The sequence below is a fragment of the Leucopleurus acutus genome, assembly GCF_964270905.1.
Source record: "Leucopleurus acutus genome assembly, chromosome: 3".
NCBI classification, from domain to species: domain Eukaryota; kingdom Metazoa; phylum Chordata; class Mammalia; order Artiodactyla; family Delphinidae; genus Leucopleurus; species Leucopleurus acutus.
The window spans coordinates 115,989,432-116,566,147 of NC_139145.1; the positions used below are offsets into that span (position 1 = coordinate 115,989,432).

A 576,716-nucleotide genomic window follows, 5' to 3' on the forward strand; every position below is an offset into this window, starting at 1 on the left:
TAGCCTACTGTTGACCTAAAGTCTTAACCAATAACAAACTCTTAACATATATTTTGTATGTTATATGTACTACGTACTGTATTCTTACAATAAAGTAAGCTAGAGAAAAGAAAAGGTTATTAAGAAAATCATAAGAATACATTTACAGTACTGCACTGTATTTATCAATACTGTAAATTTATGTCATCTGTTTATAAAACAAATCTGCCAGTAACTACATTAATATTGTCTTATATGATATAAAACACTGTAGATGTTATACATATTATTAACACCAGATATCAAAACTAAAAAGATGTGGAAAAGAAATTCATGGTTTTTTTACAGTTCTTTATTGAAAAAAATTCATGTGTAAGTAGACCCATACAGATCAAACCCATGTTGTTCAAGGGTCAACTGTACTTCTTTTCCCCCAAAGTCCCACCAAGAACCTTCTCCTACCCACTAAATGATTTGGATTTATTCAGACAGAAGTCAAATTAATGTAATTCAGTAACATTTATTTTACATAAAACAATTTTCAAAGAATACATTTAAAAACCATCCAGATACTGATTTTATTGCATTACAAAAAATTGAGAGGCACAATTGAAATATTCAAATAAATTGTGAGGGGTGGAGGTGGGGTGAGGCCTACGATCTCTATCCACCTTGTTCCTTAGTCATGAGAGGCTCTGGGTCCAAGAGTCTCTACCATGAGGCAGTAGTGCACTTCATTACGTAGGAATAAATCACATAAAATATATACTTTTATACAGAAAGTGTTATTGTACTGTCACTTTCAATTACTTATAAAAACTTCACTTTGAATTGCACAAAAGTTTTCTTTAAAATCGATAACTCCCAGAAGGTGGGGCTTAGAACCAAGTATCTCTCTAAATAATTCATTACAAATAATTCAGGTTCCATTTCTCCACAGATCAAAAAAAAAATCTATGAAGACTTACAGTATTCAAATGGGACATTTAAAAATTTTTTTATAGGAAAATAGGTTTACACATTTGTCCCTAATCAGCTAAAGTTATTTTCTCCCTACTTTAAAACAAATCACAGAATATCCAAAGTTTTAAATCAGAGTACCTGCACCACAGTATAACGTGGCAGTGTTTACGTTAATTCATTTTGTGTATCATTCTACTGCAGTATCAGATTATCAAAAAGGCACATGGGTACATTCTTCGGAACGGTTTTGGTCTTTAAAAAAAAAAAAATCACACGTTTATAAGCAGTAATTTCAATCATGTTTAAAAACAAAAATACTAAACAGATTCATTTCCTAATCCAGGTGATACAGAATCCATGAGATTTCTTCAGGCACTTCACTTCCCATAGAATTTCTTGTTCAGCAGGTATATGAGAAGGTTTACATTCACTTTAACCTTATCAAACATTTTCATCACAGCTACTCCTTCATACTGCATCTGAAGTAAATCCTGAAATTGTAAGGAACATCAATCACACCTCCAATTTGACATTCCCGCATTTAAAACACATTCTAGAAGACTGTTGACAGCAATAAGATTCGGTTGACCTAAGGACCTCGGTGGGGATTCTTACACTTCAGTGTGCATTAGAATCACCTGGTTTAAAAACACAGGCCAGTTAAAACAGATTGCTGGGTCCTACCCCCAGGAATCTCTGATTCTGGATCTCTGGGGTGGGTCCCAAGAACTTGCATTTTAACAAGTTCCCAAGGGATGATGATATTGTTGGTCTGGGTGCCATAGTTTGAGAATCACTCACCTCGATGAAAGAAAACAGATTTTTAGAATTGATAAGGACTTTACGAGAGAAAACCATTACCGTTAATATTAGACATAGAATTAAAAGTTTAATTATAATTGAAAAACTCAAGACACAAATGTTACAGCAAGATGAGGTATATCCTTTAGAAGAGCCAGGGTTTTCTAAGGTGGAGTGAGACAGTTCATTGAGGAGGAAAAAGAATATTAAAACTCCTATTTTTATTTTTTCCTCATTTCTTAAGCATGTACATTTTCTATGTATTTTATAAAGTAGATTTTGAGTAAAGTGCCAAGAGCATGTATACTTTATAAATAAATAAATATAGAGAAATACGGAGAAATGCTCTATTTACTGAGGAAAACTGTGAGAGTGAAATTTGGAGACCACTGTACAAAGCAATTCGTTCCGATCTAGACTACTTCTGTTCCTGTATTCTGTTCCTCATTCTCAAGTAAGTTTATCATTCTGTTTCATTGCTGCTGTATAAACAAAGAAAAATTAATAAAATTTCCTTCGTTTATAAATTAATAACTGGCTCACACCAGCCAAATGCATGAGACTAAGCAGTAACATTTTACAACAACACAGGACAGGGGGGCTTTGCCAGATAGAAGATGTCATTCCTGAACTGCCCTAGACTCATACCCGGGTCTCATTGTCCTGCTTCTAGCGCTGGAAATTTCTTGCTTCTCAATGATAATGCCTTGTGTCCATAACAAGCAAGGCCACCTGCAGAAGGTGGAGTCTTCTTTGAGAGAACTTGGGCTCTTGCCGGCTTCCTGCTCCACTTTCTCAATTATCTCCAACTGCACTCAACTAAACCCCTCCATTATTTAGATATGCTTCTGGGATGGAAATTCCATAGGGAAGTGAAGTCCTTTCATCAAGAATGGTTTTGCCTATTAAAGCGTAGTGGAGATTCACTTTTCCTTTGGGAAAGGCGACATCTGTCAAAGAATCTTGGAAAAGAACGAAACCAATATGGTTAAACTGAGAAGGAATCATGTATGGAGGGGAATTAGCTGGGCCCCCCATGGGGAACAGAGGAACTCTGATTGTACTTGCGGTTGAAAGACCAGATTTTAGTCTTATCTCCACTATTTGCTATCTTACAACCTTGCAACATCATATAACTTCTCTGAGGTTCTGTTTCCTTGTGTGTAAATTGGGGCTGACACTGCCAACCCCACAGGCGTGTTATTGGGCATATGAGATCAAGAAGTCTGCAAACACTTTGTAAGCCACTCTCGTCTGGTCAGGAACAACTGGAATCCTGTGAGAGAGGCAGCAGTGTAGAGAGATGAAGAGTTTGGATTCCAGCGGCCCTTCCATAACGTGCTCTCTGAATCCCAGTTCTTCATCTGGGAAAGGAAGAATACCAAGACTGCAGCCCTCCATAAACACTGGCCATTGTTTATATAAGCAGAACATCTTCTCACACCTTCCTGTTATGTATATGGCTACAGGATATAATTAGGATATCATCTTTAGGAACTGAGGAAAGAGTGGCCTGTAGAAAACCTAGAAGCATAATGTTAGAAGAAATCTCCCTTTTTGTCCTCTTAGAAACAAAGTCCTTGACTCCCACTGAAGACCGGGCCGTCACATTTCTCTTTGGTAATTTGCTTCATATTAGAATTGTCTGAAAGCCATAAATTGTGTGAAAAGATAAGTCTGACTTTATGTCTGACAGCTATTATATGCAGGGCTGGCTCTGTGGGCATTCGACCTGTGCATGGTCCCATGATTAGAAGAAGGGCCCTGCACTTAGTTTAATGCTCTGCTGTCATCATCTTGAAATTCTCACCAATTTCGAGTAAGGGGCTCTGCATTTTCATCTTGCACTGAGCCCTGCAAATTATGTAGCTGGTCCTGATGACATGTCAATGACTGAAAAAAATCTGGAGCATAATAGCCACCTGCATACAGCTAAGGAGTAACAGTTTACAATTGTGTCTAAATGAATGGTGTGAACAGCTAATCCTACTATGAAACTTTTAACAAAGGAGCAAGTGAAGCTTGGTGTTTGCATAGTGTTAAAAGGAAGTCCTTGGAATTCCTGAGACCTCTCTAAACAGGTGTCTCCTGGTCACTTGTGATTCATCTGTTGTTGAGTTGATGTTTATTGGGCTTGGATCATTTCCTTCTTGGCAATCACATGATACGTTTTTGCTACAGAAGAATCACTAACCAAGGCATATCACCACAAGCACACTCTTTTCTCTTCCCATATTTATCTAAGTATTCCACAGAGTAACTCAAGACTTTCAGTTAAATTTTTAGATGGATACATTTAGTGACATTTAAAATAAACAAGAAAATAATACCGTTAAGTATACTTTTCATAATTACATAATATCTTCAATTTTCTCTCTTAACTCTAATTTACTCCATTATCTCAGTGTCTTTATAAAACCCATTTAGCTCTCATTTTTTTTTTTTAGCCTTATAAGGAATGCTAGACAGAAAAGAAGGGCCCTGTGTATTTTGTCCCATGGGTTAGGGGTGGAGGTGTAACTCCACGGATCTCAGCCACAGGCTAGGGAGGCAGTGAGGCTGGAACTTACACCATTCCCAGTGGCTTATCGTGATGTTCCATGTAGATACACGCAGAATACCTGGGAACAGTTTTACAAGTAGTTGGGGGCCCAGGTAAATAGGTGCTATTTCCATTTAAAAACTCAATCATATCAAAAAAGAAAACTCAATCACAGCTCTAAACTGATTCTGTGCAAGAACTAAGTTGGGAGGAGATAAACATTTACTTGCACCCTCCCTCCTTTTTTTTTGGTGGCACATAAACTGTTTTCTGTTTCTGCTCAAGTATATTTGGCTTAAATGTGGTTCTTATGAGAAAATAGCAGTAATTCTGACTGCAAACACCATTTTTCTATTTACAGATATCGGTTTTGCACAATGTCTTTCTTTCTTGTGATCCCAAATACTTAACAAAGAAATTTAAGAAACTGATGCAAAAATAATTCTAGGAAGGAGAAAGGGAAGAAGGAGAAATGAGATCCAGAAAGTTCCAATCCTGGGTATATGCTATCTTAGGAAGAAATGCAATTTCCTAAGAAAAGGAAACTTTCCTACCTTTACTTAATAGCTCTGAATACTTTTACATATGTTATTCTTTTCTCTAAGCTTCAAAATGAAAACATAGCTTAGAAAGACTCACTGCTATGGTTTACCATTTAAAAGCAGTTTAAGTTCCAATAATTTGGAAAATCATAGCTTTAAAAAAATCATCAACACAAAGTAATACTGGCAAATAAGGCTGGCATTGGTCTCCTGTTAAATTTCATTGTTGTCATGAAGAATGCAAGCCAGGGGCTTCCCTGGTGGCACAGTGGTTAAGAATCCGCCTGCCAATGCAGGGGACATGGGTTCGAGCCCTGGTCCGGGAAGATGCCAAATGCCGCGGAGCAACTAACCTCGTGCGCCACAACTACTGAGCCTGCGCTCTAGAGCCCGCGAGCCACAACTACTGAGCCCACGTGCCACAACTACTGAGCCCACGTGCCACAACTACTGAAGCCTGCACACCTAGAGCCCATGCTCTTCAGCAAGAAAAGCCACCGCAATGAGAAGCGCGTGCACCGCAACGAAGAGTAGCCCCCGCTCACCGCAACTAGAGAAAGCCCGCGCGCAGCAACGAAGACCCAATGCAGCCAAAAAAAATAATAAATTAAAAAAAAAAAAAAAAAGAATGCCAGCCAGGCAAGCCAAGAAGGACCCCCACTATAAAACTCACCCCAATCTGCAGGAATCCCAGCTTACCTGAATATTGAGCTGCACCTTTTCCATCTCAACACCCAGGAATTTTGATCTGACATCAAAGATGCCCACATCTTCAGTAGATGAGATATCAAATGTAACATTTTTAAACCTAGTGAAGAAAGGACCATTCACACATGTGGAACTGCAAATATACGCTTAAAGCTGAAACAAATTAATGGACCCTAAGTTACCCTTCCTAGTGAACAGCCTGCTGGGAAAATTCTAAGGAAGTTACCCCAAATCTCCCACCATCAGTCCAGTTTGGCTCACTGGAAATATGGCTCGTGTTGAGATCTGCAGCCCACGGAGCACTGAAGTAGGTGCTTTGTTACAAGAGAAATGCAAAATATTGTCATTGCTCTTAAAGAGCATAATATACAGTTGAAATTATATGAGATTCACAGAACTATAAATGTTGAGTTTTACTGCTGACAGCACAGTTGAGCATTTTAGATGATTAGTTTTACAGCAACTTCAAAGGGGAAGAAGCATTTTCTCTGAGTTGGTCTCCGTCAAGAGAAGGTTGGATGGGATAAATGCAAGAGAAGCCAGGCCTTGGAGGAAGCCGGAGTTACAGAGGAGTACACACAGTAAGTCTGGCGTCCTCCAATGGAAAAGGAAGTGATGGAGCACAGGACTTATGGTCCTTTTAAAATGGCAAACCCATTAGTGCCTGGTGTGGGGCTCGGAGGAGGGTTTCTCCTCCACCTCACATACACACAGTAGTAGCACACTGCTGGAGTGGCTCTGACCCAGGCATCAGCACACAGCTTTCAAATCAGAGAGGTACCGTTTTGCAATTGTAAACAATGCTCACTGAGCTAGACCAAAAGGCAGCTTTTCTTTTCTCGCTGCTATGACTCAGTTCTTTTGGAGGGAGAGGCGAGGCTGGCAAATCCCAACACACTGGCTAAGCCACGGGAAGCACAATCATTCAATCAGCACTTAGTCTGACCAGCAGCATCAGACGCTCCAGGCCTTATGGGAAGACTAGAGATTACAATACACGTGTTTTCTCCTGTCATCTGTAAGCAAGGGGAAGCCCTGACAGACCAAGTGAAGCCTCCTTCAAAGGCCACAGGAAACTGAAGCGGGAGTCAGATTTGACGGGAGGGATGAGAGGGCGGGTGTGCTTTGTGCAGATTTTCGGTGCCACTCACTGGTTTATCTGAAGATCGTCTACGCCCAGGAGGACACCCTTCTCATGCAGCTTTGCTGCGGTGTACCTCACCGGCTTCGCTCGCTTTGTCCCTTTGGGTTCTCCTTTTCCATCAAGTTTAATTGATCTCCGAGTATTTCTGACAAAATAAGAACCGACCATTCGTTGTGAAGATGGCAAACTCAGACGTTCCTGGCAGCGCAATACCCAGCACAGAGGGCACACCACTGTCCACACCTGGCCCCCACTATATGGAACCTGGGCAACTTTATATGGTGTGATAGTAGGCGACAAACTTCCTGGTGCAGTGCAATCTCACTACTGAACAGTTTAAGGAAAAGCTATTTTCGATGCGACTCAAGTTTGAATGACAGACTAATATGTTTCATAAAACTTGTACTTCGCTGTCTCAGGCATATTGAACCATGTGGCTCGATTAAGTCATTTCACAAGCAGCTTAGGTGTCATAACATAAACTGCGTACACACTCTTAAAGAAAGGTATCACTAGGAGTGCTTTAATTTATTTAACCAATAGTACGTGGCCATCCCTGTTCCAAGTGCTTTCTAAATACTGCCTCACATTTACAAAATTAACCTTGCCATAGTGTTCTGAAATAAATTCCTTTTTGCTGTATCATTTCATTTAGCTCTCATAACAACACTTGTAAGGCTGGTACTCCTAATTCCCTCTTAGAGATGAGAAAATTGAGGCTTCAGAGATCACTGGACTGGTTGAAGATCACACAATGTAAGAGAGAAGCCCAATCTAGCTCACCTGACTGCAGAGGTTGTAAAATGCCTTGTCGTAGTTGCAATAAATACGTAAAGAAAACCCCTGACAAGCTTATTTCTACTAAATATTAGCTTTACCAACTTTTTTCCTCCCAGGACTAGCATAAAAGTAATTTACAAGCTGCAAGCAAATGAATTAAAATTCAGAACTAGTGCGGCACAGATAAATGAGATTTAAATTTGGTTATATTCCTTCATCGAATCTATGATTAATGTAATTGATTTTTCCATATAGCACCATTTCCTAGTGTCAATTTGACTACAAGGGTTACATAAAAATACTGAATTATGTATTTAAATGGGTAATTAAAATTTGATTAATATTGACCTTAGTCTATTGATAAGAGCAATTATGAGCAAAGAATACTCATTAAAAGTAGCTATATTGGGCTTCCCTGGTGGTGCAGTGGTTGAGAGTCCGCCTGCCGATGCAGGGGATGCGGGTTCGTGCCCCGATCCGGGAAGATCCCACATGCCGCGGAGCGGCTGGGTCCGTGAGCCACGGCCGTTGAGCCTGCGCGTCCGGAGCCTGTGCTCCACAACGGGAGAGGCCACAACGGTGAGAGGCCCGCGTGCCGCAAAAAGAAAAAAAAAAAAAAAAAAAAGTAGCTATATTGTGAAAAGAAATCTATGATATGTATGCTAATGGGTAATAGAGAACTGACAAATTTTGTCTTTTGTGTAAGTAATTTTTAAAAACCAGTAAGTAATTTAAAATCATTGAGCTGTGCTGTGCAATAGCAAATACCTGGTGTTACCTAACATTTTCAAGTATATAAAAACTGTTTATTGTTAACATCCCCAAGGGTAGTTTTTTTTTTTTTTTTTTAAATAATAGTGTTTAAAACACACCTTTGACTAAAACCGAAGGAATAATGAAAGTGCTTCCCGAAGTGTTTAAAGCTACTTGTTTGAAACACAACAGGGTAAACTACTTTAATGCCAATGTAGAGAAGTAACATGTTTCTAAATTCACTCCTGACTTCTTAGCTCACAGTGGCAAATCATAAAATTGAGATTCTAGTTTTTGGTTATATAATAAAGCAAAAGTTTGCTAGCACACCCAACCCGACAGCCCAGGATTGTAAAAGAATGGATACCCCATATATATCATGACATTACAAAAGAATACATGATTTCAGCTTACTTTCTTTTTAAGTTGTCTAAACAAGTCTTTATGTAGGTGTCATAATAATTAATTTGCTCTTCATAAAATGCTGCCTTCTTGTTAAGTGCATTCAGGGTCTGTTGAAGTTTCTCCAATTCAGCTTTTCGAAGCTGACGATGGATTCTTTGATTTCGAATATCCTAAAATAACAAGGAAAGGCCATGGTATGAGATTTAAGCAGGAGTTTGCTTTATGATACTGCCCATTTGGGACAAGAAGAATATCTAGTACTAAATCACTATTTGTGACTGTTGTAGTTTATTTTAGTCACCTCATTTTAAACTCTCAACACCAAAATGTTCCCTTTTTACTTTAGAACTGGGAGTGTCTGTATTTCATTTTAAGAGAGATGCTAAGGTTGATGAAAAAGCAGAGAAGCAATTTTAGATTAATTGTATAAGGAGAAATAGTGTTTTTAAAAGGGCACAAGGAAGACTTTAGCAGGAGAAAATTTCTTCAGAATATTTTGAACATTCTACTTTGAAGAATACTTTACCCTGAAAAGGGTTACATTTCATCATTACATTCATTTTCTTTTTTTTTTTTGGCTGCCCCATGTGGCTTGTGGGAATCTCAGTTTCCCGACCAGGGATCAAACCTGGGCCCTTGGCAATGAAAGTGCAGAGTCCTAACCACTGGACTGCCAGGGAATCCCCTATTTTAGAAATTAAAAAAACAATACACTTTTTAATCTGAAAAATATTTCTCAAGATTTGCAAAAACAACTGGGGTCTCAAGACTGATTGAAAAAATTCAACATGGATAACTATTACTTGGATTTAAATAGAGTTCCTAGAACATAAAGTTGACCAAGCTGCTTACAGCTTACGAGAGATACGTTATATTTAAACTTACATACACACAATTCTTTTTTTTTGTAATTCTAATTGGTAAATTAAAAAAATGTTTCATTTAAGAAAATGGTGCCTGTTTAATATTATTTTTCCTTTGTGGACAGTTGAAAAAGATTCCTCTAGGAATCCAAAGACAGACAAACACAACCTTCTTGAGTAAAAATTCTTCATTAAGTAGAATATTTTGGGGGATGCCTTCATGATAGCTTTTTGCTTTTTCCAAGACAAAAGCATCAATTTCTCTACTACACATTCCTTAAGAGACATATTTTCCACCCCAGAGCTTTAGAAAAAAACGTTACTTCCCTTGAGTCACTCAGGCTGGGAGGAATAAGCCTACTGCCAGGACTGACCATAACTTTCGGAGGAAGAATGAAGCTGAGTGCATTTCCCTCCCAGAAGTTAAGAAAATTTATTTTTTTTCTGATCATGTAACTGTCCTTAACCTCCACACCCATTTTAATTTGCATGTTTGGATAAAAAGAATGAAAAAAAATTTTTTTAACCCAAAATATATACTTCCTTATCTTTGGCAAACAGATCTAGCCTTTTCCTGTGATGTTTCCTTGCACTAATTTGATATCCTTTTCTCAGGAAGTTTCTCAACTGTCAAAATACGGGAGGAGAAAACAGAAACTAACTTTTAAGTCTGAACTGTATTCAGGCTAAACTGCTTAGAGGAAAATTCTCAGGGACACAGAGGTACCATCTCAGTGGCAGGTCTCATGGGCAACTGGGTTATATGACAACTAACAACTCAAGAGAGAACTCTCCTAAAAGTGTCACTTTTAAAACTAGTACGTATTGTTTAAAGCAATTTGTTTAAAGCAATCGATGAAACTTGTCTATTACATTTCCTAAGCATTTACGTCTGGTGTGTTTCAACTCTTCTAATGACTTGGGGGAGTTGTGATTATTCTCTATGAGAAGTCATCAACTTCTCTGAAACCTTAAAAAATCTGTAATATTGAGGAGGACAGGAACCATATGTATATAACTATGAATTCCTCATGTCACCTCAGAGTCCCAGCATGTGTGTGACCAATGATTAACACGTCTGCTAAGCAAAGGAGAAAGAATACTCTTTCCAGCAACCTTGGCAATCTCATTGAGAATGTCTTGGTATTTATTTTTGGATGACACATGTCCAGTCTGTTCCAATGTCCGAAGATTCCTCTGGATTTTCCTCTTCTTCTGCTCAAGAGGCAGCTGTGCATCTTCAACCATAGACTGGCTATGCTTCATGTCTTCGGGAGTCCTGGAATCTAAAGCTGCACGGCTCACCATGTCTGCGGCATGATCTAGCTCCTGGAAAGGGAATATCAAGATGTTGACTTATCTCTGATGCCCTAATCTCAGATTCAGAAGCTGTATAAGGCAAGTTAATATCAAAATGAAAGAGGTCCTCGAGCCAAGGTCCAGAGACAGAATTACAATACGTTCTTCAGGGGTTTTGAAGTAGGTCTTTGGGAAGGAATTACTTTGTTTTTCTGAGAAACATAGCAGTGGTGGCAGGCCTACTTTGAGCGAAATTCTAAATAGCTACTTTATTGCTAAGATGACAAGTTACCTTAGTAATGGACAGATTATGAGGGATAACTGATATTTTATAATTCTCTGGATGGAAAGATATCAGTTTTGGATACGATAGTCCAGATGAGGAAACTAAAACTAGATTATCCACTAAAACGTGGCCATGAGAACCCTGAACTAAACTCTAACATCAGCCATATTTACAGAGATTCATAAGCTGTAAAGGCTTTGTTCTGGTAAGGGAATCATTCTCAAACTTCCGACTCTGAAAAACCTGCAGGGTTTCTCTGAACCAAAGGAAATTAAGAGTATTCTAGCACGAAATAAGTTTCCAAATAAATGATAAGTAAATAAATGAATCAAGACAGTTTGGATAGTTTGTTCAAAAAACCAGTAATAACAAGAGACTGGTGATCTTCCCATGTCACAATCAGACAACTGATTGACACTGCAGACAAAGTCTAAGAATATAAATGACAGATCAACTTTATGGACACAGTAACAGTAAACCAGGTCAGCAGTAAACAGTAACAGTAGCAGCCAAAATCGTTGAGAACTTAATATGTATCAGATACTATTCTACCCACTTAACATGTTTTAACTGAGTTATTCCTGAATTGGGTACTATTATTATTATTCCCTTTTTGCAGTTGAGGAAATCAAGGCATAGAAATATTTCTAAGTGCCTAGAGTTACAGAGCTAGGAGTTACAGAGCTATACTTGATCTCGAAAGTCTTCACTCTTAGTGATTAAGCTGCATTTGGGGAAAAATAAAATATTCATTAAGAATTAAAATTCTCATACTCAGTAAAATATTCTACCCACCTTGTTTAAAAATATTCACACATTAACAAACATCAGATAACTTGACATTATATATATATATATATATATACTTTTATTAAAAATTGTGACAGAATGATTTCTTGGCAACCAATTAAATTAAGAATGATTCAGGAAATTACATGTAGCCCAGCTAAGAGTAACTAAATAGATAATTTTGTTAGCGTTTGTTTAGGGAGTGGCAATTATCGAAACTAAAGCAATATCACTGAAATTAATTCAGAACAAACTAAATAATGATGCATTTTCAAGGATGCTGATAAAAGGATTATTGCAAGATTGTTATTAAAGTTTAATAAACTTCAGTTATTTACACCAGGATAATGGTGCTCTGACCTAATGGACTCAAGACGTTTGCTTCCAACACGAACCCGTGTCCCCTGCATCGGCAGGCGGACTCTCAACCACTGCGCCACCAGGGAAGCCCAGTCTTCATTTTTAAGTAGTCCATTCTTCCTTTCCTTTGTTTCCTACACTCACTGTTCAAAGTTTACAATGAACATTCAGAGGCTTTGAAAGACCCAGCACTATCTTCCTAGTCTAGGACAAAATTATTCAGCATAAATTCAGTGCTGCATTTTTCTATTTCATCACATTGATATTCCATGGATTTTACATATAGCTGAACTCGGTTGAATTCCTTACTTCCAAACCGTGTCAGATACAGTTTCTCTGAGGTAACAATAAACATTTGGCACAAAGATTTGTTAACAAAATCAACTCATATCAAAGGTACTGATTATTTTATACTCTAAGGCCAATTACCTGTTTTGTACTTGCTGGTGTCTCTAAGATTTCTGACAGTGTGCTCCCTGGTTGGTTCCGGATCACATCAATGATCAGCTTTTTGGTCCTTACAAAATACAGAAAGGAGAGACAGGCTTTCAGACAGCAGTCCTAATGCACAAAAATCTGCTTCTCCCAAGGGAGTGAACAAGCACCTACAGAGATGAAGCCTCAAAGAGAATCCCTTAAAATAAAGCCATCTCACGGAACTCCACCACATCTGCTTTAAGGCTCCCCAAAGTTTGCGAATGCTTAATAATCGAAGTCTGGGTTTTATATGCTTGATGTTGTCAGATTATAGTGTCAGTATCATGGGCACAAGTATGTCATAAGATTCCTTATCTAAGTACCTGTTCTTCTTTTTAGACTGAGACTACTTTTTGATGAGAAGGAAGGATGATTTGGCCCGTGACTGTGGAGGGTGCAGGAAAGGTCCCCCTTTCCTAACTTGAGTAACATTTAAACTTCTGAGCCTGTTGAAAACATCCTAAGCCTTTAGGAGCCAGAGAAGCTGTTAGCTTTCCTGCTCTGAGAAGGTTATGAAACACTGTGAAGGCCAGTGGGAGCCCAAGTCCTGTGTGGGCTGTGGAGGCTTCGGCTGCTGGATGACACAGCAGCCAGGAGGATGGGTGTTTGGAAGCCTCAGGTCTGGTGGCGGGACGAACCCATCGGGTGGGAGAGAACTGAAGAGCTGCTCGGTAACAAAAGCTGGCAAACCCTTCTGTTAGTGCTAAAACCATCTATTTTTTCATATGTGTTCTTTAGGGTAATCAGCCACCCTTTACTAATTAAAGATCAGGTTATGGAACTATGTAAGAAGATTTTAACATAAAAGGCAAATGGTCAAGTGTGCTCCCTTTTACATAAGTGGGAACATTATTGGACATCGAGTCCCTTCAAAAAAAAAAGTTGGGGGGAACATAAACAGAAGTTGCCTTAAATTACAAACAGGTCTAACCAACAACGTCTGAAGTTTCACTCTCATTGCGTTGAACCTCAGTTCTTTCCAAGGCATTACATGGTATCACTGGATGATGAATTTCTTCCTCAACTACAGCAGAAAATGTTCACACGGCATGAAAATTGGAAAATGAAAATAAAACATCGTTTATGTTTTGAAGCATTGGGGCGACTGCTCCCAAAGGACAAGAGGAAACTTTCAAAGAGAATTCCAGATATATTATTTTTGCAAACAGGATAAAATCCAATAAACCATCTGTAACCATTATTTTTCTCCTTTCTGATTTATTTCAAGTCTGTATGAGAAGAATGATCACAACCATTTCCTCTGGCCCATGACCCTTCGCTGCTGGGGATTTACAGGCTGTCTGGGAATGCACAGAGAAATGCTCCCCCAAGAGTCAGAGGTGGGCACACAGCTCATTACAGCCATGTGGGAGACGGCCCTGTTCCTGAGGCTTAGGGAGCCAAGTATCTATCCTTTCTGTCCCACACAACTCCCTCCTCCAATCATCATTATAAATGCATTCAGCTGGAACATCGAGTTAAAAATAAAAGCTCTGGGTGATTTTAACAAATGTAAATACAGTGACTGTCTCTTATTTGAACTAATATTCTAGGAACGACTGACGCTATATGCTTCCAGGAAACTCCCAGCTCGACTCTTTAGAGACGCTATCTGATGACCAAAATGACCAAGGTCACTCAAGTATGCCCTGCTAGGGACAAAGAATGTTTATTTGTTCAGGAGTGGCTGGAGGACAAACTGCTCACACAGCCTTTCTCTTGAAATTCTACTCTATGTCAGGCCTCTACTGGAACCACTGCCAAAGTTCCACCCCAGACATCTTACACGTAAATCACCACCCAGTTTCATGACAGGGAGTTCAGTACCTCACCCTATGGTATGCCTCATGGTTAAGAACACTGAGTCAGACAGATCTAAGGTTGAATCAGGGTTCCTGTTGCTTACTGGGTGTGTGGACTTGTGCAAATTATAAAGTCCCTATGGTGGGTTTTTTTTTTTTCATTTATGTAATGGGAATCTCTCAGGACTGAATGACAGATGCACATAAAGCCTCTCTCTAGGGTCTGACATGTGGTCAGCACTCACATGGTCACTAAAGCTGTGCTGCCCAAGATGACATCCACACTGGTCAGCAGGTGGCCAGTGGGCACTTGAGACATGGCTGGTCCAAACTGAGATAAGCATGAAGGGCAAAACACACACCAGACTTGGAAGGCTCAGTATGAAAAAAGGAATGTACCATGTATCATTAACAATTTTTTTACACTGATTCCATATTGAAATGACGACATTTTGGATATATTGGGGTAAATAGATATATTAGAATTAATTTCACCTGTTTCTTTTAAAAATGTGGCTTCTAGAAAATTTAAAAGTAACTGTGTGGCTGACATTATATCTCTGTTGGCGAGCACAGCACTGGAACAGCCCATTCTTAAATGGGAAGCCCACTCTGAGAGGCCTGCCTTCCAGTACGGTCCACTCACTGGACCCAGTGAGTCACAGGACATCAGCACCGAGGGGGACCTTGGGCAACAGTCCAATCCCTGATTTTACAAATGAGTCAGCTAAGACCTAAGAGGTTCAATCGTTATAGAAGGTCACATCCTATTTTCTAGAGTGGCAGGAAACAAGTTGATTTCCCCTTCCTCCTCATCAGCCCCTCATTAACCTGCAGAGAGTGCCAGAATTGTGTCTATGTCCCCTCTTCTCTGTTTTCCAAGGGAAACCCCTCAGTTCCTGAAACCTCTTCACAATAGGAGTTAAAGAGTTTCCAGTCCTGCTCACATTTCAGTTTGCCAATGACTTTAAGACATGTCCCCTCCCCACCTCAATGCAAACACAATATTCTAGATATGGTCTGACCAGCGTAAATCAACTGGTTCAAGTTTTGGCCCCATGGCTGTTCATATAATAGGTAAGACAGGCTGGTCAAACTCTGCCACCCTCCCTGAATTAGGAAAGTTAAGAAAAAAAGAAATACACCAGGGAGTTTCTTCATCACAGCTCTGCTCAAATCCCATGGTCAATGAATGAGACCGCCTGGTGCTTGTAAACCGGTGTGGTCCCTCAGGTTTGGCCATTGCACTCAAAGGGTGTCTGTTATCACATTCTGACCAGGACCATTCCTGAGCCTCCCTCTCTGCCATCTGCCTTACAGTGTGCCCAAGGTTGAAAAGGAATTGGTGTTTGTAGAAGCTAAAAAATATTTCCAGGGCTTCCCTGGTGGCGCAGTGGTTGAGAGTCCGCCTGCCGATGCAGGGGACACAGGTTCGTGCCCCGGTCCGGGAAGACCCCACAGGCCGTGGAGCGGCTGGGCCCGTGAGCCATGGCCGCCGAGCCTGCGCGTCCAGAGCCTGTGCTCCGCAACGGGAGAGGCCACAACAGTGAGAGGCCCGCGCACCGCAAAAAAAAAAAAAAAAAATTCCAATTGTTTAAAATTCTAATAACATGATTATACATTTTTATCACCAGACCTTGAATATCTCCTTAGCCATTTACTGCTCATTTACTGCCAGCTTGGACTACAAGCAAGAAAATCTTGCAACTGGGATGATGGATGCCTAAACTGAATTATGTGATAGGAAAAAAATTCTTAAGAGATGACAACTAAAGCACTCAGGCAGCTAAGTATGAATAAAAGCCATCTATAATGCCTTCTACCTACACACATACTTTCATAGAAAAGCAAGCTTAATAAAGGCCAAAAGGATCACATACTATAAGTTGAATCATAAGTTATAATGAGAGAGATTTTCTTTTCTTTTTTTTTTAGTTTATTATTTTTAGCTGCACTGGGTCTTTGTTGCTGCGCGCGGGCTTTCTCTAGTTGCGGCAAGCGGGGGCTACTCTTCTTTGTGGCGCATGGGCTTCTCATTGCAGTGGCTTCTCTTGTTGCAGAGCACAGGCTCTAGGCATGTGGGCTTCAGTAGTTGTGGCTCGCAGGCTTCAGTAGTTGCGGCTTGCGGGCTCTAGAGCACAGGCTCAGTAGTTGTGGCACACGGGCCTAGGTGCTCCACAGCATGTGGGATCTTCCTGGACCAGGGCTCGAACCCGTGTCCCCTGCATTGGCAGGCAGATTCTTAACCACTGCACCATCAAGGAAGCCCGAGAGAGATTTTCCATTATACAAGTTCTTTATAATTTATAAGGTGTCACTGTGTGACTTCATTTACTCACCAGAGTCCCCCCTTTCCCATCATCTCCCCTCTTCTCCATTTGATGGATGAGGAAACAAATGGGGAAGTGATTTGCTGAGTCCAACGGCTAATGTGTGAGACTGGGGCTGTAATCCCAGGTCTCCCTAGGACTCCTCAACCAGGCTCTTTTGTTCGTTTGTCCTTTTAATATCACCATGCTTGGTAGTATTAGCAAAATGGCAATAGCCCAAACCGAGGCTCCCTATTCCATAAAGATATGGAAGGGAAACAGAAATAGAATGTTTCTTCCTATTCCACCATGTGCCTTCATGTCCCTTACTCTATGCCATTCCTTCTCTGTGGCCTGGGAAGCAATGCCCCAGCATCAGGTATACAATAACTGCTCTGCTATCATTCTTATTGTTTATTCTATGATCCCTCAGAGTGCACAGGACAGTGACCTTGCCCTCAAGTTGTAAAACCTTGTGATCAAGAGTGTAGGCCCACTTCCCATCCCGTGTGTGGGCTCTGTGTGGAAGAGCTGGGAGCTGCTGAGGGAAGGTTTCCTTTTGGCGCTGACCCAGGAGAGAGAGATCCAGGCTCAGAACTCCTTCTCCAGCTTCACCCTGTTGAAGCTGCGGCACTCCAACGCCCTGGGCGGGATCAGCCTAGGGGCCAGGCACGTGGGGCACCTCCTTCCCCAAGGACTAAAGCCCAGTGGACATTGGGTGCTGGATCTTTTTCTCCTTTTCCTTGTTTTTTTTTGAAAAAGAAACACCTATAGAAGAAAATAAATGTACTTTACCCACTCCCCCACAAAAAATAAATTAAAAAAAAAAAGAGTGTAGGCCCAGAAAGATTTAAGACTGTCTGGATTTGAACCTATGCCCCACTTACTAGCTATACTACCAGGAAAGGGTTTTTTTCTGTTCTGTGCCTAGTTTTCTCTTACATAAAACCCAGGTAATAACCTCTACCTCTTGGAGTTGCTGAGAGTATTACATGACTCATGGATGTTGTTACGTTATACATGTTGTTATCTGTTATTATCTATACCCATATCCATAGGACAGTCCCTGGTACATGGTAAGTACTACACAGGTGTTTGGTATTATTATCATCTTCATCCTCATCTAATTATTAAGAATTATGAAACTAGCATGGAATTAAATTTACAAGCATAAGGATTAACAGTGCCTTATTCAGGAACCCTCATGAAGATGAATTACTCATCACTGCAAAGCTAGTGATTTTGTAATTAATAATAAGGGGGGCATTTTGAAAGTTAAAAACACAACCTATTTAACAAGGAGGCAAAATAGTTTTTTGATAGAGAAAAGCCAGTTATTTTTATCCCCAACAGCTCTGCATTCCATGACTGTCTATTTCTTAGTAACTTCTGAAAGGCACTGTCTGATTTCAGTTAAATTTGGTTCTCTAAGGAAGAGTCTCAAGAACTACATTTTATGTTTGAGTTAGGAATTTGGTTTATTGCTTGGAAGAAAGTCATCCCCATAAGAGTTTTCGAATCAGTATTTCCAAGCGTCTATCAATGGAACATCAATGGCCTATGAATTTAAAGCATGTCAGCGCCCATCTACTTGCTTCCCATAATTTTAGAATTTAATTTCCTCACCTCAGAGATAAAGACTCAGACTAGGTGGTCTCCAAGCTCCTTGTCAATGACACATTTTATAATTACCTGTTAGTATCAAGATTTTGAAATATATACTTAAGGTAGAATGTATTTGGAAGTAAGGCTAGCCTAACATCATGGAGCGAACTCTACTGACTGTTTTGGGCAATACCCAAATTCCACTTTTGGGGAAGGCTACTTGGTCAGTCTTCATTTCAAGTTGTTATCCACGATGATCCACTGGGCTGCTTAGTGAAGGGCTCTGCTAACAGCAGGATCTTGAAGTATGCCCAGAGGAAGGCTTTCTAGACCCCAGAGGCCTATGAAAGCAGTAAATTATTGAATCTATTAAAACATTGGCCCAATAGCCTTTTTTATATAAATGGAAAAGTTGATCCTACAGTTCACATAGAATTGCAAGGAACCCCAAGTAGCCAAAAGAATCTTGAAAAAGAACAACTTGGAAGACTCATACTTCCCAATTTCAAAACTTACTACAAAGCTACAGTGATAAATGCAGTGTGGTACTAGCATAAGGATAGGCATATAGATCAATGGAATAGAATTTAGAGTCTAGAAAACCATATATGTATGGTAGATTGGCTTTTGACAAGAGTGTCTAGACCACCTAATGGAGAAAGAATAGTCTCTTTAAGAAATTGTTGCGGAAAACTGGGCATCCACATGCAAAAGAATAACGCTGGACCCCGACCTTCCACCATACACAAAAATTAGCTCAAAAGGGATCACAGACCTAAATATAAAAGCTGAAACTATAGAACACTTTAGCAAAAAACACAGGAGTAAATCCTCATGATCTTGGATTGAGCAATGAATTCTTATGACACCAAAAGCACAAGAAACAACAACAAAAAATAGATAAACTGCATTTCATTAAGTTAAAAAACTTTTCTACAGAAAAGGATATTACCAAGAGAATAAAAAGACAGCCCTGAAATAATGCCATTTGCAGCAACATGGATACAACTAGAGATTATTATACTAAGTGACATAAGTCAGAAAGAGAAAGACAAATACCATATGATATCACTTATATTTGGAATCTAAAACATGACACAAATGAACCTATCTATGAAACAGAAACAGAATCACAGACATAGAGAACAGACTGGTGGTGGCCGGAGGGGGGCAGTGGTAGGGCTGGGGGAGGGATGGAGTGGGAGGTTGGGAGCAGATATAAGCTTTAATATATAGAATGGATAAACAACAAGGTCCTACTGTATAGCATAAAGAACTATATTCAATAGCCTATGACAAACCGTAATGGAAAAAATATATTAAAAAGAAGAATGTATATATATAACTGAATTACTTTGCTGTACAGCAGTAATTAACATAACATTGGAAATCAACTATACTTCAATAATAAAAAGACAACCCATAGAAGGGGTGAAAATATTTGCAAATCATATATCTGATAGGGGTTTACCATCCAGAACATATAAAGAACTCTTACAACTCTGCAACAAAAAGACAAACAATCCAACTAAAGAATGGGCAAAAGACTTGAATAGACATTTCTACAAAGAAGATAGGCTGACAAGCACATGGAAACATTATTAATTATTAATCATTAGAGAAACATTATTACTCATTAGGGAAATGCAAATCAAAACCACAATGAGATACTACTTCATACCCACTAGGATGGCTATAACAACAAAATAAACAAAACAGAAAATAAATTTTGGTGAATTATGGAAACATTGAAACTCTCATACTTTGTTGGTAGGAATATAAAATGGTGTAGCCACTGTGGAAAAAAGGTCTGGCAGTTCCTCAAAACAGAATTACCATATGACCCAGCAATTCCACTCCTAGGTGTATACCCAAAAGAACTGAAAACAGTATTCAAGTAAAAAGATGTATATAAATGTTTACAGTAGTACTATTCACTATAGCCAAAAGGTAGCAACAACCCAACTGTCCAAGATAAATGTGGTACGTCCATACAATGGAATGTTATTCAGCCAAAAATATGCTGAATAAGAGAAGCCAGACACAAAAGGCCACATATTGTATGATTCCATTATATGATATTTCCAGAATAGGCAGGTTCCTAGAGACAGAAAGCAGAAAAGATGCCCCAGGGTCATTGGGGAAATGACTGCTTAATGGATACAGGGTGACTTTTGGGGTGATAACAATGTTCTGGAACTAGATAGTTGTGAAGCTTGCACAACATTCTGGACGTACTAAGTGCCACTGAATTGTATACTTTAAAAGGTTAGATTGGTAAATTTTATGTTGTGTGTATTTTACTACAAAATACAAGAGTAAGTAAGTAAATAACTAAAACCACTGGCTGGCTCTACTTGGAATGGTGATTAAAGAAGCAGACAGTACTTTTTTCTAGCGTACAGTGGGGAGGGAGCCACACAAGGGCTGAGGCAGGTAGGACAATGCACCAGGCCTTCCTGGCTAAGCTGCACTGCTGCCCCACACACCTGACTTTCATGGTTTTGCTTTTGAAATGTGCACTCCAAAAATTCACAGAACCATGGAGACCCAGATTCAGAAATAAGTACAAATATACACGATGTTCAGACTATTTGATATTTTAGACTACCCAAATCATGATCTCCATTCATTAATGCAGACATTTGAGTTGACTGCATTTAGAAAATTGTGCTCAAGTAACAGACAAAATTAATTATGAAAAAATTTCTTCCTGTTACTTCTAAAGGACAAAGCTTATGAGATCACAGGAAAACTGGCCTAATTTAATTTGCATGGTGGAACCACAGGATCTGTATTTCCAGTTACCTTTGTAATTGGCACACGTTCAGAGGAACCCAGGGAGCAGCTTCCACAGTTTTCCCCCTTTTTTCTGTTGCCCTGTTCTGAGCTGTCTCTGCAAGTGCAATCTGACTTCATCATCAGTAGCTTAAAGGAACTGCCCTCAACTCTTATGAAGCCAAGTGTGTAGGAGTCCTGCGTCCCTCAGGTGAGCTGTGCTCTCCATCAGACTGCAGACCCCTGGAAGGCAGGGACCCTTAATGGCTTGCTCACCGCTGTGTCCTCAGCCTCAAGCCCAGTGCCATGGACACAGAGTAGATACTCAAGTATTCGGCTACGTGAACAAACAGATCCTTAGAGATAATCGCAGCACAAAATAAACAAGCTTAGTAGAAGAAGCACATATGTACATATTCCAACATAGCACACTAAGTTTTTTTTTTTTTTTTTTTTTTTGCCATTTTCATGGGATTGAATATCTGGAAAAAATCGACTAGAAATGAGTACTGTCCAAAGCCTGTCAGTGGCAGAACAGAAAGGTCCTGTAGCAAATTAAAACAACCTCAGAATTCAGGGCCTGTACCTTGGAAGTCATGTGTGAAGTATTATTTAAATACTTATTTCCTTTTCTCCCCATTTCCCATTTCCATTCTCCACCTCACCCCAACGTACAACTGTTCTAATGTGCTAATGCGAATCCTTCTGGTTATATTAGTTCTTAAAAACTGTACTGTTTGGTGAGCACCTGGCTTTGGTTTAAGGCGTCTCGATTTATGGTGATGGATCATTTTTTCTTACCCTGTATATAAAGGACTGATGTGGAATGTCCACGAGGCCTTGACTGAAAAAGTACAGTATTAATTAAAAGTGTGAAAGCTTCGCTTGAAATCTTTGAGAACAAGAAATTGGGTATAAATAAAGTCAAAGTTGGTCAAGATATCCAGGCTTAGTTCAATAGGCAAGGTGTCTAATAAATCAGATAATAGCATTATGTCTTATCGTGTGTGCCTTTTACGTTAACATTTTATACCAGAAAATAAATTAGGTTCAAGTTATTTCCTTGACTATTCTTTTGACCACTGAAACAGGTATTTCCTTTCAGCTACGTGAGGCCTTTCACCAGCTGAGTTAATCATTTCTTAAAGGAAAGGAATCAAATTACTGCAAGGAAAACTAAAAAACAAGATAGGCTTTAAGAAAGTATCATGATATTTAGTTCCCTCTTAAATTACAAAGAGTCTACTATTCCTTAGTTAGATGTTTGATGGATAAACATAATGTATTTCAATATTTAGATATTTTAAAATGGATTATTTGAGGAATTAGCCTTATTTGAATTTGCATGGTTTAAGATGCATAATTGGAGACATGTGCTCTTTAAGCTCCAAACTTACTTGATCATGAGGCTTTGGCCATCTATAGCTTCACCATCCCCTATGTCGTACTTGCTGGTCAGGAAAAGGGAAATCTCAGTCTTTGCAAGTTGACTTAGTGTGTTTACCTTGTCAGGGTCACTGGGGTCAACAGCTCCTTCCCCTGTAGAATAAAATATTGTTATTTTTCCAATTCACTGATTGTGACAGTGGCATCAACAATGTAAGATAAAGGTTCTGTAGGAAACATGGGCTCGGTAGTTGAACAGGAGATCATGGTCCTCAGAAGAAAACACATTCCAGGGCTTCCCTGGTGGCGCAGTGGTTGAGAGTCCGCCTGCCGATGCAGGGTTCACGGGTTCGTGCCCCGGTTCGGGAAGATCCCACATGCCGTGGAGCGGCTAGGCCCGTGAGCCATGGCCGCTGAGCCTGCGCGTCCGGAGCCTGTGCTCCGCAACGGGAGAGGCCACGGCAGTGAGAGGCTCGGGTACCGCAAAAAAAAAAAAAGAAAACACATTCCAATACACTTTAAAACATCTCGGAATTAAACATTAAAATAGCATAGGACATCAATATTCGAAATTTGAAAAAAATTACTAAAAGAGAGAACTGTTAATAAAAGACACCATTGGAGAACATAGCAAGGAACGTCTAATAAATTTCGCTCTTTTTCTTTCTTTATGGTTGACAAATCGTTTTTGATGTATCTAGAGCTTCAAGAGTATCAAATTGTTTGATAATCTAGCACACTAAGAATTACAGAATCCTTCATGTAGGAAGGGGCTAGTGTAGTTATCCTTTAAATAAACTTAAGTATTAAATTTAAAAGATTTTTTGATCTAGGATAGGAAAACCAACCAACCACCCAACCAACCAATCAAATACAAACCAGAGGGAAGAAGCCCTTACCAAGGAAAGATTCCACATTAGGTACCTCTCCCAGCAATTCCAAAAGTTCATTCAGTAAGTCATTTTTTTCAGGGGCAATCGCATCCTGGTGTTCCAACAGGAGCTTTATATAGAAAGCAACACACAAACAAAAATAAAAGTCAGTTCTTAATGGCTACCATATTTACATAGTTCCCTTCCCAGTTTTTCATAGTAACTTTTTTCTGATATTGTTTGAACCTTAAATACAAGTCTGACATATATTAAAATTAGAGACCACAGAGAGACACAGCTTGCATTTTATCTTAGAGGCAAGTGCCCACTCTTCATCGAGAAACTGTAGTTTTGTGAAAGGTGTTCATAAACACTCTTTCAGCAAGATCTTGCAAGATCTGCCAAGAGGCAGCCTTCTTCCACCTAAACCCTGTGCTCCCTCCATGTTTATACAAAAGTCAAAGTTGAGGGATAAATTAGGAGTTTTGGATTAACATATACATACTACTATATATAAAATAGATAACCAACAAGGACCTACTGTACAGCACAGGGAACTATACTCAATATTTTATAATAACCTATAAGGGAAAAGAATCTGAAAGGCTACATACATAGTAGTCTGAATCACTTTTCTGTACACCTGAAACTAACACAGCATTGTAAATCAACGACACATCAATAAAAAGGAGGAAAAAAAAGTCAAAGTTGGGGAAAGAGTCTAAAACAACACACAAGTCTTTTGGCTGATACGGTAGCAAACTGTAAGGGCATTTCCATAACTCTTCAGAGAAAAATTATTCGGTAATCAAACACTATATATTTTTTCAAATCACCACTATTAGCTATTTCAATCTGTCTGGCATTGAAGATCTTTCATGGGTATGGATAGCAGAAATGCCCATATGATTCCTTGGCCTGAGACCTAGATGTACCAGCTGGTTCTTCCTTTCAGAATTCCAAAAATGGATTAAGGGGAACACTGCTGGGTGTTTGCCAGGTCTTAGAGGAAACATAGTAACTCTGGGGGCACAGCTATGAAAACACAGCTGCTCTTGTTTTCATTTAGAGTTAAATTAAAACAATGTTTCCAAAGTGTGGGACTGGTATCCCTGGTGATGGGAAATCTAATTTTAGTTGTTTTGAGTAGCTAACTTACAAAACACTGAATCATATAATAAAATTAGTCTTTTTCATTTTTAATCTCTTTTCTCTCAACAGCTTTATTGAGATACAATTAACACACCATCACATCCACGCATTTAAAACCTATGATAACGATGGTTTTTAGTATATGCAGAGACTTGTGTAACCATCACCACTATCTATTTTCAGAATATTTTCATCACCTTAAAAGAAACTGTGTACTCATTAGCTGTCACGCCCCAGTATTACCCCTTCCTCCTGGAAGCCATTAATGTACTTTCTGTCTCTATAGATATAGCTGTTCCGGTTGCTTCACATGAGTGGACTCATACAATGTGTGTCCTTTTGTGACTGGTTTCTCTCACTGAGCATGATGGTTTCAAGGTTCATCCAGGTTGTAGCATGCATTTGTTCCTCTTTATCCCCGAAAAAATTTTCCATTATATGGATATATCGCACTTCATTCATTCATCTTTTGATGGACATTTGTTTCCAGTTTTTGGCTATTATGAATATGCTGCTGTGAACATTCATGGACCAGTTTTTGTGTGCACATGTTTTCATTTTTCTTGAGCCCATACCTAGGAATTGCTTCATCACATAGTAACTCTGTTTAACATTTAGGAATTGCCAAACTGATTTCCTAAGTGGCCGCACCATTTTGCATCTCCACCAGCAGTATATGAGAGTTTCAGTCGTTCTACATCCTTGCCAACATTTATTATTACCTGACTTTTTAATTCTAGCTATGCTAGTGGGCGTGAAGTTATCGCATTTTGGTTTTGATGTGCATTCCCTGATGACCAATAATGATGAGCATCTTTTCATGTGCTTATTGGCTATTGTATATTTTCCTTGGAGAAATCTCTATTCAGATCACTTGCCCATTTAAAAATTTTATTTTTATGTTTTTATTTTTAACTGTAGTAAAATACACAACATAAAAACATAAAATCTACCATCTTAACCTTTTTTTTTTTTTTTTTTTTTTTGTACGCGGGCCTCTCACTGTTATGGCCTCTCCCATTGCAGAGCACAGGCTCCGGACGCGCAGGCCCAGCGGCCATGGCCCACGGGCCTAGCCACTCCGCGGCATGTGGGATCTTCCCGGACCGGGGCACGAACCCGTGTCCCCTGCATCGGCAGGTGGACTCTCAACCACTGTGCCACCGGGGAAGCCCTGTTTTTGTTTTTATAGTAGCCGCCATAATGGGTGTAAGGTGGTATCTCATGTTTTTAGTTTTTTATTTTTCCAAACCAAATGATAGACTTATAGGCTGTCTCTATTATACAATGAGGCAAAATCATTGTGGTTTTGATTTGGGTTTCCCTAGTCATTAGTGATGTTGAGCATCTTTTCATGTGCTTGCCAGCCATTTCTATATCTTCTTTGGAGAAATGTCTATTCAGGTCTGTAGCTCATTTTAAAATTGGGCTGTTTTTTGTTGTTGTCAAATTGTGAGAATTCTTTACATATTCTGGATATTAACCCTTTATCAGATACAGTATATGATTTGCAAATATTTCTTCCATTCTGTAGGTTGCCTTTTCACTGTGTTCATTGTGTCATTTGATGTACAGTTGTCCATTTTTTTTTTTTTTTTTTTTTTTTGTGGTACGCGGGCCTCTCACTGTTGCGGCCTCTGCCGTTGCGGAGCACAGGCTCTGGACGCACAGGCTCAGCAGCCATGGCTCACGGGCCCAGCCGCTCTGCGGCATGTGGGATCTTCCCGGACCAGGGCACGAACCCGTGTCCCCTACATTGGTAGGCGGACTCTCAACCACTGCGCCACCAGGGAAGCCCAGTTGTCCATTTTTAAATCAGATTATTTATCTCACCATGGAGTTGTGGGTTTTCTTTATGCATTCTGGATCCAAGTCCTTTAACAGATACATTATCTGCAATTATTTTCTCTCATTCCCTTGGTTGTCTTTTCTTGATGGCAATGTTTACAGCACAAAAGTTTCCAACTTGGAGGAGGTCCAATTTATCTGTTTTTTTGTTTTGGTTTTTTTTCCTTTTGTGGCTTGTACATTTGGTGTCATATCTAAGAAACCATTGCCAAGGTCACAAAGATTTACTCCTATGTTTTCTTCTAAGAGTTTTATAATTTTAGCTCTTATATTTAGGTCTCTGATCCATTTTGAGTTCATTTTTGTATAGGGTGGAAGGAAAGGGTCCAACTTCATTCTTGGCATGTGGATTTCCAGTTGTCCCAGAACCATTTGTTGAAAAGACTATTCTTTGCCCACTGAACTGTTTTAGTCCCTTGTCAAAAACAAACTGACCACAGGTTTGAAGATTTCTAGACTCTCAGTTCTATCTCATTGACTGGTATGTCTATCCTTATGCCGGTACAACACTGCCTTGATTACTTCCTTTTCCATTCTCTTTTAATCTTTAAGATTAGTGAAGGAGAGAGTTATCTGTTTAATGCTGAATTTTCCCTAACATTCCCTGATACTTACAAACTGGGTTTTTAAGAAAGGGAGAGGGGGCCTCAGATGCATAGCTTCAAGGAAGCAACTATATTCAACTACTTTTAAAGTTCTGTCCACTGTAAGACATGCTAGTTTTTCTACTATGGTTAGATTTAAAGCAAGATGTTATATAAGTAACACAGATGACAGAAAGACACGGTGAAATCTGGAAGCAGTACACAGGATATTTTGGGGTAAGGTAAGTCAGAGACAAGAACAAAATAAGCAAGATGGATATATTTATGTTCTAGTTCTCTGAAGAGATGGGACAGCTGATGGGTTGCTGTCTCTGGAAGGGATGATTTAGGCAGCCAGCTTCTACTCTTTATTCTGATAATGACAGAACATCAGAATTTCCTGAAAATGTCTCCTTAAAGAGCTAATGTTCTACATGTTCCTTAGAGAACAAGGGACAAGTATGTGGACACAGGCGTGGCAAGTCATGCTACTGCCGTGCTTGTGTCTGCATGCGGACTTGCAGTGAGGACTTGAGACAGACAGTAAACAAGGACAGTCTTTCCCTGCAATTACACTTCTCCCACGTTATTACATCTGCTTCCAACATCACACATGATGGAATTCCAAACTGGTTACGAGTTATGTTTCCCAGGATTGGATTCTGTTTTCAACTCTTGTTGACGAAAGGAACAGACTATTTCTCCTTGAAGAGTAACAGTCTAAATTAATACAGTAACATTGTCTCTCAGCTCTCCTTGGGAAAGAATCTCTCACTTTTCCTGCATGTGGCTATTGCCCTCAGCACATGTGCAGCCAATGTGTGGACATCTTTTTGAGATGAAAAATTTGCCATAACAAATAGATAAATGGGTCGTGGCTCAAATATGAATGAGTCTACTTGTTCGTTAGAAAATTATTTTTGCAAGTGCTGCATATACTGGATGTGTTTGCTTGGTGATTTGGGGTGTTCATATATAGGGAAAACAAGTATAGCCTCTTTATTTAATCAACCCACTCACTCCCTCAGCCGGTCATTCAGATCTGCTTTTGTTTAGGGTCACTCAAAACACCGATGGAGAGCTTGTTGCAAATGTCAAGGAGGTTCCGTGTCTCAACCCTGAAAGAGGGAAATCAAAAGTAGATCCAATCTTTCTTTCCAGCCCATATTTAAGGTTTAGTTACTTAGAAGAGTTTAATAATGAAGACTGAAATTTTGAGCAGCCAATTTTGCTACTTGTTAGTGTATCTGGTTTGGTGGGGGAGGGGCTGGCCCTTTAAGAGGTGTGAATTTGTCGTGCTTTCCGCCAGTTGTGTGTATCAGTTGAAGCTGGGTGCATCCTTCACCAGGGCTTCTTGAGCTTCAGTGTGTATCTGAGTCACCTGGGATCTTGGGAGAATGCAGGTTCTGATTCTGGAGGTCTTGGGCGGATTTCTCGCATGTCCTCAGGACTTAGCTTGGAGTAGTCATGTCCAGAACTGTTCTTGAAAAGGTTATGCTTTAAGAACCTAGCTGGTTCAGGAAATAAGCTGTGGTCTTAAGCAAACAAAGACCCTCACCATGCCGAGAACACTGCCCTGCCCTCAAAATGCCCCTAATGCAGGCTAATGGTTGATGGTGGTGATGTCTGCACGTGAACCAGAGGGAGACATTATGACCCAGCAGACTGACAGTGCCTGGTTCTAAGAAATGGGTTTTTCCAGAACAACAGAAGCGATTCTTTGTAGGCGGCTATTGCTGGGGTGTGGGGTGTATGTCTTCTTTTCCCCAACCTGGATACGCCTGTTTATCCCCTCCCTCTTTATGGCCGAACGTTAGAAGAGAGGGAGCATTCTCCTTTTCCCAGAAAATTACTGGAAATGCGAAGAGAATTCTTGAAAGGGGGAGAGACCGACTCTGGGGTCCAGGCAGTGTGGCCCTGGTGGGTGGAGAAAATATCAGGGCTGCCCGGGCTCGGGGCTTAAACTGCACATTCACCACCTGACTGTAACTGGATCACGGAAGAAATAAACTTTCCTTGCTTGAGAGAAGGAGTTTTCCTAAGGCACAAGAGTCAGGGAATACATGTATCATGTCAAAAGTAAACTTCTCCTGTTTGGGAAAAGGAGATTAGTCCATGCATAAGGGTCAGGGAATAAATAATTCAAGTATTTTTTAGGTTGAGAACATAAGCAGGAGCACATGCTTACAGTAACACCCTGTAGAAACTAAACATTTTCAAGAGCAGACGTTTGAACCCCGTGTCCATTGCTAAGACCCTCCTCCAACCTCTCTTACTGAATGTGTGCTGATGATTTCTTCAATTGAAATATAAATGACTGGTTTGCTGACTGTCACCACATCTGTGTATTTATCCATATTAAACTTTTCTTCTGGTTCAGGGACATTACATGCTTCTTTGAAATATTTCCTAAAAAATGAAAAAAAAAAAACAAAAGTCTTAAGACAGAGTCAAATTTGTGAATAAAATGGCTTTATCAAAATGGTGAGGAATTCTTCAGTGATGGCTTGTGCTTTGTTTTCTACTGTACACCTCGGGGGACCTGTTCCAGCACCTTCCAAGGCTGGCTCTGGACCTCGAAGCCGAGTCCATGTTTCGGGATGTTGGACCCAGGTCCTCAGAAAGGAACAGACAGAGCATTTAGGGCCTCAGGCCCTGTGACTGACCCAAGGTAATCAAACTATGGGCAGGTCATTTAAAAAATACGATTTTAAAAATGCCCCCTGAAATCTACACAAAAATGTCAGTACTGATGTTCCCTGATCTAAGAATCAAGTCTTTGTAGAGAAAACAATCCATAAAGCAATTAGTCAAATTTGCTACTTTAATTGGCACAAACTCCTGGGGATTTCAACACCCTTTCAGAGTTTCTGTTACCAATTTGACAAAAATTCAAGTTAAGCCTACTCTACTCTTAGTTGATCCAGACAACAGTTGCTGGCTGGAAAGGCTGTTAAGACCAGACACACAGATACACACAAGGCATACAGTGAAAAGGCAACCTACAGAATGGAAGAAATATTTGCAAATCATATACTGTATCTGATAAAGGGTTAATATCCAGAATATGTAAAGAATTCTCACAATTTGACAACAACAAAAAACAGCCCAATTTTAAAATGAGCTACAGACCTGAATAGACATTTCTCCAAAGAAGATATAGAAATGGCTGGCAAGCACATGAAAAGATGCTCAACATCACTAATGACTAGGGAAATCCAAATCAAAACCACAATGATTTTGCCTCATTGTATAATAGAGACAGCCTATAAGTCTATCATTTGGTTTGGAAAAATAAAAAACTAAAAACATGAGATACCATGCTCAGACTCTAAAAACTCTGCTATTTTAAGCTACAGCAAATTTCAACAGAGAGATGGAGAAAAGCCAGGTGTGCTGCGATCATGGTTTAGGAGGGATTCTTTGCACAGGTAGAGTAGATATTTTATTCTATAAATTTGCAAATGTTTCAAATGCCTGAAATTATCCTTGGTGTATCTCCTAAGGGCACCCAAGGCTTGTACACCAGAAAGACCTGTGCCTTCCCACCCCAAGGCCGGGGCAGGGTAAATGGCGGGCAGCCATGCTCCCACGTGACAACTGGTCTTCCTGCACTTTTTTGGTTGTAACTTTTCATGGTTGCTGAGGGACACAAAGGATTAATATGAGTGGAAGAGAAAAAAAAATAGATGAATTTAAGAGATGAGGGGAGGCTTTTGGTTTTATTTCCTTTTAAATGAAGAAGAGTTGGAAACTTACATGTTTGGTAGGAATAATCTGAGAAAAAAGGAAGCAAAAAGAGGTTCTAATAGCAGATAAGGATTTGCAAGAAATGGATGTTACTTTTTTAGTCAGTGAGGAGACCTAAAATTAGCAGCTTGAGAAAATCAAGACTTCCCATAGTAAGAGGATTTGGGGAACATTTCTCACAAGAGGCCACAAATTCCAGAAAGAGAGGAATGATCATGAACTACCTTTGTCAACAGATAAATCACTAATCTAGAGGAAAACTGAGGAATGGGAAATTATCATTTTCCAAGTGAGGCGTGAAAGAGGCCACATAGATGTCATACTTGTACGACTGGCTGAATGGCAGAAAAGAGAAAGTGAACGCCAAGATGAACATGCTTCCTCTGAGAGCTTCAGGGTGAGTGAACCTTCCTGCTAGATTCAGTCCTCCTCCCGTATCCCCGTGGAATGATTAATGATACAATTTGGAGAGCTTATAAAGTCAACAGACTTAAGTCTTACATGCATAATTGAGAGATGTTCGAGAACAGAATAGAACATGTTCACACACAATCCTCAACAAACATAGAAGCTGGATTTTCCCAACCATCCCAAACCAAATACTCAGTTTCCTGCTATTGTTTGATGCAGATCAAGGCAAGTTTTTCCTGAACGGACAAAATGATACCCTCTTTTTAAGTTCAGAAGAGCAGAAGTTAGCTATTTTGATTTCTTTAATTCTAAGTACTACAAGCCTATAGCGTACCAAGAAGATTAAATATTTCTTCTTGTCAATAGCAGAAGTCATACACATGGGGACGACTCAATGTAACAGGGGCACTGGGGGCGGTGGGGGGATGGGGAACGCCAGACAGAAGTAACCCTGCCTGCTCGGCCTCCCTCCTCTTTCCCCACAGCAACAAGCAGTACAAGAAATGCATGCCCTGAGGTTCCTGCCCCCAAGCCCAGCTCTGGGCACAGAAAACACATTCCTCTTGCGCACCATCCTGCAAGTTTCTCCAAAGGTAAGGATACCTCTCACCTGAACTCCTGATACGTCTCTGATAAATAATTGTTCATAGATGACAGATGCTCATTTTCTCCTTCAAAGAGCTTGTTGGAGGCTGCATGCTGAAGGACCTTGGCCACTGATCCCAAGTTTCTCCTCTGGTCGGAATTTATCTGACCTCCGGCTGTCATGTCGATGATATCAAAGCCGTCTGGGGCGACGATGGCTGGGTTCATGTACCGATAGTACAGGAGATTTCCAACAATCTGGAGTGATGTAGAAGAAAAGACTATTTTTGAGAGAGAAAACTCAAGAGTTTGGAGGGTTTTTTAAAAGTTAATATTAACTGACATTTCCCAAGACAGCAAATCGTTCTCCGATCTGAATCTTAACAAGGAGTTAAGTAAAGGTAGTGAATATAATCACACATTATTAATATAGTTAACAAAATTATTTTTGGTGAAAATATGCTACTGCCCCCCCTCCAAATTCTCTAATATAAAGAACCTCAATAATGTATAAGAGCTCCCAACTAACCTCATAACAATAATCTTGAGAGCCATTAGAATACAAGACTTGTAGCTTATTATAAAAAGTCATACAGGGCTTCCCTGGTGGCGCAGTGGTTGAGAGTCCACCTGCCGATGCAGGGGACACGGGTTCGTGCCCCGGTCCGGGGAGATCCCACATGCCGTGGAGCGGCTAGGCCTGTGAGCCATGGCCGCTGAACCTGCGCGTCCAGAGTCTGTGCTCCGCAACGGGAGAGGCCACAACAGTGAGAGGCCCGCGTACCACACACACACACAAAAAAGTCATACAAGGGGAAAAATTTTACAAAATGGTGTGTTGGTAATTTTGGCTCCTACCCCCAAGAGAAGCTATGGTGAGATCACCCTTGAAAATCTACCTTTAATAGCTCATCTTCTGTTGCATCGGGAAATTTCTCACGGATCGAATTCTTCAGTACTTTGGCTATATACCTCAATCCATAACTACATGGAAAACAGATGACAAAAGAAAATAATGGAAAAAGGCTAAGTGAGGAAGAAACACACAGCAACTGTTCCAGTCAACTAAAGCCAAGCAATTTTCCTAAAACTTCAACACAAAATGAGATGGTAACGGAATCACAGGACTGCCACGGATGATCGTACTTGAGCGCTGTTCTGTACTGTTCCGTCTTTGGAGAACAGTTATGAATTTAAAGTGCGAATGTTGGCAAAATTTAAACTAGTAAAGGCAATATGAGGAAAACTCCTATCTTCACTACAGGGGTTTATTTTACATAGTATTTCAAGAAATTCTAGCGAAGAAAGTTAAAGCTCCTACGTATACAACTTACGGCAGCAGATCAAGGGAAGAAATGATAGAACTCAGGACTTTGTCGGTGACCCTTCTCAGGTTCTCGATGGAGGCCTCCAGTTTGTTTTTCACTTCTGGGTATGTCAGAGCTTGTTCTGTGGTCACATCGTAAGGCAGGTTGCTGAAACCACAACGAGGGCTTACGATTAACTGGGGGCTTAGGTACAAGCATGTGTATCCTTGCCACATTGGTTCTACCATCAAGCTTTGTATCGTGAAGTAGAGTTTGCCCACCAACTCCAATGATAAAATGTTTGCTTAGGGCAGGGGAGAACCCACATGGAAGCCTCTGCCACCAGCACAGCAGGGTGACTCCAGGCTCTCCATCTGGGCTCTTCTGGCAAAATAACAGGCAGACCCAGGTAACGTAGACCCAGCTAACTTTCTCTCTCTCTCTCCCCCTCTCTCTTTTAAATTATGAAGAGCAGTATGTTCTTTACAGAAAATTTTGCATATAAGCCAACAAGAAAACAATACTGACCCCAGAGACAACTACTTTTCCTTATTTTAGTGTATAACTTTCTGGTCCTCTGCCACGCATGTGTGTATATGGGTGTAATGCAGTTCGTGTCTATATAGATCCCATATAGATCTTACGTGTGTGTATATACATGCATATTTGTTTTGATACAGAAAATGAGTCACTGTACCAAACTACAACCAAGAACTATGCTATGAACAGTTTACCCAGGCAACAAATATATTTCTATACCACCATTCCAAATAGTTACTTACTACTCGATTGTTATATAAACATTTATTTAACAGATTCCCCAAAGCTTAATATTTTGACCTTCCCCAACTTTTGTGATTACAAACAGTGCTGTGATTTTGACCTTCCCCAACTTTTGTGATTACAAACAGTGCTGTGACAACCACCCATTTAATAATAATAAACCACCCATTTAATAATTCTCTGTGCATATCTTAATGATTTCATATGGCATCCTTCTGCAGGAAATTAAAAGCTGGGATTGCCTGGATCAACAGACTGCTACCTAGAATGAGCCAATCCCACCCAGCTTGTTGAGGCTTACATGTTCAAGTTACTCACTTGGTAATTGTTAAAAAAAAAAAAAAGTAGGTATTATCAGGTGAAGAGGTCTATGTCTAGGTCTAGGCCTGGGTTTAGAAACAACAAAGAAAAACGAAGGGAGAGAACTACAGAAATTGTGGCTTTGGGAATCAACTGGTACCGAAATCTGAAAATACCATGTACCGCTAAGATGAGTAGGAGTCCAAGAATGTGGCCTGCATGGGTATGTTAAGGGAGGTAACGACATCTTAGATTGAAAACCGACTTTGCACAGTGAATTTTGTTCTTTTAACAGAGCTTAAGAGTATGTATAAATATACACATAAAAATGATCATAAAACACAACTGAAAACCACCATTGCCCAGGCTTTGCTACCTGGCTTCTCCAGTCTGTGTTTCTAGTTGGTTCACCCAGGCCTTGTACACCTCGACGGGGCTTGTGTTGATGATCAGGGATTTGTCATCGATGATCTCTTTCACCACCGGAGCCAGAAGCTGGCGCAGTGTGTTCTGTCCACGGGCACCTCTGTTGAAGCTGACGACCATCTTGATGACTGTAGGGTTCCCAGTAACTATGTCCTGGACCTGGTCCACCTTTGATCTAAAAAAGGCCCAGACCAAACAAAATGGTTTGCCTCTATGCATAGAGTTTTAAACAGTGTATATTCTCTCTGGCGGGCAAGGGCTTTGGGGGGTTGTATTTTTCTCCATTGAAGATCAAAGACGGTGTGATTTAAAAGGAAGCTATCTCCCGTCTCTCTTTGGTGAGCACACCTGAGCCAAAGGAGACTTTTGGTGGACATGGCCCACATGCTGTCTTTTGTAATACAACCTCTGAGTCTGAAACTTGTGGGAAGTTAAGGCAAAGCTTTCTCTCTAAGTATGACCATTCTATCTGCCTCCATCACTAGACAACATGCCTGACCTATCTGGCTAAAGGTTTGCAGTGGTAACAGGGCCTGTAGAGCAGGATCTACAATGCATGTCCTGATTCTAATTTATCAGGGCTATTGGAAGACTGAGTGTCCATTAATAAAGTGGGTCTCAGAATCCCCTGTTTATTATTTTTATTTTTAAAAAAAGGAAGCTATCATTTGTAAGATGACTTATTCAAGAAATTTAAGGGTCTAAAAATAATTTCTCAGCTTTAATTCCAATCTAGAAGGCAGGAATGAACTAAAAATGGACCTAGACTAATAATAATACTGGGTGACGGTACACAAGTAAGGATGCTCCCTGTCTCTTTCCTGGGAGTTAGCCTTAATTTCCAGTATTCTGCTGGATATTAGAAATATTTCACCCACATGTTCTACACCTAAAACTCAAACTCAGTGTTGAAAATCTCATCTGTGCCTTTTTCCTATGCATGCCCCCGCGGCCCCCCCCCCCGCCCATTTCCCTGAACTATGTAGCTCCAATTCATCCTGTTCATATGTGGCTAGCAGATAGATCAATCTTCTAAAAACTCAATGTGGTCACGTCAAAAACCTTGCACACCTTCCCAGAAAGTAAAAAGAGCCTCAGCACTTGGGCCTATACTCAATGTCTCCCATGATCTGGCCCAACCTTACTTTCCTGGTGGTCACTAATTAAGTCACCTCTTGGCTAGACTAATCTACTTTCTTTCTTGCCCCCTGGCCCATACTGTTTCTAGCACCATAGTGCCTTATTTCCCTTTTCATTTCTTTTTATAAAACCTGTAGATATTCTTCAAGGTTTGGGGTCAACTCCTTCCTCTTCCATACAATCTTTATCGATTGACTGTATTGGCACTTTTCCTTCCATCCTTCTGATCTGTTACACTGTGCTTATCATTCATTTAGTACTTACCTTATTCTACTGCATAGCATTGCTATTTCTCATGAATCCTATTTCTCATGCTGCCTTATAGACAGCATGAGGGCAGAGGTGCCTGGCTAATAGCTTCAGAGACCTATAGGATTAGCATCGCTTAAGGGATCCAGAAGTAAGGAAGACAGTTAAGATCCATCTTGTTGGCTAAGGGCATTTCTCATGGGTCCCCCCCACCCCAATTCATTATAGCTGCCTACACATTTTTTACATTAACTGAGTAAAAAATAAATTAGCAGCAGCTTAAATTCCAGTAAGAAGGAAAAACTATTTAGCAGAGATCATTATCCTCATCTGTTCATGGCTTTACTACTCACATAATTTTAATTAGGTTTTCTCACTGACTTTTTCTTAATATAAATTTATTTATTTTATTTATTTATTTTTGGCTGCATTGGGTCTTCGTTGTTGCACGCAAGGTTCCTCTAGTTGCAGTGAGCGGGGGCTACTCTTCGTTGCGGTGCACGGGCTTCTCATTGCGGTGGCTTCTCTTGTCGCAGAGCACGAGGTGCATGGGCTTTAGTAGTTGTGGCTCGCGGGCTCTAGAGCGCAGGCTCAGCAGTTGTGGCGCACAGGCATAGCTGCTCCACAGTATGCAGGATCCCGGACCAGGGCTTGAACCCATGTCCCCTGCATTGGCAGGGGGATTCTTAACCACTGTGCCACCAGGGAAGCCCTCACTGACTTTCAAAGAGCTTTGTACACTTGCAAAATCAAGAGTGAATTTAGCATTAGAAAAGATATCACTGCTGGGAGAAAGCTGTACCTGAATATATCTATGATGATGTGGCAATTTCTCAAGAAATTTGATAATTTTAATATGTATAAATAACTTATAAGAATAACTTTAAAATTATTTTAGTAAATCAGAGATAGCCACCACTAACAAAAGGTATTGGTATTTTTACATATATACTTATATACATACTTTATTTCTTCCTCCAGGGCAGTTTTGAAAAGCTTGAGGAGTAGATATTCTTCCCGTTGATTGGAAGCGTAATTGTATAGGGTGAAAATAACAGTATCCATAAATTTAGTTGACTTGTTCTGTGGCATCTGGAAAATCAGCTTAGCGAGGTACAAAGGATTTGTCTGAAGGAAAGTGAGAAGGAGAAACACCCCCCCACAAAACTATATGTTAATATATTATTAAAAGCAGAGAGGAGTCCCCAGTTCCTTGCACTTTAATGACTTATTATGTATAAAGCATATAGAAGAGTATCTGGCACATATTAAGACTTTAAAAGGTAGCAGGTAATACCAATACTAAACTATAGGAAGTTATACTAGAAAGTTACGGTAGGATTTAAATTTTATATACTATATCATGACATATTTAATGGAGTATAATTGTATTATGTACACTCTACACCATTTGGAGCCACACCGTAATATTTATTGTGGAAACACAGGAGGTGGGGGGTGGCTGATAGATCTGGTATCCGAGGAGACTGGCAAGAAGGGACCAAGGGCTCAGCCAAATAGACTGTTCTAGAAGGACTGATGAATGAATAGAAGGAAACACATCCCATATTCTGAGACAAGAAAGAAAAAGAAAAGGATACATTTACATGTGGAGACAGTGGGATGGCCATGATGTTTTAGAAAGCATGAGAAGGTAGGAGTGAGGCAGGGAGGCTGAACAGAGGGGTGAAGGTCAGGATAGTTCATGGGGGAAATGCCAGAAGAACCTGACAAGAAGCCCATATGCTTAGTGTGGGAAAAGAACCACCCCAGAAGGCTAAGATAAAAAGAAGAGAAGAGAGAAGGGGGTGGCTGATAGACCTGGTATCCGAAGAGAGAATCTCTTTAAATTAAAAAAAAAGTTAAAGATGGACAAGAATTAAAAAAAACTTGACAGGTAGTTCAGCTTAGGATGTAGTTCAAGAGATATAGCACCAGTCTTTGCGGTAATGTGGTTTTTCTGAAGGAGTTACACCAGATGGAGGTTAGAAGAAAAAAATATAATATTAAGGTGACAGAGAAATTTGATAGTCCTACTCTTTATCCTCCTTCCGATGAGAAAAGAAAATTTTCCATACATGGAAACCAGTATTTAAGAGTCTCAAGCAGTTTGGCTTTAAAAATTTTAAGAAAACCCTAATTCTAGTTTAGTTTACCACTTAGATTTACTTTCAAGCTCATAATGACTGGCTGAAATTTTATGAATAAGCAGCTCAGGACAACCTTTTCCTTAGCATTCTGGGGTGATTCTTTTCCCACACTAAGCATATCGGCTTTTGAGAAAGGAAAGTTACTCTAAAGCCAAAGAAGCCTCGTTCCTCTCCGATGACCTAAAAACTTTAAATTTAGGCTCATACAGAAGAGACAAGCCCATAGCAAAACCTACACTAGCTGACCTGCTACTTTGGCTAAGAATTGCCAAAGGCGAAAGGGATCCACGCCGTTTGCTCTTCTATAGCTTCCTTATTGGTCTTGGGTTAATGTCTCCAAAGCAGACAGGAGAAAAGGTGAAGAAAAATAAATGATTTTTTGACACTTCACTCAGTACAACTGAACAGTCATGCTCTGGTTCTATCAGTTTTGGATCGTTTAGGGAATAAACCTTGTGGAATTATTCTAAACACGCTCCTATGCTTTTTCTCCTTCCCATTAATGAGCCTCCCCTTACATAACAGGGTAAACTATACAAATCTTAGGCCAGCGACTAAATTTTCACCTTCCTAAATGACACAAATTCTATCAAAATCCAACAATAGAAAACTAAATCCTAAAGAAGCTTCGTACACTTGGAAGTTCATGGATGTCAAAAGTGATAAATGTGAGAACCTACTGTATAGCACAGGGAACTCTACTCAGTGCTCTGTGGTGACCTAAATGGGAAGGAAATCCAAAAAAGAGGGGATATATGTATACGTATAGCTGATTCACTTTGCTGTAGAGTAGAAACTAACGACATTGTAAAGCAGCTATACTCCAATAAAAATTAATAAAAAAATGATAAATGCTTAAGATTAAATTTATAACTGGTGGATGCCTATTAACCTAATTTCAGCAGACAAAAAACCTTCCCCTGCCTAGTGCGAGCCCCCTTTCTTTCTGGAAAGGAAGCTGTTGTTAAGCACTGGATTCCATGGACAATTCTGTTTTAACATTTTTCCTTCTATGCTGCCACATGGTGGACATCTGGAGTACTACACCTGTTCGCCACTCTAAGTAGAGAATTCTCAACTCTACCCAAATTAACGTCTCTTCTCTCAACGGGGCTAGCCACACCTCATTTATATTTTGGGTAATGTGTTCTCTGTGCACCTAATGCCAGCGACGTCCTCAAGCAAAGATTCAAGCATCTCCACGCCTTGACGGAATCACTGCCACCAGCAGCGGCCCCAGGGACACCTTTCAAGGAAGAACTGCTGATCCATCTTTTTTGGGAAAGTTTTCCTGCCGAGGGGAGGCTTTGTTTCTCTCTCTCACTATCGCTCACTGTTTCCTTTGGGACTAATTGTATGTGCGGGTGGGCGGATGAGGTTGATCAATGGTCAAACAAACAAAAAACTAGTCCACCAGACAGAGTCCAGCCCTAACCAGTTCAGCTTAGTTCTCACCCACACTCTTGAAGCAATGGAAAATTACTGTTCACTTAGATCACAGTCATGCCATGGAAATAATGAAATAAAAAAGGAATCCCATTTCCCTAATCCAAACTCTCTGGCTCCTTCCTCAAAAGAAGGGCAGTCTGGTCCTGGTACAGATCTGTTTTTCATACAGTCACTTTAATTCTTTCATGTTTGACAGCATCTGCTTATGTTATTATTAGATTTATACTGTTTCTGCCGATAACTGCAGTATAATGTAGTCATGAAGAGCATGACTGAAGTTTTAAGTCAAACTGCCAGGGACCCAATACCCTTGTTTTACCATTTACTGGCTGTGTCTCCGTTTTCTCACATGTAATACAGGAATATCAGTAAATTATTTTTTGATGGTTCCCAGGGTTGTACTAAGAATTAAAATGAGATAATGTATACAAAGCACCTAGAATAGCACTTGGTACTTAATAGTGCTCAGACCACGTAAACTATTATAGCCTTAGCATGGGACAAGATCTACTGTAAAACACCAACGGGGACATAGCATTTACCCAAAACTCACAGTGAAAGAAATTGTTCTCACCTGTAAAAGATAAAAAAGCTGCTGATACGTTTCCAGTGTTTTTCTTCTCTCCTTACTCAAACTTTTGATCCCTTGGTTGTCAGTGTTATTCAGTATTTGCATTTCTCCACCTTTTTTCTTATTCAGCTTCGTTCTGTGTGAAATTACATCCTGGAAAAAATTTTTATGAAATTACTACTTTTTATGCTGGTACTCTTTACCTCCTTCCTTCTCAGACACCCTGAGACACACACAGTTGGAAAGATTAATTTTCCACATTTCCCTCATGAAGAAACAAACGGACAGAGAACGTTAAAGAAATTAAGAAAATCCAAATTGCAGGTGAATTTGGCTTTTCTAATATTTGTTCTCCAAAGCTGTACGCATTTGTTCTTAGGATGTAATGTAGGTCCCAAGACAATTCAATAGGGAGAGGATAATCTTTCAAAAAATGATGCTGGGACAACTGGATATCCAGGTTCAAAAGAAAGAAGTCAGACCTCATCCCATAAACAAAAATTAACTCAAAACAAAGTGAGAGTGGCATAGACATATATACAGTACCAAACGTAAAATAGATAGCTAGTGGGAAGCAGCCGCATAGCACAGGGAGATCAGCTCAGTGCTTTGTGACCACCTAGAGGGGTGGGATACGGAGGGTGGGAGGGAGGGAGACGCAAGAGGGAAGAGATATGGGAACATATGTATATGTATAACTGATTCACTTTGTTATAAAGCAGAAACTAACACACCACTGTAAAGCAATTATACTCCAATAAAGATGTATATATAAAAAAAGAGAGATCAAAGAACTAAATGTAGGAGCTAAAACTATAAAACTCTTCTAAGAAAACCTAGGCAAAAATATTTGTTACCCTGGATTAAGCAATGGTTTCTTTGAGGGGTGTGTGTGTGATAATTTATTTAATCATATTCCTTTTGATAGACAGTTAGTTTCTTTACGTTTTATTACTATTTCAGAGTGTGTAGGGAGCCTTCTTGTACATGCATCGTTGTGCATGTAGATAATGGTTTCTTACATACGACACCGAAAGCACTAGCAACAAAAGAAAAAAATAAAGTGGACTTCATAAAAATTAAAACCTTTGTGCTTCAAAGTACATTATCAATAAAGAAAACCCATAGAATGAGAGAAAATATTTGCAAATCATTTCTTTTTTTTTTCTTTTTTTTAAGAAGATGTTGGGGGTAGGAGTTTATTAATTAATTTATTTTTGCTGCGTTGGGTCTTAGTTTCTGTGCGAGGGCTTCCTCCAGTTGCGGCAAGCGGGGGCCACTCTTCATCGAGGTGCGCAGGCCTCTCACTGTTGTGTCCTCTCTCGTTGCGGAGCACAGGCTCCAGACGCGCAGGCTCAGTAGTTGTGGCTCACGGGCCCAGTTGCTCCGCGGCATGCGGGATCCTCCCAGACCAGGGCTCGAACCCGTGTCCCCTGCACTAGCAGGCAGACTCTCAACCACTGCGCCACCAGGGAAGCCCGCAAATCATTTCTTAGATAAGGGACTTGTACCTACAATATACTATAAAGAACTCCTACGTCTCAAAAATAAAAAGACAAATAACCCAATTAAAAAATGGGCAAAAGATGTGAACAGACGTTTTCCCAAAGAAGACCTACAAGGGGCTAATAAGCACATGAAGAGACGCTCAACGTTAACAGTTATTTGGCAGCTCCTCAGAAGTTGAACACAGGTGACCATGAGACCCTGCAACTTCACTGTCCGGTATATACTGAAGAGAACTGAAAACATATGTCCACAGAAAAACATGTACATGAATGCTCATAGCAGAATTACTCATAACAGCTGAAAAGAGGGAACAACTCAAGTGTCCATCAACTGATAAATGGGCAAACAAAATGTGGTGTATCCACACAATGGAATGTTATTGATCAGTAAAGAGGAATGAAGGACTGATTTATGCTACTACAAAATAGTGAACTTTAAAAACACTATGGGCTTCCCTGGTGGCGCAGTGGTTGAGAGTCCGCCTGCCGATGCAGGGGACGTGGGTTCGTGCCCTGGTCCGGGAAGATCCCACATGCCGCGGAGCGGCTGGGCCCGTGAGTCATGGCCGCTGAGCCTGCGCGTCCGGAGCCTGTGCTCCGCAACGGGAGAGGCCACAACAGTGAGAGGCCCGCGTACCGCGAAAAAAAAACCCAACACTATGCTAAGTGAAAGAAGCTGGTCACAACAGATGACATATTGTGTGACTCTATTAATATGAAAAACCAGAACAGGCAAATCTATCAAGATAGAAAGTATACTAAAGGTTGCTGTGGCTGGGGGTTGGAGTGAATAGGTAACGACTGTTAATGAATATGGGTATTTTTTCTATTGAAATATTATTCATTTACTATACAATTCATCCTTTTAAAGAGTACAATTCCGTGGTGTTCCATCTAGTCGCAAGGTTGTGCAACTGTCACCATGATCCAATTCCAGAACATTTTCTTTGGGGTTTCTTTTTGGGGTGATGAAATGTTCTAGAGTCAGAGAGAGGTGATAGTTGTACAATTTTGGGAATATACTAAACACTACTAAACTGTAACCTTTCAAACAATGAATTATATCTTTTGAAACTATAGAAGCACTTGCAAAACATATGCAATGTAGAAATTAGAAATGGAAGGGAAGAGAAGCCTCTAAATATTTAACAAAGTTAAGGGTTTTCCCTCCCAACCATGCTCCTTTATTCACGGGGAAATGTGGAAAATGTGTGGCTGGAAACATTGTCAAGAGGTCACTGAGGTTACTGTGTCCCCTTCAGGGGCTTAAAGGCTCATGAACCAGAGTAGATCCTTTAGATATGGATCTATCAAACATTTTTACAGAAACCCACAGTAAAAAATACATTTTATGTCTTTTATTGGCAAACTTACCCACACAACACTATACGAAAGGATGCTTATTCTTACTACTGGGACACACTTTGACCGTTTCAATTTGCTTTTTTTCTATTCCATTTTTAAAATCTGCTGAAGTGATACACTAAATTGATTTCATGACTCACTAATGGAATGTGACTTACATGAAAGCCACAGCTCTAGAATGCCTCCTTTGCCACTGAACACTGGGTCACTGTCCCAGAGCATAGGTGGCAAGAAAGTTGTTTTTCCTAAAACTTCTTCCATCTGCTTCCCTGAGCTCTTAGCCCAGCCTCCACATGAGGACTCTGTTTGCAGCCAGTATCAGGATTCTCCACCACCAGTCCCGAGGGGGGCCCTCCGGGCATTTCAGGCACTACCACGCTTTGCTGTGCAGGCACTGCTGCCCATCTTACATCCTGGGCCCTTCTCCACCAAATGCCAGTAGGGACTCCTGTCATTTTGACAACAAAAAATGTGCCTGTCCCCATTTCCAATTATCCCTGCAGATGAGAACCACTGTACAGGACAAGCTCCAAATCTATTCACCGCCCAGCACCCCCCTTCTCCCATAGCTGGGGTCAGCTCATAGGTAGAAAAAAAAAAAAAAAACAACCCTTGGAGCATTGAGATTAGATAGTTCTATGTGGTTATATCCATTGCCTTCAAGGTTTATGACTTTATTCTTCTTTATTCTCAGCTTAGAGAAGGGTAACTTGACTTAATCCTTTACTTCTGTTCCCCTAATTGTTTATATGGGGAAAGAGAAGGAATTTGATTTTCATTTCTACAAAAATTTTAAGAAGGCAACACTTCCCCCCTTCTTTCACAAATATATAAATCACATTCAAGATGAAGAAAGGAAGCGTAGTTACCCCCAGATGGAGGTTCAGGAGAAGTCTAGGCAGGCAGTGGCCTGATACCCTTATCTATAAGAAGTCCTAAGACATCACTAGACTAACTGGCTTACGGTTCCATTTAACCCAGGTTTCTCCTCTTCAGATAACTGGTGGTGTGTAGAGATTCAATCCCCCCAAATACATGGAATAAATTGATTATCTTGATTTTAAATATACGGAAGAAAAGAAATCTTGGTACTTAACCTCCCCATCACTGGCCCCCCTCACCCCCGATGTCTGCCAACTACTTGCAGTGGAAGTAGCTCTGGAAACTGGAGGCTATTCCTTTGTTTTGCTGCAGACTTCATCTTTAGGGTAATGTTTTTGACATATACAGAAGAGAACAGAGGGTGGGGTGGTAAGCAAGCGCCAGGGCAGAACCAAGTTCCTTCGCATTATTAACAGATTTGGTGAAGACAGCACAGGAAGAGCACTGGAGGAAGGGAAAGAGCAGAGGCAAATGCTGAGCCCTGGAGGGGAAGTGGGAGGGGAGAGGAGAGCCAGCAGCTGGGCCACGGGAACCGTCTGTCTGCTGGAGATCCAAGTACAGAGCAGCACGTTTCAATGGAATAAGCCCTTCTTCTGTCTTCCCTGTGAAATTACACCTGGCTCACAAAAGCTCTGGTGTGAATGGAGGTTTGCCTTGGAAAGCTTGAAGAAGGGGACAAAGGCCAACCCAGACAGGCGTTCCAAAGAGAGGCATATGCTTTTTATTAATAGAAATCTCATGTCCTCTATTCTTTTTTTTTTTCTTTTTTGCGGTATGAGGGCCTCTCACTGTTGTGGCCTCTCCCGTTGCGGAGCACAGGCTCCGGACGCGCGGGCTCAGCGGCCATGGCTCACGGGCCCAGCCGCTCTGCGGCATGTGGGATCGTCCCGGACCGGGGCACGAACCCACGTCCCCTGCATCGGCAGGCGGACCCCCAACCACTGTGTCACCAGGGAAGCCCAATGTCCTCCATTCTTATCAATAAATATTGAACATTTGAGGAATACTGGTTCGAAGGAGCAACAGTATTTAACTTGTTCATAATATTCCCACATCTCAATGTTGCCTTAGTTGCCACCATCTTTTCCCTTCCCCTGGTAACAGGATATCCACATGCAGGTAATATGCTAGAGTATACGCACTTTTGTAGAAGGTGTGGACTAAGACAAAGGCCTTGGGCTTTGGAGTCATAAAAATACGAGTATCTGCAAAGCACAGTTAGTTCTGTGACCTTGCTCAGGTTAACCTCTCTAAGACTCAGTTTCCTTAAATCTATAAAATGGGCTTAATGATAGCAATCTTACTGAGCTTCTGTGAAGATAAAAACAATCCATGCGGCTTCCCTGGTGGCGCAGTGGTTGAGAATCCGCCTGCCGATGCAGAGGACGCGGGTTCGTGCCCCGGTCCGGGAGAATCCCGCGTGCCGCGGAGCGGCTGGGCCTGTGAGCCATGGCCACTGAGCCTGCGCGTCCGGAGCCTGTGCTCCGCAGCGGGAGAGGCCACAACAGTGAGAGGCCCACGTACCGCAAAACAAACAAACAAAAAAACCAACAAAAAGCCAATCCACGTAGGGCACTTAGCACAGTTTCCAGTGAAGAAAAACAAGGCTTAGAGAGGTTAAGAACATACCCAAGGAAACATGCTCATAAAGAAGCAAAGAAGTTAAGCAATACAATACAATTAAGCAATACAATAAATTTCAATCCTGGGTTACAGACAGCCCTGGCCTAGAAGTCTGCACTCACGTGATACGACACACCCATCAATAGGAATTTTAGCAATTCAAGATTACTTTCAATTTCTACTTTGGTTTTCCTTCAAGCTAGTTTGAATCTAGACCTTTCTTCCTCCCTATGCCTCCCAGAAACTTCTACTTCAGCTGTCTGTCTCCATTTCCAAACCGCTTCTTTTGCTTAAAACCAACATTAGCTACTTCACTCACTCGCCCACTGACTTTCTGAGGTTTCCAGAAGGAGCGCCAATTTTAAAAGAATTGTAAGACACATGGTTACTAGAGAGAGCTAGAGTTGCACTGTAAGAACTAAGCCACTTCCCTTTAAACTTTTTTCTCAACATATGCTTATTGTTAAAAAAAATTAAAAACTATACCAGGACATGGCAGCAACCTAAGGGTCCATTGACAGATGAATGGATAAAGAAGATGTGGCACATATATACAATGGAATATTACTCAGCCATAAAAAGAAACAAAACTGAGTTATTTGTAGTGAGGTGGATGGACTTAGAGTCTGTCATACAGAGTGAAGTAAGTCAGAAAGACAAGAACAAATATCATATGCTAACACATATATATGGAATCTAAAAAAAAAAAGGTTCTGATGAACCTAGGGGCAGGACAGGAATAAAGACGCAGATGTAGAGAATGGACTTGAGGACACGGGGAGGGGGAAGGCTAAGCTGGGACAAAGTGAGAGAGTGGCATGGAATATATACACTATCAAATACAAAATAGATAGCTAGTGGGAAGCAGCTGCATAGCACAGGGGGATCAGCTCTGTGCTTTGTGACCACCTAGAGGGGTGGGATAGGGAGGGTGGGAGGGAGACACAAGAGGGAGGGGATATGGGGATATATGTATATATATAGCTGATTCACTTTGTTATACAGCAGAAACTAACACAACACTGTAAAGCAATTATACTCCAATAAAGATGTTAAAAAAAATACATATGTATGGCTAATTCTACCATACAAAGAAAAAGAGCTTAATTTTTTTCTTTTAGCTTAAGTGTATATCTACTTTTTACAATAAATGAAATCGTACTGTTTTAGGTACTATTTTCTTCTCCATTATATTGCAACCCTTTCCCCTGCCCTTAAATATTCTTCAGAAACGTTATTTTTAGTGGCTGTGTAACATACATGTCAGACTGGTTCTACTGTCCTCTGTTGTTTTCGGGTTTGGGTTGTTCCCCATTATTTCACTACTGTAAATAAAACTTCAACTGCATTATTCTTATCATCAAACCAAAAATGCTACTATTAATGATAAGACAAAAGAGTACGTCCTTGAGAATCATTAGTTTAACTTCTAATCAGTGTTTGATAAATATTTGGTGTTTGAAAATACAAGGCGAAAAATTAACTTTGTTTCACAATGCTAACAATTAGTAATGCTTTAAAAAATCTTAAACACTCGTAAAGATCCGAAAATCTGCCACATTTGTATTTCCACAAGCTACATATTTCTACTACTCTTTTGCAACTAAGCCTTTATTTTAAAAGGCAAGGCATTTCCTGTTTACAACTTCATGGGAGTAGGGTACAACAGCAGTGTAAAGCTATAAAAGGCATTCTCTGAAGGACCTTCTGGAATATATTATACTTTAAAAGTTTTCATATGTATCCAACAATACACATTATTTTTTTTTTAAAGACTAACGTACTATTGTTTTTCTGGATAAAACAATGAAAATAGAGTTAAAAGCAGAACTTTTAAATTTGTAGTTTTTTCCCTTAATATTTAGAAAAGATGATCATTTCCTGTCTTACGAGTTGCTCTCGTTTCCTTATTTGCTCGGCACTATTTTGCTGGTATCTCTGTGAGGGCCGGAGACAAGAGTGAGGCGTTCCCATGTCCACTTAGCTGGTAGCCTCCCATGCCTGCTCACCTGGTAGTTTTCCAGAACCACACCAGAAGCTGGCTGTCTACCTCTGACCCACTGTAGCCTTCTCAGGGCATCCGGAAGGTCAACTTGCCCTGCCCTGCCCTGTTGGTTTTCTGAAAACTGACGTGGCATGGGAACAGGGACATGGAGAGAGGTCTTACCCTGGAAATCTCCTTTTCTTGGGTAAAAATGACACTTTTCACATAGTTTTGGGGAGCTTTGACACTGGCAGGTTTCTCACAGATACAAAACTACAGCATTATTTATTTGGAGGCTATTATTAGGGAAATGCCACCCTGTAGGGGGTCATTTTGGAAATGTGGATTGGGGAGGGCTAACATCTGATGGATTGGAGACACCACTGGCTTCCAGTAAGCAGAGCCTGGGGAGGACAGATGCTCTGCTGTCCTGCAGTTTGTAGGATGGTCCTGTGTAAATAACTGTCCACATCTCGCATGGCTGGATTTTTTAATGTCCCGCTGGTCATTCACGAAGGTCAAAATTCTGTGCATAATTGCTTGAACCTAGAATCTAATAGTTTTACATATAAGCACAACATAGATCCTCACAAGTTTAATATAAACTTAATTTTCTAGGACGGCAACTCCATGTCAAGTGGTGGGGGGTGGAGGAAGACCACACTTTGCTGTTCAAGGGCTTATTACAAAGAGTTATTCTCCACTTTGGAACAAAGAACTCATGGCCAGTTCCACCACTCACCTGACCAGTCTCATCTGTAGCTCTCTCAATCTGTGCTTATTCTGTGAAGAGGCCCAAGTCTCTGGTAACATTATCACATCTAATGGCATCAGGCCCATGTATCTTCATATTGAAATACGTATTTTTACTATAAATTCATTTCTTTGAATTTCTCTTTTATATTTATAGAAAGGCCTTAGCCTTGCTATGAAGGTACATATGTAAGTTGGTTTTATTTCACATAAATTTCCTTTCAGAATGGTAAAGAAGTCTTACCAAATGTCATAAAAGGGGGGCACAGAATTTTGCAGGTCTAAGACCATAAAGTGGTAATGAAAATGGTAAATAAACTTTGGGCCACTCCTTCTGCACTCCAAAGGAACTTAGCTGGACCACAGTGTTGTGGGCAAATATACGAGCGTCTTCTCTCTTCTGGGAACCAACAGTCCCACAAACCCCACTGACCTCCAGTGTGATCCTGTTCTTCACCAGGAGCCCAATCTTAATGTCCATCAGGTTCAGGTCTTTCTCCAGCTGTTGGTTGCCTCTGATCTTGGTCACCACTTCTTCCCTCAAGCGTGCTACCTCCAGAGCCTCCTGGAAATCCAAGTCACTTTGGTCCAACAGGTGTACAAATTTGCGGATTACTGTTAACGGCGGGTTTTCAGAGCCAACTGCAAGGAAAGGAAAGGTGTGCTTTAACTGGGCATGCTTGAACGGATCATCAGTAGGAAAGAAATCAGGTCTTTAAATAAAACATTGACAGAAAAATAGAGCGACGGACGTGCTTGGTCTCCAGAGTGAATCATCCTGCCTCATATCAAATCTGGACGGGGAAACGGATCGTATAAATAAACGCACGCCACCGATAAGGTTGGGCCTCACTAATTCCTCGTCTAGCACCCGTTTATCAGCCCTCTCTCATGCTGTTCCCAGGACCACGCACTGAGGAGCTAATTCTATCTATCAGTGTCTTATTGATGAGGAACCTGGGAAAGAATGCTAACGTGAGTTGCCCCGGCTCTAAGAGCTTGTGGCTGAGCCAGATAAGAGATTTCTGTTCTTGCTGCAGGAAGCAGAAAGAGGTGTTTTTTTTTTGTTTTTTGTTTTCCCAGCCCAAAAGACCTTGGGGAAGGAGCAGGAATTAGGTGAAAGGTGAATTAGAAAAGGTCAGTCAAGGGAGACCTGTAAGGTCTAACAGGAGCCAACAGAATGACAACCGGAACACATGTCCTACTTGGCAGAAATGAAGCAATTTTAGAAACTGAATTGGGTCCCTGTCCTTTCAGGATGGACCAGGGAGGGCATTCGGCACCTAGGAGACCAGGCTCAGTTGTTGAGAGGAATACCTATATAAAGTCTACAAGGGCTTTCCCTTAGTGCCTTGAACCTTAATTGTGCTTTAATTCTCTTGCACTGCGACTTTGAAAAAACAATTTTTTTTAAGGTGTGTAATGAGATCTACTCTGGGTAAACTCTAAGAAGAAACTACCTGGACCTTCAATGCTGAATGATTAGACACAGCAACAAAAAGATGACTCGAGAGAGCCCAGTCCAGTTGTGGTGGCCTCAATAACCATCCTCTCTTTTACTTCCAAGGCCCTACTCAAGCTTCCTTATACTTCTGTTTAGTTCTGTGGTATCTTGACACTTAAGGAATACAGAGCTCAACCAACAACACAATTAACAGCATGAACTCATCATGAACAGCCAAATCTAGAGTCATCTGTATTACTGTTGTTCCCCATCGGCTGGTCTTTATTGGTACTTGTCAAAGAAAAGCCTTAGGAAGCTTTAGAGGTCCAATTCTGCTTCCAGGCTCAGAATTTACTGGATAATAATAGCTCATATTCCACTAGATTCCAAGTCACCTTGGATCATGGACCCTTTTCTTCCTGATCACTGAAGCATACATGAATTTATTTTCCTTCTCTTTCAGCAAAGATGTTGCTGATGACATGACCATTTCTGAAACAGCCTGAGCCACACACCAGAGCTCATTCATGTAGCTGAGAGAACATAAGCCACCACATTTGTGTCTAAAGTTCTCTCTCCCGGCTCTGAAAAACAGTGTATCATTTTATGTGCTAACAGGCCTGGTAGAGACAAATTACTATTTTAGCTTTACTAATTATTATGGCTCAAATGTAATAGTTCCTCTATCAACAGTTGGCTTTTTGGCATCTTCATGATATCTTCATACCACTTGGTGGTACTTTCATTTCAGGAAACCACACAACTTAACAGTCAGCACTTACGAATGGCCACATTACGGTTCCAGCAACTTCTAAACCTGAATGCATTCAGTGCCTTTCTGGAGGGAATGGGTGAAAATGAATCATGACAGACTAATAAAAGTGATCTGTTTTTGAGCTGAAAAAAATGCCTTCATTTTATGAAGATGCTGAATTGAGAAAGAAATGAAAATTTACAGTTCAGTTACCACGAAGCCACCCTATTTGCCAAAACCCAGAGCAGTTTTGATCTGATTTATTCACTAACATAGTTTCTGTCTGCCTTCTATGCTTTAACAGGAAATCACCTAGATTTTTTTTTTTTTTTTTGCGGTACGCGGGCCTCTCACTGTTGTGGCCTCTCCCGTTGAGGAACACAGGCTCCGGACGCGCAGGCTCAGCGGCCATGGCTCACGGGCCCAGCTGCTCCACTGCATGTGGGATCTTCCCGGACCGGGGCACGAACCCGTGTCCCCTGCATCGGCAGGCGGACTCTCAACCACTGCGCCACCAGGGAAGCCCTCGCTTAGATTTTTAAACTGGAATTTCTTTTATCTTTGTAACTTAAAAAAAAAAAAAAAAGTAAGAAACAAGGCAGTTAGAACACAATGGCCATTTTCATTACTAAAATACACACTGATTTGTTTTGGCTTCTCAAAACTAATCTTGAATGACCTGACTATTTGAAGAATTTAGGCAGTACTACTAAACTTATCAGCAAGCCCTTCTAGACTTAATCTAGGACACGCTCTTTATTACATGTTCTTGTGATAGTAAGAAGGTTAAAAATTTAGCATATAAAGAATGATCTTCACTATGTAAAAACAACAACAACAGAATGACAAACATATGCAGAGCTGAAACTGAAAAGGACAGCACAAAATGTGAATGCTATTTCTGGGCGATTTTTATTTTATTTTGCTGTTTTCAAACTTTCTACAAATGGCATATACTATAAGGAAGATGATTTAAAAAACCATAGGTACTGTGAGAAGTCCAGAATGAAATTATAGGAAGATGTTTGTAGTTATCTTTGGGAGGTGAAACTGTGTGCTTTTCCCTTCTTATTCGTATTTCCAAATTTCTTATACGACTATGTTTCATTCTTAAAATGAGAGGAAAAAAAAATCACAGGCCAGGTAATAAATTAAACAGTATTCAAATTTAAGTTAATCTTCTGGCTCTTCTGCATTAGATTCCTGCCTCTAGCTCAAATTTAATATAAAAAATCAGCATTTATACCAACTGTATTTTTAAAAAATTGAAGTGTAGTTGATTTATAATGCTGTGTTAGTTTCAGGTGTACAGTGAAGTGATTCAGATATATATACATATATATTTTTAATATTCTTTTTCATTATAGGTTATTATAAGATATTGAATATAGTTCCCTGTGCTATATGGTAGGTCCTTGTTGATTATCTATTTTATAGATAGTAGTGTGTATACGTTAATCTCAAACTCCTACTTTATCCCCCCGCCCCATGCTGCCCATTCCTTTTGAAGAAGAAATCACATCTACTGCATTTACCCCACTCCATTTAGATAGAAGGGCCCACTTCCTGTCATCACATCTTCCTTTGTGTACTGGTTCAGAACCTGGGGCCTGAAATGGTCAAAATCTACTGGAAATAACGGGCATCCTCTGTTTTTGGAGCCGCCACTGAAGTGACTCAGATGGAAATAACTTGTCCTTGCCTGGTTAATAAGGGATACTTTGTCTCAGAATGCTCGCACTTACCCAATGTTTTGTAGTCATCTCTAGCTTTGTTTGCTCTCAGTAGAGACTGTATTTTCACAATTTCATTGTTCTGCGGAAAAAACAAGACCAGTCACAACCTCCCAGAGTCCCATCTACTCCACTATTTTAGAATTTAGAACTATTTAAGGAGTGACAGCGTTTTCAAAAGGGACACTATTTAGAACTGATAGTATTTAGATGTGGTGTAGTCAATGTTTATTTTTGCATTCTCTTTGAAGAAAGGGGCAAACAAGTTAGCTAAAATATAAACAAGATTGCAAAGGGACCGTTTAAATAAAGAGATTTAAAAAGGGAAAAGAATTTTACCACCAAATTTAGTTGGTCCAATCTACGTTCACATATCTATGCTTCAAAGATCCTAAAAAAATTCCTCCTGCGGGTGTCTATTTAAATTACTCGGTTAGCAGTAATAAGCACTTTACAAGTAATGTTGGAAAGTTGAATCTTTTCTCCCTGGCATTACTAGCCCACATCAGTTTTCTCTCACCCATTTCCTTTCCAGTTCTGAATGGTGAAGTCTCACTCTGAACCTGAGTTCTGAATAAAAAAATGTAAGAAGTCTCCAAATGGTATCACATTGAGTTCTAAAACCTATTTTTTCCTCCTAGTGTTCATTTCCACCATTTAATAAAAATCATTCAATGCTAACATTCAACCAAGTATTCATTTAGTTCATCCTCAGCCGGGATAAAAATCCACATGCGTGTCTCTTACATGATCTCTGAAATACTTCAGTCGTGAGAGGTAATTCTTTCGTGCTGTTACCATCCGGAACCAGGACTGAATCTAAAAATAAGTTAAAAAGAGAAATCCAGGCAATTACCAGATAACCTTTCATATCTCTTTATGGAGTCTTTTAAAAATAATATTGAGAGATAATTTGATAAAAAAGTAAAAATTAGCAGCCTACCAACTAATAAACATCTAAAGCCTAATCTTCACCTTCTACTTCCTTCGTTGCTTTTTCTCCTAGGGGTTCAGAACATGTTACACGTTATGGTGGGGAAGGTAATGTAGCTCTGCATACCATTTGGCTTTAATCTCAGTAAATAAAAGCCAAGCAGGCAAGGCATTTTGCTGAGAGTTGCCACGGGTCAGGGGATCAAATGAAACCAAGTTCAGGGTTGCTTCCCACATCTCTTAAACGCAGCGAATATTCTTTAGGTCTTTACAGGAAAACATTTCAAGAGGTCTCACGAGGGACCAACTGTGACCCATGGTTTTCTGAGCGAATAAGTAAGTGTTCCAGGTGAGCAAAGGACATTTCATTCAGGAGCTAGTAAGGCACAAGGGGTCTAGACCATGTCATTCTTTGTCCTCACAGTTTAAAAAGTCTTCACAAATCTCATCTGATTCCCATCTCTCTCCAGTCCCACTCTTGTGACTCTGATCTGGATTTCCAAGTTTCTACAAGTTCACTGCTGTACAGTTCTTTAGTTTTCAGCTTTGAGACAGCGGGCACTCCATTGTGTGTTCTTTCTCTAAGCTCGGAGCAACCAGCCTTGGTGGGAAGCTGGGTTAGACCAGCCCACCACCTAAATACAGGCCCTAACTTAGCTCTACTTTCTCTTGTCATTGGCTTTGCATTTGCGTTACAACTAAGGTCTGCACTGTTAAATTTGAGCATTCTAAACATTATTAGCAAAGACCATAAGAAGAACATAAAATAAAACTGGGTTTCCTCCAGATTTTAAATAATCAATTTGGACTTGTTAGAGAAAGAGCATATATTATAAAGGACCAGAGACAATAGAGTGTTTTCATGGACTTGCTTGAAGATGATCAGCTAAGTGAGTAGTGGAGGTATGACTCAAACCCAGGACTTGCTTCTGATGTCAAGGCTCAAACATAGTCTGTCTTCTAGAAGCAAAACGAAAATGAAGGGAAAAGTTTAAGTCAAGCACTAAGGTAGGAAAGGGTGTTTACCTTCACAACAGAAGGAATATTATCAATGAACATTTGTCGCCTGTGCATATAGGAGGCCCGCTGTTTATGTCCCTTCCAAAAAGCCTGTGGAAAATAATGAGTTACAGAATTACTTACATGTAACAGTTTATTTTAGAAAGTGCAAGGACGGAGTACATCTCAGGAGACACTGAGCTGGGACAATGTCGGGGATCCTCCCTTCCAAATCTCATCTGGACACCATCCCTAGGGGTGGACATTAAACTGGGCAGAGCATACCAGCTCACACCTGAGGCTTGCCCCAAGTTTGGGAAAGGAATTACCAGGTGGAAGCCCAGTTTCTGGTTTGAAAGTTTAATTTTACCAAGGCCCTGGCTGATAAGAAGTCATAATAATATGGAATTGCCCTGAAACATACAAACAGATCATTTGGGTGCTGGTATTATTTGGTAACAGTATAAGATGCTTCAAAATAATGACTAGTAATTAGCTTTCCTCCAACAAGTGGGCCACTGTGATCCAGACTGAAAAGGAAGATGACTCTGGATCCCTGAAAATAGGAGTACTGTGATTCATCTTTTATTATTGCATCTATTTTTACATAAAGTTTAACGAGGCTTCATCAACATAGCTTTACAAGGTTATCACCATCAAAGAGAACTTTTACAGGAAACATTTGCAAAAAGTGGACACAAACTGGTATCTTTAGAATGATAAATCCATAGCTGTTAGAAAGTTTATTCCAATTCATTTTTGAGAATCTTTTTATTGAAACATATCTTTGTAATTCACTCCAATTCTCTGATTTTGTTTTTCAGGTTAGAAATGAAATACAAGTTCTGTGTTAAAAAGGACAAATACAAAAAAATCAAGTTTGTTTTTGGCCTCGCAGCGCAGCTTGCGGGATCTTAGCTCCCTGACCAGGGACCGAACCCGGGCCACGGCAATGAAAGCGCCGAGTTCTAACCACTGGGACACCAGGGAATTCCCCAAAATCAAGTGTTTTTTTTTTGTTTGTTTGTTCAAGTTATGTTTTATAAATTTCTTTTCACATCTGCCTATATCAATCTACCTCATTCCTTCTTTTTAAAAAGGTATGCGGAATTTTATTGCCATTTAAAAAATAATATACTTTTTGGTAATGATTCAAAACAAAACAGTCACGATGGAATAAGTACCCAACTGAGTACTTGCTCCAGACTTCCCCTCTTAATTTAAATCCCTAGAAATGATAAATACGCTTTTTAAAAAAACTTAATTTTGAAATAATTATCGACTCACAGGAAGCTTCAACAGTAATACATTGAGTTCCATGTACCCTTTTATCCAGCTTCCGCCAATGGAAACATCTTACAAATATGCTTTTAAAGCAATCCATCATAGTGCTAGAACACAAGAAGGCATATGGGTCAAAAACTATGAGGGATCTTGGAAGAGAGAAGGTAGCTTGAATTGGCTGAAACAGGGAACCACAGAACACAATTCTACAAATACTGGGAACCTCTACAAAAAATGTGAGATGGCTCTAAGCTTGAGAGAGCCTTGAATGTCAGTCTGAGAAATTTTCGGAAAGTTGTCACATCACTCATTGCCAAGCAGTGAGGGGAATAAAAGCATAGATGGGGAGTAGGGATTGGGAAAAGTACAAAAGAGTATAGCCTTTTTGGAGGGAATTTAGCAGTATCAAATTTAAAATTATTTAGCGTTTCACCCAGTGTTTCTAATTTTCAATGTACCCAGCCTAAGGAAATATAAGTACCTGTGTAGAAAAACAATATATAAGGATTTTTGTTGCAGCATTGTTTGTAATACCGAAAATATGTAGAGAACAGAATATTGACAAATAGGGAAATGGGATAAACTGTGATTGCACTCATACTAATGGCAATCTAACTAGTAACTTGTCATGATGGGTCTCAATGGTGACTCGTGTTTTTGTGGCTAACACTGTTTTAAAGCAGAGAGGTGCAAACGTGCCAATAATATTATACATCCCATTCCTTGATCCAAATTGAAAGGCAACCAAGATACTGGGATTAGCTCAATTTCTCATTCTGTGTTTTTGGAATCATCTCAATTCCAGAAACACTATTAATCTCTATTAGCTCAGATTCTCAAAGATTCTGGATAAGGAATCTGTTGTAGTAACAGAAGATCTAATACTGAAGCATGTTTGCATTAGTGGAATGAACCCACTTGTCCGTTTTGTACTGTTTTTAATGTCCTAAGGGATCAGCGCTCACCAACAGTACTTTCCTGAAGATTTCATTTTGTATTTCATCTCTTTAATGATTATGTAGATTTTTCTGGAATCTACATTTATATTTTTATTGCTACCTTTCCAAACCAAGGCAACTTGGCTGGGTTTTGAAGTTTTGGTCTATAGAAGCAGAGTACTACAGGCTTACTATTTTATTTGTCAAAATTTAACACTCTTCTTTTTTAGTTTGTAAGTTTTAGTTTCATTAGGATTGGCTTTTCTCATTCTGTGCTAACAGCACAACTCCTGTGCAAGGCCCAGAGACTGCAGGCTCTTCTAATTAGAGGCTTTTTATTAAAAATAATTATAGGTATAAAGTTGGGAGGAAGGAGCTATTGATAAAAATGCAAAAGGAGACAGAATTCTAAACCATAAAGCCATTTAGAAGCAGCTTTTTATAAACAATTAGAGACAAGGCGTTTACCAAAACATCAATCTCTCTCTTGACTGGTATGAGAACTTGCATGAAAATTTATAATAGCCATGTTTTTGTTTTGTTTTTTGTTACCATAAATATATTTTCTGTGCAATTCAGCTGTAACAAAGGAGTTTCCCAAGATACCTAGACCTCAGAAGTTACTGTTCTGTTTTATAGATTCTAATTGTCAATCTCTAGAAAAGCTGGCTTGCTACATTGGTTGCCTCGCTTGATAATTGGGCACTCAGGATAGTAATATTCAAATTACCAACTTCTGAAGCACAAATTCTGTGATCTCTCTGTTAGCCAAGAAAACCCTAAAAATATTGGCCTCTTTTCCCACTCTGCCTAAAGCTACAATCCCGCAACCTGCAAGAGTAGTCAGTCACATTCAAACAATGTAATGAAGGACTGGCCCATCAGGTCACCCCCTTCCTCCCGGCCCCAGATTCTGCCACAGCTCCTGACAACCTGCACTTGCTTCACAGAAGCTTGTTTCTTTTTCTTTGCCCCCATGCTTGTGGCACTCTCTGACCTGAAGTTCAATAATTTAGTAATTCTCAGGGCTAAGTTTTGGTATTTCACTATTATGCTTTTTCCTACAAAGTGGCATTTCAGCGTTCTTCAGTTCAAGGAAAAAAATATTGTAGCTAACTCTTTTTTCCTGTCTTGATTTTTCTGATCTCTTCCTGGGCCAACCAACCGCCTGGATGTTGGATCCCCACTACCTGCCCTCTGAGTCACGATCTCTACCGCCTCATCACTTCGAACACTTGTTGAGCACTTAATAGCTGCATACTGGGCAAAGTCTGTTATGTGTATTATCCCATTTAATCCCTACCACCCTGCGATAAAATGGGTATTATCATCTTCAGATGAGAAAATGTATTTTAAGTCATCTATTCTCAGCTTTTTCTGTGATTTTTCTCAAGTTCTCCACGTGTTTCACTCGCTTTCAATGTCTGTTCTACATTCTGCAGTTATAAGTTCATTCCCATTCTAGGATGTCATTTTTCTTCCTCTCTGTAGCTACGGGTTATCTTTTCATTTTATCATGCTGTCTTGTTTCATCAAGTCCATGCATCTTATTAAATTTCTTAAAAGCATAAAGCAGTTTCCGTATAAACATTTCTACTGTCTCCTGGAATATGAGAATCCTTAGATGTTAATTTATGTTTTACAACTTATATCCATTTTTCTTTTTTTTGGCTAGAAAATTTTCATTTTTGTTTGAGTTTTTTTCTGGCTCTCTTCTTAAATGTTGGCCATTTTTTCAGGGCTTTCTTACTGTTCAAATATAATATGGTTATCATAGATTCTCATTACCTTCCTCTGTGTTTACTTGGCCACCTTCTGAGTTGCCTGAGACAAAGGATTAGCTACTGATGACATACACTCTCTGTACCATATCTAGCTCCTTGGGAGGAGACTGTCGGTGGTAGCACAGCGGAGCTGGGGTGTGGTTGCCCTCAGCCTGGGGGCTTTTTCTCTGAATTTGTTAAGACTATTGTGTCTGGGGTTGATGCAGCCAGCTAAGAAGTTTGAGCTGTTCCACGGAGGGGAAAGCTTCAGATTTGACATCATTCCCCTAATTTGGAATGAATCAGCCACTTCTGCAAAAAATGAGATTAGCATGATGCCCTTTGGTTCATGGTCTTCTGGTTTTCTGGGTCAGACCATATTCATCTCTAGGCTACAGACTGACTTTAGACCTCACGCCCTCCTTGTTAGAAAACTGTCAGAAGCAGGGGGAAGGAAGTCATCACGGGGTGACTTCATAGTGTAATGGCTTCTTCTTCAATACTGCTGCTTCCACGGAGGTGGGGAGGAAAGGCTCCAGGTGACTGTTTCCATCTTTTCCCCAGCTCTCTCATGATTTTAGCCCTGGGTCCTAACATCAGGCGGATTTTATACTAGAGGGCTCTGTAGAGTGTCTTCCAACTATAACACAGCTCTGGGCAGACTGGAGAGCTTGAGGTTGCTCCAAATTATGTCACACTGGCTAACACTCTTCGTGTTAGCCTCAGCATCAGTGTAGATGATGTTATACTCAAGATTTTGTTCACTTCCTGTGTGTTTTGTCTACCATTTATTTAAAGAAGGAATAAACTGGAAAACTTACGGGTTCACCTAGAAAACTCCTTTGAGTATCAAGTTTTTTTTAAAAATTTATTTATTTTATTTATTTGATTTTTAGCTGCATTGGGTCTCTATTGCTGTGCACGGGCTTTCTCTAGTTGCAGCGAGTGGGGGCTATTCTTTGTTGCAGTGCATGGGCTTCTCATTGGGGTGGCTTCTCTTGTTGCAGAGCACGGGCTCTAGGTGCGCAGGCTTCAGTAGTTGTGGCTCGCGGGCTCAGTAGTTGTGGCTCGCGGGCTCTGGAGTGCAGGCTCAGTAGTTATGGTGCATGGGCTTAGTTGCTCCGCGGCATGTGAGATCTTCCCGGACCAGGGCTCGAACCCGTGTCCCCTGCATCGGCAGGCGGATTCTTAACCACTGTGCCACCAGTGAAGCCTTAGTATCAAGTTTATAGAAGAAGTTTCTTTTAAAAAATTAATCATTCCTGCCTTCTAACATCTTAAGCTCTGAGCAAACTCAGATATTTGAGCACCTATCATATGCAAGACACAAGAATACAAAAGTTTTAAAAACTCATCTTCTGCCCTGTACAATATTATAGTTAGGTGGGGAAGCAGATCAGTACACCAATGATCACAAAAGAGAAGCCCTTCAACTTACAACCTTTCAATTTTGGAAATTTAATAGTTACTGGCCAAAGCAAAAAGCCACCAAACTCTGCTCATCAACAACAGTATCACTTTGGATGCAGAAAAAGGAACAAACACACGGCCTTTTGGAAACCAGCGTGGTGGTTGAGAGAGGATGCTAGGGGAACACAGAATAGAAACATCTAAATCTAGCAAGTTCCTCTCCTGCCAACCAGAATATTCGGACAAGTCATGCAAGCTTAAGAAGAAAAAGGTTGGGAATGAGGATGCCTCTTGCAGGCCTGAATGAAGAAGGGGATTATATAAGAGGGAAGATAGCCTCAGAGATGCTACATTTATTTCATGAGCTATTCTGTTCTTTAGGCTACAAGAGTATAGAAACTCAGACGCCACTCAACATCCACTAACCACTAAGAAACCAATTCAAAAGCACCTGAGGTCAGACAGTAGGTGACACAAGGATATCCGCCTTTTTAGAGAAACAGGATTTCAACTCTGATCTCAGGTATTCCCCTGCCTCTGACTATTCACAGTGTCCTGAATACTTTCCAGAAGACCACAGGTGAAAAATCATCCAACATCCTTCCCATCTTGGAGTCTTCAATAAACTAGACTCAGGGGCACTGATTAAGAACAAAATCTGCAGTCACATTTGTTTATTAGAATGCTGGTAGTTGACTGTCCTGTTATCAAATAACATTTTCATGGAATGACAGTTTTCTGTAACGAGTGGTAGGTGACTCACATACCTGTATTTTGATCACATGCTCTTCTTGTTCATACAAAAATGATTTCCTAGCTTCATACTCTTTCCTAAGGAGGGGTCCTGAGGTTGCGGCTTGAAAGCGCAGAAGCATATCTTCGGTAGCAGACCACATCTTCTCACGAATGTAATCTGTTGTAACTTCCTCAATAATGTCCTGGCAAGAGATATTTCTTATGGTTACACTTCACACATCAGATGAAAGGAGCATAGAGAACAGCTTCTGGAAATTTTATCTTTCAGAAAATGATCTGCACAGCTCTTTCTGGCTTGGTGTAAAGATCTGACCAGAGCCGAGGGATGAACTGGCTCAGCTTCTCTCTAGTGATACGGTTCTGGAATCCTCTGAACTTTGTGCTGAGATGGTATGAGAATGAGGTTGAATGGTCTCAGGATTTGGAGGTAGAGGTGTATAGATGATGCTGGCAGGGACCAGGCAAGAGGCCCGATCTCCTCAGAGTGTAAAAGAGACAAGGATGATTACAGTAAGAGTATGCATCACCTCCTCCCTCTCCTGAGGGAAAGACTGCAGTGCCCGTGAAGTCCTTGGGCTTTTCTTGCCCAGGCCAGAGAAGGCAGATCCCTGCAATGAGTAGGGGAAAACTCAAAATAAACTTGGGAGAAAATAAAAGACTTGAAGCAGAAGAAAAGGCGGTGGGAGAGGAAAGATAAGTGCTATTGAGGGCAGACAGGGAAACCTAGATGAATGAGAAAAAAAGGAAGAAGGGGGATTGTGAGAAGTCTTCATGTGGATGATGAACTGGGTTTACTTTTATGTTCTTTGAGAGACGCAAGCAAAGACTGGACTCGCTTCTATGGCGGATGTCTCTTATCCAGTGTGACTGGACTCAATGGATGGTTAATTTAAACAATTAAAAGTGAAATCATATAAAAGATGCATAAATACTTTTAAGGAGACATATGCACATTCTTGAATAAATTCAGTAATTTCAGATTGACTAGAATTTTTTTTTTTTTTTTTTTTGCGGTACGCAGGCCTCTCACTGTTGTGGCCTCTCCCGTTGCGGAGCACAGGCTCCGGACGCGCAGGCTCAGCGGCCATGGCTCACGGGCCCAGCCGCTCCGCGGCATGTGGGATCTTCCCGGACCGGGGCACGAACCCGTGTCCCCTGCATCGGCAGGCGGACTCTCAACCACTGCGCCACCAGGGAAGCCTGAATTTTTTTTTTTTTTTTAACAGCATAGACCCTCCACTTTTTATTAATCCTGATACTCCACTTCACAAAGTTATACCTAGGGCATCTTTGGATGCCACATGAGCAGTTCTGGCTCTGATTTAACCCTTCAATGCTGCTTCTTCACAGTCTGACATATCCTTTCAATGAGAGCATACGGTTTTTAAATACTGGCCATAATTTCATTTTTCAACAAAGCAGCACTAATAGTTCATTTCCACAATGCCATTTTCCTATAAACTCTGGGAACTTTACACATTTGAAATTAGTTAATAAATATGTTTTTCACTATCTTCTTGTCATTCAGGATTTCTGTGGCATTGTCATCCCCAAGCCACAGTTTTTTTCTCCGAGTTTTGGTAAATACCGCCCCGGTGATTCTGTCTACAATACTGCTGCCCTGCAGTATCTTTGATGCTGGTGACTGTGAACAGTTCTATAAGATCTACATTTGTGAGTTCTATTTTTTTTCAAGACCAAACTCAATTATTAGAAGTATTTTCTCTTTAAACTACAATGCCTGGATCAAAGAGCAATTTTCACATCTTCCGGGTCCAACTTTTGGTCTCAAGTCCAAAGCAATCTTGGTGAACATTCCTTCAAGAGTATTTCTCCTGGGGAAGCATTATTCACTTTAATGGACCTATGTATCTTTGTTATAGGCTGAGGTTGGGGGGAAAGAAATGAGACATTTTGAATACTTACAACCAAGGAATTACCACTAATTGAGCTTTGGTGTCAAGGAAAACCTGGAGATTGATTTCTTAGGGTAATCTGTCATCCTAAAGAAGCTGAAAGAGCTTTATTCCCCTAGTGCTGTTTGGTGTTGCTCTGACATACGGAAAACATTCTAAAAGTCAGTAACCATGCAGCCACATCCAACTGTAGTTCATGAAGACTTTACTCCCTATCCGGTCTTCAAATAAATTAGTTCTTCCCATCAATTCCATGATTCAAAAGTAGAAAAGCAATCACATTTATCTTTATATAGTACACCTTCTCATCAAACACCAACGTCCTACCTCAATTTCTTTTCCCATGAGCCATGATTCTTTAAGCAAGCAGGATTCAGGTGCGACCCAGGAACTCTCTTTTGAATCGATGTTGTAGTAGTAATCATATTTCTCCTGCAGGTTGAGTTTGAGCCACGAACCTTCAGTAGACACTAAAGAAAAAGGTTTGTTAAATTCCAGAGAGGAACATGGAAACTTTCAACATTAATGTAGTTTCTTCAATAAGTAAATTAATTGAATGAATATGCTTTTCACCAAACATTCAGACAGTGTGTTAAAATCATTAGCAAGGACTCATTAAAATGGAATGAATTCTATGTATTCAATGGCAGCTCCCTGCTAAGCCAAAGAAAAAGGAGGAGAGAGTAATGCCTAATGCTGGCTCCGCATACCAAATTTTTCATGAGGATGAAAAGAGTTGCAAATGGCCAACAAGAAGGAAAAGCAAACAAGGATGGATACCCCAGGTAGATGTGGATAGCAACACAAGGAGACAGGGGAGTCTGATGAGGAAGAATCGTCTTTATTTAGAAAGGCTTCCAGCAACTTCTTTGAAAAGGAGTGACCTACAAGGGCTGTGACCCATTATTTAAGGAGAACCCATTATTATTATTTTTTAAAATTAATTAACTAATTAAGTTTTGGCTGTGCTGGGTCTTGGTTGCTACACGCGGGCTTTCTCTAGTTGCGGTGACCGGGTGCTGGGTCTTGGTTGCTACACGCGGGCTTTCTCTAGTTGCGGTGACCGGGGGCTACTCTTTGTTGTGGTGCATGGGCTTCTTATTGCAGTGGCTTCTGTTGTTGTGGAGCACGGGCTCCAGGTGCACGGGCTTCAGTATTTGTGGCTTGTGGGCTCAGTAGTTGTGGCTTCTGAGCTCTAGAGTACAGGCTCAGTAGTTGTGGCGCACGGGCTTAGGTGTTCTGCAGCATGTGGGATCTTCCCGGACCAGGGATGTAACCCGTGTCCCCTGCACTGGCAGGCGGATTCGTAACCACTGCACCACCAGGGAAGTCCCGAGAACCCTTTATTTAATGATCTGCATTAAACCAAAGCAGAAGCGACTCATCTTTGCAGACAACTTTATTCAAAGCACAAAATGGCATACACAACCTCTGAGGTCACTAAGCAGGGAAAAGGAAAATTCCTGGTCCCTCTGACTCACCTTGCTCTACACAACCACACAAAAGCAGAAAAAAAATGTTGAAAGAACTTAATTTTGCGGGGGGTGGGGGGCGTGGGGTGGATACTAGAAAAAAACAAAACAAAACTATGGCAGTCATGGCTTAAATTGGCCAAGAAGAATATCTCCTCATGAATTTATGTGCTATACTTCCTATTTAGCAATCTATTTATTTTGTTGAATGGTTATGATTCTTGTCCCAGATCAGAGAGCTAAAAACAACAGTAAAACAGAAACTTCTGACCAAGCTAAGCCAACTGATGCCAAGTGCGCATTAGAGCAATTGCCTTTATAGGTAAATCAAAATTTGACTGAATTTCCTCAAAGAATATTTAAAGGGATTCAAATATCTAAGCAGAGATAACTTTAAGGCATGTTGATTCTTTATTTGGTTTTGTGTGTTGATTCTTTTTTTTTTTTTTTTTTTTTTTTTTTTGCGGTATGCGGGCCTCTCACTGTTGTGGCCCCTTCCGTTGCAGAGCACAGGCTCTGGACGCGCAGGCTCAGTGGCCATGGCTCACGGGCCCAGCCGCTCTGCGGCATGTGGGATCTTCCCGGACCGGGGCACGAACCCGTGTCCCCTGCATCGGCAGGCGGACTCTCAACCACTGCGCCACCAGGGAAGCCCATGTGTGTTGATTCTTTACTTGGCTTTTAATGCCCCTCAACTGTTCTGTCAATGCCCAGGAACAGAGATATATCTCTCTTCAAATGGGCAGTCAGGCAGTTGTTATCTGTTTAGAAATGCTGGTCTACTAGAAAATATATTGTATAGTCAAATTAGGATGATCACAAGTAATCATTATATTTTCAATCACCAACAGTTGTCAGATTCACAAGTGCTTTCAGAATAATGAAAACCCTTTTTAAGGCAACTCTCTCGGTGGGAAGGAAAGAAAGCAAAAAAAGATGGTGAAAATGGGTATGTTTTATTTTCATAAGAACTGAGAAGTAAAAAGTTCTTAGTTGGTTAAAAGCCACATTGGGACTTGCCTGGTGGCACAGTGGTTAAGAATCCGCCTGCCAATGCAGGGGACATGGGTTTGAGCCCTGGTCCAGAAAGATCCCACATGCCGTGGAGCAACTAAGCTATGAGCCACAACTACTGAGCCCCCGTGCCACAACTACTGAAGCCCGCACGCCTAGAGCCTGTGCTCTGCAACAAGAGAAGTCACCGCAATGAGAAGCCCATGCACCACTGCAATGAAGAGTAGCCCCTGCTCGCCGCAACTAGAGAAAGCCCGTATTCAGTAACGAAGACCCAACGCAGCCAAAAATAAAAATAATAAATAAATAAATAAATAAAAGACAACCACGTTGGCACTGTAAGGGTTATTTGAGTTGGGATGTCAGTGGATAATAGAAAAAGAGAATTTTATCATTTTCACATCAAGTATGAGTTTAGAGTCAGATCAAAGGCTGAGGAGGGCATCTCCAGAACAAGAGAAATACAGTTGGTTTGTTACTTAGGGAAAAGACTAATTACGGGCCTTTGAGGAACCATACAAGAGAAAGATACCCGTGAGTTAAGAGGTGGTGAGCATTCTATAAGGAAGCATACTTTCTAGGTGCCTTCCAGACAAAATCATACCTATATAAGACCTAAACTGAACAATAAGGCTGAGTGATCTACCAAAGAGTGAACACTTGTTTGGGAAAAAATAGACATCCTAGAATCAGAGGTGAAAGAGTAAGAATAAATCATCCCATTCGCTCCCCCAAATAATGTTCACAGCTCTATTGGGAATGAAAGTTAGTCTTTAGTTGGCTAGAAAGCTTTTCCTCTTCCTTCTAGAACAGGGGTTGGCAATCTTTTTCTATAAAGGGCCAGAGAGTAAATATTTTCAGTCTTGTGTGCTACAGGTCTCTCATACAGCTACTTGACTCTGCCAGTGTAGCATGAAAGCAGCCAGAGATGATATGTAAATTAATGAGTGTGGCTGAATTACAATAAAACTTTATTTATAACAACAGGTGGCAGCCCAAGAATCCACTAAAAAACTATTAGAATAGATGAGTCCAGGAATGTTGCAGGATACAAAATCAATATACACGAATCAATTTTATGAAAATATGCCCACACAAAAGCTTGAATACAAATGTTTACAGAAGTATTATTCAGGATAGCCAAAACTGGAGAAAAAAAATCTAAATTCTGTCAACTGATGAATGGATAAACAAAATGTGGCATATTCATACAATGGCATATTATCAGCCATAAAAAGAAATGAAGAACTGATACGTGCTACAACATGGTCGAACGTGGAAAACATTACACTACGTGAAAGAAGCCAAACACAGTATGATTTAATTTATATGAAATGTCCAGAAGAGGCAAAATCAGAGAGACAGAGAGTAGATTAGCGATTGCCTGGGGCTGAAAGTTGGGGGTGGGGAGCAATGGGTAATAGGTAAGGGGCTTTGTTTATTCTAAGGAAAAATATCCTTTATTAAAAGGCAAATTAACTAGTGGTGGTGTTTTTAGTGTTAAGTAAAAACTTCTGAATTTCACACCTTAAAAGAGTGAATTTTATGGTATGTGATATATCTCAATAAAAAAATCAATTATATTTCTATATGTGAGCAATAAACAACCCCAAAGTGAAATTAAGAAAACGACATTTACAATGGCATCAAAAATAATAAAATACGTAGGAATAAATGCAACTAAAGAAATGCAAGCCCTATACATTGAAAACTACAAAACACTGTTGAAAGAATTAAAGACCTAATTAGAAGCAAAGACATACCATGTACATGGATCAGAAGACTCAATATTGTTAAGATGGCAATATGCTTCAAATTGATCTACAGCTTCAACACAATCTCTAACAAAGTCCCAACTCTCTTTTTGTTTCCAGAAAAAAATGAATCTAAGGTATCTCCTATGTTTCTAAATTGGCTACCTCGGGACATTTTTTCTTCACTGACCAGGACATGGCACTTGGGAAGAGGAGTAGGCAAGTTTAGGGAAAAGAAGATAAAACTAAGTTTGGGCCAGGATGATTTTGAAATTATGATGGGTCATCTCTAGGAACTCACCCCTGCATAAATATAGCTGTACAATTCTTTCCTCGTGAAGGATGAGGTAGGGGCACTAAAGTAACTCCTGATGAAGAGTTGTGAAGGGAACAGAGAGTGGCTCAAGGGTGATCAGGTGCCAAGTAGGAGAGGATGGCCAGTAGCCCCGTTTCCATTTCATTAACAGAAAATTTGTGGAATTGGAGGGTAGAATTCCCACGTGAGAAATACATCAGACTAATTTACAAGGAAGTACATAGGGTACTTTTGGACAGACTTCCAGTGAACTAAAAAAATATATATATATTTTTTCCTTAAGTTCCACTTCTAAGGCCATATATTGTCACAGCAGTTTCCTAAAGATGAAAAGTACTATGTACATGACCCATGATGTGGTACAAGTAAACACCAGCCTAAGAGTCAGGAGACACCTTGATCCTTGACACTAGGACATAGCAAGTGCTCAACAAAAATCTACCAAAGAGATGATGGATTATCTCTGCCAAAAATTAATCTCCTTGGATTTGTCATTTTCTCCCTCTGTCCAAAATGTCATCAAGGTGATTTTCTAAATCTGAAAAATGAGTCTTAAATTCATGATCTAAAACACAGTTTCCACAGCTAATATTTCATGATCTGCCATTGGACTGTACAGGCCTAAGTATATGCCAAGGCTCTTGGAGACCAATTTGCTGCTTATTTTGTACTTTCAAAATTACTTTTTACTTCCACTTAATATTGTATAGTAATGTGTCATTTGTTTCAAAAAGGATGGAGAGAAATATTAGTGTAAAAATCAGTTTGTACCACTAGAGGGATGGCTCAACAGCAAGATCTATAGGAAACAAAGTCTTCTTTTTTTTTTTTTTTTGAGAAGCGATTCCAGTATTTATTTCCAAGATCCATGCACTTGGATATGACTCTTTCATTATGACAGACACTATCAGAACTCCATTTTAGAAGCATGGGGACTCTGGGGCAAAAGGACAAGGATTAAGGTTTGAGAGAAAGACAATAACTCTTTTAAAGGAAAGCAGGAGATGTCTTTGAGGAGGCTACCCTATATCTGCCCTACTTTCTGTAAAGTCTCCTTTAATACTGTATTTTCTCTAGTATATGGCACGCACACACAGCCATCAAGTTAATCACAGCTTTCTAAGAGACAAAAAAGGAAAAGCAGCACCTAAAAAATTTCCTTTGCCAGAGATGATAAACATTTCGGAAACGTTCATTTGAAAGCGATTATCTGTCTTAAAATTAAGGTAACACAATACCACAGAAACCATCATATTCAAAATGCCAATTTAGTTTGTGCTAAACGATGAAGAAGCTTACCACTTTCAGATTTTTGCTCTTTTGCCTTCGCAAGGGTGTCATAGTACCTGTCAGCACATTCGGGCATTACATCGTTTGTATTACCAACGGCAGACTTCAAAACAGACAAAATATCACTTTGCTGCTCCTTCTCCAAAAACTGATTAACATCAACGACCAGTGTAACCCCTGGGTAATGAAAAATAAATGTTTCCGTTAATCGTTATCTTCTACTCACGCCAGAGGCATGCAAAGATATAATTCAACCTTTTAGGAATGCATTGGTATTAAACCTGTTTACCCTTTGAGAGTATGCACTACATACGCCCCAGAGAGTCACCAACTGCTCAGGTGGTTAAGAGGAATAAAATCCCATAGGAGCACTGTTTATCAAAAATCACAGTATTTCCTGGTTACTCTTGTGTGATATCAAGGTACTAGGTTCTGCTCATCGTGGTGATCTGTGAAATGGGGCGGGGGGGGGGACACATATTGACAGTAGTTATGCAGCCCTTAAGCAGGTCATTAATCTGTATTTGAGAACTAGCTTTATGAAGACATGTATTTATTTTAGAACAAGTAAAATGCTATCTAAGCCACAGAAATCCTGAAATTCTCTGGTATAGTGCAAGTTTAAGATTGTCCTTAGCAACCTGAACGAATGTTCTAGAAAGGCAACAGGTACAGCTGGTGGATATGTGCAGTGGAGTCCAGAAACTTAATTGTGGAACCAATTTAGACCTAGAAAGCATGTTATCCCATTTCACATTTCTGCCTCTCCCCACAAATAAAACCTCACTGGACTCTTGGTTGCCTCTAGAAAGTTAACGCGGTGAATCCTTTATCATCTATTTTAGTTCCAGGTAAGGATATTCTGGCCCAACCAATGGACCTACTGTCTTCACAACCTATAAATGCACTGAGTTAGCAAGGCAGAACAAAAAAAATGGAAGAAACCAGGTTAAGCACTTTCTAGATGAAAAAACATCTTGATGAAAAGAAAGGAGAGAGATGGATTTTTTTTTCTTTCTTTTTAAACACACATGTCAAACTCTGCCATACAAATGCTAAATGGTATACTGCTGTCATCAAATTATGTCCACACGTGCATAGAACTGTGAAGGCTGACGTGGTAAGAAAAACAGAGTCTGACTTTCGACAGCCATGAGTCCACGTCATGCAAATCTCAAGGAGCAGGTGAAGAGTAAAGACCTCCCACAGCCAACTCCAGTTGTTGCTGAACAAAAGCTACACCAGTAGGTTCTTTCACATATAAAGTTAATGGGAACAGGTAAGCTGCCCCCCTTTCTTCTTCTCCAGGAAAGCTTTGCAGAACAAGAAGAAGGCAGTACTGGTGTTGGAGATGTCTGTGGTCTGAGAGATGTGGAAAGAACAAGGAAATGACAAAGGATCCTCACGTGAATTACATCCGACAGCTTCATCGAACCCAGTGAAATGCTGTTTTCCTTAAAAGACGGATATTACGCAGGCAAACATTTCTTGCAAATGTATGTATTGATGTGCAAGCAGTGGGTCCACGGGTTAATATTCCAGATAACTGAAGCTGACTCCTTTAGGTGCCAACCTTCATCTTAACAGAATCATGCGCCACGAAACTCTAAAGCCCCAGTAAAAACCCTAACAGAACAGTTTCTATCCTGCTCATCATTGTACCCACAGTTCCTGGTACGTAACAGGCGTTTAACATTTGCCGAGAGCTGCCAGAACAGTCCTTCATGTCATTAAAATTATACTGTGCTGTAATACGGTGAGTGGTAACTTCAAGGACTTATGGAGGTGTCGGGGCTGTTTTGCTCCTGCACTAAATGGCCTCAAATTCCTCTTTTTAATTTTCCTCTAATGTCACTGTCAGTTATCACCTCTTGCTCCTGTCTGAGCGCCTGCACGGGGCAGCCCAAACACCTAACTTCCTGGTAGGTCATGGCTTCTGAGCTGGGAAGAGATACAACCAAGAGATTAGCCTTATGCCGAAGATAAGAATAAACAGGCTCAAAGTAGTTGTCCGGGTGGTCCCCACTGAGTTGAGAAAATCAGTTGTAGTACACAGGCTTTGAGACAGCTATTTTGCTTGCTTTTTTCTTCATCTATGGGTTGTGATTAAGTTCCAGATTGTTGAGAATGACAGATAAATGATATCCGGAAAGTCAGGTATGTTTCTGCTATGGAACAAATGAAGAAAACCTCCCCCAAATCTCCTAAGAGATCCAAAAATGTGTTTGCTTTACGTGGGTTCTTAGGAGGAGAACGTAAAAAATCTTTTTATGTATAAAAGCACAGATCTACATATGGCACATAAAGAGGTAGACGATATATCTGTGGTATTAAAATGTCATGGTAAAGAGCACCATGGGAAAAAAAAAAAGGCTAGAAAGATTCCTTAGGGTGCAGTAACGGAAAAAGGCTGAAAAACATTGCTCTAAGGAGTCAAAAAATGGAGAAAACCCTACTTTAAGAAAGCAGGATGCTCCAGTGAAAATGGACATTGGGCCAAAACGAAGGGGTGTTGAGTTACTATGCCCTTTTAAATCTTGCCTGTGGTAACATACACGGGTCAGCACATTTTCTTTTATCAAATTATCTGGGAGTGGGTTTGATAATTGCAACATGTGATCAGAATCTGTTTTTAAGTCTTCATACAAAGGATGAAGAATGCTTTTAAAAGTAAGATGAAATTCCTTGTTGATAAAACTGGAAAATTCTCAACTCAGTATAAGAATAGAGTTGGTTTTATCTTCAGAATATCTATTTGTTGTTATATATCATAGAAGACACTGTATCAGCTCTTTCAAGGGATAGGACAGAAGTAGAAGAAAGGATTTTAAATGTGCAAGTGTGGAGTAAAGAATCACACATTTGAGAAAATTTCTTATATTCATAGTAAATAGAAACGTTGAGTCTCATGAGGATCAACTTAACAGTTGCTGCCAAATATAAGCAGAACACAGAATAAAAAGGAATAACATAACTTCTAAACTGGTTTGATCTTTAAGAGAAAAATCACAACCCTTTTAGGCTATTTGAGTGCCTGTATGATAATCTAATTTCTTAAAAGTGTTCCTTCAAACTAAGGCTGCCTTCAGTCTTATCTATAAATTTAAATCTCTTGTGTAAAGAGCAAACAAACAATGATGAACAGCACAATAAATGAAATTTAAAATTCTCTAGCAGGAATCAATAGCAGAATAACTGAGGCAGAAGAACGGATAAGTGACCTGGAAGATAAAATAGTGGAAATAACTACTGCAGAGCAGAATAAAGAAAAAAGAATGAAAAGAACTGAGGACAGTCTCAGAGACCTCTGGGACAACATTAAACGCACCAACATTCGAATTATAGGGGTTCCAGAAGAAGAAGAGAAAAAGAAAGGGACTGAGAAAATATTTGAAGAGATTATAGTTGAAAACTTCCCTAATATGGGAAAGGAAATAGTTAATCAAGTCCAGGAAGCACAGAGAGTCCCATACAGGATAAATCCAAGGAGAAATACGCCAAGACACATATTAATCAAACTGTCAAAAATTAAATACAAAGAAAACATATTAAAAGCAGCAAGGGAAAAACAACAAATAACACACAAGGGAATCCCCATAAGGTTAACAGCTGATCTTTCAGCAGAAACTCTGCAAGCCAGAAGGGAGTGGCAGGACATATTGAAAGTGTTGAAGGAGAAAAACCTGCAACCAAGATTACTCTACCCAGCAAGGATCTCATTCAGATTTGATGGAGAAATTAAAACCTTTACAGACAAGCAAAAGCTGAGAGAGTTCAGCACCACCAAACCAGCTCTACAACAGCTGCTAAAGGAACTTCTCTAGGCAAGAAACACAAAAGAAGGAAAGGACCTACAATAACAAACCCAAAACAATGAAGAAAATGGGAATAGGAACACACATATCGATAATTACCTTAAATGTAAATGGACTAAATGCTCCCACCAAAAGACACAGATTGGCTGAATGGATACAAAAACAAGACCCATATATTTGCTGTCTACAAGAGACCCACTTCAGACCTAGAGACACATACAGACTGAAAGTAAGGGGATGGAAAAAGGTATTTCATGCAAGTGGAAACCAAAAGAAAGCTGGAGTAGCAATTCTCATATCAGACAAAATAGACTTTAAAACAAAGACTATTAGAAGAGACAAAGAAGGACACTACATAATGATCAAGGGATCAATCCAAGAGGAAGATATAACAATTGTAAATATTTATGCACCCAACATAGGTGCACCTCAATACATAAGGCAAATACTGACAACCATAAAAGGGGAAGTCGACAGTAACACATTCATAGTAGGGGACTTTAACACCCCACTTTCACCAATGGACAGATCATCCAAAATGAAAATAAATAAGGAAACACAAGCTTTAAATGATACATTAAACGAGATGGAGTTAATTGATATTTATAGGACATTCCATCCAAAAACAACAGAATACACATTTTTCTCAAGTGCTCATGGAACATTCTCCAGGATAGATCATATCTTGGGTCACAAATCAAGCCTTGGTAAATTTAAGAAAATTGAAATTGTATCAGGTATCTTTTCTGACCACAACGCCATGAGACTAGATATCAATTACAGGAAAAGATCTGTAAAAAATACAAACACATGGAGGCTAAACAATACACTACTTAATAATGAAGATATCACTGAAGAAATCAAAGAGGAAATCAAAAAATACCTAGAAACAAATGACAATGGAGACACAACGACCCAAAACCTGTGGGATGCAGCAAAAGCAGTTCTAAGGGGGAAGTTTATAGCAATACAAGCCCACCTTAAGAAGCAGGAAGCATCTCGAATAAACAACCTAACCTTGCACCTCAAGCAATTAGAGAAAGAAGAACAAAAAAACCCCAAAGCTAGCAGAAGGAAAGAAATCATAAAAATCAGATCAGAAATAAATGAAAAAGAAATGAAGGAAACAATAGCAAAGATCAATAAAACTAAAAGCTGGTTCTTTGAGAAGATAAACAAAATAGATAAACCACTAGCCAGACTCATCAAGAAAAAAAGGGAGAAGACCCAAATCAATAGAATTAGAAATGAAAAAGGAGAGGTAACAACTGACACTGCAGAAATAAAAGAGATCATGAGAGATTACTACAAGCAACTCTATGCCAATAAAATGGACAATCTGGAAGAAATGGACAAATTCTTAGAGAGGCACAACCTGCCAAGACTGAATCAGGAAGAAATAGAAAATATGAACAGACCAATCACAAGCACTGAAATTGAAACTGTGATTAAAAATCTTCCAACAAAGAAAAGCCCAGGACCAGATGGCTTCACAGGCGAATTCTATCAAACATTTAGAGAAGAGCTAACACCTATCCTTCTCAAACTCTTCCAAAATATAGCAGAGGGAGGAACACTCCCAAACTCCTTCTACGAGGCCACCATCACCTTGATACCAAAACCAGACAAGGATGTCACAAAGAAAGAAAACTACAGGCCAATATCACTGATGAACATAGATGCAAAAATCCTCAACAAAATACTAGCAAACAGAATCCAACAGCACATTAAAAAGATCATACACCATGATCAAGTGGGGTTTATTCCAGGAATGCAAGGATTCTTCAATATACGCAAATCTATCAATGTGATAAACCATATTAACAAACTGAAGGAGAAAAACCATATGATCATCTCAATAGATGCAGAGAAAGCTTTTGACAAAATTCAACACCCATTTATGATAAAAACCCTGCAGAAAGTAGGCATAGAGGGAACTTTCCTCAACATAATAAAGGCCATATATGACAAGCCCACAGCAAACATCATCCTCAATGGTGAAAAACTGAAAGCATTTCCACTAAGATCAGGAACAAGACAAGGTTGCCCACTCTCACCACTCTTATTCAACATAGTTTTGGAAGTTTTAGCCACAGCAATCAGAGAAGAAAAGGAAATAAAAGGAATCCAAATCGGAAAAGAAGAAGTAAAGCTGTCACTGTTTGCAGATGACATGATCCTATACATAGAGAACCCTAAAGATGCTACCAGAAAACTACTAGAGCTAATCAAGGAATTTGGTAAAGTGGCAGGATACAAAATTAATGCACAGAAATCTCTGGCATTCCTATATACTAATGATGAAAAATCTGAAAGTGAAATCAAGAAAACACTCCCATTTACCATTGCAACAAAAAGAATAAAATATCTAGGAATAAACCTACCTAAGGAGACAAAAGATCTGTATGCAGAAAATTATAAGACACTGATGAAAGAAATTAAAGATGATACAAATAGATGGAGAGATATACCATGTTCTTGGATTGGAAGAATCAACATTGTGAAAATGACTCTACTACCGAAAGTAATCTATAGATTCAATGCAATCCCTATCAAACTACCACTGGCATTTTTCACAGAACTAGAACAAAAAATTTTGCAATTTGTATGGAAACACAAAAGACCCCGAATAGCCAAAGCAATCTTGAGAACGAAAGAAGGAACTGGAGGAATCAGGCTCCCAGACTTCAGACTATACTACAAAGCTACAGTTATCAAGACGGTATGGTACTGGCACAAAAACAGAAAGATAGATCAATGGAACAGGATAGAAAGCCCAGAGATAAACCCACGCACATATGGTCACCTTATCTTTGACAAAGGAGGCAGAAATGTACAGTGGAGAAAGGACAGCCTATTCAATAAGTGGTGCTGGGAAAACTGGACAGCTACATGTAAAAGTATGAAATTAGATCACTCCCTAACACCGTACACAAAAATAAGCTCAAAATGGATTAAAGACCTAAATGTAAGGCCAGAAACTATCAAACTCTTAGAGGAAAACATAGGCAGAACACTCTATGACATAAATCACAGCAAGGTCCTTTTTGACCCACCTCCTAGAGAAATGGAAATAAAAAGAAGAGTAAACAAATGGGACCTAATGAAACTTAAAAGCTTTTGCGCAGCAAAGGAAACCATAAAGAAGACCAAAAGACAACCCTCAGAATGGGAGAAAATATTTGCAAATGAAGCAACTGACAAAGGATTAATCTCCAAAATTTATAAGCAGCTTATGCAGCTTAATAATAAAAAAACAAACAACCCAATCCAAAAATGGGCAGAAGACCTAAATAGACATTTCTCCAAAGAAGATATACAGAGTGCCAACAAACACATGAAAGAATGCTCAACATCACTAATCATGAGAGAAATGCAAATCAAAACTACAATGAGATATCATCTCACACCAGTCAGAATGGCCATCATCAAAAAATCTAGAAACAATAAATGCTGGAGAGGGTGTGGAGAAAAGGGAACCCTCTTACACTGTTGGTGGGAATGTAAATTGATACAGCCACTGTGGAGAACAGTATGGAGGTTCCTTAAAAAGCTACAAATAGAACTACCATATGACCCAGCAATTCCACTACTGGGCATATACCCTGAGAAAACCATAATTCAAAAAGAGTCATGTACCACCATGTTCACTGCAGCTCTATTTACAATAGCCCAGAGATGGAAACAACCTAAGTGTCCATCATCGGATGAATGGATAAAGAAGATGTGGCACATATATACAATGGAATATTACTCAGCCATAAAAAGAGACGAAATTGAGCTATTTGTAATGAGGTGGATAGACCTAGAGTCTGTCATACAGAGTGAAGTAAGTCAGAAAGAGAGAGACAAATACCGTATGCTAACACATATATATGGAATTTAAAAAAAAAAATGTCATGAAAAACCTAGGGGTGAAACAGGAATAAAGACACAGACTTACTAGAGAATGGACTTGAGGCTATGGGGAGGGGGAAGGGTAAACGGTGACAAAGCGATAAAGAGGCATGGACATATATACACTACCAAACGTAAGGTAGATAGCTAGTGGGAAGCAGCCGCATAGCACAGGGAGATCAGCTCGGTGCTTTGTGACCGCCTGGAGGGGTGGGATAGGGAGGGTGGGAGGGAGGGAGACGCAAGCGGGAAGAGATATGGGAATATATGTATATATATAACTGATTCATTTTGTTGTGAAGCTGAAACTAACATACCAATGTAAAGCAATTATACTCCAATAAAGATGTTAAAAAAAAAAAGAATCACACATTTGAGAAAATTTCTTATATTCATAGTAAATAGAAACGTTGAGTCTCATGAGGATCAACTTAACAGTTGCTGCCAAATATAAGCAGAACACAGAATAAAAAGGAATAAAATAACTTCTAAACTGGTTTGATCCTTAAGAGAAAAGTCACAACCCTTTTAGGCTATTTGAGTGCCTGTATGATAATCTAATTTCTTAAAAGTGTTCCTTCAAACTAAGGCTGCCTTCAGTCTTATCTATAAATTTAAATCTCTTGTGTACACAACTCAATTTTATTTTTTTTCTTAAGGATTAGAGTGCTAGATGGGACTTGCCTGGTGGCACAGTGGTTAAGAATCCGCCTGCCAGTGCAGGGGACACGGTTCGATCCCTGGTATGGGAAGATCCCACATGCCGTGGAGCAACTAAGCCCGTGCGCCACAGCTACTGAGCCTGTGCTCTAGAGCCCGCGAGCCACAACTACTGAGCCCACGTGCCACAACTACTGAAGCCTGCGCACCTAGAGCCCATGCTCCGCAACAAGAAAAGCCACCACAATGAGAAGCCCGCGCACTGCAACGAAGAGTAGCCCCCGCTCACCACAACTAGAGAAAGCCCACGGGGAAGCAATGAAGACACAGCGCAACCAGGAATTTAAAAAAAAAAAAAAAAAAAAAAAAAAAAAAAGGGCTTCCCTGGTGGCGCAGTGGTTGAGAGTCCGCCTGCCGATGCAGGGGACACGGGTTCGTGCCCCGGTCCGGGAAGATCCCACATGCCGCAGAGCGGCTGGGCCCGTGAGCCATGGCCGCTGAGCCTGCGCGTCCGGAGCCTGTTGCTCCGCAACGGGAGAGGCCACAACAGTGAGAGGCCCGCGTACCGCAAAAAAAAAAAAAAAAAAAAAAAAAAAAAAAAAAAAGCAAGAAGCTCAAATGACGATTAAAAAAAAAGGATTAGAGTGCTAGAATGGAAAGACTTCAAAGATCCTAAGGGTATAAAAATTCAGGTTGGAGAAATACACATATTTTTCCAGGCTAAGGAAATAAAAACCAGATGTTCCTTACAGATGCCTGTGACATTTAAAAGCACATTTCTGGAGCAAGACTATGACTTGATACAACAGGATAGATTCTAATTATGTCATGAATGGAGAGGTTAATGAACTGCACCTTTAGGATCTTAATTTATGTAGGTTATTTATATATGTAGAGTGTTAGCATATCAATCTTTTTAAAAAAATAAATCTATTTATTTACTTATGTATTTTTGGCTGTGTTGGGTCTTCGTTGCTGCGCGGGCAACTCTTCACTGCAGTGGCTTCTCTTGTTGCAGAGCACAGGCTCTAGGCACACGGGCTTCAGTAGTTGTGGCGCACGGGCTTAGTTGCTCAGCGGCATGTGGGATCTTCCTGGACCAGGGCTCGAACCCGTGTCCCCTGTATCGGCAGGCGGACTCTCAACCACTGCGCCACCAGGGAAGCCCTGGCAGGCAGATTCTTAACCACTATGCTACCAGGGAAGTCCCTAGTATATCAATCTTGAAGCTATTTTAGATTGCCATGTGAATTTTCTTATTATTCTTCTGTGAAAATAGATGCTTAAAAAAAAAGGACAACTATCATTTGAGCTAATGTGGGTTCTGCCAATTGCTGAGTATGTCTACTCCATTTATGCATTTTGGACCTGGGGAAATAATCCTAGGGTGGGTTTGAGGCCCCACTAGACCCACTATGAGACGGACCTTAGCAACACCTCAGTGATCATCTGACCTCCATAAGCCCCTCCCCTGACTGGTGGACCACAGTGAAATTTTAGGTCTCCTGGAATTAGTGTCAGTTCAGAGTCAGTGTCCAGTAATCTCTGAAAAGTCTGATTATGTCCTTTCCTCCCAGCACAGTCACCACAGTAGGGTATAACATGTTGGTAATGTAGCAGGGTCCTTTCCCAAGGGGACCCAGCCCATCCTTCATTCAGGGGGTTCTGGGGCTGTAAATGGCTCAAGTCTGGGAACTAACAGAGGGACCATGACTTTCTGTTGTTTTACTTACATTCACCTGACCTAGAATTCTTCTTCCACTTGTGCAAATCAAGTAAGAGCTTAGTAGACTCTCTGTCTATTTCACTTCTAGGAACACCATGATCAATTAGCAAATTCTATACGTCTCTGTGAGTCACATTTTTCTAATTCCTGCTTCGACTAGGCTGTCCCTTATAATAACCACACCCACTTGTCTTTGGCAATTAAGTGCTGTCCCCTGGCCTCTGCCAGCCTGACCTACAGATTTTGGACTTGCCAGCCTCTCCACAATTGCATGAGACTATTTCTTAAAATAAATCTCCCTCTTTCTTTCTCTCTATATACGTGTGTGTATAGACAGGTAGATAGTACACATACTATATACCTTCCAGAGAAACAGAATATATACATAAGTCTGTTTTTTCTACAGAAAAAAAATATATGTTGCTCTGTTTTTGGAAAACCCTGACTACTGCAATGGAAGGCATTTAATAAGCAGAAACAGCCTAGTTTTCTAAGGATCAGGATTAAAAAAGGACTTGATTACACTACAAATTTAAGAGCTGAGAAATTATTTTTTGCTTTCTGGATTTTGTTCAGCAACAATCTCAGATTTTGCTGGAGATCGTACCTAACCGCTAAGAACAGTGCAACCGACCAATCTTATTTTTGTATAAATATGCATTCAAGAATGAAAATTGGTAAGAGAGTCCATATCTTTTCAGAAATTAAAAATGGTCTACTTTAAAAAAAATTAGGAATTAAAATAAAAATTGAGGGGCATAACCAGACGCAAGGAAGGCCAGTCTGGCCAGCAGAAGGAGGTGAGGGCTTACAGTGCTTTGCTTTGTCCACGTCCTTGTTGGCCTCATTGACCGCATGCTGTATGTCATCCAGCCAAAGAATTTTAGAAGCACTTTGAGGGTCCTGAGAATATGGGCAGAGAATAAAAGAAAGAACAGTGAATGACGATGAAACAGAATTAATCACGGCTTTTTAGGAGCCACTTTATTAAAATCTCCACAAACTCTTACTTAGCAACTACCCAGCGCAGCCACAAACTGTACAAGCTACTGATGAAACAGACTCCCCATTGGACCAGTTCAACCTTCTCCACGGCCACCCCTTTAGTCCAGTCCCCCATCATCTCTCACTGGACAGCTGCTTCGATCTCCTACTTGCTTTCATCGTTTCCAAGTTTGCCTTTCACCACAGCGGTCCCCTATAGAGAAGCAGATGATCTCTCCAAAAGGGACGGATCATCACGCCGTTCCTCTATTTAAACTCCTTTAGAAGGTTTTCCCAGCAGTTTGAAGGAAACAACACTCCCTTCCCATGAACTGTGGGGATCTGATGATCTGGCCCTGCCGACCCCTCTGGCTTTACCTCACTCTTCTCTACTCACTGTTTCAGGTTTTCACACCAGCCTCCTTCAGATCACATCATTCTACCCCAGCTGCATGGCTGTTGTTTTTTTCTTATCATTCAGGCCTTAATTCAAATGGCACCTCTTCCAAAAAAGCCTTCTCTGGCTACCTTAGTCAATCAAATACTCTCTCTCCCAATCACTCAGTAACTGTGGTCTCCAAGGTGGCCCAGGGTGCCATGGAAATACTTTCAATTTGTGGGAAACAATGATACTTGAATTTTATCAGACACAGGGACAAACATAAGAACAAAAATATCCAAACAGAAACATGGTGATGGGCTTCAAGGAGCTAACAGTTTAGCAGGAGAGCAAAATGCATCAAAAAATTATAATTATTGGATAAACAACAAGGTCCTACTGTATAGCACAGGGAACTATATTCAATATCCTGTAATAAACCATAAGGGAAAAGAAAAAATATATAATTATAATACAATGTGATCAGAGCAATATTACCTGTAGATACACAATCTAGAAATAGCCAAGAAGAGATTAATTTATATTGGGAGTGTTGAGCTGCAGGCGGAGAAAAGGCCAAGTAGTTAAGGATAGCTTAACTACTTGGAAGTGGTAGCAGCAATAAAAAGGTATTGAGTTATCTTTACTAGATTTTACTTTGGGGTTGATTCTGATGCTCTTACTCCAAATGTGGTGCTGATATAACGTAATTAAATGGGACTTTCAGACAGCAACTGCGTTTCATATAAACTTGTCTAAGATTACAAGTAAATTTTGTTAGCAGTAGAAATTAAATATTTTCAGAGAAGATGAGACATTTCATTTTAAAAAGTGGGAGCATTAGCCTACTTGTAGGAGTTAAGTGTCACGTACTAGAGCCTGAAGCAAGACTGTGAATGAACAGAAGGTAGGTCATTGGACCCATGGAGAACCAGCTCCATCACTTAGGACTCAAGAAGGATGGGGGGGCAGGAAGGAGAAATAACATTCACCAGCTTCTTTGGCGGGCTTCAACCCTATTTCCCGCAGAGGCTAACAGGAGATGACATATGTGGGGAGGGCTCTGAAAACGAGACAAAATATCTGCTGTTTCATCCTGTAACCTCCAGACTAATGAAGACCATTGAGGAAGGCTTGGTTCCTGCCTCCACAATCACCTTTAGCTAGATCTGCCACATGGCAACCATCAGCTAATAAGAGTTTCCATTTTGAGGGAGAACGGATGTGGAAGGTTCAAACAAGAAGTAAGATGGGAAGTTGAAAACTAGAAGAGGAATGAAGAGACAGGAATAGAAAGTATTTTTTTCTCTGCCTCTAAGCCAAAGAGAACCCAACCACTCCCCAAGGTATAGCCTAAAACCTAAGCTCCACACAAGTTCACTTCTGTCTTTCTCACGTTTTTTTTTGAAGGGTATTTACCAAATTCCTTCATAACTTATCAGTGTAGAAGATGTACCGTACAAATTTTTACCCAGATGCGAAGGAAGTTACAGTCCCACTTCAAAGCTGAAAGTATCAGTTTTGTAAGCTAAACCCAAGAGAGACTTTGCAAATCAAAAGAATTTAAGTCAACAGTTTAAATCATGACCCACAGACGTAAAGGTTGCTAGAATTAAATGTAAAACCAAGAGTAAAAACTGAATCCTACCAGGGTAAGGTCTCCCTTTCAACTGCTCACTAGAAGACTGGAAATAGGATATTTACAGGATGGCCATGACTCTATCTCCAGCTAAACATCCAGTTTCAACATATGGGTTACAGACTGCTTAAGTCAACAGAAAGTAGGCCATCTGAAAATCAAGTAATAAATTCCTGAATTTAAATGATTCCTAGAAAATTTTAAATAAAAAAGTAACTTCTCTTCAGTATTTTGTGGGTTTTGGTTATTATTTCTGCAATAAAATAGCATTCTATCTCAGTTTGTCCTACCATATATTATTTGGTTGAAGTATTAAACACTGACTTTTGATTGTAAAATTCTTGGTGTGATAACATTCAACCAAGATGGGGAAAGTTTACACAGATCCATCTTCTCCCACCTTATTCCTTAACCTTAAGGCTTGTGAAATTTGCATTTTCTGATTCTTACTTCATTTTTATAGTTAACAGGCTATTGGGTTGTCTGGCTTAGCATTTAAGTTTTGTTAATTATAGGAAAATGTGTTATAATGCAGCTTTTTTTTTACTACATATTAAATTATATCCTGCAGAACATAACTACACATAAAAGCTTATATGTTAAACAACTATGTGACTGAGTTTAACATTACTAAGTTGAACCCTTCGTAAGTGTTAAGATGGTAAATTTTATGTTATGTACATTTTACCACAGTTAAGAAAAAAAGCTTACTGTAAACCTGCTCACCAATACCCATGGGATAAAGGGAGTCCTCTGTGTTTTAATGTTATATTATGATTTTAGTTTAATCGAACAGTATTTTTGGGCGGGGTTCCCTAGTTATCTGACCCTACAGAATTATTGAATGGCTTAGAATATGTTTAGCTGTGGCAAGACAAAACACAATGAAACCAAGTTTTGGCCAAGCAGTGATGACAAATTCAGACTAATGTGACACTGAAGGAGAATTTTCAAAGTAATCAAGAGCTTAAAACAATTTTAACTTCTTGAAAAAAAGTTTGCTCTCCATGATTCATTTAGCCTACAATTATGTAATGAGTTTAAGAATTAAGATTTAAAATAGCTGGAAGGATAAAGGAAAGGATAATTTCTGACAGCTCAATCACTAAGTAGAAATGACACTCTAGAACTTCATTTTTAAACTGGGTAAAAATGAGATATGGGACAGATTCAAATCTAACTGCTGCTCAGCATCTGTTTCCAGCTTACTTCTGTCAAGGACTGTTCTTTTTTTTTTTTTTTTTTAAGGACTGTTCTTAAGGGTATTCATTCAATGCACATAAATTCACTGGGTGGGAATGACAGCTTCTCTCCTGTGAGGGATAGGGAGGAGTTCAGTGACTTTCTCCGGGGATAACGTAACGTGCTCAGAGGCTCAGGCTGAGTCATGCACACTGAAACATGAGTGCTGTCACACCCTTTCCCTGCAGAGGACCCTGGCAGGCTTCCTGTCTGCAGAGCACAAGAGAACACGCTTCTACAGAGAGAACCAGGTTTCCAACTGGTGCCAACACATGGAACCGAAGTGAAACCATACTCCCTAATTTTAAACATTTGAGAAACGGGGCTCAGATGATCAAGATGAAAGCTGTCATCTTTGTAGCTGTTGGAGCACTGCTTCTGTCACCTGCCTCCTGTCAAACTGGTAAGCTCTTTTCTTATGGGGTAGAGTGGGAATGCTGGTTTGTGTCCCGAGAGCCCACTGAATCTAATCTCTTTTACATTTCACACAAATTGCACCCCCAAATCTTAGTTATTAAAACGTGGAATTATGGACGTGAAGAGATGTAGTCTGTTCACTATTCCAAACTTGTCAAAGACTAAGTGTTCTCCGCTGATATTTAAAATTTTGTGGCATAGTCAAGATGTTAGATCTCTACAATTAAGTCAAGAATCAGTTTTCTTTAAAAGTTTTTGATTTTCTAAGAATTTCCTCTGATTTGGCAAAGATAACTTTTTTTTCAAGAGATTTAAAAAATCCTATGTTTATACCTCCTGGAAACAAGAATACTCCCTGATAGACGGAGTGGTCTGCTTTCAGTAATCAGTTATGCTAATGAATTTGTGTTTCCCAAAAGAAATACGTGTTTCCTGTTTCACTCAATACAATGTTAGCCTGTAACCTCCTGCTTGCTCTAAAAGTAATCAATTTGGGATAGGGATATCCACAACCCCCTTACTGTTGGGGTCCTACCCCAGCCAACGTTTTAGGAACAGGAAAGCTGAAGGGAAGAAGTGACAATGGCGGGGGGGGGGGTGGGATAAAAATTTTAAAAACCAAGGCTCTATAAAGGAATGCTGCTTACACTGACAGTTGGAATCACTGAGGTGGCTGGAGGACGGTGCTGAGAGAACCAGTAGAGAGCAGTAGCTCGTTTGAGATTTACAGATGAGTGAGTGCTCTGTGAGTGGATGAACCAAAATGAAGCAGAAGAGCAAAAGAAAAGAGGTTTGGGGAGGTGGTTCCTTCAAGTTGCTGGTGGGGTTTGGTGGACGTGAAAAGGGGGGAATTTAAAAGGTGTCAAAGTAATGAGATAGCGGGGGAGTGGGGGAGATCAATTAGGAGTTTGGGATTAACATATACACACTCCTATATATAATATAGGTAAACAACAAGGACCTACTGTATAGCATGGGGAACTATACTCAGTATCTTATAACAACCTATAATGGAAAAGAATCTGAAAGAGAATATATATAAAATATATATTTTATGTATATAAAACAATCACTTTGCTGTATACTTGAAACTAACACAACACTGTAAATTAACTATACTTCAGTTTAAAAAATTATTTTTAAGAAAAGGTGACAAAGTGAAAGGCAGTGAATTTGCTTTCGTCAGTAGGGGTTGGGCAGAAATGTGAAGGAAGACCCCGTTATTTAGTGGCTGACGTCTGTTCCCTTTGGGGATCAGTCCCTCCCCAAGGCCTTTTCTCAGGTTGAAAAACATTTCAGAAACATCATGCCAAGTAAACCTGTATAAAGAACTCAAACAAATTACAAAATATATATGTAATTTAACAAGTACTATTTCTTAAGGAAAACTAGGCCCTAAGGAATAAAAGAGCCAGAATTCTCAAGGAAATGGAATCAAGGCTTGTTCACAGAGTCACTGTTTAGCATGTTTTCAGGCATGATGTCTTGCTCAATCACTGGAATTTTCTGAAAAGTGACAAACACTATGGTTTCAGCAGCTCTCTTCTCAGATCTTGAAGGGACATAACTCGTATAGCATGTTTTTCAGCCCACATATTTCAGCTTTGTGCCTGTCTGGAAAGGCACTTGTCTTTGGGTGATGTCAGATGCAAGAATTTTCCAAAATGCCAAAGTAAGCAGCACGAATTTTTTTGTTCGTTTTTTTTGCGGTATGCGGGCCTCTTGTGACCTCTCCCATTGCGGAGCACAGGCTCCGGACACGCAGGCTCAGCGGCCATGGCTCACGGGCCCAGCCGCTCTGCGGCATGTGGGATCTTCCCGGACCAGGGCACGAACCCGTGTCCCCTGCATCGGCAGGCGGACTCTCAATCACTGCGCCACCAGGGAAGCCCTAAGCAGCAGGATTTGAGTGGCTGTGCTCAGGTGTCACACAACATGCCTTCTAAGTCCACATCTACACACTGGCACAGAAGAATGCCACTTCCCCGAGTTCTCTTTCCTTTTCTCTAATCTTTCTTCCCTTAAGGACACCTGAACACCTCCTCATCCCTCTGCGTTACACCCCGGATTCAGTTTGTGCAATCTCCAGGTTCTGAGGGAGGCTTCAATTTCACCCGGGGGTGAACTGGTAGAGATTAAATCGGGAAGAGAAACTGGCTTTGAATGACAGCCAGGTTACTAAATACTAACCTCAAGGATTCAACATGTAGGAATTCAGAGCTCGTGTGAAAAGAGGTAACTGGCAGAGCAATGGCATTTTAAATCGATATAAGTATTAGGTTTATATTCAGCATAAAAGCTCATCTTAAGGTAACATTAGAAATGTGAGAGAATCTACTTTCTCTACATGTCAAGGATTAACTTACAGAAAACTACACAGTGAAAAGCAGGTTTGAGTGTTAAGGTTTATTTTGTCTTTGAAATTGCTCTTTCATGAATTACGATGATTAGTATCAACATGCCACTAAAAGCCAAATATTTATAGTATGTAATTGGTTTCTATCCTCTTTTTCTTTTTTCTCATTTCCAACTTCTGGGATCATTTTATCAATTTCCTCTTCTGATTTTTCTTCCTTCGTCTCCTTTCCCCTTAAAATCTGGCATTTCCGCTCAAGTCTGCCGTTGGCTTCTTTCTTTTCACATCTCTCCCTAGGGCATTCAAGCACTAAAGCAAAGTATGGTCTCCACGCAGACTAAAAAACCCATAACTCTCATTTGGGCTCCTGAGATTTTGGACTCCACATTTAAGTCTTCTAACCTGTCATGGGACATTTTACATTCTAATATTGCACCAGCAATTCACACTCAGGAATACTCAAAACTAAGATCTTAGCTTCTCCCTGTGTGGCACCCTCAGTCCCCCTGCCCCGTCCCATGCTCCGTCCGCCTCTCCTCCAAGACCTCCAGAGTACAAACCTCCCAGTCACTTTCGCTTCCTGCTTCTCCTGCACCGCTTCCAGAGCCAGTCAGAGGCAAGTCCCCCTGAGCCTCTGTTAGAGTCTCACGTGTTCATCTTTACCTCTCCAGTGCCATTGCTCTAGCTCTGTAACCCACCAACCTGAGTTTGAAATGACTACAGTAGCCTCCAAATCAGACCCCCTTGCCTCTAATTTCTTACCTTTTTAGCCTGTTCTCTACGCTGTCATCAAAGTCACCTTAAACACGAATCAAATCATGATTATATTCGTTTCCTATTGCTGCTGTAACAAATTACCACTACCTTAGTGGCTTAAAACACAGATTTTTTGTATTTCTGAAGGTCACAGGTCCTAACATCGAGGTGGCAGCAAGGCGGTTCCAGGGGAGAATCTGTTTTCTTGCTCTGGTCGGCCCCTAGAAGCATGTGCATTCTTTGGCTCGTGGCTTCTTCGACTTTCAAAGCCGGCAGCATAGCATTTTCCAGTATCTCCAACTTTGACCCTTTTCCTCCTCCTCTTATAAGGAGTCTTATGATTACATTTGGCCCACTGACCGATCCAGGATACTCATTCCATCTCAAGACCCTGAAGCACATCTGCAAAAGGCCCTTTTGCCATAGAAGGTAACATATGTACAGGTTCTAGGCATTAGCAGATGGAAACTTTGGGGGGCCATCATGCTGCCTACCTCAACGGCCATTCCTCTGTTCATCATTTTGTCTGTGTACGACTCCAGCATCTGTGAATGGGCACATGATTTCTTAGTACAGTTTACGGGCCCTTCAGAGATTTGGCTGTAACCTACTCTTTCAACTTCATCTGTCAGATGTACCTTATTTGCATAAGAATGTGTTTTTGCGCATCTTCTCCATTAGTCTGAGAGTTGAAGACAGGGATGGCGTTGATTTAAAACTGGGTATATCACTGGCATATAAATATGCAATAAACATTTGTTGAATCAACTCATCTGATATTTCCAGACCCCATGTCAGCCTACACAATGCCTTTGCCCATTCATCACCTTCTAGAATCTTATTCTTCTATTAAATTCCACCTCTTTATGAACCTTGCTCATCTTTGCTCACGTTCATCTTTTCCTTGACATTTTGCTCAAACATCTAATCTATTAACTCTCGCCTGAAGAGTTCATAATCTATACAGTCTATACAGTTTATAATCAATATGACGTTAGCCTACAATGGTCTGATGTGCTATTTTTGTTTCCTCTTATAGTATCAATATTACAAACTCCTTACATACAAGGAATTGTCATCTAGTTTGGGTTCCTGCATGGGTTAGCATGCTGCTGGGGCATATGATAATACATTAAATGCATTCCTGTTGATTACCTCATCTATAATGATTTTCAAAAATAAAAATGACCCTAAATTCTACCATTACAGAAATTATGTAGCATAAGACATCTAGTTTTATTGTCTCCTGAACCATAGATATGACTCATCAACAAATCATATGTTAATACTTCTTTTCAATTACAGGCACAGAATGTGATGCAGACAACTTGGCAAAGCCAACCTTACCTATTAAGACCTTCCGTGGCGCTCCCCTGAATTCTTTTGAAGAGTTCCCCCTTTCTGCCATAGAAGGCTGGACAGGAACCACCACAACTGTAAAAATTAAGTGCCCTGAAGAAAGTGTTTCAAGTCTCCATGTGAATAATGCTACCAGGAGGTACCTGAGCAGCTCTTTAAGTACCAGACTGATACCTGCCATCTACATCCTGGTGTTTGTAGTAGGTGTGCCAGCCAACGTGGTGACCCTGTGGATGCTCTTCTTCAGGACCAGATCCATCCGTATGAACGTCTTCTACGCCAACCTGGCCGTTGCAGACTTTCTTCTTTGCGTTACACTGCCCTTTAGAATAGCATACCATCTCAACGGGAACAACTGGGTATTTGGAGAGGTCATGTGCCGGGCCACCACAGTCATCTTCTATGGCAACATGTACTGTTCCATTCTGCTCCTCGCCTGCATCAGTATCAACCGCTACCTGGCCATTGTCCATCCGTTCACTTACCGGGGGCTGCCCAAGCGCACCTATGCCTTGCTGACGTGTGGATTGGTGTGGACAACGGTTTTCTTATATATGCTGCCATTTTTCATTCTGAAGCAGGAGTACTATCTTGTCCAGCAGGACATCACCACCTGCCATGATGTCCACAACACATGCGAGTCCTCGTCTCCCTTCCAACTCTACTACTTCATCTCCTTGGCATTCTTTGGATTCTTAATTCCATTTTTGGTCATTATCTACTGCTACACAGCCATCATTTGGACGCTTAATGCAAAAGATCGTAGGTGGCTGTGGTATGTTAAGGCGAGTCTCCTCATTCTTGTGGTTTTTACCATTTGCTTTGCTCCAAGCAACATCTTACTCATTATTCACCACGCAAACTACTACTACAACAACGCCGATGGCTTATACTTCATCTATCTCATAGCTTTGTGCCTTGGTAGCTTGAATAGTTGCCTAGATCCATTCCTTTATTTTCTCATGTCAAAAACCACGAATCACTCCACGGCTTACCTTACAATGGTGAAATCATCTTAGAGAACAAGGAAAGCTGTGTGTGAAGACATACACTCTTGGGATAACATATGTATACTGCAAGGACCTCTATTCTCTAGCTCCATTTGTGAGCCCCTAGGAAATGCTGTTTCAAAATAAAACATTACATAAACAGTGACTTAAAAAAGAACCTATCAGTATTTTAAGAATGAAAATTCAGGCGAAAAGATATCTCCACCTGCCTGACTGGTACTTCAAGTTCTTTAAATCTCCATCTTCCCTACTTCTAAGAGGTTTCTATTCTAGATGATCTGGAGGAGGTGGACGGAACAGGGGGCAAGGGTGCAGCATGGGGGGAGCTAAGATCTCAGTTTTAGTGTCTGGGGTCATTTGTAATTCTTCTGCCTCCTTCAGCTCTCATGCTGGTGGCTGCCTCATCAACTGATTCTATGTGTGTAATGTCTCTCAGTAGGGTCCGTTATCCTAGCCGCACCTTTGCTTTCTAGCCATTCATCACTGCCAGCCTACCCTCCACTTCTCAGCCCACTGCCAGATTAATCTTCCTCAAATACCAGTTTGAATACATCACTCAAAACCCCCAGTTCAGAAACCTCCATTGACCATTCACTGCGTTGGAATTATAAATCTTTAGCTTAGCATTCAGGCTAACACTAATTTTATTTCCCAAAAAACCTGGCATGGGATATAGGCCAAGCTTCTTGCTTTGCTGTGATCCAGACTTCTCATTTTGCCCCTGCCACTAACCGGAAAGCTATTTCTCATATGTTTGCCTTAATTCTTTCCATCTTTCATAGTCCTCAAAGGACAATTCTTCCCTGACTCTCTAGCCAGAGTTCATTTTTCTCACCTGAACCTTCAAAGCATTATTTTGTATTTTTCTTATGGCATTTATATAGGGCTCATTTATACACAAATATTAATTCCATAAGCACTTATTAAGCACCATGTGCAGTAGAGAAGGGGCTTGTCCTCTTCCTTAAGCTTCCTGTAGCAATGCCAGGCCCACGTCTTCCCAGGGTCTGTGGAGCCAGGCTCCATACTTTGCACATCATGTGGCTGAATGAATGAAAGGGTAAAATCCCAAAGCATCTAAACAGCATGAAAGCCAATTCAATTCATACTGGGAAGGCAAGGTGTTCCATACGACATGGCACATTATTTTTGGTTGGCTATATTTAAAAAAAAGAGAAAGAAAGCTAAGGATATATTCATGAGGTCATTTATAAATTTAAAATAATGACTCCATTATTCTTGTCCTTATACCTAGTTTTTAATGGGGAAAGGATATTTTGTTATAAATGCCCAGTACATTCCTGTAGGGAAATGACTATATTTCCTTTAGTTTAGAGATTAGACAGAAGGTGGAATATCAGGGGTTAAGGGCATGAAGGACTGTGAGATGAATTTTCAAGTCTGTAATAGGAATGTGCCTTGACCATATACTTTGTAGTGCCCATCAAAACAATAAAAAAACATGTTAAATGCCTATTTTTGAGTGTGCAGAGTTTCCCATTTCATTGGACTCAGATTAAAAAAATGCAAAAATGCACATGAAGGCCATTTACGGTATCTGCGTGGTTATGTGAAGAGTAAAAATAAACACTAAAGCAAAGCAAGAAAAACTAATCAAGTAAGTTTCAAGATGCCCAAAACTTCAATGGAAGAAACTGACTTTCTGCAAACAAAGTCATAAACTGTAAGACAGTTTTACCTACAGAAAAAATACAACACTATTCACTTGTTAAAAGCACACTTAATTTTTATACAGTAATTATGCATGCAGGAGAAGAGAACTTTGGGGGTGTATAAGTCATGTACCTTCCAAAATTCTAAAGCAAAGCCTTCAATTTAAAAATAGCTCACATGTAGAGAATGGACTTGAGAACATGGGGATGGGGAAAGGTAAGCTGGGACGCAGTGACAGAGTGGCATGGTCATATATACACTACCAAATGTAAAACAGATAGCTAGCGGGAAGCAGCCGCATAGCACAGGGAGATCAGCTCGGTGCTTTGTGACCATCTAGAGGGGTGGGATAGGGAGGGTGGGAGGGAGGGAGACGCAAGAGGGACGAGATATGGGGATACATGTATATGTATGGCTGATTCACTTTGTTATACAGCAGAAACTAACACAGCATTGTAAAGCAATTATACTCCAAAAAAGATGTTAAAAAAACTAAACACAGCTGACAATTCACTGCCTCTAGTGAATACACCCAGAAAGTGTGTTCTCTGTTAAGTGTATGCCAACATGCCCACTACTCAGCCTTTCCCCTCAAGAGATGGAAGGAAGTTGGTGCCTACACAAGGTTATACTTGAAATACTGTTAACGAGGACCAAGAATTCTCACCAACTTACACCACTGTCCTCAATCTTTGATAACACTGAGCATTCTATTAAGATGTTATCCATCGTGACTATTAATGGCTGTATACTTTGGCACAAGCTTTACTTTATATTGACAATACCAATAATGTAATTTTCTTCTATTATTTTCCAAGGCTAGACCTTCGGAAAGCAAAGCACAGAAACAGCCCCATAAAAACAACTGAAAATTTCCAGGTATCACAACAGCAGAGGTTAAAAAGCAAATAGAGACCCCACCAAATAACAGAATCAGATTTTTTTCCAGGGAAAGAGAATGGGCTGAGAAAACAAAGTTTCAAAATTAATGGGCAGAGAAAGAGAAGTTGTGTTGAAAAGCGGCAACTTTACCAAACCAGACTCATTGCTTACTGCAATGTTTTTAATCCCTCAATTATTGTCAATGTAGTTCACACTCCTAACTTTACAGGCCACAAGTGGTTTAATGCCTGAGCTCTAACTCAGATCCCTACGCTCATATTCCCTGTTCTAATTACACTATTAAAAAACTTCTTTCACATTTAGGAAGGATGTCCAACAGAGAGGAGGCATAGCATGGACACCAGCAAGGCTTCTGAGTGCCCTGGAGAGGTGCTGTGGAATTCCATCTTGACCTAGAGCCCTTAGACTGGGATGCTCACGAGGGAACCTCCACTGCTTGCCTATAAAAGGTTTGTGGAGTTAGTTTCACCTTAACGACAAACGTCCATGTGGCTGTTGGCAGAGAGAAACCCAGGTCTGTCTCTATCCTGCACCCAGAAGATCCCAACTAGTGAACAGAGTAAAGTAAACCTGTGTCGAGTAAAGACCTTGTGACAAAGACATCACTCACCACCCACTGACCTGTGTGGCAGCCAGAAGTGCCCACAAAAATACTAGCTACATTGTTTCAGCACTTTTTTGGGGTGACATGCTCCATGTCAAATGCTCTACACTTATACATACACACACTATAATCAATGTAATTATATATTAATATGTAAAAATATAAATATATATTACTCATTTATTATATTATGTAATCATTTAAGCCTCACCGTAATCCTATAAGGTAGGTACTATTGTTCTCATTTTACACATGCGAAAACTGAAGCACAGAGACTTCTGGTGACTTGACTAAAATCTCTACCTAATTTGTGGCAAAGCCAAGGTTTGAATGGTGCCTGTCTCCAAAGCTAATACCTTTAGCTTTCAATGCTGTGTCACGTGCTACAGCCACAGCTACATCAGTGCAAACAGCAGGGGGCGGCCCAGTCCTCCTTGCTGACAGGGTCCACTCTCCTCCCCAGGGGTTTGGGGACATGAGGTCAGGTTTGAGTCTCATTCTCCCAGTCACTGGCCTGGCATTCAAGCCACAAGTGGTTACGTCCCAGGTAGCATCAGGTGATAGGTCTTCTTCTCCACTCAGTTCTTCCAATGGTGGCTAGTATCTGGGGGATGTCTCACAACAACAGTACAAGCTCTGCCGCCAGATAAAGCCCTCTGCTCTTCAGTGGGACCCAGCCAGGTCAGTTTCCTCCTGTGTCCAGAACAAACCAAGCTGGTACCCATCTAGCCCTGCCATTACCTGCCTGCATTATCCTGCTTCCCACTCACCAAACCAACTCTTCCTTACCCTTCAGGAGCAGCTCCTGTTCTATCTCCACACCAACCTACCTTAGGGCTCCAGTTCACAGAAATCCCAAACATCTCTGAATCACTCTGGGCCTTCCTCGTCTTGACATTTGGCCACATACCCACCTCTACTGCTATTTAACTATTCTATATGAGAATGTCTACTGTCTTAGTAACTTTCTAAGCATCTTGAGGATAAGGATAGAACATTCAAATGGTATCATGTGTTCCTCGGATCCCCCTTTCCCCTACCAGATGCCATATACTGCACCATGAATACAGTGTGTGCTCAGTAAACATCCAATAACTTGGACTGTGAACAAGAACTCACCCACAAGTGCATTTTTAGTGAAAGAGTAGAAGCAGTCAGCAGCTCTGGAGCTAGTTTCCCCCTCACGTTTGACACCAGGAAAATAACAGCCCTATTAACTTGTAATCTGATCCATACATAGATAAGCAAATTATGAGCTTTAGGAAAAATGGGTAAAAAAAATCCTCCCTCTTGCCCCTCTGTCCCCAACCTGGTCTGTAAATTTAAAAGAGACACACCTACTAAGACTTACCATGAATTTCTGTGTTTTAGCCTGGTATAAAACATCCTGGTAGTGCTGGGCAGAGTCTGGGTCCACATCTTTAATCCTAGCAGTGGGTAGCAGCAGACTACCTAAGGTTTTCAAAGGATCCCTTTCATCAATGGCTTCATTGATGTACCCTACAGCTACAACTCCTAGAAAATAAAGGAAAAAAGTTTCCTTTTAAGTCATAGTACATTATAAGTTTTCTCCAATCACCTATAGCAAAGATTGAGTTAGAAACGGGGGCTGAAGAAACCACACACACACACACACACACACACACACACAAACTGCAAGAGCTAATAAACAAGTACAGCTAAGGTTTACATAGTAGGTCAATGTACAGAAGTGAATTGTATCTTTCTATAGTTGCAATGTGCAATCTGAAAATGAAGTTAAGGAAAAATTCTGTAATAGACTCCAATTACAAATACATTACAATTACAAAAAGAATAAACACTTAGGAATAAATTTAATAAAACAAGGATGAGACACAGACACTGAAAATTATGAAACACCATTGGAAAAAAAGACCTAAATAAAGGGAAAAATCATCCCATGTTCATGGATCAAAAGACTTAATATTAATAAGATGGCAGTACTCCTCAAACTGATGTACAAAGTCAGTGTAACCCCTATCAAAATTCCAGCTGCCTTTTTTTTTTTTAAACAGAAATTGACCAGCTGATTCTAAAATTCACATGGAAATGCAAGGGATCAAGAAATAACCAATGCAATGTTGGAAAAAAAAAAAGAGTTGGAGGACTCTTCCCAATTTCAAATTTACTACAAAGCTACAGTTAATATTGCATGGTATTGATATAAAGACAGACTTAAAGATTAATGGAATAGAATTTAGAGTTCAGAAATAAACCTTTACACGTATAGTCAATTGATTTTTAACCAAGGGTGCCAAGACAATGCAACAGGTAAATAACAGTCTTTATAACAAATGGCACAGACAACTGAATGTCCACTGCATACGAATAAAGCTGGACTCCCTACATCACATCATACACAAAAAGTAACTCAATATGGATCACAAACCTACACAAAAAATATAACTTTTTAATCTTTTAGAAGAAATTTAAGAGTAAACCTTTGTGGTCGGCAATACTTTTTACCTGTGACCACCAAAAACATAAATAAAAAAAAGAAACGAATACATGGGATGTTGTAAAAATTAAACCTTTAAGAGGTACAAACTATTATGTATAAAATAAGCTATAAGGATATATTGTACAACATAGGCAATATAGCCAATCTCATAAAGTAACTACAAACAGAATATAACCTTTAAAAATTGTGAATCACTGTATTAAACATCTGTAACTTATACAATATCGTAAATCAACTACACTTCAAAAAAAAATTAAACCTTTTGGGCTTCTCTGGTGGTGCAGTGGTTAAGAATCTGCCTGCCAGTGCAGGGGACATGGGTTCGAGCCCTGGTCCAGGAAGATCCCACATGCCACAAAGCAACTAAGCCCGTGCACCACAACTACTGAGCCTGTGCTCTAGAGCCTGTGAGCTACAACTACTGAGCCCGCACGACACAACTACTGAAGCCCGTGCACCTAGAGCCCACGCTCCGCAACAAGAGAAGCCACAGCCATAAGCCCGGGCACCACAACAAAGAGTAGCCCCCGCTCGCTGCAACTAGAGAAAAGCCCGCATGCAGCAACAAAGACCCAATGCAGCCAAAACTAAATAAAATAAATAAATAAATAAAAATTAAACCTTTTATGTTTCCAAGGACACCCTCAGAACAAGTGAAGACAATCTATAGAATGGGAGGAAATACTTCCAAGTCCGATATCTGATTTAAAAAACCCCTTATATACCTGATATACAAGCATAATAACTATATAAGGAACTCTTAACAACAGAAAGAGAAAAAAAATTTAAAACGGGTAAAGGACTTGATCAGGTATTTCTTTAAAGAAGACATACAAATGGCTAATAAGCACATGAAAAGATGCTCAGAATCACTAGTTATTAGGAAAATGCAAATCCAAATCACAACGCTTCATAACCACTTCATAACCACTAGGATGGCTATATTAAAAAAGACAATAACAAGTGTTGTGAAGATGGGGTGAAATTGGAACTCTCATACGTTGTTGGTGGGAATGGAAAATGGTAGTCACCTTGGGAAACAGGCAGTTCTTTAACATATTAAACATACAACTGCCATGTGATCCAGCAGTTCCACTCTTAGGTATATACTAAAGAGAACTGAAACCATATAGTCACACAAAAGCTTATACTTGAATCTTTATAGAAGCAATATTTATAATAGCTAAAAAGTAGAAACTACCCAAATATCCATCAACTGATGACTGGATAAACAAAATATATATCCCTAGAATGGAATATTACTTGACCTAGAAAGAAATATGAAGTATAATGATACATGATACAACATGGATGAACCTTGAAAACATTATGCTAAGAGAAAGAAGCCAGACACAAAAGGCCCCATATTACATGACTCTATTTATATGAAATATCCAGAATCGGAAAATCCATAGAAAAAAAGTAGATGAGTTGTTGCCAGGGGGTGGGGGGAGGGGGAAAAGGGAGTGACTGCTAACAGGTATAAAGTTTCTTTTCGGGGTGATGAAGATATTCTGAATTTAGATACTAGTGATGGTTCCACAATTTTTTAAATACATAAAAAACTACCATAAAAACACAATAAAAGTGTGAATTTTATGGTATATGAATTATATCTCAATAAAGCTGTTATAAAAAGGGGAGATAATCTGACATACAAGTAGCAACAGAGATGCTCATTTCTAGTGTAACCCTCACTTACATAATAATGCCAAAGTACTGGATGATGGAACCATAGAATAGCAGAGCTGGAAGAATTTAATGTAGAGATGTACAGAAAAGAAAACGGAAGTGCAAAGAGATTTGGATATACACTATTAGTTGGTTTACTCTACTTCACCACTGTAAAGAATGCCAAAGAGACAGCTCAAAACCAAACAATTCCCTAGAGTGTTAGCAGAGTGACTTTCAAGGTCAGTATAGTCCAGTGCTGTCCAGCGGAATGTTCTGTGATGATGAAAATGTTCTGGGCCATCCAATATGGTAGCCAGTAGCCACATGCAGCTAATGAGCACTTAAAATGTGGCTAGTGTGAGCCACTATGGAGAACAGTACGGAGGTTCCTTAAAAAACTAAAAATAGAACTCCCATATGACCCAGCAATCCCACTACTGGGCATATACCCTGAGAAAACCATAATTCAAAAAGAGTCATGTACCACCATGTTCACTGCAGCTCTATTTACAATAGCCAGGACATGGAAGCAACCTAAGTGTCCATCGACAGATGAATGGATAAAGAAGATGTGGCACATATATACAATGGAATATTACTCAGCCATAAAAAGAAATGAAATTGAGTTATTTGTAGCGAGGTGGATGGACCTAGAGTCTGTCACACAGAGTGAAGGAAGTCAGAAAGAGAAAAACAAATACCGTATGCTAACACATATATATGGAATCTAAAAAAAAATGGTTCTGAAGAAACTAGGGGCAGGACAGGAATAAAAACGCAGACAGAGAATGGACTTGAGGACACAGGGAAGGGTAAGGGTAAGCTGGGACGAAGTGAGAGAGTGGCATGGACATATATACACTACCAAATGTAAAATAGATAGCTAGTGGGAAGCAGCTGCATAGCACAGGGAGATCAGCTCGGTGCTTTGTGACCACCTAGAGGGGTGGGATAGGGAGGGTGGGAGGGAGACACAAGAGGGAGGAGATATGGGGATATATGTATATGTATAGCTAATTCACTTTGTTATAAAGCAGAAACTAACACACTATTGTAAAGCAATTATACTCCAATAAAGATGTTAAAAAAATGTGGCTAGTATGAACTGAAGAACTTCATTTTACATTTTATTTAATTTTGATTAGTTAAAACAGCCACATGTGGCTGTCAAGTGTAGGTCGGCTCCATAGAAATTAACAAAGTCATGCATGTTTAGGGATATTTTTAAGGTTCAAGTGTGGATAACTAATGTCACAAATTCTCCAATGCGGGCTGCTAAAATTACATCTGGAACCCTAATCCATGGATGTACCAAAGGATGAATAAGCATATCCACCAGTTTAACCTTCTACTATCTCTACTACATACAGGATCTTAGGACATAGACTGTAAGGTCCAGGAATGAAAAGCACAGAAGCCAAGCCATGCAGTTGGCAAAGTTTTTGAAAGTCTAGTATAAGGGATCTATTTGGAGGTCACTTCTCAATACTACCTTATTCTTAAAAATAAACTATCATCCAGTCATAAAATACTATAGTGTATGTATGTATGGGTGCATTATTCATGGGTATATGTACACATGTGTACACATACACACACATACATTCACATACTAACAGGGGGCTTCCGCTTCCCAAGTGAGTGCTCATGGACAAGAATTAATAAAGAAACTAAACATTAATGAGAAGTAAGCTTAGAAAATAAACATACTTAAAGCCAAACATTCTCTCATTTTGTCAGTTATTTTTCTTCAAAAACAACCAGAAGCCACTCTACAAATGTGATATGCTATGAAACAGAATACATACTTCTAATTTTTAAGAGGTATCTTCATTTTGACATTCAAATTAAAGTAAAATATTTAGCTAAGTATCTCCTGAATGAATGACCCCATAGAGACCATTGCTAAGAATGAAAAAATCTGTAGGAGAAAAGGGACAATCTAAAATGTCTAGAAATTATTTCAGACTATAATACTCCAACATGGTGGAAGAAGCAGCAAAAATACTTCTCTAACATGCAAGTTAGGTTATCTCAAAACATTGGAAGAACTTGAGAAAGTCTAAGTACTACCCACATACAAGGTATTATCATTTCACCCCGTAATATTTATACACTGGAGAGCATGGAATACTTATATCATTCTCTGGAAGTGACAGTTGACCCCTTATGTCAGTTGACCTCCTTGGGTTAACTGTTCTAAATACTTTTAAACATCCCATCCAAAAATGATCTTTATAGAACTACATCTAAGAAAGAGAATGTGTGTTCCTAGCAGCTGATCACCTGGGAATGAGTGCATTCCAGCTGACTTGATTGAAATCAGCTGCTTAAGTTTTTGGTGTGTTTCTAAGAACACAAGCTGGTGATGTCATAGTAAATGACTTCATAGGAGGTGAAAAACCTTCCCATAAGTCCCCTGGGTCCATCTGCATCACTTCCTCTGTTTAAAAATAAAGAAAAAATCCCAATTGAGCAAAGATTGCTGAGCCTCAGTTCATGGCCCACTGATTTAAATCATCATGTGACACTATAACATTCTAGTCCAAGGAGAGAGTGGGCATTCCCTTAGAGGTGTTGTATTTGAGACAGCAGATGAGGTAACTCACAAAGAATGGTACCTACCAAATTTAAAAAGCAAAACTTCACAGGAAGAAAACTTCCTTGTCTAAGTTACCTGGTTAAAAGAATACTCCTCTAAGGCTCGACTGGGAAAAGTAAACTTTCCATTAAGAAATCAGCAGAGCATCCAAATCTCAGGAAATGCATTTAGCAGCTGCTCCATTCAATTCACCTTCCGCGTTTATCATTTCCCATTAGCTACACACCTCATCCACACCACAACTCAGACATTAGATTCTGGAGCGTGTGGCAGGGGTGGGATGGGGCGAGTAACGCACTTTCAAGATGGCCATGAAAAGGTCTCAGCTCTTTCAGATGATTTAATTTCTATATAGTGCAATCGGGGCCTACTCGCAACGGTATATTTATTTTAATTTAGCTGTTAAAGCAATTACCTAAACAGATGATATCAAACTCAATAATTCAAGAACTTTCAACAAAAATACCCCGTTTTGACAAAACAACAAACCAAAACAGAGAGAAGTTAAATCTTTTATATTAAGTCCCCCAAATTCGAGAAAGGAGATATTAGCCTCTAAAATGACTATTCTGGTTATGGCATATATGCTTCACGCCGAGATGGTTAAAAGAAATGTGATAACGGCCGTGTGAAATGTCCCATGGAGAACAACTTAGTAGTACAGTTACCTAGGTAAATGCCATACAAAACCAAAGAGATTTTTGCTTAAAAATATTCACCTGCAAAAGACCACTTTCTTTCAAAGTTATACACATGATACTGTTTTTCTTTTCCTGGTAAAAGCAAAGGCTCTATCTGATAATCTGGGACAAAAAATGGCAGGTCCTTCCTCGTACCCCTCTGTCAATGTCAAGAATGAGAGTAAAACTGTACTGAGTACTGTTCAGTACTGAGAATTAACGCACCTTCACCTGATAAGCAGGACATACATAAATCACCAAAGCAAACCTGGATTGTGCATGTTGTCCCAAAGAATAAGGGAAAAGTCAGAAAACAAAGATGGAACATGATTTTGTGTTTTGCCAACCCTTGAGTGGCATTAGCCAAAGCACCCAAACCATCGCTGGAGACTGAGAGTGTGGAGCTGGGGAGGATCAAGGAGGAGGCAGGACGGCAGGAAGCTGGGGACCTGAGCTTTGTAAGCGGACACACACACCAGGGTCGTCCCCCACGCCGCCCCCACTGATGATGTTGAACATCTGCTTAAATTAGTGCTTCCCTCGTAACTAACACCTGCCAAGAACTACCAGCTCCCAAGCTAACATGCCAGAAAAGAGGCAAGTGGGTGATGTGTCAGCCATCTGAGGCAGGGATCCCCAAACGCCTCACTGAAAGAAAACGCAGAGAGGCAGCAGAAAGTCGTGTGGTCCCAAAGCGGCAATTATACTCATTGCCTAAGTTACAGAGCTCCCCATTCGTCACTCAGTTTTTGTAAGTAAGAGGCAGGACAGGGAAGCAAGCTGACATTCACGAAAGCATGTCTCAGCGCACATCTTCTTGGACTGTCCACTTTCATGCTCAGAGCTCCTAAGTTCTAGAAACACAGCAAATCACCAAGATTTGAGATCATAAAACAACAGTTAGACTGTGTTGCAATTTCTTCTTAGGGCAGGAACACGTGTCATATTTCAGAAAAACACCCACGTACATGAAAGGTCAAAATAAAGTTGAGTGCTTGCTTAAAAAGCTGAGTTATTTACAGCAGTCATCTTTCAAGTACCAATAAATAGAAAGATATTAGGACTTGTATTTATGTACTTTTATTCTATCCTTTTATGTCTTATGTTTGCTTTGTAATGTTTATAATATGTCGGGACAGTAGTACAAAAATAACATTTACATATAAACACATACAGACTTGTTAGGGGAGAGTGTTCTCATAGGGCTCTAGGGCAGCCCTGATGTAGAGGACCGTTTTGTCCAGCTACCTTATTCTCCCACTATAACTAGAGAAGGATACTGTTCCATACTTACGGTCATTTTCTTCTTGAATTTCAATATTAACCATATCAATACAATTCTGAATTTCATTCCAGCTTAAGCTATCTTGCCCTTGGGATAAGGCCTCCAGTTTAATGGAGAGTAGTGCATTTGCGTAACTGTAGAAGAGAAAACAAGCATGATACTAATCAGAGACGTTCATTCTTTGTTCATGTTATGCATCTTAAATTGGACACGCATCTTAAGTTTGACACATGTGGCTCAATGTGATGTTATGAGGTTAGACCAACAGGATAAAGGCAAGTAAAATCGTCTTGTGCAGCTTTGCCAACATACACCAAGCTCACTTAGACTAAAGGTGTTTTTTTTCCCTTAAAAATACTTTTAGGTAACAATGCTTTTTCATGAAAGTTCCTCAAATTCCAATCTTGCACTTAACTCAAGCAAAAAAAACCTCAACGTTCTTAACTCTGTGAAATTACTTGCTTTTTTTAGTAACTATTTTTCCTTCCCTTTGTATGTCTTAGTTCTGCTTAGCCTCCAGATGAGTATTACGGGATAAAATTCGGAATTACCACGGTTCCTAATCTTTCCATCAAGGGTCTCTTTTTTTTTTTTCTCATTCATTCCCCAAATCCAAGCCTTGAGAGGCCTTTTTTTTTTTTTTTACTGTAACCCTAACACAGCTGGGTTACCTTGTGGCCTAATACTTCCAGTGACAAATCAAATCAAAAGCAAATACTGTTCCAGAAACCTTGCTGAATAACACACATCTTCACTGCCTGTTTTCTTGAAGAGGTGGTGCCTCAGTTGACCCAGAACATCCTAGTTTCCTCTTCACCTGCCCATTCCTCAGGCTTCAGCAGCCCCTCACCACCTCTCTCCTGGGTCCACTCACCGCCATTACATTCTCTCCCCTCATTCTGATCCTTGACCCTCCTCACTCTGTGCAGCCCTCTGGAAAATAGTTTGGCCAACACTCTGATTATTTTTCCTGTCTTGAGAAATTTTAGGAAAAAAAGATGATCCACCTTGACATATTACTAAGAAACTTTCATTTTTCAATCATCAATTTCCCCATTTAAAAACCATAGAACCGGACTTCCCTGGTGGCACAGTGGTTAAGAATCCGCCTTCCAGTGCAGGGGACGCGGGTTCGAGCCCTGGTCCGGGAAGATCCCACATGCCACAGAGCAACTAAGCCCGTGCGCCACAACTACTGAGCCTGCGCTCTAGAGCCTGTGAGCCACAACTACTGAGCCCGCATGCCACAACTACTGAAGCTCATGTGCCTAGAGCCTGTGCTCCGCAACAAGAGAAGCCACCGCAATGAGAAGCCTGCGTACCGCAACGAAGAGTAGCCCCCTCTCGCTGCAACTAGAGAAAGCCCGCGTGCAGCAACAAAGACCCAACGCAGCCAAAGATAAAATAAATTAAAAACAAAACAAAACAAAACAGAAAAAACCACTACAGAACCAATGTTACAACCATAAGCTAACATGAGTGAGCTATTCCAGCCCGAAGTACAGAAACTCAATAGTTTAATTTGCTTGTGCATCTTTACACCAGGGAAATAAAGAGCAATCCTCTACGTACATATTGATTCACTCTGCAGTATGACTTCTGAATAGAACCTACGGATTTGCTAACAGTAGAGGTTCCAAGAAGTAAGATCACATTGAGTCTATAATTGTTTTCTCATTGCGACAGATTTTCTCAAAGTTATGCCTGCTCCAAGATGACACTGAGGTGTCTTCTACTGAGTGTAGCTTGGGAGAGAAAAACCTCATTCAGAATGGGAAGTGGGGGAGATGATTCATTCTCTGTGCCTGAACAAGGCATCACCAAACACAGGCTTGAAATTGTTTCAGTGTCCTGTGTGAGATTTTCATCTTATCAAGAGTTATAAACCTAAGAAAATACTCTTCTATACTTACTAGTAGCAATATATACTAAATAATACTGACCACAATGACAATATGGATAAATGGCAACTTGCACTCGTTAGCATCCCTTATAGATGGGGACCATTCGATAAGAAAGTGCAAAATCCTTACAGGCATTTCACGTCTGACATTTAATGATGACCCAATGGGAATAAAATGAAAAAGCTTAAGGATGAACACAGAAAAAAAAACCAAAACCCACAATCACCCATCATTTCTTCAGAAATGAACAAATACTAGCCCAAGGGAAAAATTTTATGAATAACACAACATAGTTCTATAGGCAGATGCAGAGTAGGTGTTTTTGTTGTGTGTGTTTGTTTTTGTGCTTTATAGATGAACAGAAAGGGGCCTGGCTAGGAAGAGTCAAACTTAGATGTTTTTGGCTCCAAGGTTATATTCCTTTAACCACATCATGCTAGTTCTCAGAACAGATGACATTAGCTGGGGTGGGAGAAACATGCAAATAGTTCACGGAAGCACCCTCTATGGCAGGAAGGGCTTGGAAGCTCCAGTACTGTGCCAGGCGGAGATGGGTGATAGGCACCGCGTTCCTGGTGGTGAGAGAAGCATGCATAGGAGCAGATAAGCCAGAATGAACAGAGTGTTCAGATCCATCTCGGCTGAAGTATAAAATACAAGGAGGGGTGTAGCTGGAGCAAAGGGCAGAACACCACACTGAGGGTTAATTCAGATAAGAAGAGAGAACAATCAAATAGAGGAGCATTATAAACAGAGCTACATTTTAGAACAATTAATCTGGGAACAGGGCATGCCTAGAACCAATGCCAACCCTATGTCACTCTTGTGAGAACTGGACAAAACAACCTTTCTGGGAAAACACAGCCCCAAGGGCAGAAGCCATGGTAAACTGGAAGAGACTTGGTCAGAATTCATCCAGGTAGCCCTGCCCAGCACCCGTGTACTATGAAGAAGTTGTACAACCATAAGGGAGAGGCCCAGTGTTCCTTAAACCTGAACACCTGCCAACTTGGGCTTCCAAGAACTGGGTTAAAAGCTGACATGGAAATTGAAATGTTGAGGCTGTGAAAAGTCACTTGGGGCCATTGGAATGTTCAATACAAGAACCAAAGGGGGCCCTGGAATCTCATGTCGGTATTGGGTCACCCAGGTGACCCAGAAAGTGCTTAAATGAAATTTTTAAAAGATTATTTAAACAAACACAAATTTTAAAAGTGTTTCATACAGGATACTTGCACTCTGAAGCTGTATCTGTGGCCCCAGCTGAAAATCACAGGCATAAAACTGGTTCTCAAATGGGGTTTGGGACTATTTCCTTAATGGGTTATTTGTAAATTGGGATGGGGGGAAGAGAGGATTTTTGATAATCAAAATGGGTGATTTGGAGGGAGGGGGGTACTGTCACTTAGAGGGAAGTGGCCAGGGATGCTCCATATGTGTCTTGATAATTATTTTATCAACAAGCCTCATTAGACTATTAGGCTTCATAAGGGAGTGACCAACTCTGCCGTCTCTAGCACTGAGAGAGCAGCAAAGCCTAGTTACATAAGAATGAATGAGAAGAGAAAAGACAGGGTAAGACCAATTTGGAGGTTATTACAAAAGCAAAGGTAAAATGTCTAAATGAGATGGTTGCTGGGAAAGGGAAACATCATGCAGAGGTATTGTGCACACATATTGGCATCTGTTGGGGAGAAAAGTGAGCAGACTATTCACAGCACAAGGGTGCCTCACAGAGGGTCAGAGGAAAACTCAAGTTAACTCGAGTTTCTAAGCTTGGAGGAGAGGATGGTGCCATTAATATAAACAGTGGAGGTAGAAATAAATTACCTTGGAAATAAACTCTGAGGTGTTATAGGAACAGGTGGTCGAATTTAAGTAGCGTAAGAGCATCAGTTTTTCCAAGATGACTAAAAACAAGGAAAAGCCACTGTTCTACTTTGGGGCCATTCTCTACATAGACAAGTGGTCAAACACCATTTAAAAAAAAGTCTAACAAGTCTTTTTAATTTTTCCTGTACAACTGTACGTGACCCAAGAGAATTACCTATTTCAGCAGTTCCAGAACCAGTATCTTGACAACAGTGCTTTTGTCAAGATCTATGCAGACATCTCCCCCTGGTGGTCACAAGAATCCAAGATGGAAATTCACTCATTTTAACTTGGGTTTTTGTCTTAATCTCTAATGGGCTCCTTTTTCCCGCCCCTTAATTTTCTCTCTAGATCTGCTATAGTGTTTTATAATTCTACCAACAATACTATCTAGTAGTTTATTTCAGGAACATGAAATAAAAGACACTAAGTTGAGATTGTTACCCACTGCCGTGATCCACTGTGGTCTCAGGATTCCTTTGGTTTAATCGTCAAAAGAATGTAGAGAATGGACTTGAGGACATGGGCAGGAGGAAGGGTAAACTGGGACGAAGTGAGAGAGTGGCATGGACATATATACACTGCCAAACGTAAAACAGGTAGTTAGTGGGAAGCAGCTGCATAGCACAGGGAGATCAGCTCGCTGCTTCGTGACCACCTAGAGGGGTGGGATGCGGAGGGTGGGAGGGAGACACAAGAGGCAGGGGATATGGGGATATATGTATACATATAGCTGATTCACTTTGTTATACAGCAGAAAATAACACACCATTGTAAAGCAATTATACTCCAGTAAAGGTGTTAAAAAAAAAAAAAAAAAGAATGGGGATTGGGGCCCAACTGCCCTACTTTGGGTCCACAAATCCAGATCCAGTTTCCTCATCAGTAAAACAAGAAAATTGGACTGGATGATTATTAAAGTTGTTTCCAACTCTTCTACATTCTGTCGTTTCCAAAAGAAGCCCAAGGGAAGGTATGCTTTCAACATGTATTTTTTGCCTATGAAATAATTTTTGCTAATGTCAAAGACAGTCAGTAACTGCCATAGGACCCTCCTTAGACTTTCTGTTCCTCTAAAAAGAATACTGTGAAGTAGGATTTGAACATTAGGACTCTCAGAACAAAGTAGACTGGCTTTCAAGAAAATAAGCATGGGTATATGGATTGTTTCAGGAAGGAACAAGTCCTTCAAATTGGTAGAACAAATCTACCAAACACATATTTCTGCACTGAAAGGAGTTTTGGAAAATGTTCCCTTACCGTTCCACGTATGTCTCGTCCAGATTGTTGAAGCCCATTGTTGGGCTTCTGAGTTGATTCTGCACAGACACAAGATCGTTCCTTTCCAAGGCCTGGTTGAGTAAAGCTACAGCAGATAGCATTTCCACTGCGATCAAGAGCTCCTCATGGGCCAAGTAGTTCTGTTGGAAAACATTTGGCAGTATAAGATCCCCAAATCTACACAGTCCGTGTATGTGATGGGGGTTCAGAATGTACACTTCAAAGAATAAAGAAAAGTCAAAGATTGTGAGAACCCAGGACCCACAGGGCTCCCTGGCCACCTATCTTTCACTGGCTTTAAAGAACACGTCAATGGCTTCTGGGTTTTCCTGAGATGATCATTTTGGGCACTGAGTTAATTACAGTCCTCAGTTATGATTCCACAGACATCTGCATTGCCGTAGCTGATTCCTACTCGCAGCTATTATATCGGCTGCTAACAGGCTCAATCTTACCAAATAATGAAGCCACAGATTAGATAACGTTGTTACTGTCTGCAAGTGCAAGGTTAAGATATTAGTATAGCTAATGATTTTCAGTTTGAACTAAGGGTAAGGAAAAGGGGAGAATTTCACCTAAAGATGATAACCCCAGAAAAGTAAATCAAAGTCTTTAAGCCAAGGATATTGATTCTAATTCCAAAAAAAGTTAGTCTAAGTCACGTTTTTATAAATGGGTAGAAATTTTTAAACATACCCTAAGGTCTAGATATTTGAAGACATGTGAGGTAAATCTTAGTGAAAAGCAAGTAAGGATTGGGCTTACTTAAAAAGTACATCTCAGATTACAGACCACTTTCCCCCTTCAATGTTGTCTTCCTTTTAACCATTTTATACTGACTTGGCCCAACTTCAAAAGGGTTATTTCTTCCATCATACTGAAGGAACATAGAGGGAGCATGAAAACAAATTTTTAAAAACCCTGATATCCATCTTTACATTTAGAATATTATATATTTCATATATATAATGTTTATATTAAAATGCATTATAGCTGATTCTCCACAGAAATCTCTCAGCAAATTGATTTTAGACCAACAAAGCATAATTTTATGTTCCAAAGCAAATGGGAAGAAGGGTTTTTATAGGGAACATGTAAATTTTATCCAAATACCTTACATTAACTATGACTTTAACATATAAGGAAGGTATCAAATTACAGGTAAAGAGCAGAATGGAATCATTTGAGATTCACCACAACTATCTAAAGTGGTACACAGCCAAAAAGATAAGGACAAATAAAGAAAAAAGGGATGAATGTGCTAGAGTGTAAGTAGCCTTGGGCTTCAAAGCTAGAGAAACAGGGACCATAATATCAAGAGAACCTACGTGCAGCTTAAGGAAATAACTTATTTTTCTTTTATTACAAAATACAGTTGACCACTGAGCAACACCGGGGTTAGGAGCGCTGAACCTCTACGCAGTTCAAAAGCTGCATATAATTAATCCTCCATATACCTGTCCCTCTGTATCTGAGGTACTGCATCCCTGGATTCAACCAACTGCGTATCATTTGGTAATATAGTACTTACTATCGAAAAAGATGCACATATAAGTGGTATGCGCAGTTCCTACCCGTTTAAGGGTCAACTCTAGTATCTTTCTATTTATAGAATCATGTCTTACTAAGCAAGGATAAGAACAAACCTTACTACCCAAGCCCTTTAGTGACATACACTTCATTAATTTTTTAAAATAAAGAATGCCACTTATTTTTTTTTTTTTTTTTAATTTTAATTTTTTGGGCTGCATTGGGTCTTCGTTGCTGCGCGCGGGCTTTCTCTAGTTGCGTTGAGCGGGGGTTACTCTTTGTTTCAGCGTGCGGGCTTCTCATTGCGGTGGCTTCTCTTATTGTGGATCATGGGCTCTAGGCGCACAGGCTTCAGTAGTTGCAGCATGTGAGCTCAGTAGCGGTGGCACGTGCGCCCTAGAGCACATGGGCTTCAGTAGTTGAGGCATGTGGGCTCAGTAGTTGTGGTTTATGAGCTCTAGAGTGCAGGCTCAGTAGCTGTGGCACACGGGCTTAGCTGCTCCGCGGCATGTGGGATCTTCCCGGACCAGGGATTGAACCCATGTCTCCTGCACTGGCAGGCGTATTCTTAACAACTAAGCCACCTACTTTTATTAATTTTTAATTCATGCAAACATTTATAGAGATTTTCATTTTTTAATTATTTTTCTTTTCTTATCATAAAAAACAAGATAATGCTATATATTTCAATTTCATTTTTTCCACTTAACAGTAGGGTGTGCAATCTGTTATTAGTTAAACGTGGTTTATCTTCTATATAGATATAGAAGATATCTGTAGTATCTTCTCAGTACTATAGATAATACTGTGAAACATCCTGGTATACCTGTGAATTGCCTGTTTATGCTTTTGGCCTCCTCCTCTTCTGTTTTTTTTGGTGGAGCAGTACTGTTTTTGCTTTTCAGATTCATTGTCCTTCCATGTTTCCTTAGAAGTTTAATTATTTTTTACACTTAACGTTTCATACCAGCAATTTATTCTGTTATGTGTAGTGAGGTAATGTTTTCTTTCCCACACGGTTAAATACTTCTAAGGATTTCATTTTTTTCCCCACGTCTTTGAAATATTAGCTCTTTCATAATTGAAATTCTTGGTGCTGCTTCTAGTACTGTTCATTCTGTTGCATTGTTTGGCTTAATCCTGTACTAGTGCATATGCTCTTATTTACTGTGACCTTATATGATTATTACTGCTTAATACTATTAGCGTTGCAAGGAGCACACAATGACAAAAATCAAAGCCATGGTGCTAATGTTCTTGGTTGCAAATTTCTAGAAATGCAGATTCAGAGCTTATTTTTCTATATCAAAAAACATTAGATATTTTAAAATATTTCAATATAGTTATTAACTTATCCCAAGTTCTCCAAAAATCACACAGAGAATAAGAACAACTAGTTTTCAATGTGTATTTGTGTAGAGCCCTGCCTGCATTTCCCACCTATGCTCTCAGATTCTTTAAGGAGATGAAAAGCAGGAGTTAAAGAGGAAGGTGGCCGTGGAATTGGTACAGGGAGGCAAACGAGACCAGGGATTGGTACAAATTAAAGACACTACACTCCCACTCACCTTTCCTCAACAGCACTCCTCATTGCTAGGACTCAGAATTAACATCTCCATACCTGGAGTCTCCTCTGACTTACCATAGCGTTCTGTTTCTGGAGGTTGAAAAGTTCATTCTGATACATTGCACCAGCAAAGGGATGAACAGTGGGCAGCTGAGCCTCTGGTTTCTGCAGTGCAAGCAGTGTGTATTCAGGGTCACCTTCCCGAATAACAGCGTTGATGTGGTCCACTGCAGCCAGCCCTGAGGGTCAGAGTGACATTCTGTCAGAACCTGTGCCTTTCCCACTGCAGCCTGACCCAACCAGTCCATATATCCAAGGATTAGAACCTAAGTAGTTACTTTCCATGAACTCTGAAGAGCTGTCGTTGGATGGTAAGCAAAGCCTTGGAAATGGTAGCTTGTAATTGGAAGTCACTCTAATCCTTGCAGCTAGTCCCTAAAAGAACCTCAGCATTGATAGAGCTGGAGTTATGAGGTCATTCCTGCCTAGCATGACTTCCCTACAAAATCCTTCCTTTCAGGACCAGCTTTGGAACCATCTCTCCATGAAGCCTTCACAGTGCTGCAGTTCCTGAGGACTTCACACTTTGGGAATCCTGCAGTCATTGCTCTTTACGGCTCTTTGTGTGTAAGCACTGCCTCCCCAAGGAGATTAAAGACATGTGAAGACCAGAGAAGCAAGGACTCGCCCTATGGCTCTATCCTCCCTCTATATCAGCACCATGAGAAACCCACAGGAGGCACTCGGACACACTGCCACTTGATATGGAATGGTTATTAGTTCTCCAAATATTAGTTCTTCAAATATGCTCTCATCTCTTATGTTCTGTAAAGTGTGATTCTTAGGGAAAAATAATTTCAGATATGTTTTTAAAAATATTACAACCAGAATTCATATGATTACATAATTCTGTGTTAGCACGGTAGTCCCATGTGTTAGTATGGTTCTAAGAACCCCAGTGGATGCCTGAAACCATGGATAGTACCAAACCATTTATGTACTGTTTTTTTTTCTGTATATACATACCTGTGATAAAGTTTAATTTATAAGTTATGTAAAAAGATTAACAACAATAACTAATAATAAAAAGAATTATAATAACATAAGTGGTCTCTCGAAATATCTTTTTTTTTATTGAGGTATAGTTGACTTACAATATCATATTATTTATAGGTGTACAACATAGTGATTGAATATTTTTACAGATTATATACCATACAAAGTTATTATAATATTAACTATATTCCCTGTGCTGTACATTACATTCTTATGACTTCTTTATTTTATACTGGTAGTTTGTACCTCTTAGTCCCCTTTACCTATTTCTCCCATCCCATCCCCCTCCCTTCTGGCAACAACTAGTTTGTTCTCTGTGTCTATGATTTTGTTTCTGTTTTATTTATTCATTTGTTTTGTTTTTTAGATTCCACACATACATGAAAACACATAGTATTTGTCTTTTTCGGTATGACTTATTTCACTTAGCATAATACACTCCAGGTCCACCATGTTGTCACAAATGGCAAGATTTCATTCTTTTTTTTTTTCCTGGCTGAGTAATATTCTATTGTATATATATACACCACATCTTTATCCACTCTTTTGTTGATGGATACTTAGGTTGCTTCCATGTCTTGGCTATTTAAAATAATACTACAATAACATTGGGGTATATGTATCTTTTTGAATTAGTGTTTTCATTTTCTTTGTATAAGTATCCAGGAGTGCAATTGTGTAGGTTCCATTTTTAATTCTTTGAGGAAACTCCATATTGTTTTCCATAGCAGCTGTGCCAATTTATATTTACAAACAATGCACAGGGTTCCCTTTTCTCCACATCCTCATCACAACTTGTTATTTCTTGTTTTTTGATGATAGCCATTCTGACAGATGTGAGTTGATCCCTGATCATGGTTTTGATCTGCATTTCCCTTTTCATCAGTAATGTTGAGTATCTTTTCATGTACCTGTTGGTATCTGTACGTCTTCTCTGAAAAAATGTCTCTTCAGGTCCTCTGCCCATTTTTAAATCAGATTGTTGTTTTCTGAGACTGAGTTGTATGAGTTCGTTATGTATTTTGGTACTATTCTTTTACTGGTCATATCATTTGCAACTATGTTCTCCCATTCAGTAGAATGCCATTTCGTTTTGTTAATGGTTTCCCTTCCTGTGCCAAAGCTTTTAGTTTTATATGGTTCCATTTGTTTATTTTTGCTTTTGTTTCCCTCGTCTCAGGGGACAGATCCAAAAAAATATTGCTAAGGCCAATGTCAAAGAGCGTACTGCCTATGTTTTTTTCTAGAAGTTTCATGGTTTCAGGTCTTACATTTAAGTTTTAATCAATTTTGAATTAATTTTTGTATAAGGCATGAGAAAATGGCCTGGCTTCATCCTCTGACATGTAGCTGTCCGGTTTTCCCAACATCACTCTTTCTCTGTTGTATATTCTTGCCTCCTCTGTCATAGATTAATTGACCCTATGTATACGGGTTTATTTCTGGGTTCTCTATTCTGTCCCATTGATCTGTGTGTCTGTTTTTGTGCCAATACCATACTGTTTTGATTATTATAGTAGTAGAGTTTGAAGCCAGGGAGGATGACACAGCTTTGTTGTTTTTCTCAAGATTGCTTTGGCAATTTGGGGCCTTTTGTAGGTCCATACAAACTTTAGTATTATTTTTTCTAGTTCAGTGAAAATGCCACAGGTATTCTGATAGGGATTGCATTGAATCTGTAGATTGCTTTGGGTAGAATGGACATTTTAACAATATTAATTCTTCCAATTCATGAGAATGAAATATATTCCCATTTATTTGTGCATTATTTCTTTCATTAATGTCTTCTAGTTTACAGAGTACAGGTCTTTCACCTCCTTGGTTCAATTTATTCTTAGGTATTAGATTTTTTTGATACAACTGTAAATTGTTTTCTTGTTTTCTCTTTCTGATGGTTCATTATTAGTGCATAGAAATGCAACAGATTCTGTATATTAATGTTGTATCCTGCAACTTTATTGAATTCATGTATTAGTTCTAATGGTTTTTTGGTGGAGTCTTTAGAGTATTATATATGTAGAATCATTTCACCTTCAAATAGTGACAGTTTTACTTCTTCCCTTCCAATTTGGATGCCTTTTATTTCTTTTTCTTATCCGGTATTGTGGCTAGGGCTTCCAATACCATGTTGAATAAAAGTGGTGAGATGGGCATCCTTGACTTGTTCCTGATCTTAGAGGAAAAGCTTTCAGCTTTTCGGCACTGAGTATGACGTTAGCTGTGTGTTTGTCGTAAATGGCCTTTATTATGTTGAGGTATGTTCCCTCCCCACCCATTTTGTCGAGAGATTTTGTCAAATGCTTTTTCTGCATATCATCGTGTGGTTTTTAGCCTTCATTTTGTTAATTTGTATATCATGTTGATTGGTTTGTGCATATTGAACCATCCTCACATCCCTGGAATAAACTCCACTTGATCATCATGTATGATCCTTTTAATGTGCTGATGAACTCAGTTTGCTAATATTTTGTTGAGGGTTTTTGCATCTATGTTCATCAGGAATACTGACCTGTAATCTTCTCTTTTTTTGCAGTGTCTTTGTCAGGTTTTGGTATCAGAGTAATGCTGCCCTCATAGAATGAATTTGTAGTGTTTCCTCCTCTTCAATTTTTTGGAATAATTTGAGAAGGACAGGTATTAACTCTTCTTTAAATGTTCAGTAGAATTCACCTGTGAAGCTGTCTGATCCTGGACTTTTGTTTGTTGGGAGTTTTTTTTTTTTTTTTAAATTACTGACTCAATTGCATTACTAGTGATCAGTCTGTTCAGATTTTCTTTTTCTTCCTAATTCAGTCTTGGAAGATTTTATGTTCCTAGGAATTTATACATTTCTTCTGGGTTGTCCACTTTGGCTTATAATTCTTTGTAGTATTCTCTTATGATTCTTTGTATATCTGTGATATTGGTTGTAACTTCTCTTTTACTTCTAATTTTATTGATTTGGGCCTTTTTTTCTTGATTGAGTCTAAGGGTTTATTAATTTTGTTTATCTTTTGAAAAAACAGTTCTTAGTTTCACTGATCTTTTCTACTGTTTTTGTTTTGTTTTGTTTTGGTCTCTATTTCATTTATGTCTACTCTGATTGTTGTTATTTCTTTCCTTCTACTAACTTTGGGCTTTGTTTATTCTTCTTTTTCTAATTCCTTTAGGTGTAAACTTAGGTTGTTAATTTGAGATTTTTCTTTTTTCTTGAAATAGGCCTGTATTCCTATATACTTCACTCTTAGATCTGCTTTTGCTATGACCCATAAATTTTGGCAAGTTGTATTTCTATTTTCATTCATCTCAAGCTATTTTTTGATTTCCTTACGGACCCATTGGTTTTTTTAGTAGCATGCTGTTTAGTCTCCACGTGTTTGTGTTTTTTCCAGTTTTCTTCCTGGAATTGATTTCTAGTTTTATACCATTATGGTCAGAAAAGATGCTTGATATAATTTCTATCCTCTTAAATTTGCTGAGACTTGCTTTGTGGCCTAGCATGTGATCTGTCCTGGAGAATGTTTCCTGTGCACTTGAAAAGAATGCATATTCTGCAGTTTTGGGGTAGAATGTTCTATAGGTATCTATTAAGTCCATCTGGTCTAATGAGTCATTTAAGGTCACTGTTTCCTTATTGATTTTTGGTCTAGATGTTCTGTCCATTTTTGTATGTAGGGTGTTAAAGTTTCCTACTATTATTGTATTATTGTCAATTTATCTCTTTATGTCTGTTAATATTTGCTTTACGTATTTAGATGCTCCTATGTTAGATGTATATATGTTTAAATATTACATCCTCCTCTTGGATTGACCTCAGTATCATTATGTAACGTCCTTCCTTATCTCTTGTTATAATCTTTGTTTTAAAGTCTATTTTGTTTTACATTTGGCAGGGCATATATGCACATGCCACTCTCACTTTGTCCCAGATTACCCTTCCCCCTCCCCATGTGGATAGGGAGGGTGGGAGGGAGGGAGACAAAAGAGGGAAGAGATATGAGGATATGTGTACATGTATAGCTGATACACTTTGTTATAAAGCAGAAACTAACACACCAGTGTAAAGCAATTATACTCCAATAAAGATATAAAATAAATAAATAATAAAGTCTATTTTGTCTGATATGTGTATTGCTACCCCTGCTTTTTTTTTTCATTTCCATTTGCTTGGAATATCTTTTTCCTTCCCTTCACTTACAGTCTCTGTTGCCTTTATCTCTGAAGTGAGTCTCTTGTAGGCAGCAAATAGATGGGAATTTTTTTTTTTTAAATCAATTCAGCCACCTTATGTCTTTTGATTGGGGTGTTTAGTTCATTTACATTTAAAGTGATTATAGATAGGTATGTACTTATTGTCATTTTGTTATTTGTTTTCTGGTGGTTTCTGTAGTTCTTCTCTATTCTTTTCTTTTAAACTCTGTGGTTTGATGATTTTGTTCAGTGTTATGTTTGGGTTCCTTTCTCTTCTTTCTTTATCTTTTTTTTAATTTTTGGTTTGTGGTTACCATGAAGTTTATATACATACATATATATAGATCTCAACGTATCTCTAGCTCTAGTCATTTAAATTCAAATACACTGTAAAAGCTCTACATGTTTTACTCCCCCTCCACATTTTGTTTTTGATGTCATATTTTACAACTGTTTGTGTATCCCTTAATAACTTATTGTAGCTATAGTTGATTTTATGACTTTTGCCTTTTAACCCTCAACTAGCTTTTTAAGTGGTTGATCCACTGCCTTTACCATATACACTTGTCCCTTGGTATCCATGGGAGAAGGTTCCAGGGCCTGCTGTGGATACAGAAATCTGCAGACACTCAAGTCCCATAGTCAGCCCTCTGTAACCACAGATCCACATCTGTGCATTCAACCAACCTCAGATCATGTCGTACTGAATGTACTTATTGAAAAAAAAATTCAAGTATAAGTTTAAACCTGTGTTGTTCAAGGGTCAAATGTCTTTGCCTTTACTAGTGAGATTTTTTCCTTCATGTATTTTCTTATTTCTTGTTATTGCCTTTGTTTGGTTTTGTTTTTGCTGGGCTTTTTGTTTTGTTTTGTTTTTTGTTTGTTTTGGTAAAGAAGATCCTTTAACATTTCTTGTGAGTTTAGTGGTGATGACCTCTTTTAGTTTTTGTTTATTGGGGAAATTCTTTCTCCTTCATTTCTGAAGGATAACTTTGCCTGGTACAGTATTCTTGGTTGTAGGTTTTTGTTTGTTTTGTTTTTGTTTATGTTTTTCCTTTCAGCAGTTTAAATGTATCATGCAACTCCATTCTGGCCTGCAAAGTTTCTGCTGAAGTATCAGCTGGTAGCCTCATGGAGGTTCCCTCAAATGTGACTCTTTGTTTTCCCCTGTTGCCTTTAAAATTCTCTATCTTTAAATTTTGCCGTTTTAATGATGACATGTTTTGGTGTGGGTCTCTTTGGGTTCATTTTGTTTGGGACTCTCTGTGCTTCTTGGACCTGGATATGTTTCTTTTCCCAGGTTATGGAAGTTTTCAGCCATTATTTCATCAAACACATTTCCCCTTTCTTTCTCTTCTTCTAAACCCCTATAATGCTAATGTTAGTACACTTGATGTTGTCCCAAAGGTCCCTAAACAATTCCTTTTTTTTTTTTTTTTTTTTTGCGGTACGCGGGCCTCTCACTGTTGTGGCCTCTCCCGTTGCGGAGCACAGGCTCTGGACGCACAGGCTCAGCGGCCATGGCTCACGGGTCCAGCCGCTCCATGGCATGTGGGATCTTCCCGGACCGGGGCATGAACCCGTGTCCCCTGCATCGGCAGGCGGACTCCCAACCACTGCGCCACCAGGGAAGCCCACAATTCCTATTTTTAAAAACTTTGTCTTATGGATATTCTGATTGGGTGATTTCCACTATTCTGTCTTCCAGGATGCTTACGTGTTCTTCTGTATCACCTAATCTGCTGTTGATTCCCTTTAATGTATTTTTCATTTCAGTAATTATATTCTTCAGCTTGATTGGTTCTTTTTATACTTTCTAATTCTTTGTTGAAGCTTCACTGTGTTCCTCTATTTTTCTCCAAAGTTCAGCGAGCATTTTAATGACTGTTACTTTGAACTGTTTATCATAAAAGTTACTTATGTCCACTTCATTAGGGTTCTCCCACGCTGGAGGTTTTACCTTGTTCTTTCATTTGGAACATTTTCCTCACCTTCTTTGACTTTCTGTGTTTGTCTCTATGAATTAGGCAAAACAGGTACCTCTCCTGGTCTTCAAGGTGTGCCCTTATGTAGGAGTGCTTCTATGCAGTCTGTATATGTTGAAGCCAGAGTTAGATTAGGGGGCATGCTGGTGCAGCCTCGGTAGGCTGGACAGAACACCAGGCACTTTTCAATATGCTGTTTCTGTGCTGGCACTCAGAGAGAGTAAGTATATGCATGAACCCTTTAAGAGGGCGTCTGGGTTTCCAACAGCCCTCTGGCTCTCCTGGTAGTAAGCCCCACTGGTTTTCAAAAAGCAGTTAAGTAGGCTCATCTTCCTGGTGCTGGTCCCCAAGGCTGGAGTGCCCAATGTGGGGCTTGACCCCTATCACAAACATAGGGAGGACCTCCATGTTTGTGACCTTCCTTTCCGCCTGTGGGTCACACACTGGGGGTATGGGCGCAGACTAGATCACTTCTCTTTCCCTCCTCGTCTTGATGTGGTTTTTCCCTTATATCCTTTTTTTTTTTTTTTTTGGTACGCGGGCCTCTCACCGTGTGGCCTCTCCCGTTGCGGAGCACAGGCTCCGGACGCGCAGGCTCAGTGGCCATGGCTCACGGGCCCAGCCGCTCCGTGGCATGTGGGATCTTCCCGGACCGGGGCACGAACCCGTGTCCCCTGCATCGGTAGGCGGATTCTCAACCACTGGGCCACCACCAGGGAAGCCCCCTTATATCCTTTTTTAAAAGATTTTATTTTATTGAACTATAACTGATTTACAATGTTGTGTTAGTTTCTGCTGTACAGCAAAGTAATTCAGTTATATATGTATGTATATATGTATACATACATATATATATATTCTTTTTCATATTCTTTTCCATTATGGTTTATTACAGGATACTGAATATAGTTCCCTGTGTTATACAGTAGGACCTTGTTGTTTATCCATTTTTCCTTTATATCCTTAATTTTATAAAAGCTGTTCTGCTAGTCCTCAGGTCATTCTCAGAGAGAGTTGTCCTATATGTTGTTGTAGTCTTGGTGTGTCCTTGGCAGGAAGTGAGCTCAGGGTCTTCCTACTCTGCCATCTTGATCCTGCCTACTCAAAATGTTTTATTGTACAAATTTAATGCCTTTTCCAACTTAACTAAGCACTTATCATACACAGTGGCCTTAACTTTTACAGTTGAAGGTCCACCAGCAAAATTAGCACAGATGTTTTTCCTTCTTCACAATGTCACAGAAGATTCATTCTTACTGTAGATCTTAGCAACTTCACCATACAATTTTTTTCTTTCTTTATTGAGAACTTTCACCTTTTCACTTAAAGAAAGCACTTTATAGCTTCTCTGGCATATCTGAATTGCTAGTATCACTACTCTTGAGCTTTTGGGCCATTATTAAGTAAAATAAGGGTGACTTGAACACAAGCACTATGGTACTAGACAATCTGGTAACTGAGATGGCCACTAAGTGACTAAAGGGCAGGATATACTGGACAAAGTGATGGTTCACATGCCAGGTGGAATGGTGCAAGATTTCGTCATGCTACTCAGAACAGCATGTAACTTAAAAGTTATGAATTATTTCTGGAATTCTCCATTTAATATTTTCAGACTGCAGTTGACTACAGGTAACTGAAATTGCAAACAACGAAACTGTGGATAAGGGGGAGACTACCGTATCATTTAACCTTAAAAAAAAAAAAAAGAAGGCCCCGATCACAGAAATGCCTTGGTTTACATCATCTGATCCAACCAGAAGCTCTGTGACGTCTCTACCAGTTATGATGTTCAGATTACAGAGACCCAAATTTTAGTGACCAAATGCAAGGTGCTTGGAACAGTAAATTCAGCATAGTTTCCAGAAAACAGAAATGGATTTGCTGACCAAATAGAAGAATGAGCAATGAACTCTGCCACCAGGCAATAGCAAACTGGACAGAACCAGCAGGACTTTGCCCTATAAAGAAGGCTTCAGGGTAGTAGAAATAACACAGACCCATAGATCTGTAGATCTTTTCCAGGATTAGTCTGTCTCCCTAATACATGACTAGACTACAGCTAAGATTATTCTAACCCTTTTTAACAGAGGACAATTTATCTTCTCTAACTATATTCACAAGGAGCTATGCTCCATAACTTTTCTACTGAGACACATCATTTAATAGCAGGAAATACAACTAATGCAAGCTTTCATGCCACACCCCAGAAAATTTACACTTTTAGAATAAGTTAGAATAAGACCCTAAGGACCCAAACCCTTTTTTCTATTCTTAGAACTAGTATGATAAATGAAAGAATTCCAGAAAGGAAGGTCAGCGGTTGTTTGTCATGTTTGCTGCTCTGTTAAAGCTATCCAAGGCCTTGCAGTTGTGTCTCTGATTACTCTGAATAGGATCTTGCTTCACCTTTGAAAACTCTATTATATGAGTTTGGAAAACTGGATGGTAAAATATTACGAGAAAAATTATATCCTTTAAAACACTCTTAAGGAACCATTTCTTCTAAAAAAATAAAGTAAGCTTAACCACTCTTTTACACTCTGCATTTAACAAAATTTCAAGCCCTAATCTTAACAGAATATATATAGTGAATGAAATGCATGTACCAAACCCCAAAGTTAAATGATTGCAGTTCAAACAAACCTGAAGCCCCTGACAACAGATTTCGTGATATTACCATTGAAGTTTTCACTTCTGTCATTACCATGGCTGCTACAAGTGTAGACACCTTAACATTTTAATACAGTAAGCTCTATGGTTGGGGAAAAGCTCGTCAAGTAGTTACACTGACATATTTTAAAGCATACAATTGTCTCATTGTCATGTCACTGGCTAAAATATGCTTTAGAGGATTTTTTTCAAGACTATTTTTAGTATTACTGGACCATAAATTTTCCAATGGGGAGAGATCAAAACCTTCAGAATAATCATGTTCTAAGCATGTAAAGCCATTAAACACTGCAATGCCCTTCATATTTTAGCTGGTTATGCATTAGGGCAGATCATCTGATGACTCTTACTTAAAAGTGGAAAAAAAAAAGTATAGTCTTTTTGGCATCAAATTTGTGGTCAGGAAATTATGTCATTTAGTAGAGTATTGAAACAGTTATATAAGGCATTTTATTTAACATGAAAAAGAAATCGATTTTAGTGGTTATAAACATTTCAAAAACAAAGGCTGGCACAAAGCTATGGAACCATTTCCCCACTAAGCTTATGAACCTCAGAGGTATTGCTCGCAATATTAGTTTCTTCCTGTAATTCATTTCTGCCAAGCATAATGAAATTCTCACTTTTCAAACAGAGCAGAAAGAGAAACTTGAAACTGTGCTTCATGTATCATCACCAACATGTTCAAAATTTAATAAGAATAAAAGAATAGGAACACACATCTCAAAACGTCATGTTCCCTTAAAAAAAAGTTATCCTAACGCTCTCCACAGTTGTAAATGGAGGTAAATTCTCAAACCACTCAGTTGTTAACTCCTAGACCTTTCTATCAATTTTCTCTGGGCCTCCTTGATCACTGTTTGAAGCCTTTAAAATATGTCTCTACCAGCAACTTAGGAGTGAACTCCTGGGTAACACCTATAGGTGTGCGTTTTCTTGAAGGTGGTAAGAGCCATAAAGAACATTCAAAGCTTATCTAGGAGGTTACGATGAGGGTTTAGGACTCCTGGAATTAGTGGACACCCCAGATTTAAACTTGGCAGACGGTTCAGATGTTTTATTAAATTACATGGGCTAATTGGTGTTTGATGTATTTGTTTTTTGGGTATATATGGGTTATTTAGGTTGACCTAGGGGACATAAATGCCAAAGAGAATTCCTTACTGCCTCAAGTAAAAATAAATTTTATTACAGAGAGGAAAAAGACTAATAAAGAAATTAATGTATCTAAACTTGCATATACTTATTTTAATTACCCAAGTTTTCTGTTCTTTATAGTCACACAACTAGGTACCAAGGAGAACTGTCCTGTGTGACGCCATAGAGTCTCAGGGATGCGGGATTCAAACCTGCCATGTGATTTATAGGCCTGTCAAGTCTTATTCACTTGCACCAAAGCTACAAAAGCTGTAAGAAAACAATTCTTACAAACTACAGACTAATGATTGGGAAGTAATAAAAAGCAGGGGTGTCAATAATAGCTTTTACGGTTCCAATCGAATGCCATAACATGATCATGGGCAAGGAATGACAATCCTTAACTCATAATCTTTACTAAATAACCTTTAAGATTAGCCCAATAAGGGACAGGTTCAAAATATGACATACACTGTACCTATGATGGAACAGGAAGGTACAGTCAAACTAGCTTCAAGATGCTTTGAGATACTTTGCATGGACTGGGGACAAGACAGCCAGAAAAGCTCCATGGAAAACTGGCAGATGGTAACACCAGAATTAAGAGCAACACTGACTGACTTTTAGTGGATTTTTCATCATATCAGGCATTTTTACAAGGATACAAGTTAAGAGTTTTGCTGAGATTTGGATAAGGAAAATTTGCATCTTCTAGAAGAATCCATTTCCTTTATATGATCCATTACTCACTGTTGACTTTATTGATATTGCCTTGGATTTCTGCTTGTGTCAGCAATTCTTCATATGCATCTCTTTCTTCTTCTGAAATACAGTTATTCTGCAAAACAAAGGCTTCATTGATTCCTGAAGTTAAATATTTCCAAAGCTCGATATTCAAAAGCAAAAACTTAAAGAGTGCTAAAAACCACTTGCTAATATTCATGTGAACTCAATACAAGCATTTAAGAGTGCCTGATCTGTGCAGGGCACTAGGGTTAGCTAAGCCGGCAAGGGTTACAAAGATGAACAACAGACCCAGTGACTCTCTGTAAAAGCCTAACTGTCTAATGTGCAAAACATTAGGTTGGACCACTTGATATTGCCATTTTTTTGTAGATCAAAACCAGATGATTATTGGCAATTTCATCTGATTCAGTCTAATAAAATCAAGAACACAAATAACAAATATACACAGCAGAACAAAATATATTCTAGGGAAGTACATACTTGGTTAGAAAGAAAACTTTAAGAAGAGACAACAGTTGAGGAGGGCCTGAAGAAGAGAGTAATAATATTCAAGGCGGAGAGGAGAGAGCAGGATGTAGACAACAGGATTTGGTCACAAAGGTGGGAAACTTGGCATGTCGGACTATAGCACAGAGTGTATGTCTAGGGTTAGCCAAAAAGATGGGGAGGTAGGTTGGGAATCCTGGAGCCTTTTAATGCCAACAGGAGGACCTGTACTTGCAGTAGGGAATCAGGGGAGGTTTCTGGTGGGATGACATCAGATCTGTAGCTAAAGATTAATTTTGCAACCTTAGCTCTGAGAGGGGGTGGCCTGGAGAATGATAGGAAGCAGTGGGGCCCATGGGGAAGGTGCTGAGACAGCCCTGAGACAAGGTCAGGAGGGGCAGGGCCAAGGCAAGGGTGGTGAAACTAGAAGGTAGGTGATGGAGGTCAGCCTGTCAAGAAAAGGCAGAAGACAGTGATGGATGGGACATGGGGGACATAAAAAGCAACAAGGTGGGAGTCATTCCAAAGGGAAGTCAGCAAGAGGCATGCACAGGAGAAAGGCAGGGTGAGGATGAGTACGCTTCTGATGTGGTTGGGGGCAAAGCCAGTGGGACACAGAGATGAAGGTATCTGGAGGAGCTTTAGTAGGGCCTGGTATCAAGCTGACAGCTGATTTCTTCAACAAGTGGATGAGCTCAACGGAGGAAGAACAGAGAGAGGAGTGATTCAATGACAGACTTGGAAGAATCCCTATATTTGGAGGGAGGAATAGGCAGAGACATTAAAAGACGCAGAAGAGAACCACAAGCATAGAAAGCAGGCGGGGCAGCGTGAGGCAAGTGTGCCAATGTTGGCAGAAGCCACCCACTGAGAAAAGGTTGGGATAAACGGGTTATTTTGGGTAATAGAGCTGAAGCTGATATGGCAAGAGTTGAAGGAGAGGAAAGTTGGCGAGGAAGTGGAATCTCGGAGTGCAACGTTTTTAATAAGACAGGAGGTGGGATATATGAAGTGAGGGTCAGTAGCCAGCTGCCTTGTTGAGGAGAGAAACCACTTCCTCAAATATGAGGGGAAACTATGGGGAAAATATGAGGAAAGCAGATTCAAAAACATCTTCTCTAAACGTCACCACACCCAATTATTAGCCTCTAGTAATAAATCTGAAGGTAAGTCGGCTAATACAAGGTTGGTGATACCCAACAAGGGAAGATCTTTATCTGCTGCTTCTACACCTTCTAGGTAAGTTTTCATCATGACCTTCCATCCTTATGACCTGTAATATTCATCATAAAAAGAAACCTAATTTCCTTATGGAGTGCATGGTCTTCTTTAACCCTTACATTTCACCCAAACCAATGGCCTGTGGCTAGAGAGACCACAGCCAGCAAATTTAAAAGTATCCCTTGCTGGGAGTTCCCTGCTGGCACGGTGGTTAAGAATCCACCTGCCAATGCAGGGGACACGGGTTCGATCCCTGGTCTGGGAAGATCCCACATGCTGCGGAGCTACTGAGCCCGTGTGCCACAACAACTGAGCCCACGTGCTGCAACTACTGAAGTCCACGTGCTCTAGGGCCTGCGTGCTGTTACTACTAAAGCCCGTGCTCCGCAACAAGAGAAGCCACTGCAACGAGAAGCCCGCGCACCGCAACAAAGAGTAGCCCCTACTTGTCACAACTAGAGAAAGTCCGCGTGCAGCAACGAAGACCCAACGCAGCCAAAAATAAATAAAATTAAAAAATAAAATCTCTTGTAACATTACAGCTTTTTCAAACTAGCAATGCATAACTATGCTTATTACTGTATTGATCACTCAGAATCTCATTGAATACCTTCAGCCTTGCATTTTCCTCTTTTCTCTTCTTGGCTTCCCAGAGTTCCTTCTGATATTCCTGTGCAAGGTTGTCATCCACTAAAGTCAAAACTGCATTTGGGTTTCTTAGTGTTATAATGGTCTGCTCGGTTATTCCTTTTTCAATAGCTTCATTAATGGCTATAACTGCAGCATGCACTGCAAAGTAAAGAGAAAAAAAGAACTTTATCAACAAAAGACAACATGGGCAGGTGTACTAGCCCTGCAGAACTTAAGCAGTTTTACTTTCTTTCTTGGGGCCCGATAAAGCATTCAAAAGAGAGACCTCAGACACATCACAGAGCATCCCTCTGACAACCTCCCCATCTGCCCATCTATCTTGGGTCCTGTCTCGGTGTCTGTTATGTAATGCCTATTCATTTATTCGACTTGCACTGGACGTCTAAAATGAATCAAGTACTATGGGTTGACATGGAAAGACTCACAGCAGTGAGTACCCTGCCACTGAAATTTAAGGACGCAGCAGAGAAATGTTCTGGAGAATGAAGACATTTCTCTAACGTCTTAAATCACATTACACAAGTGGATGTCTAGAGTCCAAAGTTAATTACTTGGTTATGTTCTGATGTGCTCAAATTAACCATCTATAATACATATAATAAAAAATTTTAGGGTGCTTATAATATCTTCTAAATATTCTATTTCTTATAACCAAAATCAAGAATAGGTTAAGTCTCACGTCATTGGCAAGTTTGAATTTTAAGTAGACTTACATGCAGCTTCATCCACGGACAGTTCATTAGCCAGAATACCACCTATTTTGCTGAAAGATGGCATCTGTATTCCGTATTTCTCAAGCTCCTTTCTCATATTACTGATTTCCTCCTCTGAAAAAGAACAACAATAAAAAAATCAATGAAAGCCACAGAGATGGAGGCAGGAATGAATATATTTGTGTTAAGAAATGTCTTCATCAAGAACATGGGGTCAGTTCTAAACAAGAAACTTAGGAAGAAACCAGCCTTGGGTTCTCATTTCACAAATGTGGGGAAACAGAAACCCTATAGAGTATAAACAAGATAAAAAGCAAGTTTTCTCCTCTGATCAATATAAGAAAAAAAAAAGGGAATCAATAATATCGAAATGAAAAAAAAATATTACTACATTTTCTTAATAACCATATTGTAAAAAATTATCAAGATAAGGAATAGTACCTGTGAAGTCTACTTTGCCCAACAAATCCTGGATCTGGGGTGCAATTCCTAGTTTGAACAGATACAAACTGAAAGAGAAACCATAAAACTGTCAGGAACTTTATCATGTAGATCTTAGAGCTAGAAATTACATAAATCTTAAGGGCTTTTTCAGTTGAGAAACACCGAAGAGATCATCTCATCTAATCCATTCATCTTACAGATGAGGAAACTGAGTCCCGAGGTAACACAGTCCCTAGTGGGACCAGGACTAGAAGCCCAGTCAATGTCCCAAAGACTGGTCCTCTGCAGTACACAGCACTTCCACAGGGCCAACTAACCTAATCACCCAGTTGTAGGGAGAAAAAGAAACACAATTAACACAAAACAGCAAGCAACAAACGCAGTAAACATTTCTTTGGATATTATCAACACATGATTTTAATTTGTTTAGAATATAGCTCAAATTATATTTTCCTTTTCATTCCTATATACGCCTCCAAGTACCATATAACCCTTGAGGAAACATTTGTCTTATACACTCTGAAACAGTAACTAGAGTAGCAAGACTACTGGTGGATGGAATGATGTTAAAGACAAACCATGATGTGGATATATTAATAAATGGAAGATGCAGAGCAAAGTGTACACATTTTTAAAAAATTCAATAGGAAGCAATGATGGTCCCCAACCAGCCTATAATTGGACGAAAGAAGCTGGAGTCTGACATCTAAATTCTACCAAAGAAGATGAAAAGATATGGTTATAGGACTTTTCACTTCATCACTGAGCCATAGTTTCTGATCCATATTTGTCTTAACCTTCCCAGCCCCCCAGATTAATTCTACAGCCCAACTAAAAAATTCTGTATTTACTTAATATCAGTTCTGACAGATTTATAACTTAGGAGATTTAATAAGAAGTTAGAATTACATATAACATATATGGGAAAATGAACAGAGAATGATTTTGATGGTTTGAAGTACTTCAAGACTCACTTCAGATGTTGATGTGAGATAGATCTTAGTTTATAAAATATAAAATTTCATTAAAGGAGCTGAAGATCAAGCCTTCTTAATGGAATGAAAACTCTTAAAATGAATGATTAATCAGTGTAAGCGGCATACACTGAAATTAAATTTTTTGACCATCTGTAAAAAATAATCACTTAGAAAAGCAATATGTGATCAAAGTTAAAAATTAGTGATCCATGGTTAAAAAAATACATTAGGAAATCATCACCTGGAGTTAAACACTAAATATTTTGATATAAATCCTTTTAATGTTGTTTCTAGAAATATCTATTCCATAAACTCATAGTATTCTATAATATGAATGTACTATAATTTACTTAACCAGTTGCTGAGCATTTAGATGGTCACTAATTACCCACTATAACAAATAATGTTGCAGTGAACCTACATATATAGATACACCTTTGTGCATATATCTTATTCATCACATAAATCCCTATAAACAAAATTGTCAAATTGAAAGGATATATGCACAAAGCTTTCAATCTATTTTATCAAATTGTGTTCTTGGAAAGAGATTATACTCATTTATTCTCTGTGAGTAAAGGATTAACAAAACCCCTTTCCCTTCTGCAATAGAAGGCGACGTTTAACTTTCTAGCTCTGTTCCCCCAAGAACGCAATAAAGCTATACTGACAACCATGCTACCAGGCACCATGGCTTAGGAGAAAAACAACCTCTGACTGGGAAATTTCATCTTGACTAGAAGGAATCATAAATAGGCTTTATACATTGCAGGTGTTCCTAAGTTCAGTGACTCTTATAACTGGCACACTTCTCGCAGGAAACTTGGAAGCCACGCTATGGAGCTGTTGCAATAGATACTGGCTCCTGGGGACTGAGGCTTACAGCCAGGGAGCCTTCTGCAACTACCAATATGAGTCTCACTCCTTCTCACCCAAGTTATCACCTGGGGTACCAAAGAGAACAGCTTCTAGATGGCTGTGTGCACAACTACATGGGGTGTTGGGAAGCCTCCCACTGAAGAGCAAATACTTGATGCTGTCCTGCTGGCAGGTTGCATTTCCTGGCTGGCTCTATCCTTCTGAGCATCTGCTAACCAACGTGACATAAGGCAGGCAGTCATGAGAGTCTGAATGTTTAATTGAACCTAAGACCCAGGTGATGGGCATGGCCCCATTCTACCACCAATCCATGAAAACGCCATTTTCTGTGTCCCCTTAACAGCACCCGACTCTATCAATGAAAACCTTACCTATCGGTAGCCAAAAAATGTCATTTAAGTCTACATTACATTTTGTTCATTGTGAGGGTAAGCATTTTTCATTCTCGTATTTGGCCATTTCCATTTCTTCCAGGAAATGCATATTAATGAATTTTTGAATTTTCAAGATTGTTTTCTGGGGGGATTTACCTTTCTCTGGTTTTCCCCTCTTTTCCCTCAAAACCACAACCAAAGGACAATGAACAAATGACATTTTAAACATACGGTAATTTTAATTTTACTACTAAATTCCAATATGATATTCATATCTTATTCACAAGGGAAAAACATATTAGACTCTGAAAGTCATTCAATGTGAAACAGACATTATGTATTCATCATTCAAAGCTAGAAAGACAGGATACATTCTTTAGTTTATTTTTATTTTTTTAAAAATTTATTTTATTTTTGGCTGCATTGGGTCTTCGTTGCTGCATGCAGGCTTTCTCTAGTTGTGACAAGTGGGGGCCACTCTTCGTTGTGGTGTGCGGGCTTCTCATTGCGGTGGCTTCTCTTGTTGTGGAGCATGGGCTCTAGGCGCACAGGCTTCAGTAGTTGTGGCTCGTGGGCTCTAGAGCGCAGGCTCAGTAGTTGTGGCGAATGGGTTGAGTTGCTCTGTGGCATGTTGGATCTTCCTGGACCAGGTCTCGAACCCATGTCCCCTGCCTTGGCAGGCGGATTCTTAACCACTGCGCCACCAGGGAAGCCCCCATTCCTTAGTTCAAATTCTAGGTCTTTAGAGACTGTCAAGGATATAAACCTATACAGCCGCTAAAGACTTTACTACCAAAGGTTCATGCCAAACAAGTCACTGTAATTAAAACTAGTATGCTGACATTTCCAAGACCATAATATTTTATGAACCAATTCACTATTTATCACATGGGAAAAATATTCCAGGTAAAAGGGAGCTCATGTCATGTGGAACAAATAAAATGTCAAGCTAGTCACACGTTCCTTTCTAGTAACAGGAAGAACAAAATTCAACAGAATTAAACAGACAGGTATGGCAAAGCTACAAAAGAATTCTAGGAAAATAAAATCAAGCCATACTTGAAAAAATAAAAATAGATCCATAAATTAACAAAAATGTATCATTTTATTACTTCCATTCTTTCACAGTACCTGTAGTTTGTAGTTTCTTCTTCCCTTTTACAACTAAATTAAAAACAACAACTGAACTGACAAAAAATAAATAAAAATAATTCAGTGGGAAAAACTTTGAAAATGCAACAGTAAAATTTAACTAGGGGACACCCATAAAATGTCTTCTAACAAATTTTATATATGTGTGTATTTATGATGTGTATTGCATTAATATTCTGCTAGCTTTAACATACTTTAAACTTCTATTCTTGCATCAAAGCCTAAGCTAATGAATACTTACTATCCTTAATATATTTCTACTTCTATTTCCCCACCTATGTAATGTTGAGATAATCTAGAATTTTAGATGCATTTTTTAAAAATAAATTTATTTATTTTATTTATTTATTTTTGGCTGCGTTGGGTCTTCATTGCTGCACGTGGGCTTTCTCTAGTTGCAGCGAACAGGGGCTACTCTTCGTTGCGGTGCGCGGGCTTCTCACTGTGGTGGCTTCTCTTGTGGCAGAGCACGGGCTCTAGGCACGTGGGCTTCAGTAGTTGTGGCACGCAAGCTCAGTAGTTGTGGCTCACAGGCTCTAGAGCGCAGGCTCAGTAGTTGTGGTACACGGGCTTAGTTGCTCCGTGGCATGTGGGATCTTCCCGGACCAGGGCTCAAACCCGTGTTCCCTGCATTGGCAGGTGGATTCTCAACCACTGCACCACCAGGTAAGTCCCCTAGATGTATTTTTAAATTTTCATATTATGCACCAAAAGTTTAGATAACTAAATTTTATTAGTTTCTTTTCTAAATTAATCTACATCCAATTTTCCTCTTTCTTAGTTTTATCTTTGGTTTTGCTATGTCTAAGCATATTTGCTAAATAGATGAAATGAATGACTCACTAAGTGTACATATTTTACTAGTTTCATTTGTTCCTTGGGTGTTGGTTCTGTTTGTTGAATGTAATTCCTCTTTCATAGCGTTGGTTTCCTTCAAATGTCTGGTATTTCCTGATTTGGGGAAGTCTTAAGGTTTGACTTATTGCTTGTCACTGTTGATTGCAGGTCCCCATGACAGAAGCCAGCCTTAGGGAGACAGTAGGGGAACAACGGGGCTGATGCCCAGAGGGTGCCCAGTGTCTTGTCTTCTTAGATTGGGGTTCCCTGTGTCTTCCTGCAGTCATTAGCTACCTTGGGTACTCGTGTGCTACCCTGCCATCAGCCACTACACTTGCTGCCTTAGGGAAGGAGCAGAGGGCTCAGCGGGTCTAAGCCCAGTTCTGCTAGCTTAGGGGCTCTCCTTTTCCATCTCTGCTTGGAGCAAACCCCACAGCAGCTCTGAGCTCTGCTGCAATGGCTCAGTGGTTTCTGGGCTGTGGTCTTCTGTCTTATTTCTCAGTCAATCCAAACCTATCTGTTTGCTTTCTGTCAAGGGTTATCTAATTTTCTGATCAATGGATAGCATTCTTTCTTACTGCAGATGATTTAAAAAAACAAAACAAAATAAAACCTACTACTTTAGCCATTTCATGTCAGTTTTGTAAAGAGAAAGACAATCATGCTCAAATATCTTGACAAAACTGTTTCCACCGCATCTCCTTTGTTTGCCCGGTCATTCATTTAATTATTAGTTATGGAATATCTACTGTACAAAAAATATTTTACTCTACTGTGCTGTCCCTAAAATAAAGGTATTTAGTCTTCCACAAAACATAGGTTTGTTGGTAATATGAACTAACTTAATTACACTAACAAAAGTGTTAATGTTCCCCTATGGTACTAAAGAAATTAGAAGACTATTTCTGATTATACATTTTACTTCTCCACTGTATGCTGTATAATTGTATGCTGTATCATGTAAATCTCACAATAAGCAAACATCCTGGTTTAACTAAAAGTTACCACAAGGTGGAGCTGAGAAGTTAGTTACCTTTTGAATAGAAAAACTGAGTGAGATTTATCTCAAATGAGCTTTTCCTAAGCTAGTCAGGATCAGGTAGAAATCTCATTTGCCTTTACACAGTTTCATCAAAAATGTTTTTTTAAATGTTAATGTGTATTTTTTATTTGGCTTAAGATCTCAACATTTACTTTATCTCTGAGGTTGAAGTTCGAAAAGATGACTTTTCATAGTGTGGGACTTATATACCGAATCTGTGTGGGAGGTGCTTCCAAGCAAGTTAGTCTAAGGGGCAAATGTTTACTTAGGAAACTGAACTTATTCAGTATTCCCATGATGAAAAGAACCAGCAATAGCAGCCCACTCCTTCCCAAGCATTTAAATTCAAATGAGGGAATTCATTACCTGAAGTATATAGGAAATCCAGAATCTTAGTCGTAAAAATAAAAAAGAAGCCTGCCCAATCACCAATTTCTTGGAGCTCTTCAACGCTGAATTTATTAAGCAGCTTTAGTGCCTAATGGGCAACACAAAGAAGCTGACAGCATTCTAAAGGAAGCTGAGGAATTAATGTCACCATTGCTTCCCATGTATAAGAAAGCACTTGGTGTGAAATAGCTAGCTTTTTATCACACTAAAGGTACAGTACATTTGTGTTGCTGAGAGAGGCCAGTTACAGAGGGGTTGCCCTAAGGCAGCAAAAGCCTCACTGGCCCATGTGCTCCCATTTGTACTGATAATATCAGTTCAAGTACGGGAAGCAATAAAGAAAGTAAAACACACACACACACACAAACCTATTAGAGTTTTTTTCTACTACTTTCAATATATACATTAAGAGGTGCTACAGTAATAAAATACAAACTTAAAAGGCAGAGGCTGAATTTATTTCAGCTTTTCTGGAGCACATCACACGTAGTTCATTTTATGCTATAACATGGGAGATGAATGTTTGTAAATCAAAGCCTCATGGCTCACCAGAAAGAAGACGGAACTGGAGTCAAGCCCTGTATCCTGGCCACAGACTGGCAATATCTCGATGTGTGACTCTGCGCAAGTCACATAACCTAAGCCTTCAGTTCTCTCATCTGTGAAATGAAGGATCTGGACTCAACATCCCAAGGTCCCTCCAGTTCTGAAGTTCTGGGATTCTTCCTTTATAAATATCCTAAATATAACAGCTTAGAGACCTGTGCTGAAGTTCAAGTATGATGCCACTGTTCTTTTCATTTTCTGAGTAGTCTGGAAATATTGGACTCTCTTTGGAGGCCAATGACTGGCTGCCTCAGTAACAGTGCAGGTTCTGGGGCCACACAGCCTGGGTGTGAATCCCAACTCTGCCACTAGCTGTGTGACCTTGGCCAGACACTCTGTGCCTCAACTGCTGTGGTTATAAAATGAGACTAATAGCAGTGTGAACAGAAAAGGTATGTCGTGAGAATTAAATGAGATTATACCCGTAAAGTACTTGGAACAGTGTCAGGCACGTAATTAAAAGCCCAGTAAGTGTTAGTCTTTGTTTTTATTATTGCTATTATCCTGGTACTTAAGTCTTCATACAAACCACTTATTAATAACCTACCACACTGGTTTCCCCACTTTCAACACTAAGAATCTTTTACTATTTCCCCTTACTGACTCCATGTTTTAAATGGTTTTACCCACAGGACAAAATTGTGTTTCCATCTTACAGTCACATGTGTCCCTATTAACATCATGTCAAAATCCAGCATTCTATACCTAACTTTCAATAAAAAGTACAGGGAATCTTGAGGCAGTCTTATCATAGAAAAATAAGTTCAGTTAAACCAACTGAAAGGTTAAAAACACAAACTCCAGAGACTTCAAGTTGGAATCAATGGTGCATGTGCTGTGTTAGGTGACAAGACATGGTTTACAGCCTCAAACAGCTTAGAATTTAGTAGGATGGAAAGGTAGAGCCATAATACTAAATTGGGATAGGAAGAGGGAGAGAGAAGATGGTACAAACAGTGAATTTTGAACGATATGGCAGGTGCAGCTGCCCTCCCTCACCTTAATCCCAAACCCTGCCACCTCTAGATCTCCCTCCTGAGAAAACAGGATTACAGTCTGTCCTTGGGGTTAAGGAACTATCTCGAGGAAGCTATTCATAAAGGCAAATATGTTCTCTGTCCGAGATGCAAGCAATCTGGTATAAGGCATCAATTGGTTTCTTAACAGGAAAAGGGTCCCAAGGGAAGGGAGTATAGGACAAGAAAACATATGCATTAACTTTGTACCTGAGGAACAGGTTCAAAGGCAACCTGGTTAGCAAAGCAGCCACCTGACCTTGTGGGAGACCTGGTAGACAAGGCCTTCTTCACAAAACAGTCAGGGTACTCGGAACAGCTGGCCAACCAGAAGTGCAGCTGCCACCGCCATTTTCACAAATTCAAGCCTCGAAGGTGTGCTATTTGGGTATCTTCACTGCATTTGAAAACATGACCGCTGGACAGCAGCCACATAATCTGTAGCAGGAACAGTCATCCTTACCCAGAGGGGAGGCAGGCATGCCTTTACCTTGTTGCTGTCAGTGTAGCAGAATCTTAACTGTCAAATAAACTTTATTCAGTAAGAAAGAAGAATCCAGAACCCTCATTCGTTAAGCTAGGAAAATTGTTACACACACATGACCTTAAAAGGAATCCTTGAAGGGTAGCTGATTCTATACTTAAGGCAGGAATAATCAGGGCAGGATCGGAACATCCTCTTGTGACCACAAAGCAAGGATATTTCAAAGAAATGTAAGGGATAGAGCTACGAGGACCAAGGAGCTGGCCAGAAAGAGGTCCCAGGACAAAACGGAAGCAATCTGGTTCATCAAAAAAGAAGACACTAATCTTGGTTAGATCTGAGAAAGGCCTGGAGTTCAAAACGATGTTCAAAGGAGAATGGTGTGAAGAATACGAAAAGGAAGTTGCAATACCGAGATAAAATAAGACACACATGATATGTGTATGGATTTTAATAAGTTGGGAAGTGTCATTAAAATACAGGGGCTTTGTTTTTTTCTATGTCTGTCTATAGTGTATAAATATGTGCTTGTTTTTGTACTATTTATACTACAAGAAAGAATAAAGACCAGGAACTCTGAGTAAGCCAAACAGTCGGGAAAACCACGGAAGTGTCCCAAGATAAGAACAGACTGAGGAGCACAGGTGGTGACAAAAATAGCCAGATGAAAAGAGGGTTCAGCACTGATGGTCACACTCAATAGCCAAGCAGAGAGAGGATCCAGAAACGGGATCCCACATGCTATCGGCCAAATGGTCCCAGAGAGCATCAAGCAGAGTCCATCCCTCATCTCCCGGGGGAGAAACCTCTAGAATGCCCAACTAATTTCAAGAAAATATTCAAAAGGCATGCATCAGTTTTTAATAATGTTAACACACCAGGCCAATACATCATGATGACAGGACAATGGGTTATGTAACACTGGCCAAGTAAGACGTGGAAGAAAATCATTTCTGGGTGACAGGGGGTGGAGACTGGATGGTAAATAAAAACCTACCCGAAAGCCATAGACAGAAAAATGACAAGGTCTGGCTGATTTCACAAATCAAGTTGAGTCTGATGCCTGGTGGCCAAGGCTGGACTCACCTTAGGAGAAGAACCCAAACTGGCACCATGTTCTGACTGACAATTGGTTAGAAATTGGTTAGAAACCAGATCTGTAACCTGGGTGGGTCTGAAGAGGTATTCTGTTTCTGGTAACCATGTGAACTCTGGGTAGGTATCAAAATATTATAGCCCTAGGATGAGTCAAAATTAGTGGAGGGACTTCCCTGGTGGTCCAGTGGTTAAGAATCTGCCTTAGAATGCAGGGGATGTGGGTTTGATCCCTGATTGGGGAACTGAGATCCCACATGCTGCAGGGCAACTTAGTTCACGTGCCACAACTACTAAGCCCGCATGCCACAACTAGAGAGAAGCCCGTGCACTGCAACGAAAGATCCTGCATGCTGCAACTAAGACCTGAGCAGCCAAAAATAAATAAATAAAAATAACAATAAAATGAGAGGTTAGCAAGCTTCCTGTTTAAAAAAAAATTAGTGGATAGATAACAAAAATATGAGTGAAACTTGTACTATGGATCTTTTAGGATAGGTTTAAGTGTAGTAAGTTTTTAATAATGTATCTGGGCGTTTTACTTGTGTTTTAAGGTATTTGAGGTGTTCAAAAAAGCAGTCTACCGGGACTTTCCTGGAAGTCCAGTGGTTAAAACTTTGCCTTCCAATGCAGGGGGTGTAGGTTCGATCCCTGGTCAGGGAGCTAAGATCCCACATGCCTCGTGGCCAAAAATCAAAAAACATAACACAGAAGCAATATTGTAACAAATTCAATAAAGACTTTAAAAAATGGTCAACATCAAAAAAAAATTGGGGGGGCTTCCCTGGTGGTGCAGTGGTTAAGAGTCTGTCTGCAAATGCAGGGGACACGGGTTCGTGCCCTGGTCCGGGAAGATCCCACATGCCGTGGAGCAGCTGGGCCCGTGAGCCATGGCCGCTGAGCCTGCGCATCCGGAGCCTGTGCTCCACAATGGGAGAGGCCACAACAGTGAAAGGCCCACTTAACGCAAAAAAAAAAAAAAAAAAAAATTTTTTTAAAAGAAAGCAATCTTCTAAATTTAATAATTTAAAGGAATTGAACTATATAATGTTTAAACATTTAACAGTTGCTTAATACATTGAGCAATAAATAACAGGCAAAAAGTCTTCTTTTCCATGGCTTCCAGACAGAAAAAAAATTAGTAGTAACTCGTTAGCAAGGCTCTCACTCCATGAGGTGGCTCCTTTTATTGTGCAGGCTTTAAATATTCCAAATTAAGCCACAAAAGGAAAACATGCCATATATATATTTTAAGTCCAAAACACCAAAATAGTTACAAACAGTCATTGTCACTTGGTACTGAAATGTCAGCGTCTGGAGCAGAGAAAGGTTTATTGCAGGGCCAAGCAAGGAGAACGGGCAGCTCGTGCTCAAAAGACCCGAACTCTCTGATGGCTTTCAGGCAAGGGTTTTAAAGACAATGTTAGGGGAGAGGGTCCTAAAAAGCAGGATCAGCTTGGATTGCTCAGTGGGGAGGTAACAGGGTGATGTTCTGGGAATCTCAATCTTCTGGTTCCAACCAGTCTGAGGTCTACACGCTTATGCTCAGCATGTAGTCACCATCCTCTACCTGGGTGAGGGTCTTAGTTTCCGCAGAACTCAGAGATATGCGTCAGATTGTTATCCATATCCCTTCAGGAGGAACTAGGAGTCCTGTGTCCTAATCATTTACTCCTTGAGACTGCTCTTTGGAACTGGGGGAAGGCCTAGGAAACAAAAGTCTTTTTTTTCTGTCCACAAGAGACAGGGGACATGGAGGGGGTTCTGTACCCAGGAAGGCCCTAGAGGGTCCTGCTCAGCTTTAATCCACCCTTTTCTTTGAGACTCCTCAATCTTGAGGGGGAACAGGTGCAGGATAAGAAAGTGAATAAAGTTTTAGATAGAGAGGTTAATCATAAACTTGCCAGAAGAACGCGGTCTTAGGGGGACTCAGTTTCAAATTTTCCAATGTTTCCTACAATGAACGTATTTTTTACTTTAAATAAGGAAAAGATGATAAACATTTCTTTGAAAAGAGCATGAGGCCACTCATTACTGAGGTGAGTCTCTACATTAGGCAGAGTTCAGGATTCCCAGCGGGGCCGCTGCGCTAACATTAGCTGGAGTCTGGGCTTGAGAACACCCAGCTGAACTGACAGAGAGAGTGATGAATGGCAGGCCTGGGCACGGGGGTTAGAAATCAAGTGAAAAGGTGAGGCAGGCAGGAAAAGGGAAAAGTAGACACAAGCAGGAAGCAAGGGCAAGAACCCAGGGCATCTTAATGAGGTTGTTAAGCCCAAATCAAGAAGACAGGGAACACTAACACACCACTGTAAAGCAATTATACTCCAATAAAGATGTTAAAAAAAAAAAGAAGACAGGGAACAGAAGACCAGCTGGCAGGGCCAGGCGTGAATTCTGTAGATCAAGTCAGGCCCACAGGTTGGGGCAGGAGGAAGGCAGAGGATCTTCCTGCCTGGCTCCTGATCTAGAATCAGAACTTCTGACCTGCTTAATTCCCTGGCAGGTAATGCCAACTCTCTACACCAACAACACTGCCGTATCTGCAGCCAGGATGTAACGGCTGAGGATGTCTTTGTTCATTTTCAGCACCACTTCTAATCATGCAGTGAGGTCAAACCCACTGTACTTATGAAATGGCTCTGCTACCCAGCTTCCAAATGTGTCCGGCCCAACAGAGCAGAATATCAGCCTCGTCTGCATTCTAAACCATAGCAGGAAAACGTTTTGATAGAAAACACTTTAGATACACCTGAGACTTCTCCGTTCCCCATCAAGGAGCAGACAGACAGTACGTTTAGAACAGAGAAAAGTGAAGGAGAGTCTCCCAGAGAATGCTGCTGTTTATTAAGAGAATATTGCTTTTCAAGATCCTACTTTAAAAATTCCTACTTAAGGTCAGATCTGGTGAATAACATTCGGCAGGAATCTGCTCCAGTAACGGAGACTTCCAGGATGAGTAACTAAATACCTGAGAAAAACTGTCGGAGAAAGCAGGAAGTTGCCTTTTCTTTGTTTACCAAGCTGTTCAAGCCATTGTTAAAACTATGGCAGGCATACATTTGTAAGCCTCGGTGCTGTTCTCTGTAACTTCTTTACAACAGTGACATCACCAGAAAGGAACTTAGCGCACCATTTCTTTATAAGCTGCTTACATTAACACCCCAGGTGTCCGCTGCAGGAAATCAATTTAAGCTTACAGAAGACACCCATGAGCAGGCTACGGATTTGGAGATTAGCACCCTGATGCATGGATACCATAATGATTAACTAATGGCTGGCTTAGCAGGTCACGAAGTGTTAAGTGATGATTCTAGGCACTGAAAAGCATTTGACCAAGAATGTTGGGCAACACATTTGATAATATTCCTCAAAATGAGCACTTGTGCACAAAAAGCTTTTAGAAAACCTGCTGGAATAATGATATACTAGCCACATATGAGGGGGCAGGCATAGAAGCGGTTTTTTCCCAGTTGTCCTAAATTACTAGAGTAAAAGGAAATCACAGAATAGGCACCTACATTTGGTCTGTATTTCAAGCAACTGTCATCTTCCAAAGAAATCTCGTAAGGACTGATGGGGTGGGAGAATCAAATTATTTGACATAATCGAAATTCTTTAGTAAGCCAGCATTGTAATGAATTATTATAAAAATCTTCTCCTTTGGAGAGGAAGAAAGCCAGGAAGAAGTTAATATAAACCTCTAGGCTGAAGACGGTGCCAGGAAAATGACTTCTAGTGATATAAACACAAGGCAGATGTTCTAAAAGAAATTTAAAATTTAATTAGACGTGAAGCCTTCCAGCCATTACCTGTGTACACACAAGACAACAGACACAAACTAGATTTTTAGAATCATTTTTGTTACCATCTAAAAATCACATTGCTCCCAGGCCAATAAGGTAAGAAACAATCTGTGACTCATAGAATTTCAATATTTAAAAACATTAAGATATCAAACAATTGCTTTAAAAAAATGAATGTATCGCGATTTGACTAATTTAAAGCAACGTCTAAGTTTCTTCTTTACCCTTACGGTACAAGTTCCAGTGAATGAAAGTTCAAAAGACTTTTTCATAGTGATTTTTATTAATCTATGCTAAGAATTGAGCCAAGCTAATGATTTTAAGAGTATGAAAACCAAATGTATGACTATTAAAGCTGTTCATTTGATGCATTTTGGCTATATTTGTAAAGTAGATCATAACTGAAGAGTATGGTAGCACATTATTATCAGATTCCTAGAAATTTCAATTAAAATTTTCTCCTTATTATACTCACAGGTCTTTCATTCATTTTCTGGTTTTCTGTTTTGAAATGGATTAAAAAAACAGAAAAATATTTTTCAAGTTCAAGTATTGTTTTTATGTGACAATTACCTTCATTTTATACCAGCAAATTTAGAACTCAATTTAAAAAGAAGTTCAGATTATTAAAAAAAACTTGAAATTAAAAAAAAAGAGCTCTCTTTCAAAACTGAAATTGTCGTTTTATTTAAATTTACTTCCTAGACTTCAAATGTATTTTTTTTCCCACCTCAGTGCATGAATGCAATATATCATTCTTGGTATGTTTTTCCGGTCATAGACATCTGTTGTTTCTGGGTAAAATATCTGGAAAACAAAAGGGAAAAATGTGTTTATTATTTTCACAATTATTTTAACTCTCCCAAATGACCCTACTCTGATTGTCCTTGCTGTTCTATATTTATTTAAATGAAGAGGAAACTCCAGTTGTGCCTCATCTTGTTCTTCATGCGGACCAATCACTGCATCTGGTCCCCTGCCTGACAGCGCCTCCTAGTGGCTCAGGAGAGTGGGGGATTCACAGTCAGCCACTCCAAGAAGGCTTTGTCCACAGGCCTGGGTAGCAGTTTCATTGCACAAGGCATGAGCCCATGTAGGCTTTGCTTTCTGTATCAGAGTCACTCTTGTGACTGCCCAGAGAAGGGTGTCCTCTTGAAAGCATTTTATTACATTGTTAAGAACTTGGCTACACAGTTCTGTAAATATGCGTGTACACACATACAATGCACACATATGCATGTATTACTTTAAGCAGAAAAAAAAAAGTATCCATTTTTGCTGAATAAAATCTGGAAAGTAGATAAAGTATGAAAGAAAAATACCTATAACCCCACCTCCAGATTGTCACTATTAGCATTTTGGTATATTTTCTTACAGTCTTTTTTCTGTATGTCTCTGATTTTTTATATTTATGTATGTGAGTGTTTAAAAACCAAACGGCATGTATTACAAACCTATTTAACACTTAATAGAACATGACTGTTTTACATTCCTTTCATTACTCTGTAAGAACATTATTTCTAAATAGAAGCATATGATTCTTTGATATTTTTGAACCATAATTATAACCAGTCCTCCAGGGTTGAACAATTTTCTACCCCCAATTTTGTCCCTATTATAAGTCACTACAATAAATATCCCTGCATTTTCTGAGCACCTGACTGCGTCTTTTGGATAACCATCTATGTATGGAGTTGGTAGACTGAAAAGTCTGAACACTAAAACTTTTAATACACCTTTACACTCTTCTTGAGCTTGAAACTAAAAGCCTAATAAGAAACAGATTTCAGAATGGGGCACCAAAAATGAGTAATTAGGATTGAAGCTTCTGAGATTAAGATAAGCTTGTTGGCATTACTTGCTTTCAGTAAATATTTTATAAAATTTGACATAAAAACTAAAATTAAATCATGTACCATATGGTAGTACTTGATACTCAAGCACAATTTTCTACTGGACATTGAAAAAAGCTAAGAAAAGAGAAAAGCAAAGCTTCTTGAGCTACAAATGTACAGTCACTGAGTGCTTACAGAAATATCTGTAGCTTATGAAATTTCAAAGGTCTTTCCAACTTTCCTTTAATACTTTTGCTGTTAAAGTATCAATGAGAAGAGGATTCCCAATTCAGAAGAATATGACTAGGTTTAAAATTCTACTATGTAAGCAGAGGACCACTATAACTCTCCCTCTCTTCTTTAAACAAGAACCTTTTACATTGATATTTCTCCTGGAAAATCATCATGAGTATGTCTTCTTCTTCAATTTATAGAAGAAGATGGGATCAATTTATAGTTTACCGAAACGTTTTCTTCAACATTGTAACTCCAATGTGTAACATGACACTGAGCACAGGGTAGGCAGTTCATATTGATAAATGAAGGCATTAATTAATATATCAAAGTCAATTCAGTATACTGTTGGCCTCTCATTTCCTGAAATGTAATGTATCACTGACTTCATAATAAACATCAGGGTTAAAATAGAATCTGTTACATGGATCACTTGTTTGGCTTAAAATCAAAATAAATGTGGTCCAACATACACACAATTTGAGAAGGTTTAAATCATAATGAAATTATCCTAATTTAACATATGCTGCCTCATACAGAAAAACTGCATTTCAATGTCTGTCGTTATTAACCTGTTTACCACTCAACACCCTGTTAGTACTTACTAAATTGCAGTTTAGAAATAAATATGAACTCTCTATTATAACTATTGCCCAGAAAGGAACACTATTCAATGTTTTTAACATTTTAGAAGGGAAAGTAGTTTGATTAGAAAAAGGCAAAATAAAATAGATCAACATTGACTATTGCAAGAAAAAAGGAGCTGAGTTAAAACAGGTATTAGCACAAATGTATTAAAAAAAGGCATTCATAATTTACATGAAGGAGTCCTTTGTTTTCGTTGTGGGGTGTGTTTTTAATTGCAAACCTGGATTACTAATAAGAACAACAACATACGTCTAAATAAGTCAGTAGCCAATACCCTTGCTGGACCACTCTTAAATCATTTCTTTAAAATAGCTGTACATATTAAGCAATTCAAAAAAGGGAACTACGGGTACATATAGAAACCTGATGGATCTCAAGTGAATTATGCTTAGTGAAAAAAGTCAATCTCAAAAGGTTACCTACCGTATGGTTCCATTTCTATAACATTCTCAAAATGACAAAACTATAGAGATAGAGAATAGATTAGTGGCTGCCAGGAGACAGGGCTGGGGAAGGGATGCTATATATAATGTCCAACCTCTCTGCAGTATCTGCATCTTGATGGTGGTGGTGGTCACACAAATCTATTCATGCATAGAACTACACACACACACACACACACACACACACACAAATGAAGGCATATAAAAATGGTGAACACTGAATAAAGTCTGGAGTCTAGTTAACATTAATACACCAATGTCAATTTAATTCTGTACTACAGTTATGAGATGTCACCATTAGGGGAAGCTGAATGAAGTTTACACGAAGATGTACTATTTTTGCAACTTCCTGTGATTCTAAAATTATTTCAAAATAAGAAGTTTAAGAAATAGCTCTACAATTTCTATCACATGTAATTATTTCTTCATTTCCTCCACTTGTCTATATATCTCACAGGTGTAAGGGTGCCTGCTCTTTGAATTTAACAAGTTCTGAATATTTGCTGAATGAGTTTTATTTGGAAGATCTATTTCAAGAGTAAGAGCTCTAATCCCCTAGCCAGTAAAATTTAAAGTGATACTATGATTTATAATAATACTTTATCGAAATAAATTTATAATGATGATTTATAGTGATACAATATATACGGATACAACGAGACTTGGAATCTTAAGTATAAAAAGCAACACAGAAAAGGGAGGTGGCTCTTCTAAATCAACTATCTACCAGCCAAAGCCTGCTCCGACCTTGTTTAATTTATTTTTTTCTTTTTTTTTTTTTTGGCGGTACGCGGGCCTCTCACTGTGTGGCCTCTCCTGTTGTGGAGCACAGGCTCTGGACGCACAGGCTCAGCGGCCATGGCTCATGGGCCCAGCTGCTCCACGGCATGTGGGATCTTCCCGGACCGGGGCGCGAACTCGTGTCCCCTGCATCGGCAGGCGGACTCTCAACCACTGTGCCACCAGGGAAGTCCTAATTTATTATTTTTTAAATTTATTTATTTTTATATTAAGTGGGTTTTTTTCTTTTTTTTTCTTTTTAAACATCTTTATTAGAGTATAATTGCTTTGCAATGGTGTGTCAGTTTCTGCTTTATACCTTGTTTAATTTATATACACTTTCACCTGGCTGCTCTCAGTCTGAGTTCTTGCCTGAGTACTTTTTATAGGCCTTTCCATATTTCTGTTAGTTCTCACATTTCTCATTTCTGAGGCAATAAGGACATTTGCTGCATTAACGTACCCCAGTCTGCTAAATTTCTTTCCACAGTGAGGTGTTTGCATTACTCCTTTTGTCTTCCCAGTTCAGGCTTACCTTGGGTAGACCAATAGACTCCATCGCTCTTAACCACTGGACGGTGTTATCCGTGTGTCGAAAATGAAGGCCCGACTTCTAACGTGAGGATGCGTGATGGTTGGGGGAGGGGTAGTGGAAAGAAGGGAACGCACAAACAGTGAGTCAAAAAAGTAATAACTTTTTTCATTAGCAGGATGCTTTCAATTGTCTTTCTCCTAGAATCGTGTTATGAACGCTCATATAAAACAACCAGAGATCCAATAAAGGAGATGACACTATCTCAGCAACACTCCAACCATTTGGGATGGACTGTCCCAGTTCCCAGAATTCACACGTTTGAGGTAATTCTGAACTAGAATCTCAAAGACCATTTTCTGTCTAGCACGCCTTAGGATGTTTTATGAGACACACGTGCACATACATGAGCATGTGCACACGTGCGCACGCACACACGCACCATGTCAAGACTGTGGCAACCATAGCTGAGAGGACTGTAACTTCAAGAAAAAAAAGGATTTTTAGAAGACTAAATGCCTTTTTTTTGGTGGTTTCTGGCTCTGCCAAACCATTTTTTCTGATCACGAATGTAGTATGATTTCTGTAAAAAACCTGAAAAATACAAAGATGAAAACAAAAAGCACCCCACGATTCAGAGCTAATTTTAGTATTTATTCCTTCTATAATCTAATTGTAATCTTGGCCTTGTACAAGAAGTGAACTTTCACTGGAAATATTTTACAAGACCTTTTCCTACTCATATAATAAAAATAGGCTATGTTTTCCATTCCTAACAGTCCTAATCAGCCAGCCATTATTTTCTCCATAAATAAAGTATTCTTGTTGCTATTTCATGAAGTTTTATCAGGCAATGAACCATTGTGAGCTTTAAAATGATCTTATATATTTCATTAGTTAAATGTGTACCGTAATGTTATGTATTTTATTTTCATTTCAAATAAAATAAGAAGTAACTACAGCAAGTTTCATCATAACTAACACCCAGTGGTAGATCATCACGTTCAGAAAGTCTAGCTCTTCTCTTTTGTGAAGGGAAAAAGGGTCATCTTACGTGACCTTTTACAATCTAATAGTTGGAAAGCATTTTTGTTGCTGTAAGGAATTATGAAGTATAAGCTAATTAACATTTGACAAATATTTACGTGCTTTTGATAGTGGCCACTATTTTTTTTTTTTTTTTTTTTTTTTTTTTTTTTTGCGGTACGCGGGCCTCTCACTGCTGTGGCCTCTCCCGTTGCGGAGCACAGGCTCCGGATGCACAGGCTCAGCGGCCATGGCTCACAGGCCCAGCCGCTCCGCGGCATGTGGGATCTTCCCAAACCGGGGCACGAACCCGTGTCCCCCTGCATCAGCAGGCGGACTCTCAACCACTGCGCCACCAGGGAAGCCCAGTGGCCACTATTTATTAAGATTGGACTGTGTGTGTCAAGCACTTTACGTAAATTATCTCTGATTTTCAAAACACCCTGCAAGGTAGTTATCATTCTCATTTTTTAGAGATGATGAAATCCAGGCCAAAAAGATGAAGTGACTTGCCTAAAGTCAAACAGCTGTTAAGGGGCTGAGCTGGGATTCAAGACTAGGTCTCTGTGGATCTTAAAACCTTTCCTGTGCTAACACTCCCCAGGGAAGAGGGCAGGACATAATGACCAGGGGGTTATTCTTCACAGGGAAGAGATTAGCTAATTACTATGAAATAACTAGAGGGAGGGGGAAGTGTACGGAAAGAGAGGAAGGATGGAAAAGAATAAAGAGAGAGAGAGCACGCAGACAGTTAACAGCCAGGTGGTAGTGTCTGAGGGTAACTCGGCATCAACTTTTGCAGAATACAAACACTTCTCAGACACGGCCGCTCTGCGACCGTGGAGGGACAAAGCGGAGGTAATCCTCAATCACGTCAGGGCAGAGGACCTCAACACCACAAAGTAACTAAACATCACCCTCTTCCAACTAAGACGGGCGACTTAGTTCTTGTCTGATGTCAATCTGGTTCCTATTCAATATTCTCACCTCCTAGATAAAAATTACCAAGATACCAAACTGATCGCACTTCCTGACAACACTGCAACGATCCTTGCGCTTCCCTAAATCCTTATTAGAATCACTCAGTACAAGCTCAAATCTCCGCTAAGCTATTTTCTCTTCCTTATAGCTCCGTGGGTACGCATTTTTTCTTGGCACATCATATTTAAATAAATATAATTTTATGTTGGTTTCTGAGAGTCTTTGGCTGGTAGCCTTCAACAATCCAAATTATATAACAAAAACATCCCATCCATTTAGTGGTTTCATTAGCTAGGTAACCTCAGGAAAGTTACAAATCTCTTTGAACCTTGGTTCCTCGGCTACAAAAGGGAATGGTATGTTTCTTTGGGTTGAGGATTTCATGAGATTTATACATATAACACTTAGTTGCAAAGTACACCTAAAATGCAATAAATGTTAGTTATTGTAATTATAAAACTGGGCTTGAAACTTTTATTCACCTGTAAGGCCAGAAAAAGGTTTAGCCCTTCATGTGAGAGGCACTGAAGGAAAGGGTGGTTATCAGAGTCATATTTCTACGGTAAATGAGTGATAGATTTTAAATCCTTCGTCCGCTTTAAACACCTGAGGAATGCTGACCTCAGAACCCTATGGTCCATGCCTGCCTATTTAAGGAGTAAGCTTCAGTGTCCGAACTGCGTTAACATCTTCAATCTACCACGTTTACTTCAATTAGAACAAAAACAGTCTTCCAAACAGGCTCAACATAATCTTAGTCTACTATAACCATTTATAACTTGTCTATTTTTTCACCAGTCCTACACTAATATTAATATATTAGGCCAGGTGGTATGTCTATAGTCATAACTTGGCCAAGGGCTGTTACTGCACATCTACCTAATTTCTTTCATGTATTCGACTAGAGAGTATATGCTGATTTTCTACTGCTGAGCTACTACAGCACCAGCAAAAAAGATGACTGCAGTTTAAATTGAATAGATGAGGTATTATGTAAGACTTCTTTGGATGGTAACTTCTTACATATCAGGATCAAAGCATTTTAGAACTATGAGGTAGTTTAAAACCAGTAATTATTCTAATTTGCTCATTTTATAGATGAGGCAACTGATGCCCTAAGTATTTAAGACACTCGAGTTGACCTAACTTGTTGAGCTCTGGATCAAGACTAGCTTGCAGAATTCCCTGACTTCAAGTCCAAATATTCTGGTTAATTTACTGCTCACAGAGCCTCAGCACAAACACCTGTAACACTTACAGTGTAACACTTACAGTGTGCTTACCTCTGTCAGGCAGGCACTGGGCCTTGCATGGATCACATTTGTTCTTCACAATTTCTCAACAAGGTTGATATTGTTACTATTTTCCCACTTTACATTGGAGGAAAGTTAGTGGCACACAGAGCCACTCACAGAGGCAAAGTTAGTGGCGAAGCCAGATTCTGAGGTGTTTTGGTTCTACAGCTCATACTACTGACCACTACGTACATGCTTTCCCTATCTAAGGCCCACCTAAATGTTCAATGCGCGTTTATTGTACGTCTGCAACTGTCAATGCACTGTCCAGAGTGATGGTGTTCTTTGGCTTTGAGCCTTATCAGACTGAATCCTCTCCAAGGAACGCCCCTCCTACATCCTCCTCTTTCTCTTGGTCATCCTAGTTGGCTTGGGAACATTCATCCTTCAAGCCCCACCATGGAAAACTTCCTGGCTTCTTTACCAGCCCAACCCCCTTTAGAACTGACCACACTATTCTTGGTTGGCTCCTACCATCTACCCAGCCGCCTTAACTTCACTGCCCTCCACCCATTTCCAGCCCCTTTCCAGGATTCACCCTTTGTTTTCCCTCTTGAATCCACTCACTTCTTGTCTCTGCAGGCCACTGTCACCTGTCACCTGGACTGAGTAATCCCCTCATGCACTCTGCCTGCATGTCCACCCTCCGTCCAATGTGTTCTCCACATAGCAGCAGAGAAATCTTTCTATAGCACATACTGTACCATGATGTCTCTGCCAACACTGAAACAGCTTCCCCCTGTACTTAGGTTGAAGTCACTCATTGTACTTAGGTCCTCCATGTGTCACTGAGTAATCTGTCTCTGCTTCCCTCCTGGTCTCATTTCTTACCACTGTCCCTCACCGTAGCCTTTCAGCCACTCAACTTGGCCAAGCTCTTTTCTTCCTTGAGCTTCTCACAAATGGGTCCCCCTTCTCTCTGGACCATCCTCCCCATTCCCTACCCTTAACTCTCCACATGGACGAGTTTCCTCTCATTCTTCCAGCCTCAGAGTAAATGTCTCCTCAGAGAAGCCCATGGCCATCTGTCAATAATTCTGGCTTTCATTTCTTCCTTCATACACTTATCACAATTCACAACTGTCTATTTTACTCACAGTCTCTCTCTCCAACTGACCATGAAATCATGTCTGCCCTGCTGCCCACTCTGCCACTGGTGCCTGGAACAGTGGCTGCCACATGGTAGGTACTAATAAGTACTGTATGGATAATTGAGTCGTATCCTTTATGTATTTCTATCTTAGGACAACTTTATCTGCTTTCTGTATAACTTTATTAAAATGTATTATATTAATGTGTGTCTGCCTATAGTCAAACCTTTGTAGACTCTAAGAAAAAAACTGCCTGGGGTGATTATTAAGAATGCAGCTTCCTGGGTTCCTGGCTAAGATTCTGCCTGACTCAGTAGTCTGGGATGGGGCCCAAAAGTTGACGTTTTTACACACACCCATCAGGGGGTCCCACAGGAAGTTTGAGCATCACACTTAGAGGAAGAGTTTCAGTAAATATTGAATAAAGTATTGAATAAAGAATAGAAGACAAGAAACGGAGCACTCTGGCTTACTACGAACTACTGTCATTCGTTCCTTCACCCAACAGCTATTTCCCTAGCACAGCCTATGGGCCAGAACCTGCACCATTCACTGAGGACATGACAGAGGAGACACACACAGTTCTTGCCTTCATGACAAAATAATCATTACAGTACTCCGTGGTGTGTCCTTGTGTGCATGGCATGATCATGCAACTCAGACCTGGAAGGGGGGTGGTAGGAACGGTCAGGGAAAGAATACTCATCACTGGAAGGTTTAACTCTAATACCTAGCATATCTTTCTAAACCTAAGTTAATGAGGGGCCAAGGCTGTACATAAGCTGGCAGACAAAGAGGATGGGGCAGCATGAAAGCTCCCATCTACTTGGCTCAAAGCCATCATCAGTGCCACAACTGAGGCCTTGCGATTCGGGACAGAGCTTTTGCATCGGGGACACCCTGCCCAACAGGTGGGTCATATTTTGCGGCTGCAGTCCAGGCAGACCCTGCAGTGAGCACCCAGGCTCACTGAGCTCATGGTTTCCAGATGGCACACCAAGAGACGGGCCTAGGTTAGCAAGTGTTCCCTTGTGTTTCAACGTCTCTTGCAGTCCTGTGATTTAGTGCTCCTTAGAAAGGACCACGTGCGTGACGGGCTTTAGACCTGAAGAACACATGAACGGGAAGCTAAGCCTCCTGCCCACTAATACTGGTCTCCTTGCATTTCTGTAGAAGAAATGAAATGGCCTTAACGTAAAAACTTATGATTACATGGCAAATCACTGACAATTTCCATTCAAGGACACTTTCAAGGATTTAATAAAAGGAGAAAAAGAAAAGCCTCTTTTTTTTTTTTAGAAAAGCCTCTTTTCTCCAGTGAATTAACAGAGGGGTAGTTTCCATTTGTCCCGTGTTTCTCCCACATCACAGCTGGCATCTACCACCCTCCATCCACCACCTCCCTTCTTTCCATGCCTCTCCTAGCATCCTTTCTTCTGTGCACCCCAGTGGAGGCCTGGCAGCACGGGTGACAGCAACATAGAACACTTCCCTCTGTCACGATGTTTTGCTCAGGGATGTCATCATCTGCTTAGGCGCCACAGGTATTTTATTTTTTAACAAGAAATTGGAATCACTTCCCCGTCCCCATCCCAAAGAGAAGCTGCTACTGATTCAAATGATAGGATCTCTGATGCCAGGAGGAAACAGTACCTGTTTAAGTTGCCATGAGGGGGTCCACAGCTAAACTGGGAAGAGACACCTATATTCAAGGTGTATAATGTGCCAGGAGAGGGAAGAATCAGCCCACCCGCTGCTCTGAGTCTCACCTTCACTAAAGGTCTGTCTTTCTGGCCTGATTCTCACTATTCACACATCAAAATACCCACAATCCCTTTCCAGGGAGGTCTGGCGCCAACTACACTTTAACTCTATCATCAAATCTACATGGCTGGGGCTTCCCTGGTGGCACAGTGGTTGAGAGTCCGCCTGCCGATGCAAGGGACATGGGTTCGTGCCCCGGTCCAGGAAGATCCCACATGCCGCGGAGCGGCTGGGCCCGTGAGCCATGACCGCTGAGCCTGCGCGTCTGGAGCCTGTGCTCCGCAACGGGAGAGGCCACAGCAGTGAGAGGCCCGCGTACCGCAAAAAAAAAAAAAAAAAAAAAAAAAAATCTACATGGCTGTTAGTACTAATAGGCCTAGATCTTGGTAACTACCATTACAGTAATGAAAATAAAACAAAAATCGTGCTCTAAAATGTGGATAAGTGTTCATTTATTTTGTGACAAGGGGGATACAGATTAATTTTTACCGTGTCTGAACTTTTAAAGTATTCCTCGAAAAAAAAACCGAACTTTAATTTTGGCTGGCTAAGTCATTTGTTTCACTTAAGTCTTACAAAAGGCCGAAAACTTACTCTAGGGAGAAACATCTAGAGTTAATAAACACATGACTTAATAAACTCAAACTTATTTTAAGATATGCAAACACTTCTATTCATAACGTTATTCAAGGCAGAAACTTTTGCTCAATTCCCTTTTGGGCTAGATGATGAAAAGAGAGTTGTCAAAAAAGATGTCAATTCATCTTGTCTACTGTTAGCATAAACCATTACTCAAACATTTGCTCTGAATTCAATATACACATTTAAAAAATACATTTTGTCTCAATAACAACTGAAGGGTAGTGTGACATGCAATAAATGGAAAATCATTCCATTTTCAACTATACTTAATGTTACCCTTGAAATTTTAAGAGAAATAACTTTTAAGGACACTTGAAAATCTGCAGATAAAAAATACTGATAAAAAAACCAAACACAATATATTAAGAAAATAAAGAATCAAGTTTCAAAGGAGCTTTAGAAACCCTGACCCAAAGCGGAGAATGGATCACATGTTCCAGGAGGGAACAGCACACTTTTTTTTTTTTTTTTTTTTTTGGTACGCGGGCCTCTCACTGTTGTGGCCTCTCCCGTTGCGGAGCACAGGCTCTAGACGCGCAGGCTCAGCGGCCATGGCTCACGGGCCCAGCCGCTCCGTGGCATGTGGGATCTTCCCGGACCGGGGCATGAACCCGCGTCCCCTGCATCGGCAGGCGGACTCCCAACCACTGCACCACCAGGGAAGCTCCAACAGCACAAATTTTAAAATTCCCTTTTGAAGACACATATAATGAAGGGGTCTTTCAGGCTGGTGTTTAGTTTTTCCTCCTTTACTTCTTAATGGAAAATTTCAAACATAAAATTGGACAGAATAGTATAATGAACTCATTTGCATGCCTCATCTAATCTCAACAACTATGAACACATGGCCAGTCTTGAATCATCGGTCCAACCTCCTCCCAGTTATTTTGAAGCAAATGATAGATATATCACTTTATCTGAAAATACTTAAACATGTATCTGAAAAATATCAGAATTTTTTTTATTAATACAAGATTGGTATTTATTTTGGTTTGGTTTTCTCACCCATATGCCTTCCCAAATTAGCCATGAAATAATTCTTAAAACTAGTAGCATATAAAAAGGGTAGTCTTAATTTGTTTTAAACACCAAAAGTAAAGGAGTTCCTGACTATTCAATGTCAGAATTTTTTTTTTAAATCACCTTGGGCCTAACTCTTTAGGGCCACAAGTTCAAGTCCTAGTTGGGTACTTTATTCCTTGATGAGAATAAGGGGAGTAATAAACTGTGTTGATGGTGAAAAAAGGAGGGGTAGAGGGCCCCCCACTCTTACAGTTACTGGCACTAATAAAATGACCTCCATGAAGGAATAATGGGGGTGGGAGCTGGGAAGCCCCATGGAGCAGAGATCTCTCGGCCTCAGACCAGAAATAGACAAATGTTTTGCTTTTAAAACTGCTGCCGCCTCAGGAATGATTATTTACAGGCTTAAAAGACCAAGGACATCCCCTTTCCCCACAACCCATCTCCCACCAAATCCTTATAGAAACACTAAAAGAAAGGAAAGGAAGGGAAAGACTGAACTTCCACTTTGAGCTGGAGGCCAGACCAATTAGATCTCAGTTACCTTGTAACGTGTTTGTTCCACATCATAGATCTTTTTCTCCGATACCATTTTGGGGGCAAAGAACTTGGCTAACTTTGCAAGGTAAACTCCGTTCCGGAGCCCTTCTTCCAGTTCAGTGGTTGGTGGCAATTCTTCCACTAAGCAGACTTCCATCCACCTAAAGGGATTAAAAAAACCTTAAGGTGACTCCAGTTCAAGTAACTTTCTATAACTGAAGAGATGCAGTATCTTACTACCTGTGATGGAGACATTAACAAAGGGAGCGGGATGTGAAACATCTTTAGGTGTCACAGATGGGAAGAGAGAACTTTCTGGGTGGGACAAGAATTCAGAACACACAGGAACAAGGGGGATGACAAGCCCAGAGGCACTGAACTCACTTCCAAGCCAGAGCTTGTCGACTTCACTTTTATCAGAATCTCTGCCAATTCTCTTTTGTGCCAAAGAGGAAAAAGGCCAAAGCCTATTTGTATGGGTGGAATGAGTCTTGCTGACATTACAGAAAAAAAACAGTTCCAAGTTTATGAGCCCTTAGTGGAGGACATTCTTGTAGGGGTTATGCTGTGGGGAGAGTGTAGTCCCAGGTGCAGTAAAATTTGCAGTCGCCTCAGTCTGGAAATGACTACCAGGAAAGGTAGGAAGCGTGGAAAAGGGACAGTGAAATTCAGAGAGCAGACGCTGTCTTCTTTAAATAGGACACATTCCTTTTTCCAATACCAGGAACTTATTACAGCATGCTTACCTTTTTTGGGGAAGCTATTTACTGGATTTTGAAAAAGATGAGATTAAATCTTAGGACATTGTGCCAGTATTGTAGAAAAGAGAGCACCAAGGTCACTACTGGCTCAAAAACACACAGTGGGAGGGGAGCCAGGCCAGTTCCCATTTCACACTGGTGTGCCGAGAATCTGTGGAGCTCAGAGAATAATGCGCTTCCTATCCATTCCTGAAGAACTCTTCCCTACTGTAAGACCCAAGAGGCAGGGGTGCAAGCTCTCACCTCCCTGCCACGAACCCACCGCCCAATCACCAACTATGAGTGTGAGCTCCACACCTATATAGCCAGTCCCCGCAGAAGATCATTAACAGCGACAGCGCCGATCCCATCAACACTTGGCAGTCGGGAGAGGGCTGTTCTGCAGTATTAACAACCGATCATGATCCAAGCAGTGAACGCTGTAAAACGTCTCAATCGCTCGCAGCTCTGGCCAACATCTTTGGAAAGCTCAGAGAGTCCCTAATAAGCAAGGAGTATTTACTGACCACTTATTTAGGCCATGTAAAACGTGGAGTATATGAGAAAAGCATAAACATAAGCGCTGCCTTCTAAGAGCATTAAGCATAATTGAGATGGCAACACAACTGTGGGGAAAAACCAGGGAGCCATGTAAGAGAGGCTATGCTGCCCAACGCTACATGTTAGTGCATAAGAAGAAAAAGTTGGGGAATAAAGGGGATCGTCGGATTATCACTGGAGTAACAGGGAAAACAGTGAGAAGGTGGTGGGATCTGGATTTGGGGAGTCTTTGGAAAGGCAGGGGAAGCGCTTAGGAGCTGGGGAACAGGACATACTAAAGCCATAAAGGAAACATGGCTGATTCACAGAGCAAACCCAGAGAAGACTCTGGGCCTTTGGGGTTCGTGGGAAGAAAGGAATAAAGCTGAGCACACAGTGAAGTGAGGTTCTGAGGGAACTGGCATGAAGAGAAGTGATGACGTTTGCTGCCACAGGAAGCAGGGAGCTATTGGCATCTTCGCAGCAGAGGAGTGACAGGCTGACAGTGGTAATTAGAGAAAAGTAATCTTGTATGATGGATGCCCCAAAGATAAAGCGCTCTGTCAGCCTCTCCCATTGTGAGGAGTGGAGGGACTGGATGAGACAGGAAGAAATGGGAAGGAAGGAAAACAAGAGGCATTTCAAGGAAACGGTAACAAGACTTGGTGACAGCTTAGAAAGTGCAGGAGGGGGTCAAAGGAAAGAGAATATTCCCAGCCAGGGAGAGGGGCCCGGTGTGGAGGGAGGACTCAGCCCCACATCCACTGTGTGACCCCAGGCATGCCCCCTAACCTCTCTGGGCCTCATTTTTCTCCTCTGCTGAAGGGGCAGGAGATGAGAAGGATGGGATGTTAAGGTCTCTCCCAGGTCTAACATCCTAGGGGGACTGGGGAAACTGGGAGAACAAGGAACTGATAAAATGAGATGACAAGTTTGCTTTCACATAACAAACAAGGGCTTCAAATGAACGTAAGAGTACCAAAGCCTTGATGAATTTTTAAAAATGTAAGAAATCAATAACAACATTGCCTTTTTGATAAAAATCTGGCCAAGTTAAAAGCCACTGCACCAGACCAAGTTTCTAATCGAAATAAACTACAAATTACGGCATTATGCTACTTCACATTAAAACAAACCTGTTTTCAAATAATTATCTTGAAAAAATGTACAAAATTGTTTCTAACACGACAGTATATAACTGCTTTATAATAATCCCGTAATCGGGGGTAGATGTATGAAGGGTGGCAGAGAGGTAAATTGACAATTTGTAGTAGGAGTGGGGGAGATAAATTGACATTTGGGACCAAGGGGCAGGAAGTTAAAATAAAAACAACTCTGAAGTGTGATATTTTAGACTTGGTCTTACTTTTTAAAAGGATAATCACCTTAATTTTTGTCTGTGTTAGAATATATGTGTAGTTGGCTGAAAACACTATTCTAAAACCTTAGGTTAACTATAGCCTATTTAAAATGTAGCCATTGCTAATGCATATGGCATCACGAAGTACTCAAAAGCAAAAGCCATCTCTTCTTCCTTTTCATAATCCCTTTGTCCTGGAAATGTATTTACAGATAGTGGGCACCCAACAGATTGTTATTAAATGAAAGATTCTGACTGCTTAGGAAAAACGTTTTCCAAGCATCACAGTTACATCATAACATCTTTTAGGACACTGCCACTGACTGGTAAATGTAGCATTTTTGCAACATTAGGCATCAGTGTTTCACTACCTTGAAAGTCAAAAGAAAATGCTATTACCATCAATGGTAACTAGTGTTTATTAGCACTATTTTATTCTAGAACCTGGATTTAATACTTGACGGGGATTATCATTTAATCCTCGAGCCCACCCCATAAGGAAAGGTGCTATTAGGATCACCACTTGCAGATGCTAATCTGAGGCCCAGAAAAGCCAAGGCCATAGAGCTACTAATTGAAAGACATCAAAAAGCTCCTCTAGGAACCCTCCTACACTGTGGGTTGGAATGAAAATTGGTGCAGCCGCTATGGAAAACAGTATGGAGGTTCCTCAAAAAACTAAAAATAGAGTTGCCATATCATCCAGTGATCCCACTTCTGGGTATATATCCGGAAAAAACTTTAATTCAAAAAGATATATATACCCCTATATTCAGAGCAGCACTATTTACAACAGCCAAGACATGGAAGCAACCTAAATGTCCATCGACAGATGAGCAGACAAAGAATATGTATGTGGTACATATATACAATGGAATATTACTCGGCCATAAAAAATGAAATAATGCCATTTGCAACCACAAGGGTGGACCTAGAGATTATAATTTTTACTAAATTGAAGTAAGTCAGAAAGAGAAAAACAAATACCATATGATATCACTTATATGTGGAATCTAAACTATGACACAAATGAACTTATCTACAAAACAGAAACAGACTCATAGATATAGAGAATAGGCTTGTGATGTCACGGAGCAACTAAGCCCGTGCACCACAATTACTGAGCCTGCACTCTAGAGCCCGTGAGCCACAACTACTGAGCCTGTGTGCCCCAACTACTGAAGCCCGCGTGCCTAGAGCCCGTGCTCTGCAACAAGAGCAGACACTGCAATGAGGAGCCCGCGCAGCACAAGGAAGAGTAGCCCCTGCTCACCGCAACTAGAGAAAGCCCACGCACAGCAACGGAGACCCAGTGCAGCCAAAAATAAACAAATAAAAATAAATACATACATTTATTTTAAAAAAAAGAGAGAGAGAATAGGCTTGTGGTTCCCAAGGTAGACGGGTGTGGGGGAGGGATGGATTGGGAGTTTGGGATTAGCAGATGCAAACTATTACATACCGAATGAATAAACCACAAGGTCCTACTGTATAGCACAGGATATTCAATATCCTGTGATAAACCATAATGGAAAAGAATATGAAAAAGAATATGTATATGTAAAACTGAATCACTTTGCTGCACAGCAGAAATTCACATTGTAAATCATTTGTGCTTCAATAAAATTTTTTTTCAAAAAGCCCCTCAAATTCCAATTTTTAACTCTCACGACTCAAACAGAAGAAGGCAGTCTCACAGCCTAGTGTAAAATAAAAGTGGTAACAGGACACTCCAGGCTCCTTCCAGAGTAGGAGTAAAGGCCCCATGGTTTGGAGATGCAGACGCTTTCACTCTTCAGTGTAAGGTCAGAGCATAGTACATTCGCTGTCAAAGTGGAGCAAACGTCCTAGGGTTCCGTTTATTCCCTTGGAACTCCCTCTTTGTCGTCACCTACCTCACAACTGTAAGTGACAGACAGCCTCGGCTGCGTCTTGCGGGTGCTGTTGTAACTGGGTGCTGGGTACGGGAAGCTTAGAGTCTGTCTAAATGAGGTCACCTCCTCGAGAACTCTGGCAAGACAAGGCAGGATCTCTAAGAGTCTCCTCATAATATACAGCTTGGAAACTTATCAATTATTAGTCAGTATATGATCAATAAAGTTTGAATGATGATAGCAAGACCATTCTTCTGGAACAGTCAGTAAACTCTGCTCCAGCATAACCAGCTAGGCTGGCTCCCTACCACTGCTCTCAGGGTATTAAACTACCTCACAGGGAAGCAGGGGCCATGATATGCAAGCTTCTAAACGAGTACCCAGTCATCACGTGGGCTGAATATCCTTTGGACCTATGTTTCAAAAGCCTCCACTCTCCCCTCCCCCCCGTCTGCTAGCAGGATGCTAAAGCTCAGGGCAACCTTGAAAGAAGATGGAAGATCTCCCATCAGCCTGGGTCCCTGAGGAACCCGGGGACCTGGGTTATCTGCGTGGTAAGGAGCCCCCTGTACCCCCTCATCCTCGCCTTAAGCTACTGCATGTTACCTGAAAAAGAATTACATTTCTACTGCCAACCTCAGCCTCAGTGGCTTATCTGTTACAAAGCTAGTGTTACCCAGCCACATCAATGAAATTCATTAAGTGGGATTTTTATGGTCTGTTGGGGTCAAACTTCCTGTCGCAATCACAATACAGAAAACAACTGGCCTGATGTTCAGGAAGTCTGGATTTCCAATCACTAGCTGGATGCCCTGGAACAGGTCACTTAAAAGTCTGAGCTGAGTTTTAGTCCAAGAGTGTAAAATTATAAATGGAATTCTGTACGACACTAATTATGTGATTTTGTTGTGTTTAATAACAGCTTTATTGAGAGAGAATTCACACACCATACACTCTTTTAAGATGTATAACGCAGTGACTTTTAGCATAGTCACAGGGTTGTGAGACCATCACTTAACAATTTTAGAACGTCTTCATCACTCTGAAAAGAAGCCCTATAACTCGTTTACAATATTCCCTGTTTACTCCCAATTTTCCAACCCACTAATCTACTCTCTGTTTATAGATCTACTTATTCTGGACATTTCATGTAAATGGAACCATAAAATACATGGCCGTCTGTGACTAGCTTCTTTCACTTACCATAATGTTTTCAAGGTTCATCTATCGTGTAGGATATATTAGGGCTGCATTCCTTTTCATTGCTGAATAATATTCTGCTGTATGGATATATATCATATTTTATTTATCAGTTTAGGGACATGTGGGTTTTTCCCACTATTTGGCTACTACGACTAATGCTGCTGTAAACATTAGTGTGTAAGTGTTTGCAAGGACATACGTTCTGCTTTCTCTTGTGTATATACCTAGGAGTAGAATTGCTGGGTCATAAGGTAACTCTATGTTTAATCTTTTTTGGGACTTCCAGACTTTTCCAAAGCAGCTGCAACATTTTACATTCCCATCAGCGCTGTGTGAGGATTCTAATTTCCCCAGCTCCTTGCCAACACTCAGCTGTCTTTCTGATTATAGCCATCCTAAGTAGATACAAAGTGGCATCTCATTATGGTTTTGATTTTCACTTCTCTGACGGCTAATGATATTGAGTATCTTTTTATGTGCTTATTGCCCATTTGCATATCTTATTTAGAGAAACGTCGTTTCAAATCCATTGCCCATGTTTTAGTTGGGTTTTTTAAAATAATTGAGTTATAAGAGTTCTTTATATATTTGGTATACAAATCCCTTATCAGGTACATGATTTGAAAATATTTCTTCATTCTGTGGCTTGTCTTTTTGCTTCCTTGATGGTGTCTTTTGAAGCACAGAAAGGTTGTGGTTGTAATTTTGATGAAGTCCCATTTATCTATTCTTTTTTTCTTTAAGTCTTTATTGAATTTGTTACAATATTGCTTCTGTTTTATGTTTTGGTTTTTTGGCTGCAAGGCATGTGGGATCTTAGCTCCCCAATCAGGGATTGAACCTGCACCCCCTTGCATTGGAAGGTGAAGCCCTAACCACTGGACCAACAGGGAAGTCCCCCATTTATCTATTCTTTTTTTGCTTGTACTTTGATGTCATATTTAAGAAACCACTGCTTAACTGAAGGTCACAAACACCTATGTTTTCTTCTAAGAGCCTCATAGTTTTAACTCTTATATTTATTATATCTTTTACCCATTTTGAGTTAATTTTTTGTACTGGTGAGAGGTAAGGGTCCAAATTCATTCTTTTTTTTCTTTTTTTCTTTTTTTTTTTTTGTGGTACGCGGCCTCTCACTCTTGTGGCCTCTCCCGTTGCGGAGCACAGGCTCCGGATGCGCAGGCTCAGAGGCCATGGCTCACGGGCCCAGCCGCTCCGCGGCATGTGGGATCTTCCCGGACCGGGGCACGAACCCGTGTCCCCTGCATCGGCAGGCGGACTCTCAACCACTGCGCCACCAGGGAAGCCCTCAAATTCATTCTTTTGCATGTGGACATCCAGTTGTCTCAGCACCATTGGTTAAAAAGACTGTCTTCAATTCGACCTGAAAACCCACAGAAAACCAGAATTGGCCTGTGTCTCCTCCTGCTGCCCTCACATTTACTGCTTCTTCCCTGTTCCTTCCATTGGTTGCTCGTACTGAACCTCAACACCAATATGTGAACATCTCATCCCAAACCAGAGGTGAAGCTATTCCTTATGAGCATCTTCAAGGCCGTCGCAGAACCTTATTTTCCTTTCGGGGGGCGGGGTGGGGGGGCAGGAAATGGGGCTCTTTTGTATTAGTATTGCTTGCGTTCTCTTCTCTCTGCAGAAGGAAAATCTGAATCACTTACCAGGCAACAACAAAATGGAGGTAAAAGGAATTTCCTTTCTATCATTCAAGCAGACTGTCTTCAAATTTGTTTTTTTGTTTTTTGTTGTTTGAGTTGAGATGGTTTTCGTTAAGTAGCTCTGTGTGGAAAAGTACCAGGTCCGTTCCAAGTGAGACCGGGAGAAGGAGGGGTGTGTGGCAGGGGAGGATACTGGGAGAAGGATGAAGGGGAGAGAAAGGTAAAAATTTTCCAATTTTAGGTTAAGGCCAAAAAGAAAAATAATTAATGTCATTTTGTCGTGCAAGAGAACCAAAAACAAACAAACAAAACCAACCCAAACCAAAAGCCAAAATACCACCTCACAGAAATCTGGAGACAAACCACCCGTTCTATTGTGCTACTTTTTGCTTTGCAGAGCACAGGAAAGTTGTTTCACTGAGGCATTTGCTATCTGAGTTGTTATTCAGGAAATCTCCAACTATAAATCTTGGTCTCTATCATACAGCACTGTATGAAATAAATGTCCCCAAAGTAGAGCTGCTGGCCTAGAAACAGAAAGTGTGTTTTTTTCTTCACAAGCCCTGTTTTAATGTAGTGCCCTAATCCGTGAACTTTCAAGTACTACAAGTCAATTTCTCTCCTGAAACATTTTGAAAATCAGCATATGAAATATTTTACAAAAGGATAAAAACGACCAGCTATTTTTACGTGTACAGTGTAACTGGTCACCTTTTGTGCCAATGAGAAGTAAAATGTCAGAAGTCAGGGTTAGATTCAGTTCCCACGGTAAACCTTTCCATTCACTGGAGGCTGAGGCAGAACTGTCACAACGAGGAGGGGAGGGAATAAATTAGGAATTTGGGATTAACAGATACATGCTGCTATACATAAAATAAACAACAAGGACCTACTGTATAGCACGGGGAACTACATTCAATATCTTGCAGTCTATAATGGAAAAGAATCTGAAAAAGTATACACACACACATATTAAAAAACTGGATCACTTTGCTATACACCTAAAACACTGTAAATCAACTATATTCAATTAAAAAAACAAAAAAACTGTCACCACAATTCTATCAGCCTAATTAGCTCAGGGGAACAGGGATGTCGAAAAACACATATTGCACAACTGAGGCAGGCATCCATGGGCCCCCATCCTTCTCTCATATAAAATTTATTTGGTTCACTATAAGAAAATGATGTGAAATATTAAAATAATGCTAATTATTTTCTTTAAAACACAGACTTACAATACCATGAAAAGAAGCAATATATGACTCCAAAACCTAACAGGCACGGAGCAGGCTTTTGAGGACGTCTTTCTCATTCTCCTCTTTAGGAAGGAGATGATACAGCAACCCTCTGTCGAGTTTGGCGAGCATTTCATGAACTGTGTTCCACAGAATACTGGCTCAGTGAGATGCTAATACTGTCCTGGTGGGAAAGGGGGCCAAATGAACTTAGAAAATGTTGCATTCTATGTCTTCCCTTGAGGATTCATATGTTGCATTAGCATCCTGAAAGCTCAGAGAATTCCTGAAGTCAGGAACCAAGTTTACTTTTTGATGCAATGTTTCCCCCCGATATTTTTTGACCATGGAACTCCTTTTTCCCAAATCACTTGGTAATATTTCATATGATGAAATGACAGGTAACTGATAAAAGCAGTACAATTTGGTGACTAAAATCATGGTATTTGGGCTCACACTTTCCGAGTTCAGATCCTAGTTCTAGCATAATACCAGTGACTTCTCTGTAAAATAAAGATACTTAAACTATCTACCTTTGGAGGGCTTTTGTAAGGAGTAAATGAGAATCTGTATAATATATTTAGCACTGTGCCCGGCACACAGTTAGAACCTGGCAAACATTAACCACAATTATTATTAGCATGTCCCCAACTTTGAATCTGGGCTATTTGCTCACCAGATGTGTAACCTTGACAGATTAATTAATCCAATTAATATTTTTGAGCATCAAGTACTTTCCAGACCTGGTTCCACATGGTGAATCAGGCAAAGTCCCTCAGTTTCCTAAGCAGTAAGTCTCATATTCTCACCGATGTTAGGATGCCACTAGTTCAGGAGTTATGGAGGATTAAATGAAACACCACCAGTATGGAACCTAGCAGATAGCTGGTGCCCAGATGTCACTCACATGGTTGCCTTCTTTTTTATCTATCTATTTTTTAAAATAAATTTATTTATTTATTTTTGGCTGCATTGGGTCTTCGTTGCTGCGTGCAGGCTTTCTCTAGTTGCAGCGAGCAGGGGCTACTCTTCATTGCAATGCGCGGGCTTCTCATTGCGGTGGCTTCTCTTGCTGCGGAGTAAGGGCTCTAGGTGCGCGGGCTTCGGTAGGTGTGGCACATGGGCTCAGTAGCCGTGGCTCACGGGCTCAGTAGTTGTGGCACAGGGGCTTAGTTGCTCCGTGGCATGTGGGATCTTCCCGGACCAGGGATGGAACCCATGTCCCTTGCGTTGGCAGGCAGATTCCTAACCACTGCGACACCAGGGAAGTCCCTCCCTTCTCTTTAAATAAATTTTTCCAAGAATCCCTTTGGTGAGTTATTTCTTAGAAAATGATATTGAATGCATTATTTTAACCCTTCTTCCTCTGTGTTTCTTAAACATAGGATAAGGAAAACAGAAATAAGTGGAACGGCCTGAGGCATTTATGGATATAAGAATGCCTGCAAACTTTGTAGCCCAATCTGCAATATGTCTGATTAACTTTTGAAAATTATTTTGAAAGAAATTTTGAAAAAAATTTGTTAATTACTTCACAGCCTACACTGTTGCTTAAATATATGCTCTTCATAATTCTTCCTAACTCCAGGCACCAATCAGATATTTACCTCTCGAGGAGGTGACCCCATTTAGACAGACTCTAAGCTTCCCGTACCCAGCACCCAGTTACAACAGCACCCGCAAGACGCAGCCGAGGCTGTCTGTCACTTACAGTTGTGAGGTAGGTGACGACAAAGAGGGAGCTCCAAGGGAATAAACGGAACCCTAGGACGTTTACTCCACTTTGACAGCGAATGTACTATGCTCTGACCTTACACTGAAGAGTGAAAGCGTCTGCATCTCCAAACCATGGGGCCTTTACTCCTACTCTGGAAGGAGCCTGGAGTGTCCTGTTACCACTTTTATTTTACACTAGGCTGTGAGACTGCCTTCTTCTGTTTGAGTCGTGAGAGTTAAAAATTGGAATTTGAGGGGCTTTTTGAAAAAAAATTTTATTGAAGCACAAATGATTTACAATGTGAATTTCTGCTGTGCAGCAAAGTGATTCAGTTATACATATACATATTCTTTTTCATATTCTTTTCCATTATGGTTTATCACAGGATATTGAATATCCTGTGCTATACAGTAGGACCTTGTGGTTTATTCATTCTGTATGTAATAGTTTGCATCTGCTAATCCCAAACTCCCAATCCATCCCTCCCCCACACCCCTCTACCTTGGGAACCACAAGCCTATTCTCTCTCTCTCTTTTTTTTAATACATTTATGTATTTATTTTTATTTGTTTACTTTTGGCTGCACTGGGTCTCCGTTGTTGTGCGCGGGCTTTCTCTAGCTGCGGTGAGCAGCTCTTCCTTGGGGTTATGCTCATTTAGACTAAAGGAGACAAAGACAGGGCAACAGTGAAGGAAGGCTGTCAGACCTCTGGGATTCTAGGGAATGGGACAACAGAGCTTCCTGGCTGTGTTATCCATCAGGATAAGGGAAGAATGACCCCGAAGGAGATTCAGAGATTGAGAGGGCTGCCACTCCCACCACAGGCCCAGACCGGCTCCTCCTTAAAGGGCAAGGCTATCTCTTGCTGGGTTCCTGTGGGTCTGGAAGGCAGGGCCACCAGCCTGGTGAGCCCAAAGGACAGACCACCAAGCGGATTATTCTGGAGGCTTACAATCAGAATTTGCCCCGCTACATTTTAGACTCGCTTGGGATCCATCACCCCCTTTCTTCTTTCTAATTTCTCGCTTTTAGAATGGGAATGTCTATTGTATGGCTGTCCCTCCTTTGTAATTTGGAAGCACAAAACTTCTGGGCTGCATAGCTTCACAGCCGGAGAGGAATTTTTGCCTCAGGATGAATCACATCTCAAGTTTCATCCACACCTGATTTAGATACTTTGGTGAGACTTGGAACTCAGAGTTGATGCTAGAATGGGTTAAGATTTTGGGGCTTCTGGGATGTAGATGAATGCATTTTGTCTCTGAGAAGGACAGAAATTTGGGGGAAAAAGGGGCAGAACGTTGTGGTCAGAACTGTGTCCCCTCCAAATTCATATGTTGAAGTCCTAACCCACACAGTACAAGAGAATGTGACTATCCAGAGAAGGGGCCTTTAAGAGGCGATTAAGTTTAAATGAGGCCATTTGGAGAGGACTTAATCCAATGACTGGTATAAGAAGAGGAGATTAGGACAAAGAGAGACACCAGGGCTGTGCACACACGGAAGGAAACCCAGTGAGGACACAGCAAGAAGGCAGCCATTGGCAAGTCAAGGAGAGAAGCCTCAGAAGAAACCACTTCCACAGACACCTTGATCTTGGACCTCCAGAACCATGAGAAAATAAACTGTTGTGTAAGCTACTCAGTCTGTGGTATTTTGTTACGGCAGCCCAAGCAAATAATACACTAGCTAAACCATCAACCCCCATCATCCTCTAAAACTCCTCACCCAATTTTATTTCTCTTCATTGTATTTCTTACTACCTGGCAGATTGTATATTTATTTATTTGTTTGACAGACTCCCCTACTTAGAATGTAAACACCGTAAGAGCAAGGCCCTTGCCTGTCTTTTGAGAGGCATATAGTGCAATGGTTCAAAGCACAAACTCTGCAGGCAGAGGCCTGAGATGGAACCCAAGCTCTGCCACTTACCAGCTGTGTGCCTTGGGGAACGGACTTAACTTGTCTGTGTCTCAGTTTCCTAATCTGTACGCTGGGGATAGTCATAGTCTGCTTCAGAGGGCTGTTGTGAGTTGATGGAAAAAAGCACAACAACAGTGCCTGGCACATAATAAACACCTTGAGAAGTAGACAGCAGAGCTTTTACTGCTCGGTGCTATATCCCAGGACCACTCTGCCCAACTGCCAACACAAGTCACTGTTCCCATCTGTCCTTCAGCACTATTTGTCTGCCACGCACACTTCCGCGGGGCTGCAACTAAGCCAGCATTTTGCTATGTCCAACATGCCTTCTCTCCTCTTGGCAGTCTGCAACATCCCACCGTGGCTAATCCAAGCCATCCTCCGCTCCCACCACCCCACCAGCCCGTGTCAACACACACACACACATCTTATTATTGCCTTACACAAGTTAGGGGTTTAAATGGTATTTCGTAGGGGCGCTACAAGTATTTATACATGTTCCCAAGCCAGGTTTCCACTCTGATGGAGCTCCCTCGATCCTGATAATGCCAACCACAAATGACGGCAGCTCCCATGGGATTAGCACGCTGCTCGGCACTTAGCTCACACTTGGCACTTACGTGAATGTATTCTCACACTAACCTGATGGGATCGGTATGATTCCCGTTTACCAGGGAAGGAAAGAGGCTCAGAGAGTTAAGCAACTTGCTCACAGCTACACAGCTAGTGGGCTGAGATTCCAATACAGGTTGTCACCTCCGTAGCACACGTGTCTGCCACACTCTGCTCTGCTCTGACAAACTGTCTACGATGAACTCGGTGAACAGGGCTTAAGCTACCTGCCTAGGAAGGTTCATTTCTTAAGAAGAAACTCACAGTGGAGCCTTCTCCAAAACCAAAACAGGCCAATTCAGATTTTCATAGACTCTGTTTTCCCAAAGCGAGGTGCGATAATACAAGATGAAGGTGAACATCTTTTTTGGGACGGCTGAAGAGGCTGCTGTCACTTTCAGAGGTGTCTATGGGGTGCAGCTGTGCACTGGACTTTGGGTTCTCAAAAATCTGCCTTCAAACGTGGTTCTGCAATTTATTAGTCGTGATTACCTTAGTGTGCAACCATTTCCCTGGGCCACAGTTTCCCCTTTTTAAAGATTAGGTACAACACCAGCTACCTCACAGAGATGTTATGAGAACTAAAACAGATACCATCTGTGGAGTCACCTGGTAGAAAAGTACCCAGCATGCAATGGGTGTTCAAGAAACAAATGTTGATCAAAAGGAAGAAAAAGGAGTTAGGCAGGTGAGCATCAGTTTAAAGTGTAATGTTCCAAAGGATCCACCAGATACCACATGCTCTTCAAAGAGCATCTTTCCTAAGCACCTAAGCAGCCTGGCTGTGCTGACCTGAAAGTGTAAGATGCAAAGTCCGCTGGATGGAGGCCACTGGGGCATACAACACCCTGTAGTGAAACCAGCGGACCAAAGTGCCTCGGAGACCTGAACTCAAAAGTTGGACTCTGTCTACTTGGCTTCCTTAGGACTTGCTACAGGGGAGATGAGGCTGTCATGGTCATTTGCAGTGCAAGCACCTTCCATTTTGGAAGGTAACCGTGAGCTGGGAACAGAGAAAAAGTAAAGAAGAAAGAACCAGAAGAACTGGGCAGGGGTTTCCTGCCAAATCAACACCCACTGGAGGCTTCCACACAAATTTTGGCCTAACCAACAGCTGAAGACTTGATGAAGCAGATTCTCCTTCCTGGGTTTGGCTGCATTGTGCTCATGATCTAACCACAAAATAATCACTGTTCTTGCACTTTTAGACAGTTTTTGCCTCAACGCAGGCAGGAAAATGCAAGCAACAAGCTTAATAAGATCACTGTAAACTTAGCTAATTTACCACACCCCTCCCTACCCGCAACTCGCAACTCGCCTTTTTACAGCCTTCTCCTACTTCCTGACCAAATACTCAATAGGGGATCTTTTTTTAGCACAGGCTCTGGACGTGCAGGCTCAGCGGCCGTGGCTCACGGGCCCAGCCACTCCGCGGCACGTGGGATCTTCCCGGACTGGGGCATGAACCCGCGTCCCCTGCATCGGCAGGCGGACTCTCAACCACTGCGCCACCAGGGAAGCCCAGGGGATCATTTAAATAATGAACATTTTAGAACACCAAGAGAATTCCATAGCTAAAGCCAGGTTAAATTTCAAAATATAAGACACAAAATCAGTCAAAACAGCATCCAGGATGAATTTCCCTCCTTCTCCGATTCCCTTTAAACTACAGGTATCCTGTGCTCAAAGGTAACCCTTTTCTGGCAATGGGGAATAAGACAGAGATATGAAGGCTGGTTCTTCTAGAGTCTAAAAGATCAAAAAAGAGTAGCTCTTAGTAGTAGTCAAGTACAGCAGGAGAAGACACCATTGGTAAGTTTAACTGTGAGAAACGTCATTTTAGTACCATATCAAGAGCCCCTTCCTCCCCTAGCTGTGTCCTCTGCCCAGCCCTTCCTGATTTCTCCCACCCCCACTAGCAGCTGTACCAAGGAAGTGACAAACAAGGACCCACTAGATACCATCAATCACTGTCACTAAGAGGAGAATGAAAAGAATCCAACATATATAAGGCTTCCCTGGTGGCGCAGTGGTTGAGAGCCCGCCTGCCGATGCAGGGGACGTGGGTTCGTGCCCCGGCCCGGGAAAGAATCCAACATATGTTCTCGCAAACGCCTCCCCCTCTCCTCACCGGTACACAATCTTTTTTTTTTTTTTTTTTTTTTTGCGATACGCGGGCCTCTCACTGTTGTGGCCTCTCCCGTTGCGGAGCACAGGCTCCGGACGCGCAGGCTCAGCGGCCATGGCTCACGGGCCCAACCGCTCCGCGGCATGTGGGATCCTCCCGGACCGGGGCACGAACCCGCGTCCCCTGCATCGTTAGGCGGACTCTCAACCACTGCGCCACCAGGGAAGCCCACCGGTACACAATCTTTATAAGCAGCCAGTCCCTTTTTCACAGCCCTTCGGTGGAAATGGATGAGGAGCAGTTAGCAGGAGCACCCCAAGCACTACTCTTTTCCTGTGTGTGTCTATATTTACAGTTCACACACTTCCCAGGCAATACTGAAGCAGGGCTTCACACCAACTGGCTATGGACAATCCCGACCACGGAGAGATGAAGGACTGATGATCAAAGCAAGGCTGCGTTCAGTGCCAGGAGGGATGGCGGGATAGAAAGGATGCGCAATACAGGTAGCAGATGGTGCTCTCCCCAACATGTTCTCAAGTCAGAAAACCTGGAGTTCCTTATTTCTCTGCTGACCACTGTGGCACTTGATAAATCAATTCCTATGGCAACAGCTCTAAGTATGACACTCTAAAAAAGGATGTTGTAAATGGAAGACAGACACTTGCATTCATTCCTGGGAATAGAGTGAGAGGCAGAATGTGGCAACTTGCATCATAAGTCATAGAACAAGTTTTCTCCTTGACTCCATAATGCCTTACTGTGCATCTATCATGGCTAAATAATATAAGAGAACTAAAGCAACAATAAAAGACCAATTGTATGCATGAGGATATTAACTGCAGTGATATTTAAAAAATAAACAATTAAAACACTTTCACAGAAGAGATTGTGAAGTTATGGGACATAATACAGATGAAACACGTAGCCAGTAAAATGTATGACAACTTAGCAAAAGGGAGGGAATGTTTCTGTGGTAAAGTGAATCAAGCAATGATACAAAAATATGTGCTTTTTGTTATAACTATATCAGGTATGTCTGCATATGAAAAATTTAGAAAAGTTGATATACTAGGTTGGTGGAATTTTAAGGGTCCCTAATTTTTTTGGAAATTTTTGTAACAAAAATTAAGACAAAAGGAAAATCAGGCTAAAAGTCACCACAATTAATTCAACTATTTTCCAAACCTCAGTTGTGCCACACGAGAATAGGTAGCAACAGACCAGATGCACATCTACCAATAAGGATGGAACTTTCAGAGCCTAGGGGAAAAAATTCAAACAGAAGGAGACAGCCATAGCATTTCCATTTATTAAAAATAGGTACCCACAAGATGAGATACATTACAAGACTACATACAGGCCTAAATGATGCACTTCATACATATTTGAATGGTTGCCTATGGGAGGGAGGGAACTAGGGAAAAAAGGAAGTAACTCGTAGGGGCCCAGGACAAACCAGTGGCCACCCCGTGACCAGTAAGACCACTGCAGAGTGTGATTGGCTCAACCTTCACACCTGATGTCCTCAAGGAGGGCCAGTCACAGTTTGAAGATATTGGAATAAACTGCTACAATTTCAGGCTACTAGACATTTCCTCTCCAGGACATGTCCCACGCTCCAAAACAGTAGTTTCTTTATATGACAGCCATTCTTTCCCACCCCAGGTTCTAATTGTCCTTCTATTTAAAACAAGATTAAAAGGCTGCAGGAGGGCCTCCCTGGTGGCGCAGTGGTTGAGAGTCCGCCTGCCGACGCAGGGGACACGGGTTCGTGCCCCGGTCCGGGAGGATCCCACATGCCGCGGAGCGGCTGGGCCCGTGAGCCGTGGCCGCTGAGGCCGCGCGTCCGGAGCCTGTGCTCTGCAGCGGGAGAAGCCACAACAGTGAGAGGCCCACGTAACTGCAAAAAAAAAAAAAAAAAAAAAAAAAAGGCTGCAGGAAATCATCATTACTGAAAAAGACTTAATCATGTTGCCAATTGTGCAAATAATTTTGTTACAAAATTGTATAACAATTGTATAGTAATATATGCGTGTATAGTTATAAATGTAGTAATATAACCACATGTAACTATTCAGAAATGATTCCTTATAAACTACAAAAGAAACCGGCAAGAGTGGCTACATCTGGAGAGTAGAACCGGTTAGAAAAAGGACGTAATTTCCACTATGTACTCTCTTTTCAGACCTTTAGAATTTTGTACTGTTCACGTCTTTTCCTCATTTATCTACTAGGTGGTTCCTTCTGCCCCTCAGGTGTTAAGAGTCCTTTGTATGTTACAGACGTTGGTGCTTTGTCATATAATTTTTCTAGTGGTTTTTGTCTTTTATATTTTCTGGTTTTGCTTTTAATTTGACCAAATAAAAAATTTAAAGTACCTACTTAAGAGAGCGCTCGCTCTGTACATATCGTATTACAAAATAAGCTTAAGGAGAAAATGCTCCAGTTATACCAGAACCAGTAAGAAGCCAACCGAGCCCTCTTCTCTAAGCTCGATCCCAGTTTCCCCGAGCTAGACACCTTTCCTCCCAAATCCTGTTGACCCCGCGAAGCCCGAAGCAGCTCAGCAGGTGGCCGCATTGCCTGGGGTGCTCGCTGTACTTCCTTGATTTTATATGTAGCTTAATAATTCATTAGAGCCCTGCCACTCAGAATATCTTCTCAGGACCAAAGGCAGCCGGGGACTGCTGTCTCTGTCAAATTGTCCCCACCCTTGAGTCTCTACATTTCTTGGCTCCGAGAAGTAGAGATGCACCTTTGATCCAAAGGCAGGACTGGGGGCTCCAGAATCCTTACACCTTAACAAGGCATGTTAAAAAGTCGTTTTCAACTAACATTCTTTTCTTAGAAGTCAGTTTCTTTACTGTTCGCTAGCTCTTGAGTCAGAACAGCGGCTACGTGCGGCAGAGTGGCCTTCGAAGCAGGAAGTGGGAGGAGAGGGTCCACCAGGCCAGCACTGCCTTGGACCCGCCAGAAAGCAGGGCCTGCAGGAACCACCCCTACAGCATGTTCTGGAACTGAGCACCCTAAGTGCTGTCCACAATGAGTTCTCACTGAGAAAGCCTTTGAGAAGTGTAAGAGTTTCCAGACAGATAATTAAGTACCATTTCGATCGTCTAACAATTTCATCATTGTTCTCTATTAAAACTGACATCCGAAACAGACAACTTCTTTCTGTGGCAAACCCTTACAGAAGGGGGAAATGCAAGTCTACAGGAATAATAAACAATCTTGTCCCACTCACTTTGGGAAAAAAGCAACAGACAAGTGGAACTTCTAGGGGGAAAGGGCAAGAAGCAGCCAAAAAATGAACTTCTTCTATGTAGTAAGAAAATCAAACTCCAGCTCTATAGCTGAATATTATGTCCATGTAGGAAAAAGTAGACAGGAAAGGAGTGATGGACACAAAAAGAAACTGGCTGAAAAGCAGGAGGCACACACACCACGGTCTCCCCGCTCTGGTGGGAAGCACAAATCATAGGGACTAACTGAGTGACCAACAACAAGGTTTCCAGCTCGGCTGCCTGGAGAAATGGCCAAGAGAGCTACAGAGAAAGAACTTAGAAAGTGGCGGCTGGGAGGCAAGTCAGCCTAAAGCACCCAGACGTATTCTCTTCTTCTACCACCACCAAGTTCACTTAAATGTTTCACCTTCAATGCACTCATTAGCGACCACACAGAGAGACAAAGAAACAGGATGAAAACCACGAGGAGAGTCACGCGAAGGGTTTCGGGCACAGGACCTGGTTACAAGAGAACACTATGACACCCTGGCGTACTTAGGTTTCAGGAAATGTGGCTTGATGGACAGTATAGCCAACTCTGTGCAATCGCAAATCACGCAGCCAGGGGGTTCTGGGGCTGGCTCGGGTTTCACAATGCCTCCATCTCATGGCAGCCTCAGCTAGCACCTTCCAGTACCGACTATCTGTGAGACACAGTATCTGAAGCCGACTGGCTATCATCTTTACAATCTAATATTTACAAGCATTGCTACCTGTATTTCCAAAACACAGACATAAACTGTGTTTATGTCTTGAGCCATAATTCTAGCATATCATAGAATACTACTAAACACACACACACGCAAATATAAATCGAGCCCCTGCACAGGTGAAAAGCAGATTTCTTTCTTTTTTTTTTTTTTTGCGGTACGCGGGCCTCTCACTGTTGTGGTCGCTCCCGTTGTGGAGCACAGGCTCCGGACGCGCAGGCTCAGCGGCCATGGCTCACGGGTCCAGCCGCTCCGTGGCATGTGGGATCTTCCCGGACCGGGGCACGAACCCGTGTCCCCTGCATCGGCAGGCGGACTCTCAACCACTGCGCCGCCAGGGAAGCCCGAAAAGCAGAGTTCTTGGTAGGATCACCAGTGGGCAAGAACAGTAACTGGGAACTCAGAATGAGGTGGCAACACACAGAAGAAAAAAGCGCGTGTGCCTTCTGCACACACATAAACACAATTTCAAATAGTTGCAGCTAAGAAGAAACACTCAAATGTAAAGTGACAGTTAACTAATAGGGACCAATCTGTTGGCAGGACTTATCCCCACGGGGCTAGAGGCATGCAAGGGCAGACAACAAGGAGATTGCCGAACTTACCCGGAGAGAAAGCATCAGTGGAGGTATTAAGTAGCTCGTCAGAGCAGAAGTATTAGTCACTTCTAATCACCTAAATTATTCACATAAACTGGAATAAATCCAGGCTAACTTTAGCCTCAGAAAATCCACTCCAGCAGGGCTTGCAAACAGATGCCTGTAGGGATGAGGCAGGTACTGTTGGCTGGGGGAAGCTGGAGCTACTCCAAAGCTACTCTGCTGCTTTGTGGGAACTTGGATCGCGGGCGCCCCACCTGCAGGATTTCCTTAGAAGTGGGAAATTCAGGTTTTTACGAGCTCTTGATTTTTAAACGCTCAGAACTAATTAAAAAATAAACCCTGCGTGTCTAATGAAACACATCTTAAACTTTTGTAACATTTCAAAGGGAAGTGAAAATAGGCCCCGTGAGTATGTTTTCAGATGGGTAAAGGTTGGGCATGAATTTATAGGGTTAACAGCTGCTCTTCCTCAGCATGGTCTTGAAAAGTAGAACGTTAAAAAAGAAAAAAAAGAAGGCAAGGCCCTATGTTTACATAATGATTAAATTTATGATAAAAATACAGTAGAAGAAGTGCATAAAAATAAAATAGGGACATTAGGGAAATGCAACTCAAAACCACAATGCTATATCACCTCACACCCATTAGGGTAGCCATTAAAAAAAAAATTAAAAAGAAACCCGCAGAAAATAACGAATGTTGGTGAAGATACAGATAAAGGGAAACCCTCAAGTATTACTGGCGGGAATGTAAAATGGTGCAGCCACCGTGGAAACCAGTTCTGTGGTTTCTCAAAATGTTAAACAGAAGTATGTATGATCCAACAATTTCACTTTTGGATTAATACGCCAAAGAATGGAAAACAGGAACTCAGATATTTGTCTACCAATGTTCGTAGCAGCAACCTTCACAGCAGCCCAAAGGTAGAAACAACTCAAGTGTCCATCAACAAATGAGTAAATAAAATGTGGTATATATCCATACAAGGGATTATTATCCCCCCCTTAAAAATACAATTCTGATATAAGCCACATGGATGAACCTTTAAGACACTATGCTAAGTGAGATAAACCAAACATAAAAGGACAAATACTGTATCCTTCCACTTACAGGAGGTACCTAGAATACTCAAATTCACAGACACAGAAAGAAGACTGGTGGCTGCCAGGGCTGGGCAGAGCAGGGATGGGGAGTTCATGTTTAATGGGTAGAGATTCAGGACTGTGAGATGAAACAGTTCTGGAGGCGGATGGTGGTGGTGGTTGTACCACACTGTAAATGGACTTAATGCCACTGAGCTGTTCATTTAAACATGGTTAAAACGGTAAATTCTCTGTCATATATATATTTTACCACAATTTAAAAAAAAAAGAAAGAATAATAGGAACATACATAGAGAAGACAGTCAAGAGGAGGCGCCTTGCTTATCTGCTGGCTTTCTCAGCAACCAATTCAGGGACAAGCTCCCTCTACTCCCAACCACCAACCCCTTAGATCTTACAGCCCCGCCTATGGCCCTAAGGGAGGGTTGTGACTATCAGAATCTCGTTGCTCTTCGGAGGATCTTCCACAGGGCCACCGCATATGGTTGCACAGGTGCCACACTGAGCGAAGGATCCTGGCCCAGGGGACCAGCCTGTGCTCCACTGGCCAGGCCCCGTGTCTGGAGGAGGGGACGCCTTTTCCTTCTCACACAGGCAGTATAGGCTAGTGGTGGCCCTGATCTTCCCCACCCTCAAGCTGGTCTTCTCTAACTCCCTATTTCTGTGCAGGATACCCTCTCTTCTCATGGATCCCTGATGGAAACTGTAGCGTCCCTTCCTGTTCCCGTTCTAATCAGCTATGGGCTTCCATCAACTCTCCATCTCTCCTCTCCATTCCTACTGCCACTTACCCTATTCAGGCCCTTTGACCTCTGATCTAGGGGCTCCATACCTCCAGCACCCACTCCCCAGGTGATCCAGCGTACATGCTGCTGTCAGATTAATCTTCCCCAAATAGGGCTCACCACTTCACTCACACACCTCCGGTGGTTGCCCTTTTCTCTCTTGTGTGTGTTGAACAAATATACAAGGAACGCGCTTATTCACCCCTAACTGTCAGCTCTACTGTGTAAAGTGAGACTGTCAGATTATGTTGACGGTCCCTTGGTTAGGTGAGTGTGAAGCAGCAGCAGCGATTCAAATCATCTCTCCAGCAGAACACACCTTTATATATCCCAGTTGCTAGCAAGGAGTCAGTAGATTGAAACTGAAGAAAACCTGAAGAACCTTGAACTTCCTATCACTATAGCTAATTAAAATGATGTGTCTCGGGCTTCCCTGGTGGTGCAGTGGTTGAGAGTCTGCCTGCCGATGCAGGGGACACGGGTTCGTGCCCCGGTCCGGGAGGGTCCCGCGTGCCCCGGAGCGTCTGGGCCCGTGAGCCATGGCCGCTGAGCCTGCGCGTCCGGAGCCTGTGCTCCGCAACGGGAGAGGCCACAACAGTGAGAGGCCAGCGTACCGCAAATAAATAAATAAATAAATAAAAATTATGTGTCTCTCAGTTCTGGAGGCTGGCAAGTCCAAAACCAGGGCACCCGCATGGTCGCGTGAGGATCCTCTTCCTGGATCATAGCCGGCACCTTCTCGCTATGTCCTCACATGACAGAAAGGGCCAGGGAGGTTTGTGGGGTCTCTTTTGTAACAACACTAATCCCCTGTTCATGAAGGCTCCACTCTTGTGAATGAATCCTCTCCCAAATCCATCTCCTAATACCATCACCTCGGCCTTAGGGTTTCAGTGTATGAATTTTGGAAACATTTACACCATAGCAATGTCCATGGAGACCCCCCTACAGCCACCTTCCTCAAGTGAGATATATTTAAGCCTACAACTCAAACCTTCCACAAGCACCAGTAAGCATTAACCTGGTTCTGCAGGCAAGGATGCATGGGAAGAACATCCCAGGCACTAGATGGCAGGTGTTTACAGAAAGAGAACATTACTAATATATAGTTGAGTGGGATTTCCCCCTTATTCTTAGAATTACAGCCAAGGCCCACGGCTGAGGACAATGGGGTGAAGCACCCCACTTAGAAAGCCATGAACATGTATATACAGACACTGCCCCCCTGCTGCTTCCCGAGAGGTCACAGGACAGTCCTACTAGCTGACCACAGCCCTTCCTTCCACCCAGCCCCCAAAGAAAGGAAGAATAATTGATGGGGAGTGCAAGTTTCTAGTGCAGGCTCCTACCTGCTTCCCCTACAAGTTAGGAAGACGAGAGACGTTCTAAGAGAATCTCTAGGAGAGACTAAGGTACCTGTTCCTTGTCTGGCTGCTTGCTGAGCTACAGAAGGACCCACAGGCTCACCCTGGGCTGGCACTGCGGCAGAATGGAGCATGTTAGGGAACTGGGAGAACTTGGCACCCATAACCTGGACTGAGGGGACACCCGTAAACACAGAGACAGGCACAGAGATTTTGGAAGATGGGGGGCCGACTAGAGGAGCCCCACGCAAGCAGAGCTTAAAGGGATCCAGGTGCAGTACACCAGGAAAGAAGGTAGGATACGCCCTCTCCATTCCAGTTCTTTAAGACACCTGGACTGGGTGGGCGGGGACCCTTGTGGTTTGCACAGTTCCTTCTGCAGGAGTGTTGAGGTTAGCGGGGCGGGAGCCCTAGGGCTTCCAGGCAGCTGCTGGGCCAGGCAGCAGGACACTGGACTCCAAGGAGGAGCTGGGAGTGCAAACAAGGCAGGAGCGCCTAGCAACGACAAAGGGAGAGCCTGCGCCCCTCTGGACAGGTCCTGTGCAGAGGAGGCTGGGGTGAAGCTAAGCACAGACCCGGAGAGCCCCGTGCACGATCCACGCAGAGACTCCCTGCACCAGAATGAACCAGAGGGACACGCCTTCTCAACAGCTGCTAGACCCTTGCTGTCACAGGAGGAAGCCAGAGGAGGGAGGAGCCAGAGCTCAGAAGAGAGCAGGGAGCTAGAATCAGACAGGAGAGAGATGAGGTGTTGTGTTGTTTGTTTGTTTTTGGCCACACCGCATGGCATGTGGGATCCTAGTTCCCCGACCAGGGATTGAACCCGTGCCCCCTTGAGTTGGAAGCACAGAGTCTTAACCACTGGACCGCCAGGGAAGTCCCTGGGTGGTTTAGAAAGACTAAGGAATGAAAGCATAAGCCCAGTATATCATCCAGGGAGGGGAAGGGGGATTTGACAGAGTAGAGGTGTAAGCAGTGCCTGGAGAAAATTAAAGCCATTTCATGCTGTTACCCCCAACGAACAGAGTGAGGATCCTGAAGAGACCAGCCACACTAACAGTAGGGTTACATACACACAAATTATAAGCTCTCCCTAAATACGCTGTGTGCAGTTGAAAAACAATACAGTAGGACTGTCCTCCAGCTCGAGGCAGGCACGTGTCAGCTGTGGGCTCGGCGCTGTCACTCTCCAAGCAATGGGCTTCAACTAAAGGCCTCTGTCGACCCCTGCTGCCCTAGGAAGAGAAGGGCAATGCGCTCAACCTTACCCTTTCTCCTAGGTGTTGTACCAGGTGAGCTAACGTGTATGCAACCACCACTATGTGGCAGGCGATACGCCAGGTACTCTACCCACCAGGTCTGCCAGGCAGTGGTGGGACCCCTGTATTACAGAGGTTACTTAATCTGAGTGTTACATCAATGGTCCCAATGATGGGACCGGGATTCTAACGAAGCCTGACGCTAAATAGACTCATGCTAGTTCTGCCCCACTCTACCAAAGCACCAAGAGGCACGAAATGAACCACCAAGAGGAGAGCTACAAACGTCCCATTGGTAGCAGCTCACCAGCAGTTTAAAACTGCAAACATTTTAATTTACATTTTTGAATCTATAAAATTTGAAGTTGTGATAGGTTATTATAAATATAAAAACTAAGTCAATATGTCTACCCCCTTCCCTACTAATGCTCACAAAAGAACACCAGTACTAGACAAGTGCAGTCTGACCTTTAGCAGAAAGACAAAAGCACTATTGAAAAAAAACAAACAAAAACAAAACCCTAGTTCTGAACAGAATGCACCAGAACTCAAACTTGCCAAGCTGTCTGCACTTTGGAATTTTGCAGTGTTTAATGTCAACTGTCCAGAACTGGCCTTATGGGACTCTCTGAGAGAATACTTTAATATCCCCCTTAATACCCACCTCTACATGTAGCATTTTAGATCATCCAAAGTCCTTAGAAACCACTGCACTGTACACCACTCAGGAAAGGCCTTTATTAACCTTTTAAAGGCATTAACTGGAGGACTTACCAGAACCAAATTATCTCAGCCGCCAATCTCCTCGCTGATTGAATCACTATGCAAATATCTGGGTTCTGAGTCATTGAAAATTGCTGAAAGGGACTTGGTTGAGTCAGCATAAGCTCTTTTTCCTAGCTATGCTTTAAAGGTGTTCTCAAACTTTGCCTTCAAGATATCTCCGGTACAGAGCTCAGCAAGTCAACAGAATACAAATAAAAATGACAGCACCCAAGGGCTTCCCTGGTGGCACAGTGGTTGAGAGTCCACCTGCCGATGCAGGGGATGCGGGTTCGTGCCCCAGTCCGGGAAGATCCCACATGCCGCGGAGCGGCTGGGCCCGTGAGCCATGGCTGCTGAGCCTGCGCATCCGGAGCCTGTGCTCCGCAACGGGAGAGGCCACAACAGTGAGAGGCCCGCGTACCCCCCAAAAAATGACAGCACCCAATTTCAGAATATCTCAAATTATCAAATTCCACAGCCACTATTCTTCCTTCTGTGATATCAGCAGGTAAACGTATATATGTATATGCATTATGCTTTCAATTTTCATAGTTCAAGAACTATAAAAATTTGATACCTCTAATGAAAAGTTTAGCTAGTTTTTCAAACCATTTATTAATTTACGTAATAAATGAAGAAGGGTCCTAATGTTTAAAATTGACATTAGAAGCTGTATCCCACAAATTCCTAATATTAAAAAATTTAAAAAAATTTTAAAACCACAGTTGGACAGGAAACGTTCTGCCCAAACCAGTGGTCCCCAAAACTATTAAAGAGAAAGCCAGTTAAAGGGATATAGATTGGTAAGAAATAGTTCTAAGGAACAGATTTAAAGTTGGCATTTTTCACTTTTCTTAGTTAGGTCTTCATCAACCACAGCCAATAAAAATAATAAAACAAAGATTCTTAATTTCTACCACCTTTCCTATTTATCTCATCTAGTCATAGTACTTATCCATTTGTCTTCCAATAATCTCTGCAGTTTATCAGTCACCACTAGTTAGGATAACAAGGACTTTGAGCTACACAAGCTTGCCCTGCTTTCCAAGTACCACAGGAGCCACCAGCCTTTTACTGGAACAGGCCAGGAGAGAAGCTTCTTGGGCACTGACTCAAGCCTTACTATCTCACAGACCCAAGACAGTCAAAAGACAAGGGCCCTACATTTGGTTTAATGCCCTCTGTCACCATTTTGAAATTCTTAATTTTTTTTTTTTTTTTTTTTTGCAGTATGCGGGCCTCTCACTGTTGTGGCCTCGCCCGTTGCGGAGCACAGGCTCTGGACACGCAGGCTCAGCGGCCATGGCTCACGGGCCCAGCCGCTCCGCGGCATGTGGGATCTTCCCGGACTGGGGCACGAACCCGTGTCCCCTGCATCGGCAGGCGGACTCTCAACCACTGCACCACCAGGGAAGCCCGAAATTCTTAATTTTTGAACAAGGGGTCCACATTACCATTCTGTGGTAGGCCCTGCTAACCAAATAACTGGTCCTGCACAAATCTGATTCTTTTTTTTAACGGCACTGAAATTTGAACCAAAGAAAAAAAATTAAAAAGAAAAATACTTGTAGCTTACAGGGCTTTTATTCTACTTAAAAAAAACAAAGATGCCAATATTTTTACGTTTCCAAACCCAATTAAGGTAAAGTATTCAAGTATCCTTCACCTGGATCACTGCAAAAGTTTCCTAAACTGTTCTTTTTTTTTTTTTTTCCCCTGGGTCCATTCTTGCCCACCACTACTCTGTCTCCACACAGCCAAAGATCTTGTCTAGAACAAGCTTGATCTTGTCACTATGCTGAAAACCCTTCAGCGGCATCCACTGCCTTGAGCTCCAGGCCCAAAGCCTTCACGTGGCCACAAGGCCCTGAGCTCCAGCCCCCGACCGCTGCTTGGCGTCACCCCATTCCTTGCCTCCCGGGCCTTGTTCTAGCTTCTAGCATGTTCCATTCTCCACTCCCTCTCCTAACCTTTGCACCTGCTGTCCTCTCTGCCCTAGGGACAAATATTTCAATCTTTCTATGTCCAAGGATTTAGATAAAATCAGGCAAAAATTCTGGATTCAAACCAACAATCATGACTGGCTTTGATACTGTGAAAGAAACACAAGAGGGATTTATGAAGGCTTAGGATTCTTAGGAAATACGGTTTTTACTCACACTATGCTTTCAGCTACCTTCCCGATGTCAAGGACAATGAGCCTCAATGTAACTATGAAACCAGGGACAATGATGGGGAGACTTAGGGAAGGTCAGTTTTAAAGTTCTTCCTATCAGGTTAATTGAGCCTTAAAGGCATCCTTTTGATCATCCTTGACCTCTTAAATACAGTGTTCACACACAACTTCAAAGGGTTTTGGGAAAACAAACTGAAAAGTATTAATGGGACCTCATCAAAGAAGACTTACAGATGGCAAATAAGTGTATGAAAAGATGCTCCACATCACATGTTATCAAGGAAATGCTCATTAAACCAACAGTAAGTACCTTTACATAGACTGGCCAAAATCCAGAACATTGACAACAACAAACGGTAGCAAAGATGTGGAGCAATAGGAACTCTCATTCTCTCCTGGTGGGAATGCAGAATGGTACAGCCTCTTTGGGAGACAAGTTGGCAGTTTCTGACAAAACTAAATATACTCTTACCACACAATCAACAACCGCACCCCTTTGGTACGTACCCAAAGGAGTTGAAAACTTATGTCCACACAAAAACCTATACACAAAAATTTATAGCAGCTTTATTCATAATTGCCCAAACTCTGAAACAACCAAGATGTCCTCCAGGAGGTCAATGGATAAGCAGTCTGTGGTACATCTAGAAAGTGGAATATTATTCAGTGCTAAAAAGTCATGAGCTCTCAAGCCATGAGAAGGCACAGAGGAACCTTAAATTCATAGTACAAAGTGAAAGGAAGCCAATCTGAAAAGACTGCATACTGCGTGTTTCCAACTATATGATATTCTGGAAAAGGCAAAACTATAGAGACGATCAAAAGATTGGTGGTTGCCACGGGTTGGGGGTGGGAGTGAGGGGAGGCACGAATGGGTGGAGCACAGAGGATTTTTAAAGGCACTGAGACTATGCTGTATGATACTCCGATACGAGTACTCTGTACTCATAATAATGGATACATGTCATTACATACTTGTCCAAATCCATAAAACGTGCAACACCAAGAACGAATCGTAGTGTAAACTATGGACTTTGGGTGATTATGATGAGTCAGTGTAGGTTCACACGTTGTAACAAATGTTCCATGCTGGTGGGGGGGTTGATAAGGAGGGAGGCTGTACATCTGTGGGAGCAGGGGGTCCATGGGAAACATCTGCCTTCTGCTCAATTTTGCTGTGAACCTGAAACTGTTCCCCCAAAAATAAAATCATAAATTTTTAAAAAGTATTAATGGGGATGAATTAAGGGCTCACTTAAATAAAAAAAGAATATCTAATATATATTCTTTGAAGAAATTTAACTACTAGAACTGATAAAAGATTCACACAGGGCTTCCCTGGTGGCGCAGTGGTTGAGAGTCCGCCTGCCGACGCAGGGGACACGGGTTCGTGCCCCGGTCCGGGAAGATCCCACATGCCGCGGAGCGGCTGGACCCGTGAGCCATGGCAGCTGAGACTGCGCGTCCGGAGCCTGTGCTCCGCAAAAGGAGAGGCCACAACAGTGAGAGGCCCGCGCACCGCAAAAAAAAAAAAAAAAAAAAAAAAAAAAGATTCACACAGAACATGTTTAAATAAAAACTGCCCTTGCCTAGAAAGAAATGGACAATTATGAATAAGGTGCCTGCAACGGTTTTTCTCATGAGCTATAAATGTCCAGAGGCTCTCAGAGTTTAGTTCTATCTTTATTTAAATGCTCCGACAGTACACTAGTCACAGGATCTTGGGTGTCTATTGCTACAAGGAGCTTTTCCAGAAAAGTAGTATCTTCTGGACTGAAAAGCCACCTAATCTTGACCTTTAGGATGTTTAGCAAGAACCTGTCATTCTCCCCCCACCCCATCGTCTTTAACTAGCTCTTTGAAGACTCTTAATCCAATGGCCACAGAACATGCTGCTGGCTCTTCACAAAAAGAGTGTTGAGGGAACTGGCTCTCTATTGGGGGAAAAAAAAATTAAGTTCGAGTCCTACTGCTCACAAAAATATCCCAGATGGATTAAGGCTCTAACACTAAAACATTTCAACTATGAAAGCATTCTGTAGAAGAATATATAGGAGACTAGGCTTATAACCTTGGAGAAGGAAGGCTTTCTTAAGCCAGACACAACAAAAAAAAGTCTTCCAGAGGAAAATTATTTATGGCGCCTTCGATGTACTCTAATTTCCCAAAGTTAAAAGACAAGGCCAGGCTTAGAGAAAATATTTGCCAAATAACAAAGGATTAGTATTCTGAAAATACAAAGAACTACCAATCAATTTTTTACAAAAAGACATGTTTTTTAATTGAGCAAAGGATATTAAGAGGCAATTCATAGAAAAGAAGAATAAAAATACCTAATAAACGTAAGAAGAGCTGCATAGTAAAGAAAAAGATTAAAATAGTGAGATAGGTTTTTTTCTTTATGAGATTGTCAGAAACTTAGAAAACAAACTTACGGTTACCAAAGCGGAAAAGGGGGGTGGGAGGGATAAATTAAGAGTTTGAGATTAACAGATACACACTACTGTATATAAAATAAACAACAAGGACCTACTGTATAGCACAGGAAACTATATTCAATATCTTGTAATAACATATAATGGAAAAGAATCTGAAAAAGAATATATATATCTCTCTGAATCACTTTGCTGTGCACCTGAAACTAAGACAATATTGTAAATCAACTATACTTCAATTTTTTTAAAAGTTAAAAAAAATATTGTCAGGGACTTCCCTGGTGGTCCAGTGGTTGAGAATCCACCTTCCAATGCAGGGGACGTGGGCTCGATCCCTGGTTGGGGAACTAAGATCCCACGTGCCGTGAGGCAACGAAGCCCACGTGTCGCCACTACTGAGCCCACACGCTCTGGAGCCTGCCTGCCACAATGAAAGATCCTGCGTGCCGCAACTAAGACCCGACGCAGCCAAAATAAATAAATATTTTAAAAAATATTGTCAAAAAATTTGAAGATCAACTTAATGAAGTGTTGGCCAGTGTGTGGCAGGTACCTGAGACCCTGCTGGTGAGCAGTTTGACGGCCTCCCATCACACAACCACTACGATCCAACGACGGCCCTCGTCTCTAGGGAAGAAGTGAAGTTTTGACTATACCACCAGACACTAGCAATAACAGATAGCAAAGTGGGGTATCAAACAGGCTACCCTGGAAAATGTGCCAAACAGAGGTAACAAAGAAACAGACTTGAGTCTCTCTTCCATAATGAGAACCCAGGGAGAGATCTAAGGGAGGGTTTCTTTGGAAAGAGCTGCTGTGAGACCCCCCATTCAGCCCTCTCTGCCCACTAGAACAAGGGTGGGAATATCACCTCGTGGCCTCACAAGAGGGTTTTCAACGAGACCAGCTGGTGAGTTTCATGGAAGTCATCTATCCACAGTTAAGGGAGCAGGCGGAGCTGGTGTCTGACTCCTACCCAGGGCACCTAGAACATGACAGAAGGGGGCTGGCTGTCTTGGTGGCCAGGGCAGGAAGGAAAGTTGTGCCTGCATTAGGACTAGCTCATCCTCTCAGAGTCCGTCGGAGCAAAGAGTATGACATGTTTCCATGGGCCAGGGGAGGGGGGACCACAGGCAAGAATGAGCGAGTCTGGGGCTTGTCTTCAGTCCAGACCTCTAGGGCTGTCCGGAGGGGCAACATAACCTCAGGAGGCAGGACGGGATGGGGGACCACGGGCGCCCAGGGCTGAGAGGGAGAAAGGGATGGGGCCCTTGAAAAGCACCCCACGAGAGAGTCAGCTCTAACCCAGGCCTACAGAATGGAGGCCCTCTCACTACATATAGATGTTACTGTCCCCTTGGCCACCCTCCCACCCCCATCCTAAGTAAAGCATGGCAAAAGAAAGATGCTCATCAGCGTTCCCCAAGATGTTTAAAGAAAAAGCAATTTTGATTACAATCCACATGGATTTAGTACCTTAAGAAACAGTTTATGAACTTATGTACATAAACACGTACAAAATAGTTTAGAAAGACACAAAAATTAATAACAGTGGTTGTCTCTAGGGAGAGAAGTAGTATGGGGCAGGCAGTGTCAAATGGAAAATTAATAGGGAAATTATCCCTATTATTTTAAAAGACAAAGGACATATTCATATATTCCTTGAATAACTAAATGCATTTTAAAAAAGACACTGTTCCCAGGAATAAAGTCCATCTGTCAGTCTTAATCTACTAACCCTGGATCAGCAATAATTCTGGTTATCAGGACACAAGCCCACCCTTGGGCTCTTTTGTAAATGTCCGGATGTCATTCTTTGGCTTTCTCTACCGCATGCTCCCATTTGAGCGAATTCTACACCTGGGATTTTTATGTCAACCATGGACCTCAAACTCTGATTCTTCTCAAAGCAGACAAGAATCACAGTTCAAGTTACATTGTTTTCTTAATTTTATTTTAAGAAATCCTTTTTGTGGTTTCCTCTGGCAGTGAGAATAGGAAGAAACAGGACTTCATCAGAAAAACTAAGAAAACTAAGATGTACATCCAGAAATAAACTAACACCTGGAGAATGAAGAACCCCAAGAGTGGTGAATGAAAAGGGAGATTAGAAGAACTTGAAGTTGTTCCGGTAAAGAGTGCTCCAATGTGGGTGTGTGCGTGCGTGTGTGTGGGCGCACGCACAAACATATTTGTGTACATACACAGTTTGTTTTGAAACAGGAGAAACCTAGCACTAAACCACAGCCTGTGAAATCCCCCGAGAAAAACAGTACTTTGATTATAGACCAAACACCTTAGCAAAGCTGACAATCACTTTGAAGAAACCAGCTAAGAAAATGATGGGTTTTGAAAATGACTTTTGTTTTCAAGACTATCAATTCCCAAAAGGGTGGATGAAGTTCCCTTTCACCCTACTGCAAACCTATAGCAGCCTGTATTTTGTATCATTTCCCTCCTAAACCCATATCCTATGTTATACACCAGATACTGGAACATTACAGCCCCTGGGTCAAGGCTATTTTCTATATTTTCAAATGGTTGGAAAACTTCGAAAAAAGAACAGTATTTCATAGTTTACATGAAAATCAAATTTCAGTATCCATAAATAAATTTTGATTGGAACCCTGCTACGTGCATTTGTTTTCGTACTGTCTACAACTGCTTTCACGCTACAGGGCAGAGTTGAGTCATTTCAACAGAGACCCAGTGGCCCTCAAAACCATCTGACGCTTTCCAGAAAAGGTGTGCCAGACTCTGTTCTAGACCAGTTGACCTCTCTGTCCTCCCATGTGCACCAGGCAAACATCATTGCTGATAGTAGCAAAGGGCTACCATTCAGCTTCTTTTGTACGTTTGAGTGATTATCAGCTGCTCAGAGATGGCAAACCCTTCTATATCAGCCCATCAATTAGTGTTTATTCAACCAGACTTCCCAGGCTCACGCCACTTCAACACACCCCTTTACATTGTCCATGGAACAAAGAAGCTCCTAATAAATACATAGTTCTCAGCTCGTTAAAATACTCACCAATGATAAAAGGACAATCAGCAGTATCCTGGGAATTAATCCCTCACAGCTTCTACTGGTTTAGAGTATTATGAATTTCATATTAAATCATACTTTAAAAATAAGCATTTTAGGGACTTCCCTGGTGGCACAGTGGTTAAGACTCCATGCTCCCAGTGCAGGGGTCCCAGGTTCGATCCCCGGTCAGGGAACTAGATCCCACATGTACGTTGTAACTAACAGTTCGCATACCGCAACTAAGGAGCCCATGAGCCGCAACTAAGACCCAGAGCAACTAAATAAATATTAGGAAAAAAAAAAGATTAAATAAGAATTTTAAAAAATAAGCATTTTATACCTATATATATATATTATTTTGTATACTGTACCGTCCCACGTAGAAATTATTCAGTTACTTTAGCTTGAAGACTTCTTATTCACAACAACCTTTATTCATATGTAAATTATCAGCCAAATCAGCTTCAGAAACAACAAAATAAAGAAACTAATCAGGCATCAGTCATACTTTGCTTTCAACATTCCGATTTCCCCTCAGCATCCATCAACACTCCCATCTGCCACCTCGGAACTGTCCTCTCCCTTGCTCTCAGAATCACGCATTCTCTCAGCTCAGTGATACCATTCATCTGATCCTTGCATCTCATCGGGTCACATCCCCAGTTACATCTTGGGCAATTCTGTTCCAAAGCCTCTTGATGGTGCTTTTGCCTGTGTCTAAATGACCTTCCCTTTGCTTCTCCAGCAAATCAAATCTGGCCTTGAGAATGTCACGTGACCAGGCTTTACTCCCAAGTCTACAGATCAGCCCTTCAATTCCTGAAAGCAAAGAGTCTATTTCTGTAGGAAGACAGGAAACGGAAAAACAAGAACACGGCCCTGTATCCCTCGAGTCTAGAGAGCACACACCAGGGTCTCGGAGCTGCTTCAAACGCATTATCCGTGTCCCTACAGCAAACTTTTGGAAACTCTGCCACAAGGGAAAGGATGTGCTGAGCAGCTGACACAGACACTCCAGTGGCCCAGAAGTTAGATTTCCCATTGTGAATGAACACAAGGGCAATCAATAACTCGAGCCTGATTTTTATGAATCAGTTCCCTGAGCCAGGATCAGCGCCAAGGTAAGGAAAAATTAAGTTTCTGCTTCTGTAAAACAGACACACAATGCTGGTGACCACATCAAGGCTCTACCACCTAACAACTAACAGTTCGCGTGATACACAAATGTCTAACCTGTGGCACCTTTTGCCTGCTTCTAAATATTTAATGAACACTTACAGTGTGCTGGTGCTTTGCTAGGAATTGCAATATATAAACTAAATAGCGCAGAGTCCACTGTGTGGAGGGGCTTTAACTTGTTGGGAAAATAAGCCGTGTGTGAAAAAACACAAGACCAATATAAAACCAAATCTACCAAATAACCCAAATGTGCGGGAGAGGCAGTGAGAGAGGGATGCAAGGATGCTGGTGAAGGAGTAATGGGCCAAGATCTCACGGCTCCAGGAAGGAAGAAGAAAAACCAGAACTGAGTCTGAGAGACTGGACAGAATTCGGCTGAGAGAAAACCCCCCAAGTGAAAGGATAGAAAGGAACAAGGGGTACCTGACACTAAAAAAAAAAACACCTTAATGAGGCCAACATCTACGCTGGTGATCAGAGAACAAGGTGACTAAGATAAAAGGACATCACCTGAGGGCCTGATGGCCAAGAGAAGCTGAAACTTGATAGGGAAGCAACGGGAAGGTTTTTAAACAAGAGGATGACATCATGAAAGCAGCCTTTGGGGAATATACCATCTTCCTTCTGATTGGACAGGTTTGGGTCAGAAGAAAGAAAACCATGAGACAAGGAGGTGAGTTAGCAAGTTACTACATGATAAAGCATGAGCTCAGGTACTTTGAAGTTTAGAGTAACACAAGACGAGTAAAAAAGATACGACCTGCGGTGAATACAGATGAGCTGCTTCCTCCCTTCCCTTGCCCAGAATGCTAACCACCCATAATGCAGTCAGGAAACTGGTTAGTAATAATAAATGACCGCCACGATAGCCAATGCATTGGGGCCTCCTACAGTCCTATTTATACCTTCAGAGATTAACACGAGAATTGGGGTGTTCAGCTTGGTGATTTAATAAATTACTATATGTTGAAAATTAGTATTCTACGCACAGTGTATTTGCTAACTGTCTATAAACTGCAAACCTTGTTTTTCTCAACACAGCAGGTAACGTTGACTGTATTTGCTCGTTATACCTCACTCCTGCTTCTGCATAAGGAAGGTTACAGAAGAGCAGGAGAGGTCAACTGCAGGCATCCAGGGTCAGAAGGGCTGGGCGGATGGAGCGTCCCTGGCGGGGACAGGGAAGGCCTCGGGTTCCTGCAGCAACAGTCCTCGGGAGACAAGATGCGCCTGTGAGACAAGCAAGCGCACACCTTCTCGAAGCCGTTTAGACACTGTCTCCATCTGTTCCCTTTAACAGCTTCCTTCTGCGGAGGCGAAGCTATCCCCTCTTATCTGGCTTGAGTTACTGCCAGTTTGTTTTCATAAAGATCACTATCTTGGCCAGACACTGGGAAATAAGTGAGACGACAAATCTGGTTTTGATGAAAAGGAGACATTAAATGGGGTGTTAGTCTTACCCAAGGGACAGGGAAACTCAAATGGCCTTGCCTCACAGACCTCACGCCCCAGCCGAAGGGAGAGATCAAACGCTACGGTCTCCTGCCTTTAAAGCCATCAGAGAAAAAGGAGGCTCGCCCGGCACCGGGACCGTGCATAGACCGTCTTGTGGCCTGCCAGAGAAAGAACTCACCCTTGCGCCCTAGAGGTACCTTTGCTTAAGAAAATAGTCATACAAAACCAGGGTTTCCACGCTTCTGAGTTTCTCCTCAAGTAATAAAGCTAGACCATACCTCATGTATGAAACCAGAATCTAATAGAGTAACCAGACCTTCAGGGGCTCTGCAGGTATAGGTATGATCCAAGAAGGAAGCAGACCTCCCCTTTCTAGAAGCAGCCAAGACATGCTCATACCCTCAGCCAATCAGTCATCAGGGGACCTACTGGTGCCTAAATGGGCTGGGTGGCAAGGCCACTTCTAGTTAAAATCTTTACAACCAGCAAAAAGCTATTTCTTTGTAAGCAAAGACTTCGGATCCCAAGGCAAGGGCGACACTTCCTAATAGAATCCTTCTCAAATATTTTATAATGCCTTCTCTCCTTCACCTTTTAAGGGTCAAGAACCCTTAAGAAACCTAAAGGTAAAAAAGGAATTTTCTGCTCTTGATATCATCTGTGCTTCTAGCTTCCTTCCCTAGTGGAAAGTCTGCCCCAGCCTGTCAGCAGGTGTAGCAAATTCATTTTATAATATAACTGCTAAAAGAAAGCCAGTTAGTCATGCCTCAAGTCACCATATTTCCACAAGGAGCTGGGCTAGCCACATTCTTCTGAAGCCTGCCACTGACTCTACAAAGTAGGTATTATCCACCCTTTACAGATGAGGAAGCGCACTGTGTGAGGTTAAGTTAACTTGGCCAAGGTCACACAGCCAGTAAATGGCCAAGTGAATATTGGAGCCAAGTTCCTCTAACCAGGAGGATCTTAATCCGAGCACAGGCTTCTGGTTTGGGGACTGGGACAGGAAAAGAATTACATTTTACTTTTCATTCACTTCTACCTGAAATTTAGCATTTTCCTTCAATTATGAATACAAGCAAGCAACCACAGTAGTTACTGGCAGAACTTGACTTTGTCACCGATAAATATATTTTCATATCACTTTACAGTTGCTGTTAATTTCAAAATATTATTTATGCTCATCACAACTTAAAAATTCGAGTAGTCATTAGATCCACCACTAGAGGTTTTTGTGCATTAGTAAAGACGCACATCCTACTCTATCACACATTTGTTTTCTCAAATATTTTGATAACTGTTTTTCAGTCCAGTTGGCTTCCTTTGTAGTCCTATGTATCTCAAGTAAAACATAATTCTGAGAGGAGTTCCATAGACTTCTCAGACTGCTAAAGGAGCTCCTCACATACAGAAACCCTAAGAATCCCTGCTCTGACCCCAGAGCCTACATCTCTCTTCATTTCCCTACCCTGCCTGCCTCACTCTCTTTTCTCCCCTGGTTCCCTCCTTTCCCAGACAGTCTTTTTTTTTTTTTTTTTTTTTTACATCTTTATTGGAGTATAATTGCTTTACAATGGTGTGTTAGTTTCTGCTTTATAACAAAGTGAATCAGTTATACATATACATATGTTCCCATATCTCTTCCCTCTTGCGTCTCCCTCTCTCCCACCCTCCCTATCCCACCCCCCAGACAGTCTTAAAATGGTTTCCCACACAGAATTCTTTTAAAAAATCTTTCACTGAAGATTCAACCGTTAAATCAACTAAGGCACTGTCTCCTATTAAGTAGTACGAATATTTATAAATTTGCACAGCTCCAAATTTTTAGTCCCAAATTAGCTTTAAGTATGGTGGGCCAAAAGCCAACTTATTTTGCTGACATGAAGAATGACACAAGCACTCCATGTATCAGAAATCCTAGAACTGCCTAACAATCACCTGCCAGCATGAAACCATTTCCATCAGCAAACAATGGAACAATTGGTTAAAACCAAAAGAAGCAGTATTATGGAACGACAGTAAACGAATCCAGAGACGGCTGTTAGCCGCCAAGATTCTCTAAGGATCAGGTAACATCTCTCTCATACTTGAAAATGCGAAGAAAGACACAGCTCTCCCCCAGATCCAGACTTCAGGGTAGTCTCATGAAACAACACACCAGACTCACACACATAATGGACAGGCATGGGTTTCCTCGATGGAAATAAGGCGGAGGAAAAGAGCGCTTCCTCGCTGACTATGTTTGCACAAGGCATGCATTTGTGATAGCTCAGTGTGCAATCACAGGGCGTCATTGTCCTGATGTTACCATAGACCTGAGAAGATGAGGAGGAAAGAATAACATATCTCACACTTTTAATAGTGAGTCTTACATTGCAAAATTGTCCCTATCGCTTCAATGAGGCCGTTGATGTTAACTTTCTTTTCAAATGAATCTTCCATTCAATACACACAAGAATGTGAATGCCGCAGTTACAAGGGTAAAGAATCTTTAATAAAAAAATATTTCTTAGTTGATTCAACTGGGCCATGATATCATTTCTTCCTCTAGCTTGTTTAACTGTGTTTTCTGATTCTTAACAAAGAGATTCTTTGTGGTTCCATGTTAAAAGCAGAGTGAGAAATGGTGGCCTCCATTCTGCCCGGACGTGTGGGCTTGACTGGTCAACACTGCCTTCAGTTCTGCTTTTCCATAATCACAGAGTTGTGGTTTGTACGTCATTGGATCGGTATTAATCAATTCCCCAAAACAGGATGCCTTTGGAGAATGGCACCCACAAGAAGCCCTTGCAGGGACTCTAGATTTGTTATGAAGAGACTGTCAGATGGCTTTACCAATTAGCCCAACTTTGTGAGTTTTGAAAAAAATGTTTAGGACACACAGCATAGATAATAACAAAGTTGGGTACAGGCTGGGAGTCAGGCTTTCAGCTAAGGTGCTGTGTTTCATCCAACTCCAAAGGCTATTTAATTCCCCACATTATCAAGACCAGAATTCTGCTGGACTCCAAAGTGCATCTGAGAGCAGGCAGGCTCTCCTCTGCCTTATAGCCTCCCCCCTGCCCCCCAGAGTAAATGACCCAACGGGGCTCACACCCACCTCAGAGCAGGTGCCCCAGTCTACAGACTCCTAAAGAGATGGTGTGGTGTGCAGGTTCCTGCTTGAGTTGAAGATTTCTTAAATCTATAGGTAAAAAAAAAAAATCACTGGGCAAAGGGCACTCGGGATCTATCTAATCCTGTTTGCCTCAAAAAGCAGGTAAATAGGCCCACTGAAGGTATAACTATCTGAATCAGGATGTATGTAACAGTCTCTAAAATCCTGAGTCTTTGCCCCACCTTTGTCTCCTCCTAATCATACCAATTTAAGTCAATTAAAAGAAATGCAATTACTAATCAGGAGCTCTTCACTACTTACTAGATGAACATTTTTCTCTTCAAAGCACGTTAGAAAAGTAGGTTCCAGAATAGATTGCTGGTGACTCTCCCATTCTATTCAGGGCTCCATGATGAGAGCTGAGCTATTATTGCAGAGCTGATTGGACAGAAAGTGATTAGAAACTCCCCTACGTATTATACTTGCAGCAAGCTACAGTTTCACCTCTCATTCAGCTGTGCCTGGTCTATTTGACATCTGCAGACAAAAGTGTATGCTTTTTAGAAAGATGTGCAAATTCTCTATTTCAACACATAGCAAAAATTTGATATGGCAAGATCTCTAATGAACAGAGCATAGAGTATGGTTCAAATAATCTCCTCCTTTGAAAATGAATACTGAAAGGAAATTCATGAGTTTGCTAATTACATTTCCTCTCCTTTTTATGTCAGGGTATTACAGTTCTCAGACAGGCATTCAACGTATAATGGGAATGGATGGTGGTACAAGGAAAAAAAGGCATCATTTCTTTAGCTGGAAGTAAATAGAAACAATAAAAACATAAAATCTCAAGGCCAGAAAGGAACTTAAAAGATCACTTGCTCCCCAAATTCCTGTTTCCTGACCAAAGACTCAAATAAGTTAAATGACTTATCCAAGGCCAGTGTATGGATGTCTAAGGCACAGAGGAACACAGATTTCCTTGGTTAATGACTGCTCTTTCCACTCTACCCTACTATCAACGCTCTATCAAGGCACGTAGCAGTCAACCTTTCAGGCAATGATAAACATTTTAGAATGAATCACAGGTTTACCTTGCAAATTCCTTTGAATACTGCTGAATTCTTCTCCCTCTATCCAGACTAAGTTTGCTTCCAACCTACAAAATTTAGCATAACATTCTTTGACGAAGTCAAAGAAACAAATTCAAACATCTTATACTCCCTACAGGCAAGAGCACCTGTGACCGAATCTTAAGGTATTAAGCTGTTAAATTTCTAGGGCTCTATCCCATCCTGCGTTGATAAAAGGAAAGAGCAAAACGCACCAGGACGCAGCCTTCTTTCTCGCCTCCGTGTTGTGACAGACGAAGCCAAGTGGAGGAGCTCCTGTTCCCATTAATAACCCAAGATGCCTGAGAACAAATCCATGCCATCACATGGGAGAACGATTTCATTGTAAACACGGAAGATCCTAGGGAGATTCAGTCGGCTGCATTTTTTTAAATTATCAATTCTTTTTAGTGACTCAGACAGATAAACCAGAGGAATGGTTTTCAAAGCGGTCTCCAAACCAGCAGCCTTCACAACTCCTAGAACTTGTTAGAAATGTAAATTCTCTGGCCCATCCCAGAGCAGAATCAGAAACTCTGGGGGTGGGACACAACAATCTCTCTTTTAATAAGCTCTCCAGGTGATTCTGAAGCAATGTTTGAGAAAAACTGAACTAGAACATTCCTAATGCTCCGCTGACTTGTGTTGATGGACTGACAACCCTGGCACACAGACGTGCATATGACGGTCTCTAGTTCTTAATGCTCTCTCTAAAGGGGCCCTGAAACTTGTACAAAGCATCAAGCTTATCCAAGTTAGATCACTTTCTGGCAACTATCTATGGCAGACTCTGCCTAAAAATGAGTCATTTTCCAAAAGTATGGAGGAGTTTTATGAAGACAGAATTTATGACTCAGTTTTCTATTGTTTAAGTGGACAACTAGTCCTAACCATTACAAATTAGATTTTGCCTGCTTTTCCCCAAAAATAGAAACTGTAACTTTAAGTGAAGAGGAGAGAAACAGAAAATAGTTACACAAGGACACTGCTCTGCTGTAACTTATGAGAAGCAGGCTTGATCCATGTGAATGGTACACGCGGTCTCTGCCCTGGCAAAGGGGACATTCTATCATGAAGGGCCCAGGTCCAGCATTAAATAAGATGGAAATCTGGAATAACGATTGAGTTTCCTGGTGTTCCTACTGCAGCAAAGGAAAATCAAACTAAAAAAAAAATTTTTTTTATTAGTAAGAAAGATAAAAAATGCCTTAAAAAAAGCCATCAGAATCAATGAATGCTTCTACTTTAACAATAGGTACGAACTGCAAAACCCTGATGAAAGAACTCAAAGATGACCTAGATAAATGGAGAGAGACCTATCATGTTCATAGACTGGAAGACTTAATATAGTTAAGATGTCAATTCTCAAATTGATCTATAGATCTAACACAATCCCAATCAAAATTCCATAATTTTTTTGAGGTATAGACAAGTCAATGATAAACTTCATATGGAAAGGCAAAGGGGTTCAAATAGCTAAAACAATTCTGGGAAAAAAAAAGCCAGCTAGGGGACTCAGACTACCCAATGTCAAGACTTACTGTAGTATTGGCAAACGGAGAGGCACACAGATCAATGGAACTTAGTCCAGAATATGAGTATGCAAATGTGACCAACTGTTTTGACAAAAGTACAAAGACAATTCAATGGGTAAAGAGTAGCCTTTTCAACAAATGATGCTGGAACAATTGGAAATCCATAAGCAAACAGATGAGCTTCAGCCTGTACTTTATATCTTATGCAAAAGTTAACTCAAGATGTATCACAGACCTAAATGGAAAACATCAAAGTATGAAACTGTTAGGGAAAAGAACACAGAGAGAATCTTTGTGACCTTGGGTTAAGCAAAGAGTTTTTAGGGGGCTTCCCTGGTGGCGCAGTGGTTAAGAATTCACCTGCCAATGCAGGGGACATGGGTTCGAGCCCTGGTCCGGGAAGACCCCACACGCCGCGGAGCAACTAAGCCCGTGCGCCACAACTACTGAGCCTGTGCTCTAGAGCCAGCGAGCCACAACTACTGAGCCCACGTGCCATAACTACTGAGGCCTGCACGCCTAGAGCCTGTGCTCCAAAACAAGAGAAGCCACCGCAATGGGAAGCCCGCGCACCGCAATGAAGAGCTGCCCCCGCTTGCTGCAACTAGAGAAAGCCCACACACAGCAATGAAGACCCACCACAGCCAAAATTAATAAATAAATAAAATATATAAATTTTTTTTTAAAAAAGAGCTTTTAGGTAGGACACCAAAAAGACAAACCGTAAAATGAAAAAAAAATTGATAAACTGGACTTCATTAAAATGAAAAACTTTTACTCTATGAATGACTCTGTTAAAGGGAGTGAAAAGATATGCTACCAACTCAAAAAATTTTGTTAGTCATTTGTCCAACAAATGACTGGTATCAAAATGTATAAAGAAGTCACAAAACTCAATAAGAAGAAGCCTAATTTTTAATATGGGCAAAAGATTTGAGCAGATACTTCACCAAAGATCACCTGATAAGATTAGGCAGCAGAAAAATGCAGAACATTTAACCACACCAATACACTACCACTCACCCCTTAGAATGGCTAAAACAAAAGCACAACAAAACAACAAAAAACTGACAAGATCAAGTGCTGAGGAACATGGGGAATAACTAGAATTCTTAGACACTGCTGGTGCGAAGGCAAACTGGGACAGCCACTCTGGAAAATTATTTAGCAGCTTCTTACAAAGTTAACCACTAGCTTTCCATATGACCCAGCAATCCCACTCCTAGATACTAATTCTAGAGAAATAAAAACTTACGTTCACACAAAACTCTGTACATGAATGTTTATAGCAGCTCTATACATAATACCAACAACCAAAAATATCCCACGTGTTCTCCAAATTGTGGTACCTTCCTACCACGGAGTACTCCTCAGCAACAAAAAGGTATGAACTATCATTACACACAACAACATGAATGAACCGCAAATATAATATGCCAATTAAAAGAAAGTAAAAGAAAGCCAGTCTCCATAGACTACTTAATGATTTCATTCATATGGTATCCTGGAAAAAGCAAAACTGTGAGTCAGTGGGTGTCAATGGTTAGGAGTAGGGGGAGGGTTTGATTCCAAAGGAGCAGCACGAGGGAGACTTTTGGGGTAATGTAACTAACTGCTCTGTATCCTTATTGTGGTGGTAGTTACACGAACATATACAATTGTTAAAACGTATAGAACTTTACACCAAAAAAGTGAATTTTAATATATGTAAATTTAAGATATAATAAACAGGTTTCTTGGGATAGTCGACTCATTATCTTATGTCCTCTGGTATGTGAGTAGATCCTAGTTTTAAAATATTAAATTTCTAACAGGAATTTCCTGCTTCACAAAGTTTTAAACATGTGTAAACCAAGAAGCTGAAACTCAATCATTTTAATCTACTAAAATTAACACTGGACCCAAACGTCATTTTGGTTAACTAAATTCAAAGGTAAAATTTAAAAACTCTCCCAAAGAACTTTTATTATTCTCCTAAAAACTGAGAATCAGATGGAAATATTCTAAGTGAATCTTTTCTGTGGTTCCCCCAACTCCATCAACAGTTTCTGACAGGTAGCTAACAAATTCAAGATGAGTTTGGCCAAATAACCTCTGTCCAATGACTACTAAGCATTAGCAGGCAGAATCACCCTGTGTGAATGTATGTCCAAGTCGAAATGCCAAACTCTACCTATATCATTGCTTCCACTTGTGCAGCACCACCATTTTAGTGAGTTCCCACTATAAACTAGAAACTTTAGATAGGTTTCCAATTTAATCCTTACAACAGCTCACTTTCCAGTTGAGGGACAATTCTCCGATCACACAATTTAGTAAATGATAGATCTAACTTCTGGTTATTGCAACCCAACTCGCTTCCCCAATCCTCAACGCCTCCAGTGAAGTAAAAAGAAATGAAAACCTCTGCTTTAAGTTGTCCTCCTTATTACCGAGTAAATCCAAGTAAATTGATTACTGTTGTTTGCAAATTTTATCTTGTATCAAATAATTATGAAATGAAGAGTTGACTCCAGTTAGAGGGAACTAAATTTGGGGCAACAGTGAGCAAGTTCAAAAGGAATATGTGAGTGTGTACCCACCTCCCCGAAATCACATCTCATGGATGGCACGCATCTGTGCATGCTTCCAGCGATATATAAAATAAAAAAACACTCTGGAATAAAGGCATATGAGATCCCTAATGTATTTCCTATATCCTTCAAGCATTAACCTGCCTCAGGGGAAAAAACTTACTTTATCTTCCTTGGTAGATTAAACAGACCACTGAAATTATGATTGACCACCATTACTTGGTCTTTGGCTACCATTTTCTTGACCAGCTGTCTTATCAGCTGCTCTCTCTTCAGCTGCTCAGGAATCCCACATTCATAGAAAGGGAGCCACTATCTTGCCTTCTATATGTTTTTTCTTTGTCTTTTAAAGAAAAAAACAAGCATTTACAAATGGAAGCATCTTTGCCTATTTTTAAAATACAATGTTTTCTGGCACTGGAAACAAAATTTCAAGGTAAGACAGCAACTCTTCTTGGGAAACCAACCAGGCAAACAAAAGGGACCACATCATCTTCTTCTCTATAGAGGACTACCACTTGCAAAGTCAGTCCATTTGAAAATGTTCTAAGATCTAATTCACAGATGTCAAACACTCACTTAACATCTTCATGGCTATTTTCTGCTCTGTTTTAAAGCACTAAGAATGCTTTGGACAACTTTCCATCTCACATATGTCCTCCCTTCCCCTAATAACCGTTTCTACAATTAATGTTTCTATCATCCTAGAGAATTAAGAAATAACTTTTAATTCAACTATAATCCAATAGAGACCTGAAATTTGAAGGGAGACAAATATCTTAAGTTCATTTTTGTTAAAGTTATGATTTTTGTGAGTCAAACAAATACAAAAGCTTAAAAAGTATGTAACACCTGAAGCCCTAACACCCTAACCGTATCTTTCCTCCAAACAATAAAACATATATTAAGACAACCCAATATTTTAGTAACTTTTTGGGCAGCCAAATTGCATTATTGATTTATATTAACAGTCAACTAAAATCTTAAGCCCATTTCCTACATACTATTATTAAACGGTATCTGTATCTCTTTTTGAAAAGATTACCCCCTCTTGTTCCTCAATGAGAACACTTCTATCTCTAAATCCACTTCTTGTTCTGACTTTCCTGCTGATATCTCTCTTGACCTTTATTTAAAAAAAAAGAAAAAAGAAAACAAGACAAAAAAAGGCTCTATTTTTCTAAAAGCACAGCACATTCACTCTTTGGAGTCCTGCCATCTAACATCTGGACAGCTCTCAAGTTGAAATTCAGCTTGCTGAAATATGTTTTGCTTAAACAATTTTGAAAGCAAATAACAAACAAATCTGGTCCTATAAGTGCCTACTTCTTTATCTCCTTCTCACCTCTGTCCTCAAGGTATATTCTTCAAGCTGAACTCTTAAATGTTGAGGCAATAACTGAGCTACTAAGTCTTTCTAGCTCACACTACCTTTTGCTTGGGATACAGAAAAAGACCTACGAGATACAGACTATTCATTTTCACTCAGTTGAAAATCTTTTACTGGACTTAAGCCATAAAAGGTAAAAAAACCTTTTTTTAATTTTAGAAGTTACTTGGCAAATAGTCACAAGATTCCTCAATTCTCAAAGAATGCAAACAGTTATCAAAGCATTGTTTAAATATCATTTTCAATCTTCTAATAGGAAAGATAGCAAAGGCACTCATTTATTATAGAACAAGGATTTCTTTTGGAAAGGCGTGTGGGTAGATTTTTGATTGGTTCAAAATGTACTGGTTAAAAATCATTAATGCCAATTGAAGCTCTTCATTTAAGACACAGTACAGCAGCCAAAGAAGTGGCTATAAACCCCAAATAGGTGTGTCAGTGATCGAACACACTTAATACATACAACACTCTCACGTCAGAAACATCTCCACTGTTGCACCGTGTATCACACCGCCTGTCAAATGGGCAATGGGTTTCTCTTTCATTTCACCTAACAGCGGGGCTCTGGATGAAGAGACTGTGAACACAGATACACTGATTTCAGCTGAATGCATTCTTCCAGGGCCTACTATATTCAAAGCACTGCAGTGATTCACAAACAATGGTGGAGGCAAAACGTCGTCTTTACCATCAAATAATGTGGTCCATTTGGGTGGGGAGAGAGGCAAGTACAACACAATATTTAGTACCAGACCATTAGAACAAATGTCAACAAAACATTATAAACAATGTGCTGACAGAGATCACTTTTGATTTCAAAAAACAAACAATGGCTTCTAACAAGACTTCATGGCGTACAGGCCACCTGATGCAGACGATGGGGAAACTGAAGCGAGAGAGGGGCACAGAAAAAGGTTTGAGGCTAGGGAAGGGATACAGTCAGGACTGCGTTTCAGGAAGATTCATCTGATGGCAGCATGTAGGACAGGCTGAGAGTGGTTAGACCCAATGTAAGCAGCTAGCAGACTGGCAGTTGGACAAAAAGAAAGTATATATGGAAAAGTTCCTCCTCAGAGTTACCAAAAAGATCAGGCACAGGGTGAGGGACAGTGGAACTTTAAATATGACTGATTTTTTAGGACTTAGGTCAGTAATTTTAAACATGAAGAAAATCCTGAAACTGGAGGGAAAGGCTTGAGGATTAGCTTAAAAAAAATAAGAAGAAGAAGACTATTTTGGGGAGGGGTTTTAGGTTTACAGAAAAGTTAAGGGAACAGTACAGAGATTTCCCACCCCACTTCCTGGTTTCCCCTATTATTAACATTTTGCCTTACAGTGCCACATTTATTACATTTGATGAGCCAACACTGTGACATTATTATTAACTAAAGTCAATAGTTTACATTAGGGTTCACTCTTGGTGTTGTACATTTTATGGGTTTTGATAAATGTATAATGACATATATCCTCTACTAACAGTATCATGCAGAATAGTTTCACTGCCTTAAAAATCCTCCCTCCCTCCCCCGAGCCCCTGGCAACACTGATCTCACTGTCTCCATAGTTTTGCCTTTTCCAGAATGCCGTCTAGCTGGAATATGCAGCCTTTTCAGGCTTAGCTTTTTTCGACACCAACCGGCTCAACAGCTTCCACTAACTTCCACTGTGCAGATAATCCTTCTGTGGCTTATTTGAAAGATGGAAAGTAAGTGAACTTGAGTATCACAAATCTAGTTTATAAGGATTCCTAGAATTCCCACATTACACATACCCACCAATTTAGGTGTTTTAATATGCTAGATTTGACCTTGTTTCAGACTATCATCCTTATTAAGAGTAATGCTTTGATGGCAGACAGACCCGGGCAGCAGACCTTTCCCTTTCTGCTCTGACCCTGAGCAAACTAATCTCTAGTAACTCAGGGGTTCTTAAAAATATATTTTGGGAACAATACCACGTTCCTCAAAAGACTGCTAAAAGGACTGAGATAATATATCTAAAATATTTCACACAGTGCCTGACAAAGAGGAAGTACTCAATAAACAGTAACTATTAATTGTTTCATGATCTCTGCAAATTTTCTACCAACGAAGGAGCATCAGAAGTAGCCAAGGCTATGAGAGTTCAAAGGTAACATTTTATAAAACTCATATACATAGCAAATAGCTATTAAAGGCAAAACACTGCAATCATTAGGAAAAACATTTTTTAATGAAAATTATGATTTATAGATTCTTGGTGAGTCTAAAAATCTGTGAATGACCATACCCTCAGTCCAGGTTATAACATCTGAGAAGTTCCTAAGTCTCACTGCAGTTCTAATGAGCTTTTTTCCTGCCTAATTCAATAGATGATATCACACACCTTAGAGTTTGGTTTCTTTAGAGACTGACACCAAGAAGCCCAAGTTATCTCTTAAAGGTCACCAATAAAGAAAGCAATTAAAAGAGTTTGATTTCATGGAATGGAAGGTTAGCTTCTAGAGCAGAAAGGTTAGCATGTGTTTGCTCGGCAGGGAGGAGAGATGGGGAACCTGGAAGCCCCAGAGTTGCCTAGGGGTTTGTAAGTTTCCGTTTGGTAATATAAAAGCCTTGTACAAAGTGTGAGTTCCATACTTGGAACCTGTCTTAAGCTCTCTATGTTGTGGATATCCCAGCAACTATCTCGGGATAGGATTCAAGACCCTCTGCTACAATAGCAAATTTTATCTATTGGCTAATGGTCAAGTTCCACCAAAGTTTCTGTCTTCAAATAATTTGTCTTTCTAACTCTGACAGACAATGGGAATGAGAATTAGAAGAATGCATCCCCAAAGTACCCTAGAGATGATCTGAAATGTATTATGCTCTTGCCCTAAGCATTTCTATAAAAGAACCATATGCCAATCATCTCTATACATTCACTGAAGGCAGACACTTGATTACAGTTACCAACACTACATTGGGAAAAAATTTTTTATCAATGATTTCATTTAACATTCAATCAGGTAAAGATACATAATGAATAATTTAAGTCTCTTCAGTGTAAAAATGGAGCTCTCTAAATACCGTTTCCCATAATTTTAAGATAGGAAAAATTGTTAGCAGCTCTTAATGGGGAGAAAGCTTACTATTTGTTGTGCATTGAGTATCTACATGGGCAAAGCACTATAGATACAATTCTCACGTACTGTAGTATGAATTAGCCCATCTCTGCCCTGAGCGTTCCCAAGGACAAGGAATTTCAACACCAGGTGACAAGTACTATAATAGAGGTAGTCGATAAGGTGCAATTGTGTCTCGTTTTTCTCACTCAGCCTTACAATCATACACATTTTCTAGTGTTATTATATAGTCCTTCTAAGCATCATTTGTAACATCTGCCTGGCTATTTTAAAAGACGGTCAACATTTGTATCATTTCTTAAACCTTCACTATAATAAATGATGCTAAGACAGGCATGCGGCATTTATTCAACCTGAGATTGCTTTCTGTAAAAGAGTGTAAAGAGAGTTTAAAGAGAAACACTGGGACTTCCTTGGTGGTCCAGCGGTTAACTCTTCGACTTCCAAGGCAGGGGGTACTAGTTCCATCCCTGGTCGGGGAGCTAAGATCCCATATGCCACACGGCCAAAAACACCAGAACATAAAAGAGAAGCAATATTGTAACAAATTCAATAAAGACTTTAAAAAAAAATGGTCCACATCAAAAAAAAAAAAAAAACTTAAAAAAAAAGAGAAACATTAAGGCGTTTTACATATATTATATATATTTTAAAGTACACATGTGTATATACACACGCAACTAAACTGTTTATCAAAAGAGTTCCCCACAGCTGCAAGGGAATCAGGACACTTAAAGCAGAGGTGCAGGTGGAGGCTTTTCTGTTTGTGTTTTGTTTTATTAAATTAACAGGTACAAAAGGCATCTTACCGGTTTGATGTCATTTTGTAGATCTAAGCATGTTGGAAGCTTATTAATTTTCTGTGAACTGGCCTGTTCTTTGTCCAGAAACTAAAAACTAAAGCTTTTAGCTTCTTTCCTGTGAATCTGTATGTATCCCACTTGATCTTTCTTCAGTTCTAGGACTTGGTCTGTAGCTCCTGGAGGAACTCTGCAGTCCACCCCGCATCGGCACACAATGCAGTCTTCCCTTTCTTCCATCCCTGCCCTGTTTCCATCCTAATACAAACTGGTGCTAAGGGTACCCCTTCCCTTATGTGCTCTGCCATTCTTCCTTCATTCCTTCTCCAGGTCAGTTTGGACCTTTGTGTGATTTCTCAAAAACCAGACACATCCAAGGTTTATTTTGATGATATCTTACATGTATAATCGAACATGGTTTTTTCTCCATTCTCCTCCCTACCTCTCTTTACCTCCTAGTAATCCAATAATGGTTAAGACCCTTCCTCTAAAAAAGAAGAGCCTACCCCCTTCCCAAATCCTGTTCACAGGCAAACCCCACTGTTTGGTGATGCTTGCCAGTAGCAATGAAGAAAGGTCACTATTCATTCTGCATCTGACCTCCTCAAACGATGGTCTCTAAACATTCCTGCTCATATACTCTTACTAGTAAAAGTATCCTTAGTACATTTACTTACAAATTATATATGTACACTATAGCTTAGCAAAGTGATTTACAGCACAGCTCTGGCCCCTGGTTTTGACAGCCTACTGCTTAACTGCTGCTTCAGCAAGTAATTAAACATCTCTCCACCTGTTTCCATATCTGTAAAATGGAGATCGTAAGGTTTTTATTAGGATTAACTAATATATGTAAAGAGCTCAGAACAGTGCCTGACACACAGAAAGAGCAACATAAGTGTTTGCTCTTGTTGCTGTATACTAATATTGTCTTCATTAAAAAAAAAAAGACTATTTTTAGAGCAGCACAGAAGGCACAGAGATTTCCTATATATATCCCCTGTCCCAACACGTGCAGTCTCCCCCAGTACAAACATTCCCCCACCAGAGTGGTACATTTGTTACAATCAATAACCTTACGTGGACGCATCACTAGCACCAAAAATCCACGGTTTACATTAGGGTTCATTCTAGGTTTTGTACATTCTATGGGTTTGGATAGATGTATAATGACATGTACCCACCACTATGGTATCATATGAAGCATTTTCACCGCCCTAAGAATCCTCTGTGCTCCGTCTATTCATCTCTCCTTACCTGCCCTAACTCCTGGCAATCACACTGATCTTTTCAGTGCCTCCAGAATTTTGCCTTCACCAGAATGTCATAGAGTTGGAATCGTACAGTATGTAGCCTTTTCAGATTGGTTTCTCTCACTTAGTAATATGTAAGTTTTAAGTTTCTTCCATGTCTTTTTCTTTTTTTCTTCCATGTCTTTTCACAGCCTGATAGCTAATTTCTTTTCAGCATTAAAAAATATTCCATTGTTTGGAAGTACTACACTTCATTTACACATTCACCTACTGACATCTTGGTTACTTCCAAGTCTTGGCAGTTATGAATAAAGCTCTGTAAATATCTGCGTGAACGTTTCTGTGTAGACATGAGCTGTTAACTCCTTTAGGTAAATATACCCAGGAGCGGAACAGCTGGATTGTATGGTAAATGTATGTTTAGTTTTGTAAGAAACTGCCAAGCTGTCTTCTAAAGTGGCTGAACCATTTTGACTTCCCACCGGCAATGAACGAGAGTTCCTGTTGCTCCACATCCCTGCCAGCATTTGGTGTTGTCCGTGTTCTCGATTTGGGCCCTTCTAATAGGTGTGTAGTGGTATCTCCTTGTGTTAATTTGTAATTCCCTGATGACATATAATGTGGAATATCTGTTCATGTCTTTATTTGCTATCTATATATCTTCTTTGATGAGGTGTTCGTTAAGGTCTTTGGCCTGTTTATGGCATTTTTTTTCTTATTGCTGGGTCTAAAGAGTTCTTTATATATTTTGGATGACAGTCCTCTATCAGGTATGTCTTTTGCAAACATTTTCCCCCAGTCTACGGCTTGTTTTCTCACTCTTTTGCCATTGTCTTTCGCAGAGTAGAAACTTTTAATTTTAATGAAGTCCAGCTTATTGTTTTCCATGAATCATGCCTTTGGTGCTGTATCTAAAATGTCATCACCAAACCCAAGGTCATCTAGATTTTTTCCTGTTATTTTTTAGGAGTTTTATCATTTTACTTATAAGTGTGATGCATTGGAGTTAATTTTTGTGAGGGGTGTAAGGTCTGCGTCTAGATTCATTTTTCGCATGTGGATGTTCAGTTGTCCCAGCATCATTTATAGAAAAGACCATGTTTGCTCCATTGTATTGCATTGCTCTTTTATCAGAGATCAGTAGACTATATTTATGGCGGTCTATTTCTGGGCTCTCTATTCTGGTTCCATTGATTCATCTGTCTGTTCTTTCACCAGTGCCACACTGTCTTGATTACTGTAGCTTTACAGTAAGTGTGAAGTTGGGTAGTGTCAGTCCTCCAACTTTGTTCTCCTTCAATATTGTGTTATGGCTATTCTACGTCTTTTGCTTCTCTGTATAAACTTTAGAATTTGGCTGACGATACCCACAAAATAACTTTCTTGGAGTTGATTTGGATTGCACTGACTCTATGTAGATCAAGTTGGGAAGAACTGACATCTTGACAATATTGAGTCTCCCTGTCCATGAATGTGCAGTCTCTCTCCATTTATTTAGTTCTTTGATTTAGTTCACCAGAGTTTTGTAGTTTTCCTCATATAGATCTTGGACATATTGTTAGATTTATACCTAAGTACTTCATTTTAGGGGATGCTAATGTAACTGATACTGTGTTTTTAATTTCAAATTCCACTTGTTCATTGCTGGTATATAAGGAAAACAATTGACTTTTGTATATTAACCTTGTACGCTACAGCCTTGCTATAATCATTTATCAGTTCCAAAATATTGTCTATGTTTTTGTCTGAAAGAAAATTTTAAGAAGCAATAAACTTTAAAGAGATGTTCTAATATTTTCTCTTCACTTTTCATTCTGGAGACCACTGTTTGTGTCTATTGTAGAATCCAGAGGTCTTAACTACTGGGTCAAATCCAAATAGGGCAGATAGATGTGTGCTTGATGGTCAATGTTTTTTCCACTAATTTCATGCTTGAGCTAAATACCTGCCACTACTTTCTGGGGAAAGATAGTAGCAATTTTTTTTTTTTTGATAGTAGCAATTTTAAATTGCTAAGGGCTAAATGCTTTCACATGTTGGGAACAAGAAATTTACCGGCAGTCAACTAGATGTACTTAGATAAGGGGTAAGGTGAAAAAGTGACTGAGAAAGAGGAAATAAACTAGTCCTTCCTCCTGCCCAAACACTAGGTCTCTTAGTTTATTTCCTTAGGGACAAGAATGTATGAAGACCTCAGAGGTGTCCAGGAACCTGAAAACCTGTAGCACTTTAGCAGATCACAGAAAACTTTGGATACTTCCTGACTTCACACTAGTAATCTGCCCACTCCTGCCTGGTTGCTGGTAGTATAAACAGACTGCAAGGCACTGAATGTGTCTATTCTTAAACTTCCCAGCCTAGTACATTTCTTGTGCTCTGCTCACTTCATGTTTAACTAAATAATAAGGATCTGCACATAGTCAAGACCACATTATATAACTAATGACAGGTCCTGGCAAAAGTGTGAGGGTTGCTGAACAGAGGGGCGAGGGTGAGGAAATGTTTACAAGAGATGGGAGCAAAATTGGGTCCAGCACAGTGCTTGGAACATAACAGGTGGTCCATAAATATTTCTTGAGTGACTACACTGGGTCTAAAAAGCTACAAACTAAAATGGTACAGAGGAAAGAAACTGAAAGCACTTTGACCAAAAGTTACAAGTCCAGAGATCAGGAATAAACCACTGTGACTCTGGAGGACGGACCACCTCAGGAAGCAACTGAAGATGAACTCAGAATGTCACTTAGAGGTCTGACAGCAAAATATGCTGATCCAATTCTACAGTTTCACAAGCTTATTATTTAAGAGGGATTTTTTTTTTTTTAAAAGAAACTACCCTGGGAATTCCCTGGTGGTCCAGTGGTTAGGACTCAGGGCTTTCACTGCCAGGGGCCCAGGTTCAATCCCTGGTCAGGGAACTAAGATCCCACAAGCTGTGCAGCATCGCCAAAACAAAAACAAAAACAAAAAACAAAAAACTACCCTAAGGAAATCAGCACATCTCTTCAACCCACTCCCCTCAGTTTCCCTATGAGAAAAAGCCCTGCTACTTTGTCCTTTTATCATCACAAATCTGTTATTAATAAAATCTAACAGCAGTACCTGCCATTTCCTCCTCAAGAAAGCCAGTGATGGGAGCACAAAGAGCTTGTACTTGGGTGACTCCCCACTGTGCCTTGCTTCCAGAGTGGCCTTGGGAAGCTCCTTAAGCTATTTGAGCACTGTTTTGAGGACAAAATGAGGTGACGTATGTAAGTTGTTTGGCACAGTGGCGGGCATTCATTCATTCCCTAACCAAGTACTTGTCAAGTGCTTACCTTTAGCCAGGCCCTGCTCTAGGCACCGAGCATATGCCTTAAGCAAGGACACAGTCCTTATTCTTATGGGACTAAATCTCTTCTGAGGGAACCACGCAGACCCTAAGAACTCACACTGTGGAGGCGGGCCTCACGTGAGCATCAAGGGAAGGTTCCTCTAAGGACATAGCCCTTAACGTGCAATCAGAAGGATGGTGGGCAGTAGCCAGGAAGAGGGCACTTTAGCGACTGGGGGCTTATGTGAGGTCTCTAAGGTGGGCTGGGTCCACCCAAGGGACAGAGCCAGACCAGTATGGCTGGGGGGGCGGGGGGAGGGTATGCTGGAGATGAGTGAGGAGGGGCAAGAAACAGATCACAACGGGTCTTCAGAGCCATGTTAAGGATAAAGATTTACGAGTCAGAACGGATAGAACGTGGACGCTACTGAAGAGATAAGGGTGAGGGAGACAGAGAGGTGGGGGGGACTCCCGCCTGTGCAGTGGAGTGGACGACGGTGGGTTTTCATGTGAAGCTGACACGGGACCAAACCTGTGACTTTGCTGCTGGAAGGTTTTAGTCGGGGGCTGTTACAAAGCCATGAGTTTCGATCCGAACATTTGAAGTAGTACCCGGAGGCCCAGAGTGCTGCCTGTTCAGTGACACATCCGGGTCTGAGAAGTGGCCTGGGCTGGACATTTACATTCGAGAGTCATCAGGAAATCTCACCCACATCCATTTATACCACAAAGAGAAAGTACAGGTTGAGGAAAGAGGCAAGCCTAGCACTGAGGCTTGAGAATTTCAACATTTAAATGTTGACTACACAGAGTAGCATATGCAAATGGGGGGGGGAGAGTGGCAGTAGAACAGTAACAGTAACAAAGGTTAGGATGGCAAAAAGGACCTCAGGAGTGGGTAACCCAAGCAGCGGAGAGATACAGTAACTAGTTCCCTTGCCCTTGCACACTTCGAAGGCACTCAGCTGAGCCTGCCCCCATCACCCGGATAAGACTTGTGCAACGGAAGACAGTGGCAGAAGGCGGAGGGGAGGGAAGAAAGGGGAGGACGAAGCGGGAGGAACGCACTCATAGCCTGACGCCTGAACATTATGCTGACGTTGTTTTGGTGAGACACACTCCTCTGTCAGCACACCACGCTCTACAAGTCAAGGCCACTGCCGAAGTCAGTGCCAGCCCCGATCGACCGTTCAGGGATTCAGCAGCGTTGGGAGGGCGTTTAGAAAGAAACCAGCAATTGAATCGCACCTGTGGGACGCAAGCTTCTAGGCAATTATCTCCAACAAGCACCAATCAACAGAACAATGCCTGCCCCCCCCCCCATGAAAGAATACCAGTCTAGCTAGAAACAAAAGCAACCCTTGACTCTCCTTGCTTACTAAGACTCCATGCCAACGTAGGAAGGTATGGCATCAAAAGTTAATCTGTACCACAATAAAATTAAGGAAAAAATTTTAAATAAGAAAATTTTAAAATTTCACAAAGTAAGCAATAGAAGTCAATCTGAACTTCACATTAGGTTTATCCTATTTGAGTAACCTCTCCTAAGAAAGTGTTCTGAAATTCTCCAACTTTTTAAAATAAAACAAATTACTTCCTACTTAGACACGAAGTCAGGACCTAATAAACTATTTTTATGTTTCAATCAAAGTTTTGAAAAAGCCTGTTTTAATTCAAGCATGATTAACTGAACTAAAACTGATTATAGCATCACTTAGGTTGGACACCTACAGTGTGAGAATTCAAACATATATATAAGTGGTGACTGCCTTCCGCCAATTCTTTGTTGTTCTCAGCAAGTGATGGTGGCTGTCGGCATTGACGGCCACTTGAAAAAATCCTAATAGTGTTTTGCTGTTCACTGGTCCCAGGCAGTGAATTTCCATACCTCAAGAAGACACTGTAGCAAACCTGAAGGCGATGTTTACATAAATGATGCTTTGTTGAGCTGAAACACAGCTGCCTCACTCAATGTAGCAAGAGCCACTTTGCCAAGCTCAAGAACTAAGTAATTTACTGGGAAAAATGCTTTTTTGCCTCCACACACACAGCCTTTTATTCACGTTCTGTTTCTATACACATCTTAAGAGTTCACGGCACACAACCAAGGATGCCACAGCGGCTGCACCTACAGAGTATAATAAGCAACTGGATCTCTGTCAAATTGAGCCTCTGCTCTTTCTACACAGAAGCAGCCCGACTTTCCAGTCGACTTTGAGACTTCGAGCTCGACACTGTCGCTGCCACAGCAACCATAGCAACCACTGCATCCTTTGCGACTTGACAGGGCGACGTCTCCATGGGCAAAGCAAAGGAGGAGAGCAGCTCCCTTATAGGTCGCACCATAATTACAGATACACACTGGAGAAAACGCAGCAGGAGGGCTACTCAGCACATAAAAGCTCCGCTGCAGAGTGGGGGCTGGCATGGGAGGAAGGGGGATGACCAGACAGCCCAACACCACAGCCACCTCCAAAGAGAAGCAGACCTTTTACATGTACTACCGTTCAGATTATCAAGTTCTCCTCTTTTATCCACCTTTCTTGTTGAAGTTTGCCCTGGTTTCGATTTTTTTTTTTTCTGGCACTGCACCATCTAAAATCTAGAGCCTAGTCACCTGTGTTATTCCTGCTTAGAATCAGGCAGAAATACTATGCTTAATGACCAATTCCTTAAGCGTGCATTGCACTTCCAATATAGAGCCCAGAGGGCAGCCTGGCAGGGCTGGAAATAGCAAAGGAACTTGGCAATAGACTTGGGCTCAGTTCCGTTGATTCTATTACCTTGGGATTTACTTAAACATTCTGAAACTCGGTTTCCCCCATCAGTAAAATGAGGAACTATGGCAGCTCATAGGGTGCTGTAAAATTAAATAAGATGAATATTTAAGGCAAGGTGCTTGGCATATATTAGCCAGTAGCAATTATCAGTAGGGTAAGGCTAGTCCATGACCTCTGATAACTTTAAGCTCGAAAGAGAAGAAAGCAACCTAAAATGATAACAACATAGGAAAATGCTTACGATAAAGCAGGAACGAGGACACAATATGAAACTGCATGAATAGAATTTACTTGATTTTGGAAAATGAAATAAATCAAGATTCAGGCACAGAGGGGTTCAAAGTTACTGGCAGTGTTCTAGCTCTTCAACTGGGTGATGGGCACCCACATATTTGATATTCCTTAAGCTGTGCACGTATGTTCTATGTACTTTTGTGGGCAAGATGTGTTTCACACAAAAATACCTAGTTAAAAAAGGAGAGGGGGCGAAGACATCAAAATGTATTATTTCTATAAGGTAAGGCTGTAAATGAAATTTGTTTTCTTTTGTATGCATGTCTACATTTTCTAAGCTTTCTATAATAAGAAAAAATGTTTTGTTATGACAATGCTACACTGACAAGTCCTCAGCTAGAGACACCGTCGAGCTATTTGAAGAAGGCACGTCATTTCTCAGGCCACTGCTCACCAGTGAGCGAATGCAGCCACTCTAACCAGCATCTGCAGTCACCTTCAATTAATTAGAAGCTGTCCACGTTTAGGAAGCGGGGGCATGCAACAGAAGAAAGTAAAGCAAGGGCGCCTGGCTTTTTTTTTTTTTAAGGAAATTAACATTTGAGTTGTTACTGTGAGCTTCATGTCTCAGTACCAATTCTGTGAGGCAGCTCTTCTTATTCCCATTTTACAGGTAACTTAGAAAGTTTAATCAACTTGTCCATGCGTTCAGTTACATTAGAAAGCAGACTGTTTTGTATATCTTGATACTGTCTTATCTTGAAATTGTAGCCTTTCATCAAATGCCGGTGAGCCTGTGTACATGTGTGATGCCATGCTTTTAAAAGACAGCACAGGGCTTCCCTGGTGGCGCAGTGGTTGAGAGTCCACCTGCCAATGCAGGGGACACGAGTTCGTGCCCTGGTCCGGGAAGATCCCACATGCCACGGAGCGGCTGGGCCCGTGAGCCATGGCCACTGGGTCTGCGCGTCCGGAGCCTGTGCTCCGCAACGGGAGAGGCCACAACAGGGGGAGGCCCGCGTACCGCAAAAAAAAAAAAAAAAAAAAAAAACAGCACAGATAACATACTATGGTATTAAAATTTAAAAGAGCTCATGAGAATTTTATTTTCTGCAACATGTCTCAGATCTCATGCAAGAAGGGAAAGGAATCTTTCCTCTTAAAGGGGTTGTTCTGTTTTTGAATGAGGAAAAGAAGAGAAGATCCAGATACAGGGCAACATGCTTTTTTTTTTTTTTTAACATCTTTATTGGGGTATAATTGCTTTACAATGGTGTGTTAGTTTCTGCTTTATAACAAAGTGAATCAGTTATACATATACATATGTTCCCATATCTCTTCCCTCTTGCATCTCCCTCCCTCCCACCCTCCCTATCCCACCCCTCCAGGCGGTCACAGAGCACCGAGCTGATATCCCTGTGCTATGCGGCTGCTTCCCACTAGCTATCTACCTTACCAACGATGCTTTTAATGTGGTTTAAGAATACATCTGCTTAGAAATCAAGGGGTAAAGCTTCTCTGATTCAAAGACAGAGGGCCAGGGTGAGGGCCCAGATGCTTAAGTTCCAAGAGAAACGTTCCTTTGCATACACAGAAAAGGCTATGGCCTTCATCACAGTGCGATATTTGTCTGTGTCACGAGATGGATTTTGAGAGTGGGTAGGAAGAGATGTCTTCTTGTGTTAGCACAATAATGACTGTGCTACCCATACTAGTGGCAAATTAGAATCTAAGTTCCCTGGCACATGGTCAGAATTCACATCTTCTTTTTGATGCCACACTAAAACCCATTCCTACTCCATTTTTCTTTAAACAAATTGCTAATATATCTAAACAGCAAATCCGAGAGTTTGCCCAAAAGCCACCCCCCTTGATATGTATAAGACTACTATATATAAAAGAGATAAGCGACAAGGATATATTGCACAGCACAGGGAATATAGCCATTATTTTGTAGTAACTTTAAATGGAGTATAATGTATAAAAATATGAAATCACTAAGTTGTACACTTGAAGCTAATACGTTATTATATCCATTATATTTCAATCTAATAATAAAAAAAAAAGCCACTCTCCTCTTTTTCTGTTCTTCTCTGCTCATCATCTTGCCTTCAGAGCTTTTCATCCCATATCACAGCAACTCTCCTGTTTGGGGGTATGACCTAGGACCCCAGAGATCAAGCAACTCCCAATGTAACCTTCAGAATTCACCAACATTCTCTCTTTCACTGATTTCAAATACCCAGATGCAGGGGGCTTGAAGGAGGTACACCAGGTAAGCCCAACAAACATCAAAACTGCGAGAATAAGAGGAGTGTGTCAAACCCAACATAAATATCAATAACTTCCACTTACTGAGCTCACTAGGTTTCAGGACTATGCATAAATTGTCATTTAACTCTAAAAGAAACCTATGAGATGGTGGTCCTACCTTCATGAGAAAACAGAGGCTTTGAAGGTTAGTAATAGCCCAAGGTTACAAAGTCAGAATGTGGAAGAGCTGGGATTCAAACTGTGCTCTTTACCACAGCTGGTTAATAAAAGGTGTCTGAGGTTTGGAACGAGGAGGCCTTGGCTCTTTCTGTAACACCATCCTGGCAAATCAAGTCCTTGGGCCTTAGTTTCCTTATCTGTCAAACGGATCTACCATTTGCTTCGTCTCCACAACTTGGATGCATTCATTCAATCAAGAAGAGATACAAAAACACTCCGAAAAGTTATTAAGCACTTCGCAAATATGTGGCATTAAGAGAGATGGGGATGTAGAGATACCTGTTTATCCAACCCACGGCTCTTCTGGCAAACAGCTGGCCCAAGAGAATGCTGAAGCAGCTCTCCATTCTGAATTCGAATACGTACGACCAGAACGTGTATGGTCAGGACTACACGGTCTCTTTGGTAAGAGTTGCGAGGTTTGGTTTTTCCTCATACAGGAGTTCCACACCGTGAGATGGCCCATGACTTAACAATGCCTCGTTAAGGCTGGTCAGTCAGCAACTCAGGATATGCTGAGTAAGTGGAAGTTATAAAATATTCCAGAGTCTCCAACTTGCAGCCACTAGAAGTACTGTCCTATGGGGGCTGGCATGTCTGCTCAGAGTAAGAAAAAAGTTCCGATATTCATCAGAGCTTCTTATCTCTTGGTCAAGGGTGTGATCAGCACCCTTCCTTGTCTTCTGGATTACGAGTGTACCTCCAAACATTACAATATTGCATTTAAGTATACTCATCTCTAACAGCAACCTCACCGGCATTAGGGCTTTTATGATACCCATAAAATTCTCAGCATTATTCACCGACATTTTTCTATATAGAGGAGAGCTGACTAATCATAGAAACTCTGAGGTAGTATAAGGAGGGGGGCCCAGCAGAGAACAGAGCGACACACTTCTCACATGAAAATGCCAAGTTAAAGCAAAACAAATGGCTTTTTTCAATCTAAGAACAAATGAAACTTTAAAGCTCAACAATGAATCTGGGTGAGACAAAGCGATGTTTATTTTCACTGAAATGAGTACTTCTTATGAAGACTGCACAAATAATAAAAGAAAGAAGTACTACATTTTAGAAGAGATGAGAAAAATCACCTTTGAAGTGATATTTCCATTACCCATTACTTACAAAAGAGTGAGTCTTGAGTCCCCGAAAAGCTTCCCAGGTTGGAAGATCTCAGATAACCAGGTTTACAAGGAAGACAGCCATGTCCTCAAGCTCCAAACTGCAGAAGGCAGCACTATTGGCCTTTAACAGTTCATCTTAAACAAGCACAGTGCAACCTCATCTTGCTTTCCAATCAATGTTATTAAGATAGAAGCCAATATTTTCCTGAACCAAACCATTTCCTAAACTAGTACATTTGCTTCTGAGTTTGAAACACAACACACATGAATGTGAATACCATTCGTAGCCAACAGACCCCTCCACGTGATCCCCCCTCATGGTGTTCATACTTTAGAGTAATCTCCCCATGACCTGTGATTTGCTTCTAACCAATAGAATATGGCAAAGGTGACAGACTGTCATCCCCGTGATTACACTGCATTATAAAAGACTGCATCTTGGGGCTTCCCTGGTGGCGCAGCGGTTGAGAGTCTGCCTGCCGATGCAGGGGACACAGGTTCGTGCCCCGGTCTGGGAAGATCCCACATGCCGCGGAGCGGTTGGGCCCGTGAGCCATGGCCGCTGAGCCTGCACGTCTGGAGCCTGTGCTCCGCAATGGGAGAGGCCACAACAGTGAGAGGCCTGTGTATCGCAAAAAAAAAAAAGACTGCATCTTGGGACTTGCCTGGTGGTCCAGTGGTAAAGAATCCACCTTCCGATGCAGGGGACGCGGGTTAGATCCCTTGTTGGGGAACTAAGATGCCACATGCCGTACGTCAACTAAGCCCATGTGCCACCACTGCTGGGCTTGCGCGCCTCAACGAGAGCCCGTGTGCTGCAAACTACAGAGCCCATGCGCTCTGGAGTCCACATGCCACAGCTAGAGAGAGAAAACCTGCACGCCACAACTAGAGAGAAGCCCGAGCGCCACAGTGAAGAGCGAAGAGCTGGCGCGCCACAATGAAAGATCCCGCATGCCTCAATGAAGATCCCGTGTGCGCAACTAAGACACGACGCAGCCAAAGAAAAAAAAAAAAGACTGCATCTTGCTAGCATATTTGTGCTTAGCTTCCTTTCTCTCTGCTCTGCTGGCTTTAAAGAAGCAAGCTGCCATGAATCCCACATCCCCAGGAGACTGAATGCTGCCAACAGCCACATGAGCAGGGAAGTAGATGCTTCCCTAGTTGAGCGTCCCTATGAGAACACGGCCCCAGTCACCATCTTGATGAAAGCCTCCAGAAACCCTAAGTAGAGGACCCAGTTAAGCCACGGCTGGACTTCCGACCCACAGAAACTGTTAGATGATAAATGAGTGTTATTTTAAGCCGTTAACTTTAGGTAATAGAAAACTAATACACCATTACAATAGTCATTCTTTCTAGAGTGAGTAAGCACTTTCTAATTAGTGTTTTTTGTTTGTTTGTTTGTTTTTGCGGTACGTGGGCCTCTCACTGTTGTGGCCTCTCCCGTTGCGGAGCACAGGCTCCGGATGCGCAGGCTCAGCGGCCATGGCCCACGGGCCCAGCCGCTCCGCGGCATGTGGGATCCTCCCAGACAGGGGCACGAACCCGCGTCCCCCGCATCGGCAGGCGGACTCTCAGCCACTGTGCCGCCAGGGAAGCCCTAATTAGTGGTTTTCAAATTTGGTTCTCTTAAAGGAAACACTCCCCCTCCTGAGAGGTTTCTCCTCCTAACAAGTGCCAACCGTGCACTGAGTCACACGTGGTGCTAAGTGCTTCACACACACTACCCGCACTGTTACCCACAGCAGTCCTAGGAGGACAGGGACAATTAAGATACTCATTTCGTAGGTGAGAAAACTTCAGGTCCAATACCCAAGGTCCCGCAGCTATACGGCCATGATCCCGACCCAGGACAATCTGAGAAGTCCTTGCTCCTTCTGATGTTCCATGCTGCCTCTATTTGTTTATGTTTTAATAACCTGTAAAACAGTGTATGTTAACATTAAGGGCACTTTATCAAACTGCTTTTCCTTGTTTAATCACTGGGCAGGACCTTTAAAAGAAAAGTCATCAGTAAGGCATTTTAGTAATGCATATTCTATTAAGTCACTAAGACTTGCTAACACTTCCATATACTATGCTTTGTATTATTAAATATTTTTTCCGATTATGGAAGTGATACTGACTTATAAAAGTTCAATAAATTTTGAAAAGTATAAAGAACTGTAACTTTTGATACAGCAATAAATGTAATTAAGAAAATTCATATACATTTTTCTGAATACAACACATATGCTGAAGATATTATTTGGTATGATTCTATTTCAGTTACACAGTATCATTAGACTTCACAAACTTAATTTTTAATGGCCCAAAATCCCAAAATCCTTCATTTCTGTTTACAACACTTAATCAGTCACTTATTCCAAGCCATGCAGGTTGCTTATAATTTCTCACTTTTGTAAACAATGTGGCAATAAACATTCTTGTGAAGGAATTTGCTGACTCATAAAAATATCTGTTGCCAAAACATCCTCCCAAAAGATTATATATTATTTATACTCCTACATAAGAGGTATGATTGTCTGTTTCCCTCAACCCTAGCAGTGGTGATGAATGTTTTAATTCTTGTCAGTCTGATAGGTAAAATAGGATGCTTTTATAATTTGCCTTTCTTTGATTAATGAATTTAAAAATGTTTCATATGCTTACTTTTTTTTAGAATGTGAAATATCTATTAAAGTTGGCCAAAAAGAATGCTCCAATGAATGTTCTTTCCTTATTTACTTATTTGAAAAAGGCTCTTTATATATTAAGGAGATTAATATTTGTCTTATATATGGCAATTTTCCCTCCACTCTATCTTTTCTTTCATAATTGATGCTCAGAAATTAAAACAACAACAACAACAACAACAACATCTTCTTAAAAAGCAACCCCATAGGGCTTCCCTGGTGGCGCAGTGGTTGGGAGTCCGCCTGCCGATGCAGGGGACACGGGTTTGTGCCCCGGTCCGGGAAGATCCCACATGCCTCGGAGCGGCTGGGTCCGTGAGCCATGGCCGCTGAGCCTGCGCATCCGGAGCCTGTGCTCCGCAATGGGAGAGGCCACAGCGGTGAGAGGCCCGCGTACCGCAAAAAAAAAAAAAAAAAAAAAAAATAAGGACTCTCCTGACCTGAGATAAAACAGAAGCTTATGGCATTTGCTCTTTGAAGATGTTTGAATTTTCAGATTTACCAATCATCTCTTCCATGTGCAAGCCCACTTGACAGGTCACGCAATTTACTGGAAAATTCCCACGGGTCAGACACTACTAAGTGCTGAAAAAACAGAGGTGAAGACAATGGCCTCTTCCCTCAAGGTTCACAAAACCATCAATCTCACGAGAGAGACCATTTGAGCTGTCAGTGTCATCTCTGAGACTGAAAGTCTGGGCAAAGTTTTCCTTTCTTGATGTTAAGCCATTAGACAAACTTTCAGAAGACAAGCTTTAAAATTCTGTGTCCAAGTAGGTGCTGAAAGGAACCCCAGTGGAAAATCTTTAGTGATGATCACTTAGGTTAAACACTCAACGCCAGTTACTTAAGCCTAGTATCAGGCAGGCGAAGCCTTAGGATGCCTACCTCACCCTCCAGAAGCTGTGTTCACAGGGAATTCTCACCACAGCCCTCAGGGAAGTGGCCTCAGGAAATTCCTCAGGCACAGGCAGCTATGGCCCAATCATGTGTGACACCCTCCAGTCCCTAACATCATGTGTGACACCCTCCAGTCCCTAACAACGGCTGCAACAGCAGCTTCCCCAGGGCTGCCTTTCTAGGGCTGCCTTCAGCTCTGCTCAAATGAGGATGCAGGATTTAGTTGTCTAGACTCTCTCCCAGGACTTTGAAATGGCAATGGGGAGAACACCGGTGAGTCAGAAGAAGAAACTAAAAGGGGAAGAATCATAAGGGATCAAAGGGAGCTGAATTAAGGCCTCGAGTGAAAAGCAAAGAACATGCTGCTTCTAGGGAAGGTAACTCACGCCAGACATTTCCAATACCCTTCACATCCCCAACTCTGCTCCGGATTACTAGTCCTTGGGACCTCAGCAAAGGATTTCTCTGCTCAGTCCTCCAGGATGCAAGGTAACCTGAGCAATTCTGTCCCTTCAGTCATAAAGCGCCTGACAGATCAAATGGATCAGCGTGTGCTCCGCCTAACCCAGGCCCTCGGACACAGCTCACTACTCAGCTATCAAAGCAACTTCTTTTCTCCCCATGCAAAAGCACGCAGTCCAGAACAGAACATTCAGGCCCTAGGCTGCTGCCTCTGCGGATAGGTTAGCCCAGTGTAACAACCACCATATTTTCATTACTGCGCCTCTACCCCCAGAAGTTTTACAGATTTTTCCTCCTCATTGCCCTCCCATGAAATTTTAATACCATAGCTAGACTGCATATTTACTTACATACTGCGTGTATATCTGTTCTTTATATATAAAAAGATTTCTGGACCTCCCCCAAACCAATCTTTGCCCCTGGATATACATTATCCCATTGAGAAATGAGTTATACAATAAAAAGGTATAAAAACAGCACTTAGAAACAAGAAACACTCCAATTTACGCGGGAAAAAAACCCCACTTTCACCATCTTCATGGAACCTTTCCAGCTGGAAATCTAAAGAGGTCCCAACTCACCTTTGGAAGTTAACTGTCAGACTATCTAATTAAAAGCTTTCCAAAGTTTTGCACATCTCCAAGTTCTCTATTATGATTTCTTGAATTTCCATCAATAGGTATTTTTTGGTGGAGGAGGAGGGTAAGTATGTATGAGTGTGTCAATATGTGTGTGCACAGAAGAAAAACAGGTTAGGTGACCAAAACAAAACAGAACAAAAACCCTACAACTCCTGTGGTCCTTTAATGCAATTATTATTTCCCCATCATGTATGCTAGCATGTATTTATTTTTCATTTGTATATGTGTGTGTGTGTGTGTGTGTGTGTGTGTGTGTGTGTGTTTAGCTCCAGAATTAAGGGTTAAAAAAAAAAAAAGAGGTAATGAAATGCATGTTAAGGGGCATATACAATTGTAGGGGTAACTGAAATATTCCCTAAAACGTTATGAGGGAGAACTCATCACTGGTGTCAGGAGTAACTGCAATGCAACCAGGGAACGTACGCCAGAGGAATGCTAGCACTGCTGGATTTTTCTAGTGAAGTTCATTTCAGCCTTGCTGGTCACAAATCCTCTATGGTACAACATGATTTTGTGGAGTAAATTTCTTTTATCTGATAAGATGCTTTCAAATTTTCTTCTCTAATTATTGTATGTATTTCATAAAACTTTGCTCTAAAAATCTCAGAGAAAATGGGTCATTTGAAGACAAACAAAAATTGGGTAAAACATCTAGAGAATATAGGCTGTGACAGCATCAACTATTCCTCCCCATAGCCAAGACCCATTTAATAGGAAAAAGAAAGTTAACTCGGCCTGTGAGTAACAGCAGACGGCACAATTCGTTCTACAAATATTTACTAGCTTCTACTTTGTACTAGGCACTGTTCTAAGCATTTGTGATATATCAGTTAAGAAAACAGATGAAGATCCCTGCCTTTAAAGGGGGGCAGGGGGAGAAGAGTGTAGAAGGGTCTGACAAGAAACAATGAATAATAAAAATAATAATAAATGATGTATCGTCTTTGAAGGCAATTCGTGTCATGGACAGAAGAAGGTAGAGTAGGGTCAAGGGGGTGGAGAGAGCCAAGGGTGGGGTTTGGGGATAGGCTGCAACTTTCAGTGGGATGGTCAGGTGACCTCTGAGCAGACTTCAAGAGGGTGAGAGGTTAGCCTTGAAGACGTGCAGGGGCAAAAGGCCTCAAGGGGAGCAACTAGGCGGCAAGGAGGCCAGTGTGGCCAGAGGGGAATGAGCAGAGTAGGCGGCGATGAGACCAGAGAGGTAATGGATGGGATGTCGCGTGGACAACTGTAAGGACTTTGGCTTTTATCTGAGTGAGATGGGAGCCACTGTGGGTTTTGGGGGAAGAGAATAACAGGATCTGACCTGTAATTGCAAAGGATCATCCTGGCTGCCAGGTTGAGAACATAGTATGGGGTGGGGGGGGGGGCAAGAGATGAAGAAGAGGAGAGACCAGCTAAAAGGGACCACAGCTGATACCACCAGGAAGACTTCTGGCAGAAGATACTACGGCAGCACACAGAGGGTGTTATTTATTTCGTAGTGAACAAAGGCCAAGCCTGTCATTGGTGATCTTAGCATCCTGCAGCCTGGCTGCAGCTCCTGTCGGTTAACTGAGACCCTATCACCACCCATGCATTCTCCTTTAGGCTGCCATTTTCTCACTACCCACGTGACAACTAAGATGGTTTGGTTTTTACACCCTTTTCATGTGAAGGGACCCTACGTTACTTACCTTTGAATCCCCACTGCCCGCCACACAGGACTCAGTTTTGTGGACTGAGTGGAGAGTGGACTGGTGTTTTCCTGGGCTGGGATGCCTCCTGCTTAGACTATTTTAAGAGCCTCCTTCCCTGCCCACAGTCTCCCTCCCCTCTCATCACTAAAACTGCAAACTCCAAAACCTTCACACACACACCCCTCAGGATAACCCGGAAATGTGTCAGCCTAGCAGTCAAGGCTCTCTAGATCCGCCTTCTTGCAAACCTTGCCACCTTCCCTCCCACTACTAATTCCAGAACAGGAAATCTCTGCTGCAACCTTTTGCCCAAATACCTTGCCCTTTCTCAATGCTAATCTTTTCCTTGTGTACCTCCCTCTCCTCCCCCCACCCCCCAACTTAAAAAAGTCCTATTCTTTCTGACAGAGTCTATACCGTATGCTAACACATATATATGGAATTTAAGAAAAAAAAATGTCATGAAGAACCTAGGGGTAAGACCCGAATAGACACAGACCTACTAGAGAATGGACTTGAGGATATGGGGAGGGGGAAGGGTAAGCTGTGACAAAGTGAGAGAGTGGCATGGACCTATATACACTACCAAACGTAAAATAGCTAGTTAATGGGAAGTAGCCGCATAGCACAGCACAGGGAGATCAGCTCGGTGCTTTGTGACCGCCTAGAGGGGTGGGATCGGGAGGGTGGGAGGGAGGGAGACGCAAGAGGGAAGAGATATGGGAACATATGTATACGTATAACTGATTCACTTTGTTATAAAGCAGAAACTAACACACCATTGTAAAGCAATTATACTCCAATAAAGATGTAAAAAAAAAAAGTCCTATTCATCCCAGGCAATATCCCAGTACCACCCTTTCACACTGAGACCTCTGCCAGGAGGTGACTGCTCCCACCCTGCCCTCTGGGGACAAGATAGGAGGCAGGAGCCACTCCCAAGCCTCACACGCAGCTGAGAGCAAGCCTGAGCACAGTCCCCAGGGTCACACTACCCTGACCCCTGACTTTAGAGGCCCCGTGCTCTCGGCACAGCAACTTTCCCCCAGCAAAGGCCTTACTCCCAAACACATTTCAGATTTCTCTGAACCCCTTTTCGCAGCCTCAACAGATTCCCACGGTGGGTATTCATCAACAACCTGCTCTTGTGAGGTTATTACTAAGAGGATGAATGGGGCTGTGTCTTCTTGCAGACTTTGCTCTGTGTGTGTTTGCGGGGCCACGGGAGTGGGGAAGGATGGCCGGGGACAAGCTGACAATGACTGCCCAGGTCAGGGAGGATGACAAAAGTGCATCGGGGGCTTCCCTGGTGGAGCAGTGGTTGAGAATCTGCCTGCTAATGCAGGGGACACGGGTTCGAGCCCTGGTCTGGGAAGATCCCACATGCCGTGGGGCAACTGGGCCCGTGAGCCGCAACTACTGAGCCTGCGCGTCTGGAGCCTGTGCTCCACAAGAGAGGCCGCGATAGTGAGAGGCCCGCGCACCGCGATGAAGAGTGGCCCCTGCTCGCCGCAACTAGAGAAAGCCCTCGCACAGAAACGAAGACCCAACACAGCAAAAATAAATATAAAAATAAATAAATAAATAAAAGATTACTATTAATTAAAAGAAAAAAAAGTGCATCGGGTGTTCTAGGGGTTGAAGAGGAAGGGAAAACCAGGGTGAACTTCTGGAGGCCAGGGCCCAACTCAAATGTCCTAAGGGACATGTCAGAGTTAGTGTTACAAGAAGACAGAGGAGGGACATTCCAAGCAGAGGGAAGAGTGCATTTAGAGGCACACCACTTAGGCAGAGAACACCAGGAGCTAGCTCACTTCGCCTGAAGGTAGGAGGCATGGAGACAGTAGGAAAGGGATGGAATAAATGACGGACCCATCCAGGCTCAAGTGCCTGTCAGGAAACAAGGAGCCAAGTTAAGGAAAGATGAGCGACATTGTAAGACACGATCACGCACATCCCGTCAAAGAGGTGAAAAGCTCTAGAAAACTGTAACATTTCATACAACTCACAGAAACTGTATTGTTTCAAATTTTTTCACAAAGGAAGTACGAAAAAAAACCCTCATCTTTCCTAGTCTCTCCCATTATATTCCATCTAACAAAACTTTTCGAGGTTTAGCAAACAATTAAAACACACATACAGATTCAGTGCTGACCATTCAGGAAAGGAGCAAAACAACATGAATGGTTTCTTCATGTCTATACAAATGTGACATGCTGCACGGAAAGAACAACACACAAGAGAGAAGGCAAACTTTGCACAAGTAAAGGAAGTGAGACCATTTTAAAGCACATACTAATCACACCATACTCACTACTACGTAAATATGTGATAATGTCACCAAAACGTTCCAATGGAGAAACCCAAGGTCTGAAAAAGTAAAAGATAAAAGTCTCAAATGCTACGTAAATGTCATATTCCTTTTACTGGATTTTTTTCCTTTCAGGGCTGCTAAGGAGTCTACTTTTAAGCTCACATATTTAAAGAAAAATGCCCAAGGCTGTTCAGTCCTTGGTCCCAGAGCCTTCTTAATGTAATCCATGCATCTTAAATATTTTCTGCCACACAGATCCAATACTATTTTTAAAATGGAATGGCCGGTTTGAAAGTCAGAAGAGGAATAAAGTAGTATTCAGTAGGAAAGTTTTCAAAGGACATAAAATATATACAGTGCCTGTTGGCTATTATAACAACAACAACAAAACAGCTTTTATCTTACAGCCTTTTTTATGCTTGAGGCCAGATTTTTGGTCACTTGAGCGGTGCTTTGACGTCTTATGCAGTTATTATTGAACCTTTCATGTCCACCTCACTGCTTACAAATCCTAATGCTCCCTAAAAGCACTCCACATGCAGGACATTAAGTCCCACAGCATTTATGTTATTTTAAGATTTAAATCACTATTTGATAGATGTTTTCATGTAGTTCACAGGTGGATATTGAAAAGAAAATTGGCATTCCAGGGTGATGGTAGCTTATTAATTCAGGAATTAAAGCCAGATACAAAGTCATCTTTCCTCCCTCAAATTACCAACAATCCCATAACGGTAAAATTCCTGACAATATTTTATATTGTCGTTAGAGATACAAAACTTTATAGTGGACCAGAGCTACCTAAATCAATCATCTTCAATCTTGTTATATATTTCAAAAAAGAGATGTGAGGAGAACATTTTTCTCCTCAACGCTTGTAACATAAAACCTGTTTTCTTCCTGGGAATTCTACAAGAGAGAGAATGGGTATAAGGGAATTTACATTTCAATGAAAAACACCTCTTAGAGTGTATTGTTACTTCCAAGCAGCCCGCTCAAGTTTGAGGCGCACAGTTGAAAGACCAAGGTGGGATGCCAGCAAAGCTGCCTTCGCATGCGATGTGAAGAGCTAAGAAGTGTCCCTGCAGCCCGGTTAACCAAGTCTCCTTTCACAGTGACTCATCTTGAAGGTGGCGTGGCAGAGCGTTGGGTGTATGTGTGGTGTGTCTGTGGACTGTGTGCATGTGGATGGGAGCGGGGTGGGGTGGGGTGATAAGAGCCATGAGATATAGGGCTGAGAAATAATCCTTCTGGAAACAGTAGCTTGATTCAACCTCTAACGGGCTCAACCAAATTTTCTCAAGGCAGAGTATTATCTTCAGAAATTGTACATGGAAGAGGCCAGAGAGAAAGGTGAAAGGACATCTCAACTGGCAAAAGACATTTTCCTACTAAAAGTAACTTCTTGACCTGGAAAGTGGCAGAAAACAAGAGTGAGGGCTAGTAGATAAAACTGTATAGTTTAAACCAGCAAACGCAGAAGCAGGTGCCACTCCCAGGGAGGACTGTGTATGATGTTTGGAACGAAGGGGCATTTCTTCTCCAGGACAGCTTATCCAGAGGTCAAACTGTTCAGACGTGGGTTTCTTGCAAGTCTGCCACTAAGAGGCAAAGATGGAGCGGGGATGAAGCTGTATCAGTCAGGTCCAAGCTGTAACGGAGCTTAGGACACACCGTGGAAGAGCAAGGAGGTGGAAGCACGGCCTCACGTCTCAGGGGTCACTCTTGTCTAGTCATGTGACCCTGAACGATTACAGAACCTCTTAACATCAGTTCCTCACTGAAGTGTGGAATGACGCCTACGTCACAGGACTGCTGGGACTGGATGTCACAGTGGCTGTAAAAGCCTAGCTGAGTGCCTGGCCTTGCGAGGTATGTGATATATATTAGTTCCCGGCTGTCCTTCCCAAACCCACACACCAAGAGAATCTGGAGGGGCTTCCCTGGTGGCACAGTGGTTGAGAATCCACCTGCCAATGCAGGGGACACAGGTTCGATTCCTGGTCCGGGAAGATCCCACATGCCGCAGAGCATCTAAGCCCATGAGCCACAACTACTGAGCCTGTATGCCGCAACTACTGAAGCCCGCATGCCTAGAGCCCGTGCTCCACAAGGGAAGCCACTGGAATGAGAAGCCCACCGCGCACTGCAACAAAGAGTAAACCCCGCTCGCCGCAATTAGAGAAAGCCCACGCACAGCAATGAAGACCCAACACAGCCAAAAATAAATAAATTAAATGAATAAATTTATTGAAAAAAAGAGAATCTGGAAGCAGAGACTTCTGCCTCTGCTTTTGAAGCTAACAGATGGCTAATCTTACTAATATAGGCTGATGGATTAGTCTGGCACTACTGGGAAAGGGCAAACCTACAACCTCTTCCTCTGAGGCAACCTGTGCCTTGTCCCTTCACGCCTCCCTTACGGAGGTAAAACCTCATCACACTGTTCCCCAGAATGACTTTTATACAAATAGGATGAATCCCAGAAAGATGAATTACTGAATCTGTTTCTCTTCCCTTTCCCTAAATTGGAATGTTTTCAGACCAGCAAAATTTTCTTCCAGAAAGCTGACCTTTTAGTTTATTGTGATTCAGAATCAGAGATTCCTTTGTAGGGCGATTATTAAGTTAGATCCTACTCTACCACCTTAGGCCAATCTTAAGAGATAGGCACTCCTTTAGATTCCCTCCCTTCCCTCCCCACACCCCGGAGGTTATCAGTCATTAATTCTTAAAAAGAATGCTCGGTCTATAGAAGAGTAAAGGGTTGACCTTAGCTGTGATTAATAGACACCAGTGACTAGCGTCAGGGATAGTTCGATACTGAAGAGTTAACTCATTACTCACAAGAATTTCTCCTTCCTTTCACCTCACATTTGTAACAATTTAAATGGGATTAGGAACTGACAAGCATTAGACACCAAGTTCCTGGGGAAACCGTGTGCAAACTGTGAGCACGCTCTTTATACCCATTGTTACTTCCAGTACTCACAGCAGTCCTGTGAGATGGGCGTTATTCCCCACCTCAGGAAACTGATTAGAGGTTTGGTCATCATTCAAGGGCGTGTGGCTAGAGAAGGGTGACCGCCGATGTGAGGCTGGGCTCCTGCCTCCTTGTAACTCCACTGAGCCCTGAATTCCTGGTACAGCTTTCTCCCCTCTCGACTCGGGACTCCCCAGTACGGCGCCACCATTTTGAAGTTTGAAAGTGTTGGACGCGTTCCATGTGATGGAGTGTTTGAACATGTTTTCTAAACCACCGCTTCAGTTCAGCTTCGGGTTTTCTGTTCTCGAGGACATCACATGATGCAGCCCCCTCAACAGGACAGAGTAGGGAACAGACGGACCCAGTGACTGGCAAACGTGCCCCCCTGCCAGAACCCCAACCCAGGTGTTCCCCATTCCCAGCCCTCATGTACAAGGGACAATCCTGAACTTTCTGAGAGCTCCAAGTCAATACATTTAATTCTGGAAAAGAAGGGCACTATGAATAACCAAGATCCTTACGACCACATCACCTGAGTCCCCTCCTCCGTGCATGGCTGCCATCTTCTCTTTCTGTCTCCCTTATAGGACACTTGTGACTGCATTTAGGGCTGACCCAAGTAATCCAGGAAAATCTCTCATCTCAACATCCTTAATTTAATCATGTTTAGTCACAGCCAAGACCCTTTTTCTGAATATCAGTACAGGTATAGGTTCCAGGAATTAGGACCTGATATCTTTGAGAGCCACTGTTCAGCCTACTGTACACCCATACTGGTTTATAACGTTATTTACAACATTACAATGAGTTACAACATTATTCAAAAAAATTTTTTAACAAGTTAAAAGTAAAATTCACCCCAAAGATACACAGTGTAGTTAAGAAATAGTTGTAAATTATTGTCACCTCTAGCACACATCTTCCCTAAATTCTCTCTTTACCTTCCCAACATCTCCATGAAGGCAAATTTTATGCTTATTTCACAGATCGGCGGCCAAGTGAATGCTGAAGGCTCAGGGATCACATAGCACACTCATGTCTATATTTCCAGCTGATGACTGTTTTGACTGACATATTTGACAGACATATGAGAAGGCTGGATTGGTGATACCTTAACAGAGAACAAAGTCAGGCATATAAACCGGTGCTGGGGAGCTAGATGATCCCTCTTTTGTCGTTAGAACATAAACTAACTGAAGAATCACTTTTATTACCCCACGGGGTTCTCTGAGGACTAAATGAACCATAAAGCTCTTTACAACCAGCAGTTATTACATCCAAGAGTCTGGGCATGCTCTGTTTTTCCATTATAAGGAAGCCAGCTGTGAGGGTGACTGTAACATGCAAGGGAGTTGCTTAATGAGTATCTCACTGGCTTGTCTCTTTCTCAGTTATGTGAATGGCTCACCAAGCATGTCCCTACCCTTACTGGCCATTAATTTTTAAACTACCGAGTACTAGTCAGATTTCAAAAACACACACTTTTCGATGAAACACGCTGCTCTTGTTAGTCTTCAGACTAGTTTAGGCCTCCCTTTACATGCTAACTTAGCACCTTCGACCTTCCCTTCTTTTTTTTTTTGGCGGTACGTGGGCCTCTCACCGCCACGGACTCTCCCGTTGCGGAGCACTGGCTCCGGACGCGCAGGCTCAGCAGTCATGGCTCACGGGCCCAGCCGCTCCGCGGCATGTGGGATCCTCCCGGACCGGGGCATGAACCCATGTCCCCTGCATCAGCAGGCGGACCCTCAACCACTGAGCCACCAGGGAAGCCCGACCTTCCCTTCATTTAAATAATCTGGTCAACTGTTCACAGTGAGATGGGCTGTGTGTGCTACGCACAGAACACCCAGCATCTGCCTGGAGGTACAGCGCAGTCAGGCAGAGCTAATTGCCTACCTAATATCTCTTTGTCCCCTTGTTCTGTAACAATACTCTAGTTTTCAGATGAGCATGATGCTACTCAGAATCAAGGACACATTTTCCAGCCAAGATAGCTGTAAGGTTTCCAGTCATCACAGGTACATACCATATATAACCGCAAAATGTTCATTATTGTAAAAGTATCCTCACTGCCCCATCCCCATTCTAAGTTGCTTCCTTATCTCTTGGCTTACCTCAACAAAACTCACAAAGAGGAGGAGGAAATCAAGATTTTCACCGAATTTCCCTTCAACTAGTCTGCAATCATATATAGAGTATAATAAGAACATGAGATTCTTTCTGACACTACAGAAGGGAGAGATCCCGTCCTCCACTCTCCAACCCCGCTGCACAGAAAGAGCACCCACTTGCCTGAGTGCCACACGCAGTGCCATGTGGGAGGCCGGAGTGGGCGTGGAGAAGTGGGAGGTGGGAAACTGCCACGTGTTAGAGTCTAGCGATTCTAACCCTTCAACGGCCCACGTACAACATCCTCACATTCAGATTTACGTACATGTATATAAATAAAAGACCACCCTAATTAATAAATGATATTAAAAAGTTAAACCTTTGTCTACGAGACAGACTAACTGCCCCACCTTCCACCTGACAATACTATATACCAATACACACAGACACACACACACACACACACACACACACATACCAGACATGGTAAATAAGAATAGCACCACTGTATTCATGGTGCCTGGAACAGTGTTTAATCAGTAAGATAAAACCTGGTGACTAATTAAAAAATTAAACATCTTATATTCCAGAGAGTTTCCAGGTTAAATGATTACTAGCCTGACAGTGAGAAAGTGTGCTTAAGACAGGTATGAGAAGGAAAAAGAATGAACAGCAGGCAACAGCTCACTTGTAACAGCTGTAATGGTGGTTACACTGGCCAAATAGTAAATTACTTTGGAGGAAGTTTAAATTCAGTCATCTTTTCTATGATATTCAAATATATCATCAGCTTCTTTTAAATGGGTGTTTGTCACTTTTGAGGCTGTGATAACATTCATTCTACTAAGGGAATGCCTGTTTAAAAACAAAAATAACTGAATTGTAACACTTCTCTGTGCTGCAAGACCAGTAACCCATCAAAATTTCAGATATTTGGCAAATACTCATTTAGGAAAATTCCACCTAATCACTTGATAGGTGTTCAGCAATAGTTAGTCAAAGATAAACAGAAGCATCTAATATTCTGAAAACTGAGCCACAGGGGCTGAAATTGATGTTTCAGGGGGGAAAATAGGAGTTTATCTCAACATAAAGCAGTATATTGATATAAGCCTGAAACATAACTAAGGTAAGCTAGTCTTTTATGGGTAAAATCCTATGGAGGGAGGGAGATAAATTGGGCAGAATTGTAAATCCACGTTTTAGGGACCTGAGCAGAATCTAAATTGATACTATCCCTGTATCGGACGAACATGTCATAACCATGAGATTTATTTTATTTAAAAGATGGCTAAAAATTCCCATGATAAGCTATTCAAACCGCAGACCTTTTGCATTTTTAGTCCGTGTCAACTTTTTCCATGAAGATTCAGCCGAATATCTTTATTCCAAAGCTAATTCTTCCTCTACATTTAAAAGCAATGTACCCTTCAAGCATATCGGTCTTTGCATTAGTACACATTCTCAACTTCTCCAGAGTTACCATAGCAACCCTCACTAATTTGGCCTTGGCTAGATTTTTAAGGGGAGAAAAAAAGGTGAGTCTAAATATTAAGGACCAAATTGTCACAAAAATACTATATCACCAAAGATTAAAACCAGAAAAGTGTATAACCTGGGAGAATCACGGACAATCTTCCTGCTAGGCTGTGAGAAACTCAAAATTAAGATTCACGGTTAAAATGTACTTTAAGTATGTCGAATATCTAAAATGCAACTGGAGGCTTCCCTGGTGGCGCAGTGGTTGAGAGTCCGCCTGCCGATGCAGGGGACACGGGTTCGTGCCCCGGTCCGGGAGGATCCCGCGTGCCGCGGAGAGGCTGGGCCCGTGGGCCGTGGCCGCTGAGCCTGCATGTCCGAAGCCTGTGCTCCGCAACGGGAGAGGCCACAGCAGTGAGAGGCCCGCGTACCGCAAAAAAAATAAATAAAAAAAAATAAAAAATAAAATGCAACTGGAAAAGATCAGCCTCCTGCACGCCCCAATCCAGAAGCTACAGAGAACAGAAGGTGCCCGATAGTATACACCTGCTGTCTCACCGGAGACACGTCCAGGGCCAAGCAGGAGCGCCTGGCCGGAGGACAGGGAGATGCTCAGTGTTAAGGGATCCGCCCAGAGCTGCTCTGACACCCAACTCTGCCCATTTCTCCTATGACTAGAAACACGTTCAACCCCCAGTGGGCGCTTGTACTACACGGAGAATTGATTTCTATAAAAACCCCAAACACTAGGACCCTACTAAGGGCTTTAAGAACTAACCCACGCAAATGCTAATACTAGGCAGTTTTCACTAAAAAACAGGGAAAACTCGAATATTTGCTTACTCCCCAATGCAACTAAAATGTAGCAAAAAGGATTCTTTCCTTACCACACCACAGGCAGTCAGAACCTATTACTAACGTAAAAGCATTTCAAAGTTATTACAGATAGGGTTTCGCGGTACGTGTCTATGTGTGTACGTTATTTAATAAATCTTTACATATCAAAAGGGCTCAAAGCGTTCTACAAAAAGATACTTACGTAGGAAACATCATCATCTGGAGAACTGCGTTCTGAACTGGGCTCTGAAAGTTACTTTGGTTTTCTTGCCCCTTTGACCATCTGCACACTACCTTAGAATGCTAAAGGGAAAGCAGAGATCAAAATAATTTTTAAAAATTAAGAGTACTTTGGGGCTTCCCTGGTGGCGCAGTGGTTGAGAGTCCGCCTGCCGATGCAGGGGACACGGGTTTGTGCCCCGGTCCGGGAGGATCCCACATGCCGCGGAGGCTAGGCCCGTGAGCCATGGCCGCTGAGCCTGTGTGTCCGGAGCCTGTGCTCTGCAACGGGAGAGGCCACAACAGCGAGAGGCCCACGTACCGCAAAAAAACAAAAATTAAGAGTATTTTATAAGCCTGACACATTGAGCCACTGCTTCACTGGGTGGAGCAGAAGAGAATTCCCTCCATCTTCTGATGCCTACCAGTATACGGACATGGGGGAATACTCCGGAAAGGAATGAACGTGCAGAGCTCAGAACTGGGAAGGAAAGCATCAAACAAATGGACAGAGACCAGTTAGCGCTCTAGACACCCCTCCCCGCCTGAGGGGCTTTCCAGAGCGACCTTCACACCTGCCCCTCCCATATCTGTAATGGCCGCTGGACTAGATTATTCCTATAAACGAAGGACAATGTTGGCACCTGGGTGAAGCAACCCCCTTAAGCCTTTATAGCACATGAAATTACATGCTCCATTTTGGGTTGTTTGAAGTTTTAGTTTGTTTCTTTTGAGGCTTAGCTTAAATTTAGGTTTTAAACCAAGAAAGCAACCAACAGAACATCTGGAGTCCGAGCTGGAAGTCATTTTAACCACCACACCTTTGACAAGAGCCTGCTGGAAACCAGGTGTCCAATGGAGCGACAGGAGGAGTAACCATGACCAGTGAGACAGCCTCTGCCCTCAAAGAACTTGCACCCTTAACACCCCAGAGTCAGGCAGGCTTCTCCCCTCTACCCACACTGCAGTGTTACCCACACTGCAGCCCTCAGTAAACCATTATGTGGTTTAATAACATAACCACAACACCTAGCTCCAGAAGGTTTCTCAGGAGAATAGAAGAGCTTTTATTTTCCCCTTGATCCTTGCCCAACCTGTGGCTCCTCCCGGTGGGCCTCTGAGGGGCTGAGTCATCTATTTGGAGTCCTCTGCTCAACTCCTCAATTCTGCTTGGCTGGTGTGGGGTAGGGGTCGGGGGTGGAGAGAAGAGGCATTAGGACAAGCATAAGGGAGACAGGATATTAAGACCAGAGCCCGGGAAGAGAGGTGCACACGTATCATTGATCTACAGGGGAGTGGGTGAGCGGAGGTGAGCCTAAATGAGCTTGATTCCAGAAGAGGTACCGTCCTGCTGCAGTGCTCCGGGTGGCAAGGAGAAAACATGCAGCCTTTCATATGCACCTGACCTGAAGAAGTCCAGTTTCTCTGCTGCCTGTTACCTATAAGACATGGCGACTAACTCCCAGCCCTGCCCAAGGTGGCAGGTGAAAGGTGCAACACTTTCTAACCACCTTATTTTTCCAGCTGAAGGAGATGATATTTCTGCTAAGGATGATGTTTAAAAACTGGATTTGCTCTGCCAACATTGGTCAAAGTATTTTCCTCAATGGATGCTTTACTGTGAAAAGGTGTCATTCACCAGATGTGCATTTCCAGGTTTAAAAAGCAATTTCCTAGTCTCCCTCTGATATAAAAAGAGGGGCCTGTATGTTATACTGAAAATACTGTTTACAGAAGGAAGATTCCACCGCGAGGCTGTCCAGACATATTCATTCTTCCCCACATAAACCTACTCCACCTCTATTTATGCTAGACAGGAAATAAATGTGCAAACAACATCAATAAAAAGCAGCTGAGGGCACACATTCTTTGACTAAGTTGGGATGCCTGATTCACAGCTGTTCCTACTCCTGAAAATGTTTTTGTAATAAACAATGGCGTTTAAGAAGTATTTTGTTCCACGTTCCAACACTTTATAATTTACACCAATACACTGCTTGACTTTCAGCCTGCTTTTCCCTTTGTAACACTATGATGTAGGTGTGACCGGTATCCTGGACCCATTTTACAAATAAGGGGGCTGAGACATTGAGACTGTGCTTTGCTCAAGGTCCCTCAGATGCTAAGAGAACCAGGACTAGGGAAAAGCAATCAGCTCTGGTTTATACACTGTTTGAGAAGAACAAAGTCAGCATGTCACCGCCACACCTGACTTTCAGTCAAAGGCCAAATTAAACATTGAGTCAGCTGATTTTATTTAGATAATGCTGCTCTGACAGCTAAGAGACTGCATTTTCTGTTGCTTCCGCAGCTGTACACAATGAATTGTTCTGTTAAAAAAAAATTCAGAAAATGTTGGCCTGGGTAGAGAGGGAGCATCCTTCCTGACCTTTGCAACAGTAGAGACTTTGTTTCTAGTCCCAGGTACTAAAGTGTCCATATTGGGCCTATTTCCTTCTTCCGAAGGCTTGTTTTACTCTCCACCTCCTCCCTCCATCACCACCCGTGTAATATTAAGCACTGTGGACAGGTCTTAATTTAACTCTTGAGTCTAAAAATAAGGTGGCCAATTTTGTTACAGTCCATCATTAAGTCCTTCATTACGTAAGAGACCAGGACAAAAGTACCATGGATTTGCTGCCCACAGAGAGGCCTGTTGACCAACAGGTGACTTTCCAATCACCACCTTATCAGCATCCATCTTAACATCATGGACAAAGTAAGAGACCATCAGAGGCAGAAGCTGAAATCACCCTTCTCCCTCCACCTCTCCCCACCACAGGTGCCATGGTATTATCCACTCACCCCGGGCAAAGGTGAGGCAGGTGCACTGGGGCTAAAAACACAAGAAAGGGAGAAATCATTGCACGCCACTTAGTATTCCTATAAGTATCTTAGCAAGTTCGTTTCTGTTCTAAATGTGAATATGGGCTTGCAACAACATGGAGGGACTTGGAGGAAATTACGCTGAGTGAAATAGTCAGACAGAGGAAGACAAATACTGTATGATCTCACTTACATGTGGAATCTAAAAAATACAACGAAAGAGAACAAACTAGTGGTCACCAGTGGGGACGGGGAAGGGGGGAGAGGCAAGAGAGGGGTAGGGGATTAAGAAGTACAATGCACTATGTTTAAAATAAGTTGCAAGGATACATTGTACAACACAGGGAATACAGCCAATATTTTATAATAGCTATAAATGGACTATAACCATTAAAAATTGTGAGTCACTATATTGTACACCTGTAACATATTTTACAGCAACTATACTTCAATTAAAAAACTAAATGTGAATTTGGGAAGGAAATGAAGGGAGAAAAATGTCAAGTCTGCTTCATTGGTGAATTCTCCGTTTCTACCCTCTGAAACCTTTACTTTGCTTCCAGTGCACACAAAACACATCTCCGCACCCTTGCTCATCTTCGCTTGGCATAGTCAGAAGCTCCTTCAGAGCCCCCAGCTCCGTGGACTAAAGCACCGAGTGAATAGAGCCCGTCCTGTCCCATGCGGTGGCGCCCAGGCCATGTGTCCACTGAACATGTAATGTGCAGCTAGTCTGAATTGAGATGTGGGGGAAAAAAAAAAAAGACAGTCATATACTTCATTATTGGTTGTACATCGATTAATATATTGAAACGATATTTTATATATACTTGAGTTAAATAAAATATAGTAAAGTTACTTTCACCTGTTTCTGTCGGTTTTTTAATGCGGCTGCTAGAAACCCTGCCACTCCTGCACCCCTCCCCCTTCCAGCCCCAACTGAGCCTGCTTCCCCTTTGTTCTGCCTATATCCAGCCTGGCAGGCACATCGGGAATAAGACAGGAACGCTCCAACTAGTCCTTATTTCATCTATCAGTTTCTCAAAACCAACACACGGCTCCGCACCACACAAATGAATGTATGTTATTGTCTGACATAGCTGCTGGGCTTCTGAGCATCCCCATCTATCATTTATGTTTGCTGAACCTTTGCTAATTCATCCTCGAGTCTGCCCCGTTGGTGCGTTTTAGACTGTAGGCAGCGCTGATCCACAAAAAGCCTATTTCGATCCATTTGTGCAGAATGCATTGGTAGGAGTTGGGGGGGGGGCTCTATCTACAAAGAGGGCCTTTAAAACTCCCATTCCATTATCTCACGCGCACAGCAGCCACTAGAAAAACTGCCCCATGGAAATGGAAGGGGGAGCAGAGCAGCTCGCAGTCCTAGAGAATCCAGAACTGTGAGCGGTGTGGCACGTGCACCACTGAACATCTGTGGATAACAGAGTGTATATCGCACATGAGTGCCACCATTTGGGGACCACCATCTCCACAATAAAATGCCCAAGCACAGTCAGCTAGTCTGTGTTCCCCAAAGGGACCCATACAATTCAGAAGTGAAAATCATCAATTACCAGCAAGAGCTGTTTAATGGAGAGAATCAGCACCCCTCACAAGGCTCCTCTACGCCAAATCACACTGGATAAGAATCCCAACGTGGGACTCCTGAGATGACGACATCATTCACACAGGTAAGCCAACCTCACCCGCGCTGTGCCAGGCCCTGTACAAAGCACTAGGGCTACTGAGAGTAAGAACATCTTCCTCAAGGAGCTTCCCGATGGCTAGCAGAGGACAACAGGTGGTAAGAGTCACCACCAACTATAATGAGTGCAATGGGAGCAGAACAAGGACCCAAGGCAAAACCCAGGAGGGAATGACTCACCACAGGAAGGTCTCCAAAGGGTCAGACAGCCTAAGGAGGCACCCATCGACTCCATGGGTACTACAGAGCCAGGAAAGGTTTTAAGCAGGAAAGACTTCATCAGACATGACTTCCTGGCTTCTCCCTAATCATATGAATACAATAAGCTGTAGATGTGATCTACGCAAAGAAGATCAGTGTTCTTCATCCAAGAGATGCCCATAGTTACCAAACCTCATAGTTACCAAACCAGGCTCAAGATATGTGTAAGCACGTTGGTCCAGCTCCAGGGTGAACCCTGCTCGTGCCATGAGACAAACACAGTGCATCACCATCAGCATTTTCTGAACAAATGAATTAGAACAGAACAGTAAATGTCAGGGTGTGTTGTATATACCAATGGTTAAGTGTTGCTCTGTGAGTCTCTGTTGTTTAGTTAGACAGACATGCACACTTCTGCACATCATCTCACACGGGTATCTGGGGTCATGATGTAAAACTGTTTTACTCCGGGTCACAAGGTGTTAAAGTCATTTCTTAAAGTGTATGTCACAAGTAGTGAATTATTAATAAATCAGTAACAGAGGATCTCTAATGGGCCCCTACCATAGTTAAATAAATCGGAACTTGTTTTCGTATTGGTTTCAGTCTCCTGCTTAATGCCAAGAGAAATGCTGACCCATAAGCACTATTTCAGGTGAGTCATTTGTCTCACTGAGTCCTACGAAGCAGTCCTCTTTATACACACCCCCCTAATCTACTCTAATCTAATTTATACACACTCCTTTGGATGTGTCTCTGGAACTCTTGACCTGCTATAAAAATGTAATTCTCCTCTAGCCTCAACTTTTTGTTTACACTTTCCCCACCTACTTGTTTTAATGGCAATCTGGCTTTTCCTTCACAACACCACTTCTCATAAACCAGGGATGATGCCTCCCCAAATTTCCTTAACTCGCAGGACCAAAGAAGGGAGGGTCATTCATCACCATTCCCATTGAACTTTCCTCCAGGCCATGTCCTATCACCTCCATTCCAAGATCTCTCCCCGCACCTCACTCCTGTCTCATGCCCCAACCTTGTCACTCTTCTCCATCCTGATCCACGACTTTCCTTTCTTGCCATAATCACTGTGTACCTCCCACGCCCACCTCTGTTTGGAGGCTTCAAGAAGGTGGATGAGGGCTTCCCTGGTGGCACAGTGGTTAAGAATCCCCCTGCCAATGCAGGAGACACGGGTTCGAGCCCTGGTCTGGGAAGATCCCACATGCCGCGGAGCAACTAAGCCCATGCACCACAACTACTGAGCCTGTGCTCTAGAGCCCGCGAGCCACAACTACTGAGCCCATGTGCCACAACTACTGAAGCCTACGTGCCTAGAGCCTGTGCTCCACAGCAAGAGAAGCCACCGCAATGAGAAGCCTGCGCCCTGAAACGAAGACCCCAACACAGCCAAAAATAAAAACAACTTAATTAATTTAAAAAAAAAAAGGTGGACGATCTTGGAAATACCCAAAAGCACAGTTCAGAGATTTCCTCCTCCACCTAAAGATTTCACCTCCATTCTACTCACACTGCACACAAGCCCCACCACACCTTGGACCTTATCACTACCCAGAAATACTCCACCTTTAAGATCTAGGCTTCCAAACCTCTGGCCGTAGCTTTCTGTTTACCTACTTCTCCACTTCCGTATTCTTTTAGGTCCTGCCCTTCATCCTCATCAGAGCTGGTTCCTTGACTCTTGCTCCTGCCCTGCATCTCACCCATACTGGCTTCATGAGCCTCCTTGTTGAATTGGGACCTCAAGGCCACCCAATGTCCATGATGCTCACATGAACACCCTGGGGTCCCTGTTTCTTTCTTTCTTCTTTTTTTTTGGGGGGGGAGGGGCCATACCTCATAGCATGCAGGATCTTAGTTCCCTGACCAGGGATCGAACCCATGTCCCCTGCAACGGAAGCACAGAGTCCTAAGCACTGGACCGCCAAGGAAGTCCCTGGGGTCCCTGTTTCTGACTTTCTCAGAACCAACATGCCAATCCCTGAGCCTAATTACCCCGTTCATCTTCTCTCAGCTTGGAAAAATTCACAGGAACGTGCTGATTGGCTCTATGAGGAAAGCTGAGAACTTTAGTTGCCTCTTCAAAACTGCCCAAGCTTTCAATCCAACCCTGGCTGAGGCACGATCACTTTCTCTACAGCAGCTGTTTTCATTTCTCCTTTCTCCTATCCTTCTCCTTCTTATATCAGCAGATGATTCCCCTCAATACCCTTCCTCCTTCCATCTCATCACAGAGGAAGAGATGTCCATGTTCTTTGCATCTGAGCAGGGGCGGGAAAGCTGGAGCTGCTGAGGCAGCATCATTCAGAGACGAGAGCATAATTCTCAAACCTCAGTGTGCATCAACCTTTACCTGAGTGATTTGGTTTTTTTCATCTGTGGTGGAGAATTTGTATTTATTTGTTTGTTTATTTATTTATTGAAGGATAGTTGACTTACAATGTTTCAGGTGTACCGCAAAGTGATTCAGTTATATATACATACATATATATGTACATATATTCTTTTTCAGATTCTTTTCCATTACAGGTTACCGGAGTGATTTGTTAAAATGCAGACTCCAGGGCCCTAGAGACGGATTTGCAGGGTCTGGAGCAAACCCCAGAAGCCTGTGACCCTTATGCAGGTGGTAACTGAATTTGAGAATCACTGTTCAAAGTCATCCTCTCACTCAGATGATGCCCTGTGAAATACCAGAGACAGGAACAGCTGGATATTACAAATTATTTGAAGAAAAAAAAAAAATCAATGAACATTTAAGCCAAGCAAGACTGAATGAGGAAAGTATGGAAATGACAAGAACTGTGAATTCTTTTTTTTTTTAAGAACTGTGAATTCTTGAATTCTTATTCCAGCACCTAAATGGGTTCAAATTTCTTAGCAAAAATGAAAGCTATATGACAAAAATGTACAAATGGCTAACTCCCCCACCCTAAGAATTCAATGTTTCACTAAAAGCAAACAAACTGAATTTACCAAACAATAAGCTTAATATTCATTTTTATTTCTGTGTATTTTCACCACTGAGCTTTCTACTAATACTTTTCCTGATCAGCATGACTTAGAATCATGGGAGAAAAGAGTTGTCAACAGCCAGGAGACCTTTATCCTAATCCCAGATCTGCCACTAACTCTACCATTGAATGAAGTTAACGAACTTCTCTGTACCTCAGTGTCCCCATATACAAAATAAGGATTTGCACTCTTAGAGGAAAACAAAAATGTTCAGACCAAAAAGCCAGTGGAAGAGCATCCTACAAATGCAAGACAAGAGAAAAATCACTGTGTAACAAGCTTGTACCAATATCGTCCTCCAGCAGCCTTGCTTGGAGTCCCTCTATGCCTTGAATGATGACACTGTTCTATGACTTTTAAGCATCACAGCATGAGGCAGCATCTGGTGGGGAGATTCATACAGGAAGGAAGAGACCTCAGCAGTGTTTGCTCTTCATACCTTTTGATGTTTCAACAAAAAAGCAAAGCATTACTTTCAAACCAGCCACAACAGTGGCAGAACCGAAAAGACAAGCGATGAGTTGCATGTAGAATCCAGTCACAACCCAGAAGAAAGATGCACCAGAACCATCGCGTGTGAGAAGAGAACAAAATCTACATCACTGAAAAGTGCAAATTCCTACTAAAACTTTAAGAAGACTGATAGAAAAGAGACAGAGAGAAGAAAGGGAGGGAGGGAGAATACCAGGTAAATTCTTCCCACAACAAACTATTAGTAGTAGTCACAGTTAAAACAAAACCAAACAAGTAAGCACCAGAAAAAGGAAAAAAAGAGACAGAAAAAGAGAAACAGAAAGACAATGTATGGCTATATTTTGCTAATTCTACCAAAACTCAAGACCTGAGAACTGATCAAGAATGAGAACAATGCTGTGCGGCGTGACCAAAAATGAAAAAAAGAAAAGAAAAGAAAAGAATGAGAACAAAGCTAGCCCACATAGAACCTAGAAACCAAGACCACCCAAACCAGGGTTTTGAACTTAAGACATGATCAAAACACATGAAGAAATAAAGAAGTCAGACAGTGTTAGCCTTTAAGCACACAGGTTTTGAAGTCAGACAGGCAGAGCTGGAATACAGTTTATGTTGCCAGTTAACTGTGACCTTAGAAAAATTACTTAAGTTTTTCCAGGACTCAGTTTCTCCACCTATAAAATGGGGATAACCCCGTGTAAGTTGGTTGCTCCGGGCACCGCGCCTGGTGACTGGACACTCAGTGTGATAACCCCTGTAGTAAAGAATGTTTGAGACCATGGAAAATTCCAAACACCTCCCAGCTCTCCAGCTTCAAAAAGCCTGAGAAACAAATGTGAACTCTGGGATCAAGTGTCAGTTGCTCAACTTCCCCTTGGCTGGAAAAGATTCATATTGATTATTTGTATTTAAAAATATCAGCGCTCTGAGAAGTTATGCTTTCATCTGTCAGATCACACCTGACTGGCACTTATCCAACACAAACCCAAGGTTAGAACTCAAAAACTGCGAAATTTAAAACAAAAGCCTCCCAACTCTGTGTCCCAACCCCAGGCTTGACAGATAATCCCGCGGAGTCTAGATCTGCCCCAAGGCATTTGACCTCCCAGTGTCCTCTGTTCCCTAAATCCACTCCCTTGTCAAACCCTATGGCTTCTCCCTTTATAACCTTAATGTCTGTGCCTCCTACTCCCGCTCCACAATCCCTGGTCACTGCCCAGCTGGATGGCAGCCCCTGAGGCTCCAGCCACAAGCACCACACCCCGGCAGGCAGGGCTGGCTGGTACCCTGTCTCCTCTGGTTCCACTGAGACAGCCTACTGAGCCTCACCCTTGCCCAGGCTACGCCCCACAACCTTCTTCTCACAGGTTACTGCCTCTCCCTACCATTGGGATGTGCCTTGCTGGGTCGAGCCCTGACTGCCAAGAAAGGTCCTGTGTCTCTCTGGCCTATGACTCCCGAGGCCAGCCGGTTAGAAGGCAGCCCCAAACAGACCAGTCCTCAGCGGCAGGCCCTCCCCTTGGAGGAGCCAGACCCTGAGAAGGGCCCCTGCTCTCAACTCAGCTGCGCCCCCTGCCCCACCAGCCTGCCAGCAGCTGCACGGAGCAACCCCACCCTTCATCTTGTCACCCTGGACGGCAGAAGTGAGGGCAGAGTCAGGGAGAGAACAAGGAAGAAGGGGGAAATGAAGAATTACCATAGAAACATGAAAGCTATTTATGGTTTGAAAATGCAGTTAGGAATTCCTTAAAACTTCATTAACGTTCTGTATAGAGCAGCAACATGTCTCTCAATAAGTTGATTACCAAGAAAGGTATTTCCCTCCCAATTCCAAATTTCTATTAGCGTTGCGTATGAACACAGCCATGGGCAGCATCCTTGGGAATAAAGACAGTGAGGTCCAAAAGTGCAGAGGAAATCCAGAGGATTCTCTAAAGCATTCTCCAGTCCATAGATTCTTTTTCTTAAAGTATGTAATCATAAATACTCAGAGTTAAGCAATCCCACACGCCAGGCTCTCCCTTGCTTACACATTTGTAACGTTTCTCCTTTCAGAGCTGATTCTCTAACTCACTACTGGTAAGGCCAGAGCTTGAAGCTTGATCTAATCAATGAGGTGTCCTTTTGGTATCTGAGTTGTAAGCATTGACACAAAAGGAATCACACCCGTGTTTTGTTTCCTTTCCAGGGCACATACAAAACTGTCCCAGACTCGCTAATACAAAGAACGGCTTGGCTCACATAAAGGGCTCTTTGAAGATAATATTTCTAAACAAGCCCATCACCAAGGGAAGGCTTTTTCGCTTTGTTTATTTTCAGAGGTAAGACAGAAAAAGTAAGCACAGCAAAAGATTTGTATGCATTTTCTCTTTCCTTAAAAAAAGGAATATTATATTTCAGGAACTTTCCTTGGGAAACACAATAGCAACCCCATTCATAACTACTTACTCAACTGCAATTTGCAAACTCCCTCTCCATTTCTTGCCAAGATTCCCTCTCCCATTCCCTGACCTTCATAACAGCTCCAGCTGGATTTCCTTCCTCAATCCCCAAAGAGAACCCACTATCTTCAATTTTGCACAGTTGTCCTAAAACACTGAAGAACTGAAGTTCTTAAAATAGACTTATTTTCATTATTTAAATATATTTTGCAGAGATTAATATGAAATCTACTCAGCAGTATTAAATCTTTGGGAAAGGCAACTCCTTTCATTTAAACAGCGCGATTTCCGGCATCAGAGAGAATTTTCAAAGTCCATATAAATAGCAGACTTGTCTGCCTCATTTCAGCAAAATTCACACGCAAAGAAGCTATCAAGTTAGCTTTCTGGGCCTACCTGAAAGGAAAACTTAATCCATTTAGTATTATTTAATATGGTAGAGGAAGGAACAACTTAGTTTAAAATGGCTCACAATTCAAAAACATCAAGGCATAAATAACCTTAGTACCATCACCATTTAGACCAAGTCATCATCTAATTCCTGGTTTGGTTTCTGACGGTAATAAAGTCTATTCCCCTCACCCCCCCAAACGCACACAAACTGCCCCTTTCTGGGGTCAATTTCAAAGGCTATGTACACACCCTGTAGAAGGCCGCTTCTAAGGTGGCCCTCAGTGATCCTCACCTTCTTGAATTCATCCCTTTGTGTAGTCCTTTCCCCTTGAACACAAGACAGATTTAGTAACTTGATTCTAATGAATAAAACACAGCAAACTACGGGATGTCATTTTTGAGAACTTGAGGCTACAAGAAGACTGGCTTCTGCTCTACGTGCCCTTTCTTGCTCTCAGGCTCGCTCACCCTGATGAAAGCCAGCTGCCACGGTGGGAGCTGCCCTAGGGAGGGCCCATATGTCAAAGGAAGCCTCTGGCCAACTGCCGAGGAGGACTAGGTCCTCAGTCCCAAAGTCTAGCTGCCAACACCAAGTGAGCTTCCGGAAGCAGATCTGTCCTGCCTGAATCTCGAGAGGACCACAGCTTTGTGAGAGATCCAGAACCAGGGGACCCAGGAAGCTCTGCACAGATTCCTGACCCTCAGAAGGGAGATCGGCTCAGTGCTTTGTGACCACCTAGAGGGGTGGGATAGGGACGGTGGGAGGGAGACACAAGAGGGAGGAGACATGGGGATATATGTATATGTACAGCTGATTCACTTTGTTATACAGCAGAAACTAACACACCATTGTAAAGCAATTATACTCCAATAAAGATGTTAAAAAAAATAAAATAAAAACAAAGAAACATAAAACAAACAAACCAAAAATGTGTCGCTTAAGTCACTAAGTTTGAGAGTAAACACAGTCATGGATAACGAAGACAGATGCCAGACATCCTCTGCCCTCCTGCCACCATTATGATTAGCTCTCCATGACATCATCTAAACCCTTTAGCCTGTAGAGAAACACACCTCCTGGGGTGAAGAGCCACTTTGTAAAGTAGTTACCTCTCTTTTTTGAGATATGCCCTAAAAATATGTGTTTTTCATTTTTCCTTCATTGCCATTAATATGAGTGTTTGGGGCTTAATTAAGAAGGCTTTACACACAGACTTCATCATTTTATAAACTGTGAGTAATCATTTCAGCCACAGTCATGTTAATACACAAGCTGCCTCTTCCTCTCTTCATTCATTGAAAACTGCTCTATACTCTTTTCTGGGTATCTTCTAGTTTACTGTAGTGGCGTTAAGTTGTCTAGAATTACTAGACAGTGGGTCAGTGGGTCACATCTGACTATAATATAGAATCTTCCAACAAGACAAATATCAAATTTGACCTCCAGGCTGACAGTCTAACCAAATCATCTAGAATCCTGTCTACCATGAATCTAATTCATATCCCACTTGTTACCTCCAGGAGAACTAAAACATACAGGAAACAGAATACAATCAATCCTCATTAGTAACAAAACTTCAATGCTGGGCATGAAGTAATTCATTCAAATGTGGGGGAGACACGATGTCACGGATACCTTATAATTGGGGTATTTGACCCAGATGGTGATGTCAGAGAAGGATTCCCTGAAAAAAGTGAGCTTCCATCTGAAGACAGAGCAGAGTCTCACTCAATAACGAGGAAAAGGAAGCAGCACATGCAAACATCCCGTGTAGGAGAAAACATGGAAATGAAAAGGGGTCAACGTGGCTGGAAGATAGAGCAATAGGGAACGGGGCACATGATGAAACTGGAGAGGCTGGAATGACTGGACTATGCGGAACCTATGAGTCCCTAAAGCAGTTTGGTTTTTATCCTGAGTATTGAGAAACCACTGGAAGATTTTAAACCGATCGGAATTTTGAAAAGATTCATCTGATAAAGGATTGAAGCAACCAGAGGTGTGGGGAAAACAGTTAGAGACCACTATAGCAATCTAGCAAGTGATGTTGGAAGCCTGCAGTAGGTTGATGCTGGAATAGAGACGTGAACACACGAGAGAGATTTAGGAGGATGGTGGGTTAGATATAGGGAGATACCCATGCACACACATACAGAGAGATTAATAAAGCAAATAAAAGTGAAGGAAGGAATTTTAAACTCATGAGGAAAAGTTTAACCTCATAGCAGTGAGCTTTTTGGAACACAGAATTATTAGCTGTTTGGTCTCCATCTCCAGAAGTGACCTTATTGTGCCTGTTTCCACACGGGGGATGCTCACAAAAAAATTGGTAAACGGTGTTTAGACATCTCATGTATGTTTGGAGTACCTTCCATATGCACTTTATCTGCTAAACACCATTTAATCATATTCAACAGCTTTACTAAGGACCTCTCCAAGCCAGGCTGAGCAAAGGAACTTTTCTTTAATAACAGCTTTAATGAGATATATAGACAACTGACTCTTTCAAGCGTACAATTCAGTGGTTTTTAGTATACTCAGAGAGTTGTGCAATCATCACCATAATCAGTTTTAGAAGATTTTGGTCCCAGCAAAAAGAAACTCATACCATGAGCATCACTCCCCAACCCCCCAATCCCACCAGCCCTAGGCAACCACAAACCTACTTTCTGTCTCTACGGATTTGTCTATTCTGGGCATTTCATATAAATGGAATCATAACAATATGTGTGGCCTTTTGTGTCTAGCTTCCTTCATTCAGCATATTTTCAAGGTCCACCCATGTTGTAAGTATGTATCAGTACTTCATCCTTTGTTTTTTAAGATTATTTTTTTTGAGAGCAGTTTTAGGTTCACAACAAAATTGAGGGGAAGGTACTGAGGCTTCCCATATACCCCCTGCCCCCAAACACATGCACAGTCTCTCCCATTATCAACATCCCCCGCCAGTGTGGAACATTTATTTTAACTGATGAACCTACATTGACATATCAATCACCCAAAGTCCAGTTACATTACGGTTCACTCTTGTTTCTATATATTCTATGGGTTTGGACAAATATATCATGGCATTTATCTATCACTGTGGTATCTTACAGAGTATTCTTACTGCCCTAAAAAATTCTCTGTGCCTCTATACTCATCCATCTCCCCACAACCACTGATATTTTTACTGTCTCCACACTTCTACCTTTTCCAGAATACCAAATACTTGGAATCATAATAATAGGTAGCTTTTTCAGATAGGCTCTTTTCACATCATAATACGAATTTAAGGTTCCTCTGTGGCTTTTTATGGCTTGATAGCTTATTTCTTTTTAGTGCTGAATAATATTCCATTGTCTGGATGTATCAAAGTTCATTTATTCATTCATCTACTGAAGGACCTCCTGATTGCTTCCAAGTTTTGGCTGTTATGAAAAAAGTTTCTATAAACATCCATATGTAGCTTTGTGTGTGGACATAGCCTTCACTCCACTGGGTAAATGGAAGGAGCACAATTGCTGGGTCATACGGTAAGAATGTGTTTAGTTTTGTAAGAAACTGTAGAACTATATCCCACAGTGACTGTACAATTTTCCATTTCCACAAGCAACAAATGAGAGTTCCTGTTGCTCCACATCCTCGTCAGCATTTGGTGTTGTCAGTGTTCAGATTTTGGCCATTCTGGTGGGCGTGTAGTGGTGTTTTGTTGTTGTTTTATTTTGCATTTCCCTGATGACCTATGATGTGGAGCATCTCTTCCTATGCTTATTTGCCATCTATATATCTTCTTTGGTGAGGTGTCTGTTAAGGTCTTTGGCCCATATATTAATCAGGTTGTTTTCTGACTGTTGGGTCTTAAGAGTTCTTTATGTATCTTGGATAACATTCCTTTATCAGTGTGTCTTTTGCAAACACTTTCTCCCAGTCAGTGGCTTCTCTTCTCGTTCTCTCGACATTGTCTATTGCAGAGCAGAAAACTTTTAAATGTAATGAGGTCCAGCTCACCAATTCTTTCTTTCATGGATCATGACATTGGTGCTATATCTTAAAAGCCATTGCCAAGGACTTCCCTGGTGTTCCAGTGGGTAAGACTCCATGCTCCCAATGCAGGGGGCCAGGTTTCAATCCCTGGTCGGGGATCTAGATCCTACATTCATGCTGCAACTAAAAGTTCACATGCCACAACTAAAGATCCCACACGTCACAACTAAGACCCTGTGCAGCATGCATGCATAAATGAATGAATATAAATAAATAAAGCCATTGCCATACTCAAGTTCATCTAGGGTTTTCTCCTTTATCATTAGCCTCTGGGAGTTTTATAGTTTTGAATTTTACATGTTGATCGATCCATTTGAGTCAATTTTTGTGAAGGGTGTAAAGTAAAGTCTGTGTCTCGATTTCATTGTCTGCATGTGGATGCCCAGTTGTTCCAGCACCATTTGTTGAAAAAGACCATCTTTGCTCCACTGTATTGCTTTGCTCCTTTGTCAAAGTTCAACTGACTGTATCTACAGGGGTCTACTTCTATGCTCTCTATTGTGTCCCACTGATCTATTTGTCCATTTTTTCACCAGTACCACACTGTCTTGATTACTGTAGCTTTATATTAAGTTTGAAGTCAGGTAGTGTCATTCCTCCAACTTTGTTCTCCTTCAATATTGTGTTGGCTATTCTAGGTCTTTTGCTTCTCCATATAAACTTTAAAATCCAGTTGTTGATATCCACAAAATAACTTTCTGGAATTTTGATTGGGATTGCATTGAGGCTATAGATCAAGCTGGGAAGAACTATCTTGACAATATTGAGTCTTCCTATCCATGAATATGGAATACCTGTTTATTTAGTTCTTTGATTTCACTCATCAGAGTTTTGTGGTTTTCCTCATATAGATCTTGTATACATTTTGTTAAATTTATACCTAGGTATTTCATTTGGGGGGATGCTAATGTAAATGGTAATGTATTTTACTTTTAAATTCCACTTCTTCATTGCTGTACATAAGAAAGCAATGGACTTGTATGTTAACCTTGTATCCTGCAAGCATGTTATAATTGCTTATTAGTTCCAGGATTTTTTTTTTATTCTTTCAGGTTTTCTATATTGCCAATCATGTCATCTGCAAACAAAGATTTTATCTTCCTTTCCAATCTGTATATCGTCTATTTCCCTTTCTTGTTTTATCGCATTAGCTAAAACTTCCACTATAATATTGAAAAGGAGCGATGAGGGGGAATACCTTTGGCTTGTACCTGATCTTAGTGCGAAAGTTTCAAGTTTCTCACCAGGAAGTATGATGTTAGCTGTAGGGTTTTTGTAAATAGTCTTTCTCAAGTTCAGGATGTTTCCCTATATTCCTACTTTACTAAGAATTTTTATCATGAATAGGTACTGAATTTTGTCAAATGCTTTCTCTGCATCTAATGATATAATCATATGATTTTTTCTTATTTAGACTGTTGATGTGATGAAGCACATTAACTGATTTTCAAATGTTGAACCAGCCTTGCAAACCTGGGATAAATTCCACTTGGTTGTGATTTATATAGTTCTTTTTATACACTGTTAAATCTGATTTGCTAATACATTTTTATAGCTGAATAATGTTTCATTATATGGATATATCACACACTGTTTATCCATTCATCAGTAGACGGACATTTGAGTTGTTTCCACTTTTTGCTCTAATGAATAACACTTCAATGAACATTTGTGTGCAGGTTTTTGTGTGGACATAGGTTTTCAATTTTCTTGAGGATATACCTAGTGGTGGAATTGTTGGATCATATAGTAACTCTGTATTTAATTTTTTGAGGAGCTACCAGACTGTTTTACAAAGTAGCTCCACCATTTTACAATCCAACCAGCAATGTACAAGGGTTCCAATCTCTCTACATCCTTAAAAACACTTGTGATTGTCATTCTGTTTGATTATAGCTATCCTAGCATGAAACGGTATCTCATTGTGGTTTTGATTTGCATTTCCCTAATGACTGATGTTAAGTATCCTCTCCTGTTCTTATGGTTCATTTGTGTATCTTATTTGGAAAAATGTCTATTCAGAAACTTTGCCCTTTTTTTTTTCCCCGGTACGCGGGCCTCTCACCGTTGTGGAACACAGGCTCCGGACGCACAGGCTCAGCGGCCATGGCTCACGGGCCAAGCCACTCCGCGGCATGTGGGATCTTCCCAGACTGGGGCACGAACCCATGTCCCCTGCATCGGCAGGCGGACTCTCAACCATTGCGCCACCAGGGAAGCCCTGCCCATTTTTAAATTAGGCTATTTACTTTTTATGGTGTGCTGTAAGAGTTCTTTATATATTCTGAATACAAGTCTCTTATCAAATATATGATTTGCCAATATTTTCCCCCATTCCATGAGTTGTCTTTTCAATTTCTTGATGACATCTCTTTGAATAAAAAAGGTTTAATTTTCACGATGTCTAATTTATCTAGTTCTCTTTTTTTGGCTTGTGCCTTTGGTGTCAAGTCTCAAAACCACTGCCTAACCCAAGGTCACAAAGATTTACTGCTGTGTTTTCTTCTAGGAGATTTACAGTTGTGGTTCACACATTTAGATTAACAAAACCATTTTAGGATAATTTTTGTATATGGTATGAGGTAGGGATCCAAATTCATTTTTATGCATGTATATATCCAGTTGTCTCAGCATCATTTGTTGAAAAGACTGTTTTTCTTCCCCCACTGAATTGTCTTGATTGAATGATTTTTAGATTAAACTAAGCTTGCATTGCTGGGTTAAATCCCCCTTGATGGTATACAATCCTTTTTAGATGTCGCTGAACTCAGTTTGAGTTTGTTGAGGAGTTTTGTATTTGTATTCATAAGGGATACTGGTCTGTAGTTTTCTTGAGGTAACTTTAGTTTTGGTATCAGAGTAATACTGGTCTCAACAGAATGAGTTAGGAAGTGTTCTCTCCCCTTATACTTTTTGGAAGAGCGGGAAGGTTTCTGAGTATTGACTCAATCTTTTTTACTTGTTTTACATCTATTCAGTTTTTAAAATTTCTTCTTCAGTCAGTTTTAGTAGTTTGTGTCTTTCTAGGAATCTGTATATTTCATCTAGGTTAACTAATCTGTTGGCATATCATTGTTCATAGCATTCCGTCAACATCCTTTTTATTTCTATAGTGTTGGTAGTGAAATCCTCCTCTGAATGAAGCAACTTTTAAATGGTCTGAGATTAATGATCACAGAATCCTGAAAGTAATAAAACCAAACTTAAAGATACACTGGACCCTTACAACTCTGAATTTTGAGTTACAGGACATATAGGCTAGGTATTCTTCCAGTTCTCACCCTTGGAAAGAAAAAATAGAGGCACAAAGACAGACCCAATACATCTCTACTCGAAATGCACCAAAGTCAGTTCAACTGAAATAAATAAGAAACAGTTCCTAGCTAAACTTTCACATTCTAAGTGTACCATTCAGTAGAAATTCAATATTCTAAGGCAACTACACTCACATGAACACACACGTGCATGCACTATAATAAACACGGTATGATAAATTCCTAAGGCATTAACATTGTAAAAGGATCAGGCAATAAACCCTTTCAAATAAATAACTTTTTGAATACTAACTCACCCCTTCATTTATTTCCTGAGTTCAGGACCATCGAATTCTGTACACTATGCTTTCTGAAATCATAGCAAACATATCTTTTAATAGCCACATAATTTTTACATACTCCATAACCAAAAAACAGCTTCCCTAGGCTTCCCCGGTAGCGCAGTGGTTGAGAGTCCGCCTGCCGATGCAGGGGACACGGGTTCGTGCCTCGGTCCGGGAAGATCCCACATGCTGCGGAGTGGCTAGCCCCGTGAGCCGTGACCGCTGAGCCTGCGCGTCCGGAGCCTGCGCTCCACAACGGGAGAGGCCACAACAGTGAGAGGCCCGCGTACCGCAAAAAAATAAAATAAAATAAAAAAAACAGCTTCCCTGAAAGTCATAATAAGTGTTCAGATATTAATAAAAGATTCATAAATACATATTACATCTAATCTCTCCTTGTAAGATAAATTTATGAAAACCATCCTAGAGGAAAAGCTGTGTATTTTACAATCTATTCTTTCAACAAAACTATTCCTAAGGAAGCTTTCTTCAAAGAACTTGGACTAATTGTTATGTTGATTTTTTTTCTTTAAACTTTGTCTTTTTTAAAAATAATTAATTAATTAATTTATTTATTTATTTTTGGCTGCATTGGGTCTTTGTTGCTGTGCGCGGGCTTTCTCTAGTTGTGGCGAGCGGGGGCCACTCTTCGTTGCGGTGCGCAGGCTTCTCACTGCGGTGGCTTCTCTTGTGGAGCACGGGGTCTAGAGGCGCGGGCTTAATAGTTGTGGCACGTGGGCTCAGTAGTTGTGGCTCGTGGGCTCTAGAGCACAGGTTCAGTAGTTGCGGTGCACGGGCTTAGTTGCTCCATGGCATGTGGGATCTTCCCGGACTAGGGCTGGAACCCGTGTCTCCTGCATTGGCAGGTGGATTCCCAACCACTGCGCCACCAGGGAAGTCCAGTATGTTTATTTTGAATGTCTGTGAATCCCTCTCCCTATCTAACTTTAGCCACAATTTGACTAAAAGCATGTTTTTAATAATCTTAGACTGACAGTGAGTCTTCAGTGACTTGCAACCTAACTGTCAACTTTCAGACACATTAAATAACCTTAAAACCTGAGCCTTTAGAGCTTAGAGCTACACGGCTCTGTTAAAACATTAAACAACCTTGGAAAACCCCCTTTTAAGCAATTTTGAGGCCAAATTAGTGCATGTGTCACTGAATGTTCTTCTACAAAACAGTGATTAGAAACCTCATTCTTCTAGCTCTGTAGGTAGCTATTTATCAGTGATCAGAGATAATTAACACCAATGACCATTAACTCAATGTTTATTTTCTACAGAGATGAGAGAGCTGGAACATATCTGTCCATGAAACAATACTGTTGCTTAATCACAGCACAAATCATTAAATCAGAATCTAACCCATGCCATATGGGCACTGCATTATGCACCCAGCAAAGGACAAAGTTCTGATTCCCCTGATACCGAGGCCTAAGTGCAAATACTTTATCTTCACTTTCTCCTTGGAGAACCCAACATTGACTTGTAATCTAAAAAGTCTAAAAGAGTCAGTGTGATTTTAGAGACAACATATCCTAAGTGGGCACACACCCATGGGTTAAAAAGGAGATTGCTGTCATAAACCTACTCGCCAGCTTAGTGAACGATGGACTTCAGTCTGAAATGCTATTTTTCTACTGGGTATATAGGAAAATATAATTATACATTAATTAATAAGAGTAGTAATAATTATAATCATTGGGGTAGAGTTGGGGAAAAGATATGAGGAGGCTCTGGAGGAAAAGGAAGTTGATTTAAGTCTCTGCTGCTTCCCCACATCCGTGCCAGAGAGATGAGAAATTCTGAAATAATCTGCAATTTGCCTAGAGATTTCCTAGGAGGCTCTAAGGAAGAAAAAGGAACAGTTGCCTCCCTAGTGCCTTGACCATGGCTGTGGTAGCAACTTTTTCTCAGTTCTGCCATTTACAAAACCCAGGTGGTTCTTCTCCCATTACCTTACTACCAAAAAGGCTGCAGATGAGTTATTAAAAATACAGTACCCCAAAGCTCATCTCCAAGAGAAGGTGCGCAAATAGACTAAGTTTGAATCTTACCTTTTGGCTTCCTCCAGGTGGCACAAATATTCATACGCGATATTCTGCCGCCTCCTCTCATCCATCTCCTCTGCTGAGAGTCTTTCATCGTCCACAATAGCTAGAAATAGAGGATAACATCACATGACTCGATAAGGGCAGTGTTCATCAAATAATGAGACGACCAACTAGGAGAAACGCATATGCAGCTCAACACTGGATAATGAGAGATGGGGGTATTGAAACATCAAGTGCAGAAAGAGATTTGCTGTTGGACTTGACAATATTATATTATTTCTAGCAGAAAATGCAATACTGAAGTATAAGTTGACATTAAATAATAGAAGGAGAATAGCAATCAGATTTCACAGACATGATGCCACAGGATTTAGACAGCCTCAAGTCAATTAGAGGACGGTCTACCAGCAACAACTTCGCTCAACAAGCTTGTAGAATTGGTCCAATGGCTCAGCTTGGACCATCCTAGAAATTCTGGGGTTGAACAAAGAATCTACAAGGACCTGTGTTTTAACACTAGAGGGAATTAAGGTTTCTCATCCAACCCAAATCCTACTTTACAGATGACAAAGTCACTAAAATCCCTCCCTCGTTTATCTCTTGGTCTACAAGGCTAACTTTCCCTGGTCAACAGGTATCCTAAAGAAAAAAGCCATGGAGACAGCCAGTGAGCAGAGTCTCCGAACCCACACCCTTTATTCCAACACAAGCATAGTTTATAAACTGCCAAGCTTCAGCCTTGCTTTTCTGTAGAGAGCACAGCTTCCCCGTTTCCTGATTGCATTTCCTCTGCCTGCGGGCTCAACAGTACCCCACAGCCGCCAACAGTCACATCAGCCAACTCTTAGCTGCCTATTTACACGACAACACTCCTCTCTCATGAAAAGGACCCCCTTTTCCTGTTCCGTCCTGAACTTTCATTCTGATGGTTGTAAAATGAATGTGGTTTCTCGTTTGTTAGATTACTCATCTAACGAAGACAATGTGTGCAGGCAGCAAGGCTGTGGTCACGAGGGGCAGGACCGTCCGTGTTTGCTCTTTTGTTCCCCAGCTGGCAGCGCCAGTCAGCCGTTCCATAAATGGGACCCCTGGTCCCAAGCAGAGGAGAAAAGGATGTGAAGGTCATCCATCCAACCCTAGGAAAGGCCAACCCCATGCCCTACTGAAGAGGAATCTGAAATATCAATCTGGCAGACAAAAGGAAGTAAGATCACATTTTGAACTCTTACTGGGCAAGTACAGTGCTCAACACTTAAGATCTAAAAATAATACCAAACCTTCAAATAAGTCAAAAGAAAGATTAAATTTACGTCAATATAAAAAATGACGGAATACCGTAAGCATGGAAATATGTACTAGATCCTTATTTATTGAGCACTTACTTTCCTTCAAGGGTTAGGCAGCGTTTTCTATGCAGTGTTTCATTCAAGTCTTACAACTCTCTCTGAGGCAGGTGCATAACCTATCCCACTTTACCCTCTGAGCAAACAGGCTGAGAGGCCATTTGCCCAAGTGAAGAGCAGAAACATTAGAGCTAGAAGTATTTGGATGGGATGGAAAAAGCAAGTACAGAACTTGGGGAAATGTCTTTGTTTATGGGGGAGGAAGAAAAAGAAGCAGCAGGAGAGGCTGGAAGAGCGCTAGGACAGGCTGGTATACAACAAAAGCAGGGCCAAAGGAGCAGGAATTTCCACACGGATCGCTATCCTTTCCCGATTCCCGCCCCGTCCGACGACTCCCAAGTTTCCTTGTGGCTCCATTCCTTAAAATGGGGAGACCTCAGCCCACACCAATGACACCAAGAGGGCTCAACAAAGATCCGTATTTGTCAAAAGCATCTTTTTTAACAAATTGAATCTGATTTAACTTTAGAAGAGAGCTTTCAGATTTAGGAAACGTACCGAAGCTCTCGAACAACCCTCCTCTGCACCTCCACTTGGAGACGCCAGGCCTCTGACATCTCTCCCCTGGGCTCTTGCAACGGCCCTCAAACAGCCCCCCAGTCGCCACCCCTCCTCCACCCATGCTCCTCACTGTCCCCAGAAGCATCTTTCTAACATACAGTCCTACTGATGCCATTCTTCCTCTCCAAACCTTCGATGGATCCCCACTTCTTATAGAACAAAGTTCAGGAAGAAAACACGTTCTCTCCCCTCCCCTACCTGAAGCCTACAGTTCAGCCACCCTTCCTGGCAGCACCGGGTTCCAGGCCCAAACCACTCCCTTTTAAGTTTGAGTTCTTCTGCTCTCCACCACCTCTCTGTCTAGAAAGCCACTGTCCCGCCTGTGTGTGACAACTCTGTATCTTCTTGAGCAAACTTCTGTGGAGCTCGAAATCAGAAACCATCCCCAGTCCTCAGCACCTTGGTCCACGTTTCTATTATATCACTCCTCGTGGAAGCCCCCACTGTAACTGGGTCACATCTCGCTCTCCAGACTGGGGATTCTTTAGAGGAAACGACTCTTTTGCTTCATCTTTTATGTGGTTCCTTGCACGGAGAGGGCACTCAAATATTTGCTCAACAATTATCTTCCAGGGAATCTTTAGTAAGTGCGCTAACCATCATCCTGCCATGAATATACTTCAAAATTCTTCTCATTCTGGGTTTTCTTAGGAGATTCCCAGCATGCCCGCGCAGCACCAGCTCATCCTCCATCTCCATTGTTCCTAACAGTTAATCCCCAGGACCCCCCATGACTACCAGCTTCTCATTTTAATTTCAGTCTAAAGACCGCCTCCCATTTCTGACAGAATATTTCCATTTTATGGTACCTTCAGCATGTTAAAGCTTGAAAGCAATTGAAAACTCTCAGTCGGAGTCCACTTGGTCATTTTGTCCTCCTCAGAGGTAAAGGTGGGGTCACTCTCACCGCCGCCTTCCTTCCTGGCTGCTGCTTCCTTCCAGCCTCAACCAGCCTACCCTGTAGGAGGCGGAAGCACCAGCAGCGCTGGCCCCCAGGCCTCTGCCCCCCAACTGCCTCCACAAGCCATGCAGCATCCTACCAGCCCAGGGCTGCTGGGGGCTCTCAAACTCTGACATCACCCTGTCCAAAGAGAAGATGTGACTTAACGTTTGAATTAAAACACACTCTCCCCACAAAGTTTTATATTGCCACTGCAACGTTTTGGCCATAGCTGATGGAATTCTGTCTTGTTTTTTTATAAATTTATTTATTTAACTAATTTACTTATTTTTGGCTGCATTGGTTGCGTGCGGGCTTGCTCTAGTTGCGGCGAGCGGGGGCTACTCTTCGTTGCAGTGCGCAGGCTTCTCATTGTGGTGGCCTCTCTTGTTGCGGAGCACGGGCTCTAGGCGCGCAGGCTTCAGTAGTTGTGGCATGTGGGCTCAGTAGTTGTGGCTTGCGGGCTTAGTTGCTCCGTGGCATGTGGGATCTTCCCGGACTAGGGCTTGAATCCGTGTCCCCTGCATTGGCAGGCAGATTCTTAACTACTGTGCCACCAGGGAAGCCCCTCTACCTATCTTTAAGGCTCAATCAAGGGCCACTTCCTTCCCAAAGTCTCCCCTGACTATTCCTGTTCACACTGTCCTCTCTCCTGGCACTGAAACCGGACAGGACCCTGTGGGAGCCTCCCGGGTACAAATCCTTTCCGGGTCCCCTGTTTCTTGTTTGCAGGAAAAAAATTTTAGCCTCCTAGACCTTCCCTGAGTACCAAAGGACAGACTCAAACAGTTACTAATCAGGGAAGGGAAGGAATGCAGAAACAAAGAAGGAGCAGTCAAGAAACTATAGTGCAGCGATGGGCAGGGTCCCGGTTCCTCCTCGAGGAACATATATAACAATATCTTTGAGTTCACTGAGCTCCACTCTACAGGCTGCGAGCCACAACTACTGAGCCCACGTGCCACAACTACTGAAGCCCTCATGCCTAGAGGCTGTGCTCCACAACAAGAGAAGCCACCACAATGAGAAGCCCACGCACCGCAACGAAGAGTAGCCCCCACTCGCTGCAACTAGAGAAAGCCTGCACGCAGCAACAGAGACCCAACGCAGCCAGAAACAATAAATAAAATAAAATAAATAAATTAAAAAACATATATATCTTTGAGTTCTTCTACAGGAACTAAGGCCCCCACCCAGGTGGAGGATGGTAACTTCAGGCTGAGCACAAGATTCCTAGAGCACCGCCCTGTTACCTCACCACCAGAAGAAGAAGACAGCCACACACTCTGCAGCCCTCACCCCAAATTCTGCCTATAAGAGCTTCTCCCCGAAAACCATCAGAGAGTTTGGGGGTTGTGAGCACGAGCCACCTGTTTTCCTTGCTTGGTCCTGCAATAAACCTTTCTCTGCTCCAAACTCCCATGTTTACGTTTCGGTTTGTCTGGCCTCACTGTGCGTGGGGCACACATACCTGCGTTTGGTACCAGTAACTCCTATACTGCTTCGTTTAACAGTAAACTCCTAGAAGACATATCTGTGTCCTCACAGTGTGCAGCACACTTCCCTGCACAGGCTGCATGCTCCATTCAAATATCTGATGAACAACTAATCTCTTATCAGGAAAGAGTAATACATGGGCTTTAAAGTGTCTGTGGGGGGTAGTTTTATTTGCCTATTTACACTGAATAAAGGACGTGGTCATGGATGGAGCAAACAACAGCGCCATTCTATAGACTTTACTTGACTCAGATTCAATTCACAGATTCTATGAGCCAGGCATGAGTCAAAGCACCAGGGACGGGACAGTGAACAAAACAAAAAATGTTTGCCCTCATGGGGCTTCTTTTTACACATCCCTTCCTTCCCTCCTGACCCGGCCCACTGGACCACATACCTGGCTACTGCCCTTGCGACCACACACACTTCAGTCTCCCTTTCCTTCCTTCATAATCTATTGTCAAAGCGTAAGCCAAGGTTACGAGTGTGAGAATGTCTTAACCATGACAAAAGCAGATCCCTCTGGGCCGCAGAGGTCGCCTGCAAATATTTCTGCATTACTCAATATTTACTAAGTAGCAACTTCTAGTAAGAGCCACTGGCACGGATGCCACTGCCATTTAAAAAGCCATCACGGAGCTGATAAAAGAATACACTTAAGCATGACTTTATCGCCTATGAAGCACTTTTCCATGTTATTGTGTGCTTTTCATCATGTCTCTGAAAGACAGGAACTAACTCTTTCTTACAATTGAGGAGAAGGGGGTCATGTAAGGGGAAGGGACCGCCTACAGTTACTGCTGGGTCAATGGCAGAGCCAGGGCTGGAACTGAGGTCCCTCAGCACCTCAGCCCCTGCTCTTTGCCCAGCGCCATGCTGCTGCAGAATCTGAATGAGCTGCGGAAGGCGCTTGTCGCTGCCAAGCCCAAGGGAAGATCACTGAAGTGCCTTCAGAGTTGCTTTTATTTTATTTTTTATTTTTATTTATTTATTTATTTTTTTGCAGTACGCGGGCCTCTCACTGTTGTGGCCCCTCCCGTTGCGAAGCACAGGTTCCGGACGCGCAGGCTCAGCGGCCATGGCTCCCGGGCCCAGCCGCTCCGCGGCATGTGGGATCTTCCCGGACCGCGGCACGAACCCGTGTCCCCTGCATCGGCAGGCGGACTCTCAACCACTGCGCCACCAGGGAAGCCCGAGTTGCTTTTATTTTAAAGCAAATTGATTAACTGAGACCTCCTCTGAAGTTCATCTTTACTTGCTGCCTTGAACCCTAAGAAACACGAGGACGTTCGTTGTGGAGAACAACTTCCTGAAGTATTAGCAACTCACAAAACACTTTTTGTTGTGTTAGCTGACATTGGCTAAAAGATGGTACAGCAGTCACATTCTGTGGAAATTGCATTATAGGGTTTATTCAGAGGTTTAAGGAACAGAATGAGTCTGTAGAAAAGGTTTTGAAACAGAACTATAAGGTTAGAGATAGAAGGAACCTAAGGAGATCATTTTTCAAAGGACACCCACAAAATCCACCGGGAAAATAGCCCAAGACCTACCTTATTCATGAAGGAGTTGGCGTGGCCACTTGTTCACTTCAGCTACTCGACTTGCTCCCTTCACACGAGGACACCAAGGCCACCATCTCCTTGTATTAAAATGTATTCATTTGCTCAACAAATATTACAGTGGCTGCTTTGTGCCAGTCTGTTCTAGGGACTGGACACAAGTGACAAGTATGACACACTAAGTCCCTCATGAAGTTTTTATTAGAGTTAAACAACTAAAACATTGGCATACTTACAGGATGCTTACATAAGTAGGGATATACTGGAGGGAAGGTTGGCAAGCGTCACAAAACCAGGGTTGGGAATCTCCATTTTACAAAACGGTATTATTTAAGAAAAAGGAGGTTAAGAATATAATATGAATCATCAACTCATAGAAACGTGCCATAGTTTAGCATTGTATGGACACATTGTTGTTTTGCGTATCTCAAAATTTCTGTAAGGAATCCTGAATATCCTCAGGTAGGTCATTCAATTCAAACATGTACTGAACCATCTTTTAAGAGTTCAGACTGCCTTTACACCTCAATGGGTATCTCCCCCCTCTCAGAACTTATGGTTACCAGAGATGTATACCCCATGGAAGAGAACTGATTCCGAAACCCTAAAACTGGGGCCGGTTACAGGGGTAGGATACAAAAAATGAGAGAACCCCAAGTCCAAGATTTCCAGTAAGCTGATACTCAGTAAACTGACCCGTGATATAGTCTGGCTTCCTACCAGCTTCCTGAAGCATTTCGCAGCTACTTAATCTTAAGCCTTAAAGGACCACATGATCAAACTTCCCTAAACTGAACTTTCTTTTGAAAAGGAGGCAACCCTGGGGTTGAAGTCCTTAGCAACCCGAAACGTATTCCCAGGCACCCTAAAGAATATGAAACAACAATAGAGACTGTCATTCCACCTGTTAGAGACACTGAAGGTTTCATCAAGCCATGGAAATGATAAGACACTGAGTGCATGGGCTCACAGCTCACTCATCTCCACATCCCTACGAAGTGCCTGGTAAATAGTAGGTGCTCAGTAAAGTCTGCTGATTGGCATGTTCAGCTTTGTGCTTGACGGGCAGAGATGCTATGTCCTTCCTAAATTTAGTCCAACTAATTCCAAGCCCTGATGGTAATACAGCCATACTGTCCCGATCCCAAGGGAAGGAGAACTGAATTTGAAGCCTGTCCTCCACACCTTTCCTGGAACTTCTCCCCCAGCATACATTTCTAAGAACTCTCCAGAGTTATAAATCAACACACAACTTCAGAGGATATTCAGGTTACATGTGGCATTAAGGGACTGTGGCCATCCTCCTCTAAAGCCCTAAATCTTCAAGTTCAGCATTAGAAGGAGAATTTCCTAGGTGGGGAAAGAAGGGTAACCAACAAACTACACAGCTTCCTTACAAGCATTAGGGTCTCTGATTGGCTACCAATGCCCTTTTTCAAGTGAGGTTATTAAGGCCCAGAAGAGTTAGATAGCTTCTTTGTCGTAATTACTCAGAAAAACAAGAAACATTTCAGGCTTTGTGAAAAGGTTACCCCTTTCTGCAAACATGATTTAAATGTACATAGCTTTAAGATCCACATATGAAAAAGAGTTATTTGATCCCACTTTGATACAAAAGGTCCCAAACTTTTCCCCCCAAGAATGTGATCATACTTGAGCACCTAAGATGCCATCTGTTTCTAACAAGGCTGGATCTCAAAACCCAGGACACCTTTTCAGAACAGGACCTCACTTCTACATCTCACACATGGGGGTAAAATAAATTTGGGGGCCACTGTGAAAATGTGAACAAGAATGTCTTTTTTTTTTTTTTTTAATAATCTGGAAACTCAAAGCAGACCATGAAGATGTTAAGGTCCATATACAAAGGTGGGCCAACCTGAAGTCTGGGATGGGAGGGAGGGGTCTGTCTGGAACTTTGCTCAATTTGGGAGAAGAATTTAAAGCAATGATTCTCAGATTTGGGATTCTGTAGTCAATTATAATTGCAAAAAAACATTTTTGGGACAAAAACCATCTCTTTTGCTACCAAGTCGGCACAGGGAGAATTCCATTTGCTCACCGCCTGCTCCTACACACTCTATCATCCCCACACAGATCTCAGTAAGGAAGAATGGAGTGTCAAGTTTCCAAGGCCAATTTAAGACTTTTTAACCCCAAGAGTTAAAATTACAGAAGGAATTATAAAACTCTTTAGTCTGGATGAGCTTCTACTATTTTTAAAGGAAGGGAAAGAAATTCAACTCATCTCACTTGGATAGGAACTTTTTGTGCTTAAGATGCTCAGTGCAGAAATGCTCCGAAGTATTTACAACCAGTCCTAAAATGATTCTCCCTGTTTTCTACAGATAATGAATATTTTAAGGACATAGATGTTTACCTAAACTTTAATACTTCGTGGGAATGATGCTATTTTACAACTGTTAAACAGACTTAGCAGGTTACGTAATGACAGTTCCCGGGCTGTTCTCAAGAAGTAGCAAGTCCCTGGTAATACCCTGTCCCTGTCCCCTCAAACGACTCCAGATAACCCAGAATATGAGAGGGTATTGCCACAAAGCTAGGAGTCTTAGAAGACAATAGAATAGGGCAGCCTGGCCTAATTTTTCCTTGACTATTAGGAGAAAAGAAATAATAAATCACAAATAGTTCAAAGGTAAGAGCAAGAAAACAAAACAGCCTCTTGGTTGTGAGTCTCCTCTGCGTTTCAGATGCCTATGTTGTCTTTCTCTCATTCACGTGACCACTTTGTGATACGTGCATGAAAAGTAGCAGACAGAAAGGATTAACACATAATGATCACTTACTACGTGCCAGATACTTTACATATATTATCGCTTATCCCCCTTTAAGACAGGAATGTGAATCTCCCCTTTTCTGGTGGGAAAAAAACTCAGAGAGGTTCGGTCATTTAGGTTTAGGTAATTCTAAGATCTTAACGACAATTCAGTGGCAGAATTGGGATCTGAAAGAACTCTGATTCCAAAGTTCTGATCTTTCTACTCTCCCCAAGTCCTGCTGCCTCCCTGCATGTAAATGTTTGATGACTGGCCCAGCGGCCATTAGGCTCTTCTGAGGGTGTTATTAATGGTATTACTGATATCTCATTAATCAGCAGATAGACTTTTGTGACTTTATTTTTCCTACTGGAAACCACATCAATTAGTGCTATTATCTTGAGAAAGTATAGACAGTAAAATTACAGGCTTATTTCTTAGAGATGCAGAAACCTCAAATGTAGTCCAATGAAGGAAAAAATATTAAGATAATATTCAGTACTGTCAAATTAGACTGTATCAGGAATGCAAGAGTTGAAACAAGATCAAAACAAAAAACTAAATGATGCTACTTACATGATACATCACGTCATACGCAAAGTCATATGATCAATAAATGCTGAGAACACATTTGAGAAAATTTACCATGTTTTATCTGAGGCACCCTCCCCCATTCTACTTACTCCTCTTTTCCCTCCAAAGGTGAATTTCTGCGTAAACTGACAGATACCTGATTTTTAAAAAAGGGAAGGGGGCGCTGAGACGAAAGAGCAGTGGTTTTGGGTGCCTATAACACTGTCACACTCAGTTATGAAAGAGTTAACTAGGTACTTCCCTGGTGGTCCAGTGGTTAAGAATCTGCCTTCCAATGCAGGGCACATGGGTTCGATCCCTGGTTGGGGAACTAAGGTCCCACATGCTGTGGGGCAACTAAGCCTGCACTCTAGAGCCTACATGTCACAACTAGAGAGCCCGTGAGCTGCAACTACTGAGCCCACGCACTCCGGAGCCTGTGCACCACAACTACTAAGCCTGCACACCACAACTAGAGAGAGAGAGAAGCCCGCGTGCCGCAACTAAGACCCAATGCGGCCAAATAAATAAATAAATAAATATTTAAAAAAGAGTTAACTAGACACTCAGTTTCCTCATCTGAAAAATGGGAATAATGCCATCCACCCTCATGAAGCTGTTGTATGATTATTTTAAAAAAATATTTAAAAATCATATATATTTTAATAATTCTAATATAATCAATTATTAAATTAGTTATAAGATATAAAACTTATAAACATGTATAGTAAAGACAATAGATAATCAGCTAGTTTTTCCAAGGATAATTGATTATACTCAATTTTTCCATCACACAGCAGCTTTAGCATCTATGTCCCATGTAATTTGCAAATTGAATGTATTTGAAGCTATAGAAATTTTAAAAAGCACCACAATTTTAATTCCACACACATATACATATTTTATATATACATGTGTGTGTATATTGCTATAATAATTATATAAGAGTATATCATATGCACTCTAATCAAGGGGAAAAAAGCCTAAAAGGAAATGCTAAAATGTTAAAGCACTTGTTTCCAAAAGGAGGGCTCTGGAGTTTTTTCCTTAACTTTGATTCCTACACATTTTCCAAATATCTCTACCAGGGGTCCCCAACTCCTGGGCTGTGCACCAGTACCGGTCTGCGGCCTGTTACGAACCAGGCCGCACAGCAGGAGGTGAGCGGCCAGCAAGCAACCTAAGCTTCATCTGCTGCTCTCCATTGCTAGCATTATCGTCTGAACCATCCCCCGCGCCCCTACCCACCCCCCCACCCCCGCCCCGTCCGTGGAAAAACCGTCTTCCATGAAACTGGTCCCTGATGCCAAAAACGTTGGGGACCGCTGCTCTGTACCACTGATGTGTACTACTGTAATTATAACAGAAATAAGATTAAATTTGTTTTTATGTTCAGTTACAGAAAGATGTTTAAAATATGATGAGGAATAAGCCTTAATGCCAGTTTCATTGAGAAAGATACCTTTCATGCAACTAATTGACCCATTTGAACTTCTAGAAAAGAATCACAGGCAGGGCTTCCCTGGTGGCGCAGTGGTTGAGAGTCCGCCTGCCGATGCAGGGGACACGTGTTCGTGCCCCGGTCTGGGAAGATCCCACATGCCGCGGAGCGGCTGGGCCCGGGAGCCATGGCCGCTGAGCCTGCGCGTCCGGAGCCTGTGCTCCGCAATGGGAGAGGCCACAATAGTGAGAGGCCCGCATACCGCAAAAAAAAAACAAACAAGAAAAGAATCACAGGCATTAAAATTTATGATGAATATTCAGTCAGCTTTATTGTGTAAAACACACACACACACACACACACACACAGAAGTTCAAAGACAGCGGAGAGGAAGATGGTTAACGGCACCACACTCTGTTGGAAGGTGTGGTAAGCTCACGAGAGAGAAGAGGTAGGGATAGAGGTAAGTGAGAGGGAATGAACAGAAGAGGACCTAAGCTGGAGAACAAAGAGAGGGCTGCGGCAGACCTATGTGACATGAAAGCTTACAAGTCTGAACTAGAAGAAAACCACGGGTATGCTTTACAAGAGCACAATTTGGCAACAGGACAAGCAGGATGAAGAAGAGCCTGGTACGGGGGAAGAAAAAGGAAGCCAACAGAGAGCAGCCAACTCATTTTGTGACTTCAGATGGTGGACGTGGAAACTGCACATGGCTCTGCACCAGAAAGGCAACCCCCGGGCCAATGTCCATAAAGACAAGTGTGTGTAATTAACAAGGAAACACCATGGAGGCATCCCACTATTGTAGGGGTATATGAGGAGCTGACTTTAAACGTGTATTTAGAAGAGGACTTTAATAAAACAGACTCAGAAGCCTAGGATGTAGAACAGAAGGGTACTATTAATGCAAGCATATGCTGTTTGTTAGTGAGTGTGAATGAACACATGATTCAGGACAGTCACATTTTTTTTTTTAAATAAATTTATTTATTTATTTATTTTTGGCTGCGTTGGGTCTTCGTTGCTGTGCGCGGGCTTTCTCTAGTTGCGGCGAGGGGGGCTACTCTTTCGTTGCGGCGTGCAGTCTTCTCATTGTGGTGGCTTCTCTTGCTGCAGAGCACAGGCTCTAGGCGCACGGGCTTCAGTAGTTGTGGCACATGGGCTCAGTAGTTGCGGCATGTGGGCTCTAGAGCGCAGGCTCAGTAGTTGTGGCGCATGGACTTAATTGCTCTGTGGCACGTGGGATCTTCCCGGACCAGGGCTCAAACCCGTGTCCCCTGCATTGGCAGGCGGATTCTTAACCACTGAGCCACCAGGGAAGCCCAGGACAGTCAATTTTTAAAGCATGCCAAAAATTCAGCTCTCCGACGGATCATACTATGCAAATGGAGGTATGTTGGCAATATAGTCATGGCTACAGAATTCATTTCAACTTGACTTTGGACTAAAGTAGTTTAGGCTAGTTTTAATGAGCAAGAAGCGTCTCTGGCTTTTAAACAGAGTATGAAAATCAGCGTCAGCTCACACATTTAGGGTTTGTGGGATACTGGATTCGTGAGAAATCATAAAATGCTGCAGATGACACCAACATCAAAGAGCAGGACTCCAACCAGCTTTTGGCCTCATAGAATTCATCTACATTTATAAAGTGCTACCACATCAATTAGATCATATGCCTGCCACAGCCCCATCAGATAGATGGACAAGTATTCTTACCTCCACTTGACCAAGGCTAAAATGCGGTAAATGTTTTGCTCAAGGTCCCAGAGCTCATAGATTACAGAGCTGGTTTGTATTTAAAACCAACTCCTGGCTTCTGTTTAGTTTTTACTGAACTTTTGGAGGTACCCTATTACATTAGAGCAAACATATTTTTATTCTTCTAGGTCAACGATACAGGGAGCGGCAGGGGGAACTGGAATGGCCGATGCAGGAAGGGAGTTGAGTTGGCAAGAGTGGGTGAAGCAAACGTCGAGTTTGCGGGCTGAAGAGAATGTATACAAACTGTGATTTTGTAAAGTACTTGGAAAGTGGATAAAATACCCTGGGAACGGCTCTCTTGTGGGAAAGAATTTACCCCACTTGGGCAACAAAGCTGAAAACATTTTGGTTTTGGCTTGTGTGCTTTTTGTTCTAACACGCAGAACTACTGCTCATAGAAAGTACAGGGTCCCAAATTTAGAAAAACGGATGCATTTATAAACACAATGAAAAAACACCAAAATTTTTAGAAATTAGAATTCTTTAGTCCAAAGCTCAAAAAACTTTATAGAGCAGCCAGGACAGCAGCCACCTTAAACATAATTCATGCTCTTCTGCTTCGGACTTAGATGAATAACTGATCTCCCCTGGCATTTCTTTTCTGCCTGGGGACTGGACCATGGTACTATATGTAAATCCCCTTGCACCACTGGTCCGATGTAGATGAGAGGAAAAAGCCAAATTGGGTATCGGCACTAGTTCCTTAGAAGACCTGAATACATTTTCAGAATTAAGCCATTGTTTCTACTCCAGAGAGGAGAGCCCTGCTAGCATCTGTGCAGCAGACACATCCACGTTTATGAAGCCAAGTGAGGATGGAAACTTATTCATACAATTGATCTGTTAGGTGCAAAATGCTGGCAGACAATTATGGAGATGCAGAGTCCTAAAATGCCTTCCAAGTGGCTTATAATTAAAACCAATAAATACAACAACAACAGAATGTGCTTCTTTTGGTAAGTAGCAAAGTCTCTAACTAGCAGTTAAATAGTCACAGCGCACGTCAGGGGTGGGGGGAAGAGATGGGATGAGGCGGGAGAAAGGAGTCTGTGCCCTTAACAGTTTACGATCTAACAGAAAACATTTAACATTGGGGAAAATTTTAGAAAACCTTTGGAAAAAGGGCCAACTAATGACAGGACAAAGGACAGAAAAGCCAAGGGGAAGAGAAGAGAGTATTCAATGATAGGATTACTCAGAGCCAGTTTTCTAGATTGAGTTTGAAGTCAGGTTTTGAGGGAGGGGAGAGAAAGTTGGGTGGGAAACACAACTAGAGAAGACAAGAAGCATGAAGAAGTTGCATGTGCACTTTCAAGATGCACCTTTGTGCTCTGTCTCCTGTCCCATTCCTCAGCCCTCCAAGTCTCCACTCCTCCCCTCCCCACCCTTCCAAGTCTCTGAACTTCTTGAGAGGAACCAGGACGTTGTATAGCTGTTTCTGAGCCATGTAGTTGAAAGGAGTACAGGTGGTGTGATGACAGTGGGAAGATCAGATGATAGCTCATCATTAAAGAGCTGGGCAGAGTTTGATTCTATTAATAAAAGTTCTTTCAACAAAGTTAACCTGGCACATCTACCTGATAACACACACAATCTCCTACGTAGTTCCATATATAGTGCATCTGGCATCAGTTGTTAAATCAGGGACATAAATTACTGTACTTATTATTAATTTAAATACTCAAACCACGTTCCTTATTTTACCATTCATCAGTATTCAGAGTCAACAAGGATCTGTTTTTTCTTGGAACATGTGCAAAGTTGCATCCATGGGAAGCGGGGATGGAGATTCAAGAAACAGCCCTATGTGGAGAGAAGGGAACCCTCCTACACTGTTGGTGGGAATGTAAGTCGGTGCAGCCACTGTGGAAAACAATATGGACGTTCCTCAGAAAACTAAAAATAGAATTACCACATGATCCAGCAATCCCACTCCTGGGCATATATCCAGACAAAACTATAATTCAAAAAGATACATGCACCCCTATGTTCATAGCAGCACTATTCACAATCGGCAAGTCATGGTAACAACCTAAATGTCCATTGACAGATGAATGGATGAAGAAGATGTGATACATGTATACAATGGAATACTACTCGGCCATAAAAAAGAATGAAATAATGCCATTTGCAGCCACATGGATGCAACTAGAGATCATCATACTAAGTGAAGTAAGTCAGAGAAAGACAAATACCATATGCTATCACTTATATGGGGAATCTAAAATATTTCACAAATGAACCTATCTATGAAACAGAAACAGAATCACAGACATAGAGAACAGACTGGTGGCTGCCAAGGGGGAGGGAGTTGGGGGAGGGATGGAGGGAGGTAGGGGTTAGCAGATGTGAGCTATTATATGTAGAACAGACACACAACAAGATCCTTCTGTATAGCACAGGGAGCTATATTCAGTATCCTGTGATACACCATAATGGAAAAGAATATTAAAGAAAAGAATGTGTGTGTGTGTGTGTGTGTGTGTGTGTGTGTGTGTGTATGATATATAGAATATATATATGATATATAGAATGTATATATATGATATATAGAATATATATATAGTGATATATAGAATCACTCTGCTATACAGCAGTAATTAACACAAGATTGTAAATCAACTATACTTCAATTAAAAAAAAAAAAGAAAGAAACAGCCCTAGATCTGCTCTTCAAAATCCTTGCTGCCCCATGCCCTCTCCTAGGGCTCCATCCACTGCCATGCTGATGCCTCCACGTGTCAGAGCCTTAAGCAGCACACCACATGGTTGTTTGCCCTCCGAGGTGGGCTCCTTTGGAATGGTCTTGGGCAGCTCCAGACCTGCCCCTAACCCAGCCTTCCCTCCCTCTTGATATCACATTGGGAAGAAAAAGAGGTATCTGAAAGGGGAGAGGGGTGGGGGGGTGGGGTGGATGAAGGGCAGAGAGACGAGGTCCAGAAAGAAAAGAAAGAAACCTGAGAGTCAGAGCACATAGAAGCCTTGCTACACAAATGACTTGGGAGAGGGACAAGCAGAGGGTGTGGGAGAAGCAGCTGGTGAGGCTTTGGCTCCTAAACACCCACGTTTCCGTGGCCACCAGAGCACTTCCACGACACAGTTTTTCCCGGCACTAGTATAACTGTGTTTAACCCACAGCGATCCTGTGACACTGGTATTATTCCCATTTTACAGATGTGGAAATGGAAACTTGGGACAGCTAAATCATGTGTCCCAGATCACAGCTGACAGGTGGAGAACACAGCTTTGCAGGAGAGGCAAGCCCGCCCTTCTGAGCCCTCTCTTGACCTCCACACAAACCTAGGCTTCCCACACTGCATATTTAATGAGCTCTTCTGTAGAAAAATAACCCTAAATGCAGAAGAGAGTAAACACACAGAAAGAACTGGGGGTGAAGAGAAGTATGTAGGGGCACAGCTCAAAGCCCAATAAGCATGAATTGTCTAATTTCAGATTCACTCTTAAAAAGAATCATCCAGGGCTTCCCTGGTGGCGCAGCGGTTGGGAGTCCGCCTGCCGATGCAGGGGACGCGGGTTCGTGCCCCGGTCCGGGAAGATCCCACATGCCGCGGAGCGGCTGGGCCCGTGAGCCATGGCCGCTGAGCCTGCGCGTCCGGAGCCTGTGCTCCGCAACGGGAGAGGCCACAGCCGTGAGAGGCCCTTGTACCACAAAAAAAAAAAAAAAAAAAGAATCACCCATATTGCATTCTACTGCACATCTGATCTGTGGTTCAGTATTAAAATATAAGAGTCCCCGCCTCCAAACTTAGTAAAACTGGCATTCCAGGCAGATGTGCCATGTGTACCCTGTGGGCGCCGGGTGTCACAGCGCAAAGGGCTCAGGCAGCAGGACAGCCTCCCCGGACGGCTCCCCGCGTCGACGCCAGCTCAGCTCACGCTTGGCTGCACGTGTGCAGGTGGCTTTGAGAACCAGCTGGGAGGTGTCATTCCCAGGAAGCATCTCGTCCAAGGCCCTCCACCCGCTATTCCCGCAGCGCTGGAGTCTGGCTAAGCCCCGTATCACCACCCCTCGCTGTAATCCACAATGACCTGACCCCCTTAACGCGTCGGTGCGCACAGCACCCACTGTCATTGTGCTCACGAAGTAGGGAAGCATGTCAAGAGGAAAAAATGCTGGGCAAAGAGAAAACCAGAACTTTCTCATTCCATCTTGTTTCCCACATCTCGTTTTCATCTGGACGCTCCAAGTCTGTTCTACATTCAAGCTGTATAGTGCTCTTGGAAGGTAGGTTTACGCCAATTTGCTATATAAAGCTGAGCAAACCTGTTCTGTACACACTCCAGCATGCAAACCCCAAAGGTCTTTGGTTCTTCATAAGTACTTGGCATGAGCCAAGGTATCTAGAGTAGAGGTAGATAGAGTAGGTACCAAAATCATAGAGACGAGAAGCGGAAAGGTGATTGTCAGGGGCTGCAGAGAGGGGAGAGAGCAGAGCTAGTGTTGAATGGGGACAGTGTTTCCCACACTGAATGGGAAGCTGAAAAAGGTCTGGAGATGGGTGGTGGCAATGGCTGCACAACGATATGAATGTGCTTAACAACAGAACTGTACACTTAAAAATGGTTAAAATGGTAGATTTACGTTATGTATATTTTATCACATTTGAAAACAAATGCTTACACAGCACTTCCTATATGCCAGGCACTGTTCTCACTTCTTTGCGGATGTTAACTCGTGTAATATCCACAGCCCTATGAGGTGGGTTCTGTTATTATTGTCATCATCATCATCCTTGCCCAGCGTCCACAGCTGGCAAGCAGCAGAGCTGAGACACACAGGCTGGCATTCCAGCTCCCTCACCTCACCCTTAAGCAGTGCTCGGCTGCTTCTCAGCAAGACAGGCAGCTGGGCTCGGGGGACTCACCCATCAATTCACACAGGCACAGACCAGGAGACCCTATTGGTCACAGACCGTTGGGAGAGTCCTAAAGACACGGGACCCCTTAGGCCTCACAGTGATGAATTCAGAAATATCTAGAGGGCTCACCAGAAACAGATCTTGAATCGAACTGAGCCTCTTCAACCAGTTTCATAGAACCAAAGCATTTCAAATTAGAAAAGGTATCTCTCTGGTCTAATTTTCTTTTCAAGACAAGAACTACTGCTAAACTATAGCAGAGAAATGATGTTTTCTTTCTTGTATGTCTTGTATTTATACTTTCTTTTATTTCTAGAAAGTACACAGAACTGATGATCTACGAAAGAACCAACTTCCAGGAGGTCATACGGATGAAGGTTCAAGGTCTGGGAGAAACCACTTTGAGCAAGTCACTTAACCCTCTCTGGGTTTTACTTTCTTATCTGCCCAATAGGTGTACTTTAAAACCTATCTTCTCCTTTAAAAATCTATCTTCTTCCTTCTCCTTAAGTCTCCTTAATAAGCCTTATTAATGGCTTAAGATTAGTTTAATTCATAAAAAAACACTTTCAAAAATTTAAAATGCTCTTGTCCTAATTCTATCCACTTTGACGTTGTTTAAAAAAAAAAAAAAAAAGATCTAAGTAAAGTACTTAATAAGGTCAATAACAATCACATCCAGGTCTCAAACACTGCTCCTAGAGTTCCCACCAGTTCTTTTTATTTATTCATTTATTTATTTATTTTTGGCTGTGTTGGGTCTTCACTGCTGCACACGGGCTTTCTCTAGTTGCGGCGAGCGGAGGCTACTCTTCTTTGCAGTGCGTGGACTTCTCGTTGCAGTGGCTTCTCTTGTGGAGCACGGGCTCTAGGTGCGCGGGCTTCAGTAGCTGTGGCACGTAGGCTCAGTAGTTGTGGCTCGCAGGCTGTAGAGCGCAGGCTCAGTAGCTGTGGCGCACGGGCTTAGTTGCTCCGTGGCATGTGCGATCTTCCCAGACCAGGGCTCAAACCCGTGTCCCCTGCATTGGCAGGCGGATTCTTAACCACTGTGCCACCAGGGAAGTCCCCCCCCCCCCACCAGTTCTTCACACATTGTTACTCATCCATCCAAAGGTAATGAAGTATGAGACATTCACAATGTATGCAGTATCTCACCTCTGCTCAAGGAAAATGCCTTTTCCTTACTGTCAGCATTCTGCACACCTCTCCCAGCAACACAGTGGGACAAGTGTAAAGGAGACCAGAGAGCTGAGGACGTCATGTCAAACATGAACCCCTCTAGCCTAGGGCTACAGCTTCTCTACCTTCCTTCTCAGTATATTTAATTTTGTGTATACTTCTTAAGAACAAGGGCATTCTATTACATGAACTTGGTATACTTATCTGAATCAGGAAATTTAATATTGATACACTACTATCCAATCCCCAGTCTATATTCAAGTCTCACCACCTGTCCCAATAATGTCCTTTACAGCTTTCTCTTTGTCCCATGCGTTTTGCTGCCATGTCTCTCTAGCCTCCTTTAATCTGGAACTGTTATCAGCCCTTGTCTTTGTTGATCTCATGTTTGGGGGCACTACAGACCATTAATCCTGTAGAATGTCCACCAGTTTAGATTCATCTGATGTTTCCTCATGATTCAATTCAGGTTATGCACCTTTTGCACTTAAACACACAGCAAAACAAGTTGTACGCTGTTCACAGCCTCAAATCAGGAGGCATGTGATGTTGGTCTGTCTCAATATGGGTGATGTTACCTTCAATCACTTGGTGAAGATGACGTATGCCAGGTTTCTCCACTAAACACTTACTGTTTTTTCCTTTGTAATAAGTAAGTGATTTGGGGGGAGACACTTTGTGACTATGTACTGATAAATATCCTTTCCTCATAAAACTTTCTCCACCAATGTTAGCATCTGTTGAGGATTTTCTAACTCCATTATTCCTGCTATCAATATTTTGAGGTCATCTACCGTAAGAGAGAGCCTCCTTTCTCATTTGTTTGTATCTGTTTGTGAATTTTATATTCAATCCCACACCTATATTTGATAAACATATAAGCGAAAAAAAATCAAAGTGACCTGAAAAAAATTTTTTAACATGTCAAGAAAGGATTAAAATTTTATACAAGCATCTTCTAAAACTAGAGTTTGCCCAGTCAACATGCTAAACCTCCAGCCATCAAGTCTACAGCTGATCACGTGCTCTATGACAAAGCCCTGGGTGTACTTCAGATATGGAATACTGTGTCCTGCAGTGATTTACCAGGCTTTGTGCTAGTAGCCTGACATGTAGTTGCTGATCTTCTCAATAACTCTGCTAGACAGATGACCTAATTTACATGGAAGGAAAACAAGGCTCAGAGAGCTGGATGGGGACTTGCCCAAGGCCCTGGGGCCAGGCAAGCCAGATTCAGGTGTGTGGTTCTAGAACCCATGCTCTTCCACATACGGTTCTGTCCCCTCGTATATATACAATAGGACAAAGCTGAACTTTAAAGTTCATTTACCACAGAAACCTCTGCTTCCAGTCATATAACTATTATCCTGAAATGAGGTTCTATAACGAGATGATTTAAAACTCTGGAAATTATTAACTTGTGTAAATTTTCTCACTATAAATGGTGACACTCTCATTGTACAGCCCCTTGCAGAAAAAAAGTTCAACCAGGACATGGTTTATTTAATCTTCCATTGTATGTCTCTTTAGATTCAAGTAGCACGAATTTGGTCTTTATTCCTATAATCATGTTGTTAGACGATTTTATGTTTAGGAGAAAGAAGAAAGAGGGGCTACAGTTCAGTAGTGACTTGGGTAGGGAGATGTTTCCACACAACGTTAAAACCCTTCATCTTAAGTGAAGGTAGCACGAGTGGCCAGGTGTGTTCTCAAGACTTGCCCTGTGATGCAAAAATTGCACCACTCGGTCCGTTTACTTTGTGTGAGAAAGGATTCACATTCCTTCCCCTCCCCATTACACACACACAGCCTGCACACAGTTTACTTACTCACTACTAGAGCTATTCAGGGGGTGAAGTCAATCCATAGGTCTGTATTATGACAAAGACTATAAATGTTATAACCCAGTTTTACTGTTATACCATTTTCATTCAAGGAAGTGAGGTCAGACTGTTGGATGTTAAGAAAGACTTCTTCTAATAAATCATACCATAGGTTTTTATTTTCACCAGAAGGGTGGGATGAAGACAATTAACAACAGCCCCTAGAGAAAATTTGAGAAACAGAGTAGATATATCATCAATCCCTTATAGTCCAATCCCTTTTATAGCTCCCTTAATCTTCTCCACTGGCTTTAGACGACTTTGTGTTCATTGGCTCAACTGGAGGGGCTCAGATCACACAGATAAGAATTCAACAACCTCATCTATGAGTAATGCAGGCTTTGGGGCCCAGTTTTTTGCCAGTTCCTTCCCTTCCTCCCCTGGCCATTCCCTAGCCAATGGGTAGGGTTTTTCTACTCCCTATTTCATGGGTAGAACCGCTCTTCCGGATTCCTGGCGTTAATGCAGGGAGAGCTGGGTACCATCTCCCTACTTGTCCTAGGCCTGAACTTCACTCCACGTGTACCACCCTGAGGCAACTCCTACTCAACACTCAGGCTCTGAATGCCCTCCGTCTTTCTGGCACACAGGGGATTCTCATTCTTGCTTTCTTTTAGTGAGGTGCAAGAGGGATGCAACAGTTCAGTTGCATCTGTCTGAAACAGTTCGGTCCACAAAGTTAACCAGAAGGTAGGGAAGCAACGAGTATTAACCACACTTTGCAAGTGAAGACACAGAGGCACAAAAGGTAGTGACTGAAGGGCAAAGGGTACCTGGTTAGTTAACAACTGAACCAGTAGAAACCAACCCAAACATGCATCTGAGACCCACCAGGTCCCAAGTACTGGCTTTGTAAGAAGTGGCATTCTTAGAGTAGTACCTTCTCTTCCCAGAATGCTCCCTTTCCCACCAGGTTTTTAATCCCTTCTTCCTCCTTTGGGTCTTTTCCTCATATTCCATGACTTGGACACAACCCTGTCAAAAGTAGGCAATTCAGGGAATTAATTTCTGTATTCTTTCCAGGAAAAAACAAGTTTACTGAAATGTGCCAGACAGGACCTACAGAAGAATGATTACACAAAGGGAGGAAGAAATCAATGAGAGTTCCAGACTGTGAATAAGATGATCACAGTGATAAAAACATACTAACCACGACTGAGCTCATATAATCGTGCTAGACATTCTCCTAAGCCCTTCACAGAATTTAATCCTCACAAGAGCTGTGGGAGGTAGGTACTACCACTTCCACTCATCAGTGAGAAAATCAAGGCACAGAGTGGTCATTTGTGGAACTTGGATTGGCACCAATGAGTCTGGCTCGAGGACCCAGCTCTTAACCATTAGGCTGTGTTGCCTCAAAGACAGCTCTGGTTTAAGGCGATAAGGGGGGGCTTGCCCTTGAGCCTGGTCATCCTAGTCAGCCTCGAGGTCCTCTGCAGGTCAAGGAAATGAATACAGAGTCAGGACACACCGAGATGAGACTCAGGTAACATGATTACGTTCTGGTATTTGTGAGTCAAGGGATCACACACAGAATCAATACTCTGTCCTTCAAAACAACCACCTGAGAAGCTCTATGTTCATTCCAGCTCGGCTGTCATTACTGGGCACATTTTTAGATGCCTCTTTAGGAATGTCCTTCAACTCAACTACATATTTCTTTGAAATACCCTGAAACTGGGTCCTCAAAGATGTTTGCAAACAACTGGTAGTCAACTTGAGCCAAGCTACAGAAATAAGGTGGCAAATTGAAGGTTTTATTGCTTTCATTAATTATTTTTCCTTCCTGGGTGAGAACATGACTCTGATGGCAATTCCAAAGGAAAGTAATGAGAAAGTATTAACTAAAGATGTCATTTATTTAAATGTGTAAGAGTTAGTTTTTTTTTTTTTGGCGGTACGCGGGCCTCTCACTGTTGTGGCCTCTCCCGCTGCGGAGCACAGGCTCCGGACGCGCAGGCTCAGCGGCCATGGCTCACGGGCCCAGCTGCTCCGCGGCATGTGGGATCTTCCCAGACCGGGGCACGAACCCGTGTCCCCTGCATCGGCAGGCGGACTCTCAACCACTGCGCCACCAGGGAAGCCCAAGAGTTAAGATTTTTAACCTCATAACTCCATAGTTTTATCTAACAGACTTTTTTCCCCTCAGGCTTCTCCTCAGTTTGAGGATGACAATGAGAATCTCCTAGTCACTGTAGGCAAACAGTAAAGCACTGAGTTTAAGAATCAGGATTTGATGTAAAATAGACTGGATTCTGATCGTCACTAATCTCTAAGCTCCAACTTCCTCATTTGCAAAGTGGGGTGTTATCTAATTAGTCAGGCTACAGGAAGGAAGACATGGTACTCAAACAGGTAGCTGAAAACAGTTTAATAAAAACATTATTTGCAAAGGCATGAACAAGTTACAGGAAACTAGCAAGGATTGCAGGGTACCTGGGATCGAGCAACAGCAGAGAGCCATCACCGCCCCTGTGTATGAAGGGGTAAGAGGAGGGAGTAGGGCTTCCCTGGTGGCGCAGTGGTTGAGAGTCCGCCTGCCGATGCAGGGGACACGGGTTCGTGCCCCGGTCCAGGAAGATCCCACATGCCGCGGAGCGGCTGGGCCTGTGAGCCACGGCCGCTGAGCCTGCGCGTCCGGAGCCTGTGCTCCACAATGGGAGAGGCCACAACAGTGAGAGACCCGCGTACCGCAAAAAAAAAAAAAGGAGGGAGTAATTGTAGCAAGAAATTAGCTGCAACAGCAGCAGTAGGAAAGGGCCACCCAACAGGAACTGTGGCTTTCAGCAGAGGAACCCGGCACCACCTCTAATCCACAGCCTAGGGAAGGAGAGAGCGCAAAGCAAATAAGCACCCTAACTTATCTCCCCAAAGCCAGAGGGCAAGGGAGCCTACGTGGCTGCCATAACAGTCTGCTTCCCAGGGTACCGAGCATGATGGATCAACACCCGGCCCAGTGTCCCTCACAAAGCTGTTGTGAGCCCATCCTCTCCTAATCACTTCTTTGATGTCTCTATCAGTGGTAAACGCCGTAAGGGCAGGAAGGATCCACGTAATTCACCGCCAGGCCAGAGCACAGCTCAGTCACCGGCACAGAGTAAGTCACCCTTACTAGCTCTCATTATGATACTATTTGAAATAATACCATTGTTGAGGTATGACTGGGTTGCTGTACAACACAGGAAATTAGTAGAGGGCTTATCCCCTTAAAATATAGACCTGGCTCTCCATCCTCGTTCTATTAGCTTGAGAGGTGCGTGACGCTCCAAAAACACCCATCTCAAAATATTGGCTCAGATACAGATCGGTTTAAATCCTATTAAAGCCATCAATCTTTTCTAACGCTACTGAATTTCCCCAATTTGATTATATGAATATAGTTAATTCCATTTGGTAGGTAATAGAAGCTTAAATGTTTCAACCCAACATGAGTATGTCTACTCTTAATTTCTACTAAAGCCATTATACAAAGGTCACTTGGAATCACGACACATTTCAGGAACTGTGCAGTAACCGAGGAGACTTCTCAGTCAAGAGAAAGGAAACAAAGCACAACAAATCAACAATGAAAAGACTGGATTTCTCAAACCTCTCTCGTAACTACAGTGCATGCTAGGCAGACTAGTGCCCACTTGTGCAAATACCACACCTGCTGTAGCTGTTCAGATAATAAAACATCAATACAAGCAAGGTAAGATGTATAACAGGTCCAGGAAGAAAGCAATTCCCTCTCCCAACTTACAGATGTTTATCAAATTAACTTTCATATAACTTAAAAGTTAAAACTTCACATAGCAACCCCTAAGAATATAGGAATATTTATTTAAAAATTTAAACATCATAGAGAGTAACAAGTGAGTTCTCCTTCCTGCTAACACCCAACTAAGTCCTACGCTCATCCCCATTAGAAACCCCCATTAACAGTTTGGTGCAATTCCTGTAAGATTGTTTCCTAGATTTTTACATATATATATGTTATATTAAAATATCAATGGATCATTGAATACATGTTTTTCTGTAAATAATTTTCACTTAATAGATGGACATATTCCCATGTCAGTCCATAGAGAGCTACCTTGTTCTTTTTAAAAGCTGCACAGTATTCCTAATACAAATAGATTTTAGTTTATTTAAGCCACTCCCCAATAGCCAGGTACTTAGGTTAATTTCAATTTTTCTACTCACTTCATTTATTTTCATTAATTCTTCACAATATACACAGTTCATCTTTTTTTCTCTCATTTACAATGAACCCATTTTTTAATACAGATTTGCTGACTCCTACTGAAGTTAATTTTCTATTAAATCAGTGCCATGGTGTAGAGCTGGCTAAATAGTTTATGTGGTTTTTAATTGGCTATACATTCTGATTTCTTCAATTAAGAGGTGGGGTCTGTGTTCCATCCCCTTGAATCTGGGCAGGCTCGCAACGGCTTTGACCAACAGAGGCAGGCAGAAGTGATGCTGTCCGACTTGCAACTCTGGGTTATACAAGTCCACGCAGTTTCCTCTCCATCTCATGGAACCCTCCCTCTTGGAAGCCAGCCACCATGCTGGGAGCAGCTCAAGCCACTCCCAGGAGAGTCTACCTGGAGGTGCTGAGTCCAGCCTTGGAGTCATCCCAGCCCAGGTACCATAGATGTGAAGGAAGAAACTTCCAGACCATTCTGGCCCCCAGGAGGTTGAGACTTTCACTGAAGCTCATTGATTGGTGTAGTAAATGGAGCTGAGACAAGACATCCCCACTGTTCCCTGTCTGAATTCCCAGCTCAGAGAATCTGTAAGTATAATAAGATGGTGGTGGTTTTATTCTACAAAGTTTTGGGGTGATTTGTTATTGAGCACTATATAAATATGTCAGTATACGTAGGTCTGCCTGCCTAACTCAGGAGGGTGACCCTTCTCTCATCCCAAATCTTATTATTCTATTACTGCTTGCTATAAAGACAAGTGCAAAGACATTGAGGTCTGGACTAGGACCTTGAAATACTCTTTAAATCACTGTAACTCTCCTGTCCTCACATATAAACTAGAGAAAGTTACTCTCTCTTCCTAGAGCGATGCTGTGAAAGAATTAAAAAATGTGTTAAAAATGCTATCCCACCAAAATTGTGTGTTGGGGGGAAGGAGGGAGGGAGAGAGAGGGAGAGAGGGAGAGAGGGAGAGAGGGAAAGAGGGAGGGAGGGAGGGAGGGAGGGAGGGAGAGAGAGACTGTTCATTCAGCTGGAGCAAAGATATTCAGATGCAAATCCCCAGTAAACTTGGAGTTTAAGATTTAGTCAGGATCTCTGTATCTCTGGAGAGCATAAGAACTCATTTAATTCAATTCTCCTACAAAGACTTCCATAGACTGGCATTCTTCTAGTTTCAAAAAGTTATGAATAGCACAAATTTACTTTAACACCCTTCAGCAGAAATGTTAACTGATTTTAATATCACATCAAATAACATAATTCTTATTTTAACAAATAAAAAATAAACACAGATAGAGAACGGGAATAAAAACTAGAAAGAAAAATGCCTAAATGCTCTCACAATGGTTGTATTTGGGTAATGAGATTAAAGATTATTTTGCCTTTTTCTTTACGTTTCAGGGTTTTTTGCTAGGATAATTTATTACTTCTATAATTTTTTAAAGTCAGTTGGATTAATAAGCCATGTAAAGACAGTCTGTACTTGCAGATTGATAGCCAAATCCCACTCCTGACACAGAACAGCAGGTGGCCTGGGCTCTGTACCTTCCTTTGCATCACCAGTTTGAAATGCTTTACTCACTTCCCACAGTGTCCAACACCACCTCCCACTCCCACTGCCTTCCCTGGTACCAGCAGACCTGCAGAAACAATGGTTTCAGGATAACACGAGCAGCACCAACTGCATTTCACGTCGCCGAATACCCCAGGAGAGCCTCCCATGCTAGGAGAGCACGTGCCTGGCTGCCCGTCCTCCCTGCAGAGCTGAGCACGTGGGAAGTCATGGCAAAGCCCTTCTGAGGGGCTGTTCTCCTGTGCGACTCTCTCTGCTCACTCCAAACTCAGGGAGCCAGCAAAGAGCTCAGAGTCTACCGCAGCCCCACCTGCTGCCCTTCTAGATCTGGCTTGCCCCTCCAGTGCGGATTCAGGGGGTGCAGCCATCTGTCTCGGGCTGTCCTGTTAAATTGCTTCTTACAGCATCAGGTAAGAGGCTGCAAGCCTTGGTCCTCCTGCTGGCTGATAGCCTGGAAGGCTACAGATGGGCTCAGGCAATCACATCTCTTGCACAGAAAGGTCTGTGGGCAGCCCCTCGATAATAGATTGCCAAAAGTCTTAGGCTGCCCCCACTCAGAGTGTTCTGTCATCTTCCTGGACCTATCTGCCAATTCTTCTTTAACTGTCAAGAGTTGGTGCTTATTAGAGCTTTACTACTCAAAGTGTGCTCTGCAGACCAGCCATGAGGGCATCACCTGGGAGCTTGTCAGACCAGAGAATCTCAGGCCCAGCCCAGCCCGCCTGAATCCCCAGTTTACTCCATCCTCAGGTGACGCATATGCACAGGAAGGTGTGAGAAGTGCTGAGCTAGAGAACCCTCATTTGAAACGTAATGTTTTCGCCAGCATAAAATCCTGTTAACACTAGTCATGGTAGAAATTCTGGAAAAAAATTGTTTTAAATGGTGGGAAAAAAGCATAATCCCATTTCCAGCAGAAAGACCTCATTATTCATGAACTCGTGAAAGGGGTGGGTGGGGAGAGCTCAGCTCACTTTATTTCAGAGCCAAATCTGGGAGCATGAAAGTGAGGCTATTTCGTTTAAATCACTACCTATCATCACACACACTAATTGGGCCAGTAAATGGTATTACAAAAGCTTAAGTTGGAGCCTGGCCAGTACAAAACACAGCAACGCAAAAAGAAAACATCCATAAAACAGTTCTGTTTCTTTACCTATGGTAATGATTCTCAACGGGGGACATCTGGCAATGTCTGGAGACATTTGGGGTTGTCACAAGTGACTGGGAACACTCCTGGCATACAGTGTGTCGGGGATGCCACTAAACGTCCTACAATGCACAGAACAGCTCCCCACAACCAAGAATTATCCAGTCGAAAATGTTGGAAGTACTGAGGCTGAGAAACCCTGACCTATCGAATTATATACAGTGTCGTTTCCTCTTCCCTCTCAGTGCCCCCATCACCTACTGTTCATCCCACCAAGAAACCCACTCCCCAGTCAAAGGCCTGTTCTCCCCTCACTCAATGGTTTTCCACTCCTGCCTCCAACAGGAGCTGGCCTGAGTGTGTGACAGCCACGAGGGTCAGGCCCTGTGCCTGTCCCCTGCTCATTACTCATGCAGTGCAGGCCTGAGATCACCTATTATAAAATCACAGGCTGTGAGAGCAGGAAGGGGCTTAGTGATCTTCTGGTCCAGCTCCGCGGTGTATTAAAGGGGCTGCATCCCAGACGAGTCAGCACACAGACTGGTTCCTTTATAACAGAGGAAAAGGAGGCAGGACTCACAAGGAATGCAAAGAAAAGAAACAATGGCACGGACCCCAGCATTTGAAGCACCCAAGCCACTGCTGAATGGCAGCGCTCTATTTTTAGCTCAACTTTCCTGAAAAGGACCCCTGCTTCCCCTTTTCTAGAATGCCCCGGCATCCTCTCCAACAGTTTTGTCTTCCCCTCTCCTCCAAAGGTTGCTGTGAAGACTCTGTCTAGGAAACTGCAGTTCATTTCACAGAACAGAGAAAGAGCCATCCTACCGGGCAGGGGACCATACGTCCCCGTGTGCCCAGAAATGGCCCAGCTGACATGGTTGCCTTGGCATAATTACTAGAATTCCTCTTCTGCCATAAAGGTATCTAGGTTTGGATGATGAATTATACTGTAACCTTTCTTCTGGGCGTGCTATTCCCAGGGAGAACAAAGCTCCAGGCCTGGCATGCTTCTGCAGAGCACAGTAGGCCACAGACCTGAAAGTTAAGCTCATGTGCAATTATGCCTAATTTGGCCCCTGCTGGCGATGCGCCAGCTGACCGAAATTCTGCCCACTGGAAATGACTGGACGCCGATGAAGGGAAACTCAGAACTGGGCACACACGCTCTCATCTTGTGACTCGAGGGTCTCAACAGTGAGGTTATTGGCACAGACCATGGGAAAACCTGCTCTCAATCTGACCCATGAAGTGAGTTACACAACAACTTCCAATTCAAATGCATTCCATCCTCCAACTCCTGACACCAGCACATGTGAAAAAGTCCTATTTCCATGTGGCACACAAGCACTGACCCACAAGGTCTAAATGGCCGGATGAAGCCCATAGGCTTGGGAAAAAGGGAGCAGAAAAGCCAGGCCAGCAAGCTGATTCACTGGCAATTCATTTCATCACACCAACAGTCTCTACACCAGACGATATTATCCCAAGTCAGCGAAGTCCAGATGGGGAAGAGCTTCTTATCTCACAAACAGAAGCAGTAATATGAAAACTAATGTGGGTGGGGTCTCCCCCATTTTTAATGATTACAGGTCTAAGAGAAATGAAAACTACAGAGTAGGAAACATAGTTCTACTTAAAACAACTGTTAACAATGTGATGTACCTCCTTCCGGTCCTTTCCGCCACAGGAGTTAAGTTCTAAATTCACCACAGTGTATCCTGCTTTCTCACTTTACTTTCTAAGCACTTCTCCACATCATTCAAAACTAGTTTAAGTTTTCTGTGGTTCTCCAATGGCAACATTGACAGCTGTCTGCTATTCAGACTTGAAAAGTTTATGTGGAACAGAAGGTAGTAAATAAAGAGGATGGAGAAGAAAAAGGAAACTGAAGCAATAAAATTTTAATGAAGGATCCATCTCTCTAAACAGTCTTGGCCACCAGGGTTATGAGTTTCAAACCTCTCCTTGAATTCTGCTGGAGTCAGTCAAGAGGCTTGCCCTGAGCTAGGACAAGCTCCAGACAGATCAAATACAGGGGAAGAGATAGCAAGGCAGGCATGGGCTTGGAGTCACTGACGATGAGAAGGAACGCTCAGGAGGAAGAAGCAAAAACGGTCCAACTGTTGGTGCCTCTTCAGTGTCTAAGAATCCTTGCCTTCATGGCTGTCAGGACACTCCATCCACTCTGCTCTCCCTCCCTCTAATCAGTCCTGCACGCATGGGATTGAGGCATGTCAATGCCGGGCTTCGGTTCACACTATCTCCTCTTCTGGAATGCTCCTTTCTCCACCCACTGAGCACGCTCTACGTGCCAGGTACTGTGCTAAGTGCTTTACATTTGCATCCCCTTTCGTTCTCATGATGCCATCAGATAGGTACCACTACTTCATCCCTTCATTCTGCGGGAGGGGAAACCAGAGCTGAATGGTAGTAAGTGACAGAACCAGGGCTCTGAGACACTGTGCCATCTCCCCCATCAGAAGGTCAGCTCTCTGAGAGCAGAGACCAGGCCAAGGGGCTCATTTGTCAACTGACCACTTCACTTACATCTCACTTTCTTCCTAAAAGTATCTGAGCAGGTTGACAAAGACAGATATGTGGGGGGCAGGGGGGGATGTATAAATACAAAGAAATGAAATTAGGTAAAGGAAACAAAAGCAGACAAGAACAATGAAGGCAGAGGGCTATAAATACACCAAAAACAATGTGTAAGCCCTTCACAGAAGTCTACAGATAAGCTCCAAATTTGTACTTCTGACCTTTTATCAGTCTGAGCAAAAAACAGAAAGTGGCTGTTTGTAAACCTGTTATGGATCTATGGCAGAAAGTCCTGTTGCCATAAAAATTATGTTGGAAACAATGTATGTTTCAGCCATCCAGCCTAATCAAAGGACTTCTAAACGAGCCTATTTTATGCTTAACTGTTGGCTAAACCTGCATGCACCGCAAGGTGAACTTGACAGAAACATCTCTAAGAAGAACCACACACTTCCCAGTTCCCTTATTCAGAATGCGCTGAATAGGTTTTAAGTCACTGAGAGAGGATTTAAATTATCATTATGTGGTGCTGGCTCCTCAACAGTGCTGCGATTACTGCTGTCTTTCTCTCACTGGGTAGCGCCCATCCAGGCACCATCGCCTTCTGATGCTTCCAAATCCTTTCTTTGATCTCCGCTGCTTCTACACTTTTCCTTCATTCATCTGTTTTCGTGATGATATCTCAGCTTTGGTGATGACCAAGCATGGACTTGACAGCAGGCACTAGCCAACCCCACTAACTCCCTGCCTCTCCCTGGCCACATGCATCACTGTTTTTTTGTTTGTTTGCTTTGTTTTGTTTTGGCAATGCCATGCTTGTGGGATCTTAGTTCCCCGACCAGGGATTGAACCTGGGACCACAGCAGTGAATCCTAACCATTAGACTGCCAGGGAATTCCCTATACATCACTGTTCATGACCAGCTAAAGTCACTGTGCGAAAAAGTTCAGATGTCTGAAATTTTTCCTTTGCCCAAATTTAATGGCTATACTGCATTGCACAGTATCCCCCCCCCAAATTCATGTCTGCCCGGAATCTCACAATGTGAACTTATTTGGAAATGGGGTCTTTGCAGATGCAATAAATTAAAATGAAGTCACAATAGATTAGGGTGGCCCCTAACCCAATGACTTATAAGAAGAAAAAACACCCAGGGATAACACCATGTGACCATGGAGGCAGATACTGGACTGATACACCTAAAAGCCAAGGAACTCTAACGACTACCAGCAACAAGTATAAGCTAGGAAGAGGCAGGGAAGGACCTCCCAGCAGAGCCTTCAGAGAGAGTGTAGCCCAGCCAACACCTTGATTTTGGACTTCTAGCCTAGAGAATGTGGGAGAATAAATGTCTCTTATATTAAGCCACACAGTTTGTTTTAATTTGTTACAAAAGGAAACTAGTACAATGGCTAAAATGCTTTACCCAGAAGACATAGTACCAAGTACACAAAACTGACTTTTTAACTTGTATCCAACAGGTACAGCAGGCACAAGGTCTGTAGTCACACTGCCTGGGTTCAAATCCTAACGCTGCCACTTACTAGCTGTGGGCCCTTGGGCAGTTACTTAACCTCTCTGTACCTCAGTTTTCCCACCTATAAAATGGGGATAATATCACCAATCTCAGAAAGTTGTCCTAAGGATTAAACTGGGTGATTCATATAAAGTGCTCAGAGCCACGCCTGGCACCTATAAGCACTCTACATTTGTTATTACCAGCATCATCAGAGGTTAAACTGACAGAAAAAGGTAGGAACCAGTCCCTTCTTCTTAGAATTGTGTACACAATGCCCACCTCTCGTGGTCCTGTCCCCTCCTAGCAGGCACGAAAAACCACGGGATGTCTCTCCCAGGGCTGTGCAGAGACCGGGGTTAAGGTCAGGATCCTCCAGTGAAATAGGACTGTCCCAGTTTCAATACTTCCAGGCTATTCTGCAGAGCCTAACCCTAACCCTCTTGTTAAATAATCCTAGGAACTCCACAAGTGATACTCGGCACGCATTCCAAACTAATCATTAAGAGACGACAACCTGGTTACACAGAACTAGACTGCTGATCCCGTAATGCTCATTTCCAACCAGGGAGCCGAAGGATGAGCAGCCTTCCAAAACAGCAGGTTGTCTGGTCCTGGCTCCACCTAAGCCAGGGACAATGAAGCCAGAATCCTCCAAACACAATTTCTTACTCTGGACTCCATGGCCCCAGCAGAATGACCAACACTCACCCTTAGGAAATGGCTTCCCCTTACTTTCAGTCCACAGTTGTTCTAGAGCCCTTGCTCTCACAGGGTCCTGCCACCTTCTGCTCTGGGTAAAAGTCACCACGTTAGAAGCCTCTGTCTGCCAGCCACAAGACAGCCAAATGGAGACACCAAGTCTAGTACAACTCAATAACTCATTTAAAAAATATCAGCATTCCAAATAATACTTCCAAGGATGATTGGAAATATCTAACTAGCATCATTGAAATTGATGAGAGATATATTAATAGCTTGCACTGAGTGCCTTCTCGGTACTAGACACAGCATTTTTATGTAGATTAATTCATTCAGTTCTAACTACAATTATTATCCCCATTTTACAGTTGAACAGCATGAATCAGGGAAGTTATGATTTTGCCCCAGGTCACACAGCTAATACAGTTGATCCTTGAACACGGGAGTCAGAGGCATCGACCTTCTGCAGTCAAAGATCCATATGTAACTAACAGGCGGTCCCTCCGTATCCACGGAGTCAACCAACCGAGGATAATGTAGTACTGCAATATTTACTACTGAAAAACATACAAGTGGACCTGAGCAGTTCAAACACATGTTTTCAAGGGTTAACTGTATTTGGAGGAGCCAGCTTAACAAATGAAAACAATACTCAAAATCCTATATACCCGGGACTTCCCTGGTGGCGCGGTGGTTAAGAATCTGCCTGTCAATGCAGGGGACATGGGTTTGAGCCCTGGTCCGGGAAGATCCCACATGCCACGGAGCAACTAAGCCCGCAAGCCACAACTACTGAGCCTCTGCTCTAGAGCCCGTGCTCCATAACAAGAGAAGCCACCGCAATGAGAAGCCCACGCACCACAACGAAGAGTAGACCCGGCTCGCCACAACTAGAGAAAGACTGCACACAGCAACAAAGACCCAATGCAGCCAAAAGTAAATAAATAAAATAAATTTATATATTAAAAAAAAAATCCTATACACCCCGGAGAGGCAACCAGTTACCTCCCTTTGCACTACTTACAGAGTCCAAAGGCAACCCCTTGTCTATGGAGTAATACTATTTAAATGATCAACCAAAAGCTAAACTCTCTTAAAGGTTATGCATAATGTAAATGAAATGCTACATGCTAACCCTTGTCCTGCCTCCCACCCGGGGTTGCAAAGAAGTAAATCTTGCCACATCTAGACATTGGTCTTTATCCCCTATGAAGAAGAGGGATCCACACATGACCTTGGGCTGGTCATCTGAACAGGAGCCCAGACGCCTGCATTCTGAGTTCTCCCTTGAACTCAAAGATATTTTACTCTTCTGAGGCTTCAATTCACTTAATTGAAAAGGGAGAGATGTGGGGCAATGCCCTCCAAATTAAACATAGAATTACCATACAATCGAGCAATCCCATTTCTGGGTATACATGCAAAAGAAGGAAACTTTTGTTCATAGGTATATACTTGTACACCTATGTTCACAGCAGTATTATTTGCAAGAGCCAAAAGGGAAACTACCCAGGCTGTCCATCAACAGACGAATAAACAAAATATGGTATATATGTACAAGAGGATATTATTCAGCCTTAAAATGGAAGGAAATTCTAATATATGGTACAACTTGGATGAATCTCGACGACACTAAACTAAGTGAAACAAGCCACTCACAAAAGGACAAATACTGTATGACTCCACTCATATGATGTATCTAGGGTAGTCAAAAGCAGAGAAAGACAGAGAAAGAAGGGTGGGTGGCAGGCAATGGGAGGAGGGGGGAATGGGGAGCTATTGTTGAATGGATACAGTGTCAGTTTGAGAAGATGAAAAAGTTCTGGAGATGGATGGTTGCACAAAAATGTGAACGCACCTAACGCTACTGCACTTACACTTAAGAATGGTTAAAATGGTAAACTTGATGCTCTGTACTTTACGACAAACACGTGTACACGCAGAGAAAGGGGTTTTCGTTAATTCAATGAATTTCAAACCTTGGCCGCACACTGGAATCTCCTATGGAGATTTCTTAAAATATCTATTCATCACTGGTAGTAACACGTTGGACATGGTGGACTTCTGATGTGATGTACTGGGAGGAAACGTCGTCACGCATGAGGCTTTCATGCCAAGAATTGCACCTGGGCTTCTTAGGGGATTCAATGTCATTGAATTAAAAGGGAGTGGAAGCACTGTTCCAGCCTGGGCAAGACTGAGGGGGGCATGACAGCCAAAGGCAATGTGAGACACTTGACTGGACGCTGGATCCAAAAAAATGGCTATGAAGTACAGTTGAGGAAGATCTTAGTGTAGAATTTAAAAGTGGATGGTTGACTTGAACGCACGGTACCAGTGGTACGGAAGATGGGGTTGTGGAGGAGAATATCCTTGTTGTTGGCCTGTGAGATGCGTGAAGTATTGAGGGCTAAGCTGTCAGAGTCTCTGCAGATGCAACGGTGCAGCAGGATGTTAACAGTGTGAAGCTAAGTGAAAGGCATGGACATTCAAAGTATCGTTCTTTGTGGTTCTGAGGGCTCAAAAATTTTTTAAGTAAAAAAAAAATCAAAATAAAACAAAATAAAAATGTTTATGCCAGAGCTCTACCCCCACACAAATAAACAGAACATCTGGGGGCTGGGATCCAGGGAATCAGTGTTTTCTTTGTGAAGCTCCCCTGGAGATTATAATGGACAGTCAGGTTGACAACTAGGAATTAAAAGAGCTCTAAACCGAGATGTGATATTACGGTGTGTATAACAGCCAAAGATGTGCAATTAACCTAAGAGGGTGGCCCACTGTTGATACCCAGCGGCCCTGGGAAATTTCTTCAGTCCCAAATGATCCCAGCTGCCCTACCTTCCACCCTTCCCTTACTTTTCTTAAAAATAAGCCACAACATTTCAACTTTGTAAAGAAATGAGCTCTATCAACAGACTAGGAAACAAGCGGCTCCCAAGCTTTACTGTCCCCCCTCATTGTAGAGTTCCCATGTCTCATAAAATAGTTTCCCTTTAAGAAACATTCTCCTATAGCAGAGGTCTCAAAGACACTCTTGAAATGTCTTTTCAACTTTGAGGCACCTTATGTTTTCATTATTTACACTGCCTAGTAAGACAAATGTTTAGATAGATAAGGAAGAATCTGGCCAAAGATTACACACTAGGATTTAGAAAATTTATATCTCAAACATATTGTTACCCAAAGCGAAAATTTTGCTTTTCAAACTGGAGAAGGAAGGGGGGGGAAAAAAGCCTCATTTCAAACATGGGTCCAAAAACAGCCTATGTCATAAAACTGAAGTGGCACTGCCTTTGAGGTAGGCGATAGAGTGATGAGCCCTTTTCAACACTAATAGGACTACCTGAAAGAGGTATTCATGTAAGGTAACCCGTACCTCACACCCCTTTTGAGGTAAACATAAACCCACTTCTCAAATGTGTAGACGGAAGCTCAGAGAAGCCATACCCCATGCCATACAGTAAGTGGTACCTCCACCTAAGCCCTCAGATGCTAGGCGCTGCCCTTGCCGTCACAGTGCCCCATGACTCTCATCCCTCCAGCGTGACAACACTTCCATTCCAGCTACCTCCGTTTTACAACATAATTCAGGGGATGATGCCAGCTTCCAAGGGGGAGACTCACCTTGCTCTGTCTGCGTACTGTTCACAAATGCCGCCTCCAGCTCAGGGACACTCCGAAGCTTCTTATCCATCTTATATAAGGCTCTGCTCACACTTCACCGAAGGCATTTAGTCTACAAGCCCCGGGGAACTTCCATCATACACACAGCATCCAGCACGTCGTGTTGAATAAAAAAATAACGAGTGGTCTACCTCGGTGAGGCGCTTGAGAGTTCTCCTGAGTCAGGAGAGTAACTCCCTGCTTTTACGTCAACCACCTTTATTTCACTGTGAACACTATTTCTTGACCCACTGCCTTTTACAAGTCGGCTTCCCACACACTTTCCCCTCACAAATTTTAAAAACTTTGATTAGCTACTGCTCACCTGGGATTTTTGCCTATCACTGCCCCCTGCTTCACCTTGCTTATCTTTATGGTTTTCATGCAACCTCTCATCATCTCGATCCCAACTACAACAGCTTAACTAGAGCATCCTGGACCTCTCAACACTTTAGCCTTTCAATCTCTGTCTCTCACACAAGCATGTGCGCACGTACACGCGCGCGCACGCACGCACGCACGCACGCACACACACACACACACACACACACACACACACACACCCTAGAAAATTAGATCTCCACTGAATCCTTCCCATAATAACAGACCTGTTTTTCAGACTCTAATTTTTTCAAGGCAAAGTTCATAGCTAACAATAACTTTGTATCTTGAGTAGCAAAGGGTAACTGTTCTAACTTTTCTAAGTATAAAAACATTTTTGAAGCAACTGACAAAGGATTAATCTCCAAAATTTACAAGCATCTCACGCAGCTCAGTATCAAAAAAACAAACAACCCAATCCAAAAATGGGCAGAAGACCTAAATAGACATTCCCCCAAAGAAGATATACAGATTGCCAACAAACACATGAAAGAATGCTCAACATCGTTAATCATTAATTATTAATTTGCATCGTTAATCATAACGATTTGCAGAAATGCAAATCAAAATTACAATGAGATATCTCACACTGGTCAGAATGGCCATCATCAAAAAATCTACAAACAATAAATGCTGGAGAGGGTGTGGAGAAAAGGGAACCCTCTTGCACTGTTGGTGCGAATGTAAATTGATACAGCCACTATGGAGAACAGTATGGAGGTTCCTTAAAAAACTAAAAATAGAACTACCATACGACCCAGCAATCCCACTACTGGGCATACACCCTGAGAAAACCATAATTCAAAAAGAGTCATGTGCCACAATGTTCATTGCAGCTCTATTTACAATAGCCAGGTCATGGAATCAACCTAAGTGTCCATCGACAGTTGAATGGATAAAGATGCGGCACATATATACAATGGACCATTACTCAGCCATAAAAAGAAACGAGATTGAGTTATCTGTAGTGAGGTGGATGGACCTAGAGTCTGTCATACAGAGTGAAGTAAGTCAGAAAGGGAAAAACAAATACTGTATGCTAACATACATATATGAAATATAAAAAGAAAAAAAAAATTTCTGAAGAACCCAGGGGCTAGATGGGAATAAAGACACAGACCTACTAGAGCATGGACCTGAGGATACAAGGAGGGGGAAGGGTAAGCTGGGACGAAGTGAGAGTGGCATGGACATATATACACTACCAAATGTAAAATAGATAGCTAGTAGGAAGCAGTCGCATAGCACAGGGAGATCAGCTCGGTGCTTTGTGACCACCTAGAGGGGTGGGATAGGGAGGGTGGGAGGGAGACACAAGAGGGAGGAGATGTGGGGATATATGTATATGTATAGCTGATTCGCTTTTTTATACAACAGAAACTAACACACCATTGTAAAGCAATTATACTCCAATAAAGATGTTTAAAAAAAATAAAGAATGTATTATGCACATAAAATTAATAAAGTGTCTTTTTTCTTTGTCTGAAAAAACAAAACAAAAACATTTTTATAGTAGAAAATTTGGAGAAGAAGAAAACACTTTTTTTTTAAGTTCACCCATTATCTCATTACCTAGAAAGAACTACTGCTGACATGTTGAATGACTTATATGCCAGACACTGGGGATACAGCAGTGACCAAAAGACACAGTTGTGACCCTCATGGATTTTATTGCTGTTCTATTTTATCCATGTTATTCTCGGAGTCACCAATGTAGTACAATTTTTAATAAATTTATTTTTATTATTTATTTATTTATTTTTGGCTGTGTTGGGTCTTTGCTGCTGTGCGTGGGCTTTCTCTAGTTGCGGTGAGCGGAGGGCTACTCTTCATTGCGGTACACGGGCTTCTCGTTGGGGTGGCTTCACTTGTTGCAAAGCATGGGCTCTAGGCGTGCGGGCTTCAGTAGCTGTGGCATGTGGGCTCAGGAGTTGTGGCACATGGTCTCAGGAGTTGTGGCTCACAAGCTCTAGAGCGCAGGCTCAGTAGTTGTGGCACATGGGCTTAGCTGCTCCATGGCATGTGGGATCTTCCCGGACCAGGGCTCGAACCCATGTCCCCGGCATTGGCAGGCAGATTCTTAACCACTGCACCACCAGGTAAGTCCCAATGTAGTACAATATTTGTTTTTTTTAATTAATTTATCTTTGGCTGCTTTGGGTCTTCGTTGCTGCGCACGGGCTTTCTCTAGTTGTGGTGAGTGCGGGCGAGTGGGGGCTACTCTTCGTGGTGCGCGGGCTTCTCATTGCAGTGGCTTCTCTTGTTGCGGAGCACGGGCTCTAGGCTCATGGGCTTCGGTAGTTGTAGCACGTGGGCTCAGTAGTTGTGGCTCACAGGCTCTAGAGCACAGGCTCTGTAGTTGTGGCTCACGGGCTTAGTTGCTCCGCGGCACAGGGGATCTTCCCGGACCAGGGCTCAAACCCATGTCCCCTGCACTGGCAGGCATTTTCTTACCCACTGTGCCACCAGGGAAGTCCCAATGTAGTACAATATTTTTCAAAACACATTTGCTTTATTTTTTGAAAGGTAATACGTGGTAAAAACAATTCATATAATATTCTCACCCTTGCCCTCAGTCTCTCTCCCAAAAGGTAACCTCTAAAAAGATGTTTGCATAACCTTCTAGAGATATTCATGAGTGCATAGGTTAAGTCTATCTTCCCTGTTTGGTTGCTGGATTTTGTCTGTCCTACTCAACAGATCAAAGGTACACATTTCCAAAGATTTCAAAACCACTACACAGAAGCGCGTTATAAGTTCCATTTCTTTCTCAGAGTTCACCTAATCAAATGCGCAAAGTTAACAACCAGAGTCTACTCTGAAGAATAATACAAAAGCACAACCCTCCAAACTGTTGGCCAATTCCAACTGACAACAGCATATATTCTATTGCAGAACTGAGGAGGAAAGCTCTGAAACTGTCCCCAGAATCAGTGCCAAAGCAAGAAAAGGACTCATGCGTCCCTGGTTCTCATGGACAGATAACTGTATCTTTATACATTCTCTTTATTTTTTTATATATTTAAAATTTTATGACTTTAAATATTACAACTGAATCTTTAAAAAAAAACTGAGGGAGGGAGGGGGAAGAGGCCTAAAAAAACATAAAGGAAATAAAAATGGACAAGGATTAAGGGAGTATGGTATAGATTTCAGGTAATTTTAAGCACTGGATAATTTTAATCTAGAAAGAAGGCCTCACTCTTTTTAAATGAATATTTTTTCCTTTGGAAAATAAAAATCATTAGTAGAAACAGAACAGAAGTGAGAGCCTATCTGTGTTAGCTATGTAATGACCATTTCTCGGAAAAACTTCCTAAGAGTGCAGTATGAGCAAGGCTCTGGATTTGATACGAGGGGAGCAGAGTTGATGGGGTGGGTGAACGGAGAACTCATACTCCGTGAGGCTGATGATGTGACTGGCATCTTGCCGGGTCCCTTACCCCAACCCTGCGAAGCCTGCCTGGTCAGCTCAGGACTGAGGCAAAGAATGTGGAAGCGACCGACATACCCAGGGACCCAGGTAGGAACCAGGCAAGTCTGGCTGTTCCCAATGCTCCCTTCTGGGGGAGATGAGGAGTAGAAGGGTCGATAGGAAACATTTGTATGAAACTTCCTGGAAAAAACAAAAAACAAAACAAAACCCTGGTAGAAGAAAGGGGGAAGAGCAGAATGAATGAGTAATCTGAATGTGGGGACACAAGAAGCAACCAAGGTTCTCTACATCCAATGGCTCCAATATCCCAATAATTCCTCTAAGTTGAACTTCACTGGCCCATGAACCTAAAGTTTCACTATCTTTCTAGAGGCAGTAAGGGATCCTGAGGGATGTCAAATGAACCCAGCACACTTCCTCCTCCTCTTGCTCAACCCCCTTCTAAATCCCCACAGTACTAGGTTGACCAGAAGGTTGGACGACGCTCTCATCAAAGCCAAACTCCACAATCTGAATTAGGCATGAAGATTAACACTTATTTCAAGCAGCTTCTTCCTATCTCGATAGTGTCATGAACCCTTGGGCTTTCAAACCAGCCGCAGCAGCTATGATCAACTTAACTCTGAAATGAGACAACAGGTTGCTTAGTAACTGCAGAATAATTCCTCACTCAGGTATGCTAGTGACAATTCCGCAACCACTTTTAAGATGATAAAACAATGCAGCACAGAAATCCAACCCACCATCCAACTTTATTTGTTAACAGTCAGCAAAAGAACACGTTAGCTGGTTTTTTTTTAAGTATACATGAACAAGAATTTGATCTCCACCCAAACTGATAGACTGACTCCACTTCCATATAGATAACTATTTTCCCTTTGAGTATATACGTTCAAGAAAGCATGGGATGTTTATGTCAATTATATCTCAATTTAAAAAACATATATGGGGCCAAGATTTTAAATCCACCTTCTGTTAAAGTGAGAAGAGGGCAAGGAGGTGGGGAGACAGGCAAGGGGCAGCAGAGATGAGAGCAATACTACTGCCACCCCTCCCCCACCAGGCAAGTGCGGGCACTATGGAGACACATTCTGAATGTGCATTGAATCATTTAACCCTCCGAGCATGCACTTTCCCATCTACACTTTAGAGGGGTGGAAACGGAAGCACAGAGAAATTAAAATAACTTGCCTAGGTTCCACAGAGGGTGAAAGCAAATTTAATTCAACATTAAATATTTGCCTGGCAGTCAAACTCTTGAGATTATCTTTAATTTAACAGATAATAGAAACAAGTTCCTCATTCAGACCAACAGTGCAGTGCTGACACTTTAAGCAAAATCTGTCACAACAGCAAATATTGACTGAGTGTCTTCTAGGTACCAGGGTTCCAGGTTACCAGCTAGGTACTGAACCTAAGCATTCCTTAAGTATTTCAAACATCTGTTGCTTCAATCACATGCAAATCAAGTCCATTTATATGAAGATGACTAAGGATCTGCCTGAACATTATGTAAGACTGAGTTCATATTGGCAATAAAATGAGAAGTGAGCCCAAATTATCAGGAACTAATCTGCCTTAATGTGCAAAAAATGATATAAAAATGTCCTTCTTTAGAGATTCAGGAGTAATGGAAAAAGCAGAACAATTAAAAGTCCTCTTGGGGGATCCTAAGCAAAAAAATCAGAGGAATGTCCTCCTATCTTTAATCAATAGAAAAATAAACAGATCAGTAGTTTTCTGTAATGTGGGCATGACCTAGGTGCACTAATTCCTATCAGATGGTATCTCTGCTAACCTACTCAACTGCTCTCAAAGTTGTGAATGAATGAAGAACACTTGAAGTTGTCCTGGATAAAAAAAAAATGGAGGGAAGAGACAACTTTCAACCCTTACTGTCCAGGCCCCGCCCTACAAGGATTAAAGTCCAGAATGGCCAGGATTGGGACCTTCCTTATTCCACAAACAGGTTCCCCAGCTCACTCAGCTTTCCCAATGGCTCCAGAGAGCACCACCTCCCCCTAGAGATCCTTGGGGAGTTGATGTCACTTAATCCCTAGTTAGTGGAGATTTGGCACTTTATCTTCTAAATCACATTTGTTTCCCAGAAGGGAGAAAAGCAACCTTAATGCCATACCGAAACAGATCCTATAAAATAAACACCAACCTGTACAGAAATCAATGCCGGGGTTTGTATGCCATGCATGTGTGTGCTCAAATCAAACACACAAGGCATACTGTAAATAAAGCATTTGGTAACGTGCTCACGTGTTTTTACTTACATGACAAAAACTTGCAAGCACTGCGGAGAGGGTAATCTGTGTATTAGGGATGCTTTTTCACCCTTGCACTAGAGCAGTGCATCAGAAGCCCTTGTAGGACCCCCCCACACACACTGCCCTACTCAGGAGGTCTGGGTGGGGCAGGGGATTCGTCTTTCCAACAGGTTCCCAGGTGATGCTCTACAGCCCTTGCTGCTCCAGGAACTGCTCCAGCAAAGCCACTGCACTGACCGGAGAAACAGCTGTCAGTGCCTTGGTCACCTTGGAAAGAAGGGCCATGCACAACCCATGACTGTAAAGTTAAGGGAGAGTCCAGTGAGAGTGTAGTCCAATCTGAGGACCTGCTAATGAACTGGAAACTCGGCATTAGCCACTTTCAACCAAACTGAGATGTTCTCCTGTGACTGCCCTAAACCTCCAGTGAAATTTCAGAAGTCAAAATTGCCATTAAGTAATGGAGAGTATGAGGAAAAAAAGAGGGAGAAGAAGCCCTACCCCCTAGATAATTTCGCTGTCCTTGCCCTGCTGTAACTACACCTTCTTCTTCTTCTTTTTTTTTTTTTAACCTGTTTTCAGAGAATTTACGTTCTGAAATGGTTTGGAGTTAGCTGTCTGTCTCCCTGGCTGGAGTCTGTTAGGCTCCGGTGAGGGTCCAGACCTACCTCTCTTTGTATTCGTTGGATGCCACCAGTTCCAGAAGCATCATCATGATTTACTTCTAGCCTATCCCAAGTGGAACTATCTGGTGGAACTACCTGGCAGAACCAACCTGGCAGTAAAAAGAATTCCCCAACCTAGAAGCATGGTGAAGGGTCCTCTGAGCAACGGGAGAGAGGGCACGCCCCGATGCACACGTCCCCAAACCTCACCCACCCTCCTGCTCTTTCCAACCCCATGCATTCCAAGCACACCCACCCTTCCCACTTCATCAGGTCACTTGCCAAAAAAAAGACCTCTCAAAGAGCCAGATACTTCAGTGAGAGACTAGATCAAGCTACTCTTAGGACAGCTCTGCCTTTTGTTGCCTACAAATAAAGGATTCCATGATAAATTCCCCTCTGGCTACACCTCCTTTCCACAGCACCTATCCACACCTCCTAAGCATCATCCCCACCAAAATACTCGTGCAACAAATACACGGGAACGCCTTTCAGTTTTCCCTCTGACCTCCCTCCAGGTCGTGGTCACAACCTTCATGACGCCTTCCCATGTCCCCACCCAAATCCGTCCCTCTCATGTCTTCACTTCCACAGAACTTGCAAGTACACTAGTAAAAGTATAGGCATTACTCTTCATCTTCCAGATTCTCTCATAAGCTGTAAAGCTGTAACCATCTCAGTCATTTTCCCTTCGTCGGCAATGTGTTGTACATGTTAGGTGCTCAACTGACTGACGTCACTACAATGTGTTTAGCTCTATGTGCAAGGAACCACACCAGCCACTGTCACAGGAATGGAAAACACCATCCTTCAAGGTATAAGAGAAACCCCAAGGCTACTCAGTTAATGGCCAAGTCAGGATTTCAACTAGGATCCACTCAACACCACAGCTGTTGCCACTTCACTGACGCCATTCTGCCTTTCAAGGGAGAAAAACGAAATGGAACACTAAAGTGAAAAAGCCTCGGCTCACGGGTCAGTCAACCCACTGCAAACTTCCGCTTGATTTCTCATCAACCCTAGACCTTAAGGCACGGCCAGTATATGTCATAAAGTGTGTTTTACAAATTATCCTATTTGGAGTCATTGGAGCATGCAGCTATATTATGGAAAAGTCTTGCTTTCATTTCAGTGCCTCACAATGAGATGGGATGTCTCCACACACACACAGAATGTTTTACTGAAGCCTAGATGTACTCTACGAAAAGCCCATGTATTCTTTCATACTTTTCCTTAGGGGTAAAAAACCAAATTAAACTCGAGAGAATACCACCCATCTTCTTTTAAAAGAGCACACTATCCAAATGGCTACAGGTTTCTGCAGTTTGAGAAAATCAGGACAAACACCTGAAACAGAGAGAAAGGAGGGGTGAAGCCCCGTTTGATGAGTCAAGAGAGGCAAATGGCAACAGCCAGTGAGAAAAGGCTTCAGGGTCTGACAGCACTGGCTTCCAAACGCCCTCTGTCACCAGCTAGCTGTGGGGTTTTGAGACAGTATCGGGGCGGGGGGGGGAGGGGGGGGTTCAGCTTCGGGAAAACCCCTGGCCCTCTCAGAGGTCATAATAAGCAGGTGATAACAACAGCACGTGAAACACACAAGCACTTGGTAAATTCACCAATTTAAATTCCACACCCCATGCTTAAGTGCCTAACCTGTAGGACTTACCTGACTCAGATCAGAAGTTGAGTGGCCTTTGTTTCTCTTTTGATTACGGTGAAGACTTGGTAAGCATTAGATCTGCCTGTATACTAGCCTTTTAAATAAAATGAGCTGCTGAAAAGCTTATGGAGTGGAAGGTGAGGGGCAAAAGCAAACCAATGGTTCCCTAGAGGAAAAAAGGCATTTGCTAACACCTTAAGTAACATTAAACTCTCCAACAGACTGGATATTACAAGCTTAAACTCTCCCAAACAAGTCATTTGGGCTAAGGGCATGTGTAATTAAAGTTAAAGGCATACTAAAATAACACTTTAGCTGGTGACCTGAAAGAACCTTTTGAAAAGCTCAACCAAAACATTAGTGCATGTAGGAGGGACTTGACTTTTTGTCTATTACAGACAGCATTGCAGGGCAACACTGCATACATCCCTCTGCCTCCAAAGGAAAGCACTGATAGACCGTTAGAGCCAAGCTGCCCTAAACACAGATGTATTCAATCCTGTGGTTTTTTTGTTTTGTTTTGTTTTTTGCGGGCCTCTCACTGCTGTGGCCTCTCCGGTTGCGGAGCACAGGCTCCGGACGCGCAGGCTCAGCGGCCATGGCTCACGGGCCCAGCCGCTCCGTGGCATGTGGGATCTTCCCAGACCGGGGCACGAATCCGTGTCCCCTGCATCGGCAGGCGGACTCTCAACCACTGCGCCACCAGGGAAGCCCTCAATCCTGTTTTACACACCTGAATTTAACAGTTCAGAACTTCAATTTCTAGTACTGGGAAAGGGATAAGAGGCTTAGTCGTGTTGACCACTGAAACACACCAGTTACCAGTGATTCAGAAATCTCACCATGCAGACCAGAGCATCAGTCAAAAGCTCAGAGCATCAGCCAGAACCTTCCCCTGCAACACACACATAAACACACCCATGCTGGGCTTATGCTACACTTTTAAAGAGGAGCAAATAGTGAAACACGTCATTTACAACGTTTCTCATGAAAGGAAAGAAGTTTTGCAGAGGGTAGAAAACCACAATTCCTGCCACAGACATATTGATTACTGACCCACAAGAGCCACTTAAACGCTGACTGGATCATCAGTGATGAGTGAAATCATCTACGTCTAGTCACAAAGCCCCTCTTTGCTATCGCTGGTCTTTTTAACTCTCAAGTAACTGGAATAAAACTTTTGACAGATCATGGTGGCAACGTGTTTTCAGAACTCCTTTGGCATCCATCACAGTTTGTTACAACAGCACAAAAATGATTTTGCAAATCATACCTATGCGTAACTTTCAATTAAATTTAGTTTTGATTGTAGAAAGATACTCTGGTTGTAATATAATATTCTACTCACGTCTAAATTAGTATAGCAGCTTCACCGTTTCCTTTCTCCATATCTTCTCTGCAGAATTACATTAGTGAGCTAATATTTCATCCTTGTTCTATAGAAACACCTCACAAAATAACTTCCAACAAGACGGCACATCACCTATTACACCAGACTCGTGAGAAAAGCTGGACGAGAATTTCCCAAAAAAGGGGCTATGTGCCGATGTGCGATGCTCTTCATGCTTGTGGGATCTGACTCTCCTAGACTGCCGCTTCTAAGAGCGCTCTAAAACTACAGGTACATTCAATGAAAATCAAGGGCCATCACAGACGCTCACGCAGGGAAACAGATGGAAATGCCACATTAATGCACTGCATGCACTGCAAGTTTGCCCAGCACACTGAACTAGTGAGGGACGACACAGCAAACAGATCGTGGTTTAAAATGTGATATCAAAACGCATTTTTAGATTCATACTCGCCTAGTTTCTACACATTGTGGTCATCTTATCATTTGACACAGTGAAGCTACCATACATTCTGGGAGCCTGACACATAAAGGACTTTCACCTATCTGAAGATGGTTGACACCACTCTGGATGAGCACATCCCACCACAAGGAACTCTGCCCTCTCTGTTGGTTAGGCAAAGTGCAAACTAAGGCTGCAAAGGGCAGGGCCGGGTTACTTGTTAAATGCATTTCCCTAGAGTACAGAGGCTGCAGCTGACTCCTCAGGCTGCCTCCTCACTGGCTGACACAGAAAAGGTCACCTGGGAAAATTAACTTCTCATCTCTGATGCTCCATTCCAAGACTGGCGGGGAGGAAAGGGAGGGTGAGCACGTCGACTACTCCCCTTTATTAGGCAAGCCTGTGGCCCTCACAACCAGCCAGAACCACAAAACATGCAGCAGGGTTCACTATCTTAACCCAAACCTGGTACCCCTGCCACCAAGGCCAGCCTGGGCAAAAGATTAACCTGTGATCCGCCACAGGGATCACTGACAGGGCCAACCCTGTTGAGAGAGCGTGCCAACTTTCTGTTTGTTTTAAAGGAAATACTTCCTGACACAGGTTTGGTAAAGACTCTGAACTCTGCACATGAAGCCATGTGGTTGGTTCTAATCTGGCTCTATCCACTCAAGATCCGCCAAAGCAACCTCTTTCCGAGGGTAGACCCTGGCTGGGTAATCGACACTACCTCATTCAAGTCACGCGGCTCCAACCGGATCCCGGGGAGCCCAGCGCCGCGTCCTGTCCCGGCTGCAATCCTCCCGCGCGCCGCACGGGGGGGAAGGGCGAGGTGCCCCTTTCAGCCGCAGCAGGAAAGGACTCCCACCTGTGGGGCCCAAACTGGCTCTTGCGGCCCAGGTGAAGCCCGAGGGGGCGGGGTAGGAGGAAACACCGCCCCTTCCAGGAAAGCCGACGTTGCTAGTAGCAGAATGCGCGGGCACACTACTTGCGGAGCCCACCTGCAGCCACAGCAAACAAACTTTCCTCCCCTTCTGAGTTGGAAGAAAAGGGTCCCTTACGCCACCCCCTGGCCCGAGCCGGCAACGTCCAGGAGCTCCGAGGGCTCCTCACCTGATACCCTTAAACGCCCAACTTGGTGTGTCTCAGGGCGCAGACCCAGCTCTGCCTCGCGCCACGGTGGGGTGTGCGGGGTAGAGGATTGGGGTGCCAGCTGGGGATTAGGAATTTGTGGGGAGAGCGGGAGGACGCCGCTCACTAGCCTTTGCAACTCCAGCTCCCAACTTTGCCAGCCACCCAGCCGCTGCCCTCCGGTTCCTCCGCGGCGCGCACCCGGCTCCCTCGGTTTCTCCAATCCTCCCTTAGGGAGAGAGCTCCCCAAGGCCGGTGGAACCCCGCGCGCCCGGCGCACTTACAGCCGTAGCGGGGTCTCTGCAGGGACGGCTGCTCCTCGTGGGGCATCCTGCGCGGTTCCGGGGGCCCGCACGCGGCGCGCCCCCCGCGGCTCCCCTCGCTGGCCAGGCTCGCCGCTCCGCGCCCAGCCGGCGCGCTAGTATCCGGCCTCTCGCGGCCCTCCCCTGGCCGCCCCGAGATGGGCGCCCCGCTCGCTCGGTGCTCCCTCGTCAGCGCCCGCTGCCGCCGCCGCGCGCTGACACCGGAGCAAAAGTGAACTCTCCTCCCTCGCTCGCTCTGGGCCGCCGCCGCCGCCTCCCGGGCAGGTTTCCTTTCTCCTACAGCCCGGCCCCGTTATCCACCGCGGTGAGAGCGCGCGCCGCGGCGCAGCGACCTCTACCGCGCGCGGGGCGCAGCGCCCGGCCGCCTGGACCCGCCCCTGTCCGGCCCCGCGGCTGGAGGAAGGGGCTGCACGGGCCCTGGGCCGGGATCCCCTGCCACTGGGGCCCGCGGCCGCCCCGCCTGCTTTTTCACTTGTGGAGCGTTTAGAGGGTGGAAGTGAACCTCTGCGGAGAAGAGCAAGAAAAACCGCAGAAGACACAGCCAGCCCCAGCCGCCCAGGGTGTTGCTCGGTTACAGAAGGACAAACAGCGCGGTTCCTTTTCGTCTGGGGAGATTGCGCCTTGACTTTTTGTTTTCCTTTTTTCTTTTTTCCCCTCGAACGTTGCTTCTGTGACTCCTTGTCTACAAAATACCGGGTTCCCCTTTCATGACCAGAAACTGAGAGTGTGTGTTTGCTGGAGGGACAAGATAAACACTCGCTGAGCAGCCACTCAAAACACAACTGCGAGTCATCCTCGGATCACCCTGGGCCCGCTGCCCTCCCCCAAGTACAGAACTGTCGCCCAGCCCAGCTGGGGTCGCACACCACAAAAACGTTTTCCGGCTTAGCTTTTAAGGAAATTAAACTACCTGTGGCAGTTTTTAAAGATTTCGGGGGGGGGGGGTTGTTTTGTTTTCATGCAGTCACCTGGAGCTATTTTTCTCTTTGTGCCTCAGAGTGATAAGATCTGGAGGAATGTGGACTCTTCTAAACCCATGTCCTCACCTGCTTGTCAAATGTGGAATGTATGGGTTGCTAAATAAAATAATTGGCTGGCTAAATAAACTAACTGGAGTTATAAGAGATGATTTCGTTGGAGAAAAGGTGGCATACTGACACTAACCATTTTGTAGTCTGCAAAGATAGAGGGTGGCCAGCTGGTTTCCATTTCACGTGGGAGCTGCAGTCCTTCTCAAACTTGTTGAAACTCAGATTCTGGGGGCCAACCCTCAGAGTTTCCAGTTCAGTTGGGTCTGGACTGGAACTCATGGATCTGCATTTCTAACAAGTTCCCCTGTAATGTTAGAAAATAAGCACGAGGCATCTCAGCTGGACTCAGGGAAGTGTCTTCCCATGGGAGAGCAAGGAGGTTTTATCCCACTCCCCTGGTTGGAATGGGCTGAGTGGGCCTTTTCTCCCTTAAAAAGCAGATGCCTTGGGCTTCCCTGGTGGCGCAGTGGTTAAGAATCCTCCTGCCAATGCAGGGGACACGGGTTTGAGCCCTGGTCTGGGAAGATTCCCCCATGCCGCAGAGCAGCTAAGCCCATGCGCCACAACTACTGAGCCTGTGCACTAGAGCCCGTCAGCCACAGCTACTGAGCCCACGTGCCACAACTACTAAAGCTCGTGCACCTAGAGCCCATGCTCTGCAACAAGAGAAGCCACAGCAATGAGAAGCTCGCTCAACGCAAGGAAGAGTAGCCCCCGCTCGCCACAACTAGAGAAAGCCCGCGTGCAGCAACAAAGACCCAATGCAGCCAAAAATAAATAAATAAGCAGATGCCTCTTTTTATAAGAGCAATTCAAAGGTGAAATGGCCACATTTTGAGGCACAGCACCCTGTCAGTCAGTGTTCACTCAGGGGCATGTTCAAGGGGAATTTCCTGTGTTTCTGGACATGTTGAATCAGATATCTCAAGTTCATTTCACCTCTATGATTCCATGTATTAAGTACTACAATTAGAGCTCACACATATCAATTTTCAGTATGATTTAGGACCCAAATAAGTGGGTAGTTTAGGGAATTCCCTAGTGGTCCAGTGGTTAGGACTCTGGAGCTTCCACTGCAGGGGCCAGGGTTTGATCCCTGGTGAGGGAACTAAGATCCCACATGCTGCACGGTGTAGACAAAAAAAAAGAAAAAAGAAAAAGTACGTAGTCTATGTATTGAGAGGTGTTAGGAAAGTCACTGTAAACTGGAATGGTCAAGGAAGGTGATAGGGTTTGAACATACGGTTTGAGGTAGACCTTGAAGAAGAGTTGGAAGGAGAATGCCTACTCCTGGAGGACAGGCAACGACAAGGGACAATGGAGTGGGGCATGAGGTTGGTTGAGGGTGGGAGATTTGAAGCTGGTATCAGATCATGGAGGACACTGAATATGGGCAAAGAGGACGGGATATTATCACAGAAGCATTTGAGAGCTCAAAGGTTTGGGGTACGGGAGCTGCATGATGCAAGGGAGTATAGGGAAGGGGACTCTTGCAGCAGGTTATAGGATGGATTTGAGTGGGGCAGCTGGAAGGTGCTGATACCTGGTGGAAGGGGCTCTGGCAGAAGCAGAAGAGGGAAGTAAGGAGAGCTTCAGTGAGGTTGATTGACGCCAGTGTGATAAAGGGGTAGTTTTAATACAAACAAGTTGGTGTCATCGACACATAGAGATATCACCAAATGTAATAAATAAAGTAAATATCTGTTAATGGTAGAAAGTGAAGGTTAAAGCAAAAATAGGTGGTCTGCAGGAGAGTAGTTCTAAGTTCATGTTCCAGCTGGTCAGCTCTTCTCTGAAGGCTCTGGGGAGGTTTTAAAACTCTGTCGTGGCTAATGTTTCTATGGAGAACTTAACGCTAAGAAGAAATTGTAAAAGCAAATGCTCCTGATTTATTTTGCAAGTGCTGAAATGAATCTTTGGGATTTCAGTCTGCATTCACTGGGTAACTACTATCTCACAGATCACTTCTTTGCAGAATCTCAGAAAAGAAACTTGTCTGCAGAGTTTTGGGCTATTTTTCTCTTAGGGTTGGACATTGGAGGGTGATTCAAATAAATACAATATGCCAGCTTACTTTGCCATCTGACTGTGCTTGCAGGAATGTTAAAACAAAAACTGACACCGTCTAGTGAAAAATGTCTTTTTAATAAAGCAAGAAGTGTTTTTTCTTTAATGTAAAACAAAAGATGACACTGGAAAACTACTAGACCTGGTAAAACAATTTTTAAAGCAGTATTATTTAAAACATGATTGTTTTCAGAGGTCTCTCTCCTTCTAACTAGTTGAAATGAGGTGTTTGACAAAACGCAATTTTGTTTTTATAACAATAACAGATTATTCATATCAAGAGCATCAAACAGGATTTTAAAAGTATGTTTGAGTAAAGATCTCGGCATGCACCATTCCATTCACCTTTGACATGATTTGGTCATTTTCCAATAATATCATGTTGTTGATCATTTTAACATTTTTACCACAATAGTGACCAATGTGCTTTCAAAGCATCACCCAAAGAAGTGAGGCATGAGGAAGTGAAAGGAAAGAAATCATTAAAGCCTTGTTCAAAGTCCTAGGAGACTTTGGCTTGTTAACATTTTCTAACCCATTCCCTGTCCCAGAAAAAGAGTGACGCTGAGCAGGAATCTGCATTTTATTGCCAAGGAGAACTCTGTACCTAAAAAGGGAATCCTTAGAGTCCAACATCAGCTTAAATAACAAAAATGAATCAGAACAGAAATAAATGTAACGGTCAGTGTTTCAGTTCTCGAAAACAAAAGTCAGGTAGTAATGTCAGGGTAGAGGATAACTGTAGAACTGGTGGCCTCTACACATCATTTTATGGCCAGGGAAACAAAGAGGCAAAGAGAAGTTGCATGATTTCCACAGCTAAGGAAGAATAGAGCCTTAGTGACATTCCAGGTCTCCTGAGAGCCTCTGCCCGTTGCTTCTTCTACGGTACATGTTTTTGTTTTTATATACATAAATTTTTTTTTCCAGTGAAGTCCTTTTCCACTTCACTACAGCCTATAGCTTTGGACAACTTTCAAATATTTTGTCAATGTTAAATCGGCAAGCCTTCTTGGCAATCTTGCCTTTTTCTCTCTGCTCTGAAGTTCTAAACAAATCAAAGTTTGGAGAGACTGAACTTTAATTTTATTAAAAAAATAAAGCCATGCACAGTTCCATTATTATTTTTTCCATTTCACAGTTTAAGAAAGTTAGAAATTCAGTGACTCTGAGAAGATGAACCCCAGGGTAGCCTGGAAACGAGGAGGAAGAGAAAGCAGCATTGATTCTAGGTGGCCCCCTTCACTTTTTATCCCCTTTACTCTGCATTAACTTTCTCAACTGCATTTATCATCTAACACAACACACACTGGATTATTTGTTTATTGTTTGTCATCTCCCTCTAGAACATGAGCTTTCTGAGAGCTGGGACTTGGTCTAATTCTTCACTGCTGTGTGCCAGGACTTGCAGCAATGCCTGGAATACAGTAGCTGCTTAATTATTTTGTTATAATCACGAATTTACTAAATACAGGTACATACCAGGCACTATACTAGGAATAGTTGCAACTTTCAATCTGTAACAACTCTGTGAAGAACTTGTTATTCTTTTGTTTGTTTGTTTGTGGTACGCAGGCCTCTCACTGTTGTGGCCTCTCCTGTTGCAGAGCACAGGCTCCGGACGCGCAGGCTCAGTGGCCATGGCTCACGGGCCCAGCCGCTCCGCGGCATGTGGGATCTTCCCGGACCGGGGCACGAACCCGTGTCCCCTGCATCGGCAGGCGGACTCTCAACCACTGCGCCACCAGGGAAGCCCCTGGTTATTCTTATTTAACAGTGAAGAAACCGACTCAAAAAGTCTCATAGGTAGTACAGTAAAGGGCAGTGCTGAATTTACCTGAATCCAAACTTTTCTCCCAACACAAAAACCTGTCTCCTAGGGGCTTCCTTGGTGGTGCAGTGGTTGCGAATCTGCCTGCCAATGCAGGGGACACGGGTTCGAGCCCTGGTCTGGGAAGATCCCGCATGCCGCAGAGCAAATAGGCCTGTAAGCCACAACTACTGAGCCTGCATGTCTGGAGCCTGTGTTCCGCAACAAGAGAGGCCGCAATAATGAGCGGCCCGCGCACCGCAATGAGGAGTGGCCCCCACTTGCTGCAACGAGAGAAAGCCCTCACACAGAAATGAAGACCCAACACAGCCATAAATAAATAAATAAAATTTTTTTTAAAAAATGACAAAATTCCTTTAAAAAAACAAAAAAACCTGTCTCCTGTTTCAGGCTAATAACTTGAACTGTGCATTTCAACATGTCACCTTCTACTAAATGCATGTTCCCTTTTCCCAGGCGAATGCTAAAGGAACTGCTATAAATGGCCCCAAATTACCATCATCTATTTGACATCACAAAGAACTAGGGACCTGGGGGTCCAGTTTGCGTCCAGGCAGTATTTCTGATTATAGTTTTCCTAGTAATCCCCTGCATTTCCCTGTTGGTTTTCAGATAAGATCTGAAAGGGCTAAGGGCTCTATCACATATCTGTAAAGTTGTCCTGAATCCATTTTTTAAAATTATTCATGATTTCCCATGAACTATGACTTCAAATATGCTTTATCTTATCTTAGATTGATCTGTCTTTAGCAGTAGCTCTTAATCCTAACTTTAATTTTCTTTGCCTGACTCCTATACCCCCTTCTGGAACACTCTGTCTTAACTGGCAGATGAGAGGCAAATGAATTTCTAGCTGACCTTGGAGAGCTTGGATATTTTGAAAGAAGCTTGACTATCAGAGAATGAAAATGAAGACACCCATTATGTTACCAACCTGGGCTCCTGGATTATTTAATCAATAGAAATTGATAAGAGGCAATATGAGAAATTCAGGCAAGGTTTTATTGGGACTGGTGCTGCAGCAGGAGACGGCGAGAATGACAAACCGGTGCCCTTGCGCGCTTCCTAAGGAAGGTGGTCTAGTTCCTTTAAATGGGGTGAGGGTAGGGGAGGTTTGGTGGGTCAGGTGGAAAAGGGTGGCCTGGGTGATCTGCCCACCGCCTTGGTGGTTCAGCGTGCAGGCATCATGCACAGTACCCTGCTTTTGCTCATGGCACCTCAGAAATGGCAGGTGGGGACTTCCCTGGTGGCACAGTGGTTAAGAATCTGCCTACCAATGCCAGGGACACAGGTTCGAGCCCTGGTCCGGGAAGATCCCACATGCTGCGGAGCAACTAAGTCTGTGCGCCACAACTACTGAAGCCTGCGCTCTAGAGCCCGTGAGCTACAACTACTGAGCCCACGTGCCACAACTACTGAAGCCCACCAGCCTAGAGCCCGTGCTCTGCAACGAGAAAAGCCACTGCAATGAGAAGTCCGTGACCTGCAACAAAGAGTAGCCCCTGCTTGCCGCAACTAGAGAAAGCCTGCGCACAGCAACAAAGACCTGATGCAGCCATAATTAATTAATTAAAACGTTAAAATCTCTCTCTCTCTGGAATGCTTTTCAAAATATTTTTAAAAAGGAAACAAGCATTCTGTTAGTATAGTCAAATAGATGTAATGGTTTTGTTGGTTTACTAGTTTTTTAAATTCAGATTCATTTAATTTTCTTGACTAAGGCAAATCTACATTATTTCAAAACAAAGTCTCACTGAGATAAACACACTGATGGTGGCAATCTGAATATGCAAACATACAAATCTTTCTAGAAAGATGCTTACTATCTGGGGAAGGGATTGTGGCTTCTACCCCAAAACTCAGCTGCCCCCTAAGGGGCTGCTGGGACCCATTTCCTGATGACCAGCTTCTCTATTTGGGGACTGGTTATTGACTCCTGGCCCTCCTGTTAAAACTCAACAAGGGATAGCTCTTCACTTCATGAATAGGGGAAGGGTTGCCCCTAGGTCTGGTCTGTTGTGTAAACAGAAATTACCACACTTTCACAAAGAACTGCTTAAATATTTTGGTGGGGCCCCTCTGCTTTAAAGCTTTTTGGGGGGGGGGTAGCCAACCAGCTGCTACAGGTCAGTTACTCAGCTTGTTAAAGGTTAACTTTACATCTGGATCTGGTCAGCCTGAGGCCAAGTATAAAAACCAATAGAACCAAGGAATACCATAGCAAGGGAGGCAATATCACCAGTGCCTGCCTTTTGTCATACTATAAATACAACTGTCACCTCAAACTCAACAGGTAAAAAATCAGAACCCACCAATTCCACATCTCTCCCATCTACCAATGGATCTTTCCTCTGACTGCCATACTGTTAATACAAACATTTCCAATCACTTAGACTTTTTTTAAAAATTAATTTATTTTATTTATTTATTTTTGGCTGCATTGGGTCTTTGTTGTTGTGCGCAGGCTTTCTCTAGTTGCAGTGAGCTGGGGCTACTCTTCATTGCATTGCGCGGGCTTCTCGTTGCGGTGCTTCTCTTGTTGCGGAGCACAAGCTCTAGGCACACAAGCTTCAGTAGTTGTGGCGCACGGGCTTAGTTGCTCCGTGGAATGTGGGAACTTCCCGGACTAGGGATCGAACCCGTGTCCCTGCATTGGCAGGCGGATTCTCAACCAATGCACCACCAGGGAAGCCCCTCACTTAGATTTTTGATGTTTCGATCTCAATCTTTTTGGATTCCTCCAGGATCATGCCTCAGCATCCAGTCAGCCACTAAGATTTGGTGGTTGGTTTTTTGTTGTTTTTTTGTGTGCGTGTGTGAATATCTCTGTTGTTTGTTAATGTCTCTTCATTCTTCTTTGTTCTCATCATCACCACTACCACTCCACTCCCGTGCAATCTCTCACCTGGGCTGTGTCAATGGCTAGTCCTGCGCTGGTTTTTTACTTGCAATTTAACTTCATTTTTTCCTCCCCTAAATTCCTGTATCAAATATCCTGTATCAAAGGCTCCTTTGAGCCTTTAGCAAATGCTGCTTTAGTTGCTATTTATGTTTCTATTGTTCTCTTGACTAAAAAAAAATAATAAAATATTAGCACTTGGAGTACCCAGATTTCTACTTTAGTTCCCAGATAGTAAATAAAAGAAGTAACCCCAGAGGGTCGAAGATAGCAGTGTGGAAAGTTATAGCTGTTGAAAGTCTGCTGATTTTTCATGTGTTTAATTCCAAGCTAAGATTTTCTTCCTAGAGACTTTGAAAGTCTAAAAATTGAGCGCTTTCATGGAGATGGAATTTGACCTTTGTCTAACATACAATAGGTGTTCAATGAAGACAATCACAGTAGAAATCTATTTGGGTCTGGGCAAGTGATGACATTAACAAATAGGGTCTGCCTACTACACATGAAGATTATCATTTGATCTCTACAGTTTCTAAGCATGTCAGTAAAACCAGCTGGCTTGTGAAGGCTTCTGAAATCAGTCAGCTCTGGCTGCTATAATAAAATACCATAGACTGGGAGGTTTAAACAATAGACATCTGTTTCTCACGTTTCTGGAGGCTGGGGAAGTTCAAGATCAAGGTGCCAGCTGATTCGGTTCCTGATGACTACGGCCCTCTTGCTGGTTGACAGATGGCCATCTTCTTATTAGGTCCTCATGTGGCCCTCCCTTGATGCATGCATGCTGGGAAGGGGAGGGAGAGGCAGGGATGGAGAGAGGGAGGGAGAAGGGGGAGAGGTGTGGGGGGGGGGAGAAAGAGAGAGAAAGAGAGATTTCCTGCAGTTCTGCTTTCTTTTCTTTTCATAAGGGCATTAATCCCATCATGAGAGCCCCACCTAATCTAACCCTAATTTCCTCCTAAAGGCCCCGCCTCCAAATATTGTCACACCATCACGCTGGGTTCCAACTAATGAATTTGGGGTGTTGGAGGGGAAGGACACAGTCAGCTCTTTGCACCTTCTTTTCATTTTCCTAAAATGTCTGTAATCTAAGCATGTTGGAGTGTCACAGTTGTTATCTTACCAGATAACATCTTCTGTAGTGTGGGGAGAATTTACTATGAACAAAGACCACGTATGCAGAGTAAGGATGGTGTTGTTAAAGTTTAAGGCAGGAACCTCCCGCTGACCAGCCACAAGGTCCAGTGGGGGAGGGCGGGAAGGCACGACAGTCACTACAAAAAACGCTGCTCAATGTTCTGTCATTTTAAACCCTTAATGTTTATTGTGAGGTTTCCCAAAACCCTCAGCCCTTCTTCCCACTCCAAGTGTTACACGTTGTCTAGTAGTGTTTATTTAAATTATTTAAAAATGAACTTACATTGTTTTCACTTTGAGAGTGAATTCTGCAGTCTCTAGAAAGAACTGAGGACATTCCAGGAAGTAAAATTAAACAAAATAGACAGAGGTAGGAATTTATCTTCTGCAAACTATAATGTTAACTTCAAGTGTCTTTTAAACGTGATGAATTAAACTCTTCTGAATGTCTGGAGTTTATATCTTCTTAGAAAATCTGTTAATTCATATAAACTGGAGCCTTAAAATAATGTTTCATTGAAATGATATGAGGTGCTCTTGCAAAAAAGAAGGAAAGCATTTAGCTGTAAATGCTATATAGAGGATCTGTCCATTAGGTGAAGAGTCCTTTTCAATAAGCAACAAAACGTTTGACCAAAATTTTTAAAATCTAGCCCCAATTCACATGCAAATCCATTTCAAGATTACCAGAGAGGTACCTAGGATGCTAAACTTCCCATGGGCCAGAAAATCCTAGCTGATTTTGATTTTATTTCTGATTTTTACACTAATTGGTTTGTAAACAAATTTACAAAGAACACTTTTAGACTTAAATGACTTTTTCATTCTGTGGCAGGGACTTTGTCAGTTTTATAGTATTAATCTTTGGCCTCAAAAATTAGGTTTTGGAATTTTACTCTTGTTGACTTCCCTTGATTAAGTTGTTCAGTCCCTTAAAAAAATCCCCAGGATTTAGTGGCCAAGGGCCCACAGAGGGAAGAGGTCACACTTCCCCTCCCCTCCTCCTCTGTAATCTACACCAGGAGGGCACTGGCATTGATTCTTCTCCTATGATGCCTCTATCAGGCTTCACTGATGCCTGTGATAAGAGTTCTATTTTAAAACATTGAAAAAAAAAAAAAGGAAAGGAAAGAGAAGAGCAGGTATATAAAAGTAATATTTTCAGGTAATTTTCATTCTTTCCTCAAAACCTTTTTGTGTCTCTAAGACTTGGAGCTCTTAAAAAAAATCATCTGTTGTTCTAGTTTACCAGCTCTCCAGTTTTATTCACTGCTTGTACACCCAGTGCTTTGCCCATAGTAGGAACCCAATATACACGTGTCATATCAATGGATGATTAACTTCAATCTCGATTCTCTCCAAAATTAATTTCTTGGTGCATCCTCACCACTTGCCTCCCTCGAACTGGGGTCCTAAAATCAATGTCTTGCCTCCCTCTGGGTCTTTGATGCCAACAAACCCTATTGTGAAGGGAAAGTTAAGTAAAATCCCATATTTGACAAATAACCATACATTTAAACAGCACCTGGTTTCGGCAGAGAGCTAAACCTTGGTAGAGGACCTATATGTAAACTAATAAGTACTTGCATTGCGACATCTCTCATTCAGAGCAGCAGCACCACAGAAGTATATATAATATTAGCATGGAATTCAGAGAGAGAGAGAGAGGCAACCGTGACATCTCTGAGATGGAAAAACCCTGTGGAGCCTCTTGGCTTTCAATGCAAGGTCATTCATTCCAACCAACCAACCAGTTCAACTGCCAGAAATAGTCTCATGAAACAAAGCAAAATTATGGATTTGTCTTTCCTAAGAGCTGCCCATTGTGGACAGGACCTGGTGGTGAGAATCCAGCTGGAGCAAAGCCTTGTGGTAAGAGCAGGTCATCACGCAGTGGCTCCAGCTGCAGGAACTACAATAGGGGGCAAAAGTTACAACAACAACGTTCTAATCGCTCCAATGTCTAGGGACCAGGGCAAAAGAGAGGGGTCAGGAAAAACGCAAGCTGCATAAATAAAGGTAGAAGAATGATGGGTTGTGCCCCAGAATAGGAAGAATAAATAAATAAATAGAAATTTAAAACATAGGGATCATGGGAGGCATTGAGATGAGTGTAGCATCAACAAAACACTCTCTCAGGGCAGTGTGATGCTTACTGGCTGCCTTCTTACTGCTTTCCACTCACTGGCTTAGAAGAAGAGAGCTCTGATGGAATTCACTGTGCGACGTCCTTCCTCCATTAACAGCTTCTAAATGATTTCTGCAAAGCTGTAAGTATTAGGGGAGAATCCAAAGAGAAGCGATCAGCACGGTTACCTGTTTTGGGGAAAACATGTCAGGATGGGAACTTTAAGAGACTCATTCAGCTTCTTAGCACAGGAGCAGGAGAGCCCGATATTCACTTAGAGAGGGGAAAATGAGTTGGGAACCATGACAAAACTGTGCGTTGGAAAGAGTATCTGTGAAAGGAGCCCTAATGCAGCTTGGGTGAGAGGCAGGAAGGACTCACCCAGAGCTGGACTAGCTGGGGGTTCAGCTCACAGACAGCCTGTCAGCTTGCCTGTTGTTTGATTCTAATGCTCATGTATCCCGTACTTAAAGCAGTTGCCAGACTTCTCTCTTGTTCATTTCTCCAGCATATTTGACAATCTCTCTGACACGTCCTTTGTGGCAGATACCATGCTAAACATCGAGGAGGGATAGAAAGGAATAGAAACCATATGCTGTGAACGTCAGCAACGTACAGTTCCATTTGCCTCTCGCTATAATTTTTATGCAAATCTGTCATTCCAAAAGGCCAGCTAGGTCTAAATAACCCAGGGAAAGCACTAAGAATGGGATGGGGAAAGTTATTCTATCCACCCAGGCAAAATTGTGATATTCATAAAAACGTTGTTTACATGTTTTGTTTCACAAAAGAATGGTTCAAAACTAAATAGCTGGGACTTCCCTGGTGGTGCAGTGGTTAAGAATCTGCCTACCAGTGCAGGGGACACGGGTTCGAGCCCTGGTCTGGGAGGATCCCACATGCCGCGGAGCAACTAAGCCCGTGAGCCACAACTACTGAAGCCCGCACGCCTAGAGCCCGTGCTCTGCAACAAGAGAAGCCACCGCAATGAGAAGCCTGCACACTGCAGCGAAGAGTAGACCCTGCTCGCCACAACTAGAGAAAGCCTGTGCGCAGCAAATGAAGACCCAATGTGGCCAAAAAAACAAAACAGAAAAAACCCCCAAAAAACACAACTAAATAGCTGAAGGAAGAAGGGAAATTTAAGCAAGAAAAAGCTCATTTTTATCATCTAAATATATTACCCATATTAGCTAAAATTCATGTCCTTTTTATTGTTGAGCTCCTATATAGCTAGAATTGTCTAGTTAAGAGAGCAAAGGGGTATTCAGAACAGAGAAATATGTCTTACTATCCTAAAAGTTGTCTATCCAGTCTCGCTGCTTTTAAAAGTTTCAGGGAATCACACTCTGTGAGTTCAAATACTTCCTTTTATGCTGAATAAATAAACTTGCTTTCAAGTCAGGATGAGCACAGAGTTCCAAACACTGAACACTTAATGACATTCAGCATGAAGTGCTGGACGTGATCTGTAAAGTCAAGGGTTAGTACATTCTGAACCTTTACAAAAAGACAGAAGGGCAAAAATTCCTCATGTAGTTTGGTCTAAGTGATGTTCATATGTCCATAGTATTCTCTAGCTTTATATATATATATACACATACCTTGCTGTATCGCATAGTAAAATACCAGGATTTTTTACTCAAGTGTCCCTGGGCGTACAGAGTTCAACTCCAGGGCATCAGGTAACTGGAGGTGCGATGAAGCTTGAGGAATTCAAATGTTACCCATTTCACCTTGTTGCCAAAGGGCCTGCCTGAGCTCCACAGAGGAAAGTGCTCTAAGTAGGAGGCTGTTAGGAGACCTTGGCCTCGCCACCGCCAGTCCAGTGCCAGTGCCTGAGGCCTGTTCCACTAATATTATGGATGAGGAAATGGAGGCACAAGGCGTCTGGAAGATGAATGATCCGACATTCCTGGTTTTGTGCATACCACTCCCCCCAACACCCCGCCTCTCCCCTCCCCGTATAATAGTTTTTCTTAATGAGCAAAAGAAGGAAATCGGTTAGGCTGGATACTTTGCCTAGGCTCATTCAGGGCTTTTGTCCAAGTTCAAAACACGGCTGGCTTGGGGATCCGCCTGGAACATTCTTGACTAACTGGGAGGCAAAGGTCTCCTCCAGAATTAAGTGCCGCCTCTCCAGAGAAACTTTCCTGGGGAAGGTTTGTGGTTTAGTTTTGTTTGAGCTGGAAGAAGAGGGAAAAGAGAAAAGAATGGATTGAATTGTTTTCAAGGTCAGGCTATGGATCTGAGGTGTAAAGAGGCTGACGGTATTGTGCGTGGCTCTCAGCTTGAAAGGGTTTGATGATTAAGAAAGGCTGGTTAAATAATATGTGTCCGAGCTGGCAAGCAGTGGGGTTTTAGCTGCCGTGGAAGCAGATATGGCCCGGGGCAGTCTCCTCCTTCACTTTTCCCTGGTAGCCAAACGGGGCCCACAGATATTTCACTTAGCTTGTACTGTATGGGCCCACGAGTGTTTAAAAATAATTAAATTAGTTGCTGACATATAAAAAAGCCAGTCGGTTTCTCCCATCTCCTAAAAAAAAAAATTCAAAACCCAAAAATCTGGCCAGTGGGGGCCATATTCCCATGCAGCAGCCATGGGCTGGCAGTAGTCAGCCACTGCCTCTTTACCTGGGGCACAAACCCCCAGCTGAGCCAGAGCTACTGCCCTGCTTGTTCCGGCCTCACCACCATCTTCCTCCGCTTTCTTTCTTCCCACCACAGTGTCACGAGTACTTGGTGTGCTGAAGAGTCTCCTGACCCACCTCTGCATTCAGGCTCACCCTGCCGATCCTGCTCTGTCTCTCAAAGCCCTGCCTGCTCCCAGGTGGCACCAGCAAACTGGACAGTCTTACAGGCCAGTTAATGCAATGCTAACATCTTACGCTCTCCAAGGGCACTCGTTCATTTTCTCATGGTTTGTTTTTCCAGGACCTACTGGAAAGAGTACGTAGTGTGAATTTCAGGCTGGGGGACAGGCCAGGTGGAGAGATTTGTGTACAGGTGAGCTGCCTGTCGTGTCAGCCAAGGGGTTTGCTGTCCTTTCTTGAGAGTGGGACCCACCCAAGATTGGGAAGCTGTAATTAGGTGGTAGGGTGGTGGAGCAGTTACATCCCCCCACCCCCATATCCATCTCCAGAGGTTCTCGCCAAGGACCCTCCCTCTAAGTCAGCCTCGGCTGGGAATTGGGCACTGAGCCCATCAGAGCCACCTGTGATGCCAGTGGGGTGCTGGGCCTCCTGGCAAAGCGCCAGGCACTGCTTCGGGAAACACACAGCCTCCTTGTCCTGCAGGTACAGTGCCAAGGTCACACCAGGCTGGAGGGTGGCCGAGGTGAGGACAGGCAGGGTCTCCCCTCCCACAGCCCAGCGAGGAAGGGGAGCTGCTTTATTCACAATTTTGCCCCAGCCTTTCCCCCTCCCCCGTGGCTGGCCCTAGATTGGTTCTGTACTATGATCATCAGACTGGCAGCTCGTTTAGTTCCGACAGATTTTCCTTCTCCTTCTCCAAACGTCTAGCTTTAGGAAGTACTTAACAAGTCTTGGGTTTAAACAAGAACATGGCAGGCGCCTGGGAACGCTCAGGAACAAGAGGCAGGGGGCAATGACCTCCCTCAGAGTCCCCCAGTCTTTGTTCACAGACCAGAGGGCCCTGTATGAACTTGGAGAAATCACACTGTGATGTGGGAGACTGCAAGAGAAGGAAGTGAGGGAGGCAAGTGAGGGAGAGAAAATGAACACAGAATTTGGAAGCAAGTTCCTAAAGCTAATGCGTCCTTGGCAAACATCTGTAATGTCCCTAGGTCTACAGGAGCAGGAAACTTAAAGAGCTTAATTTCAAGTTATATCATTTATTATCACTCACACACATGGATTCACAGTCCAGATTTAGATCCAGGAGAAAAAAAAGTGATAGGAGAACTGACAGCATACAACTCAATGCTTAAAAATAAAATTGATGATTTGCTTAAGTGTGAACTTTTTTTTTTTTTTTTTTTGGCTGGGTTGGGTCTTCGTTGTTGCTCATGGGCTTTCTCTAGTTGCGGGGAGTGGGGCTACTCTTCGTTGCGGTGAGCAGGCTTCTCATTGTGGTGGCTTCTCTTGTTGCAGAGCACGGGCTCTAGGCACACGGGCTTCAGTAGTTGTGCCACACGGGCTCAGGAGTTGTGGCTCGTGGGCTCTAGAGCGCAGGCTCAGTAGTTGTGACGCCGGGCTTAGTTGCTCCGCGGCATGCAGGATCTTCCCGGACCAGGGATCGAACCCGTGTCCCCTGCGTAGGCAGGTGGATTCTTAACCACTGCGCCACCAGGGAAGTCCAAGTGTGAACATTTTGATTCTATAGGGAAATTATTAGGTGTCAGAAATGATTTGCACGACATCAGTGCAAATTTTCTGAGTGGCTAAGTGCAGTACTTCTGCTCTCAAAGAGCTTGTAGTCTACCTGGGTTAAGAAGGCATGGGTTTTGGAAAGGATTGATAACAAAATAAATGTTTGCCAAGCAAGGCCAGAAAATGGTAGGAATAAGGACATTTCTTAGCGAAAACCAGTGCTATGAGTTTCTGTGACGAAGAGAAAATGAAATCCATCAGGGAAGGTTTTGCTGAATCTGGCATTTACAACGTTTTAGCTTCTACACAACATCAGTCCAGTGTTTGGCCTGACAGGAGCTACATCTTATTTCTAACATCTAGAACACGCTGACACATAGTGTAAGCACTCAATTCATGCTTGTTGAATGAATGAGTGAATAAACGAATTCAGGTAAAGAAAGCAGACAGTTTCCACTGTTTTGAGGCATTCCTTTTAGGCACACTTCCCGGGAGAAGCAGATGCTTATCAGAGTCACAAGCCTTCCCCATATTTGCCAAGATAGCACAAGTCTGGAAAAGCAGTTAAGCGAGTATAACCTTGTGACCCTGGGCAAGTCCCTGTGCCATCATCTGTCAAGCAAAACCCGCTTCACAGGAGATAGTGCAGGCAAAGCTCTTAGCAAGCTGTATGAGGACATATATGTAAATGAACCTGCCTTTGTACAACTCATCCTAATTTGCATATAAGAAAATTGCACATTTGCCTGCCCTAAGAGGTTTTTCTAATTACTTTGTTTTTATTTTATTCCTTTTCCTTTAATATGTAGCCCAAATTTTTACAAAAACTAAACTAAATAAAATAAATTCCATACTTAGTAATGAAGTAATCTTTTTTTTTTAATTGAAGTATAGTTGATTTACAATGTTTCAGGCGTACAGCAAAGTGATTCAGTTATACATAGATGTATCTGTTCTTTTTCAGATTCTTTTCTGTTATAGGTTATTACAAGATTTGAATATAACTAATTACTTTGGAAAAACTTTATTTGGTTCTTCTCTTTCCAGCTTAAAAAAAAAAGGTTTTTTTCATGGATAAAGGGAATTTTCTGGGGCAGCATCCACCCGCATGGTGAGCCAGGACAGAACCATCACAGAGGACTTCTGGCTTGAGCTGAGGGGCTCTTTCTCCAGAGCAGGCCAAGCGGCTCCCGCCACACCTTGGCATCAGGGCGGAGAGGGTTAAACCTTAAGGTCAATGTTGAGCAGCATTTCCCTGGCAGTCGCCCCACGGCCACTGCACCCTGCAGCCCAGCTCCCCCCCACCTTCTGCTTTGCTGGAAGCAGGCCATTGGGCAGCTTGCTTCAGTGCATGTGCTTATCAGTAAAAAGAGATTTAAGTGGACAGGTTCAAAACGGGACTGTGCAAAGTCCGGGTGGCTGGGCACGTCCCCATCTCTCTCCTCCATGAGCTCCACCATCAAGCCAGTTTGCTCCCCTGTGAAGCCAGGGCACTGAGAAATTCTGCAGCCACGAAAGATGACATTGCTCACTGGAGGGGGTTTGATTTCCAGGAAGTTCTCCTAGGTTGAGGAGCAGGCCTTGCAGATGGAGGCGGGAAGCTGAAGGGGCTCTGCTGGACAGGCAGACATGGGCCTTACATTTTGTGTGTGTGTGTGTGTGTGTGTGTGTGTGTGTGTCGGGGGCATCTGTGAAGGGTGGTCTGAGGCTTGTAGTCAGACCCTCCTGCCCCAGTCCCTCTCCTGAAAGCTCCTGGGAATCAGATGATGCGAAAAAGCAAAGCAATCCAGCCCCCGGCCGCCACCCAAATCCCTCTGTTTAAAAGTCAACTACGTGGGCTTCCCTGGTGGCACAGTGGTTGAGAGTCCGCCTGCCGATGCAGGGGACACGGGTTCGTGCCCCGGTCCGGGAAGATCCCACATGCCGCGGAGCGGCTGGGCCCGTGAGCCATGGCTGCTGAGCCTGCGTGTCCGGAGCCTGTGCTCCGCAACGGGAGAGGCCACAACAGTGAGAGGCCCGCGTACCACCAAAAAAAAACAAAAAAAACCAAAAAAAAGTCAACTACGTGAGCGTTTCAGTTATTTTGGGGTGGGGTGGGATAGAACAGGGGCTGGGCAAGAGGAACATCCATTAGGCACTCAGCTGGGAGCTAGTGAGGGTGGTGGTTAAAATTCACACTGGTTCCATCCTTCACGGTGAGTAATTTCAGTCTCACTATCTGTTTTCTCACGTACACAGGGGATAACAACAGTACCAGCTCATAAGGTGGCGGTGAGGATTAAATGCGATAATGTGTGGATAAACCCTAGCAAGGTGGGTGGCACACCGTGAGCGCCTAACCAACAGGAGCAGTTATTAGTAATAATAACATTATTAATAATATATGGTAGAAAAACGAATAATGTGTGTTAGAACATTCTCGTTTGTCATGTCAAGCCGTTATGGTGGCAGATTCTGGGAAACCATCTCCCTGGGGGCTTCTGAGGGTTCAGTCATCAAATCGCACCTGGGCTGGCAGCTCCCAGTTCAGACAAGGAGACCATCATACACACCCACACAGCACTGGACTGCTCTCTGAGGGCTTTGCCTGATGCTAGCTCATATGATCTTTATAGCAACTCTATGAACAGGTTTTACTTTTCGCATTTTATAGAGGAGGAAACGAAAGCTCAGAGAGGTGCCCAAGGCCGCCCTCTTAAATGCAGAGCCAGGACTAAAATCCAGTTTTACTCACTACAAATTCTGTGCTCTTTTCATCAGACCAATGTTCAAAATACAAATTCCATGGCCCTAAATCCCTAAATCCCAGAGATTCTGATTACTGGCCAGGAATTTTTTTTAAGTTCTGAGCAGCTTGGAGAATTCCCACACTAGACCACACAGCTTCTTTGTTATCTTTGATTTTGCAAATGAACCAAAAATTGGAAATAGGAATTTAATGGAGAGGGGAGAGGGGAGGAAACAGGAAGCCGGCCTCTGACCAGGAGGATGCCTGGAACACTCCAGGTAAACCCTGGGTCTGTCAGCACACATCCAGAGCCTGGGAGGACTGGCTTCCATTGTGAAGAGCATCCTATAGGCTGGGCGCTATTCTGAGCACCCAAGCACGTTCACACACAGTTTCATGCAATCCTCACGACCACCCTCTGAGGTTGTCCAGCTCCATTTTACAGATGAGAAACCTGAAGCACAGACAGTCACTTATGCAAGGCCACCTATTTGCTCAAGGTGGTTCATGAAGTACTGTTGGTCCCACTCATAGAACTACTTCACGAGTGGGCTGAGGGACACAGTGAGGACCAACTGAACGCGTCAGAGACCACTGGGTGAGGGGGAAAGCAGGACTCCGAGGGGCCTGGAGCACCCCTGTGGCTGCCTCCTTCCTTCCATCCCAAGAGATGAGGTGGGCCTCATTCCTGTCTAAGGCTCATCCTCCCACCACGCACGAGGTCGCATGCCTTTCGGTCTCTTCCAGAGCTTTCTGGAAGCACTGATCACTGGCCCTTTTTCTTCCCCGTCCTTAACCTTTTCCTCTAGTAGTTCTTTCTCAGTGATCTGTGAGTAGGGTCAGGTAAGCCCCACCTTTAACAGTTCTTCCCCTCAGCTTCATATGCCCTAAGTCTCCTAAAACTGATTTCATCCCTCACCCCACCCCAAATCTGCCCCTTCTGTCCTGGGTCCACTACCTCAGTAATGACAACAGCATCCATTTGGGTGCCCAGGCCAGAAATGTAGGCATCATTTTTTTTTTTTTTTTTTTTTTTTGTGGTACGCGGGCCTGTCACTGTTGTGGCCCCTCCCGTTGCGGAGCACAGGCTCCGGACGCGCAGGCTCAGCGGCCATGGCTCACGGGCCCAGCCACTCCGCGGCATGTGGGATCTTCCCGGACAGGGGCACAAACCCGCATCCCCTGCATCGGCAGGCGGACTCTCAACCACTGCGCCACCAGGGAAGCCCCGTAGGCATCATTTTTGATCCCTCCCTCTCTGTCACTTTGTCATCCAATTCATTGCCATGCTGTACATGGCACACTGTGAACACCTCTCAAATTCCTCCACACCTCTCCTCTGTCACCACCTTCAGCCGTCATCATGTGGGATCAGGGCAGTGCTGCCTGGAAGGTTCTCTACTTTTCTAGTTTTGCCACCCTCCCCCACCTTCCACTCATCACTTCTCTACACGACCGCCAGAGTGATCTTCACAAATAGAAACCTTCTCCTGCCATTCCCCTGCATAAACCTGGCAGTGCCTCGGCTAAGTCTTAAGTTTAAGACTAAAGTCCATACCGTGGGACACAGACCTCTGGTGATATGATCCTGCTCACTTCTCCAGACTCCTTTCCCTCTCTCCCCAGAATCGTCATCCCTTCCACCACCCAGCTGGGCCAATTCTTCTTGCCTTTCAAGAAGAGCTCACTTGGGGGAAGCTCAATAAATGTAAGTTGAATGAATGAGTGAGCCAGCAAGGCCATGAGGAGTAAGCAGAAGCTCATCAGAAGGACTCTGGGGTTGAGAATACACAATATTTTCCCCATTTAGGAGCCAACCTGACAGCAGCGATGGACTGAAACAATCCAGAGGAAGCCCCTGAGAGCTCATACCTGCTGACCTAGCCTCTGTGCAAACCTTGCTGTTAATTATTTTCTCTTAATTCCCGTAGTAATCCTATAAGGTGGATACTGTTTTTGCTCTCTTTTTACAGGTGAGGAAACCGAGGCTCAGAGAAGTTAAAGAATTGGCTGAAAGTCGCACAGTGGTGATGCTAAGATTGAAACCCTCGTCTATGTACATTTCTCTGTGTTACAATTTAGTTCCACAGTTTGCTCCTGCACCTACCTCGATCTGTCTGTCACGTGGAATCTTTAGGGAGTTCCTTTGACTCCACATGCAGAGATAAAACTAGGAAACAGCTTGTAAGAAGGACAAATTTCCCAACAGACTTGGCACTCTCACGCTAGAAGTCTGGCTATCTTTGCTTAACATCTAGACGAACTCAGATTCTGTAATCTCGGAATTTGAGAGCTGGAAAGGACCTGAGAAATCATTTAATCCAGCTCCGTCCTTTGACACATGAAGGGGCCAGTGATCTGCCCAAGGTCACTCACTGAGTATCCCAACCCTCTGGCCAAGCTGTACTTTGCCATTCCAGTGCTTGATTGTATGTATTTGAGTCTTTTAATAAAACAGCCTTCTTAAAACTTCAAACTGCATTTGTCAGAGAAAGAATTTCAACTTCCTTGATGGCCAGATGTCGTTTCAACAGCGGGCCTGGACCGGCTGGAACCAGGAAGTTCAGGGCAAAGAGGGAGCTCGCAATAAAGATGTTAAAAAAAAAAAAAAAAAAAAAAAAGAGGGAGCTCGGGTGAGACGGGGTTTCGATGGTGAGGGAAGCCCGGGCGGGGCGGCAGGGGCAAGTTGGAATTCTTTCCCAGCACAGCCTTCCTTTCATAAACATCAGGGAAAAACATGACGGGACTTTAGAAAGTTTTGTTGAACACATACCTGGTAGTAGGAATGGAGAAGTTGTCCTCAGGTGCTTGCAGTCCAATTAGACAGGAAAACCTAAGGGGAAAATACTCAGAGGAGGACACCAAGGGCTTTGCCTTGGGAAGTCAGGGAAGGTTTCCTCCAGGAAGTGGCTCTAAGCTGGGCTTTGAAGGAAAAATAGAAGAGGAGGCAGGCCACTGGCAAAATTGGCGGGGCTGAGAGTAAGTAATGAGAGTGTAATTGAGAGCAGAGGCGCTCAAAGCCTGGAACATGAACCAGTAGCATCAGGATCACCTGGGAAAGTGTGAGAAATGCAATCATTGGGTCCCTCGCCTGAACCTACTGAATCAGAACCACTAGGGCTGGGCCCTGCAACCTGAATGTTTTAACAAGCGCTGCAGGTGATTCTGATGCACCCTAAAGATTAAGGCCCATTGAATTAGAGCATTACTAATTGGAAGTCCACGGCATCCTTGCTCTCTTGGTAAGGCTTTGGGACAGCAGGGACAGGTGCAGACAGAGTGTGGGTGCCAGCACTCGGGTTCCCTTCTGAAATACCCCCCGGGCTCTGGTCCTTCTTGGACTCAATCAAGCATCATACATTGCGCTATATACCTTAAGGAGGCTTCTCCCTCTCATCTGTGAGGTCCTAGAGGGCCTGGCTTCCCTGTGATTCTAGGTGCTGACCATGCCAATACCAAGTGTCACAGCCATGTCTCTGGAAGACTTGTCATGTCTGCCAGGGCCCTGCGTGGGTTCCTTCTTGGAATTCTCATTTTCTTTGTGTCCTTAATGACACAAACGTCACTCTCTCACGTGGACCTTCCCAAATATCTGATTTGAAATCAGCACACATACCCCTGCTCTAGGAACTCCGTGTACCCCTATCTTGCTTTGTTTTCTCCATCACATGAATCACCATATCCCACGTTTTCCTTTTTGTTTCTTATCAGTCCTCCCAGCTTCCAATAAAATGGAAGTGGTTTTATGTGGTTCATGAAGACAGAGGCTTGTGTTGCTTTTATTTCATTGCTAGAGTCTCCAGGCTAAGATACAGCCCGGCATAGAAGGGGTACCCTATTTGTCCAAGGAATGAATGGTTTATGCCATGTGATTCTGCATGTGTGGCCTCAGTTATAATTGATTAAGCCAGGAACTGGTCCCTAACCCAGGGGCAGCTTCCCATTGGTTGGCCAATGGCCTTTGAGGGGGTCTGGCATAAGAGCCATGGTGACAGGGGGAACCCATCAGACCCCACTGTTAAGGAGACACAGAGAGGGAAGCTGACAGTAGGCTGGGACTAAAGAAAAGAGCCACAGAGAAAAGGCCGCAGAAGCTTGAGGCAGAGAAGTAATGGAAGTGGAGATAGGGAAGAGCTGAGTCATCTTCACGGCAGAGAAACTCCAGCCTGATAATCTCAGAGAAGTACTCTGGAAACCACGGGTGAGATAGGGGAGCTGCTGGGGGTGGCGAGAGCTGCTCTCCTCTCCCGGATGATGTCCCGGGTGGCCTCACAGCCCAGCTGTGTGCAGAGTCCTTCTCCTTTGGTTCTCTGCACATCCTAAACACAACTTTCTATCAGCTGAGATGACCGGCCGGGTCCCGGGTCCCTTCAGCAAAGGTGCCTGAGGACCAGCCTAGCTCCGTGCCCAGGCAGGGGCTCCCAGTGACCGGGCTGCGCTTTCACTCCCCGCGGAAGGCACCGGCACTGGAGGAAAAGTGCCGAGGCGGGGCTGTGGCGGGCGTCCTCGCCCATCCCATGCAGTAATGCTCAGCTGAGCTGGTGCCCCTGAAGCGTGGCAATATGGAGGGGAACCTCGGGCAATTCCACATTAAACGGGCCCTTTCCCTTTATGACCGTGCAGGGAGAAGGTCAGGGGGAGGCCTTGCTGCCCAAGGCCTCCTTGCTGTCGGCAAACACAATCCCATGTTTGCTGTTCCAGCGTGGCCTTGGAGCGGCTCCTGTGAGGCCGGCTGGGGTGAGGCGCGTGTGTCAGAGGTGGACGGTGTGTGCGTGGGTGGAGCGTCACCCCTGCCCCCATCCCCACTCCTGTGTTACCTGATCCGCCACAGGGCCCGGCCCCTCCCCTCCTGCCTGCCTGCTATTTACTGTCCTGTGCCATCTCCCAAGGACGTATGTGGAAAGCTTCCCCCCTGCCCGTTGTAAGCCCAATTTTTCTAGAGTTGCTAGTGCACCTCTAAAACATTTTATTGTGGCCCTGCTCCACATTGAGATGGTCGGGGTTCATATCTTTTTCTTAAATGAAAAACATTCTGTCCAGATGGCGTGATAGCAAAGGCTCCTTTGTCTGTGAATATTTATGGAGTTCCACTAAGTGTTCAGAGCTGGACCAGTTGTTGAGGAAACAGCAGTGACAAGACAGAAACTCCTGCCCTCATTGAGCTTCTGTCAACAGGAAAGACAGATAGGAAACAAATAATGATAAACATGAGGAATATTATGAAAGAAGAAGTACAAGGTACTACTGGAGCTTATCACAGGAGGAGCAGGACCTAGTCTGGGAGTCTGAAGAAACTTTACTGAGGAATGAGTAGGTATTTTAGCCTACTAAAGACAGTGTAGAAAGGGATCCACGTGGAGGAAACTATGTATTTGTAGGCTCAGGGTGGGGGACAGACAGACAGAAAGACAGAGGAGAGAGAGACTGGTGTAAAAAAAAAAAAAAAAAAGAAGTCCAGTATGGCTGAACTGAAGAGAGGAAGATGGAACCAGTGAAAGACGTTAAATACATCTGAGGAGAAACAGAACAAGCTTTGCTCTTCACACCCTCTAGAATCTGTCATTTAACAGTCAAATGACCTTCTCTTCCCCCAACTCTGCATGACAAATGGTTTTACCAGTTCAGAGCAAACAGACAAACAAATGATCATACTCTGAGTGTCTTTCACTGTCCACAGTACATTTAGAAAAGTTGGCCACATAGCCTATCATCGAGGCCAATTCTATTGGTCCAAGGGGATGGGGGTGCTTGACGCCAGAGAAGCCAGTCTATAAGCTGGTCAGTGGCCTATGAAATGGCCTGTTGAAAAAGCTTTGTGAAACCGAGGAAGCCTATGCCACAAGGTGATGGGCAGACCAATAAGAATTTGAATTCTTATTTAAAAGGGGTATTTGAATATGAGGCACTGGGCAAAATTGGTCAGTAGCAGCAGGAGTGGGAGAAACAGAGATAGAGAGTTGCTGAGACAACATAAACCTGAAACCCTCGAGCAGGAAGCCCTAAAGCCTGTTGTGGAACGTCTTCTGGACCCCAAAGCACATTCCATCTCCATGAGGCTTGGCTGTGTGGTTGAGGGTCCCATCTTCCTATCTCTCCATGGACCCCTACAACAAACCTCACTCAACTCCTGGGTCCCCCTTACCACTGGAGAACCGGACTCTACAAAGCAGGAGATAAGGAACAGTTGGCTAAGTGTTCACTTTTACACCGATTGTTAGGTCACAGCCTTAGAATCAAAGTTTTTGTGGGGCTTCCCTGGTGGTGCAGTGGTTGAGAGTCCGCCTGCCGATGCAGGGGACACGGGTTCTTGCCCCAGTCCGGGAAGATCCCACATGCTGCGGAGCGGCTGGGCCCGTGAGCCATGGCCGCTGAGCCTGCGCGTCCAGAGCCTGTGCTCCGCAACGGGAGAGGCCCCAGCAGTGAGAGGCCCGCATACCGCAAAAAAAAAAAAAAGTCTTTCTGGCTTTCCCATTTCCTATTAGTTTTCTTTTTATTCATGATTTTAGTATTAAAAATAACTCAGCAGTTAAGTAACTATAATGTATTTTCTCAATATGAAGGAAAGAAAGCTGTGTTTGAAGGATTCTAGCCCTCACTTTCCTTAAGTGGGTATTCACTTCCCTATTGTTGAGAGGCAGCATCTCCCAGGCCTGATGTTTGGGTCTTATCAGCACTTCTCCTTGCTGAGCTGGGAAGGTCATCAATGTTGACATTGATGTTTCCCGTGAATACCGGCCCTGCACCCTCTAATAACAGTCAGTAACAGCTGGAGGGAAAAATGATACTCATACTGTTGAGTACCCAATGTGTGCAGGCAACATATCAGTTGTCTCTAGAACAATCCTAAGAGGAAGTTACAATTGACTTCATTTTACAGCTGCTAGGAGACAGACTCAGCACCCAAACCCAGGTCTGTCTCCCACTTCCCTGATCATTTTTGCTACACTGAGCTACCTTGTTCATTCATTAAATATATATCATACAGTGCCTACTGTGGGGCAGTATACAATTTTAAAGTTGAAATTGTTCTCAAGAGGTTTGTGGTCGAGGTGAGGAATCAGACAAGAGCATTGATGATAAACTGAGTGACAAGTGTGATTCTAGAGGCGTGCCCTGGTGTCCTGAGAGCTCAGAGGAGGGACAGCTAAATCAGACTTTAGGGGCTGCCTGGTGACAGTCAAGGACAATGTCTTAGAAAATGTAACCCTTGACCTGAGTTCGAAGGGTAAGCTGGAATTCAGCAGATAAAGGAGCAGGGAAGGACTTCCCTGATGGCACAGTGGTTAAGAATCCGCCTGCCAATGCAGGGGACATGGGTTCAAGCCCTGGTCCGTGAAGATCCCACATGCCGTGGAGCAACTAAACCCGTGTGCCACAACTACTGAGCCTGCGTGCCACAACTACTGAAGCCTGTGTGCCTAGAGCCCGTGCTCCACAATAAGAAAAGCCACCGCAATGAGAAGCCCATGCACCACAACGAGGAGTAGCCCCTGCTCGCCACAACTAGAGAAAGCCCGTGCACAGCAACTAAGACCCAACACAGCCAAAATAAATTAATTTAAAAAACTTTATTTAAAAAAAGGAGCATTATGACTAAAGTAACTTTGAATGTTGTGAAGGGTTGCCAGATAAAAACACAGGTCGCCCAGTTAACTTGAATTTCAGATAAACAATAAATTATTTTTGAGCGTACGTATGTGCCATGCAAATTTAACTTGTGTCTATGTTTTTATTTGCTAACTCTGGCAGCCCTTACGTTAGGGAAGAGCAGAAAATAAGGCCAAGCTGGTAGGCAGAGGCCAGCCATGAAGGAGCTTGTGCTTTCAGCCAAGGACTTGAACTTTTTCCTGAAGCCCATCAAGTGCTATCCAGGAGCCTGATATAGAGGAGTGTTATGACCAGACTTGAATTTTAGAAAAGTGCAGAGACTGGATTGGAATGGGCCAGGAAGGAGGCAGAAAACCAGTTAGATGGTGTGGAAGCTTGCTGGTTTTCCCCTTAAATACATTTCTTCTCCTTTCCTAGTAAGACCATGGCTTCCCAGCTAAAGACCACTTTCACAATCTCCTTTCACGCCATACCTGTCCAGTAGTTCTGAACACAAGTGCCATGTGCTACTTCTGAGTTTTGCCATTAAAACAACTGGGGGGGCTTCCCTGGTGGCGCAGTGGCTGAGAGTCCGCCTGCCGATGCAGGGGACATGGGTTCGTGCCCCGGTCTGGGAAGATCCCACATGCCACGGAGCGGTTGGGCCCGTGAGCCATGGCCGCTGAGCCTGCGCGTCCAGAGCCTGTGCTCCGCAGTGGGAGAGGCCACAACAGTGAGAGGCCCGCGTAACGCAAAACAAACAAACAAAAAAAAAAACAAAAAACCCCAACTGGGCATGTGCCTTCTTCTTTCCCCTCCCTCAAGCTAGAACTTGGATGTGTGGGAATTCAGCCTTCCTGAGTGGACAGCGACCACAACCTAGGGTCTGGGGAGGATGGAGCAAGGAGGTAAAAGGAACCAGGGTCCCAGCACGACTGTGTGAAGCCCCATGGCTATTCCACCCTGGACCCGCCACCCTCCTCGGCACTGTCATTTGAGAGAGAATACACTTCTCCTTCATCTGAATCTCTGCAGTTTTGTGTCTCTTTGTTTTGGCAATTTTGTTTGTATCCTGACTCTTATAGAGGGTAAGTTTGAAGAATCAAGTAAGAAAGAAAGCATTTTCATTTAGATTTAATAACTTTGCAAAGATTCTAAAAGTCTGCTAACATTTTAGTTTTGTGTCACCATTTTTTTTTTTTTTTTTCTGGCTGTGTCGCACAGATTGTGGGATCTTAGTTTCCTGACCGGGGACTGAACCCCGGGCCATGGCAGTGAAAGTGCCGAGTCCTAACCACTGGACCACCAGGGAATTCCCTTGCTTCACTGTATTTTAATTATCTACATTTGTTATTATATTGTGAGATTCTATTAGCTTTAATACTTCATGAGTATAATTGAAACTGGTAATTTATAAATGGGAGGACAGATGGAATGTACTTCAAAACTTTTCACTTTGGAATGGAGAGCAATGTATTTAATCAAACCATTTAAGAACATGGTATTAGCATTACCCAGTGATGACCACCTGTGTGGAAGAGTGGTCTACCTTTCCCTTTTGGAATTCCAGAGTGAAAAATGCCAGGATCAGAGCTTAACACGTTCATAGTAAGCATAAGAGATGATGAGTCTGTGGCAGCTAGCAGCTCACAGGCATAGAAATAGTGGTTCTCTATCACTCCTAGAGCATGTTTAAACAAAAAATCAGGAAATAAATAACAAGTAAATAAAGACCCCTTGGGCCATGTTTTAGCTTCCAAATCACTCCAGTTGGGTAGGGTTTTTTATTTAAAGAGTATGAAGAATGTATATTTTAACCATGTATTAAAAATTGCTATACACCCAAAGCAATCTCTAGCTTCAGTGCAATCCCTATCAAAATCCCAATGGCATTTTTCACAGAAATAGAACAAACAATCCTAAAGTTTGTATGCAACTACAGAAGATCGCAAATAGTGAAAGCAATTTTGAGAAGAAAGATCAAAGCTAGAGGCATCACGCTCCTTGACTTCAAACTATATTACAAACATATACTCATCAAAACAATAGGTAAAAACAGACGCATAGGTCAATGGAATAGACTAGAGAGCCCAGAAATAAATCCACACATATATGATACATTAATTTATGACAAATGAGCCACAAATATACAGTGCGGGAAAGTGGTATTGGGGAAACCGGACAGACACATGTAAAAGAATGGAACTGGGCCTCAATCTTACACCATACAAAATATATATATAACGAAATATCATTCAGCCATAAAAAGGAGTAAATCTTGCCACTTGCAACAACATGGATGTACTTTGACAGCATTATGCCAAGTGAAGTTAGACAGAGAAAGATAGATACCATATGATCTCATTTATATGTGGAATCTAAAACAAAAAAACCCCTAACAAACAAACAATAAACAAGTAAGCTCATAGACACAGAGAACAGATTAGTAGCTACCAGAGTTGGGGGTTGGTGAAATGGGTGAAGGGGGTCAAAAGTTACAAACTTCCAGTTATGAAATAAATAACTCATGAGGATGTAATGTACAGCATGGTGACAATAGTTAACAATACTATATTGCAAATTGAAAGTTGCTACGAGAGTAGATCTTAAAAGTTCTCATCAGAAGAAAAAATATTTTGTAACTATGTATGGTGACAGATGTTAACTAAACTTATTGTGGTGATCATTTTGCAATATATACAAATATTGAATCATTATATTGCACACCTAAAACTAATATAAAGTTATATGTCAATTATACCTCAATAAAAAAAGAAATAAAAATTGCTACAAAAATTCTTAAGCATTTGTTTGTTTACATATAAAGAAAGGGAAATGGGAGGGAGGCTCAAGAGGGGGGATATGGGGATATATGTATGCATATGGCTGATTCACTTTGCTGTACAACAGAAACTAACACAACATTGTCAAGCAATTATACTCCAATAAAGATGTATTAAAAAAAGGGAGAGATTATTTTCACATATCCATAATGCAGAAGTGAGAGTGTCACATTGGAAATGGTGAAAAGTGGTTTTATGCACCAATGTTTAATTAAACATAATTAACTGCCTACTCACCAAAAATGGCTTTCAGTCTTCTTGACCACCTTTTAGTCACTTTAATTAGCATCATACTCAGCTGAAAATGACAGAAAACTTTGTCATCATTAGGAAGTCAAGTAACTTCTATCCTCTTGCTATGCCGTCCTCATTTGGTTTCAACCTCATGATCTGAAATGACTGCTTGAGAGCCAGCCATCATGTCAACGTTCCAAGCAGCCTGACCTTTTTGGAAATTATACACAACACTTCCACTTACATCCCATTGGCTAGAACTTAGACATACAGTTCTAGATGGGGCTAGATGGGGCTAGATGATATAAATATTCAGGGGGAAATACTTTTTAAAATTATGCTATAATAATGATAATAATAATACTGATAATGATTCTCCTAAAAAGGTCAAGTGACTTTCATTTATTTCTGTCTACAAGGGAAGTTGGGAAATGTGGCATTAATTCTGTGCCTATGTATCTAGCTAAAAGCAGGACATCTATAGCTAAAAAAGAAGAAAACCAATATAGGGGCCACTAGGAGTGGCAGTTAGGGACCTCAGGGGCTAGATGATATAAATATTCAGGAGGAAATACTTTTTAAAATTATGCTATAATAATGATAATGATTCTCCTAAAAAGGTCAAGTGACTTTCATTTATTACTACAGGGCACAACATTGCTGCTGGTCTTAATGGAGAAAAACTTCCCAAAGAGAGGCCATGCTAGCAGGAGACAGGGAGAATGGACTTTCAGAAGAGAATCAGGGCCCCGTCTAGCCTGGTTAGTGTCAGTAGGCGGAGAGAAGAAACGCAGCTTCCTCTACAGCAGTTCCCAGCACCAGCCACTCAGGTCACCTGATGCTTATCTCCTGGAATCAGGACAAATCATGAGTTTTGAAGACTTGAAACTTGAGCTCTGGGGAATTTAAAGGAGCCTGCAGTTTAAAATCAGACGAGCACATTGGGGTAAGGAAACACATTTGCGTCCTCCAGAGACGAATCCCTACTCAGTTTGTCGGGCTCCCACCTCATGTGGTGGGTCAGAGCTGTGTATTTCATACAATAGAATTATTCCATTGAAAATAAAGATGAGCGGTCAAAAAATAAAATGAAGCCTTCAGTTGTTAGTGGAAAGTGGCTTTTATTTATTTTTTAATTTTAATTTTTAAAAATTTTTTGAATTTTATTTTATTTTTTTATACAGCAGGTTCTTATTAGTTATCCATTTTATACATACTAGTTTATATATGTCAATCCTAATCTCCCAATTCATCAGTCTCCCAGGTGATGACGATGGAAAGTGGCTTTTAAAGGAAGCTTACATTTCCCCAGATTAAAATGTAATTTGAAAACGGATTCATTCATTTGCTCGTTCATTCACTAGGTCAAGCATTGTTTGGATGTCTCTGAGCACCTGGCAGGTCTACAGAGATGACTTTTAAAAGCTTGGGCAATTCTGATAGATTTGCACGTGTCCGTGGTTCCGGTGGACTCTATACGTTTCTCGGCTTCTCATTCAGTTGAGAAAGAGCATTGAGTTAGGAAGCCGGAGTTCAAGTAAGTCCCCATGTACTCTAGGGCAAATCTCTTAAACATTTGGGGGCCTAGTTTGCTCAACTGCATGCATTATGGTTAAGTTAGATAAGGGGTCTTAAGTCAAAGTCCTGCAGTGGCTAGGCATGTAACACAAGTAAGTGAAGTGGACATTGGCTTAAGAAAAACAGAGGCAGAGGTCTGGTTTGCTTTCCTCTGAACTCAGGTTTAAGAAAAACAACAATGTAAGCCCAATGATCAACGGTCACCAACACTCAGCTTCAAAGCCAGAGAAGCTCCAGGGAGCAGTGGGGACTGAGGTCATCTGCAGAGGACAGGCCCCTCCCAGGTATTCTTGCGATTGCTTGTCTTCAGTGAGGGATGTGAGCTAAGTGCTGCCAGGTCTTCTGAATTTTCAAGAGACTTGAGAAATATGGATTGCTTTTCCTCTGTGAAATTTTCTATTTTCTGATTTGGGGGCAACTCATTCCAACTTCAAAAAAAATCTGATGCCAGTCAATGTTGTACAGGCCAAACTCAACAAGCTTGGTTTGCAGGGCTGCCCACTTACAGTTTCTGGGTTACACTGTAGTCCCTGGAGCAGTAATTCTAAAGTTGAGATTTCTGACCCACCAAGAGCTTCAGCATGTCAAAATCCCCAGAAATTACATACCGTTTTGTGACTGTACATTTTTGCGGGGAGAGGACTTATAGGTTTCGGTAAAGTTAAGAACGCGTGACCAGCAAACTTTTAAGCTCAACGAATCAGCTTAGCACAGGTTTCCAGCACTTATTTTCAGAACGCCAAGCAGTTCATGATAATGGAATCAGACGCTTGGTTCACTCATTCATTCAACAAGAGTTATCGAACATTTACTATGTACGAGGCACCTTCTAGGCACTGGGAATATAGAAGCAAATAAAAGAGACCAAGTCTTTGTTCTCATGAAATGTATGTTCTAGTGGAGGGACACGGATGATATCTATAAAAGCAAAAAGTTACCTGTTATGTCAGATTGTAATGAGGGCCATGCAGATTAAGAGGAGGGAGAGTGACAGGGTGGGGCGGAGGTCTATTTTAGGGGGAGTGAACTGGAAAGTCCTCTCTTAAGATTTTACCTGAGCAGAGACCTGGCTGAAATAAGGAAGCAAGCTGTGCACTTTTCAGGAAAGAGCATTTCTCAGAAGGATGAGGTGAGGACAAAGCCCCGAGGCAGGTGCAAACAGCGGTCTGTTGCTGAAGCAGCAGGGTTAACTATACCTACTAGTGTGGTTAAAGAAAGGCTTTTAGAATTCTTTTTTAATAAAGCAATTCCTTCAAATCATTTGCAATGATTTTATCTGTTTATATTGATAAAGCCCAGTTTTAAAAGCAGATCTAAGAAAAGAGGCACACACCCACTAACTGGCGGGCGCCATAAATTGGCTCCGTCTTTCCTGAGAGCTGTCTAGTAGATTTAACAAGTGCTATAAAACTGTTCACACCTGTGACTTGGTCACTTCACTTTGTGGAATATTTCTGCAAGGCGAAAGGGGAAAAAAATGGTCCAAATCTACCAAAATGTCCTTAGCAGGGCCCTGTATAATACAGTGAAAAATTTCAAACAATCTTAATCCTCAAAAACGGGATGAAAATAAGCAAAAGTAAACAAATATGAATTTCACCATGCTTGGATTCTATAAAGCTATTAAATGACATGTGGGAACAATATTGAGTGGAAATGTATATGGAAATGTAAAGTGGAAAAAACAAGCTACAGACCTGTGTATTTATGTTCATCAAAATTATGGAAAAGGTATTGCTACACATTAACAAAGACCAAAAGAGAATTTGGAGGGATACAAAAAATCTATCTTTCAGTCAGCTCTCTTTTTGGGTGGAATTGCTAAGGCTCATAATGGATCTTTAATTTTTTTCTGCTGTTGGATTACACGTCAGATTTTTTTAAGCTGAGGTTTACCACCTGTGAAGTACCACCTCTTTCTCATGATGCTGAAAGGGACAGGGCTGTCCCGCCGGAACCGAACTCATCGTGTCATGCTGAGAAATATGCAAGTGGGGTCCACAGGGGCACAGTCTGGTTGCCACCGTAACTGGAGCTATGAGACAACAGTGAGCTTTTTACTGTGGTTTTAGCATCTGCTCTACAGAGATTCACCTAATGGGACAGAAAACCAACAGCAGCTCCCATGGAGGCAGCTAGAACCGTAAGCTGCTGTTTCCACTGTGGCAGGGTATAGAAGAGCAGAAAGTTCTCTTTGCTGTGACAGTTCCCACACCCTTCCTGAGGCAGCCCAGCATCTAACTTTGTAGTTGTCTCTTCATGGGGAGAGGGCGTGCCCGGCTAATAGAGTTCCAAAGAAAAGTGCTATCTGGGCCACACTGAGCTTTGAGACCTGTTCTCATCATTCAGGTCAATGGTCATGTCTTCAGAGAGGGCTTCCCTGACCACCCGATCTAAAGTAGCTCCTGCCCAGGGATGGAGGACACACACCCCTCTGTTGGGTTCTGTGTGTTAGTCCAAGAATCTTGTTAATTTACTTGTACATTTCTGTATTGCCTGTCTTTCCCCATTACAATGTAGGCTCCTTGAGGACGGGGAAGACTATCTCTGTCTTATTTCCTATTGGCGCTTACAATGATTTCCAGTGCACAGTAGCTCCTCGGTATTTATTTTTTTAGTGAATTAATAAACAGACTTGAAACAATCAGCAATTCGGCATCACTGGACCTTATCTGGCTGTCATTTCTCAAGCCACACTGGATGAAGGGGTTTACACTGGAAAATGAAAAGAAACTTGGCTGCTGTTTTCATTAGCATCTCAGCAGGAGCGGCACGTTATCTGGGGCCCCAAGAAGTGTTGCTCTGGGGAAGGAGGGGGGCCTGTTTCCCTTCCCCTCCTTGAAAAGCTCCCCGTATTTTCATATCCCCACTCTTCCTTCTCTTCCTTCTTCCTTTCCTGCCCTTTGCTTCTTCCAGAGAATGAAGGCTAGCAGTCAGGTACGCAGTGGTGGACAGGAGGGAAATCTCTCTCTGTATCTTTCCTCCAGCAGCTGCAGGGCCCTTAGAGAGGAGAAGGGCATCCATGGAGGCTGGGATTGGGGAAGTGGTCACTCACAACATGCAGATTTGTGGTTGCTTAATTCTTGTATCATTTTAAACAAAGAGCTCACAAAAGAGCTCACAGGGATGATGTCTCCTTCATTCCACAAAATGGGAACTTAGTGTCGGAATGTCAGCATGAAGTAAAGGCTATCGAGGGGCTACCATCAACATGAAGGTGATTTCTGTCAGGCGGGCGTGGAAATGCTGTCTTATTCTCACACGTGAAAGCAAGTCTTCAACAGGGTACCTGGGGTTATTGCTCTGGAATGTCTGATACACTGCTTCATAGTGTGTAAAGAAGAAAAAAATGCAGCGGTTGAAATGAAGGCTAAAAATCCATCTCTTTCTACGTGTTCTTGTCAAGAGCCAAGACTTTCAAAGATCTTTTTTCTACTCAGTCATTTTCTGACAATTTAAACTGAACTGCTGAAAATATGCATATCCTTGGTAATCATTGCTCATGTTTACTGAAAGCTTAGTATATGTCTGGCATTGTGTTAAGCGCTTTACATGAACTCCCAATCTGAAGAGGTAGTTACTGTCCTTTTTTATTGATGAAACAACTGAGGCACAGAGAAGTTAAGCAACTTGTCTGAGGTCATCCAGCTAGAAGTGACAGAGCCAGGAAATAGATCCAGAAAATGACTCCAGCATCTATGCTTTTATTTATTTATTTTAACAATTTATTTATTTATTTTATTGAAGTGTAGTTGATTTGCAACATTGTGTTAGTTTCAGGTGCACAGTGATTCAGCTATATATATATATATAAAATTCCTTTTCAGATTCTTTTCTCTCCCCTTATAGGTTATTTAAAAAATATTGAGTATAGTTTCCTGTGCTATACAGTAGGTCATTGTTGGTTAACTATTTTACTGTATATGTTAATCCTAACCTTTTAATTTATCTCTCCCCCCACCCCCCTTTCCCCTTTGGTAACCATAAGTTTGTTTTCTGTGTCTGTGAGTCTCTTTCTGTTTTGCAAGTAAGTTCATTTGTATCATTTTTTAAGATTCCACATATAAACAATATCATATGATATTTGTCTCTCTCTGTCTGGCTTACTTCACTTAGTATGATAATCTCTAGGTCCATCCATGTCAGCATCTATACTTTTAACCTTTAGAGAGAGGGCTTTAGAGGGGGAATCCAATTTTCAATTATGTTGGCTTTTTATAAGACTTGAGTTATATAAGATTTCAATAAAAGTTTGCTACCAAGAAAAAAATTAATGAAAATAATGTACATAAAGCACCAACTACCATAGATGGAGCTCAACCAATGGTAGCCATTGTATTATAAGGAAGTTTTAGAAAGGAGAATGTCCCTCTCCCATAGAGATTAATTTTCTTTGTAACCAGTTAAAAGTAAGTTGCCTTTTCTGAATTGTCTTTAGTGACCTTGGCATTTAAAGTCATACTTGTTTAGGAAACGGGTGAAATCCAATTTAGATCATAAAAATGCTGGCAAATAGGGAGAAGTCAGAAAATAGGGAGTTCAGGAGGATGTGTGAATACCAGGAAGAAGATTGGGAGCGGGAATAATCGTTGTGATAATCAGTGATTGCACATAGGGTGATTTTCTGGAGAACTTCCCTAGCCTGTCCCTAATTTGGCATTGGTTGCTATAAACATTATTATACATGTCTTTTGGTGCACATATGTAAACATTTCTATCAGGCATATACCAAGGAGAGGAATTCCATACCATATGATATGTATATCTTCAGCTTTAGCAGACATTTCCAAACACTTTTCCCAAGTGGTCATACCAATTTACCTTCCTACCAGCAGTTCTTCAGTGAGAACTCCTTGTCAACACTTGGTATTATCAGCCTTTTAAATTTTAACCACGCTGGGGCTGGGGGATATCTAGTGGTATTGTGATATGGTTTTATTTGCATGTCCCTGAAGACTCATGAGATTGTTTTCTCATGAGATGTTAAATAGCCATGTTCTTCTGGACATCTTTTGTGAAGTTTCTGTTTAAGTCTTTGCTCCTTTTCTATTGAGTTACATTCTTTTTTTCAAATTGACTTGTAGGAGTTCTTCACCCATTCTGGATAAAAGTCCTTTGTTGGTTATTCAAATTGCCAATATCTTCTCTGCGGATTGGCCTTTCACTCCTTCAGTAGTGTCTTTTGATCTTCTGATGAATACTAAAGATACAGAAAAATGAATTCTAGATGAATAGAGATCTAAATGTGAAATGAAAAACAATAGGATATGTAGGTGAGGAGAAAATCTTCATGACCTTGGGATAGACAAAGATTTCTTTTACATGATTCTCAAAGCACCAACCTAAAATGGAAAGGTTGATAAATTAGACTACATTAAAATTAGGAACTTCTGGGCTTTCCTGGTGGCGCAGTGGTTAAGAATCCACCTGCCAATGCAGGGGACATGGGTTCGAGCCCTTGTCTGGGAAGATCCCACATACTGCGGAGCAACTAAGTCCATGTGCCACAACTACTGAAGCCCGTGTGCCTAGAGCCTGTGCTCCACAACAACAGAAGCCACTGCAGTGAGAAGCCCACTCACCCAATGAAGGGTAGCCCCCACTTGACACAACTAAGAAAGCCCGCGTGCAGCAACAAAGACCCAAAGCAACCAAAAAAAAAAAAATTAGGAACTTCTGATGGGCAGAGTCAAGATGGCATACTAGGAGAACGTGGAATTCGTGTCTCCTCACAACTAGGGCACCTACCAGGTGTTGGTGGGGAACCATGGGCACCTAAGGGGATGGGAGGAATCCACAGTGACCGGCTTGTGAGATCCTGGCTCCCAGGCTGGAGGTTGGGCCCAAGCTCCTGTGGTGGGAGCCCTGAGCCCAAACCGCTGGCCTAACAGAGAACCTGAGACTCCAGGGAATATTCATTGGAGTGAGGCCTCCTGGAGGTCCTCATCTCAGCACCAAGACCCAGCTCTATCCAACTGCCTGAAAACTCCACTGCTGGACGTCTCAGGCCAAACAACCAGTAAGACAGGAATACAGCACCACCGACGAAAAAATAAAAAGAAACAACCAAAAAATATGTTACAGATGAAGAAACAAGGTTAAAAACATAACAGATAAAATAAATGAAGACAAAATAGGCAACCTACCTGAAAAAGAATTCAGAGTAATGATAGGAAAGATGATCCAAAATCTCGGAAACAGAATGGAGAAAATACAAGAAACATTTAACAAGGATCTAGAAGAACTAAAGAGGAAACAAACAGTGATGAACAACACAATTACTGAAAATAAAAATACTCTAGAAAGAATCAGTAGCAGAATAACTGAGGTGGAAGAACGGATAAGTGAGCTGGAAAATAAATTGGTGGAAATAACTACCATAGAGCAGAATAAAGAAAACAGAATGAAAAGAATTGAGAACAGTTTCAGAGACCTCTGGGATAACATTAAACACACCAACATTCAAATTATAGGGGTCCCAGAAGAAGAAGAGAAAAAGAAAGGATCTGAGAAAATATTTGAAGAGATGATAGTCAAAAACTTCCTTAACATGGGAAAGAAAATAATCAAGTCCAGGAAGCATGGACAGTACCATACAGAATAAACCCATACAGACACATATTAATCAAACTATCAAAAATTAAATACAAAGAAAAAATATTAAAAGCAGCAAGGGAAAAGCAACAAATAACATACAAGGAAATCCCTATAAGGTTAACAGCTGATTTTTCAGCAGAAACTGTAAGACAGAAGAGGGTAGCAGGACATATTTAAAGTGATGAAAGGGAAAAACCTACAACCAAGATTACTCTACCCAGCAAGGATCTCATTCAGATTTGACGGAGAAATTAAAACCTTTACAGATAGCAAAAGTTAAGAGAATTCAGCATCACCAAACCAGCTTTACAACAAATGGTAAAGGAACTTCTCTAGGCAGGAAACACAAGAGCAGGAAAAGACTTACAAAAACAAACCCAAAACAATTAAGAAAATGGTAATAGGAACACACATATTGATAATTACCTTAAATGTAAATGGACTAAATGCTCCAACCAAAACACACAGACAGGCTGAATGGATACAAAAACAAGACCCATACATATGCTGCCTACAAGAGACCCACTTTAGACCTAAGGACACATACAGACTGAAACTGAGGGGATGGAAATAGATATTCCATGCAAATAGAAATCAAAAGAAAGCTGGAGTAGCAATTCTCATATCAGACAAAACAGACTTTAAAATAAAGACTATTACAAAAGACAAAGAAGGACACTACATAATCATCAAGGAATCAGTCCAAGAAGATATAACAGTTGTAAATATTTATGCACCCAACATAGGAGCACCTCAATACATAAGGCAAATGCTAACAGCCATAAAAGGGGAAATTGACAGTAACACAATCATAGTAGGGGACTTTAACACCCCACTTTCACCACTGGACAGATAATCCAAAATGAAAATAAATAAGAAAACACAAGCTTTAAATGACATATTAAACAAGATGGACTTCATTGATATTTATAGAACATTCCATCCAAGAAAAACAGAATATATTTTCTTCTCAAGTGCTCATGGAACATTCTCCAGGATAGATCATATCTTGGGTCACAAATCAAGCCTTGGTAAATTAAAAAAATTGAAATCGTATCAAGTATCTTTTCTGACCACAATGCCGTAAGACTAGATATCAATTACAGGAAAAACATTATAAAAAATACAAACACATGGAGGCTAAACAATAGACTACTAAATAACCAAGAAATCTCTGAAGAAATCAAAGAGGAAATAAAAAAATACCTGGAAACAAATGACAATAAAAACATGATGACCAAAACCGATGGGATGCTGCAAAAGCAGTTCTAAGAGGGAAGTTTATAGCAATACAATCCTACCTCAAGAAACAAGAAACATCTCAAATAAACAACCTAACCTTACACCTAAATGAACTAGAGAAAGAAGAACAAAAAATCCCCTAAGTTAGCAGAAGGAAAGAAATCATAAAGATCAGATCAGAAATAAATGAAAAAGAAATGAAGGAAATGATAGCAAAGATCAATAAAAATAAAAGCTGGTTTTTTGAGAAGTTAAAAAAAATTGATAAACCATTAGCCAGACTCAACAAGAAAAAAAGGGAAAAGACTCAAATCAATAGAATTAGAAATGAAAAAGAAGTAACTACTGACACTGCAGAAATACAAAGGACTATGAGAGATTACTACAAGCAACTATATGCCAATAAAAGGGACAACCTGGAAGAAATGGACAAATTCTTAGAAAAGCACAACCTTCCAAGGCAGAACCAGGAAGAAATAGAAAATATGAACAGATCAATCACAAGTACTGAAATTGAAACTGTGATTAAAACTCTACCAGCAAACAAAAGTTCAGGACCAGGTGGCTTCACAGGTGAATTCTATCAAACATTTTGAGAGGAGTTAACACCTATCCTTCTGAAACTCTTCTAAAATATAGCAGAGGGAGGAACACTCCCAAACTCATTCTACGTGACCACCATCACCCTGATACCAAAACCAGACAAAGATGTCATAAAAAAAGAAAACTACAGGCTAATGTCACTGATGAACATAGATGAAAAAATTCTCAACAAAATACTAGCAAACAGAATCCAACAGCACATTAAAAGGATCATACACTATGGTCAAGTGGGGTTAATCCCTGGAATGCAAGGATTATTCAGTATACGCAAATCAATCAATGTGATAAACCATATTAACAAATTGAAGTAGAAAAACCATATGATCATCTCAATAGATGCAGAAAAAGCTTTCAACAAAATTCAACAAGCATTTATGATAAAAAAAAACCCTCCAGAAAGTAGGCATAGAGGGAACTTACCTCAACATAATAAAGGCCATATATGACAAACCCACAGCCAACATCATTCTCAATAGTGAAAAACTGAAACCATTTCCACTAAGATCAGGAACAAGACAAGGGTGCCCACTCTCACCACTATTATTCAACATAGTTTTGGAAGTTTTAGCCACAGCAATCAGAGAAGAAAAAGAAATAAAAGGAATCCAAATCAGAAAAGAAGAAATAAAACTGTCACTGTTTGCAGATGACATGATCCTATACATAGAGAATCCTAAAGATGCTACCAGAAAACTACTAGAGCTAATCAATGAATTTGGTAGAGTAGCAGGACACAAAATTAATGCACAGAAATCACTTGAATTCGTATACACTAACAACAAAAGATCAGAAAGAGAAATTAAGGAAACAATCCCATTCACCATTGCAACAAAAAGATAAAATACATAGGAATAAACCTACCTAAGGAGGTAAAAGACCTGTGTGCAGAAAACTATAAGACACTGATGAAAGAAATTAAAGATGTTACAAACAGATGGAGAGATATACCATGTTCTTGGATTGGAAGAATCAACATTGTGAAAATTACTATACTACCCAAAGTCAATCTACAGATTCAATGTAATCCGTATCAAACTACCACTGGCATTTTTCACAGAACTAGCACAAAAAATTTCAAAATTTGTATGGAAACACAAAAGACCCCGAATAGCCAAAGCAATCTTGAGAAAGAAAAACGGAGCTGGAGGAATCAGGCTCCCTGACTTCAGACTATACTACAAAGCTACAGTAATCAAGACAGTACGGTACTGGCACAAAAACAGAAATATAGATCAATGGAACAGGATAGAAAACCCAGAGATAAACCCACGCACATATGGTCACCTTATCTTTGATAAAGGAGGCAAGAATATACAATGGAGAAAAGACAGCCTCTTCAATAAGTGGTGCTGGGAAAACTGGAGAGCTACATGGAAAAGAATGAAATTAGAACATTTCCTAACACCATACCCAAAAATAAACTCAAATGGATTAAAAACCTAAATGTAAGGCCAGACAGTATAAAACTCTTACAGGAAAACATAAGCAGAACACTCTATGACATAAATCACAGCAAGATCCTTTTTGACCCACCTCCTAGAGAAATGGAAATAAAAACAAAAATAAACAAGTGGGACCTAATGAAACTTCAAAGCTTTTGCACAGCAAAGGAAACCATAACAAGATGGAAAGACAACCCTCAGAATGGGAGAAAATATTTGCTAATGAAGCAAATGACCAAGGTTAATCGCCAAAATATACAAACAGCTCATGGAGCTCAATATCAAAAAGACAAACAACCCAATCCAAAAATAAGCAGAAGACCTAAATAGACATTTCACCAAAGAAGACATACAGATGGCCAAGAGGCACATGAAAAGATCCTCAATATCACTAATTATCAGAAAAATGCAAATCAAAACTACAATGAGGTATCACCTCACACCAGTCAGAATGGCCATCATCAAAAAATCTACAAACAATAAATGCTGGAGAGGGTGTGGAGACAAGGGAACCCCTAGAGGGGTGGGATAGGGAAGGTGGGAGGGAGACGCAAGAGGGAGGGCATATGGGGATATATGTATACATATAACTGTTTCACTTTGTTATAAAGCAGCAACTAACACAACACTGTAAAGCAATTATACTCTAATAAAGATGTTAAAAAAAATTAGGAACTTCTGTGCACCAAAAGACAGAATTAGGAGTGTGTACTAAGCACTTGCATTATATCCTTCAATCTTTTCAAACAGGGATGTAAGTATCCCTGTATTACAGATGAGGCATTGAAGCCCAGAGAGGTTAAAGAGCTTGCCCTGGACCACAAAGCTTACTAGTGGAGGAGCTGGGATTTGAACTCAGGTCTCACTGAGTCTAGAGACCAAGTTCCTAACTGCTGGTGGTGCTGTCTTTCCTCTTCTGCCTCCAAAATGTCCCCTGTGGGGCCTGGCTCCAGACATGTGTCGCCGTTGGCTTCCTGTGGCGCCTTCCTGTGTGCGTTCCTCCCTGTCAATTATTCTTTTCCTCCACCACCGTTTTGTTAGCTTGGCCTGCTGGGAACAGTTGCTCTTTGGTCTTTTTTCTGAGTTCCAAGGAAGCAAGATTCCTCTGGGCACGACTCACCACAGCTGCACCTGGGAGAGACTTGGACAGCCATCCTGTGTCTGGAACATCTCTGATCCAGCAGAATGAATGGCAGAGCCCTGGCAAAGAGGGAAAGTGGTGGCTCTCGTGGGGTAGTGCCAGGACCGCCAAGCCCCACTCTGTGTACTCAGAAGCTGCGGGAGTCCCTGTGGCCCAGCATCCTGGTGTGTGGTCCACTGCTTCTGCGTCCTTCCCTTCCTGGCTGCCAGAGGCCGGCCCCTGGAGCTGGGTATCTGGACACTCAGGCAGGGCCCTGCGCAGGCTGCCTCTGTGGGAAGTGAAAGCAGAGCTGGGTTTGGGGGCCATGGGTGAGTCACTTGGAGTTGCTGCCAGGGTCACCACAGACCCAGGTACCTGCCATGCATGCCGATGACACTGGAAGGTAGAGGTTGCGTATCCTGTGAGAAATCTTGTGAGAATTAGGCAATGCCTGGACTCCACCCCATCTGAGCCTGCTCAGGGCATCTGGATTCCAGGACCACTGCCTCTCAAGACGGTCCTGTGAAGGGAATTGCAGGCCTGCCTCCAGATCAGATTTGAGCCCATCATGCTTAATCATAGTGGTACCATTTACTGAGCACTCAGGTGCCAGGTGCTTTGCCTCAGTGAAAATGTACATAAAAAGCTTACTTTTTATATACACTTTCTCAATACTTACAAACCTCAGTGAAACACAAATTATCATTATTTTTAATGTACAGCTGTGGCATGAACACTAAGACTAACCTCCGCCCTGCCCTCAGAGCTGCTAAGTGGCGGAGTCTGGATTCAAACCCACATCTGTGTGATGTCAAAAACTCAGAGGAGTGTTCACCATAAGCTAATGAAGCTTCCGCCTCAGAGCCCCCCATTTTGCATGGGTCCCTTCCAAGGCATAGGAGGGCCCTAGCAATGTGTTCACATGGTCATATGTTCTTTAAAAATTTGCAAAACAAAAAAATAAATTGCAAAATAATAGATTATTTCCTTAGTTACCATTTCCTTCCACTTCGTCTTTCCTCCCTCAAGCTTGCCCTGGTTTGGTGCAGAGCCAGGCAATGTGGGGATGTGGCTGAGAGGAATTCGAGTTGGGATATATTCAGTTAGGGTTTGGTGGGTTATTCTTTTTTTTTTAATTTTATTGGAGTAGAGTTGATTTACACTGTTGTGTTAGTTTCAAGTGTACAGCATAGTGATTCAGTGATACATGTACATGTATTCATTCTTGTTCGATTCGTTTCCCATATAGGTTATGGTGGGTTATTCTGACCTGGCTTGCAATCACTTCTGTAATCGTCTGGTTATCCCTAGCTGTCCCACTGAAGGGACGGCTTCCAGGAATACTCCTGTCCCCTGCGCCCACTCACCTGGCCTCACGAACGTACTGGCAGAGATTGGATTGTGACTATGAATGTGGCCTGTGTCTTCAGCACAGGAAGTATGCAGAAATGGAGAAGAAACATGAAACTTTTGAGAAAAACCATTAGTAATCAAAACTAATTTTTATCTTTCTATTCCCTCTAGTTAATGATATTGCAAAACTAGTTGTCATATAAAGAGGCAATCAAAGAGAATGCAGCCAAAAATATAGACAAAAATTAGAGAGGTGTGTCAGGCAGTGAATTAATACGAGCTGTTACATTATTTTTCCGGATTTTGTGTCTGGAGCATCTGTGATCCAGCAGGACGAATGGCAGAGCCCTGGCTAAGGCCATTCAAAGACACGACTGAAGGCAGGTGGCGGCTGGTGCACTTGGGGTCAGGGTTGAAGTATTTGGAGGTAAGGTCTTTAAAGAGGTAACTAAGTTAAAATGAGGTTATTTGGGTGAGTCCTAATCCAATATGACTGGTGCCCTTATTAGGAGAGGAGATTAAGACACACATGTATCAATGATTGTACGGAAAGAGCAAGGTCTCATTTGGAATATCAGTCAGTGATATTTGTCAGTTTTTAAAAATTTGTAAATTGTGGGCGTTTGTCTCATTCTCAACAGTTACTTTTGTAGCTAGTTTTTTGTTTAAAATTGGGTATCATCTTAAAGAGGACCCAAACCCAACCCTGGAACTGACTCTGCCCAAACTCATCATGCTCTTAGCATAGGAAGGTCCCCCAGTCCTCAGCGTGGATGGGGAAATGGGGCCTCTTTTCTGGAAAAGTCTGAGCTGCCAGCACTTTAGAAAGTGCTACAGGCGTCCTGTAATGGGGATGGGAGGCTGCAGGTGTCCTCCAAGGCAGGCCGCGGAGGCTGAAGAGGGTGCAACAGCACAGCAAAGTCCCTGAGAGAGGGTGGCCACCAGCTGGCAGTGGGATTTGTCCAATGTTTACACTGAGCAAAAGAGGGCTGGGGGCAACTTACAAATCACTTAGCCTTTTGCACTGTGCCGTAGCTTTCCGTACAGTCCCATCCCAAATTGAATTCGCAGATGAGATTTCCCTGGACATTTCGGTCCATGGGGAATTCTGGTGCCACCTTAGGAGTGAGGATGCAGAGGTGAGCAGGTGTGAGAGCAAGGCTGCTGCACAGGTGGCCTGTTCTGCCGCCCCACGGGCTTTTGAGCAGTGGACACAGAAACATGACTGAAGGCAGGTGGTGGCCGGTGCACTTGGGGTCAGGGTTGAAGCGTACTGTGTCCTCTGTGATCCCAGGTCACACCAGCTCATTCACTCTGGCCCCAGGGAGTTGCAGCAGCTGCAGGGCTGGAGCTTGCCTTTCTTTCAGGAACTCGCCTCCTTTATGATTTTCACTTCTCCATCTGGTGTCCAGACTGCAAATTACAGGAGGTGACGATGCCTCTCTTCTCCTGCTGAACAAAGGGACTGCGGTGATAATAGGCTGAGTGGGCTACCCCAGCTCCAGGAATGTTCCTCCTTCTGCGTCCTCTGGCAGCCAACCAGCGCACAGGCTGAAGGACGCTTCACCAGGGACAGGCCCCCAGTGCGGGTGCTTTGCTCAGAGGCTGCCCTGTGGGGCGGGAAGGATGTGCCCATGGACACTGGGATTAGAGAAAATGATTGTACAGAGAGAGCAAGGTCTCATTTGGAACTCTAAGAAGCAGAGAGGCTGAAGGAGGTGAAGAGTCACTGGTCTAAGAACAGCCTGACATAGCCCGTCCTGGGTGTCCCTCAGAGTTAGCTGTTTTCTGGCTTATGAGTGTGGGGATCAAGGGTTCTTCCTCAACCTCTGCCTTTATGTCCCCCTCTACATGAACAGCACCCAAAAGAGTGAACACGTCCACAGAGCTATGCTCCCCTGTGACCACAGGTGCATTCAATTACATTCTGTACCTGTATATACATATAATACAATTCTACACACAATACACACACACACAATAAAATAAGTAGCATTTGGGATAATGTTATGGGCTGAATTGTGTCCTCCCCTGAAATTCATATGTTGAAGTCCTAACCCCTGGTACCTCAGGACGCAACTGCATTTGGAGATAAGGTCTTTAAAGAGGTAACTAAGTTAAAATGAGGTTATTTGGGTGAGTCCTAATCCAATATGACTGGTGCCCTTATTACAAGAGGAGATTAAGACACACATGTATCAAGAGAAGACCATATGATGCCACAGAAAGACAGCCATCTAAAACCAAGGAGAGAGGCCTCAGAAGAAACCAACCCTGTCCACACCTTGATCTTAGACTTTCAGCCTTAAACACGGCGAGAAAATAAATTCATGTTGTGTAAGCCCGTACCGGTCTGCGGTATTTTGTTATGGCAGCCCTAGCAAATTGATACGGATAATGATGGTGACTTCACTGCAATGGACTTGAATAAGCAGGAAAAGATACTCCTTCACGATGGAGGTTAGCTTGTTTTAACACACTGACAGCTAGGAATTTCACATATGGGATTTTGCAGCCACTGGTCCAGGCCAGGCCTGCTCCCCTCAGACACCTCACGATAATCCTTGCCAAGCTCATCTGCACCCCAGCATCTTCTGGTGAGTTCCTGTGCTTGCCATCAGCCCTGATAGCACTAGGGGCTTTTAGCCTCTGGAGTCTTCTTTTCCCCCTCCTATAATATCCTTATCATGAAACAGGAAAGAAAGGAAAGGGGGGGCAGAGGGCAACTTTTCTTAAATACTGAATAGGTTCTAGATCAGGTGGGCTAGGGGCCTAGAGAAAGGGTGAAGACCTGTGTGGGGTGATGGGCTAGGGATTTCCAGTCTGCTGCAGGGAAGGAAAAGGGGAAACAAAGTTGTTAGAGCGAAGAGAGAGGATCTAGCCTGGGGGAGAGAACTTGGGAGAGGCGCAAGCAGGACCCAGGAGAAGGAATAGCCCACAGAGGGGAGTGAGTGCACAGCCTTGATGAAGCGTTCTATATTCATGCTGTCCAATATGGGAGCCACTAGTCCTGTGGTCGTTGAGCTCCTGACATGTGGCTAAGTGTGACTGACTGACAAATTAAATTCTTAATTGAATTTTAGTCATTTCAAGTTTAAGTATAAATAGTTACATGTGGCTGCAGTGTTGGGTAGCACGGTTCGGTTCTAGAGATCATGGCTTTGCTGCTCGCCTACTCAACGGCAACCTTCCTTCTCCCTTGCTCACTGAACCCCAGTTTTGTTCAGTCATGTGCTTTAGGGAAGAGTGAGCTCCTTCCAAGCTCTCTCGGGGGAGGTAAGTCTTGATTAGTCTAAGCCAGTTATGGTAATTATATTCCCCTTGTCAGTGATTAGTTTAGGAGTAGGCAAATGATGCAAATTCAACCCATGAGACGGAGGGGCACATCTGCTGGAGGATTCTGAGAATGTTCTCCTTGATCTTAGAAAGGATCATAAAGAGGGGATGGTCCCTCTTCTGGCCCTTGGATTTTTCTGTGAAAATCTGTTTAGAATGGCTGGAACCACCTCATGCCCACAAGGGGACAAAAGCCAGTATGCTGAGGATGGCTGACCTAAAAGATGCAGAGAACCTGGGTCTTCAGTGATGTTGCCAAGCCATACCATACCAACCTTGTAATTGTCCTACCTCCTTTGTTATGTGAAATAACAATTCCCTTTATTAGTAAAGATATTTGAAGCTGGGTCTTCTGTTAAATGCCGTCAAAAGTATTCTTTGGGGGGGGCTTCCCTGGTGGCGCAGTGGTTGAGAGTCTGCCTGCCGATGCAGGGGACGCGGGTTCATGCCCCGGTCCAGGAGGATCCCACGTGCCGCGGAGCGGCTGGGCCCGTGAGCCATGGCCGCTGAGCCTGCGCGTCCGGAGCCTGTGCTCCGCAACGGGAGAGGCCACAGCGGTGAGAGGCCCGCGTACCGCGAAAAAAAAAAAAAAAAAAAAGTATTCTTTGGGGATTAGCAAGTCCACGGAAGCAGTTTGTGTTTCTGCCTCCAATGCCAATGCTATAAAGCACAGCACTTTTTCTCATCATGTTCCTCAAACTAATGTTCCAAGCAGACACTACCAGTCAGTTGGAGTCAATATGCTAGATGAAAATCAGTTTGCCATTCCTGCTCTGGGGCAGAAGAACACAGCATCTCCTCTGCCACAAACTCCCCAGCAAACACTTTCTTCCCATTGGTCCTGGCTTAACAAGTGGAAAGTATGCCTGTGAAATCAAACAATACATCAATACCCATGACACCAGTCCACAGAAACAATTCAAATAAGCCTGAATCAAGGGAAACAGGTTTTCCTTATGCCCAAGGACGTTAAAAAAAAAAGTACTTATTTTTTTAAGGGTCAACTGATGTTTGCAAGGGAAGTCAGTCACACAGCAACCTTTATTTGAACATAATGGAGCAAAAATGCTCTTTTATTAATCTGATGTCCATTAAATATCTTTGCAGCTGTTACATGAATGGTAGGTGTCTGGCACATAAATGTATACACATGTCCACGGCTGATTTATGCTGTACACGAGTCATCCCACATGGAGCATGCCCTCACTCACACAAGGATACGCATGGCTGTCTCGGGCATTTGTTAAAACACACTTGGTCAAACATTTTGGCAATACGGGAATCAGACACAGAGAGGCATACCAGAAAGATGAGTTCACAACAGGACCAGCTGTACTTAAGAGAAAAACTCTAGAAACCCGTAACAGAATTTATTGGGGTTCACACATGCAGCACATATATACAGTACACTTGGGGTAACGGGAATATTCATAGCAGGAGGGCTTACAGAGCAGTAAAAACAGAAGAGAAACAAGACAAAACAAAACGCCCAAGTGCCAAAACCAAGGAGAGGACCACTGCCAAGATCTCATTGCAAAGGAGAGTGGATTGTTGGTTTAACATGTGTCCAAAATGGAGGTTCACCTGAAAGAACAAACTCTTCTAGGACTTTATTTACAGTATGTAGACATTAGTGAAGGATGTATGGTCTATTCAATGTGCTCCTGCATCGCGACAAGGATACAGAACCGCATTTTGGACGGTATGAAAGCACATATCAAGAAAGAACATTTCTTTTTTCGTTTGTTTGATTTAGGACATAGACTCGGTACAATAAATGTATAACAATAGCAGAGGAGACGAGATTAAGCCAATCTGTCCAGTTCTATCTAGGTAGGCCTGGTGAATGTCAAAGGCAAGGAAGGAGTTTCCTTCTTCAACGCCTACCAGGGTGTGAGAGGGGAGACACTTTGTAACTTCAAACAAATTCATTTTTGTTTGCACAGCATATAATAGCCAATTTGCTGTACATCCTCCCTGAAGGAACAATACTCATAGAGAGTGGCGGGTTCTCTGCACTGTGGGTCTTATTCTGAATCAATACAAACGCAGAAAGAAACCATTTGTGTACCACAGGAGATTGAAATTGCTGTCTTTCCCTCCCTTGGGTTTATGGGCAGTGCTGAGCCGCAAACCCATGGGACTCAATTTGGTGTGGCCTGGGTCTATGCAGTGGGTGGCCATGTACTGGTCAGGGCTCTAGGTAGCGGCAGGTAGGCACGTGATGAACCACTGTCTCGCAGGAGGAGTCTGATTTGTAGCATTTGTCAATATCCGTGGTGTGAATATTCCCACCATGGCTGATTGCAAAGCTACAAAGGTGATGTCACTGACCTGCAGTTGGGAAGTAGCGCTCAGTAGCCCAGCATCACGGGGTTTTTCTCCCATACAGACACAATAGGTGTCGATTACCTCAAGGGCATAGACAATACTAAAATGGAGTAAAATAATTAGAAAGTGATGAGTTTAGAATATTTATTACCTTTGTTTCTAAATATAATTTAATTGTACTTTCACATATTTTAATTTTTCATAATGGCTGTTTCTCAACCATTTTTGGCTCACAGAATTCCTGAAATGATGGGCTCTGAGGAACTGGTTTGCACCTGCTCTAGCCCATCCCTGGCTTTCGACGGCTTGGCCCCTGTGAGCTGCTTGGTCAGTCACTTTCCAGGCACCTGAAAGCTGCTTAGGACCCAGCAGCTGCTTAGAAGCACCCCAGCTTCTAGGGTGGGCCACTAGCCGGTGTTAAACCCTATGCGGGTCTGAACAGAGGGCTGAGGGCTGGTTTCTCTCCCTCCTGGTTCTGGGCACTCTTGGCACAAAGTGAGCACGGAGGTGGCAGGGTAAGCAGAGAGCGGGCAACCTCTGCAACCTCAGCAGTTAAATCTGAGTGGAAGGCACCTGCTAGCCTTCTGCACCAAGTAGGGCCCTCGGCAGGCACGGAGAGGTGTGTCCACTCCCCCTGGTCAATGAATTCCGGGACCTCGCTGCGGGCCTCCTTGCCTTCCAGGAGTCAAGCATCGAGCTCTAAGACTTCTGCCTCAGAGATGGGCCTCGCTCAGACCTCATGCCAGGGGTGCCCATCCCATCAGGCACAGCAGTCGGGAAGGAGTTGGAAATCTCGCCCAGCACGGGGAGCTGTGTCAGAGCCAATGGTCTAGGGCTTCCCTGGTGGCACAGTGGTTGAGAGTCCGCCTGCCGATGCAGGGGACACGGGTTCGTGCCCTGGTCCGGGAAGATCCCACATGCTGTGGAGCGGCTGGACCCGTGAGCCATGGCCGCTGGGCCTGCGCGTCCGGAGCCTGTGCTCCGCAACGGGAGAGGTCACAACAGTGAGAGGCCCGTGTACCACACACACACACAAAAAAAGCCAATGGTCTAGAGCTCACAGCTCCTGCACCCACACCCCTTCTCTCCATTCCCCTTCCCCTGGGCCTCCCCAGCAGGCACGGTCAGCACATTCCTTAGTCCCAAGGGCCCTGTCAAGCTAGTCCCCGTATACTGCTAGAGTCAAGAGGAGACAAGAGGACGGGAGGTGGGGGAGCGGAAGGGAGAAAGGAGGTGAGTGTGTTTTGCCAGTTGGAGGTAAGGAGGAGAAAGCCAGGGGCAAAAAGGAAGTCGCGACTCTGGAGGGGAGGGCGGAGGGGCACTGACAACCACCTTCTCTCTGCTCTGCCCCTCAGGTCCCAGCACCCAAAGGTCTTTTGCAGCTTTGAGACGCTTTACCATGCACTGGTTTTAAACTGAAATCTGAAAAGCGCCTGCCACTGACTGTCAGAACCTGTTTTCTGGGTGGCTTATCTGCTGTGACTTCGTCACAGGTCTTCAAACACAGAAAGGAAACACCCTGGGAGGCTGAGGCCTGAGGACGTGGCAGCAGCTGGGGGATTTGCTGACTCTGCTCCAGAGAGGACTCCAGCCGCTGCCTGCTCCGAACAGACTTCCCAGCCCCCGCCTCTAGTTTCAGCCGTAAAAAGAATGCCCTAGAAGAAACTGGGACTTTAAAACTGAACACCTCTATTTTATGCATTCACTTTGCTGTATAGCTGAAACGGACACAGCAGCGTAAAGCAGCTATACTCCAATTAAAAATAAAATGAACACCTCTATAAAGATAGGGTGATCTCGGCTGCTGATTCTTTTCCTTTAACACCTTAGCTTGGTTTCCCGCCAGGATATTTAAAGAAATAGCACATGTATGGCTCCATTTTTCTCATTTTCCAGGTAGGTAGTAGTTAGTAGTCCCTCCAACAAAGGCTGAGCAATTGAGGGGCTTTCTCCTCCTGTCAAAGATAGTCCCAATTTCTGAGTAGTTCCTGCTCTGCCCATGGTAGGCCATTCCTTCTTTCTTTCTTTCTTTTTTTTTTAAACATCTTTACTGGAGTATAATTGCTTTACAATGATGTGTTAGTTTCTGCTGTATAACAAAGTGAATCAGCTATACGTAAACATACGCCCCCGTATCTCTTCCCTCTTGCATCTCCCTCCCTCCCACCCTCCCTATCCCACCCCTCTAGGTGGTCACAAAACACCAAGCTGATCTCCCTGTGCTATGCAGCTGCTTCTCACTAGCTATCTATTTTACGTTTGGTATTGTATATGTCCGTACCACTCTCTCACTTCGTCCCAGCTTACCCTTCCCCCTCCACGTATCCTCAAGTCCATTCTCTACGTCTGCGTCTTTATTCCTGTCCCGCCCCTAGGTTCTTCAGAACCTTTTTTTTTTTTTAGATTCCATATATATGTTTATTTCTTTTAAATTTGGGAAAATAACACTTTGTGTTTATGGGGCGGGGGTAACAACAGGTAATGGGGATCAATATGAGGACCCCCCCATTATAGATGCTTTCTCTTTCATTCTCCCTGTTTCCCTGCCCTTATTTAAGTCCTGCAAAGGGTTAACTAACTACACACAGCATAGCGCCTCAACCTAGCACATGCAAGTTATTCAATAAATATTTATTGATGAGATGACAAGAGATCAGGGGATGTTCTGCCCAGCTCTTTCCTCCACCCAGTGCTGTTAGCCTGAAACTATGGGCCCATGAACTGTATCCTTGTCACTCAAAATCCTGAGATTACTAAACTGGATCAAGGTCTTGGTTGAGCAAGACAGAAGTCAGCCCTGGCAATGGCTGTGCCTGGTTGGTGAGACACCATTGATAGGAGGAATGGTCAATATTTAGAGCAAAAGAACATCACATGGAGAACTGACACTCCACACCTGAAACAACGAAGGGACACGCAACACATCTAGAAGACACTTACAATTCTGTCTACGTCACAGATTGTGAGAGAAGCTTTACTCAAAACACACTTCGCTTGGCAGAAACATAAACTGTAAGAAATGTGTAGTCCATTTCAGAGTGCCCTACTGTGTAGGTTTCTTTTCATTGTGGCAACTTGACCGTTGTTTCTGTAGGTTTGTACCTTGACTGAGTTCAACATGATATGGGGGTTCATGGAAAACCAAACATACAGCCAACACGCCCTTAACAATCAACCGACTGTCTTTCCGTGATACCAGGTGAAGGCCAAACTCAGACATTTCCGGCTTCAGAGCCTTGAATGCATGAACAAGTGAAGTGCATTCCCGAAGAAATAGGTAGAGGCCATTTTGATATTAAGCAGGAAAAAATGGAGAATATCATATTCTGTTTTGATTGGCAGAGGGAATCAGAAGCTATTCCCATGGAATGCTTTCGAAATGATCCCAGGGCTGAGAAAATCTCAATTCTGCCCTAATCTCTTCCTTGGAAACTTCTCAACTTCTTGGACTCTCCCTTTGGTCACTACATGTCTTTTCCCGCCTCCCTCTTGATATCTCAAGACATCCAGAAATGCAGCTACGCAGTTTGGTGCACACGTGAGCTTAGGCTTGGTGAGTTTTGTAAGTGAAGGTGCATTTGCCAACTCAGGTGAAATCACTTTAAAACTCTGCTTCTGAAGGCCTAGGTCTGCATGAGGCCATGCTTCAAGAATAAAATGGAGTAGAGTCAGGAGAGCTATGGAATGCAGCCTTCGTGACAGGACTGTGATCAGAGAGTCTTCTAACTGTCTGCATCCCTACAGGGTGGGCCCTTTCTTTGGCAGGCGCTGGGAACTGTCAAACCAGCAGTGAATGGAGATAACGCTCAGGGTCCTAAGAAGCTGGCAGCACAAACAACATGGGAACCACGCTCTCGCCTCTCCCACGGGGGCTTCCCAAACAACTTCCTGAGCTCTTGCATGTTTATCTATTTCCTAATATTTCAGTTTCTAAACTCAACCTATTTGGTGCTTGTGAAGAAGAGCTTAGCGTAAGAAGAAGATAGTAAGATGAAACTATTTTCATGACGATCCTCTAGAACCTTAGACTAGTCCCAGTAGCAAACTAGTCCCAATCCACAGATGGGAAAACTGGGGACCAGAGATGTTCAATGACCTACATTCTCCTCAACAAGATCTGGGTCTCATTATTGGTTAGTGGGGGAATTTGGGCGAGGACCCATCTATCTTATCTCCCAGCATCAGTCTTCTGGGTGTAAGATGACCACTAGCTGCTGGGTTCGGCTTCCAAGGCAGCGAGATTAAATGAGAGGAGGTTAAGACAGAAGGGTAAGACCCATTACTGGGGGTATAATGTATAGGACTTTCAGTTTGGAGCAGCTGGATTTTTTCCTACTGAGAGGACCAGTGATAATAACAGGATTCTGGAGCATTCTGGATTGATTCAAAGAGATATTAGGAAATTTTAGATGGAAAAGGAGTTGGAAATACAGGAGCCAGTGGGAGTGTTTCCTAGGCTTTCATTTGCGCACATGCTCTCATTTTCTTTCTACTGCAGGTGAAATGAGTTGCTGGCTGCACGTCCGTGTGCCAACAGCCTGCTGCACTGATAGAACTGGGCGTTTCTGTTTAATCGCATGGCTCTATCTTAATCCTCCTGACCCCAGAACAAGCTGGACAGGCCACACCACATACTTTGGGAAGAACTTGAGCTCTCTCACGGAAAATGACGGTGATGGGGACAACGAGAAGGAGGCAGGGACACTGCAGGAAAGTGGAAAAGGTGGTGACCAAGAAGGTTTGTGACCACAGACTGTCCAGGAGATTAGAAGAGATCCCTCTTGGGCCACCTGGGAGGTTTGGATTAAGTGACAAGAAGGTCAAGAAAGGTCATTCTGAAGGGGATGCGTGGTGGCAGGTCTCATCCAGTGCAGTTCTGCTGGCTTATCCCATTCTGACCTAACCCAGGGTTCAGATAAAATACCACGTAGACCGTGCTCTGGAGATGTGATGCATTTAGAACTACGACAGACATTGGAGACATTTCTAAAAGTAAAGACAGTCCAGTAAGCAAAGTTAACTGCTGCGGAAGATCTACAGACAGCAATGCCCATGCACATTTCTCTTCGTCTTTTGAATGGCTTGGCGGAGATACACATTACTTTTGCAGTTATTACCACACATGCTACATTCAACTGAAAAACCTGCTCAGGTCCCCAGATATGTCTTTTGTAAGAAGATAAATCAAGGGGTAGGGAGGTGAGGAAATGAGTACGAATGGAAGAGCATACAGAATACGTTCGGGGGTTGTCTGACTGTCATCTTCGTCTGCCAATAATATTCCAGGAGGCAGAGGTGAAAAAAAGTTCTGTTTCTTTCCTGCTTTGTCGATATTGTTCTAATAGATCTCGTCTAGTCTTTATTGATTCTCCTTCGTCCTGCCACCTTTTCAATTTTGGGTTTGAGTTTTCCTGATGCTCTGGCCCTGAGTCCGCATCCCCAGGGAACCACCCTCATCCGGCCAGCCCCCGACACCAGGCTGCCCCCCCTGTACAGGCCTGAATTACTTCAAGGGAGAGTCGATTAATGGCTTCTGTTCATGAAAGAAGCTTTTCACAGAGCCTTAACTCTGCTGTCTGGAGCTCTCGGAGGATCAGGCGGAAGGGGAGAGAGAGGCGGAGTGGTCTGTGGGGTTAAAACGTCTTTGAATGTAATGACTATTGGAAACAAAGGCTCTCCCTTCCTGGAGGCCCCAGGGCCGTGGCCTGTTGGAAACGCCTACAATAAGTAATAAGGATAACCCTCTAACAAGACATCGAGAGTTTAAAAAAGGACTATTGTTTTAATATGGGATTTATTCCTGGCTGCTGGTCATCACTGCAAGTCTACCTGGAGGCTTCAGATTTCAAAGATGAGGAAAAAGGACCAGCGTGGAGGAGGGGCAGCCCCAGGGGTGAGAAGGTCACAGAGCTGACAGCCGTGGGAATGTCCTGCCGACCTCTCTCTTCAGGCCCAGGCAGACTCCAGAGGTAACACGAGCAGCCAGACCCACCAGGAGATGCTGCCCTTGTCTGCCCGAGGGCCCCTTGGAGCACAGCAGGCTGTGATTTCACACAGATGCAGCAGCCAGGAACACACCGACCAGTGCACCGGCCAGTGCACCAGTGCACCGGCCTAGTCAGGCCATGCGCATTGCTAGTAGGAAGTCCAATGTCAACTTCCCAGGGGTACCATCCCTCAGGAAACCGGTCCCCTCGAGGTACCATTTGGCATTTACAAATGGATTTAGGTGTGACTTTCTTCCTCATTTTCAATTTACAACCACTCAGATGACTGAGAATCTCTAGACGAGAGAGTTTGGGTGAAGGGCAGACGCAGGTGGGCAGACCCAGTTAGAAAGTGGCTTTTTTCCCTTGAATCTGCTACCTGACAAGGTCAATGGCAGCTGGGGGTGGGGTGGCGGGTGGGGATGAATGTCGGTCCACGATCCCCCCTGAGTTCTGACTTTCTAATATTCTGAACCACATGCCGCAGTCACAGACATAATTACAGGCCCTTTTCCTCGTACTTTTCAGAAGTTTCACCGGGGGCTTTCTGGCAGAAGTCCTGCTCATGCAGCTCAGAGATCTTTGCTGCCAACAGCAGAGCCCCTATTTTTCTTGTCAGCAGAGACAGTTCACGTTAACTGTCAAGCCTGAAAGAGCCCCACCCAGCTCTGTTGGGTGTCACGTGGTTGTTTTTTTTTTTTTTGAAAGGCCCTGCTGTAACAGCAAGAATTGCTGGGTGTCCTTTTCTAAGTAAACAGGAAATATCACTCTGTTTGAAAAAAAAAAAGAATCCCTCTTCTCAGCACAAATGCGATAATATGCCAACTTATCTTTCCCATGAATATTGAAGTAGGAGCAGCCCAGTCCTCTTATAGCAGCCCAGCCCTCTTCTTAGCTTCTGAACCTTCAGCGAGCAGAATCTCCGGAAGGCCCGGCTGACCAGCACATTTAAAAAATCCTTCCACTGATTTCTGGGAGGCAGTAGCATCACAGTTAGGAAAGACAACGATGCATGAAAACAAACAAACAAACTGCAAAATCACATTTAAGGGGCGAGATGGTACGCATCTACATTTTAGTCGCAGCAAGAATTAGTGTTTTGGTATTTGACCGCTTTTCTATATCTGAAAAAGCTGGAGCCTTGAGTCAGTCGGGAGAGTTGACACGCGGCAGCAGAAAGAAACACAGGATGGATGGCTTTTTGTCCATTACATCAGGACCTGGGTTCGTGTGTCAGGCAGGCGCAACCCCACCAGTCCTCCACACACGAGCACGGTGGAGGCCAGCAGGATGGGGATTGCTTTGGTGATGCTGACCAGGGAGCCGAATATTAAGTTTCCGAGGACGGCCGCTGCTTTGCACAGTGCATTCAAGAAGCCAAAGCCTGTTGCCCTGCAAAGGACAGAGATATGGACAAGGTTGAGAAAGTGTCTTCCAAGAGTCCAACTTTAGACACAAATGTCTTCTAGGACAATTTTCAAAGATCTTCAAGTAGACTGTTTCGTACGTCCTTAGAGCAAGTAATCAAATATTTGTCAGCACATTTGCAAGGAGAGAACCCCAGCTGTTGGTATTGTTCCTTCAGCCCTCTGTTGACTTTCTTGCCACCTCAACTGATTCTTATTCTGCCCATGAGTTTATTGTGAAGAGAAAGAGAAAGGACATTTCAGGGAGTCAGAAAAGTTACCTTAAATTGAAATGTATGACGATGTATTTCTTTAAATTTTACTCCCTATTTCCTCTTAGCTTAATTCGTGTGTGAGGTTTTAAATACTTAAAGTGCATGGAACTTTCAGAGAAAATCAGGGATGACTGGGTTGTACTTGCATCGTCCTGGTACCATGGAAGTGAACTATCATACTCTTGTCCCAAATGTTTTTGGTAGCGGGCAGAAACTGAACCCTGAGCTGGGTGGCCACCAATGAGCTAGTGACACATTTCTTACACACTCACCAGAGTCCTAGGTGAGAAATCAAGCCCAAGACAATATTACAGAGGAAATCAGATTGTAGGCCCATAGAAGATCTTGTTTAACTCTGCTGACATATAATATGTGCACGTGGTATATGAATAAGACACATCCCATTTCTTAAGACATTCTTTGGAAAAGAAAAATTTTACTATCTTTATGGGTGTTGAATGTAATTTTACTGTGGTTTTCTAGGCAAGAAATTTAATTTTGTTCATAAGAGTACCGATACTGCTGACATCATGAGATAATATGAATTTCCTCTGCCTTTATGCCGGCTCCCTGATTTTTGCCCGTCACCGGGTATATGTGTGTAATAAAGGCATATTGAATGCAGGGTTAACTGTTGGATACCTTTATCCCCCTCCAGAGGGAAATGCATTTTATATACCGTAAAATGCAGTACTTAGTACACATCTTTCTTTGATTGATTTGTAAATTTGTTTACTGTAGGTTTTCCTTTGGCCAGTCAGAACAACTACTCTTCACGACATATGCTATTCCTAGTGATATTTTCTACAATGTGTAGATATTTACTGTGGGTATTATCCAGCCATTCCCCTTCCCATACCATAAGAAAGGAATAAGCACCCCTCCTGTGCTGTAGGAACCGAGCCATTGATTTTGCTGGTGAGAACAGACCTAAGAAACGGCAGCAAAAGCACTGCCTTTCTTTTTTGGCCAAGACACCTAGAAAGTCGAGTAAGTGGCCTCTGCAGTGTTGCAAAGTTGCCAACTGTTTGGATCTTGGAAGGGGTGTAACAGAATCTCTGATGGAGAAAAACAGGAACTTCTTGAGAAGAGGGTAAGCTCATTTTGTATTCTTCCTCTTCTTTTTGGTTTGTTTTTAAAGAAAGAGACTAGTAATAGCAACAACCACCAGAAAGATAAGGAGATTTAATGTACTGATAACTATTTTCAAATGCAATTGCTTGAGGTTACACACTGAGTACCACAGAAGACTTAAGCAGAATGACATCATCATCTACCCCACCCCCACCTCCATGGAGAGGCCAGGAGACCAAACTGCCAATTTTTTTTTTTTTAATTAAAAGACTTTTTTTGAGAAGTTTTTGGGCTCCAAAGAATTGAGTGAAGCGAAGAGAGAATTTCCATATAGCCCCTCACCTTCCACTCCTATTATTAACATCTTAGTACATTTGCTACAATTGACGAGCCAATATTAATATATTACTGTGAACTAAAGTCCATAGTTTACGTTAGGGTTCACTGTGTTGTGTATTCTATGGGCTTTGACAAATGTATAATGACATGTATCCACCATTATAGCATCATACAGAATAACAGTTTCACAGCCCTAAAAATCCTGGCAGCCACAGATCCTTTTACTATCTCCATAGTTTCACCTTTTCCAGAATGTTATATAAATCAAATTATATAGTGTGTAGCCTTTTCAGATTGGCTTCTTTCACTTTTTTTAAACTACATTTTAGTTTCTAGATTCTAGAGTCATAAATTACCCAATGCATCTCATGGTAGTGAGATAAGCTGTATTGTTCTGGGGAAAATGGCTAGCGTGTATGTTGCTGATAAGCGAAAGGGAAACATTCTGTATGAAGAAGTCTCTTGATGACAAAACTTCAGAATGAGCCATGAGGAATTTACATCTGGGTTAAAATAACCATATTTTGCCAAGCTATAAACCTCTGGTACAACTCAGAACAGGGTAAAAAATACAGGCAGTTATCTCCTTTCATTACCGAAACTATAACAGAGGAATAGACGACTTCCTGAGATCTCCAAGCAGCAATAAGAGAGATGCATCAGGAACAACTGGTGTCAGAAGCCGCTAAAAAATACGATCAAATTCTAATTTCTTAAGAATCTCCGTTTTCATTGATCAAGCAGAGGCAGCTCTTCAGGTAATAATCTGGTGTGGCTACAAAGCACATAGCCTCCTTAAATTACTGTGGGCATTCCAGAAAACATGACTGTCCTTTCCTTGGATAAGTAAATTATTTCTTCAAATAACTGAAGCTGGAGGGTGTGATTTTCTACACACAGGAGACACAGTTGTATTAGAAAAATTATTCTCAAAGTGGTTCTCCCTTGGGGTTATCTGTTTATCAGTAAACAAGCTTTTAGTTCATTCATTCCCTTGTTCTTATTTAAAGGAAGGTTATGAACTTCTGCAGACATCCTAAGCACAAGTCACTGTGTCCTCATCAAGGCCCTGGAGGGTGGCGAGCTCAGAGCTGGCAGAGCCCAACTGGACTTAACTGACTTCTCAGCAGTAGGAAAAGCTACCGCATTTGTTTTCCAGACCAAAGATGTTCTGTGTCTTCTCTTAACCAACAAGCACCCAAGAGGAAGAATGCAATAATCTGTTGTCTTTTTACAAGTTCCATCCCTTGTTCCCCTACCTCTCCAGCCAGAATCCTTTGTTTTCAATTCTTGCTGAACCTATTTCTTGAAATCTTTTAAAGGGAAATTCCTTTCCCAACAGTACCCTGTGACTGCAGCAGCCCTGTTCCCCATTCCATTAAGGTGATCCTTCTCCCTGCACCATTAACTCCCTCTGATGCTGGTGCAGGCAGCAGGCTTGCTGCAGTGCTTAGGCTCAGCTGATGGGGGATGGGGCCGCCAGAGCATACCCTCACCACAGCTGCACTGTGGCTTCTTCTCCAGGGCCTTCACAGTGCAGTGGGTTCTAGTGCATTTATATCGTTTTATACTTTAATTGGTGGCCAGGAGGGCTTCCCTGGTAGCGCAGTGGTTAAGAATCCACCTGTTAATGCAGGGGACACGGGTTCGAGCCCTGGTCCAGGAAGATCCCACATGCCGCGGAGCAACTAAGCCCGTGCACCACAACTACTGAGCCTGTGCTCTAGAGCCCGCGAGCCACAACTACTGAGCCCACGCGCCACAACTACTGAAGCCCGTGTGCCTAGAGCCTGTGCTCCACAACAAGAGAAGCCACCGCAATGAGAAGCCCGCACACTGCAACAAAGAGTAGCCCCCGCTCGTTGCAACTAGAGAAAGCCCACGTACAGCAACGAAGACCCAATGCAGCCAAAAATAAAAAAAATAAATAAAAAATTTAAAAAAAATTGGTGGCCAGGAAAAGGAGACCCCATTCTGGATAGTGAGGATAGTTTTGCCTTCACATCCAGCCTCTTTCTTATTTGGTTTTTCTGACTTCAATGCAGGGTCAGCCCTAGGTGTTTTGAGGCTCCCGGGAAGACGAAAGGGTCGCTGAATAATGGCAGCACTTAGACGCCTGGCACATGGTACATATACTGGTGTTAGCCATTGTTTTAAACACTAGCTGAAATATCTGACCCATCGACTGATGAAATTAGGAAAAAAATTAAATGTTACATTTTGAAAAGGTCTGAAATTGTGTAGAGTGTAGATCCAGACTCAGCTCATGGAATTTACCTGTTAAAGGGTAAAGTGTGAGCATTCGTTTGGTCTAGTCTAAGCTCTGGAAATGAACTTTTTCCAGACAACTCAGTTAAGTCATTGGCAGAAGTTACTTTAGCATGGGACATTTTGGAAAGTACAGGCAGTCCTAAAATCAGAAATACATGTGATCTAAAGATTCATCTGGGAGTTGGCTATTTAAAACACAATGAATTTAATTTTTCTCATAGAAACAATAATACAAATGATGGCTAGCTTCCCAGATTAATCTAAAAAAGCTATTTTAACACTGAATCCATCTGAGCAATTGGACTACAATGCTGAGAGCACTAGAAACCCCTTGAATATTTGTCTAATGAGCAAATTGCTTCTTAATATGGTTCTAATACACATCTCCTATGCATTTATTTATTTATTAACAATCATTCATTAAGCATCTATTATGTGCCTAACACTGCGCTAGGTACCAGGGACCCCAAAATTAATAAGATGAAGTCTCTTTTTACACTAAGATAGGTGCAGAGAGATCATGGTAACACAACATGCTAAGTGCATTAATAAAGATACCCGCAGGCAGGGCTTCCCTGGTGGCGCAGTGGTTGAGAGTCCGCCTGCCGATGCAGGGGACACGGCTTCGTGCCCCGGTCCGGGAAGATCCCACATGCCGCGGAGCGGCTGGGCCCGTGAGCCATGGCCGCTGAGCCTGCGCATCGGGAGCCTGTGCTCCGCAACGGGAGAGGCCACAGCAGTGAGAGGCCCGTGTACCGCAAAAAACAAAAGATACCCGCAGGCTACTACAGGGGCATAGAGGATGTGAAGTGATCTCCCGCTGTGGGTGGAGACAGTTGAAGAAAGGCTTCTCAGAGGGGATGGATGAGAATAGAATTGGTCTTGAAGGAACAGGAAGAGCTTGCAGGTGAGGATGGAATGTGGACAAAGGTGTTCTCTGGCTCTCAAAATACCCTCACATCTCTCTAAAGTATCTCCGTGGTACCCCACTCAGGTGTACCTTAGACATCTTCTCCAAAACCTTCTTGAGTGCCAAATGACCTGCCTCCCTCCAGTCCCCAAACAAGTTTCCCATTTCCTCCTGCAGCTGTTCTCAACTTGGGGTTAGAATAGCAACCTGGTTGAACTACGGTGCAGACGTGTAACCACAGCCTCACCCAGCCGTGCGCAAAACATCACTTGTGGAGCTTTTAAAACACAGTGATGTGGTCATACCAATGCCTAGGGCCATGCTCCCAGAACTTCTGACTTTACTGCTCTACTGGGAATCAAGGCATTGGTATTTTTTAGAAGCCCTGTGTGAGTCTAAGGGGTATCCAGGGCTGAGCACTCTGCAATTCTCCCAGAAATACCTACACTTTTGAATTGATTTTGATTTACTGTTATATACAAAACGCAATTACAAAAGCAAAACATCCGCTCCAGCCCTCCAACAAATGCGTTTTTTTTTTTTTTTTGGCGGTGCGCGGGCCTCTCACTGTTGTGGCCTCTCCCGTTGCAGAGCGCAGGCTCAGCGGCCATGGCCCATGGGCCCAGCTGCTCCGCGGCATGTGGGATCTTCCTGGACCGGGGCACAAACCCGCGTCCCCTGCATTGGCAGGTGGACTCTCAACCACTGCACCACCAGGGAAGCCCCAACAAACGGTTTTCAGTTCTGAATTTCCTTTATTGTGCTTCCAATCATATCTATATTTTTGCAAATCACAGGATTTCTACAACTTTGCTTTCTGCTTTCCCCCCAATCATTCCCAAAGCTGTTTGTTTGCGTTTTGTTTAAAACGAAATGATTTAGCACATAACCATTATCTCTGTAACCATACCATTGGATAATTAGAGCTTTCTAAATTTGGAGGAACGTGAATGAGATTGCCGTGAACACCTTCATATATAGGACCTCCTTTGTTTGGATGTGTTCATTAGGGAATATCACGCAGTACAACACAGCCAAGGGAAAACGTTCACGATATGGTGTGGGGAGACCGAGGGCAACCAGGAACACGGAGGCCCACAGGAGAGGAATTAACGCCAAAGGCTTCGCCCAACCTCTTTTCTTTCCCCTCCCTGGGCCTGCTGTCTTATTTACTCAACTTTGCACAGCTCATTTTCACTAGAGGCAGTTTCTCACCTAACCTGCCTCATTTCCTTTTCTTCCAACTCTTGGTTGGACTCTGGGCAGCCATGAAAACTCTCCCTGCTGGCCCAGACCTCCTTCCTGCTCCCCTCCTAAGGGTTGGCTTGTACCAACCGCAAGGCTCTCCTGTCAGGGTTTAGCCTTATTTAGATCCTGGCCACATCTCTGGGGTGGGCCTGTGTAGCCTTTTACATTCACTCATTGCAACTTGCTTCAGGGCTGGCACAGGGATGAATAGGATACTTGTGAAACGAACTAAGGAATTTTCTGATATCTTCAAAATACATTGGAAGTATATTTCTGTAATGGGTAGTTTTTTAAATCAACATTGTTAATTTTACTATTCAAATCTTTATATCTTTTTTTTGAATTTTATTTTATTTATTTTTTCATACAGCAGGTTCTTATTAGTTATCTATTTTATACATATTAGTGTATGTATGTCAATCCCAATCTCCCAATTCATCCCACCACCACCCCCCCGCCACTTTCCTCCCTTGGTGTCCATACGTTTGTTCTCTACATCTGTGTCTCAATTTCTGCCCTGCAAACTGGTTCATCTGTACCATTTTTCTAGGTTCCACATATATGTGTTAATATACGATAAGTAATGGGCATTTTTTAAGAAAACTGAAGTATAGTTGATTTACAATGTTGTGCTAGTTTCTGGTATATAGCAAAGTGATTCAGTTATACATATATATACATATTCTTATTTGTTTATTTATTTATGGCTGCATTGGATCTTCATTGTGGTGCGCGGGCTTCTCATTGCAGGGCTCAGTAATTGTGGTGCATGGGCTTAGTTGCTCCGTGGCATGTGGGATCTTCCCGGACCAGGGATCGAACCCGTGTCCCCTGAATTGGCAGGTGGATTCTTAACCACTACGCCACAAGCGAAGCCTGTTTTTCATATTCTTTTCCATTATGGTTCATTACAGTATATTGAGTACAGCTCCGTGTGCTATAGAGTAGGACCTTGTTGTTTATCTATTTTATATATAGTAGTTTGTGTCTGCTAATCCCAAATGTAATGAGCATTTTAGTGGACATTAGTTGGTCCATGTTTATTTATTGATGCCAGACTATTATCTTGCTTTCGTGGAGGAAAAACCCCTAGTTTCACATTCTGAAACCAGGACAGACTGAATTCAATTGCTTTCTGATCTTCAAAGGAAGAGAAAATTTGTCTCATCTAAGCAGTGAGTACAGGTGTGTGGTCTGTGTGTGTCCTCCTTAATTTGGGAAGATGGCATCCTGCAAGCAGGGCTTTTCTTACTCACAAACAAGTGGAGGACTTACTTGCAGTTTTGAGCCCATAGGAATCCCTGGGCCCAAAGTGGGCTTCCAACTCCCTCCCTCCCCACAACCAACAAGGGTCATCCTATTGCTTGTTCCTGTTGAAATGCAAATATATTCAGGTCAAAATGGAAGCCTTTGTGTCTTATCACTTATCTGATAAACCTCGCTAGGAAGTGAGTCCCTGGGCCAGGGTAAATGATGACAGAATGAAAGTGAGCCCTGGGAGGCAACCTGGAGTTCGTCTAAGGCCATGGTTGATGGACACGGTTGTATATCCCAAATACTGTGTGAGCTTCTTAGAAACTGATTCCCAGAGGCCCACCCCAGACCTACTGGGATGGTTCTATATGTCACAGACTAGGTATGCCCGTGCTGGGAGCTGCACCGAAGGGTCATTGCATATAGGTTTGATGCTAAGGGATCCAGGGCAAGTTACTTACCCCCTTCTGTGGCTCCTTTTCCTCACCTGAAAATGGAATAAAACTACCTTCCCTTGTAGGGTTGGAGAGAGGATTAAATAAGGTTAAATGAGATAATCTGAATACTCAGCACTGTGCCTGCCTCACCCATTCATTTCTCAGATGAGAACACCAAGCTCCAGAAAGGCTCAAGGACTAATCTAAAGTTACCCAGCTGCTTTCTGGTAGCGTCCATACCTGAATTCAGGTTTCCTCCACATTGCTGATGGAGAAGCAGGAGGAGAGGAAGAAGATGTTTCCAACAGGCAGTGCTGAATGGGGAAGGGGGAACTGACAGTTGCAGGCTCTGGAGGACACACGCCATGGATGGACAAAGTGGAAGAGGGACACAGAAGGGCAGTGGGGAGAACTGAACAGGAATGCTCCCTCACTCACAACTGGTCCAACTAGCTTACCTTGGAGAGTAGGGAGCCAGACCCCACACAGGGAGGAGGACTATCACCCATAACCAGCTGGATTGTAAAAAGCATCTTTTTTTTCCATCTTTCTATCTTTTCATCTATCAGTCATTCACCTGGAGTTCTGGTAGTGAATAAGGAAAACAAAGTCCTGTTCTTAAGGAGCTCACATTCTAGTGGGTGACAGACAGTAGACAAATGTACACCCTAACATCCTATCATCATATGGTCTGGGAGGTAATTTGCTTTAAAAGTACATCAGTATAAAGATAAGTTGTCTCTATACCCATAGCATTTAAAACATGTTAATCAGGAATTAACAGGCCAGAGGTGATTCCTTAGGGCTTTAACTATCATTTTAGAAATCTACATGAGAAGGTTTGTTAATGAACATGGAGATCAGTTTCCATTGGTGATACGAGTGCTTGATATGCAGTTGACTAGAATGTTCTGCCCTTAGCACGATGGATGGACAAGCATCCTCCAAGCCCCGCAACTTGGTGAAATGGTACCCTTGGTCCAGATTCCAGACTCTAGAGCCCACTGGTCCTGGACTCTGACACTTACAGGCATACTCTGCTGCCTGACCAGCCCCAAGTCTGGTGGTCCTGCTGTCAGCATGTCATGTCCATGGCCCTTTCAGGCAAGGGCAGAGAGATGGACTTCCCTGGAGTCAAGAATGGGCTGTAGGACTGTTTTTGTGACCATTTGCACATTTGGTAGGATTTGCTGCCATTTAATACATCCCCTGGGGGTGAGGTGGTGGGTGAAGGGCCATGTCCTGCCCACACCCCCACTTTCCACTTCTAACTTCCAGAGATAAAAATGATCTGACATTTGCTGAATGGCCAAAGTGACTCAGGTCACATAAAATATAAACATATATAATGATACGGGCTCTAAGAAAAAAGAAAGCCGAGCAAAGGGAAATGGAGTGTAGGTTGGTTAGAAAAGATGACTGAATCAAAGATTCCTTCATCTCAAAATCTTTAAACAATAAGTGAGGTCTTTATCTTCATGGGCACAGATGTGGAATCTCCTCATTTTATATCTCAAACGACTGAGGCACAGTTACGCTGAGTGGTCTTCCTGAGGTCACACAGCTGGCCGGTAAGAGATCCAGGCTTAAAGAACTTCAGGTCTGAGCTCCCGGAAGGAATGGGGAACTTCTCTGTCTAAACAACCACAGCCCTAAGGGGAGGAGATCAGGTTGGTTAATTCTGGGCAGATGTTTTAATTTTAGATCAAGGAAGAGGACCAACCCAGAGCACTGGGTGACAGCAGCAGCTGTCCAGGATGAGCAGGGAACAGCAGGTGGGAACAATCAGGGGTTTATTTTCTCATCCTTTCTGAGGTCATATCTGAAACTGGGCATGTGTAAGTGGAGGGGAGGAAGAAGGAGGCCAGTGGCCAGAGAAAGCCAGGAGCAGGTTGCTAGAAGAATCCCCGTGAGACAGGTGTGCTGGGCTGAGGGATTCTGTGCAGAGTTGGTGGCCAGTGGGGACAGCCTCGGTTTCATCACTTACAAGGTGGGAGCTCCTTGCCCTGAGCTCCATGGAGGAGGGGTAAGAATGGCTCTGGGCCATATGGAGATAGGAAGTGTGAGCCGGGGAGCTCCCAGCAGGAAGTCGCTGCCTGGATGCAGAAGGACACGCAGGCTGGAACTCAGAACCAAAATGAACCAGAGCATGTGCTGCCTCTAGAGATCTTCCTTGACTTACTATGAGTTATATCCCTCCAAACCCATCATAAGTTGAATGTATCATAAGTCAGAAATGCATTTAATAACCCTACCGAACATCATAGCTTAGCCTAGCGTCCCTTAAATGTGCTCAGAACACATACATTAGCCTGCGGTTGAACAAAATCATCTAACGCAAAGCCTATTTCATAATAAAGTGTTAAATATCTCAAGTAATTTACAGAATGCTGCATTGAAAGTGAAAAACAGAATGGTTGTATATATGTTCCTTCAAGTCTCAGCTCAGATATCACTCCTTCTAAGGAACCCTTTCTTCTGCTTTCAGAACACCATGTCCTTTCCCCACAATAACCCTGACCACACGATGTTGTGCCTGATGTTCACTTGTCCTTAAGCTCCATGAAAGTAATGACCACAAAGTAATGACTACAAATGGCTTATTCATGGTTGTATCACAGGCACTCCAAAAAAAGTTGTTGTGTAAATAAATGAACAATATTAAAAGTCATATTGAGATGGAGTAGACATACTTTTCTTATTCTTCCTACTAAATACAGCTAAAAGTCCTGGACGTTATAAAACAAACCTAAGAAGACTCTGGAAGATAAAAAAAAAAAAGGCAGAGCAGCTGGGGACCTGGGGAATGGTGGCTTCCTGAATTTTCTTTTTGCCTCATACATCTGAGACTTGGAACTGACGAAGCTGGCAAAAGGAAATACCAACAGGTACAGATTTCAATAACACCCAAACCAGAGCCTGCTCTCTCTACCCAAAGGACCAGGATAGAGGCAGCCTAGCAAGACAGAAAACGTTTAGACAACAACCTCGCTTCTCCAACCAAATACTGGAAAAAAGTGCAACCCAACTGCCAGCCACACCAGCAAAGGCTGAGTGGAAAACCTAGACTTCCATCCTCGTGAACCTGTAATGAGGGGCCTCAACATCACCATTGGGGTGGTGTCAGGGAAGGCTAAGTAGGAAGCTGGAATTTTCATCCATGCTGGCCAGTAATGAGTTTGTCCCTCCAAGGTATTGGTTATCTTGAGGGGAGCCTGGACTCCCACCGCTGTGCAGCAGGAATGAGGACACCCTTTCTTGGCTGTCAATGGAGGCTGAATGGTAACCTGGACATCTATCTCCACCTGGCAATAATGGGGTAGCGCACCCCCTCCCCTCCCAGAGAGATGTCTGAGAATGCCAACCAAAACCAAAGGCTTCAATAAGATCAGAAGTCTCAGAACATAATATGAAAATGACTGCTTTCAACTGAATATCACTTATCATCCAAATAACCAGGAAGAGCTCAAACAGAATGAGAAAAAACAATTGAGATGCCAACATTGACATGACAGAGATGTTAACATTATCTGATAAAGCTTTTAAAGCTGTCATTATAATAATGCTTCAATGAGCAATTATGAACACCCTTGAAACTCTTGAACACACAGAAATACAGAACACATCATGAAAAAATAGAAAGCCTCAGCAAAGAAATAAAAGACATAAAGAAGAACCAAATAGAAATTTTAGAACTGAAAAATCCAATAACCAAAATAAAAAGCTTAGTGATTGGGCTCAATGGCAGAATGAAGGAGAGAGTGAAAAGAATCAGTAAATTGAAGACAGAACAATAGACACCATCCAATCTGAAAAACAAAGAGAACATAGACTAAAAAAAAAAGTTAACAGAGCATCAGGGACCTGTGGGACTCTAACAAAAGACCTAATACTTATATCACTGGAGTCCAAGCAGGAAAAGAGAAAGTATTCAAATAAATAATGGTTGAAATTTGAAATAATGGCTCACAAATTTGGCAAGAGATACAAACCTACAGATTCGAGAAGCTGAGTGAATCCCAAATGTGATAACCCAAAGAAATCCACACCAAGACAAAGAAAAAAGTCTTGAGAGCAGCCAGAAGGAACACTTCACCTATAGGGAAAACAGATTGCTATATTCTCCCCTCTAAAAATGTTGCACCTGTTTTTAGAATTCCCACAACAGTCTCTGAGCAGTAATTTCACCCTCACCCACTCCAGTTAACACTGAGTTTTTATCAGTCTTTAAAATCTTGGCTTTTCTGCATAATAAAAGAAAATTACATATCACCATTGCAATTCTAAAAACAGGTGAAACATTTTTAGGGGGGAAATCTAGCAATCTAACTGTTTTTCCCTATAGGTGAAGTGTTGCCTCTGGTGGCTTTCAAGATTTTTTTCTTTGTCTTGGTGTGGATTTCTTTGGCTTATCGTGTTTGGGATTCATTCAACTTCTTGAACTTGAGGGTCTCCTAGATGGTTTCTAGATGGGGGCTGGTCTCCAGAAAAACTAACCATGTGATTAGAGGGTTGGGACTTTCAGCTTATCCCACCCTCACCTCAGGGAGGGGAGAGGCTGGAGACTGAGTTCAATCAGCAGCGGCCAATGATTTAATCAATCACGTCTACATAATGAAACCTCCATAAATCTGGAGAGCTTCCCGATTGGTGAACGCATCCACATGCCAGCAGGGTGGTGTACCCCTCAACTCCAGGATGACACAGGCTCCTGTACTTGGGAGTCTTCTGGACCTCACCCTATGTGCAGGCATACCTCATTTTATTGCACTTCGTTTTATTATACTTGGAAGATATTGTGTTTTTTACAAATTGACTATTTGTGGCAACCCTGGGTCTAGCACGTCTATCAGCATCATTTTCTCAACAGTATTTGCTCACTCCCTGTCTCTTTGTCACATTTTGGTAATTCTCACAATATTTCAAATGTTTCCATTACTATTACATCTGTTGTGGTGATCTGTAAATGAAACCAAACAGGACCCCGTGGGGCTTCTGGGATGGAAGGCTTTCTTTGTTTGTAGGGAACAGCCTCCAGCCACCATGAGGCCTCCCTAAGTCCCAAAGGGCAGATTCAAACAGTTGCTGGTCAGGGAAGGGAGGGGATGCTGAGACTAGGGAGGAGCAGCCAGGAAACAAGAGTGAAGCCTTGGGGCAGGGTCCTGGTTCCGCCTCAAGGGAGACACATAACAATATCTTTGAGCTCTTCTGCAGAACTAAAACCCCCAGCAAATGGAAGATGTGAAACTATTTGATGAAGCATTCTTCATTCCAGAGAGGAGGTCACAGTTTGATAACCTTGAATCTCATAACCCCAGTTAATCTGAGATAACCCCAGAATCTCATCAGGAGACCACCTTAGGCCAGATCAAAGGAATGCAGGCCTTTGCGCACCCTGATCTTTATCAGCAACCCCACCCTTGAACCATTGCTATGGAACTCACCAGATCCTCCTGGGTTGGGACACACAGTTTTGAGGGCACGAGCCCACTGTGTCCCCCTTTGCCTGGCAAAGCAATAAAGCTATTCTTTGTTACTTCACCCAAAACTCTGTCTCTGAGATTCAACTTGGCACTGGTGCACAGAGGCCGAGTTTCGGCATCATTACCAGAAAGAGCAAGCGATTAGAGGTTGGCACTGGGAATGGGTGGAACAGGGCTGGAGATTAAGTTCTATAAAAACTTTCGAACAACAAGATTTGATGAACTTCCAGGTTGGTGACTGCACGGAAGTACCAGGAGGGTGGCATACCTGGATGGGGCACAAAGCTCTGTGCTCCTTCTTCCGTTACCTTGCCCTATGTATGCATCTCTTCTGTCTGGCTGTTCCTGACTTGTAACCTCTCATAATAAATCGGTAAACACAAGGAAATGTTTCCCTGAGTTCTGTGAGCCATTCTGACAAGTGATCAAACCCGGGGAGGGGGTAGAGAGAACTCCAATGTACAGCCGGTTGGTCAGATGTATAGGTGATAACCTGACTCGGGTTTGGTGTCTGAAGGGGGGCACTCTTGTGGGAAGTGAGTCTTTAACCTGTGGGATCTGATGCTGTCTCCAGGTAGATCGTGTCAGAACTGAGTGAAATTTTAGAACATCCAGCTGGTGTCTACTGGGAATTAGAGAATTGCTTGGTATGGGGAAAAAAACCCTCCATATTTGGTGGCCAAAAGTCAAGAATTGAGCGTGGAGGAAAAAAAACCCGAGATTTTCCTCACAAAAAGTGTTAGCAGTGGCTGTCCTGCTTCACAGAAAAGTGCTGCTCAATAAGTACATACAATTTTAATTGCAAATTTTCCTGCCTCTTTATGAAACGATTTAGGGTAGCTTATAAAAGACAAAATTAGGGCTTCCCTGGTGGCACAGTGGTTGAGAGTCCGCCTGCCGATGCAGGGGACACGGGTTCGTGCCCGGGTCCGGGAAGATCCCACATGCCGCGGAGCGGTTGGGCCCGTGAGCCACGGCTGCTGAGCCTGCAGGTCCGGAGCCTGTGCTCCGCAACGGGAGAGGCCACAACAGTGAGAGGCCCGCGTACCACAAAAAAAAAAAGACAAAATTAATAAAATAGGAATGCAAGAGTGCAAACCAGGATGAGAGAAGCAAAGCAAATACCTGGACCATGGAGATGTAACACCGACATAGGCACTCTGCCTCTTGACCTCACAGCAGGGAAGCAACTGTGAGGAATTACTAATTTTTATCATATGAAGTGAAGAGACAAAGCAGCTCCCCAGAGCAGGTCCTGGAACTCGCTGCAGATCAGGTGGTGGGCTCTACAGAGAGGAAAGGTGCACTCTGATGGGAAACGTCCTGTCCTCACTAGTGCTTTCACAGTAAATGCAAGCCAAGAGTATAACATTAAAGGTCAAGTCCGCGCTGTGGTTGACAAATGTGGCTTTCGTGTGTTATAACTTTCATAGCATTTAGATTATATGGTAAGTTATGTCCCCCCAATATAATCATTTTCACTGGGATTTTGATAGGAGTTGGCTGTTGAATAGCTCAAGAGGCTACTTTTTTAGTTTGGGGCCTGGAATCAGAGTGTCCTAGTAAGTGACCATTAAGGACAGATTCTAGAAACTGGGCAAGGAGTTGGCAGTGCTAAAGTTCTAGTATGAAAAAATCACACCCTATAACCAACATTCTTGTCAGGATGTATTCTATTCTGCTTCCACGGGGAGAAGAGGCCATAGGGTACCTACACACAAAAACAGTTGGGGTTTTCCTCTAACAGCTGAGCCAGAGATCAGGGGAGCCCTCCTATGTGACCCAGAGGAAAGCAGCAGAGATGAAACAGAAGGCTTTAGCCCGAAACAGAGTAGGTGGTGCTAGCTAAATCACCATGGCCCTAGTGATGCCGCTCTGGCAGGTAAGTTCTCTCTCCATCACTTAAGGAAGTGACTTCCTGTACGTTATCTGGTAACATCAGCTTGAGTGCTGGAGAACATCTGCTAGCAACAGCGTGGCTAAAGTGAGGATGCACCTTGCCAATTTCTGAGTCCTGGCCCAGCTGCCATGCTCTGAAACACATCCCCATGCTTTGCTGCTCCAGCAGCAGCAAACTGAACGTAAGATGAATACTACGGCAGGCTGGTGCCTGGGACAGGTGGGACTCCTCTGAAGCTGACTTTGTCACAGCCATGCCAAACCTTCCTGAGACTGCTTGCTGGTGGTCTGGGACACTTCTACCCAACTGGCCTTCCTTCCTTACTCCTCCATGGGGCTCAGGCTTGCACTGCAGCCAGCCTGTACCTCCCTCCCCATTTTCTCTCATAACCCACATTTCCTCTAACAAAAATCCATGCATGTTTAATCCCATCTTGTCATCTGCTTCTCAGAGGATCTGAGCTAATACACACGGCAATTTCTGTTTTAATCTTGCTTGATGTTTAACCTTTCCGACAACAGAAACACAGCAGGTCCATGTTTCTCATGGACAGACCCACCTGATTTGTGGCGTTTTGTTTTTAAGCCAGGTTTTTGCCACGGGAGAATACTCATTCTTCCATTCCCATGGCAGAGGGATAAGCAGCTGATTCATCTCAAACAGTATCAAGCTTTTAAAATGTAAAATAAAAAGGTTACAGGCTATGACATAGCCTTGCTCTAACACTGAGGGGCTTTTTTAAACGTCTAGTTTAGTCCACACCTGGGCCCAGTTTGCAGGATGAGAAGGCAGGCAAGCTGCAGAGTCTTAACCTTGTTTTGGCAGCATCCTAGTCCCGTGACACCCATCCCAGGAGCTTGCCCACAGAAGAGAACTAATGTTTGTTGAAAGAAGGGAGGAGATGCCAGTTGTGGGTTGTATGTTCCTTTCAGAGCGTAAGTCAGGTTACTAATTAGAATATCTGATAAGCAGACATCCATAAGAGTTCCAGACACTCAGGAGGGAGATGGATACTGGAGTACCTACAGGGTTCCTGTAAGCTCAGTAATAGATGTTCATGAAGAAGAAATATAAGTTAGAGAGTCTGGGTATGCAGAGAATGTACCCATGGGTGCCAATAAACAAAAGGAGGACTCAGGATCAGTTGAAAATTGATATCCCAAATGTCTCTGCATTGTCGTAGAAAAAACCCTCCTCCATCTCAAAGTCCAGAGAATGCTGACTCCATCCTCTAGCAAAGAGGGCCTCCATGGTGACGGAGTGTACGCGAAATGAGAGAAGGCAAAGGCCATTTGTCTTCACTCATGTCAAATGGCAAAACAGGCTTCTATTCTTTTCATGAGTCACCTGCTGAAGCTCCACTCCAAAGCCCTACCTTCTAGCCCCTTTTATGATATGAGGTGCAAAGTCTCTGTGTCTCCATTTTGGGAACAGATGCATAATTTTCTTCCAATAGCTGTCTTTTTCTGGTCACTGGAAATGTGTTTGGCTTTCCTTCAACAGACCAGGAAGGTCAAGAGATATGTTCCAGAGACCTCTTTGTGGTGCCTTAATGCAGAGCTCACGTAGATACTTGCAAATGGAAGGTAAGAACCCTCTCAGGACTGATAAGGGGCCCGGAGAGGCTCCTTTTTTTTTTTTTTTAAGCATTATTATTATTATTATTATTTAAAACATTTATTGTTTTGCATACATTATTTTATTTTATTTTAAATTTATTTATTTTATTTATTTTTGGCTGTGTTGGGTTTTTGTTGCTGCGCTTGGGCTTTCTCTAGTTGCGGTGAGCGGGGGCTACTCTTCGTTGCATTGCACGGGCTTCTCATTGCGGTGGCTACTCTTGTTGCAGAGCACGGGCTCTAGGCGCGTGGGCTTCAGTAGTTGTGGCACACAGGCTCAGTAGTTGTGGCACGCGGGCTCTGGAGCGCGGGCTCAATAGCTGTGGCGCACGGGCTTAGCTGTTCCACGGCACGTGGGATCTTCCCAGACCAGGGCTCAAACTCATGTCCCCTGCATTGGCAGGCTGATTCTTAGCCACTGCACCACCAGGGAAGCCCCCGGAGAGGCTCTTACAGCCTATCGCTCCCTGTTTCATTACTGCTTCCTCACGCTGTTAGCCAGCAAGCTAAGTCATGGACACAATTAAATTCCTTCACTGGTTTCATTGTCCTAGTAACTCCAGCTAGCAATTATATTCCCCTACATTTTCTTTTTAAAAGGGATGAGTAGATGTATAAAATAAATAAGCTACAAGGACATATTGTATAACACATGGAATATAGCCAATATCTTATGATAACTATAAATGGAGCATAACCTTTAGAAATTGTAAATCATTACGTTGTACATTTGAAACATATATAATATTGTACTTCAACTATACCTCAAAAAAAGTCAGGTAAAAAAAGAACTTCAATGCCTTACCTCGTCCAACAAATTAAATATAAATATCCACACGTATACTGAAAAGCCTTCATAGTTCCTGGGCAAACCTGATTTTCCCATACCACATGATAGTTAAATATAATTATAATATTGAGTATATATGTTTAATACTAATATTGACTATATATTTAACTACATAATACATGCATACATTGCTATAAAAATATCTAGCTGTAAATATAGTCTAGCTATAAAAATTGGGAACAATTTCCATTGTAATTATTTAGCATTTAACTTATGATTGTCCCTTCTCAGCAATCATCATGCATCCCCAGGAATGTTTTCAAATTGAGAAACTAATCCACAAACTGCTTTCAAAGTAATAACGTTTTTATGATACTACGTGTAATAGTCAATGAGGAAGAAACAATGTTTTGCCTCATTAAAAAATAAAGAATGAATGAAAGATATGAGTAGAGCCTACAACTTCATAAGCCAGAATTTTTTCTTTTGGATTTTTGCTTTTTGGGGAAAATGACAGTTTGGCTTGTTTGCTCTGACTTTTCAGTGGTCCTGTGGGGCTCAGAGAACCTCTTGCTGGAGGCCCATTTCCACATACCTCCGATCTGTAGGGTACAGCTCCACAGTGACCACATCAAGAGAGTTCCAGGCCGAGATGGTCAACCCATTGTACAGACACAGCATGCCTATCATCATGGATTCGCTGGTGCCAAACCAAAGGAAGAAACAGCTGATCCCCGAAAGCACCATAGAGCCACCTGCCAACGAAGCAGACACGGCTGGGACGTTTCCTGTCATCTTAGTAGAGCAAAGACCCTCGAGGGCTTTGAGATCTCAGAGCAAAACTGAATCCCAAGAGGAAGCCACAGCCTGGGTTCATAAAGCTCAGGTACAAGTGTGCTTACTTGTATATAAGGTTTGCGCCTCTAACTACCTTCTGAACACAGCGAGCATGAAATACACATCATCAATCACTCAGCTATGTAAGTAGAAAAAGAGACATTAGTCACACATAATTAGTTTTTCAGTCTGTTAACTCACAGAAGCTGTTCAAATGAGATGTAATTAGACATCTTTTACTAAAATTTAGTCCTAATGAAAGGTCTTAAGGGATTTCTCCTCATCTCTGTGGGATGCAAATCCTAGGGGGGTAGGGAGTATAGCAGGAGACAGGCTCCCTCTAGACTGCAAGGGCAGCTCTTGTATTTTACATGAAACCAAGCACATACCTAGCATCGTTAAGCGCCCGATTCTGTCCATTAGGAGAGCAGACACGATGTTCCCTGGCAACACTGCCAATGTCCCCAGGAAGTTGACAAAATAAATCCAGTAGGCACCATAGTCATCTTCAAAGGTAACGTAGCATCCTGTCTTGTTGTGCAAAAATGTGCAGTTTTGAAATTCGCAGTTAATGAATTTATGTGGTTCAAAATCTGTGAACACAAAGAACGACAACTTATACTGGTGCATGAGAGTCGCGCACCGAAAGCCTGCCGAGAATTCAGAACAAAATCATGGTATTGTAGGCTCCTTGAGGGCTTCAGGGCCTGGCCAAAGCACAGGATCTAGTCTAGGACCCCACATTACGAAGCAGCTGAAGGTAGGAATACTTCTGTTGAATAAAGGAATAAACTAAAGAGTCCAGTTATCCTCTGATTTCTTATGGTTGGTCATTGCTAATTACATGATTGCTTACTCCTTTACGATGTTACTTTCTTCTAATTATCATGTTACATAAGGACTATCATTAGAGTACTAAGGCTTCCATACTACAATTATAAAAATAATTTGTTTCAAAATGTGTATGAATCGGCCTTACTACTGCCATTTTATAGGGCTCGGAGGCAGCGAGAAGAAACAGGACCTTCCTTGGGTCCTTGAGGCTGAATTTATGAGAGAAGGCTCAAGTGGAGGAACCCACCGAGGAACCCGAGTCAGCCTCGTTGGAAGGTCACCAGCATTCGCTGCTGATTTTGTTTTTTCTTGAACTTGGATCTAGCCAAAAGGGGCTGCAGATGATGCTGGGCTCTGCTAAAAGGCAGTGAGAATCAAAAGGGTTGCTGTCCTCGCTGAACAAGATGCGCCTAAAAAGCTGGTCTTCTGAGGCTGAATGGGTTGGAAGACAGCGAGAGCGCGGTTTAAACAAAGCCCGAGACCCCTGACTCCACTCTCACTTGGAGCTAGGCAGAGCTGGCTCCTGTCTGATCACCAAGAAGGCAGGACTGGCAACAGGGTGGAGCTGATCCTCCTGCCAGTGTCGGGCTGTTATTCTGAACTCATGGGACAGATGGACCAACGTGTGTCGGTGGCAAGGCCTGGGCTTTGCAATCAGATGAGCCTGGGCTCAAATGGCAGCTGTTTCTAGCTCTACAACTGTGGCCAAATTACTGCGTTGTTCTAAGCCTCAGCTACCGTGAAAATTAAACAAGATAATGAGTGTCTAATAACCTGAGGTAGGAACCAGCACACAGTAGGTGTTCAATCAATGTTTGCTGCCCTTCCTCTTTTTCCCTGGGGAGTTTTCCAGCCTCCATTAAATGGACTGGACTAAAAGACTGTATCTGATTGAGCATGTTTCATCCATCTCTGTAGATCCGTAGTTCAGGCATGCTCACTTAAGCTAACGCCAGATTTTGAAATCAGGATGATCAAAACAAACGAACCACAGGTTAATTCTTTGCTTTAAAAATTATTCACCAGAGGATTTTGTATTTCCAGCTTTGAACTCGGCAAGCTCCATCTGCATTAAGTGTGACAAAGACAGTCAATACAAGCTCAGCTTTGATCCAACCTGACGGAGGGAGTCCGTTCATTTGTACTTCAACCTTCACTTCCCCCGTAAGCCTATGCCCACGCCTATCACCAAATGAGTATCACGTTTCTGCCAAGAACTAGGGCCTGTGAAGAGGCGCCAGGCAGGGTTAAGTGGCACACCTACCTGTGTTGTTAAAAACAGTATTAATAAACATGCAGTTCTTGAAGTAGGTGTTGACTGAAGTTACATCCTCAAAGGTGCAGGACTTAAAAACCGAATCTTTGAAAATTATGGATTTGAGCCTGATCCCTTCGAATCTGCCCAACACACAAAAAGATTCACATTGATGATTGTGTCTATCAGAGTTGAAAGCTAAGTCAGACAGATTTAGAGATGTGAGGTCCCACGAGGGCCTCTCTTAATTATAAAGGACATTGGCTTCTGGATTTTCTAAGCCCCTAGCTTTCCCCCTTTTTCCTCTGCGGCCTGTCCTTTGGTTATCTCATTGCTTACCAATAGTATTTCCTACCAGAAGAAGAGATGGCATTCAAAGTAGCCGCATTTAGCTTTTGGCGATGTTGGTAAGCGTTTCTGTAGGGTCTACAGCTGAAGGTATTGAGTTTGGAGATTACCTGTGGCTACTGATTCTTTATTTTTCAATCCTATCCTCTTGTTCCTTCACACATGCCTTTATTTGAAAATCCTCTATTTGGGGTTAATAGCTCTAACTTGAGGATGTGCTTCCATGCTCACTTTTTTTTTAACATCTTTATTGGGGTATAATTGCTTTACAATGGTGTGTTACCATGCTCACTTTTAATGAAAGTCTATTTCCCAAGCTGAAAACCCAAAGCTTCTTAATTCTAGTGTAGGGACTTCCAATTATCTTGAAGAGAGGATGGGAGAATCATTTATGTGAGGAATGATTGTCTTGGGGGTCAAGAAACTCATAGCTTACAGTCATTTCCAAGAATATTTTTTTTCTCATCGCTAAGAGGTACCAAGTAGAACGACCGTAGCCCTGCTTATTTTTGGAAATGCGTAGAATGATGGAAGTTGCTCAGGTCCATTTTTGGGTGATGTAAAGGGGAAGGGGGAGATGATAATAGTCACAATGATCCTAACATCTCAGAAGAGTCTATGGCTCAGATATTCAGTGTTGATAAGGACTCTTGGGAGACATGGATACATATTCTCAGTGTGTCTCGGCAATTTATTAAGAGACTATGAATGTATACTTAGCCAGTCACTGAGAGGAAAATGCTTATTCACCTGGGGAAGAAGTTATTACACCAAATACCACTCTTATGAGAGCAGAAAGGGACTGATCCTCCCAAGCAAGTGAGCTGACTTAAAAGCAATTCACTATCGAGTACTCTGAAAATCATCCTCACCCTAACGTCGGACTGCATTTGTCCACTCAAAATGCACTAAGCGCCTATGAGACCAACCTCCTCAAAAAACAATCTTATTTCAACCCTTACTCTAGGAGTCCAGAGTAAAACCATCTAAGCCATAAATCTATCTACTAAAGGAGGGTAAATAATGGCACATTTGAAGAAGATCACTAATTTTCTGAAGTGAAACTGAATTTAGAAAGGGGAAACCATTGTTTTTAATGGATACTATATGCACAGGGTACACACGGTGCAAAATTCAAAATGTTGAAGAAGGAAAAAGTAAGTCTTTTGTCTCCCATCCTCAAGCCACCTAGTTCTTTTTCCCAGGGATAACCACTGTTGTCAGTTTCCCGTATGCTCTTCCAGAAGCATTCTGTATACAGGGCGCTAGCAAACAGGACACTATTCTACCCCTTGCCTCGTTCTCCTCGGAGTCTACTTCGGAAGTCATTCCTTATCAGTATATAAAGAATCGCCATTTTAGAATATTGACTAGGAAAACTATTTTTAAAAAATGAGTTAGCTAGTGGTATTTCAAATTTCCCTGAAAGACAAAAAAAAAAAAAAAATTTCTATCGCCTTCTCAAATAAATGTATATGTTTTAGAGGGATTTTAATCCTATTAAAATTATTAATCATTACATTGCCAAAGTAAAAAATTTCTCCGTGATGACTGAATATCCAGCTTAGAACTTTTTATTAAAAATATGACTGTCAGAGGGCTTCCCTGGTGGCGCAGTGGTTGAGAGTCCGCCTGCCGATGCAGGGGACGCGGGTTCGTGCCCCGGTCCGGGAAGATCCCACATGCCGCGGAGCGGCTGGGCCTGTGAGCCGTGGCCGCTGGGCCTGCGCGTCCGGAGCCTGTGCTCCGCAACGGGAGAGGCCACAACGGTGAGAGGCCCGTGTACCACAAAAAAAAAAAAAAAAAAAAAGACTGTCAGAGGCACAAACGTATTAGAAATTTCTAATGGAGTAACAATAACTTTTAAGTAGTTAAGTCAATTTTCATGCTAGAATTATAGAGCACTTGACTCTAAAGTTTCTGCGGAGAAGCAAGTACCGATTCGAGTCAGTATTTTATGTGGGAGAGTGAAGGTCATCCTATATGGATTAGGCCCCTCACTGAATTGCTGATCCAAACAACTACCTCCTGGTTGGTCACTCTCCTTTGCATTACACAAATCATAAGTATCCCACAGAATTATTTTTCATCTTTCCAAACTAGTTTTTGCCCAGGGAAACTTTGATCATTTATTTTTATAGAGTTTTACTTTAATTTTGAAACTGGGAGAATTTCCTAAGAATGATATAAACCAACAGGAACTCATACCAGCAATTATTTGCTCAGATAACAAATAATGGGTAGAAATGAGGACCCTGTCTACCCCTTTCCCTCTCTGAAAAAATAAACCACAACCACCTTTGGAGTCACTTCTCTCTCCTCATCAAGAGGTGTTTCAGACTCCATACTCAAAAATGTCCTGTGCTAACTTATTCCATATTTTCAAAGCTCTTAACTTTGGGGAATCATTCCTATTCTCTAATTGAAACTTTTCCTGATACAACTTAACCCCAATTCTTGACTCAGCATAGTGGAGAAGGAAGGAAATCTGAAAAGTGGACCCCTTTTCCAGAGATAAAAACAGGCATGAGATTACAGGGCAGATTTCCTCTCTGAGTTAAATAATGCTATAACCTAACTTATTTTCTCATAATCTTCACTCTTCTCTTCCATAACTTATTTTGCTTGCTTTCCAAGGCCTCTCTGAATTTTCTTTTCACACCAGTCAATTCCATTTCTTTATCAATATGAAGCAGCCCAGTTTCAGAAGTAGTGATAACTGATATACGTGGACCTTTTCTTTAAAGACCATTTGGAAGTATTTAAATTCAGTCTGAAAATGACTACATGTACAAACTAAAAAAACTATTCATATTTTAGTGCCGTGAAGGCTAATAAGAAATACATGTTTGAGACCAGGTAGGAAGTGAAATGATTTAAAAGTTTCCAGACCTGCCGTTGTCCCATTCCAGTCCAGAAACAATCTTATTTGTCGTTGTAAAGTTAGTAGTTAAATTTGAAAATTTTCCTGTCGGATCATCTACATCTTTCAACACACTCGACTGCAGATGTTTAATAACATCAGGGAACCAAATGGATAAACCGTAGTACCTGCAAAGACAAAGAAACGTGAGTTTGTAAAGGTGCCGACAACCCTAGCGGCCATGACCATCTCCCCGTCATTTTCAGAGAGGTGGTGGTTTCTGGAGAAGCACTGCTGAGTAGGACCCGCCTCTTGTAGCATTATGAACCATCAAACAGTAATCTCACTGGACCCTCCTCATCACAAGTCTGCAAAAATCACGCTAGAGGGATGGCCTGGGTTTCCCTGGAGAACCGCAGGTCTGTAATTCCTGAACCCTTCCTTTGGGAAGAGACGTGCATAAGAACCCCATCGTACACCAGCACATGGCATCCTGGCCCTAATGTTTTTCTCATCCCCGTAGGCTGCACTGAAGGACCCCATCTCCTAGTCTGGAGCTACAAACTCCTGGGGTCCCCAGACTGTGAGGGCCCTTAAAGAATGACCTCTCTATTAATGGACAAGCTTTCTTGCTTCCTACACTACTATGGTACCGCTAGCCTCGGGGCAGAGCCCACGCTCAAAGAAGTTCAAGGCTGGAAAAAAGGCCATTTAAGTTATTCATTGGAAAAGCCAGGTTACTGCCCACTTTCTGCCTCTTGCCTCTGGTGTGCTATTCTAACAGCTTACAGCTCAGTCATACAGCTGTGACCTTCATAACAGCAGCCACTAACCACATGTGGCTACTGAGCAGTTAAATGTGACCAGTCTGAATGAGATGTGCCATGAGTATGAAACACCAGATTTGAATACTTATGGGAAAAAAAACCGTAAAATTAAGTTGTTAATCATTTCATATTGATTAAATGTCAGAATGATAATATTTTGGACAAAATGAGTGAAATAAAATGTTATTAAAATTTGTTTCACCTGTTTCCTTTTCCTTTTTTTTTCTTTAAATGTGGCTGCCAGAACATTTAAAATGACACATGTGGCTGACATTATATTTTTACTGGACAACGCTGCTCTAAACTGGTGGTTCCCACCCAAAGCACGGTCCCTGGGCCAGCAGCATCAACATCACCCGGGAACTTGTTAGAAATGCAGACTCTCAGGCCTCATCCAGACCTGCTGAATCAGAAACTGTGGGATGGAGTCCTCCGTGTTAAGTCTCCTGATGCACACTCAAGTTTGAGAACCACTGCTTTAGCTTATCCCTAGTTACATTGAGCTACAAAGGGAAAGAAGTGGTCATGAGCATAACTTTTGCAGGTAGATATGCTAGGTTTGAATCCTGGCCTTGCCAGTGACCAGCTGTGTGATCCTGGGCAAGTTATAAAAGCCTCAGTTATCCCCCCATCTCTAATATTGGAATGATGATAGTACCCACCTTCCTGGGTAGTTGCTTGGATTAAATGGAATGCCAAGTACCTAGCACATAGCGAGTGCTCAAAAGACGAAGTTTTTTTTAAAAAAATAAATTTATTTATTTAATTTATTTATTTTTGGCTGCGTTGGGTCTTCGTTGCTGCGTGCGGGCTTTCTCTAGTTGAGTCGAGCGGGGGCTACTCTTCGTTGCGGTGCAAGGGCTTCTCATTGCGGTGGCTTCTCTTGTTGAGGATCACGGGCTCTAGGCGCAAGGGCGCAGTAGTTGTGGTGTGTGGGCGCAGCAGTTGTGGCTCACGGGCTCTAGGGCACAGGCTCAGTAGTTGTGGTGCACGGGCTTAGTTGCTCCGCCGCATGTGGGATCTTCCCGGACCAGGGCTCGAACCTGTGTCCCCTGCATTGGCAGGCGGATTCTTAAACCACTGCACCACGAGGGAAGCCCCATAGTAGGCATTTAATACTCGTTAATTTTCAGCCCTCTCTTCCTTCACAGATCAATTTTTTTTTAGAACTTGAGTGGGAGTTACTTTACATGTTCTAAGTCAACCCTGTCAATTTAGAAATAAGGAACTAAAACTTGGTAGTGTCCCCAAGTCACACAGCAGAACAACCCCTACCTTCCTGGTCTCTCCCTTTACTACAACTCACAGCACTGGGAAAGGCTGGTCATCTGCGATCACTCACTGGTTTTCATTTAGGGATGTTAAGACATGGAGCTTGTAGCATAAATATTGGGCTCTACCAGAGCCTATTGACCTGAAAGTGTAGGGTATTATCTACCTGCCTTTAAAAAACAATAAATTAGGCAAAAATCGAGTTGTATACACATATTCTAAAGTGAGTATGTCAACCATTTGCAACAAAAATTCTGAAATGTTCTCCCTACCTCCTCTTTTCTTAGAATACATATATGGTGGTTTTATTTATTGAGCACTTATTATGTGCCAGGGCCATATATCCGTGAGCAAAACAGTTTAAAATCCCTGTTCTCACAGAACTTCCAGAGGAGGAAGACAGAGCTTTCTTTATTCTTTAAAGAATGGAGGGCTTCCGTGGTGGCGCAGTGGTTGAGAGTCCGCCTGCCGATGCAGGGGACACGGGTTCGTGCCCCGGTCTGGGAAGATCCCACCTGCCGCGGAGCGGCTGGGCCCGTGAGCCATGGCCGCTGGGCCTGCGCGTCCGGAGCTTGTGCTCCGCAACGGGAGAGGCCACAACAGTGAGAGGCCCGCGTACCGCAAAAAAAAAAAAAAAAATGGAAAAGCTTTTTGTCTATTAGAAGATGATAGAAGGTACGATGGGGAATAATAAAGCTGAAAAGGGGACCGGGAGTACTGAGGGGCTGCAGTTTTCAAAAAGGTGCTTCGGGAGGTATCATTGAGAAGGTGACACACCAGGAAAGACTCAAAGGAGGAGAGGAAATGAGCCAGGCCATGTCCGGGGGCAGGACTAAGGCCCGAGATGGAACATGTTCAAGAAAGTTCTGACACATTTGAGGAAGAGCAAAGAGGCCGGTGGGCTGGGGCCGCGCCAGTGAGGAGAGGAGGGTGGGCAAACCATTCGCGGGCTTATCGAACTTTCCAGACACTGTTGGTTTTGCCACCCCCGCTTCTTTATGACAGCATAAATTAAATGACTGGGTGATAAAAACTGTAATTGCCAGCAAATGGAAAATGAAAACAAAAATTCTTTCGTAGAGGTTAACAGCATCAAACAGTATAAGAAGAAAAGCAGCGTGGTTGGGAGTTACAGTGTGGAAATTTAAAGATTTCACTCACCAAGAATTTAGGCATCACTTACCCAAAGGACAGCGTGAACCAAACAATCGTAAGCTTTATGGTATTGTCCTTGACTGGGTAGGTGAAACAGCTCATAAAAGTCAACCAAATCTGTGAAATATTAGAGAGTTAATTTTCTTAGGCAGTTACCTAGTCAACCGCATTTCCCAACCCCCTCCAACAAATTATAAAAAATGTTGAGTTTTCTTTGGGCTGGATTCATTTGAACTTACAGTGTAAAAGCTAAAGGCTATAGGAAACCAAATTTTTGGTTTCTGGAATTTTTATTTATCAGCTTCCAACGGACAAAGTAACTCAAGACATCAGTGTACCCCATCACTGCCAGGACTCCTTGCCTAATACCTTCCCTCCCCAAAGAGGGAATGTCTTGGTAACCCCGCTAATCCCAAGGGGATCCTATTACCTGGTCCTACGCTAGGAATTGGGTGTCCTGGGCAGAAGGGGGAAGAACCCCATTCACGGGACAGATTGAGTCAATCCTGTTTCTGACTAACCTCAAGTACCAAGTTGGCCAGCAAGTCAGGATGGGCTTGTTACTTACTCCATACAGTTCTGTGCGGATCCGAACAAAACACCTCCTGTACCATGTTCCTGTGTCACTCTCGATTTCGATCAGCTCATCTATTTGTCTTGGGGTTTTGATTCTGTTTACCTGTAAGGAGCAACAGAGGGCAAAGTGTTGAGTTCTCTTCTCTGAAGTTGGCGGAGTTTAGGCTTACAATTTGTTTTCAAAGGAGTGAAAGCTGACTCCAACAAAAAGGAAGCAGGTATTTGATACACAAGCAGGTATCATACATAGAGACCACTGGTGTAAGTACAGAGACTCCAAAGAACTGAATAAAGAATGAATGGGGAAAATAAAAGAACAAATGGGAGGGAATACCATAAAGAAGAGGGGGAAGAGTAAGTAGTAATGGAATAATATGAAAACAAAATACCCTTCTCTGAATCACTAGTAAAAAGGCACACATTAGGGGGTTGGGGAGGGATGGATTGGGATTTGGGGATTAGTAGAAGCAAACTATTATATAGAGAATGGATAAACAACAAGCTCCTACTGTAAACACAGGGAACTATATTCAATATCCTGTGATAAACCGTAATGGAAAAGAATATGAAAAAGAATGAATATGCATGTATAACTGAATCACTTTGCTGTACCGCAGAAATTAACACAAGATTGTAAATCAACTGTACTTCAATAAAATAAATTTTTTAAAAAAGGCATACATTAGCAGATTAAACATCCAGATAGATTCGCTTCTGGATTAAGAACTACTTTGCTTAGACTAAAATGACTGAACACACTTTTCTTCGGAATCTGCTTATTTGATGAATTTGGCCCCTAAACATAGTTCTTAAAGTTTTCCCATCAAACTTCCATTCTTAGAGCATCCCTGTGACCCTTGCTTCCTTCTCCCACAGCCCCTGACAGTGCCTGGTCAGCAAGTACCCGCAGGTGGCCATGAGGTGAGGTCCAGTGAATGAGCTTCAATTACAAGCCTCAACACGGACTCTTCAAGGTTAGAAGGGGAAGAAATGATGGAGGATCAGCCTGAAGCTGTATCCCTGACTTAAACTAGCCTCCTTTTGCTAAGGAAAAGAACGAAGAGTCAGGAGAAGCAATGCTTCCAACATAGAGAATGAAGCGTGAAAAGAGAGAGAAAAAAGAGCATGGTTCCTTTGTGGACCTGTCCCATCTGACCCTTTCAGTCAACATCTAACTGCTGTTGATACACCTGAGAGAGGACACAGGAATGTGTACACGTTACCCTGCCAGGGACAACTCCTGAACAGATCTTTCTGGAGAGTCTGCCAACATCCAAAGGAGCACTTCTATCATGAGACTCCAGCTGCCAAGACTGGCTTTTGACAGAGGTGATTAGGGGACCCTCGGTATCTTTCAAATTACACCAGGTGGGCAGTAGCCTCTTCATGGCTATGTAAACAAAGATGTCCATATTTAATGACAATAATGTCTGAGTTAATGTCTGGGATTCCAAACAGAGTCAGCTCCAAATCATCCATGTAGGCATTATTTTGTGATATTCCAGAATTCCTTTTTCTAAATCACAGGGGTATTCTTCTTCTTCTTCTTTTTTTTGTTTGTATTGAATGAAAGATTCATTAAATTCTATAGTGCTTTACGGTTTTCAAAAGTTTCACACAAGTGATTTCATATAATCCCATAATAACCCCTTTCTTTCTCCTACCCCTATACTGCCCCTCCTCCTTTAACTCTCCCCACTGGTAACCACTAGTTTGTTCTCTGTAGCTGTGAGTCTGTTTCTGTTTTGTTATATTCATTAGCTTGTATTTTTTAGATTCCACATATAAGTGATATCATACAGTATTTGTCTTTCTCTGACTTATTTCACTTAGCATAATGCCCTCCAAGTCCATCCATGTTGCTGCAAATGGTAAAATTTCATTCTTTTTTTATGGCTGAGTAATATTCCATTATATATACATACCACATCTTCTTTATCCATTCATTTGTTGATGGACACTTAAGTTTCTTCCATACCTTGGCAATTGTAAATAATGCTGCTATAAACACTGGGGTGTATGTATCTTTTCAAATTAGTGTGTTTGTTTTTTTTGGATATATACCCAAGAGTGGAATTGCTGGATCATATGGTAGTTCTATTTTTAGTTTTTTGAGGTAACTCCATACTGTTTTCTACATCGGTTACACCAATTTACATTCCTTCGAGCAGTGTACGAGGGTTCCCTTTTCTCCAAATCCTCACCAACGTTTGTTATTCGTATTCTTTCTGATGATAGCCATTCTGACTTGACATATTACTTTTGGGAGGCTTCTTCTCCACTCATCAATGTTTGTGCATTCTTTCATTGGCACCCATGGGGAGCCAGGCCTAGCACTAGACCCTGGAGGTGCAAACATAAAACATCACACCATCCAAGCAATTACCATACAAATTAGAAAGTACTCTAACGGAAATCTATATCAGATGGGAGAGACATATTGTACAGAACACCCAAGTTGACCTGAGAGTGAGAAAAAAGCCTTCATGGACTGTGGAATTTGAGTTGGAGCTTATGGAAAAGTATGTCATTTGCTATGTGTGTCAACTACTTGAAGGGCATTCCAAGTGGGAGGAATATCATGTGCAAATGTCCAGGGGTGTGAGAGAAAAGAGTGTATTGGAAACTACATAGCATTTGCTATTCCTGAAGAATAGTGCAAGGGCAGAGGGCAGTGAGTAAGGAGGGCTGAAACAAATCAGTGGCAGGAAGGGTGGAAAGGTAAGAGACAATAATGAGAGATACTTAGGATGGCGGATAATAGGACACAGTGATTTCTTGGACATACTGGAGATAAAGAAAGAAATAGGTTAGTTTTCAGGGCTCTGGTTTGGGTGGTGCTGGTGGTACTTGCTGATAGAATTTTAGACAAGGAAGAGGTTTGGAAACTCTTAAGGTGAGAAGTTCAGATTTAGAAATTCAGAATTTGAAGGGCCTATGGTACATAGGAGTATGGCCACAAAGACCTTCAACATGTACGTCTGGAGCTCAGGAGATCTGTCCATTAGGAGACAGAGATCTAGGAAGTAGCTGAGATAAGCTAAGGAGAGTGTGTAGGGTTAAAAGGGAAGTTAGCTGCAAATAAAGCCCTGAAAAACAATATTTAAAGTAGGCACATAGGAAGAAAAGCTTAGAAAGGAGAGAAGGAAGGCATGTGAATTCACTGTATTGTATCAATAGATATAACAAGGAAAAAGACAAATGTGTCATGGTGGAATCATGTCATGACTTTGAAAGTTACATATAAATGACTTTGAGATTACCCATTCTTTTAGAGTGTTCCCACCTTATTCCCACTTAACCCTTATACAGTAATATTAACGTGGATGACCATGAGTGAACTCGGTACCTCAGACCTTCTGGAAGAAAAAGCAGGTTAGCAGGGCAATGAGGCCCTACAGAGACACCTTCTCAGAAGTCGTGGGTAAAGGGTTTATCCTCATCTAGCTGAGAAGGGTTAGGGACACTGAGTATCTAAATAACATCTCAAGATTCTTCTTGCCGTATGATCCTTTAATTTAAAAATATTCTTGGGGCTTCCCTGGTGACGCAGTGGTTAAGAATCCGCCTGCCAATGCATGGGACACGGCTTCGAGCCCTGGTCCGGGAAGATCCCACATGCTGCGGAGCAACTAAGCCCGTGAGCCACAACTACTGAGCCTGCGCTCTAGAGCCCACAAGCCACAACTACTGAAGCCCGCACACCTAGAGCCCATGCTCCGCAACAAGAGAAGCCACTGCAATGAGAAGCTCACACACTGCAACAAAGAGTAGCCCCCCTCTCCACAACTAGAGAAAGCCCGCGCGCAGCAACAAAGACCCAATGCAGCCAAAAAAATAAATCAATTTTAAAGAAAGAAATTTATTTAAAAAAATTTCTTGGATTCCCTGGTGGTCCAATGGTTAAGACTCCACGCTTCCACTGCAGGGTGCGCGGGTTTGATCCCTGGTCAGGGAACTAAGATCCCGCATGCCGTGGGATTCAGCCAAAAAAAAAAAAAGATTTTCCTTTATTGTTAATTTACTCAAAAGAAGGGCCTAGTCAAAGGCTCCCAGGGCCTCAGTGGAGGATATCCATTATTGATCTTCATTTCTCCATTACACTGCAGAAAAAATTTTTATTAATTGAGAATCTGTGATAATTTGAACAGAGGCTAGACTGAAGTCTATCTTCACACTATGAAAAATCCATTTCCTATTAAAACATGAAATGAGTAAATAAGATTTCAGGGGACTGTTTAATCAGGAACTATTTGACTTATTTTAAGAACTATAATTGATATTATTTATAAGACACTGAAGATCTTGCTTATATCCCCTTTAAACCTATTTTAGACAAAACATTTTTTGTCTATGCTGCATATATCAAAGGATTTAAAAACCACTGTTCTTTTTTATTTTGGTGGAGGTGCTGGGGAAAAAAAACCATTGTTCTTTCCAAAAAATTCCATGCATCCAATTTTCATTAGTTTAGACTAGTTTTCCCGTTGAGAATAAATTTTGTAACTAGAGGATGGAAGAACATTCCACGCAGAGGGAACAGCACATACAACAGTAGCATGGCAGGCATAGGTAAAATGGCAAGTATGAAAGACGAGCGGCTGGTGCAGCGAGAGAACAATTTACAACCAGGCCTTTTCAGAAAAGGTTTCTCGACCTCTGGTGTGGAGGATTCACTGAGAAGCAGTACTCACCGTGAAGACTTTCTCAGGCTGACCCCGTGCTCTCATGTTTGTGTCATGAATTAACTTCAGAATCATCCAGGCTTCATCATGTTTTCCAACCTAAGAAATATGAGTAGACAGTGAAGGGCCAGGAGGTGAAACACACATACTCCCTGATTTTCCAATAACCATGTGGTATTGTCAGATCCAATTGGGTGTAACAGTGCAAATGCATTTAGGTTCGTCCCATTGGAACACACAGGCTACTTGGATATCCTGGAGTGCATTGGCAGCTCAAGGGATGTGCCTCTAACCAGACATAGCAGCTTTGGATAGTAAGGTCCATTTATAAAACAAGAAGCCACATTCTCTTCGTTAAGGGAAATGACTTGCTTGAGGAGGAACGTTAGTGCTTTCTGGCCACGAGGCAGCTTTTTCACATGCTGGTTGTCGAAAGCATGACCCCGTGAAACCAAATCCTCCATGGTTCCGTAGTAGGAAGGAAAAATGTACCAATGAAGAGGCAAACATACTTTCCTAGAATTTGAAGGGACTCGTTCCACTGTACGCAGTTTCTTTGAGTATTTGTAATGATGAGCGTTACCTCCAACAAGAACCGTGGGCTTTCAGGCATGAACGTGAGGGCCACCACTGAGCAGACGCAGGGGAGGGCGCAGACGATGATGAACACACGCCAACTATGAAACTCGTAGGCGGACCCCATGTTGAAGCTCCATCCTGGAAAAGGAAGACAGGAGGGGTGAGGAGAGCCCTCTCCAGACTGCCTGCTGGGACAGCGAGGTCCCCACGTCACTGTGAGTGTCCATACCTCCAACTGATTCATAGTCAGATCTTACCACCCCCAGAAGAATGAGCTGTTATGGGCATCAGCCACAGTGACCAGTTCAGCTTGAAGACGGCCAACAGCAGTGCTGGGAAGAAAAATGCTTGGAATCAAAGGGGTCTGCACCTATGGACGCGGTGTGTTTCTGAACAACCAAACTCCAAAGGCCAAGGTAAATGAATTTGGGACAGTGCTTTTTCCAACAGAGCCCTGGGCTGGGTATCTTCTGTCTCCAGCAGACCACTCTGCACTCTTGTCTCTGCTGTGTGCCAGGAAATGGCCCTCTATGGACCATACCAACTGGCCCCCTTGCCCACCAGCTTCCAGTTGGGTTTGAATAAAGGAAGCACTGGCAGGAGAACAGAGGGTGGCAGCAGGGTGCAGGATATTTATTCCCCTTGCTTCCCTTCTCCCCTCCTCCTGGCTGCGTGGAGGTTTGACAGTGGGTGTGCTCATCCCCTGGAAACTTCTCGTGAAACCACAGCTCTTGTCAGGTTCTGGCAATCCCTGTCTCTCCTTGCCCTTTGAGGCATAGTGGGCACAGGATGCCCTTCTGCTACTAGCTCCGAGGTACTTTATTATTCTGTACTGGTTTCTCTTAACTGTTCCCATACAGCTCTTTTCAGCGACCCCCTCTGAGGGTGTCACTGGTTTCCTGCCAGCATGCTGACCAGTGCAATGATTAAGAACTGGCATTTGCCAATCTTTCCCCACGCACATGCCATACACTAGATCAAGAGAATTTTAAATTTCTAAACAGGTTTTTATTATAATATAATGAAAACAAGCAAACAGGATACCGATGGAAATCTCTCAAGAACTAAAAGAAAACCAATATTTGAATGAATGTAAAATGGTTGAAAGCAAAATTCCACCATGATTCTAAAGGAGAAAGAATGAAGCATATCAAGTCTAATTGAAAACAGAGAAGAGATTGATGGAGGCATAGATTAATTATGTGAGGCAAAATTCTAATTTTTGCAATTCTTGGTATTTAGAAGGCTGCTGTGAGCAAAAGTCAGATAGTCTACATTCCATCCCTGGGAGACTAGTATAATTATTCATTGTTTGCACAGGAGCCAAGTGAGATTCTGGAGGTGCCATGAGTTCCTCAAGGCCACAGAGCTGAAGTTATACACCAGAATCTTCTCCACCGGGATTTGAGGGAGAATCTTATACCACACATGTCTGCATGTCTATGCTTACTCAAACACAGACTTTGTTGATAAATCATATAAACAACCTACATCATATAAACATGCTACATCAATCTTAGATTCATAAGCATTTTCTGGGAATTTAATACCTGAGGACTATGTGGACTGCTAAATTAACTACAACATAAACTTTAGGAGGGGATGCCTCCTCTCAATGTTTTATGTAGCAGAAGTTCAAACGTCTCAGATATCCAAAACACAGAGGAAATCATATGATGGAACTAAGAAAACATACCTTGTTCACTTCACATTTGATCTAAGAGCTTCATATAAAGGAATTCTTTTTTAAAAGTGCTGGAGCCAACGGAAACTGATCCCCACCTACGTATCTGAGCTCATCTTCTGCTGGTCCCCTCCTTCACTTGGTCCATCCCACCGACCTGCTTCAAGTTCTCTGAATACACAAAGCTTAATTCCATTTTAGGGGCTTTGCCTTATTTCCTAGGAAGCCCAGCCATGCACTGAAAGGATGGTGGTTGTATATCAGCCAGCCTTCCTATGAGTTTTGAAGTGAGAGGATTTTTCAGTATTTCTTGTCCTCAAAGGAGTCCCCTCGGGGTCTTTGCGTTTGACGTTTTCCCTTCCTGGACTGCTCTGCCTGAGTATTTGCATACATGCATGCCTCCTTTATACTTTCCAGGTCTCAGTTTAAGTCATCTCTTCAGAGAGGCCTGAACACCCAATCCCACTCTTATCATCAAGACCTGCTTTATTGTCTCCACAGCACTTACTGCTATCCAAAGCTGTGAATTCATTGATTTGTTCACTTTTTTACTGTCTCTCCCTTTCCACACCATGAAAGCAGGAATTCTGCTTTTGTTACTCATCAATATAACCCCAGTGCCTATAGCAAGTCCTGGTCTATAGGAAGTGTTCTTTAAATGTTTGTTAAATGCACACGTGCGCACACACACACACACAAGCATACCCTTTTGTGTTTACATATGTACTTGAACATGTACAGAATTGCTGCAGGCTACTTTTGTTTTGACATTTTTTCTGAATCTACACTAAGCAGCAAAACAACTTTGATTTACTTTTTCAAATTAAATTTGTAATTTGTATACAGTAAAATTTTTTATTACTTTTTTTTTTTTTTTTTTTGCGGTTTGCGGGCCTCTCACTGTTGTGGCCTCTCCCATTACAGAGCACAGGCTCTGGACGTGCAGGCTCAGCAGCCATGGCTCACGGGCCCAGCCGCTCTGTGGCATGTGGGATCCTCCCGGACCGGGGCACGAACCTGTGTCCCCTGCATCGGCAGGCGGACTCTCAACCACTGCGCCACCAGGGAAGCCCTTTTATTACTTTTTAAGTTACATTGTTCTGTGAGTTTGATAAATGTACGGAGTCACGTAACCACCATCATAATCAGGATACAGATTGTTGCATCACCCCGAAACATTCCTTCCCACTGCCCCTTCAGAGTCAACCCCTCCTCTATGCCTGACCCCTGGCAATCACTGGTCTGTTCTCTGTCCCTACAGTTTTGCCTTTTCCACAATGTCATATAAATGGATGTATATTGTACGCAGCTTTTAAACTCTGGCTTCTCACACTTCGCATAATGCATTCATGCAGACTGCTGCACATTTTAATAGTTGCTCCTTTTCGCTGCTGAGTAGCATTTCACTGTGTGGATATTTCATGTGTTTACCCACTCATCAGCTGAAGGACGGCTGGAATTTTTCCATTTTTAGGGGATTATAAATAAAGCCGTTATAAACACTTCAGATGGCTTTTTGTGTATCCCAAAGTTTTCCCTTTCTCTTGGGTAAATACCTAGGACTGGGTAAATTGAGTCATTTAATAAGTATATGCTTAGGTTTATAAGAAACTGCAAACTATTTTCCACAGTGGCTGTACCATTTTGCCCCCCTACCACTAGTATATGAGAGTTCTAGCTTCTTTACACACTTCCCACCACCTTTTTGCCAGTTCTTTTTTTTTTTTTTTTTTTTTTGGTTAAATTTTGGCCTTCTATAGGTGTGTAGCGGTATCTCACCATGATTTTAATTTGCACTTCCCTAATGCCTAGTGATACCTTAATTTACTTTCTGTTCATTCATTCATACTTTTATTGAGTGCCTCTCTGTACCAGTCACAGTGCTGAGATGTAGAGGCTAACGCTTATTTCCCGCCCTCAAGGAGTTAAAGTGCAGAAGAAGAGGCAGATGTGTTAACAGACATGATAAACAGTATGACTCCTGCTAGAACAGGTTCTAAAGGAAGTGTAGAGGGAGTACAGAAGGGGTGGAGGTACCTATCCCAAGGAGTCTTCTCGTAAGAGCCCTTGATAAATTTCTTGTCTGATTCGGGTCCATGAAAACGAAGAGAGCAAATTCATAAATTTCTAACATCCAAGTTTGAGATACAGTTCAAATCAGTACTAAAGAAGCAGAAGAGACCAGCCAGGACTGACAGTGCCATGCCCGATCCCCGACTCTCTCCTACTGTATTACAGCTATTTGACTTGAAGAGAGAAAGGAGAGCCCTAGAAGCAGGAGGGAGTCCTAGAAAAGGAGTTCAACCCTACTCCCCTTTTAGGATATGCCCTGGGACGGGAGGGGCGGTACGGAGAGACAGAGACTGATGGATGATATCCTGTGGCCTGAATGAGGGGTAGACACAGTGAGGGTCTTAAGAAATGACCCTGCAGATGCTTTGTAAAACTAAAATACCATTAACCTAGATTAAAAATGAATGATAAGAATGACAATGACTGCCATAACTACTCGGCGGTGAATTCTCAGGACCCCTCCTCCCCAGCTCCATTTCAAGATGAGTCACATTTGCATTTGAGAGTGACACAAAGCCCAAACCACAGACATCAGGAAGTGGGGAGACATGAGCATGGAGTGAAGGACTAGAATGTGATACAAGCCACATGCAACTGGGAAAGCGGTTGTTGCTTTCGGATATTCACCCGCACTTAGTAAAACGGATTCTCTTCTTCATGTTGGCACCATGCCTTTTTTGTCTTTAAAAAAAAAAAAAGATTCTTGCATAGACGGTGGTTCTAACTGTCCTTTGGACTTTGTTTAAAATACCCATTAGAATATCATACTGAGGGATTTATCTAAACATAATGTACATTCCAGGCAAGGAAGGACCTCAATTAGGGTATTACAGAAAGCGGTGACTGTGCAGCGCTAATCAGCGTGGCACTAATAAGAGTGTTATGTGTCTTGCATGATAATCAAGGCCATTTACCAGGCTCAAGCTGATGTGCTCTGAATGCAGAAACCAGATGCCTTCCCAGCTGCCTGACTGTCTGAAATCTTTCAAGGTGCCAAGGCAGAAGAGTGGTCCGCACGGAGAAGAATGCTGGCTTTCATGTTCTTTTCTGGGCTCTGTCCCTGAAGTACTGGTGAATTGGCACCTACTCTATTGATCTATATTTGATTGATAGTTATATGATATTTTCAATGACCCGGTTCCTTGGTAAGAAGGCATATTTTAGGTACAAGACACAAATGTCCTAAAACATTAGTATTATTAATGAATAGTAATAAAAAATAAATACTATAGGTGAGATCAGTTTTCAATAGCTAAAACATAAATCACCTATATTTCTGTGTCAGTGGTCTTCACTCACAAGGCACATAGCCAACTACAATTCTCTTTGGAAAAGTGGCTCCAAATACATTTTCTCAAGTGGCCAACAAGCTTAGGAAGGGAACAATGATCAGGTGAATTTCTGCTTTTATTCCTATAGAAATAAAATGTTATCCCCTCAACCTGTCACTGGTTTAAAATATAAATACTATCTAATCAGCGTGAAACATTGATCCTCAGCTAGAAACTCAGGTTGTCACACATCTAGTATTATCTGTGGCGCCATAAGATTCAACCAGGTGCAGCTGGACAGTCCTTGTGGCCAGTATCAGCAGACATGTTTCACCTTCTTCTCAGTTGTTAAAAAAAGGGGGGGAAAGCAAGGGTGAAGAGAATACGTAAATAAACTATGGTACAGGGGCTTCCCTGGTGGCGCAGTGGTTGAGAGTCCGCCTGCCGATGCAGGGGACACGGCTTCGTGCCCCGGTCCGGGAAGATCCCACGTGCCGCGGAGTGGCTGGGCCCGTGAGCCATGGCCGCTGAGCCTGCGCGTCCGGAGCCTGTGCTCCGCAACGGGAGAAGCCACAACAGTAAGAGGCTCGCGTACCGCAAAAACAAACAAACAAACAAAAAAACTATGGTACAGCCATGCTATAGAAGACAGTGTAACTATTGGCAAAAAAGTGAGGTAGATTTTTCTGAACTGATTTGGAAACTGTCCAAGTAACATGCTCAGTGAGGAAAAAACCTTTTCAAACCAATGTAAATAGTAGTGATTTCATTTTTTTTTTTTTTTTTTTTTTTTCGTTATGCGGGCCTCTCTCTGTTGTGGCCTCTCCCGTTGCGGAGCGCAGGCTCAGCGGCCATGGCTCACGGGCCCAGCCGCTCCACGGCATGTGGGATCTTCCCGGACCGGGGCACGAACCCGTGTCCCCTGCATCGGCAGGCGGACTCCCAACGACTGCGCCACCAGGGAAGCCCCTGATTTCATTTTTATATACACATAAACTATATCATTATATCTAGAAAACAAGTGGGAGGGAGAGATACTCAACTATTTTACATGGTTATTCAAGGTAGCAGGTGGGAGCTATTAGGGGCCTTTCGCTTTGGCATTATTTAATTTTTGAGTTTTGTATCGCCTTGTATTACTTTTTACTCAGAGGGGGAAAAAACCTGTTCAGAGAGTTGCAAGCCTTTGGTTTTTCTGAAATGTAAGGTCTGATGGGAAAAGAGAGGAGAAAAGGAAACTGGAATGATAACTGTGACAGCATTTAGCATCCATATACAACTTTCAGAACTAAACTAACGTTGTTAATTCTGACTCTGACGAATCTTAACATTGACACTACAGGACTCACTTATGGAGAGCAGGGAGGAAGTGCCTCGGTGTCTCTGGGTGGGAAAGAAAATGATATTCACAGATCTTTCATCTGTAAACCTGCATCTCTAGTCACAGTCTGATTTTGGATTCTCAGGCCAAGGCCAGTTGCCTCTTGAGCGGTAATGGCACAAGCGCTATTGCCAACAGTGATACACAAAGAAATCACACACACAGAGCTCGTGGGGATCTGTCTGCAGCACAAAATCATGCATTCAAGAAGTGAGGGCCAATTCAACTGGAATTACACACCCCAGGGAGAGGGTGCAACTAACTGTCGTAGTCGTCTGTCTCTAAGAGCAGGCCTAGGCCACAAGCTGACCTTTCTTGCTGGTTTCTCTATTTCTGTTTCTAAGCTCTGGTCCTACCATTTGGAATGCACAGAGCCAGAGTCAACAGCAGGAGGAAGTCACATTATGCTTCTGGTTCCTGATTCTGACTTGTGATCCTAACCACACTTTTGAAGAAGCACACTGCCTGGTGGCTTTTGAAACGCAGAAATTTATGGGCTTATTTTTCAGGGTTTATCTGCTGTGAGTGCTCCAAATATGAAAAGAAAGAATGAGAGGACCTTTCCAGAAAGAGTTCCTGGTAAAAGCATGTAAGACTCATTCAAGCATGGTGCTTCCCAAGCTTCCCTGACAGAAATGAGTCCAAGGGTTTGAAAAAAGCTGACAGCATAAAGTGTGTGTGTGTGTGTGTGTGTGTGTGTGAGAGAGAGAGAGAGAGAGAGAGATGTGTGTGTGTGTCTGTTTTAAACAAAGGTCCTTTGGAATTTTCTTTTGTAGACAGACAATAATATAGTACTAGTACTATGACTATGTAGGTCAAGGACTTCCCTGGTGGCGCAGTGGTTAAGAATCCATCTGCCAATGAAGCGGACACGGGCTCGAGCCCTGGTCTGGGAAGATCCCACATGTCGTGGAGCAACTAAGCCTGTGTGCCACAACTACTGAGCCTGCGCTCTACAGCCCATGAGCCACAACTACTGAGCCCGTGTGCCGTAATTACTAAAGCCCACACGCCTACAGCCCATGCTTTCCAACAAGAGAAGCCACCACAATGAGAAGCCTGAGCACCACAAGGAAGAGTAGCCCCCGCTCACCGCAACTAGAGAAAGGCTGCACACAGCAACGAAGACCCAACGCAGCCAAAATAATAATAAATAATAATAATGTAGGTCAATTGAAATTTTATCAAAAAGTTTTCTATAAATATATACCACAATAGCCTATAGGATAGTCAAATTTTGACCATATACAAATGAAGCTTATAAATGCATATAAAGGCAGCTCATTACTCTGTAAATACACTGAATATATTCATATTTATTATCTTATAGCACATATAGGCACGCATTCACTTTCCTTCTCTGTTTTACACACATAAATATTTATTTAAAAGGAACTGTATAGGGCTTCCCTGGTGGCGCAGTGGTTGAGAGTCCACCTGCCGATGCAGGGGACACGGGTTCGTGCCCCAGTCCGGGAAGATCCCACATGCCGCGGAGCGGCTGGGCCCGTGAGCCATGGCCACTGAGCCTGTGCGTCCGGAGCCTGTGCTCTGCAACGGGAGAGGCCACAACAGTGAGAGGCCCACGTACCACATTAAAAAAAAAAAAAAAAAAGGAACTGTATATGTTTTGCAGACTTATATTAATATAAACTCTTACATAATGTAATGCAATGTAAACTCTTACATTACGTAATGTAAACTCTTACATAAGCTGATGTCCATGGACGAATAATAATAAATCAACTATGTTCATTTTGTGAACAGGCATCGTTTCAGGAAACTGAAAAGCAAACAAAAATAAATATTGGGAATTCTTACATTAGGTAGAAAGTTGGACTAATAGAGTCTAAAGCCATTTCTGGGGCTCAGGTTCTCTCTGACTCTAAGATCTTGTGCCTGGACCAGATGAAGCCACAGGAAAACCTCTCTTGAGTATAGATCCATGGTAAAATGGAACACTTTCAAAATTGAACAGAACAAAACAAACTTGTAAACCACAATTTGTACTGACACAAGTGCCCAAAGGTTGGTAGAGAACTTGTAGCAAAATGATACTTATTTTCCATATTAGCAAATCAGTCAATCTGCTTTCAAATCAGCTGTCCTTAAAAATATATATATATATATTTTTTGTGATACGCGGGCCTCTCACTGTTGTGGCCTCTCCCGTTGCGAAGCACAGGCTCCGGACGCGCAGGCTCAGCGGCCATGGCTCACGGGCCCAGCCGCTCCGTGGCATGTGGGATCTTCCCAGACCGGGGCACGAACCTGTGTCCCCTGCATCGGCAGGTGGACTCTCAACCACCATGCCACCAGGGAAGCCCTAAAAAACTATTTTTTTCTAAACAGTGCTCCATACAACTTCATGATCCCTATTCTATTCCAGATGAAGATCTCTTTGTTCTTTGCACATGGTGTCAGCAAGAGTTTGCTCATGATCAGTAAAAGCTCTCTCTTCATTTCCAGCAGATTTTTAATGACAGAGCACAGAAATGCTCATGGAATCCACTCTTAGAAGAAAGTTTTTCTCCCCAGGGTGGGGATGAGGAAGGGGCTGTAGTATTTCCCGTGTTATGACAACAGAGGTCAGCCTGAGTGATCTTTGTTGCTGGTGCCAAAGGTCGCACTCATACATCTCCACTAACTGTTGACCTCTCTACCTGCTCCTGTTTTTCTAGCCCCATTTCTTGCCTTGTAGCCTCTGATCCAGAACAAATCGTTTAACGCTTGACAAGCGAAACAGCTGCTTAGCTCATGATTCAGGCCCAAAATGGCCCATAGACTTTTGTCATTTATGTCCAAAACAATTCCATTCTAACAGGCTAGGAAATGCATGCGATCACAATGACCGGGGAGCTCAAGGAAGGGGACATCACACCCTGCTTCCAGGCACAGTGGGTGGAAATATGAGGCTGGAGAGGTCCACTCCATGAGCCCCATAGCCGGATACTGCTCACTTGTATCCAGTTTAAACCCGCCCAGAGAACAGCCTTCTGATCTTTGTGGTGTTTGTGGTCATAGGATGTTTGTGGTCATAGGATGCTTCATGAAAGGCCCCAGCCCGGGTGGAGATGCTCAACCTTCCTTCCTCACAGCCTTCCAGACCAGGAATGTGGAAGCCAGCCTCTACTCTCTTCCCTCCCTGTGTCTAGTCAATCACTGAGAATATGATGCTATTTTCTGTATTTCTCCCAAACCTGTTCCTTTCTTTCCACCTCTGCTTTAGGCCAGGCCCTCATCCCTCGTTCAGCTCACCCTAACAGGGCTGATGTGCAGAGGGCATGGATCTGTAGGGCTGTGCCCACTTCTGCAATACTGAAGTATGTGTGTCATGGGTACCGCCCTGAGTCCTGAGCCTTGGATCTCTCCGTGGTCCAGCAACAGCAGGGTCTGCTTGACCCAGCAGGGGCCTCAGGACCTGGTGCCAGTGCTTTGGCTTTCTTCTCCTCTGACTGGGAAATGCCCTGTGGTTAAATGATTCTAATATCTCCTGTTTTTCTCTTCTGGGAACAACGTGTGTTAATTTTATTAGGAATAGCTGATGTACAATATTATATGTTTCAGGTATACAACACAGTGATTCACAGTTTTTAAAGGCTATACTCCATTTATAGTTATTATAAAATATTGGCTATATTCCCTGTGCTGTGCTATAAAATATATCCCTGTAGCTTATTTATCTTAGACATAGTGGTTTGTATCTCTTAATCTGCTACCCCTATCTTGCCCCTCCACCCTTCCCTCTGCCCACTGGTAACCGTTAGTTTGTTCTCTATATCTATGTCTGTTTCTATTTTGTTATATTCACTAGTTTGTTTCATTTTTTAGATTCAACATATAATTGATTATAATATAGTATTTGCCTTTCTCTGACCTATTTCACTAAGCATAATACCCTCCAAATCCATTGTTGCAAATGGCAAAATTTCGTTCTTTTTCTTACGGCTCCGTAGTATTCCGTTGTGTACATATACCACATCTTCTACATCGACTCATCTGTTGATGAACACTTAGGTTGCTTCCATATCTTGGCTATTGTAAATAATGATACTATGTACATTGGGGTGCATGTACCTTTTTTTTTAATATGTACAGATGGCACATGGTGCCAATTTTATTTGCAGATATTATAGTATTCCAAAGTTCACAAGTTAAGCCTTTGCCACAGCCTTGGCTAAATCTTGAACGAGTGCAGAATTCAGCTGTGCTAGAGTGCTGATCTTAGCATGCTTAGATGTGGCCTACTCGTTCTTGATAGTCATGTGCTTTGTAAGCCCACGATTCACCATGACTATATTCTTAGCCAGGTGTTGCATAACAACAAGAAGCGATTGTTGACCGGGTATGACAGGTAATGCTGTAGAGTTGGTGTCCATCCACCATCATCAAGAATTTTCAGTGCTAAGCAAAAAGCTCCCACTGCAACCTGAGAAGGAGGAAAGTGCACCATATCGTAGTCCAACATAGTTCCAACAGATATTTGGCCAAAGTTTGTAGCTCAGCATCAACCTCTCCAATCTTAAATGCTCTCCTAAGGAAATGCAGGGGTAGAGGGTGACCCAGACTAAAATTTAAAGCTCTTAGAATCTTCATTTCCATCTGTCTGATTTGGTACTTAGTGTAGGTGTTGTCAGTCACAAAGGCAAAGTCACCAATTTCTGGAGGGTACATTTCCTCGTATTTGCTTGCAATAAACGTGGCAGTGACACCAACCAGCTGCAGCATCTTCTTGGGCACACAACTACCCTGCATGAACTGGTCAATAATGGAAACAGTCATGTACATGGTCTCCTGGAGTAAGTGAATTTCACTTGAACCTGCACTAGCCAGTCAGTTAGGATGGCTCTCATGTTTCCAGTGATTTCACGACCCAGTAGGTATTTTGGTCTGACTGCCTCCTCTTCCTCCAGTTGTCTCAGATAAGCATAGATATCTTTTACATATTCACTACAAAGGTTTGGATCCGCTCCATCTTCTGCACCCACATCACTCACTGTAAGAATTACATCAGAGAAAGCCTGACACACATATTCTCCTGCAGGGGCACAGACAGATGTTTCCATGGGGCTTGGAGAGGGAGTATCAACCAAAATAGGCTCAGGGGGAAGTTTCTCTGCTTTAACAGGCTCGGGTTCTGGCTCTGGCTCCAGATCCAGCTCCGCTGGGGGCTCCGGCACAGGTACAGGAGCCTTTTCCAGAGGTTTTGGTAGATTTTTAGCAATAACTTTTCCAGCACCTAAAGTTTTTGCTTCCTTTTTCAGGGGTAGTTTGGCCTGTGGCTGTTCACTGACTTTGTTGCCGATGTCTCCAAGAGCTGTCCTTGGCCTCAGCCGGGCTTAGAGGTTGCAACAGTGGCCACAGGCATGCGCTTTGCGCCTGCCATACTGACCTTCGCCTTATTTTCAGCATTAATTTTCGTGTTCTTCCTCTCTCCATCCGTCTGCACCCCAAACTCTCCCACCATTTTAGGGGCCCACTGACCGCCATCCTCCCCCCAAATCTGTCCCAGTCCACTCCTGCCAGGGGAACTCCAGCAGGCGAGATAGGGAGAGGAGACACAGCGAGCCAGGAGAGCCGCGTTTGTTCACCGTCCTTAGCAGCTCATCCTGGTGATCCAGAGCGCCATGGCGTCCTCTGCACCAGGCAGCAGCTCAGTGGGGAGAAGCAGAGCACGGGAGCCACTGACCAGCCGGGGACCTTGAACCCACCGCAGGCCAAGAGCCGTTCCCTCATGTATCTTTTTGAAGTAGTTGTTTTCGTTTTTTTCTTCAGATACATACCCAAGAGTGGAATTGCTGGGTCATATGGTGGTTCCATTTTCAGTTTTCCTTCTTTTTTTTTTTAGTAGTTATTTATTCATTTGTTTGCACTGGGTCTTAGTTGCGGCCAGCGGGCTCCTTAGTTGCAGCACATGGGCTCCTTAGTTGCGGCAGGCGGGCTCCTTAGTTGTGGCATGCAAATTCTCAGTTGCAGCATGCATGTGGGATCTAGTTCCCTGACCAGGGGTCAAACCTGGCCCCCCTGCACTGGGAGCATGGAGTTTTATCCACTGCACCACCAGGGAAGTACTGTTTTCCACAGTGGCTGCACCAATCTACAGTCCCACCAACAGTGTACAGTTCTCTCCACACCCTCGCCAGCATTTGTTATTTGAATACCACCTCTCTTTAACAGTTTCCAACCAGCTTCCAACCTGCCTAGTCTAATCTATCTTCCATGTACCTTCAAGAGATCTTTCCATAAGAAAAACGGAATCACAAACTCACTTACTAGCTTGAAACCTTTTAGTGGTTCTCCACTGGCCCTTCAGGATGAAGTTCAGATTCTTTAGTGTGACCACAGGGCCCTCCAAGACCTGGCTCCTGCCCATCTCTCCAGCCTCATTCCTCAGAAATCCCTCCTTCCAATCTTTGCTACCTGCTGTGCAACATCTTTACATCTTTACCCTTCCCCATCCTTGTCAGTTTGGAGAACTCCTAAGCTTCAGTCTTCTTTTCACCAAGTAGAGAGGAACATCCTCTGTAAATTCTTCCAGACACATTAACAAGTATTCACTTCCCCGACTGAGTTATCTTGGGATCCTGTGAATTCCCACAGCCCTTAGCATGGTGCCTGACACAGAGAAAGGCCGCAGCAGAGAGCAATCATTCATCGGCAAGTCTCTTCCTGGAGGGCAGGGGCCACGTCTTATTCATCTTTAGTACAAAACGTGGCAAAGAGTAGTCGCTCGACAAATGCTTATTTAGTTAATCAATAAGTAACCTGTTCTTGGATTCCTTTAAAATCAGAGTATTTGCCTAATACCTTCAAAAGTGACTTTTTGGAAACATATCATTATATTTCCTAATTTCCAAATATATGGAGTTTTGTTTCGGTAACTGGTTTCTAGCTGAATTTCCTTGTGGTAGGAGATCATGCATGGTGGTATTTTGAAATATGTTGGAACTGTTTTACGATTTTTAAAAAATTTTTTAATTTCTTGGTCGTACCACATGGCATGTGGAATCTTAGTTCCCCAACCAGGGATCAAACTCAAGCCCCCGCAGGCAGTGGAAGTGCAGAGTTTTAACCACTGGACCACCAAGGAAGTCTTTACAATTTTTGTTTTTTTGTTTTTTCAAGCTTTATTGAGGTATGATGGACAATTTTAAAATGTACCCGTTTAAGGTGTACAATGTGATGATTTGATATATATATATATAGCTTGTGAAATGATGATCATAATCAAGTTAATACACATATACACCAACCCACGTTTAAGATCTACTCCACAAATTTCAAGTATGCAATACAGAATTATTTACCTGTTGTCCCTATGACACACACAGAACTATGGTCATATTAGATCCCGGAACTTATTCAACTTACAACTGAAAGTTTGTACACTTTGCCAATACTTCTTCATTTCCCCCAGTTTCTAATGTTATAGTTTGGCTTCCCTCTAGAGCAACGAATGTACTTTCTCGTGGACAGACTTAAGACTTCCCCCACACGCACTGGACTTCCTTTTGGAAAAGTAAAACTCTCAAGAGTTCATATACCAATACGTAACTCAAAGGGGCACTTCTCATGTCTTTAAAGCATGTTTCATACAGATTGTTTGAAAATAGAACATAGGAACCCAAATCAGTTCAATTGTTGGCAGAAACCCAGTTCACTCTTGCCCATCCCTGATTTATGACCCTGCGTGAGACATACAAATGCTATTTCTCCTCACCCGCCCCCACCCCCTTTCCCTTTGTTTCAAAATGTCAGGCATCTACCCAGAGTTACATTTCACCTTTGCTCTCTGGAAAGGCTGATTGCCTGGGTCATTAATCTTGGCCCAGAAAGAAGGTCCTCACTGCTACCCACTGTGGAAATGATTGGTCCTGGTGCATCTCAGAGAATGGTTTTCTAGGGCTGCGGCGCCAGAAAAATCAAACCCAGAGTGACTGAGTCTGGGACAAGCGCAGCAGTTTTTCACTCAACGTCACCTTCTCTGGCTGCTACTTAAGAGAAATGATGTAAAAACTCAGGGAGCCCACGGTGACAGAGCACTAGAGCACAGGCAGACTGCTGCTCCAGGAGAGCAGCTATAAAACCAGCTTTAACCAGAACGCTAGTACCAGCGCTTACAGATTCACACGTGGGCTCCCTTTCTCCTCATGATGGCGCACCCCACTCCGATTACAGTTGTGGTAAAGGACAGGAAGCTTTGAGCTTCCAACTGCAGCCTCCAGGAGGGATACAGATAAGTGCATTCAAGGCCTGTAGCAGATTCCCAGAATATTTATAGTACACTCACCATGTGCCAGGTACCTCACGCACATCATCTTGTTTAATGCATCAACGATCCTGCTTTCCCTGCCACCCCGATCCCCCGCCGCAGGGTGGCCACATAAAATCAGGTCACCAGTCATATTCGATCTAAAAAATTTTTAGTATAAGTGTGTCCCATGCAGACTTCCCTGGTGGCACAGTGGTTAAGAATCTGCCTGCCAATGCAGGGGACACGGGTTCCAGCCCTGTTCCGGGAAGATCCCACATGCCGTGGAGCAACTAAGCCCGTGCGCCACAACTACTGAGCCTGCGCTCTAGAGCCTGCGAGCCACAACTACTGAGCCCACATGCCACAACTACTGAAGCCCACGCGCCTGGAGCCCGTGCTCCGCAACAAGAGAAGCCACCGCAATGAGAAGCCCGCGCACCGCAACGAAGAGTAGCCTCCGCTCACCGCAACTAGAGAAAGCACTCACGCAGCAAGAAAGACCCAACGCAGCCAAAAATAAATAAATTAAAAAGAAAAAAAAAGTATGTCCCATGCACTATTTGGGACATACTTACACTAAAAATTATTTGCTGTTTATCTGACATTCACTTTTTAAAAATTCAAGTATAGTTGATTTACAATGTTGTGTTAGTTTCAGGTGTACAGCACAGTGATTCAGTTATACATAAATATATATCTATTCTTTTTCAGATTCTTTTCCCTTATAGGTTATTACAAAATATTGAGTATAGTTCCCTGTGCTATACAGTAGGTCCTCATTGGTTATCGACTTTATATATAGTAGGATGTATAAATTAATCCCAACCTCCTAATTTATCCCTCTCCCCCTTGGTAATCATAAGTTTGTTTTGTATGTCTGTGGGTCTATAAAATTCACATGTAACTAGGCATCCTAGTTGCATTTTTATTTGCTAAATATGGTAATCATATCTTAGGAGACATTTGGCAATGTCTGGAGACATTTTTTTATTACCATGAGCTTGGGGGAGGAGGGTTACTACTGGCATCTAGTGGGCAGAGGCCAGGGATGCTGCTAAATATTTTATAATGCACAGGGCAGCTCCTTCCACCCCCAAAGAATTATCCAGCCCAAATGTCAATAGTGCGCAGGATGAGATCCTCCTGAAAACTAGTCATTGTGCCCATCTGTGGCACAAGTACTCAAAATTGATAGAGATAATAAGGATATTTTAAAACTTGTTTTCAGACAAAGGTTTGGAAACAAGACTTCAGAAGACTTTAGATTTTATTCCTGTATGAATGCATTTTGTTTTTCTGTTAGGTTTTGTTATTAAGTTTTAAGCTCTTTTGATTTTTTTTTTTTTTTGCTATGAAATTGATCTACAGGGGTTGCCATTTTTTTCTACTCATATGCTTTTTTTTTCTTTTTTTTTTTAAATAAATTTATTTATTTAATTTATTTATTATTTTTGGCTGTGTTGGGTCTTCATTGCTACTCCTTGTTGTGCTGCACGAGCTCCTCATTGCAGTGCCTTCTCTTGTTGCGGAGCACGGGCTCTAGCCATGTGGGCTCAGTAGTTGTGGCTCGCGGGCTCTAGAGCGCAGGCTCAGTAGTTGTGGTGCACGGGCTTAGTTGCTCCGCGGCATGTGGGATCTTCCTGGACCAGGGCTCCAACCCGTGTCCCCTGCATTGGCAGGCGGATTCCCAATCACTGTGCCACCAGGGAAGCCCTCCTCATAGGCTTTTTTTTTTTGCGGTATGCTGGCCTCTCACTGTTGTGGCCTCTCCCATTGCGGAGCACAGGCTCCGGACACGCAGGCTCAGCGGCCATGGCTCATGGGCCCAGCCGCTCCGTGGCATGTGGGATCTTCCCGGACCAGGGCACGAACCCATGTCCCCAGCATCGGCAGGTGGACTCTCAACCACTGCGCCACCAGGGAAGCCCCCTCATATGCTTTTAAACACACCCTAAAGAACAAGTAAAGGTGGCACACAATAAGAAGAACAAAGGGATGTTTTTTCCCCCTGGGGTTTTGGTAGAGGGCTGCATTCTCCATCAAATGCTTTCTGATAACACCTGCAGCATATACATGCTTATTACCCAAAAAAAAAAAGGTAATAACCATCTACTTCCTGTAGCATTTGTGTTCTTGTTTCATAGTGTGGGGAAGTTTGCTCTTAAAATTCCCTGGTAATCCTCAGGAATGGGGAAACAGTGCCATTAGTAAAAGCACCTGGCTTTAACCACCTGTCCCAACAAGGTCACTCTAGTAGAGCCGTGGCCATTCAGCAGGAGGGGCCCACACTGGGTTCCAAAGACCTGCACTCAGAACTCTGGGAAACATGTATTCTCTTCAGGTCGTCTCAGCGCCTGCGTCCTGGGGTCCACCTCTCTGTTCCCATGCCTCATCCAGCCCCATGGTATCACCATCACCAAAGTTCACTACCTTCTCTCAGCACTCACAGCCATCATCCGTAATGACTCACCTTTTCTTCCCTTCTGCCTGATCTCCTCCTCAAACCCTGCTGCTTCATTTTCCAGTGTCCTGGAGGATGGCTCAGTAAGTCCACCTCAACAATGAAATGCTTTACTCCAGCCTCAACCTTTCCACTCTCCCCATTCCGTTTTGAACTTGCCCATGAGTGACTCCCCTTTTGTCTACCTGCTGAATACAGTATCAAGATTCCCTTTTTCCTATCTTGAGCTCCTTGTATCCCAGGGGGCTCCTCCTGCCCTAAGCAGAGTCCCTATGGGCACGCAATGACCAGCCTTTCAGATATGCTCAGATAACATACTCATCTTAGGCTCCAGTGAGACATGGCTACAACCCCCTTTATAGATTTAAAAACTGAAGATTAAAAAAAAAATCAGCCTTAGCACTGAATTACCATTGTTCAACATCATTGGTCTTCAGGGTCATGCAAATTAAAACCACAGTGAGACACCATTCCATGCCCACCTAGGGCTGGCAACGATGTGGGGCAACTGGAACTCTCAGACATTACTGGTGAGAGTGTAAAATGGTACAACTTTAGACAACTGGCAGTTTCTTAAAAAATTAAACACACATCTACCCTGTGATCCAGACATCCTACTCCTGGGTATTTATCGAAGAGAAATGAAAATGTAAGCAGAGCTGAAGCTGCTCAAAAGACTTGTATAAAAATGGTCAGAGAGGGCTTCCCTGGTGGCGCAGTGGTTAAGAATCCGCCTGCCAATGCAGGAGACACGGGTTCAAGCCCTGGTCCGGGAAGATCCCACATGCTGCGGAGCAACTGGGCCCGTGCACCACAATTACTGAGCCTGCGCTCTAGAGCCCACGAGCCACAACTACTGAAGCCCGTGTGCCTAGAGCCCGTGCTCCGCAATAAGAGAAGCCACCACAATGAGAAGCCCACACACCACAACGAAAAGTAGCCCCCGCATAGCAACGAAGACCCAACGCGGCCAAAAATAAAAATAAATAAAACAAATAAATTTATATTAAAAAAAATGGTCAGAAAGCAGCCTTTAGGAAAATTAAAATTAACCCCTCTCCTCCCCCAAAAAAGCCCCACATAAAACTGCAGGCAACTCAAATGTCCATCAATGGGAGAATGGAGGAACACATTATGTGAATCTATATAAAGGGATTCTATTTTACAATAAAAAGGAATGAACTACTGATACATGCCACGTTATGAATTTATCAATGAATTTTTAAAACATTATGCTGAGTTAAAGAAGCCAGAAAGTTCTATACTTTATTTCTGTGAAATTCAGGAATGGGCAGAACTAATCTTTGGCTATAGAAATCAGAACAGTGGTTGACTTTGGGGTGGGGAGTGGAGGGGCTGACTGAAAATGGGTATAATACCCCATTTATCTTGATTTGGGTGGTGGTTACATGGATGTATACAATTGTCAAAATCCGTAGAAGGGCACGCTTAAGAGGAATCTTTTTGTGTGTAAATAACAACCTCAATTTAACAAAGAGTGGTCAGATGACAACAGGAGCAAGATTACATTATCAGTAATATACCAAAGCTCCAGGCATAGGACTAGATACTTTATAAACTAATCTGATTTGGAAGCCTTCAGACTGTATTGCTTTGGGCTTAGCACTATGTCAACTGGTTGTGTCTGAACAGACAACATTCTTTTTGCTTTTAACAGCAGAGGTGATCAAAGGCCAGGCAGGGCTCAGGTTCCATACTGAAGCTCCTTCCACTCTCTTGGCCAAGCTCTCCCGGACAAAGGTAACTCCTGAAGAGGGAGTTCCTAACCCTGGGGACTAGGGAAACGCAGGCCATTCCTCCTTGCCAAAGGGAGATTTCCTGAGGCAGTTGCCCTTCTGGTCGTGACCATGCTATGCTGCCCTGGTCTCTAGCAGCCATCTAGATGCATCACATACAAACTACAGCCTGCAGTGAACCGCCACACAGTCCGGAGTTACTGCTTCTAAGGATTCAAACTACAGAAGAGATAGTTCTGACTTTTGTGACCTCAATGAGGACTTCACCTTCTACCGTATATCTCCTAGCCAAACTCCTGACACACACACACACACACACACACACACACACACAGGAGCTAGAAAGAACATTTAGCCCCAGAGGCAGCAATAATTGTGAGATTATTGAATAAGATTACATGTTAATTAATAAGATTAATAGATAAGTAGGGAAAGCAAGTAATTTCTTTGCTTAACTCAGGGGCTCTCGAAGTTTGGTAGCTAAAGAACACTTGTGGAGGTTTCTAAATTCCACAGATGCCTCGAGGTCGGTGTGAAGTCTGACAACCCGTCTGGATAAGCTAAGTGGAGGTGTGCTTTGATACAGAGTTAGATTAAGGAAGATTTTTAAAAAAGGTTTTCAGAAGTCTAGCAGTTATTTTCGTTTGGTAGGAGGCAGGTTGAAGAAGTTTAAGTGCAATTTTAGAGACTGACAAGCTTAGTAACGAGGAGGAATTTGCTGGTCAAGTTTGTTTTATAAATGCCTTTGTCTTCTGAGGGCAAGGTGAAGGTGTGAACTGGCCAGTGTTTGTTAGTTTCATGAAGGTCTTGAAAAGATGAACATAGTGACATTTTAAAGGGGAGGCAGATCAAAAAGAAGATTTGGGAGTGGGCGGTATTCTGGCTGGGAAATGAGTTTCCATGGAAACATTCTCCTTCCATCAGAGTCCAGTTTGCACAAAGGCAAACCAAACAGAGTTTGAAAAAATACCTCACGAGCTCTCTGATAGACTGAGTTTCCAGAGGTGACGAAGGAAAAGTTTCTGACATTAAATCAGGACAGGCACAAATTACAAAGCTAAAATGCACCCCTTGTCCATTCTAGGGTGTTCTAAGAAATGGTAGACTGTGATTAACCCTAACCAACACTGGGGGGCACCCTGGGTTCATAGGATACAGACGAGGTGCTTTTAAAAGGCTTTTCCCTGCTGACCTTTACCTGCAAATCTGAGGGGAAGCTGGAATCAAGTCAGACTCCCTGTCCTAAAAGCTAAGCCCACGAAAGTTGTTGCGCTTTTTCTTTCCTGCAGGGTTCTCGTTCACATGCATTCTAAGGCAACTGCTGCACTCTTAAATTAGACCTGGCAGGGTACCTGGAAAGGTAGGGTGCCCTCCAGCTCTGAGGGCTAGAGACCCAGCCAGGGGCAGTCAAAGCACAAAGCAGCCTCAGTGAGGGTTAGAATCTAAGGTGGAGCTATTAAGGGTTGGAGATCAGTATTGTTTAAAGTGAAAATCCAGACAGACTGGTTCAAGATGGCAGAGGAGAAGGACGTGTGCTCACTCCCTCTTGCAAGAGCACTGGAATCACAACTAACTGCTGAACAATCATCGACAGAAAGACACTGGAACTCATCAAAACAGATACCCCACATCCAAAGACAAAGGAGAAGCCACAGTGAGACGGTAGGAGGGGTGCAATCAGAGTAAAATCAAGTCCCATGACTGCTGGGTGGGTGACTCACAGACTGGAGAACGCTTATGCCACAGAAGGCCACCCACTGGAGCGAAGGTTCTGAGCCCCACCTCAGGCTTCCCAACCTGGAGGTCTGGCAACGGGAGGAGGAATTCCCAGAGAATCAGACTTTGAAGGCTAGCGGGATTTGATTGCAGGACTTCCACAGGACTGGGGGAAACAGAGACTCCACTCTTGGAGGGCACACACAAAGTAGTGTGTGCATCAGGACCCGGGGGAAGGAGCAGTGACCCCACAGGAGACTGAACCAGACCCACCTGCTGCTGTTGGGGGGGTCTCCTGCAGAGGCGGGGGGTGGCTGTGTCTCACCATGAGGACAAGGACACTGGGAGCAGAAGTTCTGGGAAGTACTCCTTGACGTGAGCCCTCCCAGAGTCCACCATTAGCCCCACCAAAGAGCCCAGGTAGGCTCCAGTGTTGGGTCGCCTCAGGCCAAACAACCAACAGGGAGGGAACCCAGCCCCACCCATCAGCAGACAAGCAGTTTAAAGTTTTACTGAGCTCTGTCTACCAGAGCAACACCCAGCTCTACCCACCACCACCAGTCCCTCTCATCAGAAAACTTGCAAAAACCTCTTAGCCTCATCCACCAGAGGGCAGACAGCAGAAGCAAGAAGAACTACAATCCTGCAGCCTGTGGAACAAAAACCACACAGAAAGACAGACAAGATGAAAAGGCAGAGGGTTACGTACCAGATGAAGGAACAAGATAAAACTACAGAAAAACAATTAAAAACTACAGAAAAACAATTAAAAACTACAGAAAAACAATTAAATGAAATGGAGTTCCAGAAAAAGAACTCAGAATAATGAGAGTGAAGATGATCCAGGACCTCAGAAAAAGAATGGAGGCAAAGATAGAGAAGATGCAAGAAATGTTTAACAAAGAACTAGAAGAATTAAAGAACAAACAAACAGAGATGAACAATACAATAACTGAAATGAAAACTACACTAGAAGGAATCCATAGCAGAATAACTGAGGCAGAAGAACAGATAAGTGACCTGGAAGACAGAATGGTGGAATTCACTGCTGCGGAAGAGAATAAAGAAAAAAGAATGAAAAGAGGACTTCCCTGGTGGCGCAGTGGTTAAGAATCCGCCTACAGATGCAGAGAACATGGGTTTGAGCCCTGGTCCAGGAAGATCCCACATGCCACGGAGCAACTAAGCCCGTGCATCACAACTACTGAGGCTGTGCTCTAGAGTCCATGAGCCACAACTACTGAGCCTGTGTGATGTGACTACTGAAGTCTCAACGCCTAGAGCCTGTGCTCCACAACAAGAGAAGCCGCTGCAATGAGGAGCCCGTGCACTGCAATGGACAGTAGCACCCGCTTGCTGCAACTAGAGAAAGCCCGTGCATAGCAATGAAGACCCAATACAGCAAAAAATAAATAAATAAATTTATTTAAAAAAAGAAAAGAATGAAAAGAAATGAAGACAGCCTAAGAGACCTCTGGGACAACATTAAACACAACAACATTCGCACTATAGGGGTCCCAGAAGGAGAAGAGAGAGAGAAAGGACCCAAGAAAATATTTGAAGAGATTATAGTCGAAAACTTCCCTAACATGGGAAAGGAAATAGCCACCCAAGTCCAGGAAGCACAGAGAGTCCCAGGCAGGATAAACCCAAGGAGAAACACGCCAAGACACATAGTAATCAAACTGACAAAAATTAAAGACAAAGAAAAGTTATTGAAAGCAACAAGGGAAAAATGACAAATAATATACAAGGGAACTCTCATAATGTTAACAGCTGATTTCTCAGCAGAAACTCTACAAGCCAGAAGGGAGTGGCATGGTATCTTTAAAATGAGGAAAAGGAAGAACCTACAACCAAGACTACTCTACCTGGCAAGGATCACACTCAGATTTGATGGAGAAATCAAAAGCTTTACAGACAAGCAAAAGCTAAGAGAATTCAGCACCACCAAACCAGCTCTTCAACAAATGCTAAAGGAACTTCTCTAAGTGGGAAACACAAGAGAAGAAAAGGACCTACAACAATAAGCCCATAACAATTAAGAAAATGGTCATAGGAACATACATATTGATAATTACCTTAAACGTGAATGGATTAAATGCTCCAACCAAAAGACACAGGCTCACTGAATGGATACAAAAACAAGACCCATATATATGCTGTCTACAAGAGACCCACTTCAGACCTAGGGACACATACAGACTGAAAGTGAGGGGATGGAAAAAGATATTCCATGCAAATGGAAATCAAAAGAAAGCTGGAGTAGCTATACTCATATCAGATAAAATAGACTTTAAAATAAAGCATGTTACAAGAGACAAGGAAGGACACTACATAATGATCAAGGGATCAATCCAAGAAGAAGTTATAACAATTGTAAATATATACGCACCCAACATAGGAGCACCTCAATACATAAGGCAAATGCTAACAGCTATAAAAGAGGAAATCGACAGTAACACAATAATAGTGGGGGACTTTAACACCTCACTTACACCAATGGACAGATCATTCAAACAGAAAATTAAAAGGAAACACAAGCTTTAAATGACACCATAGACCAGATAGATTTAATTGATATTTATAGGAAATTCCATCCAAAAACAGCAGATTACACTTTCTTCTCAAGTGCACATGGAACATTCTCCAGGATAGATCACATCTTGGGTCACAAATCAAGCCTCAGTAAATTTAAGAAAATTGAAATCATATCAAGCATCTTTTCTGACCACAACGCTATGAGATTAGAAATCAGTTACAGGGAAAAAAATGTAAAAAACACAAACACATGGAGATTAAACAATACGTTACTAAATAACCAAGACAACATTGAAGAAATCAAAAAATACCAAGAGACAAATGGCAACAAAAACACGACGAGCCAAAACCTATGGGATGCAGCAAAAGCAGTTCTAAGATGGAAGTTTATAGCAATACAAGCCTACTTCAAGAAACAAGAAAAATCTCAAATAAACAATCTAACCTTACACCTAAAGGAACTAGAGAAAGAAGAACAAACAAAACCCAAAGTTAGTAGAATGAAAGAAATCATAAAGATCAGAGCAGATATAAATGAAATAGAAATAAAGAAAACAATAGCAAAGATCAAAAAAACTAAAAGCTGGTTCTTTGATAATATAAACAAAATTGATAAACCTTTAGCCAGAGTCATCAAGAAAAAGAGGGAGAGGACTCAAATCAATAAAATTAGAAATGAAAAAGAAGTTACAACAGACACCGCAGAAATACAAAGCATCCTAAGAGGCTACTACAAGCAACTCTATGCCAATAAAATGGACAACCTGGAAGAAATGGACAAATTCTTAAAAGGGTTTCACCTTGCAAGACTGAAGCAGGAAGAAATAGAAAATATGAACAGATCAATCACAAGTAATGAAATTGAAACTGTGATTAAAAATCTTCCAACAAACAAAAGTCCAGGACCAGATGGCTTCACAGGTGAATTCTATCAAACATTTAGAGAAGAGCTAACACCCATCCTTCTCAAACTCTTCCAAAAAATTGCAGAGGGAGGAATACTTCCAAACTCATTTTATGAGGCCACCATCACCCTGATACCAAAACCAGACAAAGATAATACAAAAAAAGAAAATTACAGACCAATATCACTGATGAATATAGATGCAAAAATCCTCAACAAAATACTAGCACATAGAATCCAACATTAAAAAGATTATACACCATGATCAAGTGGGATTTATCCCAGGGATGCAAGGATTCTTCAATATATGTAAATCAATCAATGTGATACACCATATTAACAAACTGAAGAATAAAAACCATATGATCATCTCAATAGGTGCAGAAAAAGCTTTTGACAAAATTCAACACCCATTTATGATAAAAACTCTCCAGAAAGTGGGCATAGAGGGAACCTACCCCAACATAATAGAGGCCATATACGACAAACCCACAGCAAACATCATTCTCAGTGGTGAAAAACTGAAAGCATTTCCTCTAAGATCAGGAACAAGACAAGGATGTCCACTCTCACCACTAATATTCAACATAGTTTTGAAGTCCTAATCACGGCAATCAGAGAAGAAAAAGAAATGAAAGGAATACAAATTGGAAAAGAATAAGTAAAACTGTCACTGTTTTCAGATGACATGATACTATACAGAGAGAATCCTAAAGATGCCACCAGAAAACTACCAGAGCTAATCAATGAATTTGGTAACATTGCAGGACACAAAATTAATGCACAGAAATCTCTTGCATTCCTATACACTAATGAATGAAAAATCTGAAAGAGAAATTAAGGAAACACTCCCATTTACCATACAACAAAAAGAATAAAATAACTAGGAATAAACCTACCTAGGGAGACAAAGACCTGTATGCAGAAAACTATAAGACACTGATGAAAGATATTAAAGATGATACAAACAGATGGAGATATATACCATGTTCTTGGATTAGAAGAATCAATATTGTGTAAATGACTATACTACCCAAAGCAATCTACAGATTCAGTGCAATCCCTATCAAATTACCAATGGCATTTTTTTACAGAACTAGAACAAAAAATCTTAAAATCTGTACAGAGACACAAAAGACCCTGAATAGCCAACGCAGTCTTAAGGGAAAAAAACGGAGCTGGAGGAATCAGACTCCCTGACTTCAGACTATACTACAAATCTACAGTAATCAAGACAATATGGTACTGGCATAAAAACAGAAATATAGATCAATGGAACAGGATTGAAAGCCCAGAGGTAAACCCATGCACCTATGTTCAACTAATCCATGACAAAGGAGGCAAGGATATACAATGGAGAAAAGACAGTCTCTTCAATAAGTGGTTCTGGGAAAACTGGACAGCTACATGTAAAAGAATGAAATTAGAATACTCCCTAACACCAAACACAAAAATAAACTCAAAGTAGATTAGAGACCTAAATGTAAGACTGGACACTATAAAACCCTTAGAGGAAAACACAGGAAGAACACTCTTTGACATAAATCACAGCAAGATCTTTTTTGATCCACCTCCTACAGTAATGGAAATAAAAAGAAAAATAAACAAATGGGACCTAATGAAACTTAAAATCTTTTGCAAAGCAAGGGAAACTACAAACAAGATGAAAAGACAACCCTCAGTATGGGAGAAAATATTTGCAAATGAATCAACAGACAAAGGATTAATCTCCAAAATATATAAACAGCTCATGCAGCTCAATTTAAAAAAAAACAAACAACCCAATCCAATAATGGGCAGAAGACCTAAATAGACATTTCTCCAAAGAAGACATACAGATGGCCAAGAAGCACATGAAAAGCTGCTCAACATCACTAATTATTAGAGAAATGCAAATCAAAACTACAATGAGGTATCACCTCACACCAGTTAGAATGGGCACCATCAGAAAATCTATAAACAACAAATGCTGGAGAGGGTGTGGAGGAAAGGGAACCCTCTTGCACTGTTGGTGGGAATGTAAATTGATACAGCCACAATGGAGAACAGTATGGGCATTCCTTAAAAAACTAAAAATAGAATTACCATATGACCCAGCAATCCCACTACTGGGCATATACCCAGAGAAAACCATAATTCAAAAAGACACATGCACCCCAATGTTCACTGCAGTACTATTTACAATAGCCAGGTCATGGAAGCAACCTAAATGCCTATCGACAGAAGAATGGATAAAGAAGATGTGGTACAAATATACAATGGAATATTACTCAGCCATAAAAAGGAATGAAATTGGGTCATTTGTAGAGATGTGGATGGACCTAGAGACTGTCATACAGAGTGCAGTAAGTCAGAAAGAGAAAAACAAATATCATATATTAACACATATATGTGGAACCTAGAAAAATGGTACAGATGAACTGGTTTGCAGGGCAGAAATAGAGACACAAGTGTAGAGAACAAACATGTGGACACCAAGCGGGGAAAGTGGCGGGGGTCGTGGTGGGATGAATTGGGAGATTGGGATTGACATGTATACACTAATACGTATAAAATGGATAACTAATAAGAACCTGCTGTATAAAATAAATAAATAAAATAAAATTCAAAAAATAAAGTGGAAATCCTTGCCCACCGTTTCATAAAAAGACGATAGCACATATTCTGCAACCCACCTGCCATCTCTTTGTTAGGTTTTGAGTTTTTAAAAAGGGACCATGGGGACTTCCCTGGCGGTCCAGTGGTTAACTTCGCCTTCCAATGCAGGGGGTGTAGCTTCAATCCCCAGGTGGGGAGCTAAGATCCCACATGCCCCACAGAAAAAAAACCCAAAACATAAAAGAGAAGCAATATTGTAACGATTTCAATAAAGACTTTAAAAATGGTCCACATCAAAAAAATCTTTAAAATGTAAATAAATAAAAAGGGATCAGGAAAAACAATCTTGACAGTGTACGTCGTATCTACGAGGGGCTGAAGTGAGGCAGTCCACTCTCTAGTGGACCAGGGCTTAGCAGAATCCTGGGGAAGAGCTGGGGGTATCCTGGTGTGACAGCTCATATGGATATCACCGGGCCAGGGGGTTTGGTTTTAATGGGCACAAGCATGGTGCAGCAGATGAAAAGGTTATTTGAAACCAACCCACAATCTGAGATGTGGGTAGGCAAAGTCTGATGGAGCAAAGATATACCTACTTACTTGGATACAGACCTCAGCTGGGACAGTGGGGCCTGAGGGCAACTCTGGGGTCACAATAAAGAAAGAAGTGTGAGTCTGTGAGGGGCAGTATGAGAAAAGGACTCTAAAATCAGGGCCGAGGGAAAGAAACATGATGGACATGCTGGGGCAGAGGAGGACAGGGACATGGGAGAAATGGATGACATGAGAAGATGCTCTTCAGACTCACTGGTCTGATATTCAAACCGCTTCATATAATTATAACCAGAGAACATTCATGAATCCTTGTCTGGGAAAACAGGGACCAAACAGAAACTATTGAGCTAGAAACATATCTTAAGAGTTAAAGCATTATGGTTCTGACAATTCCTACCAGGAAAAAAGTTTTCCTGTATGAAAAAAAATCTTTGGTCACCTTGATGTATTAGAAATTAGTAACGAGAACCACAGAACATTTGTCTGGTATGACCTGGAAGAGGGTAGACTTGATTCAAAAGGATTCTTTTGATCACTTTACTTTACCCTCAAATAGCACTTTGTTGTTTCCTAGTTATAAAACCAATACATGCATATGTGGCAAATTCAAGCAACATAGAATACAATGTAAAAGAAAGCAAATCACCCCAAGTTTCATCACCCAGAGATAAACATAATTAACATTTTGGATTGAGTACAATTATTAGCATTTACTTAAGCCATGAGAAGATATACTTTAGTAAGAGTCTTGGGAAAAGGAGAAGTTTCATTCACAAAGAGTTTTGAAGTATGCAACCTTGGTTCACAGTATGTTGGGGGCAACCTGTGTATTTCACATGGAATATTCGAGCACATATGCATCAGACATTGCCTTTGTTAAAAAGGAGACACCAGGACTAAAATGGAGTCACCTGTGCTAAGTCCACATCACCAAACCGAACTAATATCTAACCTAACAGCAGTTTCAAACTTCCCCAGGAATATAATCTAAACTGGTCAGCCTGGAATTTCCTGGTCAGCACTAGCGAGGCAATGCCTGAAGACCCCTTCCATCCCCCAAAAGAGGGTGAACTAAGCCTGAAACTATCCACTCTTTGCTGGAAATTTCCCTTTCCTGCTCCCTTTCCGTCTATATAAACCTTCCCTTTTTTTGCAGCTCATTGGAGCTCCTTCCTACAGGCTAGACGGGATGCTGCCTGACTCAGGAATCATTTAATAAAGCCAATTAGATCTTCAAATTCACTTGGTTGAATTTTTGTTATTTAACACCTTATGTACCCAAAAATTTCCATAGAAAACAGGCAGTTCATAAGGGCTGACAGAGTGAGATCATTGTAAAGCTAAATACAGAGGTTGGAGTAATGCTTATGTTAATGTCTCACTCCAACTGAGTTTTCAGAACCTGCTTCCAACAACTCTCTCAGGCATGAAAGAAAAAGGGGTGAGGTACTAATGCTGTTGTTTTGCCAAACTGGCTGGCTAGAATTGTAGATGCATTACATTGCCATGTCTGATGGAGAAAGCCGTTCAGATTAGAAAAAAAAAAAAAGAGAATAGTCTGCTGTAGTTTTTCATTTTACATTGGAAGAAAGTTATGTTTTTCTTCTTCTAATACTTGGGATGGTTTCTAAATTAAATGATGCCTGTAGGTAAAGCTTAAAGATTTTGACTTGGTGATTAAGGATTCTGATATCAATTCCAGTGGAGGGAGGGGTGTTTCCTCACATATCCAAGCAATTCTCAGATACCATCTGTGTGCTTCACAATTTAACTCAATTCGGACACTATCTGCTTCGAGATAACAGCAGATTCCACAGGTTAAGGGCTCAGTCCCACAAGACTGCCCTCCACTGCCTCCCAGCCACCACCCCCCCACCCCCCCATCCCTGCAATCCTCAGAGGCCAATTCCTGGCCCAAGTTGTCACCTGTGTTTCTGGCCAACTGGCTACAGATTGGAGGACTCCCTCCTTAGGTTCGAATAATTTACTAGAGTGGCTCACAGAGCCCAGGGAAATATTCTACTCACCAGATTAACAGTTTATCATACAAGATAGAACTCAGGAACTGCTAGACGGAAGAGATGCATAGGGCAGGGCAGGGTATGCGGGGAAGGGCTCAGTTTCTGTGCTCTCTCCCAGCATGTCACTGTCCCGAAATCTCCATGTGTTCACCAACCCAAAGCTCTCCAAACCCCAACTCTTTTAAGTTTTTACGGGAGCTTCATCACATAGGCATGAGTAAGTCATTGGCCACTAGTGATGAAACTCAATCCCCAGCTCCTCTCCCCTCCCCAAGAGGGAGGGGGCAGGACGGAAAGTTCCAATCACAAGGTTGGCCTCACCCATCCTTAGATGCTGTCCAGTCACCTTGTTAATACAACAAAAGATACCTTTATCACTCTCTTGAGAAATTCCAAGGGTTTTAAGAACTCTGTGCCTGGGAAGGGGTCAAAGACCAAATATATATATTTCTCATTATAAATCACAATATCACAGTGACAGTAACTAACATTCATTCCACAAAGATTAAATCCTCATGGTAAGAACAGCAAAAAAATCAAATTATTACTTGCTCATTAGAGTCTCTTACTTTCTCATCTTTTACTCCAACATTTTGAATAGCCCCTTATTCAGAATCTAGAGGTTACCAGCTGAGGACGCTAGCGAGCACTGCCCGCCTCTTGTAGAGCAGGAGAAGGGTGTGTTCTCAGGTAGACCAACTTAAGGAAAGACTGCTTATGGAAGTAGAGCTTCTGAAAACTATCAGCATATCTCCTCCTTGGACAGTGAGTTTGCTTACCCTAACATGAAGACCAAAAGGCTCTGGAGTTAGCCTGGGAACGGTCCTAATTCTACTACCACAGTGACCTTAAGCAAGGCACTCACTCTTCCTGAACCTCAGTTTTCCCTAACGATAAAAAACCAACCAAACAAAACCCTTCGGGGTATCTGGAAGCTTGAATGAGGTAATGGAAGTAAAAATGCTTTGTAAACTGTAAAATTCCATGTCAATGTTAGGTACTGTTATTTTCATTATTTTTGGGTTTTTTTTTTTTGTTTTTTTTTGGCGGTACCTGGGCCTCTCACCGTTGTGGCCTCTCCCGTTGCGGAGCACAGGCTCCGGACGCGCAGGCTCAGCGGCCATGGGTCACGGGCCTAGCTGCTCCGTGGCATGTGGGATCTTCCCGGACAGGGGAACGAACCCACGTCCCCTGCATTGGCAGGCGGACTCTCAACCACTGCGCCACCAGGGAATCCCTTCATTACTATTTTTGATATTGATGGTCCAAGTGTAACAACTAAGACCAGGGGTCATGTATACAAGTGACGCCAATCCCTGTAAGAAGGAAACCTTGTTAATAAATTCAAAACACTAGTCTCCTGAACCTCTAACGATAAAATAATGAACAGGTATGTGGCTAGTTCTTCCACTGGGGAGCACTGGTTCTCAAATGTGGTCGCTGAACCACCAGCCTGAGCACCACGTGGGAACTAGATAGAGACGCACATTCTCTGGCTCCACTCAGACCTACGGAATCAGAATCTCTGGGGCTGGGACCCAGCATCCTGCATTTTAACAAGCCCTCCAAGGGACCCTGTTACATGCCAAAGTCTGAGAATGGTGCTGTTTAGGATGCTTTCAATGTGGGGACCGACTCAATTTCCCAGAATAAAGGGTGGCATAAGAACACAGTAGGAAGCATTTAAAGTGAATTAGTTCTGTATCAACGTGCCACTGAATTCCCCAGAGGTGGGAAGTGCTCTTTCATTTTACAGATGGTGCATACGCTGCAACTGGTCTGCAGTTGGTCAGGGTAAACAAGAGGACCTCAGGGAAGTGGGTGCGGGGTCTACTCAGTAGTTTTCAGAGTGTAACCTAAGGGCTCTTATGATACACAGGATAATGGCTGCTCCTCTTATGGGCAAGACAAGAAGTCCTTTTGGCCTTTGCTGTTCTTCCAAGTGGACATATAGCTCCTTTTCCCCAATAAAATCTATTGAATGCATTTAGAAAGCAAGTGGAAAGGAGTGGTTCAGAAATACTGGATGTTAAGGGGGTCTGGATGCCGTTTCCACAGGATGCTTATTTAGTACAAAGGAAATAAAGTTAAATGGCAGCCACAATACGAAGTCAGTGTCCTCAAGGAGCGAGCTTCCAGTCAGAGCCTCTGATAGGATGACTTTAATTTGGCCTTTTAAAAATATAAAGAGTTTTTGGTTAACAACATATGTAAGGAACAAAACTAATAAATCTTTATGCTATCATAAATAATAGCATGTTAGGCATTTTATTTTTAACCTAGGTTTGGATTTTCTTGGTCAAATTTGAAGAAAAGCAGGAGCTGAAACACACAAAACAAACAAAAACCAGCCAAAATAACAGAGTGGAGAGTGAGGCAAAGATTGGGCATCTGTTGAATGGATAAAGATGTGGTACATATATACAATGGTATTACTCAGCCATAAAAAATAATGAAAGCACGCCATGTGCAGCAACATGGATGAAGCTGGAGATTATCATACTAGGTGAAATAAGTCAGACAGAGAAAGACAAATATCATATGATATCACTCATATGTGGAATCCCCCCCCCAAAAAGATACAAATGAACTTATTTACAAAACAGAAACAGACCCACAGACATAGAAAGCAAACTTATGGTTACAAAGGGAATAGTGAGGGGAACTGGGGAGTTATCAATTAGGAGTTTGGGATTGACACAAACACACTACTACACATAAAACAGATAACCAACAAGGACCTACTGTATAGCACAAGGAACTATATTCAGTTTTTTTGTAATAACCTATAAGGGAAAAGGATCTGAAAAAGAATAGACATAGACACAGATATATCTGAATCACTGTGCTATATACCTGAAAGTAACACAACATTGTAAATCAACGATACTTCAATTAAAAAAAAAAAGAAAAAGATTGGGCATCTGTTGACATTTCTTTACCAAGGAGGTAAACTTTGAAATATGCGGACAGAGAGAATTACAGTCACCAACCATTTTATTTTCATACCCGATTTCTGCTTTTTTGGAGGAAGTGAGTTTGGAAGAGAACTGAAAGATCATCCTACAAACCAAGTGTCCAGAACAGAATGTTCCAATTGTGTAGCAGAGGCCACAGCAGCCCACTGAGGGTTAACATGAAGTCGATACTGTTGGAAAAAATCTCATTACGAGGACTGCGGCGCAGAATTGAGCTGCTGTCTGGCTGACTGAACCGAGACTCGGGAGATTTATGTACCCCGTGGTTCTGCAGAGGCTTTGATCGGGTCTGGCTCAGGGCTGCTGCTGAAACCACACAGAAGCACAGCTGTGCGCAGTCAGTGACAAATCCACCCTCCGTCATTTCAAAACCGCAGAGTGAGGCAGTGATGTCCTGGCCCTGCTGTGTCAGAGAGAAATCTGGACAGATGCACGTCTTAAAAACCAATAAATATATTTCCAGTGTATTTTGTAAAGCTATAAAATTAGTCATCTTACTAATCTAATGCAAATTAGCTGCTGGTATTAATATGATTATTCAAAAGCCTCATATTAAAATGCTCCTCCAATTGGCTTTAAATTACAAGGGTACACTCTTTTTCAGAGCCAATGTTGAATCTGTAATGGATAATGGGACTGCATCATGCATCTCTCCAGTTTACTTCTCATGGTGTTTTTGGTTTGGTTTTTTTCTTAAACTTTGTGAATATGAGGGCAATGTAAAATTAATAAATGCTTTGCATCCGGCATAAGATAGTTCCTGTTTGTGTGAGCGCGTTAAAAAATAACACTGAACTCTAGAGTAAACAAAATATACTGGCGCTTCCAACCTAACGATCTTATAAACTCTGAAGAGCTGTTAATTGCTCCATCAGCTTTGCATCATGATATACAGTAGAAGAGAATTTACAGGTCTCCTGCATGTGTGATTTCATTTGTGTCCTTCAGAGAGGGACCATCCATGTCCTTTCTCCATGTGTCTTAGAGTTGATCTAGAATTTTAGTTTTATTCAGGTTTCATAGTGATATAACTGTTTTTTTAAAAAACAGATTGATATGTTCTCTGAGTGGCCCAGTTGCTTCCACAGGATCACCACACTTTTGCTCTACTAACTGCTCTTTCAGCAAAGAGCTTCTGGTGAATACCTCTTCATTTGGTCATTCAACGTTATTGACCAAACACTTATTATGTGCAGGGCACTGAGCTGGAAAGGTGGCTGCTCTTATGGGCTTCATTGTATCTCCCCCCAGATTCATAGGTTAAAGTCCTAACCCCCAGTACGCCAGAACGTGACTGTATTTGGAGAAAGGGCCTTTAAAGAGGTGATTAAGTTAAAATGAGGTCCTTAGGGTGGGCCCTAATCCAATATGACTAGTGTCCTTAGAAGAAAAGGAGATTCAGACATAGACACCACAGACAGATGGAGGACACAGCAAGAAGGCAGCAAAGCCAAGGAGGAACACCTCAGAAGAAACCAGACCTGCCAACACCTTGAACTCAAAGGACTTTTAGCTTCCAGAATTGTGAAAAAATAAATTTCTGTTATGCAAGGTGCCCAGTCTGTGGTGTTCTGTCGTGGCAGCCCTAGAAAACAGATACAACCGCCTTATGTACATGTATGCTATGCAGTTGAATGACTGTAAAGGATCATTTGATAACATGAGTGTGGAAGGCCAAAGCACACAAAGATGTGTTCTTTCCTTAAGAATATCACCAGCTCTGCAGCATTCTGAAGGCAGATAGGACGTGCATATAACTTTGCCATCGGTACTTCTGAACCAAGAACTCTCCAGGTTTGGGGCAATTAATTTTCCACCTTTAGTCTGGCCTTGCTTCTCTTCTCCCAGGCACGTACTCATCACTGTCATCAAAAGCCTCACCAAGTGGGGAGGGACTGGCTGAGACCTGCCTTGAATTTCATGCTTTACTATCTACTTATTTATAAAGCACTGACATGCATGCAGTCTTTGATTTTCAAATTGAATCTTAGAAGCTAATGACAATAGCATCGTGAGGACTTTGGGCGGTTTAACTGTTTTCAGTTTTAATACACAAAGAACAAAACTATTTTGGGTCCACAGTTTTTAAAAATTCTGACTTAAATTCCAAATTCAAGTGTACAGATTGACTACTTCTCAATAGATGGTGAGAATCAGCCTAGTTCCCAGATGTTGTTACTGCCCTCCCTCTGGTATGTAGCAACTTTTTCTGTCACCTTCTGTGTGCCAGTATGCAGTAATTGGAGGAAGGAACAGGTATCACCGGCAGTAATAACTCAGAATTTGAAATGAGCACACAGATAATAAACAATCACTCATAGGGGAAAATGAGCTGGACTCAGAAAAAGTTATTTTTTTCTATTTCTCTTCCACAATTCACAGTATCCACTTCTATCTCTAGATGTGGAAAGGAAAGGTGGTTTTAAGTGAGTGAGAATTACCGATCGATAAGGAGTGAACGTGGTGAGTGAATAATGAACATACAAATAATCTCACCATATGCCATGGGAAAACATGACTCCATTACAATGTTTACCTGCAAAATTTTAAGGTCACATCCGTTGCACATGGCAGGTGCAACATAAGATACAATTGTTGTTCTGACCTCGTTATTTCCTCCTGTCTTCAGCATTTTCTTAGGTCACTTGGCACTCTGATTATTAGAGAATCCCCTTTCAAGGTGTGTCAGCATCACTGGCCTCTGTCTTGCCAATAAGGGAACAAGGACAATGGTGCTTAAAAGATTCTGAGCTTCTGAGTTTTAAGGTCTGGTTCTTGAATTTCCATTCTGCAAATATGACTGATGTCGATACCTCTCAGCAAATGAATCCTTTCTAATCATTTCTTTGCTAGATAATTTCAAAGGGAAAGTAAGGATGCCTCTTGGCTCTCTTTGTAGCCTCCAGCCTTACCATCCATCCACGGGTCCTAATTCTGTGTGTATTTCATCAACTCAGGCTCTAGTTTGCCGGCACAAGTAGGTGGTGCTAGGGTGAAAACTACAAGCGTGCATTTGCATTCGTGTGTGTGTGTTTTGGGGGTGGGGATGCTGAGTTTTAGTGTCTGTGGGGAGGGCGGGAAGCAGCACCATTATGTCTTGCTTAGTTGAGTCTAAGCTGGGTCTATACCAAGTACTTCAAAGCACTCCTTGCCCCCCTTCCCTTCTGTCCTGATTTTCCAAGAAAAGTGTCCCTTCTGCAGTCTGGAAGTCTTTCCACCCTGCCACAACTGCAGGTAAGGTGCAGAAGAAAGGGGTAGGGGTGTGTGTGTGTGTGTGTGTGTGTGTGTGTGTGTGTGTGTGTGTGTGTGTGTGTGTGTGTGTTGCTGTTTAGGATTCTTGGAGCATGCAACCAGAAGATGCCTGCTTACACAGCCTCAATCAACAAGTCAGACAGATTTTTCTCCTGAAAGGACTGAACTTGACCAGTTGTTTTGACTGTCTGTAGCAACTGCAAAAAATATGTCTTAGGTGCCTGTCAGAGTGAGGTATTCAACAATAAATAAGATAGTCCCCTGGGTAGGAGGAACACGTCTCACTTAACTCTGATGGCACGAATCAACAATTATTTAAGACAAATACGTTATTGATGGTCATTTTTCTATTTAGATCAATACTGGGAAATTTTGACTTACCTCCTGGTTTCCTAGTGTCAGTAATTTTGGCAAAGAAAACCAGAGGCCTTATAGTGTGAAGAAAGTGAAGATATACTCAAGGAAATAGAAAGGCTTAGGTTCACACTGGAGTCTTAAATATAAATAAAAGGAATTGTTTGTTTTTTTCTTGCAGTTATTCCCCAAATGCCCAGGAGCTCTTGAGATGCAGTCGTGGAGTTAGGAACTTGACATTTGCTGTTGATGCTGGTCAGGGTGTAAGCAAACTTAAAAGATAAATATATGCCCTTGAAAATTCCCCAACCACAATCTCTATATGCTGGAAAACATCCTTTTATGTTTTGTGTGTACACTTTATCTTAAACACACACCTAACGCCCCGCTCTCCCCCTGCCTCCACCTTACCTAGTAGATGGAACTAGAGTCCTTTTTTTCAGTTGTTACTGCACTGTTTTAGTGAGCCTTTCAGTAAATTGTCCTCTTTGATTAATCACACCTCTCTTCTGAGCTCCAATAACTCCATCCTTTAAGTATCCTTAGATCAGATGCCCATAAATCACACAACACCCTAAGCCAGCTATGAATTGCTCACAATTACAATTAGCGGGCTTCCCTGGTGGCGCGGTGGTTGAGAGTCCGCCTGCCGATGCAGGGGACACGCGTTCGTGCCCCGGTCCGGGAGGATCCCACATGCCGCGGAGCGGCTGGGCCCGTGAGCCATGGCCACTGAGCCTGCGCGTCCGGAGCCTGTGCTCTGCAAGGAGAGAGGCCACAACAGTGAGAGGCCTGCGTACCACAAAAAAAAAAAAAAAAAAACAATTAGCATATAGATTTAACAGCTGTCATTAGTGGAGACTGCAGTTACTGGAAGGATCACAGCTGACCCAACACTTAAGACTGGGCTATGGCCCTAGAATCCAATCTACTCTTAACTCTTAATGTCAGTGAATTTATGAAAAAAAGCGTTGAGCTTAGGTTTGTCTGAATGTCTCTGTAGATGCCCATAAAAATGGTCTCTTGGTTACTAACCCTGATAGTTTCTTAGCTCTCATCTCTTTGATTCCCTGGAAGCATTCAACACAGGTGACTCAGCAACCTGCAGGAACCGAACTCTCTTCAGTCATTGCCTAGTCACCACACCATCATGGTTCCCTGTTCACACCCTGGCTGCTGTGCTATAACAGAGTGGTCCTGTTCCACCAAGGTTTGGCCATTCAGTTAATTCCTTCATAATTAATTTATTTGTTCCACAAATATGCACTGAGGGCCAGACGCTGGAGAATCCACAATGAGAGCTTCCTGACTACATGGAATTTACAAACTATGGGAAATGCAAATATAAATACATAGATAGCAGTTAGAACACAGCACAACAGACTGAAGATGGCGGACATACGGGGTGCTCTGAGAGCTCTCAGTGGAGGGGATCTAATCTAATGTGGGGGTACCAGGGAAGGCTTCCTGGAAAAACTGATGTAAAGGTTGAGTCCTAAAGAAAGATACAAATTCTTGTCAGGAAAAGGATGCATGCAAAGGCAGTGTTTAGACCTTGGGTCTCTTCTTTACATGAACTCTTCATGAGTGTGTTCACTTCCCATGTCTATGTGCCTCACCTATCCCACTAGACATACGCTATCCAATATGGCGGCCGCTAACCACATGTAGCAATCAAGCCCTTGAAATGTCGTGCGTGACTGAGGAACTGAAGGAGGAGTTTTTACATTTAAGTTCATGAAAATTAAAACTGATGCTTGATTATTAGAAAACTTAAGTATGTTTGGAACGACTTGGGTGTGAATCTACTATTTCAACTGTAAACCTCATGAAATTGAAATACAAAGCAAGCATTTCCAATGAAAACTTGCATTCAAATTGAGACTTGCTGTATATGTAAACTACATCCCGGATTTGAAGACTTAGTACCAAAAAAGAATGTAAAAGATCTCATTTTTGTAAATTAGTTACATGTTGCAATCATAGTTTTGGATATTAGGCCAAATAAATTTTAATAAATTAAAATGAATTGTATGTTTTTTACTTTTTAATGTGACTATTAGAAAATTTAAGATTCCATGTGTGGCTCACATTATATTTCTATTGGACAGAGCTGTGCTAGTCCTTGACTGTTTGAAAGTAGGGACAGGGTCTCATTTATCTTTCACATTTGCACTATGTTTTGTGTATAAATATTTGTCAGATGAGTAAGACATTCTACATGGGTAAGTCCCCACTAACAGATACTTCATGTGAAGTCATTCCACAAATATTTTTGGAGAGCCTATCATGCCAGTCCTGTTCTAGGCCCAGGGGGACACAGCAGCATGAGACAGGGTACTAGCCGCCATGGAGTTTCATTCTAACTAGAGATGCCACAATGAGTGTATATTATAAGTCAGTGTAAGGGGACAGAGGCATGGCCTGGGAATGGGTTTGCTACTTTAGGTCAGGGGGTCAGGAATGGCCGCTCCAAACAGTCAAGACTGGAATGTGGTGAGAAGTCAGTCCCTATCTCAGAGAAGAACATTCCAGAAAAGAGGACTGTATGTGCAGACACACTGAGAGGGAATCGTGCTTGGCACAGAGCAACGTCAGTGTGGCTGGAGCACTACGAGTGAGAGAAAGCAGTAGGATGTGAGGTAAGGCAGGGACCCCATCAGGTAGGGCCATGGAGGCCAAGGCAAGGACTTGAATTGTACTTCCAAGTGGATGGGAAGACACAGCAGCCAGAGAGTAGGAAATGGTTGGATCAACCTACACTTTTAGGATCACTCTGGTTGCCTGGTTGAGAACGAACTGGAGGACACAAAGGGGAATCAGAAAGTTCACTTTGGAGCCTTTGGTGTTAGTCAACAGCAGTTTATTGAACATCCCAGGGTACGTGCAACAGGGGATGAGAATGAGAGAAATCTGGACCCCTGCTGTGTACCGTACTACAAATTTAAAACAATCATCTTTAAAAAATCCATCTAGGGCTTCCCTGGTGGCGCAGTGGTTGAGAGTCCGCCTGCCGATGCAGGGGACACGGGTTCGTGCCCCGGTCCGGAAGGATCCCACATGCCGCGGAGTGGCTGGGCCCGTGAGCCATGGCCGCTGAGCCTGCGTGTCCAGAGCCTGTGCTCCGCAACGGCAGAGGCCACGGCAATGAGAGGCCCGCGTTCCGCAAAAAAAAAAGAAAAAAAAAACATCTAAAAAAAGTCACGCTTTATAGTCAAAAGCATTACAGTGAGCCCACAATATATTCACACAGGACTGTCTCTTTGTTCCTAGTCATTGTCTTTGGCTCAGCCAAAGAAGCCTGAGAGGGAAGTCTTCCAGCTACATCAGGTAATAAAATCCCTTCAAGTATTTGTTGACTGGAGAACTGACACAAGAGAGCCCTTGTGGAATCCTTCACTGGAAGACTGCCGGTGGCTGACAGACTAATCCTGGCTACAGAAAACATGCACTTTCTCGATTCAGTGCATTTCAATACTGCAAACATATTATACCTATACACATACGTTGCTACCACTTATTGAGCACTTGCAATGGTACCTCCATCTGCACCAAGCACTGTGTGTGGGTCATCTTGCATAGTTCTAGTAACAACGCAATGAGTAGGTGCCACCATTGTCATCTTCTTGATGAAGAACAAAATGCCCAAGGTCATGCAGATGGCTGCTGCGAGTCGGTCACATCCGGGTTTGAATTCCAGCTCTGCACCCACTATCTGCATGACCTCAGTGCCTTTTGTTTCTTTATCAGTAAAATGAAGTGTGTTCAACTTGAAGCCACAAGACCAGTGTTCTTAAAGTGTGGTCCGTGAACCATCTACATCAGAATCCTCAGGGTTCCTTTATTAAAAGTACAAACTGGCATGGGGTCTGGGAGTCTGGTTTTTTTTTTTTTTTGCCATACACGGGCCTGTCACTGTTGTGGCCTCTCCCGTTGCAGAGCACAGGCTCCGGACACTCAGGCTCAGCGGCCATGGCTCACGGGCCCAGCCGCTCCGCGGCATGTGGGATCTTCCTGGACCAGGGCACGAACCCGTGTCCCCTGCATCGGCAGGCGGATTCTCAACCACTGCGCCACCAGGGAAGCCCGTGGGAGTCTGTATTTTTAATAAGCAGTGGAGACATCTGGCATCTACTTGTACGGCCACAACTAGGATTAATATACCTTAAAAAAAAATGTGGTCATTTTACATGTTACTTCTCTGAGGTACCTGGAACTTCACAAAATCCTACATTTAGAGGCAGTGTCATAGCTTGGTTTCCCTTGAAAAATGCCTGAGACCAGGACTTGAATGCAGGTAGTTTATTTGGGAGGTGAGCCCAGAACAAAGGTGTGAAGGAGTGGCCGGAGTGAGAGAAGGAAGGAGGGAAAATAGATAAAGAGCCCATTACTACTAGAAGCAACAGGAGCTCAGTCCCACAGAGGACCCTCTAAGGAACCATGTAGAATGTGTCGCAGAACGGTTCCTCCATAAGATGTGAGGCAAAGGCATTTTTTTCACCACCTCCTGTTAGCTATTAGTTGAGAGTTGGCCCCTAAAAGTTAACTTCCTTGCACCCTGGGGCTGAATCTGTACGGGGCTGAGGGGTCTTTGGAGAGAGCTCTGAGGCCAAAAATCAGAGAGAGCCTCGGTGGGAGCTTAAGTTGGAACACTAGCAATGTGTACTGTACTGTCCGCACTGCACTGATGTCAGGGGACCAGGAAACAAAAACACATCTACTTCAGGCAGAATTCACACAAGAGCTGCTTAACTTAATTGCTCAGTTTGGGGTAGGGGATCTGGGAAAGCAGTCTTTGGCTGGCAGAGAAGCAGCAGCATATTCTTTCCCACACATGCCACACTTTCCTGCTGTGTTGGAGCTACCACAGCAGCTCTGCAGACAACGAAGAGTCTTAAAGTAAAAGAAACCGATTCTGACACCGGCGGGGGGCAGGGGAGTCTCTTCATTCAAGAGACTGCCGATTGCCAGCACATGCTACGCTGAGCCAGCCCCACTCTCCACCCCTAGTCAACAAGCACCCCAGAGGAGTAACATATAAATGTAAAACGACCAAACTTCTTAGTCACCGGATTCTCTGTCAGATTTCTGGTGCTTCACTCTTAAATAGGAATAGATAGCTGAAGATCTCCAGATACTTAAGGAAAGTGTTCAACGTGAAAGAAACCAAAACAACAGAAAAAAGAAGCTCAGAAGAACAGGCAATGCAGGAAACAAAACAAAACAAACAAACAAACAAACACTATTCACCACCTCCCCCCCCATTCTCAGAGCTGTAAAAGAACATAATACAGCCATGAAACAAGAAACAGTGGCATGAAAAGGCAGAGAACACGCACATAGAGCTTAGCAGTTAAAAAAAAAATAGTAAGAGAAGGAATGAAAGCCCAATAGACTGGCTGGAAGATAAATCTCCTAGACAGTAGAGCAAAAAGATAAACACATGGGCAGTAGGAAAGAGGAGATCAAAATATCAGAGAATTAATCCAGGTAATTCAATACCTAACAGACAGACATTCCAGAAACTGAGAACACACAAAGTGGTGGGAGGTAACCATTGAAAAGAAAAATTATGAGGGAATTCCCCAGGAATGAAGGACATAAGCCTGCAAATTGAAATGGGCCAGTAAGTCTCAGGAAAGTGAGCAAAAGAGAAAAAAAGAGACACATGAAGGCATATTATGATCATGATACCATGGATAAAGAGAAGAACTCACAGACAGAACATACAGGTCGTAGATAAAGCGAAAGGGTTCAGAAAGGCATCACGTTCATCAATACTGCATGCTAGATGGTAGTGGAGCAAAATCCTCAAACATTCTGAGGCAAAATGATTTTTGACCTAGAATTCTACACCCAGCCATACTATCAATCTAGTGTATGGTATAAGGACCAAAGAAAACAAAGGTGAAGGGAACTGGAATCAACTCAGGAAAGCAGTGAGGTCCTAGGATGACAAGTATGCAGGAGACCCAAGAAACAGAATGACCAAGGACTGCAGGAGAAATTTTTTCAGTAAAAAGTACTGGAAGTGACATGATGTAATACATTTCATTACATTGAAAACTATATTGAGAGGCTGTAGATGTGGAAAGACTTCATGAAACATATACAAAGTCAGGCAAATGAAAATATAATATGGTTATTAACTCCAGGAAAGGCAAAAGTTACGTTAAGAAATCATACTCCAAACACTATTTGGCTCAGAAGGAATCAGATTGATGTAAATTCTGATTACTGATTTAACCAAACATTATGAGTTAACTTTATTGAGAGTGTAGAAAGAGAATTTGGGGTGGGTGGGAGTCTAAGAAACACTAACTCCCAATTTCCATGCTAGTCAGCAGATAATATGTAACACAGACACAGCGAGGGAAAACAATATATTTACATAATTTAGAAAAAACTAGGCCAACAGAGGAAATAACTCTTAACAGTTGAAAGAAGTTGCCCTTGAGGAAAAAGAACGGAGGGTGGAAGGGCAGGACAGAGAAGTTTTTTTGTTTTTTGGGGGGTAGGGTTATCATCTTAAGCCTGCCTGCTTTTTAGGACTATGGACAAATGTTACTTTGGTTTAAAAAATTTAACTAATAAACCTATTCTGAAGCTCAGAAGTAACTGTCACATGCTATCCATTGTGCCAGAAAGCCTGTTTAGTCTGATGCAGTCATCCCTTGGTATCCTTAGGGGATTGGTTCCAGGATCCCCTGAGGGTATCAACATCCACGAATGCTCAAGTCCCTTACATAAATGGTGCAGTATTTGCATATAACTTAAAAACATCCTCCCATATACTTTAAATCATCTCCAGATTACTTATAATACCTAATGCAATGTAAATGCTATGTCGATAGTTGCTGGTATGTGGCAAATTCAAGTTTTGCATTTTGGAATCTTTCTGGATTTTTGCCCCCAAACATTTTTGATTTGACTTTGGTTGAATCTGAGGATGTGGATACTGAGGGCCAACTGTAATTAAGGAGTAATATTAAAAGTCTTTGGGCATGCTTCTGACATGGGAGTGGGACATCTGCCACAAAAAAAGTGATCTCACTTCAACCTACAGGAAAATGGATCAGCTGAGGCAAGGGATTTGGTTCTGTAAGAAAACATGGGTCTCGCCACTGAACTCTGCAGTGTGCAGTTTCTAGGTTGTGTTCTAAAATACACAAACCCTTTAATTTCATATAGGATGGGGTGGGGGAGACAGCTATCACCAACTGTTTCTTCTCCACTTTAGTCAATTTAGATGCAAGAGGCATCATGCTCCTCTGTAGGATACACAATTAATGAAATATACTCAATGTATCTGTGAGCTAAACAGAAACGAAACAAACGTGGATTTGTAAAATCATGATTTTTTTCCTGGATCTGAAAATGGGTCAACAGACGTTTTATTATGTTTATATATTTTTTTAATCTTAATTTGTCTTTTGCACTAAGCAAATGCTGTGTGAAATTGATATCCTGAGACTGTCAATGTAAGCATTCACAATACACCCCAATGATAAGATTCTGTGTCCTGAGTTTGTCATATTGCAAATGGTCATGTTGTAGTACTGTTTGCATTTAAAAGTCTATACTGATTGGATTTTTATTTTTCTTTGTAATTTCAGTCTTTCCCTCCATAGATATATTTAGCATCATACTACAATTGTCCCAACTTAGAAATGTTCTCTCTTAGCACTGTGATAACTGCTGTGTTTCCCTTTACCACTAATGTATACCATGTCTTAGAAAAATCCATAACATAATAGGAAAAAATCTAATGAAGCCTTGTTTACCTTGTCAAGACACTTCATGGCAGTTTTGCCTTTTACTAAAAATATCCATTTATTCGTTGACTTTGTGCCTTTTAAGATACTGTCAAATGTCTCATCGCCATTTTTTAATTTCCTTTTTTATTTGCCCTTTTTCTCCATGGATAATTCTCCCTCTGTTTTGTCTTTTTTCTGACCCTTTTGTGGAAAAATATCACTTTAAATCAAATTGCACTTAGGTGACTTGACCCTGAAAGGCCAAATTAATAACCACAAGAAAATGATTAGCTGGCTTTAACAGTAAAATAAAACATGAGTGCATTGCAATTCACCTAACGTTAGTTCTTCCATCTCAACTGCTCAAATGCCCCAGTCTTATAAAATACAGTAAATAATTCTGATGACGTCTGGCCAGCATGTGTAGTTGCTCCAGCTTTTAACTCTTGATTACAATCACTGCAGGATGAGCAGTGTGAAATCACTCACCCGTATCACCTTTCATTATAAACCAGGTAAGCACAGGCCGCCCTTTTGATTGGCTATCATATACTGTGCGAAGGAAGCTTCAATTTCCCACTGAAGTCTGCACCAGAGGGAGAAGGGAAAAAATGAGCAAATCAATAACCTTTTCCCTACAATGAAAGTATGATTTATAATGCTCCTACAGATGCCAGGACGCTTGTGTGTGTGTGTTTTTTTAAGGACAGTTGCAGCGATACTGCAGGCAACCAATGACAATGGAAGCCTGAAATCTGGTGGTTATTTGCTGCTCAAACCACTGCTTTATTGAGGAAGTCAAACAATATGTCGGAATAAAACGTCATTTCTTTGGACCTCTCCAATTTCGAAATCACAGTACCACGGGCATAAAGCATTTGATCCTTTCTGAGGTAAAAACCCCAAATAACTTTCCTCTGAAAATCTGCTGTACCTTTCATATAGACCATTGCAGGCAAACCTTGAAAATGCTGTACTGAGTTTGATAAAATGGGTATGTTATTTGGAATTGTGCTTTAGAATATGAATCATAATTTTCTTCAGAAACATGCATAGACTAGTATAATAGGGACTGTAGTGTTTAGTGTGAATTTTTGTTACCTACATTTGATTTTGTTGGAGGCAAAAAGGGCAAATATGAAATCACTGTGGCGAGGCAGTTCTAGAAAAATATAGTAGGTGCTTCTAAATTACTGGCTCCATTACATTTAAATATTTATTGAATAACACGTCACAGTCACACAAATCAAACTGATATGCCCATTTACATCTGGCTTCTAACAATGCCAACACTTGAAAGAAATAAAACAGCATTTGTTTAAAAGACTTATACACACAGAACATTCCTAATAGAGCTTGTGCCTCCTGTTGTGAATTAATGCAGCTTCCTTGTTCTGACATGAAAGTTATTTCACTAACAGACTTCAAGACCAGAAGAAATAAAATCAGCCTTGAGCTGCAGCAGTGCCAGTATAGCAACAACTGTGACTTTGATGACCAGATGAACCTTGGCAATGACTCTGACTATACTATGGTCACAGGTACTAATTAACCCTGCAGATTCCTGCATTAGAAAGAAAATTCATTCTGAGAGCTCTTAATCCATCCCTCAGGCTTTACAAATTACTTGCCAAAGGATTTCATAATGTTATGTTGGAATTAGGGGGACAGTAAACATTTTCTAGTGCATGGGTGTCAGGGTCCGAGGCTTGGAGAACTCAAGGGCATGAGGGTATAAATAAGGAAAGATGACAGCTGATTCTTAGTCTAGGACTCTGTGCTACTTTATCTCTGCTCCTCCTATCTTATGCTCTGAAAATATTTAGTAAATCATTAAAATGAACTCCAGTGAAACTTTTGACATTTTCTTTTCTTTTTCCACTTTAGGGGTAGAGGACGTAATTAATTACCCTCCCGCCAACACACTATCAGCAGCATTGTGCAAATAATGTGCATCTTTATTTCCTCCCTTTTATCAACATTTCCCATCAATTGGTATTCCACCAACACCCCCATAGCCACTGTGTTTTAATTGTGGATTCAAATTTGAATAAAACCGTTGAAAAATAAATAGTGTGGGGACTTCCCTGGTGGTGCAGTGGTTAAGAATCGGCCTACCAACTCAGGGGACACGGGTTCGAGCCCTGGTCCGGGAAGATCCCACGTGCCGCGGAGCAACTAAGCCCATGCGCCACAACTACTGAGCCTGTGCCCTAGAGCCCGCGAGCCACAATGACTGAAGCCCGCGCGCCTAGAGCCTGTGCTCGGCAACAAAGAGAAGTCACCGCAATGAGAAGCCTGCGCATCAAAACGAAGAGTAGCCCCAGTTCGCGCCAACTAGAGAAAGCCCGTGTGCAGCAACGAAGACCCAATGCAGCCAAAAATAAATAAATACATTTATTAAAAAAAAATAGCGTGTCTTGTCACTTATATAATGTCAACATACTAGAGTCCTCATTTTGTCTTACTCTCTTCACTCAGCCTTGTTTGATGGTCTATCATGTTGCTATTACTGTTTCTAATCGATGTAAAGTATTCCACCACCTTCTGTATATCTATTCCCTTAGTGATGGATACAGATTGCTCCAACTACCTCTTTTCACAAACAACGTCACTATGAACAGTCTTACACATGACCCCTTACTGATATCTGAATTTCTCTGGGTATATACCAGGGATGGAGTATACTAGGTCAGAGTGTATATGTTTACGCATTCGGACAAGCATCATCTGAATGTTCTTTAGAATGACTACAGCAGTGTACACTTCCCTACATACTTCAGAAAAATCTCAGTTCAAGGCTCTGCCAGCCCAGACTTCCTCCTCCTTACTTTCAGGTTTTAGTCATCAAGGCCTCAGCCACAGCTTGGCTTTGACGCAGAGGGAGGGCTTTGTCTTCTGTCATTTGACCCTCATGGGATAAGGGCACTACCCACATGCATCACTACTGAACACATATCCTCTCTCCTCTGCTGGGCACCGTCTTGCCCTCTCTAAACAGGAAAGGGTAGGGGCTAATCACACATTAGATTTAGAACTCAAAGTCTCAGAACCAGAAAAGAAGGTATGTGCGTGCAGATGAGTGTGAACGTGGACAGTCTTAAAGGCGGGAGGGTCAGTTGGCCTGGCTCCTTGATAACTAACCCCCCTGGAGGATTCACATCCCAAGGCCAAATGGAAATAAGAAGTCAAGAGCCAGCCTGACTGCCTGGAAGGAGCAGTTGGTCTTTGTCTATTTTACTACCTTTCTATCCATTTCTAACTGTCCAGCCCGAAGGAAGAAAGAAAGGAGCCTGAAAGCTGGAAGCAAACCTCATCTGTCCAGAGGAGAGTCCCAGGATCTGAAGCAAACGGCACTGCCAAGTCGGATGGGATGGGGAGAGCTCTGAGCGGCCGAACTGCCTTTTCCTGCCAGGATGGGGCTCCTCAGCCTGGCAGACGTAAGGGGTGGGGGTGGGGAGGGCAGGTATCAATGGGGTTCCTATTTTCTGCCAATTGATACAAATGTCAGTTCTAGAAATTTCCCTGCTTTCCTGGCTAGGCCATTTGGAAGCTCCATCCTGGAAGGAGGAAGAGGAAGGGAACTGCCCCTGAGTTTAGAGAGTTTTTGATGGAAAGCTGGACATGAGCCAGTGGATACTTGCGGCTTCTTGGATGTCAGCCCTGTAGAATGGGAACCCATAAAGTGAGGCCACCAAGACTGTGGGTGTGGAGGCATGCTGCCTGGTTCTGAATTCCTGCTCTTCTGCTTTACTAGCTGGGTGACTTTGGGCAAGTCACTTAACTTCTCCAGGTCTCAGTTTCCTCATCTGTAAAATGTACACAACAGTGTCTCTTTGTGGGATAGTTGTAAAAGTTAAAGAATTAACACATGTTCACGTCTCAGAACAGCGTATAGCATGAAATAAAGGTTGATTGAATGTTAGTAAAGAGACTGACACCAAATCTTTCGAGGAGGTGAGTGGGGGGCATTTCCCCCCCACTCCCGCCTCTCAGTTCCTCCCATTCCCCCTGGCAGGGTGACCTCAGCCTCAAACACAAAACTATGGATGTTTGGAGGGCAAAATGCCAGTTTTCCTGCCTTAACATTCTGCATTTCTCCATCCTCCCCACCCTGCCAAGTCCTGAGTGCAGCACAAGACGGGCCTCCTCAGCATGACAGTCAACTTTGATTTCTGAAGTCTCTCCACTGTGAGGTTCGTCTGCTGTGAGCCACAGACTGCACGTCACCGCAGCCCATCTTCTGCTCCGTCCCTCTTCCATCAGGCGTTTCAGTGCTCTTCAAACCATTACCATGTGGGCAAGCTCTTCTCTGAGAGACCCCCAAGTGGATCTGATTTGGCTAGAATTGATTCTCAGCAGCGAGAAAGACTCCCTGCCTGCTCAGCACCTAACGAGTGGCTGACCCTTCAAATAAACGCAACAGCCTGGATCCCTCGAGCAGCCTGCAAAGGCCACTGAAGATGCTTTAGAATCAGAATGTGAGTCACAGGCCAAAAACAGCAGAGAGAGAGAGAGGGAGAGAGGGAAACGACAACAACCCAGAAGCTTGAGAACCACTTTCAGTTACAGCAGTGAAGCATTAGCTTAGCAAGGACAAAACCTGGGGCAGCTTGCAATTCTGCCGTTCTGAAGAATAGCTCCCGCAGAGGTCTGAGCTACGGGAAACGTGATGGAACACGCCTCACTTCAAAGCCCATCAGCCACAACTGTCACCAAGATGGCAACCCATTCCTAAAAATGGTGATTCACAAAGGAAGAAAATAACCTCACAGCACAAGTTTGTTTAATGAGACTAATGAGAACTGGCAGTAATTGTCTTGGATCAGACTTGTTGAGGGTCTAACATTGCTGACCAAGGCATTTATTACATGGCCCTGTGCCTCAATTCATCATAACACTCATTATGGGCTAATCTGGGTCAGGCACTGTGACTGGTACCATGGAGGCTATAAAGATGACTTTTTAAAAATGATTTACAATATTGTCTTAGTTTCAGATGCACAGCATAATGATTCAGTATTTTTATAGATTATTTTCCATTATATTCAATAGGTTATTACATGATAGTGGGTATAATTCCCTGTGTTATACAGTATATCCTTGTTGCTTATCTATTTTATATATAGTAGTTTATATCTGTTTATCCCATACCCCTAATTTGTACCCCTACTTCCCTCTCCCCTTTGGTAACCACATATTTTCTATATCTGTCTGTTTCTATTTCGCATATACATTCATTTGTATTATCTCTTAAGTTTCCACATGTAAGTGATATCATATAGTATTTGTCTTTGTCTGACTTGTTTCACTAAGCATAATATTCTCTAGGTTCATCCATGTTGCTACAAATGGCAGTATTTCATTCTTCTTTTTTATAGTTGAGTAATATTTCACCATGTGTGTATACACACACACACACACACACACACACACACACACCCCACATCTTAAGCCTATCATCTGTTGCTGGGCATTAGGGTTGCTTCCATGTCTTGGCTATTGTCAACAGTGCTGCCATGAACATTGGGACGCATGTAAAAGATGACTAAGTTTTGATCTCTGGACTCAGAGTCCAGAAATTGCTTAGAATACTAAAGAAACCTTTTTTTTTTTTTATTGAAGCCATGAGGAAAATTCTAAAAACTCTAGCCCCAGTAGAAGGCAGAGGTGTACACCAGGCACAAGAAGGGCACAGAGGACGGATGCCCCACCAAGGGCCTGGGTTAATGGCTCCTCCTAGTTGGTTCCACTGGTACCACCTTTGGATCAGGAAGGGGTGGATACCCACTTCCACAGTCTTTCTTTCCTTTTTCTCTCTCTCTTTCTCTCTCATGGAACTCTACCCTCTGTCCACTACAAGAAAGAAATGTCACCACTGGCCCAAGGTATCCTCGGTCACAAACCACCCAAGCGTAAGAGGGATGGTCATGGGAGAAGTGAGTCCGGCCACTTGTTTACCCTAGTGTCCTCTGCCTGGCCAGCCACTGCACAGAACAGCTTGTCACACAGTTTGACTTCATTTGTGTCACGATGAAACAGAGTCCCTCGAAAACCGAGTCCCTTTGCCAAGTTCATGATTTAACCTCTCTATCCAAAACTTTATTCCCTTTCTTGTCCTGCACCTGTTCCTCCTCAAGATGGAGGAATATCAAAGAAAAAGGGGAATTATAACCAAGCAGGACCCTGTGGGGACTTCCTGAGAAAGACTACCCTCCCCTACCATGTTATCTGCCTGTCTCTTGTTTATAGGACAACTTTAACCTCTTAAGCTTCCCCTGAGTTCCAAAGAACAAATTTAATCAGAGAATTGAGAAAAAGGAGAAACAAAGGAAAATGAAAACAGTCAAGCAAGACAAAATAATAATATACTTGAGCCATTAAACAAAGTCAAGGCCTTTTAGTTCCTCCTCAAGGGCCATGGACAGTCTTCTGAGCCATGTCCTTGAGCTGTTTTGCAGATAATGAAATCTCCAAGAGGTGGAAGATGTTAACTGTATGTTGACCACAAGCACGCAGACCCCAGACCAGCTGGAACCAGAAGGTCGATGATGTTGACTCCTGATTACGGCACCTCCAACCAGTCAGAAGAATGTCCAACAGCTGATCACACACCCCACAACCCTCTCCCTCAGCCTTTAAAAACCTTTCCCTGAAAGCTATTGGGAAGTTCAGGTCTTCTGAACCCCAGCTGCCCGCGCTCCTTGCTTGGCCTTACAATAATCACTGCACTTTACCACAATCCTGTGTCAGCAGACTGCCTTTACTGCACGTGGGCAAGCAGACCCAAGTTTGGTTTGGCAACAATGAGATGATGTCTCTGAAAGTCTTTATGAACCACTGAAGATAATTCTCCTGTGCGATGATGATGCCTACCAATCAGATATTCTGCATCTCACTCTTCCCTCAGAAGGTCCCTGTGAGCCTGTTTTCTTCCTCACCGGGCCATGCTAAGGCCCTGCCCTTCTGGCAATCACTAGCTCACTTCCAACCTCTAAGCAAAACTAAGCTCTCACTCTCTTTGGTCACTGGGACTCTTCCTCCAGGGGCCCAGCTCCATTCTCTTTGGCTTAAGGGCACAGCTGCCCTGCAGGTACCTGAGGACCAGGAGTCCCACCTGCCTTTCTCTTAATTGTGAAAATCTTCCTCCCACTCAGACTCTCAGAGACCCGCTGTCTTCTGCATCAGCACAGGGTAATTACCTGTCTTCTCCCCTCCAGGTAAGCTTGGCTCTCTTTGGCTTAAACCCAGCAGTTCCCCAGGCCAAATTTGGCACAAGTGTATGTTGTTTGGTCCATGTAGTGTTGTGAAAACTTTCAGAAAAAATTAAGTGATTATGATAGAATCGCTTTGGAAAATATTTTAAGGTTCTCATCAAATTACACACATTTACCAAACAATCCAGCAATCTCTCTCCTAGGAATTTACCCAAGAGAAATGAAACTTCATTCACACAAGGATTTGTACTCAAATGTTCACAGCAACGTTATTCTTAATAGCCCAAGTGTAAAGAGGCAAAAAGGTCCATCAGTTGGTGATTGGATTAACAAACCGTGGTCCATCCATAATGGATGCTACTCAACAACAGGATGGAATGAACCCCTCAAACACCCAACTACATGGACGAATCTCAAAGGCATTATGCTAAAGCAGAGTCCAGACGCAAAAATTACATACTCTAGGAGGTATTCAATTTATATGAAATTTTACAAAAGACAGAAAACATATCTTTGCTTACCAGGTGTCAGGCATGGTGAGAGGGACTTGACTTGCAAAGGGGCATGAGGTAACTTTTTGGTGATGGAAGTATTCTTTATCTTGATTAAGGTGGTGGCTACAGAATTATATCCTTTTGCCAAATCTCATCACTTAAACTGATGTATTTTATTCTAGTTTTATTTGTTTCCTTTTGCTCTGTAACAAGTTATTGCACACTTAGGAGCTTAAAAAACCGCACAAATTTATTATCTTCAGTTCTGGAGGTCCAAAGTCCAAAATGGATCTGAAATGCACTAAAAGCAAGGCGTCAGCAGAGCTGCATTCCTTATAGAGACTCCAGAGGAGAATATATTTCCTTATTTTTTCTAGCCTCTCGAGGCTGCTCACATTCCTTGGCTCAGAGCCCCGTTCCCCTATCCTTAAAGCCAACACCGCCAAGCCAAGTCTTGCCCATGCTACCACTTCTCTGCTTCTCTTTTCCTGCTCTACCTTCTGCTTTTAGGGACCCTTGTGATTAGATTGAGCCCACCGGATAATCCATGGTAATCTCTCTATTTTAAGATCAGCTGATTAGCAAGCTTAATTCCATCTGCAACCTTAATTCCTCTTTGTCCTGTAACCTCACATATTTACAGGTTCTGGGAGTTAGGATGGTCTTTGGGGACCATCATTCTGCTGACCACATATGTATATCTCTATAGGGATACATTTTAAAATTGGTAGATTGAAAACTGGAGAGACTTCAAATAAATATCCAGAATTCCGGGCTTCCCTGGTGGCGCAGTGGTTGAGAGTCCGCCTGCCAATGCACGGGACGCGGGTTCGTGCCCCAGTCCGGGAAGATCCCACATGCCGCGGAGCGGCTGGGCCCGTGAGCCATGGCCGCTGAGCCTGTGCGTCTGGAGCCTGTGCGTCTGGAGCCTGTGCTCCGCAATGGGAGAGGCCACAACAGTGAGAGGCCCGCGTACAGCAAAAGAAAAAAAAAATAAATAAATAAATAAATATATATATATATATATCTCCAGAATCCTGCCTTCTGGTAAATCAGATCTGGCCACACCAGGCTTCAACAGCTGCACGGCTAAACCTGCTGCAGCTGAGTAGCTGCCAGCCCTCTAGAAAGGGCACAGACTCTGTTGTTTGCTTCAGTCCTCTTTCTTGCCAGCTTCACCTGTTTACATCACCTTGGTCACTAAGACATTTATGTTGGCCATCTCAGTCTTAAACTGTTAAGTCACATGAAACCAAGACTCTTCTGACCCTTAATACCTCATCTTCCCTTCTAGCCCCACTCCTCCCCAACCCTCCCCCTAACCTGTCAGGCTGATGTGCTCCCTCCATCTAATTTGTAACACCATTTGTATGTTGAAGAACACAGTGGAATTCAAAGTGGTCCCAGGAAGGACGTACTCTCAAGTTCATCACAGTATTTGAGAAAGTGGTACTGTGAACCCACAGGCCAAAACAGGGAAGATGAGAAGCAAAGCTGGGATTCAGGATTCTTCACTGTTACCCAAGAACAGATGTTTCTCCACACGCCTAGAAGAATCTCTGGCTTCCAGCATGGGGCCAGGCACAGTGTAGATACACAAAAATGTTTGCCACTCCCAAAGTGCAGTGTAATATCTCATCGAGCAATTTAAATAAAGGCTAAATCTCAGTTTGTTTAGCGGTGATGGGGGAAAAGTCCCAGGATACATTTCTTTGTAGGATAACTTAGACTTAAACACAGAAAAAATTATATTGGTTCCATGACCCTCAACTGATTTCCTAACCCTTGCCAATCATCTCATTCAGATACGCTTTGAATTGTTGAGAAGACTGGGCAAGGGAATATACAAATGGTGGAAGTAGCTCATCTCTTCCACTACTACTGGGTTAAACAACCAACAAGAGCGTTTTCTAGTTAGGACAGTTCATTTGGTTAAGATCTACAGTAACCATCCCACTCTGCTCTAGCCCACACTATTTTCTTTTGCCGTATCTTGCCTCCTTTAATTTTGCCAGATTTAGACCTTGACCACTGCCGTGTCCCCATCACACAGTTCTCATGCTCACTGTTTTCCAGCCTCTTTGCAAGTGTCCTCTGTAGGCCCCAGGGCTGCTTTTTGTCCTGTACCTTCCATAGTGTGATGGGCAGCGCAGCTGAAGAGCTCATTGGGGAGTGAACATTAAGAATGAGGAATAAGTGGAAAATGCAGTTTAATCTGTCCTCAGGTGGAAACATGCTCCAACATTACATAAACGATTAGACACTTCCTAAAGAAGGAGCACCTTCCAAACTTGAGAAGAATCCTTGTAGGAATTACTAAGGTTTCCCTATCATGCCTTCAACCTCAAACTCCGTCCTATTTAATAATCTATTCTTCCAACGAGCTCTTCTAGGCATTAATTGTGTATCTTCAGGAATTAGTTACATAGGTACGCTCGCAGTGGGGTCCAGTTGTGCTGAATGGCGATATTTTCTAAGATAACACACCTGCATCTTCAACTGGGCTTGCCTTGAGACCTTCTAAAAGCAACTCAGAGCAAATCTAAGCTCGATTTTGACAGAGAGACAGCTGCATAAAATATAAATGCTAAATCAGCCCATAAGAGAATAGAAACTTCCAGGTCATTCAGCACCAATGTCTCTGCTGGCAGTCTATGTAAAAATCAAAGTTTGGCTTACTCCTTCCAAATGACAGAACACTGTGCTTGTAGAAAACAGACGGTCAGGGCTTCCCTGGCGGTGCAGTGGTTGAGAGTCCGCCTGCCAATGCAGGGGACAAGGGCTCGAGCCCCGGTCTGGGAAGATCCCACATGCTGAGGAGTAACTAAGCCCGTGAGCCACAACTACTGAGCCTGCGTGCCTAGAGCCCGTGCTCCTCAACAAGAAAAGCTACCGCATTGAGAAGCCCGCGCACCATAATGAAGAGTAGTCTTGGCTCGCTGCAACTAGAGAAAGCCCACGTGCAGCAACAAAGATCCAACACAGCCAAAAAAAAAAATAATAAACTTATTAAAAAAAAAAAGAAAACAGATGGCAGCTCTATGTCCTTTCACCTTAACAATCTAGGCAAGTGAATGGAGTATTCCTCCTTCTGGGGACCCCGATATGCATACGGCAGAAAAATGAAGTCCAGATTCTGTAGCTGGTACCCTAAGATATCAGGGAAGACTTCTCTACCTTTCCACAAAACTGTAAATATCTCTTGCCCTCTAAGGCAGTTCAATATTATTGATGGAAATGAGAGGAATGATCATATGCCCAAACATGGAACATTTTAGAAGATGATGACAATTTTTATGTCCCCCCGCCAGGTGACAGTTAATTTAGAAGCACAGCAGTTAGTTACCAAGACTTGGTAATGGTGCTAATTGTAAGCCTTGGATAAGAGACCTAATTAGGTTAATGATGAATTCAGCCCAGCAGGGGTATTTTCGGGACAGTTCTTTCCAAAGACAGACAGACACACACACGCACAAACACACACACACACACACACACACACACACACACACTTTGTCTAGTTCAGAATATAGAGATGTGCAGAGAGATGAGTTGGGGAGCTCTTACGGAACCATAAGGCTATCATTAAGACCTTGTTTTAGAGAGAAAAAAGATAAGTGTTTCAGAGTTAGGTTTGATAGTAGGTATCTAACAAGAAAAACATTAGAAAAAAATGAATAAGCCCCAATGCCTTTAAAGCAGGGGGGTGCTTTTGGTGGCTGGAAGGCCCCTTCTTGGCTGGAAGGCCCTTTCAATGGGAGCTGCTATGGACCGACCTGGGTCTCCACAAAATTCATGTTAAAACCCCACCCCACAATGTGACTGTATCTGGAGACGGGATAATTTCTTTAGGAAGTAATTAAGGTTAAATAAGGTTATAAGAGTAGGGCCCTAATTGGATACAAGGAGAGGAAGACAGAGATCTTTCTCTCTTCCATATGTGGACACAGAAAGAAGACAGCCAGGAAGAGATCCCTCAACCAGAAACTACCGACCGGCACTTTGATCTTGGACTTCCCAGCTTTCAGAACTGTGAGAAAATACATTTCTGTAGTTTCAGCCACCCAATCTAAGGTATTTTGTTACGGCAGCCCAAGCAGAGTAATACAGGTGGAGTATCTAAGTTTGGAGCTAGAAGCTGGGCAGAGCTGAATTTCTGTGCATAAGAAAGGAGAGTGGGGTGGGCAATGCAGTTAGATTTCTGGAGGAAGGAGACAGAAGCCAGTGAAATTACGCGCTGTGTGGGGAGAGGGAGAGAGAAGACGCAGTGTAGCCTTTGTAGGAAACACCAATGTCAAGTGAGAAATTATGAAGTTGTGGGATAAAAGGTGCATGATGTAAAAACCTCTTCTGTCTCATAACATTTGCAGTAGGATAGTTTTAAAAATAACAGAATTCTGGGTGTGACTGGTTTTTCTTATGGCAAATGATGGAGGCTTAGTGCTTAGAATGCTTGGCAAGGGGCTGTGACAGCATCACCCGGATAGATGTGGGGATGGATGGTTGCCATGTGGGCCATATACACACACTGTAGAGACCTTAAAAATGATTCGAAACAACCCTCTGTATGTTGCTCTGTGAGGATGTTTCTTAGCTTTGGCATGTCTGGAGAACAGTTTGAAGAAATGAGGATCAGAAGACTGGTTCTAATTGCTTATCTTCCATTTTCTGTGTCACTTTGGGAAATGACAAACTTTCTATGCAGCAGGCAGGCTCTCCATTCCAAAGATGGGAATGACACTTACTGTTGCTTTTGTTCCCAAGATTATTAGAATAAATAAGATGGTATATGTGAAAATGCCCTTCAAAAAGTAGTACTAATTTTGTTTTCTACTTTTTATGTTGAAATACAGCCACAGAAAGCTGGAAAGATAGTACAGAGAGATCCCATGTACCCTCCACTGAGTTTCTCTCAGTGCTTGGAAAGGATTAGATCTTACATAACTGTATTACAATACCAAAGGTAGGAAACTGACTGTGGTATAATGTGTTCTTCGTCATTTATAGCATGTGTGGATTTACGTAACCACCTGCAGTCAAGACACGATTCCATCAACACAAAGATCTCTGGGGGCAGCTCCACTGTAGTCGCACCTGCTTCCTTTCTCCTCACCACCTCTACCCCCTGCCAGCCATTCATCTGGTCTCCATCGCTATCTTTGTCATTTCCAGAATGTTTTATATCTTTTGAGATTGGCTTTTTCACTCACAAAATGCCCTTGAGGTCTCTACAAGCTGTGGTATCAACTGTTCATTTCCTTTTATTGCTGAATAGAATTCTATGGTATTGGAGACATTTTGGTTGTTTCCACTTTGGGGCTATTACAAATAAAAGTGTTCTGAATAACCATGTACAAGTTTTTGTGAGGACATACATTTTCATTTCTCTGGGGCAAATGCTCAGGAGTGCAACTGTGGGTTGTATGTTAGGTGTGTCTAGTTTTTTTTTAAAGAAACCCCCCAATTATTTTCCAGAGTGGTGGCACTATTTTGAGTTCCCACCAGCAATGCATGAGACATGCATTTTCTGCATCCTCACTGGCATTTGGTATTGCCATTAATTTTTTTTTTTTTTGGTACGTGGGCCTCTCACTGTTGTGGCCTCTCCCATTGCAGAGCACAGGCTCCGGACGCGCAGGCTCAGCAGCCATGGCTCACGGGCCCAGCCGCTCCATGGCATGTGGGATCTTCCCGGACCGGGGCACGAACCCGTGTCCCCTGCATCGGCAGGCGGACTCTCAACCACTGTGCCACCAGGGAAGCCCCTGCCATTAATTTTTAAACTAATTTTTATACTCTAAAGTGTATTCACTGTTTTCAAGACAAACCCTAATGTCAACAGCTTTTGGAGGAGCCACTTCTACCTACAGTAAATGAAACCAACTTTTCTGTTTTTATTTGTTGTAGGTTCCACTATCTCTACTGGAGCTCAAGGTCTCCAGGATTTGTGGAAGACACAGCTTGCTGTCAGGCTGGGATTCACATTTGCTTTGCGGAACTCTCAGGGATCTAGTAGTCAACTGTGATCTGAGGGCCGGGAAAGTTTGGCTCACTGAAATGCTTCGGAGGATTCACTTGTCTGGGGCTTTCTAGAGTCTTGTACCTACATTTTCTGAAACCAACTTGTAAAGGCCATACTAGCCTGAACCATACCGACCTTCATATGGGCCCAGGTTCTCCTCCTGACACACATTAGTGTATGCTAAGCTCCTTATCTGAGTGAGCGCTTGGGATAGCTTGTCTCTAATGTCGTGTGTTAGTGATTATGATTTATTAAGGACTTCATCTTGCAAAGAAAACTCTCCCCCATGACTTCTGAAGAGCAATCAAAGCAATATCAAAGCTCCTTGGAAGCTTTCTACACTAGAAACTGAACCTGTTAACTTTGAGCTAATTTTTCTTAGACAGTAAGTGTTTTCTTTGGGTTCAGGTGCTGAAATTTTGAGTTTGCTGACAGCCCTTCCAGACACCAAAGGAAGGACTCAGTTCCTGCTGTTTTTTCCAAGCTTGGTTCTCCAGCCTTCCTGACCATTCTGTGAGCTATTCAGTGGCTTTCCAATAAATCCCTTTCTGGTTGAGTTAGCTGAAGTTGCTTTCCATTACATCCATACGAAAACTAATATAAAAAGACCATACTTAAACTTCTGATTATGAAATACATGAACAGTCCTACAAGATTTTCCTACAAGAGATGGCCAGTTGTCCCCCAGTATCCACTTTATCCTGATTTGTGTTCTCCTTACTCCTTAGGAGTCGGCTATACATTTCCAAGATGCCCTTGCAGCTAGCTATGGTCATGTGTTGGTGTTCTGGCCAATGAGATTTAAGTGGATCTGTGTGGGGCTTCCAGGAAGATTCTTCATGGGAGCACAGACATACCCTTATATGTCCTTCCTGCTCTGTGCTGCCTAAGATGTGGACCTCCTGGTTGGAACATGCTAAGAATGGTGGAACTCTGAGATAAAACGAATTGGGACCTTTGATGATGACCATGGAGCTACCATCCCAGCCCTGGACTGCCTCCACCCAGCCTTCTTTTATGTGCTATAAAACAAGTTTCTAACTTATTTATGCCTGTTAATTTTTTTTTCTTTTATATCTAGTCAATCCTAATCTTAACTCATACAGATGGTGAAGAAATGGAAGGTGGGATTCTGGTAAGAACCTAGAGTCCAGTGATTCCCCAGGATTCAGAAGAAAGCATTTGTTGATTTTTAGCTTCTATGCGCCTATCTACTTCAAGATTATGGTAGCTATTAGACCTGTCAATAGGTATTGTTACTTAATATGCTAATACATTTTGATAACTGTATTTTGAAACAACTGGTTTCATTTATAATCCTATTTATTTCATTTTCTGTATTTAAAAACATTATTCTGAAAGGAAGTCTGTAGGCTCCACCTGACTACCTGAGGGATAGATTATAGATCCCAGCTCTGCAGTGTCACCTAGCAGTGTTAGCAGCATAGGAGTCTAGCTCTTAACATGAATACACAAGCAAGAAAACTGCCATATTTTTAAAGCCCATTTCTCCATTTTAAGATTATGTGTATAAGATGTGAAAATCAGTAAGAAAAACCTCAACTAAAATTAGAGTTAGGAAGGCCAGTAGAGGGAGCTCTCACACATCATCACTCCCCATCATTTGCATGTGTTCAACTCTATTTGCACGCCCTGCAGAAAGAAGAGTACCTTGTACCCACAAACAGGAAGAAGTCTACTACCCAGAAGGAAGGTTCTCCTTGCCCAGCAACAGCCCAGCCAATGAGAAACACCACAGCCCAGTCAATGGGAAGCGGTCACCACCCCGAACTCTCGCTTTCTTCCAATGAACTTTCCTTTGGAACAGCCCCTCCCAACTCCCCTCTTTTCTCTATAAAAGCAAGCTCCCCTCTTTTGATCTCTGGATTTGCCTATGGTCTGCCACAGCTTGTGTTTCCCAAATTGCAATTCCTCTGGCTATAACTGAATTTTGCTGGTAAGATAACGGGCTATTTTATTATTAAAGTTGACAAAAATAATGCGCCTGGTACAATGCCTGGGACATAGAAGGGTCTCAACAAATGACTGACATCCCCTCCCTTTCTGGGGAGCTTGAATGGAAGAGTTATGACCTGAGCTCCATGGTGATTGGATTGATGCACAGCAGAAGAGGCAGCTCCTCTAAGTTCACTATACAAACCACAAAGGTCAGAGTGAGAGTTGAAAAGCACTTCCCCAAACCGTGCAGAACTCTCCATCCCTCAAGGAAGTAGACACGTCTTTTGGGTCTGTAGCAGGGGATGGTTTTGTTGTGGGTAGAGGGGCTATTTGCACCCTAGCTGATAAACATGTTTTCCCCAGGTGATGTATAGGGTGAGGAGAGAGACAGGAGGGCTCCGGTGGAAGAGCTGGCTGGTGGCTGTGTTTAAGAACGCGAGACTTCTGAAATACTTGCTTCTGTTCTGGGTACTATGAACAAAGAGACATACTCACAGAAGAAATGGCCATACACTTAAACTGTGATAATGCCTTTTTGATCTCACCTTAAGCCCTAAAAGACTATCATTATTGGGTTTTTTTTTGGGGGGGTTGCTGATGTATTTAATGACTGCATGGCAGTCCTAGAGTGTAGGAAATCTGAGTCCAAGGGTCATTTTGTTAAAATGAAAGATTGGATTGATTCTAAAATGGACAAATTAAGAAATCATATTGGTGTATGCTGATATACCGAATTGACTCCCTTTTCAGTGTCTCACTCAGACACGTGAGCATAAAATCTTCAGGGCTGTGACATTCAGTGAAGCATGGCAAAGCTGGGCAGCAGGGCTTGGGGTCACCTGCTGCCTGCCTGTCCTGGCTGGGCTGGTGCGTGGGATCCCAGCTCTCATTTTATCCCTCCCCTGCCATCCTGGAGTGGGTGCAGAATACAGTGGCATGCCTTACAAGTTCCGTTCCTGTGCCTTTCCCCATTTTATCCATCTCCACAACCTTCAAATGATAAGTGAACAGTTAAGAAAACATAGTTAGGAAAAGGGGAGTAAAACCTTTTTAATATTCCAGTTCTTTCTTCCTCCCTCACCTCAACTTCAGCCCCATCTGTGGAAAGAAAAAACTACACTTAACGAACTACTTGTGTCTGGCACTGTGCTAAGTAACCACTTTTTTGTATATAGTCCTTCAGTACAGCAACCCTGTAATGGGTATTATGCCCATTTTGTAGATGAGGAAACTGAGAGTCAGAGAGCCTAAGTAACTGCCCTAAAGGTGACAAAGCTAGAGAATGGCAGAGATGGCTTGGAACCAGGGCCTGTCATATCTAAGCCCATGCGGACTACCTGTGTCCAGAGTGTAGGACACCTTGCAGCTGAGACAGAGCTTGGCTCTGGGGATGTCCATGTAATAACCCACAGGTCAGCTGGTCACGTGTGTCAGCAGGTGAGGGCCATCAGGCTCTTGTTCTTTTTACCCAGGGAGTGGCACCATGGCCTTTAAAATGAGTCTTTATATAGGATGTGCCCTTTTGAGTATTAATTCATCCAACAAATAAGTGAATGGAAGATTCTGATTCACTGGGTTGCAGGTAGTCAAGATGTTACAGTATTATTTTTTCCTTGATTCTCTCTCATTATCTTACATTTTTTCTTATTTTTTCTCCTGTCTGCTTCCTCTGATCTTCTCACCCTCTAGGTAAACTTTACACATTTTACACATTTAGCTCATTCTCCCTCTTTCCCCATAGCTCTGAGCTCACACTGGGCTGTGCTGACAGAGTCTGGGTATCCCATGTAGGATATGAACCTGTTAGCAATAACAGCTACCATTTTTGAACATTGGTTATGAACTAGGTGCTCTAACATGATCATTACACTCAATCTCAAAATGCTGACTTAGGAAATGGGGCTGGGGGTACTGAAAAGCTTGACAAACTCACACGTCCAGAAGCAGCAGGGCTGAGACGCCAAATCAGCTATCACTGTTTCCTCTTGCCCTCGGCCACACTGCCTTCCTTCTTGTGAACAAAATGTACACAGCCTTCCCTGTTTCCTTCCTCAACCAGACAGCTACTCGACCATCCCCTCCTCCCTTCATTCCAGTTTCACCATTAGGGAGAAGAAATGCATTAGCTTCACACCTCTTGTAACTAAAGGAAGTAGAAGACATCTTGATAATTCAGACAACCTTGGGACTCTGTGTGTTTTTAAGCCCAGACATCACATGGCTGGAGGGGGAGGGCTGGGCTGGCCTCAGGCTCTATGGGCGTCCCCAGCTTGGCCCTGGAGGTCTGCAGCAAGGGGTAGGCGATGGAGGCAGTGGGGCTGCTCTAGCCCGGGTGCTGTGGGCTTTAAGAGCTGAGGCATTTCGTGCTGAGAGCCTTCCCACTTAGCTAACTGAAGGTCCTTGCTGTGCACTGTCACACACCTCGGCAGGGGACAGTACCTCATCTGATATAAAAGTGAATGTAAGCAGAAACTAACACACCACTGTAAAGCAATTATACTCAATAAAGATGTTAAAAAACAAAAAAAAGAAAGAAAGAAAGGAAATGATGACAGAGGGTTTAATGGAGCGGACAGCACAGCAACCTGGCAGCCACTCCGAAGCCCGGGACTCAATGAAAGCTCTCCGCCAAGGAGAGAAAGGGCCTGGGATTCAGCTCCCTGTCCCACTTTCCCCTTAGGGCACTGGGGCTTCCATTCAATGCTGAGGTGTCCTGATACATAGGGGACGTGGGGGAGGGGAGAAAGGCTGCAAGGCAACCTTTGTACCTGTGCCATCTGTTCCCTGACACAATGCTTGTTCTTTTGTGAACCAGAAGCCAGTCCCCACTGGGGGTCAAGTCGTTGGCTTGAGAATGGGTGTGGATCAAGAGGAACCACACTTTCTAACACCTGCTCTCAGCGGCTACAGGCCCCTGAGCTCTGAGGCCAAGGTGTTTACTTCTGGGTGGGTTCTTCTCTCCCCCTCCCTTACTTTACAGGAAAGGTGCCTGGTGGGATGACATCTGTATCCTGTCCCCTAACATCTTGTCAGAGTGCGGACCTTCAGGTGCTGGCGTCCATCTGACTCCAGGGAAGTTTGCAGCCCCAAGAGCAGTGATGGGAAGGTAAAGCGCATGGTCATCTGATGCTTGTACAGAAACATGGTTGGCGGCAGGCCAGGTGAAGCCGAGATCCATCAGTAGCTTCTGGCACAGCCCAAGTCTTAACTAACCAGCCCCTGCAGAAAGGGTCCGAACACCCTTTCTGAAAGTTGTGTCTAACTTCCTAAGAATCCCTCCAGGTTTCCTTTCAACATCCTCAGTGACCAGCTCAAGGTCTGCTTTGCCTCAGCAGCTTGTCTGGAGCCACAATTCTTGTCTCACGGCATATGCTCAGGCTTGACGCACTGACTGCTCAGCCATAAATGCGGAAAGGTGACGCCCAGAAACACAAGAGCACCTGCTTTCCCCATGACTATACGCATCATCTATCCCTTGACATCCTTGCCATGTGGATGCCAATTACTGATTCCTTCCCTCCAGAGCAAATCTTATTACCAGTGTGAGAAGGGCCAGTACCTGACTCTGAGTTGCTTTACTGTGCCCTGAATTCCTTCCCTGCTGGGTGAAAATTCAATACACTGTACAGGGGTGGTGCTCAGAGGTCTCCTGAATGAAAGATAGAGAGGCGAGGACCTGCATGCTCTCTTGTTATTTCTGTGGGCTGTGGCATCATTTATACCCTGCAGAATTTCAGAGGGAAAATAGAAAGCTTCTTATTTTTTCAGAGGTAACAGGGAAGGTACATGGACTTTTAACCCTCTGTCTTTTTTTAAGTAGAGTAAAAAGATGTGTCATTGGAAAGAAGAGATATCTAGATGTTACAGTTACTTTTAAAGTGTGATTCTGAACTGGATGAAAGGAAAAGCCCTTTAGCCTGGATGAAACCAACAATATTAAAACTCAAACACCAACTGAATAAGTCAACCACACAGGTCAAGCTCGCTGTTTGCTCCCATTCAGAGCTGCCCTGTCTATACATGACAAAGTCCCAGGGGCTTTGGGCATCACCCACTGGGAGAGGTACAGAGCTGACGAAATCTCAATCTGGGCTGCACGTGAGAACCACCTGGGGGCTTTAAAAGGATAGATGCTAAGTCCCCAGCCCAGAGAACCTGACTCATTTGATCTGCGGTAGGACCCAAGCATGGGTATTTTCAGGGGGGTGCGGGAAGTGGTAAACTTCTATTAAAAAGTACTTAGGAAAAAGTGTAACCTCCATACAGTGACATGCACAAACCTTGAGCACCCAGCTTAATGGATTTTTATGAATAAATACTCTTGAAACCCACCCCATCCCCATCCAGATACAGAACATCATCATCTCCCAGAAACCTCAGCACAGGACTTTTAAAATTAAGCTCTTTTATTTTGAAAAAATTAAAATTCTTCAAGTTGCAAGAGCATAAAATGAACTCAGCAAGGGTATTTAAAAAACCTCCCCTGCTGATTCTAATACACAGACAGGATTGACAGCAGTCATTTGCTGGTTTTTCTTTTTGTTTTTCTGTGGTTTTTTTTTTTTTTTTTTTTTTTTTTTTGCCACATTCTGGCCATGGAAAGCCTTCAGTAAAGCATGGGCATACGGTTTTAATTTTCTGTTACTGATTTCTTAACCAGGTCATTATTGGTTCCTTCAATACAGAAATGAATGTCAGTCTCAGATACATTTAATTCTGTTGTATTGTGACTGTCTCTGTAACTTTTCAAGCATTGTTTATGGTTCACAACCTCCCTCTTTCTGGCTATGTATGGTTTAGGTGGCCCTTTTTGCTCAAATAAGAATATCTTATGTGTGCTTGAGAAAAATAAAGGTGGGGATCATGCTAATCTTTTGTGGGTCGGCCACTGACAGCTGGCAAGGCCAGAGACAAACCTGGAGCCCTCCACAATGCTCATCACAGTTCAAGGGCAGGGATGTGCGAAAGGCAGGAGTCTGGGGAGCTGAATACTGAGTGAGGAAACAAAATCAAAAACAAAACCCATCATGTCCAGGCCTGGTGGAAACAGGCAGACTGCGAAGGCCAGCCTGAGTTATGAGTTTAGGGAGGCCAGCAGGAGAAATTCTGAGATGTGATGGGAAGGGAGGACCAGGAAGAGGGCAGCAATAAAGCCAGGAGCCAAGAAGTTGTGCTGTCACCAGAGGCTGAGACACAGAACATTCTGGCCTCAGACAGAATCCAGCTGCCAGGCTGTGCTCTGTGCAAGTACCTGGCAGAGACGGCCAGTGGGGCTGTAATTGTGACGACCTGCACCTGGCACCTTATTTCCATTTACACAAAGGCTGCGTATGGACTAGCGGTGGCTCTGGGGGCAATGCTGGGTACAGCTGGACTCTGCCCAGGCCCCACATCTCCCTTTTGTCTCCTGATACATAGTTCCTAAGGAGCAATTCCTTACGTGGTAGCTAAGTGACTCTTCCATTGGGAACAGCGAGCTGAGTGGGGCGGGCGTTAGACACCGCCATACAGGGGAAGGTTCTTAGCGTGACTGAGGTCCTCAGGTCCCAGATGAAGGAGGAGAATCTCCTTTAATTCCTCAGATGGTGGCAGAGGACAAGCCTCACGGTGGATATGGTTAACTGCCTATATGAAGGCATCTCTGGCCCAGAAGTGACCAAAGAGTCTAAAAATGAGAAACCCATCACACTCAAATGTTTGGCAAAGGAAAGTTCTCTTCAGGCCCCGTAACCAATTTCTTATGTCTTGTGTATTTTTTGTTGTTGTCAAATACAATTGTGGTTTGCAAATAACTTCTTAGGTTTATTAAAAGAAAGAGTGTGACAACATGAACTTTATAGCTCAGTATGAAAAATCACAATGCATCTGAACGCTGAAGTCTGTCTTGTCTTTGATTATAGCAATGAGTTAAATTCACTTAAGGTTTTTCCCTAGCAGAACTATGCTTTATAATGAAAAGCTGCTCTGTTCTTAAAAAAAAAAGGCAGAAAACCAGAAAATGAGCAAGGAGTGAATTTTTGAAATCTAATTTTTTAGATTGATTAGATTTTAGGTAGAACAAAGAATGAGTTTTTGAAGTCATAGTGGTTTTAACGTACATAGTACTCATAGTTTGCCAACTTCAGCCTGTTTTCATACACATACACACACTCATACGTGCACAAATATAACCAGAACACGTCCCCTCCCCTTTCCTTACACATTGAATTCAATTCCTAGATTCTGTTAACCTCTCCCAGCAGTTCATTGTTTGTGGGTGAAGCAACTGGGAGCTTGTGCCTTCTGAGAGGGCAAGTACTGCTCAGAAACATGAAACCTTCAAGTATTCTGAGCTGGCAGGAATGGTTAAGTGCTTAGGAGAAACTGAGGAGGGGACCTGTGGAGCAAGGGTGGTAGAGTCACCTCTTAAGTTCTGCAAATTGATGGTCCTTGACAAGATGGGATTCTTCCTGCTCCCATCCTAGTTCTGAGCTGCCAGAAGAGGTGAGGCTGACATGGGCTGAGCCTTGGACTAAGCCCAGAGGAGACGAATAAAGGCACTTGTGGGTGCCTCCTGTGCATGAAAGTCCCCAGAACAATTGTAAGTCATGTTGCCTTATATGCTGATTATGATCTATGCATCCTTTCACCTCCACTTACGTGGGGACCCCAGAGTCGATAGCACAAAGGAAACAACTGAAAGCAGTGGCATTAAAAATAGCAAAATGAAAAAGTATCCCTAAATGATCACTGGCACAGTCTTACCTTACACAGATCTCTATAAGGGGGGTGGGAATCCTATACATTACAAGAGGGAGAAAGATGATGATGACAGTGTTGTTCTCAAATCAGCATTTACGAGAGAGGAAAGGGATGGGAATGGAAGCTGAAATAAAACAAGATGACTGCCCGAGTGGCGCAAGGCCAGCCTCTTACCATAGTGTGGGATGATGGCCCAGGCCATGGCAGAGGCGTAGATGCCACCAATCATCCAGAACATGCAGAGCCAGCTCAGGTGCTCACCCCGCTTCTCTCGGGCCAGCACTTCAGCAAAGTAGGAGAACACGGTGGGAATGGCGCCTCCAATCCTGCCAAGAGGTACAGAGGATACGTGAAATCAGGGCCTGTACAGCCAATGTGAAGTACGAAGGGCAGAGCCCAAGCAGGCTCTAACAACACATGCTCTCTCTCTATCCCAGCATATCAAGGAAGGTATATTTTCTACCATTTAGTAACTTTAATCTTGAACCTGCAATTAAGCTATGTTACCAAAAGGTGGCAGTGGTGCCCCACTCCTGTGCTTTACAGAACTTAGCTTAAGTTCTCCATGGACTTTCTGTTCCTTGTTGAATGTTCGACATGATATTTATCAAAAAAAAGCCCACAATATTTGGTATAATCTAGGGAATATTTTAATTAACACATTAGAAAAAGATACTATGATTATGTCCTGTCCATTACCTGGAGACTTTGGAAACAGCTTCAAACACCTCAAGAGGGCTGTCTGCAATCTATACTTACTACCCCACAGCACTGGTCCTGGAGCCTAATCTGGCTGATGTGTCAGCAAACACAGGACCAACAGGGTTGTTTCCTAGACTGGCTCTGGTCCCAATTCAGCAGATATTGCTGAACGAGTACGAGCTCCTGGTTTAGATACCAAGAGTACAATGCTTCCTTCCAGTCCGGGTGATTATAAGAGATGCTGACTGATCTCTGGATAGAGGATATGAACAGTGAGCTCTATCCAGGTTAAGGGTTCTCAAATGAGGGTCTATGGAATAAACGTTTTGTTCATTCTGGGGAGATGGGCCATGTAGATCTCATCAGAATTTCAAACTGACCTTAACCCCCAAATTTTAAGAGCTATTGCCTAAGAAAGTAAGGTAGTATGGGAAAAAATTACTATCATTCCAAACAATATGTGAATTCTTAAACATTTTTTTTATAAAATGTGCAACAATATAAGCAAGTTGTAAAGACAACATCTAGTGATACAGTTTTTAAAATATGTATTGATTCTTTTATGTTCAGAATTCTATAAGGAAAACTGCTATTGACATTTCATGTAAATTTGATGTCAAGGTGTAACACATGTATTTATTCATTTAGCAATAACTGATTTCCTTAGAGCCTTTGATATGATAAAGAAGTACTGGCAGTGACCTTAGCAAATGCGATTAAGAGAAAGGCCATCTCTGCAGCAAACTAGATGTACCAAAGGAACCGCAGCGTTCATAATGTCACTCTGCATCAACTAGTAGGTCAAAGTATGGCATCATTTCATAAGTCTGCCCCTGCTTATAGTAATGTGGTAGTTATCAACTGCTGGATATGGGCAGACCACCTAGAACAGTGTTTTTCAGTCTGTAGGCTATGGAATTAATTTAGTAAATGTAAACAGCATTTTAAAAATTGAAATAGAGATGAAATATTTGAGTGACACTCAAGTAATAAGGATAAGCATCATTTCATTAAATTTTGTGTCCGTAATAAATATATTTATAGCATATAATGTATATTTGTATATATATGTGAGTATACATATATATTTAATATATAACTATATATACTTATATATATAAATGTATAATGAGTCACAATGTGTTTCTTAGCGAGAGCAGCTGTTCAAAGAGTTTATTTTTTTCTAAATAAAGCATTTTTTTAAAATTTATTTTTAAAAATAAATTTATTTATTTTTGGCTGCATTGAGTCTTTGTTGCTGTGAGCGGGCTTTCTCTGGTTGCGGCGAGCAGGGGCTACTCTTCGTTGCAGTGAGTGGGCTTCTCATTGCGGTGGCTTCTCTTGTTGTGGAGCACGGGCTCTAGGCATGCTGGCTTCAGTAGATGTGGCACTCAGGCTCAGTAGTTGTGGCTCGCGGGCTCTAGAGCACAGGCTCAGTAGTTGTGGCGCGCGGGCTCATTTGCTCCACGGCATGTGGGATCTTCCCGGACCAGGGATTGAACCCGTGTCCCCTGCATTGGCAGGTGGATCCTTAACCACTGTGCCACCAGGGAAGTCCTCAGAGAGTTTAAAAATCATCACCGTAAAGCATCTGTATCTGTTCCTCTGGGCTATGAATGTGACAGTTCTACCTAAAATCCCTGTATGATTCCGCATGACTTCAGATGCAGCACATGGCAACTTAGTGCCATCACACCAGAGGTAGCCAGCCAGGACCAAGTCCATCAACCAGACCTCCAAACAAGAAACAGATGCTGTGATGAACAGTCACAGCTGGCTATAAACCACATCACATAGACACACACAGTTCTCTGCCTGGCTTCTTGAGGACCTCACACCATGCTCGGACAGCTAGCTGAATTTAAAAATTCAATGAAGTTTTGAACAGATTTGAAATGGTTCCATCACAGCACACAATTTTAATGGGAAATAAAATGTGTCATAAATCATTTAATGCTACTCCTTTTGTCATTGGATGTGAAGAATCTGTTTCTCTGCATCATAAAGTCCAAGGTTCCTAATCTGTGCCTTCACTTCTCAGTGCATAGAAAGAGTCCCAGTTTTTACTGATTTTTCACATCCTAATTAATGTTTCATCAGGATTCTGGACATTCTGTATGTAAGAGCTATAACTTACACTTCATAAAGGCACAACTGTGTGTCAGGAGATGCCAAGCCGCTCTGAACCAAGATGAATGTACAAGAGGGCGGCTAAAAAGGCAAGTGGGAGACTTGCCTGTTAGTTTTAAACAAATCACTGTTGCATAAAAGAACGCCAACTTTAGGACTTTTAAACAATCCTGCCGGTTTTGATTCAATTTTTAAGGTGTTTTTTTGTTTGTTTTGTTTTTTGGATGTTTTTGCATGGATGTCTCAATGTCTGTAAAGCAGGCCACAAGGAACTCTAAAATCAAGGGCTAAGTGAGTCTGAAGAATGAGGGAGGGAGTCTGCTTAATTCCCTTGCAAAGTCCTTCAGACCCAGGGACCTAAAACTCAATCCAAGCATTCACATTTCTCACTGTGGGCTGACCATCTATTTTGGGGAAAACATTACTCCTCATCTTACTGCGACGTCCTTCAAGCAGAGAAAAAACATTACAGCATGCTGTAGTATTAACTATTACTAGTATTTCATACCCCATCAGAGTGCTTACACATTGCTTACACTAGATGGGAGGCTCTTAGAAGTTGAGGACTGTATCGTGTTCATCTTTGAATCCCTTACCTGGCCCACTGAGCATGCACTAAGTGCTTACTCAGGAGAACTGAATTTCCCAAAGACTCTCTGGTGATGTCGGGGAGACGTAATCTGCTCTGACGACCTAAACATCTCCAGTGAGTGGAAACATCTTATGTCCTGGGCCAATATGACCTGAGAAGTTGGGGGGTGCTGGAATGGCAGTTCTGATAGCAGCAGAGCCCCCAAAGAGTTCTTGAATTCTACGTCTTAGTTCTGTGTCTTAGTTGCCACCCTTCACCACCAAATCTTATATAATCAAAGTTTCCCTCTACTATTCTACCTCAATATGTTGTGTGAGGGGCTATCACATTTCCTTATTTGTTTTATTGTACTAAGATACAATTTCTGAGAATATTTGAAGAGATAAAAATATTAAAATGGCAGTTTTCAAATTCCCACATATCAGTGGTTGTCAAATAGCGCTGATTTGCTCCCCTCTCCTAGCAGACATCTGACAATGTCTGGAGATATTTTTAGTTGTTACAACTCAGAAGTTGCCACTGGCATATAGTGGGTAGAGGCCACACGTGCTGCTAAAGATCCTTCAGTATACAAGGCAGTCCCTCACAACAAAGAATTATCCAGCCCCAGATATTAATAGTGCTGAGGTTGACAAACGCTTGCAATGGGGATATAATATGGAAAATATGATATTTTATATTAAAAAGCCAGAATCTAAGGCATAAAATACTTATCTTTTACATTGCTTGATGGGTAACACATGTCTAAATTCAGTTAACATGGAGCGCTTTTTTGTTGTTCCTTATATAATGATCAGTTAGCTGCTGTTGCAATTTGCTCAAGTTCATTTCTGATGGAATATTTCCATAAATGAAGCAATCAGATCAGGGTGGTTTATAAAGAATTTTTCTCACAATTGGATATTAAGTCTATTTTATTAACTGTCATAAAGGGTCAAATCTTAATTATCCATGGGAATAGGAGGCACAAAGGGAATAATAATTGAAATGCACACTCTATTATAGGTGGAAGGTTAGTCAGATTCAAAATAATTGAATTGACACGAATGAAACAGAATGTTGATATTTGGCATTTGAGCTGGAGTTATTCCCTAAGTGCTATTAACTTTAGGTTTCTACAACTTTAATTATAGAAATATAAAGAAAGTAAAAAATCTGCGTAGAACACATCACTAGAATAAACTGGGACCACACCCTCACTCCACTGCATGCGTGTGTGCATGCGTGTGCAGGAACACACAATATATCCCTCAAAAGGTCTGCAATACTCCATAGTAGGCATCATGTGAATATCATGAAACCTATTTATTTTCCTCAATAATTTAAGACAAATCCACAAGTGAAATACTGTATACGGCAAAGGGTGTATCAGCTTTACAGACAAAATTTCTCCTCTGTTGGGAACACGAGACTCTTAAGTTGAATGGGTTTAGCACAGCAGGATGAAGCAGAAGGCCAAGCATTACGGTCCCCACAAACCTCCTTGAAAATCTGGGAAGCCTGACTGTCCTAGGCCTGCAAGTTTCACAGCCACACCTGGCGTCACTCCAGTCCCGATGACAATTCAGGGGCGGACTCTGTTTGTCCCTGTACCTTGTGATACTGATGTGTGCCGGCTACTGAGGCGTAGAGGGGGAGGGGGTTAGGTTTCTGCAGTGAAAGAAGGAGGTTGTAGACATAAAGGCTAATTGTACCTAAAATGGCTCGAAATATGACGTTCAGGGGAGAAATGATAGAATGCTGACTTCTTGTCCTGAGGAGGAATTCTACCGAGTAATTCTGTTCTGCTTTAGTTCTTCAGCTGAGCATGTGACGAAGAGTAACTTCATTCTAACTTATTTCACCATGTGACTGTCAATCAGTCTTGTACCTCAGTCTTCCCCTTCCACTGGGAAATGGGGTATTATATGAGAACACAATTAAGGAGGAAGTTGAATAACCATTGTAAAGTCATGTGTTCCATACAGATAATAAGAGCTGACTCTGGTGGCTGTATTACGATTTTATTGTTACGGGTTTATAAAAAGACTAGTGAATGGTGTAGTCTATGCCGGGAATCACAATGACAAATAAGTCGCATGAAAAATATCCTTTTAATCCTTACTCAGAATCAACAAAAAAGGAAGGAAGACACTGAACTGCCAGGCAAGTTGGACAGCAATTCAGAACCAATTCATTATGTTTTCTTTTTTGCCTTTTTTTGGCGGCGCCGTGCAGCATGCAGGATCTTAGGTCCCCGACCAGGGATCAAACCCGTGCCCCCTGCAGTGGAAGCGTGGAGGCTTAACCACTGGACCACCAGGGAAGTCCCCATTATGTTTTCAATTGGACCCAGAAGTAAAAACAGCCTCAAAGATGAACTTTTCAGTGACTTCCTTTTCATGGAAGTAAATAGACTATCACAGAGGAGGTTGTACAGAGGCTTAGATGAAAGAACACAGATCTAACATCTCTGAATGGGCTGGGTCAGCACACAAAATGAGACTGCTGTATTGATAAGAAGGCATATGTTTATTATGAGTAATCAAGAGAGAAGCAGGAGGGGCTTCCCTGGTGGTGTACTGGTTAAGAATCCACCTGCCAATGCAGGGGACACGGGTTGGATCCCTGGCCAGGGAAGATCCCACATGCTCTGGAGCAACTAAGCCCGTGTGCCACAACTACTGAGCCTGCACTCTAGAGCCCGTGAGCCACAACTACTGAAGCCCGCGCGTTCTAGAGCCTGTGCTCCACAACAGAGAAGCCACCGCAATGAGAAGCCCGCGCACCACAATGAAGACTAGCCCCCGCTTGCGGCAACTAGAGAAAGACTGCCTGCAGCAACAAAGACCCAACACAGCCAAAAAAGAAAAAAAAGAAGATAGAAACAGGAGAACATCTCCTGGTAATGGAACCAATCATCAAATAAGGAATGGGAATCCCCTATGCCCAGTCATAAAGGATGGGTGCTAAAGGATGGGCGGTTAGGGTAGCTTTATTCCTCCCATCTCCAAAGCCACAGTTTAAACCTGACTATTTTAAGAATATTGAGACGTAAACATGTAAAAGTTGTGTTTCTAGAAAAACATAACTTCAACTCCCCTAGCCCTTGTTTGCAATCAGGGTGGTGACCTAAGCTTCCCAAACGTATACGGGTCTGCATATCCAACAGACCTGGTGCCACTGGGAGAGAAGGTGTATTCAGAGATCAGTATCCTAATGCTATCTTGAAAAAAAATTAACCTCCCTACTGAGAGAGCTGGAAGCATGCATTCCCATAGCACCTAAATGGTGTCATGAATAAAGATGGTGATAATCATTATAATGATCTGTGAGAAATGATGTCAAAAAAACATGCAGACTTTTCCAGCCACTTACGGTATATATCTAGTCATTCATTCCTCCTCTCACCCTCCCACCCACCTGCCATTTACCCATCCATCCATCATCCCCCTATGCAGCCCCTCACCCATCCAAATTCTGGGCCAAGCACATCACCTGTTGCTGGAGGTACAGGCATGAAGAACACACATTCCCACCCTCAAGGAGCTCACAGAGTCAATTCTAAAAAGTGCACAAGGCTAATTTTCACAATTATAAATTATGAGTCTGGGAGATCTTTTCCTCTGTTACTTCTTTCTCTCTTGGGATCAACAGTTCTTTTGCCAAAGGGTATAATGGGAAATAAAGTGTGTCCAAAAGGTCAACCATTGTTGGAAATTCTCGCAAAAGGCATTGCCCAAGACAGTGCCTTTCAATAGAAATACCATGTGAGGCACGTATAAAATTTTTAATTTTCTAGAAAAGAAATTAAAGCAAAAAATCAGGTATAGTTCCTTTTAATATATATTCATTTAACCCAATATATCCAACTATTATCATTTTAACGTGTAATCAATATAAAAAGTATTAATGAGATATTTTACATTCTTTATGTATTTTTTTTAAAATTTTTATTGGGGTATAGTTGCTTTACAATATTGTGTTAGTTTCTACTGTACAGCAAAGTGAATCAGCAGTACGTATACATATATCCCCTCTGCTTTGGATTTCCTTCCCATTTAGGTCACCACAGAGCATTGAGTAGAGTTCCCTGTGCTATACAGTAGGTTCTCATTAGTTATCTATTTTATACATAGTATCAATAGTGTATATATGTCAATCCCAATCTCCCAGTTCATTCTTTTGTATGTATTAAGTCTCTGAAATCCAGTGCTATGTATTTTGTACTTACAGCACATCTAAATTTGGTCACATTTCAAGTGCTCGGTGGCTACGTATGGCCTGTTTGCCAACACAGGCCTACTGTGACCCACTGTTTACAATTTGGGTTTGCGATTATTTTTGGATTAAAGATAATTTAGTTTGTTGCCTCATCTTCCATATTGAAAAAGGTCTTTCCATTCCGATTCTTTGGGTCAGAAACCTTCTTGAACTGATCTGCTCAAAATGTTTATTCAGTGTCTATCAAGTATCAGACATTGTATGTTAGGAAATCACAGTCATTTCTCATTGAATCTGAGACAGCACAGCCTGGTGGTTATGAGCGTGGAGCTAGACTGCCTGGGTGTGATATGACTATACCACTTACTGTGTGACCTTGGACAGTTACTTAACCTCTCTGTGCCTCAACTTCCTCATCTATAAAATGGATGGAATAAATAGTATCTTCCTCATAGGGTCACCATGAGGTTTAAATGAGTCAATATTTACAAAGTGTGTAACACGGCATCTCATAGGGCAAGTACTATACAGGTGTTTGATAAAATACATTTTAAAAGTTGAAAAATTTTAAATGGGTCTGCATTTTTCTCATACGATGAGGAAGTAAAACCTTACAGTTTAGAATTAGACTAAAACTCGGAAGACCTGGGGGTTTACTGAACATGTGAAAGTCATTCTAATTTTAAAAAGGCAGCATATTTTTGCATACCTAATTATTAAAAAAATGTTGTGGAAAAAAATGAGCCTCTACATATAAAACACTTTGAAGAATTCCAGTTAGTGGTGATCATCTCTACAAAGTCAAGGTATTCTGGTTATTATAATTTTATAATAATGGATGGATATTGGTTAATGGATGGATATTGTAAGCAGCTATGAACTATGCATTTATGAGGTTCCATTTGCAGACGGAGAAATGACTGTTCATTCTCCTACCATACACAGACACTGACATTTCATTTTAATTTCTGTTGCTGGTGTATTTTTCTCCTGACCTTTATGCTTAGCAGTGCCAGGCCTTCAGTGAGACGCTCCTAACTCTGACATTGCCTGGCATCTGAAGCATTATCATTCCCATAACTAGCAGTGACTGGAAGCAAATAATTTAATTCTGGGCAAAGGAAAATGAATCAATGGTGTCAACTCCATTTCCCATCTTTCTAATTTTCTGTAACAAAAGAGGAGAGGGAAATGTCTGTTCCCTGGTGTGAGATTCACTTAGGAAAGTGAGAGACAGATAAATGATTGGTGATGCCCTGCTCCTCGTTCCCACAAAACACTGCTGTCCCCGGCAGGAAAATCATTCTTTGTGCTGAATAAATATTTAAAGTCACACAGAATATGGCAGCTGGACATATTTATGTTTCTAAGAAAATACACTCATGACTTAGTGTGGTGAATTAAGACGAAAGCACATCTATCACAAACCCAGGTAGACCTCAGGCTAAAACAAGAGCTCCTTCTAGGCTCCTTTATATGCAGAACAGGAGTATAACACAGTGCTGCTAACGATGCCTCAGCAACAAAATAACACAGAGCAAGGGGACGCCTGTGGCATTTGCAGAAAATCAACACAAAGGCGTTTTAACTTTGGATTCAGAATGCACAGCTTACTTGTTTACAGAGTGGCTAGTTCAAAGGACTTCATCGCAACTGAAGTCCTGGCTGTGTCATTCCTGGTTCCATCACTGAACCTTAATCTATAAAATGAAGGGTTTGCACTGGGACCCAGAAATTCTCTTCCTCCTCTGAAATGCCCAGTGTGTGGAACTGGTGGACAGGCGCTATACCAACGTGGAGATTCTGTCAGTTGCTCTGTCTATTCCAAGTATGCATTCTGGAACTGGGAAATAACCATCCTGGGGTCCCTACTGGACCCACTGTGCGATGGACCTGAGCTCAAACTCCATGGATAACCTGACCTCCGTAAGTCCCTACCCTGACTAGTGGACCACAGTGACATTTTGAGTTTCCTGGAATTAATGTCAGTTCAGAGCCAGTGCCTAGTAAGCCCTGAAAAGTCTGAGGATTTCCTTTTTCCTCATGCAGTTACCCTGGTAAAAGGCTATAGGTCCTTTTGGGGAAGGCTGGGAGAAAGATGAGCAGTATAAACTTTCAGCAATGTACCAGGGTCCGTTCACCAGGAGACCCCATCTCCCCTTCATTCAAGGGGTTCTGGGTCTGTAAATGGGCTCAAGTCTGGGAATTGCCTGAGGGGCCATGCCTTTCTGTTTTCATGATGCAAATTAAACTTTTGGTCACTTGAGCTAGAACTCTTCCCCTTACATAGATCAAGTAAGACTTTAGTAAATTTCCTATCTATTTCATTTCTAGGAACACCGTGGCTGAAGGTCTGTGCCGGTCAGACTATTCCACTGCTGTCCTGACTGGTGTCCCTTACAGTAACCTCCCCCACCTTGCCTTGAGCAATTAAGCAGTAAAGAGCAGACAGACCTATCTTGTCAATCTCTGCCCTCTTGGAATTCACATGCTGGTGGAGGAAAGAAAGAAACACACAAGCAAATATTTGGGGGCATCAATCAGTGCTACCAAGAAGACATACCAAGGGACTGTGGTGAGAGTCACTGGGAGGGGTGGTCTCAGGATGGCCTGTCTGAGGTCCTGAGTGCTGAGGGCTCAGGGAGAAGATCCTATGAAGCAGAAAGGATGGCAAGATTGACACTCCTGGGAAACGTGTAGAGCGGTGCAGGGTCTGAGCACCAGAGGCTCACGACAGAAAAATTGCCGACATTCTAAAACCTTATTTCCTTGGTCATCTAGTTTTCCTCAATTCAAAACCAGATCAGATGTGGATGGAGGGAGCTGCCTAGTAAACAGAAATAACAAGATCTCTTATTTATTAATTTATTTTTGTGGGAAAGTTTGACTTTTTCCATATAGCTTTTTTTTTAACATCTTTATTGGAGTCTAATTGCTTTACAATGGTGTGTTAGTTTCTGCTGTATAACAAAGTGAATCAGCTATACGCCTACATATATCCCCATATCTCCTCCCTCTTGTGTCTCCCTCCCACTCTCCCTATCCCACCCCTCTAGGTGGTCACAAAGCATGGAGCTGATCTCCCTGTGCTATGCGGCGGCTTCCCACTAGCTATCGATTTTACATTTGCTAGTGTACGTATGTCAAAATCCCTTATTTAAGGTCTCCAGGATCAAAGTCTTAATTCTTTGGCTTGAGTTTTAATTACGAATGTTTAAATAAAAAGGGACTGTGTCAAACTTCAGCTGCTTATGTATTCAGTGCATAAGTAATGGGTGTAAAAAGGGTTTAAACAGTACATGCCTTTAAAAACAAGAAGAACCTTCAAGTGGAAAATGGTTTTTCATTCACAATTTTGCCATTGTTTTCTCCTTCTTCTGTGAGTCTCCCAAGCCCCTTGCTGCTGCCTCTCTTAGGGCACTGATGAGTTCTTAGCAGGTGGAGAATGGGAGGGCTCTCTGTGTCTTCCCTCTACAACCAGATGGGAAGCATCTGGGGGCCAGGTCTCATCTATATCCGTGAAAGGTCCCCGGTGGTTCCAGGGGTAGAGCAGGTGTGAAACTGTTTTTCTGAGTTGAATTGGAATGGGATTGGAGAAAATAGAGACGCAGCTGAGACCTCCCTGAGATTCACAGACAGGGTGTCCAGATGAACCCTAGCTGTTGAGAAAACCCCTCTGTCATCAGGGTAGCACTCCACAGGTTACAAGTAGGTAACAGGACCCAGAAACTCAGCCTAGGAAGAGAGATCACTTTCTTCCCTTAACAACTGCATTTCTCAGGCCTCCTCAGCTGCCGGATCCCACAAGGTTCTGGGTGTTTTGGTGAGTAAGCTCACATCGCTCCCCTCAGTCCCACCCCCAGCCTAGGGCATCTCCATCTATTCTGGAAAGCAGGGATGCTCCATTGTAGTCGCCTGTTTCCTCCCAAGTCTTTGCCCATGATTAGTCTTTTCTGTTTCCTTCTTGGGCGAGACTTGAAATTGCAAAGTCAGAAAGAGGCCTCTTTTCCCCTCTCCCTCTGCTGTCACTCTGAGGCAAGGAGCACAGGACAGCTTAGCTGAATGAATGGGAGGAAGAACAAAGAAAGAGCAGGAATGCCAAACGGGGTGGGGGTGGGGGGATGTTTCTAGACATTATCCCGAATTTCCTTCCCTACCCTGTACTTTAACACATTATCTCACTTGATCCTCATACTCCAAGGTAGGATGTGAAGTACGATTATCTCTCTTTTCCAAAAGATGAAGCAGGTTGGAGAGCCGGAGGGACTTTCCCAAGGTCTCACAGTAAAGGGCAGGGATAGGGTGGACTTGGGTTTCTGGACTCCCAATCCTGTGCCAGCTTTGCAAAGGCACACAGTGCATTAGCCTCTGGTAGCACAATTTACAGAGCCTAGCTGAGTCAGCAATACACAGTCTGCACTTTGTCGGGTAAATCATCTTATTTAGGGGTCTGCAGCCCTGAGCTGCTGGCTGAAGAATGATTTGTCTGCAACAGAGAAGAGGATGATGTCATGAATATACTCAAGCAGTCTCTGTCTCTGTACTGCCCTTGAACTGGCTTCTGGACAGTCCCTTAGTTTGGAGTATTTCGCAGCCACCAGAATGTTCCTTTTCTCTGCAGTCAACTGGGCTGACCATGTCATCATCCAGATTGGCAATTAAAATTGCTATAATAATTTGATCACAGTTGGGGATTTTTGAGTCTGTGGACATCATCGGCATTTCCTGGATAAGATTGTGAATGGAAAGGACTGGAAAGTTCAGAACTTAGGTTATTAGTCTTCTCCTGACAGGCTAGTGGTAGTATGTAAGTAAAAGAAAGCGAAAGGAAGCTTTTCTGGTAGCAAGAATGTCTTATGCTGTGGACCCTGAGAAGGGTTGAAAACAAATAGCCCCAAATAACACCTGTTCTTCCTCAGGTATCTCAATTCAATCAGCATTAGATGTGGGGCAGCTCCTTGAATCCATGATCTAAATACCTCCCCAAGGATGACGTATGTAGCCAGTCTCACACAGAGCCCTGTGCGCCAAAGGTCCCCTCTGTTAAGGAAAAGCCCTCTTTCCCCATCAATACAAAGCAAATTATTGATTCTGATCATTTTTCTCCAAGGAAAAAATATTATCACTCTTTCCCAAACTTTCCAACTCTCTTGGTTTACTGGAGTGTCCTCACTCTAAGGAAATCACCTGAAATTTGTGCAACTTAGTCACGTATTTGCAAAGTGTGCACTGTGTGTAGAATGTAGCACAGGAGAGGCTATAAGAAGACAAAAAAAGAACATCAGAAAAATCTGTGGATAATCCTCCAGTCTCAATATGTGTACAAATCTTGTAGCAGAAAATGATATAAAAAAGTAACAATGTTTTGAATGAATTAAAAAAGTGACCCATTGGTCTGCACGGGGAAATCTCTGTACCCTTGAAATAACCCACTTATACAGTCTTTCCCTTTGATGCCTTATATTCCTACTAATCTTAGCTCTGATTTAAAGTACTACTATGTGTAATTAGGAGAGATGGGTTGCAGTTTTCTGATCTTCTCTTTGGGCAGAACTGTGGTTTGCTGTGTGGGTACCACCATCATCAACCACCGTAACTGATCTGCTTCTCAAATTCATAACCCAGCACTGCCTCCTGCCCTTTCTTCATGCACTTTTATTTCACTTTATATTATTCCTATAGATTCATCTTGTGCTAGACCCCTCAGAAAGAAAGTCTCAAATGAAAACAAAGTACTCAGGCGTGAATCAGAAATTTTATATTTTCATTATTATTTTCTTATCAAAGCAGAGTTTCTTGGATCTCCTAATTGAGCTACTGCGTTTTCCTAAGCTGTGGATTCACTTAGTTTAGTAATAAGTGCTTCGAGTTCTTTAACAAAAATAACTACATAATTAACTATACTATGCCATTGCACTTGGCAATAGCACAACGCCTGTTAATTCAACAAAAGTCAGGAATTTACAAAAAGAACCTATTGCATCTCAAGAAGCAGGCTTCCTACCTAGTTAAATATGCTGTTAACATAGATCAATAAAACAACATTTACTTGAGACACGCTCATGCTGGATTTAAGAGCATACTTGAATGGTTTGAAACTTTAATTTGTTCATAACATATAGGACCAGAGCTATTTCTTGCTTAAATTAAATTTTCAGAAGAAAAAAACATACATTTATGAATGCTCACTGCCATAGAAACAGCATTCCTTTGAAAACAATACCCATTTCCTAGACATAAAACACTAAAAGAATCAGCCACGGGAACAAAGATGTGTGTTCCCTTCTCTTCTGGATTTAAAGGTTGATAATTATATTTCTAAGAACCAGCATTATGGGCTCCTAAGGCTGACACAAAGATGGGAAAGGAGATGCATTAAGGGATAATTTCTTGGTAATGAGGACCTCTAGAAAGCATGCACATTATGTTTTTATGTAGAATAAACACATTACTATAAAATATGAAGAAAAAAATCCTTACCCGAATCCAGAAAGTAAGCGACAGAAGAGAAAGAAGCCATAACCTTGGACAAATGAAGAAAGGAAGGCAAAGAATCCGTTGATAGACATGCAAATCAGAAGAGACTGCTTCCTTCCCACTTTGTCTGCCAGTCCTCCCCAGAAGAATGCCCCCACCATCATCCCGAGGTACACTATGCTGCCTGCAACACACAGAAAACAAAGAAACACATCAGAGACTGGGAGGAAGCGACACATGTAACAGCAAGTGAACACGGGACAAGATACATTCCAGAATTTTACGTGGGAAAAAAATTCCTTTAATAACAGATCCTTCAGGACACACAGATCAGCTTTCAAGTTGGAAAGCAAGCTCTGTGGGCTACCTTTGGCTGCCACGGCCAGCGGCAAGGGCAAAAGACGAAACAGTCACATTCTCACCAGCCTTGTGGGGATGGGTACCCAGTGGGCAAGCGTAAGGAGTCTCCACACAGAACAATCCTGCAGTTTGACTCATGGCTGTGTCACCTTCGGTCCGAATGCCCAGCTTAGCGCCGCAACAAGGCCAAGATTGGAGACTGAGTCAAGGGCTCCCGGGTCAAAGTGGATCCCCCTCAGTGTCCCTCTTGGCATCACTGAGTATACAGGTGAATTTTCTAATTCACTTGCTTCTTCTAAAAAACCAAGCCCTCGTACGCTCTGTCCAGAATCTTCTGCAGGATGAAATAATACTAGGTATGGCAAATGTTACTTCTGGGAGGTTTCTAAAAGGGTGTGCAATGTCTAGGGGAAATGGTATAATTAATAAATGAAAGTTTGGCTTTAAAAAAGCTGCCATAGGGCTTCCCTGGTGGCGCAGTGGTTGAGAGTCCGCCTGCCGATGCAGGGGACAGGGGCCCGTGCCCCGGTCTGGGAGGATCCCACATGCTGCGGAGCGGCTGGGCCCGTGAGCCATGGCCGCTGAGCCTGTGCGTCCGGAGCCTGTGCTCCGCAGCGGGAGAGGCCGCAACAGTGAGAGGCCCGCGTACCGCAAAAAAAATAAAATAAAATAAAATAAAAAAGCTGCCATATTTTATCCATTTCTACTTTTTCCTTTGCTTCACCAAAGCACCATTTGACTAGTCCCTTCTCAAAGGCATGTTCAAGATACTCAGCAGCATCTGAGTCACAAGCTAAAAAACAGCGCCTTAATGATTGCTTTCGATTAGTTAGGGAAATATTCTACTTAAACATTCACCAGAAATCGTTTGCTTAACAGAGTTAATGAATTAATATGAGACCCAGAAGGAGAACATTTGGCAAAGTCTGCAAATGCTGCTTTGCAGATAGCCCAGTATAGACAGCTACAGTGAATGGCTAATGTTGGAGCAATTATACAATAAGACGAAACAGAAGCTGTTTTTTATTTAGACTGGGGTAGGGTACTGCAAAGAGGTGGGTGGTCATCCTTTGCCTGGCTGGGGGTGGCATACTTTTCTCTGTACTATGGGGCTGACGACCATACACAGACCATCCTTCTCAATAAAGAGATTACTCACATCATGAGGCCCAATGCATGTCCGGAAGACAATTTAAAGAATGTATCAGCACAAGGCAAAGGAATCCCCAAAGCAGACAGATTCACCCATGGAAATGCATATGCAGCATAGCTCTTATTTATAGCCTAAGAGGCTTGAGTTTGCCACTCACGCCTGTCAGAAGAATAATCAGTAGCTAAGCTGCTTTATGATAATGTCTGTCTTTAAAAATGCCTACAAATCAGAAAGTGAGCTCCATCCCTCAGGAGTGGCCCGTGGCTTCTGTCGTCAAAAGACTTGGGAATCTTTCTTGCAGCTCCAGCCCCAGGAACAAAAAATGGTCCTTAGCACTTGCAGAACCCTTGCCAGTTCTAAACGTTTGCATGAATTAACATCACGACCACCCTTTGAGGTTAATACTCCGGGAGCACGGTTCGTCGGTAGGGAAGCTGAGGTATACGGCAGTTAATGATTTGACCACAGAAAAGTGAGTGGCAACTACATCCCAGTCCAACAGCAGCTCTTTGTACAATGTGCTTATCGCTCCTTTAGCCATCCTGGTTGCCCTCCTGTGAAAACATCCCAGTTTGTCCAGGCTCCTATGTGGCAGTAACATCTAAAATTGAAAGCAGTGCCTCAAATGTCTCTGAGGTGCCTTCTCCCTGGGCACCACCCTCATAGAATTAAGAGTTAAGTCTGGGGTGGCAGAAAATGATAGACGGGAACTAGGGGGAAATGCTGCTTTGTCCTCCCTGAGCACGTGGCAAGGGATGCGCTACTCATTCTCAGCTATTCCAGATGGACACATTCCCGACGCTTGGTTGGGGAGGTAAGAGAGTTGATGCTGCAAACAGCTGGGTGGTGCCAGAGCAAAAATGAACATCCAATCGCTTGCTAGAAAGAAGAGGCTCCTGCGCTATGTTCCAAAGGAGGTACCGTAACTCCCCTGCTCTTCTGGTGCAGGAGGAATGATGCTCCTGCTGGGCAGGTCTCCGTATCCTGTCATCGCCTTCTTCCGGGCAGTCACCCGCAGCCGTGTCATTGCTAAGCCAGGTCAGAGCTTTACGAAGTGATGATTCCAGCACTTTAAGGGCTCATAACTGGATGCCACCTTTCCCTCACCCAGCAGTAGCATGAGGACACAGCCCCACCCCGGGAGCTTCTTAAACCTCAGAGGTAGTAAGGCTGAGAGAGCTGAGCTTGCCCTTGACTCCTGTGTTGGAGATGGCTTAGTGGCTTGACAAGGGGCAGAAAACCCTCATTTATTATTAGCACCTTGTACTTAAGCCACTTGAAAATAAAATTTAAAGATAATACTTATGAAGAGTTTTAATATATAAAAGAGTAAAATAAAAATGGCCCATCGTTCAATTCCCCCATAGGTGTGATAGGGGTGTATGTGTGTGTGTGTGTGTGTGTGTGTGTGTGTGTGTGTGTGTATATATCTCCCAAATACGCCTACATAGCCAATAATTCAAGCCACGTAGAAATGTATAAAATGAAAATAAAAGTCTTCTCCCCCACCTTGATCCTCTTCTCAAAGGGAACTATTGTCAAAATTTTTTCTAATTCTTCCAGAAAGCTTATACGTATATAAAAATGGATACCCTACAGGAATTGCCTGTTAAATATAGTTTCTCTTTTCCTATGCAGTGTTTATCTTTTCCCTTCTTGTGTTTAGGATTTCTAAACTAAGCAAACCAGAAATAAATCTCCGTCACAATTTTAATTACTTCTTCAAAATACATTTCATATGTTTCAGAAAAGCATTCACCATCAGCGAATAGGGGAAAACCAAACAGTTATTTCTCCCATCGCTATTATTTCCATGCCTAAAATAAATACACCCAATCTCCCTAAAAAGAAAGTCTATTAAATTCAATTTTGAAGAATTTATTGAGCACCCGCTATGCATGACTTTTCCTGAAGTGCTAGAAATACAGGGATTTATAAGTCATGATCCCTGACCTTAGGGAAGGGAAAAGTTAGCAAACCTTCGTCTGATGCCTACTCTAAGCCAGAAGAGAAGCGAAACAGTTTCAAACCCATTATTTCACACAACACGTCCCACAGCCCCACTGCACAGGGCCAATACAGAGCGGGGCAGAACCTTCCATGGCCTCCTGGGGACACACGATCAGGACAGAACACTGCACTCAGGAACCTGGGCTCCAAGTCCCTGAACTCCCTTTCTGCTCCATCAAGACGGCTTAAGGAGCTCATAATTCAGGGAGGGAGACACAGGCCCATAAGAGAATGAGCCCAGCTGTGAAGCGTGTGCTCCAACAGAGGTGTGACTAGGAGCAGAGGGCTGGGGGTTGGCTACTAATTCTGACTGTGGCCTCTGAAGAGGCTTTGCTGAGACGGGAACATCTGAGAGAATTCTGAAGGATAAGAAACATGTCAAGGTAGTATTAAATTCCTCCACAACTGACAGATTTAGAAAAAAAATAGTATCAAGCTGTATCTCACTTCAACTCTGGCTAAAAATACCTTTCAGATCCAAACATAATAACCTTTTGTGCCTACATGGGATTACTATTGGTAATTCGACTCTTCCATTGGGGCATGCTATGGACAGAACTAAGCCTACCCAATAGTTTATTTGAGACAAACAGCTGAATTAGAAAATTCATTGCTTCATCAGGTAATCTGATTAAAACCAAACCTTTGAATGTTGGCAAAGTCATGATGTGAATAAAAGTGGAAACACTCTGGATCCCTGCCTCGTTTGTTTTCATGTTTCCATTTTGTCTTCATGATGTTGTGATAGGGAGTCCTTGAAAACTGAGAGCAGGGATAAGCTCTTACCATGGACCAGCCTTCTCTGTTCTCTGTTCCTCATGATGCTGCTGATGGTCAGAATTTAAAAGGATTTTAGTCCGAAGTTCCTTATTTTACAGGTGGGAAAATTGAGGTTGAGAGAAGCCAGTACTTGAAATCAGGTCTTCTAGATCCTCATTCCGCAGAGTATGACCCCTGAACCAGCAGCACTTGCAGCCTGGGGAGAACTTGCTAGAAATGCAGACTCTAAGGCTCCACTCCACCTACAGACTCAGAATCTGCATTTGAACAAGGTTCCCACGGGATCTGTGTGCACTTTAGAATTTGAAAGCACTTTTTAGGCTGGCGTGCTCTAACCAGCACCCCCCCTTTTTTTTTTTACTTAAAAGTTTGTATTTGTCTAATACATATTTGAGGGGGGGCGGAGATGCAGGCTACAGAATATTTAATTCCAAAGACACAGAACAAGCAAGATCTCCCTACATGAGTTGGAGATCTCCTAAGGGCAAGCAGAAACACTGTGCTTCTCCTAGGACCTGCTTTCCTTACACCAGCTAGAGGCAGACCTCCAGTGCAGACAGAGGCCAAGCTGTGATTCTCAGATTCTTTCATGAATCTAATGAAGACTTTAATTCAGCTGGGCTGTCAGGAAGTTGAGCTTGGCCTGAGAAATAAATGTGACCTGAAACTCACTCTCCTCCTACCACAGCTGGGGCTCAGGACACCCTTGGCCAGCCAGCCTCTCGGTCCAGGTTTCTCAGAAGACAGAAAGAGGCCTCGAGCATCACTTCCCCATTAAGGGATTTTCTAACATGGGAGCTGATTCCATTTTATTTAATCGTACCCTTATTTCCCCTGACAAATATCACATTTCCATTTCTGTCTCCTTGCTAAGCTGCTTTTGATTCTTTCTGACAATCCCTAAGGGGGCACACATCTTTTCCCCGTAGAATTTTAAACCACATTTAAACTAAACAGAACAACTTTAAGAAATAGAATAGAGTGTTTTTTCTCATAATAATTTTAGCCAATAGTTTTTTTTAAAAATTGTTTTAAGCACTTCAGTTATCCGTGGCTAATGCATTATCCTATAATTCATCCCATTTATTTACAGATTGATTTTCAATAAAAAAAAACTCCGTGATAGTGTTCTGAATTCAATGATAAATAATCCCCATGCGGCAACGCTCACACTCACCTTTTATAAGGGTATTTTCTTAGGTTAAAATAAAATTTTAAGTCAAAAATAAATCTTTAAGAATAACAATGACACTTCTGGAGATGGCTATTGAAAAGAATAATATAATATCATCTATCGTGTTCACAGGATTGAGAAAAAATTCTTTATTTCCTAAATCATGCTCATTATTTTTTAGATATTACACAAGAGGCAGGTGCATTTATTGTCCCAAAGATAGGGTTTTCTACCATCAGCTTGTGTTATACCCATAGTAGAAACCTACTTAGCCAATTCTTACTTAACCAACTCAATGGATTAACCAACCCTCCCACAAACACACTGAGAATTATTTACCATCTTCCCTCTGCTTCCAATAAGCGCTTTAGGCTTACTGGGCTTATATCCAACCTGCTTATGTGAGTTCTGCTCTTATTAGTTATGTATCCAATTAAACATCAGTCACATAAATAATGAGATATGAGTGTGAAAGGAATGGGAGCTACTCCTATGAAAACTAACTTAAGAAAGACTTGGGTGGGACTTCCCTCGTGGTGCAGTGGTTAAGAATCTGCCTTCCAATGCAGGGGACGTGGGTTTGAACCCTGGTCCGGGAAGATCTCACATGCCATGGAGCAGCTAAGCCCATGCACCACAACTACTGAGCCTGCAATCTAGAGCCCATGAGCCGCAACTACTGAGCCCATGTGCCACAACTACTGAAGGTCGCGTTCCTAGAGCCTGTGCTCTGCAACAAGAGAAGCCACCACAATGAGAAGCCTGTGCACCACGATAAAGATTAGCCCCCGCTCGCCCCAACTAGAGAAAGCCCACACTCAGCAACGAAGACCCAATGCAGCCAAAAATAAATAAATAAAAATAAATAAATTTATAGAAAAAAAAGAAAAAGATGGGGAAGATGAGTTACAAAAGTAAATACTTAATACACTTATTAAATAAATGTCTTAAACATCTGTATATTAAATAAATAGTAAATAAATAGTAAATAACATTTATTAAATTATATTAAATAAATTACATTAAATAAAATTTATTAAATAAATGTGAGTAACCCAACTCTAAAAGACCGAGAAAAATCATAAAGATCAAAGATTCTGTGCTTAGATGGTGGCATATTAAAGAAATTAAAACTGAAAATCAAAGCCACATGGTGGCTATGGAGATGCGGGAAAGACAATGGTGTACTTCAGTTTTGAAGCTCCCTATTCAAAGGGCATCTTTGCTCCTGCACTAGAAGAGGGTCGAATGAATACAAGCCCATATGTTAAAACAGTGCTTAAGTCCCTACACTTACGTTGCATGGTTTCCTGCTTTTACCAACTTTTCCATTTATTGACCAATTACCAGTCTGGATTTAATTACATAATGGGGTGTCTACCTTGCCTCTGAGGACCCCTGAAGACATGCTTTGTGCTTAAAGAAATCAGGTTTGCATAGCCACTGGAAGAGTCAACAATTACCCACCAAGTGGTTTATCTCATCACTAAAGGCAACACTAAAACAGCATCTCCTTAAGATCAGTTGCAGCGCTCACAATCTTCCTTTCCCCCATTTCCTCAGAGATTCCTTTTTTTCCCCACTGTGTACTGGAAAAACCCCTGGAATGAGGGCCAAGATATCCAGGACTAGTTCTAGTCTCCCTAGAACTAGGTGGAAGCTGTCAGGCTAGTCTTTCAGCTTCCTCTGTGTCAAATGGCAGGTAATGGTCAGCCCCATAAAACTGAACCAGCCTCTCTCTTCTGTCTCTCTGGGGGAGGAGGGGGACCTATCTTCCTTGCTGGCCTCTTATGGATCCTCCCCACCCACCCACTGATGTGGAAGCTTTCACAGCTGTTGCCCTATGGTCGCTGCTCCTGGACCCCCAAAATGGTGAGCTATGAGTGTGGCCATCCCTCGGCCAGACCCCACTGCAGCTTGTAAGAGGCTGATTCCAGGGACCACTGTGCCTCCCCACCTGCCCTTGCACCCACTCAGTTCAAGGAAGGCTGCAGCATCTTCCTCTCTATCTACAACTTGCTATTTCTCTTTCTTACTGTTTTCAACTTATGTACTTGAATTAGAAATGATAACATAAAATCTCAAGCTCAGTATTTATTCTATCGGATTCTTCCATTGTATGTGCTGAGAAGTGGACCCATTATTAAAGCAATAGGGGTTGAGACGGGGGAAGCAGAAAAACGTTTTTGTTGTTGTTTTTTAACCAAATGCAATATCCTTCATCTTCATTCCACTACTGTTTACCACTCTGAACTTTGCATCAAGCAGCAAATAGTTAAGAGCCCAGGCTCTTGAAACACACGGACTAGATATGAATTTTTGCTTTAACATTTACTAGTTGTTTGATCCTGGGTAAGTTGCTTTCTTTCTTTATGCCTCAATTTTCTCCTCTGTGTAATGGGGTTCATAGGAATACCCCCTCACAGGGTCTTTGAGGGATTAAATGGGTTAAAGCACTAAGCACTGTGTGAAACACAGTTGTTCAATAAAGAAACAACAACTAATATAACTATTGGTGTGAGGGAAAGAGAGAAAAGGGGAGAACAAAATGGTGACGGAAAACAGGCAACGGGAAAAAGGGGAGGGGCTCTGGAGTGGAGTAGAAGTAAAATGACAGATTTTGGCCTCCCTCAGCTCAAGTTCTGAATAGAAGCCACCTGAAACAGCTCTGGAAGTGTAATCTAATTTTTTAAATCTCAAAGACTTATTCTTTTGCAACTTGAAACTATTTAAGTAAATAATCAATACGCTTCTCCTAAAACCAACCCCTGAGTTTTTCCAGTTACTACTATTTTTACTAGCCACAGGTAAGGGCCATTGCATGTTCAAATGCATCTGTGGACTTTCGGAAAATCAAATAAAAGTAAAGAAAGTACTAATATCAAAGGCACATGGACAAATGAAAGAAACCAAAACTCTAATTTACAATAGAGAACATTTGCAACAAAAGTCAGCTCACCTTTGCCAGAAGGAACTATAAATAGCAAGCACAGCCTACAGCACATCTCTGACTTTACATTTGGAAAGTCTGACATTTAAGTCTGTCGGTCCAGGCAGAGACTGATGTAGCTGCTTGTGTAGGCAGGTAATGTCCTATCAAGGATAATTACCTAATTACCACTTGTTGCTTAAGTCCACCTGGGCACCAAACAGCCTATGAAGGCCCAAGGACACATCCACTGAATTCATGAGCCAAATGCAGAAGGACAGTCTTGAAAAGAAAGCCCAATCTATTTTCTAAAATCTTTCCTCAGATGGCCAGTATACAGCGTGCCCGCTGGATAGGGAAAGAGATATTTAAATATTTTTGCATAAAAAATATTTTTGCATGTATGGCTCTGCAGTCCCCTAAAAGGGCAATTATAGCCCCCTTCGTTTGAAAAGCAATAAAGAAACAAGTCTTGGGAATTAAGAGCATTACAGCGAGTCCCTTTGTGGTGCGCCACGGATATCACACATCAGTTCCACACCAGTGGGATCCTTGTCTCCGCCGACTTCCCCCACTCCCAGGCCTGTGCTAAGGGAGAGAGGTGGTCATTAACTGAGCCCTTTCTTCAATAGCCCATCACTGAGCCGACCAATGAAGCAGGTGATCATTCATTCCACAGCTCTTAGTTGAGCTCCTGCGGAAAGCCAGGCGTCTAGTATGGTATGCGGAAAGAGGAGGGAGGAGAGGTCCGCAAACAGGGAAGGGGCAAGGCCCTCCCTCTCGGCAGCTCACAGCCACGTGTGGTGGTTTCAGACCATGGCTGCACATGAGACTATCTGGGAGCTTTAAGGAAAAGAACACTGATGCCCGGGCCACACCCAGAGATTCTGGTTCTGGAGTAGGGCTTAGGGCAACAGTACTTTTAAAAAAAACTCCCCAAACTATTCTAATAGGAAGCCCTGGGCTCTGAACCTTTGGTTTCCTGGGAGATTAAAAACATGCAAAAAATTAATTACCATTAAATGAAACACATGCTCTAATTAAGGTGAGTACATTATGCTTAAGGGGGAAAAGGAAGGAGCGACTTAATTAATTCCAGGGAATCTGGAAAGCTCCCCATAGAAGGTAATGGTGGATCATGCTGAGTTTTGAACAATGAAAAAGAATTCTCCAAGTAAGAGGGGAAAATTCCAGGAGAGGGAAGAAGATTAAGTTCAAAGTTCTGAAGGTGTGTCAAAGTACAGCACACTAAGGGGCCTCTAGGTGGTTCAGGATGGACTGCAGAATTCATGTGCAGAGGAGAGTGTGGCGAGAGATGAGGCCGGAAGACATGTTGAAGTCCACCCAAAGAGTTGGCCTTTAACCTTTGGGAAACTCAAAAGCATACTGGACATCAACCACACCTGAAAAGACCATTTCAGCAGCCCTGTGGAGGATAAACTGCAGCGGGAAAAGAGAGAGGAGAGGGGAGGGGAGGGGAGGGGAAGGCCCAAACCAGGGTGAGGCAATCAAGTGCTGAGGTGCCCTGAGCCAGAATTTAAGGAAGCACTCACTCTCAAGCGCTAACTCTGCATTTGCACAACCCTGAGAATGAGTGCTTCCTTAACTTTGTGCTCTAGGCACCTCACTCTCTTCATCCTGGTCCCCGCCCTGGAAAGAAACCAGCTGTTGAAATATCACTGAGAAGCAGCCCAGGGAAGGAATGAAGGCAGCCTGATCTAAGGCTGGGGCATGGCAGACTTGGAGAAGAGGGGCAAGGCTCAGAGTACTCTTAGTAGTCAGGGCCCACACTTCTTGTAAACTAAGGGGTGAGGCAAGGAAGAGTGGGAACCGACACTGGGGAGTCGGGCTTGGGACAGGTCACAATAAAATAAATAAAGAGAAGGCATCCAAGAGGGGGGCAGCCGTGACAGGGCCAATGTCTTAAACATGTGAGGAAGAAGTTCACATCAGTAACCCTCACAATATCAGGTGTAACAGGGCAGAATAGGGCAGTAGATGCAAATCCATGAAGCGATGATCAATACAGCTGATGATCAGGAAATAGTTCATGAAGGAAGCAGGGCTTGAGGTGAGCCTCAAGAAAACCCCAAGAAGAATATGAATAAGGAGATGGGCAGAATGGCATGTTTGCTTACACTCAGACATGTACAACAGCGCTGGGGAAGGTCTGGAGTGGGAAATAACCCGAGTAGGTTGGAAGGTGAGCAGGGTAAGCAGCCTCGTTAAAGTGGCTGAGTGGGCTTCCCTGGTGGCGCAGTGGTTGAGAGTCCGCCTGCCTTTGCAGGGGACACGGGTTCGTGCCCCCGTCCGGGAAGATTCCACGTGCCACAGAGCGGCTGGGCCCGTGAGCCATGGCCGCTGAGCCTGCGCGTCCAGAGCCTGTGCTCCGCAGCGGGAGAGGCCACAACAGTGAGAGGCCCGCGCACCACAAAAAAAATAAAATTAAATAAAAATAAATAAATAAAAAATAAAGTGGCTGGGTTGGACGTGTGGAGAAGTACAATTAAGCTGGATAGAGAAAATCCTTAAATAACAAGCCAAAACAATTTTTTTTGAATTTTATTTTTTATACAGCAGGTTCTTATTAGTTATCTATTTTATACATATTAGTGTATATATGTCAATCCCAATTTTAATGAATAACATAGACAAGGGGAGCCACCGATGGGTTGGTTCCCAAGTTGGGTATTCATGCCACTTGCTTCATTTCAACTACTTAACTCTGATGTTACAGCACCAAAGCAGCCATAGATAACATGTAAGTAAATGGGCAGGGCCGTGTTCCAATAAAACTATCGGCAAAAACAGGCAGAGGGCCAGATTCAGCCTGTGGGCTATAGTGGGCAGACCCCTGCTTTGAGCAAAAGTTTGCCGGGAGCTGTGCCAGGAACCTAGAAAAGCCTTGGGCTTGTCTTGGAAGAGGTCACCAGTGGTCTCTGAAGGGGCAATCTCAGCACAGCACTAATGATGAAAGCAGGGGACAGGAGACTAAAGCAGGGAAGCAGTGAGGACACAGAGGCAGCAGGAGAAGCTAGGACAAGTGCCGATCACAGGAGCAAAGGGGTACAACGTTGCTGGACTGGGAGAAAAACTAGAACAAACACACCAGCACGGGAGAGCAGTGAAAAGTGACAGAAGAAAAACATCAAGCACGCTAATATGGACACCATTGCCCTGAAACCAGAGCCACAAACATAACAGAGAATAGCAAAGGGCTTCTGTTACCAAAAGAGTGGGCTACTTAGGAAGAAGAGTACTTATCATGTGTCTTATTTCCAGAAAATCCATGAAAACCAGGCTTGTGAAAAATTTATTAATCTCAAGTTTAAGCATAACTGCAAGCAATAAAAGGATTTTTTTCAGAGATGTCTCTTGTATATCAGCACAGTGAACAAATAAAGCATAAAAATCCAAAAGGAACTGGTATTTTAGACGAACAGAACAAGAAAATAATTTTTCAACGATGTCCATGTTACATCTTTTGATATTTTAAGCAACAGAAAGGCCTGCAAGAGAAAAACTCCTGTAGCTTATCTCAGGCCATTTCTAGACTCTGGGGACGTGACTGTGCACGGCAGGAAAATAGGTCTGAAAATGGACTCAAAGTTCACACTGCGCTTCGTCAATATTGATGAAAATGATCACACAAGTCCTCCAAGACTCTCTCTTGGAAAATTATGTGTACATTTTCTTTGTTGCTGTTGGTTTAAGTTTAGGTGGCAGATACCAAAATAAAAACCAGACTAGACCGTAATCGACTCCAATAAAGATCTAAAGAGAAAATTCAGTAGTCGATTTCTGATGCTCCAACATGACCTTTTGTTTCCTCAAATAGGCAAGTACCTAAGCTGTCAGTCCAGGAAGATGAGTGAATACATATCGGGATTGGCCTTGGACTAATGGAGATTGGTCCTCGTCCATTACTGCTGGCGAAGTGGAGGTGAATTCAGGGCAGCACTTTTTGACACTTGAGATTTATTTTGTCATTAGGGATGAAACATCACACAAAGGTTCCTCAACCCAAACTGTCAGAAGTACACTTGGGTGTTTCAGGGAAGGTCACCCAGATAGTCAGGTGTTGATCCATAGTACTGAAGCTGTTAGTTAGTGGCTGATTATTCTTGTTATGACTAGAAATGATTTGGGTTTAGCATGGGCAGTTAGCCATCTGCTTCTCAGATTAGGAAGGAAAAAATGTGATCACTCGAGAGTAAGAAAAAAGTAGGAATTTTAGCCAATTATTATATTATGTCTCAAAAACAAGAAAAAAACCCAAAGAATGTTGAATTCATTTTATTTTCTCCTCTAAGACAAGGCATGTTAAAAATCGACCTACCCCCCAATCCCTCAATATCCCCTAAACGCATCATAGTCATTCTTATCTTTGAACCCTTACCCACTTAACTTTACCTGAAGTATCTTTCTCTTGCCTTTCATCCAAATCCTGTACCTTGAACTTTTCCTCCACATGCTTTGTGAGAACGCCCCAAACTACTTTAGTTTTCATGAGTAACTTCTACATATTCTCACCCACATTCTGAATTCTTTTGTCAGTATTTCATGTGCATCAGTCTTACCTCTAGAACTAATTTGCAACTTGATCTCTGATAGGTAACAAATCTTACAGCATCTTATTCTGAAACTCCATGAGACTATATTGTTCTAGACACATTTTAAATAATCAGTAAAACCTAGCTAATTTCATTTGAATTTAACATAGGCAGTTTAACTCAAACCCTAGTACCTCTCAGATACAGCTGTGCAATTGATGGAACTAATGTAAATCTGAAATTCTAACCATAAGACCTTGAATGTCCTAAGAAAATGTGATGAATGGCACACTTGAGAATTTTGTCTAGAAGAGTGATTCCCAGATGCACATCTAGAGAACAGAGTTCATGAGAAAGTTTCCACCAGCCTATAGTGAAATGAGAAAAATAAGGAAAATAGTATGCTTTTTTCATAAAGATAAATTTATTCAACTTGAAGGTCATTTAGTAAGCATATGTCCTTCCTGTTATTTTGATGTGAACATGCCTTTTGTTTTATGAAGTGATAGTGAGTATAATAAGTAGTGTGTGTTGTTGCCATTATTATTATTTTTTTAAATGACCTTCCCTAGCAAAATAAAAAGTTGGTTTCCCTATGTCAATCCACCTAATTTTTTTAAACTGGACTTTAAAATCTAAAAGACTGGGAGCCACTAGTATAAAACTCGAAATGGGGACTTCCCTGGTGGCGCAGTGGTTGAGAGTCCACCTGCCGATGCAGGGGACACGGGTTCGTGCCCCGGTCCGGGAGGATCCCACATGCCGCGGAGCGGCTGGGCCCGTGAGCCATGGCCGCTGAGCCTGCGCGTCCGGAGCCTGTGCTCCGCAACGGGAGAGGCCACAACAGTGAGAGGCCCGCGTACCGCAAAAAAAAAAAAAAGGATTACAACACCAAGAAGTCTGCAGTAACCAACCACACCCCGCCCCTTTTTAGTATAAAAGAAGCCTGAATTCTGACTTGAGTAAGATGGTTCTCTAGGACATTAGTCCACCATCTTCGCAGACACTGGGCTTTCTGAATAAAGTCGTTATTCGTTGCCCCAGCACCTCATCTCCTGATTTATTGGCCTGTTGTGTGGCGAGCAGAATGAGTTTGGACTCGGTCACACCACAAGCAAAGCTTTCTAGAATGTGGGGGGAAAATTTTTAACACTATTTAACCCTTCTGTGTTAGATCCAATTTTTTTCTCTGCACTTCAACAATTATGACTGTCACTAGTGTCTAAACATTCACAATTATATTCAGTGTCAATTTTTCATATGTATGTATATATATATATGCATACATACATACATATACATATATATTCCCTCCTACTTTACAGGATAAATTCTCTTTTTACTTGAATTATACCTAATCCCTGGGGCATGTGAGTAAAATCTAGTCATGGTCAGACTTCCTTTTGCTTTATAACAAAGGGCAATAGGAGATTACAATTTATTTTAGGTACCTAACTGTTCTTGGCAAACTCTAGCCTCTAGGGGGAGCCAAAGACTCCCCCTCATTTCACCCAGCAGAGAAGAGCTCTGATTCTGTGAAGGACAAAATAGAAACTTTGGAGACTTAAAAACGAGGCCATGTAGTCGGGATGGAAAATGATCTCTTCATTTGAATCATCTCTCTTCCCTGTAATGTTTTATCTTGTACCATCTCCTGCCCCCACGTCTCCTTTCCCTACTCTCTCTCTCCTTCCAGCTTTTCTCAAGAACTGTGAGATTTTTACCTTGCTTGGAAGCTAATAAATTAGCCTAGTGGTTTCATGGATGCAAGTAGAAGACACAAGTGTCCTGGCTCTGACACAAAGGACTCTCATACTCCCAGCAACAGCAACCACCAGGGTATGAGCATGTGTGCTGACCAGGAAAGAATGGAGAAGGTAGCTACAGCCTGCCTCTGGCCTTGGTGTGATGCTAAACAAAGAGCAGCCCAGCTCATCAGGGAAGGAGACCACGTCCACATTTGGTGACTTATTTTTCGCTAGTAATCAAGAGTGTACAGCACTCTTGTGCTGTACAGGTCTACAGCAGGGGTGAACAAACTATGTTTTTGTATAGCAAAGAATGGTGAGCTAAGAATGCTTTTTTTTTACATTGCAAAAGGGTTATAATAAAGAAGAATATGTAACAGAAACCATAGGTGGCCCCAAGAGCCTAGTGTATTTACTATCTGGTCCTTCATAGAAAAAGTTTGCTGACCCCTGGCCTACAGCATCCTCTGTACTTGGGGACCTATAGGGGTGGAGGATGGGGGTGGCAGTATGGCAAACAGAGGATTCAGGGTCTCTCTCTCTTCTGTTTCTTAGTCCATCAGAGCTACAAAAGGCAGGCCTGATGGAACAAGTGCATTATGAGATTACCTTGCTCTTTCATTATTACCTCCCATCCCCAACATAAACACCAGAGGCAGGCAGAGTTCATAAGACGGGGTTGAGATAATGGCTCACTGTCATATCAACATTTTTGTGGAGAAGAGTTTTTTGACCAGCGTGCTGCTAGTCCAGCTGATTTCTTTCTTTCTTTCTTTCTTTTTTTATTAATTTTTATTGGAGTGTAGTTGCTTTACAATGTTGTGTTAGTTTCTGCTGTACAGCAAAGTGAATCAGTTACATGTATACATATATCTTTTTAGATTTCCTTCCCATTTAGGTCACCACAGAGCACTGAGTAGAGTTCCCTGTGCTATACAGTAGGTTCTCATTAGTTATATATTTTATACATAGTAGTGTATATATGTCAATCCCAATCTCCCAGTTCATCTCACCCTCCATTCCTCCCTTGGTATCCATAAGTTTGTTCTCTCATTTGTCACTCTGCTTCTGCTTTGCAAATAAGTTCATCTGTACCATTTTCTAGATTCCACATATAAGTGAAATTATACAATACTTGTTCTTCTCTTTCTGACTTACTTCACTCCATACGACAGTCTCCAGGTCCATCCATGTCTCTGCAAATGGCACTATTTCTTCCCTTTTTATGGCTGAGTAATATTCCATTATATACATGCACCACATCTTCTTTATCCATTCCTCTGTCGATGGACATTTAGGTTGCTTTCATGTCCTGGCTATTGTAAATAGCGTTGCAATGAACATCAGGATGCATGGATACTTTCGAATTAAGGTTTTCTCCAGATATATGCCCAGAGTGGAATTGCTAGGTCTACTTTCAGTCTTTCAAGGAACTTCCATACTGTTCTCCATAGTGGCTGTACCAATTCACATTCCCACCAACAGTGTACGAGGTTTCCCTTTTCTCCACACTCTTTCCAGCATTTATTGTTTGTAGAGTTTTTGATTGGTGCAGTTGATTTCTAACAGCTGCCATCAGCCCTCCAGAGGACATCTCAGATTCTCTTGGGAAACCACTTCTTTCCTACCAACCACAATATTTCTCCACCAACCAACACCACTATTCTACCAGCCTAGTTTATGTAGCCAGCCAAATTATTTTGCTACCTGGCAAGCTGATTCACCTTGTACCACCTTTCTCAAGCCCCCCAAACTCTATATGCTATTGTTGTTAGGACAGGTTTCCAAGCAGCATCAGCAGTGTCTGGTAGCTTTGGTAAGTGGTTCCACGTAAAGGAACCGATTAAGAACGTTATTATCGCCAACCTTCGGTCAACACAGGATTTACACAAACCTTGGCTCATCAGGTAACAGTTTGATACAGGTGATGGATTCCCCTGGTGCTACTGAGGGACTTATCAGTTTTGTTCTATCTTCTTTGATCCAGCAGTTCTCTCAGCTTTAGAAACAAAACCCTAACTGACAAGCCTGGGATAAAGTACATCTACTTAAGCTTTTGTAATACCCCTAATTCCTAGTTTGTCACCACCCTGACACAGTTTTCAGCCAACAACTCAGAAGGTTCCTCTGAAAATTACATCACGTTTAGATGCTAAGTACAGTGCACTAGTCACAGAGATCTGGGCCAATCTTATTACGCCAGTAAATTGGAATGACAACCATCATATTGCGATAGCAATTCTGGGGAAAGGAATGCTTCTAAATGGAACCACTAGCCGAATCTCACCACCTACCAACCAGCCAATGTTCCCACATTAATTCATTTTTAACATACATTCAGAATTCTCCCTTAAAGGGTTTGACAGGACAACTGTTCGTTCTCATCCATCTTGTCCAATAAAATGTATTCTATGCTTCTATTTTGTTATGTTTTACTTTCACTCTGTTAGTAGAACTTCCTGACATGGGAACCCCGTTAAGTCAGCAATACCTTAAATAACAGTTCATTAATTAATAGTGAAAAATAGGGGGAAGCTTGCTAGAGTACTTACCACAGCTACAGTAGCATCAAACGAGTTTCTCAAGATGTATGTTACACCAGAAGAACTAATTAAGCAATGATGTCTTCGGGGTAGGCTCAGCGACAAGAACAGAGCAGGAGATTTTCTCTTCAGGGTTAAATTCATCACTGGAGCTGCCCTGGAACATCTTTTCAGAACTACTAAAACCCCCAGAGCCTACATATTTTCAGAAAAGGGAGACTGTTTTATATTTTATGAGAAAATTTGTTGAGAATCATTGTTCTCTGAACTTTACAGTGCATACTTATGAATAGAATGTAATTTAGGAGAGAGAGGTGAGAGCTGACGAGGGAGGGAAGATATATTCATGTCAGGACACCAGGAAAGCAAGGGAGTGGTTGGGAGAGCAAGATGGCTAAAGAAATACAGTGTGGAGAGAACCAGCCGCCTCCTAGGGCTGACCTGGGGACGGGCACCGGGCATCGGTCAGAGAGCTCCAGTAGCCTTCATGACACCATCTCCAAAAGGAGATGAGAAATTTAGGAATACCTTTTCACTTAATTACTCTTTAAGGATCTGGGACACATGAACATTTCTAAAATTTTATGAAATCTTCTACACTTTCTGCTCTTTTGCCTGCCTGCTTTTGTTTTTGGCCAACGTGATTAAAGTAGTTTTACTCGTTATTGCTGACCTGGATCCAAGGTGAGAACGGGACCCACGGAGAGTAGTTCTGGTAGCCAGGAGGGGGCCTGGCAACTGCTGTAGTCGGGTGAGCAAGGGAGTGTCAGCTAAAGCAGCGGGTGTCAGATAGGGCCACAGGGTGCAGAGTCCTGGAGGTCAGGGGGAGCCAGCAAGGGCTGCACTGGCAGGAACCCTCCAGCAAAGGACAGTCAGAACTGGGACTAGTTCACTCTGAACCCATGGATTTTGATTCTACCTAGAAGAAGTCCATGATTCACATGAAGAGTCAAGAGGCCCAGGGGCGTTGGGAGCACTTATGCAGGAAATTCAGGGACCCTTTCACCAATATGTCCTAACCAGGACTTACAAAATGATTGCCTCTCACTGCAAGGAAAAAGCAATTAAAGGTTATAGAATAGATGTACAGATATCACACGTCTGGATATACCATGAAGGGAGAGTCCATACATTCTGCCTCAAAAGTAAAAGTACTTTTCTCTGTCCCACACTGACTTCCTATTTTTCCTCTATCATTTTAGGACCCGAAAGTGGTGTGAAGCATCCTCTAGATTGGGATTTTTTTTTTAAGCCTAGGAATAACTCAGTTGTAAAGATTCTGATTCCAATTCCCAGGCCTAAAGATTCTTCACCAGCAGGAACTCAGTAGAGGAAGACTGCATGCTTTCTAGCTGGACTCTGACACTTATTAGCCATGTGACCTTGGACAGACTAATTAACCTCTCTGGGCATCAGTTTCATTGCTTGTAAAATAGGGATAATAACAGTACATTCCTTACGGGGTTATTAACAAGATAGAATGAGTTAAATCTTGTAAAGTGCTCAGAACTATTTCTGACGCATAGTAAAACCTATATAGGTGTTTGCCACTATTATTATTCTTCGTTTCCCCGTTTATAAAGACAAGCTAATGCTGTCTTCCTCTAGCTCACAGAAATAATATGAATGCATGCACTCAACTCTGCGAGTTATGGCATTTTAGGGCTTTTCCCTTCACACTCATCAGTCACATTCAAGGCACATCAAGACACAAAGCCTAGGAGGATATAGAGGTAGAATGGACATGAGATATTGAGTCAAACGACTTATTTTACATATGAAAAACATACGGCTAAAACCTGCTATGGTCCTAGAGTTAGTCTGGCAACACAACCAGGACGAGAATTCCGTAAAGTGAATTTGCCAGTGTCTGAAGATGTAGGTTCACATAATAATATCAGGTACCTATCAAGTCAGTATTACCATTGTTCACTGTCAGTCCAGTCTGTTCTTTTCAGTAGCATGGTCAAATGTGAAAATGTCTTAAGTTCTGCAGAAGATGTCACATATAATTATGTAGGGTTGGCTAAGGGTGGGGCGTGATGGTGATGGACAGCTCATTCAAATAAAATTCATGTGGCTTGACTTCCTTCCAACGTTCTAATTTTGCACCATGTATATCAAGTAGAGAGACCTTCTCTGTCATGGAACCCCATGCCCAAGCATCCCCTCTTAGAATAGCCTTTTAACTGGCAAACTTGACCCCTGAACACTGGACGCTATTTAAATGGGCAAAGAGCTCTGCTGTAGAAAGCTTGGCCTGTGGTGTTGAAGAAAATGAGGTTTGTTGAACAACAAGGGCTCTGTTGTTAGTCAATGTAAATCCAAATAATCTCTGCTGTTTTATGGAAGGAGCATAAATGGGGGCCCACACACTGCTACTACGTTCCTGAACTTGAAAGTGAGGGGTAAATAATCAATGAAACATTTTTTGAGGCAGCATTTAATAGCTGCAGCTGTTTTAATGGTGGGACCCCAGCTCACAGATATCTGCAGGATTTATTTACCATAATATCAAATGATGACTCCTACAAAGGTGCCTTTTATTTTAATTTGTCACAAGTCCTATTCCTTCTATCACTTTATAATCGGATCTGGGCTAACTGCTCAAATACGGGTTTGCTGATACTAATTATACACTTGGAATTAAAAGTCCAGTTTCTACTTCTTCCCTCTTCCCTGCTTTTAAAAGGCTTTGGAATTTGAGCCAAACCACCTCAGATTCCACACTGCAGGGATGTGAAATGCTGCTGTGTCAAGTGCTAGGTCAAATGACAAAAATTTCCTTTACTTTCAAAAAATGCCTAAGACTCTTACCCATGAGGGTATTCACACCCCTACCCCTTATCTTCATTTCTATTCTGGGCATGATATGAACCCAAGATACCGCAGGGTGAAAACAGTTAGCAGGAGACTCAGGAAGAACGGTGGGCTTGAGGCCCTGGGGTTAGCCAGGGACAGGTGGAGGAGCCATTAGGTATTTATTACCCACCTCCCCTCACCCTCGGCCCAGTGTCCCTAATCCTTCTTTCTGGCCACACCTAGTTCTAGACTGTGAATCTGATTCCTGGCACATCTCTGCAGCAGCTCTCAGGCTCCTGGTCTGGGCTTGGCCAGACCAGATCCTTCGACTTCTGGATCTGGATTCCATTCCGCTTTCTACCCCAGTCTGCCCTGCTGCTTTTCTCCCTCCTCCCAGGCTCAACTTATTTGCTCCCAGTTCCTGAATCTACTCAGCTACTGGCTTGGTCTTTTCGAATTTGGTCTTAACCTAACAAAAAACAAACAAACATAAAACCCCCAGCTCAACAGATGCTACTCATACTATTCAGCAATAAATAGGAACAAATGATTAAAACATGAAACTACTGATGGATGGCCAGGGCGTGACGCTGAGGGGGAAAAAAAGTCTCAAAAAGTTGCATACTGTATGATTCCCTTTCTATAATATTCTCAAAATGACAAAATTACAGAGATGGGGAACAGATCAGTGGTTGCCAGGGATTAGGGTTAGGGAGATGGTGTGGCTATAAAGGACATAAAGGAGTAACGTGAGGCGATTTCTTTGCAGTGATGGAAGGGTTTTGGACCTTGATTGTGTGGTGAGGTTATAGAAATCCATACATGTGATAAAATTTCTTAGAACTAGCCCCAATTCTCCCCTCCACCAAAAAAAAAAGAGAGATGTTAAAAAAAGAAAAAAAAAACTGGTGAAATCCAAACAAGGTCTATATTTGAGTTAACAGTATGATACTGATGTCAATTTCCTGGTATGACAATATATGAAGGCTTTGTAAGATATTATCCTTGAGGGAAGCTGTGTGAAGGGTAAACAGGAACCCTTTGTACTATTTTGCAACTTCTCACTAGTCTTAAATTATTTTAAAAACATAGACACAACTACTGAATAGTAAAGTCATGAGTTCTATCCCCAGCAATAGCACATTCCAAAAAAAGGACAAAAAATGACAAGCAGAACGTCGAAATCGTAACTCAGTTGTGTGGCGTTCTTAATGAAAATATCTTATGGAATTTAGTGTCAAGTTGAAAAGCCTTGGTATTTTTAAAAAACGAAACAAAACTGGTTAAGTCACATGATTTGAACAATGATTTGTCTTTAGTTGGCAGAAAAACGGTGGGCACATAAAGTCAAGGTGACACTCACCAAAAGTTTCACATTACTCAAATCTGGTTGGCTTTTCTTTCAGCAATTATTTTCCACCATATAGTTCTTGTTCTACAATGCAGATTGTAATGTCTTCCTGACATGAATAGCAATCCCTAACAAAAGTGTCCTACGTGTGTTTTTCCCACCACCACCAAGCAATGAACATTTCTGACGCTGTCTACCTGGAGAGAACATCAAATCCCATAGTCCTACATGACTGGCCCCCTCCCCCTACTTCAGACCCCATCACGAGTCCAGATTGTTACCTGTGCTTCTGACCAACTGGTTATGGAGGGTCCCACAACCCCTTCCTAGGGTTCGATTAATGTGCTAGAGTGGCTCACAGAACTCAAGAGACACATTTTACTGACTAGATTACCAGTTTAATTACAAAAGGAGATAACTCAGGAACAGCCAGATGGAAGAGATGAATAGGGAAAGGCATGGGAAAGGGGCACGGAGCTTCCATGCTCTCTGAGAGTGCCACCCTCTCCAAATTCTATCTGTTCACCAACCCAGAAGCTTTCTAAACCTTGTCCTTTTGGGTTTTTATGGAGGCTTCATTACATAGGTGTGATTGATTAAGTCACTGGGCATTGGTGAGTGCACTCAACCTTTAGCCCCTCACCAAGGAGGTTGGGGTGAGGGGTTGGGAGGGTGGACTGAAAATTCCAACCCTCTATTCACCTGGCTGGGTCCTCTGACAACCAGCCACCATCTTTTAAAAAAAAATTTTTTTAATTAATTAATTTTTTAAATTGAAGTATAGTTGATTTACAATGCTGTGTTAGTTTCTGCAGTACAATGAAGTGAATCAGCTCTATGTATACATATATCCCCTCCCTCTTGGACCTTCCTCCCACTCCGCCATCCCACCCATCTAGGTCGTTGCAGGGCACAGAGCTGAGCTTCCTGTGCTGTATATCAGGTTCCCACTAGCTATCTATTTTACACATGGTACTGTATATATGTCAATCCTAATCTCCCAATTCGTCCCACCCTCCTCTTCCTGCCCTGTGTTCACATGTATGTTCTCTAGTCTCCAGTCCCCATCCTGAGGGGACCTAGCAGCTTTCTAGAAGGAGGATCCTTAAAAAACTAAAAATAGAACTACGATATGACCCAGCAATCCCACTACTGGGCATATAGCCTGAGAAAACCATAATTCAAAAAGAGTCATGTACCACAATGTTCACTGAAGCACTATTTACAATAGCCAGGACATGGAAGCAACCTAAGTGTCCATCGAAAGACGAATGGATAAAGAAGATGTGGCACATATATACAATGGAATATTACTCAGCCATAAAAAGAAACAAAATTGAGTTATTTGTAGTGAGGTGGATGGACCTAGACACTGTCATACAGAGTGAAGTAAGTCAGAAAGAGAAAAACAAATACCGTATGCTGAAACATATATATAGAATTAAAAAAGAAGGTTCTGATGAACTTAGGAGCAGGACAGGAATAAAGACACAAACGTAGAGAATGGACTTGAGGACACGGGGAGGGGGAAGGATAAGCTGGGACGAAGTGAGAGAGCAGCATTTACATATATACACTACTAAACGTAAAATAGCTAGCTAGTGGGAAGCAACGCAAAGCACAGGGAGATCACCTCGGTGCTTTGTGACCACCTAGAGGGGTGGGATAGGGAGGGTGGGAGGGAGACGCAAGAGGGAGGGGATATCGGGATATAGGTATACGTATAGCTGATTCACTTTGTTATACAGCAGAAACTAACACACTATTGTAAAGCAATTATACTCCAATAAAGATGTTAAAAAAAAAAAAAAAGCAGCTCTGTGCCTGGAATGGAACAAAGACCAAATAGGTATTTCTTATAAATCATAGTATCACAACATGACTATTGTATGGAAAATGATCTTCAGATTATCTGGGAAAAGAACAGGATAATTCTTTAACAATCCATGAGTTCCTGAAAGGTATCAAAAAAGCCAGTAAAATAACCCTTAATACTTCTAGATAAGATTAGAGTGCTTAAAGGACACGTGGCACCTTATAATTATTCACATGTGACTTGAGTGCTTCAATGACTTCAATAAAGGAGAGGGCTACATCGTTTAACTTGGCAACTGAGTTAAGGCACAGACAATCCCATCCTTGTCTGCTGAGACGAAGGCAAGTATGGGCGAACACATCTTCACAATTCTCAGCAGACAGTAGAGGAAAAGTACTCACGGCAAACCTATTGACCGTGACTTTGGGAGGGGCGTGTGTCAATCAGGAAGCTCTCCAGCAACAGCGTCTGCCCTACCATACCTGACTCAAGGGCTCCAGAGCCATTTTGCTTTGCATTTGCAGATGCTCATTCCATATGCATTGAGTGTGAGTTTCCAGAAAATAAAAATGAATATATGACAGTTCATTCCTCCTTCTTAGGACAGGGAGGAAAGGCTGAGGTTCAAATGGCTCAGTGCTTGATCGCTGTGAGAAAAGGAAGAGGAGAAGGAGATCTGCTTGCGAAGCTGGGCAAGGGGCTAATGAAGAGCCAGGACAGAGTTGGGGCAGGGCTAGGCCAACAACACTAATAAAGTACATGGAACCGTTAAAGAGGGTTATAACCCAGCTGGGTGACAGCACCCTTCACACCTCACACCCGAAACTCATGGGAAAAATCATTAACAAGCAGAGCTCATTTATAATATGCAATACATGCATAAATACTGATTAGCAGAGAGAACAGTTGGATATAGTCCACCATGTTCCTTTGTTCATTCAATCACTAATTCCAGAAACACTTCTTGATTAATAACTAAGTGCCGGGCACTGGTGACCCCAGGATGAATAAATACAGAGCAACTAAAGAACGTTTCCTGAAGGCATGGGATTTTGACGCTGGTTCAGAGGCGTCCCAGGCAGAGGCCTCCACACTGGATTCCTCTGAACTCTATTCAGTGAAGTATTAATACTGTGTTCTATGAAACAAAGGGTTTCACAATCAAGTCACTTCAGAAATGTTGTATTGATTGTCTCAATTTTTGCATATTAAAGACTCTGAGAAGTCCTACGGTAAAGACTTTAAGGCCTCATAGGATCCAGTTTGGGAAACGCTGCTCTCAGGACTGCAGACTGGTAAAGAGGTGGAGGGAGTACAGACATCCAAAGTGAAAAGACAGGATCAAGCAAGTTGTATTTCATGTCCTATGAAACACTCGTATGGCTCAATCCATGGAAGCCAGTACATTTCCAGAAGTGTCACTGCTGTCCAATTATCTGATAGGATGCCATGTGATGTGTATGCAGTATTTTTACCAACTTTCTTCTGGTTAAGACACAAAGAGATGGTTCATCTTTCATAGAATCTCAGCATCATAGAGGGCTGTTGCTGATAAGACTGTTGGGAAACCTCTGGTATAATCCTCTCTTTCTACAGATAAGTCTGGACAAAGCTAACAAGTGACCCTATTCTGAAGAAACCCTGGGCTCTGATTTTCAGCTGAAAGGTCCTCCTGAAACACTCCCTGCCTTTTCTGTGTTCTATAGAACATTTATTGTACCATGGGAGCTAAATGACAATTACTAAGTCATTATAGTATAGTATCTCTAATATCACTATATAAAAATAAGAACAATAATAAAACATACAGCCATTTACTTGGAAGCATTCACTGAACATTTCAGGGGGAAAAAAGGTGTATGAGGGCAAAAGAGCTAGCATGGCCTCAAGAATATTACTATCTGACTGTACCTTCTCACATCACCTTGTCAATGAGACTTTTTTTATATCTTTGGTGTTGCTATAATCTTATTAACCTACTGACGCAGGGCTTATTACTCTGAATACAGCTCTTTTTTTTCTCTTCTAAGCCAAACTTATCCAAGAGCATCAGTCTATAGACTATAAATAGCCCAAGTAAAGTGATCAGTGACATGAAAATGTAGGCTACAGCAAACAGAACTAAGTAATAGGTTTAATTTAAAATCAGAGAACCAGATAAAATCCCACTACTTTCTTTTTTCTGTCCCAGATTTTACACAGTCATTAAAATGACACTGCACATGAGGAATATATGTATCAATACAGTTGGTCTCACTTTACAAAGCATGCCAGTCAATTTCCCAAGCCACCTTACATGTCTATTCTTTTTTAAAAACAGCTTTATTGAGATATAATTCATATACTATCCAATTCTCCCATTTAAAGTATAAAATTCATTGGTTTTTATCTTATTCACAGATACATGCAATCATCAACACAGTCAACCTTAGACTTCCATCACCTCAAGAAGAAATCCCGTACTCTTTAGCTATTGGCAACCCCCTCATCCTCTCATCCCTGAGCAGCAAATAATTTACTTTCTGTCTCTATAGATATGCCTATCCTATATATTTCATATACATGGAATGGTATAATATACAGTTTTCTGTGACTGACTTGTTTCATTTAGCATAATATCTTCCAGGTTCATCCAGGTTTAGCATTTTTCAGTACTTCATAAAAATGGCCAAGCAATTTTCCATTATATGCATAAACCAAATTTTATTTATCCATTCATCAGTTTATAGACATCTGGGTTGTTTCCACCTTGTAGCTATTATCCATAATGTTGCTATAAGAATTCACGTACAAGTTTTTGTATGGACTTTGGTTTACATTTTTCTTTGGTGTATAACTAGAAGTAGAATTGCTGGGTCACATGATAACTCTGTGATTAACCATGTAAGGAACTACCAGACTTTTCTCAAAGTGGCTGCACCATTTTACATTCCCACAGCAATGTATAAGGGTTCCAATTTCTCTAAATCCTTGCCAACACTTATTATTATCTAATCGTTTTATTCTAGCCATCCTAGTAGGAAATTGTATCTCATCTGGTTTTGATTTGCCTTTCCTGATGAAAATGATGTTAAGCATATTTTCAAGTACATTTTGGCCATTTAGAAATCTTTGTAGAAATGTCTATTGGAATCTTTTGCCCATTTTTAAATTGGGTTGTCTTTTTATTATAGAGTTGTTAGGGTTCTTTAATTTTGTAATTGAAGTATAATTGATTTATAATACTATATTAGTTTCAGGTGTACAGCATAGTGATTCAGTATTTTTATACATTATACTCTATTAAGTTACTACAAAATAATGACTATAATTTCCTGTACTATATAATATATCCCTGTTTTTTTTTATACCTCTTAATCCCCTACCCCTTTCTTGCCCCTCCCCACCTCCCTCTCCCCACTGGTAACCACTAGTTTGATTTCTATATCTGTGAGTCTGTTTCTATTTTGCTATATACATTCATGTTTCATTTTTTACGTTTCACATATAAGTGACATTATACAGTATTTGTCTTTCACTGTCTATTTTATTTCAATAAGCATAATGTTCTCTAGGTCCATCCACATTGCTGCAAATCGCAATATTTCATTCTTTTTTGTGGCTAACGTTCCATTGTATATACACACACCAAATCTTATTTATCCATTGGTCTGTTGATGGACACTTGGGTTGCTTTCATATCTTGGCTATTATAAATAATGCTGCTAATGAACACTGGGGTACATCTATCTTTTTGAATTAGTCTTTTCATTTTTTCCAGATGTACACCCAGGAGTCAAATTGCTGGATCATGTGGTAGCTCTATTTTTAGCTTTTTGAGGAACCTGCATACTCTTTTCCACAGTGGCTGCACCAATTAACATTCCCAACAACAGTGTATGAGGCTTCTCTTTTCTCCATATCGTTGCCAACATTTGTTATTTGTAGACATTTTGATGATAACCATTCAGACAGGTGTGAAGTGATATCTTGTTGTTTCCATTTGCAGTTATCTAATAATTAGTGATGTTGAGTATCTTTTTATGTACCTGTTAGCCATCCATATGTCTTCTTGCAAAAATGTCTGTTAAGGTCTTCTGCCCATTTTTTGATTGGGTTGTTTTCTTGATAGTGAGTTGTATAAGCTGTTTATATTTATTGGAAATTAATCCCTTGTCAGTCATATCATTTGTAATTATTTTCTTCCATTCAGTAGGTTGTCTTTTATTTTATTTTTTTTAAACAGAGTCACAGATGGATTTATTTATTTATGGCTGCTTTGGGTCTTCGTTGCTGCACACAGGCTTTCTCTAGTTGCAGCAAGCAGGGGCTACTATTCATTGTGGTGCGCAGGCTTCTTATTGCAGTGGCTTCTCTTGTTGCGGAGCACGGGCTCTAGGCGCACAGGGTCAGTAGTTGTGGCTCACAGGCTCTAGAGCACAGGCTCAGTAGTTGCAGCACACGAGCTTAGTTGTTCCGCAGCATGTGGGAACTTCCCAGATGAGGGATCGAACCTGTGTCCCTGCATTGGCAGGCGGATTCTTAACCACTGTGCCACCAGGGAAGTCCTGTTTTTCTTTCTTTTTTTGGATGGTTTCCTTTGCTGTGCAAAAGCTTTTAAGTTTAATTAAGTCTCATTTTTTTATTTTTGCCTTTATTTATTTTGACTTAGGAAACAGATCCAGGAAAATGTTGCTACAATTTATGTCAAAGAGGGTTCTGCTTATGTTCTCTTCTAGGAGTTTTATGGTTTCAGGTCTTACATTTAGGTCTTTAATCCTTTTTGAGTTTATTTTCATATATGGTATGAGGAAATGCTCACTTCTCATTATTTTACATGTAGCTGTCCAATTTTCCCACCACCACTTGTTGAAGAGATTCTCTTTACTCTATTGTACATTCTTGCCTACTTTGTTGTAGATTGACCGTAAGTGTATGAGTTTATTTATGGGCTCTCTATTCTGTTCCATTGATCTGTATGTCTGTTTTTGTGCCAGTACCATGCTGTTTTGATTACTGTAACTTTGTAGAATAGTCTGAAGCCAGTGAGGGTGATACCTCTAGCTTTGTTCTTTTTTCTCGATTGCTTTGGCAATTTGGGATCTTCTGTGGTTCCACATAAATTTTAGGATTATGTGTTCTAGTTCTGTGAAAAATGTCCTGGGTATTTTGATAGGGATTGCATTAAATCTGTAGAGTGCTTTGGATAGTATGGCCAGTTTAACAACATTAATTCTTCCAATTCAAGAGCACAGGGTATCTTTCCATTTCTTTGCATCATTTTCAATTTCCTTTATCAGTGTTTTACAGTTTTCAGAGTATAGGTCTTTCACCTCCTTGGTTAAGTTTATTACTAGGTATTTTACTATTTTTTTAATGCAATTTTAAACAATTGTATTTTGCTTTCTCTTTCTGATAGTGCATTATTAGTGTATAGGAAAGCAACAGATTTCTGAATATTAATCTTATATCCAGCTACTCAGCTGAATTCATTTATTAGTTCTAATAGTTTTTGGGTGGGGACTTTAGGGCTTTCTATATATAGTATCATGTCATCTGCAAATAGTGACAGTTTTGCTTATTCCCTTCCAATTTGGATGCTTTTTTTTCTTGTTTGATTGCTGTAGCTAGGACTTCCAATACTATGTTAAATAGAAGTGGCAAGAGTGGGCATCCTTGTCTTGTTTCTGATTTTAGAGGAAAGGGTTTGAGCTTTTTACCATTGAGTATAATGTTAACTGTGGGTTTGTCATAAATAGCCCTTATTTACGCTGAGACATATTCCCTCTTTACCAACTTCGATGAGAGTTTTTATCGTGTATGGATACTGAATTTTGCCAAAGGCTTTTTCTGCATATATTGAGATTATCATGTGATTTTTATCCTTCCTTTTGCTAACACAGTTATCACGTTGGTTGATTTGTGAATACCATCCTTGCATCCCTGAAATAAATCCCATTTGATCATGGTATATGATCCTTTTTATATATTGCTGGATTTGGTTTGTTAATATTTTGTTGAGGATTTCTGCATCTATACTCACCAAAGATATTGGCATATAATTTTCTTTTTTTGTAGTGTCTTTGTCTGGTTTTGGCATCAGGGTAATGGTGGCTTCACAGAATGAATTTCGGAGTCTTCTGTCCTCTTCAAGTTTTTGGAATACTTTGAGAAGGATAGGTATTAGCTCTTCTTTATATGTTTGGTAGAATTCCCCTGTGAAGTTGTCCAGTCCTGGACTTTTGTTTGCTGGGAGTTTTTTAAATTACAAATTCAATTTCACTGCTAGTGATTGGTCTGTTCCATTTGTGTTTCTTCTTGATTTAGTCTTGGCAGGTTGTATATCTCTAGAAATTTGTCCATTTCTTCTAGGTTGTCCAATTTGTTGGCATATAACTGTTTGTAGTATTCTCTTATGATATTTTTGTATTTCTGTGGTACTGGTTTTTATTTCTCCTCTTTCATTTCTTATTTTGTTTGGGTCCTCTCTTTTCTTTTTGGTGAGCCTGGCCAGAGGTTTATCAATTACATTTACCTTTTCAAAAAACCATCTTTTAGTTTTATTGATCTTTTCTATTGTTTTATTAGTCTCTAGTTTATTTATTTCCTCTCTGATGTTTATTATCTCCTTCCTTCTGCTGGCTTTGGGCTTTGTTCTTCTTTTTCTATACTTCCTTTAGATGGTAGGTTAGGTTGTTTGAGATTTTTCTTGTTTCTTAAAGAAGGCCTGTATCACTATAAACTTCCCTCTCAGAACTGCTTTTGCTGCAACCTGAAGATTTTGTAGTTTTATGTTTCCATTTCCATGTGTCTTGTGGTATTTTCTGATTTCCTCTTTGATTTCTTCATTGACCCACTGGTTTTTTAGTAGCATGTTGTTTAGTCTCCATGTGTTTGTTCTTTTCTCATTTTTCTTTCTGTAACTGATTTCTAGTTTCAAATGGTTGTGGTTGGAAAAAGCCTTGATATAATTTCTATCCTCTTAAATTTGTTGAGACTTGTTTTGTGGCCTAGCAGGTGATCTTTCATGGAGAACATTCATATGTACTTGAAAAGAATGTGTACCTGCTGGTTTTGGATGTAATGTCCTGTAAGTATCTATTAAGTCCAACTGGTCTACTGGGTCACTTAAGACCACTCTTGCCTTATTGATTTTCTGTCTAGATGATTTGTCCATTGAAGGACAAATCAGTGGGGTGTTAAAGTCCCCTACTATTATTGTATTATTGTCAATTTCTCCCTTTATGTCTGTTAATATTTGCTTTATATATTTAGGTACTTCTGTGTTGGGTTCATATATGTTAAGGAATGTAACATTCTCTTCTGGTATTGATCCCTTTATCATTATATAATACCTTTCTCTGTCTTTGGTTATAGCCTTTGTTGTAAAGTCTATGTTGTGTGAGTATTGCTACCTTCACTTTCTTGTCATTTCCATTTGCACAAAATATTTTTCCGTCCCATTAATTGCAGTCTGTGTGTGTCTTTAGCTCTGAAGTGAGTCTCTTGGAGGCAGCATACAGATGGGTCTCGTTTTTTGTTTTTGTTTTTTTATATGATCAGTGACCCTACGCCTTTGATTTGAGCACTTAGTCCATTGACATTTAAAGTAATTCTTGATAGGTACGTACTTATTGCCACTTTATTACTTGCTTTCCAGTTGTTTCTGTAGTCCTTCTTTGTTCATTTTTTTTTTCTGAATGAAATGCTTTATGATATTTTATTCAGCATTAAGATAAAGCAAAAATATTTATGCAGGATATTCTATTTTTATGGTTTCCAGGTATTGCATAGACTTTTCTTTTGAATTTTATTTTATTTTATTCTTTATACAGCAGGTTCTTATTAGTCATTAATTTTATACACATCAGTGTATATATGTCAATTCCAATCACCCAAATAATCACACCACCATCCCCACCCCCCTGCAGCGTTCCCCCTTGGTGAAAATACGTTTTTTCTATACATCTGTGTCTCAACTTCTGCCCTGCAAACCAGTTCATCTGTACCATTTTTCTGGGTTCCACATACATGTCTTAATAAACAATATTTGTTTTTCTCTTTCTGACTTACTTCACTCTGTCTGACAGTCTCTAGATCCATCCACATCTCAACAAATGACCCAATTTCATTTTTTTATGGCTATGTAATATTCCATTGTATATATGTACCACATCTTCTTTATCCATTCACCTGTTGATGTGCATTTAAGTTGCTTCCATGACCTGGCTATTGTAAATAGTGTTGCAGTGAACATTGGGGTGCATGCGTCTTTCTGAATTATGATTTTCTCAAGGTATAGGCACAGTAGTGGGATTGCTGGGTCATATGGTAATTCTATTTTTAGTTTTTTAAGGAACCTCTATACTGTTCTCCATAGTGGCTGTACCAATTTACATTCCCTACAGTGCAAGAGGGTTCCCTTTTCTCCACACCCTCTCCAGCATTTGTTGTTTGTACATTTTCTGGTGATGCCCATTCTAACTGGTGTGAGGTGATACCTCATTGTAGTTTTGATTTGCATTCCTCTAATAATTAGTGATGTTGAGCAGCTTTTCATGTGCTTCTTGGCCATCTGTATGTCTTCTTTGGAGAAATGTCTATTTAGGTCCTCTGCTCATTTTTGAATTGGGTTGTTTGTCTCTTTAATATTGAGCTGCATGAGCTGTTTATATATTTTGGAGATTAATCCTTTGTCCGTTGATTCGTTTGCAAACATTTTTCCCATTCTGAGGGTTGTCTTTTCGTCTTGTTTATGGTTTCCTTTGCTACGCAAAAGCTTTGAAGTTCCCACTTGTTTATTTTTGTTTTTACTTCCACTACTCTAAGAGGTGGATCAAAAAAGATCTTGCTGTGATTTATGTCAAAGAGTGTTCTTCCTATGTTTTCCTCTCAGAGTTTTATAGTGTCCAGTCTTACATTTAGTCTCTAATCCACTTTGAGTTTATTTTTGTGTGTGGTGTTAGGGAGTGTTCTAATTTCATTCCTTTACATGTAGCTGTCCAGTTTTCCCAGCACCACTTATTCAAGAGACTGTCTTTTCTCCATTGTATATCCTTGCCTCCTTTCTCATGGATTAGTTGACCATAGGTGCATGGGTTTATCTCTGGGCTTTCCATCTTGTTCCACTGATCTATGTTTCTGTTTTTGTGCCAGCACCATATTGTCTTGATTACTGTAGCTTTGTAGTATAGTCTGAAGTCAGGGAGTCTGATTCCTCCCACTCCATTTTTTTTCCCTCAAGACTCTTTTGGCTATTTGGGGGCTTTTGTGTCGCCATACAAATTTTAAGATTTTTTGTTCCAGTTCCGTAAAAAATGCCATTGGTAATTTGATAGGATTGCATTGAATCTGTAGATTGCTTTGGGTAGTATAGTCATTTTCACTATATTGATTCTTCCAATCTAAGAACATGGTACATCTCTCCATCTGTTGGTATCATCTTTAATTTCTTTCATCAGTGTCTTATAGTTTTCTGCATACAGGTCTTTTGTCTCCCTAAGTAACTTTATTCCTAGGTATTTTATTCTTTTTGTTGCAATGGTAAATGGGAATGTTTCCTTAATTTCTCTTTCAGATTTTTCATCACTAGTGTATAGGAATGCAAGAGATTTCTGTGCATTAACTTTGTATCCTGCAACTTTACCAAATTCATTGATTAGCTCTAGTAGTTTTCTGGTGGCATCTTTAGGATTCTCTGTGTATAGTATCATGTCATCTGCAAACAGTGACAGTTTTACTTCTTCTTTTCCAATTTGTATTCCTTTCATTTCTTTTTCTTCTCTGATTGCCGTGGCTAGGACTTCCAAAACTATGTTGAATAATAGTGGCAAAAGTGGACATCCTTGTCTTGTTCCTGATCTTAGAGGAAATGCTTTCAGTTTCACCATTGAGAATGATGTTTGCTGTGGGTTTGTCATATATGGCCTTTATTATGTTGAGGTAGGTTCCCTGTATGCCCACTTTCTGGAGAGTTTTTTATCATAAATCAGTGTTGAATTTTGTCAAAAGCTTTTTCTGCATCTATTGAGAGTATCATATTGTTTTTATTCTTCAATTTGTTAATATGGTCTATCACATTGATTAATTTACATATATTGAAGAACACTTGCATCCCTGGGATAAATCCCACTTCATCGTGGTGTATGATCCTTTTAATGTGCTGTTGGATTCTGTTTGCTAGTATTTTGTTAAGGATTTTTGCATCTATATTCATCAGTAATACTGGTCTGTAATTTTCTTTTTTTGTAGTATCTTTGTCTGGTTTTGGTATCAGGGTGATGGTGGTCTAAAAGAATGAGTTTGGAAGTGTTCCTTCCTCTGCAATTTTTGGGAAGAGTTTGAGACGGATGGGTGTTAGCTCTTCTCTAAATGTTTGATAGAATTCACCTGTGAAGCCATCTGGTCCTGGACTTTTGTTTGTTGGAAGATTTTTAATCACAGTTTCAATTTCATTACTTGCAATTGGTCTGTTCATATTTTCTATTTCTTTCTGGTTCAGTCTTGGAAGCTTACACCGTTCTAAGAATCTGTCCATTTCTTCCAGGTTGTCCATTTTATTGGCATAGAGTTGCTTGTAGTAGTCTCCTAGGATACTTTGTATTTCTGCGGTGTCTGTTGTAACTTCTCTTTTTTCATTTCTAATTTTATTGATTTGAGTCCTCTCCTCTTTTTCTTGATGAGTCTGGCTAATGGTTTATCAATTTTGTTTATCTTCCCAAAGAACCAGCTTTTAGTTTTATTGATCTTTGCTACTGTTTTCTTTGTTTCTATTTCATTTATTTCTGCTCTGATCTTTATGATTTCTTTCCTTCTGCTAACTTTGAGTTTTGTTTGTTCTTCTTTCTCTAGTTCCTTTAGGTGTAAGGTTAGATTGTTTATTTGAGATTTTTCTTGTTTCCTGAGGTAGGCTTGTATAGCTATAAACTTCCATCTTAGAACTGCTTTTGCTGCATACCATAGGTTTTGGATCATCGTGTTTTCATTGTCGTTTGTCTCCAGGTATTTTTTGATTTCTTCAGTGATCTCTTGGTTATTTAGTAACGTATTGTTTAGCCTCCATGTGCTTGTGTTTTTTACGGTTTTTTCCCCTGTAATTCAATTCTAATCTCATAGCATTGTGGTCAGAAAAGATGCTTGATATGATTTCAATTTTCTTAAATTTACTGAGGCTTGATTTGTGACCCAAGATGTGATCTATCCTGGAGAATGTTCTGTGTGCACTTGAGAAGAAAGTGTAACCTGCTGTTTTTGGATAGAATTTCCTATAAATATCAATTAAATCTATCTGGTCTATGGCGTCATTTAAACCTTGTGTTTGCTTATTTATTTTCATTTTGGATGATCTGTCCATTGGTGTAAGTGAGGTGTTAAAGTCCCCCACTATTATTGTGTTACTGTCGATTTCCTCTTTTAGAGCTGTTAGCAGTTGCCTTATGTATTTAGGTGCTCCTATGTTGGGTGCATATATATTGACAATTGTTATATCTTCTTCTTGGATTGATCCCTTGATCATTATGTAGTGTCCTTCCTTGTCTCTTGTAACATTCTTTAAAGTCTATTTTATCTGATATGAGTATTGCTACTCCAGCTTTCTTTTGATTTCCATTTGCATGGAATATCTTTTTCCATCCTCTCAGTTTCAGTCTGTATGTGTCCCTAGGTCTGAAGTGGGTCTCTTGTAGATAGCATATATATGGGTCTTGTTTTTGTATCCATTCTGTCTTTCGGTTGGAGCATTTAATCCATTCACGTTTAAGGTAGTTATCGATATGTATGTTCCTATGACCATTTTCATATCGATATGAAATTCATACATATCGATATGTATGTTCCTATGACCATTTTCTTAATTGTTTTGGGTTTGTTTTTGTAGGTCCTTTTCTTCTCTTGTGTTTCCCACTTAGAGAAGTTCCTTTAGCATTTGCTGTAGAGCTGGTTTGGTGGTGCTGAATTCTCTTAGCTTTTGCTTATCTGTAAAGCTTTTGATTTCTCCATCTAATCTGAATGAGATCCTTGCCAGGTAGAGTAATCTTGGCTGTAGGTTCTTCCCTTTCATCACTTTAAGTATATCATGCCACTCCCTTCTGGCCTGTAGAGTTTCTGCTGAGGAATCAGCTGTTAACCTTATGGGAGTTCCCTGGTACGTTATTTGTCGTTTTTCCCTTGCTGATTTCAATAATTTTTCTGTCTTTAATTTTTGCCAATTTGATTACTATGTGTCTCGGCATGTTTCTCCTTGGGTTTATCCTGTATGGGACTCACTGCGCTTCCTGGACATGGGTGGCAATTTCCTTTCCCATGTTAGGGAAGTTTTTGACTATAATCTCTTCAAATATTTTCTCTGGTCCTTTCTCTCTTCTCCTTCTGGGGCCCCTATACTGCGAATGTTGTTGCGTTTAATGTTGCCCCAGAGGTCTCTCAGGCTGTCTTCATTTCTTTTCATTCTTTTTTTAAATTCTGTTCTGCAGCAGTGAATTCCACCATCTGTCTTCTAGGTCACTTATCCGTTCTTCTGCCTCAGTTATTCTGCTATTGATTCCTCCTAGTGTAGTTTTCTTTTCAGTTATTGTATTATTCATCTCTGTTTCTTTGTTTTTTAATTCTTCTAGGTCTTTGTTAAACATTTCTTGCATCTTCTCCATCTTTGCCTCCATTCTCTTTTTGTTTTGTTTTGTTTTTTGCGGTACGTGGGCCTCTCACTGTTGTGGCCTCTCCCATTGCGGAGCACAGGCTCCAGACGCGCAGGCTCAGTGGCCATGGCTCAAGGGCCCAGCTGCTCCACGGCATGTGGGATCTTCCCAGACCAGGGCACGAACCCGTGTCCCCTGCATCAGCAGGCGGACTCTCAACCACTGCACCACCAGAGAAGCCCAGCCCCATTCTTTTTCCGAGGTCCTGGATCTTCTCCACTCTCATTATTCTAAATTCTTTTTCTGGAACATTGCCTACTTCCACTTCATTTAGTTGTTTTTCTGGGGTTTTATCTTGTTCCTTCATCTGGTACATAGCCCTCTGCCTTTTCATCTTGTCTATCTTTCTGTGAATGTGGTTTTTGTTCCACAGGCTGCAGGATTGTAGTTCTTCTTACTTCTGCTGTCTGCCTTCTGCTGGATGAGGCTATCTTAGAGGCTTGTGCAAGTTTCCTGATGAGAGGGACTGGTGGTGGGTAGAGCTGGGTGTTGCTCTGGTGGGCAGAGCTCAGTAAAACTTTAAACTGCTTGTCTGATGATGGGTGGGGCTGGGTTCCCTCCCTGTTGGTTGTTTGGCCTGAGGCAACCCAACACTGGAGCCTACCTGGGCTCTTTGGTGGGGCTAATGGTGGACTCTGGGAGGGTGCACGCCAAGGAGTGCTTCCCAGAACTTCTGCTCCCAGTGTCCTTGTCCTCATGGTGAGACACAGCCACCCCCCGCCTCTGCAGGAGACCCTCCAACACTAGCAGGTAGGTCTGGTTCAGTCTCCTGTGGGGTCACTGCTCCTTCCCCCGGGTCCTGATGCGCACACTACTTTGTGTGTGCCCTCCGAGAGTGGAGTCTCTGTTTCCCCCAGTCCTGTGGAAGTCCTGCAATCAAATCCCGCTAGCCTTCAAAGTCTGATTCTCTGGGAATTCCTCCTCCCGTTGCCAGACCCCCAGGTTGGGAAGCCTGAGGTGGAGCTCAGAACCTTCACTCCAGTGGGTGGGCTTCTGTGGCATAAGCGTTCTCCAGTCTGTGAGTCGCCCACCCAGCAGTCATGGGACTTGATTTTACTGTGGCTGCGCCCCTCCTACCGTCTCACTGTGGCTTCTCCTTTGTCTTTGGATGTGGGGTATCCTTTTTGGTAAGTTCCAGTGTTTTTCTGTCGATGATTGTCTAGCAGCTAGTTGTGATTCTGGTGTTCTCACAAGAGGGAGTGAGAGCATGTTCTTCTACTCTGTCATCTTCGTTCCTAGTCCTGTTCATTTCCTTTTTGTTTCTTCCCGTATGGCTCGATGATTTCCTTTAGTAGTATGATTGTGTTCCCTTCTTTTTAGTTTTTGTGTATCTACTGGAGGTTTTTGATTTGTGGTTACCATGGGGTTCATATATGTTGACCAATAACTGTATCTTCTTGTTTTTAAATGGTTGTCATTTAAGTACAAACACATTCTAAAAGAGCTATATTTTTTACTCTCCTCCCCCACATTTTATGTTTTTGATGTCACATTTTATATCTTCATGTTTATCACTTAACTGTTTATTGTAGTTATAGTTGCTTTTACAATTTTTTGTCTTTTAATTTTTGTACCAGCTTATTTATGTGGTTGATCCTCAGCCCTTACTATGTATTTGCATTTCCTAATGGGATTTTTTTCCCTTTTCTATAGATTCTTACATCTTTTCCACTTAGAGAAGACCCTTTAACGTTTCTTTTCAGGTGGTTTAGTACTGATTAACTCTTTTAGTTTTTGTTGTCTGAGAAGTTCTTTATTGCTTCTTCGATTCTGTAAATGACCATCTTGCTAGGTAGAGTATCCTAAATTGCAGGTTTTTCCCTTTCATCACTTTAAATATATCGTGCCGCTCCCTTCTGACCTGCAAAATTTCTGCAGAAATATCAGCTGATAGGCTTATGAGGATTCCCTTGTATATGACTTTGTTTTTCTCTTGCTGCCTTTAGAATTCTCTCTTTAACTTTTACCATTTTAATTATGACATGTCTTGGTGCGGGTGTGTTCAAGTTCATCTTGTTTGTGACCTTCTGTGCTTCCTGTACCTGGATATCTGTTTCCTTCTTTAGTTTTGAGAACTTTTCAGCCATAATTTCTTTAAATACATTTTCAATCCCCTTCTCTCCCTCTTCTCCTTCTGGGACCGCTGTAATGTGAATATTGGTTTTCCCAGACATCTCTGAAATTGTTCTCATTTAAAAAAAAATTTTATTTTCCGTTCAGATTGACTCATTTCCATTATTCTATCTTCCACATAACTCATGGATTCTTTCTTCTGTATCAGTTAGTCTGCTATTCATTTTTTCTAGTCCGTTTTTTATTTTAGTTATTGAACTCTTTATTTCTGATTGCATCTTTTTTATATTTTCTACTTCCTTGTTAAAATTCTCAGTGTTTATCTACTATTTTCCCTAATTCAGTTAATAGTCCTATTACTAATTCTTTGAATTCTTTAACTGGTAAGTTGTTTATTTCTGTTTCATTATTTCTTCAGGGATTTTCACTTGCTCTTTCAATTGAGACCAGTTCCTCTGCCTTTTCATTTCAACTTTCTCTGCCTCTATGAATTTAGGTGAAATAGTTACCTACTGCATCCTTAAAGGGGCATCCTCATATGGGAGTATCCCTATACAGATGGCCTGTGCCGATGCCTTTGGTAGGAAAGCTGGATTTGACATGGACTCAAGTCACATCTTTCATCAAGGTGTGCTGGCAGCTATCTCCTTGGTAGTGGGTGGGGCTGGAGATAGAGAGGCTAGAGCTGGCACCAGGTATGAAGCAGGTCTTCTCTGCACAGTGGACATCACTTCTCTGTCAGGGGCAGGGTCTGATTCCAAGTTGCTGGAGCGGAAGCCCTGAGGATTGGGCCACCCTGGCTTTGTTCCCTTCAAGTGTGTGCTTTCCCTTCTCCTATCACTGGGACCCTTGCCCTAGAGAGGAAGGAATGCTGAAGCAAGGAGCGTGCCGTGCAAGCTCTCCACTCATGTTGGCCACAGAAAGAGGTCCAAGCTGTATCCAGTGTGCTGCATGTACAGGTGCCAGCAACTGTTTCCCTCGTTCTGCTCAAATACAGCCTCAGTCCAAGTCCTCTTTGCCCCTCACGGCCTCTGTAACCCCTGCAGCTGTGGAGCTGCACTGCAGGGCAGGCAGGGCCCATGTATACTCTCAGTGTATATTGGGTCATGAGCTGTGGTGGACTGGCCATGTCAGAGTTCTAGCCTGATTTTGAGGTGCTGTTTGAGTGTCAAAGATGGCTCCTGCCACCCCACCCACATGCCACTGCCATCCCAGGACCAAGTCACCTTTGCGTCCCATGGCTAAGCTTCTCGCTGCCTGTGGCAGGCCTGGATCCAGTGCTGCACTGCAGCATGGAGTAGTGAGGCTGGATTGTTTGCTCAGCTCAGGCTGGGACATGCACCAAAGTGGTCACGGGAAACCTGACAGCCACTGGAGCAGTCTCTAACCACCCTCTCTGCCCTTGGAGACAAGTCAGCACATGTGTCCTCCTCATCAGTGAAGTCCAGGCTTTCCACAGCCCTACTGTTAGTCCCCATGGTCCTCCAACCAGCCATGAGGATTTGCCTACCCTGTGTAGGAATCCAGGACTAGGGCGCCCAATCTCTGGTTCAAACCACTCACTCCCCAGGGTGGGTCTCTGCCTGTATAATCTCCCTTTAACTCTGAGTCCTCTCTCAGGGGCACAGGTTCCAACCTGATCGCTTTTCTTCCCTTCTTACCCAATTACATGTGGATCTTTCTTACAGCCTTGGTTGTATAAGAGTCTTTCTTCCAGTTTCCAGTTAATTTTTAGTGAGAATTTTTCAATACATGTAGATGTATTGATATATTAGATATGTTTGTGGGGGTTGGTGAGTTCCACATCCTCCTACTCCACCATCTTGATCAATCTCTAGAGTTTTTTATATATTCGGGATACAAGTCTCTTATCAGATAAATGACTTGAAAATACTTCATCCCAATTTATAGGTTCTTTTCACTTTTGTGATGGTGTGCTCTGAAACACAGACTTTTAAATTTTGATAAAATCTAATTTATTATTTTTTTCTTTTACTGCTTGTTTTGGTGCCAAATCTAAGAATTCTCTGTCAAATCAAAGGTCAGGAAGGTTTCATATTTTTGTAAGAGTTCTATAGTTTAGCTCTTACATTAAAGTCTTGGATCCATTTTGGTTTTACCTTTGTATATGGCGTGAGGTAAAGGTCACATCATTCTTTTCCAGGCAGCTATCCAGTTGTCCCAGCACCATTTGTTGAAAAGACTATTCTTTCCACATTGGATGGTCTTGGCACCCTTGTTGAAAATCAGTTAACCGTAAATATATGCTTATTTGCAGACTCTGAATTCTATTCTACTGATATGTACATTTAACTTTGTGCCAGTACCATACAATCTTGATCACCATTGCTTTGTAGTAAGTTTTAAAATTGGAAAGTGTAAGTCCTCCTAGATTTTAAATAATAGTTCATTCATTAATTTGTTGTTCTTTTCAAGATTGTTTGGATATTCTGGGTCCCTTGAAATTCCATATGAACTTTAGAATTGGTGTGTGAATTTCTAAAGGGAAGCCCGCTGGGATTTTGATAGTGAGTTTGTGGATTTTGTAGATCAATTTGGGGAGTATTACCATCTTTTATTGTCTTCCAATTCATGAACATGGGATTTTTTTTTCCATTTATTTAGGTCTTCTTTCTTGTTTTTTTGGCTTTGGTTTTGAGGGTGTAAGTTTTACACTTGTTGATTTAATTTCTTCCTAAGTATTTTATTCTTTTGGTGCAATTATATAAACAGAATTGTTTTCTGAATGTCATTTTCAGATTGTTATAGCTAGCGTCTAAAAATAAAATTAATTTTAGTATATTAATCCTGAAACCTTGCTGCTATAGGTTGAATTGTGTCCCCCTAAAAAGATATGTTGAATTTCAAACCTCTAGTACCTCGGAATGTGAGTTTAATTAGAAATAGGGTCATTGCAGATGTACTTAGTTAATATGAGGTCATACTGGTAGGTTCTTGATTCAATATGACTCATGTCATTATAAGAAGAGGAGAGATTCATACAGGATGAAGATGGCCATGTGCTGATTGAGTCAGAGATTGAAGTGATGCATTTACAAACTAAGGAACATCAAGGATTGCCAACAAGCACCAGAAACTAGAAGAGGCGAGGAAGGATTCTACTTGGTATCTCAGAGGAACTGCCAACACCTTGATTTTGGACTTCTAGCCTCCATAACTGTGAGAAAATATATTTCTATTGTTTTAAGCCACTCGGTCTGTGGTACTTTGCTACAGGGAACTAATATACTTGCTGAATTTGCTTAATAGTTTTAATAGCATTTTAGTGGAGTCTTTAAGATTTTCTACATATGAGATACTTGCTACATATCAGATACTTGCTGAATTTGCTTAATAGTTTTAATAGCATTTTAGTGGAGTCTTTAAGATTTTCTACATATGAGATCATGTAATTTGGGAATAGTTTTACTTCTTTTCCAATCTGGATGCCTTTTATTTCTTTTTCTAATTCAACTGCCCTAGCTAGAAGCTCCAGTATAACATTCTAAAATGTAACAATTATAAAAATGTTGGGTTTGTTATACATGAAATATATATAACAACATCACAAAACGGGGGAAGGGAATAGAGCTATATATAGGAGTAACGTTTCTATATCTCACTGGAATTAAGTTGGTGTAAATCTAAAGCTAATTCTAGGACAAATTACCAAAACTGACTCAAGAAGAAACAGGCAGCATGATTAGATCTATAAGAAATAAAGATATTGAATTAGTAATGCAAAAAACTACCCACAAAGAAGAATCCGGGCCCAGATGGTTTCACTGCTGAATTCTACCAAACATTTAAAGAAGAATTTTGTTTCTGTGAAATAGAATTTGTTTTGTAAAGAAATTTTTTTGTCATGAAACTGAGATTCTATCCACTATCATTTTCATAGTCCAATACAGCTTTGTTCCACGCATGTCCTTTGTGCTGTTATCCGCAAATATGTTACATTTCTATAAATTATCGGCCTGACATTATATTACATATACATAGTTTTATACAATTGCTTTTTAAATAAGTTTAGAGAAGAAAGAAAAGACATATGCATTCGTACTATCTTTTGTAATTACTTTTACCAGTGCTCTTTTGTTTTTCTCACGTGGACTGAAATTACTGAGTGAGGTCAGTTGCTTTCAGCCTGAAGAATTTCATTTACTATTCCTTGTAAGGCAGCTCTGTTATCAACAAATCCTCTCTCTGTTTTTGTTTATCTAGGACTACCATTATTTTGCTTTTATTTTTGAAAGATAGCTTTGCTGGATATAAGATTTTTGGTTAGCGGGGTTTTGTTTTGTTTTGTTTTTTCCCTTTGGCCTCCATTGTTTCCAATAAGAAGTCAGCTGTCAATCTGGATGTTGTCTTTTTATTGAGTCTGACAATCTCTGCCTTTTGATTGTATTTTTTAATTCATAAATATTTAATGTCATAGATATAGCTAAATTTACATTTCCTATTTTGCTTTTTGTTTTCTATCTCTCATGTCTTTTCTCCCCTATATTTCACCTTCATTACTTTCTTTTGCATTAAGTTAATATATTCTAATAAAACTTTTAAATTTCTTTAATGATTTCCCACTATATTTTTTGAATTGTTTCCTTAGTGATTGCTCTCACAGTTATGGAGGCTAGAAGTGAGTCATTTTTCTTTTGTTGCTTTCAAGATTTTCTCCTTGTCAAATATTTGCAAATTATATATCTGATAAAGGGTCAATATCCAAATAATATAAGGAACTCCTACAACTCAAGAGCATCCCCCAAATGATTAAAATTGGGTAAAAGACTTGAGTAGACATTTCTCTGTAAAGACATACAAATGGCCAACAGGTACATGAAAAGATGCTTAACATCATTAATCATCAGGGCAAGGCAAATCAAAACCATAATGAGATTATCACCTCACATGTGGTAGGACGGCTAGTATCAAAAAACCAAAAGATAACAAACGCTAGTGAGAATGTGGAGAAAAGGAAACCCTACAGCCATAATGGAAAACATAATGGAATTTCCTCAAAAAATTAAAAATAGAACTATCATATGATCCAGCAATCCCACCTCTGGGTATATACCCCAAAGAACAGAAATCAGTATCTCTAAGAGATATCTGCATGCCCACGTTCATTGCAGCATTATTTATAATACAAGAGGAAACAACCTAAATGTCCACTGACAGGTGAATGAATTTTTAAAATGTGGTATACACATACAATGGAATATTATACAGCCTTAAAGAGGAAGAAAAGCCTGCCATTTGCTTCAACATGGATGAACTTGAAAGACATTATGCTAAGTGAAATAAGCCAGACGCAGAAGAACAAATCTTACATGATTCCACTTATATCAGGAATAAAATACTCAAACTCATAGAAGCAGAGAGTAGATTAGTGGTTAAGAGCAGCTGGGGTGAAGGGAATTGGGGATGTGTTAATCAAAGGGTACATAGTTTCAGTTATGCAAGATGGATAAGTCCTAGAGATCTACTACACAGCACGGTGCATATAGTAAATGATATTGTATGGCATACTTAAAAATTTGCTAAGGCAGAGTTTGTCGGTGATGGGGAGGTGAATTTACTAGTACTGTTTCAGTACCAGGTGCTTTTCATACATTGTCTCTAATTCTCACAGCAACTCTGTAAGGTGACATTTTGTACTAAAAACTGGCTGTAAGCTACTTGCACTTGACTGGTACAAGGAGAGAAGAAACATTTCAGGGCACCTAAGGTTAGCTTTAAGAAGTCCATGACTACTAGCAAGTCACTAAAACAGTTTGAAAGCCTTCACCCCACTGATTCTTGTCTGCCTACTGACACCGCCAGATCAGGAACAGAGGATGAGAAGCTCTGGAAAAGTGATGATCACAGTTAAAAAGAAAAAAGAAAAGAATCTGCAAGATAAAGATACTATTTACTTTCTCTTTCCAGACTAGTAAACTGAAGCTCAGAGAGTTTAAGAAACATGCCCAAAGTCACACAACTCCTAAATGTCAGGTGTAGGATTCAAATCCAGCTCTACCTCGAAGGCTTTGTTCATCTTATGCTTCTTCCTTTACATCCTAACAGAAATATAAAGCCAGACATTTGAAGACACGTGTCTGGAAATCATCAGCAAAGTCTAGGGTTGCTTTTATTAAATCTTTCTAGTCCTACCTTTCAGAGTACTAACTGTTCCTTCCATTGAATCTCACTGCTAGAGCATCTGTAATCAATATGTCTGTCTCCCTCTCTAGCCTGTAAGTGTCCAAAAGCAAGGACCACATCTTTGCAGCTCCAGCACCTGGTCTGGAACCTGGCACATAGGAGTCAATCCATGTGCTGAGAGGAAGCTTAGGGAAAGAGGCCTTGCACAGGAATTCCTCTCAGGCTCCAAAGTGGGGGAAGTGCTGGGGTCCTCTACCAAAGAGGAGCATCTCAGGATGCCCCAGGGGGTGTCAGAGGAAGTACCCTCCCCACCTTGAGGAGAACCTGGCAATCCCCTGGCCTTTCCTGGGCTTCGCAGTGGTCCAGCCAGGATGAGCTTCCATGTCACAACCATAGAATTTATTTCTCTCTAAGGGGGGAAAACTGCATCTCTGGGGGAACAATACATTGCCTTGTGACTCTGAGAAAATACGATCTGTGATCCCATACACCGTAAGATGTGCAGTAGGAATCTGCAGGGGCCACCATCACATGACTGCTAGCTAACTGCATCTCTGCCGAGGTCCCTACATTATAAATATAGTGTGCCCAATGAGGGGAGGGGGGAAGGCGACAGGAAGCTTCTTTACTGATCCAGCAGGAACCTAGTGGGTAAAGTTGTGGTGTGTGGTCTTAGAGGATCCTCTGACTGACTCGGTTCACCGCTAGGGAGTGGTCAACTGGTAGCTGCTTTTCCCCGTCTGCACACCTGCCCTGAGCAATTCTGTACCATTTTATCATTGCTATTTGACTGCTTAAATGGGACCATTATGGCAAAGTTCATTTTACTCTTAAATCCAGAGGTACCAGTAACGGATGCAGTTTTCAATTTGGAAAAATAAACAAAATGAGATAGCAGCAGCTAACCCAGTCTGCTTCTGGTTTGCCAGTTTATCTCCTATAGATATTCCGGATGTGATTATTAGCACGTGCTGACGCAGAAGTACGAGATAACGGCTCCAAATCCGCAACTATTCCTTTGCAGAAGATGACTAATAGTTTTTCAGCTGCTCCATTCTATGGTGTAATTATGTTATTAGCAGTATTATCCAAAACAAATATACCATAGTACCTTATGACCAATTTTTTTTAACACTGATTTGTTTCCTTCCCTTTAAAAATATACATTAAAACTCCATTTAGCAGTTACCCTGATGTCTGTCCTTTCCACTCTCGGGAACGGTTTTCTCACTGCCACGGCCAAAGTCCTTTTCTCAGTTAGTTATGACCACCTCTTCTGCCCTTGGCCTCCAGGCAAGAGACTTTTCCTATCATTCAAACAATTTATTTTATGACTTTTCTCCTCTCCCCTCCTAAGCATTCACAAAAGGTCTGTGTTAGCCCCCCTCCCCCCTCATGCTATCCCCTCCAAAACTCACTTGTCTCCTGTGGGCTCTGCATCTCTGTTCAAACATGTCTTCAATGCCCATGTCTAGGGCTAGTTTCCCCATCAAGCCTCAGAACCCACTTCCAAATGCCTTCCTGGCCAGTTTCTCCTGAGCAGCTTGGTTGGCTTCTCAAACTCAACAGAAAATCACTGGGTACCATTTACCGCCAGGCTCTGTGCTATGTGCTACGGGTGGTCTGTGAACGAGACACTCAGTTCTTGTGCTTATAGTACAAGTAACTAAACTAATTTTCCTTCCTCCCACTCACCAATCCCAGAGATCCAATTTCTGTTTAAGGCACTGCCCCAAACACAACACCTGGCCATGAAGCCTCAGTACCATACGATATGTTCCTTGTCCCTGCTCCCATGGTTAGTCGGTTGTGAAGGTTCCAGAATTCTCTGGGAAACAGCCTCTCCCCTCTAGTCCCTCTGCCATTACCCACAGTCAGGCCCTTGACACCTACTGTCTGGACAGTTCAAATGCATTTTAGCCGCTCCTCTCCAATCCAGTCCCAACGCCCAGTCTTCTAAGGGAGAGCTCGCACCGGATCACTTCTCTGCTAACACATCCACTGCTCCCCACCTGCACCAGAAGAAACTCCCAGAAACCTCTTCTTGAACAGGTAGGTCCCCAGCCACCTTTCCAATTGCTCGCCTCTGTGCATGTTCCACTTCAACAAAACTGAACAACATCTGACTCCCAATACTCGGTCTAAGATCTCCTCGCCTTTGTGCCTTTGCTCAGCCTATTCTCTCTCCCAGAAACAGCCTTTCTCCACCTGCACCTCTGCAAGCCCAAATTCTACCCACAATTCCAAGCCTGGCTCCAATACCACAGTCTCCTGAAGACCTTTTCCAATCCATGCCTCCCTCAAACAGAATTCATCTCCCAGTCCTCTGGTTCCCGTATCACTTTGGTGACAAGTGTCTTGTGCCCTGGGTTTTGTCTGGATGAGCTTTGTATTTGCCATGATGCAGAGCACAGTGCGGTGTCTTTAGACTCAGTGAGAATCTGATGAATGAATGGGTAAGTCCCTGCTAGTCTTCTTTCTGGGTGAGAACTGCTAAGCTTTGAAAGGTGGCATTCCACAAAGACATCTCTAATCTATTGATTGGAATAATAAATAGATAATTAAATAAATAGATACAGAGTTCTGAGAAGCCAACCACGTCACATATATAATCTGCCTCTACTCCGGTGTATATGTTTATGGATGAATTGATTCCCACAGCAGGATTTCCTTTTGTCCCTGTTAGCAGTTTGGCTAACTCTTTTAGCTTTCAATCAGTTCTTCTGACACAGTAGTATTTTTAATATTTCTGACTTAACTAGATTCTGCTGAGACAACTAAGCTACTCTCAGAAAAGCCATTAAATTTCATGTAGATAGGAGGGGAAAAAACCCTGCAGTCACATTATAGTTTTATCACCATGACTCTGGCACTGCGAAACTATTTCTACAAAGCAGAGTCACACTGTGCCCTGCACATCTGGGGTCCATTCTGGGACGCAGAGCTGTAAATGTGGTTAGGGACTGTGACGCCCCCCACTGTGTAGGAGCAGGACCAGCCTAAAGAAGCCAAATACCCCTTTCTGTGGAGGAAAAAACAACTGTGCCTCCTTCAGCTTTCGATAAAACGTTTAGTCTTTGGAAAAAAAAAAAAAATCCTTCCTCAAAAATGGCACGTAATGCTCCCTTGTCTATGGATGTTACTGTATATTAATGAATAAGGAAATCAGTCCCATTTACATGGACCCCTTCCATTGTTTGAAATCATAACATCATTTAGAACCTTTCTATCATAACTGTTAGGGATGCTGCTGCTTCTTGGCTGGGGGGCCTAAGACAGGGCTGCTCAGTGAGGGGTTTGAAACTAGCAGTGCCAGCATCACCTGGGAGCTTGTTAGCATCAAAGGATCTCAGACCCCACTCCAGGTCTGCTCTATCACCACCTGTCTCCTCCGGTGACTCGTCTGCACTTTTATGTCTGAGAAGCACTGGTCAAAATCAGTGTTTCTGAAACTTCCCTTTGAGTAAGAATTACTTGTAGTGCTTATACAACATATACAGTTTCCAAGGGTCATCCCATAGCACTGCTTCAGAAAGTCTGGGATCAGATATAATTTTGGTTAAATGAGATAATGAAATTAATGTGACGTAGATGAGGCCTGACACACAGAAGGCAAAGAACAAACTCTAAGCCCTCCTGTCATCACCACTACAAGTAGGGTTGCCAGATTTAGCAAATAAAGCCACATGATGCCCAGTTAAATTTGAATCTCAGGTAAGCAAATAATTTATATACGTAAGTATATACCAAATATTGCATGAGACATACTTATATTAAAATATGATTTCTTTGTTATTTATCTCAAATTCAAATTTAACTGGCCATTCGGTATCCCTAACTACACTTGACTTTGGAATATCTGGGGCAGGGGAGCTGGTGGTAGATACGACTGGAAAAATAGATTAGGCCCAGACTGTGGAGAGCTTGAATGCCATTCTAAGGAGTTTAAATCAATCTATACTTAATATTTTTGAGCAGGGACATGATGTGACCCAAGCCCTCCACCCGCTACTGCTAGGAATGATCAGAAGACAAGGCAAGTGGGATACAGGGACAAGAATCTCCATCCCAAAGACCCTTTAGGAAGAGAGACTAGAGGATTGTAGTCATAGCTAGTGATCATGTCATGAAGAATAAAGAAGTTAAGAATTCCAAAATCTTAAATTTATTTTGTATTAATTCTAAACTCTTAAATTATTTATTTATACCCTGCCCTGACCCATAAAAATAATTTAAACCAGCTACTTGACTCTTCTTTTTGAGGGAATAGCTGGTGCACAGCTGAGCCCTAGCCTTATTTACAGAGAGCTATTTGCAATTGGAGAGAAAAGATATCTAGTAACCCAGCAAAAGCCAAATTTCCAATGCCCTTCCAATGTCTACTCTGTCAGAACCCAGAATTTGGTTTCTGGACGTTCCAAATACCTGGTGCAAAGCTCAGTTGTAAAATCAATCAATTCTCCTAATCACAGTCTATTTGCTCTTATTTCCCATAATTCTTTTTTTTAATTGAAGTATAGTTAATTTACAATGTTGTGTTAGTTTCAAGTGTATAGCAAAGTGATTCAGTTATATATATATATATATATATATATTCTTTTCCAGATTTTTTCCATTATAGGTTATTACAAGATATTGAATATAGTTCCCTGTGCTATATAGTTGGTCCTTGTCATTTAGCTATTTTATATATAGTAGTTTGTATCTGTTAATCCCAAACTCCTAATTTATCTCTCTCCTGGCCTAACACCTAACCCCTTTGGTATCCATAAATTTGTTTTCCATGTCTGTGAGTCTATTTCTGTTTTGTAAATAATTTGTATCTTTTTTTTTAGATTCCACATATGAGTGATATCATATGATATTTGTCTTTCTCTCTCTGACTTACTTCACTGAATATGATACTCTCCAGGTCCATCCATATTGCTGCACATGGCATTACTTCATTCTTTTTTATGGCCAACTAACACATAATTCTTAATAACCTCGCTATCTAGCTTCCTAATCCACAGCACAGAAACATCAGGAGATGAATTAAAGACAGATAAAATGGCAACAGTGACAGGGTAACAGAAGGGGGTAAATAAAAAACAAAGTATAAGGAATAAAAACGAACATCCTGTATCATCAGGAAGCATTTAAATGATATATGATAAATTTAGATATCATGTAAAACACTTTGATTTCCATTTTAAAAAAACAGGCTTAAACACGAAGCGCTTTGATTTTTGAAGAGGTAAGCTTTGTACCAGGTATTTGGAATGTCCAGAAGAGGTAAGCTATTTTATTTACCAAAAATAAACACCTCACTTCTCAAAAAAGTTACATAAGTGAAGCGACACTTTTTAATCTAATGATTATGTATCTGACTCCAGGTGAACTAAAAATTGCCCCCAGAATGTTTTAGGTTTTGTTTGTTTCCCCCCTGATTTTTAAGTAGCCTAGTTGATCCACCCCAAATCCCTCCCTACATTCTTAAGTATTTCCCAGGAGGCTCAACAGAAATTCAGCAGCCCAGAATGTTCTTACATGAGAGGCCATTACAGCCAACTCCATGCCAGAATTTCTCAGGAATCCCTCAGGAAAAAAGCTACAGGGCGCAGCTGCTACTGACAAAGAATGGGGGGCCCATCAGGCCCTGATTCCTGTGAAGCTGCAAGAATCATGGCAGGAAAAGCTGTTCTGTTATTGCATTTTTTAAAAAAGTCTTTATTGAATTTGTTACAATATTGCTTCTTTTTTATGTTTTTCGGCTGCAAGGCATGTGGGATCTTAGCTCCCCGACCAGGGATCGAACCGGCACTCCCTGCATTGGAAGGCAAAGTCTTAGCCACTGGACCACCAGGGAAGTCCCTGTTATTGCATTTTTATCTGTATAGGACTCACAGCCAGTTCCAGCATCTCCTCAAACACAGGAGACAGGTGAACTCCATCTATCTCTGAGGATGACTGGGCACACCTCCAAATGACTTCTTTCCTCCTGTTTTCTTTTTTTCCCTTTTTGTATTGTGTTAAAATTTATATAACATACGATTTGCCATTTTAACTATGTTTAAGTGTACACCTCGGTGGCATTAACTACATTCACGATGCCATGCAGCCATCACCACCACCTATTTCCAAACTCTTTCATCACTCCAAACAGAAACTCTGTAACCATTAACCATTATCTCCCCATTCCCCTCTCCTTGTAGCGCCTGGTAATTCCAATCTACTTCCTGTCTCTATGAATTGGCCGATTCTAGATAATTCATATAAGTGGAATCACACAATCTTTTGTCCTTTTGTGACTGGCTTATTTACCTAGCATGTTTTCAAGGTTCATCCATGTTGTAGCATGTATCAGAACTTAATTCTTTTCCTTCTTAAAATTTCTTTTTTGGCTTACTTTTTACGTGGTTTTTCTTGTTTTATTTTTTCTTATCATCCAATTTCTTTATCATCCCTCCTTCCAATTTTGGACATCACTAACCACCACGCAGCTTCCTCCTGTCCGTCCATTTCCCTCTTTAACATAACAAGGGGGAGATGCTGACTCCACCTTAAGGTGGAATCTTCTTTACACATTAGTTCGATCACTGTCAGGAAGCATCGGGCTGGAGAGACAGTAGCTTGCTTCTCACAGAGAGTGTAACACAACGTGTTCTCATGGTCCACCTGAATTCCTAGGAGAAGATTTCTTCGTGTGGTAGAAGTATCTTTGCTACGCCAACCTGAATGGGCCTACAGAAGCCAAGGATGGTCCCTGAGTGCTGGGAGGAAGGTTCAAACAGAAGGCCACAGAGGTAAATTAGATTCTTGAATCTGGAGGTGAAAGCACCCTCCCCAATCCTCTCCCAAATATGCCCATGTCCTGCTCTCCCCCTCCTGACAATGGTACATCTCCCAGGAGGGGAGGAGAGCTCCCTTGGGTAGATTTGATTTTATGTAGTCGTTGGAAAGGGTAAAAGGACCCCGTGCTAAAATCTTGCTTGGGAGCTTAAACTTGACCTCTCACCATCAGTTCTCTCCTCTCTCTGATGGGCATGTTATGTTCATATAAACTGTGCCGTTATGTCACATGGTGTCAGCATTTTCGCAGAAAAGGGGGCACACAGATTTCATTCTCACTTTGCTTCACACAAATCCCTCCCAAGGCCTAAGATAGTCTTGGTAATGATTTTACTTAAAACTACTTTTTCTCTTCTCTTTGGACATTGTAAATACCTAAATTTAAATACCAAAAGCTATCGGGAACATAATTTATTTTGTGTATTGATCTTTGGTAATTCAAACGCTACAGAAATATTCCCCAAATGCCTGTTTCTCCGAAAAACAGCAACAAATCTTTGTCTCTTAGAAGAAAGCTGTGATCCAGCACTTACTTCAAAGCACCTTATTAACATCCCACACGAGGCAGAGCAATTCCAACTTTCACATCTTCCCAACTTCACCAAGTGCACACTGAATGCTAAGCAGCCCCTTGAACTTCCCCTCTGCGAGCTTGAGCCTATGCTAGGTACCTAAACAGAACTCCTCTCCCAGGCACTAACTGAGGGTGTATGGAGATGCCCTGCAAAAGTGCCTGAGGTGAGGCTCGGTCCTGCTCTCTGTGAGCGCTTCCCCGGGCCTCAGGAGAGAAGCTGCTCTCCTTCCCTCCCTTTCCACGATGTGGCTGGGCCGACGTGATGGTACAGATGGGCTCTGACCACTCTACCAAGCCCCCGCCTGGCCACAGTGCAGGGTGGGGGGCTCTTACATGTGGGCGAGAACTCCCTCATCAGTGGCATAACTAGCAGGTCCACTGTCCTAAAGCAGAGCCTTCTCTCTTTCTTTTAATGGTAATTATATCGATGTCAGTTATTGAGGATAATGGTGCAAAGTTTCCAGAGGAGACTGCGTGAACGCAAACCTGAGACAGGCAGACAAAGTGGGCAAAGCATGAAGCCCGTTGCATGCTCGATTCCCCAACGCCCAAGGGAACCCCATCCTGTCCTCCATGCAAGGACCCTCCTTTGGGGGCTGAAGGGCGGCACGTCTTTGATATGCCCACTCCCCTAATTTTTGCTCTGCTCCTTGCCCTTGAGATGCCAGAAACACAGGTTAGGGCTGGAAGGAAAACCTAGCTATGATCATGATCAGATGAGATCTGGAAATTCCCCCCCCCCATCCCCCCGGCCCCCAGCCCCCATGTCCTGGGGTTCTGGGCCTCAGAGCTTCCCAGATCTCCACCCAGAGTCTCTGGAGCACCAGCCTGTCTCCAAAGGATGCAAAGAGGAGGCTATGCTCTCTCTCTCTCAGCTCAACACAGCGGGCAGGCCAGTGACTCTACAGAAGCCAAGCACCTCCCAGTCCTGCTGAGCCAAACACAAGCCCCAGGTGGACGGGACTCGACCACACTGTTGAAGGGGTTTCCACCCCATTCCTTTGAGAGAAACCTCCTGGTTTCAGATTTTGGAATGAATGAAATAGGAACCTTAAGACAATGAAACCTATGATTGATGGAAGTTGTAAATGTCGTTTCCTGTTTGTTTTTTTTTCCAAAAAAATAAACCTCAGCAACTTCTGGGCCACCAATACACACATGCTCCCTGGTTAGGAGTGGGACTGAAGCCCCCTGATGGAAGCATTTTTCATAGCCCTAAGTCCATGCTAGGTCCATTCTCTCCAACCCTATCGTTCTGAGGCATTAAAAGGCAGTCCCTCATTTCTCAACATTTCCCAAATATTTTAAGCTAGTTTGACAGTTTGACACATGATGTGCTAAAATAAACCTCCTACTAATCTGAGTGTGCTTAACATCCAGCAACTGTAACTGCTTATGTGAACGTCTATAGAGTTATATTTGCACTTTATTTTTTAAAATAAATTTATTTATTTATTCTTTTGGCTGCATTGGGTCTTCGTTGCTGCACGCGGGCTTTCTCTAGTTGTGGGGAGCGGGGGCTACTCTTCGTTGCGGTGCGTGGGCTTCTCATTGCGGTGACTTCTCTCTTTTTTCATTTATTCATTCATTCATTCATTTACTTATTGACTTACTTATTATTTTTGACTACATTGGGTTTTTGTTGTTGCACACAGGTTTTCTCTAGTTGCGGCGAGCAGGGGCTACTCTTTGTTGCAGTGCGCGGGCTTCTCATTGCAGTGGCTTCTCTTGTTGCGGAGCACGGGCTCTAGGCGCGTGGGCTTCGTACTTGCAGCACGTGGCTCAGTAGTGGTGGCTCGTGGGCTCTAGAGCGCAGGATCAGTAGTTGTGGCGCACAGGCTTAGTTGCTCCGTGGCATGTGGGATCTTCCCAGGTCAGGGCTCAGACCCATGTCCCCTGCATTGGCAGGTGAATTCTTAACCACTGTGCCACCAGGGAATCCCTATATTTGCACTTTAGTTATACTTTCCCCTTGATCATTTTTACTCCTTTGAATATTCTGAATCTGCCCTAAGTTCTTGGAGGGGTAAGACCATGGTTTCTTATCTCCCTTCTCCTTTGTATCTCCTGAGGTTCCTCACTACCTAATGTTGATCCCCAAGTAACAGAGCCTCCAGGCGCAAAAGGCACCTCTGTGTGACTGAGAAAAGGTGCTCATCTGGGTGGATGAATGACAAAAGGAACCTCTTTGGAGTAGAAGAATTAGAAAGTCAACCCTTCCTCCAGGCAGGTGGAAAGAGCCCCAGCCTGGGTGAGTGGCTTGGTGAGTAGAGGAGGGCTGGATTCCAGCCCCTTCATCACCAGCCTGGTGTCTTTGTGCAGGTCACAACCTGCACAACTGTACATGGCAGCCCCACAAATTAAGCTGGCTATGGAAAGTACTTTCATTAGGATTTGCAACAGTTTTCTCAGCTGTCAGCTTCTCTTTTTCCAGACTCTGTCTTGAGAGTAAAAAAACAAATTTAATGGTAGAAATAAGCATATTCGAATATTGAGAAATATTTGCTCATTCCTAACATGCACAAGAAGACTGCATTTTTTTTCATTGTGGTAAAGTATTCATAAAATTTATCATCTTCACCATCTTTAACAGAGAGATGTGAAAATAATTTAAGGAACATTACATTTTATTTTTAAGCAAATTCCTTACATGTAAATTTTTTAATGGGAAGAAGTCATTGTTTGCCGATCATTTTGTATTTGATTACAGACCTTAGTTTTGAAACTGAAGGTAAGAACAATAACCAAGGACCTCTTTTACTTTTCCTCTCACAACCTTAAAGACCAATAAGAAATTTCAAAGTGTAAGATAAGAATGTCAGTTTGCAAATACGTGGGTTGGGAATACGTACATCAGCAATTCATCAGACTAATGCTTCAAGATGAATGTAATCAAATCGTTTCCTACTCTCTGAAGCATTCTGCAGAAAACTTAAGTCCTATAAAAGCCCTTGTTATGTGAGAATATTGAGACATTAGATTTCCCGTGAAAAGGTGCAGTTGCATCTTGGTGTTTAGAATTCAAACCTACAAGTCTGTATTATTTGTATTTGGCTTGATCCAGTTATTGGATGATTCACAATTCTGATTGCCTTATTTAAACCAAAGTCCACAATTAACAGATTCCCTAATCCGATGACACATCACCAAGTTCTCCAGTGTCTTCACTGTGAATGCCAGACTGAATTAGGATATGTAAAGCCAGTACTCCCAGTGGATCAGAATCCTCACCCAGGAATAATCTAGGACATAGCGATATAGGGGCTCAGGATGCAAGAATCAGCCTTCAGGTTCAAAGCTGTATTGTGGGAAATCCCCCAGGGACCATCCGGGTGACAGAGGGCAGGTACTATCACGCTTTCACAGTCCCAGAACGTACTTATTGGTGAGTTTCAGGAATGCAACACAGAGTTTCTGTTCACTCCTCTCCTGTAGACTCCTTGGATGGAGGAATCTTTTCAGGTTACTTAGTCCGACTCCATTCGGATGTCAGAAACCTCTCTTCTCCCAGAAGCATGTGAAAGACCCAAGGGAATAAGACACAGGAGTATAATGGCAATGAATTATTGAGTCTTCTTTTCCCATTTGCAATAATGAATCCAAATAAGGTTTTGTTAGTTTTGGTGGAAGGATGTTCTCTCTGAGTCAATAATACGTTTTTAATTCCAATTAGGATCACTATGACAGCAAGAGGCTAAACAGAGCCAGAGGGCGCACTCACAACAGAGATCAAACCTCCCTCCAAGATACAGAGGCAGACGTAGAGAACAATGGGATTGGGCAGGCTGCAGAGCTGCTGATCCTGAAACCTACAGCGTACACTTTTAGGGTACAAAGCTACAGGTTTTAAGAGCACACCTAGATGCCAAACGATTAAAATCTTAGAATAAAGCTAAAAGAGGAAAAACTCTGCATCACTCTTTGTTACCAGCTTGGATATATGCTGGTCCCCTGGCAGCACTGGGCAGGGGTGATACACACCTGGAAAGAGGCTAAGTACACAGGGAGGAAGTCACTGCACTTTGCTGGCAGTCTAGTGGTCAACCACTGTCAGTGGGACTTAAAAAAGGGGATCTCAGAAACGTGAAGCTTTCTTCCCCCCACAAATACAGACATCTAGATATAAAGCAGCTAGAAATCCCAGCAAACTTGTTCTTGTTTTGTTAATAGCTAAAGGAATAAGGGACCATATGGAGGGATGGAGAAAGAAATTAGGTTTGAGTTCAAGTCATATCCATCCAGCCCAGCCTTCAAGGAAACTACCCTTTCTATAAGTGGTAAATGAAAATTAAAGAGAGAGAGAGAGAGAGAGAGAGAGAGAGAGAGAGAGAGGGAGAGAGAATTCTGTATGTTCTAAGGAATTCCACACCATCCAAGTAAAAACTATAAAAAGAGGTTAAAAGACATGCTTAAAGGCTTACCAGAGATCTTTTTTTTTTCTGTTTTATTTACTATCGTATCTCTAGAGTTTAAAACAGTGCTTGTCACATAGTAGGTGATGTAAAAGACCCAAGGAAATAAGACCCAGGAATATAATGGCAATAAATTATTGAGTCTTCTTTAATTTTAATTCTTTTTTTCAAAAAATTTTTGTTGAATGAACGCTACAGTTGTCAATGGGAGATAAAGGAATGCCAAAGAGTCTGCCTTGAAATGATTGATAGCAAAATATTGAGTAAAGTGAAAATCACTGCTCCACTCCTAGCCAGAAATATATCATAAACTCACAAAAATCTGTATTTATTCTAGAATTATTTAGAAATATTTTAAAAACTTTCAAGAGCTTCCAAAAATGAAAAAAAAAGGTCAAGTAAAATTCCATACATACAAATATACTCTTCTTAATGCTTTAAATGTTCTTGGTCTAGCTCTGCTTTTGCCCAATATGCCAATCAAATCTAGCCATTATTGTAGATGTTTTAAAGGAAAACTAGTATGTACTGCAGATGGGATATTTCTCTGGGAAACCCAGGTGATGACCCAAGTAGGCCCCCCAGGGTGATAGCTACTTCCTCCCAATCCTGGTCTGGACCTTGGTTCTACATGTTCAGAAACCGGGCATGTCAGCACACCAAGGAGAGATCTGTCTCTCAGAAGCAGACTCCCAATAGTCAACCTCACCATAGACTGATGGAAAAAGCCCAGTTAGTAAAAACAAAAAACCACAGAATTGCCAAGAAGACTGGCATCCTTTGGGAAGCACATTCCTGATGGGCAAATTCTAGAGAGCTAAACTTGAAGTCTTCATGTTACTTTGGAGCATAGAGTTAGAACAAGAGGTCTTAGCTACAGGATTCATACCTTCACGAACTCTAGGCCAACACTGCCTAATGCAGCCTTCACTACGATAGGAATACATGTAGCCCTCAAACCAGACAGGTTAAATCCTTTGGTCAGGAGACCCCAACCCCAAGCAGCATTTAGAAGGGCATTGCCAACATCTGTATCTATGACTTTCCCTTTTGTGTTCCCCCGTTACTGTTGAATTCCCATTCAAAACAACACATTTTAATTTAGATATGTCTAGACCTTCAATGGGGTCTTAAAGTGTTAATGATCTCAAAGACTGTCATTCATTCATTCAACAAATATTTGTTGAGATCCTACCATGTACCAGGCACTGATCTGGGCAGGGAGAATACAATAGTGAATAACACACAAAACCCCCTGGTCCCAAGGGGCTTACATTCCTTCTCTTTAACTTCTGCTACTCTGCCTCTTTAAGATGACTTTGCACTATGGGCTGATTGTATAGGTTAATTCTCCAAGGCAATCAAATCTCTCACTTGTGACTGCTGCCATTATGTGCTTCCTATAAATACAAAAAACAGGTGGTATCTTCTATGAGGGTTTTAGAAAAGGGAGAAAGATGTGTAAGTTCATCAGGTGATTACACTACTGGAGTCCAGAAACAAAAAGTGAATTTCTAGGTCATTGCTTGAGATACCAGAGTGACACAGTCTTGCCAATCATTGAGAGCCTTGTATTCTTCCAGGAGCAAACCCAATCAAGAGGATTTTAAATAAAAATATTAGAGAACTGGAAAGGAGCGTGGGATTAGGAGTTGTTCTATATGCGTGTGTTCTATAGTCTGTCTCAGCTAATACCGAGCCACGGGCTAGGCAAGTCACCCGAACTCCCTAGGTCTCCTACCCTCTTCTTTAAGACGACAGGGTTTGCCTCCATCACTAAGGCACCAACACCTGGAATATACCATGATCTCCCCTGATAACAGGAACCAAGCCTTATTCATCTCAGTTTCCTTACAGGGCCTTGGGCCATGACCACTCCATAAATACTGCTTTATCAAACACTGAACCTACTGTAATACCAGTGTGGCAGCTGAAGTCACTGATATTCCAGAAGATACCTTTAAACATTGTGTTGTTGCTGTTTGGCTATGGAATCCTTTATTCACATAAACTGCAGAAGTAGGAGATGAATCTGAGTCTGCTCTGGTGATGCAGGTCCCGTCACCACCCCCTCCCCTACTCCATCTACCTCCAAAGAGGGCTACACAGAACCAAAGTGTCTAAATGAACATATACATCAAATTTAAAAGTGTCCCCATGCAGGTGAATTTATTTCTGGCTATCATATTTGGGGGCCAAAAGATTCTCCAACACCTTGCTAAACTGACAGGTACCTTCATTTGGCCATTTTCCGCCTTCTGTTTAGCTGTGTTCTCCATGGTTCGCCTCCCTCTGCAGACTCCCTCGTCTATCCTCTGGTCCTGACTACTCTCCTACCCATCAGAGCAACACCCTCCCAATGGACCTCATCAGTATCCCCACGTGCTCTGTCTTCTCTGTCTTCAATCTCAGTTGCCCATACCAATGCCCGCCCAGCCTCTCAAGCCCAACCCCTTGGATGTCATCCTCAACTCTCTACTTACCATCTTTCTCGTTCACCAAATCTTGCCATGTCTCTTTTAGAAACATTTCCCTATTCTTACCCTGTTAACTGATTTAGTTCAAGAGTCTACTATTTTTTTGCCTGCACTTTCTTGTTAGCCTCCTAACTGACTTTCATGCCTCTAACAGTTATTATAGCAACTATCATTTATTAGGGTTTTCTACATATTAGGTACTTTGCTAAAAGCTATACACACATTCTCTCATTTGATCCTCCCAATCTAATTGAGTATTCTTATTCCCGGTGTACAGATGTGAGGCACAGAGAAATGTCCATTACTTGCAAATCATCACACGTAAAGTAAGTAGCAGAGACTTAGATTTCATGTCCATTTGACTTTATAAGACTCTTTCCCATCTAATTCACTTCCCACACTGCTGCCAGAGGTGGTTCTCTAAACCACAGGTCTGATGATGCCATCTTGCATACTACAGAATAAAACCCAAACCCCTTGTCTTGGTATTAAGGTCTTTCACGATTTGCCCCACAACTTGACCTTGTCTGCCCCAACAAGATCTGCCTGTCATGGCGAACTCCCCACAATCCCCCACAAAGTTCAGATCCTTTGACAACTTTAACATCTTCCTGGAATGCCATTCTCCCTCTTTTCTGCCTGGTAAACTCTTATTTATTCCTCAAAACGCTATTTAAACATCATTTCCTAGATTAATTTTTTACCACTTCCCAAAGGAATTCCTCTGTGATCCTAGAGCACTGTGCTCAATAACTCTGTCATGGAAAAAACATAATGTACTTACACTGATCTCTTCACAAGGTACTTATACCCCTGGAAAAAAAAGTTCCTGGATGACACAGATCACAATATAGTCATCAGAATATCTCCTGATGTACCTTGTCAGGTATCTGGCTCACAGTTGGTGCTCAACTAATACTTATCGAATGAAATGGGCTTGCTATTTCCATTTTGCTTAACTCCTTTCACTTTTTTTTTTTTTTTTTTTTTTTTTTTTTTTTTGCAGTACGCGGGCTTCTCACTGTTGTGGCCTCTCCCGCTGCGGAGCACAGGCTCCGGACGCGCAGGCTCAGCGGCCATGGCCACTCCGCGGCATGTGGGATCTTCCCGGACCGGGGCACGAACCCGTGTCCCCTGCATCGGCAGGCGGACTCTCAACAACTGCGCCACCAGGGAAGCCCTCCTTTCACTTTTTAATCCTACAGTAATCTGGCTTTGTCCCGACTACACTACCAAAACTCATCCTGAAAATCACCAGGCCATGTGGAAATTAGGCATTATAGTTGATAAATGATAGAAGGAACACTTAGATGATGTTTAGTTACCATTGAGTTCAGGCTTAGTTCCCACTATGCTTTGGTTAAGGATATATTATGTTCCATCTATTTTGTACTAGTCAATGCTTGGCCATGATAATGTTTTAATTCCTAAAAATTACTAAGCTTTGTGATCCCCATCCAGAAAGCAGGCAGACCAAAAATGATCAGGCTCCCTGCTTCACTAGGCGGGTCTCAGGAGGCAACAGCCCCCTCTGAAGGAAGAGCACAAGGAAAGAGCAGCCAGTGAGGTGCTTGCTGTGCTCTGATGGGCGAGAGCTGCCTTGGGGCTGATACCGCCACACATCCTTCCTGCCTGGGGCTTTCCTTAGAACCCACCCTGCCCCGCTCAACTACTCTTAGAGGAACTAAGATGTGGTCAGAGAGGGCTCGCTCACACTGCATCAGCGGTGAGGCACAGCACTATGAAGGGAGAATGCTTGATGCCTGTGCGACCCTGCGACAGGGGCTGGGAATCTGGAGGATATACTGTCACTTCACTCGATACACACAGCTCTTCCCTTAAAAAGACTTCCTAGCCCGGCACACCGTGTCCGTTTGAAGAACTATTAGTAGCAGCCAAAACCTTCTTAACATGCCAGGCCTGAGGAGCCCGTTTCAATCTTTACGACAAGACTGGGCAGCACCTAAGACTCGCACATCCCTTCCTTCTTCCAGCAACTTGCGGACCTCCTCTCTCTCCTGGATGCTTCTTTACAGCCTCCTTGAGGACATTTTCCTCACCACCAGTCCCACAAGCAGTATCTGGCAGGAAGCCGCCCTCTCCCTGGTTAAGGTCGTGGGCAGTTTCATCTGAAATGAGATGGCCCTCAAAATGCTCGGCACCTTAGCCCAAATGGGCGGTGGCCCACTGGGCGCTCTTCTTCGGTTGCTCGCCCCCCCAAATCTCAAAGTGATGAGTCTAAAACTAAACCTTTCTTCTTTCGCCCTCATGCTGAAACCTATACTCCGCATTACCTAACTTGATGGATCGCCTTCCTTTCAGAAACTGCCCTCTTCCTCCCCCTTCCAAACTAACCAATGACCAGATCCTTGCTGACTCGACCCCTGGACCAGCTCTCCAATCCACACCTTCCTTCCACTGCCTTAGTCAGGTCTGTACCCCTTACGTGGGCTCCCAGCCTGAAGTCTCTTTATTTACACTTCCCTTCTGGTTATTGATACTTGCTTCCTTGTCCTGGCGGTGTGCAGACATCTGTCGTTTCTCCGTGCTGAACTATGACTTCCTTGGATACGCAAACCCTCTTTTGTTTTTGTTTTTTGTCCTGTTATCCCCTGTGGTAACATTGTGATTTGCACATAATAAATTCTCAATAAACAGACTTTGGCAATAGAAAATGGATCATCTTAAAGGGATGGTACTTATGCCCCCAAAGGACAGCTCATTAGATAATTAATTAAATATTTGCTCTAACCTCTTCCCAGCCCGATCAACAATGTTACATATGCACACAGGCCATATGCACAGACACATGCACACAAGGTATGCCCTTGACTACCTGGAAGTCAATCTTCTAGCAAACACAAAGAGAGGAGCTATCTCCCCAAAAATTAAAACATAAATTGGTTAGCATTTTTCATTCCTAGTTTTCCTTGAGGGAAATGACACAGTGCTTAGTGGCAAATGAGAAATTATTTTGCAAATTTATCTCCTCCCAAGGCTACCAAACATGGGTCATGCATCTTCCTCTCTTGCATTTTGATCCCACTGCTATGACTTAGTGTGGTAATTATATTACAAAGCTATTATCCGATGAAATGAAAATGGCAAAACAATTTACATGCTTGTCTAAAAAGGACTCCATTAGAATGCAATTATAAGTGAAATTATAACGCAAATTAATTGAAATGCGAGTCTGGAAGGCACAGTTAGGAGACCATTAAAATGCTTCTGTGGAGGACTCCCAACATGGAGTGAAACCACACATTCCTGGGGCCACATTTTTAATTCACTAAAGCAGGCAACATTTACGAAGAGATGAAAATATCTGCGCTCCTATTGTTCCCCAGCATTATCTACACTTGTGCATGCCACGTGGGAGTGTGCAGCACCATCAGGGTTTATGGGTTTATGGGAAAGACTGACAGGAGCCCCGCATGTGATACTGCACTTCCATTCAGCACAGAGAAGATAAAGGGCAAGCTCAGCTTAGATTTTTCTGAAATGCTTCCAATACAAAAGCTAGGATCATAACATGAAAAGTTTGCTACTCTAAATTTAAGCCTGCAAGTATTGAATATTTGTGTAGCTGTATTCCTAACTATCTGTCTTCTTAAAACATTCTGCTGATATATTCCATTAGCAAAATCATGATAAATATTTTGACTCCGAGGCTTACAGTGGGTAGACCTGCTCACCAAGGAAAAAACAATAAACAAAATACAGTGCTACGTATGAAACAGATATGCTGAAATGATCAATCTGACAAATAACTAAGGACCCTCCTCTGAACCATGATTTGCATTTTGATAGTTGAACACACAAATGAATCTAACAGCAAAAGCCACGCAATCAATATACGTCCCCACTCCCTCCCCTTCACCCCTCCTGGCTTCTACGGATCCATCTCTTCCAGGTACGAAATTAAAGAAACAAATGCCTAAGTCAGACAGAGAAAGACAAGTATCACATGATATCACTTATATGCAGAATCTAAAAAATTAATACAGATGAACTTATTTACGAAACAGAAACTCACAGACAGACTCACAGACTCACAGACATAGCAAACAAACTTACTGTCACCAAAGGAGAAAGGGGGGGAAGGGATGAATTAGGAGTTTGGGATGAAAATATACACACTACTATATATAAAATAGATATACAACAAGGACCTAATGTATAGCACAGGGAACTATACTCAATATTTTGTAATAACCTATAATGGAAAAGAATCTAAAAAAGATATATAGGTATAACAATCATTTCGCTGTATACCTGCAACTAACACATTGTAAATCAACTATATTTCAATAAAAATTTTTTAAAAATAAAATTTTATAATGAATATTTAAAAATAAAAAAAGAAACAAATGCTAGGAGTGGATCATATAAGAGAAACAAGATGTAAATCCTGTCTCATGCATGATTCTCTCTCTTATGTTGTCATAGAGCAGGTAAGTAGATGACATTTAATTTTTTTTACACAGAAAAATTCTCAGCATCAATAATTGTAACATTACTTAATAGAGTTACTAAACTACAAAAAGATTTGTATGCTTTGGTTTTTCAAACTTTAGTTTTAAAAAGTCCCTTGGAAACAGAGACACCAAGTATTCTTTCTTTCCTTCACAGACTCTGAAACACATAAAGGTTTAATATGCACATAAACATGTTCTCTGGGGTGAGCTGAGCAAAAGGGGTTTGAAAGGCCTCATGACTTAATGTACCAAGTGTTTGACGTGGACCTTAAGCTTTGGGGATAGTCTGCTGTGCACATGTTTCTTGGCCTTCTTATTTTCACTCCCATAGGCAAGTGGGAATGTTCACTACAGCTGTGTAACAATATGAACCTTGAGTGCATGGTAACTTTAAAACAAAAATCAAACCTGCTCTCTAGATATTTTATAGAGAGATCATATAATTTAACACATATAATTTAAATATTAATATGATTTGAAATCGATTTTTAAGTCCTATGAGGAAAGGAAGTTTTTCCAGTGTAGGCAAAAAGGTACAAACTTGGAAAAGGAAAAAGTCATCTAGAGACAATTCTGTAAGTAAAGGTAACTGAAAAAAACCAACAAGCAAACATACACATAGATTATAGAAAAAATAAAAATTGTTAGAGTCTCGAAATTATTTAAACCATAATGTTATAGATAAATTTGAAATTTGATATCACATTAGTCAGAGTTTTATAGAATTAACCTCTGTATTTAGAAAAGTGTCAGATAAGTTTCATATAATGGCTTTGGAAGTTAATAAAGGAGAAACTAATGCAACATTTGTAATAGTGTAAGTTAAAATGTATTGCTCTAACTTACTTCAAAATGCATAAAAATAAAAGTGGGATTGATGGATAGATAGACAGATAGATGGATGGCTAGGTGATAAAGAAAATACAGTAAATCTTAACTAGAGAATCTGGGTGGTGGATATATATGGGCATCACTGTACCATTCTTTTGATTCCTTTGCATGTTTAAAATTTTTCAAGTGTTGGAAAAAATGCAGGGCTCCATACGAAAAGTATTTATTCTATTTGTTAACTGTCCTCAACAAATAAAGCAGTTTCAGAATGTGCCTCTCTGACATGATGCACTCACCTAGCCATCCGGATCCCGAATCTGGTATGCACAGGTCTGTCTCAGCGCTGGGCAAAACAAAGCCCACGACAAACACCTCCACGCCATCTGCCATCAGGGCCATGCCCAGGACAAAGAAAAGGGCCCACTGGAAGCGGCCGTGACCACACTCTTGGATTATCAGCTCATACTGCTGGGCTAGTTCTTCCTCGTCAGCTCTCCTCTCTGATTCCAGCTCCTGGCGGTCCTTGTACTCATTGCCCTTGGGCTGCCCCACTGCCACAATGCTGTCTTTCCCTTGGTTCATGTTGGGGATGCCCTGATACTCCCCTTCGTAGATTTCATCATCTTCATCGTGACCCTCAGTTGCTTCACTGGAGCCTTCATCATCATTGGCCTCCCCATTATAGGTTTCTCCTGGTGGGTAATAGTCATCATCCTCTTCCTCGTCTTGGAACCGACTGTAGGACCTCTGGGTGTATTCATCCTGGGCCCGGTCCACTGCTTGATTCACCTTCTTTACAGTCTGTTTCTTCACCTCTCTGGCAATGTCCTTGGCACCCTTCATCAGTGAAGTCCTATCCTTATAGGAGTCTTCCATCTTACCTCAACTGATGGCCAATGAGAAGATGGGAATTTTTTCACAGACTCTGGTCAGTGGTTCAGTCCTGACAGCATCATCCACTTTGGGTTCAAAATGGAACTGCAAGAGAAGAAAAACCACAGAAGATATTTTTAATTTTTTTCCATGTCTTTTTCACCATCTAATTCTTGGTCTCTTTTCACTGGTCCCATAGACTAAGACACAGAATTCACTTTTCCTTTCTTTTGAGCACTCAGTTTGCTGGTTCTCTGCTCAAGTGAGATCAGAACTTGGAGTATTTAGGGTTTTTACTATTAGTATTATTGTTTTTAAGGAACTCTGTCTCCTGGGTAAGTTTGCATAGAACGCACAAGCATTCCCCTGAAAATACAACGGAATATCTTAACACCTTTATAAGTACACCAACTTATTTCGAAAGTGCTAGAAAGACAGACCCTGACGGAGACAAGTAATATTGCTCACAGATACATACATACGCTGCAAAGGCAAACCCAGAATAATAAAAGAATCCTGTCTGACCTCATTCCCTCACAATGAAAAAACAAACAAAACAATAAGCAAGCATCCCTATACACAATGCTATCAAATCATATATGGGTACACCTCATTTTACTGTGCTTTGCTTTATTGTGCTTTGCAGATACTGTATTTTCTTTCTTTTTTTTTTTTTTCCCGCAGTACGCGGGCCTCTCACTGTTGTGGCCTCTCCCGTTGCGGAGCACAGCCTCCGGACGCGCAGGCTCAGCGGCCATGGCTCACGGGCCCAGCCGCTCCACGGCATGTGGGATCCTCCCGGACTGGGGCACGAACCCTTGTCCCCTGCATCGGCAGGCGGACTCTCAACCACTGCGCCACCAGGGAAGCCCAGATACTGTATTTTCAACACGTTGAAGGTTTGTGGCAGCCGAGCAAATCTATTAGCGCCATTTTTGCAACAATATTTGCTCACTTTGTCTCTCTGTCACATTTTGGAAATTCTTGTAATATTTCAAACTTTTTCCTTATTTGTCATGTGATCTGTGATCAGTGATCTTTGATGTCACTACTATGACTTGCTGAAGGCTCAAGTGATGTTTAGTGTTTTTTAGCAATAAAGCATTTTCTAATGTAGGTATTGTCTATTATTTTTTAGATATAATGCTATTGCACACTTAACCAACTACAGTATAGTATAAACATAACTTTTACAGCACTGGGAAACCAAAAAAAATTGTGTGACTTGCTTTACTGCAATATTCACTTTACCATGGCGGTCTGGAACCAAACCAGCAATATCTCTGAGTTATGCCTATAAATATTTATAAAATACATTTCCTTTCTACCTTCGTTGTATCTCCTTCCAGTAAATGATAACAGAGACTCACATGGCACCCAAAACTGACAATGAGTATTTTCCCCTAGTATGGCAGTCATATCTGTAGGAAATTGGAAGGGTTCATCAAATGATTTGACAGACATTGTTGATAATCACTGAATTAGAACACGTGACTTGTCCAGTGGGGATGTGCCCTTTCAGAAGCCACCCCCAGGCCAGCAGGGACAGGGAAGCCACTCCCTTCCCAACGCACCCTGTAAGAACCCCAGGCTTTGTCCCTACCTTCTTCATCTCTAGACACCCACCCCCCTAACACACACACACTGCCTGCCACCTTATCTGACTGCAGTTAGCTGCTGCCTTGGATACCAGAATCAGCAGCCTTCCAGGACCCATCACTTGGTCCTCTCTCATGGACAGCCCCTTAGGTCCTGGCTCAATCAGGCTGACTTCTTTCACTTGTCCACTGAACTGTCTGCTCTGGTGGCCCAAGTCAGCCCTTATCAGGCCCACCTTGCACAGAAATGATATGAAGGTGAAAAAAATCATTCTCCCCCGTCATTAATTCCCCAAGCCTTGTGCTGTAGCAGTATTCCAAATACTGATTCATAGAATGGCCATTTCTACTCTCTTCTTTTGCATCCAGTGTAAAATACTTGGTAAGCGGCTATTACAAACGTACATTTAAACTGCTCTTCCAGACATGACAGACACACCCAGCAATAGAGACAAAAAGATGTTTGTTTGTAAATGGATTGGGCATCATTACCACTGGATACCTGCAAATGGCCAGTGGGCAAAACGGAAGCATGGCTCTGCTCAGGCCTGTGTTTTAGAAAAAGACAAAATGAAATGAAAATAAACATATGATTACAAGGCTTTTTTGCCAAATGTCTTAACGATGTTCTTGTTTGTTCTCCCTTTTCTTTCTGTTTTGGAGAGCTGAGAGGCAGGGGAAGGGAGAGATGGGAGGATCCATATGGAGAGTAAGATGGGAAGGCAGTGAGAAACGAGGTTGAGGATGGAGCACTCAGAAAGGTAAGGGGGAGGCAGGAGAAGAGAGAAGAAGGGAGGATGACGATAGAGGATGTTGGCGATGGAGAGATGTCTCCTACTTAAAAAATGAAAAGCAAAATTAAAAGATTTCACACAACAAATAGAGCCAACTGGTCTACCATTCATAAATGGACGGTTAAATCAGACACGGCACATCAGCTGCTTCCTGGGCACCATGGCAGCAAAAACACCATTAAATGAAAAGACTGGTGAGTGTGAAAGCAGAGCCTGACCCCTGTGACATGCCATCTACAAACAGCATGCTGGTTAGTAATGGGAAGCTTCCTCAATTGTTTTTTCTAATAAACAGTAAAGAAATTGACTGTATTTGACTCTCCTGCTTTCGTTCCCAGGCACAATTCTTCTCATCCCAGGCTTTAAGGGGCTCTCACCCACCAAAATTTCCTAGTATGGGAGCCACGTCGATGACAGAAAACAGGCAGGGTGTCCTGAAAGTCATGATTGTGACTAGAAAATGGATACTTCTAACTCCCTAAGGAATCTAATCACATGAGTAATGAAAAGACATTTAAAACAATTTTACAATTAAACATTTTGGTGTTGAAAAAGAGAAAAAAACCACTTCTTGTAAAACCGTTTTTGACTCTGAGGTTAAAACAAAGCTGGTGTGTCTGTAAGTTCTCTTTGGGACTCTGGGTTCCTCAGCCAAAAATCGAGGCTCCAGTTGATTTTTGGATCCTTGATGGAAGAGATTAGGTCTTACAGTTTGTAGTCTCACTAAAGTAAAGCAGATTTTTCAGTGCTTTTGCATTCAAACGGGCAATGAGGAATTCTTATTCAAAACTTCGGTTTAAATCCAGATGTTTGTAGATGTCGCCATTGGAGGAAGACTCGGGGAAGGCCAGGATCGGAGGACTTAACATTTTATTTTGGGGCCATTGCAGATTCACATGAAGTCCTGAGAAATAACACCGAGAGACCAAGGACTTCATGTGAATCTGCGATGGCCCCAAAATAAAATGTTAAACCGGAAAGTAAGTTTCTACCACCTATACCTGGAAAATATGCAAGATGTTTGGCCAGTGGGCAGATTACACAGGGGGAGAGTTATCTATGACTATTACTCTTTCTGGTAAATGGAAAAATGCAAAAAGCTGGGCTCCTTCCAGAGGTCACCAGGAAGATGGCGGCCTGGGATCTGTGCTGGAAGGCCAGGCCTGCCTTAAAGCAGCAGTTCTCAGGTGTGGCCTGCACACCAGGGGTGGCCTAAGGGACGTCCATGAGCAGCTGCTTATCACATCATCAATGTCTGCAAACAACATACCTCCGTTTCAGGGTGAATCACCCAGTTACACCACATATATGTGCCAGGCACCGTTTTAATGAAAAACGGTTGATTTAGTGTTTACTCTATGCCAAGAACTGTGATAAGAATTTTACAGTAAGCGCCCTACATAGGAACCTTCAAGTTGCGAACTGTCAAAAGATGCGAACGTGTGTTTGCACGTCCAATCACGTAAGTCATTCCGTGTGTCTGGCATACATTGTCACGTGAGTGCATCCTCTACAAGTGGCTGTGCTTTTGTGTACTTTACTATACAGTGCTGTATAGAGTACAGTACTATAGTATCTTTATATCAAGCCCAGGATGTTCAGAGGCAAGGGCAAAAGCAGCAGAGATGTAGCGGGTACTGCTGAGAAGCGCCAAGCGATAACAATGGAGACGAAAGTGAAAATAATTGAGTGGAGCGAGGTGAAAAGATGCTAGATGTCGCTCGTTCTTATAACATGAACTGTTCAACCACTGGCATTATTCTAAAGAACAAGGACAAGATCATGAAAACATGACGTCTGCTGTGTCAATGATGTTGACAATAATATTGAAGAAGTGTGGAAAAGTGATGGAGATGGAGAAACTTCTCAGCATCAGCATCAAGTCCTGCTCAGCTTAATGCTGATTCAAGAGAAAGCTAAAAGCCTTTATGAAGACTTGAAGAAGAAACACAGTGAAGAATCAGAGGGCATGTCTTTTAATGCCATCCATGGCTGGATTTATGCGTTCAAGGCTAGAGCCAACCTTCACAATGTAAAAGTAAGTGGGGAGGCGGCGAGTGCAGATACGGTAGCAGCCCATGAATTTCCTGAAATGCTTCGAGTAATTATTGATGAAGACACGGATTTACCTGAGCAGGTTTTTAATGTGGATGAGACAGGGCTGTACTGGAAGAGGATGCCAGACCAAAGTTACATCAGTAAGGAGGAAGAGGTGATGTCAGGCTATAAAGCAGCAAAGGATAGGCTAACCCTGTTGTTTGGTGGCAATGCTTCTGGCGATATGAAGCTGACGCTCTCTTAGTTTATCATTCAGAGAACCCAACAGCCCTTAAAAACACAGCCAAGAGAGCCAAACACTCTTCCTTGTGTTTGTGTGGAAGAGTAACCCCAAAGCCTGGGTTACACAGGCCATTTTCCAGGACTGGTTTTTCCACCACTTTATCCTGGAGGTAGAGAAATATTGCTTGGAGAAGGACATCCCATTCAATATTCTTTTGCTGCTCGACAATACTCTGGGCCACCCCCCATTTATGGACGACTTTCATCCCAAGGTCAAAGTAGTGCATCTGCCATCAAATACCATGTCGCCCATCCAACCTATGGACCAGGGAGTCATAGCGACTTTTAAGAAGTATTATTTACGTCACGCTTTTCATCGGGAAGTAAAGGAGAGTGATGAATCAGGAACAACCTTGAGACAATTTTGGAAGGACTATAACATTTACAAGGCCATAAAAAACACTGACTTTGCCTGACGTGAGGTTACAGCCATCACCGTGGGGTTTGGAAGAACCTCTGCCCACAGTTTGTTCACGATTTCCGTGGATTTGAGAAGGTGGATCAGGAGTCCAAAGAAGTCTTCAGCAACTTAGTGACCCTCAGCAAGAAGCTGGAGCTAGATCTGCAAGACGATGACTTCACTGAACTCCTTGCTGTGGAATTAGAGGCCCAGAGAAAGGACAAAGAGAGACAAGAGAAAGACGAAGTAACTGAAGAACCAAAGAGATTCATGATGTAGAAATGGCAAGGGGATTTTCTTTATTTGAGGAGGCACTGTTAGTTTTTGAGGCACAGGACCCGGACGCAGAACAGTACACGAAGGTTGCAGCAGCCGTTCACAATGCAATCCAGTGCTACTGTGTCATCTATGATGAGAAAAAAAGAGCTACTACCCAGACATCACTGGATCGTATTTTCAAGAGGGTTGATAGAATTGAATCCAGCAAGGAACCAGAACCTGTACATCAACGTCAGGCGTGAGTGAAATTGCAGCTTGCCCTCCTTCTCCTATTGCTGACGATCCTTCAGCTCTACCATATCCCACCTCCTCTCCCTCCTCCAGTCAGTAACTCTTCTTGCCTGTTCACTCAGTGCCAGCCCCTGTATGCCAGCTGTTGTACTGTACTATACTTTTCAAAGTACTGTACTGTAAGATTAAACATGTTTTCTGTATTTTTTCTTTGTTTTTTATGTATTATTTGTGTGAAAAGTATTGTAAACCTATAACGGTACAGTACTATCTAGCCAATTGTGTTAGTTGGGTACCTAGGCTAACTTTGTTGGACTTACGAACAAACAGGATTTACGAAGGTGCTCTCAGAACGGAACTCGTTCATATGTAGGGGACTTACTGTATATACATTCTTTTATTCTTTTATTTAATTCTTACTCAATCCTACAAAATAGATATTATAGTGTCCATTTTACAGGTGAGAAAATTAAGGCTTACTGAGATTGAATAACTAGCCCAAGGTCACAAAGCTTGTCAGAGGCGATGCTGGCACTCAAGCTCAATGGTCTGACCCCACAGGCTTGCCCTTCTCCCCATCTGCTTCACACAGTGCGCTCCCTGAGGTCTTCATAAATTCAGTAGCATTCTTCCGAGTCATTACTGTTCATTCTGGTAACTTGTCTTTCCTATACACAAATGGTTTTATAGCCTCTTGGCTAAATGGTGATATAGGTTCTGAAACAAGAATTACCATGATATCTTTCATCAGTGATGGGCTTTATATGGATAGTAATTTCAAAATATGGTCTTGTTTGTTCAGATAAACTAGCCCAAGATGTTGGCTATACTTCAAAAGATAAGAGAGTCATGTTAAGTAACACGTCTGGAGCCAGGAGGGCAGGAATGAAGCTCTAACCTCCAGGGAAGCACATGCTGCCCTTCTTTATTCTCATCAGTGTGCTTCTCCACGAAACAAGGAAAACGATATACTTTACAGTGTGCTGAGGGTTAGATGAGCTGGTGTTTTTACTGTGCTCAGGACAGAAGTCAATGTATATTAAGTACTTTTAATTTGGGTTCCCCAGAAGCAGAGCCTGTGAGGAGGAGTCAGGTGTGAATCGTTTATTACAAAAGAACTGGTAAGGGAGTGGGCGAAGCCATTGTGGGTGCAGGCAAGGGTGGGAGACGATCAACATAGGACCACAATTTTAGGCAGTATGCTGTGGGGCAAGCGTCAGGCTGATTCTGCAGAGCAAGTCAGGAATGGAAGTTATGCCCGAGTTATTCCCACTCAAGGCAAAGGTGCTGGGCTTTCCTGCTCCCCACACCTGCCCACTGTTGGCTACGTGCCGTCTGCACCCCTTCCCCACCCCGGGCGAGGATGGAACATAGGCACTTCCAACTCTCTGACTCAAAAGGCAAAGCAGTTCCAGTAGCACAAGGGTGGTCCTCTGAAGAGATACAGGTGCTGGCTGATGGAAGCAAAGACACACGGTATCTGGTCAAAGCATTAACAGTATCTCCCATAATTAGCATTTAATAAATACTTGTTTAGATGCATGCTAATCACTGTAAGTGGCAGGACCCACAGCTGATTAAAAACTATATTTATAGAAGCAGCTGTAACAACTGAGTAATATTTACAGCAAAGCTTATGTGATATAGTTAATGATATGCACAATCTTGTGTGTGACAATCATTTTGCACAAATGACATGTCACACAAATAAATGAGAGGTATTCTGGCAAGGCAGAGTTTTAGCTTTTCTTTTTTTCCCTTTGATGGTTCATGCCAAACAGCATGTATCCACTAACACCACCTCTTATTTCAAAACCATCCTACACATGTTCCCATCATGGACAATCCCCACGCATGCACACACGTGTTCTCTGGTTTCCCCACACTGTGCCCAAACCTCCGGTCTTTCCTTCTGCTTTACCCCTCATCACAACAATCATCAAAAGATTTGGAAAACTCCTCCTCCCCAAAACTTTCTAGAATCTTCTGGATGCTGGAAGAATCGCTTATTTTAATAACAGCTCACCTATTATTATGTCAACCATGTACTAAGTACTTCAGAGGTATTATCTCACAGCAGTAATATATGGTAGGAGCTCTTAGAGTGTTTTTTTGCTTTTGGTGGTCCCCAACCTTTTTGGCACCAGGGACCGGTTTCATGGAAGACAATTTTTCCACGGACTAGGGAGTAGGGGATAGTTTCGGGATGATTCAAGCTCATTACATTTATCGTGCACTTTATTTCTATTATTATTACATTGTAATATATAATGAAATAATTATACAACTCACCGTAATGCAGAATCAGTGGGAGCCCTGAGCTTGTTTTCCTGCAACTACATGGTCCCACCTGAGGGGATGGGAGACGTGACACTCAAAGTGTGTTGCTTATGTCCAGCCTACTCCATGATCTCGCTTTGGTTGCTGTTACTGCAGAAAACCCTGCCTCACAAAGACAGGATGCTGGAAATGGAAGCAGGCTTTTCAGTGCCTTTGTGGCAATCTCAGGATATTCCACCTTGACTTTGATCCAGAACATATGGAGATGTGAAGTTGTCTCAAGCATACTTTTAAGGCCACCATCATGTGCGATCTCAAGCAGTTGATCCTCTTCTAGCTCGGACAAAGTCGATTCACCTGGCTTATTCACAAATGGGTCGCGGATCTATTCCTTCCCAGTTCGGGGATCTTTTGTGGTTGGGAAGTAATGCTCAAACTCTTTTGAAAGCTGAGACAGGCGATCATGCACCAGCTGGGAGAAAGAAGGCCCTCGCTCAGTCTCTTTCCAAATCTCTGCTAATGTTTGAAACATGTCAAAAATCCCAATGTTCACTCGTCTCCCCCATAAGTCCAGTTTGGCTTTGAATGCAGTCACTTTATCTGTCGACTTGAACACAGTTGTCGTTCTCCCCTGAAGTGACAGATTGAGTTCGTGGAGCAGGTTGAATATGTCACACAAGTAAGCAAGTTTTGCAACCCATTCTGTGGCACTGAAATGTGCTGCCAGTGGTGACTTTTTTTCTAAAAGAAATCTCTGGAGCGGCTCTCATAACTCAAAAACTCTGTCCAGTGATCTACCTTTAGAAAGCCATCTCACTTCTGTGTATAAGAAAAGACTTGTGTACTCTGCGTCCATCTCCTCACAGAGCTGCGTGAACAGACGTGAGTTAAGGGCATGTACTTTAATGTGGTTGATAATTTTAGTCACATCCTGCAAACGTTGTTAAGTTCAGGTGACACTTTTTGGCTAGCCGGCATTTCTCCATGGATGATACAGTGCATAGACTCACATTCAGAAGCGACCTCTTTGACCTGAGTAGTGAAACCAGAAAGCCGTCCAGTCACGGCAGCCGCCCTGTCCGTGCATATACCAACATAAAATGACCAATTCTGTTTTCCTGATATGTAATCATTCAAAGACTTGAATAGTTCTGCAGCTGTGGTGTTGGCTGGCAACAAAACTGCACATAACATATCCTCATGTACATCATCCTGAAAATATATATCACACAAAAACAAGCATTGTTGCCTTATGGTCAGCAGCGGTAGACTCGTCAACCTGGATTGCGTACCACGGGGACTCATTAATCCTCTCCAGCAATTTTGCCTCAGTATCCTCTGCTATTTCATCAATTCATCTAGTTAAGGTGCTAGCCGAAAGAGGGACACATGCCACTTTCTGAACTGCAGCCTCTCGTAAAAGTTCATGACAAATGTCCTTAGCAGCAGGCAGGACCAACTCTTCACCAATAGTAAGGGGCTTCTTAGCTTCAGCAAAGAGGTTAGCCACTAAGAATGATGCTCTCAGTGCAGACACATTTGATGAATTAGTGGCCTTCAATAATTGCCTCTGTTCTTCATGTTCACATTTTTTTGTTTCGGAAAACTCCGAAGGCTTCTCTTTTAATGCAGGGTGCTCGGTCTCCATGTGGCTCAGCAGTTTTGAAGTTTTCATGGTTTCGTTGCATAGCTGGTCACCACGTATCATACAAAGCGAGCCTGGAGGATGTGAATCACCTGTTGCAATGAATCCGTAATTTAAGAAGGATTCTTGGTATCTTCTTTTAAATGCAGCTTTCTTTTTGCTGGCAGTCTTAGAGTCTTCTGCTGTCTCATCATTGGGTCTTTCCCCTTTTCAAAGAAGCTCTCCAGTGATGTTTGTTTTTTACTCATTTTGGCTAGTCACACCAAAATTGTGACTGAGACAAGTGTGCAGTGTGGGAAAGAGGCACGGACGGAAGTGATAAATAAAATAATGGGCAGGCCATGTGCAGACTAAAATAAGTGTCGGATTCTGACTTAAAGCCTACCACCAGATGCAGCTGTACAATTGAAGTACATCAACTCACTTGCCACTATAAAGCCTGCCACCAGACGCAGCTTAATTGTCCCTTGCCACTCACTGATAGGGTTTTGATATGAGTCTGCAAGCAATTGATTTATTATGGTCTCTGTGCAGTCAGACCTCTCTCTGCTAATGATAATCTGTATTTGCAGCTGCTTCCCTGTGCCAGCATCACTGCCTCAGCTCCCCCTCAGATCATCAGGCATTAGACTCTCATAAGGAGCGCACAGCCTAGATCCCTCGCATGTGCAGTTCATGGTAGGGTCTGCGATCCTATGAGAATCTAATGGCGCCACTGATCTGACAGGAGGCGGAGCTCAGGCGGTAATGCAAGTGATGGGGAGCGGCTGTAAATACAGATGAAGCTGGGCTTGCTCTCCAGCTGCACACCTCCTGCTGTGTGGCCCGGCTCCTAACAGGCCACAGACCAGTACTCATGCATGGTCTGGGGATTGAGAACCCCTGTCCTAGAGTAATGAAAATAAAAACAAAAGGGACCTAATTAAATTTAAAAGCTTTTGCACAGCAAAGGAAACCATAAGACGAGAAGACAACCCTCAGAATGGGAGACAATATTTGCAAATGAAGCAACTGACAAGGGATTAATTTCCGAAATATACAAACATCTCATACAGTTCATCAAAAAAAAATGAACAACCCAAGCAAAAAATGGGCAGAAGACCTAAATAGACATTTCTCTAAAGAAGACATACAGATGGCCAACAAACACATGAAAAGATGCTCAACATCACTAATCATTAGAGAAATGCAAATCAAAACTACAATGAGGTATCACCTCACACTGGTCAGAATGGTCATCATCAAAAAATCTACAAACGATAAATGCTGGAGAGGGTGTGGAGAAAAGGGAACACTCTTGCACCATTGGTGGGAATGTAAATTGGTGCAGCCACTATGGAGAACAGTATGGAGGTTCCTTAGAAAACTAAAAATAGAACTGCCATATGACCCAGCAATCCCACTACTGGACATATTCCCAGAGAAAACCATAGTTCAAAGAGACACATGCACCCCAATGTTCATTGCAGCACTATTTACAATAGTCAAGACATGGAAGCAACCTAAATGTCCATCAACAGATGAATGGATAAAGAAGATGTGGTACATATATACAATGGAATATTACTCAGCCATAAAAAGGAACGAAATTGTGCCATTTGCAGAGATGTGGATGGACCTAGAGACTGTCATACAGAGTGAAGTAAGTCAGAAAGAGAAAAACAAATATTGTATAATATCACTTATATGTGGAATCTAGAAAAATGATACAGATGAACTCATTTGCACAGTAGAAATAGAGACACAAATGTATGGATGCCAAGGGGGGCAGGGGGTGGGATGAATTGGGAGATTGGGATTGACATATATACACTACTATGTATAAAATAGATAACTGATGAGAACCTACTGTATAGCACAGGGAACTCTACTCAGTGCTGTGTGGTGATCTAAATGGGAAGGAAATCCAAGAAAGAGGGGATATATGTATACGTATAGCTGATTCACTTTGCTGTACAGCAGAAACTAACACAACACTGTAAAGCAACTATAGTTCAATAAAAAATAATTTAAAAAACAAGAACAGAGTCCAAGAGATTTGGTGCAATACACCATCTAGATTATGAATATGTTTATTCTGGCAAGAAATGATTGTTGAAAGGCTTATTGAGCACAGGTTTGAAACCTCTGGCCTTTATATTAACTGTCCACAAAAAAGATCAGCATGTTGAGCTCTGGACTTCGGTGGCCTGGAGCCAGGCTCTGGAGACAGCAGAAAGGTCAGAAGATGGACATGGCCTTGTAGGAACTCTAAGTGCCATGTGAAAGCGTCCACATTGCCCCACTCCGGCCCCTGCACCCAGAGACCGGCTCCAGGCAGCGCTGGGGGCGGCGGGAGTGGCGGGGTGCGGGCTGAGGAAGCTGGGCCTCGACGCCCCCCCTCACCCCCATACCCCAGGAGCTTTGCCTAGTCCAGGAGGGGCTGGGGAGCCCCATGGAGCCGAAAGTCGCATTCCGTGGAGGTGCGAATCGCTGCTGGAACCTCAGTGCTGATGCCAGCAGTCGGCTAACATGTCTTCAGCAGCGTGATGTTGACGGGCTCCCCTTCCTTCTATGATTGCTCCACATCACAGAGTGAAGTCAGTGTAGACCTAAGGCAGACCTATGTTCCACTTGCTTCATCAACAGAATATGCAAGTTCTGTAGATTCTTCACTTTTCTATGCACCATGGTCTACGTATGGAGATGATATTAAACAGCCGTCTAATTCTCAAATCAGTGTAAAGAACAGGTAAATTAATACGTTAGATTTATCAGGCTAAAGAAATCCCCAGACATCCACATTGCTACTTTATATAGCCTAGCCTTGTGAAATAGTAGTGATATTTGAAGGGGACCAGCATTAAAATGCACAACCCCCTATCTGCAGTGAGACAGCATTCTGAAAAGATTTTGGGAAAGAGGTGAACATTCTGAGATAAAGGAATAGATACTGACCCATCATCCCAGCCTGTGCACATCTTTGACAGCAGACTTAAGTCATTTAAGGATGCCTCTTGCCCTCCAAACCTCTGAACTTATGTGTAAATATACATACATTCCAATTCTTCAAGGGGCAGTTCAAAGCCCACCTCTCGCTTCATTTCTGCTCAACCTACCACATCTTCCCAGTTAAGCATAGCTGGTTACCTCCTGACATTCAATCATGTCTTCCTTTAGGTTTATCCATTCCCTATGGGAGTGTCAGCTCCCTGAAAATAGTAACCTAGTAAAATAAAACACCATAAAACAATGTTCTTGAATGAGGACACAAGCATCATAAGGAGGCCAACTCTCTAATGACCCTCTTTCTCCACGAGGCAGTTGTCTGCAGCAGCATTTCCCCAAAGTGCAACCTGCACCATGTGGCTCTCCCAGGTGCTCTGGGAAAAGTTCTATGGTCAAATCAATTGGGAAGTTTCTATCTCATACTTCAAATATCCTTCTCTAGGAGAGCCACAGTGCAAAGCTTCTTATAAAGAACCTTGTGTAAATGTGTTACCCAACCATTTCCCAAACCTTCCTAAGAATACAATGTCCCCACCCTCAACATGACACCAATAAGCAGTCTTCATTATACACTATGGAAAATACTGTGTTAAGATAAATACCGAGATCCTTTAAAACTCTAATGTCTCTGTTATAAAATACCGTAAAACTCAGTGATTAGAATTAATTGAGGGGAAGCAGGATGAAAGGGAGAAAGTCCACATTAAAATAACATTTCTAAAATGAAATACAGTATTTCTTTCAAGTCTATCAAAAGCTAAAATTAAGCTTTCAAAACGTAATCCTCACGCGCCTGGAGCCCATGCTCCGCAACAAGAGAAGCCACTGCAATGAGAAGCCCGCGCATCGCAATGAAGAGTGGCCCCCGCTCGCTGCAACTAGAGAAAACTCACACACAGCAACGCAGACCCAACCTAAAAATAAATAAAAATCAAAAAAAAGAAAGAGTCTTTAAAGAAAAAAGTAATCCTTATGATTTTTAAACAGACTGGCTACAAAATAAAGAGTATTTAGCATATCTGCATATTTTTAAAGTAATAAGTCATTCAAAGAGCCAGGAAATTTTAAGCATGTTAATATTCTTTTTATGCAATTTTGACCCAATGAATTTGCTCTGTGAGGAACAGCTCTCCTAAACCAGGATAAACTGGCCTCAACAGTTGTCTAAATCTCTACAAATTCCACAGCAGTGAAATCTAAAGGCCAAACCTGCTTACATACATGAACTTTTCTGAAGGCCCTAGACCTCTTGTTAGAAAGAATATTCTCAAGTGAGTCAAAGTAAGCAATATTCTCTTGAGAAAGTACCTGAATTCAATTTAGTATAACAATATTCTTTCTGATTGCAAAACTAAAACATGCTTAAGAAATAATTGGAAAATTCAGAAAATCACAAAGAATAAAACCATATGTATTTTTACCACCCAGGTATCACTACTTCCAACCTTTAGGCCATGCAGATGCTTGAGCTTACGATTAATTTAAAGCTTACTGTACATTTGGATTTGAAGCCCTTCTCAGACTACTCTATCATCTCTAACTCTTTGGGTATGAATTTTCCCATTCACTGGGTTAGTAGACTATCTCAGATAGTATAGGACTTCATTACATGTTTAGTAATTCTTGGCTGTGAGCCTATCTTCTATAGAAGTGGTCCTCAAATTTCGATCTGGGATCCCCAGGAAACTCCCAAGACCATTTAAGGAAACTGTGAGGTCAAAACAATTTTCTTGACAATAGGAAGATATTATTTAACTTTTTCACTGTCATTTTTTTCATGAGTGTATAGTGGAATTTTCCAGAGGCAACATGATGTGTGGTGACATCATTGCTCTGATGGTTAATGGATTGCGTACTTATAGTTTCTTGTGTTTTAAAAGTTTCTCAGTTTTCGTTTCTTAATATATTAAACATCAATAGACACAACCAACAAAAATGAAAGCTCTTTGGTCCTTAATAATTTCTGGGAGTGAAAAAAGGGTCCTGAGGCCAAACCAAATTCAGAACCACGGTTCTATAGGAATGCTCTCCTGTTTGGACCTGGAGACGTGAAGGCTTCCCTTTAGAGTCTGTTTTTTTCCTACAGGGTTTTGAGTTTGCCCTGCTAGAGTCCCATAGGGTTCACAAAGGTCTGAACTAGTTTTTCTATCAGTAGCTCAGCTCTAAATTTCCATATTTGCAGAGATATGGAAAGGGTTTCCAGCTCAGGTGGGTGATATTTTCCCAGCCCTATGGTGGAGAGTTGCGGACTGTCCTTTCTTCCAGGTGGGGATGGACAGCATGCTCCTGGGGCCCAGCTTGCCTGCTGACCACATCGTGGTCATAACTTAGAAGGCACAGTGTCAGCTCCCCCATACTGCTCTGTCCTCCCTATCAATTTCTGGCACCTGAGGATTTCCTTTCCTTTCCTTTGAAGTCAGCTATTTATTATCTAAAAAATATTTTGATATGTCATCCATGTATATGGAATAGGGTTTAGCATGTGCATAATCCACAATCTTGACCCAAAGGTTGGTGCTTTTATAACTAGCTTTAATCATACAGTTTATATTGAAAATTTTCTCATGCTTTTAAATACTCTTCTACCATTTTAAATTTATGGTATATCATACTTCATTTATCCTATCTCCTATCAATGAGCATATAGGTTGTATTTCAGCATTATTAATAATGTGGCAATATGCATCCTCGTGGTAGATCTTACTGAGGTCAAAGAGAGGACCTATATTTGACGATTTTTTTTTAACATCCTTATTGGAGTATAATTGCTTTACAATGGTGTGTTAGTTTCTGCTTTATAACAAAGTGAGTCAGTTATACATATACATATGTCCCCATATCTCTTCCCTCTTGTGTCTCCCTCCCTCCCATCCTCCCTATCCCACCGCTCTAGGTGGTCACAAAGTACCGAGCTGATCTCCCTGTGCTATGCGGCTGCTTCCCACTAGCTAGCTATTTTACGTTTGGTAGTGTATATATGTCCATGCCACTCTCTCACTTTGTCACAGCTTACCCTTCCCCCTCCCCATATTCTCAAGTCCATTCTCTAGTACATCTGTGTCTTTATACCCATCTTGTCCCTAGGTTCTTCATGATCTTTTTTTTTTTTTTTTTTTTTAGATTCCATATATATGTGTTAGCATACAGTATTTGTTTTTCTCTTTCTGACTTACTTCACTTTGTATGACAGACTCTAGGTCCATCCACCTCACTACAAATAACTCAACTTCATTTCTTTTTATGGCTGAGTAATATTCCATTGCATATATGTGCCACATCTTCTCCATCCATTCATCTGTCAATAGACACTTAGGTTGATTCCATGACCTGGCCATTGTAAATAAAGCTGCAGTGAACATTTTGGTACATGACTCTTTTTGAATTATGGTTTTCTCAGGGTATATGCCCAGTAGTGGGGTTGCTGTATCATATGGTAGTTCTATTTTTAGTTTTTTAAGGAACCTCCATACTGTTCTCCATAGTGGCTGTATCAATTTACATTCTCACCAACAGTGCAAGAGTGTTCCCTTTTCTCCACACCCTCTCCAGCATTTATTGTTTGTAGATTTTTTGATGATGGCCATTCTGACTGGTGTGAGGTGATACCTCATTGTAGTTTTGATTTGCATTTCTCTAATGATTAGTGATGTCGAGCATCCTTTCACGTGTTTGTTGGCAATCTGTATATCTTCTTTGGAGAAATGTCTATTTAGGTCTTCTGCCCATTTTTCGATTGGGTTGCTTGTTTCTTTGATACTGAGCTACATGAACTGCTTGTAAATTTTGGAGATTAATCCTTTGTCAGTTGCTTCATTTGCAAATATTTTCTCCCATTCTGAGGGCTGTCTTTTCGTCTTGTTTATGATTTCCTTTGCTGTGCAAAAGCTTTTCAGTTTCATTAGGTCCCATTTGTTTATTTTTGTTTTTATTTCCAGTTCTCTAGGAGATGGGTCAAAAAGGATCTTGCTGTGATTTATGTCAAAGAGTGTTCTGCCTATGTTTTCCTCTAAGAGTTTTATAGTGTCTGGCCTTACATTTAGGTCTTTAACCCATTTTGAGTTTATTTTTGTGCATGGTGTTAGGGAGTGTTCTAATTTCATTCTTCTATATTTAGCTGTCCAGTTTTCCCAGCACCACTTATTGAAGAGGGTGTCTTTTCTCCATTGTATATCCTTGCCTCCTTTATCAAAAATAAGGTGACCATATGTTCATGGGTTTATCTCTGTTTTTATGCCAACACCATACTGTTTTGATTACTGTAGCTTTGTAGTATAGTCTGAAGTCAGGGAGCCTGATTCCCCCAGCTCCATTTTTCTTTCTCAAGATTGCTTTGGCTATTCGGGGTCTTTTGTGTTTCCACACAAATTGTGAAATTTTTTGTTCTAGTTCTGTGAAAAATGCCATTGGTAGTTTGATAGGGATTGCATTGAATCTGTAGATTGCTTTGGATAGTATAATCATTTTCACAATGTTTGATTCTTCCAATTCAAGAACATGGTATATCTCTCCATCTGTTTGTATCATCTTTAATTTCTTTCATCAGTGTCTTATAGTGTTCTGCATACAAGTCTTCTGTCTCCTTAGATAGGTTTATTCCTAGGTATTTTATTCTTTTTGTTGCAATGGTAAATGGGAGTGTTTCCTTAATTTCTCTTTCAGATTTTTCATCATTGGTATATAGGAATGCAAGAGATTTCTGTGCATTAATTTTGTATCCTGCTACTTTACCAAATTCATTTATTAGCTCTAGTAGTTTTCTGGTAGCATCTTTAGGAATCTCTATGTATAGGATCATGTCATCTGCAAACAGTGACAGCTTTACTTCTTCTTTTCCGATTTGGATTCCTTTTATTTCTTTTTCTACTCTGATTGCTGTGGCTAAAACTTCCAAAACTATGTTGAATAATAGTGGTGAGAGTGGAAAACCTTGTCTTGTTCTGATCTTAGAGGAAATGGTTTCAGCTTTTCACCATTGAGAATGATGTTGGTTGTGGGTTTGTCACATATGGCCTTTATTATATTGAGGTAGGTTCCTTCTATGCCTACTTTGTGGAGGGTTTTTATCATAAAAGGGTGTTGAATTTTGTCAAAAGCTTTTTCTGCATCTATTGAGATGATCATATGGTTTTTATCCTTCAATTTCTTAATATGGTGTATCACATTGATTGATATGTGTATAGTGAGGAATCCTTGCATTCCTGGGATAAATCCCACTTGATCATGGTGTATGATCCTTTTAATGTGCTGTTGGATTCTGTTTGCTACTATTTTGTTGAGGATTTTTGCACCTATGTTCATTAGTAATATTGGCCTGTAGTTTTCTTTCTTTGTGACATCCTTGTCTGGTTTTGGTATCAGAGTGATGGTGGCTTCATAGAATGAGTTTGGGAGTGTTCCTCCCTCTGCTATATTTTGGAAGAGTTTGAGGAGGATAGGTGTTAGCCCTTCTTTAAACGTTTGATAGAATTCGCCTGTGAAGCCATCTGGTCCTGGGCTTTTGTTTGTTGGAAGATTTTTAATCACAGTCTCAATTTCAGTGCTTCAGTGCTTCATTTATTTCTGATCTGATCTTTATGATTTCCTTCCTTCTGCTAACTTTGGGGGACTTTTGTTCTTCTTTCTCTAATTGCTTTAGGTGTAAGGTTAGGGGTTTTTTTTGAGATTTTTCTTGTTTCTTGAGGTAGGATTGTATTGCTCTAAACTTCCCTCTTAGAACTGCTTTTGCTGCATCCCCTAGGTTTTGGATCATTGTGTTTTCATTGTCATTTGTTTCTAAGTATTTTTTGATTTCCTCTTTGATTTCTTCAGTGATCTCTTGGTTATTAAGTAGTGTATTGTTTAGCCTTCACGTGTTTGTATTTTTTACAGATTTTTTTCCTGTAATTGATATCTAGTCCATAGCTTTGTGGTTGGAAAAGATACTTGATACAACTTCAATTTTCTTAAATTTACCAAGGCTTGATTTGTGACCCAAGATATGATCTATCCAGGAGAATGTTCCATGAGCACTTGAGAAGAAAGTGTATTCTGTTGTTTTTGGATGGAATGTCTTATAAATATCAATTAAGTTCATCTGTTTAATGTATCATTTAAAGCTTGTGTTTCCTTATTTACTTTCATTTTGGATGATCTGTCCATTGGTGTAAATGGGGTGTTAAAGTCCCCTACTATGATTGTGTTACGGTCGATTTCCCCTTTTATGGCTGTTAGCATTTGCCTTATGTATTGAGGTGCTCCTATGGGTGCATAAATATTTACAATTGTTATATCTTCTTCTTGGATTGATCCCTTGATCATTATGTAGTGTCCCTCTGTCTTGTAACCTTGCACCTAAAGCAATTAGAGAAAGAAGAACAAAAAAACCCCAAAGTTAGCAGAAGGAAAGAAATCATAAAGATCAGATCAGAAATAAATGAAAAAGAAATGAAGGAAACGATAGCAAAGATTAATAAAACTAAAAGCTGGTTTTTTGAGAAGATAAACAAAAGTGATAAACCATTAGCCAGACTCATCAAGAAAGAAAGGGAGGAGACTCAAATCAATAGAATTAGAAATGAAAAAGGAGAAGTAATAGTCTTTATTTTAAAGTCTATTTTGTCTGATATGAGAATTGCTACTCCAACTTTATTTTGATTTCCATTTGCATGGACTATCTTTTTCCATCCCCTCACTTTCAGTCTTTATGTTTCCCTAGGTCTGAAGTGGGTGTCCTGTAGACAGCATATATATGGGTCTTGTTTTTGTATCCATTCAGCCAGCTTGTGTCTTTTGGTTGGAGCATTTAATCCATTTACATTTAAGGTAGTTATCGATATGTAAGTTCCTATTACCATTTTCTTAATTGTTTTCGGTTTGTTATTGTAGGTCTTTTCCTTCTCTTGTGTTTCCTGCCTAGAGAAGTTCCTTTAGCATTTGTTGTAAGGCTGGTTTGGTGGTGCTGAATTCTCTTAGCTTTTGCTTCTCCGCAAAGGTTTTAATTCCTCCATCTAATCTGAATGAGATCCTTGCTGGGTAGAGTAATCTTGGCTGTATGTTTTTCCCTTTCATCACTTTAAATATTTCCTCCCACTCCCTTCTGGCTTGCAGAGTTTCGGCTGAAAGATCAGCTGTTAACCTTATGGGGATTCCCTTGTATGTTATTTGTTGCTTTTCCCTTGCTGCTTTTAATAATTTTTCTTTGTATTTAATTTTTGATAGTTTGATTAATATGTGTCTTGGCGTGTTTCTCCTTGGATTTAGGACACTCTGCACTTCCTGGACTTGATTAACTATTTCCTTTCCCATACTGGGCAAGTTTTCAACTATAATGTCTTCAAATATTTTCTCAGTCCCTTTCTTTTTCTCTTCTTCTTCTGGGACCCCTATAATTCGAATGTTGGTGTGTTTAATGTTGTTCCAGAGGTCTCTGAGACTGTCCTCAATTCTTTTCATTGTTTTTTCTTTATTCTGCTCTATGCTAGTTATTTCCACTATTTTATCTTCCTGGTCACTTATCTGTTCTTCTGCCTCAGTTATTCTGCTATTGATTCCTGCTAGAGAATTTAAAATTTCATTTATTGTGTTGTTCATCACTATTTGCTCTTTAGTTCTTCCAGGTCCTTGTTACACATTTCTTGTATTTTCTCCATCCTATTTCCAAGATTTTGGATCATCTTTACTACCATTACTCTGAATTCTTTTTCAGGTAGATTGCCTATTTCCTCTTCATTTGTTTGGTCTGGTGGGTTTTTACCTTGCTCCTTCATCTGGTGCTATGTATTTCTCTGTCTTCTCATTTTGCTTAACTTACTGTGTTTGGGGGTCTCCTTTTTGCAGAATGTAAGTCTGTAGTTCCCATTGTTTTTGGTGTCTGCCCCCAGTGGGTAAGGCTCAGTGGGTTGTGTAGGCTTGCTGGCGGAGGGGATTGGTGCCTATATTCTGGTGGATGAGCCTGGATCTTGTCTTTCTGGTGTGCAGGACCACATCCGGTGGTGTGTTTTGGGGTGTCTGTGACCTTATTATGATTTTAGGCAGCCTCTTGGCTAATGGGTGGGGTTGTGTTCCTATCTTGCTAGTTGTTTGGCATAGGGTGTTCAGCACTGTAGCTTGCTGGTCATTGAGTGGAGCTGGGTCTTAGTGTTGAGATGGAGATCTCTGGGAGAGCTCTCACTGATTGATATTATGTGGGGCCGGGAGGTCTCTGGTGGACCAATGTCCTGAACTCGGCTCTCCCACCTCAGAGGCTCAGGCTTGACACCCTGCCAGAGCACCAAGACCCTGTCAGCCATACGGCATTTGTGCTTCTTATTCAAAGTACTCTTGTGCTGGACAGGTAGGCAGATGTCTCAAGCTGGGACTGTACCTGGGTCCCCATGCAAAATCCACAACCAGTTCTCAATTTTCAGCCTCAGGATTAAAGATGACAAAGATACACTGTTTTCTTTCTTTCCTCTCCTTGTTTGCAACAGATTCCGCACTCTGCTCTTCCTCATTAAAGATGCAGCCACTTGCTTGCAATTATTCTCTGGAAAAGGACGAAGACACACCTGAGGACGAGAGGCACCCTAAGGCGGAAACGGAACAACCTCAGTGTGGTCGGGAGAACAGCAACTCTGACGTTGTCCCCTGGAAGCTTCCAGCCACGGGGCCTCTTAGTGGCATGGTGAAGATGGAGCCATCCTTCCCAGAGGTGCAGCCCCCAGGCTGTGGGACCTCTCTTAGACCCCCGCTGGAAATCCTGTCAAAGAAGCACTGTCAGAACCAGTGGAATGTTCTCCACTTTGACTGGAAAGCCCTGGGTCGCAGGTCCACCTTGCCCACTTTGAGGAGGTTAAAGGGCCGCGGCTGCGGGAGTGTGCGTGGGAGTGCGCACGGCACTGCGCGTGCGCCACCTCAGCAGGCGGCCTTAGAAGTGCCCACCTGGGGCAGCTGCAAGGGGCCTTCAAGCTCCCCGCATCCCCTTTCTAATGGGCTATTTGGAAGCCTAGAGGAGTCTTCGCACTCCCTGTGGCCCCTGAGACTTCACTTAAGATTGCCTCCGGACCCCCTGATGATTTTTATATACAATATCACCTTGTCCTTCAGAAAGGTTGTGGCCATTTATAACTTCCAGAAGCAAGTGAGAGATCCCTTATTTCTATGATTTCTGCCAAATTAGAGAAAATGGTGTTTTATCATTTTAAGTTGCATTTGATTACTAGTGAGATTAAACATTTCTGTCCTTGTGAAATCTTTTATCCTTTGACCATTTTTGTATTGAAGTTTATAGTAAGTTTAATGGTGGCCCCCAGAAAGATATGTCCATGTCCCAGAACCTATGAATGTGACCTTATTTAGCAAAAGGTATATTTAAGTTGAGGATCTAGAGATGAGATCATCCTGGATTATCTGGCTGGGCCCTAACTCCACTGGCAAGTGTCCTTATAAGAGATAGAAGAGAGAAGACACAGACACAGAGGAGAAGGTCATATGAAGATGGGGTCAGAGATCAGAGTTATGTAGTCACAAGCCAAGAAGTGCCGGGAGCCACCAGAAACTGAAAGAGGCAGGGAAGGGAAGGCTTCTCCTCTTTGCAGAGAGTGCAGCCCTGCAACATCTTGAACTGAGAGAATACATTTCTGTGTTTTAAGCCACCTTGTGTGGTAATCTGTTAAGCAGCCACAGGAAATTAATACTAGGTCTTTTTCTTATTGAATTTTAAGAGCTCTTTGTATAGTAAGGATCTAAAGTCTTCTGTTATATATGTTGTAAATACATTTATCAGATGGCCTTGTCTCTGGTGTTTTTGCCATGCAAAACTATTAAACTATTTTTTTTCATTAATTTTTATTGAAGTATTGTTGCTTTACAATGTTGTATTAGTTTTATTAAACTATTTTTATGGGGTCTATTTAAAAGGCTCTTCTTTCATGTTTTCTGCCTTATACTAGTTTATTAAGGTCCTCCTGAACTTCCAAAATATTCATCTATATTTGTTCTAATTCATTTTAATTTCATTGTATAATGTTTGGTTCTGGAATTTATTTTTGTTATATTGTGTGAGAAAGAGGCTTTCTAAAATGAATAACCAATCTCAGAAATATTTATTAAAATGCCTCTTTTATGATAAACAAAACTGCTATATGTATTAATATCTCTTCAGTTTTTAATTCTGCTCCATTGATAGGCTTATCTATTGCTGCCCTCATACCATCTGGCTTCAATTTTTACATTTTGTTATAAGTTTAATATTTATCAGTAAATACACCCCTCATGACTTATCCTTTGCAAATATTTATTTGCATCTCATCTACTTCCTCTTCCAAATGAACTTTATAATTGCTTAGTCATTTTCCAAGAAAATTTTCATTAGAATTTTAACTGGAATTGTACTAAGTTTGTAAATTAATTTCAAGAGAATTAAAAGACTTGGGAGGAAGGGGCAAATTAGGAGTATGGGATTAGCAGATACAAACTACTACACATAAAATAGGTAAGCAACAAGGATTTACTATGTAACACAGGGAGTTATATTCAATGTCTTATAATAATCTATAATGGAATACCATCAGAAAAAATAACTGAATCACTACGCTGTACACCTGAAACTAACACAACACTGTAAATAAACTATACTTCAATTTTTAAAAGTCTTAAAATATTATATTTCTATTTATTCAAGTCTTTTATGTAACTCAGTGAAATTTAGATGTTTTCTTCTTCTCATTGTGCCAGTTATTTAATGAACAAGATGCATACATACATAAACCTTTTAAAATTCATTTGTATATCTGTTTATTGGTTTCTCAGAACTATGATATAGATCTGGCCACAAACTTTAGTGTCTGTCAGATCCATTTGGTGGGCCAGGAAATGTGCTCTCTCCTCCAGTAAAGTACCAGCCTCACCAGGGAGCAAATCTACTGCATTTCGATGGTGGGATAGAGCAGGTGAGCTACAGGTGTTGGATCAGACTTGCTTGAGCAGAATTCAGAAAGAGAAAGCTCTGAACCACGTTGACAGTCCTAGCTCAGCCTTCATCTCTGGACCCTCCTGTAGACCTGGGCCCTTCTCCCATCAAGTGTTACAAGCAGCAATTTTGCAGGGGAACTGGCAAGCAGACTCAGGTGTCTGTAATGGCGCCCAAAAAGGGTGCAGTGCCTCTGGATATCTGTCCCCAAGTAGCTACCAGGATCCTGTCATCCCTCGGGGAAACCAGATGCCCAAGGAGCCACAAAACTCTCTGTATTATTAAGCATAATCAGTTACAACAGTATCATACACCATTCCTCTCTTATTATGTAATAGCAAGACATTCTCTTCCATTTAAGGACCACAGACATTCTGGCAGATTTCCCTGGTGTGACACAGAGGCCGTCATACTTGAAAGGGAGCATCTGTGATTGTGGTAAAAGCACTCAGAGTGAGTGTGGTTAGCTCTGCTTTCTTCACTGGGACTCACGAATCATGCGAGGGAAACTCCAAGAGAAACAAAGCCAGGAACTGAACTCCTTCCTGGAAGCACGTAGGTTATAACACAAAGGCTCTCCTGGCCTGGGAAGAGCAGAAGAGCGACTTCCCTCAACAGTTCTGCTCATCTCCCCCGAGATTAAAAGAGAACCTCCAGGGCTTCCCTGGTGGCGCAGTGGTTGAGAGTCCGCCTGCCGATGCAGGGGACACGGGTTCGTGCCCCGGTCCGGGAAGATCCCACATGCCGCGGAGCGGCTGGGCCCGTGAGCCATGGCCGCTGAGCCTGCGCGTCCGGAGCCTGCGCTCCGCAACGGGAGAGGCCACAACAGTGAGAGGCCCGCGTACCGCAAAAAAAAAAATTAAAAAAAAAAAATAAAGCAAGGTAAGGGGTTAGAGCAGCACTGTCTTGTAGAACTCTCTGTGATGATGGAGATGGTCTGTATCTGCGCTGTCCAATAGCACGGGGGCAAAAATTTACATTTAAATATCCAGGCCTGGCTAGTAGCCACCCATGGGGTGCAGCAGGCTTACAGAGCACAGGAGAGGCTGCTGTTCTAGGAGGAGTGGCCCAGGTGGGAGCCTCTGAGCAGAGGAATTTGAATAGAAGCCTGATGAAGGCCAGAGCATAAGCCATACTGCTCGCCAGGGGCTGAGAGCCTTCCAGACACAGAACAGCAAGAGCAAAGTCTCAGGTGGGGACTGGCAAGGAGCAGAGTCTGGGAGGGATGACAAGGGAAGTGGCTGGGGACAGATCACCAAGGCTTTGAGGCCGTAGTAGGGGTCTTGGGTCTTACTCTAAGTGGGATGAGTTAAAAGTAGGGGATCTAGATGAATGTAGCTTAATAAAACCCTGTTGGTTTTATTAAACACTGGAAATGCCTCTCTTCTTTTACTGTGTCTCATTAGCCCTGCTCTTTCACATCTGTTGTAATCTTTATTCTGACTACAATCATCTGATCATGAATATGACAACTTCAAAATAAAGGCAACATTTATTAGATGTCTTTAAAGACAGGTTTGAGGAAGGAGGAGGACAGCTGGCAACAAAGTTCCTCCGTACAGACAGAGCCATCAAAGAGAAAAACCCAAGTCTTAGATGTACCTGGTAGGTGCTTAATAAAGACCCGTGATCATTTACCCTTCTCCTCCACGTTCACTCAATCTCTCATCAGAGCTATTACAAAATGAGACTAGTTTCAGTTTCCTCTGCTTGCCCATCGCTGGAATTAGAAGAAAAAGAAATAGACCCAGGCAATTTTTAAATTAGATAGTCATTATCTTGCATGTTTAAAAGTTGGCTATAGACCCAGTCAAATACTGGTGTCAGCCAGTTACTTAGACCCAAAGATGGAAAACTAAGAGTCATGTAACCCATACACCATCTCAGTGGAATGAACACTTGGTCATTCCTAAAACTATACAGAAACTCCACAACATCTCTTGAGCAAACAGGTGTCCTAGGCAAATGAGAATGACTTAAATGATTAGACATAAACAGTGATCTTGTTTGTGAGTCAACACACATCTGGGTTCTAATACTGCTTTTGCCACTTACTACTTTTGTGACACTAAGCATGTTATCTGTGGTCTTTAATCCTCAATTGCATTATCTGTAAAATGGGAAATAAAAGTGCTGTTGGGAGGATTAAATAAAATAGCATCAAAAGGCAACACTCGGCACATGGCACCTACTCAGTAATTGCTAGGTTACCTGAAATTAAAGAAGAATAAAAGAATGTCATTTATAAATATAAGTCACCGTCCAGCAGGAATAATGCTGGCAATTTCCTATTTTGAAAGGGAAAATGATCATTAAATGTAGGTTGGCTGTGCTCTTCTCTAGCCAGGAGCACAGGATGGGGAGTCACCAGGGAGCAACGGCTCTTTCAGAAAAGACTCACCCTGGGTATTTATGGCTGTTGCTGAGATACACACTGAGGTTTAGCCTCAAGGAAAGCTCCAAGAAGAATGACTGTTTGCTTGTCTTTTCTGAGCGGGTCAGGCAACGTGATTAGCGTACCTGTAGAGTTTTAAAGCAAGTCTGTCTCATTCACATTAAAGCTCCAAGAAGAATGACTGTTTGCTTGTCTTTTCTGAGCGGGTCAGGCAACGTGATTAGCGTACCTGTAGAGTTTTAAAGCAAGTCTGTCTCATTCACATTAAAGCTCCAAGAAGAATGACTGTTTGCTTGTCTTTTCTGAGCGGGTCAGGCAACGTGATTAGCGTACCTGTAGAGTTTTAAAGCAAGTCTGTCTCATTCACATTACATTACATTCACATGTCTCATGATAACAGCAAAACGCTTTCTCCTGGACCTCAGTTAACTCCCGTGGATGTCAACACGAGGAGGGAACACACACACACACACCCAGGCTTGCACTGTTCTCCCCTTAATGCCTAGAAATGATGAGTTTGCTCTTTCTGCTTTGCCCATGTTTTACTTAGTAGATATTTCATTTTGCAAGGTTCCTAGGATGTGGCTACGAAAGCCACAGCCTTTGTTTACTTCAGCACCTCCCTCCGAGCACATAATAAACCCCCCAGAGCATTATCCTCACGGGATGCACTCCTCATCGTTCCCTTGGTTCGTGGCCTCCAGAAGGGAGGCACCAGAGACTTCCTTACCGCCACCAGCGCTCTGTGGCTCAATGTGGGCGCACATTGCAACCAGGTGCCTTGGTGCACAAGTCCCCACGGCGTGATTCATGAAGCAAGAGGACTGGACTCAGGGTTGACTCAGGGTTCCACGTTTTGCCTCTTAGTACAAGATACTGCTGCAAGCTCAAGGCAGCCCCTAGAGAATGGGTGCCCTCATCTCTTTTCCAACAAAACCTGCTCCTTTACGGTCATAGGGGAAAAGCTGCTCAACTAATTCACACAAAACATATCAATAAATGGCTAAGGAGTCCCTAAAGCACTACTCCCTTCCCTGAGGTATTTCTCTTTGAATTCCTTAGTTCAAGGAAATACGTAAATTGTGGAATTTCAAGCTCAGTAATTGGGTGGATAAGTTAGATACTGGAGGACAGGAGTGGCTTCTTGATTTAATCCTCCCAAGTGGGCTACTGAATATTCCAGCAAAGTATGAGAACTGACATGGCCCCAAATCTATAGTCACAAGGGAAGTCAGAATTCATCCACCCACCCATCATACTACTAGGTCTTTAAAGAAAGAGTCTGTGTCTTGGTTCATCTCCTGTTCTTGGTGCCCAAGGCAATCCTGGACACTCACTCATTCACTCCAGCTAATAGCTATTTCTCTCCTACTCAGTAGAAGGGTCTAGACTCTCCCTAGATTCTGCATACAGAAATTAAAGGCACAGCTCCTCACTACCAAGGAATTTTCCATTTAGTGGAACAGCCGACAACTAAACAGATAATTGGCTTGTAATGTGATAAGACCCATGTGCTGGCACATGGCATCATGATATTATGGAATAGAGCAGGGTCTAAACTGAGTGGACCAGGTGAAAGGTGGACGAGTAAAGCACTCACAGACCAAGGACTTAGCTATTGAAGGCCATAGTAGGCATTCGGTATACACTGAAATAAAAAACCCACAAACGTGTAATGAGAGCCTTTTGCACACCTGCACCTGTGTGCAGAACACACAGGTGCAGGTGTGCAAACAAAAGTAACGAACAAAAGTAAAAGCAACAAGCAAACAAACAGAAAGTACAAACAAAAGGACAAACAAAAATGGATTTCCAATGCCTTCTCTGACTATCACACCTCTGGGGCCCACAGCCAAACTCAACCTTGGCCACACTCGCTAAAATTAAAATGTTCCGTTTCTTCCATTAGTTTTTTGGTGTCTCACCTCTCCGATGTTGTTATCCACTACAAATTAGCACAGGGAGGAAGGTATAAACATACTTTCATGATTGACAGAAACATATGATCGATATCTGTTTATATATAACACGTTTTCCAAAATGCATTCTAAGAGATATTAAAAAGTATTCCTCAAAAAGAGATTTTATGGACAAGTAAGATGGGGAAACACCTGTCACTTTCCTACCACCTCCACTGCCCATCACCTGGTCCCAGCCAATATCTCATCTCACCTGGACACTATGGCCTCCTCACCAGTATTCCTGGTTCTGCCTTTGTCATTTAGAAGCTCTTCTCCACAGAGCAGCCAGAGAAATCCTTTCCAAAGGTATGGCATAAATATCACTCCCATGCCAAGAACCCTCCAGGGGCTTCCTTCCCACTCCATTTATCCCTACATGGCCTGGCCCACCTCCTCTGTGGTCTCATCTTCCACTGCACCCCCTTCACTCCACCCAGCGTACTCCAGCAAGCCAGGCACTCCTCTGTCTCAGGGCCTTTGCACTTGCTAGTCTCTCAGCTTGGAATACTACCCTGCCCCCCACCACAATAACTGCTGACCTCTCCCTCATCCTTCCTGTCTCATCTCAAATGTCCACCTCCACACAGAGCTGTACACACATGATAATGTGGGAGCACTAAGACAGTGCCCCTACATTATCATGCTCTGACCCTTTAAGCCGTTTGTCTTATCATCTATCACCACCTGACAGCGTATTACGTATTTTTTATTTGCTTATTGTCTGACTCTCCTCCAAAACTATAAACTCCATGAGAAAAGGAACTTTTTCTGTTTTGTTCTGGCTAAATTCCCAGCACCTAGAAGAATGCCTGGCACATTCTAAAATTATTTGTTAAACAAATCACTGAATGGAATACTGAATTAGGGAAAATTGAATTTTGTTGTTGTTGTTTTCATAAGCCTTCTCAGAGCCTTTGGTAGGCGGGCACGCGCCGCGTGCATCCTCCCTCCAAGAAGGGGAAAGAACGATATCACCTAAACTTATCTGACCCTGCCACCCAAAATGCTTACAGAAGAAGCATTCTCAGGACTAGGGTTGGGGCACCCTCATCAGGGGTGAGACGCACCCGGGGAGAAAACATTTTTTTCTGGTGTTGCCACCAAGGAGAAGGCTCCCTCGAGAAAGACAGAGGCCTTCCCTTGCTCTCAAATGCAATTCCCACAGTACAGAGGCAGGATGAACACCCCTGCTTCTCAGCGGGATCCCAAGAAAGCAAATTAATTTCGGTGTTTCTTGGTCTAATCTTGGGAAAACAAATTCGTTTGATGCTCTCACTATGCTGCTTCTGACATGGCCCATGTGGTCTGCGGAAAGATGCCTGCCTCTGTCTTCCAGTCTCCATCAGCAGCAATGGAATCTAATTATAACAGTCCCACAGGCCACTCTCCAAATGGAGCTACCTGCTGGGAATTTTCAGGGGGGAGGGAGAGGGACAAAATACATTTCCTTTCTGGAAATTGCCTTACTTTACCCTCTCTCAACCTCTCTCCCATAATTCACAGGTAGTGATTTTAAGTCTTCAGCATTTAATCATCACCTTTGCTCTAGTCATAGGGAAATCACATGTGATTCTTTTAAGAAAGGTCTAGATTCTTTAAGACAGGTCTACATTGAAAAGAGAGTCAGCAAAGGAAAATATCATTCATTATAGTGGATTGTATTTTAAAGCAATGCCAGTAGGTGTGTGAACCAGACTTTGAAAGACCTGTCTTGAAAGTGACAATCGACTTGCGCTTTAACAGAGTATTTGGGACATCTGGGCTCTGAGGACCTGCCCGACATGTCTGAAAGGAAACAAACAAGCAAACGCAGGAAGTAGATTATCTTTCCCCTGTGGAAATGGTTTCAACTGTTCTAAATTGATTATTTTACTTAAGTGAGAGCTTTGGGTCCTAATGATTTTAAAGATCCTAAAAGGTCCTCTAAATATAAGCAGAATCAATCAGGCTCATCTGCTCCCCTTGCCACCTCCCCCCTCCACCAAAGTTTCCTCACTTGGTGCATAACACAGAAACTGCAATACAGGCAAATTCAACTCCCAGCCCTTGCCTTCGGGAAGACGCATTTTGGTGTGTCATCCGTATAGCACATTAACATTTATAAAGTAATTTAACATGTTATCTCATTTCATCCTCGTTTATACTTAGAGTGGATTCTATAGAGGTTGAAGGATGTATTGGGACTGGCCTAGAGTCACAAAGGGCCAGTTCCAATGAAGCCAAGGTTAAGCTTTTGGCTCTGAATCCTGTTCTCTTTCAGCTGCAAAGTCGCGCTGAACTTCAAACACTCATGGTCTTAGCACCTTTATGGCAAGTAGGCGAACTCTGCCTGCTTTCTGACGTGTTTCATCCCATCCTGGCTTCCCGAATTCAGTTTCCAATTTCTCTATGAAATGCACAGAAGGAGGCAAACTGAGATCAACAGAGCTCCAGGGCGACGCCGGGGCTGGTGGACAGCTAGGCTGGCTCGCGCCCCATAGCTCACTCCGGCACACCAGCCTCGCAGCCCTGTGACACAAGTTACCACAAGTCAGAGGCCCGTGGGACGGCTCTTGACTGTCCAGTCCCAAATGTTAATTCCACAAACCCTGAGGGTCTGCTGAATTAGATCAATAGTTCCACCAGGAACATGCCTTTGCCTGAGACAGCACCCTGCCTACTAACTTTACAGGCAAGCAAAGCAATTCCACCAAGTGCTTTCCTACTGAGGCTGCACTGCCAAGGATGTTCATGCCCCACACCCTGCAGTCGCAGAGCACGCCCACAGGTGATACTCCGTGCCCTTCGTTTCAAGCAGAGGGGGCCTTTGTGACATGCATGCTAGAAAACACTTCACTATTTAGTAGGGAGACACCACTTACATTTGTTAGTTAATGAAAAATACTGTGGGAGGTCATTTCTCTGAAGAACGGTTGGTAACAACATGCAACCCCTAATTGTTATTCTGTTTTTATGGAAAATCAGAAATGACTTAAGTCATTGTGACTTGAAATATCTTTTCGGGGCACAAACCATTGTGTTGGTTCCTTAATACCATACATCTGAGATACAGAAAATTCTAGGGACTCCACTAAAAAAAGAGTAAAACTAATAAACAAGTTCAGAAGTATATTAGTTCCCTAGGGCTGCCAGAACAAAGTACCACAAACTGGGTGGCATAAAACAACAGAAATTGATTATCTCCCAGTTCTGGAGACTGAACACCTGAAATCAACCTGTCAGCAGGGCCATGTTTCCTCTAAAATCTGTAGGAGAAAATCGTTCCTTGCCTCTTCCTAGTTTCTCATGGTGGCCAGCAATCCTTGGCTTGCAGGTGCATCACTCCAATCTCTGCTCTGTCCCTGTCCCTGTGTCCAAACTTCCCTCTTCTTATAAGGACAATAGTCCTGTTAGGGTCCACTCTGACGACCTAATCTTAACTTGATTACATCTGTAAAGACTCCATTTCCAAATAAGGTCACATGCACAGGTACTGGGGCTTTGGATTGTAACATATCTTTGGGGGAGATGCAATTCAACCCATAAAACTGTTAGAAAACTGACTGTAAATGAAATGAACCCATATTTGACCATACTTAAGAATTATGACATATGATCCCTCTCTGATCTCCAAAATGAGGTTGGCAGATACTTCAAGTCTCAGAGATATACTGTCCATTTGACATAGTAAATGGCATAATTCTTATAACCTCAGAGGTTAGCCCTTTACATCTCCTCTGATATTAGAACAGAAAGAAGAAAAATAGAATGTTTATGAACACATACGAAACATTCCTATCACTTTCCTTTTGTCCTTTCTTTCATTCCTTCACTGCAACCTTCATGTATCTTAAAGTCGTATGCAATAACACAGCAAGCAATTAAGACTTGAAAACTAATTCTTGAACACAAGAGTTTTGAGTTTCCCTCTCCAAGGGGCTGACAGCAAAAAGGTTGATTCCATAATCATAAACTCACAAAGACCATCGAAAGGAAAAGAAAGTCAGACAGTTTGCCCTTACATCACTAGTTTGCCAGTTACTGGCTGGGGGACCTTGGGCTACAGTCAAAAGGACAATGGTGAAATTAACAGGAAAACATAAGCACATAGCACATTAGTTAGACAACCTCTTCTTTGTCTACACAATGCCAGACACCAGATCATTTTTTTTCAGCACAATCAAACAAATTAACAAGTTGTCTCTATTTGCTTTATGATGGGAGTACTGAACTCACATTTTATTTCCATTTGATCCCGAGGTCAAGGAGAAGATAATTAAGGCTTCAGCCTGAAAACAAAATATGGTTTCTTATGTCCTAAAAGGTTCAATGATTTTAAGGTTACCCAATGAAAAGAAATTTTTTCCTCTATAGCATACGGATATATAGTTTTTCTAGAACAGAAAGATATTTTTCCCTCTAATATGGTGAAGAATAGAATTTCAACAACACCTGTGCTTAGAAAAACACATATATATTAAAACACGTCTTTAGAGCAAGTTCTGCCAATGTTGCCCATGGCTAGCCTCTAGGATAAGCCTCGTGTCTGAACTGGAGACGCTCTGCTCCCATATTCCTATCACTGCTCCTCAATGTGACTCTTGCAAATGTTTTTTGCTCAGTCCCTCTCTTTATGTCCTCCTTTATCCCTACATGGGAGACATCACTCCCTTGTAACTGACCACATTATAGAACAGAAGTTACTTTAGTATTCTCATATTACTGTTTAATTATATGTCTTTGTTATTACTTCTTAAAAAGCAAGTATTGGGGCTTCCCTGGTGGCGCAGTGGTTGAGAGTCTGCCTGCCAATGCAGGGGACACGGGTTTGAGCCCTGGTCTGGGAAGATCCCACATGCCGCGGAGCAACTGGGCCTGCGAGCCACAGCTGCTGAGCCTGCGTGTCTGGAGCCTGTGCTCCGCGCAACAAGAGAGGCCGCGATAGTGAGAGGCCCGTGCACCGCGATGAAGAGTGGCCCCCGCTCGCCGCGACTAGAGAAAGCCCTCGCACAGAAACGAAGACCCAACACAGCCAATAAATAAATAAATAAATTTATTTTAAAAAGCAAGTATTTTTAAAAATGCCTTCTAAATACTTAAAAAAAATTCTTAAGTTGCTTTCACATCACATGATTTGTTGTTGAGTCCCACCCTCTGCCAATCATGGATCAGTGGCCCTTAAAAAATGTTCCCTATGCTCAGTGTAGATAAACACTTCCAAAAAAGAATCCTGTAAAACAAATATCTTCAACATTTGCCTGCTGTGTTGTGTAGACTAAATGTGAGTGATCTTTTCTTGAGATGTGGTTTTTGCATGCTTAGGTGTAATGTAAAGTTTAAAAGGATCTGTAGATATTTTACTGAATTCAAGAATTAAACATTATTTTTAAATGGCTGATCTTAAAAACACTGTAAAAAAGTAATTCTTTTGAGAAAATTTTTCCTTTATGGGTCTTCAAGTACTCCTCATATATCTTATGTAATCAATTCTTAACTGCCAAACATAGTACCAAATGAAGGTGCAATTAAAAATAATCTGAAAACTATAAGGTACTATTTGCATGTTCTATCTAAATGTGTATACACAAAATCTGACCCTTGTGCCAGTTCGTTATTCTATGGCAGCATTTTCTAAATGGGTTCAGTACGTCAGAGAAATATTAGTAGGTGTTATTATAAATGACACATTTAGAATTCACAAAAGCAACAAAGTCTCATTGTTGGGATTAAGCAAAAAGTTTATAAGCCTGACATCTTGCAACACTCTGTTGCTCTTGAATTAGAATACTTCAAAACTTGTTACTGATGTCATGTTTGGATCACTTATTGATTTTCTTAAGAAGCCTAATATTGGAAATGTTTATTTTTCCATTAGATTATTTGGTCATTTCTGGCAGTGTTTAATTTTTGTGCGTTCTCATTTTTGTGGTCTACTTTAACCCAGTGTGTATCACACTTCTTGAGCTTCTGTTGGTGATCTGGGAATACATTCATTCTTTTAACATTCAGCAGATATTCACTGCCTTTCTCCTATGTGTCAGGCACTGTTCTAGGCACTCAGGATGCAACAATGACAAGCAAGATCGCTGCCGTGGGGGGGTTTTCATGCTAGCATGGGGAGAAACACAATAAACATAAGAAAATAAATCACGTGGTTTATTAGAAGCTAATCTATCATATGAAGAATAAAGAGCAAGAGGAATTGAGAGCAGGGAGGGGGAAGGTTGTAGTAATAATTAGGAAACTCAGGGTAGGCCTCACTGAGATGAGATCTGGGCAATGAATTAAGGGAGGTGAGAGTCACCCAAGAAGTTATACAGAGAAAGAATGCTCAGGGAAGAGAAGACAGAACGAAACCCCTAAGTCAGGATAATGCTTGGTGTATTAGAGGAACAGCAAGGAGGCCAGTGTGCTTGGAACAGTGTTAGAAGAGTGGGAAATGAACTCAGAAAGTTAACAAAGGGTCGGATAATGTAAAGCCTCGTGGCCATTTGCAAAGACTTGGGCTTTTACTCTGAGTATGATGAGGACCATTGCAGGAATTTGAGCAGAGAAGGGAAATAATCTTCCTATCTTCCTTCCTTCCTTCCTTCCTTCCTTCCTCCCTCCCTCCCTTTATCCTTTTTTTTTTTTTTTTTTGGCTGCTTCGGGTCTAGTTGTCGCACTTGGGATCTTCCTTGAGGCACATGGGATCTTTCATTGCGGCACACGGGTTTCTCTCTAGTTGTGGTGAGTGGGCTTCTCTCTCATTGGCATGTGGGTTTTCTCTCTCTAGTTATGGCGCGCCGGCTGCAGGGTGCGCGTGCTCCGTAGTTGCAGTACACAGGCTCAGTTGCCCCGTGGTATGTGGGATCTTAGCTCCCCGACCAGGGATCGAACCCATGTCCCCTGCATTGGAAGGCGGATTCTTTACCACTGGACCACCAGGGAAATCCCTGACTTCCTTTTAAGAGATTTCTCTGGCTTCTATGCTAAGAATGGGCTCTACAGGACAAGAATAGAAGTAGAGACCACGTGGGAAGCTACGTCAGTAATTCAGGTCGTTCAGATAGGGGTTGGGGTGGCAGCAGCAGAGGTATTAAGAAATGTCAAATTCTGGATATAATTTGAAAGTAGAGACCTCCTGATGTGTAGTATGAGAGGAAAAAGCAAGGCGAAGGATGGATTTCCCACAATCTGAGATGGGGTAGGCTGCCGGAGCAGCAGATTTTGGTGGCGGGTGGGGAGAAGGGATCAAGAATTCAGTTTTTGGACAAACTAAATTTAATGTATGGATCAGACATCGAACAAAGATGTTGAGTACGTAGTTGAAGTTCAGGGACATTGGTCTGGATCCAAGTTACATACATTGGGGAGTCAATAGCATTTAGGTGGGTTTGAAAGCCACAAGAATGGATGAGGCCACCAAGAGACTGAGTGTAGGTAGGAAAGAGGGGAGAAGAGAGGGAAGAATTGTACCTTGGATCATTGGAAGGTTCTGAGGTTGGAAAGAAGAGGATGACCAGCAGAGTGGATTGAGTGAGCTACGTGGCAGGAGGAGGTCCAGGAGGGTGTAATTTTATAGGAAATTAATGATGAGAGTGTCACGGTCATGTGTATCGGCCAGGATCCAGCCAGGAGAATGAACTGAGTTTAATGTAAATAATTATAAGTATAAACTTGCTAACCAGGTAACGAAGAGGGTGAAAAGAGAACTCTAAGGTATCATGAAGGTAGAAACTGCAAGAAAAAAACTACCACCTCTAGGGCTGGGGGCACAAAGAATGAGGTTTAAATTATTAAATAAGCTTAAAGGAAGGGTCCCACAGAGCTGAGTTCAGTCCCCTGAGAAGCAGGGGCTGCTCAGCTGGTGCTGGTTTTTCTGAGCTCAAAAGAGGGGCCCCATGAGTCTGGGAACGCTTTTCTAAAAGAGGCTGTCAGCCATCTGGTGCTTATGTCGTTGAGAGGGCTACGAAGAGGTGGTATGTTAGTTTTCCAGGGCTGTCATACAAATTGTTTGTTGTCATACAAACCTGGTGGCTTAAGACAGCAGAAATTGATCCTCTCACAGTCTGGAGGCTTGAAACCTTAAATCAAGGTGTCAGCAGGGCCATGGTCCCCCTGAAGGCTCTGAGGGGAAATCTGTTCCACGCCTCTCCTAACTTCCGGTGGTTGCCAGCAATCCTTGCTGTTCCTTAGCTTGAAGGCACGTCACTCCAATCTCTGCCTCAGTCTTGAGTGGCCTTCTGATAAGGACACTGGTCATCAGGCTTAGGGCCCACTCTAATCCAGTATAACCTCATCTTAGCTAATTACACCTGCAAAAACTCTAGTTCCAAACAGGTCACATTCTGAGGTTCTTGGGAGACATGAATTTTGAAGGGATAGTAGTCAATCCAGTACAGGCAGGTTCTTCAAGTGCTGGAAAAACGGCAAACTGGAATCATATGCAACAACAGGAAGGCACTGTCACATCTGGGGTGAAGAGGCTTTTCTAAGCCATGACACTCACAAGAACCACATGCAGACAGGAAACCCAGGGGAAGCAAATGAGAAGGAGCAAGTCCGTCTTTCTCCTGTAGCCTCCCAGCCTCCCTCTAGCATCCCCGATCGCAGAGCCTAACAAGGAGCCATCTCAGAAATCTACTTTGCAGTTTCACCTCCAGCATCTCAAACATAATCGCAGAAAGGTAGGTTTCGGGCTGAGAGGCAATATCTTAACAACTGGCACAACGAGGGAACGGTCAACTGTGTCAAAAGTTGCTGATAGGTAAAGAAAAATGAGAATTGATAATTGTCCACTGGATTTAGCTTCAATTGTTCCATGATCATATAAGTTCAGAAAGTGCAGTTCTAGGACTTTTTGTTGGACTGGCCAGGCATTTCAGCACGTTGGCCAGCTCCTTTCCAAAAGGGCTCAGCTGATTCTGACTGATGTTAGCACAGTTAACAGCCATCATACACGTGTTCATCTACCAAATGCTCTCAGTGCTACCCACAGCCACCAGACACCCTGTCCCTCCCTCTGCTGAATTTTATTTTGGTGATTGCAAATGAGTTAAAGTCACCTTGGAAATGAACATATTCCTAAGGCCAACCATAGACTACAAAGAGAGGCTACCAAGGAAAATCAGGCAACAAGCTTAAAATAAACTGAAAATTCAGTTCCCTTCCTCTTTCCTCCACTTCTGTAATTTCAGTACAAAGTCCACGGATGACCGAAAGCAGGTGCTTATGTTTTCTTACTCTGTCTCTTCGGAGGGTGACAGAAGCAAGTAAAAGTAGTAGAGAGAAATTGTTTTGGTAAATCTAGAGCAAACTCAGTGTACATTTGAGAGCCCTAGAGGCATCCTCGATATCTCATTGACTTGAGGGGGGAAATATTTTCCAATCTCCCTTAAAGTAAAATTCATAATCATGCTAATTTCCTGATTATTTAAAAACACACAATACAAAATAAAAACAAAGGAAAGCCAATATAAAACCAGCATTCAACTGTGAATGAAGAAGGCTGGATTCCAAGACCATCTTTGTAATTAACTAGTTACATAGCTTTGAACAAGTGTTTCAACAGCTTTGGTCCGTTTTCTCCATCTGTTAATGAGAAAGCTAGCATCAAGGATCTCGAGAAAAGCTCTCTGCTTTCGACTTGTATTGCCTAACTACTAAATCTAGCATGTACGGTTATCAGTGTTATTATCTGATTACCATGAATTTTGATAGTGGAAATTAGCTGAGAATTTTACTTCAATATCTAAATTACCACTTTTTTTTGCATTTTTCATAGAAAAATGACAGTACTCAACAAATGTATAAGCTAATAGGAAACTAAAACACTGAAAGTCAAATCTGAAAGAAAATGCCTATCACTGTTACTTGTTATTTATTTAACATTGACGATTTTCTCATCTTTCTTAGAAATTAACCAGTTGTCTAAAATAGTAAAACAGAACCAGAAAGCACTTAGTGTATATCTTCATGTGTCTGAAACTGATGAACGGTGATAACAATATGAAGAATGCACATAATAAATCAATGTAGGCCATCAATCTAATTTAGCTCTGTGAGGAAGTAGAGTGCTGACTTCTTTGTATTATTTCTGCGTGTCCAGAAATTTCGTTTTTTACATTTGTGATACATCGCAAGCTCAAAACCATCCAGAAGAGCTTCTGCTAAATGCAGAAGGTGTGGGGAAATTCATCTAAGTAGAATTCCATTAGAACATATAGAGAAACAGTAACCATGGGTATTACTTAAATATCTTAATTTGGAATAGTATGTTGCTTGCTGATTAATATCACAAAAGAAAATCACTACATTTGGTAAAACCTGAAAATCATCTAAAGAAAGGAAGAAAAGGACTTCTGCTATATTCTCTTTGCGGGGGGATATGTGTTAAGTAACCATTTCTATTTGGTGATAGTTATTAACCTTCAATGTAAGGTTATAAAAGAGGTTATATTCTTATTTAATATCTGAAGTAAGAAAACATTTTCTGTAAAATTACTTTAACAGAGACTGCTTGCAGTAATCCATTTTCTTGGGGCTTCCCTGGTGGCGCAGTGGTTGAGAGTCCGCCTGCCGATGCAGGGGACACGGGTTCGTGCCCCGGTCGGGGAAGATTCCACATGCCACGGAGAAGCTAGACCTGTGAGCCATGGCCACTGAGCCTGCACGTCCGGAGCCTGTGCTCCGCAACGGGAGAGGCCACAACAGTGAGAGGCCCGCGTACCACAAAAAAAAAAAAAAAAAAAAAAAAAAAAAATCAATTTTCTCTTTTGTGCAGAATACACCTATTTTTTTCAAGCTTTCTTACACTAAAGAAAGGCAATGAATGGTTTTATCTGCCTGTGGCTGCACAGATCGCAGAGTCAAGAAATGTAGAGTGAATTTTTTCCCACTCTTTTTATTGGACCAAAACATTTAATTACTATGAATCTACAGATCTCCATGTTAATGTCTCAGTACTTGAGTGTCTAGCAATCAGGTGCTTTGTGTCACTAACAATCCAAGTTCCCAAGCTGGCCAGGGACTTTTAAAGGTTTCTCAAAGCCTGGTCTGTGGACCAGCAGTATTGGCACTACCTGGGAACTTGTTAGCAATGCAGAAGCTCAGGTCCCACCCAGACCTAGTGAACCAGAATCTGCATTTTAACAAGATCTTCAGGTGATTCGTATGCATGGTAAAATTTGAGAAGCACTGCCCTAACGGACCAATATTCACACTCATTTGTATCCTGATATAGCTCCTTGAGTACAAAAAGAAAAGAATTACAGGTACAGATCAGGAATTGTAGCTGAGTATGCCCAATGCAGTGTGCAATGTGCAATTCATAAATAAAAATGGATGAACTGTTTTATAGAGACACTTTTACTGAACCATGTTAAAAGTGAATATGAATAATTATTGAATATCTGTATAGACTATCTGTGCCATGTAATTAGGGTCACCATATATCCCAGTTTCCTGGGACAGTCCTAGTTTACACCTGGTATCCTAGAATAAATTATTAATAGTACCCTACCACCTTTTAAACTAAAAAAGTTCTCATTTGGACAATAAATTATACGGTTGCCCTAATTAAAATCTGCTACAAAACGCATCCATTACAACCTCCCCAAAAGATTTAATTATAAGAATACATGATACCTGGGCTCGCTAGTCACTAAATTCTGCTCCTGTTTAACACAATAAGTGGGAAAGAGACATTCCATTCCTAAAACAGCAAGTCAACCATTTTCCACTTCAAAGGCAAACAAAAAGTGGTGGTAGTAATCTTCTCCTTTTAACCTTTTATTAATTTTTTCTTATGTCACTAGTATTTAGTATGGCTTATCTTTACTAGAATCTGGTATAAGGTCTGACTTAGGACAAACCTACATTTATTCATTTTATTTTATTATTATTTTTAAATCTCAAATCTTTTTATTTAGCAGTATGACAACAGAAGCATGCATTTTGTAGTCACACAGACCTAAATTAAAATTTTTTCTCTACACACTTACTACTTTTAACACATTCAGCTCAATTTCTGTTTGATCTTCATCTGTTTTTTTAAATTTTTTTTTTGTTTTTTTTGGCGGTACGCAGGCCTCTCACTGCTGTGGCCTCTCCCGTTGCGGAGCACAGGCTCTGGACTCACAGGCTCAGCAGCCATGGCTCACGGGCCCAGCCGCTCCGCAGCATGTGGGATCCTTCTGGACCAGGGCACGAACCCGTGTCCCCTGCATCGGCAGACGGACTCTCAACCACTGCGCCACCAGGGAAGCCCTTTATCTGTTTTTCATTTATTTTATTTTATTTAACTTTCTATTTTATATTGGAGTATAGCTGATTAACAATGTTGCGTCAGTTTCAGGTGTACAGCAAAGTGATTCAGTCATACATATACATGTATCAAGGACCTACTGTATAGCACAGGGAATTCTGCTCAATATTATGTAACAACCTAAATGGGAAAAGAATTTGCAAAAGAATAGGTACGTTTATTTATTTTACGCTTAATATATGTTTACGGTGTTGCCGAAAGGGCACGATTTGGAACTATCAGAACTATTAGGAGAATCTCAGCTTTAGTCTCCCATGAATGAAAACACCATTCAATAAATTTCCCTCCCTGTATGTGCTAAATGGACAATAGGCACCCTGTGTACACTAAAAACCTAGATAAAGAACAAGAAAACTGGACACCATCATTCAGTGGCTTGGGTGAGCCTGTGGAAGCAAACAAATGCCAAGGAAAAAAGGTGGAAAGACTCTATCCTCTTCTAGATAGGCAGGTAAGGAGTAAGAAACTGCCATTCGCTGGCTGCGGGGCAGAGTGTAATGAGATCAAAACACGGGTTTGCTAGGAATTAGCTCTGGGGAAGTCAATTCTGCCCAACTGATCAGAGGAGGACAGTGCTTGGTGGAGCCTGTGTCAATTAGCAGGAGCTAGAGTCCATCTAGAGGGCAGTGGGGCACCAGGAAGAAAGTCAGTTACTGAAGATCAGGATAGGAGGTGCCAAGGGCAGGGACACCAAGTCAGAAACAAATCCAGATTATTGTGGAAGAACAACTTGGAGAGGAGACGCATTAAACTGTTTTAAAATCTTTTGTTAAGATATAATTTATATACAATAAAATTCACCCTTTTGAGTATATTAGAGTTCTGCAAGTTTTGACAAACACACCACACATCACGATCAAGATCTAGAACAGTTCTACCACAAACATCCCAAGCCCATCTGTAGTCAACCTTTCCCCTAACTTCAGCCCCTGGCAACCATTTTTGGCCATTTCCAGAATGTCATATAATCACACAGTATGGGGCTTCTGTATCTGGCTGCTTCCACTTTGCATAATGCATTTGAGATTCATCTTTGTTGCATTTATCAGTAGTCTACTCCTTTTCTTTTTTATTAATGAGTAGTATTCCATTGTACAGATGAACCACAATTTGTTTATCCATCCACCACGTGAAAGACATCTGTGTTGTTTCCAACTCTTGAAGATATGAAGAAAGCCCATATAAACATTCACATACAGTTTTTTGTGTGAGCATAAGTTTTTATTTCACTTGGGTAAATATGAAGGATGGGGACCAATGGATTGTATAGAGATGCTAAATTTTATAAAAAACTGCCAAACTTTTTTCCAAAGTACCTGTTGCATTTCCACCAGCAATGTTATGAGTTCCAAGTGTTCTGCATCTTTGCCAGCACTAAGTATTGTCAGTTTGTCTTTTTTAGTCATTCTAGTAGGTATGAACCTTGATCCATACCTGTTCTAATCTCCCATGAATGAAAATATGTTACAATAAGTTCCCATCTGTGTATGTGAAATGAACAACAGGCACACGTGTAGTTATAATTTGCATTTCCTTAATGAGAAATGACATTGAACATCTTTCCTTGTGCTCATTTGCCATCCACAACTCTTCTTTGGTGAAGTGTCTGTTGAAATAATCTTGCCCATTTATTTATTTATTTTTAACATGTTTATTGGAGTATAATTGCTTTACAATGGTGTGTTAGTTTCTGCTGTATAATAAAGTGAATCAGCTATACACATAACGTATATCCCCACATCTCCTCCCTCTTGAGTCTCCCTCCCACCCTCCTTATCCCACCCCTCTAGGTGGACACAAAGCACCAGCTGATCTCCCTGTGCTATGCGGCTGCTTCCCACTAGCAGGAATAAAGACACAGACACAGAGAATGGACTTGCCCATTTATTTTTAATGGATTGTTCTCTAATCTCTAAGTTTTGAGAGTTATTTAGAAATTATGCATCCAAGTCCCTTATTGGATAAAAGTTTTGCAAATATTTTCACCCAGCCTATGGCTTCTCTTTTCATTTTCTTGATAGTGTCTGAACAGAAGTTCTTAATTTTGATAAAATAAAATTTGTCAAGGTTTTTTTTAATAGACAATGCTTTTGATTTCGTATTGAAGAAATACTTTCCTAACCCCAAATCACAAGCATTTTCTCTTATGAGAATTTTCAGAGAATATTTATAATTTTATGTTTTACAATTACTGATATGATCCACTTGTAATTAACTTTTGTTCACACTGTAAGGTATGGATCAAGGGCTTGGGATTTTTTTTTGCACATAAATGTCCAAAGAGTTATGTACATTTGTTAAAAAGGCTATTCTTTCTCCACTGAGTTGCCTCTGTACCTCTTACAAATATTAATTGATCATATGTGTATGGATCTATTTCTAGACTCTTTATGCTTCTGCCACTCTTCTATATGTCTACATGACAAATCAACACTTTGTTGATTTCTATAGCTTTAGAGTAAGTCTGGAAGTCAGGCGATATGAATCCTCCAACTTTGTTCTTTTTCAAAGTTGTTTTGGCTATTCTAGTTCCTTTGTCTTTCCACATACATTTTAGAGTCAGCTTGTTGATTCATATATTTTTTTAAAACTCTACCTGGAATTTTGATTGGGATGCATTGAACTATAGATTAGTTTGAGGGAAATGGATAGCTTTATTATATTGAGTGTTCCAATCCATGAACACAGTATAGCTTTCCATTTAGATCTTTGATTTCATTCATCAGTGCTTTGTGGTTTTCAGCATAAAGATATTGAACATATTTTGCTAGATTTATAGCTAAGTATTTCTTTTTGTGTGCTATTATAAATGGTACTGTTTTCTTAAGTTTGAATTTCCAACCGTTTATTGTTCATACTTAACAATATGACTGACTTTTGTGTATTAGTTCTAGTAGCTTTTCGTGTGGATTCTTTGGTACTTTCCATGTAGATAACTATATCATCTGTTAACAGGCAGTTCTATTTCTTCCTTTCCTATAACATGCTTTTTATTTCTTATTCTTACTTTTTGCACTGGCTATGGCTTCTAATATAATTTTGACTAGGAGTGGTTAAAGCAGACATCCTTGTGTAGTTCCCAGTGTTAATGGAAAAGCATTCAACCTTCCATCATTAAGGATTATCTTAAGCGTAAGTTTTTGTAGATGTCTTTTGTAAGGAAGTTCCCTTTCATTCAGAGTCTGCTGAGAGTTTTTTAAAAAATCATAAATGGATGCTAAATTTTGTCCAATACTTTTTCTGCATCTATTAGACTGTTGATATGATAATTTACATTGACTGATTTTCGAACGTTGAAACAGCATTGTTACCAGAATAAACATGGTCATATGATATATTATTCTTTTTATAACTTTCTGGATTCAATTTGCTAGTATTTTGTTGGAGATATTTTTGTCTATGTTCATGAAGGATACTGGTCTGAAGCTTCTTTTTTGGGTAATGTCTTTGTCTAGTTTTAGTAGGAGGGGAATGTCGGCCTCATAAAATGACTTGGGAAGTGTATCCACCTTTGCTATATTCTGGAAGAGCTTATGCAGCATTGGCATTATTTCTTCCTCAAATGTTTAGTAGAAATCACCAAAAAACACATTAGAATTTAGTTGTACCAATCTCATAGAACTGTGAGGGTTAAATGAGATTGTGTATGAAAATAGTCTAGGTGCTATAACAAAGAGCACCCAGACAATAATAAATATTTGCTATTATTATTAGTCTATTAATCCAACTTGCTATAGTAGTTAGCATATTGCTAGAAGAGTGTACACCTACCCAGTGAAGAAGCTTATAAGTCACAGGCTGACATGCAAACCCGTCTAGGCTGGCAGCAGTGGTTATGGCAAGAACCCCAGAGATTAGCCCAGATTTGAAGGAAAAGAACTTTAGGTTTCTTTGCTACAATCATTACACACCCATTTAAGATACATACCAGAGGGGCATTAAAATTCAAAAGGAATTTCAGCATTATACTATTTGAAACATTTTGTTTTGTAATTGTCCTCTAAGTTTCTACATGCCTGAGAAAAACATGCTGCTGTTTACTAAAGACATGAAATTATGAATGAGCTTAGATGCAGGTGAATAATACCACAAAATTCCTCTCTACTTTGTGTTTCAGTGACTACAAATAGGCATGAGGAATAAACAAAGAATGGCAGATAATGAATCAAAGGTGCTGTAATTTTACAAATCCATTAGACAACATAGGGAATATTTTTGTGGTTTCAACTATGCATTTTTACATACTCCACAGCTTCCTCACACATCCTTATATGGTTTTGCAGACTGACATTGTAACAGAATTGGAAGGGACAGGGAATGAAGCATACCAGGTGCTGTAACAAAAAGCACTTGCGTAAATGTCTAGCAGAATATTGAGTCAAACAAATGAAAGACAAAATCTGGCTCTTCCAAATGCTAAGCCTCCATTGGCTACGAACACAGAGGACTCAAGCCTTGGCAGCCCTAGGCTGGTGATAATCACAGAAGCACATCGATGAAAGAGACTGCTTCAAGTCAGGGTCTTGTTTCCCGTTTGATTAATAATGAACATTTATTGAACGCCTCTCAGCAAGGCTATAAGTAAACCAGCTAAGCCAGAGAGTCTCTATAATGCTCTTACGGAGCTCCACAGAATACACAGGCTCCCCTGGTACATGCAGAGAACCTGAATTCTGAAGCCCCACAGGTATGAATCCATTATTAACAGTTCTGTGACCTTGAGCAAGTAACATGTGCTCTCTGAGCTTCGGCCTGTTCATTTCTAAAAGGCACTGCCCTCTACTGGTTCATTCCACAAATATTCCTTGATTGTGCCAGGCCCTGGGTCACCTGCTAGGTCCATAAGGATAAACCTTCAAGAATCAAGACAAGGAAACGAGCATTCACAAACAGCAGCAAGTGTTGTCACTGGATAAGGAGAGGGTGGCTCGGCTGCATGTTGAAAGGGCATCTAAACTGCACCTGCGAAGATCAGGTTAACACTTCCCTAAGCTACCTTTAGGTGAATTTTGAAGGATGCGTGAGAGTTAGCTAGGCGAGCTGTGGGGTGAAGGGTGAAGGCGAGGGCCTCCAGACAGGTGAAAGGCTCAGAGGAGGGAGAGGGAGAGCACGGTGCCACCAGGACCTAAGGTAGTTCACTGTGGCCCTAGTAAGAAATTGCTAATTGAACTCAAGGCCACGGGGAGCCACCGGAGACTTTTAATATGAAATGGACATGGTCTTTTTGTGTTTTACAAAGGTCATTCTGAATAAAGAATTGAAAAGGGACAAAACTGAAGGCCAAAGGACCTGTTAGGAAGCTATTGCATTATTCCAAGGGAGAGATGACGGTGGCCGGGATTCAGGGTATGATAAAAACTAAATAACAAATGCCTGGCTGGCGTGTGCTGGGAACTCAGCAAATGTTAAGGGCCTGTTAGCAAGCTGCTGCATTATTCCAAGTGAGAGATAATGGCGCCCGGGACTTAGGACATGATAAAAACTAAATAACAAATGTCTAGAAGCATGGCTGGTGTGGGCTAGGAACCCAGCAAATGTTAGTAGCCTTCTTTCTTTCTTTTTCCCTTGTAATCTGTCCGGTGTTTTAAAAAGAATTGTCCAATGTTCCAGTGGCCGTGCAAGTAAAATCCCTTTCCAAGGATTAATTTTACCAAGAAATATTCTTCATAACAGATACTTTCATATGCCAACAGGGACAAAATACATTCTATTGTACCTCTATTTTTAGCCACCTAGGGATGAACTTCCTAGTAAACGATGATATAAATGCAATTTCTTTGCAACAAAATTGTTAGCATGTCTTAGTTCATTGTAATAATAAGTTTTTATCACTAATATTAGCAGACTTTCCAATCACCGATGATCACATCAACCGTTTAATGTCTTCATAGGGTTTAGACAGCATTGTAAGATTATTTTGACAGTTTCATTTTTGCTTATTGTCTGTCTTCTCCCACTCTGGGCTGTAAGTTCCAAGAGAACAGGGACTTTATCTGCTTTTGTGCTCTGTTCTACCTCCAGGAGCTGGATCAGGGCCTAGCACTTAGTACAGGTGCAATAAATACCTGCAGGCTAACGCACAGAATGAGTGAAGAACAGGCGTTCGTCTATATGAAGTCACTGAAATTGACCACTCCTAACTGGCATCTCTACCTCAAGGCTCTTCCTCCTCTAAGCCATTGCACACCTGATTTCAAATTCACCTTTCTAAATGTATAGTTCTAATAACCATAATTCCCTGCTCAAATTGAGCCCAAACCGCTGCCTCTGACCTTCAAGGAGTCCTACTCACCCTTGCAGCTCAATCTCCCACCACTGCTGACATTCTGGCCCTCGCAAGCCTCTTTCCCAGATCCACAGGATCACTTGCCACTCCCCACCTGCCCCCAGTATGCACCACCTCTACCTCAAACGCCTTGCGTCTCCCTCTCTGCCTGATAAAATCCCACCAGCCCTTCAAGATTCATCTCAAAAACGATGGCTTCTGAAGGTTTTCTTTTCTCCTTAAGTCCATAGTTCTCAACAAGGGTGATTTCCAATGCCCTCTACTCCTACCCTGAGATGTCTGGCAATGTTTGGAGATGGTTTTGGTTTTGGCAACTGGAGAGGAAAATACTACTGGCATCTAGTGGGTAGAAGCCAGGGACGCTGCTAACCACCCTAAAATGCACAGCACAGTCACTCACAAAAGAGAATTATTTGGCCCAAATATCAATAGTGCTGAGATTGAGAAACCCCACGTTAGGCAAATATCCTTCTGCTGCCTTAAAACCACCGTGGAGTTTAGGACTGCTTTCATTGGACTCCCACTGTTTATTTTACAGGACGTCTATGTAACTTGTCAGAGCCATCCCTCCAAGGTCTGTATGTTTGACATCACATCTCACTTTTCCCAATGAGCATAGCATATCCCCTGCACAAGGGAGATGATCGATGTGCTGACTGAAATTGAATTGAAATTTCTATTTCATTCAATTCTCTACTCAAGTCTATTTTCTCCTGTTTCCTGTTAAGAAAAGGTAGGCACCATCTTTTGTGCGTTTAACCTTTTAAATACTTAAAGACTGTTATTAAATAACTTATCTGTTTTCTTACCTCCAGATAAACTCCAGTACCTTTTAGAATCTCATAAGAAAGAGTATGATTTAAGGGCAAGAACTGGGGCTAAACTGGATTAAACGTAGTTTTGATGCTAGTTTCCATTACATACTGTGAACCTGCATTTATTTCATTTAGCATATTGTAGCTTTTGAGGTAATAAACAAATAAATAAATATCCAAGCTTGACCTCCAGTTGAGGTAAAAGGCAGCTTTTCTAAAATCAGGACTAAATAATAAATGCCATGATTTACCTAAAGCACCTCCTTTTCTGATTATCCTAATATTTAACAAAGCTAATAAACATTTGCTGATTTTACAGTTGATTGACATTATAAATATTCACTGAGCATTTTACAAATAAAATATTATGGCCAATCTGCTGAAAGAGCTGTACATTTTGAGACTTTTAGCACATTTAAAAAATTCAACTAAGAGTTAGAATTCACATCTGATCACCAACTCCCAATTTTATCTCTTCTAAGACATGAGAGATCTGTTAAGCTAAGGAACATACACATACAAATACACCCTGGTTCTCAGAACTAAGTTTGAAATTTTGAATGAAAAATTCAGCTTGAGTGAAAAGAGGGAAAATCTCACATGATCAGAAAAGATCATCATAAATCCCTCTCACTATTACTAGAAGGTAAGCTGAACTCTTTTGAACATAAACCCAAATAGCCTTCAGGCTAAGGACGAGTGCAGTGGCTGGCGTGACAAGCTGTCACATTAAGAAACTGGACATCCTGATTCCCAATGCTGCCATTGAGAAATGACAAAGAGACGGTGAAAACTGTTATGAAAGAGCGTTTTGTGTTGTCATCTGTCAGCCAGACTGAAAATCAGCAATTAGATACCTTTCATGAGAAGGAGGAAACCCCTGCAAGCAGAAAAGCACAATGTGATCAGAAGACCCTGAGAAGGCACTTAACATTGTCATGGCTTCCTGAGTGAAGATGTCACAACCCATCACCACTGGGCAAGAGGAAATGGAGACACACACACACACACACACTCCCCCAAGAGACACACATATACCAGCTAACACGGCCAGCAGGAGGTGCAGAAGTAACCTCAAAAGCACCTCTGGGAGCCCCAAGAGCTCAGATCCACACTTTATCGCACTTTAATCTTGGGCAAAGATAGTTCATCGTCTGATTTTTAAAATTTTGCAGTATCCAGTTCCAAAACCATCTACTAAGTGGAAAAACATTCTAAGCCAGCAATTGGACATAGCATGAACCATTATTCTCCATCTTATTTAGGAGCTTTATTAAATGGAATACGATGCTACACCAAATGTCTGCTGTGGTCATCAACACAGCACTGTGTAATACGGTAATAATAAGGGAGTGTATAATGCCAAGAAGTTGGGAGTAAATGAATTAATTATTTGTCCCAAAACATCTTTTGATATGGCTCAAGCCATATCAGTGTGCAATTTAGGTGGAGCTCAAATGCCTCCAAATCTCCCATGGCTAGTAGGATTCACTGGTAGCAGCCCTTAAGAAGAATCACGTCATCCTCCTGATGTTAACTAAAGCTGTAAGTATAAGATGGCCTGTGTTCCTGGGTCTCACATTCAATTATATTAATCATTGGTTTTCTCCTCAGATTTGCTGGGAAGTGTATGTTAACCTTTACAGGTTTGGATTTTTTTTTTTAACTTACTGCCTTTGAATGTAATCAAACCTTCTTGTGCACACACATCTGTATTCCAAAAGGCAGACACAATCATTACATACTCAGGTTCGCAGTAATGGACGCTTGGAAAAACAATTAGCTGTAATGTATTTATCAGTAAATGAAATGAGCTCTGCTCCAACAACATGTCCTCTGCTCGCCACAGATAGAGTGTGATGCCCTTATCGATATTCCAACTCTAGAGTAAAAGGCACGCAGAGAGGCATGTATCATCCAGTCCTGCGTCACTTTTTCCACGTCTTCTGATTTAGTCCTTCTGAATTACCCTTACATCAATTTCAGTTGATTGGAAAATATTCAGACCTTTGACCTATGGACCAAAACAGGTCACCAAGTTTTCACTCCCTCTTTTGTCGGTCTCTTCTGGAAGCAATTTAGAGGCTCCCACTCTCACACACAGAAGGCTCTGGCAGGGGACTCCCACAGAATCCATTGTCTGGCCGTGGCCTCAGAAAATAATAGTATTTTTAAAACAGGGTTAGAAAGAAGCCACCAGATTCCTACTGGGCATCCCCTACGGTTGTTGGAACAGCCATCTCGGAACACATCTGTCTGTTTCTTCTCTCCTCTAAGCCTCCCCTGGTCTTATCCATCACTGATCAAGGTTAGAGCGGCACAGTAAAAACACAGTGCCTTCACGGTCCAAATCCCCAGACTGCCTGAATTTAGGGTGAGCCTCAGAAGCAGAACTATGATAAAGGCTTGTCTATTCTCTATGGACGCACCATTTCTGTAGGCAGGTCCAGCTCACACTCACCTCCCTTCACAAACACTGCTAGAGAGTGATGTGACAACATGCCACAGAAGGCGCATGTTCCCTTCAGGCACAGTGCTAAGATGGAAGAGCCCTCCCTGTGTTAC

The 576,716-nt window shown here is 42.1% G+C and overlaps 3 protein-coding genes and 1 pseudogene across 5 annotated transcripts; 1 reads left to right on the plus strand and 3 right to left on the minus strand.

Annotated features, from left to right (window-relative positions):
* Positions 1-357: 357 nt before the first annotated feature.
* Positions 358-293,894, minus strand: IQGAP2 (IQ motif containing GTPase activating protein 2). 2 transcript variants are annotated; one of them, XM_082837226.1, is made up of 36 exons: positions 293,569-293,894; positions 246,148-246,247; positions 149,117-149,273; positions 140,754-140,831; positions 137,009-137,085; positions 123,618-123,685; positions 123,177-123,290; positions 122,423-122,601; positions 120,109-120,196; positions 108,413-108,576; positions 105,220-105,380; positions 100,193-100,317; positions 92,812-92,975; positions 78,950-79,040; positions 68,049-68,216; positions 62,521-62,663; positions 60,289-60,459; positions 54,154-54,237; positions 52,942-53,013; positions 52,207-52,276; positions 48,697-48,905; positions 40,152-40,301; positions 36,943-37,106; positions 34,540-34,764; positions 33,108-33,248; positions 32,673-32,757; positions 31,799-32,031; positions 29,304-29,436; positions 23,471-23,573; positions 22,583-22,724; positions 12,644-12,731; positions 10,597-10,809; positions 8,627-8,787; positions 6,687-6,824; positions 5,527-5,635; positions 358-1,433 (listed from the first exon to the last, which is right to left on the minus strand). In XM_082837226.1, the coding sequence occupies exons 1-36, from the start codon at positions 293,612-293,614 to the stop codon at positions 1,320-1,322; spliced, it is 4,728 nt and encodes a 1,575-aa protein (XP_082693352.1). In that variant the 5' UTR covers positions 293,615-293,894; the 3' UTR covers positions 358-1,319. The 2 variants fall into 2 exon arrangements, with proteins under 2 accessions (XP_082693352.1, XP_082693351.1); XM_082837225.1 differs by lacking the exon at positions 293,569-293,894 and adding an exon at positions 292,884-293,216 and having other exon boundaries at positions 359-1,433.
* On the plus strand, positions 81,966-89,948 carry F2RL2 (coagulation factor II thrombin receptor like 2). The gene is made up of 2 exons (XM_082837230.1): positions 81,966-82,784; positions 87,216-89,948. Exons 1-2 carry the CDS (start codon positions 82,541-82,543, stop codon positions 88,286-88,288), a joined length of 1,317 nt encoding a protein of 438 aa, XP_082693356.1. The 5' UTR covers positions 81,966-82,540; the 3' UTR covers positions 88,289-89,948.
* A 55,326-nt stretch (positions 293,895-349,220) lies between the features above and the next one.
* Positions 349,221-526,929, minus strand: SV2C (synaptic vesicle glycoprotein 2C; the record flags this gene model as incomplete). Its single annotated transcript, XM_082837229.1, has 12 exons — positions 349,221-349,404; positions 367,614-367,773; positions 368,245-368,448; positions 369,954-370,087; positions 373,185-373,343; positions 376,438-376,526; positions 376,978-377,088; positions 381,680-381,769; positions 382,254-382,387; positions 448,414-448,565; positions 462,347-462,523; positions 526,346-526,929. 12 exons carry the CDS (start codon positions 526,927-526,929, stop codon positions 349,221-349,223), a joined length of 2,178 nt encoding a protein of 725 aa, XP_082693355.1.
* LOC309959916 (G2/mitotic-specific cyclin-B1-like) lies at positions 392,813-394,125 on the minus strand (annotated as a pseudogene). The gene has a single exon. The product of its transcript is annotated as a G2/mitotic-specific cyclin-B1-like (transcript).
* Positions 526,930-576,716: the final 49,787 nt, after the last annotated feature.

Coding starts and splice junctions, on each gene's coding strand:
- IQGAP2 (XM_082837226.1), bottom strand. CDS start 293,614: ATGCCCCACGAGGAGCAGCCGTCCCTGCAGAGACCCCGCTACGGCT. Junction 68,217..78,949: donor CGTGGACAAAGCAAAGCACT/GTAAGCCCTCAC, acceptor TTCATTACCCAG/GGGTTACACTGGTCGTTGAT. Junction 34,765..36,942: donor GCCCTGGAGGAAGAAATAAA/GTATGTATATAA, acceptor GGCCTTTTTTAG/ATCAAAGGTGGACCAGGTCC.
- F2RL2 (XM_082837230.1), top strand. CDS start 82,541: ATGAGTGCTGTCACACCCTTTCCCTGCAGAGGACCCTGGCAGGCTTCC. Junction 82,785..87,215: donor ACCTGCCTCCTGTCAAACTG/GTAAGCTCTTTT, acceptor TTTCAATTACAG/GCACAGAATGTGATGCAGAC.